Raw genomic sequence first — 576,716 nt, forward strand, 5'->3', positions numbered from 1 at the left:
TATCATATATAATGTATTAATTATAAATAATATATTTAACAAACAATACACATGCATTAAAAATAACTAATATACCATTTATATTAACATTATATAAGTATTATTTGATTATATTAAATATAACTAAATGTTATATTAATAGCTTGTTATTATATATCATTTATACATTATAGAAATATATATAGCACAGAAGGGCTTAAGATAAATAATAGTCCCCTGATGTATCATGTCCTACCCCTACCCCACTCTCCAGAAGCAACATCTTTGAACCCTTTGGGGAATTTTTCTGGTGTGCATATCCCTACCAGTAGACTTTCTTATCAATTCTAGACTTTATTTATGTACAGATGGGGTCTCGCTATGTTGTCTAGGTTGGTCTTGAACTCCTGGCCATCCTCCTTCCTCGGCCTCCCAAAGTGCTGGGATTATAGGCATGACCCACCACTTCCAGACCTAGACATCCTGTTTTAAACAAGTGGGAAGATGAATGAGTGTGTTAAAATTCTCGATGAATTCCTGGTTTCAGCAATAAATAATTTCTAGAGCACTTGCTATGTGGAAGACACAGTTCTAAGCGTTTTGGATGTATTAGACATTTAATTACAAACTGGATTGCAAGGATTAACAATAAAAAGCAGGAAGGCAAAGACAATGCTCGATCTTCCCGGTCAAAAACCATTACTGGTAACCGGCAGTAAAAACGGATAGCTCAGAGGCACTGAAATTGCCACCGGCTCCTTTAATTCTCCATAGCGGATGGGTGGGGCCAAGTCCACCCACATTAAAGAGGCTGAGGGCTCCCACCGCCCCCACCCCGCCCGCGGCGCGGAGCCAGAGCTGAGGCCACGTGACGACGAAACAGACGGCACTCTGGCTTTCCCGGAGCAGTCTCTATGGTATTCTTCCCAGCCCACCCGTCCCTTTGGTAGCGACAGTCACGTGACAGACTCTGGGTTTACGGCAGGTGCCCACGTGATCCTGGCCTGCAGTCGGGTGGCTGCGGTGAGGTACCTGGGTTCCTGAAGGGCGGGCGGTTAGGTTTTAACCACCGTCGCCGTCGGCGGACTCTCCTGAGCTGCCGGGCTAGGAAACAACGGCTCAGCTGAGGCGTTCACCGCTTAGTGCCTACGGCAAGGGTCAGCTCCGCCTTCGCGGTCCCCACCTCTTTGCGGGTGAAGTTACCTTTGGGTTTCGAGACCTTGGGGCCTGAGGCCCAAACTTGGGACGAACCCTTAGCCCACCTCTCTTTTCCTGTCATTCTCCAACTCTTACTTTGTACCACCGAATCACTTGGCCTTTGAGCTAGCCAGCGCGGCCGTGCTTTGAGGCCAGGTTCGGGGCGATAAAGGTAACCGTGGGGAAGGCGGCCCCCCAGTGGACAAAGGCTGAGGCAAGAATAGAGCAGTCCTGAGGGCCGTAGGCTATGAGAATAGGCGGTTGAGGGGTGAACAAGAAAACAAACAAACAAACAACAACAACAGCCCCCCCCCCCACAAAGAGTACTGAAGATTTAGAAGGGACTGGAAAAGACTTGTTGCGCAATGGAGGAATCTGACTCCGAGAAAAAGATGGAGAAAGAAAATCTGGGGCCGAGAATGGATCCTCCTCTAGGGGAACCGGAAGGATCGCTTGGGTGGGTGAAGGGTATTATGCCAAACCTGGAAGTGGGGGTGTTCTAATTGAAGAGAGTATTGTGAATTAGAAAACTTCTCCCCACCCCACAATGATAAATTGCTTCGATATACCAGTAGTGTTGATCGGTGGTATGTTTTTGACAACAGGATAAACTGGAAAGCAAATTGGTGCTACCTGGGCAGAAACAACCCTTGGGATTGGGCAAATATTCCTGGTGGTGGTGCTGGGGGCGTGTTCTAATTACAGCAGTTGGGTTGGTTTGAATTATCAGTAAAGGAGATTTCCTGTCACCAGTTTGGGGATAGACTAGGAAGATTTGCATTTCCAGGTCAGAGACCAGTGGTTTTGAGGGTGCTTTCTGTGCCAGTTTGTACCTGAATTTGAGACTTGTGTTATATGTACCTGTGGCTGTGATGAGTGAAATAGGGGTTGGAAGGACAGCTGAAGGACTAAAAAGATGCTTCTAGATTTTAACATTAGGAGGCTGAATGTTTTTACAAATAGAGGATATTAAATATTCAATCTTCAAATAGAGGATATTCAATATACTCTTTTTAGAAATAGAGGATATTGTTTGATTCATTAAAGCAGCTGCGTTGCTTTAAGATGATGAAAAATTGAATCTTGAATTTTAATGGCTCATTTGTATTCCTAAATAAATCTTCCTAGGTGCTATCTCTTGAGCTTCTAATTAGGAGATAGGAAGCATAAACACAGTTTTATAATTTAGGAAAATGGGGCCTCTATTCATCTGAGGTCCCCCACACAACTGTACTCAGCTGTTGTACTGAACATGCTTTTTTGTACCTCCATGTTTATTTATATTTCATTAATTTCAATTTCTAAGGGAATTGGATCATGGAAACTGTCTTTTGGTTTATATCTGCAGGTGGGTGCTACCAAATACAGCCATGAAGAAAAAGGTAAGACTGTTAGATACATCAAAACTATGAAGGTAAAGGTAAGAAGTTGATATTCAGGAACTTTGTGATATATATATACACCACCTTTTCTGGACTATTGTAGGAGCCTTCTATGTGGTCTCTGTGACTCTCTTCCCCTTTTATGCAGTGAGATTTAATTTTTCTAATATGGGAATCTGACTGAGTCATCCACAAACTTAAGAACCTTTAGTAACTTCTCGAAGCCCATGGAATAAAATCCAAATGGCTTCATGGCCCTTTAAAAATCTGTTACTGACCAAACCCTCTGCCACACGTATGCACCCTATCACAGCCATACAGAATTTACTTTTTTCCAGATTTACAAATCAGTTTGTACTTTGTGTAAGCCATATTCCACACACCATCCAGGCCTCTGTCTGCACATTTATTTTTAACCTAACTCAAATGTTACCACTAAAAGGTCTTATGTGAAGTCTTTAGATGGAATTGGACACACCTTCCTTTGTGCTCTCATGGTATTGTGTCCCACATTGGGGTTTAGGCAAAATTGCTAAGAGTGTAGTTCAAGCTAATTTCTTAACCTTTTGGGGCTTCAGTTTCTTCATTTGTAAAATGGTAGTAATAATATTAACTGTATCATAGGATTGTTGTGACGTTTAAATGAGTAAATGCCTGTAGAACACTTCGATCAGTATCTAACATGATTAGCTTTGGTCTTTCATAAGATACTGAAAGAGGTACATTTTATAAATTAAAAACCAAAGGAAATATATTTAGCCTTAGCTTCATCTAATAATTCAGTTCTGTAACTGCAGTTTGCTAAGGCAATGTTCTTGATGAGCCTGTCCGAAGTCGCTTTCATCGAAAATGCCTAAATATACCAGAAATTTCTACATGAATAAGAACAAAAATTAGCTTGATTTAATCATTCTGCATCGTATACATATATCAAAACTCTCATAGTAACCCTAAATATATACAATTATTGTTTTTCCATTAAAATTTTAAAGAACACAAGCAAACTTTTTGTGGCAACTTTAGACTGGCTCAGCAGTGACATTTCCTTAGTAAGATAAAGTTACATAAATTGTTAGATTAAATCAAGCGTAAGTATAGTATATTTTCATCAATACTCCTTATATTTGTAATTAGAAATTTTTATGAAATATCATGGTATTGAAGGTAGAACATAAATTCCCTTCATTTGAAAAGCAAGGTGAGGCTGGGCACAGTGGGTCATGCCTGTAATCCCAGCACTGTGGAAGGCTGAAACTGATAGATTACTTGAGCTCAGGAGTCCATGATGAGACTGGCCAACATGGCAAAACCCTGTCTGTACTAAATATACAAAAAACATTAGCCAGGCGTGGTGGTGCAAGCCTGTAATCCCAGCTACTCAGGTGGGGTGCCTGAGGCATGAGAATCACTTGAACCAGGGAGGCGGAGGTTGCAGTGAGCCAAGATCATGTCTTTGCACTTCAGCCTGGATGATAAAGAAAGACTTGGTCTCAAAAAAAAAAAAAAAAAAAGAAAAAGAAAAAGAAAAGCAAGGCAATTAGAACTATATTTCATAAATTCTAGATGTGAAAGGACTCTCCAAAGTCACTTTACTAAATTCCCTTTTAGTACGAGAGTATATAGCATCTTTGACAAGGTCTCTCTGTGTGAGATGCTGACATTCACAGGAAGGCTGCTTACCTTCATGAGGCTACTTTTCCCTTAGACAGTTCTCACTGTCAGATACTCTCTCGCTTTATATATTTGTTTTCATAACTTGCTTGTTCTTTTGATGTACATGCTTTGAGCATCTGTTATATGTTAGGCATTGGAGGTACCAGGGGACTCTGCCCTTCAGGACCTTACAGTCTTCTGAGAGAGAGACAGACCCCCACAAAATAAGTGATTGCAATGCGTCATAGTCTTTGTAAGGAAATAACAGTGCCATCGCAGGACAGAAGACACTTGAATCAGCCTAGAGCATTAGACTCAGAAAAGCTTCTTGAGAAAATGATTACTGAACCAAGTCTTGAAGGATAACTGCAATTTAGCTGAAAGAAGAAAGGAGAATAGACAGTTAACTGTCAGAGAGTACTGCATGAAACAATGGCACAGATGCAGGACCTCCCAGAGGACTGGGAACAGTCAGAGGGACTACCAGCAGTTCAGTTAAGTGTGGCTGTAAGCTGAAAGTTCCAGGCGAAGAGCAACACGAGATGAGGGATGAGAAGTAAATAGACTAGATCAAGGAAGGTCTTATATGTAGTCTCAGGACTTCCTCCTGCAGGCCATGGGAAGCTTTTGAGAAGAAAAAGGAGGGACAGAGTAATAAATGGAACAAGAGCATAGAGGTAAATGGAAGGGATGAAATCAAGGGCAGAGGTGGCAAGGTTGACCTTGAGCAAAAGGAGGAAGAACTTTCAGTTATATTGCAATCCTTTGCTAGGTAATTCCATTAATAAAACATTGAATTATGAGAGAACAGTGTTTAGTTTCTTCTAATATGGTATTTCTCTACTCTGTTTCTGAACATATTAACAGTACATGTTAATAGCATAAATTCAGTGTAATTCTCTCACCTAAAAGGATGTTTGTCCTGTGATAGGTAAGTGCCTGGTTCCTGGAATTCTAAGTATCTCTGCATTCACCATTGGTTGAGAAGAGTTTAGTTCTAAATATCTACACCAGGTTGTTGGTACTGTCATTTCGGGAAAACGTCAAATCCAGGAGACAAATAAATCCCTTTAGACTTGATTTGCTCTAGATTGCTAACTTTTTTCCTTTCTTTTTCCCTACTTTGTCCTTAGGTGCTGTTGATGGGTAAAAGTGGGTCTGGTAAGACCAGCATGAGGTCTATTATCTTTGCAAATTATATTGCCAGAGACACACGTCGCCTTGGCGCAACAAGTAAGATGTTTTATCTTATTGTAAAGTCAGGTGATCTTAACTATTAATAATCTGCATAACACACTTGGTTGCAGTAGCTTGGGGATGCAGAGAGGTTGAGGGATTTGTTATGGAGCATGTTTACGCTTTTTGCGTTCGTTCTCAGAGAGGCGTGGCCTAATTCCAGTTAACTACTGTTTTCTCTCTTGGGGGAGGTTCTTTTCTTTCTAGGTTGTTTATGAAGTAGATTGCCCTTGTCCAACTTTTTGCTTATCCTGCTGTTTCTTAAGCAAGCATTGTTTGTTCGTCTTGGGGGGGAGAATATTTTTAACTGTTATACAAAGGGAAATCCGTAAGTATTAACAAGCATAACAGTAAAATATTCTAAGATTTTTTTAAAGCAGTAGTTATGCCTTGTCGTCGTTAAAAGGTAAATTACGGTGGTGGGAAGGAAAGAGGTTAACCTGGTTGGTACTCTGCTACTTCTTTTCCTGGATACACATAGATGATCTGATTAGAGTTTTGGCTCTGACTTGGGGAATATGTTATTGCCTTTTATAGTTTGAGTGTTAGAATAGACTAATTGGGCTGCCATGGACAGTGAATGTAGGATCCTGGGAGAGCCCTTCTGTCTCTGGGTTGGACTGCCATTTCATTCTGCAGCATCCAAGCATTTCTGGATTCTGCCTTAGTCCCTGATTTTTAGGAGCAGGCCATCCATTACTCTATACAGTTTCTGAAGTTTCAAGAACAACAACATTTTTAAAACACATTATGTTTCAGACCCTAGGAAATAAAGGAGAAGAAACCTCATTTCTGTTCTTATGGTGCTTGGAGTGTAAGTGTAGACTTTCATAATTGGGGCAACTTTGATGACTAGAAAACTGATTCTTGAATGTATTTTTTTTTTTTTTTTTTTTTTTTTTTTACATGGAGTCTTGTGCTCTTTTGCCCAGGCTGGAGTGCAGTGATGCAGTCCTACCTCCTGGGTTCAAGCGATTCTTATGCCTCAGCCTCATGAGTACCTGGGATTACAGGCACCCACAATCACACCTGGCTAATTTTTGTATTTTCATCAGAGACAGGTTTCACCATGTTGGCCAGGCTGATCTCTAACTCTGGACCTCAAATGGTCTGCCCACCTTGGCCTCCCAAAGTGCTGGGATTATAGATGTGAGCCATCGTGCCTGGCCTATTTCCCGTTTTTTTCTGTTAGCTTATTCTCTTTCTGTTCTCTTAAGCCTCTAAAAATATTTGAAGATAGTCAGTGTCTCAGTTTGTCCTAGCCATCTCTTGCCTCACAAATCTTTTTTTTTTTTTTTTTTTTTTTTTTTTTTTTTTTTTTTTTTTTTTTTGAGACTGAGTCTTGCTCCGTCATCCGGGCTGGAGTGCAGTGGTATGATCTCGGCTCACTGCAACCTCCACCTCCTGGTTCAAGGGATTCTCCTGCCTTAGCCTCCCAAGTAGCTGGGACTACAGGTGTGTACCACCACATCCAGCTAATTTTTTTATTTTTAGCACAGATGGGGTTTCACCATGTTGGCCAGGCTTGGTCTCGAAATCCTGACCTCAGATGATCCTCCTGCCTCGCCTCAGCCTCCCAAAGTGTTTGGACTGTAGGTGTGAGCCAACATGCCTGGCCATCTTGCCTCACAAATCTTGTCTTCTTTAAGTCAAACATGTCCAATTCTTCCATCTATTTCTCATTTGACATATTTTGAAACATTTTTAAGGACACGTTCAACTTGTCTACATTTTTCTTAAGGTACCGAGACTTGAATGCAGGTAGAGTCTGATCACTACAGAGTGGGGTTATCACATCTCTTATCCTGGACATTACATTGCTGTTAGCATGGTCTAATACGTATCTTCCTTTTTTGTAGTAACTTTTATTATGCAGAGTCTTACTAAAAAACCCAATTCCCTTTCATATGTGTTGTCATTAAAACACATGCTCTTCTGGCTCTTGTGTAGTTACTATTTTGAACCAAAGAATAAATGCTTATTTCTATTAAGTAATTTAGTTTTGTTTGTTTTAGCCCATCATATGTTCCTGTACCCTTTGTTTGTTAACTGTGAAATCCAGAACAAGTCCAATCTCTTTTTTTCCTTTATCCATTAAAAAAGGGATTGGATCTTATTTTCATTTTAGCTACTGATTCTCTTATCTGATATATTAGCTATCTTTCCTAACTCTAATATCTGATATATTAGCTGTCTTTACTAACTCCATGCAGTTTGTACATTGGATGAATATCTCATCTAGTTTTCATCCAAGTTATAGGTCAAAAGTTTTGGTCAGGATAATGTCCTATGGCCTGTCATGCCTCTATAATTGACATCTGTGACTCCTGCCTCTGGAAAGTCTACCTGTCCAAACTTCTGTCTGTCTTGATTTAATAGATTAAAATTCTGTTTCTATCAAGCTAAATATCTGGGCCTAATTACCCTGATGGTTTCAGTAGATTAGAGAAAGCTAACAGTTATGGAACAACTGTTATTTGTCAGACTTTTGTGTACTCTTTTATTTACTTTAGTTCTGATGTTAACTTCATTTTATTAGAGAATAAAAAAGGAAGTACAACTTAGAAGTTAATATCACTCCCCTAGGAAGTGTTAGAGCTGGAATGTCAATCTATGCTCTTCCTTTATTTCTTATGCTACATTCTGTCTAGCTTACCTTCTGCTAACAATTCCTGGTCGACTTACTTTTCTTTCTGTTTTAAATTCTGCACACTTTGAAGCACCTTTTTCTAGTCCAATTGCTGTTGCTGTTCTTATATAGCTGATCGGCAGAGTTGACTAACCCTGAGTCCAGAGAATAGTGTTGCAACCAATATTTCAGAGCTATTCAAACTGCTTAAGATAGTTTTGACATAACCTAGCAATCTTATTGTAAACAGAACTTTGCAAATTATGTGAACCCTATACATTAAGGCAAACCATTTATTCAGCGAGTACTTTTTGGAACTTTTTGTGTAGCAGGCATGAAGAACATGACAGAGCTCTTGGCCTTAATATCTCAAGTGGGACCTTTATTACTAATACTTTGTTGGTAATTATTATATCTCCTTACAGGTAGTGAAAGTATACTTTAAAATATTATGTTGGTCTTAAGGCTTTAGGATATCATCATTAGCTTCTCATTGCTAAAGAAATACCTGGGTTCTATTGCTAAACTTGTCATTTAGTTTGTCATTGCTAAAGAAATACCTGGGTTTTATTGCTAAACTAATGGACAAGTTCAATATAGTGCATTGCTTTTTACTTGATAGTCCTCTTTATGTAGTTGCTGATTTTCTTTAAAAGTAGTAAGAGTACTTCTAAAATATTACATTGACTTTAATGTTTTAGTGTTTTTCTAGTTTCTCATTGCTGAAAATAGTCCAGTTTTATTTTGTTAAACTTAGAGCCTACTGTGTTTTGAAATTTGAAGTAAGAATACATGATGGTGATATTATTAATTTATTAGGGGGCTGCTAAATGTATTTGTTGGAATAGTAAACTTGTCAATAAAAATTTTTATGAAGTATTTTAGTCTCAAACACTGTTGACGGCTCCAAAATTTCCTACCTTCTCAAAATTCTCTGTTCCCTTGGCTTTTATTTAATGCTCTATTACCCTGGTTTTCTTCCTTTATCTTTAATCATCCCATCCCTCTTTAAAAAAAAAAATCTTTATAATAGTATTTTCTTCTTTCTGCCCCGTAAGTGTGTGTCATTCCCCAAAGCTCTGTTCTTGGTTCTTTTTAGTTGTTCTTGTGACAGTAGGGTAGGAAGACTAGGAGAGCTAGAAGGCCATATGTGAAAGATGTGAGACTAAAGAGGGAAGCAGGAAATGGGAAGTTAGATCATAAAATGTCTTGTAAGCCAAGTTAGGTAGTCGGAACTGAGGGTAGAGAGAGTTTTAAACAGAAGAGCAATATTTTACAGGTCCCAGGGATTAGAGAAATGTTTGTTTTTGTTTGTTTGTTTTTAAAAAGCAACATGAACAGATTTATATTTTATTATTTTTAATTTTCAGTTTTAATTACAAAAGTAGTACTTGTGAAAAATTCAAACGTTACAGATGCGTAAAAAGCTTCTTTTCTCCCTCACTCTCAGGCCTGCTTCCTAGGGACAACCACAATTAGTAGTTTTGAGGTTATCCTTCCGTCCCTTTCTTTTCTGGATGTATACATTCATGCATATGCAGAGAGACATGGTTTTTTACTGTTTAAAGAAGAATTGAATAAAAATCTGCATTTTGGAGAGATCACTCTATCTGTAATATGGAGGAAAGATAGGCTGGAGGGAGGCAAAGCTAGAAACAGGTTGATAAGTTTGGAAACTATTTTAGTAGACCAGGTAAGAGATGATGGGGGCTTGATTTTGGCTAGGATGGTGATAGTGGATGTGGTGAGAAGCAAATGGATTTGAGATCTATTTAAGAGGTAGAGTCAACGGGACTATCTGGTAGATTTAGGGAGAATGAGGAGGAAAAAAAGTGGACTGAAGGATGAAACTGAGCTTTTGGCTAAGGCAACTGGTTGAATTCACTGAGATAGAGAAGACTGAAAGAGGAATAGATTTTGTAGGAAGAAAGGGGAGTTGATGAGTTATGTATACTTCGATACATTGAGTTTGGGATACTTGTGGTTTATTCAAATGGAGATTTTTAATATACGTCAGAAAGGTAGGAGATAAATCTGTCCTAGAGATACCTATTTCTGAGTCATCAGTGTTCAAATGGTAAATAAAATAATACGAATAGGCTAGTTTGCCTTGGGGAAGGTGGCCACAGATGGAGTCCTGAAGAATTCCAACATTTAAGGGACAGAAAGAAGAATAGGAGTTGTAAGGGAGGATCTGCCAGAGAAGTTGTAGGTATAATATCAGAGACCAAGAGAAGAGAATTTTTTGAGAAGAAGAGAGTAGTCAACAGTGTCATGCTGCAGAAAGTAAGACAAGGACTAAAAAGTCCACTGGATTTGGTTATGGGGCCATTGGTCACTTGATGAGAATAATTTCTGTGATATGGGAGTAGAAACCTGATTTCTATCCCATGTGCCCCATGTCTAAACAGTCACTGAATCCTGTCACTTCTTTTGTTATTGTCTTTCCCTTTCTCAGTAGCACTTCTTTCCATTTTTTTTTTAGTACTAGACCGTATACATAGTCTTCAAATTAATAGCAGTTTGAGCACCTACTCTCTCGTAGACTCTGTTGGAAATACAAAGACATGTAAGATATGATTCCTTTTCCAAGGAGGGGGAAGTAAAGGGGAGAAGGGAAGTAGTTTGAGCACCTACTACGTGCCAGGCACTTTATGTATGATAACTCATTGAATCCTCATAGTAATCCTGTGAGGTCAATGCTATGCCTTGCCCCCCCTTCTTTTTTAATTGAAGAGGAAACTAATACTCAGAGCTTAAGTGACTTGCCCAAGGTCACACAGAGAGGTAGAGCTGATATTTGAATGAAGATTTGTTTGACTACAAAGCCGACGCTTTTTGAAATAATGCTCTGCTGCTTATGATTTAGTTTATAAGAAGATAAAATTGCACAAAAGTTAGATAGCAGTCAATTTAAGCAACAGCTTTGAGATAGTCATAGAAGAAATATCACTGGTTGATTGATTATCACAAATTGTATAGATAATAATTCCTAGACTTTGATAAATTTTCAGGATAAAATCTTTCATTACTCCTTGGGATTTTTAGTGCCTGGCAGAGAGTAGATGCTTAATAAATGTTTGAATGAATTCAGAGGGAGAAATGACGGTAAGTGGGGGTAGCCAGGCAGGGCTTTTAGAGGAGGTGGGATTTAGGCTGAGTCTTAAAAGATGAATATATTTTTAAAGAAAGATGGGGAGGGCTTTCCAGGTAGATAAACAGAGTAGGTGAAGAATACAGGGGAGGGAAGTATAACTCAGAGGTCGCAAACAGGCAGCCTGTATCCTGGATAAGGCCTGTAGATGTGTTTTGTTTGGCCCATGTGATGGTTTCTAAAAATGGGAATTAGTTATCAACATGTAAAAGTTTTCATAAAAATCTGGATTTCCCACTACTGCTGAAAAACCTAAAGATCTGGTAACCTCTCCATTCCTGCATGGCAAATGAACAAGACCTTAGTAAATGCTGCTCACTCTGCTATTGTATTGGGTAGATGTTTACCCTCCATATGCGGACAGCTTTGCTCATATACATTTACTGACCTGGCCCCTGTTAGCAAGTTTGCGACCCCTGGTGTAAAGTATTTTGGGGGTTGGGGAGGTAGTGGGGTTTGGGAGTACTGTGAATAAACCAAATTGGGCTGGAGTGAAAGGTTTTTTTAATGTGGATCATTGGGGAATGTTTAGGTAGATTGGAAGCCAAATTGTGAAGGACCTTGAATGCCTCCCATAGGCATGGAGGAGCCATTGAAAGTGTTTTGAATGGGAATGGGGAGTGACATGTTCAAAGTGGTGTTAAGAAGATGAGCCTGGTAGTAGTAGCCTGTAGGATGAAGTATAAGTAAGGCTTTTTAGTGGGGAGGTCAGTTATGGAGTTATTGTAGTAGTGTAGACATGAGATGATAAGGGGGCTTCCTTAATGTTTGTGGTGGGTTATAAAATAAGGAATGGAATTGAGAGAAATTACAAAGGACTAGCAATGTATTGAATGTGGATAGAGGAGTCAAAAGTGGGAAAAAAATTAGGGGCATTAACTGGAAAGGAAATCAATAGCTGGAGTTCGTTTGGTTATGTTTTATGTTTGGTTTTTGTTACTGTTTTTTAAATGTGTGTGTGGTGGGGGAAATTGGTGGGGGCAGGGGGAACAGGGAAGATCTATTAAATGGTATACATCTATTACATGTTGAAATTTTAACATTAGTATTATAATTGGAGATTGTTTCTACTCTAAGTACTAAACTACTAAAAAGTAAAACGACTTACATAAGAGCCAGTTCTGTAGCTCAGGGTAGTTTAGGTGCCCATCTTGCCACTAAACCACACTACTAAGCTGAAAATCACCTTCTTCTTGTGGCTTTGAGCATTTCACTCCACTTTGGTCCTTCTAAATTTTATGGGTTAGTGCTTTGCTTATTTTGAATTTCACGACACCTGCTATAATTACTAGTTTGTCATATTTGTCTTCCAGTTGATGTAGAACATTCTCATGTTCGATTTCTGGGAAACCTGGTATTGAACCTGTGGGATTGTGGTGGGTAAGTACCATCTGCTTACTTGTTTGTTAAGGCAATGTCAGTAATCACGGCATCTAGTATATCAGCATGGCGAATACACCTAGAGTAACTATCATTTATAATAGATTGGTTAGAAATTACTTCAAAATTGATACTTGAGTCAATAAAGATCTCTGACTTTTATGGAATTGTGAAAATGCCCTCTGTATGTGACGTATTTAAATAGCGCTAATCCAAGTTTCATCTAGGTATCTATAGGTTGGGATAGATTATCCCCTTTTGTGGAGGAATAAATTAAGTTTCTGTCTCAGGTAGCCCAGTGCTGAGTTCTTAGCTGTCACACCATACTACTTTGTTCTTAGTTACAATACTTGAATAATTTTCTCCAGTCAGTCTCAATACTGTAGATCAGATGCTGAGCACATGTTCTCTAGCTAAGTTACCTACTTTTTGGAAAAGTAAGAGTTAGCTCTTCCTTTTGTGAGAGAAGTATTCACCACATATTCCATGACAAATGTACACACACTGTGGATGTATGCTCACATTGCTTCCTACTCTGTGGCCATTGCATCTTTGTGCTGAAGGAGCATTGTGCACTGTACAGTGGATAGGAGCATAGGTTTTGGAGTTAGATTGGGGTTTGCACCTAAACTCTGTTAGCTGTGTTACCTTGGGTAGATCATTTAAACTCTCTGAGCCACAGTTTCTTCATCTGTACAGTAGTGAAGGCAATGGTACCAGCTCATAGGGTTGTTTTGATGATTAAGTTAGATGACTTATACAAAGTTGCATAGCAGAGTGCCTCACAAAATAAATAGATATTGTTAGCTCAGTGTTTCCCACCGCGTTGCATAGAGCCAGCCATAGAGTAGGCACTCAATGAATATTTGTTGAAAGAATAATGCAGTAGCTAAATACTCTATGAGAAAATGACTCCATTCCTGTTAGCAGACGGATCACTTAATACCCTAGCACCTATCTCCATACAAATTCTTCCTCATTATCATTGGTTCTAATTTTCTAATCCATGTCAAGAAATTAGTCCCTAGTCCCTTGCTTTTAGGCACTAAGATGTGATTATCTTCATTTTTACAGATAAGGCGGCTGAGGTCCAGGGAGATTATGATTCTACTAAGTTCACACAACTAATTAATAGCAAAGTGCAAGACTAGAACCTAGGTTCCTGATTTTTTTTCTCCTACTACAGGATGCTACTGTTTTCTGCTGGCCATCTGGTAATTGAGAACTTCCTGGAAAGCAGCACTTCACCTAAGGAGCAAATAGCGACATTCTGTTAAAAAATTACCATTGGAGTCGTTTTAATGTAGTTTAGAATATTTGACTGTTGAGTTATTCATTCAGCAAATTTTCATTGAGTACTTAACACTCTGTTAGAAGCCGAGAAACAACGAAGAATAGTAACAGACATGGAACTTCCTGTCTAGGGAAGTGAATGGTATTAATGAAAAACTCACACAAACAAGTGTAATAACTTGTGGTAAGTGTTAGAAATAAGGGAAATGCATTGGTATAAGAGCCTATGCTGAGTGGATTGACCTATCAGGAGGCCATGGGCAGTTTCTGTGAGGAAATATGGATTGAACTGAAATCTAAAGAGACAAGCAGGAGTTACCTAGATGAAGAGGTAGGGGGTAGCATCTGAGACAGCGTGAATAGCATGTGTAAAGGCCACATAGTGGCTAAACCTTGTGCCACTTGAGGAATTGAGAAAAAGTCAGTGTTAGAACATAAGGAGAGGGGCAGAGAAATGGATCTGGTACAGGAGGATCAAAAGGATCTGGTAAGAAACAGAAAAGGGGCTGCACCAAATGGTTGAGATGTTTTGCAAACTTATTTTGTTGGCTCAAGTTGTGGCTCAGGTTTTAAGGCCAGACTTATTTGTTATGATTTGCCCTTTAAATTAAAGCCTTAAAATTATCTTTCACATTGAGCAAGCTAACAAAAATAGGTCATAAGGAGGAGTAATTGAAGTTAGGATTTGCTTACTATAGATTTCTTTTTTCTACCAGGCAAGACACCTTCATGGAAAATTATTTCACTAGCCAACGGGACAACATATTCCGAAATGTGGAGGTTCTGATTTATGTCTTCGATGTGGAAAGCCGTGAACTGGAAAAGGACATGCACTATTACCAATCATGCCTGGAGGCCATTCTGCAGAACTCTCCAGATGCCAAAATATTTTGCTTGGTACACAAAATGGATCTGGTACAGGAGGATCAACGGGACCTGGTAAGAAACAGAAAAAGTGTTGCACCAAATGCTTGACATGCTTTTCAAACTTATTTTGTAGAGGTGTAGGTAAATTTGTATCATATTTTTGAGCAATAAAAGGTCAGCAGAAGTTTTCAAAATAAAGTTTTCTCATTTGCTTTAACAAAACACTCTTTTAAACACATTTTCAATGATAAGGGAAATATATTATTTATTAGTATATAGTTTTCAGAATTAGGTAAAGAGTCTGTCCAAGTGATCTCCTCACTAAGCAGCATTTATTTATTTTAAAAATATATTTGCTGCCCCAGTTTTATTGTGCTTCAAAGCAGGGAGCTATTGTCAAGGTTAAGACCCACTAGGAGTGAGATGAAGAGAGGTTGCTGCTTTCATTAGATTGACTTAGGAAACTGGTATGTACCAGTTCAAGTGCCAACCACAGTGTGTTAGGCACTATGCCACGTTCCTCATAATTGCACTAATATAGTAGATTTCTCTTTTCTGACATAGGAGTTAGTATACACAAATTTAAACCAGAGAAGACACAGTAGGGGATGATGTCACCAAAATAGTGAAGTAGGAGATACCAGTCTTCATCGCCCTACAAAAAAACAAATATAGATCGCTATCCACATACCAAAAGAGCCCCAAGAAGGCTCAAAGGCCCATTATAGAAAGGCATACTAGAATAGGTAAACTTCTGCTTAGCTGTGAGACTCCAGGACTGGCAAATCATGTAGTCTATCTTCAGTTTACTCAATATAAAATAAGAGGATTGGATTTTAAGGTCTAAGCTGAAAGAGAAGATCCTCCTCTATTTCTAAGGGTATAACACTAAGGAAAGCAGTTGTAGGCCATGCTTGTCATACAGAAGAATACAGTTTCTCTTTGAGTTGGAGTATAAGAATCTAAGGAAATCCTTTAATGAAAGGATTTTTTGGTCATAGCTGCAATAAGGAATACTTTTTTATATGACTGGTTACAGGATTGTCTCTACTGGCTATTCTAGTGTTTTGGTATTCATAGGTTAGCTTATAGGCTTTCAAAAACCATTTGAAGGGTTCCATATTTGACTCAGAAAACTGTTTTTGATTATTTAGTGTCTTTTTAGCTCTTTTTACCTCACCTTCTGTCATTAAGTATTAATTACTATTTAATACCTAATAACTAATACAGTTTTAATTCAGCAGAAAATTATGTATGTAGCTTGGGTCTTGAGTTTGTGAGGACCTTGTTATTGCTTTTGTTGCTCTTGCTGTTTTACTCTCATTTTCTTAAAAAATCACTTTATTTCCTAGCCAAAATTGCAGTAGAAAAACTTATAGCATTTCAATAAATGAGCTCCTTTAAATATTTACAAGTATTTTATTCACTTGTAATTTTGTGGTTTTTTAGTATTTTTATTTTATTTATTATTTCAATAGCTTTATGGTTATGTGTGGTTTTTGCTTACATGGATGAATTGTGCTGTGGTCAAGTCTGGGCTTTTAGTATATTCATCACTTGAATAGTGTACATTATACCCAATAGGTAATTTTTCTTTCCTCACCCCCCTCCTCCATTCCTCCCCATTTCTGTGTCTCCAGTGTCCAGTATACCACTCTGTATACCTTTGTGTACCCATAGCTTAGCTCCCACTTATAAGCGAGAACATGCACTATTTGGTTTTCCATTCCTGAGTTATAAACAGAGATACTTTGACTTCCTTTTTTCAATTTGGATCCCATTTATTTCTTTCTCTTGCCTGATTGCTCTGGCTAGGACTTGTAGGACGATGTTGAATAGAAGTGGTGAAAGTGTGGCTGGGTGCGGTGGCTCACTTCTATAATCCTAGCACTTTGGGAGGCCCAGGTGGGTGGATCACCTGAGGTCGGGAGTTCGAGACAAGCCTGACCAACATGGAGAAACCCTGTCTCTACTAATAATACAAAAATTAGCTACTCGAGAGGCTGAGGCATGAGAATTGCTTGAACCCGGGAGGTGGAGGTTACAGGGAGCTGAGATCACGCCATTGCACTCCAGCCTGGGTGACAGAGCAAAACTCCGTCTAAAAAAAAAAAGTGGTAAAAGTGGGTATAATTGTCTTTTTCCAGTTCTTAGGAGAAATGCTTTAATCTTTTCCCCATTCATTGTGATGTTGGCTATGGGTTTCTCATAAAGGGCTCTTATTATTATTTTTTATTATACTTTAAGTTCTGGAGTACATATGTAGAACGTGCAGGTTTGGTACATAGTTATAGACATGCCATGATGATTGGCTGCATCCATCACACCATCATCTACATTAGGTGTTTCTCCTAATGCTATCCCTCCCCTACTTCCCCAGCCCCCAACAGGCCCCGGGGTGTGATGTTCCCCTGCCTGTGTCCATGTGTTCTCATTGTTCAACACCCACTTATGAGTTAGACCATGCGGTGTTTGGTTTTCTGTTCTTGTGTCAGTTTGCTGAGAATGATGGTTTCCAGCTTTATCCATGTCCCTGCAAAGGACATGAACTGATCCTTTTTTATGGCTGCATAGCATTCCATGGTGTATATATGCCACATTTTCTTTATCCAGTCTATCATTGATGGGCATTTGAGTTGGTTCCAAGTCTTTGCTATTGTGAACAGTACTGCAATAAAATACATGTGCATGTGTTTTTATAATAGAATGATTTATAACCCTTTGGGTATATACTCAGTAATGGGATTGCTGAGTCAAATGGTATTTTTAGTTCTAGATCCTTGAGGAATCGCCACACTGTCTTCCACAATGGTTGAACTAATTTACACTCCCACCAACTATATAACAGTGTTCCTATTTCTCCACATCCTCTCCAGCATCTGTTTTTGCCTGACTTTTTAATGATCACCATTCTAACTGGCATGAGATGGTATCATTGTGGTTTTGATTTGCATTTCTCTAATGACCAGTGATGATGAGCTTTCTTTCATATGTTTGTTGGCTGCATAAATGTCTTGTTTTGAGAAGTGTCTGTTCATATCTTTTGCCCACTTTTTGATGGGGTTGTTTGTTTTTTTCCTGTAAATTTGTTTAAGTCTTTGTAGATTCTGGTTACTAGCCCTATGTCAGATGGGTAGATTGCAAAAATTTTCTCCCATTCTGTAGGTTGCCTGTTTACTCTGATGATAGTTTCTTTTGCTGTGCAGAAGCTCTTTAATTTAATTAGATCCCATTTTTCTATTTTGGCTTTTGTTGTCATTGCTTTTGGTGTTTTATTCATGAAGTCTTTGCCCATACCTATGTCCTGAATGGTATTGCTTAGGTTTTCTTCTACGGTTTTTATGGTTTTAGGTCTTATGTCTAAATCTTTAATCTGTCTTGAGTTAATTTTTGTATAAGGTGTAAGGAAGAGATCCAGTTTCAGCTATTTCCATATGGCTAGCCAGTTTTCCCAACACCATTTATTAAAGAGGGAATCCTTTCCCCGTTGATTGTTTTTGTCAGGTTTGTCAAAGATCAGATGGTTGTAGATGTGTGGCATTCTTTCTGAGGCCTCTGTTCTTTTCCATCAGTCTGTATATCTGTTTCTGTGACAGCACCATGCTGTTTTGATTACTGTAGTCTTATAGTATACTTTGAAGTCAAGTAGCATCATGCCTCTAGCTTTGTTCTTTTTTCTTAAGATTGTCTTGTCTATGCAGGATGTTCTTTGGTTCCACATGAAATTTAAGGTGTTTTTTTTCCCATTCTGTGAAGAAAGTCAATGGTAGCTTGATGGAGATAGCATTGAATCTACAGATTAGTTTGAGCAGTATGGCCAATTTCATGATATTGATTCTTCCTGTTCGTGAGCATGCAATGTTTTTCCATTTGTTTGTGCCCTCTCTTACTTCCTTAAACAGTGGTTTGTAGTTCTCCTTGAAAGTTTTATTCCTAAGTATTTAATTCTCTTTGTAGCCATTGTGAATGGGAGTTCACTTATGATTTGGCTCTCTGTTATTGGTGTAAAGGAATGCTTGTGATTTCTGCACATTGATTTTGTATCCTGAGGCTTTGCTGAAGTTGCTTATCAGGTTAAGGAGATTTTGGGCTGAGAAAATGGGGTCTTCTAAATATACGGTCATGTCATCTGCAGGTAGAGACAATTTGACTTCCTTTTTTCCTATTTCAATACCTATTTCTTTCTCTTTCCTGACTGCTCTGGCCAGAACTTCCAATACTATGTTGAATTGGAGTGGTGAGAGAGGGCATCTTTGTCTTGTGCCAGTTTTTAAAGGGAATGCTTCCAGTTTTTACCCATTCAGTATAATATTGGCTGTGGGCTTGTCATAAATAGCTTTTATTATTTTGAGATACATTCCATCGATACCTAGTTTATTGAGAGATATTAGCATGAAGGACTGTTGAATGTTGTCAAACGCCTTCTCTGTAGCTATGGAGATAATCATGTGGTTTTTGTCTTTGGTTCTGATTATGTAATGGATTACGTTTATTGATTTGCATATGTTGAACCAGCCTTGCATCCCAGGGATGAAGCCGACTTGATCGTGATGGATAAGCTTTTCGATGTGCTGCTAGATACGGTTTGGCAGTATTTTTTTTGAGGATTTTCACATCGATGTTCATCAGGGATATTGGCCTGAAATTTTCTTTTTTAGTTGTGTGTCTGCCGGGTTTTGGTATCAGGATGGTGTTGGCCTCACAAAATGAGTTAGGGAGGATTCCTTCTTTTTCTGTTGTTTGGAATAGTTTGAGAAGGAATGGTACCGGTTCCTCTTTGTACTGCTGGTAGAATTCGGCTATGAAACCATCTGGTCCTGGACTTTTTTTGGTTAGTAGGCTTTTAATTGCTGCCTCAATTTCAGAACTTGTTAAGTCTGTTCAGGGATTCAGCTTCTTCCTGGTTTAGTCTTGGGAGGGTGTAAGTGTCCAAGAATTTATCCAATTCTTCTGGATTTTCTGGTTTATTTGTGTAGAGGTGTTTATAGTATTCTCTGATGGTAGTTTGTATTTCTGTGGGATTGGTGGTGATACTGCCTTTATCATTTTTTATTGCATCTATTTGATTCTTCTCTTTTCTTATTAGTCTGGCTAGTGATCTATCTGTTTTGTTGATTTTTAAAAAATTTTCATTGTATTTTTTATTGCATTTTAGGTTTTGGGGTACATGTGAAGAACATTAAAGATTGTTGCATAGGTACACCCATGGCAATGTGATTTGCTGCCTTCCTCCCCATCACCTATATCTGGCATTTCTCCCCATGCTATCTCTCCCCAACTCTCCACCCACTGCTGTCGCTCCCCTGTTTCCCCCCAACAGACCCCAGTGTGTGATGCTCCCCTCCCTGTGTCTATGTGTTCTCATTGTTCAACACCCGCCTATGAGTGTTGATCTTTTAAAAGAAAAACAGCACCTGGATTCATTTATTTTTTGAAGGGTTTTTCATGTCTCTGTCTCCTTCAGTTCTGATCTTATTTATTTATTGTCTTCTGCTGGCTTTTGAATTTGTTTGCTGTTTGCTTCCTTAGGGTGTCAATTTTAGATCATTCCTGCTTTCTCTTGTGGGCATTTAGTGCTATAAACTTCCCTCTACACACTGCTTTAAATATGTCACAGAGATTCTGGTACATTGTGTCTTCATTCTCATTGGTTTTAAAGAATATATTTATTTCTGCCTTCATTTTGTTATTCCTCCAGTAGTCATTCAGGAGCAGGTTGTTCAGTTTTCGTATAGTTGTGTGGTTTTGAGTGAGTTTCTTAATTCTGAATTCTAATTTGATTGCACTGTTGTCTGAGAGACTGCATGTTATGATTTCCATTCTTTTGTATTTGCTGAGGAGTGTTTTACTTCATATCATGTGGTCAGTTTTACCCACAAAGGGAAGCCCATCAGACTCACAGCAGATCTCTCAGCAGAAACCCTACAAACCAGAAAAGAGTGGGGGCCAATATTCAACATTCTTAAAAGAATTTTCATCCCAGAATTTCACATTTAGCCAAACTAAGCTTCATAAGCCAAGGGAAAATAAAATCCTTTACAGACAAGCAAATGTTGTCATCACCAGGCCTGCCTTACCAGATCTCCTGAAGGAAGCACTAAACATGGAGAGGAGCAACCAGTACCAGCCACTGCAAAAACATACCAAATTGTAAAGACCATTGACACTATGAAAAAACTACATCAACTAACAGGCAAAATAACTAGCTAGCGTCATAATGGCAGGATCACACATAACAATATTAACTTTAAATGTAAATGAGCTAAATGCCCCAATTGAAAGACACAGACTGACAAATTGGATAGAGTCAAGACCCATTGGTGTGCTATATTCAAGAGACCCATCTCACTTGCAAAGACATACATTGGCTCAAAATAAAGGAATGGAGGAAGATATACCAAGCAAATGGAAGGCCAAAAAAAAAAAAAAAAAAAAGGCAGGGCGGTTACAATCCTAGTCTCTGATAAAACAGACTTTAAACTAACAAAGATCAAAAGAGACAAAGAAGGGCATTACATAATGGTAAAAGGATCAGTGCAACAAGAAGAGTTAACTGTCATAAATTTATATACACCCAATGCAGGAGCACTCAGATTCATAAAGCAAGTTCTTAGAGACCTACAAAGAGATTTAGACTCCCATACAATAATAGTGGGAGATTTTAACACCCCACTGTCAATATTAGACAGATCAACGAGAAAGAAAATTAACAAGGATATCCAGGACTTGAACTCAGCTCTGGTCCAAGCAGACCAAATAGACATCTACAGAACTCTCCATCCCAAATCAGCAGAATATACATTCTTCTCAGCACCACCTCTCACTTTTTCTAAAAACAGGCTCCTATTATTTTGAGGTATGTTTCTTCTGTGCCTAGTTTGTTGAAGGTTTTTTATCATAAGGTGATGCTGGGTTTTATTGAATGCTTTTTCTGCATCTATTGAGATGATCTTATGGTTTTTGTTTCTAATTCTGTTTATATGACGAATCCTGTTTATTTACTTGTGTATATTGAACCATGCTTGCATCCCTGGGATGAAACCCACTTGATCTTAGTGAATGGTCTCTTTGATGTGCTAGTAGATTAGGTTTGCTAATATTTAGTTGAAGATTTTTGCATTTATGTTCATCGAGTATATGGAATTGTAGCTTTCTCTTTTTTGTTATGTCCTTTCATGGCTTTGAGCTGCTTGTATTTGGATGTCTAAATTTCTGGCAAAACCAGGGAAGGGAAGTTTTCCTCAAACATTTCATCAAGTGGGTTTTCCAAACATTTTACTTTTTCGTCTCCCTCAGGAATACCTGTGATTCTTAGATTTGCATGTTTTATACCTAAATCTGTATTTACTGGAGACTTTGTTCATTTTTTTTAATTCCTTTTTAAAAACTTTTATCTGATTGGGTTAATTTGAAAGCCTTGTCTTCAAGCTCTGAAATTCTTCCCTGTACTTGGCCCAGTGATTTCTTTATATTGGTTTCTAACTTTCTCTTGAATATCATTTAGCAACCTAATAATTAACATTTTGAATTCTTTATCTGGCATTTCAAAGATTTCATTTTGGTTTGGATCTATCACTGGAGAGTTAGTGTGATTTTTTGGGGCTGTTGTAGAACTCTCTTTCTGCATGTTGCCAAAATCATTTTTCTGGTTCCTCCTCATTTGAGTAGACCATTTTCTCTTATTATTTTCAAATTTATTTCTTGTTTTACTGGGTTTTTAATTTTTTTCTCCCCTTGAGGATGTGACTTTAATGTGTATAATGTATGGTCATCCAGCTTTGGCTTTGGGTGCTTTCAGTGGCAAAGACTGTGCTTGAGCTCTTTGGTTGTAGAGAATCTTTGTTGTGCCATGGCTTTCTTAGCTACTGGTTGTAGTAGTAGTGTGCTGGGTGTGTGAAAAGGCTCGCTGTCTCCCATGGGCCAGAATGGCAGAGATCTCATGAAGCTTATCTCATTCCCCAGTGGTGTGCATTTTGTTAGTTTTTGTGAAAAATATACTGGGGAAAAAAATAAATGCACGCCACTGGGGAATTAGATAAGTTTCATGAGACCTCTGCCATTGAATAGTTCAGCCTTCATGCTAGTACAGGCGCCTACAGGTAAAAACCAGCTGCAGCTGAAGCAGGTGGGTATATGCAGTACCCCATTTGTGGGCAAAAGGCCCAGCCTTGACTGAGCTGGCTGGGGAGCTGTCAGTAAAATGTACTGAGGTCTTTGCAGGGGGACAGAAGGGAGCTACCTCAGCTCCTCTCTCAGGCCAACAGGAAAGCCATCTGCCTCCCCATCATGCCTTTGTTTTGGTGTTCTGGATATTCAGATCAGACAAGCATCTCTATCTATCTGTAGGAATGCTGACATTTTGTGTAAGAGGGATTGTGACTTCTTGTGCAAGCCTGAACCCAGAGGGCACTGCTCTTGTGGAGATGTAGTCATCCTGAAGTGCTCCAGAAAAACTGTCTACAGGCACACCCATGCTAAGTTCCTGGAAGAGAAGCCCCAGCTCTATCTGTAGTGGTGGGCAAGGGCGAGAAGTTTCCTTCTCTAGGTCCCTTTACGAGCACTGGAGCTGCCTGACTGCTGGGGTAGAACTGTAGTCTTTTCCCACTGAGGATGGCCTTGTACCTGTGACTCTGCTAAAGGAAATTTCCCACAAGTAGAAAGTTCTGGGACTCAAGACCTGCAGCCTGGTTTCTTTTGTCCCACAGGGTGCTCCCTTGATGTGGTGCACTCCCCGTTCCCTTAGGTGTGGCAGTCCCTGAGGGCCAGACTACTGTGAATCCTGTTGCTCATCTGGTCTAGTCACCCTGTAGGGTTTCAACACTCTAGGCTGTTGCTAGGGGAATATCTGCAAGGCATCCAGTGATGTGAAGACGCAAGGATTAAAGGTCCCTGACCAAAATGAAGTCTCACAATGGGTGCACATCCAGCATAGCACCCACTGCTATAGCTCAGGTCCATGGGGAAAGGGAAGGGACCTTGTGTGAGCAAGATAATGCCCTTGAGGAGTTCCTAAATCACAGTCCATTCTGGTACTTGTGTTCATGAGTGCAAAGAAGCCCTTTTTGAGCTTGGATACCAGCAGTCTGCTGCAAAGGCCAGAGAGGCTGAGAGCACTTCCACCTACCCTTTCCACAGATTACTAAGTCTCTCAGGGTTTGATCTCGACCCGCTTCTTATTACTTTCTTTTTCCTTTTTTGGTGTGTCACAGATTCTTTGACTGAACTCGCTGATAGGCTTCAGCACTCTCTGCTTAACATTCCATTTGTGTTATGATTACTTCCTGTAAATTTGGTTCTTCCTTCTGAGAATTGGTCACTGATACTTCTTATCAGCCAACTTAAGAAGCTCTCTGGTGCCTCAGGTTGTGGACAGGTCTGCAGGATGTGTAGTGGCTTAGGCTCTGCTCTTGAGCTTCAGAGGGGGACAATGTTAGGTGAATATGGACCAAGCTGCCCTGCCCTCTCGTCTCTCAGCAGTAGGTGTAAGCACAATCTATGATAAAGGTAGCAGGGGAATGACATAGATTCTGAAAGGTTTCCCTGGTCAAAAATAGCCTTAATGTGATGGCTTTCTCAAATCCCAGCTATAGTAGTAATGTACTCGGCACATGGATAGGCTCAAGGCCTCCTTATTAGCTGGGATGGTGTGGGTAAATGATGTTAGCTGAGGTTATGCAGAACGTTTCTCTTTCTTGAGTGGTGTGTTATTGTGTTAACAGATGTCGTAATGGGCTGTACCAGTTGGCCTCTAGCCAGGAGGTGGCGTTTGCAAGAGAGCCAATTGTGATGGTGGCTGTGGGATTTGTGTGTGGCTTATGATACCCAGGGGTAGTACTTGTGTCTCAGGCAATGGGCAGGGCCCAAAGTCCCTGCCTGTTGTGTTATGCTACCAAGGCAGGTGGAGGGGCAAAACCAGGTTGGGGCTGGGTCAAACAGATTTGCACTCTGGCTCCCCATGTGTAGGTACAAGTAGTGGTCCCAATGGGGCTTGGAGGGCAGTTCACTGGCCACTAGGGTAATGTTCCAGGGAGAAGCACAGCTGACTCTGCTGCACAAAAGAATCCACACTGGGAGGAGCAGTAGGTGTCAGTGAGACCCATCCAACTGCCACACTCTTGGCAAGGTAGGTCTCACACCCACCGTCTTCTGCGGGCAACAGCTAGCTGGGTCCCACGCAGTCTGTTCAGAATGCAAAACTGCCCCAGGCCACAAGTCTTCCTGCTGCCTGAGACAGAAACCATGCCTTTCAGGCCTCACTTCTCCTGTGTATTCATGAAGCTGGGGCACTTGGCTCCTGTTCCTGTGGCAAGAGCATACTTCCCACTCACCCCTCAGTTCTGGCCAAGGTAATGTATCCCCTCGAGAGATTAGAGTGCAAATCTCAGTTGGGAGCTTCTCCCAACCTATGACCACTGCCTAAGTTAGCTGTGAGGTTCCTCTATCAGGAATGGTTTCCTTCTGTCCCCAGTGGGGTTTCAGGGTACATGCAAAGTACTTCTCAATACCGCTCTTTTTTATATACTCCCCACTGTCACTAAATCAACTCCAGTGCTGGGTAGGGTTAAGGCATTCTCCTTTGGCCTGGCTCGCTCAGCTTCTCCATGGGAATGTGTATCAAGGAGACATTCTCTCCTGCTTTCATGCTCTGGAGACTCACAGTGGTCTGTCTGGCTCATGGTGTAGGTTGCTGCCCACCACTTCTTTCAAAGTGTCTAAAGTTTCTTTCAGTTTTTCTTTTGAGTTCCTGTGTTCCTTCTTGGATAAAAATTTACACTGTGGATCTCTACACCCTGCTCTTTCCAAGCAGCTGAGGCCCGCTAACAATGCCTCCAGTCTACCATCTTGGAAAAAATAAATCGCTTGTAATGTTGATTAATCATCTTATTTTCTAAATGTGTATATAAAGATTCCCAAAGATAGATTAATGTTCTTCAAGATACTTTAAGCTTAATTAAGAAAAGTATATTCTTTATTTTATTAAAAATATAGACTTAGAAGTTTTAAGGTAAAAATGGTTAGGGTTCTTTCTTAAATATCCATTTCAGCTTACGGTTGGTGCAAAAATAATTGCAATTTTGGACCATGAATTTTAAATCATTATAACTAGTCTCAAACACATCTTTATTAATCAAAATAGGAACCATTACAATCAACATATTTTTGCCAAGAAGAAACAAGTTTGTTTATTCCTGTAGCACAAAAAGCCATGCTTTGGGATTTGCAGACTCTTGGAAAGCATTTTCTGCATCCTGCTGGCTATGGAAGTGTTTTCCCTGCAAAAAGTTGTCAAGACACTTGAAGAAGTGGTAGTCGGTTGGCAAGAGGTAAGGTGAATATGGTGGATGAGGCAAAACTTCATAGCCCAATTCATTGTACTTTTGAAGTGTTGATTGTGCAGTGTGCAGTCAGGTGTTGTCATGGAGAATTGAGCCCTTTCTGTAACCATTGCCGGCCGTAGGCATTGCAGTTTTTGGTGCATCTCATTGATTTGCTGAGCATATTTATCATACGTAATGATTCTACCAGGATTTGGAAAGCTGTAGTGGATCAGACTGGCAGCAGACCACCAAACAGTGACCATGACTTTTTTGGTGCAAGTTTGGCTTTGGGAAGTGCTTTGGGGCTTCTTCTCAGTCTAACCACTGAGCCGATTGTCGCCAGTTGTATAAAATCTGCTATTCCATGCACATCCGAATCCAATTGAGAAATCATTTGTTGTTGTTGCATAGAATAAGAGAAGACAACACTTCAAAACGATTTTTTTTTTTTTTTTTTTTTTTGCTCAGCTCATGAGCAAACCTACTGAGCTTTTTCACCTTTCCAATTTGCTTCAAATGCTGAACAACCATAGAACAGTTGACATTGATTTCTTTGGCAACTACTTCTCATGTAGTTGTAAGAGGATCAGCTTTGATGATTGCTCTCAGTTATCGTTGTCAGCTTCTGATGGCCAGCCACTATGCTCCTCATCTTCAAGGCTCTTGTCTCCTTTGCAAAACATCTTGAACCACCACTGCACCATTCGTTCATTAGCAGTTTCTGAGCCAGATACATTGTTGATGTTCTGAGTTGTCTCTGCTGCTTTACGACCCATTTTGAACTCAAATAAGAAAATTGCTCGAATTTCCTTTTTGTCTAACATTATTTCCATAGTCTAAAATAAATATAAAATAAAACATAAAACAGCAAGGAATAAGTCATTAGCAAAAAAAAAAAAAAAACCATAAAGCGAGAAATGGACATTAAAATGATGTATAACATAACCACATTTACTTAATAATGTATTCCAACATCAAATGGCAAATTTCAACAGTACAAAAACAACAATTACTTTTGCACCAACCTAGTTATTTTCTTCTATGTGTGTAATTTAGGGTTCCCCAGGGAAACAGAAGTAATTATGTGTGTGTGCACCCATGCATAGGAAGGCAGGAAAGACAGGAAGAGATACACACACAGAGAGAAAGAGGTATTTATTTTAAGGTCTTCCACTGATTAAATAAGGCCCACTTACGTTATGGAGGGTAATCCTCTTTACTCAAAATCTTTTGATTTGAGTGTTAATCTCAACTGAAAAATACCTTCACAGTGATACCTAGACTGCTATTTGACCTAATATCTGGATACTATGGTTTAGCTAAGTTAACACATAGAATTAACCATTATAGTCCACCCCTTGTCAACCTGGCACTCATATACATCTACTGAAACCATACTTAATCTCCAAATAAGAACAATAACAAGGTCATACTTCCACTTAACATGATACAGTAATCCTGTATACAACCAAAAATCCACTAATCATTTTCCCAGAAGACAATGTAAAGTTATTGGTTAATGTTTACTCTTCTCTTTTATATTACATGTAAAGTTAATACTTAAATATTATGATATATCATATGTTCATGATAAGGGATTAGGAGGGAAAAATAGACATTTACTTTATACACACACAGACACACATATTCATAACAAAATCAAGATGAAATACTCATGACAATTGGAATTCTCATTTGTACAACTGGTCATGTGATTTTTAGCTGGCATTTATAACTGCCTTATTCAGTTCCAGATTACCTTTGCCCACAGCAGGTACCTCAGTTTGTTGTATTCTCCAGTGGGGTGACCCAAAACAATTAGTAGATTTTCCTGAACTGGGCATTGTCGTTTGCCATTGAGTTTAATCACAGAGCATGGTATTTACTAAGAAACATCCTGGGAGCTCTCCTATATTCCAAAAATACTCTTCTTCCTTACCTCTATTGTGGAGGAGCAATCCAGTTTCCCTTGGTAGTCAGGATCAGTTACTCCAGTCAGCATGGTAACTTCCTTCTTTGCCTGTTGATTCAGAGGCTTGAGGGACCCAAAGTGGCGGCTGGCAGTCATAACTTCCAATTCAGTGGAATCACTTCCAGGTCAGTGGAATCACTGTGTTTCCTGGTAGACAGATTTGTGCCTTTGGAACTGAAACTTTTAGGCCAGCAGAGCATAAGGTCACGGGGGCAAGAAACAAAAACTTTGCTAGTGCGTCACTGGAGTGAGTGGTAGCACTTCATTTTCCACTCCATGAATCCTCACTGTGAAAGAAAAAGCATCATTTACTGGATGCTGATTCAGAGTACATACAGCCTCCTAGAGAACCTTGCCCTAGCTCTGCCAAGTATTGCAGCATAGTTGGCACTGTAACTGAGTCTTCAAAAGGCCATTCTGACCAGGTATGATGGCTCATCCTTGTAGTTCTATCTACTTGGGAAAGTGAGGTGAGAGGACCGCCTAGCCTCGCTAGAATCCAGCCTAGGCAACATAGTGCAATGCATTTGTAATTAAAACAAAACAAAAGGCCATTCTGCCATTCTGTCAAGCCAGCTGCTTTAGGATGGTGAGGAACATGGTAAGACCAGTGAATTTCATGAGGATGAGCCCATTGCCTCACTATTCACTGTGAAGTGAGCTCCTTGATCAGAAGCAATGCTGTGTATAATACTATGATGGTAGATGAGACATTCTGTAAATCCGTGTATGGGAGTTTTGGCAGGAGAAATGCATGCAGGGAAGGCAAATCCATATCCAGAATGTGTAATTCAGTAATTGTGTCCCTTCCATGATGGAAGTAGACCAGTGTAATCAACCTGCCACCAGGTACTTAGCTGATCACCTTGGGGGATAGTGCCATATTAGGGACTCAGTGTTGGTCTCTATTGCTAACAGATTGAACACTCAGTAGTAGCTGCAGTCAGGTCAGCCTTGGTGAGTGGAAGTCCATGGTGCTGAGCCCATACATAACAACCCTGCCACCATGGCCACTTTATTCATGAGCTTATTGGGCAGTTCTCTGCATGGCTGGAGAAGGAGGCTGAACAGGTCATCCTAACTACTTGGTTATTAAAATCATCTTCTGCTGAAGTCATTCTTTGGTGCCACTCATATGAGACACAAATATCTTCACATTTTTCTCCGATTTAGAGAGATCTGTTTATGTACCTCTTCCATAGACCTTTTTGTCACCAATTTTCCAATCATCTTCCTTCCAAGTTCCTAACAACCCAGCAAACCAGTAACCATAGCTTGTGCATTAGTACCTAATTGTACATCTAGCCATTTCTTCTTTGTAGCAAAATGAACAACCAGATGGTCAAAGTTTTGCCCATTGGGAGGATTTCCCTTTACTACTTTGTGTCGGGACTGTCTCATACAGGGGCTGTGGTATTGCAGTTGCCCACTTCCAGATGGTGCCTGTGTATCATGCAGAACTATCTGTAAACCAGTCTTGAGTTCTCTTCTTTCTCTGTCAGCTGATTGTGGGGAACTCCCCATAAGACCATAGTTGCAGGCTGGAAAAGAGAGGGTAGTATAGGTCAGGCATGGTGGCTCATGCCTATAATCCCAGCACTTTGGGAGGCTGAGGTGGGCAGATCACTTGAGGTCAGAAATTCAAGACCAGGCTGGGCAACATGGCAAAATCCCACCTCTACTAAAAATACAAAAATTATCTGGGCTTGGTGGTGTGCTCCATGTGCCTATAGTCCCAGCAACTCAGGAGGCTGAGGCACAAGAATCACTTGAACCTTGGAGGCAGAGGTTGCAGTGAGCAGAGACTATGCCGCTGCACTCCAGCTTGAGCAACAGAGTGAGTAAAAAAAAAGAGAGAGAGGGTAGTATAGCAGGAATGGGGACTGTGGCAATGTTCCTTAAGTGTTCATCCAAGGCCTACTTGAGCCTGATCTCATATATACCACTTTAATTTGGTGATGGAGTCCTACTGTGTATGCACAATTTTATAGTTTGGTAGGTCAAATAACACCCAGTTCATGATGAGTAGCTCAGGTCTCATGGTAACTTAGTGGCCCCTGATTAAGTATTCAGTCTATACTAAGACTTAATAGCAAACCAAGAACTATTTCCCAAAAGGGGTATAGTTATCTGTGAACAACAGCTAGGCTTTGTTTCAATGTCCTGAAGGGATGTGCTGCAGTTCACCTATCGGTGCTTGCCAGTGACTCCAAATGGTGTCGCTACCTGCCATTGACACTTCAAGCACCATTGGATGTGCTGGATCATATGACCTAAGTGGTAAGCAGCTTGAATAGCAGCCTGAATTTGTTGTGTAGAGCCACTTTCTGTTCTGGGACCCACTGAAAACTGTCAGGTTTTTGGGTCACTTGGTAAATGGGCCGGAGTAACACAGCCAAATGAAGACTGTGTTGCCTCCAAAATCCAAAGAGGCTTACTAGATGTTGTGCCTCTTTCTGGGTTGTAGGAGAAGCCAGATGCAACAACTTATCCTTCACTTTACAAGGGATATGTCTCCATATCACTGCACTCCTAGAAATTCCACTGAGGTAAAATGCCCCTGAATTTCTGTCAGATTTCCCATCCTCTGACATGCAGCTATATTACCAGTAAGTCTAATGTAGTTGCTGCTTCTCGCTCATTAGGTCCAGTCAGCATAATGTCATCAGTGTAATGGACTAGCCTAATATCTTGTAAAAGAGAAAGGTGGTCAAGGTTCTGGTGCAACAAATTATGACATAGGACTAGAGAGCTGATATACCTCTGCAGCAGGACAGTGGTATTGCTGGACTTGCCTGCTGAAAGTAAACAACTTAGAGTGTACTTATGGTGGGCCTTAATAAAGACAGGTGTGAAGAAAAGAGCATTTGTTAGAAAACTAGCTGCACATACAGGTACCAGGGGATGTGTTAATTTGTCCAAGCAATGAAACCACATTTGGCACAGCAGCTATAATTGCAGTCATCATTAGTTAAGTTTGTGATAATCCACTGTCCAGGAGTCATCTGTCTTCTACAGAGGCTTAATAGGAGAGTTGAAGGAGGATAGGGTGGGAATCACCAACTCTGCATCTTTCAAGTCTTTGATGGTGGCCCTAACCTCTGCAATCTCTCCAGAAATATGCAGTATTGCTTTTGATTACCATTTTCCTAGGTAGAAGTCATTCTAATGGGTTCTGCCTGGCTCTTCCACCACAATAACCTTCACTCCACAGGTCAAGGAACCAATGAGGGATTCTGACAGTTGTTGCATATGTTTGTTTCAATTATGTACTATGGAACAGGGAAAATAACCCACAAGAAGGTTGCAAGGACCCACTGGACCTACATGAGACAGATCTGAGCTAGAACTCCATTGATTACTTAATCTTTATAAGGCCCTACTTTGACTGGTGGACCACAGTTACATTTTAGGTATCCCTGGAATTAGGGTCAATTCAGAGCCAATGCCCAATAGTAGATTATTTCCTTTTCTCTAATGCACAGTCACCCTGGTAAAAGGCCACATGGGTCCATTTGAAGGAGGCCGGGAGGAAGATTAACCATATAAATCAGGTGTCCCCAAACTACGGCCTGCGGACCACATGCGGCCCCCTGAGGCCATTTATCCGGCCCCCCGCTGCACTTCAGGAAGGGGCACCTCTTTCATTGGTGGTCAGTGAGAGGAGCACAGTATGTGGCGGCCCTCCAACGGTCTGAGGAACAGTGAACTGGCCCCCTGTGTAAAAAGTTTGGGGATGCCTGATATAAATACTTGGCAGTGTCCTTCCTCAAGGAGACCTAGGCTCCCCTTCATTCAAGGGGTCTGAGTTTATAAACTGGTACAAATCTGGGTATTGATTGAGAAGCCGTGACTCTCCAGTTTAATAATTCAAATTAAATTTATTATTGCTTGACCTAGAATTCTTCCACATATACAAATCAAGTAAAACTTTAGTAGACTTCCCGTCCTTTTCACTTCTAAGAACATCATGATAACTGTCCAACACCATAGGTCTCTACAAGTCAGACTGTTCTGATTAATGCTTTGACACTGCTTCAGTTATAGTACTATGCCCACCTTGTCTTTGGTGATTAAGTGCTCCCACTTGGTTCCTGCCATTCTAGGATCCAACTACTTCCATCGCATTTAGGTTTCCCAATTCAGTGCCAGCAGTTCCCTCTATAAGTTCTAGCCTATAGAGAAAAATGGTCACATAATTGAGGAAAGAAGCTGGGGCTGCCGTCACAAATTTATTTTTCACAGTCATGATGAAAGAAAGGTGTGTCTTCTAGAACCTCTCAGGTTTGGTGAGTAGGCCTTAAATAAACCTCTTGATACTTGAACATTCCAATGTCCCTAAAGCCTCTTCTTCTATGGATCTCTTCTTCTAGAGTATACCGAGGCAGTTCTGGCATTTCAACTTCATGTCGTTTAGGCCACCTTTTAGTCCATGTTTCATCCAGATGTTCAAACAAACTGTTAAAGCTCTTTCTTACCCCATGGGCTGCAACATTAAGTGTGGAAGTATGGAACTGCCGCTTAATGAGCTAATATCAGTCAATTCAGCCTAATCCAACTTTATATTTTTTCACCACCATCCCATACATTTAATATCTATTCCTATAAATATTTCCTTGGTTTTTGTCTGTGTAAATTGGAGAAATAATGTAGTACTGTGGAGTAGAGCATAATTCCTTATGGGTGACACTTCACACCTCACCTTTAGGAGTCTGCTGAGACTTGAATTAATTATAGGTCTGGAAGCAAAGAGGAATTATGGGGGTGAATCAGGCTTGTCTTGTGTGGCAGATACCTCAGGGATGTCTCAGGCCAAATAGAGTTAATCTCAGATATGGATGGAGTGGCTTCTTCTACTGACAAAGAAGACTCAGAATTTAAGGGTTCAATTTTGCCAGCTTCATCAGGATCTTCCCAAACAACCTCCATTCCAAGTTTTAGAATCCTATTTCTTCCTGGTCAGTGCCCTCACATTATTAGCAAACAACCTGTAAGGTTGTGAATTCAGTTTGCATTGTAATTCATCCACTTAAAGGAGATTCTGAATTTGGTTTTCATCAGTCTAAACTCTGCAACTGTATCAATAGGAGTTTTTTCTCAGGGCAGTCACAGAAACTTTATGGTCATTCATAAAGTACTTATTCTGATAATTCAAATCTCTTACCTCATCCCTTCTCTACTTTATTCAGCACAATTAGCATCAGCCAGCCAGTCTCATATTTGTTATTTTGACAAAAATGTTCAAAATTATATTTGTGGTCACCTGGAACCTTGCCTCTCAAAAGTATTTTATTAGGAATATCCAGTGGTGGTATTTTGTGCTCTGCCGCCATGTCACATATGGATTATCAGTACTCTTTTTTTCTACTGGAAAGAGTCATTAGGGCCTTTAAATCTAATCAGATTAGAGAACTAACCCCAGAACGAATTTAGAAACCATCCTTAAGATTCTTCTCTAGAATCACTGTCATTACTAAGGTCTGTGTTAGGATTCTCCAGAATAACAGAATTAATAGAATATGTGAATATACATATACATACATATGTGTGTGTGTGTGTGTGTGGCAGGGGTTGGGGGGAGAGAGAGATTGAGAAAGATTGAGATTGATTTTAAGGAATTTTCTCAACTAATTGTAGAGACTAGCAAGTCCAAAATTTGCAGGGCAGGCCGACAGACTGGAGACCCATGGAAGAGTTAATGCAGAGCTAATTTTGTGGTTCAAGTGAGAAAGCATTGAATCAGGATTCTTTTTTCTTGGGGAAATGTCAGGCTTTTTCTCTTAAGGCCTTGAACTGATTGGATGAGGCCCACCCACATTATAGAGAATAAACTACTTTACTCAGAGTCTACAGAGTCTACTGATTTAAATGTTCATCTTAACTAAAAAATGCCTTTGCAACAACATACGGATTGGTGTTTAACCAAATGTCTGGGTACCATGGCCTTGCTAACTTGACACGTAAAATTAATCATCACAGTGTATATGTACATATTTAACACCAACCCACTGACTCCTGGCAAAATATCTGTGTATATGTTTATATAGATATTTTTCCATATGTATATATGTGTCTGAGAGAGAAATATATATATATACAAAGGTTAAAATATTTCCATTTATAAATTCTTGATATGGTTTTAACTGTCTTAAAATGACCCAGATTTGGTGACTTGGAATGTTTGATGTATTTTAATAAGACTCCTCTGTATGATAAGCTTTATTTATAAACATAGTGCTCATAGTGAGTATTCAGCATAAGCAGGATAGGACTGAAGAATTCTAGCTATTGCACTTTCAGATCTGACCTGAAACAATTTCTGCCATCCTAGTTTGTGAAATAGACATACTTAAAATTCCTCTTAGAAAGGAATAAAAACTGGTTAAAATATGATAAAATAACTACTAGATTGAAAGATGAGTGCTATTATATGTTGATCAGTATGTTGGGCTTTTTAATTTAGATTTTTAAAGAGCGAGAAGAAGATTTGAGGCGTTTGTCTCGCCCATTGGAATGTTCTTGTTTCCGAACATCTATCTGGGATGAAACTCTGTATAAGGTGTGTATGTCTCCCTGAGTTCCCTCATTTTAAAAGCATGAAAAAAAACTAGAAGAATATTAACAAAACTAAAAGATTTTAAACTATTTCATAGCCACCTAGATTTGTTGTACTAAAGAGAAATAATCTGCAACAAATTGTTTGAAGAATATCAAACTTTAAGAGATTTGGGTTTTGATACTAGATTGGGTCGACATAGTTACCAAATCACACTGAATTAGCCAGTTTGGTCATGATTAATTTGATACTGGTCTTTGTGATATGCAGAGGTTTCACTTACTGGCCATCATCCATTTTGACCTATTGTGGTCTCAATGCTGATTGGAGTTGTATCTAATATTCAGGTACACTACACGATATAAACTAGTCTGCCTAAGTTTGGATGGCAATAAAATGAAAATATTTAGGGAAGAGACTGGAGAAGGAGTCTTAGAATCAGACATGTTATGCCTAGCATATGATATAATAGCTTCAACATTCATGCCAAATTGGAGATGAGCATTCTTTCAACCAGAAGTACCGTTCCCATTGCTGGAATGGATACCACCCTGCTTACACTAATTATAGAGGTAACAACAATAGTTTTGTTATGGATGATGCTGAAATTACCTTATTGGGCACATATGCTCCTTATCCTGATTCCTCCCTTTCTCCTACTGATGTAGTTATTTGAAGGACTAGCTCCTTTTGGATCCTCCTATAGCTAACCCTTTCCTTCAGACTGCTTCTGGTATCCATTGACAAGTCTGACTCTGGGTAGGAAAGCACCCTTCTCTGTCACTGGTAGCTAAAGATTCAGTGTCAACGGCATCTGACAAGTATCTACAACCAAAAGCACAGAAACCTGACATGCCAAGGAGAAAAACCATTGGACTTTTAAATAGCTTTGCTTTTTTTTTTAACTAATTCATTTTCCCCAATATTATGTTGACCCAGCCTCACTCTAATAACAGATCATTTTGAGATACCTGTCTAGGAAATACTGTTCTAGATTAATATGGGCCGAATTTCTCTCAAAGCCTTATTCCCATAGAACAGGTAACCGTGAATAAGGATGGACATGACGCACTGATAAGAACCAACTGCGGTGTGAAGGATGGCAATACATAACACGACCAAAGACAATTGGCTAATCACAACACTGCTGTGAGTGACAATGTCTCTGCTGTGGTTAGCTTTGGTGCCTTCTCCAAGGTAAATTCAGCAGTGACATTAACACCGACCTGGGAACTTGGAACCTGAACCCTCATGCCTAAGTAATAAAATTAATTGGAACAGAGACATGGCACTTCTATCTCTTACATCCATGTTGCATAGAGCTGACTTAAATTTTTATCTTAAGTTTTATTCAACAAGCACTCATTACATACCTGCTTGATGCTGTTGGATACACAAATGACTAAGACCAGGTTCCTGCCCTCTCGTAGGGGAGAGAAGAACAAAGTACACCTTACCAGACAAATTGGAGTGAGAGTGAAGGATGTATTATAATGAAAATACAAATCAAAGAGCCTACAAGAATAGAAGGAGAGTGTAGTTAATTTCAACTGCTTACATTAGTCATACTCCTGGATGAAGTCAGTTTTAGGCAAACACACAGACCATTTTGAATTCAATTGATCAATAATTTATGCAGATAACAACAGACCTTTGGGAATGATAATGCCACTAGTTTCTCTTTTAATGGTATATTATTCCATTGAGGGGAGAGGCCATTTGTGTATGTGGCTCTGCTATTTCATAAAATTGATTCTTGGGTGTATGTTAAATATAGCATCATTAGGTTCTGATCTTTAGAGAAATCTACACTGTTGGACTTAAATATTTGTTTAATGATTAGATTAGAAGCTTCTAAGCACAGTAGATCATATTTTTCAACTTTGTTCCTAAGGCAACATGATAGCATTAAATATTTGTTTGCTTCCAATTATCAGTGGAAAGAAGTTTCTCCAGCATTTTTCAAAAGTGTTTGAACTTAAAAAAATTTCAACTCAAGAGTAAAAATCAGATGCTAGCTTCATTTTCTCATTTCATTTGTGTTATATCATATTTAATGTCAGTATTTGTTTGGGACTGGATTATCATCATATTTTGCTGTCCACATGTTATAGTGTACTTACTCATTTCAAAGGTCTGGGACTGGCTAGCTGTTAATAATAGCACACTGTGTTTCTGTTCTGTTAGGCTTGGTCCAGCATAGTTTATCAGCTGATTCCCAATGTTCAGCAGCTAGAAATGAACCTAAGGAATTTTGCTGAAATTATCGAAGCAGATGAAGTACTTCTGTTTGAGAGAGCCACTTTTCTGGTAAGAACTTTCTCCGTTGCAGATGAACTTCACACTGTACCTTCTTTGTTTTCAGCAACAGAGAGCAGCATACCACTACTTTCAGGAAGAACCTTTTCTCCTCTTGTCAACTTCAGCATGTACAGCCTTATTTATAAAATAGTATTGTCAGCAAGTGACCTGAAAGAAGCTCTTTGGTGTGTAGCTCTTTAGAAGTTAGTGAACCTTAGATTTTTGCAGGTATGTCTTACTAGAGAGCTCACATTATTTGTGCTAATAACTGTTCATTTGTGTTAATGGATTCCTATTTCCTGTGGACTTTTATTATGAAATGTGGGATATTTTCCTTTTGAGAAAACTCACATCCTATCCTTTTCTCTAAAAGACTGATCGAAAACTTTTAATACAGAAGAGATGTTATGGTCATCTCAGTGACATAGGAGTTCACATGAAGAATTAGAGAGGGAAAGGGGCATGTTGGTGTTTTAATTTTTCTTGTAAATTGAACTTAGCAACTATATTGGAGCCTACTGTTTGTATAGCACTGAAAGGGGGATGCAAAAACTGGTATTGTATTTGTGAATACACTTTAAAAATAGCAATACTAGAAACTAATTTGAGATTTCACAACACACTCCATAAGTAATTGCCAATTAGCCTTGGTTAAATATAACTCTGAGAGCAGTTCCCAGTGAATAATTTTTTTCTGAGCCTTGCCAATGCTTGGTGATTTTAGAAACAATTCTTAATCTCTTGGGGCTTGTTTTCCTTCTACAAATATCTGTATCATAGGTTTATTGTGCAGATTAAAATGGGCCACAGGAACATTGAGCACCTAGCAAGCCTTGGCATTTAGTTGGTAAACTATTAAATATTGATTCCTTTTGCTACTATAACAACAGGGCAGAGAATCCAAAGTACAATTTTCCCGTCTTCCTTTGTGGAAATACTATTTGTAACCCCAGAAGTATTTGGGAAACATCCTTCTTGCTAGCTGGTACAGATGGGGCAAGGAGTCCTAAATAGAGTATCTATTTGTCTCAGCCCACTGGCAGAGGTCACTTGCTTGGAACTGTGCTACCCTGAGCCTGTTTTTCCTTCTAGTGTAAGTAGCAGTGAGCAAGAAAGCTATTCTGTCTTGATATACGTGGCAGGACCAAGACCTTCTTCAGCAGTATTCTCCTACCATGTCTGCCACACATGGTTGTAGAGGTTAACCTAATATAAGCTCCCTGTTCCTCACTAAAAGTAACATGTAGTTTTTGTTTCTCTTGAGACCAAGTTTAGAGGTGACTGAACATTTTCACTGAGGTGGGGTGAAGTCAAGCAAGGGGAATTTGTTCTTCCATTGGTATAGAAATTATGTTTTGAAATTTTCACAGGAATTTGCCTGTGAGTTTTCTTCTGGTGAGTGATTCAGTTTTGCTTCCTATTCTGCATTTGTATATTCGGCCTTTAGGTAATACTTGTGTGGTTTTATTAAAATCTGAAAATGTTGGAAAAAGTATTTTCAGCTGGTGTGGGTGTCCATCCTGAATAAGTTCATTTGTAAATAGTTCTCAGGGATTAGAATCAACCAGTTAAGCTTTTAAGATATAGTTCCAAAAGCTATTTGGTTAGCTTGGCCTTTATTAAAATTAAACACGTGATATATTCCTTGAGAACAGCTAGCAATTTTTATTTGTTTTTCTTTTTGATTTGTACTTTTTAAAAATTGAAGACTATCGTGAAATATTGAAATAAAATGAATATTTAGTGATCAAAGTTAGAAAAAATAGCAGTGAACCAAAATAGGCAATACTTAAATGATTTAATAAAATTAAAACCAAATGGTACTATATGGGCCATCCAAATAGATGTTAAAATCACACACAATGTTGGTAAGATATAGGACAGAGGAAAAGAGACCACAAGCCAGGTAGCTTCCAAGTCTACGTTGAAAACTAGAGTGACCAAGGGACTGACAAATGTCTGCTTTGAGGAGTAGCAGAGAGATGATATGACTGTTTTGCATGGATTCAAAGGACAATTTTTTTTTTATAGGTAATTTCTCACTATCAGTGTAAAGAACAGCGTGATGCCCATAGATTTGAGAAAATAAGCAACATTATTAAGCAGTTCAAGCTGAGCTGCAGGTAAGAGATCTTGTAGGTATGCTCTCCTTATCTCTTGAAAAAATTGTCATTTTATAGAAGTTCAAATAACTATAGTTTACTTCTATATTCAGAATAGTTCCTTCAATCAAAGAGAAAGCTAAATTCTAAGGGGCCTCCAGTTGACCGAAGTGCAGGTCCTTGTCCTTTAATGCAAACTCAGCTGGTACAGAAGAAGCATATGAAAAATATCCAAACAGAATATCCTTTTGAAATGATTGATACTATCTGGGAAGAAATAAACAGAATATCCAATAGAGTTTTGAAAAAGAAGAAGGAAGGAAGGAAAATTTGCCTTACTGAATACCAAAATTTATCTAAAACTACTACTTTAAGTATTTACTATTTTAAATAATTAAAATGGTGAGGTACTGATTCAGAAATGGTACAGAATAGAGAATGTAGAAATGTTTAATCATATTGTATTAGCTTTCATTAAATAAAATTTCAATCATAGCATTGTGAATATAGGAAAAGAATGGCTGAACATCATAATTTAGCAAAGATTTAATAATCAAAATTCTTACCCTGATAAAAGTTTAATGCCAGAACAGCAGTATAAGCTTACTGTCTTTATGCCTTACTACACTTTGAGACTTTCTGGAATATTGTAATGCTAACATTTTTAAGAAGAAATAGCCAATGATAAGCAAATATAGTTGCCTTGTTTGTTTTCAAAGAAATAAGATCATTTCTTGAATTTAAATGTAACTCTGAAAAGATACAGGTATTAATTTCAATGATAAGGAAATTTCAACTTAAGATGCTTATTAAATACTGGAGAAGTCTTTTGAAACATGATTTTAAACATGGATCTAAGTCTAAGCCAATTTTCATTTCATAGTCAGTTTCAAGTGCTTTAGCCAGATGTGGTGGCATTCACCTCTGTAGTCCCAGCTACTTGGGAGACTTAGGCAGGAGGATCACTTGAGCGAGGAGTTCAATACTGCAGTGAGCTATGGTCGCACAACTGCACTCCAGTCTGGGTGACAGAGTGAGACTCTGACTCGTAAAAAAATAAATTAAAATTTTAAAAAATCAAATCCTAGCCCACTTTTGTCCCAGTTACTTTTCAAAATATGATAAATTGAGTATAAAAGTTTCCTTGGAAAAAGTGGAGTTAGTGAGTAACCATCTTAATGAAGTGGTGAATTGAGGTATAATGCTATAAAAATGTTTAACATAAATGATAAAGAGCTTGTTACGGTGTTATTATTTTGTTGTTTACTCACTTTTCTTCTTGTTCCTTTAGCAAGCTGGCTGCCTCTTTCCAGAGTATGGAAGTCAGGAATTCTAACTTCGCTGCTTTCATTGACATCTTTACATCCAACACTTATGTGATGGTTGTGATGTCTGATCCATCCATTCGTAAGTTTAAACTTAGCTGACCTAGGTTCAAAGCCACATATTCTTTAAACAGTTGTCCCAGAAGTAGTACTTTATTAGATACTATAGTGGGGATGGTTACACAACAGTGTGAAGGCACTGAATCCCAATGAACTGTATGCTTAAAAATAATTAAAATAATGAACTTTGTGTTATGTATATTTTACCAAAATAAAAAAAAGACTATTTTAGTACTAGTGGTAGTTTTTATTTAATAGACATATTTTAAAGCTTAAAAATAACTTAGCCTCTAGGGTACTACATTTTTCTTCATGGGGACTTCAAAAAGAATCCAAGAATTTTAAAGAAAAGAGAATCCAAATCCATGATTTATGCTCCATATGGCATAGATTTTTAAAAGACTAGTTAATCTAAACTCTAAACTATTAAATGACAAAACATTTTATATATCATTGCATATTCCCGTGTACTATATTCTCATATTTTTGCTATGGGCATGAAGGGGTGTTTGATGCTTCCATACCATAATGGCCATGACTGTCACAACCATTGAAATAAAGGTTCTTGCAGTATTTTCAGGATGGTCCTAGAAGTTTAATCTCTCATCCATTGGCTTTTCCTACAGTTAATATTAAAATATAACAAATTTACAGATTTTATGCTTTTAGCCCCAAACCAAAAGATTTTGGAAATTTATTTTGGAAAATTTTGTGTTTAGAATATGAGTAAATCTTCTGCTTATTTGGAAAAATTAAACCCTGATAACTTGGGACCTCCTATTTCTGTGTGTTATCTGACATACATTGAGGGATTTGGCTCTCTTTTGTTTATTTGTTTTTACTAGTCAGACATTCCTTTGGCTGCCCATACTTAATTCTGTTGGGTGTCTCCCCGCCCCTACCCTCAGCTTCTGCAGCTACTCTGATCAACATCCGCAATGCCAGGAAACACTTTGAAAAGCTGGAAAGAGTGGATGGACCAAAGCAGTGTCTTCTCATGCGCTGAACATTGATGAATATTGTTTCACACAAAAATTAAAAGTTTCTTAATTAATCTTAATGTCGTATTCATATATGTAGGCTCCAAAATGTTGTGATGCTTATTGCTTCTGTATTTCTTCTCTACTCCCTAGTCTTAATGTTTAACCTTAAATGCTGTTTACTGAAATAGCCATTGAGGAGTTAGAAGATGAATTGTTCATGAAGTCAGTGTAACATAAAAGTAGGTGATATGTAAGTTTTCTGATAACAAGATTATAATAGTGTTTAAATGTACTGGCAACCTGGTTCTAATCGTTGTATTTGCCAAAGCCTTTCTCAGCATCATCTTGTATTCCTTATCAGATAGTAAGTAACCTGTAAGTTTGGAGTATTACTGTTTTCTCAGCATGCATTAAAAATATTCCTTAACTTCAATTGTAAATAAACTTTTGCTGTTAGGGATTTCAGTGTCTATTTTTCTTTTTCTTGTTTTTTCAACTTTGTCCTAAGAAAGTAAAGGAATTTCACAGTTATCCTAGGTGAAGTGGACCTTCTGGTTGGGAAGGCACAGAATAAAGTTGGTTGGGAAAGATGTAGCCAGATTATGGCCTTAAAGCAAGGCAGAAGAATTCAGATATATTACATCTAAATGTGATAGGATATAGGAAAGCATTGTAGGCCTTTGAGCAAGGAAATTATATGAAAGCAATTTTGAAAGAAAGTTAACCTTGACCATATGAACAGACCGATGGCAGGTGGGGAAGCTCTGGTAGTAATCCATGCTTGAAGTGTATTGCAAGTCTATTTAGGATGCAACTGGAGAAAAAAATGCATAAAAAGTGGAGGGAAAGTAGAATGTATGAGGTCCAGGAGTGATTACTTGTATATATTCCATATCACCCAATGAAATGTACCTACATTATTCTATTAAGCAGTATTAAAACCTTTTTCAAGCTGGCAATTGTCTTTAACTTTATCCACCAAGGAAAAATTGAAGCACTGTGAACTGTGAGAAACGGAATTTGATAACACTAACTAGAATTACTCAAAGCCCTAACCTTTTCAATGTCCATTTGAAAATTGAAAACAGAAGACAGAACCATTTAGGGAATCTACAGCATAGTAGATTCTCATCTCATTTCTCCTTCTCTATGTCATAAAGGAACTTTTAGACCACTGGTCTCTCACCTCTTCTCATCTTAGTTTATTATTCCCAGTTGAGGAATAAGTGGAATTTTCACTGAGCAGAAAAAAAAAAAAAAAAAAAAAAAAAACCTGTTGTTTTGAGTGGTCTACATCATGTAGACGAAAACTTTCAACTTGTAAAAGAATTTTATGGGACTAATTCTGTCAATAGCTGTGTGAATCTTCTGCAGAAGGAGAGTTCTAAGTGTTCTAGAGTCTCTATCCTGTAAGCATCTAGGAAAATGAAAAGAGTTCAGGAAAATGAAAAGACATTGAACAGGGGTATATTCTGTGACTAGTAATGAGTCACGATTTGGCATGTTACCATTATTTTCAGTATCTGGGTTGGGATTTAGAAGTGGGATTCACTTCTAAATCAGTCATTCATACTACTAGAATGTGTTCTTCTTAAGATAGATATTGATACACATAGAGGCGTTAAATTAGATGAACCCAGAAAAATCATAGTTATATCTTTATCCAATTTGCCCTTAGTGCATTCAGTCCCTGCTCAGATTCTAGTTATAACTTGGTCATGGATGTTTTGAAAGGTTAGAAAAATGAGGTCCTTCTTATGGTGATGGCCAAATAGCTATTTTTGTCACTGAAGACAATAGAGTTTTGAGATATATATTTATCCAAAGATGCAGTCATTTAGAAACAGAAGTAGAGGCCGGGTGCAGTGGCTCACGCCTGTAATCCCAGCACTTTGGGAGGCTGAGGTGAGTGGATCACAAGGTCAAGCGATTGAGACCATCCTGGTCAACAAGGTGAAACCCCATCTCTACTAAAAATTAAAAAATTAGCTGGGCATGATGGTGCACGCCTGTAGTCCTAGCTACTGGGGAGGCTGAGGTAGGAGAATTGCTTGAACTCGGGAGGCGGAGGTTGCGGTGAGCCGAGATCGTGCCATTGCACTCCAGCCTAGGTAACGAGCGAAACTCCATCTTAAAAAAAAAAAAAAAAGAAAGAAAGAAAGAAACAGAAGTAGAATCAGGTAGATGGTGAAGGCATTCACATAGAAACAGATGGAGAGAAGAAATCAAAATTAGAGATAAAATGAAATGACAAAATGAACTAATGCTTTTTATAGGCCATGTTAGCTATGTCAGTAGGATAGCACAGTGAGTCTCAAACTTAAGTATGCATCAGAATCACTTGGAGAGAGGCTTATTAAAACAGATTGCTGCCCCACCCCAAAAGTGTCAGGTTCAGCAGGTCTAGGGTGAGGCTCATGAATCTGCACTTCTAACACATTCCCAGATGATGCTGATCCTGCTGGTCCAGGGACTACACTTTGGAAACCACTGCTTTAGGGAAGAGAAGAGGAAATACAGACATGAAAACAAGTATGGGAAAAACGTGTGTTCACCACTTTGGCAATAATAAAATGAAGGCATTATACCACGTATGATATGTACATTTTAAACCACTGATTCTTAACGTGATCTGTAAGTTTGAGAACCACTGTTGTAGACAAAAGCAATCTCTGGGAAGCTTGTGTTCCATAGGTAATATGTTGTAACTGGAAACCCTTGCTAGTATAAAGAGAGTATGGGTACTGATTTGTATTCGGACAATCTAACTTGTTCCAGTTTCATCCAGCTTTATTTGCTAACTCAATAGGACATAAAGAAAATTTAGGTGGATTGCCAAATGAAAATGGTGCTGTACTTTAGTTGAGTACTTACTAAGTGTCAGGCTGTAAGTGCTTTATAAAGATTATCTTAGTGAATCTTTACAAGAACCCCATGGCCTAAGTACTATCACTGTCTCCATTTTGAAGATGGGGAAACTGGGCTCGGAGAGGAAAAGAAACTTGCTAATAGTTATTGTAGTAATGGCAAAGCTGGGATTTGATTTGGTCTAACTCCGGGGCTCATGCACTTAATCTTAACGTTAGAGTTATATGGCCTTCCTGAATGTAAGGGCCTATTCGGGGTGGAGAGTATGAGGTACACCCAGGTGTGGTACTTCACTGTGAGACTACCACTATTTGGCTACTATGAAATAGTAAAGCAAACACTTGTGAACCTATCTTACTCCTAGTTTCACTGGAGCATAGAAAGCCTTACCATAGTAGGCAGTACAAAGTAGTCACCATGAAAACAAAGCAAAAACTCCAGCTTGAAGGATTTACGTCAAACCTAAACAGCTTTTTGATATTTAGAAGTTTTGTCCCTGAATTGGGACAGTTATAATCTCTACTTTTCTGGGGCCATTTATTAATAAAAATAGGACGGAGAAAGTGTGTAACTTTGTAACTTTTTTTTTAGGTCTCTCAGCAGTGCTTTGTGTAGGCCAGTTTATTATTTCCCACTCAAATTCCTGACTCTTCATTATAAAGCAAGAAGTGGTTAAGGCCCTCCTGTAGTCCTCACTAACAAAATTTCTGACCTCATTAATTAGTCAAAAGAAGGTTTTTTAAAGAAACTGCCTTACTATATTTCAGGCACTGTTTTTGGAGCCCAGGATACAAGAGTGAACAAAATAAAGCCCTGTACTCATGGAGTTTATATTCTAGGAAGAGGAGACAGACAACCAATTAAGTAAACATAATATATTAAGAGAGACAGTTATATGAAGGAAATTTAAGCAGTAATGTGGGAAGGGGCTGGGACAGGCAGAATAATGGCCCCATAGAGGATTACATCCTAATTCCTGGACTTATGAATATGTTATATTGCATGGCAATGAGGAATTAAGCTTGCAGACAGAATATAGGCTACTAATCAGCTGCCCCCAAGATAAGGAAGTCATCCAGGTTTATCCAAATAGCCTAATGTAATCATAAGAGCCTTTTATCCCAGCACTTTGGGAGGCCGAGGCGGGTGGATCACGAGGTCAAGAGATCGAGACCATCCTGGTCAACATGGTGAAACCCCATCTCTACTAAAAATACACAAAATTAGCTGGGCATGGTGATGCGTGCCTGTAATCCCAGCTACTCAAGAGGCTGAGGCAGGAGAATTGCCTGAACCCAGGAGGCGGAGGTTGTGGTGAGCCGAGATCGCGCCATTGCACTCCAGCCTGGGTAACAAGAGCGAAACTCCATCTCAAAAAAAAAAAAAAAAAAAAAAAAAGAGCCTTTTAAATGTGAAAGAGGGAGGTAAGAGAGAACGTCAGAATGACTTGCTGTGAGAAAAACTCAGTTTGCTGTTCTTTGCTTTGAAGATGGAGACAGGGAGCCTTGAGCCAACAAATGTGAGCAGCCACTAGAAGCTGGAAAAGGCAAGGAAACTGATTCTTTCCTAGAGTCTCAAGAAAGAAACGGAGCCCTGCTGACATCTGGATTTTAGCCCAGTGAAACCCACATCAGACTTCTGACATCCAGAAATATAATAAATTTGTATTGTTTTAAGCCACTACATCTTGTAATTTGTTAGAGCAGAAATAGTAAACTGTATTAATCAGGGTTCTCCAGAGAAACCGAACCAATAGGGTGTGTGTGTGTATACAAATTTAGTATCAGGAATTGGCTGACGTAATTCTGGAGGCTGAAAAGTTCTAAGATATACAATCAGCAAGTTGAAGACCCAGGAGAGCATATGATGCAGTTACAGTCTAACAACCAGAGAACCAGGAGAACTGATCGTGTAAGCTCCAGTTTAAAAGCTGGCAGGCTTGAGACTCAAAAAGAACCAGTGTTTCAGTTCAAGTCTGAATGCAGGAAAGACTAATGTCCTGGCTAAAGGCATTCAGGCAGGAGAAGTTCCCCGTTATTAGTGGGAGACTCAGCCTTTTTTTTAAAAAAAATTGTAGTTTAGATTCTTGGGTACATGTGCAGATCAGGCAAGATTGTTGCATAGGTACATTCATGGTAAGGTGGTTTGCTGCCTCCATCCCATCACCTATACCTGACATTTCTCCCCACGTTATCCCTCCATACTCTCCCTCCCACTATTCCTCCCCTAGCCCCATGCAATGGACCCAAGTGCGTGATGCTCCCCTCTCTGTGTCCACATGTTCTCATTGTTTAACACCCGCCTATGAGTGAGAACATGCGGTGTTTGATTTTCTGTTCTTGTGTCAGTTTTGCTGAGAGTGATGGTTTCCAGGTTCATCCATGTCCCTACAAAGTACATGAACTTATCTTTTTTTATAGCTGCATAGTATTCCATGGTGCATTTGTGCCACATTTTCTTTGTCTAGTCTATTATCAATGGGCATTTGGGTTGGTCCCAGGTCTTTGCTATTGTAAACAGTGCTGTAATGAACATGCATGTGCATGTGTCTTTATAATAGAATGATTTATAATCCTTTGGGTATATACCCAATAATGGGATTGCTAGGTAAAATGGAATTTCTATTTCCAGATCCTTGAGGAATCGCCACACGGTCTTCCACAATGGTTGAACAAATTTACGCTCCCACCAACAATGTAAAAGTGTTCCTATTTCTCCACATGGTCTCCAGCATCTGTTGTCTCCAGATTTTTTAATGATTGCCATTCTAACTGGTATGAGATAGTATCTCAATGTGGTTTTGATTTGCATTTCTCTAATGACAAATAATGATGAGCATTTTTTCATATGTTTGTTGGCTTCATGTATGTCTTCTTTTCAAAAGTGTCTGTCCATATCCTTTGCCCGCTTTTGGATGGGTTTGTTTTTTTCTTGTAAATCTGTTTTAGTTCTTTGCAGATTCTAGATATTAGCCTTTTATCTGATGGGTAGATTGCAAAAATTTTTGCCCATTCTATTAGTTGCCAGTTCACTCTAATGATTCTTTTGTTGTTGTTGTTGTTGTTTTTTTTAACATTTGTACTATTTCTTATATTTGCCATGTATGACAATTAGTATTGTTCTTTATTTTTTTCATGTGGATTTGGGTTACTCTCTAATGTCTTTCACTTCAGCCTGAAGATCTACCTTTAGTATTTCTGGTAGGGCAGGCCTGCTAATGATCAATTCTCTCAGGTTTTAGCTATCTAAGAGTGTCTTAATTTCTCCCTCATTTTTTTTTTTTTTTGTTTGTTTAAAATTCTCTTGCTGAACAATTCTTTTTTCTTTTTATTTTTCTTTCTTTTTTTTAAATTGCATTTTAGGTTTTGGGGTACATGTGAAGAACGTGCAAGATTGTTGCATAGGTACACACATGGCAGTGTGATTTGCTGCCTTCATCCCCATCACCTGTATCTGGCATTTCTCCCCATGCTATCTCTCCCCAACTCCCCACCCCCCACTGTCCCTCCCATTTCCCTGACGGACCCCAGTGTGTGATGCTCCCCTCCCTGTGTCCATGTGTTCTCATTGTTCAACACCCGCCTATGAGTGAGAACATGCGGTGTTCGATTTTCTTCTCTTGTGTCAGTTTGCTGAGAATGATGGTTTCCAGGTTCATCCATGTCCCTACAGAGGACACAAACTCATCATTTTTGATGGCTGCATAATATTCCGTGGTGTATATGTGCCACATTTTCCCTGTCCAGTCTATCATCGATGGGCATTTGGGTTGGTTCCAGGTCTTTGCTATTGTAAACTGTGCTGCAATGAACATTCATGTGCATGTGTCCTTATAGTAGAATGATTTATAATCCTTTGGATATATACCCAGTAATGGGATTGCTGGGTCAAATGGAATTTCTATTTCTAGGTCTTTAGGAATTGCCACACTGTCTTCCACAATGGTTGAACTAATTTACACTCCCACCAACAGTAGAAAAGTGTTCCTGTTTCTCCTCATCTTCTCCCCCACCTGTTGTCTCCAGATTTTTTTAACGATCACGATTCTAACTGGCGTGAGATGGTATCTCAATGTGGTTTTGATTTGCATTTCTCTAATGACCAGTGATGATGAGCATTTTTTCATATGTTTGTTGGCCTCATGTATGTCTTCTTTTGTAAAGTGTCTGTTCATATCCTTCACCCACTTTTGAATGGGCTTATTTTTTTCTTGTAAATCTGTTTTAGTTATTTGTAGATCTGGATATCAGTCCTTTGTCAGATAGGTAGATTGCAAAAGTTGTTTCCCATTCTTTTGGTTGCTGATTCACTCTAATGATTGTTTCTTTTTGCTGTACAGGAGCTCTGAAGTTTAATTCGATCTCATTTATTTATTTTGGCTTTTGTTGCCAATGCTTTTGGTGTTTTAGTCACGACATCCTTGCCTATGCCTATGTCCTCAATGGTTTTGCCTAGGTTTTCTCCTAGGGCTTTTATGGTGTTAGGTCTTATGTTTAAGTCCTTAATCCATCTGGAGTTAATTTTAGTGTAAGTGTCAGGAAGGGTCCAGTTTCTGCTTTCTGCACATTGCTAGCCAGTTTCCCCAACATCATTTTTTAAACAGGGAATCCTTTCCCCATTGCTTGTTTTTGTCAGATTTGTCAAAGATCAGATGGTTATAGCTGTGTGGTGTTGCTGTGGAGGCCTCTGTTCTGTTCCATTGGTCTATGCCTCTGTTTTGGTACCAGTACCATGCTGTTGTGGTTACTGTTGCCTTGTAGTATAACTTGAGGTTCAGCAGCATGATGCTGCCAGCTTTGTTCTTTTTGCTTAGGATTGTCTTGGCTGTGGGGGCTCTTTTTTGCTTCCATATTAAGTTTAAAGTGGTTTTTTTTCAGTTTTGTGAAGAAGGTCATTGGTAGTTTGATGGGGATAGTGTTAAATCTACAAATTACTTTGGGCAGTATGGCCATTTTCACAATATTGATTCTTCCTAACCATGAGCATGGAATGTTTTTGCATCTGTTTGTGTCTTATTTCCTTGAGCAGTGGTTTGTAGCTCTCCTTGAAGAGGTCCTTTACCTCCTTTGTTAGTTGTATTCCTAGGTATTTTATTCTCCTTGTAGCAATTGTGAATCGGAGTTTGCTCTTGATTTGGCTCTCTGTTTGTCTGTTATTGGTGTATAGGAATGCTTGTGATTTCTGCACATTGATTTTGTATCCTGAGACTTTGCTGAAGTTGCTTATCAACTTAAGGAGATTTGGGGTTGAGATGATGGGATCTTCTAAATATACAATCATGTCATCTGCAAATAGAGACAATTTGACTTCCTCATTTACTAATTGAATACCCTTTATTTATTTTTCTTGCGGATTGCTCTGGCTAGAACTTCCAATACTATATTGAATAAGAGTGGTGAGAGAGGGCATCCTTGTCTAGTGCCAGATTTCAAAGGGACTGCTTCAAGTTTTTGCTCATTCAGTGTGATATTGGCAGTGGGTTTGTCATAAATAGCTTTTATTATTTTGTGATACATTCCATCAATACCTAATTTATTGAGTTTTTAGCATAAAGGCTGTTGAATTTTGTCGAAGGCCTTCTCTGCATCTATTGAGCCAATCATGTGGTTTTTGTCTTTGGTTCTATTTATGTGGTGGATTACGTTTAGCCTTTTTGTTCTATTCAGGCCTTCGACTGATTGCATGAGGCCCACCCACATTAGAGAGGGCAATTGCTTTACTCAGTCTACCCATTCAAATGTTAGTCTCATCTAAAAACACCCTGACAGACACACCTAAAGTAATATTTCACTAGATATCTGGACACCTTGTGGTCTATCTAGTCAAGTCAAAATGTAAAATTAACCATCAGAGAAACTAAAATGAGGTTTCAGTTAGGGAGATCAGAGATACTCTCTAATATGAGGATGACATCTGAACAAAGAACTGAATAAAGTATGAGAGAGAGCCATGTGTATAGCAAGTTTAAAAAAAAAAAAAAAAGAGGTTTTAGGCAGAGAAAACAGCAAGTACAAAGTCCCTGAGGTGGGAGGGTTCTTGGAATATTAGGGAGGCAGCAGCAAGGCTAATGTGGCAGGACTGGAGATAAGAGTGGTAAGAATAGGAGATTGAGGTGAGGAATGAGATAAAGACAGGGTGAGAGAGAAGACTGTAGGGCCCTTTAAGCCATTTCAAGGATGTTTGTGTTTACTACCAGTAAAATGGGAAAGCCACTAGAAAGTTTTGAGCACAGGGATGATGTGATCAGACTTACCTTTGAAAAAAAGATCATTGCTAAAGAATAGATGATTTGGAGATAAGAGTAAAATGAGGGAGAGCAGTGAAGAAGCTATTGTGATATGTAATATTAGGTATCACTTTGACTGGATTGAGGGATGCCTAGATATCTGGTAAAGTATTGTTTCTGGGTGTCTGTGAGGGTGTTGCCAGGGGAGATTGACACTTGAATCAGTGGACTGGGAGAGGAAGATACTTTCAGTGTGGGTGGGCACCATCCAGTCGGCTACCAGTACTGCTGGAACAAAGCAGGCAGAAGAAGGTGGATAAGCAACTTTTTTACTGAATCTGCTTGTTTTCTTTCTTCCCATCCTGTGCCCGATGCTTGGCTTGATCTCCTCCTGCTCTGGGACATCAGACTCCAGGTTCTTTGGCCTTTGGACTCTACAACTTGCACCAACAGCTTCTCAGGGGGCTTTTGGGCCTTTGGCCTCAGGTTGAGGGCTGCACTGTCAGCTTGTCTGGTTTTGAGGCTTTCAGACTTAAGACTGAGCCATGCCACTGGCTTCTCTCTTTCCCCACCTTGCAGATGATCTATTATGGGACTTTATCTGGTAAATGTGTGAGCCAATCCTCCCTAACGTGCTCCCCCATGTGTGTGGAGAGCATACACACACACACTCCCCTGTGTATGTGTGTGTGTGTATGTGTGTGTGTGTGTGTGTGTGTGTATCTCCTGTTGTTTCTGTTCCTCTGGAGAGCCTTGACTAATACAACTATTAAAATAGCAAGTGAGAGATCATTGTGGCTTGTCTTGGACCAGAATGGTACCAGAGGAAGTGATGAGAAGTTGCAGGATTCTTGCTAAATTTCTAATGTTGGGCCAACAGGGTTTCTTAATGAATTGTGTAAGAGAAAGAGGAATCAGATAACATCAAAGTTTTTGGCTTGAGCAACTGGATTAATGAAGCTGCCTGAGACTGAGAATGTTGAGGGAGAACCTGGCTTGAGGAAGAAAACAAGGGTTGGGAGTTTTGCATATGGTAAGCTTGAGATATCTGTAATACACAAATGGAGCTGCTGAGTATGAGTATGAGTATGATGCATGAGTGTCAAACTCAGAGGAGAGGTTGAGCTACAGATTCAAATTTACTTCCGACATTGGATGAGATCAACTCAACGGTGAGTATAGATAAAGAAAATAATAAAATAGTTATTTGGGAGGAAATAGCTTGCCACAAGTGTTAGAATAGATGGCTGAAGTTGTAGAATCTCAGACTCTTGTAAGGAACATATACAGTCTTTTGCCACATGATGACATTTTGGTTAATGACAGACCACATATATGATGGTGGCTTCCTATGATTATAATGGAGCTGAAAAATTCCTATTGCCTAGTGGTATTACAGCCATCTAACATTGTAACGTGACACATTACCTTTTCTATATTTAGATACATGAATATCATTGTGTTACAATTGCCTACAGTATTCAGTACAGTCACATGCTGTGCAGGTTTGTAGCCTAGGAATGATAGGTTATATTTTATAGCCTAGGTGTATACTAGGCTATACCACCTAGGTTTGTGTAAGTATACTCTATGAAATTTGCACAATAGCAGAATTGCCTAAATATCATTAAGCAATGCAAAACTATATTCTCATTTTCTGAAAAAGTGAGGAGTTGAAATGGATAACTCCTTAAGCTTACTTTCAGGCCCATATATGTCCTTAATATTGATTGGCTGAATGCCTACAACAAGAATAGCAAATAATATTTACTGATCTGTCAAGATGTGCCAGGCATAGGATCTAATTGTTACATGTATGAGCTCACTTAACTGTCACAGCAGCGCTATGAAATGGGTATTGTTATTTCTTTATTTTGTATGAAGAGACCAATTTGTACTCTAATCAAAAATCCCTCTAAACTTATAACTCTATCTTGTGAATATATTTTATAGTTCTCACATTAGTTTCCCATATATTGTCTTTGTTGTTCTTCCCAACAATCTTGTGAAATGGATAGGAAAGGTAGTAGCACAGTTTTATAGATAAGGCAAGTAAGGATCAACAAGGTTGTGATTTATCCAGTGTCACAAATAAGTGAAAAGTGTAGTTGGCACTTAAACCCAGTTCTGATTCCAAGCCAACCTCACTTATACCTGCCATATAAACTTGCTCTAAGGCAGCACTGTCCAGTAGAACTCTCTGTGATGATGGAAATGGAAATTTTCAAATCTGCGCTGTTCAGTATGGTAGCCACTCAGCACATGTGGCTATTGAACACTTGAAATGTGGATAGTGAAACTAAGCAAATCATTTCTTAGTTAAATTTTAATTAAATTTAAATAAATATAGCCAGATGTGACTAGTGGCTGCCATAATGGACATTGCAGCTGAAGAATATGAATAATTATTAGCAAATGAAGATTGTATGAAAATGTTACTAAGGAATTCTACATCTCTTTTTGTCACAAATAGACCCTGTTGAATTTTTTCCAGCTGTTTCAAGAAGAGTTAATCCTGTATTGCACTATTTCAAAATACAAAAAAGGATGCTGTACTGTCCAGCTTGATAAGACACATAAGGTTTTGATCCCCAAACCTCAAAATAACTTTATCACAAATGAAAATTTCAGGCTGATCATAACTCATGAACATCAGTCATTTTAAATAGACTTGACCAACCACGCATTACATTAGAGGTATTCCACATGATCATCAAGTGGAAATTTCAGCTTAAAATTGTTATAACAGAGTGGTTATTTCAATATATAAAATAAATTTAGCTATATAGAAAAATACCCAAAGGGAAAATAATGTATGACACATGTAGAATAGGTAAATAATCTAAATAGTCACCTCTGTTTAATATCCAAATTTTACTTGACAGTTTACAGATTAAACAAATGCTTACTCCAGGACCCTCAGTAGTTGTGATAGGCAGTCTCCATGCATTTGTGTTATCCCTTCCCCTTAAGTGTAGACTAGATCTATTGACTCTCTTCTAACAAACAGAAGTTTGCAAAAATAATCAGATGTCACTTCTTAGATTAGGTTACAAAAAGACTCTGGCTTCTGTCTTGCTTGCCTTTTCTTGCATGTTTAGCATTAAGAACTGAGGAACTGAAGACCTCTGGCCAAGAACTAGCAAGAAGCTTACAAGATTGTTTAATTCTTCCAACAACCATGTAAGGGAGCTTGGAAGCACATCCTACCTCAGTATAACCTTCAGATGAGACCAGAGCTGTAGCCAACACCTTGATTGCCAGATTATAAGAGATCTTGAATCTTTGAGGCGGAGAAACTCAGCTAAGCCTCACCTAGTTTCTTGACCTACAGAAACTGTGAAATGATAAACGCTTATAATTTTAAGCCATTCAATTTTAGTGTAACTCAATACACAGCAATATAAACTAATATACTAGGGAAATGAAAGATCCACTGGCTTTGCTTAAGCCTCATTATTAGGGAGCTTCCTTTCAAGTGGGCGAGAATGCATGAGATGATACACAAAGTAGATCCTGAAGTAGAAAAAAATGCATTGCCTATGTAGCCATCAAAAATACATTCTGGCCGGGCGAGGTGGTTCACGCCTGTAATCCCAGCACTTTGGGAGGCCGAGGCGGGTGGATCACGAGGTCGAGATCGAGACCATCCTGGTCAACATGGTGAAACCCCGTCTCTACTAAAAATACAAAAAATTAGCTGGGCATGGTGGCGCGTGCCTGTAATCCCAGTTACTCAGGAGGCTGAAGCAACCCAGGAGGCGGAGGTTGCAGTGAGCCGAGATTGCGCCATTGCATTCCAGCCTGGGTAACAAGAGCGAAACTCCGTTTCAAAAAAAAAATTCTAAACCTCTAAAAGTGAAAATGTTGACTAAAGTGCCTGACTATTTTCTAGAATCATTTCTGTTGAGTTAGTATTTCCTCTGCTTTGTCTCACAACACAAGTTAATCCCTTTTCAATTTTGTTAAGTTTCCTTCATAACCATGTTTCACAAATAATTCTTTTTCCTGCTTGATAAGAGCACTGCCTAAATGGCTGGGTGCGGTAGCTTATCCTGTAATCCCAGCACTTTGGGAGGCTGAGGCAAGAGGATCATGAGGTTAGAAGTTCAAGACTAGCCTAACCAAGATGGCGAAACCCCATCTCTACTAAAAATACAAAAATTAGCCAGATGTGGTGGTGCACACCTGTAATCCCAGCTACTCAGGAGGCTGAAACAAGAGAATTGCTTGAATCTGGAAGGTGGAGGTTTCAGTGAGCCAAGATCGTGCCACTGCACTTTAGCCTGGGCAACAGAGCATGACTCCGTCTAAAAAAAAAAAAAAAAAAAAAAAAAAAAGTGCTGCCTATATAACAACAAATACAGAGAAAAAGAAGAATCAGGGATGCTGGTTATTTTTAAGTGGGGAGGGTGACTTGCTTTTGTATAATTCAAATTTGTACCACAGGAAAACAATGAATTACTAAGTCTTAGATTTTCAGGGAGTTGAAAATACTAGTTACACCTACATGAATACATTGAAAAGGATCGAAAGATAAATTGAAGAATTATTTTTAGAAGCCATCATTATTAAGTTGCTTATTTTCCATAAAATTATTTATAGTTTTATTAAAAAGCAAAGGTATGTTTTGGTTCATAAAGGACCAGATATTTTAGTAAAAGTTTCTTCACCATCTGTATTGCAATTAAATAGATTTGGCTTTGAATCGGGGAAGAGAGTGTGGGATGTAGATAACATTACTACTATTCTCACCTGTCTATATGTAAGGCTGCAATATAGAGAAATAAGGTAGGGCTTGTTAACAGGCATAGTGGCCCTCCCTTCACTATCACATAGCACCATGTGGCTAAACATAAAAGGCCTACTCGAAAGGGCCACATGTGTCATTCTAAGGTATTTGGATTTGTACGTGATCCAGGCTAGGTTAGAGTTGGCAGTACTCCAAAATTAGGCAGACCATCTCCAGCAAAGCACCATTTTGTAGGGAATAAGAGAGGCTATGTGGTTGACTGGCCACACTGGTCTCACATGAAGGGACCTGGACCTCTGTTTCTTGCTTTGGATCATATCCCCTGTGCTCCTTCTGCTTGTGGCCATGGTGGTCACAGTGCTTACTGCAGCTGTCTGATCACGACCTAGAGCAGATGGTTGGGGAGATGTAAGAGAAAGAAGCCAGTGACTTCTCATTGCTATTGCAGTGATGTACCAGAATTGGGTCAATGCCATATGCCTTACTTTTCAGGAGGTGTTGATGTATCTGCTTGTATGCAACTCTCTGAAAGTCATCTTCAAGAATTTTGAGCTGCAGAAGGGACAGAGTTGATAAAAAAAAGAGACATCACAGAAAGGAGACTACCCATAACCATATCTGCCATGAGGCCTTTGATAGGGTGTATTTTTAAAACATAAATAGACTGTGATTACAGAAGTTTTAGGTTTACAGAAAAATGAACATGAAGTACAGAGTTTCCATATATTCCTGCACCTCCCCAAGTTTCCTCAATTATTAACATCTTGCATTAGCTGTGGTGCATTTGTTATAATTGATGAGCCAAAATGATACATTATGATTAACTAAAGTCCATAGTTTACATCAGGGTTCACTCTTTGTGTTATAAATTCTATGAGCTTTGACAAATATACAATGACGTGTATCCACATCATGACAGTGTCATATAGAATAGTTTCACTGCTCTAAAAATCTCCCATGTTCTGTCTATTCATCCCTCCTTCCCTCCTTCCAATCCAGTTCCCTGTTCTGCTTACAGTTCCCTACTGTTCTGTTTACTGTTTCCATAGTTTTGTCTTTTGCAGAATGTCATATAGTTGGAATCATACAGTAGAATAAAGCTTTTACATTGTGGGCCTAGACAGAGAGAGACCTACCTCTGCATAGTCTTCAGTTCAAAACAAGCTTTCAGCCTTTTCCTCCCTCTAGCAATTGTCTAAATCTTTCCCATCTTTGGGGTAAAACCCCTCTTTAGATTACATGTACATCCTCAAGTATCCTCTCTTTCTCCTCACAGCCAGATTTTATTATTGTTTCCTCAACTCTCATTCATTCCTCTACCTATTCCATTCTAGCTTCTGTCCTTACCAATTCACCAAAATAGCCCTTGTTAAGATCACCAGTTCCATCCAGGCCATGAAATTCAATGGACATGTTTTAGTATTCATCTTACTTGACTATTAAAGCAATATCTAGCACTGGTGAGCACTCACTACTTTTTGGAACACTCTGTTCCCTTCTTTTTCTTGATAGCATAGTTGTTCTCACCTCTTTGCTCTTGTCAGTATACTTTGCAAAAAATAAAAGGCCTCTCTCATTCTGTACTATTTACCTAGACACATTTGTATGCTTCAAATTCCATTACATGCTAAGCCTTCCACATGCCTACATGATCTCTGCAACTGCCTATGTAATAATGTGCAAATGCTTACATGATATCACCACTAGGATTATCTTAGGGCACCTCAAATTTACCAAGTCTAAAAACAAACCCATGACCATCCCCTAAAACATTAATATCAAATGATCATACAGGTTTACTATTATGGAACAGAGTCTAGCAGGGGCTTTGTTAATGTGCATTTGGAGGCCGAATTAATTAATTAAAGGTATATTATACCTTGATGCAATGCTGAAGGAGTGAGGAGAGGTTGGAAAATGGATGAGGTGCATTACTTAATGATTTGTGTTGGTGTTCTACCTGTCTGACAGGATAGGGCAAGGGATGGGGTGCTCAAAGTCATATTTCTATTGATTTAAAGAAAATGATGATATATGACATTTCTTACATGCCTAACCTTGTGGAATAAGATTCATACCTGTGACATAAGTATACATTCATTAGTATGATTATTTGATTAACATCTATCTCCTACGTTTGTCCGTATGCTTGATAAATACAGGAATTATGCCTGTTTTGCTTACTGTTGTATCTTTAGTACTAACAGTGCCTAGCAAGTAGTAGACTTTCAGTAAATGTTCAGTGCACAATGAGTGGTCTGTATCTTCTGCTATGTATGCTTGTATGCACTCAAGTGTAGTCTGATTTACCCCTATTCTTTATTCAAACATATGCCTCCATAACTTTAAAAAGTGCAATTAGGCAAACCTGGCCAGAGAATAAGTAATACCAGACATATTCTTAGACTACTTTGTGAAGCATGGGAGATGCTGAACCTGTAGGTAGAAACTGAACCTATTCATTTAGAAGAGCCATGTGTTGCCTCGTCTTGTTCTTATGCAGTTTGTCATTCTCAGTTTTGGTTCTGTCGTGGTTTTTGTGCTCTATCAGATAATCAGCTTCAAAAAATTATGTACAAAATCGGAACAAAAAGCATGACACCTAGAAGTTGTCAAAACAGGGCTTCAGGAATGCATAAATATTTGACTATGTGAGGATTGGAGGGTTACTAAAAGCAAGGATTATATGGTTTACTCATAGATAGCCTCAGCTGAATGGCTAGAAAAAATGGAGGCACTTATGAAGTACAGGAGGAAGGCAGAGAACCTGTTAGAAACAGCTGTCCTAATGGGCAGCAGTCAGGAAAGGGCTGGGGCCAGGAAATGCATTGTGATAGACTGACTTTTTATATCTTTTGGAGTAGGCCATGGCTTACTCAAAAAAAAAAAAAAAAAAAAAAAAAAAAAAAAAAAAAAAAGCACCAGGGTCTCTCTGTGTTAACATTACTTCGCATTTCAAGGCTTCCATCTGATCTTACAGATAACAGATAAGTCGCCTGTTGTTCTGATCTGGGCCTTCTTTTGGTTCTGTGCTATCCCTTTAGGCTTGCTCAGACAGGGGGAGGTGTTTATGGCCCCATCTCTTGCTGGTTGTACAGTCTTGGACATTCTGACCAAGTGCTTTGTGCTTTGTGAACCCAGAAAATCTGAGACAGGTCTCAGTTAATTTAGAAAGTTTATTTTGCCAAGGTTGTGAATGCTCTGTGACACAGCCTCAGGGAGTCCTGACAACATGTGCCCAAGATGGTCAGGACACAACTTGGTTTTCTACAATTTAGAGAGACTTGAGACATCAATCAATATATGTAAGAAGTACATTGATTCGGTCTGGAAAGGCAGGACATCTGGAAGCAACAGTAGAATGACTGGAAGCTGGGAGGGAGCTTCCAGATTATGGGTGAGACACAACTGGTTGCATTCTTTTGAGTTTCTGATTAGCCTTTCCAAAGCAGGCAATCAGATATTTCAGCAAGCAGAGGAGTGGCTTTGGAGAGAATGGGAGGCAGGTTTGCCCTAAGCAGTTTCCAACTTGAGTTTTCCTCAGTGTTTTGGGGGATGCAAGATATTATCCTTTCACAGCTTCCACTGAGGATCCTCCGTTAAGTCTTTTCAGCAAGAATGGAGAAACCTTGCAGCCACCCAAGGGACAGGTAAATATCACCTGAGATCCTACGAAAATGAGGCATTTCTGTGTCAGTTCCCAAGCCCAGTGTGCCACAGGGAGGTTCAAGGCATGGTTTCAAATTCCAACACTGTTACTTATATGCTGTGGGATTCTGCCTAAATCTTTAGATCTCTCTGCAGTTCACTAAAACATTTTTCTATAATATGTGAGTATTTTTTTCGGGATCCCTAATGACCATTTTCCACTATATTTTAGATACTTTTCAGTGTGTCTGGGAAGGTATGTAGGGATCAATATTTGATGTGTATATGTGTATCTGCATGTAAGAGATGCCTATCTGCAAGCTATTCATTATCATCACACAGTACTTTGGAGCTCGGCCCTCAGAGTATACTGGTAGCACAGGGCTCTCACTTTCCTGGCTCTCTCATCCTCACATCTATAGCCTGGGGCCTCTTTAGCAGGGATTATCTACTGCAAAAAGAAGGCATTTTCCTGATACCCTGCAGGGAAACTTTTATTGAAGGGATCAGCTTATCTAATTGGCTTTTAGTATTACTCAGTTCAGCTTCTCAAGAGAAGGAGTTTTTAGTGCTGTGGGTTCACTCCCACTTAAGGTGGGGCATGATAAATGGACAATTTGGACATAAAAGCAGCTTTTTTTTTTTTTAACTTTTATTTTAGGTACAGGGGTACATATGTGGGTTTGTTATATAGTTACACTTGTGTCACAAGGGTTTGGTGTACAGATTATTTCCTCACCCATGTACTAAGCCTAGTACTCAACAGTTACATCTTCTGATCCTCTCCCTCCCCTAATCCTCCACCCTCAAGTAGGCCCCAGTGTCTGTTGTTCCCCTCTTTGTGTCCACATGTTCTCATCATTTAGGTCCCACTTATGAGTGAGAATATGTGGTATTTGGTTTTCTGTTCTTGCGTTAGTTTGCTAAGGGTGATGGCCTCCAGTTCCACCACAGAAATTTAATACACAGAAATGAACATTCCTTGAACAAAAATCTTTGTCTCTGTGACTGTAACTTCTTAGTACAGATTTCTTGAAGTGAAATGGCTGGATCAAAAGATATAAACATTTTTAAAACTCTTTAAATTTAGTATTAAATTGCTTTCCAGGCAAATAATATCCCCACCAACACATAAGATCATAGACCTGCCTCTTCAATAACACCTCCATAAGCCATAAAATTATTTAAAATGTTTCTTCTGAAAGAAATCATAGATAACACAAACAAATGACAACACATCCCACGTCCATGGATGGGTAGAATCAATATTGTGAAAATGACCATACTGTCAAATGCATCTACAAATTTAATTCAATTGCCATCAAAATACCACCACCATTCTTCACAGAATTAGAAAAAGACAATTCTAAAATTTATAGGATATGGAACCAAAAAAGAGCCCACATAGCCAAAGCAAGACTAAGCAAAAAGAACAAATCTGGAGGCATCACATTACCTGATTTCAAACTATACTATAAGGCCACAGTCACTGAAACAGAATGCTACTGGTATAAAAATAGGCACATAGACCAATGGAACAGAATCCAGAAATAAACCCAAATACTTACAGCCAACTAATCTTCACAAAGCAAACAAAATCATAAAGTGGGGAAAGGACACCCTACTCAACAAATGGTGCTGGGATAATTGGCGAGCCACATGTAGGAGAATGAAACTGGATCCTCATCTCTCACCTTATACAAAAATCAACTCAAGATGGATTAAGTACTTAAACCTAAGACCTGAAACCATATAAATTCTAGAAGATAGCATTTGAAAAACCCTACTAGACATTGGCCTAGGCAAGGATTTAATGACCAACAACCCAAAAGCAAATGCAATAAAAACAAAGATAAATAGCTGGGATCTAATTAAACTAAAGAAATTTTGCATGGCAAAAGGAACAGTCAGCAGAGTAAACACACAACTCACAGGGTGGGAGAAAATCTTCACAATATATACATCTCACAAAGGACTAATATCCAGCATCTACGGCCAACTCGAATCAGTAAGAAAAAAACAATTGCATCAAAAAGTGGGCTAAGGATATGAATAGACAATTCTCAAAAGAAGATATACAAATGGCCAACAAACATATGAAAAAATGCTCAACATGACAAATGATCAAGGAAATGCAAATCAAAACCACAATGCAATACCACCTTACTCCTGCAAGAATGGCCATAATAAAAAAATCAAAAAAACACTAGATGCTGGTGTGGATGCAGTGATCAGGGAACACGTCTACACTGCTGGTGGGAATGTAAACTAGTACAGCCACTATAGAAAACAGTGTGGAGATTCCTTAAATAACTAAAAGTAGAACTACCATTTGATCCAGCAATCCTACTTCTGGATATCTACCCCGAGAAAAAGAAGTCATCATTTGAAAAAAGATACTTGCACACATATGTTTATAGTGCACAATTCACAGCTGCAAGATTGTGGAACCAACTCAAATGCCCATCAATGAGTGAATAAAGAAATTTTTATATATATATATATATATATATATATATATATATATATATATGATGGAATACTACTTAGTCATAAAAAGGAATGAATTAACAGCATTTGCAGAGAACTGGATGAGACTGGAGACTATTACTCTAAGTGAAGTAACTCAAGAATGGTAAGCCAAACATCATATGTTCTCATTGAAATGTAGGAGCTAAGCTATGAGGACACAAAGGCATAAGAATGATCCAGTGGACACTGAGGACTTGTGGGGGAAGAGCAATGGGGGGGGCAGGGACAAAAGACTACAAATATGGTGCAGTGTATACTGCTGGGGTGATGGATGCACCAAAATCTCACAAATTACCACTAAAGAAGTTAATCATGTAACCAAATACCACCTGTACCCCAATAGCTTATGGAAAAAAAGTATTCTCTGGCATTTAGGTCCCATAGTGAAAGTCAAAAGTGTGAAGTACCAATTTTATTTTAAAATGCCAACATTTATAACACACCCCAAATTATATCTTTTGCAAGAATTTAAAATTATCTTAAGCATTTTTAGATGTCAATCTAGAAATATATGTGGGCCTATATAGTTTGCAAACTTTTTTTATAATGTTTCTTAACCTTGCCTTCACATTGGAGTTTCCTGGGGGGCTTCAAAACCTATGAATGGCTGGGTCTCACTTCCAGAATTTCTGATAATTGGTATGTGGCACAGCCTCAGCACCAGAAGTCTTTATAGCTCCCCAGGTAAATCTAATATCAGCCAAAGTAAAAAGCTCTGGTTTTAGGGTAAGTATGTGAGCAAAAATTTGTTAAGACTATGTTTTACATGAATGCTTTTTTGTCACTTCTCATCCCAACCCTGTTCCTAGTCTCTGATAAAACAGGGTTTAAACTAACAAAGATTAAAAAAAAAAAAAAAAAAGACAAGGGCACTATATAATGGTAAAGGTATCAATGCAAGAAGAAAAGCTAACTATCCTAAATATACATGCAACCCATAGAGGACCACTCACATTCATAAAGCAACTTATTAGAGACCTACAGACTTAGACTCCCACACAAAAATAGTGGGAGAATTTGACACCCACTGTCAATATTAGACAGGTCAATGAGACAGAAAATTAGCAAGGATATTCAGGACTTGAACTCAAGTCTGGACCAAGCAGACTTAATAGGCATCTACAGAACTCTCCACCCCAAATCAACAGAATATACATTCTTCTCAGCACCACATCACACTTACTCTGAAATTGACTGCATAGCTGGAAGTAAAACACTCCTCAGCAAATGAAAAAGAACAGAAATCATAACAAACAGTCTCTTAGACCACAGTGCAATCAAATTAGAACTCAGTATTAAGAAACTCATTCAAAACCGCACAAGAACATGGAAACTGAACAACCTGCTTCTGAATGACTACTGGGTAAATAACAAAATTCAGGTAGAAATAAATAAGTTATTTGAAACCAATGAGATCAAAGACACAATGTACCAGAATCTCTGAGACACAGCTAAAGCAGAGTTTAGAGAGAAATTTGCAGCACTAAATGCCCACAGGAGAAAGCAGGAAAGATCTAAAATCAACACCCTAACATCTCAATTAAAAAAAACTTGAGAAGCAAGAGCAAACAAATTCAAAAGCTAGCAGAAGACAAGAAATAACAAAAATCAGAGCAGAACTGAAGGAGACAGAGACACACACACAAAAAAAAACCCTTCAAAAAAATCAATGAATCCAGCAGGTGGTTTTTTTGAAAAGATTAACAAAATAGACCATTAGCCAGAATAATAAAGAGGAAAAGAGAGAATAATCAAATAGACACAATAAAAAATCCCACAGAAAGACAACTACCTTCAAAGAATACTATAAACACCTCTATGGAAATAAACTAGAAAATCTAGAAGAAATGACTAAATTCCTGGACACATACACCCTCCCAAGACTAAACCAGGAAGAAGTCAAATCCCTGAATAGACCAATAGCCAGTTCTGAAATTGAGGCAGTAATTAATAGCCTACCAACTAAAAAAAAAAAAAAAAAAAAAGCCAGGACCAGATGGATTCACGGCCAAATTCTACCAGAGATACAAAGAGGAGTCAGTACCATTCCATCTGAAACTATTGCAAACAACAAAAAAAAGAGGCACTCCTCCCTAACTCATTTTATGAGGCCAGCATCATCCTGATACTAAAACCTGGCAGAGACAGAATAAAAAAGGAAAATTTCAGGACACTATCCCTGATGAACATCAATGCAAAAATTATCAATAAAATACTAACAAACCAAATCCAGCAGCATATCCAAAAGCTTATCCACAACAATCAAGTCAGCTTCATCTCTGGGATTCAAGGCTGGTTCAACATAGGCAAATCAATAAACATAATCCGTCACATAAACAGAACCAATGATAGACATGATTATCTCATTAGAAGCAGAAAAGGCCTTCAATAAAATCCAACAACCTTCATGCTAGAAACTCTCAATAAAACTAGGTATTGATGGAACATATCTCAAAACAATAAGAGCTATTTATTACCCACAGCCCATATCATACTGAATGGACAAAAGCTGGAAGCATTCCCTTTGAAAACCAGCACAAGACAGGGATGCCCTCTCTCACTACTCTTATTCAACATAGTATTGGAAGGTCTGGCCAAAGAAATCAAGCAAGAAAAAGAAACAAAGTGTATTCAAATAGGAAGAGAGGAAGTCAAATTGTCTATGTTTGCAAATGACATGATCGTATATTTAGAACACCCCATCGTCTCAGCCCAAAATCTCCTTAAGCTGATAAACTTCAGCAACATCTCAGGATACAAAATCAACGTGCAAAAACAAAAAGAATTCCCATAAGAGCCAAATCATGGGTGAACTCGCATTCACAATTGCTAAAAGAGAATAAAATACCTAAGAATGTAATTTACAAGGGATGTGAAGGACACTTTCAAGAAGAACTACAAATCACTGCTCAAGGAAATAAGAGAGGACACAAACAAATGGAAAAACATTCCATGCTCATGGATAGGAAGAATCAATATCCTGAAAATGGCCATACTGCCCAAAGTAATTTATAGATTCAATGCTATTCCCATCAAGCTACCATTGACTTGCTTCACAGATATAGAAAAAAACTACTTTAAATTTCGTATGGAACCGAAAAGGAGACCATATAGCTAAGAAAATCTTAAACAAACAGAACAAAGCTGGAGGTATCCTGCTTCCTGACTTCAAACTATACTACAAGGCTCCAGTAGCCAAAACAGCAGGGTACTGGTACCAAAACGGATATGTAGACCAATGGAACAGAACAGAGGTCTCAGCCATAACACCACACATCTACTACCATCTGATCTTTGACTTGACAAAAACAAGCAATAAAGGATTACCTATTCAATGAATGGTGTTGAGAAAAATGGCTAGCAATATGCAGAAAACTGAAACTGGACTCCTTCCTTACACCTTATACAAAAATTAACTCAAGATGGATTAAAGACTTAATCATTAAGACCTAAAACCATAAAAACCCTAGAAGAAAGCCTAGGCAATGCCATTTAGGATATAGGCTTGGACAAAGACTTCATGACTAAATCACCAAAAGCAATGGCAACAAAAGCCAAAATTGGCAAATGGGATCTAATTCAACTAAAAGGCTTATGCACAGCAAAAGAAACTATTATCAGAGTGAACAGGTAACCTACAGAATGGGAGAAAATTTCTGCAATCTATCCACCTGACAAAGCAGTAATATCCAAAATCTACAAAAAACTTAAACAAATTTACAAGGAAAAAAACATAAAAAAAGTGGGTGAAGGTCATGAACAGACAATTCTCAAATGAAGACATTTATGTGGCCAAGAAACATATGAAAAAAAAAGCCCATCATCACTGGTCATTAGAGAAGTCTTACACCAGTTAGAATGGTAATCATTAAAAAGTCAGGAAACAACAGATGCATCCCCAATTTCCTCACTCCCCACTATCACTCCACTAGCCCCCCACCCCCCAACAGACCCCAGACTGTGATGTTCCCCTCCCTGTGTCCATGTGTTCTCATTGTTCAACACCCAACTATGAGTGAGAACACGCAGTGTTTGGTTTTCTGTTCTTGTGTCAATTTGCTGAGAATGATGGTTTCCAGATTCATCCATGTCCCTGCAAAAGACGTGAATTCATTTTTTTATGGCTGCATAGTATTCTGTGGTGTATATGCCCCACATTTTCTTTATCCAGACTATCATTGATGGACATTTGGGTTGGTTCCATGTCTTTGCTATTGTAAAAAGTGCCACAGTGAACATACGTCTGCATGTGGCTTTACAATACAATGATTTATAATCCTTTGTGTATATACCCAATAATGGGATTGCTGGGTCAAATGATATTTGCAGTTGTAGATTCTTGAGGAATCGCCACACTGTCTTCCATATTGTTTGAACTAATATACACTCGCACCAAGAGTGTAAAAGTGTTCCTATTTCTCCACATCCTCTTCAGCATCTGTTGTCTCCAGATTTTTTAATGATTGCCATTCTAACTGGCATGAAATGATATCTAAATGTGGTTTTGATTTGCATTTCTCTAATGAACAGTGTTGGTGAGCATTTTTTCATGTTTCTTGGCCGCAAATATGTCTTCTTTTGAAAAGTGTCTGTTCATATCCTTTGTCCAGATTTTGATGGGGTTGTTTGTTTTTTTCTTGTAAATTTGTTTAAGTTCTTTGTAGATTCTGGATATTAACCCTTTGTCAGATGTGTAGCTTGCAAATTGTTTTTTCCCATCCTGTTGGTTGCTGGTTCATTCTAATGATTGTTTCTTTTGCTGTGCAGAACCTCTTAGGTTTAATTAGATACCATTTGTCTATTTTGGCTTTTGTTGCCATCACTTTTGGTGTTTTAGTCATGAAGTCCTTTGCTATCCAAAACCACAGGATTATCTCAATAGATGAAGAGAAGGCCTTAGACAAAATTCAGTAGCCCTTTATGCTAAAAACTCTCAATAAACTAGGTATCGACAGAATGTATCTCAAAATAATAAAACCCATTTACGACAAACCCACAGCCAATATCATCCTGAATGGGCAAAAACTGGAAGCATTCCCTTTGAAATCTGGCACTAGACAAGGATGCCCTCTCTCACCACTCCTATTCAATATGGTATTGGAAGTTCTAGTCCGAGCAATCAGGCAAGAAAAAGAAATAAAGGATATTCAATTAGGAAAGGAGGAAATAAAATCGTGTCTATTTGTAGATGACATGATTGTATATTTAGAAGACCCCTGTCATCTCAGCCCCAAATCTCCTTAAACTGATAAGCACCTTCAGCAAAGTCTCAGGACAAAATCAATGTGCAAACACCACAAGCATTCCTATACACCAATAACAGACTTAAAGACAGCCAAATCAAGAGCAAACTCCCATTCACAATTGCTACAAAGAGAATGAAATACCTAGGAATACAACTAACAAAGGAGGTAAAGGACCTCTTCAAGGAGAGCTACAAACCACTGCTCAAGGAAATAAGACACAAACAGATGCAAAAACATTCCATGCTCATGGTTAGGAAGAATCAATATTGTGAAAATGGCCATACTGCCCAAGGTAATTTATAGATTCAGTGCTATCCCCATCAAGCTACCACTGACCTTCACAGAACTGGGAAAAACCACCTTAAACTTTATATGGAACCAAAAGAGAGCACACATAGCCAAGACAATACTAAGCAAACAGAACAAAGCCGTAAGCATCACACTACCTGACTTTGAACTATACTACAAGGCTACAGTAATCAAAACAGCATGGTACTGGTACCAAAACAGATATAGACCAATGGAACAGAACAGAGGCCTCGGAGGCAACACAACATATCTACAACCATCCGATCTTTGACAAACCTGACAAAAACAAGCAATAGGGAAAGGATTCCCTGCTTAATAAATGATGTTGGGAAAACTGGCTAGCCATGTGCAGAAAGCAGAAACTGGACCCCTTCCTGACACCTTACACTAAAATTAACTCCAGATGGATTAAAGACTTAAACATAAGACCTAACACCATAAAACCCTAGAAGAAAATCTAGGCAAAACCATTCAGGGCATAGGTGTAGGCAAGAGCTTCATGACCAAAACGCCAAAAGCATTGGCAACAAAAGCCAAAATAAAATAGACAAATGGGACCTAATCAAACTCGACAGCATCTGCACAGCAAAAGAAACAGTCATTAGAGTGAATCGGCAACCAACAGAATGGGAAAAAATGTTTGCAGTCTACCCATCTGACAAGGGGCTGATATCCAGAATTTACAAAGAACTAAAACAGATCTACAAGAAAAAAACAAACAAGCCCATTCAAAAGTGGGTGAAGGATATGAACAGACACTTTACAAAAGACATACAGGAGGCCATCAAACATACGAAAAAATGCTCAGCATCACTGGTCATTAGAGAAATGCAAATCAAAACTACATTGAGATACCATCTCACACCAGTTCAAATGGCAATCATTAAAAAATCTGGAGACAACAGATGCTGGAGAGGATGTGGAGAAATAGGAACACTTTTACACTGTTGGTGGGAGTATAAATTAGTTCAGCCATTGTGGAAGACAGTGTGGCAATTCCTTTTCTCTGCTTCTTGAGAACACTTCCAGTATCACTAGGGACACTTCATATGGATCTCCTAGTGTTATTTAAGGTAGGTAATATTGCACTAAACACAACAAAAAATACATGAGAATTGCAATAGATCACTTTTTATTGTGATACACAATTTAGTAAACAGACAAACTTGTCATGTGAGGGTGATTAGTTCACATGGCACTTTAAGTGGATGCTTGCAACACTTAAGCTTACCACAATAGCAAAAGGAAGCGGCTACAAAACGATTACAGCAATATAGTATGTACTGCAGTTAATTTTATGCAGTTATGATTTGATATTGTATCTTTGTTTACAATTCTCTGAACTACAAATGGCATTATGTATGATGTATAGATGTTTATGTGCATACGTTTTGTTAAATGTTAACTTTTTAATAATAGATTTGTGTATATTTATGGTAGAAAATGATAAAATACACTAGCATCAACATGGATTTATGACATACCTAACTTTTCCTTAATTTTTAAAGATTTTATAGGCTATGCAGTTCATTTGCAAGACTTTTTCAAATTGTCACAAATCTCCAAAAAGTTTCCAATATATTTATTTTTTTTAATCCACTTATAAGTGGACCCATGCAGTTCAAATCTGTGTTGTTCAAGTGCCAACTATACAGCTATTTCTGCTGTCTTTTGGTTTCCATTTATATGAAATATCTTTTTCCGTTTTTCACTTTCAGTCTGTGTATATCTGATATGGTTTGGATTTGTGTCCCCACCCAAATCTCATGTTGAATTGTAATCCCCAATGTTGAGTAGGGTCCTGGTGGGATGTGATTATGTCATGGTGCAGATTTCTCCCTTGTTGTTCTCATGATAGTGAGTAAATTCTCAGGAGAGCTGGTTGTTTAAAGGTGTGCAGCACCTCTCGCTAGGCTCTATTTCTCTTGCTTTGGCTATGTAAGTTGACATGCCCGCTGCCCCTTTACATCCTGCCATGATTGTAAGTTTTCTGAGGCCTCCCTACCTGTGCTTCCTGTAGAGCCTGTGAAACTGTAGCCAAATTAAATCTATTTTCTTTATAAAATACCCAGTCTCAGGAGCTTCTTTATAGCAGTATGAGAATGGACTAATACAGTATCTTTATAAGCGATGTGAGGCTCTTGCAGGCAGTACAGAGTTGGGCTTTGATTTTTACCCATTTAGCCACTCTGTATCTTTTGATTGTAGAGTTTAATCCATTTACATTTAAGGTAATAATTACAAGGTAAGGACTCACTACTGCTATTTTGTTAAATGTTTTCTAGTTGTTTCCTAGATGTTTTGCTCCTTTCTTCCTCTCTTGCTTTCTTTATGGTTAAGTAATCTTCTCTAGTAGTATGTTTTGATTCCTTGCTTTTTGTTTCTGGTGAATTTGCATAGTTTCTTGCTTTGTGATTATGATAAGCCTTACAACAAACCTCTTCCAGTCATAATAGATTACTTTAAGGTGATAAAAACTTAACAGGGTCTTGCTCAGTCACTCAGACTAAAGTGCAGTGGTGATCACAGCTCACTGAACCTCCATCTCCTGGTTCAATTAATCCTCCTGCCTCAGTCTATAAGGTAGCTGGAACTACAGGCACATGCCACCACTACCAGCTAATTTTTGAATTTTGTACAGATGGGGACTTGCTATGTTGCCAAGGCTGGTCTTAAACCCTTGGCTTCAAGAAATCTTCTCACCTCAGCCTCCCAAAGTGCTAGAATCACAGGCATGAGCAATTGCCCAGTCCCTTATATGTCATTTGCTTCTTTTGATGCTTTCAGGATCCTCTGGTCAGGCAATTCAAAAATCTCCATTTCTTTTCTTTTCTTTTTTTCTTTTTTCTTTTTTTTCTTTTTTATAATGATCAAATTTGTTTCCTTACTTAGAATGACATTAAATAGCAAATAAAAGAGACATGACAAAACAATGTGGAGACCGTGGGAGAAAGGTAACAGCTTGATAGTTTAGTATGTTCAGTGAAACTTTTTTGGTGCTTTTTGAACAAGGGGCCTGATGTTTACATTTTGCACTGGGTCCTGCAGATGATGGAGCTGTCTTGGCCCAGTTGACTGATATCCTGGAGAGGATCCTGCAATGGCAGAGAGCTCAGTAACATGTTCTAGGTTTTGCTGCAGGTGCTGTTCTTTTTTCTTTTTTTAAAAATTATACTTTAAGTGCTGGGGTACATGTGCAGATCATGCAAGTTTGTTTACATAGGTATACATGTGCCACAGTGGTGGTTTGCTGCATCCATTGCCCTGTCATCTACATTAGGTACTTCTCCTAATGCTATCCCTTCCCAATTCCCCCACACTCTGCTATTCCTCCCTAGACCCCCACTGCCCAGGCTCCAGTGTGTGATGTTCCCCTCCCTGTATCTGTGTATTCTCATTGTTGAACACCCATTTATGGGTGAGAACATGCAGTGTTTGGTGTTCTGTTCTTGTGTCAATTTGCTGAGAATGAGGATTTCCAGTTTCATCCATGTCCTTGCAAAGGACATGAACTCATCCTTTTTATGGCTGCATAGTATTCCATTGTGTATATGTGCCACATTTTCTTTATGCAGTCTATCATTGATGGGTATTTGAGTTGGTTTCAAGTCTTTGCTATTGTGAATAGTGCCACAGTAAACATATGTGTGCATGGGTCTTTATGATAGAATGATTTATAATCCCTTAAGTATATAACCAGTAATGGGGTTGCTGGGTCAAATGGTATTTCTAGTCCTAGATCCTTGAGGAATCGCCACACTGTCTTCCACAATGGTTGAATTAATTTCACTCCCCCCAACAGTGTAAAAGCTTTCCTATTTCTCCACATACTCTCCAGCATCTGTTGTTTCCTGATTTTTTAATGATCACCATTCTAACTGGTGTGAGGCGTATCTCAATGTGGTTTTGATTTGCATTTCTCTAATGAGTGATGATGAGCTTTTTTTTCATATGTTCGTTGGCTGCATAAATGACTTCTTTTGAAAAGTGTCTGTTCATATCCTATTCCCACTTTGTGATGGGTTTTTTTTTTTTTTTTTTTTTTGTAAATTTGTTTAAGTTCTTTGTAGATTCTGGATAGTAGCCCTTTGTCAAATGGGTAAATTGCAAATTTTTTTTCCCATTCTGTTGGTTGCTGGTTCACTCTATTGATAGTTTCTTTTGCTGTTCAGAAACTCTTAAGTTTAATTACATCCCATTGGTCTATTTTTGCTTTTGTTGCCATTGCTTTTGGTGTTTTAGTCATGAAGTTCTTTCCCATGCTTATGTTCTGAATGGTATTGCCTAGGTTTTCTTCTAGAGTTTTTATGGTGTTAGGCCTCATATTTAAATCTTTAGTCCATCTAGAGTTAATTTTTGTATAAGATGTAAAGAAGGGATCCAGTTTCAGTTTTCTGCATATGGCTAGACAGTTTTCCCAACATCATTTATTAAATAGGGAATCCTTTCCCCATTGCTTGTTTTTGTCAGGTTTGTCAAAGATCAGATGGTTGTAGTTGTGTGGTGTTCTTTCTGAGGCCTTTGTTCTCTTCCATTTGTCTATATACCTGTTTTGGTACCAGTACCATGCTGTTTTGATTACATTAGCCTTGTAGTATAGTTTGAAGTCAGGTAGCATGATGCCTCCAGCTTGGTTTTGTTTGCTTAGGATTGTCTTGGCTATGTGGGCTCTTTTTTTTTTTTTTGGTTCCATATGAAGTTTAAGGTGTTTTTTTCCAATTCTGTGAAGGAAGTCATTGGTAGCTTGATGGAGATAGCATTGAATTTACAAATTACTTTGGGTAGTATGGCCGTTTTCATAATATTGATTCTTCCTATCCATGAGCATGGAATGTTTTTCCATCTGTTTGTGTCCCATCTTATTTCCTTTAGCAGTGGTTTGTAATTCTCCTTGAAGAGGTCCTTCAAATCACTTGTTAGTTGTTTTCCTAGGTATTTTATTCTCTTTATAGCAATTGTGAATGGAAGTTCACTTATGATTTGGCTCTCTGTTTGTCTATTATTAGTGTATAGGAATGCTTGTGATTTTTGCACATTGATTTTGTATCCTGAGAGTTTCCTGAAGTTACTTATCAGTTTAAGGAGATTTTGGGCTGAGGCAATGGGGTGTTCTAAATATACAGTCATGTAATCTGAAAACAGGGACAATTTGACATCCTCTCTTTTTATTTGAATCACCCTTTATTTCTTTCTCTTGCCTTATGACCCTAGCCAGAACTTCCAATACTATGTTGAATAGGAGTGATGAGAGAGGGCATCCTTGTGCCAATTTTCAAATGGAATGCCTCCAGTTTTTGCCCATTCATTATTATATTGGCTGTGGGTTTGTCATAGATAGCTCTTTTTATTTTGAGATATAATCCACCAATGCCTAGTTTATTGAGAGTTTTTAGTATAAAGGTCTGTTGAATTTTGTTGAGGGCTTTCTCTGCATCTATTGAGATAATCATGTGGTTTTTGTCTTTGGTTGTTCTGTTTATGTGATGGATTGCGTTTATAGATTTGTACATGTTGAACCAGCCTTGCATCCCTGGGATGAAGCTGACTTGATCATGATGGATAAGCTTTTTGACTTGCTGTTGCAATTCGTTTGCCAGTATTTTATTGAAGATATTTGTATCAATATTCATCATGGATATTGGCCTGAAATTTTATTTTTTAGTTACATCTCTGCCGGGTTTTGGTATCAGGATGCTGTTGGTGTCATAAAATGAGTTAGGGAGGATTCTCTCTTTTTGTATTGTTTGGAATAGTTTCAGAAGGAATGGTACAAGCTCCTTTTTGTACCTCTGGTCGCATTTGGCTGTGAACCCATCTGGTCCTTGACTTTTTTTTGGTTGGTAGGTTAATAATTGCTGCCTCAACTTCAGGTGTGTTTCTTTACTCTCTCAGTGTGACAAACTTCTTCAGATTCTCTCTACATTTTTGAGGCCAACTCACTCACCCTGGCCTACCCCAAACTTATGCTGTTGGCTTGTTTTTCCAAGAAAGAGTTCAGCATTTCCAAGATGCTTTTCAAAGCATCACCAGGACATTATTACTCTTTTTTCTTGGCTATGGAGTCCTTCTGACCCACAAACAGATGGAAAATATAATTCATCCTCTCAAAGATCTGGAAGATACTGAACCCCACAGCATTGGCTCTGCACCTGGTTCTTCTATGGACCTGAATCATCCAAATGAACTTGCGGGTCACTTTTCAGGCATCTTTGTCCCAGTGATTTTGCTGATGGCTCTATTTGTCCTTTTCCTTCTGGTTCCCATGGGAGCTCATTATGGTAGCCATAAAATTAGATTTGTGGTGTTTGGAGCCTAACAAAGAGAACTACGAAATTGCAATAGACTACTTAATTATCCAAATTTTAAAGACTATCCATAATTCATTTATGTATTGTTCCAACTGCACCACATCCCACATTTATTTTTCAAGTGGGTATTTTATATTTTGTGCTAATTTTTTGGTGCTGTTTTAATATTTAGGTTATTAACCCCTTATAAGTAATACATTGCACATATTTTCCCCTAATCTTTCTTTACTTTGTGATATCATTTATCATGTATAAATTTTCTTTTAAATTTTATGAAAAAGTTTAGTGTTTTTCTGTTTTGTTTTGTTTTGTTTGTTTTGAGATGGAGTCTTGCTCTGTCACCCAGGCTGGAGTGCAGTGGTGTGATCTCCATTCACCGCAATATCCGTCTCCTGGGTTCAAGCAATTCTGCTGCCTCAGCCTCCCGAGTAGCTGAGATTACAGGCACCTGCCACCACACCTGGCTGACATCTAGATTTCTTTGTGCCTGTCACTGGCACTTTATTTTGTCCCTTTGGTGATGTCAAGTTTCCCTGATTGTTCTTCACTTGTGTGGTCATGCATCACTATTTGCACATAGAGTAAGTATGGTGCACACTCTCGTCTTCACAGGCTGGATTTGTCTGGGAGAGTCCTTCAATTGTCAGGTCTTCTTGAGGTTCTGGGCAGGCTGTCTGGTGTGGTCCCCAAACCCAGGGCTCCTAGAATGACATGGCATTGGGATGAGCCTGAAGGCCAAACCCATTGCAGCTGGATGACACTAAGGAAGACCTAAAGCCCATGCTGCTGTGGCTGGCATGGCACTGAAGCACGAGAAGCCTGAGGTTTGCTGTGGCTTGCACAACACTGGGATATAACTGAAGGTGGCACAATGCTGGTACAAGCCAAGTACCCAGAGACACTATAGCTGTCTTGGTGCTGGGACATGTCTAAGGCTAGGGGTGTTGAAATTTTTATAGAGTTGGGTTAAGCTAGAGATCAATTCCAACATGCAAAGCTGATGCTTGTAGATGCAGGGTCCTGTCAGGCATCAGGACGCGTCTGAAAGCTTCATGTGCAGTACCATCCTGGAGTTTGGGGCTGTAGGGGGTTGTCCAGTGCTGGGTTTTACTACAGCATGCCCAGTGTAGAGTCCAGTGCAAAGTCTTGTGCTTACTTCCACTTCCTTATCTTTTCCCCAATTAGACTATATTTCTCTCTGTGCTGTGATGCCTGGGGTTGAGAATGGGGTGACATGGGTGATGTTACACTGTCCTGCCTATCCTCTTCAATGCATCTTTTCCTATTATTGTGCTACATCCAGGAATTGTAACCTCTCAACAAGTTTCCTGAGCTCTGGAAAAGAAACTTTCATGCATAAATAATTGTACAAATTTATGTTTCTGTAGAGGGACAATTGCTGAAAAGTCTAACTCTGCCATCTTTTTCTGACCCTTGGATCACACTTTGTGTGTATGTAGTGCTACACAGTTCCACTCTTTTTTTTTTTTTCTTTTTTTTTCTTTTTTTTTTTTTTTTGAGACAGAGTCTTGCTCTGTTGCCAGGAACCAGGCTAGAGTGCAGTGGCGCAATCTGGGCTCACTGCAATCTCTGCCTCCTAGGTTCAAGCAAGTCTTCTGCCTCAGCCTCCCGAGTAGCTGGGACTACAGGGGCACACCACCATGCCCAGCTAATTTTTGTATTTTTTAGTAGAGACGGGGTTTCACCGTGTTGGCCAGGATGGTCTCTATCTCTTGACTTCGTGATCTGCCTGCCTCAGACTCCCAAAGTGCTGGGATTACAGGCGTGAGCCACAGCGCCTGGCCGCTTTTCCACTCTTTAAGGAATGCTCATGATACAAATATTGAAATTTTGGTATTGTATAGATTACTGAGGTTCTATTCATGTGCTTGTGTGTTTTTGTCTGTTTTCTCTTTGTTTTTCAGATTGGGTAAGGGCTATTTTTCTGCCCCCATGTTCACTGACTCTATCTTTTGCCATATCCTTTTTACCACTGAGCCCATTCAACTCACTATGTTTTTTTTTTTTAATTCTGTTATATTTTCAGTTCTATAATTTCCATTTAAATAACTTCTAGTTCTTTGCTATAATTTTCTATTTTTTTCATGTCTCAAGAGAATTTATAATTGATTATTGAAGGATTTTTTTCTGAGATGGAGTCTCACTCTTGTTGCACAGACTGGAGTGTAATGGCACGATCTCAGCTCACTGGAACCTCCACCTGCCAGTTTCAAGCAATTCTCCTGCCTCAGCCTCCTGAGTAGCTGAGATTACAGTCACCTGCCACCATGCCTGGCTAATTGTTTTGTATTTTTAGCAGAGACGGGGTTTCGTCATGTTCGTGAGGCTGGTCTCGAACTCCTGGCCTCAGGTGATTTGCCTGCCTCAGTCTCCCAAAGTGCTGGGATTACAAGCGTCAGCCACTGTGCCTGGCCTGAAGCATTTTTTAATGCTTAAAAATCTTTGTTAAATAAATCTAAGTCAAAATCTCGGTGTTGGTATTTCTATATTGTCTTTACTCATTCAAGTTGATTTTCTTGGCTTTTGATACTACAAGTGATGTCTGATTACATCCTAAAGTTTTATGTATTACATAAGTAGACTCTGGGTCTCATTTAAGTCTTTTATTTTAGAAGGCAATTGCCCTGTTTAGGTTTAACATGTAGGTCCTGGCTTACTTTTGTTGGCTGAGGTTACAATGACAATTTAAGTGCACAGTCTTTCTGGTAGTATTTTGATTGATTTGTTGCTGTCTGGGCTTCCATTGGTTTCAGCTGCTGCGACTTGAGATGGTAGAGTGGTTTCCCCAGGCCGGGTCTCTGAGTATGTCTAAGTTTCTGGAAATCTGGTGGAAAAGGGGTCTCATATTGCATGGTCAAAGATGCTTCCTTGGCAGGTAGTTCTAGCAAAATCTGCCTGTGCCCTCACCACCACGACCACCACTACCACCACCATCACCAGTGTGGGTAATGGAGAGCATTTCTTCAGCCAGATACTTACGGTGAAATTCCTCTACTTGTGTCTCCTTGTTAGATAAATCTTAGTCAACATCTCAGTATTGGTATCTCTTGATTGTCTTTGTTAATTCAAGTTGTAATTTTCTTGGCTTTTGATATAATAAAAATAGGATATAATAAAAATCACTATTATGTAATAAAAATAGGATATAATAAAAATCAATAGGATATAATAAAATCACGATTACAAGTGATTTTTATTATATCTTATTGGGTGAGGTTACAATGACAATGCTGTAGGGTCTTTGGACATGTGAGGGCAGTGTTAGGCCTGCAGGATTCAAGAAGAATCTAATTGCCTTGTCCAACACTCTCAGTGTGAAGAGAATCTCAGTACACAAGAGTAAAAATAGGCCTCCAAGGCTGGGTTGTTTGTGTGACTGGGTCTCTCTGTTAGGCCTGCTCATGTGGATATCTATCAGCAGTCTCAAGACCTTCAGGGAAGGAGAACACTTCCCCTGATCTCTTATATTTTGTAGGACTCCCAATGTACCCTCCACCTTGTTGGTGATGGGAGAGAGATTACCTTTGGATCCATATAATGAATGATTTCACTTGAGCTGCCTTTTGTTTCTAGCTAAGGAGGCCAGGAAATGCTGGGTCTGGGTCAACTCTTTCAGTTGTGGAGTTGGGGGTATAAGATGCCCAAGTGATATGTTGTTTCTTCATTCCTGAGATCACAAATCAGTTTATGTTTTTCCTACAAACTTCTTACCACATAGTTCTCATTTGGATGTCTTATGCATTATTTCATGGGTTTATAGTTCCCACTTAGTGGGTTGGAGCAGGGAGAAATGGGTCTGTGCCATCCTTTCCTGACTGAAAGTTCTCCAGGTACTTAATTTTTAGCAGGACATACTTGGAGATTTCAAGCTTTAGAATGAATGGTTGGATTTCTAATGGTGAGAGTTCCATGTTTTGGTGGCTACTTGGCAGTATAGAGGACTGGAAAAACTGTTCTGTCCCATACACATGGGCCTTATTTTAACCAAATGGCAGAGCAGGTACCATACTCCCTGTGGGCTCACCGATTCTCAAGATGAAGGAGAGAGCAAGGGGACATTTATTGAATTTTTCCATAAATGTTTTATTGATGAAATTCTAATTATAATTTGACACATTTATTTTATTAGTTAATAGAGTTGAATATATTTTTGAAATACAGGTTTACTATTGAGCAGAATCAAATTTTTTAAAGATAATATGTCACTTAATTTGAGTTCAAAGTTAGTGTTCTCTATCATCAAAATTAATTGAAAATGTTTATCAATGCTGATTTGTAATAAGACTTTATTATTTGAAAATTTTCATTAGTTTTCACACAGAGAGGTACTGCCAAATGGTGATGTCAATCCATGTACAAGTGATATTTTATAGCCCATTAAAAAAATTGTGGTAACCATCTTCAAGACTACAATTAAGTACATTCACAATGTTGTGCCAACACCACCCACTTTCAGAGCTTTTTCATAATCCCAGAGAGAAACTTTCTAACCATTAAAAAATAACTTCCCATTCCTCCTTTTCCTGAGTCCCTGATAACCCATATTCTATTTTCTGTTTCTGTTTCTCTAAATTTGCCTATTCTATGTTCCTCATATAAGTGGAGTCATACAGTATTTGTTCTTTTGTGTTTATTAAAGATTCATCCATGTTGCATCATGTAATAGAATTTCATTCCTTTCTAAGGCAAAATACTATTCCTTTGTATGTGTATATATATTACGTTTGGCCATCCATCAGTGGATATTTGGGTTATTTCACTGTTAAAAATTTTATTTCTACTGTATCTATTTGAGGTGTACAATATGATGCATATATATATATATATATATATACATATATATATACACACACAAATAATTAAATATGTAATTACTACAGTTAAGCCAATTAGCATATCCATCATCTCACATACTTGCCTTTCTTTTTTTGTGCTGTAAGAGTACCTAAAATGTACTACCTTAAAAAATTTCCAGTATATGATATCATTAACTATAGCCCTCATGCTTTACATTACATCTTTAGACTTATTCATCCTACAAAACTGCAACTTCATACCCTTTGACCTACATCTCCTCATCCCTTCTCCTTCCTTCCCCTGCTACCTCTGGTAACCACCATTTTACTGTGTGTTTCTATATATTATACTTGATCTTTTTCTAGATGCCACATGTAAGACAGATCATGCAATATTCCTTTTTCTGTGTTTGTCTTATTTCACATAACATAATGTTTTCCAGGTTCATCCATATTATTGCAAATAAAAAAATCTCATTTTTAAAGGCTAAATAATGTTTCATTACATATGTTTGTGTATACACATGCCATAATTACTTTATTTATTCATCTATCAATAGACACTTAGGTTGATTTGATAATTTGGCTATTGTGAATAATTCTGTAATGAACACTGGGAGTGCAAATATCTCTGAGGTGCTGATTTCATTTTGTTTGGATATATACAAAAGAGGGATTATTGATGGGTCTTATGGTAGTTCTATGGATTAAAATAATTAATATTTTAAATGTCCATGCTGCCTAAAGCAATGTACAGATTCAATGTGATCTTTACCAAAATTCCGATGCCATTTTTCTCACAAAATAAAAAATTCTGTAATTTCTACAGAACCACAAAAGACCCCTAATAGCAACACAATCTTGAGCAAAAAAATTAAAAAATAAAGCTGGAGACATCACACTAACTGATTTCAAATTATATTACAAAGTGAACTGTAATCTAAATTGTATGGTACTGGCATAAAAATTGACACGTAGGCCAATGGAAGGTAGAGAGACCCCAGATATAAACCCAAGCTTATAAGGTTTTTAAAAGGGCACCAAAAAGACACAGTGGAGAGAGTATAGTCTTCTCAGTATTGTTTGGAAAACTGAACATTCACATGCCAAAGACTAAAATAGACCCCTATTTTATACCATAAACATACACAAAAATCTCAACATAAAGACTTAAATGTAAGACCTAAAACTGTAAAAGTCTTAGGAAAAAAAAGGTTAAAAGCTCCTTGAAATTGGTCTTGGCAATGATTTCCTAGAAATGACACTAAAAGTACAAACAACAAAAGCAAAAAAAATAAAAAAAAATAAAAAAAAAAATAAGCAGCACTGCATCAAACTAAAATGCTTCTGCACAGCAAAGAAAACTCAACAAAATGAAAAGGCAGCTGTATTAAGGCTGTTCTTTCATTGTTATAAAGAAATACCTGAGACTGGGTAATTAATAAAGAAAAGTGGTTTAATTGCCTCGCGGTTCTGCAGGCTTTACAGGAAGCATATAATATACTTTGCAAGCATCTGTTCAGCTTCTAGGGAGGCTTCAGGAAGCTTATAATCATAGCAGAAGGTAAAAGGGGAGAAGGCACATCACATGGCAAAAGTAGAAGAGTGTGAGAGCGAGAGAAAGAGGGAAGGTGTCACAGACTTTTAAACAACCAAATCTCAGGAGAATTCACTTACTATTGTGAGGACAGCATCAAGGGGATGGTGCTAAACCAAAAGTCTACTCCCATGATCCAATCAACTTCCACCAGCGCCCCCGCTCCAACACTGGGACATTACATTTCAACATAAGATTTGGGTGGAATGGCCGGGCGTGGTGGCTCAAGCCTGTAATCCCAGCACTTTGGGAGGCCGAGGTGGGTGGATCACGAGGTCAAGAAATCGAGACCATCCCGGTCAACATGGTGAAACCCCGTCTCTACTAAAAATACAAAAAATTAGCTGGGCATGGTGGCACTTGCCTGTAATCCCAGCTACTCAGGAGGCTGAGGCAGGAGAATTGCCTGAACTCAGGAGGCGGAGGTTGCGGTGAGCCGAGATCGTGCCATTGCACTCCAGCCTGGGTAACAAGAGTGAAACTCCGTCTCAAAAAAAAAAAAAAAAAAAAGATTTGTGTGGAACAAATATTCAAACTAAATCAACAGTCTACAGATTCAGAGAAGATGTTGGAAAACCACTGTCTAATAAAGAATATTCAAAATGTATAAAAAACACACAAATCCAATAGCAAAATAAATAAATAAATAAGTAAAATTAATAGCTCACTTGAAAAAATTATCAAAAGTACATCAATGTTCTGTGGGAAAGATAAAAAAAGAAAAAAAAATCAAAAGACCTGAATAAACATTTCTCCAAAGAAGACACAAAAATGGCCAACGAGTATATGAAAATTTGCTTAACATCACTGATCATCAGATAAATGCAAATTGAAATCACAATAAGATATCACTTCACACTCGTTAGGATGGCTATTATTAAAGACAAAAGATAAGTGTTGGCAAGCATATGAAAAAAAAAATAGCCCTGTACACTGCTGGTGAGAATGTATATTAGTACAGCCATTATGGAAAACTGTGTGGAAACTCCTCAAAATATAAAAAATAGAGGTACCACATTTTCATCTTTTCACTATTGTGAATTATGCTGCTATGAACACTAGTATTCAAGTATCTAAATCCCTGCTTTCAATTATTTTGAGTATATACAGTAGTCCCCCCTTATTCATGAGATGTGTCCCAAGACCCCCAGCAGATGCCCGAAACTGTGGACAGTACTGAACCATAGATAGATAGATAGATAGATAGATAGATAGATAGATAGATAGATAGACAGATAGATAGATAGATAGACAGATAGATAGATAGATTTGTACTTCCCTTAATGAATAGTGACGTTAAGCATTTTTTTATATGCTTATTGGCCATGCCTGTATCTTCTTTGGAGAAATGTCTATTCAAGTCCTTTGCCCATTTTTATATTGAGTTGCTTTTGTTGCTGGTGGTGTTTTAGAGGTTCTTTACAGATTCTAAATATTAATTCCTTTTAAGATTTATGATTTGCAGATATTTCTCTCATTCTAGAGGTCATCTTTGCACTCTCTTTGCTGCACAGAAGTTTTTAATTTTGATGAAGTCCAATTTATCCATTTTTTCCTTTAATGTCATGTCAAAGAAGGCATTGTGAAGTCTAATAACATGAAACTTTTTTCTCATGTTTTTTTCTAAATATTTTATAGTTTTAGTTCTTATGCTTAGGACTTTGATCCATTTTGTGTTGATTTTTGCATATACTGTAAGGTAAAAGCCCAATTTCATTCTTTTGCTTGCTGTTATCCAGTATTCCCAGCACTTTGTTAAAAAGGTAGTTCTTTCCAAAGTATTGACTTTTAAAATTCACTTTGTTACTTTTACTTTCTCCAGGTTGATGGCTATTTTTCTTAAAATTTGTAAGAATGCTTTATATATTAAGAACATTAACCTTTTGTTGCATTGCTGCAAAATTTTCACCCAATTTACCTTTCGCCTTTTATTTTTACTTACAGTATGTATCAGTCTGTTCTCATGCTGCTGATAAAGACATAACTGAGACTGGGAAATTTACAAAAGAAAGAGGTTTAATGGACTTACAGTTCCTTGTGGCTGCAGAAGCCTCACACTCGTGATGGAAGGCAAGGAGGATCAAGGCACATCTTACATGGATGGCAGCAGTCAAAAAGAGCTTGTGCTGGGAAACTCCCATTTTTAAAAACACCAGATCCGGTGAGATTCATTCACTATGATGAGAACAATGCAGGAAAGACCTGCCATCATAATATAATCACCTCCCACCAGGTTCCTCCCATGACATGTGGGAACTGTGCAAATTACATTCAAGATGAGATTTGGGTGGGGATACAGCCAAACAATATCAGTATGCAGCAGGATATTTAAATGTTGTCCATAAACGAATCTGCTACTTTGTGGTTTTTTGCTACTGGGAAAATGTTTTAAAATAGTTTTCACATTCCAATATTTAAAAAACATGCTCTCGCGCCGGGCATGGTGACTCAAGCCTGTAATCCCAGCACTTTGGGAGGCCGAGACGGGTGGATCATGAGGTCGAGAGATCGAGACCATCCTGGTCAACATGGTGAAACCCCATCTCTACTAAAAATACAAAAAATTAGCTGGGCGTGGTGGCGCGTGCCTGTAATCCCAGCTACTCAGGAGGCTGAGGCAGGAGAATTGCTTGAACCCAGGAGGCGGAGGTTGCGGTGAGCCGAGATCGCGCCATTGCACTCCAGCCTGGGTAACAAGAGCGAAACTCCGTTTCAAAAAAAAAAAAAAAAAAAAAAAAAAAAAAACATGCTCTCCTCCGATCCTTCATAGATTTTTAAAAACCTTGTTAATGGACTTCAGATGTTAAAAAATAGATTAATGACAATCCTTGATTCCTGACACACTACTATTATTGGTCCATTTATGTCATTTCCTTTTTAAATAATACAACAAATACATGTGAACTCACCACCCAACCCAAAACCTAGTACATTACCAATAACTCATATCTACCTACAGGTATCTTTTCTATCCCATTCTCCTACCTCCCCCCCAGAAGTAACCTTAGATTATATTAGTACTTCCCTTGCCTTAAAAAAAAAGTTTTATCTTATATGTATGTATGAACAGACAATATATTGTTTAGTTCTGCTTGTTTTTGGACTTTATAAATTGATATTAAACCATATACTGTCTTCTAAGACTTCCTCTGTTCACTCAATATTTTGGTATTAAGATCTGTCCATTGTGTTGTATTAAACTGTAGTTAATTTTTACTTGAATAATTAATAGAAATAAGCCAGATGAACTGTGAGTATAACAGTATTTGAATGAAAGAATATCATGTGTGATGGCCCTGGGATGAGAAAAAGCATGCCAAATTTGAGGAATTATAGAAAAGAAGGTCAGTGACTTTGGTGTTCTGAGGCCCAGAGGAAGAGTGACAGAAGACGAGTTAGGAGAAGCAGCCAATGGGCAGATCATACAAGACCTTGTTGGCCATGGTAAGGATGTAGACCTTTATCACAAGTGCACTGGAAGTCATTATGCAGGGTAACGACGTGATCTGGTGTACAATTACTAAAGATTAATCTGGATACTTACAAAGACTTGATTGAGACAGGTGACAAGAATTCAATCCTGAGGTGTTGCAATTATTGTCCCCATTTGACAGATGTGATAACTAAGGCTCAGAGAGCTTAAGTAACTTCCCTGGTATTACACAGCTACTTCATGACAGAACCATGATATACGCAAAGGTGGTATGACTTTAGAACTTGCTTTTTTAGCTGTGATACCACATATAGATCCAGAGTTCAGAGGGGTTTGGTTTTGGGATGTAAATTTAGGAATTCATCAGCTTATATTTAGAGTCATAGGACTGTATGAGATCACCTAGAGAGAGAATATAGATAGAAAAAAAATTTAAGGAGAAGCCCTGAAGTACTCTAATATTTAGACTTTGGTAGAGGAGGAGAAAAGAAGATGGAAAAGGAGCAGCCAGTAGAATAAGAGTAAATTCATGGGTTTTTCACATAGAAGTTAAGAGAAAAAGGTTGCTTCAAGACAGCAGCAGTGATCAACTATTCCAAATGTTGCTGAAAGGTACAGTGACTTAAGGACTGAAACGTAAGTATTTGATTTAGCAAAATGGAGGTAACTGGAGACCTTCAGAAGAGCCATTTCATTCATGAAGTCATGAAGAAGGAAGGCAGGTTGGAATGTGTTTAAGAGTAAATGGGTATTCCCAAGGACTCCAAAGTCACCCCAGGAGATGGAAACCACGGGAAAATTTCAGACTGGAAGGTCCTTAAAGGGAAGAAATGAGCCATCTAACTTCATGTGCTTGGAAACTAGCACAATTTTTCTACGTGATGAATGTGCAATAGTTTATTTCTTGAAGTTAATCAAATTTGATGTGGCTTGTGTCCACTGGAAGCTCCTTAAAGAAATGAGCCATCTAACTTCATGTGCTTGGAATCTAGCACAGTTTTGTCTACATGATGAATGTGCAGTAATTTATTTCTTGAACTTATCTGAATTAGATGTGGCTTCTGTCCCCATCCTCAGAGAATTACATTCTAGTTGGGGAGGTAACAAAAAAAATATAGCATGAGTGTATGAGGAGTTTTCTGTAAATGCAATCTGGACTACAGATTAAATATGGCCTCAAAATGGGTGCATAATCCTGAAGCCAAAACAATTTTGTAAGATACTTGGAAAACCACTCTTGGACATATAAGGATAATCAAGAGCTTTCAAGTGTTTCCTTAACCAGAGGATAAATACTATATTTAACTATATATTCTTGCAGTCAACTCTTAGTCATTTCTTCTTTAGCAAGGGTTAGAAACTAAAATGCATACACAGGACAAACTGGTAACAAAAATAAGTGAAATGTTCAGGTGAGGGCTGTAATAAGCTGATGAGATCATGGCACATCTAGAGGGGCAAGGCACTGTTGATTTCCAACAGATTGACAGCACTCTGGAAAATAGGCTTAAGGATGAAAATACAGATTTTCATATATCCCTAAATTTTTCAATGTTGGTAATTTGTTTAGTCAACACCTGCACAGGCACACACACACATACACACGCACATATCCATTGCAGACTAAACAAAATACATCTGCTGGTAAAATTTAACTTACGGACTGTTGGTTTGTAACCTGTATTCTATAGAAATTTCCACAGTTTTCAGGGAGGCCTCAGTTTCAACCCAGTCTTAGCTTGCCTGATGTCAGATGCTAAGACCTTCTGCATCATCCTTACAAATAACTCTGCCTTGATTCTCAGAAATAGTGTAAATGTTCTCTGATGTCAAAACCATCAGAGCCTCCTATAATTTCCACAAGAGCTGTTTTCTAGCCCAAAGTACTTTATTGGTCAGAATCTCTACTTTCTTAGCCATCTTCATATATGCACAGAGGAGCTTGAGAGCAGTATATTGTCCCTCATGTTTCTGTGTGAAGAAGCTGAAACTCAGAGAGTTTATGTAACTTGCCTCAAGTCACACAGCTCAGCGGAGACAAATCTGGACCTGGAGTTCTTCTCATTCCAAATTCAGTCCTCTTTCTACTATACTTCAACTGCCTTTCACATCTGGGGCTCTTGTTAGTTTGCTACATGGCTGACTGAGGTCCCATGTGTAGTGCAGAGTTGAATTCAAGTCAACATGCCTGGAGTATCTGTTATGTATAAAGCTATGTGGGAGTCACTGCAAAATATGTAAAGATAAACAAGACACAGATCATACTCCCAAGGAGCTTATACAATTTGGAAAGATAGCACAGAAACAACCAACTGTTGTTTGGTTGGTTGCCTGTTTTTGAGATAGAGTCCTGCTCTGTGCCCAGGGTGGAGTGCAATGGCACAGTCTCAGCTCACTGCAACCTCCAACCGTGGGTTCGAGTGATTCTCTTGCCTCAGCCTCCCAAGTAGCTGGGATTACAGGAGATTGCCATCGTGCCTGGCTAATTTTTTTTTTTGTATTTTTAGTAGAGACGGGGTTTCACCATGTTGGCCAGGCTGGTCTCGAACTCCTGATCTAAGGTGATACGCCCGCCTCAGCCTCCCAAACTTCTGGGATTACAGGCATGAGCCACCACACCCAGTTTACAACTAACTATATTTTTAAACAACATGGAAATAATAGAAACACAGAAAAATCAGGAATTGGATTAGGTCTAGGCCAATCATGCTTTGTTCATTTTTTCATTCATTCATTCTTCATTAAGTTGGTGCTCAAGTATTTATTGAGCACCAACTTTTTGTTAGACACAGAAAAATATATGGCAATAAATGGCAAGTAGACATTTGCTAGCATAAATAATAAAAGTTAAAAAAAATGTTAGAGAAAGGGGAAATTTATTGAAAGGGTCCTTTCTTTGCGTATGGTCCACAGTGCTTAGCATTGTGCGAAGAACATAACTATGGTATCCATTAAACCTCCCTATAATATTATGCTCATGTATAAGCAGCAACCTGGTAAGAGCTGCCTGGCATTCATGGCTAGAGGTCTAGAGATTTGGGCTGAGTAACCTCTATGAACAGGCAGATAGTTGAGGTTAGGACATAGGAGGTATAAAGAATCAGTGAAATGTTAGTGACAGCTCAAGACAACCCTGAAAGAAAAGACTGGTGTCCTCCTAAATTTTCTCTTTTTTTTTTTTTTTTTTTTTTTTTTTTTGAGATGGAGTCTCATTCTGTTGCCCAGGTTGGAGTGCAATGGCGCAATCTTGGCTCACTGCAACCTCTACCTCCCAGGTTCAAGTGATTCTCCTGCCTCAGCCTCTTGAGTAGCTGAGATTACAGGTGCTACCACTCCCGGCTAATTTTTGTACTTTTAGTAGAGACGCAGTTTCACCAGGTTTGTCAGGCTGGTCTCAAACTCCTGACCTCATGATCTGTCCGCCTTGGCCTCCCAGAGTGCTGAGATTACAGGCATGAGCCACCGGACCCGGCCTAAGTTTTCTCTTGTTGAGACTAAATGGCCCTATATTCTTCTACTGGTGAAGGAAAATGGCTGCCTCTTACGACCCTGTATCAAGGTCATAGTTTACAGAATTGCTTAAATGACCCTTCTTGCTTCATGTAACCAATGTCCCTAATTTTATTCTTCCCTTCATCTTCAAATCAAAAACACAAGTCAACCATCAGCTATCAACTGCCAACCCTAAAAACCAACCTGAAAGCACACTTCTACTATGTGACTGTTCCAATCATGTTGCCAACTCAGCCCAGAGGCAAGATATTCAAGCAGATGTTCTAGGGAAGAATAAATAGGGAAAGTGCTTCATATCAGGTGTGTATTTTTTCTTGTCTTCTTTTTTGGTTTATTGTTTAAAACGTTATCACCCAGATAAATCCCTGATGATATTGCCTTTAATTGTTCTTTTAAATTTTTATTGAGTCCCTACTATATGACAGCCACTGTTCAGTATGCTGTGGATAGAACAGTGAGCAAAACAGATGATGTCCCTGCTCTTACTGAACTTATACTCTAGTGGGAGACTTACTTTGTCACAGAAACAAACACACATATTAGATTAAATTGTGATCTGTGCTGTGATAAAAATAAAATGAAATGAGGTCATAGAGAGTGCCCAGACTGTGGGAGTTACCTTAATATGCACAATAAGGGTAAGTTTTTCTGAGATATGTAGGATATTGCAGCCCATCATGGGTATAATCAGACAGAAGGAAAAGGAAGTGCAAAGGCCTTGAGGTGAGAGAGGTCTTAATATATTGGAATGAAAAGGAGGTCAGCATAGCTACAGCAGTGTGAACAAGGTGTTTACAAATCAAGTCAAAAAGATAGTCAGGGGACAGGTGGATCCTGAGGGCCTTGTAGATAATAGAAGATAATTTGGATGCAGTGGGAAATGACTGAAAGGTTTTTTGTTTTGTGTTGTTTTGTTTTTTTGAGATGGAATCTCACTCTGTCACCCGGGCTGGAGTGCAGTGGTGCAGTTTCGGCTCACTGCAACCTCCACCTCCTCGGTTCCAGCAATTCTCTGCCTTAGCCTCCGGAGTAGCTGGAATTACAGGCGTCCACCACCACGCCCGCCTAATTTTTTGTATTTTTAGTAGAGACGGGGTTTCACCATCCTGACCAGGCTGGGCTTAAACTCCTGACCTCATGATCCACCCTCCTTGGCTTCCCAAAGTTCTGGGATTACAGATGTGAGCCACCGCGCCTGGCTTGACTGAAAGGTTTTAAACAGAGGTGAGACCTGGTCAGATTTGCCTTTTAGAAAGACTATTTGGTCAGATTTGCCTTTTAGAAAGACTATTTGTTCCCAAACTAAAACGCAAAATAAATAAGTAAATAAATAAATAAGAATAAAAGAAAAAAAGACTATTTGTTTGCCAGCTGTTGAACAGATTTTAGCGGGGCAGATGTGGAACAAGGGAGACCAGTGAGGACACTCTAACTAGCCATCCATTTGGGAGATGGTGATGGCCAGGGTCAGGGTAATAGTAGTGGAAAGGGTTAGAAATGGTCGGATGCTGAACACATTTTTAGGATAGAGCCAAGGGTATTTCCTCAAGAATTGGATGAGACTTGTGAGAGAACTGTCAGGGATGGCTCCAAGATTTCTGACCTAAGCAACCAGGTATTGTCATTAACTGAAAGGGGGAATTAGATTAAACATGATTTCTCAAGGGTCATTCTAGAGTTCCAATTATACCTGTGGTATAGAATCTCAGGGTCCTTCTCTGACTTTGAGCTGCCTAGTTACGAGGTGGGGCGGTAGTAAGAAACTGCTGCTTGGGGTGAATTAGAAATCCCCACCCTTTCCTCCTTCCTCCTCCCCATTCTAGTCAGAAACATGGAGACTCACAGAGATGAGAGACGAGACCGGGAAGACTGAGCATCCCAGGCCAGGCAGAACCAAGAAGCCCTAGAGACCCGAGAGCTGTTGTGGCCACTTCAATCCAAAGACCGCATGGGAGTGGGCGGCGCCAAAGAGGGCGCACAGAAACTTTCTTGGGGATCTGGCAGCCTAGGTAACCACTTTTACCGGAAACAAAGTAATGTAAAGAGATGGGGTGGGGTGTGGTGGGGCCTGCCCCTGCCGGAAGAAGTTTGGGTGGAGCCCAGTATTCAAGCTCCAGGACAAAGGGGGAGGAGAGGCCGCCACTAGCAAACAACCTCACTTCATAAACCCAGCAGAAAGGTCCGGGGTGTTTTTGGAAAGGTCTGGGGTATTGCTGGAAAGGTCAGAAGGACCATGATTCTGTCCGCCCGCCTAAGTGGGACGAACAACCAAGTTGTGCGATGCAGCTTTAAAGGGGCTGATGATTGACAGAATGTGTAGCAGTGGATGGGGTGGAGCCGCTGGGTGGGGTCGGGACTGGCAGCTGAGAGAGACCAAAAAGGAGGAAAAAGGAAAATCATTGCCCTTGTAATCGCTAATGCCGGGAGAGGGAAGCTAACCAGAAAGGAGGGAAAAGGAAGGTCTTAGAGCTCACCTCCACTCCTTCCTCTGGCTAACACTCTTCACACTCTTCTGTCTTCCTTTGAGATAATTAAAATAGACTGTACCCCGGCCCTAGTCGGTGCCCATTACCCCTAAGTCTTCATTCAACTACGTTTGTAGTCCGAGGGAGTGAGGACCCCGGGTCCACCAGCTTAACCCCGGCCCCGCCCCGTCGGCCCTTGCCCCGGGGCTGGGAGGAGAGGATGCCTTCGGAGGCGCAGAATCCGAAAGTAAGTTCCTTTCATTTTGCTTTACCAACTGCCACCTCCCATTCCACCTTCCTTTTATCATCCCCTCTGAGCAGCGAAATAGCCTCTTTCAAGGAAGACCTGGAGGGTGGAGCTGAGTGGGGTTGGATAAGAAGGGGAGGGAAGGGGAGGTGGTGCTTTAGAGCCTAGGGGAGCTGCCAAGGGCGGGAGAGGCGCGCTCAGTTCGATGGCTGTGTGGTTGCATCCTTGATTTCTCTTCCAGGTATTAGAGCCTCGACTTCCTCCCTCCTGGCATTCTTTATTTTTTTCACCCTGCAGCAACCCTGTCCGGTTGTCTGAAGCCTCTAATTGTGAGCTGGGAGAGCTCCATCTTGCCTGGCTTTTTAAAGGGACAGTGCACTATTTAACTGGAAATTCAATTTGACTGGAAATTCCATTATGAGAAGGGTGGCACTGTCTCACCTTACTATAAAACTACACGTATGTTGGAAGGAATTTGTGCGGCAGGGAAAGCTTTTTCTTACTCAAACCAGCTTCCAAACTTGGTTCTAATGTCCATTTGATTTTTAGGAGGTGTACCCTGGGCAATGTTGCCAAGTTACACATTAGTTAACTGCAGTCAGTTGACTCTGCAGTTTTAGCTCAAAAAGAAAATTTCCATTTCCTGAGAGGCGCCATGGCAGTGCAGGTAACTTGAATAAATTCATTCATTCTACAAACATTTATTGAATGCTAGGTGCATTGCTTGTAGCTGATCATGTTGCTGGGAGGTGTGCATAAATGTCAAGGCCATGCTGAGTGTTGTCAATGACTCCCTTTTTAACTGATTAGTAGCCTTCCAAGGATATGGAGATAAATGTTGAATTTGAGTCCAACATTTAGCAAACATTTTTCACATGAATGGCTCAATGGTTCACTTTTATTGACTTCCATTCAGTACCAGATGTCCATATGCTCAAAGCCAAGTGACTGGGAATTTCAGCTGGAAGAAGTAAGAACTCAAGTCAAAATGGCATACGAAGAGCAAAGAGCAGGAAACTTCAGTAGAAAAGTTAATGCCACTCTGGCTTTATCCATGCCCAGTAAGGGAGATTGTTATGAGAAGGAGGGCTTCACTGTCTTTCCATCTACTGTTAAAGAAGAGCTGGTGTGGCAGAAACTTGATAGAAAGGGTTTTTTATGGACCAGTGACATCTCTTACATATTTGTCTCTCATGTTTTTGCACAGGGAGGGTGGTAGGACTGTGGATAGAGCCTGATGATATCCCACAGGTCAAAGAGATGAAAACATGTTGTTTGGGGTTTTAGGGCTAATATTTCACTCTGTAAGTTTTTGTTTGATCAATTGAAAGCCACAGTTCCAGTGCGCCACAATTTCCTTTGTTTTGAGCCCCTTCCTAGTTCTTACTCAGTGGTCCAGGGTAGGGAGCTGTGACAGAGAAAGATATCGGCACAAAATTACATTGTGTTATTTATTCATTCATTCATTCATTCATTCATTTGACAATTACATACTGAGAATCACCACACAAGACTATGGGGAAAATATGCCCTCTTAGGGATTATATTCTAATGAGGAGGTGTGGGTGGAGGGGACAAACAACAAACAATAAACGTATACTTTGAGTGGGGATAAGACAGGAGAAAGGCTACAGGGCATGTTGAATTGGGGAGATTATTAAAGACTATATCCTAATGAAGTGAGGGAAGGGTGAGAATACCTGAGGGAAGGGTGTTGTAGACAGAGGAACTAGCAAGTGCAAAGGCATGATGGTGTGTTCAAAGAATAGTAAGAAGGTCAGTATCACTGGAGTGGAGAGGAGGAAGAGTAGCGGGATATATGGTCAGTGAGATAGAGGGAGCTAGATCATATAGGAACTTGTAAAGATTTTGACTTTTATTCTGAATGAGACAGGAAGTTATTTGTAAAAAAAGAAATAATCAACAATCATTCTGTTTGAAATTCTATTGTATTAAAGAGAATGAATCTTGAATTATTTATCTTATACAATCAAGATGGATTATGTTTTTATATTTGGGATTGATCTAATGTTCCTTTAAGAAAAGCTTAGTAAACTTATTGTTAACTTGTTCATGTCAATTAATACAATTTAATTTCATACTAACCATTGTTTTATAACACAATTATCTGAAGTAGGTTTCAAATGCATTTGAAACTACCGTTGAGCATTGTACAACACAGGGGTTAGAGGTGCTGACCCCACACAGTTGAAAATCCATGTATAACTTTTGATTCCCCAGAACTTATCTACTAGTAGCCTACAGTTGACCAGAAGCCTTACTGATAATATAAACAGTTGATTAATATATATTTTGTATGTTATACATATTATATGTTGTGTTATTATAATAAACTAAGCTAGAAAAAAGAAAATGTTAAGAAAATCATAAACAAGAGAAAATATATTTACTGTTCATTAAGTAGAAGTGGATCATCATAAAGGTCTTCATTCTTGCCATCTTCATGTTGAGTAGGCTGAGGAGAAGGAGGAAGAGAAGGATGTGGTCTTGCTCTTTCAGGGGCGGGAGAGGTGGAAGAAAATCTGTGTATTAGTGGACCCATGCAGTTCAAACCTGTGTTTTTCAAGGGTCCACTATACTTAAACATGGAAAGTCTCTTCAATGTACTTCAACAAAATATATTACAATAAATTTATTAGCACTAGAAAAAGTCTCATCTGCTTTAAGAAAATATCACAAGATTTTGTAGCACTCTTTGTCATGAAATTGTGAAAATTATCTGCTTGGAAACCTTTTTTTTAAACTTTCAGTCCTGCTGGCACACAGGATTCCTTTTAAGTTATGCACTGTGTTTCTCCCAAGTTCTTCTCAGTGGGAGCTGTAAGTTTAAAACACCTCATCAGTCTCAGGGAACTCAGAAGGAGAGAAGAGTGAGAGGAAAGGAATTGAGAGAAAGAAGAAAAATGCCAAAGAATTCCAAAGAGGACAATGCAGTAAGAACAAGAACAAGTCACACAAATACAAAATTTTAGCTCCTCTGTTCCATACACTGAAAGTTCCACTCACTTCTGGCCTTGAAATTTCCACTTATTTTTGCAGCTCCCTTTTAGGAATAAGGTAGGTGTGCATGTTAGATGTGCATGTAAAGGGAAACTTGTGGTTTAGGGTGGGCATCCTCTAAAACAATTCTCAACCTTGGCCATACACTGGAATCAGTTGGGGATATTTAAAAAATACTGATAACTTTGTCCCTCCTCTGAGATACTGATGTAATTGGTTGGGGCACAGCTTGGAAGATGGATTTTTAAAGACCTCCCTAGGTAATTCTGATGTGCAGTAAAGGTTGAGAACCACTAGCTTAGCGTGAGGTTCTCATAGTATGGTGCTTGGACCAACAGTATCAGCAACACCTGGGAACCTCTGAGAAATGCAAATTTTCAGACCCCACCCCAGACACATTGATTCAGAAACTCATACTGATTGTGATAAAACAATCAGTATTTTTTTTTTCTCAAGCCGTCCAAGTGACTTGGATACACACTGAAGTTTTAGAACTACTGCCTTAGAAGTTAGATGTTCTCATTTAATTTTTCATTCCCAGTACACCTAAGGAATATAATATACTCTATTAGTAACAGAGGCTTACTATGCTCTATTTGCGAAAGGTGGAAAAGGAATATGCCTATTCCCATTCCATATCAGAATCCTTATTCCTATTCCCTACTGCAGAATATGCAACCACTGTTTTAGAGTATATGGCTTTTTAAATTTTATGCATTATTTTCTTTAATTTCGTACTCTGTATGTTTCATACATCATTTTACTTTATCCTCACAATAATCTTTTGAGGTAGACACTATTATCATTGCTAATCTGTAGATGAGAAAACCGAGGCACAGGAAAGTACTTTACCCAAGTTCATACAGCTAGTAAGTGTAAGAGATCCATCCTATCTTGTACTTTCTAAGTTGTTTCATCAGTTGGCTTCCTTCTGTCTTATTTTCTTAAATTTCTTCTTTGATTTTCCCACTCATCCAACCCTTTCCACCTAATATTGCTGACATATATTGAAGACCTATTTTGTACTAGGTCCTCTATCAGGCACTTTACAGGTATCAATGTATATAAAGTTCACAACAGTCCTATTAAGTAGATACTATTATTTTCCTCATTGTTCATTTAAGGAACTTGGGGCACAGCAAAATCACGCAACTTGCCTAAGCTGACAGCTAGTAAGTGGCAGAGCTGAGATTTGAACCGAAGTCTACGAAGTCTATGCCTATTATGCCATACTGCCTAATCTTAAGCTTGCAAGCACATTTTTTCCCTTGTCTAAATATTTCTTTGACAGAACTCATTTAAATTACCACTCCTTTTTTTGGTGCAGTTTCCATTTAAAGCATCACTGAAACTGCTCTTGCCAAAGTTAAAGATCTGTCATATTCAGTGCCCTTTCTTTAGATCTTCAGCCTACTTGACTCTCTACTACATTCAAGGCTGTTAGCCACTTTTTTCTTGTTTAACCTCTGCTTTGTCTTCCATGACAATACTCTTTCTTAAATTTCCACCTGCCTCTGACCATTTGTTTATTCTCTTCTCTTGCCACTCTATAATCCTATTTGGGTTATCTTGTCCACTTGAGTTTTAACTGCCATTTATATGTTGATGACTGCCTGCATGACATTCCGCATCTCCAGAGTGAATGTTTCTCTTGAGCCTAGATTATTCATTCATTAACTGGATAGCTCAGTACCGTACACTTAATATTTCTAAAACCCTTCATATGTCATTAAACCCTTCACTCCCATTTTGATCTTGTGATTGACAGGGACCTAGTCAACCAAGCTATAAAGCCTACAGTCGTCTATGACTCTTAGTTTTAATTTACCTTCTAGATTTTTCTTCTTGAACCTTTGTATCCTCTCTATCCCTACTTATATTGTCTTTGCTTATTTTTTCATTATATGTGACCTAGCTTATTATAATAGCTCCTTTATTGTTCTCTCTGCCTCCAATCTGTATGTCTTTTGCTGTAGGTTGAATTGTGTTCCCCAATATATGTTGGAGTCCTAATTACTAGTTTTTTAGAATGTGGCTATTTGGAGGTAGGGTCTTTATAGAGGTAATAAAGTTAAAATGAGATCACACAGTGGGAATATGATGTGAAGAGGCATGGAGAATACAACCGTCTGCGGCCCAAGGAGAGGCCTAGAAGAGATTCTTCCTGCACAGCCCTCAGAAGGAGCCAACGCTGCTGACACCTTGATTTCATACTTCTAGCCTCCAGAACTATGGGTCAATAAATTTCCATTGTTTAAGCAACACTTTGTCATAGCAGACATAGGAATTAATGCAGAGTGGAAGGGAAAGGGTTTTCCAGGCAGGAAGAACCTTAGTACCCGGGGCAGGTAATGAGCATTGACATCATGTGGTTTGGAGAAGGACTGGGTAGGGTTAGAGAAAGGGTGAGTTTAGAGAACTTTTTACTGGGCAAAAGCAGCTGCTGGATAAACAGCAAGGTTAAAGTTCTTTCTCCTAGTGTCTTAGGGAAATAGCTAAGTTTCAAAGAATATTATCTAGCTAATGCCTCCTGATGCTAAGATGGCCTATATTTTGTTCCTTAGAAAGCTAGACTTAGGAATAGCTCCCTGAGCTGGGAACATTTTGCTGGTCAGTGATGGCATGATATATATGTAATGAACAGAGAACATGGAAAGGTGTTCAGAGTATTTTTTTTTTTTTTTTTGCAAGCATACTAACTTGAATGTGATCTGCAGCTTTGATTTAATTAAACCTGGTCATACATATTAACCATTTCCACTTATGTAAGGCAGATGGTTTTGAAATGGGGAAGCAGCATTCAGTTATTCATCTTAGTTTTTTGTTCAATATATATGCCATGAGAGCCCTCTGTGTAGTTAGCTCTGTGCTATGGCCTGGGAATACAAAAATCTGAGACCTCAGTCTTGCCCTGCAGCTCAGCTGGGAGACAGATAAAACTCTAGCTAACATTTAGCATTTCTTGATTACATACCATATGCCATGGACCATACTAAGATAATTCACAATACTTATGCTCAGTTTTTGGATGACGACACTGAGGGTTAGAGGAAACTTGAGTCAACTTAAGGAGGGGAGTTTCGGCAAACTTGCCAAGTGAGAAAGTCATTACTATGAGCAAGTAATATATGGGTGATTTGGTGGGTTAGAGTGTGAGAGAAGACTTGCTAGAGGAGTTGACATTTGTCTCTTGAAGGATAAATTGGAGTTGTCAACATATACAGAAAGAAAGCATTGCAGATGGAAGGAACATCATATGTAAATGAATGCAGACATCAGAGATATGCTGTGTTCAGGAAATAGTGTTTCATTATGGCTGATACATAAGTTGGTGGCAGGAAAAAGACTGGAACACTAGGCAGAACCCAGGAATCAACCATAAATAAGAGTCTTTTTTTTTTTAGATGGAGCCTTGCTCTGTCACCCAGGCTGGAGTGCAGTGGCACGATCTCTGCTCACTGTAGCCTCTGCCTCCTGGGTTTAAGAAATTCTCCTACCTCAGCCTCCTGAGTAGCTGGGAGTACAGGAACGTGCCACCCATAGCTGGCTATTTTTTTTTTGTATTTTTAGTAGGGATGGAGTTTCATCATGTTGGCCAGGAAGGTCTTGATCTCCTGATCTCGTGATCCCCCCACCTCAGCCTCCAAAAGTGCTGGGATTACAGGCATGAGCCACCGTGCCTGGCCGAGTCTCTTGTATTTTATAGGTACAATATAAGGAACACTGTACCCAAAAGCTACTCTTTACTACTCAAAACATTAGAAATTGCATAAACAGCTGCTTTCAGTGCTATATGAAGAAATTAGAGGATTTTTTTTTTTCTTTCACCGAGGGTCAGTCAACAAAGACCAGAAAAATTACTGGTACCAGAAGGTGGACAGAAACCTTAGGGCTCAAACGTCATTGCTTCCCTTGGCATATCTCCTTATTCCTTCTCTCTTAGCAAATTATATTACATAGTGAGCAAGAGATAGCTCCCTCATCTCCTAAGTTTATAAGTTACAGTTCAGTCACATGAAAAGGTACTGGCTTTGTTTGTTCCAGTTCCCATATCACACTGATAGATCTGACTTGAGCCAGCTACTAGATAAACCAGCTCTGGTCAGGAGGCTAGGGTCATGTAATATAAGCTATTGGTATACCTTTGCTAATCAAAGTGGAGTTATAAGGGGGTCACTGCCTACAGAACAGACACTTCCAAATGTGTCTGCTGTACGAAACATTATTTTGGCCCTACCCACTTTGGAAGTTCCTCAGCCCACTGTAGGCCTGGTCTTCTTGCTATGCTTGCCAGGTATGTTTTGCTGCTATTTTGGGAACATATGGGGTTCACTGCGCTCCCAATGGCCTAGTCCTTTCCTATGGTGGATCTATTCCTATTACGGTGTAAAGCAATTTGAGGCCGAAATTGCCATAACACCCTGCTCCAATTTTCTCTTTGCACTTTGAAGCCCACAGGGCTTCCTTCAGTCGCTTAAAATTATCTAATTCATCATCATAACTAGCTAAAGGCCTGTGAGTGCGGCCTGGTGAGTGCCTTCTTAAAGGATAACAACCCTGGATGAAAAAGAGGGAAGTCATGGGGAGGGCAGTTGATACCGATGTGCCCAGGCCTAGAGAATTAGCAAGAGTTGGATTTATAAATGTAATGCCTGGGCTTTAGAACTAGACATAGTGACAGTGATTAACTGTGTTTCTTCTTTGTGGGTCCTCTTACTCCCAAGAGCTTTCCAAGGTTTATGCTTCCCTGCCGAGGATTTGGACACTTATTTTATCAATGATTTTTTTCAGTGACTCTATAGAGCCCTTCCTGACACTCCTTACTGAAGTAGCAATTGATATTTGAAGTTTTGCCCTCAGCCAGGTTTTCTTAGAGCTATTGTCAGAGGTTGGGATGCAGAGATTGCTAACCTTAGACAGTGTTGAGAGAGAAGCTTCTTCTACCCTCCAAAATACCAAAGTAAGCTGATCTGGCTGCAACTATCCACTTTCAATATTCCTGGGATAGATTTCTTCCAAAGGAATCCAATCTCCCTGCTCAAGTCTTGCTGCTTCCTCTGGAATTTGCTTTACTTTTAATAAATAGAATAGAATTATCCTGACTTCCTCAAGCTAAGAGTTGCTTATTTCCAGAGTGAGAGCCTACTTTTTTCAAAGTGAAGTGGGAAGAAACCAGAGCCAAAATCAAGCAACTTCCTAGGAAGAGTAATTTCACGTGGAGCATTTGGAGCAATTTCATTTGGAGCAATTGTTTTCTTTCTCTTTCCTCTTTGATAAAGTCAGTTCAAGTTGCAATAAAGTAAATATGGGTTTCTTTCTTTGGATCCTCTGTCTCCTTTGCCCAACTCTTTAGTTGACAGGTTGAGGCAGTATTTATCACAAATAGCAATAATAATTAACATTTATTGAACAATTACTAAGTGCAAGACACTATTCTAAATTCTTGACAGTATCTGTATACTAAAACGATCATGATAATTATATAACCCCCAAAATATACCTAACATTTAGTGTTCAGTCAGTGAATGGTAGCTTTTGTATATTCTCTATCTTTTGTCCTATTCCTTTTCCTTTAAAATGTACTTGGATTTAAAATTTACTTGGATTGGGCCTATTTCATAAGCACATGCTTTCTGATCTCAGAGAAGACATACTGGCTGCTCCACCATCATTTCATCTAACCCCACAGTAACAGTTTTAAGACTTTTCCATATATATCATGCCCCATTTATACTTACTTTCAACTCTGGCTTCCTAATTTGCTGATCAGATTATATGAATTCTCTCATTTCTCCTCCACCACACCTAAGTCAGTATTGCTCAAACTTTAATGTGTATACATCACCTGTGGATCTGCTTACAATGCAGATTCTGAGTCAGAAGATCTGGGGTGGGACCTAAAGAGTTTCTAATTTTTTATGTTTCTGAGTGATGTAAATGCCGTTGGATGAACCACAGATTGTGTAGCAAGCACCTAAAGAAGATCAAGGTTTATTAACCTCATTTTTCTTAACAGATGAGAAGATTGAGGCTTAAAAATGTTGAATGATTTTCTCAAGGGCACACTGCTAATAAGCAGTAGAGTCCAAACTTGAACCCATTTCCTGATGGATTCATTGTGTACCAATACCCTACATTTCTGTAATTATTTCTCAAAGCAATTCCTTGATGTTGACTTGCTTTTTCTACCTCACCTTAGCCTATGGGAATCTTCTTGGAGGTTATGTCTGATCTGAACACAACTTTGCTTTGCTGAATTATCACTAAAGTTTCCTTGAAAATAGTTTTAAGTTATTTTGGCTGGAAATGTCTCATAACTAGTGCATGAAAACTTCAAAGAACTCTGAAACAGCAGAGTCCACTGTAGGAATCAACCCAAATGTCCATCATTGATAGACTGGATTAAGAAAATGTGCTACCAGGTGTGGTGGTGCATGCCTGTAATCCCAGCTCCTCGTGGGGCTGAGACAGGAGAATCGCTTGAACCTGGGAGGTGGAGGTTGTGGTGAGCACTTTAGCCTGGGCAAAAAGAGCAAACTCCATCTCAAAAAAAAAAAAAAAAAAAAAAGAAGATGTGTTACATGTACACCATGGAATACTATGAAGCCATAAAACAGAATGAAATCATGTCCTTTGTAGGACATGGATGGAGGTGGAAGCCATTATACTCAGCAAACTAACACGGGAACAGAAAACCAAACACTGCACGTTCTCATTTATAAGTGGGAGGTGAACAGTGAAACACATGGACACAGGGAGGGGAATGACACACACTGGGGCCTTTCAGGGGGGCAGCAGGGGAGGGAGAGCATCAGTATAAATATGTAATGCATGTTGGGCTTAATACCTATGTGATGGGTTGATAGGTGCAGCAAATCACCATGGAACACTTTTACCTATGTAACAAACCTGCACATTCTCCATAAGTATCCTGAAATTTAAAATTAAATTAAAACAAAACAAGGAAAAATTTCCATTAAAAATGGACAAAGGACATGAACAGACACTTCTCAAAAGATGATATACATGTGGCCAACAAACATTGAAAAAAAGCTCAATATCACTAATATCACTGATCATTAGGGAAATGGAAGTAGAAACCACGATGAGATACCATCTCACACCAGTCAGAATGCCTGTTATTTAAAAGTCCAGAAACAAGAGATGCTGGCGAGATTTTGGAGAAAATGAAATTCTTTTGCACTGTTGGTGGGAGTGTAAATTAGTTCAACCATTGTGGAAGACAGTGTGACAATTCCTCAAAGATGTAGAGGCAGAAATACTATTTGACCTAGCAATCCCATTACTGGGTATATACCCAAAGGAATATAAATCATTATTTTATAAAGATACATTATGCATATGTTCATTGCAGCACTGTTCACAATAGCAAAGACTTGGAGTCAACCCAAATGCCCATCAATAATAGACTGGACAAAGAAAATATGGTACATATATGCCATGGAATACTATGCAGCTATAAAAAGGAATAAGATTATATCCTTTGCAGGGACATGGATGGAGTTGGAAGCCATTATCCTCAGTGAAATTAATGCAGAAAAAGAAAATCAAATACCACATGTTCTCACTTATAAGTGGGAGCTGAATGATGAGAACACATGGACACATGGGTGGGGGTGGGGAATAACACACAAAAGGGCCTGTCAGAGGGTGAGGGGTGGGAGGAGGGAGAGCATCAGGAAGAATATCTAATGGATCCTGGGCTTAATACGTAGGTGATGGGATGGTCTGTGCAGCAGGCCTCCATGGCACAAGTTGACCTATGTAAACTGCACATCCTGCACATTTATCTCTGAACTTAAAATAAATGTTGGAAAATTTTTTTAAAAAGCTAAAGAAAACAAGATTTCATTCTTCCTGCATTTTTCTCATCTCTGTCTTTTTCAGCCCAGACTGGCAGTGTTTCTGTTGGCATAAAATTCTCATAAACCTCATTCACAGGTACTAAGGGTTAATACTTCAACATATCTTTTGGTAGGGCACAATTTAACCGATAACGGTTATCCATAAAGAGGGATATATATATATATATATATATATATATATATATATATATATGTACATCATAGAACGTTCATGTATAGTGTGTACATGGTTGGGAGTCAACAAATACTTATGGTCTGATCTATAAAAGCCTTTCTTGATGTTCCTTAATCATTCTAAACACATTCCTGCCACAAGACTTTTGCGTTCACTTTAACACTTTTCCTTTTACCCCAGATAGTTTCATGACTTACTCCCTGTCTTTATTCAGATTTCTGTTTAAATACTGTCTCTTCAGAGAAATCTTCCTTGACTGTTCTATACAAAATAATTCAGCCCCACCCACCCTTAACATTCCTAATTAATCTTTCTTGCCTGCTTCATTTTTATTCTTACATGTGATACTTGCTGACCATTATGTATTTATTTTGTTTATTGCCTATTTCCCCTTATTGGAATGTAAGTTTCATGAAAGCTTGGACTTTTTTTTGTTGTTGTTTGATGCAGTTTTTCCCAGAGCATAAAATAGTACATGGCACATTTTAGGCAGTCAGTATTGTTCATGCAGTGAATTAACATAGAGGAAGGGGGTTTTTATAGAGCATCTACTTAATGCCAGGTACTTTCACATATTACTTCATTGGATACTCAAATCCCTGGGGATTTTGTAACACAAACAGGGAAAATTGGTGAAAGCAAATGTGAAAGTCAGTGCCTGCAAATTTTCTAATGGAACAAAGTGACTCATTTCTCCTATTATGTGGAGGACTGGTGATTTCTTTTCTTTTCTTTCCTTTTTTTTTTTTTTTTTCTTGCTTTGTCTCCCAGGCTGGAGTTCAGTTGTGCCATCTCGGCTCACTGCAACTTCCGCCTCCCGGGTTCAAGTGATTCTCCTGCCTCAGCCTCCCTAGTAACTGGGATTACAGGCACCTACCACCACGCCCGGCTAATTTTTGTTTTGTTTTGTTTTTGTATTTTTAGTATAGAAGGGGTTTCACCATGTTGGCCAGGCTGGTCTCGAACTCCTGACCTCCGGTGATCCATCTACCTCCACCTCTCAAAGTGCTGCGATTACAGGCATGAGTCACCGTGCTTGGCCTGGTGGTTTCATTTCATTTAGCAACGTTTATACTCCAAGAGTTCTACCATTAATAAACTATGGTCCCTGTTGTCGAGGAGCTAACAGCTTAGTTTGGAAAGGAGGTAACATTTCACTTGCTTTTGAAAGAGTCCTATGTATTAAGCAGACAAAAGAGCAAGGGGACAATATATGTAAAGGTGCAAATGCATGAGAGGTCATGATTTCTGCCTTTCACTACACATGTTTGCGTGCACACACACCACATATTATATTGTAACTAGGAGCACACACACACTACATATTTTACTGTCTTAACTCGAAGCAGCAGCAACAATACCATGTGTTGCGTTTACTACACTCCAGGCACTGTGCAAAGCACTGGAGTAAGGGATGAGTATGGCTTGATCTGTGCTGTAAATATATTAATGGTCCAATTGGGTGGGTGAGGCCCATAAAGAAATAGATATACAAGGCAGTGAAGAATGCCCAACATGAAGGGAAGACACCTCATGCTCCAGGAATCTAGATTTAAGACCAATTACAGTAGACAAGATGGTTGGAAAAGACATCAAGGAGATGGAAAGGCTTGAGCTACATTTTGAAGATGAAATTTTATCAAGGGCAGAAAGGAGAGAGGCAATTTTTGTGGGGACAAGGATGGTCCAAAGTCAGCCTGCTAGACTATAGGTTCCATGAAGACAGGAAATATGTCTGCCTTTTAAAAACATTTTTAAAATTATTGTGGGTACATAGTAGATGTATATATTTATGGAGTACATGAGATATTTTGGTGCAGACATGCAATATTTAATAATAATATTATGGAAAATTGGGTATTCATCCTCTCAAGCATCATCCTTTGTGTTACAAACAATCCAGTTATACTCTTTTAGTTATTTTAGCACCATATTCTTAGTGCCTAGTACATGGCCTGACACTTAGTAGAAATTTGCTAATATTAGTAATCATAATGTGTAACCTCTTGAGTAGACAAGTTTGGATGAAGCACAGATTCTACCGCATGAGTAGTTAGAAATAAGAATAGATCGTATAAAGGATGATGCATACCTGTGGCACTGATGCCCTTCAGGCTGCCTCCTATCCAAATCCTATGAGCCTGAGGAAACTTTAGAGGAAAGCACTAGGCACTAGGGAGCTGAGCCAAGATTGTCTTTGTAAATCTGACATCTCCCTGTCTTTCCAGGCTTCCTATCTGTGTATTTGCAGATAAGAATTGGGCTGCTTAATTATAAAGTACTTTCCATGTTTCTAAAATTGCAAAAATATATTTATTCAGTAAATTTTTAGTAGACATCCTGACTACACTAGTCTGTGTATTTACTCACAGACTCAATTTCCCACTTGCCATTCACTCTCATATATTTACATTCATATTTGTTGAGAATATTATAATTTATTTTGCTTATGGGGGCTAACAGTTGGGATCAGGGTCTAGGGCTTACAACTAAAATATACTGTGCATTACCTTTAAAAAATATCCTTAGCCAAGCAGATACACATATGCGTGTGGAAGGCCGAGGGGGTTTATGTAAGGGCACCTTCCTCACTTTTATACAGCTCTACATGGCAAATTAAGTTGAATTTTATTTATTTTATCCTCTGATTTAATTACATTTTTTTTTTTAACTTTGAGTTTCGGGATACATGCGCAGAATGTGCCGGTTTGTTACATAGGCATACATGTGCTATGGTGGAAATATTTATTTAGGTATAATTCTGCCAAGCAATAAAAACAGAAGGAAATTGTGGTTAGAGAGAGGTGTTTAACAGATTATAGAGTAGAAGATTTGATGCTGGAGAGAATTAAGGTGCAGTAAGAAGTTAGGGAGAAATGCAGTTCATTATTAGAGGGTAAATGATGTGGTACCTGAGGTCTGCATGTTACCTCTTAACAATTTCTGTCTTTCAGATGGACGCTCTTAAGTTGAATTTCTCATAAAAATCATATGCCTATGTAATAAAGCTACAGATTTCCTTTGGAACTTTTATCTTTAAGATAATAGTTTACATGTAGTAGTACTTGAAATCTAGGATTATTAACTAATATGGGCATTGTAGTTAATGGCAGTTGATGGGTTCTAATTTTGGATGGTGTCCAGGGAAGGGAAAGTTATTTCTAGAAAGCCTGTTCCCCCTCACTGAACCAAACAACTCTTTCTTGTAGTGGACTCATTACATGTGAAGTAATCTCACCACCTATCTAGTGTGAGGCCATCCAAATGAGAAACCTAAAATAATTGGTTTTTGGCCAGGTGCAGTGGCTCACGCCTATAATCCCAGCACTTCGGGAGGCTGAGGCGGGCAGATCATCTGAGGTCAAGAGTTTGAGACCAGCCTGACCAACATGGAGAAACCCCATTTCTACTAAAGATACAAAATTAGCCGGGCATGGTGGAGCATGCCTGTAATCCCAGCTACTCAGGAGGCTGAGGCAGGAGAATCACTTGAACCTGGGAGGAAGAGGTTGTAGTGAGCTGAGGTCGCACCACTGTGCTCCAGCCTGGGCAACAAGAGTGAAATTTCATCTCCAAAAAAAAAAAAAAAAAAATTAGTTCTTCGTAGAGATTCCTTATTTCTCCACTTTGTTCTTTAGGATATTTTAGGTATTGATTTTTGTTTTATTTTAACTCACATCTTTAAAGGAATTCCCCAAATAATGTTTCTAGCTAACTTGGAATATGTAACCTCAGTTCTGGGAGAGGCCTTTTTTTTGAACGATTGTTATCCAAAATGTGTTGTTGCTTTTGGGTCACTGCATGCTTGTGTATGTGTGTTACCATGTCACTGTGGTCCTATGCTGAGTGCCCTTAGGGGACTTGAATCTTTCCAGTAGACCACGTTTGAGATGGTATGAGTCACTGTGCAGTGCAGCCCACGCTTGAGAGGATGAATGTATGTGCACTGTCCCTTTGCTCTGAGTGGAAGTAGGTTATTTTGTACTATTTTCTCTGTGTTTTGTTATTTGACTTATGTTCTCTGTGTTTGTTCCTACAGCCCCTTTTTCATATGTTGCTCGATCTCCCTTTCCCTTCTTGGTGCTTATACATCTCAGACCCTTTGGTCAAACCCTTGCCAATAACAGCATTTTGGTTCTCAGTTCTCACTGTTCCCTCTGGTCGTGGAGACTTTGAATAAAAATGTACATAGCTATGGAGTGGGGTTTAACTGGAAAAGGTGCACTTCCAACTGCACGTTAACTTCTCGCTCCTCAAACAGTAGGCTGGCAGTAAGGCAGGGAAATTGTTTTCCCATTTCTCACTGAGCAGATTGTGAATATTTCCATATGGATTTTATATTGTTAATGTTACTCTGATTCTTTGTTTTAAAATAAAAATTCTGAATGTACACACACATGCAAATCCTTAGCCTACTACTAGTATAGTCAGTAAGTCTATCAAAAATTGACTCTGAATAAATACAACATTTTTGCAATTTTAGGAACATGGAGTGTACTTTATAATTAAGCAGCCCATTTTTTTTTGTAACCCAAGGGCCACAGAGACTAGATATTAAATTAATCAAATTTGAATTATAGTTCACTTAAAGCTTCCAAAGCCAGATCACATGCTCAGACATACAGATAGACAAACCTAAGAAAAATGTGAGTTGTAGGAAGTGGAATGAAATTTCCTAGAGAGAAAGGAGGTCTATAGAAGTGCCAGTGCAAAATTGTGAATAAATTGAAGTACAAAAGCAGGCAGTAAGACAAATAGGATGAAAGCACAAATTATGGGGTCAAACCAACACTCCTTGAATATAAAAGTATCAGGAAGAGGTTTTAGAATACAGTGGAAATATTTTCTCTGGTTAGAAAACAATTATAAATATACTCTTGTGATAACACAAGATTTCTTAATTTTGGCATTATTGCTATTTTGAGCCAGATAATATTTTCCTCTGGAGGGCTATCTTGTCCATTGTAAGATGTTTAGCAATATCCCTGGCCTCTACCCACTATATGCCAGTAACAAGTCCTCAGTTGTGACAATGAAAAATCCAAATCTCTCTGTCCTTCTTTCTCTTCTTCATGAATAGTGCAGCAATGAGTGTCTTGTATGTGTTTCTTTCTCCTTACACACATACATGAGAGTTTTTCTAAGGCAGAAATCCAGAAGCAGAATTGGGTCATACTGTATACACATTTTCAACTTTACCAGGATTGGCTCTCTAGTGTAGATGTTACAATTTGGAGTTCAACACCCCCATTCCTCACCTCAGCCATCAGGAATGTAGTTTCTGTTTCCCTGTATCTACTGTTATTTGGAATTATCAGCCTTCAGACGTAGTAATTTTCCAGTCTAAGGGGTATCAAATGGTAATCAATAGCTTTAATTTGTATTTCCTTTCTAAAAGATTATGGATCATTTCAAAGGTTGATTGGTCATTCACATTTTGTTTTCTTAGAAAGCTTTTTTCATTCATTTGCCTTTTGATAGTTATTTTTGTTTTTTCTCTTATTGACTTGGAATTTTTAATGTATTTTGATACTATTTATTGATTATGTGTGTTGTAAATATTTTTCCCAGCCTGTGGATTGTCTTTATTAAGAAAAGTTGCAAAGAATAGTACAGAAAGTTTCTATGTATATATCCTTCACCCAGCTTTCCTAACTATGATACATTTGTCAAAACTTAACAATGAACATTGATATGATATAATACAACTAACGAAACTACATATTTTATTTGAGTTTTCTCAATTTTTTCATTAATGCCTCTTTTACTCTTTTGGAATCCAATATGGAATACAGTGTATTTAGTCTTCGTGTCTCCTTAGTTGCCTCTGTTCTGTGACAGTTTCGCCATCTTTTATGACCTTGACATTTTTTGAATGTTGGTGCTCTGTTGTTTTGTAGAATGTAACTCGATTTAAGATTGTCTGATGTTTCCTTATAATTAGACTGAAGTTATGGATTTTGGGGGAGAATAGCATGCAATGAGGTATCCTCGTCATGTCATATTAGGGAGTACATGATATTTACATTGACTTTACTGGAGATGTTAACCTTGACCATTCGGTTAAGATTGTCTAGATTTTCTGCTGAGTTACTCCACTTTCCCTTTTCTTTTTTTTCTTTTTTCTTTTTATTGTAATTTAACTTCTGGAATACATGTGAAGAATGTGCAGGATTGTTACATAAATATACACATGCCATGGTGGTTTGCTGCACTCATCAACCTGTCATCTACATTAGGTATTTCTCCTAATGCTACCCCTCCCCTAGCCTCCCAACCCTTACAGACCCTGGCGTGTGATGTTCCCCTCCCTGTGTCCCCATGTTCTCATTGTTCAACTCCCACTTATGAGTGAGAACATGCAGTGTTTGGTTTTCTGTTCCTGGGTGAGATTGCTGAGAATGAGGGTTTCTAGCTTCATCCATGTCCCTGCAAAAGACATGACTTCATCCTTTTTTGTGGTTGCATTGTATTCTATTGTGTATATGTACCACATTTTCTTTACCCAGTCTGTCATTGATGGGCATTTGGGTTGATTCCAAGTTTTGCTAATGTAAACAGTGCTGCAATGAACATACGTGTGCATGTTTCTTTATAGTAAAATGATTTATAATTCTTTGGGTATATACCCAATAATGGGATTGCTGGGTCAAATGATAATTCTATTTCTAGATCCTTGAGGAATTGCCACACTGTCTTCCACAATGGTTGAACTAATTTACACTCCCACCAATAGTGTAAAAAAATTCCTATTTCTCACATCCTTTCCAGCATCCGTTTCCTGACTTTTTAATGATCACCATTCTACCTGGCATAATATGGTATCTCAATGTGGTTTTGATTTACATTTCTCTAATGACCACTGATGATAAGCTTTTTTCATATGTTTGTTGGCTGCATAAATGTCTTCTTTTGAGAAGTGTCTGTTCATATCCTTTGCCCACTTTTTGATGTTTTTTCTTATAAATTTGTTTAAGTTCTTTGTAGATTCTGGATATTAGCCCTTTGTCAGATGGATAGATTTCAGAAATTTTTCTCCCATTTTGTATGTTACCTGTTCAATCTGATGATAGTTTCTTTTGCTGTGCAGAAGTTCTTTAATTGAGTTAGATCCCATTTATATATTGTGGCTTTTGTTATCATTGCTCTTGGTGTTTAGTCATGAAGTCTTTGACTCTACCTAGGTCCTGAATGGTGTTGCTTAGGTTTTTTTCTAGGGTTTTTATGGTTTTAGGTCTTACTTTTAAGTATTTAATTCATCTTGAGTATAAGGTGTAAGGAAGGGATCCAGTTTCAGTTTTTTTGCATATGGCTAGCCAGTTTTCTCAACACCATTTATTAAATAGGGAATCCTTTTCCCTTTGCTTGTTTTTGTCAGGTTTGTCAAAGATCAGATGATTGTAGATGTGTGTAATTATTTCTGAGGTTTCTGTTCTGTTCCATTGGTCTATATATCTTTTTTTGGTACCAGCACCATACTGTTTTGGTTACTGTAACCTTGTAGTATAAAGTCAGGTAGCAGATGCCTCCAGCTTTGCTTTTTTTTGCTTAGGACTGTCTTGGCTATATGAGCTCTTTTTTGGTGCCATATAAAACTTAAGGTAGTTTTTTGTACTTCTGTGAAGAAAGTCAATGGTAGCTTGATGGGGATAGCATTGAATCTATACATTACTTGGGGCAGTACAGCTGTTTTCACGATAATTGATTCTCCCTATCCATGAGCATGGAATGTTTTTCCATCTGTTTGTGTCGTCTCTTATTTCCTTGAGCAGTGGTTTGTAGTTCTCCTTGAAGAGGTCCTTCAAATACCTTCTAAGTTTTGTTCCTAGACATTTTATTCTCTTTGTAGCAATTGGGAATATGAGTTCACTGATGATTTGGCTCTCTGTTTGTCTATTATTGGAGTATAGGAATGCTTGTAAGTTTTGCACATTGATTTTTTTATCCTGAGACTTTGCCAAAGTTCCTTATCAGTTAAGGAAATTTTGGGCTAAGACAATGGTTTTTTTTAAATAGACAATCATGTCATCTACAAAAAGAGACAATTGGCCTTCTTCTCTTCCTATTTGAATACACTTTATTTCTTTATCTTGCCTGATTGACCTGGCAAGAATATACAATACTATGTTGAATAGGAGTGGTGAGAGAGGGCATCCTTATCTTGTGCCGGTTTTCAAAGGGAATGCTTCCAGCCTTTGCCCATTTGGTATGATATTGGCTGTGGGCTTGTCATAAATAGGTCTTATTATTTTGAGATACATTTCATTGATGCCTAGTTTATTGAGAGTTTTTAGCATGAAGGGGTATTGAATTTTGTTGAAGGTCCTTTCTGCATCTATTGAGATAATCATGTGGTTTTTGTCATTGGTTCTGTTTATATGATGGATTACATTTATTGATTTAGGTATGTTGAACCAGCCTTGCATCACAAGGAAGAAGCCGACTTGATCATGGTGGATAAACTTTTTGATGTGCTGCTGAATTCAGTTTGCCAGTATTTTATTGAGGATTTTTGCGTTAATGTTCATCAGGGATATTGTCCTGAAATTGTCTTGTTTTGTTGTGTCTCTGCCAGGTTTTTGTATCAGGATGATGCTGGCCTCATAAAATGAGTTAGGGGGGAGGTCCTTTTTTTGTATTGTTTGGAATAGTTTCAGAAGGAATGATACCAGCTCCTTTTCGTACCTCTGGTAGAATTCGACTGTGAATCCATTCGGTTCTGGGCTTTTTTTTGGTTGGTAGGCTGTTAATTACTGCCTCAGTTTCAGAACTTGTTTTTGGTCTATTCAGAGATTTGATTAATTCCTGGTTTAGTCTTGGGAGAGTGTATCTGTCCAGGAATTTAGTCATTTCTCCTGGATTTCCTAATTTATTTGAGTAGTGATGTTTTTAGTGTTCTCTGATGGTAGTTTGATTTTCTGTGGGATCAGTGGTGATAGCACCTTTTTCTTTTTTATTGTGTCTATTTGATTCTCCTTTCTTTTTTGTAAGTCTGACTAATGGTCTATCTATTTTGTTAGTTTGTTCAAACAACCAGCTCCTGGATTCATTGATTTTTTTTTAAATTTTTTTGTGTCTTTATCTCCTTCAGTTCTGTTCTGATCTTTGTTATTTATTGTCTTCTGCTAGCTTTTGAATTTATTTGCTCTTGCTTCTCTAGTTATTATAATTGTGATGTTAGGGTGTTCATTTTAGATCTTGACTCTTTATCCAATTTGCCAGTCTGTTTCTTTTAATTGAGGCATTAAGCCCATTTACATTTAAGGTTAATATTGTTATGTGTGAATTTGATCCTTTCATTATGATGCTAGTTGGTTATTTTGCTCATTAGTTGATACAGTTTCTTCATAGTGTCGATGGTCTTCACAATTTAGTATGTTTTTGCAGTGGTTGGTACCAGTTTTTCCTTTCCATATTTAGTGCTTCCTTTAGGAGCTTTTGTAAGGCAAGCCTGGTGGTGACAAAATCTCTTAGCTTTTGCTTGTCTGGAGAGGATGTGGAAAAGTAGGAAACACTTTTATAGTGTTGGTGGGAGTGTAAATTAGTTCAACCATTGTGGAAGACAGTGTGATGATTCCTGAAGGATCTAGAACTAGAAATATCATTTGACCCAGCAATACCATTATTGGATATAAGCCCAAAGGATTATAAATCATTCTGTTATAAAGACACATGCACATGTGTGTTTATTACAGTACTGTTCACAATCACAAAGACTTAGAAACAACCCAAATGCCCATTAATGATAGACTGTATAAAGAAGATGTGGATAGACAGTTTATTCAAAGGGATAATAATAAAGAAATTCCCAAACCTAAGGAAAGACATTAATATCCAAGTGCAAGAATGTTGTAGAACAAAAAGCGGATTGAACCCGAAGATTATCTCAAGGCATTTAATAATCAGACTCTCAAAGGTCAAATAAAGAAAGAGTTTTAAAAGCACCAAGAGAAAATAAACAAATAACATGCAATAAAGCTCCAATACCTCTGGCAGCAGACTTTTCAGTGAAAATCCTTACAGGACAGGAAAGAGTGGCATGATGTATTTAAAGTGCTGCAGGAAAAAAATTTACCTTAGAATACTGTAGCCAGTGAAAATGTATTTCATACATGAAGAAAATATAAAGATTTTCCAAGACCAACAGAAGCTGTGGGATTTCACCAACACCAGACCATCCTGCAAGAAATAATAGAATTCTGCAATCAGAAAGGAATGGACATTCATGAGCATTAAGAAATAGTCTGAAGGCACAAAACTCACTGGTAATAATAAGTCTATAGAAAAATGAAAAATATTATAACACTATAATTGTAGTGTATAAACTACTCTTACATCAAATAGACAAAAATATGAATCAAAATAGTAACTATGACGTATGACAGCTTTTCAAGACATAGACAGTAGAGTAAGGTATAAATGGAAAAAAACAAATTTTAGAAGCAGGGAGATGAAGTTACAGTGTAGAATGTTCCTTAGTTTTCCTATCGCTTTTTTGTTCATGCAATCAGTGTTAAGTTGTCATCAGTTTAAAATAATGGGTTTTAAGATAGTATTTTCAAGCTTTATGGTAATCCCAAATCAAAAAACATACAGTAGATACACAAAAAGTAAAAAGCAGGAAATTAAAACAGACCTTCCAGATGTAAAATCAACAAGGAAACATTGGACTTTATCTGCACTATAGATCAAATGTATCTAACAGATATATTTTTTTTAATGCCTAAACTTTTTATTTCACACAGCTATGCAAGTTGTGAGGCCAAGGACATGATTGCAAACAAGGTTTAATTTAAATGAATAGCCAGGCATGACGGCTCACACCTGTAATCCCAGCACTTTAGGAGGCCTAAGGGGTTAATTATCTGAGGTCAGGAGTTCCAGACCAGCCTGGCCAATATAGTAAAACCCCATCTCTACTAAAAATACAAAAATTAGCTGGGTGTGGTGGCACATGTCTCTAATACCAGCTACTTGGAAAGCCAAGGCAGGAGAATCGCTTGAACCCAAGAGGCAGAGGTTGCAATGAGCTGAGATAGCACCATTGCATTCCAGCCTGGGCAACAGAGCAAGACTCCAAAAAAATTTTTGATTACATAAATAAGCTTTCTTCCCCATGAAAATACTACTTGTTATTTCACACTTAGTCTAACACATACAAAATCCCCACCCTATCTGGCACAGGTACACTTAATAGGCAATATTAAGTACAATTTCCATTTTATTTTTCTCCAGAGAATAGTTGTCTTCAATCTTTTACTCAGCTCCTTACATGGGTTTTAGTGGAGGTCGTGGGGCAGCACCCGCAGGTCTTAATCGGGGTGGGGGTGTTCGGTCCTTGTGGGCTTCACGAGATCGATTTCTGACTACTTTGCTGTGAATTGCACAACTTACACAGTAATGTAGCTTCACATAGAGCTTGGGAAGTACATAGGCATTGAAGACGCTCGCTTCAGAAATATCCCTTACTGCTGCGGCCTCCACTATGTTTCAAATGACGAATTTCTTAATGGCGGTGTCCTTGGGCACGCATCGGGCACAGTTCATGCAGCGAATAGGCTGAACATGGTCATGGCCCTTTTTGGCACGACTGTTGTTCCTTCTTTTCTTTGTCATTTTCGAAGCTCTCAGCAGAGAAAGCTCTAACAGATATTTACAAGAAAAAAAATCACTTTTACTAAAAGGAAGACATGAAGGAAATAAAAAAGAAATTGAAGACCACAGAAAAACATTCTTGTCCTTAGCATTTGGTTCATTCTCAAGGATAAGGCATGTGTTAGGCTACAAAATGTGTCTTAAAACATTCAAAAAATTGAAATAATATCAAGAATCTTCTGTGACCACAATGGAATAAAAGCAGAAATAAAAAACAAGAACAATTTTGGAAACTATACAAACACATGGATATTAAACATTATGCTCCTGAATGACCAGTGGATCAAAGAAGAAATTAAGAAGGAAATGGAAAATATTTTTGAAACAAGTAAAAATGGATTGTGACATAAACTAATGTGATGCAGTGAGAGCAGTCCTAATAGGGAAGTTTGTAAGTCACCACATTAAAAAAAAGAAATACTTCAATAAACAATTTAATGATGCATCTTGAGGAACTAGGAGGGCAAGAGCAAACCAAACTGAAAATTGCAGAAGCATAGAAATAATAAAGAGCAGAAATACATGAAAATGAAATGAAGAAAACAAAAGATCAATAAAACAAAAAGTTGTTTTTTTAACACCAAATCAATGTGCAAAAAATCACAAGCATTCCTATACACCAATAACAGACAAAGAGCCAAATAATGAGGGAAATTCCATTCACAATTGCTGCAGAGAATAAATTATTTAGAAATATATGAAGTACCTCTTCAAGGAGAACTACAAACCACTGTTCAAGGAAATAAGAGAGGACACAAACAGATGCAAAAACATTCCATGCTCATGGTTAGGAAGAATCAATATTGTGAAAATGGCCGTATTGTTCAAAGTAATTTATAGATTCAATGCTATCCCCATCAAGCTACCATTAACTTTCTTCACAGAATTAGAAAAAAAACACCTTAAATTTCATATGGAACCAAAAAAGGGCCCTCATAACCAAGACAATCCTAAGCAAAAAACAAAACAAAACAAAACAAAAAACAAAGGTGGAGGCATCACATTACCTTATTTCAAACTATACTACAAGGCTACAGTAATGAAAACAGCATGGTACTAGTACCAAAATAGATATATAGACCAATGGAACAGAACAGAGGCTTCAGAAATAATGCCACACATCTACAACCACCATATCTTTGACAAACCTGACAAAAACAAGTAATGGGGAAAGGATTCTCTATTTAATAAATGGTGTTGGGGAAACTGGCTAGCCATATGCAGAAAGCTGAAACTGGATCTGTTTCTTATACCATAAACAAAAATTAACTCAAGGTGGATTAAAGATTTAAATGCAAGACTTAACACCACAAAAACCCTAGAAGAAAACCTAGGCAGTACCATTCAGAAGATAGGCATGGACAAGGACTTCATGACGAAAACACCAAAAGCAATGGCAACAAAAGTCAAAATAGGCAAATGGGATCGAATTAAACTAAAGAGCTTCTGCACAGCAAAAGAAACTATCATATGAGTGAACCAGCAACCAACAGAATGGGAAAAATTTTTGCAATCTACCCATCTGACGAAGGGCTAGTATCCAGAATCTACGAAGACCTTGAACAAATTTATAAGAAAAAAACAATCTCATCGAAAAGTGGGCAAAGGATATGAACCAACACTTCTCAAAAGAAGACATTTATGCTGTAGGTTTCAGCCTTACAGGGCCCTGTCAGCCCCTCTCTACTGGTGTGGAGATGAGAAACTGTGGAAATCAAGACCCAAGACACAGAGATCAATAGAAAAATAGTTTGGGCCCAGGGGTCCACTGCCAACCCAAGTGCAGAGTCTGGCACTGGCCCCGAGTGCCTGGACACTCTGACTTTTATTGAGTACAAAGCAGGGGGCAGGGTAGGTAGGGTGAGGTAATGGTGGTCAGTGATAGGGTCACTTAAATCACGTGTTTTGGAGATAGGGGCCCAGGTCTTTCAAGTAGCTGAGATGAGGAGAAGACCTAATGTGTCAGCACTTTTCTCATACTTGTCAAGAAAGAACAAAGACATTAAGATTTATGTTACTATTACTGATTCTATCTTCTAAGAAAAAGAGGAACCAGGTACAGAAGTGGAACATAGGAATGGTAGCAATTTTTGCATATTGCTTTTGTATCCTGAGATCTTGCTGACATTGTTTATAAGCTTAAGAAGCTTTGGGCTGAGATAATGGGGTTATTTTAGATATAGGATCACTTCATCTGCAAACAGACAATTTGACTTCCTCTCTTTGTATTTGAATACCTTTGTTTCTTTCTCTTCCTGATTGCCTTGGCTAAAACTATATTGAATAGGAGTGGTGAGAGAGGGCATTCTTGTCTTGTGCCAGTTTCAAGGTGAATGCTTACAGCTTTTGCCCATTCAGCACGACATTGTCTGTGGATTCATCATAAATGGCTCTTATTAATTAGAGATATGTTCCTTCAAAACCTAGTTTATTGAGTTTTTAACATGAATGGATGTTGAATTTTATCAGAGGTTTATTCTACATCATAATCATATCGTTTTTCTATTTAGTTCTGTTTATGTGAGGAATCACATTTATTTATTTATTTGTGTATGTTGAACCAACCTTGCATCCCAAGGATGAGGCCTAATTGATCATGATGGATAAGGTTGTGCCTAGTCAGGCCCAGTGTGAGAACCTGGATATTTCAGCTGAAGATGTTTAATTCACTTGGCCTTCATTCTTCCCTGTGAGTGCTGAAGACCGCAGCTGCTTCAAATTGGCCATCTTGACCTCATATATCTTCTTTTAAGAAATGTTTTTTTCATGTTATTTGCCCACTTTAATGAGATCATTTGATTTTTTTCAGTATTTTAGGTTCAGAGAGTTAATGTACAGCATTGATACTGGGTAAATTGGATGTCATGGGAGTTTTGTGTATACATGATTTTGTCACTCAGGTAATGAGTATAGCACTGGATACATAGTTTTCAGATCTTCACCTTCTTTCACCCTTCACTCTCAAGTAGACCCTGGTGTCTATTTTTCACTTCATCATATCTGTGTGTAGTCAATGTATAGCTTCCACTTATAAGAAATAACATGTAGTATCTGGTTTTCTGTTTTGTATTAATTTGCTTATGATGTTGTCCTCTAATTCCATCCAAGTTGCTGGAAGGGTCATGAGTTTGTTCTTTTTTAATGCCTGCATAGCATTCCATATTATATATTTACCACATTTTTCTTTACTTAGTCCACCATTGATGAACATCTAGGTTGACTCCATGTATTTGCTATGATGAGCATGTGTATGTATGTATTTTTATGGTAGAATTATTTCTATTCCTTTGGGTATATACCTAGTAATGAGGCTGCTGGGTCAAATGGTTGTTCTGTTTTAAGTTCTTTGAGAATTCTCCACACTGCTTTGCATGGTGGCTAAACTTATTTATATTAATACCAGCAGGATATTTGTTTCCTTTCCTCTACAACCTCACAAGCATATGTTATTTTTTGACTTTATAATAATTGTGATTTTGACTTGTGTGAGGTGTTATTGTGGTTTTGATTTGCATTCCTCTAATGGTTAGTGATGCTGAGTATTTTTTCATAGGCTTTTTGGACACATGTATGTCTTCTTATGAGAAGTGTCCATGTTTTCTGCTCATTTGTTAATGTGGTTGTTTTGTTTTTGCTTGTTAATTTGTTTAAGTTCTTTATAGATTCTGAATATTAGACCTTTGTTGGATCCATAGTCTGCAAATATTTCCTTCTATTGTGTAGTTTGTCTGTTTACTCTCTTGATAATTTATTGTTCTTTGCAGAAGCTCTTTAATTTAATTAGGTCCGACTTGTCCATTTCTGTTTTTGTTGCTATTGATTTTGGCATCTTTGACATGAAATATTTATCATGGCCTCTGTTCAGAGTTATATTCTCTAGGGTTTTTCCTAGAGTTTTTGTAATTTTATGTTTTACATTTAAGTCTTCAATTCACATCAGCTTTATTTTGGTATATGGGGAAGAGATAGGGTTCACCTAAATATTTTGCATATGTCTAGCCAGTTATCCCATTATCATTTATAGAATAGGCAGTCACTTTTCCATTGCTTCTTATTGTTGACTTTGCCAAGGGCAGATGACTGTAAGTATGTGGCTTTATTTCTGGTATCTCTAACCTGTTCCATTGATCTATGAACCTTCTTATATATCAATACCATGCTGTTTTGGTTACTGTAGCCTTGTAGTACCACTTACGTCAGGTAGTGTGATGCCTCTGGTTTTGTTCTGTATGCACAGGGTTGATTTGACTATTTAGGATACTTTTTTGTTTTGTATGAATTATAGAATAGTTTTTTTTCTAATTCTGTGAAGAATATCATTGGTAGTTTGATAGAAATAACATTGAAGTTGTAAATTGCTTTGTGAAATATGGCCATTTAAATAATATTGATTCTTTCTATCTATGATAATGGAATGTTTTTCCAATTGTTTGTTTCATTGCTGATTCCTTTGAGCAATGTTCTGTAGTTCTCTTTGCAGAGATAGTTCATCTTTCTGTTTAGCTGTATTCCTAGCTATTTTATTGTTTTTGTGGCTATTGTGAATAGGCTTGGGCTCTTGATTTAGTTTCAGCATGGACATTATTGGTGTATAGAAATACTACTGACTTTTGTACATTCATTTTGTATCTTGAAACTTTGCTGAAGTTGTTTATAAGATCTGTAAGCCTTTGGGCAGAGATTATGGCATGTTATAGGTACAGAATCATATTATCTGAGAAGAGAGATAGTTTGACTTCCTCTCTTCTCATTTGGCTGCCTTTTGTTTCTTTCTCTTGAGTAACTGCTCTGACTAGCACTTTCAGTACTATGTTGAATAAGAATCATGAGAGTTGGCATCCTTGTCTTGTTCTGGTTTTTTAGAGGAATGCTTTAAGCTTTGACCCATTCAGTATAATGTTGGCTGTGAGTTTGTCATAGATTGATGTTATTATTTTGAAGTATGTTCCTTCAGTGATTAGTTTGTTGAGGGTTTCTAACATAAACGGATGTTGAATTTTATTGAAAGCATTTTTATGTCTATTGAGATGATTATGTAGTTTTTGTTTTAATTCTTTTTACGTGATGAATAACACTTATTGATTGGTATATGTTGAGCCAAACTTGCATTCTGGGAATAAAGAGGATCCACTTGATCATGGTGGATTAACTTTTTGTTTTGTTGTTGGATGTGGATTGCTAATATTTTGTTGGAGATTTTTGCGTGTATGTTTACCAGGGATATTGGCCTGAAATTTTCCTACCTTATTGTGTCTGTGAGAGATTCTGGTATCCCAATGATGCTGGCCTTATAGAATATAGTAGAGAGGAGTCTTTCCTCCTCAAATTTTTGGGATAGTTTCTGAAAGACTGAGATCAACTTTTATTTATATATAAACATTTATATGTAAAATTTGGCTGTAAATCCTTATGGTTTGGGGCTTTTTCTGGTTGGTAGGTTTTTTGTTTGTTTGTTTCTTAAACCACTCATTTAATTTCAGAACTAATTCCTGGTGTGTTCTCTGTTTCAAATTCTTCCTGGTTCAATCTTGGGAGGTTGTATATTCCCAGAAGTTTATCCATTTCATCTAGGTTTTCTAATTTGTGTTTATAGAGATGCTCTTAATAGACTTGAGGGTTTTTAAAAAATGTATCTGTAGCATTGGTGATAATGTCTCCTTTGTCATTTCTGATCATATTTATTTGGATCTTCTTTTTTCTTTATCAGTCTAACTAGTGGTCTATCAATCTCACTCATTTCAAAAAAATAACTTTTCATTTGTTGATTGTGTGTATGGCTTTCACATATAAATTTTGTTCAGGTTAGCTGTGATTTTTGTTATTTTTTTCTTCTGCTAGCTTAGGGATTGGTTTGGTCTTATTTTCCTGGTTCCTTTATTTGTGATGTTAGTTTGTTCAGATTTTTCTAACTTTTGGATGGGGATGTTTTGGGCTGTAAATTTTCCTCTCAACACTGCTCTGTGTCCCAGTGATTCTCATGTGTTTTCTCTTTGGTTTTATTAGTTTCAAAGAATGCTTTGATTTCTGCCTTAATTTCATGTTTACCCAAACGTTATTCAGGGGTATGTTGTTTAATTTCAATGTAATTGTATGGTTTTGAGAGATCTTGGTATCGATTTCTATGTTTAATATGCTGTGGTCTGAGAGTGTGGTTGGTATGATTTTGGGTTTTTGAATGTGTTGAGAATTGCTTTATGGCTCATTGTATGGTTAATTTTAGACTATGTACCATGTCTAGATGAAAATAATGTATATTCTGCTGTTAGTCCAGTGTTCTATTAAAGTCTGTCAGGTTCATTTGGACAGGTGTTGAATTTATTTCCTGAATATCTTTGTTAGCTTTCTACCTCAATGATCCAATACTGTTAATGGAGTCTCCTACTATTAATGTGTTTACATATGACTCTTCATAGGTCTCCAATAACTTGTTTTGTGCATCTGAATGCTCTAGTGTTGGGTGCATATATATTTAGGATAGTTAAGTCTTATTGAATGGAACCCTTTACCTTCTATGTAATGCCCTTTTTTTGTCTTCTTTAAAAATCCTTCTTGCTTTAAGGCCTGTTTTATTTGAAATAAGAATAGCAACTTCTGCTTTTTTCTTCTTGATAGATCTTCAACTTTCTCTTTACTTTGAGTCTATGTATGTCATTATGTGTTAGACGAGTTCTGTGATTATAGCATGCACTTGGGTCTTGCTTGCTTTATCCAAGATGCTACTCTCTGCCTTTGCGTTGGAACATTTAACCTATTGATATTCAAAGCTAGTGTTGAAATGTGCAAATTTGATCCTGTCTTCATGTTAGCTGGTTCTCATGTAGACTTGATTGTATAGATGCTTTACAGTGTTATTGGTCTATGTACTTACACGTGATTTTGTGGTGGCGGGTAATTGTTTATTGCTTCTGTGGTTAGAACTTCCTCATGGACCTCTTGTAAACTATATCTAGTAGTAAAAAATTTCCTTATTATTCGCTTGTCTGAATAGAATTTTATTTCCCCTCATTTATGAAGCTTAGTTGGCAGGATATGCAATTCTTAATTTGGATTTCTTTTCATTAAGAATGCCTAATATGGACCCCAATGTTTTCTGGCTTATAGGATTTCTGCTGAAACTTCCACTGTTATTGTAAAAGGTTCCCTGTGAAGGTGACTTCTCTCTAGCTGCCATTAATATTTTTTTCTTTCATGTTGACCTTGGAGAATCATGACTATGAGTCTTGATGATCCTGCATAGCATCTTGGAGGGTTTTTCTGAATTTCCTGAATTTGAATGCTACCCTCTCTAGTAAGTTCCAAAAACTTTCACAGACAATATTCTCAAATTTTTTTTGTAAGTTAATTGCTCTTCCTCTCTTTCAGGGACACCAATGAGTTATAATTTTGGTCTCTTTACATAATCTCATATATCTTGGTGATTTTGTTCATATTTTTAAAAATTATTTTTTCTTTATTTTTGTCTGCTTGAGTTGATTTGAAGAGCCTGTCTTTGAAGTCTGGGATTCTTTTCTGGGCTTGTTCTATTCTGCTGTTATTACTTCTGATTGTATTACGAATTCTCATAGTGAGGTTTTCAGGTCTATCAGATCAATTTGATTCTGAAAATAGCTATTCCATTTTTCAGCTCTTGTATTGTTTTACTGGATTTTAAAGAGTCTTTTGGATTCAATTTTAACTTTCTCTTGAATCATGATAATCTTTGTTGCCCTCCAGGTATAAGATCGCATCATTGGCGAACAAAAATAGTTCAACTTCTTCATTTTCTATTTGGATGCCTTTTATTCTTTTGCCTGATTGCTCTGGATAGAACTTCCAGTACTATGTTGAACAGAAATGGTGAAAGTGGGCTTTCTTGTCTTGTCTCAGTTCTGAAGGGGAATACTTTCAACTTTTCCATATTCAGTATAATGTTGGCTCTGGGTTTGTCATACATGACCTTTATGATTTTGAGGTACATTCCTGCTATATCTAGTTTGTTGAGGATCTAAGTCATGAAGCGATGCTGGATTTTATCAGTTGCTTTTTCTGCATCTACTAGGATGATCATAGGCTTTTTGTTTTTAATCCTGTTTTTGTGGTTAATCACATTTATTGACTTGAATGTGTTGAAACATCCCTGTATCTATAGAATGAAATCCACTTGATCGTGGTGAATTTTTTTTTTTTTAATGTGCTGTTGGATTTAGTTTGCTAGCATTCTGTTGAGGATATTTGGATTTATATTCATCAGGCATATTGATCTGTAGTTTTATTTATTTATTTATGTATTTATTTATTTATTTATTTATTTTAAAATGCTAGTCAAGTGAAGCAGTGAGAGTGGAGAAGGAACAAAGAGATCTGTAACTGGTTGTGATCAATTAGTTGTAAATACCACGGCACTCAGACCAGCCTGGTCTGTAGGTTTTGTGTGTGTGTGTGTGTGTGTGTGTGTGTGTGTGTATGTGTCCTATCCTGGCTTGGTATTAGGGTGATTCTTACTTCATAGTATTAGAGAGAATTCTCTCCTTGACCTTTTGGAATTGTTTCAGTAGAATTGATACCAGTTCTTCAAATATCTTGTAGAATTAAGCTGTGAGTACATCTGGTCCTGTGCTCTTTTTAGCGGGGATGGGGATTTTTTTTTTTTAATTACTGATTCAATCTAACTACTCATTATTGGTCTATGCAGGATTTCTGTTTCTCCCTGATTCAAGCTTGGGAGTTTGTATGTTTCCAGTAATTTATCCATTTTCTCTAGATTTTCTAGTTTGTGTTCCCAGATATGTTCATAGTAGTCTCAGATGATCTGTTGTATTTCCCCAATATTAGTTATAATGTCTTTATTTTTATTCTGATTATAATTATTTGAATATTCTCTTTTTTGTTAATCTAGTTAGTTACATATCAATTTTATTTATTTTTTCAAAGGAGCAACTTCTCATTTTATTGGTATTTTTTTTTGTATTGTTTCTCTTTCAATTGACACCTTACTTTAAAAAAAATACATTGTTTCTTTCTCATATATTTATCAGTCAGTTTCTTTGGTTGCAAGCCACCGAAACCAGTTCTGTCTCACTTTTGCAGATGAAGAATTTGTGAAAAGGGCAGTGATTAATTGCTAGAATTGCTTGGAAGTTTAGTGAAACGGACGGAGTAAATAGGCAAGAACCAAGCACCACAGCCATATTTACAATAGAGGAGCCATCTGATACATGGACCTTGTTGTTGCTACCACTGATACTGGAATGCTGCAATGGACACTGATGCCTTCTCTGGAAATGATCACGCTATTGGGATCATCAAAACTGCTGTGCTTAGAAATCAGATGTTGTTGATTCTGACACCTATACAATGTGTACTTTTTTCTTCTTGCTTCTTTGCATACTTTCCTCCAGAATCAAATGTCCAAAGCATCACAGTCATGTGATGAGCTTAGTTAAAATCATGTATTCATCATGCCTTTGCAGCCTAATGGTGGGAAAAAGGAGTATCTGCATCTGCACACATTCTTCCTTTTTCCATCTTGTTATGATGGAGGAGAAGGCCCTCTTCCTTTCTGTGGCCAATCCTTGGTCTATGCTTTAGACCCTACTCACTGGTTCCTTCCTAGAAATGTTATTATTTCTTCCTTTTGCATCTTCAACTTCTCTATCTCTATGTAAGCTTTTCTATCAGTAAACATGCTGTACTTGCTTCCATCTTAAAAATAAAATAGGGCCGGGCGCGGTGGCTCAAGCCTGTAGTCTCAGCACTTTGGGAGGTGGAGGCGGGTGGATCATGAGGTCAAGAGATCGAGACCATCCTGGTCAACATGGTGAAACCCTGTCTCTACTAAAAATACAAACATTAGCTGGGCATGGTGGCGCGTGCCTGTAATCCCAGCTACTCAGGAGGCTGAGGCAGGAGAATTGCCTGAACCCAGGACGAGGAGGTTGCGGTGAGCCAAGATCACGCCATTGCACTACAGCCTGGGTAACAAGAGCAAAACTGTCTCCAAAAAAAAAAAAAAAAAAAAAAAAAAAATTAAAAATAAAATCAGTCTTCTTTCCCGTGGGCAAACAAGTAAATATATTTTCCTGAACCAGATTTCTCAAAAGAGTTATATGCATTCACTGGGTACATTGCCTCAGTTTCCACTCACTCTTCAACCTTATAGTCATGCTTTAGATCTTTACAACTCCACAAAGACGTCCGTGGCAAAAGTCATCAGGAACTTCCTTGTGAAGAAAAGCTCACATGTCAGTACTTATTCTCTACGTGGAATCTGATGAGATTCGTCACTCTTTTCTTATGGAAGCACTAGTGGATACTAACCTCCTGAAATACACTCTTGCAATCCATTTTCACGTAGTAGCCAATGTGATCTTTTCAAATTAGATATCAGATCATCTCACCCCTTAAACAGAATCCTTTTAATGCTTCCCAGTGTTTTTAGAATGAAGTCCAGACTTTTTATGAAGGCCCTCCTACAAATAATCTGTATGATCAGGGACAAAGTGGAAGGAAAGAGAAAGGAAGTGATTTGAGAAAGCTAAAAATGAAGAATGTTTTTTCTTTCAATTTTTCCTACCCTCCAAGTTAGTCTTCTATCACTCTGTCTTCTACTTGCTTTGTTTCAGTCACAGTGATCCTCAAAGTAGCTGGACATTTTCCATTTCTTTACATATCAAGGCCTTTGCACTTACAGTTCTCTTGAGCCTGGTATTCTCTTTACCAATCCCTGAACCCCCCTTCTTTTTTCAATTTCTACACACTGTTCTGCTTTTTACTCAATAGATATTTCCTTAGTGAAACATTTTTAAACCCCTCATTCACACTCATCACACTTTGTGCTTTTCTACACAGAAAATTGTAATGAATCAATCTGTGTTTTTTTATTTTTTTTATTTATTTTATTTTATTTTTTTTTTAGTGTCTGCTTTCCCCCAGTAGACCGTGAACTTCATTACAGTAGGGACCTTTTTTTTTTCTTTCATTCATCAAAGTATCCAGCATTGTTTCTAGCCCGTGATTGACACTCAGAAAGAAGTAGTTGAATCAATGAATAGGTATCCTTAAGCATCTATGGGTTCTGTTAAAGAATAGTCACTCAATAAAGAATTGCTGAATGATTAGATGAGTGAATATGTAGGTAAATGCTATATATGTGATGCTGTAAGTTGCTATGCTAGTCATATAAATTGCATCTTAGCCCAATAAAAAACCTCAATTGTTTTCACTCCCATAGCTTTGAAGACTCCATATGGCTATCTAATTAAGCAAAGCTTTACTTTCAGGTATCTAATTGTCTTTTTTGCTGAGCATACCAAAGAGATTAACAAGTACAAAGCACTTAATGTTTAAAGGAATGCAAAATATCCAACACTACAAAAAGAACAATGTAGCTGGAATAAAATGAGTGAAGGGGATAGTGATACAAAAAGTTGAAAAAGTACGAATAATTGAAAGAAAAACCATTATTCACTTTCAGCTTTAACTAAAATCGTTTCATTCTTCCTTCCTCTCTGTCCCTGACTGAAAATCTTTTGTAAAAAGCCTGAACTTTGGCCAGAGGCAGTGGCTTACACCTGTAATCCCTGCACTTCGTGGGGGCCAAGGTGGGTGGATGATCTGAGGTCAAGAGCTCGAGACCGGCCTGACCAATATGGTGAAACCCTGTCTCTACTAAAAATGCGAAAAAAATAGCCACACGTCATGACGTGTGCCCATAGACCCAGCTACTTGGGAGGCTAAGATAGAATTGCTTGAACCCAGGAGGTGGAGGTTGCAGTGAGCCATGATCCCATCACTGGACCCCAGCTTGGGCAACAGAGCAAGACTCTGTCAAAAAGAAAAAAAGTCTGAACTTTATTTAAAGATCATTGTGAAGCTTTTGAAGGATTTTGATCAAGAGTGCTTAGACCAGTGGAATTGAAAAAAAAGAGAATGGGCCTTCTCTGTTTAGTGAGAGAACAAAAACACACATGAAACAACTAAAGAACAATTTAGCACTATATATGATAAACAAAGCTATTGCATGGCATTGTGGTGTCATTGAAAAATTACTGGACAAGGTGATAAAATGCCTCATTTGAAATTAGATATTATTGATTTGCATCTATGGCCTATTTTCTTGTTCTCTTCTTTTTACCCTTCTTCCTGGTGGCTGATTTTAACAACTGTTTAAGAGATCGGTGTGATTTCTTACTATTGATTTGCTTATCATGGGCTTTTCCATCATCTGAAAATGTGTTTTACCTCTTTTTCCTCTTTATTCTTTGTAGCCTGAAAATCATTCCCTGTGACAGAAAGTGAGGAACAATGTATCTTATGTTATTCATCAACTTTATACAATTACCTTGCGTAGTTTTTCTATCCATTCTTTGATTATCTTGCTCTGAATGTATTAACCAGATCGCGTCCTTTCTGTTACCCTTATTATTATTTTTGCAAGCCATGATGAAATTTAGGGCTTATTTCCTTTAAACTATAGCAGGAAATGAAGCTCAAGTTTCTTTTCACAGTTAAAGGGAGAGAAAAATATCTGGAACAGAAATGAAGAAAGGAAGAGTGAAGTGATTTGTAGAAAAGACAGAGGTATTTACCGCATAGAGGTTTTGTGATGGTTAAATGAGTCAATACATGTCAAGCCTCGCACGCAGTACCTGCTCAACAGATGTTGGTCGTTATTTGAATTGTAATGATAATAACGGTTTTATCAGTCAGGGTTCCAGAAGCAAACAGATACCATTGAGTAATTGGGGGCAAGTTTAATACTGGAACTACATACAAAGTTGTGAGGAAAGAATAGGAAAACTACGAAAATAGTGTACTACTATTTTTGTGCTAGTGTACTACCTAGAGTAGGTATGGTAAGGACAGGTGCTTTTAGTACTCCTAGACTGAAGAGGTGCAAGTAGGAAATAATTTCTGGAACTTTATATGAGTATCTATAGCTATTAGAGAGAGCCACTTGATAGAAGCTATGATCTTTGGTTGAAGGAAACAGCCAGCCCACAGTTACTGTAGGGTGGAAGCTTGGAGAGAGAATTAATTCAAACATGCTCTCTTCTCTCATTTCAAAGGCTTGTGGGCACTTCTTGTTGCCCAAACCCCAAACAAAAGCCAGAGAAGAGGGGATCCCATTAATGGAATACATAAAAACTAGACTTCAGGGACACAAAGCAGAATGGAGAAGGTTGAGTAGTGAATCTGGAGGATGAAATAGAAGATAACAGCATAGGCCAGGCGCGGTGGCTCAAGCCTGTAATCCCAGCACTTTGGGAGGCCGAGGCGGGTGGATCACGAGGTCAAGAGATCGAGACCATCCTGGTCAACATGGTAAAACCCTGTCTCTACTAAAAATACAAAAATTAGCTGGGCGTGGTGGCGCATGCCTGTAATCTCAGCTACTCAGGAGGCTGAGACAGGAGAATTGCCTGAACCCAGGAGGAGGAGGTTGCAGTGAGCCAAGATCGGGCCATTGGACTCCAGCCTGGGTAACAAGAGCGAAACTCCGTCTCAAAAAAACAAACAAAAAAAAGAAGATAACAGCATAATCATGAGGTTAGGTATTGAAGAAAAGTTGCAAAGCATTTATGGTATGACTGACAACTTGTCAGCATACCTGGAGATTTCCATGGGAATATTTGTATGTTAGTCCACAAATAAAAGTCACCTACTTTGCTCCAGGGTTAAATTAATGACTGCCAGCCCCGAATGATGCCTTAATGGGAGCTTCCCTATACCTTTATCCCTATTATTATTATTATTATTATTTGAGACTGAGTTTTGCTCTGTCATCCATGCTGGAATGCAGTGGCATGGTCTTGGCTCACTGCAACTTCTGCCTCCCAAGTTCAAACAATTATCCTGCCTCAGCCTCCTGAGTAGCTAGGATTACAGGTGCACACCACCACACCCAGCTAAATTTTGTATTTTTAGTAGAGACCCAGTTTCACCATGTTGGCCAGGTTGGTCTTGAACTCCTGACCTCAAGTGATCCGCCTGCTTCGGCCTCCCAGAGTGCTCAGTTACAGGCATAAGCCACTGCACCTGGCCTATACCTTTCATTATTACCTTTCTTTGGACCTTCATCAGTCACAGCCCCTCAGATGTCTCTTGAAAGCCTTTGTGCTTTTGTAAGGGAGAAGATATATTGCTGGTGTTTAAGAAATGAGTGATGAAGAAGAAATTAAGTAGAAAGGAGAAATGGCTGGGCGCGGTGGCTCACGTCTGTAATCCCAACACTTTGGGAGGCCGAGGCGGGTGGATCACGAGGTCAAGAAATCAAGACCATCCTGGTCAACTTGGTGAAATCCCTTCTCTATTAAAAAAAATACAAAAAATTAACTGGGCTTGGTGGCACGTGCTTGTAATCCCAGCTACTCAGGAGGCTGAGGCAGGAGAATTGCCTGAACCCAGGAGGCGGAGGTTGCGGTGAGCTGAGATCGCGCCATTGCACTCCAGCCTGGGTAACAAGAGCGAAACTCCGTCTCAAAAAAAAAAAAAAAAAAAAGAAAGAAAAAAGAAAGGAGAAACAGAGTTTGTTTCCCCAGCTGGTATTAAAAAATAAAGATTTTCAAGGTTGACAATTGCTTAAACTGTGCTTAAACTTACACCTTCCTTCCCCCACTACTGCCTCTCCTGCCACTTCACTGCTCTGTCACCTAGGAGCAGTAAGAGTATATACCATTAAGATGCGAATTGTGGTGGGATAATTCAGAGAACTCTGATTTCTTAAAAATCAAGGAAGGTCTTATGAGGAAAGTGACATTTGAGCTAGACTTTGAGGAACAGATATAGGCATTTGACAAGTGGAATCATGAAATATTCCAGGGAAAAAAGCAAGATAGACAAAGAAATAGATGTTAGAAAATGTGTGATTATTTAGGAAATAACTAATTATCCAGTAATATATAATTCCCCACTTCAGCACCCCCACCATCCAAGTGCAAGTCATTACTGTAGATTGGAATAAATTTTTTACTTAGTCAATTTTTTCATTATTTTACATATCTAGATACAGATGCACAAGAAATAATATAGCTCCATATGCATATTCTTAAGCCGCTTAAATATCATATTGTACATATTGTCCTGCATCTTTTTTCATTCAGATTTTTTTTTAAATTGAACAATCTTAATATATTTAAATCTAATTAATTCCTCTGGTATGCAATTATGTGACGTTTTAAAAATTTATTTTCCTGTTGATGGATATTAGATTGTTTCCAAATCTTGACTATTCTCTTATAATGCTATTGTTTAAAAATGTGCACTAGCACTACTTATCAGAGAAATGCAAATTAAAACCACAATGAGATATTAACACATACCTGTTAGAATGGCTTTTATCAAAAAGACGAAAGACAGCAAGTATTAATGAAGATGTGGAGAAAAGGGAACCCTTGTTTCCTGTTGGTGGGAATGTAAATTAGTATAGGTATTAAGAAAAACAGTATGGAGATTTCTCAAAAAAATTAAAAATAGAATTGTTTATGATCCAGCATGTTACCACAAATGTGTGTGTGTGTGTGTATATATATATATATATATATATATATATTTTTTTTTTTCCAATTTTATTTTTTGATATATTTTTTTTTACATAAATCTCCAATTTCATTTTTTGGAAATTTGTACTTATATGTATTCAAGGAAAGGAAATTTATGCTGAAAAAACATCTGCACTTCCATGTTTATTGCAGCATTAGCTACAATAGCCAAGATATGGAATTAATCTAAGTATCCCTTAGTAGATGAATGGTTAAAGAAAATGTGGTATATATACATAATGGAATATTATTCAGCCTTAAAAAAGAATAAAATTCTGTCATTTGTGATAGTGTGGATGAAACTGGAGGACATTATGTTAAGTGAACATGATCTCACCTATATATGGAATCTAAAGAAGTTGAACTCATCGAAGCATAGCATAGAATGGTGGTTACCAGGAGCTAGAGGCAGATGGGAGGATCGAGGAGAAGTTACTAAAAGGATACAAAATTTCATTTAGGTAGGAAGAATACTGTTTAATATATCTATTGTACAATATGGTGACTATAGAAAATAACAATGTATTATATTTTTGGAAATCACTAAGAGAGAAGATTTTATGATCTTACCACAAAAAAACGATAGGTGTATGAGGCAATGCTTATGTTAATCAGCTCTTTTTAGTCATTTCACAGTGTTTACATATTTCAAAACATCATGTTGCATCTGATAAATACATATAATTTTTTTCTTTTTGTTTTTTTTGAGACAGGGTCTCACTCTGTCACTTAGGCTGAAGTGCAGTGACATGAACTTGGCTCACTGTAGCCTCGACCTCCCAGGCTCAAGCAATCCTCCCACTTCAGCCTCCTGAGTAGCTGGGACTACATGTGCACACCACCATGCCTGGCTAATTTCTGTTTTTTGTAGAGACTGGGTTTCACCATGTTGCCCAGGCTGGTCTCAAACCCTTGGGCTCAGGTGATCCTCCTGCCTCAGCCTCCCAAAATGTTGGGATTACAGGCATGAGCCACTGTACCCAACCTACAATTTTTGTCAAATAAATAAACGTATTATTAAATGTACATTTCTCCAGATATATATGTGCAAGAATGTCTTTATAACATATTCTTAACCTTTTTGTGCCATATATTGTTTTGAGAGTCTGGTGGTTTATAGGACCCTTCTCAGAAAGATTATTTTTTCTTTTTTTATTTGTGCATAATATTATGCATATATATTGGATATATGTGACATTTGAGACATGCATACAATGTTTAATGATTAAATTATTATATTTAGCACATCTATTACTTCAGACATTTATCATTTCCTTATTGTGTTGGTAACATTTTAAATCTCCTAGATATTTTGTAATATACAGTATATTGCTGTTAACTATAGTCAACCTATTGTGCTGCTGTACACTAGAACTTATTCCATCTATGAATGTTTGTACCCATTAATCAACCTCTCTTTATCACTCACTCCAACAGCCTGTGCAGCCTCTGGTAACTATCATTCTACCTTCATGAAATCAACTTTTAGTTTTCAGCCCCAAGATGTGAGTGACAACATACAATATTTGTCTTTCTGTGTCTGGCATATTTTATGTAAAATAATGACCTGCAGTTCCACCCATGTTATTGGAGATGACAGAATTTTATTCTTTTTATGGCTGAAGAGTATTCCATTGTGTATATATATTTCATGTTTTCTTTCTTTTTTTCTTTTTCTTTTTCTTTTTCTTTTCTTTTTTTTTTTTTTTTTTTTTTTTTGAGACAGAGTCTTGCTCTGTTGCTCAGGCTGGAGTGCAGTGGTACAATTTTGGCTTGCTGCAAGCTCCCCCTCCCAGGTTCAAGTGACTCTCCTGCTTGAGCCTCTTGAGTAGCTGGGATTACAGGCATATGCCACCACACCCAGCTAATTTTTGTATTTTTAGTAGAGATGGTGTTTTGCCATGTTGGCCAGGCTGTTGTCAATCTCCTAACCTCAAGTGATCCACCCACCTCAGCTTCCCAAAGTGCTGGAATTATAGGTGTGAGCCACCGCACCTTATATTCTATATTTTCTTTATCAATTCATCAATTGATGTACACTTAAGTTGATTCCATATCTTGATTATTGTGAACAGTGCTGCAATAACTATGTAGATGTAGGTATCCTTTTGATTGGCTATTTTTCAGGTAAATACTGAGTAGTTGGATTGCTATAGTTTTACAGTAGTTCTATCTTTAGATTTGTAAAAACCTCCAAACTGTTTTTCATAATGGTTGTATTAGTTTACATTCTGACCAGCACTGTAAGAGTTCAATTTTCTCTATGTCCTTGCCAGGATTTCTGATTTTTTGGTCTTTTTTATAATATCCCTTATAATTAGAGGTATATGATATTTCGTTGTGTTTTTTAAAACTTGTATCTTGGGTTTAATGCTATCTGTGCAAGTTTGTTATATATGTAAATTGCATGTCATGAGAGTTTGCTGTACAGATTGTTTTGTCAACAAGGTAATAAACATAGTACCCTCTAGGTAGTTTTTGATCCTTACCTTCCTAAAACCCTCACCATCAATTAGGCCCAGTGTCTGTTATTCCCTTCTTTGTGTCCATGTTTACTCAATGTTTAGCTCCCACTTTGAAGTGAGAATATGCGGTATTTGGTTTTTTATTCCTGTATTAGTTCACAAAGGACAATGGCCTCCAGCTCCATCCATGTTGCTGCAAAGAACATGATCTTGTTCTTTTTATGGCTATGTAGTATTCCATGCAGTCTATCACTGATGGTCATTAAGGTTGATTTTATATCTTTGCTATTGTTAAGAGTACTGTGATGAACATCCATATGCATGAGGCTTTATGGTAGGATGATTTATATTCCTTTGAGGATATACCCAATAATGAGATTGCTGGGTAGCATGGTAATTCTGTTTAGACTTCTTTGAGAACTCACTTAATTTCTTTCCACAATGGCTGAGCTGATTTACATTCCCACCAGCAGGGTATAAGTGTTTCCTTTTCTTTTCAATATTGCCAGAATTGTTTTTTTTCTTTTCACTTTCTAGCAATAGTCGTTCTGACTGGTGTGAGATGGCATTTCTTTGTGTATTTAATTTGCATCTCTCTAATGATTAGTGATGTTGAGTATTTTCTCGTATGCTTGTTGGCCATGTGTATATCTTTTTAGAAGTGTCTGTTCGTATCCTTTGCCTATTTTTAATGTGCTTGTTTGTCTTTTGCTTGTTGATTTGTTTAAGTTTCTTATAGATTCTGGATATTAGATTTTGTCACATGCATAGTTTGTAAATATATTCTATTCTGTAGGTTGTCTGTTTACTATATGGAAAGGTTGTTTTTTTGTTTGTTTGGGTTTTGTTGTTGGTGGTGGTGGGTTTTTTTTTGTTTGTTTTTTTTTTTTGCTGTGCAAAACCTCTTTAGATCCCATTTATCAATTTTTGGTTTTGTTGCCATTGCTTTTGGCATTTTCTTCATGAAATGTTTGCCAGGCCCTGTGTCCAGAAATGTATTTCGTAGGTTATCTTCCCTGGTTTTTATAGTTTTAGGTTTTACATTTAAGTCTTTAATTTAACTTGAGTTGACCTTTGTATACGGTGTAGGAAGGGGCCGAGTTTCAGTCAGCTGCATATGGCTAGTTATCCCAGCACCATTTATTGAATAGGTGGTCCTTTCCACATTGCTTGCTTTTGTCAGGTTTGCTGAAGATCAGATGGTTGCAGATGGCTGATCTTATTTCTTAGTTATCTGTTCCGTTCCATTGGTCTATGTGTCTGTTTTTGTACCAGTACCATGATGTCTTGGTTACTGTGGCTCTGAAGTATAGTTTGAAATCAGGTAATGTTATGCTTCCAGGTTTATGCTTTTTGCTTAGGATTGCCTTGCTTCTACGTGGGCTCTTTTTTCATTCCATATTAATTTTAAAATAGTTTTTTTTTTTTTTTGACATGGAGTCTCACTCCTGTTGCCTAGGCTGGAGTGCAGTGGCACGATAGCTCACCACAACCTCCGCCTCCTGGGTTCAAGCGATTCTCCTGCCTCAGCCCCCTGAGTAGCTGGGATTACAGGCATGGCCACATTTTGTATTTTTGGTAGAGATGGGGTTTTTCCATGGTGGTCAAGTTGATCTCGAACTCTCGACCTCAGTTGACTGACCTGCCTCAGCTTCCCAAAGTGCTGGGATTACAGGTGTGAGCCACCGCACCCGGCCCTTAAAATAGTTTTTAAAAAATTCTTTGAAGAATGTCATTGGTAGTTTGACAGGAATAGTATTGAATGTAAATTGCATTGAATAGTATAGCCATATTAACAATATTTATTCTTTCTATCTATGATCATGGAATGTTGTTTTCAGTTTTTGGTATCATCTCCTGATTTCTTTGGGTAATATTTTGTAATTCTCATTGTAGAAACCTTTCACCTTCCTGGTTAGCTGTAGTCCTAGGTATTTTGTTCCTTTTGTGGCTATTGTGTATAGAATTATGTTCTTAATTTGGCTCTCAGCTTGGATGATGTACATTAATTTTGTATCCTGAAACTTTCCTGAAGTTGTTTATCAGATCAAGGAACTTATGGGCAGAAAACCTGGGATTTTCTAGGCACAGAGTCATATTGTTTGCAAACAGAGATTTTTTGACTTCTCATCTTCCTATTTAGATGCCTTTTATTTTTTTTGTTTTGCCCAATTGTCTAGCTAGGATTTCCAGTACTATATTGAATGGGAGTGGTGAGAGAGGACATCATTGTCTTGTTCCAGATTTGTAAAGAAATTCTTCCAGCTTTACCCCATTCATTATGATGTTGACTGTAGGTTTTTCATAGATGACTCTTATTATTTTCAAATATGTTTCCTCAATGCCTAGTTTGTTGAGGGTTTTTAATATGAAGGGATCTTGAATTTTATCAAAAGCCTTTTTGTTATATTGAGATGATCATGTGGTTTTTGTTTTTGTTTATGTGATGAATCACATTTGTTGATTTGTGTATGTTGAACTAACCTGCCATCTCATAAGGAAAGCCTACTTTATTGTGGTGGATTAGCTTTTTAATGTGCTGCTGGATTCTGTTGGCTAGCATTTTGCTGAGGGTTTTTGTGTCAATGTTCATCAAGGGTATTGGCCAGAAGCTTTCTTATTTTGTTATGTCTGTGTGAGGTTTTGATATCACAATGATGCTGGCCTTACAGAATGAGGTAAAAAGGCATGTCCATTTTCACACTGCTATAAAGAACTGCCTGAGTCTGGGAAATTTATAAAGGAAAGAAATTTAATTAACTTATAGACCAGCATGGCTGGGGAGGCCTCAGGAAAGTTACAATCATGGTGGAAGGCAAAGGGGAAGCAAGGCACCTTCTTCCCAAGGTGGCAGGAAGGAGAATGAACACAGGAGGAACTACCAAACATTTATAAAACCATCAGAGCTTGTGAGACCTCACTATCATGAGAACAGCATGGGGGAACCCCTCCCATGATCGAATTACCTCCACCTTGTCTCTCCCTTGACACATGAATATTATGGGGATTATAATTCAAGATTAGATTTGGGTGGGGACACAAAGCCTAACCATATCATTCTGCCCTGGCCCCTCCCAAATCTCATGTCCTCAAATTTCAGGACATAATCATAACTTCCCAACAGTCCCCCAAAGCCTTATCTCATTTCAACATTAACTCGAAATTCTACATTCCAAAGTCTCGTCTAAGACAAGGCAAGTCCCTTCCACCTATGAGCCTGTAAAATTAAAAAAAAAAAAAAATTAGTTACTTCCTAGATACAATGGTGGTACAGGCAATTGGTAAATACAACCATTCCAAATGGGAGAAATTTGCCAAAACAAAGAGAATACAGACCCCATGCAAGTCCAGAATCCAGTGGGGCAGTCAGATCTTAAAGCTCCTAATGATCTTTTTTGATTCCATGTCTCACATCCAGGTCATGCTGATGTAAGAGATGGGTTCCTATGGCCTTGGGAAGCTCTGCACTTGTAGCTTTTTAGGAAACCCCCTCCTGGCTGCTTTCATGGGCTATGTTGCCTAGGCTTGGGCCTTCAATTTTCAGCCACAAGGAATCCTCCTACTGTCCTCCCAAAGTGCTATCAGCCTCCATGTCTGGATACTTTATAGTATATTTTGTTTCTCTAGTTCCTCTATGTGGGATGTAACTTGTTAAATCTGAGATTTTTCTTATTTTGTGATGTGAGTATTTAGCCCTATAAACTGCCATTTTAACACTGCTTTAGCTGTGTCTTAAAGATTCTGGTATGTTGTGGCTTTTTTTTTTTTCATTAGTTTAAAAGAATTTCTTGATTTCTGCCTTAATTTCATTGTTTATCCAAAAATCATCAGAAATAGGCTATTTATTTTCCCTGTGATTTTGAGTGAAATTTTAGTGTTGATTTCTACTTTTAGTGCATTGTGGTCCAGGAGTGTGGTTGGTATGATAAGCATTTTTTGTGGGGTTTTTTTGTTTGTTTGTCTTGTTTTTTTAATTTTCTGAGGTTTTCATGGCTGATTGCATGGTCAGTTTTTGAGTATGTGCCATGTGTAGATGAGAAGAAAGTATATTCTGTTTTTTGGATTTTTTTTTTTTGAGTGAAGTGTTGCATATTTGTCTATTAGGTCTATTTGGTCAAGTTTATGTTCATGTCTTGAATATCTTTGTTAATTGTCTGCATCAGTTATCTAATACTGTTCATGGGGTGTTGAACACTTACCCTATTATTGTGTGGTTATTTAAGTTTCTTTGTAGGTCTCTAAGAACTTACTTTGTTAATCTGGGTGATCCTGTGTTGGATGCATCTATATTTAGAATAGTTACATCTTTTTATTGAATTTAACCCTTTACCATTATGTCATGCTCTCCTTTATGTTTTTTTTTTTTTAATCTCCGTTGGTTCAAAGTCTGTTTTTTCTGAAATTAGAATAAGAACTCCTGCTTTTTTTTTTTCATTTTCCATTTTCTTGTTAGATTTTTCTGTCTTTTTACTTTGAGCCTATGAGTGTCATTGCATGTGAGATGAGTTTGTTAACAAACCAAGACCATTGGGTTGTCTGTGCCTTTTAATTGGGGCATTTAGCCCATTTACATTCAAAGTTATCATTGCTATGTGTAGATTTGATCCTGTTATCCTGTTGTTAGCTGGTTATTATGCACACTTGTTTGTGTGTTGGCTTTATAGTGTCAAAGGTCTATGTAATTTTGTGTGTTTTTGTGGTGGCTATATCAGGTTAACTTAGTTACTTTTTTTAATGACTATATCATCTTTTATTTCCTCTATTGTTTTATTGTATTCCCTAGAATTCTTGGATTGGGTTTTGACTTTCTACTAAGTCTCAATGATCTTCATTCTTATCCATATCCCAAATTCTATTTCTTTCATTTCAGCCATTTCAGCCTGGATAACAATCATTGTTGGGGAACTACTGAGGTCATTTAGAGGTAAGAAGATACTCTGGTTCTTTGAGTTGCTATAGTTCATGTGCTGGTTCTTTTTTATTTGTTTGAGCTGATATTCCTTAAATCTTCAGTTGCTGTACTTTGGTTGAGGTTTTTTGTTTGTTTTTGCTTTTATCTTTTTTGATGTTCTTGGGTGTTTGATTGTGGTATAAAGTGGGTTTAGTCGATTGGCTCCATTTCTGGAAGATTGTAGAAGGCCATGTCCAGCTCAGCACTCCTGGGCTTCATGCTTTAACTCTGGGGCCTGTTGTCAGCCCCCCAGCTTTGTTCTCTAGCCCCTCAAGGTTAGGAACCTTCTTTACTGTAGGTTCCAAGGTGTTCCTGAATCATTGGTTACAGTTCTTGTTGGGGTGGTGGCAGTGGGATTTATGCTCATTTGTATGTGCCAGGAGCAGTGGCTGTGCAGCAGGATACACATGCATTGGCTGGGGTGGCATACCATGAGAGCAAGGCTGCTGCATTTAAGTGCATGCCATAGCCAGCAGTGGTGTTGGTGAAGGCATGGCACTGGTGGGTGTGGGGTTGCTGATCTCCATGTGCATGTTTGGAGCAGCAATATTGGCAGCACAGGAGGTGTGGTTTTCAGCCTTCATGCATATGTTCACATTGGCATTGGTGGCTGCATGGGTGAGGCTTGGTTTCCAATGTTTGTGTGCATGTTTGCACCAGCAATGGCAGCACAACTGGGTTCATGGAGTGTGCTCAAACCTGCTGGATAGGCATGGTGGGGTGTGTGCATGCAGAGGAGAGGAGGTGAGGTTTATCTGCATGCACATCCATTGGCAAAGCAGTTGGTGGGTGGCTGTGGATGATAGTGTGCTGGAAGCGTAGTGCAGGTGAGGCTGCAGTGGTGGAGAGCATGTAGGTAGGCTGGTGTGTGGTGGTGGAGGACACTGTGGTGGAGCTCTGCCATGGTCAGTTATGGTCTGCCAGTTAAGGAGCTATAATTAGGGCCTTTTGGAAGCACCCTGATTGGGCATCTGAGGCTGCACTGCAGGCAGGCATGGCCAAGCTTAGACCCTGGGGGAGGCCAACAGACAGGGGTACTCAGGTTACACTGGCTCCATCTTACATACAAGACTCTCCTGCTCTTCCCAGCTTCAACAGTCCCCTTGAGGCTAAACTCTCCTAGAGAAACATAGCGACCTTTGGGACTTATACATCCCTGGCCATGCTCCACTGCAGGTGTTTCCAAACCAGGCCCTCTGGACTCTCCACAGCCTGGAGTCCTGCTCCTACCATCTGTCTAAATTGCTCTCCCTGCCAGCTGAAGTGTCCATGGGGGTTCTGAGGTTGCCTGCTGCCAGGATTCCAGAGGTCCATGGTAAAAATACGCTGCTCCTCACCTGTTCAACTCACTCCTTCCTCAGGAGTTGCTGCAGTCCAGGAACAAGTCCCAGTGCATGGCAGCTTCGTACATGGTTTCCAGCTTCTTTTCCCTTCAGCCCAGCATCTTTGTCCTTGCTACATCCACTCTCAAGGCCTTAGCTCTGAAGATCTGCTCAGAGTGTACCAGTCTTTCTGATGTCTGTTTCTCAATGGCAGATGTACCTCCTGGCTGCATCTAGTCTCCCATCTTGAATCCAGAATGTCATTGTGGTTTTAATTTATATTTCTGCAATGATTATTGGTGTCAATAATTTTTTATATGTTGGACATTTGTGAGTCTTCTTTTGAACAATGTTTATTCAGAATATTTATTTGCCCATTTTTTAATCAGATTATTTATATTTTTGCATTGAGGTTTTTGGTATCTTTGTATATTCCAGATGTTAGTCACTTGTTGGATTCATAGTTTGCAAATATTTTCTTCCATTGTACAGGTTGTCTCTTCAGTGTGTTGATTGTGGCATGTAGGCTGGGCCTGTTGTTAGGCTTTCTTATTGTGCACATGTGTACCAGTGGAAACAGGCAGACTGGTTGGTTCCCAGGCCCTCAGATAGCAGATAGTGTGCTTGGGTGTCAATGTCAGTGGGCAGGGTGTGCCTATCCTCAGCCTCCTGGACTGTGCCCAGGCAAGCTGGTCCCAGAATTCCTGAATGTACATGTAGACAAAGGGTTTTCTTGCTGCTAGTGGACAATGGGGTTGCCATCAGTGGTACAGCCCTAGGCAGGTGGCTCTTAGGATCTGGGTAATACATACTTTAGCTCTCTACGTTCCAGAGGCAGCCTCCCCAGTCCACTACTAGAATTCTGAGTATCTGACTGCATTTCTGGGTCCAGGCAGTGTCATAATGTTGCAGCCCTCTGAGTGGACATGAGGGGATGTCTGCCGGGCTTTTAGGATATGGAGATGCAGCATCAGTTGGGCCCCAGAGCAGGGTGTAGTCTAGTGGGAGTTGTGCTCTCAAAATGGTGCTGTGAAGCAGCTACTTGGGTTCCAGATTTTATGTGGGAACCAGCACACATTCCAATGGAATAATGCCAAGGTGTGGACTTTAGGTAACTCCCTATACTAAGTCTCAGGGCCTGTAAGGGCTGAGGCCCTCTCTGTGGCTAAGATTACAGGGGTCTTTGGTGTGAACCTGAACCACTGGGGATCTCTTGCTTTTTTTCCAAGTTGGAGAGTTCTTTTTTGCTCTGCACTACTTTACTTCCCTCTTCTTCCATGCCTTAGAGGTTTCCTGTCACTGCTCTGATAAATTCCAGGATACTCTCTTAAACTCTGCATTTGACATGTTATTATCTACTTGCTGTTTTTGTACTTCTCTGTGAATGAGTTAGGTTCTGGGTGCCTCTAGTAAACCATCTTTGAAAAAAATGTTTTTAAATACATAAAGTACAATGCATTAGACTAAAAAAGGAACCAATTTTTTGGAAATATATTTACCAAATCATTTTAAAGTTTGTGATCGAATAATGTGATTCTTAACTAATGGATGCTGGGCTTAATACCTAGGTGATGGGATGATCTGTGCAGCAAACCATCATGGCAAATGTTTACCTGTGTAACAAACCTGCATATGTAATGCTGAACTTGAAATAAAAGTTGGAGGAAAAAAAACATGATTTTTAAATTAAGTTCATTCAATAGCAAGATATTTGAGTGAGTCTAGTAGTTACTATAATCTAAAATTACTAATGAGCATAATCACTATTTTGAGATTGCTCTAATAACTAATATGCAAATAACTGGAATTTTTATTAGTGCAGTTATATATATACATATATACACACACACACATAGATATATATACTAATACAATTGTAGTGTTTTGCCTACATGCATAAGGAAAAGAGATGCTAAATTTCAAGTAGTCAAAATAAAAATCGGGACAGTTGGCCAAGATGGCCCACTAGAAACAGCTGTGGTTGGAGGCTCCCCCTGAGAAGAATGAAAACAGTCAGTGAATTCTGCACCAGCAACTGAAGTATTCAGGTTCTCTTGTTGGGACTGGGTAGGCAGTTGGCATGACCCATGGAATGTGAGGAAAAGCAGAGTGTACTGATGGCCCACCCAGCAGCCATATGGGGCAAGGGGAGCTCCCACCCCCAGCCAAGGGAGGCAGTGAGCAACGCTACAAGGGAAACCACACTTTTTCCACAGATCTGTGCAACCCACAGCAGGAGATATCCTCGTGAGCCCATGACATGATATCAGCAGGAACACTCCTGTATAAGGTGCACCTTGGATCCCAAGCACAGAGCTCTACAGATTCTCGGTGGTCACTTGGTTGGAGACTGCCTAAGACTACTGAGTTCCCCCGGGGAGGGATGACTGCCATCACTGCAGTTGCCAGCTGCCTGAAATAACTGAGCTCCTGGGGGGAAGGGCAGCACCATCACTGAAGCTCCAGTCTGCCATTTTTTCCTGCGGGCACAGGGAGACTGGGTGGTTTGGAACCAAGAGGAATTCCCCACACCACAGCACAGTGGCTGTGGCAGATTGTGGCCAGACTGCCTCTTTAGGTCAGACACTGATCCATCCCAACTCACTTGGCTTGGCTTACCTGCAGAAACTTCAGCAACTCCAGCCAGGGTTTTGCAGACAGAAGTCTGATCTCCCTGGGACAGGATTCCTAGAAGGAGTGGCAGCCACAGTCATTGCAGATTAATGAACTGAATCTTTCCCCCTGCTGGGTCTGAAGGATCTAGGCAGTAACAAGGAGTGGGATTACACCCAGCACCAAGGGGCTTCTTTAACCAGAGAGCTTCTTTAAGGTGGTCCCTGATCCCATGCCTCCTGACTGGGTGAGACCCCCCTGACAGGGGTCTCTAGGCATCTTATACAGGAGTGTTCCTGCTGATATCATGTCAGTGCCAGTCTGAGACAGAGCTCCCAGAGGAAGGAGCAGGCAGCCATCTTTTCTATTCTGCAGCCCTCACTGCAGCCCTGACACCTCCAGGTGCAGGAGGAACCCATGTGAATAAGTTCTGGAGTGGACCCCCAGCAAACTGCAGCCAGCCTATGGAAGAGGGGTCTGTTTGTTAAAAAAAAAAAAAAACAAACAGAAACAACATCAACAGCATCCACAAAAAATAATCTCTACAAAAACCCCATCCAAAGGTCAACAGCCTCAAAGATCAAAGCTAGATAAACTCATGAAGATGAGAAAGAATCAATGAAAAAACTGAAAATTTTAAAAAGCCAGAGTGATTTTTTTTCCTCCAAATGATCACAACACCTCTCCAGCATGGGCACAGTACTGGGTAAAGGCTGAAATGGATGAATTGACAGAAGTAGGCTTCAGAAGGTGAGTGATAATGAACTTTGCTGAACTAAAACAGCATTTTTTAACCCAATGCAAAGAATCAAAGAACCATGAAAAACATTGCAGGAACTGTTAACCAGAATAACCAGTTTGGAGAGTAACATAAGTGACCTAAAGGAGCTGAAAAACACAACACAAGAACTTCACAATGCTATCACAAATATCAATAAACAAGTAGACAAGAAGAAAGAATTTCAGATTTTGAAGGCTATCTTGCTGAAATAAGACAGGCAGACAAGATTGGAGAAAAAATAATGAAAAGCAATCAACAAAACTTATAAGAACTATTGGAATATATAAAAAGACCAAACCTACAACTGATTGGGGCACCTGAAAGAGATGGAAAGAATGGAACCAAATTGGAAAACATACTTTAGAATATCATCCAAGGAAACTTCCCCAACCTAGCAAGATATGCCAACATTCAAATTCGGGAAATACACAGAACCTCAGAAACCTTACAAGCCAGAAGAGATTGGAAGCCAATATTCAATATCTTTGAAGAAAGGAATTTTCTTTAGGACCAAATTTCATATTTGGTCAAGTAGCTTCATAAGCAAAGGGAGGGAATTTCCTTTCCAGTCAAGCAAAGCTGAGGGAATTTGTCAGCACCAAGCCTGCCTTGTAATAGCTCTTGAAGGAAGCACTAAATATGGAAAGGAAAAACCTTTACCAGCCACTACAAAAACACAATGAAGTATAATGACCAGTGACTCTATGAAGCAACTACATCAGCAAGTCTGCAAAATAACTAGCATTACGATGACTGGATCAAATTCACACATAACAATATTAACCTTTAATGGAAATGGGCTATCCCCCAAGTAAAATACACAGAATGGGAAGGTGGATAAAGAGTCAAGACCCATGATGTGCTGTATTCAAGAGACCTATCTCACATGCAAAGACACACATAGGCTCAAAATAAAGGGATGGAAGAAAATTTACCAAGCAAATGGAAAGCAGATAGATGCAATCTATTGCAATCTTAGTTTCTGACCAAACAGGTTTCAAACCAAAAAAAAAAAAAAAAAAAAAAAAGAAAGACAAAGAAAGACAAAGAAGGGCATAGCATAATGTTAAAGGGATCAATTCAACAAGAACAGCTAATTATCCTAAATATCTATATCTATATCTATATTCAACACAGGAGCACAAAGATTCATGAAAGAAATTCTTAGAGACCTATAAAGAGACTTAGACTCTCACACAATAATACTTGGAGTCTTTTATATGCCATTGACAGTATTAGAGAGATCATTGAGACAGAAAATTAGCAATGATATTGAGGACTTGAACTAGCTCTGTATCAAGTGGACCTGATAGATAGCTACAGAACTCTCCACCCAAAAACAACAGAGTATGGATTCTTTTTGGTGTCACATAGCACACTGACTCTAAAATCGACCACATAATTGGAAGTAAAACACTCCTCCAAAAATACAGAAGAACTGAAATCATGACAGTCTCTCAGACCACAGCACAATCAAATTATCACTGAAGATTAAGAAATTCACTCAAAACCACACAACTACATGGAAATTGAACGACCTGATCCTGAATGCCTCCTGGATACATAATGAAATTGCAGTAGAAATGAAGAAGTTCTTTGAAACCAATATGAACAAGTAAACAATGTATCAGAATCTTTGGATGCAGCAGTTTTGAGGGAAATTTATAGCACTAAATGTCTACATCAAACAGCTAGAAAGATCTCAACTTATCAAACTAACATCTCAACTAAAAGAACTAAGAGAAGCAACAGCAAACAAATCCCAAAGCTAACAGAAGACAAGAAATAATCAAGATCAGAGTGAAACAAGGAAAAACCCTTGGAGCATTCCCTTTGAAAACCAGCACAAGACAAGGATGCACTCTCTCACCACTTCTATTCAACATAGTATTGTAAGTTATGGCCAGGACAATCAGGCAATGGAAATAAATGGAGATATTGAAATTGGAAGAGAGGAAGTCAAACTGCCTCTGTTTGCAGATGACATGATTCTATATCTAGAAAACCCCATATCTCAGCCCAAAAGCTTCTTAACCTGATGAACAACTTCATTAATGTCTCAGGATACAAAAATCAATGTGCAAAAATTGCTAGCATTTCTACACACCAACAACAGGTACGCAGAGAGCCAAATCATTAAGGAACTCCCATTTGTAATTGCTAAATAGTAATAAAATTCCTAGGAATACAGCTAACAAGGAAAGTGAAGGACCTCTTCAAGAAGAACTACAAGCCCCACTGCTCAGGGAAATCAGAGAGGACAGAAACAAATGCTTATGGATGGGAAGAATCAATATCATGAAAATGGCCATACTGCCCAAAGTAATTTATAGAATCACTGCTCTTCCCACTAAACTATTATTGACATGCTTCACAGAATTAGAAAAAATTATTCTAAAATTTATGAAATTTATGGAATCAAAAAAGAGCCCAAATAGACAAGACAATCTTAAACAAAAAGAACAAAGCTGCAGGCATCATGCTACATGACTTCAAACAGCACGAACCAAAACAGCATGGTACTGGTACAAAAACAGACACATGGACCAATGGAACTGAATAGAGAACTCAGAAATAAAACCACCCATCTACAAACATTTGATCTACCACAAACCTGACAAAAGCAAGCAATGGGGAAGGAATTCCTGCCCAAGGCCAAGAGAGCCCGCCTCTTGCATCAGTAAGACCTGAATGTGAGACATGGAGTCAAAGGAGATCATTTTAGAAATTTAAGGTTTAATGATTGCCCTATTGGATTTCAGACTTGCTTGGGGCCTGCACCCTCTTTGTTTTGGCCAATTTCTTCCACTTGCAATGGGTGTATTTACCCAGTGTCTGTACCCCAATTGTATCTGGGTAGTAACTAACTTGCTTTCAGTTTTACAGGCTAATAGGTGGAAGGGACTTGCCTTGTCTCAGATGAGATTTTGGACTTGGAATTTTGGGTTAATGCTGGAATAAGCTAAGACCTTGTGGTACTATTGGAAAGGCATGGTTGTGTTTTGAAATATGAAGACATGAGATTTGGGAGGGGCCACAGGTGGAATGATATGGTTTGGCTTTGTCCCTACCCAAATCTCATCTCACTGAATTGTAGTTTCCATAATCCCCATGTGTCTTGGGAGGGACCAGGTAGAGATAAGTGAATTATGGGCGTGGTTTCCTTCTTCTATTTTTTTTTCTCATGATAGTGAGTTAATTCTCATGAGATCTGATGGTTTTATAAGGGGTTTCCCCCTTCACTGAGCACTCATTCTTTTGCTGCTGTCACGTGAAAAATGACATGTTTGCTTCTCCTTCTGTCATTACTGTAAGTTTCCTGAGGCCTCCCCAGCTATGCTGAACTGAGTCAGTTTAACTTTTTTCTTTTACAAATTACTCAGTGTTGGGTATGCCCTTATTAGTAGAATGAGAACGTACTCATACTATTCCCTATTTAATAATTGGTGCTGGAAGAACTAGCTAGCCATACACAGAAAACGGAAACTGGACCCCTTTCTTACACCTTATCTAATAACTCACTCAAGATAGATTAAACACTTAAATGTAAAATCCAAAACTATAAAAACCCTAGAAGAAAATCTAGGCAATACCATTCAGGACATAGGCATGGGCAAAGATTTTATGACAAAAATATAAAAAGGAATTGCAAAAAAAAGCAAAAACTAACAAATGGGATTCAGTTAAACTAAAGAGCTCCTGCACAGCAAAAGAAACTATCATCAGAGTAAACTGACAGTCTACAGAATGGGAGAAACTTTTTGCCATCTATCCACCTGACAAAAGTCTGTTATCCACAATCTATAAGGAACTTAAACAAATTTACAAGAAAACAACCCCATTAAAAAGTGAGCAAAGAACATGAACAGACACTTCTCAAAAGAACATATACATGCAGCCAACAAACGTGGAAACAAGCTTAACATCACTGATTATTAGAGAAATGCAAATCAAAACCACAATGAGATACCAAATCACATCAGTCAGAATGGCAGTTATTAAAATTCAGGTAACAGATGATGGGAAGGCTGCAGAGAAAAAGGAATGTTTTTACGCTTTTGGTGGGAATGCAAATTATTTCAACTTTTGTGGAAGACAGTGTGGCTATTCCTCAAAGACCTAGAACCAGAAATATCATTTGACCCAGCAATCCCATTGCTGGGTATATACCCATAGGAATATAAGTTGTTCTATTATAAAGATGGATGCACGCATATGTGCACTACAGCACTATTCACAATATTAATGACATGGAATCAACACAAATGCTCATCAATGATAGACTGGTTAAAGAAAATGTGGTACATGTACATCATGGAATACTATGTAGCCATAAAAAGGAAGAAGATCATGTTTTTTGTAGAGACATGGATCGAGCTGGAAGCTGTTATCCTCAGCAAACTAACACAGGAACAGAAAACCAAATAATGTAAGTTCTCACTTGTAAGTCGGAGGAGAATGATAAGAACACTTGGATCGGGTTGGAGGAAAACACCACACAGTGGGGTCTGTTTGGGAGTGTGGAGGGAGGGAAAGTATCAGGAAAATCGCTAATGGGTGTGGGGCTTAATACTTTGGTGATGGGATGATCTGTGCAGGAAACCACTATAACACATGTTTACTTATGTAACAAACCTGCATACTCTGCACATGTACCTCTGAACTTAAAACCAAATAAAATTAAAATCTAACTTTTCCCCATTCAACATCATGGACTTCCTGAAGTTCTCTAGACCTTTGATGAAGAAGTTGTATCTATAGTACGTCAGATTTGATGTGTCACAAATATATACATCTTTAGCCTGAATCACTCTCTAACGTTGCTGTACTAGTTTTCATCCCCATAGCAGTATTGGAAAATTTGTGTTATCTCGCACACTCACCAACCATTTATATAGTTTTCCAATCCAACAGGTTAAACTAACGTCATATTTTTGTTATAATGTGAATTTCCTTGGTAACTAATGAGACTGAGTATCTTTTCATATGTTTTTTGGCAATTTTGGCTTTCTGATTCTGTGAACTGCCTTTGTACATTTTCTACTATGTCATTGATGGTTTTTTAATAGGAAAATGACATAATCTCTGCCTTGCTCAATACATAGGTGTCTTGTAGCTCTAGCACTTTCTGACTTGGTTCTAGCATTTTGCTAAAAGTCTAGGTGGGTGGGTTCAAGCAAGGTGAAAGCCATACAGACTGCAGTGGAGGAAGGGGAGAAGAGTAACAGAGAAAAGAGTTAAGATAGTTGACTAGTGTGTAAAAAGGTAGCATCAGTGGTGGTGTGGAGAAGAAAACTAATATAAGAGACCCCACAGGATTTTGTTTGAGGGAAAGGGAGAAAATTAGAAGCCAAAATGAAAGCCAGAGAAATATTTTGGGAACAGAGGACAGTTTTGTCTTCTCAGTCTCTACTTCTTCTAAACGAGTAAACTCGTAAATAGCATTTTCTTTCCCAGACCATACGTGTGCATGTGTTTGTGTGTACAAAGTTACTAACAAACAATAAGCTCTAATTATTAATGCATTTTTTGAGCATTTGCTTCTAAAGATTCTAGAGATTCAGCCCAGTTTTTGCATGCTGTTGAACCTGGGTTTTGGAACTTGGGTTCAAATCTCTGCTTAAGCAGTTACAGCTGTGTGAACTTGAACAAATTATTTAGCCTCAATATAATACTGGCACAACACTAGTTTCTACACAGAAGTACTGTGAGTTAAATGTAAGGTAATGTATGTGAAGTATATAATATAGTGCCTGGCGCGGAGTGAATATTCAGCACATTTGTTGAGTAGATCAATCAAAATTGAGATTCCCAATGCTGAAGCCCTAGAAGCTGCCATAGTAGTTTGTATTAATTTATGTTTTCCTTTCATTTTCATTGTAATTTTAAAGTAATATCTCCTGGTGATATACATAGTGATTATTAGTTAACTAGACTATAAGGCTGATAAGAATCTGCCATTCATTTCCTATGCCAAATGAAAACTTACTGGAAACAATAACAACTCACATTTATTAGACAATATGTTCATGCACTCATAGAAGTACTTTACATTAAGTAAGCCATGAATCTTCACTATAACATTATGGAATAGGAACTATTATTATCCCTATCTTATACATGGGAAACTAAAGCATAAAGCAGTTAATTAACTTATCCAACATCAAACAACTACTGTGGTTCCTGACTTTACATTTTAACTACTGTAGTCAGAGAGGAGGAGTGACCTACCTAGTATCACACAATATGTTAATATTAGACTAGGATTCAAATTAGATTTTTCTATTCCTTCTCTTGCACATAGAGACATCTCTATTGTCAAATCTATTTTACTATGTTACTGCCTTTACCTTATAAGTTTATTTTTCATAGTTTTTATACAAATATATTTTAAGTGAAATATCATGTGGATATGTTATAAAATGAAACTTTTTATAATAAGACAACATTTTTAAAAGTCCAGTAGTTCGCTGGAGAGGTTAGTGGTGGATTGAGGGAGGTGCTATACATCTATCTTTAACATTTAATTTTAAAATAAGAGAGGTTGTTTCTATTACAGAAAATACTACAGGGGCTGGTCTAGAAATCTGTTTCCTGCTCCCAACCATAGTCAAAGTCTAGCCTGAAGGGGATAGTAGAAGGAGCTATGCCTTTTTTTTTTTTTTTTTTTTTTTTTTTTTTTGAGACGGAGTTTCGCTCTTGATACCCAGGCTGGAGTGCAATGGCGCGATCTCGGCTCACCGCAACTTCTGCCTCCTGGGTTCAAGCAATTCTCCTGCCTCAGCCTCCTGAATAGCTGGACTACAGGTGTGTGCCACCATGCCCAGCTAATGTTTTTTGTATTTTTACTAGAGACGGGATTTCACCATGTTGGCCAGGATGGTGTCGATCTCTTGACCTCGTGATCCACCCGCCTCTGCCTCCCAAAGTGCTGAGATTACAGGCGTGAGCCACCGCGCCCGGCCCTTTTTTTTTTTTTTTTTTTTTTTTTTTTTTGAGACAGAGTCTCGCTCTGTCGCCAGGCTGGAGTGCAGTGGCATGATCTCGGCTCACTGCAACCTCCACCTCCCAGGTTCAAGCAATTCTCCTGCCTCAGCCTCCAGAGTAGCTGGGACTATAGGCGCGCACCACCATGCCCCGCTAATTTTTGTATTTTTTTAGTAGAGACGGGGTTTCACCATGTTGGCCAGGATGGTCTCAATCTCTTCACCTCGTGATCCGCCCGCCTCAGCCTCCCAAAGTGCTGGGATTACAGGTGTGAGCCACCGCGCCCGGCCGCTAGACCTATGCATGTTTATTTGATATTAATTTTTCCTCGTAACACAGAAGTTGACTGAAGAGCTAGTATTCGGGGCCTGACAAACTTGTAGGCATACCATTGCTGTAGCAGTTGGTATGTATGCTGAGAGGGTGGTCTAAACGAAGTAAGGTAGACTTCCAAGCACAATGGCAGTGAACCCAGAACAGAGCCTCCTTGCTCTCCTGGTCAGAGGCTCCTGATCAATGCAGAAAGCATTTTTCTGCCCTGGAGAAGACAAAAGGCACACTTACTCTTTCAAACAAAACAAGAAGTAGTTTGTAGGAGAGAAAAGAGAAGAATGGGAAAGGGCAGTGGAGGAAGATGCAGTTGGTCTGAGACTGACACTAATGTTCACTGCGGGATATGGACAAGATTCCTCTGCCATGAAAAGTGAGCAAGTAGTCCTCCGGTGCACTGGATATAGTGATAATGGTAATGTATGTTTGCTAGTGGGGGTTTGATATTTTGAGGGGTAGTACTGATTGTTTGTGTCATAATCTTGAGTAGAATGGATATTTTCCTTTAGTTGTATATAATAACATTTTATTTAATTCTCTTTTTAGTTAAAGGTAAAAGAATTTTTTTAAAAAATGATAGACATAAAGCCAAATGAAGAAAAATTGCATTCGTTTTAGGTCATAGACTGTTTTACCTCTCCCCAATACATCTGACCCTACTCCCAATAGCTTTTGAAGTATTTTATTGATTTTTATTAATTTTAAATTCTTAAATTTTTATGGATACATGGCAGTTGTGTAAATCTATGGGGTACATGTAATACAAACATACATTGTGTAATGTTCAAATATGAGTAATTGGGATATCAATCATCTCAAGCACTTATTATTTCTTTGTGTTGGGAGCATTCCAGATCATCTCTTCTAGCTGTTTTGAAATGTACAATAAATAATTGGCAACTATAGTAGCCCTATTGTGTTATCAAACACTGGGACTTATTTCTTTATCTAACTGTATCTTTATACCTGTTTACCAACCCCTTTTCATCCCCCTATCATACCCCTTCTCAGCCTCTGGCAATCACTATTACACTGTCTACCTCCATGAGATCAATTGTGTAACTTCCACATATAAATGAGAACATGCATTTGTCTTTCTGTGCCTTACTTATTTCACTTAACGTAATTTTCTCCTGATTTTTATTAGCTTTAGTTTCCACATTATTACCTAAAAATAAAAATATACTACTCAGAAGAAAAAAGAAACCTATCTTTTACATAGTTCTGAATGAAAGTGATAGTAAAGGCTTTTGAGTTTCCTCTGTTTATGTGTATGAGTGTGTGTTGGGTGGAAAGAAAAATGAAACTAGTCATAGCAGCTGAATTATGCCTTTTGGGCAAAGTTTGGTGATTTGGTTTTTATAGAAACTAGTATGGCCTAACTCTCTGAGGAGGGAAAAATACACACACACACACACACACACACACACACACACACACACACAAAATATGTTTTCTTATATAATACATGGTAATTTACACACATATACATATTATTATAAAATATATGTTAATTTACTATACTATATGGAGATATATATACAGTTAAGCCAGTTAGCCCATAAGAAATTACTACTTTCGGCCGGGCGCGGTGGCTCACGCCTGTAATCCCAGCACTTTGGGAGGCCGAGGTGGGTGGATCACGAGGTCAAGAGATCGAGACCATCCTGGTCAACATGGTGAAACCCTGTCTCTACTAAAAATACAAAAAATTAGCTGGGCATGGTGGTGCACGCCTGTAGTCCCAGCTACTAGGGAGACTGAGGCAAGAGAATTGCCTGAACCCAGGAGGCGGAGGTTGCAGTAAGCCGAGATTGCACCATTGCACTCCAGCCTGGGTAACAAGAGCGAAACTCTGTCTCAAAAAAAAAAAAAAAAAAGAAATTACTACTTTCGTAGGTAAAAATTGTTAAATATTAGCAAGCCTATATGGTTACACTGGGCATTTGTGTGTTTGTGTTTGTCTGTGTGTGTGTGTGTGTTTGTGTGGTTTAAAACAAATTAGAGAGTAAGAGATTAACAGGAAGAGGGAGAGGGATGTGTGTGTTTGGTGTGTGTATATGTCATGACAAAACTTTTAAGCTGTAGGAATCTATATATATTTAGAAACGATCTCAGAAACATGGCTAGGGCTCTCTTTTCAACATATTTTTAAGGAATGAACTTCGACCTTCTTTAGTAGAGGTCTTTGATCAATCTCAGTGATTTTAGGCTCTGATAGACTTTACTCTCCAGATGTTTTGGTCATGTGTTTGGGTGGAATCCTCATATTGCTGTTTAAGTCTATTCAGTCCGCTTTAAATTCTGTATAGAATGAGAAAGGAAACAACTCATCAGCATCATCAGTCCGCTTTAAATTCTGTATAGAATGAGAAAGGAAACAACTCATCAGCATCATAAAAAAATAGTAACAGCCAGTTGTATATGCCAGTTAATCTCATGACTATAAAAGAAAAATTAGTATTGGATTACATAAATATGACCAAACCTTCTCAGATAGTCATTTGACATAAAAACCAGTCCCCTGGAGATTGTTGTGTGTTATTAAGCTACTCTTTAGCCTTCTCTTGGAGAATGGATCTTTATTTAACTATGGCTGCTGTATCAGAATCTTTTTTTTCTAGAGAGTGCTGAGAATACCTTGGAATAAAATGTACTTCTTTCCCAGAAAATTGCTCATTTACTGTCTGTTTTAGAGGTTATTAGATTGTCTTCATTAACATTCAGCTGATCTATTGAACACTTGGCCTATTCAGCAAACTCTGCAAAGACCTATGTTTTGGATATTCACAAATACTTTAGTATCTCTGTGTCAGATTATTGAGAGTGGACTCAATTTTTGGAATAAAAGAGTCAAAAGCAGAGGTGGGTACATAAAGTTAGTGATTAGTCTTATGTGGTGACATAAAGTTCTGAGGCTGTTTTTCTTCTATACATATAGAGCTTTAGAAGTAATAGTAGACTTTAATGGTGCTTGGCTCAGAAAACCAAGAATAGTTATCTTGGACCTATCTTGATTCTCTCCACAAAGTCCCTGAGGAACACGAGAAAGAATGGTAAGGAGAAGGAACATAACACATAGTTAGACACACTTGTTTCCCAGAACTCTATTCAGAGAACTGTGTTAGGTAAAGCTAGAACTTATAATTAAGTTTGGAGGCCTGTGAGACCATTTTCCTCTACCTAAACTCAAACCTTAATCTTAGAGTCTTGTTTGACAGCTGACTGCAATGTGACAGAAGGCCACAATGATAAGCTTGATTAATAAGAAAATAGAGAATTAACCACAATCATGTATTGATGTGTCATGGCATCTGACAAGTCAGATAAAAGGTGGGTGAGAGGCACAACAAAGTTTTTAGTTATTATGTCCCTTATTCTAGAATTCTACATACACCAAATATGAAAGGTTTTTGTTTGTTTGTTTGTTTGTTTGTTTGTTTGTTTGAGACAGGGTCTCACTCTGTCACTCAGGCTGGAGTACAGTGGTGCGATCTTGGCTCATTGCAACCTCCATGCCCCTCCCCACCACCCCATCCAAGCGGTTGTCCTTCCTTAGCCTCCCAAGTAGCTGGGATTACAGGCGCTTATCACTGTGCCTGGCTAATTTATGTATTTTTAGTAGAGACGGGGTTTCACCATCTTGGCCAGGCTGGTCTTGAACTCCTGACCTCATGATCCACCCACCTTTGCCTCCCAAAATGCTAGGATTACAGGCGTGAGCCACCGCACCCAGCCAGATTGAAAGGAGTTCTAAAGCAGCATTTTGAACATAATGGAAATTAGCATGTATTCGGCTAGGGTGCTATTTAAGACAGCAATTTTATTTAGAGAAGATAAGGGCTCCGGGGTTAAAAAAAAAAAAAAAAAAAAGATTGTGAAGGGCAGTATAAGGCATGCTAAAAATTTTGGTGTTTAGAAACTTCATGCTACAGTAGTGTGGAACATGCTTAGAAAAGAGGAGAAAGTAGCAACAGGAATCCTGTCTAGAGGATTTTGTGATAGTCCATGTGAAACAGTGGGCCTTAAACTAAGGTAGTAGCCACTGGACCATAGAAAAGTAGGTCAATTCTGAAGATATAAATGATACATTATCCCTAATATTTGGTTATTGATCGGTTGTGGGAGAAGAGGAAGTAAAGGTGACTCCAGGGTTTCTGATTTGGGCAATGAAGTAAAGAATGATGCCAAGGCACCAAAGGAAGAACAAGTTTTATTCTATGTATGCATTATCAGACTGAAGATATTTTGTTCCAGAGTGTCTACGTTGAGGTGTTTCTGGAACATTTAGATAGATGGCCTATTGTAAATATATATATATATGCAATACATATGGTGAGAGTGGACTTAATTTGGGGAATAAAGAAGTCAAAACACATTTTTAAACACTCTTACTATATTCCAGAAACAAACTTGCTCTACCTCTACTCTTTTACTTAATTTTGGTAATAAACACGTCAAAACATATTTTTAAATCCTCTCACTGTATTCCAGAAATAAAAAGCTTACTGTACCTCTCCTCTTTTCCTATAAGCATAGCTGTGCTCCTGCTCTACTAAACTGATCACCATTCCAATAACACAACACATAGCATGTTCTTCACATCACAATAATTTTGTATATGTTGTTCCCTTTGCTTCAAATACTTTCTCTCATCAGTCAGAATATGTATGTTTACATTCTGATTTGCTGATATTTTATTGTAATATAGCATACATACAAGAGTACAGACATTGTGCATGCACAGCACAGCAAATTTTCATAAGTTGAACATACCTGTGTAATTGGCACTAGAAATATGAAACAGAATATTATTTCTCATCCATCTTCTAGTATTATAGATTATTACCATCTGTTTTTGAAATTTATATGAACAAAACCATATGATATCTATTCATTTGTAGCTGTTATTTCATGCAACTTAATGATTTTGAGATTTATTGATGCTGCTGTATGCAACAGTGGTTGGTTCTTTTTTCATTTCTCAGTAGCATTTCATTGTATGACTATACCATAATTTATTTACTTTTTCTAAGATTGATGGACATTTGGGTCATGTTCAGTTTTTGGTTATTAATAATAATCATACTACTAAAGTAATAAAAGCTATATGAGTTTTTATGTAAATATTTTTTCCTACACATATGCATACTCATTTCTGTTGATTATACATAAAAGTGCGGAATTGCTGTACCAAAGGTTATGCATATGATTAATTGTAGTCAGTACTGCCAAATAGATTTCCAAAGTGGTTGTACTGACCCACTCTTATTTTTTACCCACTCCAAAAATATTTTTTTCATTGAAGTTTTTTGCAGTTCAATAATAGAGATGTCAGAATTATGCTCATTAGGAAATGCAAGGTACAGAAATATAATTTCTGTGAGTAGAATATAAGTACTACTACTAAATACTGCTCATGAATGGTATGTAAGATTGATAGCTCCTAGTGAAAGTCTGGAATCCAAAGCTTGATATGTATCTGAACGTATGATTACTCCACCTTGGCACTGTGCTTTACTGAGGGAATAGCATGCCTCTTGTATGTCCAAGATATTTCTCATAAACACTTCATAGCTTCACACAGAACATGAAAATTGGGTAATTGATGCCCCAGAAATATGTGCAGAGGAATATAGAGCAAAAATAAAAATGCATCCTGGAAAAAATTCAAAGCAAGCGTCAACCATATTCACTACAATTTAAACCAAAACAAAATGAAACAAACAAACAAAAAAACCTCACATAAAATATCTGAATTTAAGAATACAGCCTGGTATGTCATCAGTGAAAATAGTGGAGTGAAGATCTGCAGAATACCCGTTATTCATAAAAAGCAATGAGAACACTGGCCAAAAAAAAAAAAAAAAAAAAAAAAAAAGTGAGTATCAATGTTTTCAGAACTCTTGAAAATAACCAAAGACTTGCAGAAATCCATGGAGCCTTTATTTAAGAAAACTATCTGAAGTTCAGTAGGAACATAAACTTTTTATTATTTTTATTTGTCCTGTTCCCATACCATCTTCCAGTTCCACAGCAGCCTTGAAAATCAACAGTATGCAGTCACAGTGAAAAGCAGCAATGTGGTAATCACTGAAGAGGGTAAAATGAGGTTGGTATTTCTTCAAAGTCCCATTACCAGAAAACTGTCATTATTCAACCTGTATGACAGCTCTCAGGGAGACCTCATGTGCAAGGCTACCTTTAATAGACCTAAGAGCTCCCCTAGGATGAATAGACCATTCCATGGAGTCATTTGTCAGAAATATTCAGAGAAAATTGTATATATATATAATCTACCACCAGTAATTTTATATTACATCACAGCACCTGAGGTGGTAGATAAGGATTGGGGCAAACATTAGGGTAACAAAAAAGCTTACAAAGAAAATATGGGGAATAAGATGTCCATAAGTGTGTTAATGGGCATGCAATATGTAAATATGTAATTTATAAAACAAATACAATGGGCATGCAATATGTAAATATGTAATTTATAAAACAAATATGACACAAAACTTGGAGAGGGAATTGAGATTTATAGGGGCAAAGTTTTTGTATATTATTTAAATTGTAAAATATAGTAATACAAACAAGGGAATTAAGATGGTATGTAGCAAAATATTTATAAGAAAGAAGACAGCAGTGGAAAAACAAAAAAGACAAAACATATAGAAAACAAATAGCACAATGATAGATGTGAATCCTATTTTATCAGTAATTATACTCAGTTTAAATTGATTAGTTACTCTAACCAAAAGGCAGAGATTAATCTCAATGGATTTTTAAAAACCGTGGTCCAACCATATTCTTTCTATGAGCCACACAAAGACACAAACAGGAGGAAGAAGCTATGTTTTGCATATTATGACCAAAGTGGACATACTAACATCAGACAAAACAGAACTTAGGACAAAATTGTTACTAGATATAAATAAGGGCATTTTATGTTGATAAATGGTTCAATGAATCAAGATGATATAATAATGATAAATATACATTCACCTAAACAACCCCAAAATGCAAAGCTTATTATATACACTGATATTCATTTTTTAACACAAACACTCCTTGGATTGTTGTAAGGCTTTGATTAATTTTCAGAGTTCTCAAAAGGTAGATTTTGATCATTATTACCAGCATTCTTACTGCTTTCACGGAAGAAAAGACTTTTGGAGGTCTTTCCTTCCTCTTTTCAATAATCTCAACTTTTAGCATACTTTTCAATTGATATAAAGAATGTAGGAAGAATCAATATTGTGAAAATGGATATACTTCCCAAAGTAATTTATAGATTCAATGCTATCCCCATCAAGCTACCTATGACCCTCTTCACAGAACTGGAATAAACCACCTTAAACTTCATATGGAACCAAAAGACAGCCCTCATAGCCAAGTCAATTCTAAGCAAAAAGAACAAAGCTGGAGGCATGACGCTATCTGACTTCAAACTATACTACAAGGCTACAGTAACCAAAACAACATGGTACTGGTACCAAAACAGAGATATAGACCAATGGAAAAGAACAGTTGACAACCTGACAAAAACAAGCAATAGGGAAAGGATTCCCTGTTTAATAAATGGTATTGGGAAAACTGGCTAGCCATTTGCAGAAAGCAGAAATTGGACCCCTACCTGACACTTTACATGAAAATTAACTCTAGATGAATTAAAGACTTTAGACCTAACACCATAAAAGCCCGTTCAGGACATATAGGCATAGGCAAGGACTTCATGACTAAAGCAACAAAAGCATTGGCAACAAAAGCCAAAATAGACAAAAGGTATCAAATTAAACTCCAGAGTTTCTGCACAACAAAAAAAAAAACAATCATTAGAGTGATCCAGCAACCAACAGAATGGGAAAACATTTTTGTAATCTACCCATCTGACAAAGGACTTATATCCAGAATCTACAAAGAACTAAAACAAATTTACAAGAAAGAAACCCATTCAAAAGTGGGCAAAGGATATGAACAGACACTTTTCAAAAGAAGACATATATGAGCCCAACAAACATGAAAAAATGCTCATCATCATTGGTCATTAGAGAAATGCAAATCAAAACTACATTGAGATACCATCTCACACCAGTTAGAATGGTGATCATTAAGAAATTTGGAGACAACAGATGCTGGAGAGGATGTGGAGAAATACTTTTACACTGTTGGTGGGAGTGTAAATTGTTCAACCATTGTGGAAGACAGTGTGGCGATTCCTCGAGGACCAAGAAATAGAAATTCCATTTGACCCAACAATCCCATTACTGGGTATATAGCCAAAGGTTTATAAATCGTCCCCTTATAAAGACACATGCACACAAATGTTCATTGCAGCACTGTTTACAATAGCAAAAACTTGGAACCAACCCAAATGACCATCAATAATAGACTGGACAGGGAAAATGTGGCACAAATACACCATGGAATACTATGCAACCATCAAAAATGATGAGTTTGTATCCTTTATAGGAGATGGATGAACCTGGAAACCATCATTCCCAGCAAACTGACACAAGAACAGAAAATCAAACAGCACATGTTGTCACTTATAGGCAGGTGTTGAACAATGAGAACACATGGACACAGGGAGGAGAGTATCACATACTGAGGTCTGTTGGGGGGGACTAGGGGAGGGACAATGGGACATAGGGAGTTGGGGAGAGATAACATGGGGATAAATGCCAGATATAGGTGATGGGGATGGAGGCAGCAAACCACATTGCCAGGTATGTACCTATGCAACAATCTTGCATGTTCTTCACATGTACCCCAGAACCTAAAGTGCAATATAATATATATTTTTAAAAGTAAATAAATAAATAAAAGAGAGAGAGAGAAAAATATAATTCTATCAACATACTCTGATGCATTTATTCAGTCATCTACTGATGGACATTTATTTCGTTTTTTTCTAGCAGTTTGCTAGCACAAACAGAACTCCAGCAATATTTTTCTACATATAATTTTATACAACTGTATGAAAATATACAATAATTTGAAGAGTGGGATTATTTAGATCAGAGGATATACACATTTTAACATTTGATATATATTAGTTTTCTTTAAGGAAGCTATAATAAATGACATACTTACCAATTTATGAGATTGAATGTTTCCACACATTTAATTAATTTTTTTTTTTTTTTTTTTTTTTTTTTTTGAGGCTGGAGTGCAATGGCTCAATCTCGGCTCACCGCAACCTCTGCCTCCTGGGTTCAGGCAATTCTTCTGCCTCAGCCTCCTGAGTAGCTTGGATTACAGGCACGCGCCACCATGCCCAGCTAATTTTTTGTGTTTTTAGTAGAGACGGGGTTTCACCATGTTGACCAGGATGATCTCGATCTCTTGACCTCGTGATCCACCCGCCTCAGCCTCCCAAAGTGCTGGGATTACAGGCTTGAGTCATGCACCCGGCTCATATTTAATTTTTTTAAAAAGTTATGTTACATATTTTAACAACACTGTACTGTCAATATTTTTAATCTTTATCAATCTGATGGTGAACAAAATGTCTTTTTATTTTTATTTATTCAGTTACTTTTTGAGATAGTGTCGCTCTGTGTTGCCCAGGGTGGAGTGCAGTAGCGTGATCTTGGCTCACTGCAAACTCTGCCTTCCGATTTCAAGGTATTTGCTTGTCTCAGCTCTCCAAGTAGCTGAAATTACAGGCTTGTGCCACAACACTGGGCCGATGTTTGTATTTTTAGTGGAGACAGGGTTTTGCCATGTTGGCCAGCCTGATCTTATACTCTCTTATTCCCACCAAGACTGTATAAGAGGTTCTCTTCTCTTCATCCTTGCCAACATAGGTTTTTTTTGTGTGTTTTTAATAAAGCCTCCTTAATTGGGGTGAAATGATATCTTGTTGGGTTTTGATTTACATTTCCTTGATGATTAGTGATGTTGAACACTTTTTCCATGTATCTGTTGACAATTTATATGTCTTCTTTGAAAAATGTCTGTTCAGGTCATTCACCCATTCACCCCTTTTTAATTGAATTGTTTAGCCTTTTTGCTGTTGAGGTGTTTGAGTTTCTTATATGTCCCTGTCAGATAATATTTTTCCTGTAATGTGGGTTATATTTCCACTTTGTTGATTGTTTCATTTGTTGTGCAAAATCTTATTAGTTTGATATAATACTACTTTTTTATTTTCGCTTTTGTCAGATAGTGTGATGCCTTCAGCTTCGTTTTTACTGAAGTTTGCCTTGACTATATGGACTTTTAAAGTCTTATACTTCATGTTTATTTTATTTTCTAACTGACAAAAATAATTATATATTTGTGGGGTACATAGTAATATTTTGATACACATGATGTATAGTGATTACATCAGGATAACTAGCATATTTATTATCACATCTGTGCTTTTGAGGTTTTATTTAGAAATTATTTTCTCAGAACAAGTTCCTCAAGCATTTTCCCTGTATTTTCTACTAGCAGTTTTATAGTTTTGTTTCTTACATTGAGGTCTCTGATCCATTTTCGGCAGACTTTTATATATGGGGAGAGGCGGTGGTCTAGTTTTGTTCTTCCGTATACAGATACCCAATTTTCCCAGCACCATTTATTGAAAAGACTGTCCTTTCCACAGTGAATGTTCTTAGCATCTTTGTCAAAGATCAGCTGGCTGTAGATATGTGAATAATATCCATGTTCTGTATTCTATTACATTGCTCTATGTTTCTGTTTTTATGCCAGTGCCATAATATTTTGATTACAACAACTTTGTAGTATATTTTGAAGTTCAGCAGTGTGCTTCCTGAAGCCTTTTTATTTTGGCTCAAGATTGCTTTAGGTATTTAGAGTCTTTTGTAGTTCCATACATATTTTAGAATTTTTAAAATTGTTTCTTTGAAGAATGTTATTGCTATCAAGATAGGAGTTGCATTTAATCTATAGATTCCTTTGGGTAGTACTGTCTTTTGACAATAATATATATTCTGATTCATAAGCATGAGATGTCTTTCCATATTTTGTGCCTTCTTCAGTTTTTTTTTTATCAGTGTTTTGTAATTTTTCTTGTAGAAATCTGTTACCACCTTCATTAAGTTTATTTCTATTTTTTAAGCAGTTGTAAATGTGATTCTCTTCTTGAATTTTTTTCAGCTAGTTTGTTGTTCCTTTATAGCAACACTACTGATTTTTCCATTTTAATTTTTTAATTTTAAATTTTACTGAATTGATCAGTTCAAATGATTTTCAGTCAAATATTTAGTTTTCTTATATATATAAGATCATGCCATTTGCAAACATGTACAATTTGACATTCTCCTTTCCAATATAGAGCCTTTATTTCTTTCTCTTACCTAGTTACTCTGCCTAGGACTTCCAGTATTATGTTAAATAACAGTGGTGAGAATGGGCATCCTTGATTTACATATTTGAACAATACTTGCATTCCTGGGACAAATCACACTTGATCAGGATGTATTATCTTTTTCATTTGTTGGTGTCTTCCATTTACTAATATTTTGTTGAGGAATTCACATCTATGTTTATCAGGAAGATTGACCTGTATTTTTAATATTGTTGTGTCTTTGTCTAGTTTTGATTATTAGTGTTATGATGGCCTCATAGACTGAGTTAGGAAGAATTCTCTCTGCTTCAATTTTTTAGAAATAGTTTGAGAATAACTGATATTTTTTTTGAAGTTTGGTAGAATTTAGCAGTGAAGCCAGCTAGTTCTGGACTTTTGTTTGTTGGGATCCTTTTTATTACTGATTCAATCTAATTACTTGTTTTTTGGACTGTTTAGGTTTTCTCTTTTTTTCCTGGGTTCAGTCCTATTTATTATTTTTTTATTTTACTTTTTTTCTTTAATTTTTGTGTTTACTTAGTAGATGTATGTATTTATGGGGTACATGAAATATTTTGATATAGGCATGCAATGTGAAATAAACACATCAAGGAGAATGGAGTATCCATCCCCTTAAGCATTTATCCATTGCAATACAAAAAAATTAATAACAGTATTGGGCACAGTTGTTATAAAATGTACATTTATTATTCACTATAGTCACCCTGTTTCACTATCAAATAGTAGGTCTTATTTGTTTCTTATAAATATTTTTATATGCATTAACCAGCCTACTTCCCCACCACTTCAAGCACCTCAGTATCCAACCCAGCCTCTGGTAACCATCCTTCTGCTCTCTATGTCCATGAGCTCAAATGTTTTGATTTTTAGATATTACAAATAAGTAAGAACATGTGATGTTTGTCTTTCTCTGCCTAGCCTATCTCACTTAACATAACGATTTTCCATTCTATGGTTGCAAATGACTGGATATTATTCTTTTTATGACTCAATAGTACTCCATTTTGTCTATGTACCAATGTTTCTTTTTTAAAATTTTATTTTAAGTTTATGGGTATGTGTGCAAGATGTGCAGGTCTGTTACATAAGTAAACATGTGCCCATTGTGGTTTGCTACACAGATTATCCCATCACCTAGATATTAAGCCCAGCATCCATTAGCTATTCTTGATGCTCTCACACCCCCCAAACCACCCTCTGATAGACTCCAGTGTGTGTGTCCCTGTGTTCTCATCATTCAGACCACATTTATGAGTGAGAACACGCAGTGTTTGGTTTTCTGTTCCTGAATTAGTTTGCTGACGATAATGGCTTCCAACTTCATACATGTCCCTGCAAAAGTCATTATCTCATTACCTTTTGTGGCTGCATAGTATTCCACAGTGTATACATAACACATTTTCTTTATACCATCTATCATTGGGGGGCATTTGGGTTGATCTTGTCTTTGCTATTATTAATAGCGTTGCAATGAACATATGCATTCATGTATCTGTAACAGAATGATTTGTATTCCTTTGCATATATACCCAGTAATAGGATGCTGGGAGAAATTGTATTTCTACCTCTAGGTCTTTGAGAACTGCCATACTGTCTTCCATAGTGATTGAACTAGTTTACATTTCCAGCAATAGTGAAAAAGTGTTTCTTTTTCTCCACAACCTTAGTAGAATATGTTGTTCGCGGACTTACTTAGTTTATTTAGACATTCTGACTACCATGAGATGGTATCTCATTGTGGTTTTGATTTGCATTTCTCTAATGATCAGTGATATTGAGCTTTTTCCCCCCCATGTTTGACATATATATCTTCTTTCGATATATATATATATGTATATATATATATATATACATATATATATATATCTTCTTTCACCCCATGTATATCTTCTTTTGAGAAGTGTCTGTTCAGGTTTTTTGCCCACTTTTTAATGGGATTGTTTTGCTTTTCTTGTAAATTTGTTTAATTTCCTTATAGACTCTGGGTATTAGACCTTTGTCAGAGAGATAGATTGCAAAAAGTTTCTACCATTCTGTAGGTTTTCTGTTCACTCTGATGATAGTTACTTTTGCTATGTAGAAGTTCTTTAGTTAGATACCATTTGTCAATTTTTGCTTTTGTTGCAATTGCTCTGGTGTTGTCATGAAAGCTTTGCCCATGCCTATGTTCTGAATGGTACTGCCTAGACTTTCTACTAGGGTTTTTATGGTTTTGGGTTTTCCATTTAAGACTTTAATCCCTCTTGAATTCATTTTTGTGTATGGTGTCAGGAAGAGGTGCAGTTTTAATTTTCTGCCTACATGTAGCCAGTACTTGCAGCACTAATTATTAAATAGGGAATCCTTTTCCCATTGCTTGTTTTTGTCAGATGAGTGTAGGTGTGTCATCTTATTTCTGAGTTATGTATTCTATTCCATTGTTCTATGTGTCTGTTCTTGTACAAGTACCATGCTGTTCTGATTACTATATCCTGGTAGTATAGTTTGAAGTCAGGTAGCATGATGCCTTTAGTTTTGTTGTTTTTGCTTAGGATTGTCTTGTCTATTTGGGCTCTTTTTTTGGTTTCATGTAAATTTCAGAATAGTTTTTTCTAATTCTGTGGAGAATGTCAATGTTAGTTTAATGGGAATAACATTGAATCTATGAATTACTTTGGGTAGTATGGCCATTTTCATTGTATTGATTTTTTCTATCCATGAGCATGGCATATTTCTTTATTTGTTTGTGTCCTCTCTGATTTCTTTGAGCAATGGTTTTTCTCCTTGGAGAGGTCCTTCACTTTTCTTGTTAGCTGTATTCCTAGGTATTTTATTATTTTTATAGCAAATGAGAATGAGAGTTCTTTCATGATCTGGCTATCTGCTTGCCTGTTGTTGATGTACAGGAATGCTAGCGATTTTTGCACATTGCTTTTGTAGCCTTAGACATTACTGAAGCTTCTTATCAGCTTAAGAAGCTTTGGGGCTGAAACAATGGGGTTCTCAAGATACAGGATTATGTCACCTGCAAGCAAAGATAATTCAAGTTCCTCTCTTCCAATTTGTATACGCTTTATTTCTTTCTGTTGCCTCATTGCCCTGGTCAGAACTTCCAACACTATGTTGAAAGGAGTGGTCAGAGAGGGCATCCTTTTCTCATGCCAGTTTTCAAGAGCAGTGCTTTCAAATTTTGCCCATTCAGTATGATATTGGCTTCGAGTTTGTCATAGATGATTCTTATTACTTTGACTTATGTTCCTTCGATACCTAGTTTATTTAGAGCTTTTTTTTTTTAACATGAAGGGATGTTAAATCTTATCAACAACATTTTCTGCATCTATTTATGTAATCATGTGGTTTTCATATTTAGTTCTGTTTATGTGATGTATCACATTTATTGATTTATATATGTTTAACCAACCTTGCATCTTCAGCATGAAGCCTACTTGATTGTTGTGGATAAGCTTTTTTATGTGCTGCTGGATTTGGTTATTTTGTTGAGAATATTTGCATCAATGTTTATTGAGAATATTGACCTGAAGTTTTTCTTCCATTGTTGTATCTCTGACAGATTTTGGTATCCAGATGATGCTGGCCTCATAGAATTATAGAATTAGTTAGGGAGGAGTTCCACCTTTTCAATTTTTTGGTATAGTTTCAGTAGAACTGATACCAGCTTTTTTATATACCTTTGTTAGAACTCAGCTGTAAATCTGTGTAGTGTTGTGCTTTTTTTTTTAATAGGCTATTTATTACTGCCTTAATTTCAGAACATGTTATCAGTATACTCAATAATTCATCTTCTTCCTGGTTCAGTCTTCGGAGAGCATGTGTGTGTCCAGGAATTTATCCATTTCTTCTAGATTTTCTAGTTTATGTGCATAGAAGTGTTTGTAGTATTCTCTGATGGTTTGTATTTCTGTGGGGTCAGTGATGATATCCCCTTTAGCTTTTTTTTTTTTCTTTTCTTTTTTGGAAACAGAGTTTCACTCTTGTCGCCCAGGCTGGAGTGCAATGGCGCAATCTTGGCTAACTGCAACCTCCACCTCCTGGGTTCAAGTGATTCTCCTGTCTCAGCCTCCCAAGTAGCTGGGATTACAGGCATGTACCAACATGCCCAGCTAATTTTTGTATTATTAGTAGAGACAGGGTTTCAGAGTGTTGGCCAGGCTAGTCTCAAACTCCTTACCTCAAGTGATCCACCCACCCAAAGTGCTGTGATTACAGGCATGAGCCACTGTGCCCAGTCCCTTTTATTATTTTTTATTGTGTCTATTTGCTTATTCTCTCTTCTTTATTAATCTAGCTAGCAGTCTTTTTTTTTTTTTTCCAAAAAATCACACCTGAATTCATTGACTTTTTGAATGGTTTTTCATGTCTCTAGCTCCTTAAGTTCAGCTCTGATCTTGGTTATTTCTTGTCTTCTGTTAGCTTTGAGATTTGTTTGCTCTTCATTTTCTAGTTCTTTTAGTTGAGATGTTAGGTTGATAGGTTGAGATCTTTCTAGCTTTTTGATGTGGGCATTTAGTGCTATAAATTTCTCTCTTAACACTTCTCTATTTTTTTCTTTTTCTTCTTTCTTTCTTTTTTTTTTTTTTTTTTTTTTTTTTTTTTTTTTTTTTTTACTTTAAGTTCTGGGGTACATGCGCAGATCCTGCAGAATTGTTACATAGGCATACAAGTGCCTTGGTGGTTGCCTCCATTGCTCCATCACCTACATTAGGTAATTCTCCTAATGTTATCCCTCCCCAATCTACCCACCCACTGCTGTCCATCCCCTAGTTCCCCATCCCCGAACAGACCCCAGTGTGTGATGTTCCCCTCCCAGTGTCCATGTCTCTTAACACTTCTTCAGCTGTGTCCCAGAGATTCTGGTTTTTTGTTCCTTTGTTCTCATTCATTTCAAAGAACTTTTTGATTTTTGCCTGAATTTCCTTATTTGCCCAGGAATCATTCAGAAGCAGGTTGTTCAATTTCCATGGAGTTGTATGGTTTTATGTGAATTTTTTTACATTGAGGTTTCATTTGTGTTGTGGTATGAGAGCCTGTTTGTTATGACTTCAGTTCTTTTGCATTTGCTGAGGAGTGTTTTCTTTCTGATTTTATGATGAATTTTTATGTAAGTGCCATGTAGCAATGAGAAGAATGTATAGTCTGTTGATTTGGGGTGGAGAGTTTTGTAGATATCAGGTCCATTTGATTTAGAGCTGAGTTCAGGTCCTGAATATCTGCTAATTTTCTGTCATTGGGGTGTTAAAGTACTCACACTATTTTTGTGTGGGTGTCTATGGCTCTTCATAGGTCTCTAATAAGTTGCTTTATGGATCCAGATGCTCCTGGAATGGGTGTATATACATTTAGGATAATTAGCTCATCATGTTGAATTGAATGCTTTACCATTATGTAATGCCCTTCTTTCTCTTTTTAAATCTTTGTTGCTTAAAAGTTTGTTTTGTCACAAACTAGAATTGCAACCCCTGTTGTTTTCTGTTTTTCCATTTGCTTGGAAAAATGTCTTCTATTTCTTTATTTTGAGCCTATGTGTGTTTTTGCCTGAGATGGGTCTCTTGAAGACAGCAATTAGATGGGTCTTCACTGTTTATCTTGCCATTCTGTGTCTTTTAGCTTGTTTACATTTAAAGTTAGTATTGTCCTGTGTAAATTTGATTCTGTCATCAAGATGCTATCTGGTTGTTTTGCAGACTTGCTTAGGTGATTGCCTCATAGTATTCCTGAACTGTGTACTGCAGCGTCTTTTTGTAGTGTCTGGTAATGGCCTTTTCTCCCCATATTTAGTGCTTCCTTCAGGACATTTTGCAAGACAGGCCTGGTGTTAATGAATTTCCTCAGCATTTGCTTGTGTGAAATGTGTCTTATTTCTTATTTGCTTATGAAATTTAGTTTGGCTAAACATGAAATTCTGTTTTGGAAATTCTTTTTTTTTTTTTAAAGAATGTTGAATATTCACCCCCAATCTTTTCCAGCTTGTAGGGTTTCCACTGGGTGGTTTGCTGTTAATCTGATAGGCTTCACTTTGTAGGTGATCTGGCCTTTCTGACTGCCCTTAACATTTTTTTTCATTACAGCCTTGGAGAGTCTGATGATTATGTGTCTTGTGCATGATCTTCTCATGGAGTATTTTACTGGGGTTCTTTGCATTTCTTGTATGTGAATGTTTGCCTGTGTTGTTTGGTTGGGGAAGCTCTTCTGGATGATATCCTGAAGTATGTTTTCCAACTTGTTGCCTTTCATCTTGTCTGTTTTAGGTATCTCAATCAGTGATTGTTTCAGTGTCTTTATGTGAACCCATATTTCTCAAAGGTTTTCTTTATTCCTTTTTTTTTTTTTTTTTTTTTTTTTTTTGGTTCTCTGTTTTTGTCTGCCTGTTCTATTTTACAAAAATAGTCTTGAGGCTCTGTGTTTCTTTTCTCTGCTTTTTCTAGTCTGTGACTGATACTTGTGATTGCATTGTAAAGTTTTTATGTTGTGTTTTTCATCTCCATCTGTCCCATTTTTTTTCTCTTGAAACTGGCTATTCTGGCTATCAGCTCTCACATTGTTTTATCACGATTCTCAACTTCTTTGTATTGGGTTACCCCATGCTCCTTTAGCTCAGTGAATTTCATTATTACCCACATTCTGCAGCCTACTTCTGTCAATTTAGCCATCTCAGTCTCAACCCAGTTTTGTGCCCTTGATCAGAAGGTACTGCGTTCATTTGGAGGAGAAGAGGCACTCTGGTTTTTGAGTTTTCAGAATTTTTCTGTTGACTTTTGCTGATCTTTGTGGCTTTACCTGCCTTCTATCTTTGAGGTTGCTGACATTTAAGTGAGGTTTTTGTGGGGGTCTTATTTGTTGACGTTGTTGTTGTTTTCTGTTTATTTGTATTATTATTTTTTGAACAGTCAGGCCACTCTACTATAGGGCTGCTGCAGTTTTCATTGCGTCTACTCTAGACCCCAGGTGCCTCACTTTCTTGTGTACCTGGAGGTATCATCAGTGAAGATTGTGAAACAACAAAGATGGCAGCCAGCTCCTTCTTTTGGAAGCTTCATCTCAGGGGGGTACTTACCTGTTCCTGGCCTGCACACACTGTGTATGATGGCTGGAGACCCTCATGAGGACCTCTGATGCAGTAAGGAGGAATGGGTTCAGGCACCCATCCAAAGAAGCAGGCTGGCTGCTTTTTGGGAGAGAAAGTGTATTGTGCTGTGGGGTTTCTTTTTTGTCCACACTGCCTGTATTCTTCAAATCCAGCAGGCTGGAGTGACTGAGTCAACTGAACCACAGAGATGGCAGCTTCTCATCTCGCTGGGAGCTTCATTCTATGGAGAGATTAGAACTTTGCCCATAGATACCTGGCTGGATTGGCTGAAGCCACTGCAGTGATGTCCCACCCAGTGAGGAAAAATTGATTGTGCTCTCACTTAAAGAAACGGCCTGGCCACAATCTGGCAAGGCAGCTGTGTGGCATTGTGAGGGACCCTTCCTTGTTATACCGTCTTTATTATCCACAGCTGGCAGGTTACAATAGCCTAGTCAGCAGAACCACAGAGGTTGTGGCCACTTCTCACCCTGGTAACTCAGACCCATCTCAGGTACTTCAACCCATTGCCATTGCCTGGATGGGATTCCAAGCCAGTGGTTCTTAATTTGTGATGTGCTGTGGAAGTGGAGCCTGCAGAATTATGCTGCCTGGCTTCCAGGATTCAGCCCCATTCCTCAAGTTATGTATGGACAGATATCCTGCTTTGCTGCTTTTTAGTTTTATTAAGTCCCGTCTATTTTTGTTTTTGTTGCATTGCTTTTGGATTCTTGGTCATGAAGTATTTGCCTATGCCAATGTCTAGAAGGGTTTTCCAACATTATCTTATAGAATTTTTATTGTTTCAAGCCTTAGATTTAAGTCTTTGGTACATGAGTTGATTTTTGTATAAGGTGAGAGATGAGGATTCAATCTTGTTTGTCTTCATATGGCTTGCTAATTATCCCAGCACCACATGTTGAATAGGGTATCCTTTCTCCACTCTATGTGTTTGTTAGTTTTGTCAAAGATCAGTTGGCTATAAGTATTTGCTTTATTTCTGCTTTCTTTTTTCTGTTCCATTGGTTTATGTGCCTATATTTTTTTTACTAGTACCACACTGTTTTTCTGACTAGGGCCTTATGGTATAATTTTAAGTTGGGTAATGTGATGCCTCCAGATTTGTTCTTTTTGCTTTGTCTTGCTTTGCGTATGTGAACTTTTTTTTTTTTTGGTTTCATATTAATTATGGGATTGTTTTTCCTAGTTCTGTAAAGAATGATGGTGGTATTTTTATGGGAATTGCATTAAATTTGTAGATTGCTTTTAGCAGTGTGGTCATCTTCACAATGTTGATTCTACCTATCCATGAAAATAAGATTTGTTTTCATTTGTTTGTGTTATCTATTATTTCTTTCAGCAGTGTTTTTTGTTTGTTTATTGTTTTCATAGATGTCTTCAATGTCCCTGGTTAGGTATATTACTACATATTTTACTTTTTTTGCAGCTATTTTAAAAGTGGTTGAGTTCTCTATTTGATTCTCTGCTAGGTCGCCCTTGGTGTATAGCAGAGGTACTGATTCGTGTACATTGTTTGTGTCCTGAAGCTTTGCTGAATTCATTTATCAGATCTTTGACCTTTTTCAATGAGTCTTTAAGGTTTTCTAGGTACATGATTAGATCATCAGCAAACGGTGACAGTTTGACTTCCTTCTTATTCATTTGAATGCCCTTTCTTTTTCTTCTCTGATTGCTCTAGCTAGGACATCCAGTACTGTGTTAAATAGAAGTGGTGAAAGTGGGCATCCTTGTTTCTTTCTAGTTCTCAGGGAGAATACTTTTATCTTTTGCTTGTTCAGTATAAATTTGGCTGTGGGTTTTTCGAAAATTGCTTTTATTACTTTAAGTTATGTGCCTTCTATGCTGATTTTGTTGAGAGCTTTCATCCTAAAGTCAAGCTGGATATTGTCACATGCTTCTGCATCTTTTGAGATGATTGTGAGATTTTCGTTTTAATTCTGTTTATGTGGTGTATCACATTTATTGACTTACATATATTAAAAAATCCCTGCATTCCAGGTATAAAACCCACTTGATTATGGTGGGTTATATTGTTGATATTTTGTTCGATGTTGTTTGCTAGTATTTTGTTGAGGATTTTGGCATCTATGATCATCAAACATATTGGCCTACAGTTTTCTTTTTTTGTTATGTCCTTCCTTGGTTTTGGTACTAGGATTAGTGTGATACTACCTACTCTGGTAGTAGCACTTTGGAACATTTGGACCATTTACATTCAATGTTAGTATTGAGATGTGAGGTACTATTCTATTCATTGTGCTATTTTTCTGAATACTCTGTGTTTTTCATTGTGTTTTTGTTGTGTAGGTCCTGTGAGATTTATGCTTTAAGGAAGTTCTATTTGGGGGTATTTTTAGAAGTTCTTTTAGTGCTGGATTTGTGGTGTCATTCTCTCAGCATTTGTTTTTCTGGAAAAAAAAAAACTGTATCTTTCTTTCATTTATGAGGCTTTATTTCACTAGATATGAAATTCTTTGCTGATTTTTTGTTTGTTTGTTTAAGGAGGCTAAAGATAGGACTCCAATCTCTTCTAGCTTGTAGGGTCTCTGCTGAGAAATTGGCTGTTAATCTGATACATTTTTCTATAGGTTACCTGATTCTTTTACCTCACAGCTCTTAACATTTTTTTGTCCTTTGTTTTGACTTTAGATAACCTGATGACTATGTGCCTAGGTGATGATCTTTTGATAAATTTTCCAGGTGTTCTTTGAGCTTCTTATATTTGGATGTCTAGATCTCTTGCAAGGCCAGGGAGTTTACCTCGATTATTCCCTCAAATATGTTTTCAAAACTTTTAGATTTCTCTTCTCTCTCAGGAGCACCAGTCATTCTTAAGTTTGGATATTTAACATGGTCCCAAACTTCTTGCAGTCTTTGTTCATTTTTTAAGTTATTTTTCTTCATCTTTGATGATATGGATTAATTTGAAAGCCTTGTCTTTGAGCTCTGAATTTCCTTCTTCTGCTTGTTTGGTTCTATTGCCAAGAATTTCCAGTACATTTTGCATTTCTCTAACTGTATCCTTGATTTCCAGAAGTTGTAATTTTTAAAAATTTATGCTATGTATTTCACTGAATAATTTTCCCTTTTTATCCTGTATCATGTTTTTGATGTATTTAAGCTGGCCTTCATTTTTCTCTGGTGATCCCTTGATTAGCTTAAAAATTGACCTTTAGAATTCTTTTTCTGGCAATTTAGAGATTATGTTATGGTTTGGATCCACTGCTGGTGAGTTGATATGATCTTTTGGGGCTGCTAAATGACCTTGTTTTGTCGTCTTACCATAATTGTTTTTCTGGTTCCTTTTCATGTGGGTAGACTATTTCAGAGGGAAGATCTGGGATTCAAGGGCCACTGATCAGATATTTTTGTCCCATGTGGTCCTCCCTCCATGAGGTGTTCTCCCCCTTTCCCTAGGAATGGGGCTTCCTGAGAGCTGAACTGTAGTGATTATTTTTGCTCTTCTGGGTCTTGCCACCTAGTGTAATTACCAGGCTTCAGGCTGGTACTGGGGAGAGTCTACAAAGAGTCCTGTGATGTGATTTGTCATCAGGTCTTGCAGTTATGGATACCAGCATCTGCTCTAATAGAAGTAGCAGGGGAGGGAAGCAGACTCTGTGAGGTTCTTTGGTTGTGGTTTTTGTCTAGTGGACTAATTTTGTTTTGGTTGGCCTCCAGCCAGGAGTTGGCATTTTTAAGAGCTCATCATCCAAGGTCCTATTTGGAGGATGCAAACTTACCCTAGGGAAACCTGCTTAAGTGTTCAGGTTTCTCAGTTGGTGGGCAGGGCGATAAAGGCCCCAAGAGATTTAACATTTGCCTTCAGCTAGCACGGTGGGTAGAGAAGATCCACCAGTAAGGGGCAGGGATAGATATGTCTGAGCTCAGCCTCTCCTTGGGTAAGGCTTGCTGTGGCTACTGTGAGGGATGAAGGTGTGGTTCCCAGTCCAATGGAGTTATATTCTCAGGGGGATTATGACTGCCTCTGCTGCCTCATACATTGCCAGGGAAGTTGGGGAAAGTTTGCAGTCACAGGCCCACGTAGTCAGTGATCAGGGCTGAGAACTTTCCTCAGATCATGAACCTCCCCACTGTGAAAGCAAGCAGACTAACAGCTTTTTGGCATCTCCGGGAGCCTGCTGCAGTGATCCAGCTCCTTCAAAGGGTCTGTGGATTCTCTCAGTTTTCCTGGTATGTTCCTTGGTAGTTTTGGGAGCAAAAGTTCATAATTTGAGTGTCCAGATGCTGCTCTGTTTGTCTGAGCATGAGCTGCAATCTAGTCTTACCTCTTTTTTTTTCACCAAAACACTTAAGAAGTTTTAATGAAAACGATAAAATAGAGAAACACAAAAGTCTCATTTTAAAGTAAAATTAACAGTATCTTCCAGAACACTCCTAGAACTGAGTCATTCTTGCTTATACTGAAAGATGCAACCAAGTTTCAAATCTAAAATAATAAACGAATCTGCTGGTAAACTTTCTTTTTATGGTTTAAGCCCCTACCTTAGTTATTTTTCTAAATGTTTTATTTGCAACTTTTCAAAAATGAGTAGCAGTTTTTTAAGTGACTAATATTTATGAGAACTGGACTTTCTTCATATTAGTTACACAAAAACATGAAAATAACAAAAACCACATGCACCCCACTCAAACTCAGATAAAATATACATTTGTTCATTAAAGTTAACTTGCTTTAGATAATTTTTTCTCTTCACACATTAGCACTGTAAGCCAAAGTTTGATCCATGCTGCAAAAGCTATACGAAACGAAAAGCCCTATTAACTCTCTAGGGAAATCATAAGGCAAAAGTGAAAGCAAAAACCCTATGCTACAAAAGTAAAACAAAAAGCAGAGGCATTGGGACTATGGAGCCTTCTCAGATGAATAAACACCACAAGGATGAAGAAAACAATTTTTGTATAAACAAAAAAGAACATAAAATTTGAATTATCCTACAGAAATAATTATCGTGTCTGGTTACTTGACTCCTCAAATAAGCTCTGTTTGTATTTTAATTAACAGAATCTTAATTCTCTTATATTCACCAGTATTATCAAAGCTTTGTTTTGAGGGCTCTTTGAGTCCTTTTCATCATAAGATCTTTAGTCAGAGGCTTGCCAAACACTTCCTATAGAAGACAATCTTGGTGTGTTTGGGGTCCTTCATGGAAAATCTGTCATCTCCCTTTCCATCTTAATGCTAATTCCACCTCTGTGCAGTCACTTCATGTTTTTGTGTTACACTAGAACACATTTTTTAGCATGGAGATTTATTTAAGGCTACAAACTTTACAAGTGGGTCTCATTAAGCAATGACTACAAGACATGAGTTTCTCAAATGGCATGAATCAAACACACATTTCAAAAGAATACAGTTTACATTTGTCTCTAAATCTAAGATTAAGAAACTATTAACTGGTTTCCAACTGCTTTCATTAATGATTTGGAGTTTGAATAATTTTACTGTATAGACATCAAATATTTTGTTTAAATGTTAAACGTTAAATCTTTTCCTGACTATCCAGCCAGAAAGAGAAAGCAAAAAGAGACAAAAGAAGCAACAGTTTAATTAATAGACTTGTGACTTCTATACCATCTATAACAAGGGGAGACATTTCAGTAAGAGTTTCAAAAACATCTGGAAGTTGGTTTCTAAAAATTCACCTTTATGTGGCATTAACCATCTTTTTTTCTACAAATGGTGTCTCATACCAGCCTACAAATGGGGAGGAAACCCAGAAAACAAAACAAAACTGGGGTGGTTTCCTGTTGTGTGAAGGGAGGGCCAGTATTATACCATAACACTCATTTAATAAATGATAGTGGATATTCTGTAGCAGTGAAGAATTGTCATTTTATTTTGCTCTATGAGGCCCTGCCACACAGAAGAGCTCTTCCTGAGAAACTGAAAATTTCAAGCCTGACTATCCTCAAGGGACACCTGCAACCTGTTTTAGGTACTCAAGAAGATGAAGGCTTTCTGCTAACAGGGAGCGATTCTCCACTACCATTTAGGCTTACTGCACAATAGTCTAAGCACTAGTCAAATTGGCTATTTCAGTAAACTTCAATGTCATTTAGTCCTACATTTTCAGTTTCACTGTTTTCTAAATTAACATTTTAAAACAACTTGCTAATATAAACATAACATTTAAAAAAATCACTGCAGTTATCAATACTGGGTTTAGCTGACAAAGCACTTTCTTAGGATAAACTAAAGGATGCTTCTCCCGTAGGACATTTGCACATGGGCTACCTCATAATCTTTTAACTATCATTCAAAGTTAATTAATTTGTGAACATTACTGAAAAATGGCTTATCAGTGATGCAAGGGAAGCTAAGGAGCAACAGTGGCACAAGGCAAAAAGCCTTGAAGGAAAAACTGTTTCTATTTTCATTGCATTTTCAGAGGCAAGAAGTGAGCCACAATGCTATTTAATCAACAGAACTATATTGAATTGACAGCTAATTTACAAGTTTCAGGGCTTTATTAAATTTCTTAGCAGCAGGCTTAAGGTACTGCTCTCTTCCCTCCTTCTCCTCCATTATGTATAGTCACTACAGGTAGTGCTCGACTTACGACCACGGTGGGGACCGCGGAACAGTTGTAACATGATTTGTTCGTAAGTTGAGTAGGCTATATGTACAGTTGAAATGGTGCACGCGGAGATGGTAGTGCTGCCAGAAGCTGGTCCGCACTGTCGTACGCCCAGTTGGGCAACATTTGCACTGCCAGACGCGGAGCAGTCCTGGCTAGTGATTGTGGTCGTAAAGTCAAATGATCGTAAGTTGCATAGGTCGTAAAGTCGAATGGTCGTAAGTTGCATAGGTTGTAAGTCGATCAATACCGTATTGTAAACAGCTTGTGTCTACAGACTAAGGTGTGACTTAACTGTCAGAGTACAGTTGTAGTAGGAGCATCCTTCTTTCTTAATCATCCTTTTTAATTCAAGGAAATATTCTCCAAGTGTTTCAATAGTCTAGACAATGTGACATATGATTTAAGTCACCCTTACACCTGCAGCTTCTATACTTATCTTTGAAGAGACTGTAATCTAACCTTCCTTTAATAAGTCCCACAGAAAATTGCTTTCCCTTTGATACAAACTTTCTTGGCAAAAAGTTGAATTCAATAAATGGCTACACAAAATGAGAATCCCACCCCAAATCACAGGTGGAGATATTATTACACTCATTTTATAAAACGTGGTTGCTTTCTATTGTTGTTGGTCTCTGTATTTCAGTGTTTTTGTAGTGGTTGTTATTGGGCTTTCTTTTCCATATTTAGTGCTTTTCCCAGGAGCTCTTGCAAGATAGGTTTGATGGGTACAAATTTTCTTAGCATTTGCTTGTCTGAAAATTAGCTTATTTTCTTTTTGCTTATGAAGCTTAGTTTTGCCATATATGAAATTCTGTGTTGGAGTTTCTTTTCTTTAGGAATGTTGAATATTGGCTTTCCAATAGGGTTTCTGCTGAGAAGTTCACTGTTAGTCTTATTGGCTTCTCTTTGTAGGTGTCCTGACCCTGTTTTCTAGCTGCCTTTAACATTTTTACTTTTATTTTGTGTTTGGAAAATCTGATTATCATGTTGCTTGAGGATGATCTTCTTGTGAAGTATTTTACTTGGAGTCTGAATTTTTTGAATTTGCGCTTTGGCCTCTCTAGCTAGGTTGAAGTAGTTCAAATGGGCGATGATAACCTGAAATATGTTTTCCAAGTTGTTTTACTCTCTCCATCTTTTTCAGGGACAACAGTGAGTCAAAGATTTGGTTTCTTTATATAATCCTGTATTTGTCACAGGTTTTGTTCATTTTTAAATTTTTTTTCTCTTCTTGTCTAGCTCTATCTTATTTCAGAATGCCTGTTTCAAGCTCTGAGATTCTTTCCTCCACTTGGTCTATTCTCCTATTAATACTTGTGATTGCATTATCACATTTTTGTCGTGTGCTTTTCAGCTCTATTAGTTTAGTTATATTTCTTTCTATACAGTTATTTTGTCTTTCAACTCTTGTATTATTTTATGTTGGTTCTTAGCTTATATGGATTGGGTTTTGATGTGTTCCAGCATCTCAATGGTCTTCTTTTTATTCATATTGTGAATTTTATTTCTGTCATTTCAGTCATCAGCCCTATTCAGAACCTTTGCTGGAGAGGTGGTGCAGTCATTTGGAGGACCAAGATGCTCTGGCTTTTTGAGTTGTCAGGGTTCTTGTGCTGGTTTTCTCACCTTAATGGGTTCATGGTCTTTTAAAAATTTTTTTTTAATTTATGGTCAAAGTTGTTGCCCTTGGATTTTTTTTTCTTGTATTTTATTTATGCCTCTTATGGTATGATTGTGGTATGAAGTGGGTTAAGCCAACTGGATTCATTTCTGGAAATTTTTAGGGGGCCAACACTCTACGTTGAATTCTTGTACTGTTTGCTCCCACTCTGGGGCCTTGTATCAGGCCCCAGTGTTGTTCTCTGGCTTTCTAATGTTTGAAATTCACTTGCATGTGTCAACAAGAGTAACAGTCTGCCAGGGTGCACACTTGTCAGCTGCGGCAGAATGCTAACAGGTGCTTGGGGGACTGCCTCTATGTGGGTGTTCATCACAGTGGTGAAGGCAGTTCGGCTTGGGGTGAACAGCCCTTGCTTTCAAGGGTCATGATGGTGGTAGTGTTAGCATGGAGGTGGAGCTCTGAGGGATGTAGGTCTGTGTGCATTCTTTTTGTGCCACAGGTATGGGTGGTTGCTCAGGGTGAAGAAGGATTCCTTGTTCTTTATGCCTAGTCTTTCTCCTGTAACAGTATTGGTGCAAGGGTGGGGCTTGCTGATTCTATCGTTGCTAAGGCTCTGACTGCAACAATGGCTGTTTGTGAGGAGAGGGTGGTGGTCTGTACTTTTGCTGTAGCAGTGGAAAGGCAGGATGCATGCGAAGAGGTACACTGACAGGTCTAGGAAAGCAAACCTGCCCATGTACACACTTGCTATCAAAGTGATGTGGGGTGTTGCTGTAGGCCCACTGGAAGCTGCAGTGTGGGCAGGTAGCAGGCAGTTTCTTACGTGGCCATGGGGGCAGCACTGTAGGAGTTCTCCATTATTCAGGAATGTTTCGCTGGCACAGAAGCTATTATGCGGGTCCCTAGGGCACTCAAGGCTGCTTTGCACAAGTGTGTCTAGGCTGGGGCCAACTGGAGAGGCCAGCAAATTAAGGGATTTGCATGTCAGACCAGCCCCATCTGGTAGTCAAGCCTGGGAGAATGGCTGTCTCTGCCTGTGCGCCACTGCAGATGCTGCTACACCAACCTCTCTGGGCTTCACCTCAGCTGGATTGCTACCCTTACCACTTCTTTAAGCAGCTCTCCCTGCCAGCTAGTGTCCATGGTGGTTGAGGGGTCTCTTTCTGCTGGCATTCAGAAGCCTTTGGAGAGAACAGGTTGCTTTTTTACCAGTTAAACTCGCATTCTTCTGGAGTTACTGGCAGCCAGGAAAAAGTCACAGTGTGCACAGCCCCATGGAGGATTCCCAGCTTCCTCCCTCTTTTGCCCAGCTTCTGTTTCTTTCTTCTGTCCACTCTCGATGCCTTCCCTCGGGTGATATGTTAAGAGTGTGCCAATCATCTTAGTTCCTCAGTGGCAACTGGCTGCTTGAGTGTTGGGTTTGTGTGTGTGTGTGTTCCAGGCTTATGGATAGAAAGAATCAAAATCAATTTCACACACACACACATATATATATTGTTTAAACACATAAACATATAAAATTCACTTGATCAGTGAGTTTTGTATGTTTATGTGTTTTTTTATTTTCTTTATATACTTCAAATGCTGGAATACATGTGCAGAGCGTGCTGGTATGTTACATAGATATACGCATACCATGGTGGATTGCTGCACCTATCAACCCATCATCTATGTTAGGTATTTCTCCTAATGCTATAACTGCCATAGCCCCCCAGCCCTGACAGACCCTGATGTGTGATGTCCCCATCCCTGTGTCCATGTGTTCTCATTTTCCACCTCCCACTTATGAGTGAGAACATGCGGTGTTTGGTTTTCTGTTCCTGTGCTAGTTTGGTAAGAATGATGGTTTACAGCTTCATCCATATCCTTGTAAAGGACGTGAATTCATCTTTTTAATGGCTGCTTGGTATTCCATGGTGTATGTGTGCCATGTTTTCTTTATCCAGTGTATCACTGATGGGCATTTGGGTCGGTTCTAAGTATTTGCTATTGTGAACAGTGCTGAAATAAACATACATATCTTTATAGTAGAATGCTTTATCATACATTGCTTATATACCAAGTAATGGAATTGCTGGGCCAAATGTTGTTTCTGGTTCTAGATCCTTGAGGAATCGCCACACTGTCTTCCACAATGATTGAACTAATTTACACTCCCACCAACAGTGTAAAAGCATTCCTATTTCTCAACATCCTCTCCAGCATCTGTCATTTCCTGACTTTTTAATGACTGCCATTCTAACTGGCAGGAGATGGTATCTCATTGTGGTTTGATTTTCATTTCTCTAATGACCAGTGATGATGAGCTTGTTTTCATATGTTAGTTAACCACATAAATCTCTTCTTTTGAGAAGTGTCTGTTCATCTTCTTTGCCCACATTTTAATGAGGTTGTTTGTTTTCCTCTTTTAAAATTGTTTAAGTTCCTTGTAGATTCTGAATATTAGTCCTTTGTCAGATGGATAGATTGCAAACATTTTCTCCCACTCTGTAGGTTGTTTGCTCACTCTGATGATAGTTTATTTTGCTGTGCAGAAGCTCTTTTGTTTAATTAGATTCCATTTGTCTATTTTTGCGTTTGTTGCCATTGCTTTTTTTGTTTTAGTAATGAAGAATTTGCCCATGCTTGTGTCCTAATTGGTATATTGCCTAGGTTTTCTACTAGAATTTCTATGGTTTCAGGTCTTACATTGATGTCTTTAATATCCAACTTGAGATAATTTTTGTGTGAGGTGTAAGGAAAAGGTTGGGTTTTAGTTTTCTGCCTAGCCAGTGTTCAGAACACCATCTATTAAATGGGGAATTCTTTTCTTTATTGCTTGTTTTTCTCAGGTTTGTGAAAGATCAGATGGTTGTAGGTATGTGGCATTACTTCTGAGGCCTCTATTCTATTCCATTGTTCTATATATCTGTTTTGGTACGAGTACAGTGCTGTTTTGGTTACCATAGCTTTGTAGTATAGTTGGAAGTCAGGTAGCATGATGCCTCCACCTTTGCTGTATTTGCTTAAGATTGTCTTGGATATGCAGGCACTTTTTTGGTTCCATATGAAATTTAATGTAGTTTTTTTTCTAGGTTTGTGAAGAAACTCAATGGTAGCTTGATGGGGGTAGCATTGAATCTGTAAACTACTTTGGACAGTGTGGTCACTTTCATGATATTGATTCTTTCTATCCATAAGCCTGGAATGTTTTTCCACTTATATGTGTCCTTTTTATTTCCTTGAGCAGTGGGTTGTAGTTCTTGAGAGGTCCTTCATATCCCTTATAAATTGTATTCCTTGGTATTTTATTCCATTATAACAAATGTGAATAGGAGTTCACTCATGATTTGGCTCTCTGTTTGTCTATTATTGGTGTATAAGAATGCTTGTGCAAATGGAGAGCAAAAAAAAGCAAGGTTTGCCATCCTAGTCTCTGATAAAACAGACTTTAAACCAACAAAGACCAAAAGAGACAAAGAAGGGCATTACATAATGGTAAAGGGATCAATGCAACAAGAAGAGCTGACTATCCTAAATATATATGCACCTAATATAGGAGCACCCAGATACATTAAGCAAGTTTTTAATGACCTACAAAATGACTCAAACTCCCAAACAATAATAGTGGGAGACTTTGACACCCTACTGTCAATATTAGACAGATCAATGAGGCAGAAAAATTATTAAATTTTTAGGAAATGTAGTCCTACAAAATCCAGGACTTGAACTCAGATCTGGACCAACTGGACCTAATAGACATCTACAGAACTCTCCACCCCAAATCAACAGAATATACATTCTTCTCAGCACCACATCACACTTACTCTAAAGTTGACCACATAATTGGAAGTAAATCACTCCTCAGCAAATGCAAAAGAAGGGAAATCATAACAAACAGTCTCTCTGACCACAGTGCAATCAAATTAGAACTCAGAATTAAGAAACTCACTCAAAATCACACAACTACATGGAAACTGAACAACCTGCTCCTGAATGACTGCCAGATAAATAATGAAATGAAGGCAGAAATAAAGATGTTCTTCAAAACCAATGAGAGCAAAGACACAACATACCAGAATCTCTGGTACACATTTAAAGCAGTGTGTAGAGGGAAATTTATAGCACTAAATGCCCACATAAGAAGTGAGGAAAGATTTAAAATCAACACCCTAACATCATGATTAAAAGAACTAGAGGAGCAAGATAAAACACACTCAAAAGCTAGCATAAGACAAGAAGTAACTAAAATCAGAGCAGACCTGAAGGATACAGAGACACAAAAAGCATTTCAGAAAATCAAAAAATCCAGGATGTGTTTTTTTGAAAAGATCAACAAAACTGATAGACTGCTAGCCTGACTAATAATGAAGAGAGAGAAGAATTCAATAGATAAAAAAATGATAAAGTGGATATCACCACTGATTCCACAGAAATAGAAACTACCATCAGAGATTACTACAAACAGCTCTATGCATATAAACCACTAAAGCAAGAAGAAATGAATAAATTCCTGGACACTTACAACCTCCCAAGACTAAACAAGGAAGAAGTTGAATCCCTGAATAGACCAATAACAAGGTCTCAAGTTGAGGGAGCAGTTAATAGCCTACCAACCAAAAACAGTTCAGGGCCAGATAGGTTCTCAGCTGAATTCTACAAGAGGTACAAAGAGGAGCTGGTACCATTCCTTCTGAAACCATTCCAAATAATAGTAAAAGAGGGAATCCCCACCCCAACTCATTTTATGAGACCAACATCATCCTGATACCAAAACCTGGCAGAGACATAACAAAAAAAGAAAATTTCAGGCTGATATTCATGATGAACATTGGTGCAAAAATCTTCAATAAAATCATGGAAACCGAATCCGACAGCACATCAAAAAGCTTATCCATGACAATCAAGTTGGCTTCATCCCAGAGAGGCAAGGCTGGTTCAACATACACAAATATGTAAACATGATCCATCACATAAATAGAACCAAAAACAAAAATCACATGATTATCTCCATAGATGCTGAGAAAGCCTTCAACAAAATTCAACAGCCCTTTATGCTAAAAACTCTCAATAAACCAGGTATTGATGAAACATATCTCAAAATAATAAAAGCTATTTATGACAAACCCACAGCCAATATCATGCTGAATGGGCAAAAACTGGAAGCATTCCCTTTGAAAGCTGGCACAAGACAAAGATGCCCTCTCTTACCACTCCTATTCAGCATAATACTGGAAGTGCTGGGGAGTGTAATCAGGCAAGAAAAAGAAATAAAGGATGTTCAATTTACAAAAGAGAAAGTCTAACTGTCTCTATTTGCAAATGACATGATTGTATATTTAGAAGATTCCATCGTCTCAGCCCAAATCTCCTTAAGCTGCTAAGCAACTTCAGCAAAGTCTCAGGATACAAAATTAATGTGCAAAAATCACAAGCATTTTTATACACCAATAATAGACAGTTAGCCAAATCATGAGTGAACTCCCATTCACAATTGCTACAAAGAGAATAAAATATCTAGGAATAGAACTAATGAGGGATGTAAAGGACCTCTTCAAGGAGAACTGCAAACCACTGCTCAAGGAAATAAGAGAGGACACAAACAGATGGAAAAACATTCTATAATCATAGATAGGAAGAATCGATATTGTGAAAATGGCCGTAGTGCCAAAAGTAATTTATAGATTCAATGCCATCCCCATGAAGCTACCATTGCCTTTCTTCACTAAATTTTTAAAAACCACCTTAAACTTCATGTGGAACCAAAAGAGAGCCTGCATAGCCAAGATAATTCTAAGAAAAAAAGAAAGAAAAAAAGCTGGAGGCATCACAGTACCTGACTTCAAACTATATCACAAAACTACAGTAATCAGAACAGCATGGTACTGATATCAAAACAGAGATATAGACCAATGGAACAGAGCAGAGGTTTCAGAAGTAACACCACACATCCACAACCATCTGATCTTTGAGAAACCTTACAAAAACAAGCAATGGGCAAGGATTTCTTATTTAATAAATGGTGTTGGGGAAACTGGTTAGCTGTATACAGAAAACTGAAACTGGATTTCTTCCTTACACCTTAGACAAAAATTAACTCCAGATGGATTCAAGATTTAAACATAAAACCTAACATCAATAAAAATACTAAAAGAAAACCTAGACAATACCATTCAGGACATAGGCATAGGCAAGGACTTCATGACTAAGACACCGAAAGCAATGGCAACAAAAGCCAGAATAGACAAATGGGATCTAATTGAACTAAAGAGCTTCTGCACAGCAGAAGAAACTATTATTAGAGTGAACTGGCAACAAACAGAATGGGAAAAATTTTTTGCAATCTACGCATCTGGTAAGGGGCTAATAACCAGTATCTACAAAGAACTTAAACAAATTTACAAGAAAAGCAAACAACCCCAACAAAAAGTGGGCAAAGGGTATGAACAGGCACTTCTGAAAAGAAGACATTTATGCAGCCAACAAACATATGACAAAAAGCTCATCATCACTGATCATTAGAGAAATGCAAATCAAAACCACATTGAGATACCATATCATGTCAGTTAGAATGGTGATCACTAAAAAATCAAGAGCCAACAGATGCTGCAGAGGATGTAAAGAAATAGGAATGCTCTTACATTGTTATTGGAAGTGTAAATTAGTTCACTGATTGTGGAAGACAGTGTGGAGATTCCTCAAGGATCTAGAAATAGAAATACCGTTTGACCTAGCAATCCTGTTATGGGATATATACCCCAAAGATTATAAAATCTTCAGTTATAAAGACACACACATGTGTGTTTATTGTGGCACTGTTTACAATAGCAAAGACTTGAAACCAACCCAAATGCCCATCAATGATAGACCAGATAAAGAAAATGTAGCACATATACACTATGGAATATTATGCAGCCATAAAAATGGATGAGTTCATGTACTTTACAGGGACATCGATGAAGCTGGAAACCATCATTCTTAGCAAACTGACACAAGAACAGAAAACTAAACACCGCATGTTCTCATAAGTGGGTGTTGAACAATGAGAACACATGGACACATGAAGGGGAATATCACACACTGGGGCCTGTTTGGGGGTGGGTGGCTAGGGAGGGGATAGCAGAGTGTGGGGGAATTGGGGAGGGCTGGCATTAGGAGATATACCTAATGTAGATGACGGGGGATGCATGCAGCATACCACCATGGCACATGTATGCCTACGCAACAAATGTGCACAATCTGCACATGTACCCTAGAACTTAAACTATAATTTAAAAAAAATACGAGATTTTAAATAATAAAATTTGTTTAATTTTTTCTAATTTTGACTTTTATTACTTACAAAAGTATAAAGTTATGTATGTTTTACTAATTGGCATTAGTTTTATGCAAAAAAGCTCATAAATATATAAAATCTATGTACATTTATAAATTAAAAAAAACAAATGCTTGTGATTTTTGCACATTGATTTTGTATCCTGAGACTTTGATGAAGTTGTTTATCACCTTAAGGAGGTTTGGAGCTTAGGCGATGCAGTTTTCTAAATAGACAACCATGTCGTCTGCAAACAGAGACAATTTGACTTCCTCTCTTCCTATTTGAATACCCTTTATTTCTTTCTCTTGCGTGATTGCCCTGTCCAGAACTTCCAATGCTATGTTAAATAGGAGTGGTGAGAGAGGGTATCCTTTTCTTGTGCCAGTTTTCAAAGGGAATGCTTCCAGCTCCTGCCCATTCAGTATGATATTGGCTGTTGCTTTGTCATAAATAGCTCTTATTATTTTGAGATATGTTCCATCAATACCTCATTTATTGAAAGTTTTTAGCATCAAGGTGTGTTCATTTTATCGAAGGCCTTTTTTTAACTTTTGAGAAAATCATTTTTCCCCCCATTGGTTCTGTTTATATTATGAATTATGTTTGTTAATTTGTTTTTATTGAACCAGCCTTGCATTGCAAGGATGAAGCCAACTTGATCGTGGTGGATAAGCTTTTTGCTGTGCTGCTGAATTCACTTTGCCAGCATTTTATTGAGGATTTTTGATGAATGTTCATCAGAGATATTGGTCTGAAACTTTCTTTTTTTGTTGTGTTTCTGCCAGGTTTTGGTTTTGAGATGATGCTGGCTTCATAAAATGAGTTAGGGAAGAGTACCTTTTTTCTATTGTTTGGAATAGTTTCAGAAGGAATGGTACCAGCTTCTCTTTGTACCTTTGGTAGAATTCAGCTGTGAATCCATCTGGTTTTGGAGTTTTTTTTGGTTGCTAACCTGTTAATCTCAGCCCTCCCTTCCAGCAGAGTGAAGGGTTCTGTCTTGCTGGTGTCTCAGGTGCCACTAGGGTATGAAAAAAGAAAAAAGAGAAAAACTGCCACTAGCTCTGTGTCTTCCCAAATGGCTGCTTTGTTTTGCACTTGAAACTTAAGGCCTGTTCATGTGGGCACCGGAGGGAATCTCCTGGTCTGCTGGTTCCAAGGACTGTGCGAAAAATGCAGTATCTGGGCCAGAATGCACTGTTGTCTCATGGCTTTCTTGGCTAGGAGCGAGAAATTCCCCGGCCCTTTGTGCTTCCCAGGTGAGGCAATGTTCCACTCTGCTTCAGTTCACCCTCTGTGGACTGCACCCACTGTCCAGCCAGTCCCAATTAGATGAATCATGTGCCTCAGTTGGAAATGCAGAAATCACCTGCCTTCTGTGTCAATCTCACTGGAAGCTGCAGACTGGAGCTGTTCCTATTTGGCCATCTTGCCAGTGGCTCCTCTCAGTCTGTGTCTTTTAATTAGGGCATTTAGCCCATTTACATCTAAGGTTAATAATGTTATATGCAAATTTGATCCTGTCATTATGATGCTAGCTGGTTATTTTGTGAGTTAGTTGATGCAGTTTCTTCATAGTGTTGATGGTCTTTACAATTTGGTATGTTTTTGCAGTGGCTGGTACTGGTTTGTTTGTTTTCTCCACATTCAGTGCTTCCTTCAGGAGCTCTTGTAAGGCAGGCCTTTTGATGCCAGAATCTCTCAGTATCTGCTTGTCTGTAAAGGATTTTATTTTATTTTATTTTATTCGTTTATACAGCATAGTTTGGCTGGATATGAAATTCTGGGGTGAAAATTCATTCCTTTAAGAATGTTGTATACTGGCCCCCACTCTCTGCTGGCTTTTAGGGTTTCTGCAGAGAGATCCACTGTTAGTCTTTTGGGCTTCACTTTGTGGGTAACCCAATCTTTCTCTTTGGCTACCTTAACCTTTTCCCTGCATTTTAACTTTGGTGAATCTGACACTTATGTATCTTGAGTTTGCTCTTTTTGATGAGTATCTTTATGGTGTAATCGGTATATCCTGAATTTGAATGTTGGCCTGTCTTGCTACACTGGGAAAGTTCTCCTGAATAATATACTGATGTGCATTTTCCAACTTGGTTCCATTCTCCAAGTCATTTTCAAGTGCACCAGTCAAATGTAGGTTTCGTCTTTTCATATAGTCCTGTATTTCTTGGAGATTTTGTTCATTCTTTGTCATTCTTTTTTCTTTAATCTTGTCTTCATGCTTTATTTTATTAAGTTAATCTTGAATCTCTGATACTCTTTCTGTTTGATCAATTCAGCTATGTATAAATTTGTACTTGCATATGCTTCATGAAGTTCTTGTGCTTTGTTTTTCAGCTCCATGGGTTCATTTATATTCTTCTTTAAACAATTTTTTTCTAGTAGCAATCTCTCTAATCTTTTTTCAAGGTTCTTAGCTTTACCGCATTGGGTTAAAGGGATTAGCTCAGAGGAGTTTGTTATTATTCACCTTCTGAAGCCTACTTCTGTCAGTTTGTTAAACTCATTCTCTGTCCAGATTTGTTTCCTTGCTGGCAAGGAGATGTGTTCCTTTGGGGAAGGAGACGCATTCTGGATTTTGCAATTTTAAACCTTTTTGCACTGGTCCTTTCTCATCTTCATGGATTTATCTACCTTTGATCTTTGAAGTTGGTGACCTTCGGATGGTTTTTTTTTTTTTTTTTTTTTTTTTGAGACAGAGTTTCACTCTTGTTACCCAGGCTGGAGTGCAATGGCGCGATCTCGGCTCACCACAACCTCCGCCTCCTGGGTTCAGGCAATTCTCCTGCCTCAGCCTCCTGAGTAGCTGGGATTACAGGCACGTGCCACCATGCCCAGCTAATTTTTGGTATTTTTAGTAGAGACGAGGTTTCACCATGTTGACCAGGATGGTCTCGATCTCTCGACCTCGTGATCCACCTGCCTCGGCCTCCCAAAGTGCTGGGATTACAGGCTTGAGCCACCGTGCCCGGCCTCGGATGGGTTTTTATGTGGACATCCTTTTTGTTTCTATTGTTGCTATTCTTTTCTGTCTGTTAATTTTTTCTCTAACATTCAGGCCCCTCTGCTACAGGTCTGCTGGAGTTTGCTGGAGGTCTACTCCAGACCCTGGTTGCTTGGGTATCACCAGGAGAGATGCAGAACAGCAAAGATTGCTGCCTTTCTTTCTCTGGAACCTTCATCCCAGAGAGTCACCTGCCAGATGCCAGCCAGAGCTCTCCCACATGAAGGGTCTGCCAACACTTGCTGGGAGGTATCTTTCAGTGAGGAGGCAGGGGTTGGGGACCCACTTGAGGAGGCAGTCTGTCCCTTAACAGTGCTTGAACCCTGTGCTTGGAGATCTGCTGCTCTCTTCAGAGCCTGCAAGTAGGTATGTTTATGTCTGCTGAAGCTGCACCCACAGTCACCCCTTCTCTTAAGTGCTCTGTCCCAGGGAGATGCAAGTTTTATCTATAAGCTTCTGACTTAGGCTGCTGCCTTTTTTTTTTTTTTTTTTTTTTTTTTCAAAGATGCCCTGATCAGAGAGGAAGAACCTATAGTAGCAATCTGGCTACAGCAGCTTTGCCAAGCTTCAGTGGGCTCCCTATGTGTTTTAATAATGGTGGAAATTGTCCTTTCACTTCCAGGTGTATGACTTTGTGTTTATATATATAATATATATATATATATATATATTATATATATATTATATATATATATATATGTGTGTGTGTGTGTGTGTGCGTGAAAAATGGTTAGAGAGATTGCTAACTAGAAAAACCAGTTTAAAGAAGAACATAAATGACCTGACAGAGCTGAAAAACAAAGCACAAGACCCTCGTGAAGCATACACAAGTATGAATTAATACACAGCTGAATCGATCAAGTGAAATAAAGAATATCAGAGATTGAAGATCAACTTAATACACACACACATATATAGAATGTTCATATATATATAATACATATATGTGAATATATGTGTATATGTGTGTATATATGCAGGATGCAGTCTGGTGTGGGACTAGACCCTCAAAATGGTGCCTTGTAGCTGCCTAGGGCTCAGAAGATATTATATTCTCTTGTTGAATTTATGCTTTTATTATTATTTAATACTTTTTGCTGTTCTGCCATTTTTTTTTAAGTCTGTTATTTAAGTACAGCTACTCCTGCTTGCTTTCAGTTTTCATTTTCATAGAACATTTTATTTCATCCTATTACTTTTGGTAGCTATACATTTACATGTGAAGTGAGTTTCTTTGAGCAGCATATTATTGGTTCATTTTAAAAATTCATTCAGCTGGTCAATATCTTTTAAGTGGCTAATTTAGCCTGCTTACATTCCAGGTTATTATTGATATGTCAGAACTTACTTGTGTCACTTTATTAGTTGATTCCAGGTTGTTTTATATATTCTTTGTTTCTTTATTTTTCTCTCATTATTTATCACTGAAATTTGGTGATTTGCTGTGGTAATACCATTTCAGTGCTTTCTTTTCATTATTTTTTGTGAGTTTTATATGTTTATGTGTTTTGATAATGGTGGATATTGTTGTTTTACTTCTAGATGTATGACCTTCTTAATTATTTCTGCTAGGGCCCCTCTAATGGTGATAAACTCTCTCAGCTTTGGCTTCTCTGGGAAGGACTATTTCTTATTCATTTACTAAAAATACCTTTACTGGGTATAGTGTTGTGGGCTGGCATTTCTTTTTCTTTTGCCGTTTGGAATATATTATCCAATTCTCTCCGGGGATGTAAGGTTTGCTTTAAAATTTGCTGTTAGTCTCATGAAGGTTTCTTTATATGTGATTTTATGTGCATTTTTTTGTTTTGTTTTTATGATTGTCTCTGACTTTTTACAGTTTGACTATATTATGACTTGGGAAAGAAATTTTAGTTGTATATATTTTGGAATTTCTGTTCATTATGTATGAGACATCTAAATCTTTTGCTAGATCTGGGAATTTTTCAGCTGTTATATTGTTAAATAGCTGTTCTATTTCTTTTGTTTTCCTTCACCTTATGGGGCATCAAAATTTTGAATATTTAGTCACTTTATGGTGTCCTATATGTCCTGTTGACATTCTTTATTCTCTTTTTTCTTCTTTATAAAATGAGTGGGTTATTTGAAAAGATCTGTCTTCAGCACCAGGCGCGGTGGCTCAAGCCTGTAATCCCAGCACTTTGGGAGGCTGAGGCGGGGGGATCACAAGGTCAAGAGATCGAGACCATCCTGGTCAACATAGTGAAACCCCGTCTCTACTAAAAATACAAAAAATTAGCTGGGCATGGTGGTGCATGCCTGTAATCCCAGCTACTCAGGAGGCTGAGGCAGGAGAATTGCCTGAACCCAGGGGGTGGAGGTTGCAGTGAGCCGAGATCGCGCCCTTGCACTCCAGCCTGGGTAACAAGAGCGAAATTCCGTCTCACAAAAAAAAAAAAAAAAAGAAAAGAAAGAAAAGATCTGTCTTCACATCTGACATTCTTATTGATTTAGTGATTTAGTCTATTTTTGAAATTTACAACTGTATTTTTATTTCATGCCATGAACTTCTTAGTTCTAGATTTCTTCTTTTATGATATATATTTTATTGGTAAATTTCTCATTAATATCCTAAATTTATATTTTAAAAAATAGTGTATCTGCATTTTCTTGTATCTTATTGAGATATTGAGATTTTTAGTATCAATTTCAATTCTTTTGTAAGATTTCATAAATTTTTTTCAATAGATCTGTTGCTGGAAAGTTGTTGCATTCCTTTCGAGATGTTGTCTTTTCTTACATTGTTATATTTCTTGTGTCTGTATGTTCGTATTTGTTTGTCTAATGTAAAATAGGTTATTTCGATTTTTTGAATTTATTTACACAAAGAAGGATTTTTCTAAGATGCATTTACATTGTTGGTTTCATAGGGAACTTTCAGTTTCATTCTGGATGTTTGTAGTAGTGTAGTTTTTTAATGAGTTATTTGACTGTAAACAGCAGTTATTCCTATGATTTATTCAGTGGTTTATGGTGCAGTTGCTAGTAGAGGCTGTGGTGATGTTTGTGTGTGATGTGGAGGCCAAGTAGGTCTGTCTTCAGGCTTCCAGTGTGGCAGCAGTGGGTTAAGTGTGCTTAGTTTTGACCCCCAGGCTGGCATACAGTGGCACCAATGACAACAGGTCTAGGATGATTTGTTGGACTCCAAACAGCTTACCCAGTTACAAGCAGTTTCACCATTTGCCCAAGTGGATGGGTGAGTCTTTGTGGCCTTGGGCAATTGGTGTAGCATTAGTGATGTCAGTATCAAGGGCAGGACAACATTCTGGTTCCCAAGTGGTTTCCACTAGTGTTTGTGGTTTCTGTGATGTGCTGTGTACAAAAGTACTCAAGCCTGCAGTTGTGCATGTGGGTGGGTGCCAGCTGCAGAAGATCATGCTGGGAATGTGGAGAGCTGGCAGCCTATCACTTTCCCTGAACTGAGGATACTCCTCAGGCTCCAAGCCAATTCTGACAAAGCAGGCTACCTTGCCTCTCTCCTTTCTTGCCTTAACTGTATTCTGTCATTTTTCTGTTGAATTTCAGCATTCTCTCAGGCGATCTATTCAAGATTGGATTATGTACTCACTACTTTGGTTTTGTGGGAAGAAGCTTTAAGATGGCTGACTAGAGGCATCTAATACTCACGTCTTTCACTCTTCTTTGTGGAATAGTACCAGATGCCTCTAGTCAGCCATCTTAAATCTTCCTCCCACAAAAATTTTGAAATTCTCTTGCAACTTTTGTAGCCAATAGGTCAGGCCTTCTTTTTCATGTATCAGGTTTTTGTTTGTTTTTATTTGAATAGTGCCTAGAAACTCAGAATGCTTTTGGAAGCTTTTAATCTGAGTGTTGGGTAACTTTTAGATGCATGAGAGGCAGTGCCAAGATGGTAGACTAGAAGCAGCTTATGAGTGCTGTTCTCAGAGAAAGGAAACAAAAGAGCTAGTGAACACTTACCCTGCAGGTTGATCATCTGAGAAACAGGTGAGGACCCATCAGCAAAATCTCAAGATACAAAATCAATGTGCAAAAATTACAAGCAATCCTATACACCAATAACAGACAGAGAACCAAATCATGAGTGAACTCCTATTTGTAATTGCTACTAAGAGAATAAAATACCTAGGAATACAACTTACAAGGAATGTGAAGGACCTCTTCAAGGAAAACTACAAACCACTGCTCAAGAAAATAAAAGAGGACACAAAAACAGAAAAACATTCCATGCTCATGGATAGGAAGAATCAATATCATGAAAATGGCCATAGTGTCCAAAGTACTTTATAGATTCAGTGCTATCTCCATCAAGCTACCATTGACTTTCTTAAGAAAACTGAAAAAATCTACTTTAAATTTCATATGGAAGCAGAGCCCATATTGCCAAGAAAATTCTAAGCAAAAAAAAAAAAAAAAAAAAAAGCTGGAGGCATCACACTACCTTGTACTATAGTTTGAAGTCACCTGACTACAAACTATACTACAAGGTTACAGTAACAAAAGCAGCATGATACTGGTACCAAAACAGATATATGGACCATTGAAACAGAACAGAGGACTCAGAAACAACACCACACATCTACAACCATCTAATCTTTGACAAACTTGACAAAAACAAGCAATAAAGAAAGAATTTTCTATTAAATAGATGTGTTGGGGAAACTGGCTAGCCATAAGCAGAAAACTGAAACTGGATCCCTTCCTTACACCTTATACAAAAAGTAACTCAAGATGGATTAAAGACTTAAATGTAATACCTATAGGCATGGGCAAACACTTCATGACCAAAACACCAAAAGCAATGGCAGCAAAAGCCAAAATGACAAATGGGATCTAATTAAACTAAAGAGCTTCTACCAGGAAAAGAAATTATCATCAGAGTGAAGAGGCAACCTACAGAATGGGGAAAAATTTTTTTTTGCAATCTATCCATCTGATGAATGGCTAATAATATCCAGAATCTACAAAACTTAAACAAATTTACAAAAAAAACCCACAAAACACACAAAACAAAACAAAACAACAAAACAAAAAAACATCAAAAAGTAGATGAAGTGTATGAACAGACACTTCTCAAAAGAAGACATTTATGCAGCCAGAAAACATATTTTAAAAAAGCTCATCATCACTGGTCATTAAAGAAATGCAGATCAAACCAGGATGAGATATCATTTAACACCAGTTAGAATGGTGGTCATTAAAAAGTCAAGAAAGAACAGATGCTGGAGAGTATGTGGAGAAATAGGAATATTTTTACACTGTTGGTGGGAATATAAATTAGTTCAACCATTGTGGAAGGCAGTGTGGTGATTCCTCAAGGATCCAGAACCAGAGATATCATTTGATCCAGCAATCTCATTACTGGGTATATACCCAAAGGATTATAAATCATTCTGCTATAAAGACACATACACACATATGTTTATTGCGGCACTGTTCACAATACCAAAGACTTGGAACCAACCCAAATGCCGATCAGTGACAGAGTGGATTAAAAAAAAGAAACGTATACACCATGGAATACTGTGCAGCTATAAAAAAATATTAGTTCATGTCCTTTACAGGGACATGGATCAAGTTGGAAACCATCATTCTCAGCAAACACAAGAACAGAAAACCAAACAGCACATGTTCTCACTCATAAGTGGGTGTCAAACAATGAGAGCACATGGACACAGGGAGGGCAATATCACACACCAGGGCCTGTCGAGTTGTGTGGGGCTAGGGAAGGGATAGCCTCAGTAGAAATACCTAATGTAGATAATGGGTTCATGGGTTGACAGGCAGGAAACCACCATGACACATGTATACCTATGTAACAAACCTACAGATTTTGCACATGTACTCCAGAACTTAAAGTATAATTTAAAAAATAAGATTTGAGGGGTCTGAGGCTCATCATCAAGAAGGTGTTTGGGTCGTATATGTTTGAGAATGGATGAACACCTGAAAAAATAAAATAAAAAATGAAAACCACAATATCTCATAAGGAGATAATTTGTGGATCCTTGAGAGGTAGCAGTGTCATGAGAAATTTCACTTACAATCCTATATTCTAGTCTATTACAGGCTAATGACAGAATAATACATAACACTCAAATATCTCCAGCTTTATTTACAACAAACAGAAAGAAAATTTTTAAAACTCTTACCTAAACATTTTTTGATTGATTGACAATCCTGGAGATTTGGTTTTCTGAAAAAGGCATCAAAGAAAAGCTGTTATTGGACTTCAATTGAAGTGACCAAATTAGATACTGTTTTATTCATTTACATATCAGTAAAACTCTAGTGTTGATCCTTGGATTCATGTTTCTTCATTTAAATGACCACTAGACTTTACATTCCACTAAAATAATTTAAATTGAGGATATTAACAGTCCTGCACAAGCTACTGACTTCAGAAGTGAAAAACCTCTCTCAAAGATAATGAAGAAAATCAATTTTCTTCTTCTTCAACATACTTTTTTGTTTCTTTGCTCTACTGATAGTCTTGTCATAATTACATTTTGATACCTTCTGGAACACTATCTTCTTATGCCACTTAAGGACAACAAAAGAGCTCTCCTATACATTTTCCCCACTCCATAGCTGTGATCACCATGGAATACTGAAATTAGCTGATTGCTGAATCTTCTACCTCATTATGCTGACAAAAATTTAATAGCTTTTTTTCATTAATACTTCAAGTGGTAAATTACCTTTAATTACCTTCTGCTAATTAAGATTCATTCATATCTCAAATTCAGTCTTGAAAAATTAGACTTTGATTTCATGACATCACAATGTTTCTGCTGAGGTTATGACAATTCTGTGAGCTATTGTCCAATCCTGGCCAATATGAAATGCACTAATATCTAGGTTATTTATCATAGTCAGTTTTGTTCTCTTCAGTAGCACTTTAGCCTGCTTTGAAAAACTAACTCTTTTCAAGATGTTTATATACTAGAGGAATATAAAATTATCTGCCTCTAATTAGAGTAAATGATGCTTAAATTCCCAATACAGTCTGTGCCATAATAGGATACTGTTTCTTATGTGAGCAGGCTTACATCAGATTATCATATATTGACTTAGCCTGTGTATTGAGTTAGATACTTTCAGATATTTTTAAAAGTGCCACTTTGTGTGTGTGTGTGTGTGTGTGTTTTACTTATAGTTCCAAGATACATGTACAGAACGTGCTGGTTTGTTACATAGGTATACGTGAGCCATGGTGGTTTACTGAAACTATTGGCCTGTCCTCAAAGTTCCCTCCCCTCACCCCAACTCAACAGTCCCCGGTATGTGTTATCCCACTCCCTGACCCATGTGTTCTCATTCTTCAACTCCCACCTATGAGTGAGAACATGTGGTATTTGGGTTTCTGTTCCTATGTTAGTTTGCTGAGAAGGATGGCTTCCAGCTTCATCCATGTCTCTGCAAAGAACGTGATCTCATTTCTTTTGATGGCTGCATGGTATTCCATGGTGTATATGTACCACATTCTTTCTCTCTTTTTTATTATTAATTTTTCTCTTTATGTATGAAACATATAAATCTTTTGCTAGGCCTGGGAATTTTTCAGTCGATTCTCTCCTGGGATGTAAGGTTTGTGGGAAATTTGCTGTTAGTCTCATAAAGATTTCTTTATATGTGCTTTTTTGAGATATGTTCCATCAATATCTCATTTAATGAAAGTTTTTAGCATGAAGTGCCATTGAACTTTATCAAAGACCTTTTGTGCATCTGTCAAGATAATCATGTGGTTTTTGTCATTGATTCTGTTTATGTGATGGATTGCATTTATTGATTTGCATATGTTGAACCAACCCTGAATCCCAGGGATGAAGCCGACTTGATTATGGTGGATAAGCTATTTGATGTACTGCCAGATTCTGTTTGCCAATATTTTGTTGAGGATTTTTGCATCAATGTTAATCAGGATATTGGCCTGAAATTTTCATTTTTTTGTTGTGTCTCTGCCAGGTTTTGGTATCAGGATGATGTTGGCCTCATAAACTTAGTGAGGATTTGCAGTAGTTTCAGAAGAAATGGTATGAACTCCTCTTTGTATTTCTGCTAGAATTTGGCTGTGAATCCGTCTAGTCCTGGACATTTTGGGGGTGGTAGTCTATTAATTACTGCCTCAATTTCAGAATGTGTTATTGTTCTGTTCAGGGATTCGACTTTCTCCTGGTTTAGTCTTGGGAGGGTGTATGTGTCCAGAAATTTATTCATTTTTTTCCAGACTTTCTCCTTTATTTACATAGAGGTGTTTATAGTATCCTCTGACGGTAGTTTGTATTTCTGTGGGATCGATGGTGATGTATTTTTTATTTTTTATTGTGTATATTTGATTCTTCTCTCTTTTCTTCTTTATTAGTCTGGCTAGTGGTCTATCTATTTAGCCGATCGTTTTAAAAAAAATCAGCTCCTGGGTTCATTCCTTTTTTGAAGGCTTTTCCATGTCTCTATCTCCTTTAGTTCTGCTCTGATCTTAGTTATTTCTTGTCTTATGCAAGGTTTTAAATTTGTTTGCTCTTGCTTCTCTAGTTCTTTTAATTGTGATGTTAGGGTGTCAATTTAAATCTTTCCTGCTTTCGCTTGTGAGGATTTGGTGCTATAAATTTCTCTCTGCACACTGCTTTCAGCATGTTCCAGAGATTCTGCTATGTTGTGTCTTTGTTCTCATTGGTTTCAAGGAACATGTTTATTCCTGCCTTAAGTTTGTTATTTACCCAGTAGTCATTCAGGAGCAGGTTGTTCAGTTTCCATGTAGTTGTGCAGTTTGAGTTTCTTTTCTTTTTTTTTTTTTTTTTTTTTTTTTTGAGACGGAGTTTCGCTCTTGTTACCCAGGCTGGAGTGCAATGGCGTGATCTCGGCTCACTGCAACCTCCGCCTCCTGGGTTCAAGCAATTCTCCTGCCTCAGCCTACTGACTAGCTGGGATTACAGGCAAGCGCCACCATGCCCAGCTACTTTTTTGTGTTTTTAGTAGAGACGGGGTTTCATCATGTTGACCAGGATGGTCTTGATCTCTCGACCTCGTGATCCACCTGCCTCGGCCTCCCAAAGTGCTGGGATTACAGGCTTGAGCCACCGCGCCCAGCCCTCAGTTTGAGTTTCTTAATACTGAGTTCCAATTTGATTGCACGGTGGTCTGAGAGACTGTTAATATTTCCATATTTTTGCATTTGCTTAGGAATGTTTTACATGTACTTCCATCTATGTGGTCAATTTTAGAATAATTGCAACGTGGTACTGAGAAGAATGTATATTCTGTTGATTTGTGCTGGAGTGTTCTTTAGATGTCTAGTAAGTCTGCTTGGTCCAGAGCTGAGTTCAAGTCCTGAATATTCTTGTTAACTTTCTATCTCATCGATCTGTCTAATATTGACAGTGGGGTGTTAGAGTCTCCCACTATTATTGTGTGGGAGTCTAAGTCTCTTTGTAGGTCTCTAAGAACTTGCTTTATGAATCTGGGTGCTTCTGTATTGGATGCATATATATTTAGGATAATTAGCTTTTCTTGTTGCATTGATCCCTTTACCATTACATAATGCCTTTCTTTGTCTCTTTTGATCTTTGTTGGCATAAAGTGTGTTTTGTCAGAGACTAGGATTGCAACCCTGCTTTTTTTTTTTTTTTTACTTTTCATTTGCTTGGTAAATATTCCCCCATTTTTAAAATTTTGAGCCTATGTGTGTCTTTGCATGTGAGATGGATCTCTTAAATACAGCACAACAATGGGTCTTTATTCAGTTTGCCAGTCTGTGTCTTTTAACTGGGGCATTTAGCCCATTTACATTTAAGGTAAATATTGTTATGTGTGAGTTTGATTCTGTCATTATGATGCTAGCTGGTTATTTTGCCAGTTAATGCAGTTTATTCATATCTTCAATGATCTTTACAATTTGATATGTTTTGGCAGTGACTAGTAAAAGTTTTTTCTTTCCATCTTTAGTGTTTCCTTCAGGAGCTCTTGTAAGGCAGTCCTTGTGGTGACAAAATCTCTCATCATTTGCTTGTCGGTAAAAGATTTTATTTCTCCTTTGCTTATGAAGATTAGTTTTGCTGTATATAAAATTCTGGGTTGAAAATTCTTTTCTTTGAGAATGTTGAATATTGGCTTCCACTCTCTTCTGGCTATAGAGTTTCTGCCGAGAGATCCACTGTTAATGTAATGGGCTTCCCTTTGTGGGCAACCTGACCTTTCTCTCTGGCTGTCCTTAATGTATTTTCCTTTATTCAAACCTTGGTCAATATAACCATTATGTGTCTTGGGGTTGCTCTTATGGAGTATCTTTGTGGGGTTCTCTTTATTTCCTGAATTTGAATGTTGACCTGCCTTGCTAGTTTGGGGAAGTTCTCCTGGATATTATTCTTAAGAGTGTTTTCCAACTTGGTTCTATTATTTCTGTCACTTTCTGGTACACCAATCAAACATAGATTTGGTCTTTTCACATAGTCCCATATTTCTTGAAGGCTTTGTTCATTTTTTTTCACTTTGTTTTTTGTTAATCTTGTCTTCTTGCTTTATTTCATTGAGTTGATCTTGACTCTCTGATATTCTTTCTTCTGCTTGATCAATTTGGCTATCAAAACTTGTGTATGCTTCACAAAGTTCTCATGTTGTGTTTTTCAGCTCCATTAGTTCATTGATGTTCTTCTCTAAACTGGTTATTCTAGTTAGCAATTCATCTGACCTTTTTTCAAGGATCTTTGCTTCCTTACATTGGGTTAGAACATGCTCCTTTAGCTCAGAGGAGTTTGTTATTACCCACCTCTGAAGCCTACTTCTGTCAATTCATCAAACTCATTCTCCATCTCATTTTGTTCCCTTGATGGCGAGGAGTTACCTTCCTTTGGAGGAGAAGAGGCATTCTGGTTTTTGGAATTTTTAGTCTTTTTGTGCTGGTTTCCTCCCAATTTCCTGGATTTATCTGTCTTTGGTCTTTGAAGTTGGTGACCTTCAGATGGGATCTCTGAATGGATGGTTTTTTGGTTGATGTTAATACTATTTCTTTCTGTTTGTTAGTTTTCCTTCTAACAGTCAGGTTCCTCTGTTGCATATCTGATGGGGTTTGCTGGAGGTGCACGCAAGACCTTGTTTGCCTGTGTGTCACTGACAGAGGCTGCAGAACAGCAAAGATTGCTGCCTGTTCCTTCCTCTGGAAGCTTTGTCCCTGAGGGATACTTGCCAGATTTCAGTCAGAGCTCTCCTGTGTGAGGTGTCTGTCGTCCTCCACTGGGAGGTGTCTCTTAGTCAGGATACACAGGGGTCACCATCCCACTTGTGGAGGCAGTCTGACCCCTATCAAATCTCAAATGCTGTGCTGGGAGGTCTGCTGCTCTCTTCATAGCTGTAAGGCAGGGATGTTTAAGTCTGCTAAAGCTGCACCCACAACCGCTTCTTCCCCCAGGTGCTCTGCGCCAGGGAGATGAGGGTTTTATCTGTAAGTCCTGGACTGGGGCTGCTGTCTTTTTAACAGATGTCCTGCCCAGAGGGGAGAGGCAGTCAGGCCACAGAGAACTTGCTGAGCAGTGATGAGTTCCACTTAGTTCAAATTTCCTGGGGGCTTCGTTTACATTGTTATGGGAAAACGACCTACTCAAGCCTCATCAATGGCAGACATCTCTCCCCTCACCAAGCTGGAGTGTCCCAGGTTGACCTCAGACTTCTGTGCTGGTAACAAGAATTTCAAGCCAGTGGATCTTAGCTTGCTGTGCATAGTGGGCCTGGGACCTGACAAGCCAGACAACTTGGCTTCCTGGCTTCAGCCCCCCTTCCAGGGAAGTGAAGGGTTCTATCTCACTGATGTTCCAGGTTCCACTGGGGTACAGAAAACAACAACAACAACAAAAACTCCTGCCTATAGCTCTGTGTCTACCCAAATGGCCACTTTGTTTTGTGCTTGAAACCCAGGGCCCTGGTCACGTAGGCACCAGAGTGAGTCTCCTGGTCTGTGGGTTTCAAAGAGCATGGGAAAAGCACAGTATCTGGGCAGAAGTGCTCAGTACAGTTTCTAGTGGCTTCCTTTGGTTGAGAGAGGGAGTTCTACAATGCCTTGTGCTTCCCAGATGAGTCAACACCCAAGCTGGCTTCAGCTCATCCACCATGGGCCACACTCAATGAACAACCAGTCCCAGTGAGATGAACCGGGTACCTCAGGTGGAAATGCAGTGATCACCCACCTTGTGCATCAATCTCGCTGGGAGCTGCAGACCAGAGCTGTTTCTATTTGGCCATCTTGCAAGAAATCCTGTAATTACTTTTATCAGATAACAAAAACTTTTTGTGCCTGAAAAGTTTGAGGGTTACTACATTTTCAGACAATTAAAGTATTACAATTTCACTCATTCTATTTATTCTTCCTGAAGTTTCTGGGTGATAAGGACAGTTGTGATTTAGAGTTAAATATAAGCTGCAAAGAGCTCTTTTACATTAAACAACAGTACCAGAGAAATGTATGTCCTTGTTACTGCAGGGATAAGTATGAATTTACCAATTTGTGAATAAAAACAATGAAGAACTTTTAAAAATCATTACATTTTTTGCTAGCAGCAAGGAAAAGCTTCAACTGACTTGAAGAATAAACAACAATAACTATAATATACTTATTTTCCATTCAGAACTATTGAAACTGTACCTGAGGATCTGTTACATTTAATAGCCTGTATTTGCAATCTTACTAGTATTGTATTATTGCCAGGTAGATTAGAATAATCCTTGGCAATATCTCTTAAAATCCACCAATATTAGTTTAATATTGTGGCCATTATATCTCTACTATCATGGGTGAAATATTTACTCTTTTATCTTTTGTCAGCTGATAAATCCATGTGAGAGCAAGTAATGCAGACATCTAAATTGACTTAATTACTACTAGATGCTTAATTTTTGTAAACCTTTTTTTGTAAAAAAAATATTCTGGTGAAATATATATAACAAAATTTGGCATTTTAGCCACGTTAAGTGCACAGTTCAGTGGCATGGATTACATTTATAATGTTGTACAATCATCACCACTATCTATTTTCAAATGCTTTTAATCATTCCAAGCAAAATCTATCGCCCTTAAGGCAATAACTTTAACTCTTTCTTCCTACAATTTCTGGTAAATTCTAACCTACTTTCTGATTCTAATGAATTTGCCAATTCTGGATACTTTATAGAAGGGGAATCATACAATATTTTTACTTTTGCATCTGGCTTATTTCACTTAGCGTTATGTTTTCAAGATTCATCCACATTGTAGTGTGTATCATAAATTCATATTTTATAGCTGAATAATATTCCATTTTATGTATATAACACATTTTATTTATCAATTTGTCTGCTGACAGACTTGAGTTGTTTCCTCCTATTGCTCATTGTGAAAAATGCTGCAATGAACATTGGTGTACAAGTATGAGTCCAAGTATGCAATTCTTGTGGGGGTTCTCCTGGAGTGCAATTGCTGAGTCACATAATCATTTTATGTATACCTTTTTGAGGGACCACCATATTCTTTTCCTCAATGGCTGCACCGTTTTATATTACCACTAGCAATAGACCAGGGCTCCAGTTTATCTGCATTCTTACCAACACTTATTTTCCATGGTTTTTTATTAAACCTAACTTGGTGGAGTATGAAGTAATATCTCATTGTGATTTTGATTTGCATTTCTCTGATGACTAATGATGCTCACCATTTGTTCATCAACTGTTTGGCCGTTTTTATTTCTTCTTTGGAAAAAATTTTGTTCAAGATTTTGGACCATTGTCTGTTTGTCTTTTTGTTATTGAATTGTAGGTATTATTTTTGTAATCTGGATATTACATCCTTATCAAATATGTGATTTGAAAATAATTACTCTCTTTTGTAGATTGTATTCTCTTTTTTTTTTTTTTTTTTGATAATGTACTTTGATGCACAGAAACTTCTAATTTTCATGAAGTCTCACTTTTAATTTTTTTTCTTTTTTTGGCTTTTGTCACCTTTTGGTGTCATATCTGAAAATCCATTACAGGCTGGGTGTGTTGGCTCACACCTATAATCCAAGCACTTTGAGAGATCCAGGCGGTCGGATCACGAGGTCAGCAGATTGAGATCATCTTGGCTAACAGGGTGAAATCCCAATGCTACTAGAAATACAAAAAATTAGCCAGGTGTGGTGTCACATGCCTGTAGTTCCAGCAACTTGGGAGGCTGAGGCAGGAAAATTACTTGAACGAGGGAGGCGGAGGTTGCAGTTAGGCGAGATCACGCCACTGCACTCCAACCTGAGCGACAGAGCAAGATTTTATCTCAAAAAAAGAAAAATCCATTGCCAAATCCAAGGTCATGAAATTTTACCTCTATGTTGTCTTCTAAGAGTTTTATGCTTTAAATTATATATTTAGGTGATTGATTTATTTGGAATTAATTTTTGTATATGTTTTCAGGTAGTGATCCAACATCATTTTTTTTTTTGTATGTGGAAATCCAATTTTCTTTTAACATTTATTGAAAAGACTATCTTTTCCCTATTGAATAGCCTTGGCACCCTTGTCAAAATTACCCATATGTGGTAATGGTTTATATCTGAAATAGAAATTCTATTTCATTGGTCTAAATGTTTATTTCTATACCAATATCACACTGTTAAGATAATTGCACCTTTTTAGTATGTTTTGAAATTAGGAAATATAAATCTTCCAATTTTGTTCTTTTTCATGATTATGTAGGCTATTTGGGGCCCCTTTGAATTCCATATGAATTTGAGGGTTAGCTTATCCATTTCTGCAAAGTAGTTGGAATTTTAATAAACATCGTATTAAATCTATAGATTACTTTAGGTAGCATTGACGTTTTAATGACTTTACATCTTCCAATCCATGAATGCAAGAAGTATGTCTATATTTTAGGTATTCATTTTTTTAATAATTTTTAATTTTTATGGGTACATAGTAGGTGTACATGTTCATGGAGTGCATGAGGTGTTTTAATAGAGGCATGCAATGCATAAGAATCACATTATGGGAAATAGAGTATCCATCTCCACAAGCATTTATATTTAGGTGTTCTTTAACTCTTTTCATCAGTTTTGTTTTCTCTTTCTAATTTTCAATATGTAAGTATTTCAATTGTTTTTAAAATGTATTACTATATATTTTATTTTTATGTTATTGTAAAAGGAATAATTTTCTTATTAATTTTAATAATTTTCTTATATAATCTTACCTTTACAAATTGTTCATTGCTAATGTATAGGGACACAACCTATTTTGCATGTCAAACTACTTTGTAACTTTTCTGAATTCATTTATTAGATCAGTTAGCTTTTCAAACGTTTTTTATTTTTATTTTTTCTGAGTACATAGTAGGTGTATATATTTATATGGCACATGAGATGTTTTGATACAGGCATGTAATGTGTAATAATCACATCATGGAACATGAGATAGTAATCCACTCAAGAATTTATTCTTTGTGTTATAAACAATCCAATTATACTCTTTTAGTTATTCTAAAATATACAATTTAAGTATTGACTATAGCCACCCTGTTGTGCTATCAAATAGTAAGTTTTATTCATTCTTTCTTACTAGTTTTGGATACCCATTAACCATCCCCACCTCCTTCCAATAATCACTCCCACCCTTCCCAGCCTCTAGTAACGGTCCTTATACTCTCTAACTCCATGAGTTCAATTGTGTTAAATTTTTAGAACTCACAAATAAGTGAGAACATGTAATGTTTGTCTTTCTGTGCCTTGCTTATTTACTTAACATAATGATCTCCAGTTCCATCCAGTTGTTACAAATGACAGTGTTTTATTATTTTTATGGCTCAATAGTACTCCATTGTGTATGTATGCTACATTTCTTAAACTCCATTCATCTATTGATGGACTCTTGCATTGTTTCTAAACTTTGGCTATTGTAAACAGTGCTGCAACAAACATGAGAGTGCAGCTATCTCTTTGATATGCTGATTTCCTTTATTTTGGGAATATACTCAGCAAAGGTGTTGCTGGATCATATGGCAGCTCTATTTTTTGTTTTTCCAGGATCCTCAGAACTGTTCTTCTCAGTGGATATACAAATTTGCATTCCCACCAAGAGTGGGTTCTTTTGTTCACATCCTTGCCAGCATTTGTTATTGACTGTCTTTGAAAAAAAAAAATTCATTTTAACTGAGATGTGATGATATTTGATGTAGTCTTAATTTGCATTTCTCTGATGATCATTGATGTTGAACACATTTTCATGTGCCTGTTTGTCATTTGTATGACTTCTTTTGGAAAATGTTTGTCCAAATATTTTGTCTATATATATGTATATGTATATATATATATATATATATATATATATGTGTGTGTGTGTGTGTGTGTGTGTGTGTGTGTGTGTGTGTATGTATGTATTATTGCACTTTAGGTTCTGGGGTACATATGAAAAACATGCAGGACTGTTGCATAGGTACATACATGGCCATGTGGTTTGCTGCCTCCACCCCCTTCACCAATATCTGGCATTAATCCCCATGTTATTCATCCCCAACTCCCTACCCCATGCTGTCCCTCCCCTAGTTCCCCAACCGCAGACCTCAGTGTGTGATGCTCCCCTCCCTGTGTTCATGTGTATTCATTGTTCAACACCCACCCATGAGTGAGAACAGGCGGTGTTTGATTTTCTGTTCTTGTGTCAGTTTGCTGAGAATGATGATTTCCAGGTTCATCCATGTCCCTGCAAAGGACATGAACTCATCATTTATGGCTGCATAGTATTCCATGGTGTATATGGGCCACATTTTCCCTGTCTAGTCTATCATCAATGGGCATTTGGGTTGGTTACAGGTCTTTGCTATTGTAAACAGTGCTGCAATGAACACACATGTGCATATGTCATTATAAGAGAATGAATGATTTATAATCCTTTGGATAGATACCCAGTAATGGGATTGCTGGGTCATATGGAATTTCTATTTCCAGGTCCTTAAGGAATCGCCACACTGTCTTCCACAATGGTTGAACTAATTTACACTCCCACCAACAATGTAAAAGTGTTCCTATTTCTCCACATCCTCTCCAGCATCTGTTGTCTTCAGCTTTTTTAATGACCACCATTCTAACTGGCATGAGATGGTATCTCAATGTGGTTTTGATTTGCATTTCTCTACTAACCAGTGATGATGAGCATTTTTTCATATGTTTGTTGGCCTCATATATGTCTTCTTTTGAAAAGTGTCTATTTCCTTTGCCCACTTTTGAAAGGGTTTTTTTTTTTTTTGTAAATCTGTTTTACTACATTGTAGATTCTGTATATAATTCATTTTCAGATAGATAGATTGTAAACTTTTTTTCCCATTATGTTGGTTGCCAGTTCACTCTAATGATTGTTTCTTTTGCTGTGCAGAAGCTCTGGAGTTTGATTAGGTCCCATGTGTCTATTTTGGCTTTTGTTGCCAATGCTTTTGGTGTTTTAGTCATGAAGTTCTTGCCTATGCCTATGTCCTGAATGGTTTTGCCTAGGTTTTCTTCTAGGGTTTTTATGGTGTTAAGACTTTTGTTTAAGTCTTTATTCCATCTGAAGTTAATTTTATTGTATGGTGTCAGGAAGGGGTCCAGTTTCTGCTTCCTGCACATGGCTGGCCAGTTTTCCCAACACCATTTATTACACGGGGAGTCCTTTCCCCATTGCTTGATTTTGTCGGGTTTGTCAAAGGTCAGATGGTGGTGGATGTGTGCTGTTGCCTCCAAAGCCTCTGTTCTGTTCCATTGGTCTATATCTCTGTTTTGGTATCAGTATCATGTTGTTTTGATTACTATATCATTGTAGTATAGTTTGAAGTCAGGTAGCGTGATGCCTCCAGCTTTGTTCTTTTTGCTTAGAATTGACATGGCTATGCAGGCTCTCTTTGGGTTTCATATAAAGTTTAAGGTGGTTTTTTCCAGTTCTGTGACAAAAGACATTGGTAGCTTGATGGGTATAGCATTGAATCTATAAATAATTTTGGGCAGTATGGCCATTTTCATATTATTGATTCTTCCTTACCATGAGCATGGAATGTTTCTCCATCTGTTTGTGTCTTCTTATTTCATTGAGCAGTGGTTTGTAGTTCTCCTTGAAGAGGTCCTTTACATTCTTTGTTAGTTGTATTCCTAGGTATTTTATTCAGTTTGTAGCAATTGTGAATGGCCGTTCATTCTTGATTTGGCTCTGTTTTATTCTGTTATTGGTATATAGGAATGCTTGGGATTTTTGCACATTAATTTTTGTATCCTGAGGCTTTGCTGAAGTTGTTTATCAGTTTCAGGAGGCTGAGACAATGGGGTCTTCTAAATATACAATCATGTCATCTGCAAATAGAGCCAATTTGACTTCCTCCTTTCCTAAGTGAATACCCTTTATTTCTTTTTCTTGCCTGATTGCTCTGGCTAGAACTTTGGATATTATATTCAATATGAATAGTGAGAGAGGGCATCCTTATCTGGTGCCAGATTTCAAAGGGAATGCTTCCAGTTTTTGTCCATTTAGTATGATATTGACTGTGGTTTTGTTATAAATAGCTTTTATTATTTTGAAATATGTTCCAATGATACCTAGTTTATTGAGGGTTTTTAGCATTAAAGGGTTGTTGAATTTTGTCAAAGGCCTTCTCTGCATCTATTGAGATAATCATGTGGGTTTTGTATTTGGTTCTGTTTCTGTGGTGAATTATGTTTATAGACTTCCATATGTTGAACCAGCCTTGCATCTCCTGGGTGAAGCCTACTTGATCATGAAGGATAAGCTTTTTGATGTGCTGTTGCAATCGGTTTGCCAGTATTTTATTGAAGATTTTTGCATCTATGTTCATCATGGATATTGGCCTGAAGTTTACTTTTTTTATTGAATCTCTGCTGGGTTTTGGTATCAGGATCATATTGGTCTTCTAAAATGATCTGGGAAGCATTTCCTCTTTTTGGATTGTTTGGAATAGTTTCAGAAGGAATGGTGCCAGCTCCTCTTTGTATGTCTGGTAGAATTCGGCTGTGCACCCATCTGGACCTGGGCTTTTTTTGGTTGGTAGGCTATTAATTGCTGCCTCAACTTCAGCCCTTGTTATTGGCCTATTCAGGGTTTGGACTTCTTCCTGGTTTAGGCTTGGAAGGGTACAAGTGTCCAGGAGTTCATCCATTCCATCCAGGCTTACGGGTTTATGTGCATAGAATTGTTTGTAGTAATCTCTGATTGTGGATTGTATTTCTGTGTAATCTGAGGTGATATCCCTTTTATTGTTTTTTATTGCATCTTTTTCAGTATTCTGTTTCCTTTTTTATTAATCTGGCTAGTGGCCAATTTTGTTTATCTTTTCAAAACACCAGCTCCTGGATTTATTGATTTTTTGAAGAGTTTTTTTGTGTCTTTGTCTCCTTCAGTTCTGCTCTGATCTTAGTTATTTCTTGTCTTCCACTAGCTTTTGAGTTTTTTTTATCTTGCTTCTCTAGATCTTTAAATTTTGACGATAATGTGTCAATTTTAGATCTTTCCTTGCTTCTCATGTGGGTATTTATTGCTATAAAGTTTCTTCTAGACACTGCTTTAAATGTGTCCCAGAGATTCTGGTATCTTGTGTTTTCATTCTCATTGGTTTCGAAGAACATCTTTATTTCTGCTTTCATTTCATTGTTTATCCAGTCAACATTCAAGAGCCCGTTTTCAGTTTCCATGAAGTTGTGTGGTTTTGAGTTAGTTTCTGAATTCTGAGTGCTAATTTGATTGCACTGTGGTCTGAGAAACTGTTATGATTTTCATTTTTTTCCATTTGCTGAGGAGTGCTTTACTTCCAATTATCTAGTCAATTTTAGAGTAGGTGTGATGTAGTGTTGAGAAGAATGTATATTCTGTGTATCTGGAGTGGAGAGTTCTGTAAATGTCTGTTAGGTTTGCTTCATCCAGGTCTGAGTTCAAGTCCTGGATATCCTTGTTAATTTTCTGTGTAGTTGATCTGTCTAATATTGACAGTGGTGTGTTAAAGTCTCCCAGTATTATTGTGTGGGAGTCTAAGTCTCTTGGTAGATCATTAAGTACTTGCTTTATGTATCTGTGTGCTCCTGTAATGGGTGCATTTATATTTAGGATTGTTAGCTCTTCTTGTTGCATTGATCCTTTTACCATTATATAATGCCCTTCCTTGTCTGTTTTGATCTTTGTTGGTTTAAAATGTATTTTATCAGAGACTAGGATTGCAAGTCTTGCTTTTTTATTTTTTTTCTCTCCATTTGCTTGGTAAATCTTCCTCCATCCCTTTATTTTGAGCCTATGTGTATCCTTGCATGTGAGATGGGTTTCCTGAATACAGCACAACGAAGGGTTTTGACTTTTTATCCAATTTGCCAGTCTGTGCCTTTTGATTGTGCATTTATCCCATTTACCTTTTAGGTTAATATTCTTATGTGTGAATTTGATCCTGCCATTTTAATGCTAGTTCATTGTTTGTCCATTAGTTGATGCAGTTTCTTCTTTGTGCTGATGCTCTTTACCATTTGGTACATTTTTTGAGTGACTGGTACTGGTTGTTCCTTTCTATGTTTAGTGCTTCTTTCAGGAGCTCTTGTAAGGTGGGCCTGGTGGTGATGAAATCTCTGAGCAATTGCTTCTTCATAAAGGATTTTGTTTCTCCTTTGCTTATGAAGCTTAGTTTGGCCGGATTTGAAATTCCAGCTTGTAAGTTCTTTTCTTTAAGGATGTTGAATATTGGCCCCCACTCTCTTCTGGCTTGTAGGGTTTCTGCTGAGAGATCCACTGTAAGTCTGATTGGGCTTCCCTTTGTGGGTAACCTGAACTTTCTCTCTGGTTGCCCTTAGCATTTTTTCCTTCATTTCAACCCTGGTGAATCTGACAATTATGTACCTTGGGGTTCCTCTTCTTGAGGCATATCTTTGTGGTGGTCTCTGTATTTCCTGGACTTGAATATTGGCCTGCTTTGCTCGGGTGGGGAAGTTCTCATGTATAATATCCTGAAGAGTGTCTTCCAGCTCGGATTCATTCTCTCCATCACATTCAGGTACATCTATGAAACTTAGATTAGGTCTTTTCACATAATCCCATATTTCTTGGAGGCTTTGTTCATTTCTTTTTACTCTTTCTTCTCTAATCGTACCTTCTCATTCTATTTCATTGAGTTGATCTTCATCTCTGATATCCTTTCTTCTGCTTGGTCTATTTGGCTATTGAAACTTGTGTATGCTTCGCAAAGTTCTCGTGTTGTGTTTTTCAGCTCTACCAATTCATTTATTTTCCTCTCTTAGCTATTTATTCTTGTTAGCATTTCTTCACACCTTGTTTCAATGTTCTTACTGTCTTTTCATTGGGTTAGAACATGTTCTTTTAGCTCAGAGAAGTTTTTTATTACCTACTTTCTGAAACCTGTTTCTGTCAATTCATCAGACTCATTCTCCCTCCAGTCTTGTTCCCTTGCTGGTGAGGAGTTGTGATCCCTTGGAGGAAGAGAGGTGTTCTGGTTTGGGTTGTTTTCATCCTTTTTTCAATGGTTTCTTCCCATTTTTCTGGATTTGTCCACCTGTGTTCTTAGTTGGTGGCTTTCAGATGTGTCATCTGGATGTCCTTTTTGTTGATTATGAAGTTATTTATTTCTGTTTCTTAGTTTTACTTCAACAGTCAGGCCCCTATGCTGTTGGACTGCTGGAAGTGTACTCCAGACCCTGCTTTCCTGGTGATCACCTGCTGCATCTGCAGAACAGTAAGGGTTGCTGCCAGTTTCTTCTTTTGTTATCTTTGTCTCAGAAGGATGCCTGCCAGATGTCAGTCTGAGCTCTCCTTTATGAGGTGTCTCTGGATATATGGGGGTTGGGCAGCTGCTTGAGGAGACAGTCTGTCCCTTATAGGAGTACAAATGCTGAGCTGTGAGCTCTGATTTTCCTTTCAGAGCTGCTGGGAAGGTACATTTATGTCTGCTGCAGCAGAACTCATAACCACCCTTTTTCCCAGGTACTCTGTCCTGGGAATGTGGGGCTTTATTTATAAGTTTCTGTCATGCTTCTGCATTTTTTAGAGATGCTCTGCTCAATGAGAAGGTAGCCTAGTCACAGTCTGCCAGCAGAGATGTTGCTGAGCTGACATGGGCTCTGCCCAGCTGCTGTGTTAACTTCCTCTTTAATGGCGGACTGCCTCAGTAATGGTGAATTGCCTCGGTAATGATGGACTGCCTCGGTCATGGCGGACCGCCTCAATAATGGCTGACTGCCTCGGTAATGGTGGACTGCCTCGGTAATGGTGGACTGCCTCCGTAGTATTAGACTGCCTCAGTAATGGCAGACATCCTTTCCCCCACAGAGCTGGACCGTCCTGTGCTTGCTGTGAAACTCTCAATCCAGAGCGTGTCAGATTGCTGGTCTTTGTGGGGGCGGGACCAGCCGAGCCAGATCACTTGGCTCCCTGTTTCAGCCCCCCTTTTTTTTTTCAGTTGAACAGGTGACTCTGTCTCCTAGGCATTCCAGTCACCAGTTGAAACAGCACCTGGCTTTGTGTGAGTTTTTTGTGTGGAGACCCACTTCTCTGGCTGAAACAGCTGCCCTGGAGACTTGTGGAGCTTTTTTGACTGGGAATCTCCTGGTCTGTGGGCAGTAAAAATTCATTTGGAAATGTGGTGATCTCTCACCCTCTGTGTTTTTGCTGGGAATCATAATCCAGAGCTGTTCCTATTCATCCATCTTCCCCTACTCTCTTTTGCCCATTTTTGATTGGATTATTTTTTTCTTTAGAGTTGTTTGAGCTGATTATATTTTCTGGTTATCAATTCCTTGTCAGATGGGTAGTTTGCAAATATTTTCTTTCATTCTGTGGGTTGTCTCTTTACTTTGTTGGTTGCTTCCTGTGCTGTCCAGATAATCTTTTTTTTTTCTTTTTTCTTTTTTCTTTTTTTTTTTTTTTTTGAGATGAAGTCTCATTCTCTCACCACATTGGAGTGCAGTAGCATGACCTTGGCTCACTGCAACCTATGCCTCCTGAGTTCTAGAGATTCTCCTGCATCAGCTCCTGAGTAGCTGGGACTACAGGCATGTACCACCATGCCCAGCTAATTTTTATACTTTTAGTAGAAACAGGGTTTCACCTTGTTGGCCAAGATGGTCTCAATTTCTTGACCTCCTGATCTGCCTGCCTCAGTCCTCCAAAGTCCTTCTGCACCTGGCCAGATTTTTAACTTGGTATGATCACACTTGTCCATTTTTGCTTTGGTTACCTGTACTTTTTGCCCAGACCAATGTCTTGTGGTTTTTTCTCAGCATTTTATTGCAGTAATTTCATAGTTTGAAGTCTCAGATTTAAGTCATACTCCATTTTCACTTTGATTTTTTTATACGGTGAATTACTAGCTTTTTGTGGATCCTTTGGGATTTTTATATAAAGGATCATGTATTCTGTGAAGTAGTTTTCATGCTTCATTTCTAAATGTCATGTCTTTTATTTCTTAATTTTGCCCAATTGCTCCAGGTAGAAATTTCAGTACACTTTTCAATAGCAGTGGTGAAAGTGGGCAACCCTATTTTATTCCTGATTTTAGGGGAACAAATTTGTCTTTTTCTGTTGTGTATGATGTTAGCTATGAATTTTTTATAAATTTCCTCCATTATGTGGAGACAGTTGTGTTCTATTCCAGGTTTCTTGGTAGTTTTTATTATGAAAGGATGTTGTATTTTGTCAGATGTTTTCATTGCTCTAATTTTTATGATTATACGGTTTTTTTTTTTCTAATTCTATTAATGTGATGTATTACATTGATTGAAATTCTTATGTGGAAACACCCTTATGCTCCTCAGATAAATTTCACTTTTTTTGTGTTGTATAATGCTTCTAATATGCTGTTCAATTCAATTTACTAGTATGATACTGAGAATTTTTGCATTAACATTTATAATGTATATTGATCAGTAGTTTTTCTGTGGTATCTTAATCTTATTTTGATTTGAGGTTAAGACTGGCCTCATAGAATGAATTAGGATTTTTTTCCCTTCTCTTCAATGTTTTCAAATAGTTTAATAAGGATTAGTGTTGATTCTCTTTAGAAGTTTATTAGAATTCAGTTGTAAAACCATTTGGTCCTAGATCTTTCTCTGTTTAGAAGTTTCAAAGTACTAATTCAAGGTTCTTACTGGTTATGGATGTATGCAGATTTTTCCATTTCTTCATTATGCAGTCTTGGTAGGTTGTGCATTTCCAGGAATTAAAAAATTTTATTTACCTTAACCACTTCATTTCTGTATAGTTGTTTGTATTATCTGCTTATAAATAACCCTTTTTGATTCTGCAAAATTGCTAATTATATTTCATCATTCATTTGTGATCTCATTTACTTGTGTCTTCTCTCTTTTTAGTCAGTCTCACTAAAGTTTTGTCAATTTTTTTGATATTTTTGAAGAATCAAGTATTGGTTTTGTTTACTTTCTTCATCATTTTTCTTTTTCTTATTTTATTTGTCTTTTTCTATATGTTATTTGTCTCTTCTCTGATCTTTACTATTTCTTTGCTTCTGCTAGGTTTGGATTTAGTCTTTTTTTACTAATTTCTTAATGTGTAAAGCTCAGCACTTTTATAAAGAGGCAGCGCTCATTATGCGTCACTGTATGGAATAAATAGAAGGGAAGTCATCTCAACTATACAAAATGATCTTTGTTTTAGACAAACCATCTCCTCATGAAGCTTTATTTGCTTTTGGTTAACCTCTAAAATTAAAAATTTTGCTTGTTTTAAAAGCTGTTTAAAGTAACCATTGGAATTTCAAATTATCTCTAGTGAAATATTGTGCAAGTTAGAGAGGTAAGCATTTAAATTAGCATTATACTAAGAACACATGAAGGAAACAAGTGATTAACATAGAAAAGGCACAGTTTTAGGTTGAGAAGGCCCCCTAAGAATTTTAAGTATTTAAGGATGCTGTTTGTGTACCTTTCTATCTCATATGCTTGGCCAATGGCCAATCATTACCAATCAAGGGCTGGACAAAATCTCCTGATTCTAGACAGCTGGAAGTAAGCAAAGGAGTTCTCAGGGGTAGAAAGAAAATACTTAAAAGGAGTCTTTATAAGGTTTTGAAATGATGATTTTAGACAAATTTTGTCCATAGAATGCTGGTTGGAGATTTTCTGAGCTAATTAGCTTCAGGGAACAGCTTGAAAATGAACTTATCTGGCCTATGTCCTGCCACTATATATAGACTTTTTCTCCTATACACAAATAGCACTAATCACTACATATGTTAATTAAGGTTCTCCAGAGAAATTAAACCAAGAGGGGACATGCACATACACACACACACACACACACACACACACACACACACATACACACATATTATAGGGTATTGGTTTATGTAGTTATGGAGGTTGAGAAATTTCACAATCTGCAATCTGCAAGCTGGTGACTCAGAAAATCCAGCAGTGTAGTTCAAAGGTCTGAGAGCCAGAGATAGATTCCAGTGTTTGCGTGTAGGCCTGAGAACCAGTAGCGCTGAAGACAGAATGTTCATATTTCTTAGAGAAAGCAAATCTTTTCTTCATCTGCCTTTTTATTCTATTCAGGCTCTCTGTGTATTGAATGACATCCACCTATATTAGGTGGACAGAATAACCTGCTTTATTTAGCCTACGATTTCATATGCTAATCTCTTCTAGAAACACACTTACAGACATACCCAGAAATAATGTTTAAGTAGAAAACTGGGCATCCCATGATTTAATCAAGTTTACACATTAAGTGACTATCACTCTAGAAAAGTAGATGAGCCATAAGAAAAACACAAATGCAATATTTATCAGATTAGTTAACTAAATATGTTTCTAGGGACTTTATTACTTGGAAAATAAAATAAACTGAGTGCTGAAGGGCTTCAAGAAATATCTGAGCCCAGTTTAGTATAAACTTACCTCCCAGCCATGGCAAGATGGCAGCTTGAATATGTAGAAACATGGAGAGTCTCAGATATGCACACTATCACTGTGTCATGACTTCTGGTCCAAGTTAGTGAGGGCTTACTGAACCTCAGTGGGTTTTCCATTTTTAATGGTACTTCTATACAAAGACAACTAAGACTACACCTATAGTTGAACAAATTGGTTTTATTACTCATTGCAGCGAAAGAGAACACACATTACAGAAAACCAAGGGCATCTCAAGAAGACAGTGTTAGAAGACCCTTACTAGGCTTCTGTGAGGTGATTTGGGGAAGGATACAAGGAAGAAAGGTTTTCTGTGGATTGGAAATTTTCAGGATGCAGAAATAATTTTATGATTGTATATCTTAGTAAGTCTTATTTCTCTACTTAATTCATACCCCAGAATAACCTCATTTCTTGCTGCTAGTTCCAATCTGGTCTTAGTGACTCCATTTTCCAGCAATTGATTTCCTTACCTGGAATTTCCTTGACCCTATGAGCTCCATCCCATGAGAGGGACATGAACAGTGGATGAAAAGACAAGGTTCTGTAAAATATGTGGCTGAGAGCAGTCACTCCTGAGTTTAAAAACAATAGTAAGTAGTTCCATGAGCATTTCTAAATATGAGAAGCTTAGAGATGACAAAGATGTGGAAATAAGATCTAGTAAGCTTGTCTTAAAGCTTTTATGTTAGTCTGTAGTCTAAAGCAATAACAGAAAATTTTTCTAAAAATAGTTTTATTCATATACTCCATATAGTTTGTAAAATAAATATATAGGCTTGTTGTGATAATGCTAAGTATTATGGTTAGTAGTAGTAGTTAAGGAGGTGATGAGTCAGGCTACAGCCTTTTTTTTTTTTTTCTTTTTCTTTTTTTTGAGACAGAGTTTCCCTCTTGTCACCCAGGCTGGAGTGCAGTGACACAATCTTGGTCCACTACAACCTCTGCCTTCTGGGTTCAAGCGATTCTCCTGCCTCAGCCTCTTGAGTAGCTAGGATCACGGGTACCCACTACCATTCCCAGCTAATTTTTGTATTTTCAGTAGAGACAGGGTCTCACCATGTTGGCCAGGCTGGTCTCGAACTCCTGACTTCGTAATCCACCCTCCTCAGCCTCCCAAAGTGCTAAGATTACAGACGTGAGCCACCGTGCTCAGACAGGCTAAAGGCTTCTTAAAGACACCCCTTTTTGCAAATACTGATGGAAATCCAAAATGTAGTTAATAACTAGAAGTGGTTTAATGTTCAGACAATTTGCACTAAGATGTACCAGTAGATTCCCAAAACTCAAACCTAGAGAACTGAGAGCATTCTGGAATTCAGTGTTATACACTAAGCACCAAAAGACAGTGATATGTGGAGAAGGAATCCAGCCACTGGGAGACTAGAGCTCAAGAGCACAAAACCAGTCACTGGGAGATGAAGTCATTAAGGTCAGATTAGAACCAGAAGGAATAAGTTGTTGATGCTTACCTGGAAGCTGAGTTCAGAGGTGAGAATTAAATAGAGGCCTCTATTAGGGCTAGAGAGGAATATTTATATTAGCCAAACAGAACACATGTTGCCAACATTAGGGAAGTTTGGCTATATTCTTTGATGAATTCATTCAGTCATCAGATGTTCACTGCATGCCAGATATGTACTATGCCTGGTATGGTTTGGATCTGTATCTCCACCAAATTTTACGTTGAATTGTAATCCCCAATGCTGGAGGTGGAACTTGGTGGAAGCTGATTGGATCATGGGGTAGATTTCTCAGGCTTTTTTTAGCCCCATCTTTTTGGTATTTTTCTCATAATAAGTGACTTCTTGTGATATATGGTCATTTAAAAGTGTGTAGCACTTCCCCTTTCTCTCTCTTGTTCCTACTCCTGCCATGTGACAGGCCTGCTCCCATTTTGCCTTTCACAATGATTGTAAGTTTTCTGAGGTTTCCCCAGATTTCAAGCAGATGCCAGCCTCATACTTCCTGTTCTGGTTGTGGAAGTGTGAGCCAAATAAACTTCTTTTCCTTAAAACTTTTCCAGTTTCAGCTATTTTTTATAGCAATGAGAGAACAGACTACTACAATACAGTATTCCAAGCACAGCTGCCCGATTTATTTGGAGATAATGGAGCGCTGTTCTTTAAGGCATTTTCTGTGAACAGTTGTTTTTCATTAGGCTTCTTTGAGATGAAAAATTGCATTTTTTATTTAACTCTAAGAGGCTGATTATTTTCTTTGTGAATACATTTATTTGTTTTTCTTTTCTATAATCTGTACACTGTTATTGCTCAATAAATAGTTATTGGTTAATTGGTCATTGTTTTGAGTCTTTTTTTTTCCATTAGTTGCTTTCATCAGAGGTTGGATGGAGCAGAAATCAAATTGCATTTAGTTATGAACATATGGCTGTATGAACATGCTGTGTTTTTAGGTAACATTTATTCCCTGAAGACTCTAATCCACCTACAATTGCCTTGTGTAAGTGATGATTTGGAAAAATCGTCATAAAAGGAAATATGGTCTTTTTTGGGAAAATTATAGACCAAATAGAAGAAACCAATATTAGGATGCAAGTAAGAATAATTTACCAGAAGCAATGTTCAGGGTAACATATACCTAAAAAGAATAAAAACTCACCTTGAATCCCACAAGGTATAAAGAGGTAACTGAACTTTCCATTGTACATGGAATGAGAACTGGAGTTCTTTTCTTTTTTTCTGTTAGAGTGATGAATATAATTATTATAAAGGAGGTGTGTAAATAACTAAATGATGTAAATTGTTTTTGTTTATGGGATGTTAATTTTTTTCTGTGTCTACTTCTCTACAATGAATTACTCAAACTAATCAACAAACAAAGAGAATTAAAAATAGGAAGGATATGTATGCATCACCTTATTAAAATAATCCGAACTGAGCTCATAGGCAGTATATCTTTCAAGTGGTATAATATTTCATTATATACTTTCCTTTTTATTATCTGATATTTTCCCAAAGTGGCTCTGAGGACCAACTGCTCTAATTATCTCACTTTTATAAATCTGTTTTATTATCCTTTAATCACTGGTAAATTCCACATCAAATTCCAGAGGGAGCCATTCTAACGGATTTGGCTCATTATTATTTTCTTTATTGTTCAGAGTCTTTAACAATAACATCTTTAATAACTGGGCCATATTATGGGTCCACACACGTCAATACATGCTACATTTGGGTCAGGAAACCTAGTTTAATTGGTGGTCATTCTTGCACGAAGAACAGCCTCACTCTGATTTCCCAAGCAAGGAGAAAGTAAGCAGAGAACCTTTGGCTACAAGAAGGGTTGGACATGGCAGTCTATAGAATAAAATAACATTTGTGCCTGAAATATGAAAACAATCAAAGAAAAAACTGTCTTCTTTTCAAGCGTCTTGTCTATTTCTAAGCATCGACTTTTTCCAATTCTTGACAACTATTTTTTCCTACCCTCTAATAATGTATTGCTCACTAGTTTTCTAGAGTCATCCCCACTGCAGTATTCCACTCAAGTCCATCCACCACTGTAGTTAACATTTCCTCTAACAGTAGCACTTTACTCTTACCTCTCAACTCTTCAACCTTAATTTTATTAGAAACTCTTGCTCTCTCAGTGCCAAGATCTCATCCAGAATTTATGGGAAAGAAAGGCAAAGTAATTAAAATGATTTATACCAAGTAGTAAATGACTACTTTTCACTGACTTCCCAAGCAGGATAAAAGCGAGCAAAGAAGCTGTGCCTACAAGAGTGGTGGTAAATGGCCGTTTATAATAGAAAATAAATAACATTTCTGTCTGAAATATAAAAAATCAATTCTCTGCACCCCATACCTTATATATGATGCTTGTTTTTTTTATTTTTTATTTTTTTTACTATATCATACATTTTATTTATTTATTTATTTATTTATTTATTTATTTATTTTTGCATTTTAGGTTTTGGGGTACATGTGAAGAACATGCAAGATTGTTGCATAGGTACACACATGGCATTGTGATTTGCTGCCTTCCTCCCCTTCACCTATATCTGGCATTTCTCCCCATGCTATCTCTCCCCAACTCCCCACCCCCCACTGTCCCTCCCCTATTTCCCCCCAACAGACCCCAGTGTGTGATGCTCCCTTCCCTGTGTCCATGTGTTCTCATTGTTCAACACCCACCTATGCTTGTTTTTATTAATCAAAATCAGTATCTAGGGGACTTTCAGTTTCCCAGCTGGCTTGTACGGAAATTATCACTTCTGTCTAACAACAAGAAAAAAAGCAGAACAAACCAAAAATCAGCAACTCCTCTTAGACTCGGAAGAGAACTGAGACCCCGGGGCGAACCACTGCCTTCAAAGTTTGAGTCACAAACAGGTGAATACAGAGAACCACAGCTTACGAGAGTGGATGCCTAAGAGTGGAAACTTTCACTACTAGGATAGGTAAACTTAAACTACAATTCAAAAATTGCTGGAGGCTCTGTGTAGACAAGCTTTGAGAATTGTAATAAATCACCAGTCTTATGTGAACCCTACACATTTCTCAGTTTTAATTCCAGGAGGACAACAAGGTTCTCATAATAAAATTCAGAAAAACTTCTTCATATTCTGGCAGGTCGAAGAGAAAAATAAGCATGCTGAAAAATGCCCAGAGCCTTCTTTTCTTCTTAACAAGGCCTGCTGTCAACAGAATCTATTTTGCCAGAAGCTAACTTACTAGAGTTTTACCAGAGCTTAACAAAGTTGGGGGAAGGGAAATACCCAACTCCAGCTCCCTGTAACCTTCATTTCTCACCTAATGGGGAAAAGCAGAATCATCTGTGAAGGCCACAGCCCAGATGCACAGACTCATCAAAAGATTAACAGCTAACCATAGAACTATAGAATGCTTTCTCGGCCTTATATGCTACCACCACATCAGTAAGTCTTCTCAACAACATGGGATACAAAATCAAGGACACAAGAAGAAATTTTAGTATCTGACAAAGAGAGCTACAGTAAACTGTAAATTCAACCTAACTCCTAGACAGAAACCCACAGAACCTCATATTAAAATCCTGTTTACCTCTGTTCCTTGTACCTAGTGAATAATGTCTGGTTTTCAGCAAAACAAAAATTACAATCCTAGGTAAAAGACAAAACATGCAATATGAAGAGACAAAATAAACATTAGACCCATAGTTATGTATGGCAAATGTGTTGGAATTATCACACCAGTAATTTTAATAGCTAGGTAATATATCCATTCTTAGTGGGGATAAAATAATATCTCATTTTTAGTTTTGATTTGCATTACTGTGATGATCAGTGATTTTGATGTTTTTATATACCTGTTGAGCATAGTCGATCTTCTTTTGAAAAATGTCTATTCATGTTTTTGGCTTACTTAAACAAATTAATTTTATAATTTCAGGGGGTACCCATTCAAGTTTATTACATTGAAATATTATATAGTAGTGAAGTCTGAGCTTCTAGTATACCCATATCCTAAATAGTGAACATTGTATGCAATAGATTATTTTTCAAAACCCATGCATCTCCCAGAGTCTCAGCTTTTTGAGTCTTCAGTGTCTATTATTCCCCTCTGTCCATGTGTGCCAATTCACTAGCTTCCACTTATAAGTGAGAATATATGGTATTTCATTTTTTGTTTCTGAGTTATTTCACTCATGATAGTGGCTTCTAGCTATGTACATGTTGCTGCAGAAAACATAATTTTATTTTTATGGCTCTGTAGTATTCTATGCTTGCCATATACCACGTTTTCTTTACCCATTCCTCCATTGATGGACACCTATATTGATTCCATGACTTTGCTATTGTGAATAGTGATGTAATGATACGGTTTGGCTCTGTGTCTCCACCCAAATCTCATCTCCAATTGTAATCCTCATAAACCCCACATGTCAAGGGTGGACCTGGTGAGAGGTGACTGGAACATGGGAACAATTTCCACTATGCTATCCTTATGATAGTGAGTGAGTTCTCATGTGATCTGTTGGTTTTGTAAGGGGCTTTTCCCCCTTTACTCGTTTTCTCTCTCCCTGGCCTGCCACCACGTAAGACATGCCTTTGCTTCTCTCTCACCTTCCACCTTGATTGTAAGTTTCCTGAGGCCTCCCCAGCCATGCAGAACTTTGAGTCAACTAAACCTCCTTATTATGTAAATTACCCAGTCTCAGGTATGTCTTTATAGCAGAGCGAGAACTGATTAATACATGTGATAAATATAAAAGTATAGGTATCTTTTTGATATAATAAATCATTGATTGATTGATTGATTGATTGATTGAGACAGAGTCTCACTGTCACCCAGGCTGGAGTACAGTGGTGTGATCTTGGCTTACTGCAACCTCCGCCTCTCAGGTTCAAGCAATTCTTTTGCCTCAGGTTCCCAAGTAGCTGAGATTACAGGTGTGCAACATGTCTGGCTAATTTTTGTATTTTTAGCAGAGACAGGGTTTCATCATGTTGGCCAGGCCAGTCCTGACCTCAGGTGATCCACCAATCTTGGCCAACCAAAGTGCTGGAATTACAGGCATGAGCCACCATGCCTAGCTGATATAACAATTTATTTCTCTTGGGGTAAATGTCCAGTAGTGTAACTGATAGATTGAACACTAGTTCCATTTTCAGTTTCTTCAGAAATCTCCATGGTATTTACCATAGAGGTTTTACTAATTTACTCTCCCACCAAGAAAGTATGAGTATTCTCTTTTCTGAACATTTTCACCAACATCTGTTGTTTTTTGCCTTTTTAATGATGGATATCTGACTGATGTAAGATGGTATCTCATTGAATGGTTTTAACTTGTATTTCTCTGATGATTACTGATGTTGAGTTTTTTAATGTTTCTTGGTTGCTTGTATGTCCTCTCTTGAAAAATGTATTTTCTTGTCCTTTGCTCATTTTTAAATGAGATTATTTGTGTTATTTCTGTTGAATTTTTTGAGTTTCTTGTAGATTCTAGATATTAGTCCTCTATTAGATAAATAGTTTGCAAATACTTTCTTCCATTCTGTAGATTTTGTGTTCACTCTGCTGATTATTTCTTTTGCTGTGCAGAAACTTTTTAATTTAATTAAGTCCAATTTTTTTGGTCCTTGCTTTTGAGGTCTTAGTCATGTGTTTTATGCAGACCAACGTCCAGGATAGATTTTTTAAATGTTTTCTCCTTATATTTTTATAGTTTTGGGTCTTACATTTGGTTCTTAATCTACTTTGGGTTGATTTTTGTGTATGGTGACAGATTAGACCAGTTTCATTGTTCTGCATGTGACTATCCAACTTTCCCAGCACCACTTACTTAAGAGGATGTTCTTTCCACGTGTAAATTCTTATTATCCTTGTCGAAGATCACTTTAGCTTTATTTTTTGGTTCTCTATTCTGTTCCATTGGTCTGTGTGCCTGTTTCATACTAATACCCTTCTGTTTTGAATAATGTCACCTGGAAATGTATTCTGAAGTCAGGTAATGTGATGCCTCCAGCTTTGTTTTTTTTTCTCAGAATTGTTTTGCTTTAAGATAGCCATAATTAATATTCAAAGGGCTTTAATGGAAAAAGAGGAAAACTTGCAAGACTGTCTGAGTAATATAAGCAGAGAGATTAAAACTCTATCACAGAATCAAAAGGAAATGCAATAAATTGAAACCTCTCTAGCAGAAATGAAATATGCCTTAGATGAGTTCATCAGTGGACTGGAAACAGCTTAAATAAATGTCAAAAGAAATTACCAAAACTTAAATGCAAAGTGAAAAGTGAATGAAAAAAAAAGAACAGAGTATCCAAGAACTGTGTACAAAAAGTGTGACATAACTACAAAAAGTGGGAAATGCATGTAATAAAAATAACCAAAGCAAAAAAGAGAAGAAACAGAAGAAATGTTTGAAACAGCATACCTGAAAACTTTTCCAAAGTAATAATAAACAACAAACCAGAAATCCAGAAGCTCTTAGAACACCCAGAAGGATAAATATAAAAAAAATCTATACCTAGGCATATTGTATTCAAATTGCAGAAATAAGGCCAGGTGCAATGGCTCATGCCTATAATCCCAGCACTTTGGGAGGCCAAGGCGGGTGGATCACGAGGTCAAGAGATAGAGACCATCCTGGTCAATATGGTGAAACACCATCTCTACTAAAAATACAAAAATTAGCTGGGCATGGTGGCGTGTGCCTGTAGTCCCAGCTACTCGGGAGGCTGAGGCAGGAGAATTGCTTGAACCCAGGAGGCAGAGGTTGCGGTGAGCCGAGATCGCACTATTGCACTCCAGCCTGGGTAACAAGAGCGAAACTGTCTCAAAAAGAAAACAAAAACAAAAAACAAAAAACAAATTGCAGAAATAGAAAAATTTGAAAGACACCAACGAAGAGAAACAACTGACTTATAGAGACGCAAAAATATGAATTGTATCAATTTCTCTTCATAAATCATGCAAACAAGAAGAGAGTGGAGTGAGGCATTTATACAGTGTTGAAGAAAAAGAAAATAACCTAAAATTATATATGTAACAAATTTGGCTTTTAAAATGAAGGAATAACAAAGGCATTCACAAGCAAAGGCTTGTGAGGAAATTCGATGCCAGTAGACCTGCCTGGTAACAAATGTAAAAATAAGTTCTTTATAAGAAAGGAAAATGATATAAGTCAGAAGCTTGGACCAAACTAAAAAAGGTAGTATTAGAGGAAAAATAAATGAAATTCTTATACTTTTTTTTTCTTAGTTTATGTAACATTAACAGTTTGCTCAAAATAATAATAGTTTGCTCTAAAATAACAGTCACAACTATTTAATAATTACACATTTTATGTAAGTCAATGAAGTACAATAATGTTATAAACAATAGGAGGGAGAAGTTGGGAATACTCTTTTATAAGTTGCTTGCACTACTGTGAAGTGTTAGAATTTCAAATATATTTTAAAAAGCACATGGATTAATTATAAATGGCTATATATATATATATATATAACCCCAAAAACACTTATAGATAAAACCCACTCTTCATATATATATATATACATATATATATATGTATATATATATGAAAGAGAGAGAACTTAATGCTAAAAAAAGAGATAAGTGGAATTATATGAAGTGTTTAAAACAAGAAGGCAAAAAATGAGTGATAGACAACATAGGGCAGGAAGAACAAAATCAATGAGTAGAAAAGAGTATCAAATATGGTAAATATTGGTTCAACTACATTAATAATCATTTTATACATCAGTAGTCTAAATACACCAATTAAAGAACATGGATTCGCAGGGTAATTGTAAAAATTAAGATATAACTATGTTATTACCCTCCCCCAAAAGGGCTTTAAATATAAAGACGTAGGGTAGATTATAAGTAAAGGGGTAGCAAAAGATATTTCACATTAACTCCAACCAAAGAAAGTTTTGGTAACAATATTAATTTTAGGCTCTCCGTCTGAAAACCTTGACCGAAAGGGTCATAGACATGGCGGCGATCAGGATGGGAAAACTGACAACCATGCCTACAGGTCTGATTTATGCATCTGTAAGTGTACATGCAACCAAAGAAGAGGAATCCAAAAAGCAGCTAGTGAAACCAGAGCAGCTCCCCATATATACTGCACCACCGCTCCAGTATAAATATGTTGAAGAGCAGCCTGGTCATTTACAAATGGGCTTTGCTTCCGTCCGCACTGCAACTGGTCATTATATTGGCTGGTGCAAGGGTGTTTAGATCTTTGTGAATAATCGGATAATGGATACAGTACAATTTGGAAAAGATGCTTATGTCTATCTGAAGAATCCTCCTCAAGATTTTCTTCCGAAAATGGGAGTTACTACAGTTTCAGGATTGGTGGGCTTGGTTTCAGCGAGAAAAGGTTCTAAGTTTAAGAAAATTACTTATCCTCTGGGACTGGCCTCTTTAGGAGCAACTGTTTGCTACCCAGTTCAGTCAGTAATAATTGCTAAGGTAACAGGGAAAAAGATATATGCTACAAGCCAGCAAATTTTTGAAACAGTTAAATCACTGTGGACAAAAAGCAACAAAAAAGAGTCACTTCCTGAACCTAAGGAAAAAACTAAGCTAGGATCCTCTGCCAAAATAGAAGTATCTGGAAAAACAACTCAGTGCCTTTGCCAGCAGAACTCAGCTCTGAAGCAAAGAACAAATCAGTGTCCACCTCAGGTGCTACACAGTTTATGCCTGACCCCAAGCTCATGGATCACGGACAGTCCCACCCAGAAGATATAGATATGTACAGCACTAGAAGCTGAAGTAGACTGCATAGAGAGACTACATAGAAAACTACAAGATGTGTGAAGTTGCAAATAATGATAAAAAAAAACATGTAATGTGTAACTGATACATAGAGTATTACCTAAAACAAGTTTTTCCCTTACATGTCCAAATGTGCAATTTGATAAGTGGTTAACACACAAACTGTGAACGCAATGCAGACAATATTAAATGATTGATGAGGAGGCATAGATATAAGTGTTAGCTTGCATTTGATGACCTTTAAGGGCATTTATTAAAAAACAACAACAACAAATGAAGACATGAACTCCAGTGAGACTAAAATCTGAAAATACATCTGTGTATGTATAAAGACATACATATTTATATGTGTAAACATATATTTCTGCTCTAGTTTTCCTGAATTTATGTCAGTTAAATTAGAATGGTGTGTGGAAATATGTGTTTCCCTCTGTTTTTTTTTTTTTTTTTTCATTTCCTAGAGCTGGAATAAAATATCCATGTTTTATGGGAAAAAAATATTAATTTTAGCCAAAGCAAATATTAAAGCAAGAAAAATTGCCAGTTATCAAGATGTGCATTATATAATGACTATGTGCAAATTTTTCAAGAAAATATAAATATATTAAATGTGTATGTACTTAAAAAAAATGGTGTCAAAATAGAGGAGGCCAAAGCTGGCAAAACTGCAAGAAAAATAAAGAAACCATTATAATTAAAGATTTTAATACCCCCTCTCAGTAATTATCAGATCAAGCAGGTAGAAAATGAAGCAAGATATTGTTGAACTAAAAGACACTATTAAAAAAATGTATCTATTTGACATCTATAAAATACTTTTTTAAAGACCAGAGCACCACATATTCTGCTAAAATTCACATGCCAAAATAGACCACAATCTGGGCCATAAAGTACAATTTAACAAATTTAAAACAATAAAATCATACAAAATGTGCTACCAGACTGCATTGGAATTAAACTGGAAATCAATAACAGAATGATAGTTAGAAAACCCAAAACACTTAGCGGTAAAACTCACTCTTCTAAGTAACACATAGGTCAAAATTGATAGGAAAAAAACATCATGCTCATTCATTGGATGAACCACTATCACTAAAGTGATCATGCTTCCCAAAGAAATCTACAGATTTAACACAACCTCCATGAAAAAATTGGTGCTCTTCACAAAATTAGGGAAAACAATCCAAAAGTTCAAATGGAACCAAAAAAGAGCCTGAATAGTCAAAGCAATCTTGAGAAAAAAATGGACAAAGCTGGAGGTATCACATTGCCTGACTTCAAATTCTAGTACGAGCATGTAGTAACCAAAACAGCAGGGCGTTGGTATAAAAATAGACATATAGATCAATAGAATAGAATGGAGAACCCAGAAAGAATGCCACATACCTAGAACTAGCTTATCTTTCACAAAGTCAACAAAAATATACACTGGGGAAAGTACATCCTATTCAATAACTGGTGCTAGGAAAATTAGATGGCTACATGCAGAAGAATGAAACTGGAACCCTATTTCTCACCATATACAAAAATTAACTCAAGATTGTTTAAGACTTCAATGTAGGACCCAAAACTACAAAAATATTAGAAGAAAACTCAGGGAAATCTCTTTTGGACTTTGACCTATGCCAAGAATTTATGACCAAGTCCTCAAAAGCAAATGCAAGAGAAAAGTAGACAAATGGGACTTAAATTAAAGAGCTTCTGCACAGCAAAAGAAACAGTCACTAGAGTAAACAGACAATGTACAGAATGGAAAATACATTTGCAAGCCATGCATTCAACAAAGGGCTAATATGCAAAATCTACAAGGAATTCAAATGAGGCAACAGGAAAATAATAAATAATATTATCTAAAAAATGGGAAAGGATATGATCAAGCATTTTTCAAAAAAAAAAGACTTAGGAATGACTAATAAACGTGGAAAATGCTCAATATCACTAATTATTAAAGAAATGAAAGTTAAAACCACAATTAGATACCATCTCAAACCAATCAGTATGGCCATCATTAAAAAGTAAAAACTCCCACCAACAGTGTAAAAGTGTTCCTATTTCTCCACATCCTCTCCAGCATTTGTTGTTTCCTGATTTTTTAATAATCGCCATTCTAACTGGTGTGAGATGGTATCTCAATGTGGTTTTGATTTGCATTTCTCTGATGACCAGTGATGATGAGCATTTTTTCATATGTTTGTTGGCCTCCTGTATGTCTTCTTTTGTAAAGTATCTGTTCATATCCTTCGCCCATTTTTGAATGGGCTTGTTTGTTTTTTTCTTGTAGATCTGCTTTAGTTCTTTGTAAATTCTGGATATCAGCCCCTTGTCAGATGGGTAGGCTGCAAAAATTTTTTCCCATTCTGTTGGTTGCCGATTCACTCTACTGACTGTTTCTTTTGCCATGCAGAAGCTGTGGAGTTTGATTAGGTCCCATTTGTCTATTTTGGCTTTTGTTGCCATTGCTTTTGGCGTTTTGGTCATGAAGTCCTTGCCTACACCTATGTCCTGAATGGTTTTGCCTAGATTTTCTTCTAGGGTTTTTATGGTGTTAGCACTACACACTGGGGTCCGTTGGGGGGAAATGGGGGAAGGGCGGGGGTGGGGAGGTGGGAAGAGATAGCATGGGGAGAAATGACAGATACAGGTGAGGGGACGGAAGGCAGCAAACCACATTGCCATGTGTGTACCTATGCAACAATCTTGCATGTTCATCACATGTACCCCCAAACCTAAAATGCAATAAAAAAAAAAAAAAGTAAAAATTCAGCAAATAGTAGGGATGCCCAGTAAAAGGAATACTTATACTCTGTTGGTGGGAATGTAAATTAGTACAACCTTTATGGAAAACACTATGGAGACTTCTCAAATAACTAAAAATAGAACTATTATTCTATTCAGCAATCACACTACTGAATATCTATCCAAAGGAAATCATAATATTAAAAAAATATACCTGCTCTCATGTATTTATCATAGCACTATTTATAATAGCAAACTATGGAATCAACCTAAGTGTTCATTGATGGATGATTGAATTAAAAAATATGATATATATATACACACACACTATGGAATACTACATAGATGTAAAATAGAAATCATATCATTTACAGCAAAATGAATGGAACTGGAGGCCATTATCCTAGATGAAATTACTCAGAATCAAAGGCCAAATACTACACATTCTCACTTACAAGTGGGAGCTAAAGAATGGGTACATATAGCATAAAGAGTGGAATAAGCTGGGTTTAGTGGCTCACGCCTGTAATCGCAGCACTTTGGGAGGCCGAGGCAGATGGATCCCGAGGTCAAGAGTTCAAGACCAGCCTGGCCAATATGATGAAACCTCATCTCTACTAAAAATAAAAAAATTATCCGGGTGTGGTGGTACATGCCTGTAATCTCATCTACTCGTGAGGCTGAGGCAGAGAACTGATTGAACCCAGGAGGCAGAGGTTGCAGTGAGCTGAGATCGTGTCACTGCATTCCAGCTTGAGTGACAGATCTCAAAAAGAAAAGAAAATCGTGATCATAGACATTGGAAACTACAAAAGATGTGAGGATAGGAGGCATGAGCGTTGAAAAATTGCCTATTGGATACAATGTTCACTCTGTGGGTGATGGGCACACTAAAAGTCCAGACTTCACCACTATGCATCATATGCATGTGAGAAATCTGCACTTGTACACCCTACACCTATGAAAATTTTAAAAATGTATCTCAAGAGAAATTTTTGTGTGTTTCCAATGAAATGAAAATAAAAATACAAATTATCAAAATTAGTGGGATGCAAGAAAAGCAGGGATTAGTGAGAAAGATATGACTATATATATTAAAATGAAGAAATATCTAATAATCAATAATCTAAGCTTTTATCTGAGCAAACTGGAAAAAGTAGAACAAATTACATTCAAAGAAGCAGAAGAACAAATGTTAGAGCAAAAATTAATGCAATTGAAAACAGGAAAACAATATGGAATATTAACAAAATCAAAAGCTGATTATTTGAAAACATCAACAAAATTGATACACTCTAGAGAGGATAATCAAAAAATAGTGACTATGTAAATTACTAATATCAGAAATAAGGTAATTTTAGTAATTTAAATTTTAAAGTTAGTAATTTACTGAATTCGAGGGCATTAAAATGATACTAAAAGAATATTATGAATAACTCTATGCCTATAAATTCTGTAAACTAGATAAAAATAACCAACGATGAAAGACACAATCTGTCAAAGCACAAAGAAAAAGATACAAATAAGTATCTTTTGTGAACATAGACGCAAAAATTTTCCCAAAATATTAGCAAATAGTGTCTAACTACATACGAAAGTAATTATGTTCCACAAACAAGTGGGATTAACTTTAGCTGTCTAATGCTGGTTTAGTATTCAAAAATTAATAAGTGTCATTTATCACCTCAGCAAGCTAAAGAAGAAAAATTATATGATCATACCAACAGATGCTGAAAAAGTATTTGACAAAGCTGGGTGTGGAAAAGTCGCAGCTTTTTGGAAGATTGAGGCCGAAGGATCACTTGATCCCAGAAGTATGTGGTAAAATTTCGACATCGATTTTTTTTTTTTTTTTTTTTTTTTTTTTTGGGCTGGGTACAGGCTGGAGTTCAGTGGCATGATTACAGCTCACTGCAGCTTTTACTTTTGGGGCTCAAACAATCCACCCACCTTAGTGTCTCTGGTAGCTGGTATTACATGGGTGTGCCACCACATCCAGCTAATTTTCAGCTATCGTTCTTAACAGGAACGATCAGCAAACTAGAAAAAGAGGAGAATTTTGTCAACTGGATGAAAAAGAACTAAAATATATATATATACCTTTTATGCTTAAAAAAAAAGACTCTCAACCAGGAATACAATAAAGGTACTTCAACACAATAAAGGCTATATATGAAAAGCCTCCAGATAACATCATACTCATTGGTGAAAAACTGAAAGCTTTTCATCTAAGGTAAGAAACAACGCAAGAATACCCACTATCACCACCTGAATCAACATAGCTTTAGAAGATGTTGCCAGAGGAATCAGGCAAGAGAAAGAAATAAAAGACACCTGAACTGGAAGAGAAGGATTAAAATTATCTCTGTTGCAGATGATGTGATTTTATATTTAAAATTACCAAGACTCCACCAAAAAAATTCTTAAAGTTGTTAAATTAAGTAATTTTGCAGGATACAAAATCAACATACAAAATTCAGTTGCTCTTCTATATAAAAGCAATGAACTATCTAAAGAGGAAATTACTAAAACAATCCCATTTAAAGTTACCATATGATCCAGCAGTCTTATTTCTAACAGGCATATGTCACTTTATTGGGCTTTACTCTTTGTTGCACTTTGCAAATGTGTTTTCACAGAAACATCCCATGCTACACAGGTACCAATCCTGTGTTGAGCAAGTTTATTAGTGCAATTTTTCTAACATCATGTGCTCACTTTTTGTCTTTGTCTCACATTTTGCTTACTTTTACAAGATTTTAATTTTAAAATTATTATTATATCTGTTACGGTAATCTCTGATTGTTAATCTTTGTTGTTACTATTTTAAATTGTTTTGGTCACCAAGAACTGCTCCTATATAAGACGGTAAACTTAATTGAGAAATGTTATGTTTTCTGACTAGCCATTTCTTCACTTCTGTTTTTCTCTTCAGACCTCTCTATTCCCTATGACACAACAATATTAAATTAGGTCAGCTGGTAACCCTGCAATGCCATCTAAGTATTCAAGTGAAAGGAAGAGTCAAATATCTCTCACTTAAAATTAATAGCTAGAAATGATTAACTTGATGAGGAAGGCTTGTCAAAAGCCAAGACAGATTGAAAGCTATGTCTCTTGCAGTCAACAATTGGCCAAGTTATGAATGGAAATGAAAGGCACTGGAGACAAATTAAAAGGAATACTCTGGTAAACACACCAGCAAGAAAGCAGAACAGCCATGTTGATGATAAGGAGTTTTATCATCTGCAGAGAAGATCAAATTAGCCACAACATATTTTTAAGCCAAGGTCTCATCCAGAGAAAGTCCTTAACTATTAAATTTCATGAAGGCTGCGAGTGGTGAAGAAGCTGTAGAAGAAAAGTTGGAAACCAGAATGATGGTTCATGAGGTTTAAGAAAAACCATCTCTGTAACATAAAATTGCAAGGTGAAGCAGCAAGTGCTGATGTAGAAACAACCATCTGGCTAAGATAATTAGTAAGAGTAGCTACATTAAACAGCAGATTGTCAATGTAGATAAAAGGAGCCTTATATTGGAGTAAGATGCCATCTAGGACTCTCATACCTAGAGAAGAGAAGTCGATGCCTGTCTTCAAAGCTTCGAAAGACAGGCTGAATGCCTTCTTAGTGACTACTCCAGCTGGAGACTTTAAGCTGAAGTCAGTGCTCATTCACCCTTCTGAGAACTCAAGGGCTCCTAAGAATTGTGCTTAATCTGCTGTGCCTGTGCCCCATAAAAGGAACAACAAACCTGCGTGACAATATATCTGTTTACAGCATAGTTTACTGAATATTTTAAGCCCATAATTGAGACAATGCTTAGAATAAAAAAGATTCTTTTCAAAATAGTACTGATTATTGACTGTGCACCTGGTCACCCAAGTTCTGATGCAAATGTACAGGAGATTGATGTTTTTATGGCTAAGACAACAACCATTCTGTAGCCTGTGGATCAAAAAGTAATTTTGACTTTCAAACATTCATATATAAGAAATACACTATGTAAGATAATAGCTGTCATAGATACTAATTTCTCTGATGGATCTTAGCAAACTAAATGGAAAACTTTCTGGAAAGGATTTGAAGGATTTGTCATTCTAGGTTTTACTAAGAATATTTGTGATTTATATGAAAAGGACAAAATATCAATATTAAAAGGAGTTTGGAAGAAGTTGGTTCCAACCCTCATCGATGACTTTGAGAGATTCAAGAATTCAGCCAAAGAAACATCTGCAAGATGTGGTGGAAATCACAAGAGAACTAGAAGTCAAGTCTGACTGAGTTGCTGCAATCTTGCGATAAAACGAAAGGATGAAGAGTTGTTTCTTATGGATGAGCAAATAAAGTATATTCATTTTTAAGTATCTTTAGGTATAAGTCACATACCATAAATGTCATACATTTTAAGTGTTCAGTGCAATTATTTTTAGTATATTCACAGAATTTTGTGGCTATCATTACGATCTACTTTAAGCACATATTTTTCAAGTTTTATTTTAGATTCAAGGGATACATGTGCAGGTTTGCTACATGGCTATGTTGCATGATGCTGAGGTTTGGGGTATGGATGATCCCATCACCCATGTCGTGGGCATAGTAACCAGTAGGTAGTGTTTCAGCTAATGCTCCCCTCCCATACCTTTTCCTCTAGTAGTCTTCAGTATCTGTTGTTCCCATCTTTATGTCCATGTGTACTCAAAGTTTAGCTTTCACTTATAAATGAGAACATGGTATTTGGCTTTCTATTCTTGTGTTAAATCACCTAGGATAATAGCTTTCAGTTGCATCCAGTTGCTGCAAAGGACATGATTTTATTCTTTTTTATGGCTGCATATTATTACATGGCATATATGTACCATGTTTTCTTGATCCAATATACCACTGACAGACATCTAGATTTATTCCATTTCTATGTATTTGTGACTAGCACTGTGAAGAACATAGTAGTGCATGTAACCTTTTGACAGAGCTATTTTCCTTTGGGTATACAACTAGTAAAAGGATTCCTTGGTCAAATGGTAGCTCTGTTTTAAGTTCACTAAGAAATCTCCAAACTACTTTGAACAGTGGCTAAACTAATTTACATTCCCATAAATGGTGTATAAGCATTCATTTTCTCTGCAACCTCACCAGCATCTGTTTATTTTTGATATTTAAATAACAGCCACTCTGGTATCTTGTTTTGATTTGCATTTCTCTGATGATTACTGATGTAAAGCATTTTTTCTTATGTTTGTTGGCTGATTGTATGTCTTCTTTTGAGATGTGCCTGTTCATGTTCTTTTCCCATTTTTCCATAACGTCATTTGATACTTGCTTCTTGATTTCTTTACGTTCCTTATACATTCTGGATAGTAGGCCTTTGTCAGATGCATAGTTTGCAAATCTCTTCTGCCATTCTCTAGGTTGTCTGTTTACTCTGTTGAGAGTTTCTTTTGCTGTGTAGAAGCTCTTTAGTTAGCACCCACTTCTCAATTTTTGTTTTTGTTGTGATTGTTTTTATAAACTTAGCCAAAAATTGTTTCCTGAGACTGGTGTTAAGAAGGTTATTTCCTAGGTTTTCCTCTAGGATTTTTATAGTTTAAGGCCTTATATTTAAATCTTTAATCTATCTTGAGTTAATTTTTGTTTATGGTGAAAGGTATGGGTCCATTTTTGTCTTCTGCATATGGCTGGCCAGTTATCCCATCACCATTTATTTAATAAGGAGTCCTTCAGTTACTGCTTTCTTTGTTGTTGACTTTATTGAAGATTAGATGGTTGTAGGTGTTTGACTTTATTTCTGTAGGATCTGGATATTGTTCCATTGGTTTATGTATCTGTTTTTGTAGCAGTATCATGCATGCTGTTTTGGTTACTCTAGCCTAGTGGTATAGATCAAAGTTGGGTAGTGTGATACCTCCAGTGTTTGTTTTTGTTTTTGTTTTTGTTTTTGTTTTTGTTTTTGTTTTCCTTAGGATTGCTTTGGCTATTCATGCTCTATTTTGGTTCCACATGAATTTTAGAATAGCTTTTTATCCTCTAATTCTGTGAAAAAAAATGATGTTGTTAGTTTGATAGGAATAGGTTTGAATCTATAAATTTCTTTGGGTAATATGGCCATTTTAAAATATTGGTTCTTCCATTCCATGAGCATGGGATGTTTTTCTATTTATTTGTGTCATCTCTGATTTCATTCAGCAGGGTTTAAAAATTCTCCTTGTAGAAATGTTTCACCACATTGATTACCTGTATTTCTTGATATTTCATTTATTTTGGCTATTGTAAATGGGATTTTACTCTTGATTAGAGCAGTATTTGTGTATAGAAATGCTACTAATTTTTGTACATTGACTTCGTGTCCTAAAATTGTACTGAAATCACTTACCAATTCTCTGAGCCTATTAGCAGACTCGTTACAGTTTTCTAGATATATAATAATATTGTCAGTGAAGAGAAGTAGAGTGACTTCTTTTTCTGTTTAGGTGCTTTTTCTTTCTTTCGCCTGATTGCTCTGGTTAGGATTTTCAGTATTTTGTTGAATAGGAGTGGTAAGAGTGATCATTGTTTTTTTTTTCCTAGTTCTTAAGAAAAATGGTTCCAGTTTTGGCTGATTAAGATGTTGGCTTTGGGTTTTTCATATATGGCTGTTATTATTTTGAGGTATGCTCCTTTGATGCCTAGCCTTTTAAAGATTTTTATCATAAAAGGATGTTGAATTTTAAAAGAATATTTTTCTGTGTCTATTGATGTGATCAAATGGCTTTTGCCTTTAATTCTGTTTATGTATTTGGTGCATCATACTTAATGATTTCTGTCTGCTGAACTAGCCTTGTATCCCAGGAATAAGGCCTACTTCATTGTGGTGTATTAAATTTTTGATATGCTGCTGGATTTGATTGGCTAGTGTTTTGCTCAGCAGGTTTGTGTACATATTTATCAGAGATATTGACCTCAAGTTTTCTTTTTTGTTGTGTCCCTTCCAGATTTTGCTGTCACGCTGATGTTGACTTTATAGAATAAGTTAGGGAGGAGTCCCTCTTTCTCAACTTCTCAGAACAGGTTCAGTATGATTGGCACCACTTTTTCTTTATACACCTAATAGAATTTGTCTGTTAACCAGTTTGTACGGGTTTATTCTGGTTTGTACGTTTTCTATTACTGATTTAATTTCAAAAGTTTTATTAGTCTGTTCATGGTTTCACCTTCTTCCTTATTCAATCCTGAGAGATTTTCTGTTTTCTGGAATCTATTCATTTTCTTTAGTTTTTTAATTTGTGTGTATAGGGGTGATTAAAATAGTCTCTGATAATATTTTTTATTTCTATGGAATTGCTTGTAATGGTATCTTTGTCATTTTTGACTGTACTCCTTTGAATCTGCCCTTTTATTACTTTGTTAATCTAGCTAGTGGTCTATCAATTATGTTTATTCTTTTGAAAAACCAACTCTTACTTATACTGATTTTTGGTATGGATTTTAGCATCTCAAATTTTATTCATTCTTCTCTAATTTTAGTTTTTTTCTTGTCTTTTGCTTGCTTTGGGATTAGTTTTTAAATTTTTTTATTTCCTTTAGGTACAATATTAGATTGTTAATTTGAGATCTTTCTAACTTCTTGATCAAGGGGTATAGCACTATTAACTTTTATCTTAACACTGTTTTACCTGCATCTCAAAGATTTTGATAAGCTGTGTCTCTAATTAATTTCAATGATTTTTAATTTTAATTTAATTTAATTTTATTGCACTTTAGGTTCTGGGGTACATGTGCAGAATATGTAGGATTTTTGCATAGGTACATACATGGCAGTGTGATTTGCTGCCTCCATCGCAATTACCTATATCAGGCATTTCTCCCTATATTATCCCTCCCCAACTCCCTACCCCCAACTGTTCCTACCCTAGTCACCCCCAACAGACCCCAGTGTGCGATGCTCCCCTCCCTGTGTCCATGTGTTCTCATTGTTCAACATCTGCCTATGAGTGAGAACATGTGGTGTTTGATTTTCTGTTCTTGCGTCAGTTTGCTGAGAATGATGGTTTCCAGACTCATCACTATCCCTACAAAGGACATGAACTCATCATTTCTTATGACTGCGTAGTATTCCATGGTGAATATGTGCCACATTTTCCTTGTCCAGTCTATAATTGATAGGGATTTGGGTTGGTTCCAGGTCTTTGCTATTGTAAACAGTGCCACAGTGAACATGCATGTTCATATGCCTTTATTTTTTTTTTAATTTTATTTTTTTATTGCATTTTAGGTTTTGGGGTACATGTGAAGAACATGCAAGATTGTTGCATAGGTACACACGTGGCAGTGTGATTTGCTGCCTTCCTCCCCATCACCTATATCTGGCATTTCTCCCCATGCTATCTTTCCCCAACTTCCCAACCGCTGCTGTCCCTCCCCTGTTTCACCCCCAACAGACCCCAGTGTGTAATGCTCCCCTCCGTGTGTTCATGTGTTCTCATTGTTCAACACCTGCCTATGAGTGAGACCATGCAATGTTTGATTTTCTCTTCTTGTGTCAGTTTGCTGAGAATGATGGTTTCCAGGTTCATCCATGTCCCTACAAAGGAAATGAACTCATCATATTTTATGGCTGCATAGTATTCCATGGTGTATATGTGCCACATTTTCCATGTCCAGTCTAGAATCGATGGGCATTTGGGTTGGTTCGAGGTCTTTGCTATTGTAAACTGTACTGCAATGAACATTCGTGTTCATGTGTCCTTATAATAGAATGATTTACAATCCTTTGGATATATATCCAGTAATGGGATTGCTGGGTGAAATGGAATTTCTATTTCTACGTCCTTGAGGAATCACCACACTATCTTCCACAAGGGTTGAACTAATTTACACTCCCACCAACAGTGTAAAAGTGTTTCTATTTCTCCACATCCTGTCCAGCATCTGTTGTCTCCAGATTTTTTAATGATCGCCATTGTAACTGGCGTGAGATGGTATCTCAATGTAGTTTTGATTTGCATTTCTCTAATAACCAGGGATGGTGAGCATTTTTTCATATGTTTGCTGGCCTCATGTATGTCTTCTTTTGTAAAGTGTCTGTTCATATCCTTCACCCACTTTTGAATGGGCTTGTTTTTTTTCTTGTAAATCTGTTTTAGTTCTTTGTAAATTCTGGATATCAGCCCTTTGTCAGATGGGTAGACTGCAAAAATTTTTTCCCATTCTATTGGTTGCCTATTCACTCTAATGACTGTTTCTTTTGCTGTGCAGAAGCAGCGGAGTTTGATTAGGTCCCATCTGTCTATTTTGGCTTTTGTTGCCAATGTTTTTGGTGTTTTGGTCATGAAGTCCTTGCCTACGCCGATGTCCTGAATGGTTTTGCCTAGATATACTTCTAGGGTTTTTATGGTGTTAGGTCTTAAGTTTAAGTCTTTAATCCATCTGGAGTTAATTTTAGTGTAAGGTATCAGGAAGGGGTCCAGTTTCTGCTTTCTGCACATGGCTAGCCAGTTTTCACAACACCATTTATTAAACAGGGAATCTTTTCCCCATTGCTTGTTTTTGTCAGGTTTGTCAAAGATCGGATGGTTGTAGATGTGTTGTGTTGTCTTCGAGGCCTCTGTTCTGTTCCATTGGTCTATATCTCTGTTTTGGTACCAGTACCATGCTGTTTTGATTACTGTAGTCTTGTAGTATGGTTTGAAGTCCGGTAGTGTGATGCCTCCCGCTTTGTTCTTTTTGCTTAGAATTGACTTGGTTATGCGGGCTCTCTTTTGGTTCCATATGAAGTTTAAGGTGTTTTTCCCAGTTTTGTGAAGAAGGTCATTGGTAGCTTCATGGTGATAGCATTGAATCTGTAAATTACTTTGGGTAGTATGACCATTTTCACGATATTGATTCTTCCTAACCATGAACATGAAATGTTTCTCCATCTGTTTGTGTCCTCTCTCATTTTGTTGAGCAGTGGTTTATAGTTCTCCTTAGAGAGGTCCTTTACGTTCCTTGTTAGTTGTATTCCTAGGTATTTTATTCTCTTTGTAGCAATTGTGAATGGCAGTTCATTCTTGATTTGGCTCTCTTTAATTCTGTTATTGGTGTATAGGAATGCTTGTGATTTTTGCCCGTTGATTTTGTATCCTGAGACTTTGCTGAAGTTGCTTATCAGTTTCAGATTTGGGGCTGAGATGATGGGGTCTTCTAGATATGCAATCATGTCATCTGCAAATAGAGACAATTTGACTTCCTCCTTTCCTATTTGAATACCCTTTATTTCTTTTTCTTGCCTGATTGCTCTGGCTAGAACTTCCAGTACTGTATTGAATAGGAGTGGTGAGAGAGGGCATCCTTGTCTAGAGCCAGATTTCAAAGGGAATGCTTCCAATTTTTGCCCATTCAGTATGATATTGACTGAGGATTTGTTTTACATAGCTTTTATTATTTTGAAATACATTCCGTTGATACCTAGTTTATTGAGGGTTTTTAGCATAAAGCGCTGTTGAATTTTGTCAAAGGCCTTCTCTGCATCCATTGAGATAATCATGTGATTTTTGTCTTTGATTCTGTTTATCTCATGAATTATGTTTATAGACATGCGTATGTTGAACCATCCTTGCATCCCCTGGATGAATCCTACTTGATCATGGTGGATAAGCTTTTTATAATAGAATGATTTATAATCATTTGGATGTATACCCAGTAATGGGATTGCTGGGTCAAATGAAATTTGTATTTCTACATCCTTGAGAAATCGCCACACTGTCTTCCACGATGGTTGAACTAATTTACACTCCCACCAACAGGGTAAAAGTGTTCCTATTTCTCCACATCCTCTCCAGCATCTGCTGTCTCCAGAATTTTTTAATGTTCACCATTCTAACTGGCATGAGATGATATCTCAATGTAATTTTAATCTCTAATTAGAAGTGTTGGCCTCACATATATCTTCTTTTGTAAAGTGTCTGTTCATATCCTTCACCCACTTTGAATGGGCTTGCTTGTTTTTTCTTGTAAATCTGTTTTAGTTCTTTGTAGATTCTGAATATCAGCCCTTTGTCAGATGGGTAGATTGCAAAAACCTTTTCCCATTCTGTCGGTTGGCAGTTCACTATAATGATTGTTTCTTTTGTTGTGCCAAAGCTCTGGAGTTTAATTAGATTCCCACTTGTCTATTTTGGCTTTTGCTGCCAATGCTTTTGGTATTTTAGTCATGAAGTCCTTGCCTATGCCTACATCCTGAATGGTTTTGCCAGAGTTTTCTTCTAGGGTTTTTATGGTGTTAGGTCTTATGTTTATGTCTTTAATCCATCTGGAGTTAATTTTTGTGTAAGGTGTCAGGAAAGGGTCCAGTTTCTGCTTTCTGCACATGGCTAGCCAGTTTTCCGAACGCCATTTATTAAACAGGGAATCCTTTACCCATTGCTTGTTTTTGTCAGGTATGTCAAAGATCAGATGGTTGTAGATGTGTTTTGTTGCCTCCAGGGCCTCTGTTCTGTTCCATTGGTCTATATCTCTGTTTTGGTACCAGTACTATGCTGTTTTGATTACTGTAGTCTTGTAGTATAGTTTGAAGTCTAGTAGTGTGATGCCTCCCGCTTTGTTCATTTTGCTTAGAATTAACTTGGCTATGCGGGGTCTCTTTCGGTTCCATGTGTAGCATAAGGTGATTTTTTTCAGTTCTGTGAAGAAGGTTATTGGTAGCCTGATGGAGATAACATTGAATCTGTAAATTACTTTGGGCACTGTGGCCATTTTCACAATATTGATTCTTCCTAACCATGAGCATGGAATGTTTTTCCATCTGTTTGTGTCCTCTCTTATTTCGCTGAGCAGTGGTTTGTAGTTCTCCTTAAAGAGGTTCTTTACATTCCTTGTTAGTTGTATTCCTAGGTATTTTATTCTCTTTATGGCAATTGTGAATGGCAGTTCGTTCTTGATTTGCCTCTCTTTAAGTCTGTTATTGGTGTATAGGAATGCTTGTGATTTCTGTACCTTGATTTTGTATCCTGAGACTTTGCTGAAGCTGCTTATCAGTTTCAGGAAATTTGGGGCTGAGATGATGGTGTCTTCTAAATACACAATCATGTCGTCTGCAAATAGAGACAATTTGAGTACCTCCTTTCCTAATTGAATACGTTTATTTCTTTTTCTTGCCTGATTGCTTGGCTAGAATTTCCAATACCATATTGAATAGGAGTGGTGAGAGAGGACATCCTTGTCTAGTGCCAGATTTCAAAGGGAATGCTTCCAATTTTTGCCCATTCAGTATGATATTGGCTGAGGATTTGTTTTACATAGCTTTTATTATTTTGAGATACCTTTCTTTGATACCTAGTTTACTGATGGTTTTTAGCATAAAGGGCTGTTGAATTTTGCCAAAGTCCTTCTCTATATCTATTGAGATAATCATGTGGTTTTTGTCTTTGGTTCTGTTTATGTGGTGAATTATGTTTATAGACTTGTGTAAGTTGAACCAGCCTTGCATCCCCGGGATGAAGCCTACTTGATCTTGATCGATAAGCTCTTTGATGTGCTGTTGCAATCGGTTTGCCAGTATTTTATTGAAAATTTTTGCATATGTGTTCATCATGGATATTGGCCTGAAGTTTTCTTTTCTTGTTAAGTCTCAGCCGAGTTTTGGTATCAGGATGATGTTGGTCTCATAAAATGATTTCAGAAGGATTCCCTCTTTTTTGGAATGTTTGGAATCATTTCAGAAGGAGTGGTAACATCTCCACTTTGTACATCTGATAGAATTTGACTGTGAACTCATCTGGACCTGGGGTTTCTTTGGGTGGTAGAATATTAATTGCTGCCTCAACTTCAGCCTTTGTTTTTGGTCTATTTAGGGTTTTGACGTCTTCCTGGTTTAGGCTTGGGAGGGTTCCAGTGTTCAGGAATTTATCCATTTCTTTCAGGTTTACTAGTTTATGTGCATAGAGTTGTTTATAGTAATCTCTGATGGAACTTTTTATTTCTGTGGAATCTGTGGTGATATCCCCTTTATCTTTTTTTATTGCATGTATTTAATTATTCTCTCATTTATTTTTTGTTAATCTGACTAGTGGTCTGTCTATTTTGTTGATCTTTTCAAACAACCAGCTTCTGGATTTATTGATTTTTTGAAGGGTTTCTTTGTGTTTCTATCTCCTTCAGCTCTGCTTTTATCTTTGGTATTTCTTGTCTTCTGCTAGCTTTTGAGTTTTTTTAATCTTGCTCCTCTAGCTCCTTCAATATTGATGATAGGGTGTCAATCTTCCTTCCTTCTCATGTGGAAATTTATTGTTAAAAATTTTCCTCTAGACACTGCTTTAAATGTGTCCCAGACATTCTGGTATGTTGTGTCTTCAATCTTGTTAGTTTTGAAGAACATCTTTATTTCTGCCTTCATTTCATTGTTTATCCAGTCAACATTTAAGAGCCAGTTGTTCAGTTTCCATGAAGTTGTGCAGTTCTGAGTTAGTTTCTTAATCCTGGGTTCTAATTTGATTGCACTGTGGTCTGAGAGACTGTTTGTAATGATTTCTGTTCTTTTGCATTTGCTGAGTAGTGATTTACTTCCATTTATGTGGTCAATTTTAGAGTAGCTGTGATGTGGTGCTCTCAAGAATGTATATTCTGTGGATTTAGGGTAGAGAATTCTTTAAATGTCTATTAGGTTTTCTTGGTCCAAATCTGAATTCAAGTCCTGGATATCCTTGTTAATTTTCTCTCTTGTTGATGTGTCTAATATTGACAGTGGAGTGTTAAAGTCTCCCACTATTATTGTGTGGGAGTCTAAGTTTCTTTTTTACATTGCTAAGAACTTGCTTTATGTATCTGGGTGCTCCTGTAATGGGTGAATTTATATTTAGGATTGTTAGCTCTTCTTGTTGCATTGTTCCTTTTACTATTATGTAATGTCCTTCTTTGTCTCTTTTCATCTTTGTTAGTTTAAAGTCTATTTTATCAGAGACTAGGATTGCAACTCCTGCTTTTTTTTTTTTTTTTTTTTTGCTCTTTATTTGCTTGGTAAATCTTCCTCCATCCCTTTATTTTGAGCTTATGTGTATCCTTGCACTTGGAATAGGTTTCCTGGATACAGCACAATGAAAGGTTTTGACTTTTTATCCAATTTACCAGTCTGTATCTTTTGATTGGGGCATTTAGCCCATTTACATTTAAGGTTAATATTGTTCTGTGTGAATTTGATCCTGCCATTTTGATGCTACCTTGCTGTTTGCCCTTTAGTTGACCCAGTTTCTTCATTTTTTGAGTGTCTGGTACTGGTTGTTCCTTTCTATGTTTAGTGCTTCTTTCAGGACCTCTTGTAAAGCAGGCCTGGTGGTGATGAAATCTCTGAGCAATTGCTTCTTCATAAAGTATTTTATTTCTCCTTTGCTTCTGAAGCTTAGTTTGGCTGGATATGAAATTCTAGGTTGAAACTTCTTCTCTTTAAGAATGTTGAGTATTAGCCCCCTCTCTCTTCTGGCTTTTAGGATTTCTGCTGAGAGATATGCTGTAAGTCTGATGAACTTCCCTTTGTGGGTAGCCTGACGTTTCTCTCTGGCTGCCCTTAGCATTTTTTCTTTCATTTCAACCCTGGTGAATCTGATGATTATGTACCTTAGGGTTGCTCTTCTTGAGGAATATCTTTGTGGTGTTCTCTGTATTTCCTGGACTTGAATATTGGCCTGCCTTGCTAGGCTTGGGAAGTTCTTCTATCTTTGTGGATTTATCTACCTGTAGTCTTTGTAGTTGGTGACTCTTGGATGTGGTCTCTGAGTGGTCCTCCTTTTTGTTGATGATGAAGGTATTTCTTTCAGTTTTTTAGTTTTCCTTCTAACAATCAGGACCCTCTGCAGTAGGACTGCTGGAGGTCCACTCCAGACCCTGCTTGCCTGTGGATCACCTGCAGCAGCTGCAGAACAGTAAGGGTTGCTTCCAATTTCGTCTTCTGTTATCTTTGTCCCAAACGGATACCAGCCAAATGTCAGCCTGAGTTCCCCTTTATGAGGTGTCTCTTTAGATATACAGGGGTCAAGGAGCTGCTTGAGGATACAGTCTGTCCCTTACAGGAGCGCAAGTGCTGAGCTGCTAGGCAGGTACATTTAAGTCTGCTGCAGTGGAACTCATAACTGTGTTTTTTTCTTAGGTGCTTTGTCCTGGGAAAGTGGGGCTTTATTTATAAGTTCCTGATGTGCTGCTGCCTTTTTTCAGAGATGCCATGCCCAGCAAGAGTGTAGCCTACTCACAGTCTGCCAGCAGAGGTGTTGCTGAGCTGCCGTGGTCTCTGCCCAGCTGCTGTGTGAACTTCCTTGCAGTTTTGTTTATAGAGGTATAGTTAGATCTTCCTCAGTAATGGCAGACTGCCTCAGTAATGGCAGACTTCCTCAGTAATCATGGACTGTCTCGGTAATGGCAGACTGCCTCGGTAATGACAGACTGCCTCCGTCATGGTGGACGCCTCGGTAATGGTGGACACTCTTTTCCCCACAGAACTGGATCTTCTCAGGTCCAGCTGTACTTTCTGTGAAAAGTCTCAATCCAGAGCATTTCAGATTGCTGGTCTTTGTGGAGGTGGGACCTGCTGAGCCAGATCACCTGGTTCCTGTTTCAGCCCCCTTTTTTTCAGTTAAATGGGCAGCTCTGTCTCCCAGGAATTCCAGGCACCAGTTGAAACTGCCACCCAGATTTCTGTGGGTTTTTGTTCGGAGACCCACTGCACTGGCTCAAACAGCTGTGCTGGAGACTTGTGGCACTTTTCTGCCCGGGAATCTCCTGGTCTCTGGGCAGTAAAAACTCATTTGGAAATGCGGTGATCACTCACCCTCTGCATTCTCAATGGGAACTGCACTCCAGAGATGTTCCTATTTGGCCATCTTGGATCCCTTCCTGATTTTTAATTTCTGCCTTAATTACATGGTTCATACATGAGTTATTCAGGAGTAAATTGTTTAATTTTCATATATTTTTCCCATTGTGCATATTGTCTCTTTACTTTGTTGATTGTTACCTTTGCTATGCAGAAGCTTTTTAACTTGTTGTGATCCTATTTGTTCATATTTCATTTGATTATCTCTACTGGTAGGCTATTAATTCAGAAATCTTTTCCCAGTACAATATTCTGAGATTTCTCTGTTATTTTATTTTAGTGGCTTTATAGTTTGAAGTCATAGGCATTAATGCATTTGAATTCAGTTTTGTATATGACAAGAGATAGGGTACCAGTTTTATTATTCCATGTGGGTACTCAGTTTTTCCAGAACAATTTGCTGAAAAGATTGTCCTTTCTCCAATGTATGTTCTTGACACCTTTGTCAAAAATGAGTACACCGTAGATGTATGGATTTATTTATAAATCCTCTATTCTGTTTCATTGGTTTATGTGTCTGTTTTTATGTCAGTATCATAGTGTTTTGTTCATAATACTCTGCAGTACAACTTAGTTTCTGGTAATGTGTTCTTCTTGCTTAGGAGAGCTTTGGCTATTCTGGGTTTTTTGTGATTCCCTGTAAATTTCAAAATAGTTTTCTTTTCTATTTTTTAAAGAATGTAATTGATATTTTCATAGAGATTGTGTTGAATCTGTGGATTACTTTGGATGGTTCAGATATTTTAACAATATTGATTTTTCCAATCTATGAACATGGGACATTTTTCTATTTTCTGGTATTGCCTTCAATTTCTTTAATCAGTGTTTCATAAATTTTATTATAGAGATATTTCACTTCGTTGGTAAAGCTAATTCCTACTTATTTAAATTTAATTATGGCTATTGTAAATGAGACTATATTCTTCATGTCTTTTTCACATTGTTTGCTGCTGTCATTTAGAAATTCTACTGACTTTTTTATGCTGATTTTATATTCTGCAATTTTACTAAATCTTTTTATTGGTTCCATAGTTTTTCGGTGGAGTCTTTAGATAAGATTATATTTTCAACAAAGAAGCATAACTTGACCTCTTTATTTCCAATTTAAATGCCTTTTATTTCTTTCTCTTGTATGATTGCTTTAGCAAAGACTTCCAGTACTACATTGAACAACTGAGGTAAAAGTGGGCATCATGTCTTGTATGAGATCTTAGAGGAAAGGCTTTTAGTTTTTCCCCATTAAGTATGATACTAGCTATTTGCCAAGTATGGATTTTCCTTTGTTGAGGTATGTTTCTTCTATCTTCAGTTATTTTAGTGTTTTTATCATGAGGGAGGGTTGAATTTTTTCAAATGCTTATTTGGCATCAATTGGAATGACTATTCTTTTTGCCCTTTATTCTGTTGATATGATATATAACACTGAATGAACTAAGTTGAGCTATCTTTGCATCCCTGGGATAAATCCCAGTTTATCATGATATTTGAATTCCAGTTTATTGTATTTTGTTAATAATATTTGCATTATTGGTCATTAGAGATATTGCCTTGTAGTTTTCTTGATCTGTCTTTGTCTGGCTTTGGTATCACAGCATGGCCTTATTTGGTTTGGGCCTCACAGGATGAATTTGTAAGTATTTTCTTCTGTATTTTTCAGAATAGTTTCACTACGATTTGTATTTGTTCTTTTTAAAATATTCAGTAAAATTTAACAAAGTAGTTGTCAGGTCCTGGGTTTTCCTTTTTTGAAAGACTTTGTATTATTACTTTGATCTCATTATTTGTTATTGATTTGTTAAGTTTTGGATTTCATAATGTTTCCATCTTTTTAAGTTATATGTGTCTAGGAATTTGTCAATCTTTTTTTCTAGGTTTTCCAATTTCTTGGTGTATAGCTGCCCATAACAACCTGCAATGATCCTTTAAATTTCTTAAGTATCAGTTGAAATTTCTCTGTTTTCATCTCTGGTTTTATAAATTTTGATCTCCGTTTTTTCTTACTTAGTGTTGGAAATAGGTGCTCGGTGCCACAAAGAAAATTTGCACTAAGACAAAGGATCTTTCAGCAATGTAATTTTTACTTCCTGGACTGCAGAAAGGTACTCCCACTAGCCATCTTGCCCTGAGAGTACAATGAATAAAGGAAAACAGACAAATTTATTCCTTACCCATTTTGGGTTGTCCTTACTGCTGTGTCTGAACTCCGTTGGCTGGAGCCAGACCTCACAATTTAAACTGAAACCTGATTGGCTAACAAATGGGATCTAATTAAACTAAAAAGCTTCTGAACAGCAAAAGAAACCATCATCATAGTGAGAAGGTAAACTACAAAACGGGAGAACATTTTTTTTCAATCTATCCATCTGTCAGATAGCTAACATCCAGAGTTTACAAAGAACAACAAGTTTACAAAGAGAAAAGAACCCATCAAAAAGTGGGCAAAGGATATGAACAGACACTTTTCAAAAGAAGACTTTAATGCAAGCAACAAACAAGAAAAGAAGCTCATCATCACTGATCATTAGAGAAATGCAAATCAAAACCACAAATTGAAATGATTATATTATTTTATCATTCATTCAGTTAATGTGGTATGTTACATTGATTTGCATATCTTTAACCAGTTTTGCATCCTAAGCATTAATCCCACTTCATTAATGTTGTATAATTATTTTAGTCCGCTGTTGAATTCACTTTGCTGCTATTTTGTTGAGGATATTCATATTGATGCTCATCAGGGATGTTGACTTGTATTTTTTTTGCTTTTGTTCTTGTTTGGTTTTGGTATCTGGGTAATGATGGCCTGGTAGAATGACTTTAGGATGTATTCACTACTTCTTCTTCTTCTTCTTCTTCTTTCTTTTTTTTTCTGTTTGTTTGTTTGTTTTGTTTTGTTTTGTTTTGTTTGAAAACTTGCTATTGTAATTATTTTTGTGTGGATTCCTTTGATTTTTATTGGAAATTGTCACCTAGCCTGCACGTAATAGTTTTGTTTTTTTTTTCCTTTATTATTTTTCTCTTTTTTTAATGTATTATACTTTAAGTTTTTGGGTACATGTGTATATCATGCAGGTTTGTTACTCTTCTTCAATTTTTTAGAAGAGTTTGAGAAAGATCAGCATGTATACCTTCATGAAATGATTGGTAGAATTCGACTGTGAAGCCTTCTGGTCATGGCCTTTTTTTTGTCTGTAGGTTTTTAATTTATTGTTACTAATTCAGTCTCCTTATTTATTGATGTATTCAGATTTTATTCTTCTTTATGATTCATTCTTGTATGACTCTACAAGTATATGACTCTGGGATTTACTTATTTTATTTCTAAGCTATCTAATGTGTTGCTGTATGATTGTTCCTAGTAGTCTCTTATGATCCTTTGAAATTTGGTGGTATCAGTTGTGATGCCTCCTCTTTTATTTATACTTTTATTTATTTAGGTCTTTCTTTTACTTTCTCTAGGCCAAAGTTTATTGGTTTTGTTCATATTTTGAAAAGACTTCATTGTTCTTTAATAATTAATGTTTATCTTCATTAATTTTCATTGATTTTCCTATTATTTTTCTAGTCTCTATTTCTGCTCTGATTATTGTTTTTCCTTATTTTACTAAAGTTGACCTTATTTTTTTTTCTTTTCTACAGTTCCTTGGAGGATAAAGTCAGTTTGTTTATTTGAGATCATTCTTTTTTAAAAAATTTGGCATTCATTGCTATAAACTTTTCTCATAAAACTGCTTTTAAAGAGCATATACTTCAAGTCTTCATATACTGTGCCAGCTGCTCCATGGATGGTCTTTACCCATTTGATAAAGCTTTCAGGGAAGGCAGAAATTTTTTTGTTACCAGACATTATGAGGAACTGGGCTCAGTTCCTTGGTGGGGGGCAGGTAGTGACACTGGCAGCAGCTGGGTTGCAGTTTTTGGGAGACCGTCTGGGTGGTGCTTGCAGAGAGACAAGAACTCAGAAAACATGACTGAATCTGTGATCATCATGTTTATTTTGATATTATCAGTATAGACACATGAGTAGTTCGTTCTTTTTATATTGCTAAGAAGTACACTCTGCTATGAAATGTCATTTTATATTCATCTGTTTCTGGATATTTGAGTTGCCTCTTGCTTTTATTTTGTAAATAAAACTGCAACAGACATTTGAACACAAAAAAAGCCCCTGCTTTTATGCATCCCATATGATTTTGAGTGTAGTGCTTCCATTTTTCTTTGTCTCCAGAATGTTTAAATTTCCCATTTGATTATTTTTTATTCATTCATTGTTTGGGAATTTGTGTCTTAACTTTTACAATTTGTGATTTTAAAATTTTTTTCTCCTGTTTTAATATCTAGTTTCATACCAGTGTAGTCATAAAGGATACTTGATATGATTTCAATATTTTAATATTTGTTAAGACTTGTTTTGTGGTCCAATGTATGATCTATCCTGGAGAATGTCCCATGTGTTCCTTAAAAGAATGTGTATTCAGCTGCTGTTGGATGGAATGTGCTGTGTAAGTCTGCTAGGTCTATTTTGTCTATGGTGTTGTCCAAGTGTGTTGTTTTCTTATTAATATTAATTCTGATCCATGTATTGTTAAAACTGGGGTATTGAAGTTCTCTACACTTATTGTATTGCCATCTATTCCTCTCTTTAGTTCTGCTAATATTTGCTTTGTATGTTCTGTGCTCCAACTTTGGGGGGATATATAGTAAAATTCTTATGTCCTCTTGTTGCATTGATCCCTTTATCATTATTTAATCACCTTCATTTTCTCTTGTGACAGGTATTAGTTAAAGTCTATTGTGTTTTATATAAATATAATCACCCCATCTCTCTTTCGGTTACCATTTGCATGGATTATCCTTGTCCACTCCTTTTCTTTCAGTCTCTGTGTGTTTTTGAATCTAAAGTGTGTTTCCTGTTGACAAAATATAGTTGAATCTTTTCTTTTAAAAAATCTCTTATGAACCTGGAAACCATCACTCTCAGCAAACTGACACAAGAGCAGAAAATCAAACACTGCATGTTCTCGCTCATAGGTGGGTGTTGAACAATGAGAACACATGGACACGGGGAGGGGAGCACTACACACCGGGGTCTGTTGGGGGGAAATGGGAGAGGGACAGGGGGATGGGGAGGTGGAAGAGATAGCATGGGGAGAAATGCCAGATATAGTTGAAGGGGAAGAAGACAGCAAATCACACTGCCATGTGTGTACCTATGCAACAATCTTGCATGTTCTTCACATGTACTCCAAAACCTAAAATGCAATAAAAAATTTTTTTAAAAGATCTCATTTATCCACTTTATCTTTTGATTACAGATTTTAATTTATTTACATACAAAGTAATTATACTAAGGACATACTATTGCCATTTCATTAATTGTTCTCCAATTGTAGTTTATTCTATTCTTCCCCTCTTACTGTATTCTTTTGTTATTTGTTTATTTTTTGTAGTGTTATGCTTTGATTGCTTTCTTTTTATCTTTGTGTACCCACTGAAGGTTTTTCTGTGATTATCATAAAGCTTATATAAAATATCATGTATTCATAACACACTATTTTAAGCCGGTCACTTCTCCAACTACATATAAAACATATACTTTTTATTACCTCACACACCTTTTATGTTATTGGTGTCACAATTTACATCTTTTTATATTGTCTAATTCTTAACTATAGCTGTCTAATTGTAACAATTGTCTAATGTAACTACAGTTATTTTTAATAGTTTTCCTTTTTAACTTTTATACTTAAAAGGGATTTACACATCACCATCACAGTATTAGAATATTATGAATTTAACTGTATACTTACTTTACTCATGCGTTTTATACCTTCATATGTTTTAATGTTGCTTAACAGCATCCTTTTAGTTCAGCTGCCTTTAGCATTTTTTGTAAGTTGGTTCTAGTGGTGATGGACTCCTCTAGGTTTTGTTTATCTGGGAAAGCCTTTTCCACTTTTTATTTCTAAAGGTCTGCTGTGCCAGGTGCTGAAGACAGTATTCTTGGTTGGCAGTTTTTTTTTTTTCTTTCAGTACTTTGATTATATTATCTCACTCTTCTGGCACAAGATTTCTGCTGAGAATTCCCCTGATAGTTTTTATAGGAGATTCTTCCTATATGAGCAGTCACTTTTTTTTCTTGGTGCTTTCAAAATTCTCTGTTTTTGACTTTTGACAACTTTATTATAATGTGTTTTCATAAGCTCAAACTATTTGGAATTTTCTGGGCTTTATTAATCTGGAAGTTTATTTCTCTCCCTAGATTTGAGACATTTTCTGTAATCATTTTTTAAAACCTATTTCCTCTCCTTTCGCTTTTTCTGCTCCTTCTTATACTTATGTAAATTTGTTCACTTGATGGTATCCCATAAGCCCTGTAGAGTTTCTTCGTTCTTCTTTTCCTCTGGATAATTTTACATGATTTATCTTTGAGTATGCTGATTTTTTCTTCTCCTTGTCAAGTAGGCTTTTGAAGATCCCCACTGAAATTTTAGTTCAAACATTGTACCCTTCAACTTCAGAATTTCTGTTGGGGTTTTTCTTATGGTTTCTATTTATTTGGTAAGCTTTTCATTTTTTCCATGTATTGTTTTTCTGAGTTTGTTTAGTTGTACATTTATGTATTTGCAGAGCTCATAGAGCTTCAATTAGATTATTTTGAATTTTTTGTCATGCAATTCATAAATCTTTATTTACTTGGGGTCAGCCACTTCACCTATTTTTATTCCCCAATTTTTCATGTTTCTTTAAGACTTCTATTGCTGTTTTCACATTTCTAGATGCTTTAGTCTCCTTTTGACTTCACTGGCTGGAATAACTATGCCAGTGAGCTGGGCTAGAGATTATGGGAGTCTCCCAGACTTTTTCTATGGCTGCATCTATGCCACTTGTCTTGTTCATTCTTGGAATGGAATTCATAGAATTGCATGTTTTGTATTTATTCTACAAAGCCAGGCCTTGTGCTACACATAATAACTGAGAAGCTCTCTCAATTATTTTTCATAGGGTAGAGCCTTGAAGTGTTTAAGGTTGTACACCTTTTCCCAAACCAGTAGAGTTAAGACTTCTGCTAAGATATATACCTGCTGTTGAGATTTTTGCTGCATCTGCTGGGGTATGTGGGACACTGGGCATTGGGACACCTGGGACACTTTCCACAGAGGGATGCACAGGGTGCTGGGGGGATGTGGCAGCTGGTTGTGTGAGTCCACAGGGGTTATCCTATAAGGTTTATAGATATGCCTGTTGATTAACGTCAGAGACAGTCAGCAATATTTATGGCCAACTGTTAAGAACTGTGTACCAATTACTGTGTGCTTCCTCCCCTTCTTTCTGCTCAGAGCTACATTTAGAATATTCAGCTGTGTAGACCCCCACAGTTTTCTGGGTGAGGTAATACCAACTTGGGTCTTCTGGGCAGCATTCCACAAAGCTGTGGGAGCCAGGTGCTCACTTTGCATTTGCTTTTCCACATAGGAGAAATCATGGGCCAAGAGGGCCTCTTTCAGCACAGAGCTGTGCTGTCTTAGGGAAGTGGCAACACAAGTAAAGAGAAAGTACTATTTTTACCCTCTTCAATGCATTTACTTTCATATTTGTTGTTCCTTCACAGTGCTGGATCCTCTTACTTAAACTCCAGGGCTTTCACAAGGGTATTGTCATCTCTGGATAGTTGCCAAAATTGTGATTCAGTGAGTGCATAAATGTTTGAACTTCCTTTTCCACCTTCATGCTGTTATCCAACCTCTTTTCACTTTCTCGATAACATACTTGATGCATATATTATTTAATTTTGCTGAACTTTTATCTAGTTTTTGTTGTTGTCGCTTGTAATTTTAATGTCTAGAAAATGTACTAAGAATTTTCTTGCCAGATTCAAAAACACGAAGATTTGCCACTGTTATCTTTGGAGAGTTTTATGGTTTGAGACCTTATATTTAGGTTGGTGGTCCATTTGGAGTTAGTTTTGTGAGTGGTGTGAGGTAGTGTAATCCAACTTCATCATTTTGCATGTGGATAATCAGTTATAGCAGCACCATTTTATTGAGGTGAATATGCTTCCCTTATTAAATGGTCTTGGTACATTTACTGAACATCAGATGGCTATATGGGTATGGGTTTATTTCTTAACGGTCAATTATATTTCTTAGATCCATATGCATATCCTTAGGTCAGTACTACACTGTTTTCACTTCTGTAGCTTTTTAGTAAGTTTTGAAATTGGGACGTGGAAGTTAAACCATTAACTTGTTTTTTTTCAAGATTCTTTTCAATATTTGGGGATCTTGTAATTCTGTATGAATTTGAGAATTGACTTTTAAATTTCTTCAAAAAAAGATTATTAGGATGTTGACAATGATTCTGTTGAATCTGTAAATCATTTTTCATAGTGTTACTTTAACAACATTAAATCTTTTAATCCATAAACAAAGGCTATATTTCCATTTATTTAGGTCCTCTTTAATTTATTTTAGCAACATTTTAGTGTTTTTAGTGGACAAATCTTTGACCTCCTTGGTAAAATACATTCCCAATTTTTATTTTTATTCTTTTGAATGTTATTGTAAATGGAATTTTAAAAAATCTTATTAATTTATTGATTGCTTGTGCATAGAAACACAACTGATTTTTGTTTCTTGGCATGTATCATGAAAATTTGCTGAGTTTTTTTTGTTAGCTCCAGCAGGCTTTTTAAAAATTTTGACAACTTTCTATATAGAGGGTTATATCAGTTGCAGATACAAATATTTTTACTTCTTTCTTTCTAATGACAATGTATTTTTTTTACTTGCCTAATTTTACTGGCTATTACTTCCAGTGCAATGTGGAATAGCAGTGTTGAAAGCAGACATCCTTTTCTTATTTCTGATCATAAAAGGAAAGGATTTTTTCTTTTACTATTAAGTGTAATTTAGCTGTAGACTTTTCATAAATACCCTTTTTCATTCTGAGGAATTATATTTTTCTAGTTCTAGCTTTAGGGGTGCTTTTATTATGAAAGTTTATTGGATTTTGTCAAATGCTATTTCTGTATCAACTGAGATTATGTTATCATTTTTCATAGGTATGTCTGTATACATATGGTGTATTGTATTGATTGGTTACTATAAATTCGGTAGTAATGTCTCCACTTTTATTTCTGTTAGTTATTTGCATCTTCACCATTTTTCTATTTATTTATTGCTTAAGGTTTAATAATGTTGATTTTTTATATGAATTATATTTTGGTCTCTAAATTTTTTTCTTTTTTTTTCTATTTCATATTTTGTTTACCTCTATTCTGATCTTCATTTTTCTGTTCTTCTTCCAACTTTGTATTTAGTTTGCTCTTTTGTAGCTCCTGAGAGTGAAAAGTTCTCTTACTGATTTGAGAAGTTTTACTTCCAAACTTATGCATTTGCTGCTGTAAAATTCCCACTAAGCAGTTTTTCACCGTATTTTGTAAGTTTTCATACGTTGTGTTTTCATTTTCATTTTCTTTGGGCCATTATCTAATTTACCTTGTGTTTTCATCTTAAACCATTGGCTGTTTAAGAGTGTTTTCTTTAATTTCTACATAGTTGTAAATTTCCCAGTTTTCTTTCTGATATTGATTTCCAGTTCATTTCATTGTGGCCAGAGATAATCCTTTGTGTGGTTTTTTTTTTATCTCTTTACATTTATTGATTCTTGTTTTGTGCCTTAAAATATGTTCTAGGCTGATCACAGTGGCTCACACTTGTAATCCCAGGACTTTGAGAGATCAAGGTGGGAAGATGATGAGTTTAGGAATTTGAGACCTTCCTGAGCAACATACGGGGATCTCATTTCTACAAAGAGATAAAAAAAAAAAAAAATTAGCCAGGCATAGTGACGTGCACTTGTAGTTCCAGCTACTCAGGAGACTTAGGTGATAGAATGATTTGAGCTAGGGAGATTGAAGCTGCAGTGATCTGTGATCATGCCACTGCACTCTAGTCTAGGCAAGTGAAGCTGCAGTGAGCTGTGATCATGCCACTGCACTCTAGTCTAGGCAACAAAGCAAAACTCTATCTCAAAAAAAAAAAAAAAAAAAAAAAAAAAAGATAGGTTCTGTTCTGGAGACTGTTCCATGCTCACCTGAGAAAAATGTGTATACTGATGTTGTTAGGTGGTGTGTTCTATATTTGTTTACTAGGTTTAGTTTATACTGTTTTTCATGTCCTCTATTCCCTTATGTATCTTCTTTCAAAATGTTTGATCTATTATTGAAAGTAGAATATTAAATAATTTGATATCATTGTAAACTATCTGTTTTTCCCTTTAATCCTATCAGTGTTTGCATATAATTTTGACTCTGTTACTTGGTGCATGTATGTTTATAATTATTATACATTCTTGATAGATTGACCTTTTTATCTATATAAAATGAATTTTTTATTTCTCATAACTTATTTATACCCTTTTTTTTCTATTTTATTTTTATTTTATTTTAAGTTCTAGGGTACATGTGCAGGATGTGCAGGTTTGTTACATAGGTAAACGTGCTATGCTGGTTTGCTGCACCTATCGACCTATCACCTAAGTATTAAGTCCAGCATGCATTAGCTATTCTGATGTTCTCCTTCCTCCTCCCTCCCAACAGGCCCCAGTGTGTATTGTTTCCCTCCCTGTGTCCATGTGTCATTGTTCATCTCCCACTATGAGTGAAAACGTGGTTTTTGGTTTTCTGTTTCTGCATGAGTTTGCTGAGGATAATGGCTTCCAGCTCCATCTATGCCCCTGCAAAGGACATGCTCTCATTCCTTTTTATGGCTGCATAGTATTCCATGATGTATATATACCACATTTTCTTTATCCAGTCTGTCATTGATGGGCATTTTGGTTGATTCCATGTCTTTGCTATTGTGAAAAGTGCCACTTCTTTTAACTTGAAATTTATTTTTTGTAACGTTAATATAGTTATTTCTTCTTACTTTTGGTTGCTATTTGCATGGAATAGCTTTTCTCATTAATTTACTTTCAAATTATCCAAGTCTTTTGACTCTAATCTAAGTCTACTGCAAACATCATATAGTTGTGTTAAGTATTTTATGCATTTTGCCAGCCTATGTTTTTGAACTGATGACTACATCATTTACATATAATGTGACTACTAATTAGAAGGACTTCTGCTATACTATATTTATTTCCTGTATGTCATTTGTTTCTCAATTCCTCTAATACTGACTTCTTTTGTGTTTGATTTTTTTTCTAATGTATTATTTTGATTCCCTTCTAATTTTCTTTCCAGTATATATTTTAGTTGTTTTTGTAGTCTTCATGATGATCATTACAATAGGCATCCTAAAATTATATAAACCTGTGTCGAATGTATACCAATGTAGTTTCATTTCTGTCCCAAATCCCTGTTCCTGTATAGCTTACTTTTTTATGTTGTTTTTGTCACAAATTATATCTTTACATATTGTGTGTTCATTAACATGTATTGATAATTTTTGTTTTATTTGTCTTTTAAATCCTATTGAAAACAAAAAGGAATTACTAACCTAATAATAATAATACATGCTTTTATATTTATATAGTTAACTTTTTCAACTTTTTTTATTTTTTCATGTGGCTTCAAGTTACTGTCTAATGCCCTTTTATCTCAACCCAAGGGACTCTCTCTAGAATTTTTTTGTAGGGTCTATCTACTGGTAATGAATTTTCTCAGCTTTTCTTGATCTGGGAATGTTGTAATCTCTGCTTGTTCTTGAAGAATAGTTTTACAGACAAAGAATTTTTGTTTGACAGCTTTTTCTTTCAGCAGTTTGAATATGTCAGCCTACTGCCTTCTAACTCTTATGGTTTCTGATGATAAATCATATCTTTAAATCACTGAAGATCACTTTTCTGTGTGATGCATTATTGTAGATCACTTCTTTCTTGATCCTCTCAGGATTCTCTTTCTCTTGGCTTTCAGCAGTTTGATTATAATGTATCCAGTTGTGGAGCTCTTTGAGTTTATTCTACTTGGAGTTGATTGATCTTTTGGATGTGTAGATTGAATTGTCTATCAAATTTGATATTTTCTGGTTGTTATTTCTTTAAATATTCTTTCTACTTCATTCTCACTTTTTTTCTTTTTGGACCTCCATAATGCACACATTGGTAGGCTTGAAGGTGCACCACACAACCCTTAAGGTCTGTTTATTTTTTGTCATTCTTATTTTGTATCTGCTCCTCAGATTTGGTAATTTATATTGTCCTATATTCAAGTTCACTAGTTCTTTCTCCTGCCATTTCAAATCTGCTCTGTATCCCCTCTAGTGAAATTTTCATTCAACTATTGTACTTTTCAGTGTCAAAATGTTTACTTTAGTTCTTTTTATAATGTCTTTTTAATGGTATTGCATGCAGAAGTCCTTTTCCTGGTTTTCTGCATCTTTAAATTTTTTAAGTTTTTTTTTTTTTTAACCTCTCTGAGCATGTTTAAGACAGTTGATGTGGCTGGGCATGGTGGCTCATGCCTGTAATCCCAGCACTTTGGGTGGTCAAGGAGAGTGGATCACTTGAGGTCAGGAATTCAAGGCCATCCTAGCCAACATGATGAAACCCCATCTCTACTAAAAATACAAAAATTAGCCAGGCGTGGTGGTGAATGCCTGTAGTCCCAGCTACTTGGGAGGCTGAGGCAGGAGGATGGCTTAAGCCTGGGAGGCAGAGGTTGCAATGAGCAGGGATCATGCCACTGCACTCTGTCTCAAAAAAAAAAAAAAAAAAAGAAAAAGAAAAAAAGAAAGAAAGAAAGAAAGAAAGAAAGAAAAACAGTCTTTTCCTAGGAAGTTCAATGTTTAGACTTCTTTGTGGATAATTTTTCTTAATTTATCTTTTCCCCGTAAATAGTCATATTTTCATGTTTTTTGTATACTTTTGTATACTTTGTTTTTGTTGAAAACTGGACATTTTAAATGTTATGTGGTAACTCTGAAAAATAAAGGTTTTCTCCCCTCACTAGATTTGCTGTTGATGTTTGTTATGGGCTGTGGACTTTAATTCATATGGTTACTTTTCTAAACTAATTTTGCAAAAACTGTATTTATCATTTTATGTGGTTACTGAAGTCTCCATTTTATTATCTCAGTGATCAGTGATCTGAAAGGGATTTTTTTTTAAATGTCTAGACAAAAAAAATTTTAAAGGACAAAAAAGAAAAAAGAAATGAAAAGAAAACACACACACACACACACACACACACACACACACATACACCTCGTCAAGTCTTTACAGATCGGTTTTGAATTTGAGAACTCCTTTATTGCTAATATGAATGTATATTCTGTTGTTTTTGGATGGAGTAGGTGGAGTTTTCTGTAAATATCTATCAGGTCCCCTTGATCTAAAACTGTATGCAATGTCTGGTGACCCCTCTTGGGAGATCTCACCCAGGCAGGATGCATAAGATCAAAGGCTTATTTAAGAAAACAGTCTGGCTGCCCCGTGGCTAAGCAGGTGTGCTGCTCTGGGGGGAATCCCACTCTTCTGGATTGTCTGGATTCCTGGAAGCCAGCAGGGGGATTGACTAAGTCCTCTGAACCGGAGACTTGCAGCTGGCCCTCCCCCGAGGGGCTCTGTCCCAGGGAGATCAGAGATCTGTCTGTAAATCCCTGGCTGGAGTTGCTAAAATACCCACAAGGAGGCCCCAACCCGTGAGGAGGGATGGATCCTGGTCCCACCTGTAGAAGCAGTTTGATCATGATCAGCCACAGATGCTGTGCTGCACTGTGGGGAGTTCCTCCTGATCCAAACTGCCCAGTCTCCCCGACACCCACAGGGGATGACGGCTACTGAAGTCCCTGTGATGGCAGCCGCCCTTTCCCCTGTCAGTCATTTTAGGCCGTCTCCAGCTTGCTGCGCCTGGCCACAATGTGAGCCGCTGCCAAGAGTCTACACAGTTCTGTTCTTGGGACCCGAGGGCCTCCTCTAATTTTTAGATAATGCTCTGCTGTGAACTTACTGGAAGATCTTGCACAAGTGATGGGGTTTTTTCTAAACTTCAGTGACCTTATTTGTCAGGAAAAGAGGGTTTGGAATTATATTACCTCTTCCAACTTTGATGTGTGGAATTCTATTATCCAGCAGGCAAAACAGTAGACATTGGGTGTGACTACCTGTGCCAAGAGGTGTGAAAAGTGAAATGACTGTCCTCATATTGCATATGGACATAGACATAATTTTTTATGTTGAATACCTGGGCTAAATGAAATAACTTCCTTGTGCTTTGGTTTGCAAATCTGATATGTGAGCACAATCAAGGACTAAAAAATTTTAGTCAGTTGTTTTAGAAATCACATATTTCCCCAAGTTGTGTGAGGCAAAAGTGAGGAATATTTGGAGTGGTAGGAAGAAGCCTTACAATTTTATACAGACCAAAAGTAGCACAATATGAAGAGTACTTAACCAGACATACAAAGAGGAGCTGATACAATTCCTTCTGAAACTATTCCAGACAATCCAAAAAGAGGGAATCCTTCCCAAATCATTTTACGAGACAAACATCATCCTGATACCAAAACCCGGCAGAGACTCAACAAGAAAAGAAAATTTCAGGCCAATATCCATGATGAACATAGATGCAAAAATCTTCAATAAAATTCTGGCAAACCGATTGCAACAGCATATCAAAAAGCTCATCTACCATGATCAAGTAGGATTCATCCCGGGGATGCAAGGCTGGTTCAACATACGCAAGTCCATAAACGTAATTCACCACATAAACAGAACAAAAGACAAAAACCACATGATTATCTCGATTGATGCAGAGAAGACTTTTGACAAAATTCAACAACACTTTATGCTAAAAACCCTCAATAAACTAGGTATTGAAGGAACGTATCTCAAAACAATAAAAGCTATTTACGACAAACCAACAGCCAATATCATACTGAATGGGCAAAAACTGGAAGCATTCCCTTTGAAATCTGGCACTAGACAAGGATGCCCTCTCTCACCACTCCTATTCAATATAGTACTGGAAGTTCTAGCCAGAGCAATCAGGCAAGAAAAAGAAATAAAGGGTATCCAAATTGGAAAGGAGGAAATCAAATTGTCTCTATTTGCACATGACATGATTGTATATCTGGAAGACCCCATCATCTCAGCCCAAAATCTCCTGAAACTGATAAACAACTTCAGCAAAGTCTCAGGATACAAAATCAATGTGCAAAAATCACAAGCATTCCTATACACCAGTAATAGACTTCAAGAGAGCCAAATCAAGAACGAACTGCCATTCACAATTGCTACAAAGAGAATAAAGTACCTAGGAATACAACTAACAAGGAACGTAAAGGACCTCTTCAAGGAGAACTACAAGCCATTGCTCAACGAAATAAGAGAGGATACAAAGAGATGGAGAAACATTCCATGTTCATGGTTAGGAAGAATCAACATCGTGAAAATGGCCATACTGCCCAAAGTAACTTACAGATTCAACGCTATTCCCATCAAGCTACCAATGACCTTCTTCACAGAACTGGAAAAAAACACCTTAAACTTTATATGGAACCAAAAGAGAGCCCGCATAGCCAAGTCAATTCTAAGCAAAAAGAACAAAGCAGGAGACATCACACTACCGGACTTCAAACTATACTACAAGGCTGCAGTAATCAAAACAGCATGATACTGGTACCAAAACAGAGATATAGACCAATGGAACAGAACAGAGGCCTCAGAGGAAATACAACATACCCACAACCATCTGATCTTCGACAAACCTGACAAAAACAAGCAATGGGGAAAGGACTCCCTGTTTAATAAATGGTGTTGGGAAAACTGGCTAGCCATGTGCAGAAAGCAGAAACAGGACCCCTTCCTGACACCTTACACCAAAATTAACTCCAGATGGATTAAAGACTTAAACATCAGACCTAATACCATAAAAACCTTAGAAGAAAATCTAGGCAAAACCATTCAGGACATAGGTGTAGGCAAGGACTTCATGACCAAAACGCCAAAAGCAATGGCAACAAAAGCCAAAATAGACAAATGGGACCTAATCAAACTCCACAGCTTCTGCACGGCAAAAGAAACAGTCAGTAGAGTGAATCGGCAACCAACAGAATGGGAAAAAATTTTTGCAGCCTACCCGTCTGACAAGGGGCTGATATCCAGAATTTACAAAGAACTAAAGCAGATCTACAAGAAAAAAACAAACAAGCCCATTCAAAAATGGGCGAAGGATATGAACAGATACTTTACAAAAGAAGACATACAGGAGGCCAACAAACATATGAAAAAATGCTCATCATCACTGGTCATCAGAGAAATGCAAATCAAAACCACATTGAGATACCATCTCACACCAGTTAGAATGGCGATCATTAAAAAATCGGGAAACAACAGATGCTGGAGAGGATGCGGAGAAATAGGAACACTTTTACACTGTTGGTGGGAATGTAAATTAATTCAACCATTGTGGAAGACAGTGTGGCGATTCCTCAAGGACCTAAAAATAGAAATCCCATTTGACCCAGCAATCCCATTACTGGGTATATATCCAAAGGATTATAAATCATTCTACTACAAGGACACGTGCACACGAATGTTCATTGCAGCACTGTTTACAATAGCAAAGACCTGGAACCAACCCAAATGCCCAACGATGATAGACTGGATAGGGAAAATGTGGTACATATACACCATGGAATATTACGCAGCCATCAAAAACGATGAGTTCACGTCCTTTGTAGGGACATGGATGAACCTGGAAACCATCATTCTCAGCAAACTGACACAAGAGCAGAAAATCAAACACCGTATATTCTCACTCATAGGCGGGTGTTGAACAATGAGAACATATGGACACAGGGAGGGGAGCACTACACACTGGGGTCTGTTGGGGGGAAATGGCGGAGGGGCGGGGGGGTGGGGAGGTGGGAAGAGATAGCATGGGGAGAAATGACAGATACAGGTGAGGGGACGGAAGGCAGCAAACCACACTGCTATGTGTGTACCTATGCAACAATCTTGCATGTTCATCACATGTACCCCAAAACCTTAAATGCAATTTTTAAAAAAAAAGTACTTAAATTGGCATCAGAAGCGTTGGCTTTTAGTTTTATTTTTTACTCACTACACTGACTTACATTGTATGTGATCTTTTTGCCACACTTCCATTTGTCTCCTCTATAAAATGAAGAAATTTTTGAATAGTTATGGATTTCCATGAATGTATACTATGTATGGGAGGAATTTTCTATTTGTGGTAAGCTTATATTTTTCTCTTAAATTTTTTTTTTCTTTTTTTTTTTTTTTTTTTTTTTTTGCCATGCACAGTGACGTGTGCTTGTAATCCTAGCTAATCTAGAGGCTGAGGCAAGAGGATTGTTTGAGCTCCAGAGCTTGAAATCAGCCTGGGCAACACAGTAAAAGTCCATCACAAAAAATAATTTTCATTTTTTAGGTAAGTCCATTTAAAAAATATATTAAGTAAAAAATAGTCAAAGTCATGAGGGGAAAGTTAGATAGTCTCTGAATTCTTTTTCTGAGACTCAAGTCCTGATTTATCTCATTCTCAAAATGGAAGCAGACACATCTGAAAAGGAACATCTACTGAGGATTTTTGTTATTGAGTCTAGGTTTGGCCCTGACAGCTAGTTTCTTTAACATATTGGAAAGCATAATCAAAGGAATCTTTATTCCCTATGCATTTTGGAATGATGTCATTCCCAATTAATCAGTGATAGAAGTGGACCTTACCATTCCTAGGTATTGAACAATGAAGCTGGGAGTGCCCTCAGGCCATGAGGGCAGGCATTATGTAGGAAAATATCTTTCAGTGGACCAGATATACCTTTACTAAACTAATGTGGTACCCGGCTAAGCAGAGTTGAAAGCTGACATTCCCATAATAATAATATCATTTACAAAATGCTTACCTTGGGTAAAGCAAGTTTGTAAGAACTTTATGTAGAATATCTCATTGAATATTAATGGCAAATCTATGAAGTAAATACTGTTATTATCACTTTTTTCAGATGAGAACCCTGAGAAACAGAGCAAGTAAGTACCACACCTAAGGTCATAGAGCTAATAAGGAGAAAGTTTAGACTTTAAGCCTCTATCTTTCCTCTCTCGTGTGAGAGCTATTCTATTACTGAATTCCCTCACTAAAGTTACCAGGCACGCTTTGTTAAATATGAGCTTATATAGCTAGTGGTCAGCTTTTGTATAGAACACCATTTCTTCCCCAATTTGACTCTTTTTAGATTTATTTTTTATGTTTTATGATTATACTTTACGTTCTGGGGTACATGTGCAGATCGTGCAGGTTTGTTACATATGTATACACATGCCATGGTGGTTTGCTGCATCCATCACCCCATCACCTACATTAGGTATTTCTCCTAATGCAATCCCACCCATAACCCCCCACCCCACTGCTACTTCTCCCCTAGCCCCCCACCACACACAGATCCTGGTGTGTGGTGTTCCCCTCCCTATGTCCATGTGTTCTCATTGTTCAACAATGAGTAAGAACATGCAATGTTTTGTTTTCTGTTTTTGTCTCAGTTTGCTGAGAATAATGGTCTCAAGCTTCATCCATGTCCCTGTAAAGGACATGAACTCTTCCTTTTTTATGGCTGCATAGTATTCCATGGTATATATGTGCCACATTTTCTTTATCCACTCTATCACTGATGGGCATTTGGGTTGGTTCCCACTCTTTGCTATTGTGAACAGTGCTGAATACACATTCCTGTTCATGTGTCTTTATGATAGAATGATTTATAATCTTTTGCATATATACCTGGTAGTGGGATTGCTGGGTCAAATGGTATTCGTCCCACTGTCTTCATCAATGGTTGAACTAATTTACACTACCACCAACAGTGTAAAAGTGTTCCTATTTTCTCCACATCCCTTCCAGCATCTGTTGTCTCCTGATTTTTTAATGATCGCCATTCTAACTGGAGTGAGACGGGATCTCAGTGTGATTTTGATTTGCATTTCTCTAAGACCAGTGATGATGAGCTTTTTTTCATGTTTGTTGGCTGCATAAATGTCTTCTTTTGAGAAATGTCTGTTCCTTTTCCCCCTGCGTAATGGGATTGTTTGTTTTTATCTTGTAAATTTAAGTCCCTTGTAGATTCTGGATATTAGCCCTTTTTCAGATGGGTAGATTGCAAAGAATTTTTCTCATTCTATTGGATGCTGGTTCACTCTAATGATAGTTTCATTTGCTGTGCAGAGGCATTGTAGTTTAATTAGATCTCATTTGTTTATTTTGGCTTTTGTTGCCATTGCTTTTGGCATTTTAGTCATGAAGTCCTTGCCCATGCCTATGTCCTTAAGTTTTCTATGCCTAGGTTTTCTTCTAGGGTTTTTGTAGTTTTAGGTCTTACGTTTAAATCTTTAATGGATTAAATAGTTAATTTTTGTATAAGATGTAAGGAAGGGATCCACTTTCAGCTTTCTGCATATGGCTAAACAGTTTTCCCAACACCATTTATTAAACAGAGAATTCTTTCCCCATTGCTTGTTTTTGTCAGGTTTGTCAAAGATCAGACGGTTGTAGATGTGTGGTGTTATTTCTGAGGCCTCTGTTCCGTTCCATTTGTCCGTATCTCTGTTTTGATACCAGTACCATGCTGTTTTGATTACTGTAGCCTTGTAGTATAGTTTGAAGTCAGGTAGCATGATGCCTCCAGGTTTTGTTTTTGTTTTTGTTTTTAATAGGATTGCCTTTGCTATGCAGGTTCTTTTTTGGTTCCATGTGAAATTTAAGGTGTTTTTTCTTGTTGTTTGTTTTTGTTTTTGTTTTTTGATTGCATTTTAGGTTTTGGGGTACATGTGAAGAACATGCAGGATTGTTGCATAGGTACACACATGGCAGTGTGATTTGCTGCCTTCCTCCCCCTCACCTATATCTGCCATTTCTCCCCATGCTATCTCTCCCCACCTCCCCTATTTCCCTCCCCTATTTCTCTCCAATAGACCCAATTCTGTGAAGAAAGTCAATGGTAGCTTGATGGTGATAGCATTGAATTTATAAATTACTCTGGGCAGTGTGAACATTTTGATGATATTGATTCTTCCTAACCATGAGCCTGGAATATTTTTCTATCAGCTTGTGTCCTCACTTACTTCCCTGAGCAGTGGTTTGTAGTCCTCCTTGAAGAGGTCCTTCACATCCCTTGTTAGTTATGTTCCTAGGTATTTTATTCTCTTTGTAGCAATTGTGAATGGAGTTCATTCATAATTTGGCTCTCTGTTTGTCTGTTATTGGTGTATAGGAATGCTTGTGATTTTTGCACATTGATTTTGTATCCTGAGACTTTGTTGAAGTTGCTTATCAGCTTAAGGAGATTTTGCACTGAGACAATGGGGCCTTCTAAATATGTAATCATGTCATTTGCAAATAGAGACAATTTGAGTTTCTCTTTTTCTAATGGAATATGTTTATTTCTTTTTCTTGCCTGATTGCCCCTGCCAGAACTTCCAATACTATGTTGAATAGGAGCGGTGAGAGAGGATATCCTTGTCTTGTGCCAGTTTTCAAAGGGAATACTTCCATTTTTTGTCCATTCAGTATGATATTGGCTGTGGGCTTGTCATAAATAGCTCTTATTATTTTGAGATATGTTCCATTGATGCCTAGTTTATTGAGAGTTTTTAGCATAAAGTGCTGTTGAATTTTGTTAAAGGGCTTCTCTGCATCTATTGAGATAAAAATATGGTTTTTGTCTTTCGTTCTCTTTATGTGATGAATTACATTTATAGATTTGTGTATGTTGAACCAGCCTTGCATCGTGATGGATACGTTTTTGATCTGCTGTTGGATTCAATTTGCCAGTATTTTACTGAAGATTTTTGCATTAATGTTCATCATGGATATTAGCCTGAAATTTTCTTTTTTGGTTGTGTCTCTGCCAGGTTTTGGTATCAGGCTGATGTTGGTTTCATAAAATGGATGAGGGAGTATTCCCTCTTTTTGTACTATTTGGAATAGTTTCAGAAAGATGGTACAAGCTCCTCTTTATACCCCTAGCAAAATTTGGCTGTGAACCCATCTGGTCCTGGACTGTTTTTGGTTGGTAGACTTTTAATTGGTGCCTCAATTTCAGAGCTTGTTATTGGTCTATTCAGGGATTTGACTTTTTCCAGGTTTAGTCTTAGGAGGGTGTAAGTGTCTAGGAATTAATTTATTTCTTCTAGATTTTCTGGTTTATTTGCATAGATGGGTTTATAGTATTCTCTAATGGTAGTATGTATTTGGGATCAGTGGTGATATCTCATTTGTCATTTTTTTATTGCATCTATTTGATTTTTCTCTTTTTTTTTTTTATTATTATTCTGGCTAATGGTCTGTCTTTTTTGTTGATCTTTTCAAAAAACCACCTCCTGGATTTATTGATTTTTTGAAGAATTTTTAGTGTGTCTATCACCTTTAGTTCTGCATTTATCTTTGTTATTTTTTATCTTCTACTAGCTTTTGAATTTGTTTGTTCTTGCTCCTCTAGTTCTTTTAATCATCACGTTAGGGTGTCAAGTTTAGATGTTTCCTGCTTTCACTTTTGGGCATTTAATGTTATAAATTTCCCTCTAGTCACTGCTTTAAATGTGTCCCAGAGATTCTGGTATGTTGTGTCTTCATTCTCACTAGTTTGAATGAACATCTTTATTTCTGCCTTCATTTCATTATTTATCCAGTAGTCATTCAGGAGCAGGTTGTTCAGTTCCATGTGGTTGTGTAGTTTTGAGTGAGTTTCTTAATCCTGAGTTCTAATTTGATTGCACTGTGGTGTGAGATACTGTTTGTTATGATTTCCATTCTTTTGCTATTTCTGAGGAATGTTTTACTTCCAATTATGTGGTCAACTTTAGAATAAGTGTGATGTGGTGCTGAGAAGAATGTATATTCTGTGTATTTGGGGTGGAGAGTTCTATAGATGTCTATTAGGCTTGCTTGGTCCAGATCTGAGTACAAGTTTTGGATATCCTTGTTAATTTTCTGTCTCATAGATCTGTCTAATATTGACAGTAGTGTGTTAAAGTCTCCCACTATTATTCTGTGAGAGTCTAAATCTCTCTGTATGCCTTTAAGAACTTAATTTTGTATCTGGGTGCTCCTATATTGGGTGCATAAATATTTAGGATAGCTAGCTCTTCTTGTTGCATTGATCCCTTTACCATTATGTAATGCCCTTCTTTGTCTCTTTTGATCTTTGTTGGTTTAAAGTCTGTTTTATCAGAGACTAGGATTGCAACCCCTGATTATTTTTGCTTTCCATTTGCTTGGTACACCTTCTTTTTTTTTTTTTTTTTTTTCCGAGCCTATGTGTGTCCTTGTACATGAGATGAGTCTCCCGAATACAGCACATCAATGGATCTTGACCCTTTATCCAGTATGCCAGTAAACGCCCTTAATTGGGGTGTTCGGCCCATTTACATTTAAGGTTAATATTGTTAATGTGTGAATTCGATCCTGCCATTATGATGCTAGCTGGCTGTTTTGCCCATAAGTTGATGCAGTTTCTTCATAGCACCGATAGTCTTTACAATTTGGTATGTTTTTTTCAGTGATTGGTCCTTGTTGTTCCTTTCCATATTTAGTGCTTCCTTCAGGATCTCTTGTAAGGCAGTCTTTGTGGTGACAAAATCTCTCAGCAGTTTCTTCTCTGTAAAGGATTTCACTTATGAAGCTTAGTTTGGCTGGATATGAAATTCTGGGTTGAAAATTCTTTTCTTCAAAGTTGTTGAATATTGGCCCCCACTCTCTTCTGGCTTGCAGGGTTCCTGCTGAGAGATCTGCTGTGAGTCTGATGGGATTCCCTTTGTGGATTACCTGACCTTTGTCTCTGGCTGCCCTTAGCATTTTCCTTCATTTTAACCTTGGTGAATCTGACAATTATGTGTCTTGGGGTTACTCTTCTCAAGGAATATCTTTGTGGTGTTCTCTGTAGTTCTTGAATTTGAATGTTGGCCTGCCTTGCTAAGTTGGGGAAGTTCTCCTGGATAATGTCCTGAAGAGGGTTTTCCAACTGGGTTTCATTCTCCCCATCAGTTTCAGGTACACCAATCAAACATAGATTTTTGTCTTTTCACATAATCCCATATTTCTTGGAGGTTTTGTTCATTTCTTTTTACTCTTTCTTCTCCTATCTTGTCTTCTCATTTTATTTCATTGAGTTGGTCTTCAATCTCTGATATCCTTTCTTCCACTTGGTCAATTCAGCTATTGAAACTTGTATATGCTTCACAAAGTTCTCGTCCTGTGTTTTTCAGCTCCATCAGGTCATTTGTGTTCTTCTCTTCACTAGATAGTCTAGTTAGAATTCAGTCTAACCTTTTTTCAAGGTTCTTAGCTTCCTTGCATTGGGTTAGAACATGCTCCTTTGGCTCAGAGGTGTTTGTTATTACCCACCTTCTAAAGCCTGCTTCTGTCAATTCGTCAAACTCATTCTGTTTCTAGTTTTGTTTCCTTGCTACTAAGGATTTGTGATCCTTTGGAGGAGAAGAGACATTCTGGTTTTTAGAATTTCAGCCTTTTTCCACTGGTTTCTTCCCATCTTTATGGATTTATCTACCTTTGGACTTTGAAGTTGATGACTTTGGATGGGGTCTCTGAGTAGATGTCCTTTCTGTTGATGTTGAAACTGTTTTTCTGTCTGTTAGTTTTCCTCCTGACAGTCAGGCCCCTCTGCTGCAGGTCTGCTGGAGTTTGCTGGAGGTCCACTCCAGACCCTGCTTGCCTGGGAATCACCAGCAGGGACTGCAGAACAGCAAAGATTGCTGCCTATTCCTTCCTCTGGTAGCTTTGTCCCAGAAGGCTACCCACCAGATGCCAGCCAGAGCTTTTCTGTATGAAGTGTCTGTTGGCCCCAGCTTGGAGGTGTCTCCCAGTCAGGATACATAGAGAACAGGGAGCTACTTGAGGAAGCAGTTTGTCCCTCATCAGAGCTCAAATGCTGTTCTGGGAAATATGCTGCTCTCTTCAGAGCTGCCAGGTAGGGACATTTAAGTCTGCTAAAGCTGTACCCACAACCACCCTTTTTCTTAGATGCTCTGTCCCAGGAAAGTGGGGGCTTTATTTATAAGTCCCTGATGGGCTGCTGCCTTTTTTCAGAGATGCCCTGCTCAGCAAGGCAGGAGTCTAGTGACATAGTGTGCCTGCAGAGGCCTTGCTAAGCTGCTGTGGGTTCCACACTGTCCAGACTTCCTGGCGAGTTTGTTTACACAGATGAGTTTAAAACTGCCTATTCAAGTCTCAGCAATGACAGATGGCTCTTCTCCCACTAAGCTCAAATGTCCCAGGTCGAACTTAGACTGCTATGCTGGCTGGAAGTATTTCAAGCCAGTGGATCATAGCTTGCTGGTCTCCATGGGGGTGGGACCAGCTGTGGCAGATCACTTGACTCCTTGGCTTCAGGCCCCCTTTTCAGAGAAGTGAACAGTTCTGTTTCGCTGGCATTTCAGGTGCCACTGGGGTATGGAGGAAAAAAAAAAACGCTGCAGCTTGCTCAGTGTCTTCCCAAATGCCTACCCAGTTTTGTGCTGGAAACCTGGGGCCCTGGTATTGTAGGCACCTGAGTGAATCTCCTGGTCTATGGGTTGTGAAGACAGTGGGAAAAGCACAGTATCTGGGCAAGAGTGCCAGGAACAGTCCCTAATGGCTTCCTTTGGCTAAGAGAGGGAGTTCTCCAGCCCCTCGTGTTTCCCAGGTGAGGTGAAGCCCCACCCTGCTTCACTGCACCCACTGTCTGACCAGTCCCAATGAGATGAGCCAGGTACCTCAGTTGGAAATGCAGAGATCACCCACCTTCTGTGTTGCTCTCACTGAAAGCTGTGCACTGGAGTTGTTCCTATTTGGCCATCTTGCCAGCAATCCCTGATTTGACTCTTTATTCTGTGCTTTCTTAGTTCTTTGCCTTGGGGCCCAGACTGCTTCTGCTGTAAAATTAAAGCTGGTACTGCTGTGGCATGAAATTGCTTTGGCAGTCTGATGTCCACCATCTGGCCAAAGAGATCCTGGCTGCAAGTCTGAGTGCTCATACAGAGCTGGACCTGGCATGAATGGGTGTGATAAGGAGGATCCAGCCCACGATTCTGAGAGAAAGGCTGGCTCTGTCGCAATATAGTATTTATGAGAAAGAAGGTGGACTGATGGGATCCAATGAGAAGAACTGATGAAAGAGCTGGTGAAAAATAACCCTCACCTCCACTCAGTTGAGAGCTAATTCTGAAGTTTTCTTTTCACCCTGGTGGCCTTTTCTGCCAGAAATCAGTATTATAGCCAAAGATCCAGAAGTTGCAAGTTCCTGAAAAGAGCCTGAAAAGCTGGCGGAGAAGTAGTCATGAGAGAGGACAGGCGACCGTTGGATGTGGGATTTTTTTCCCCAGCTTTATTGAGGTATACTTGAGAAATAAAAATTGCTTATATTCATGGTGTACAGCATGATGTTCTGATATATGTATAATTGTAAAATGATTACCACAATGAGTAACATGTCTATCACCTTACAGTTACCGTGTGTGTGTTTGTGTGTGTGTGTGTGTGTGTGTGTGTGTGTGTAATGAGAACATTTAAGATCTACTTGGTTAGCAAATTTCATGTATACAATGCAATGTTACTAACTATAGTCACCATGCTGTACATTAGCTCACTAGAACTATTAAGAACCAAATTTGGGCTGGCTATCTGGCTTTCGACAGAGTGTGTAAGTATTTGAAATGTTCTGCCTGTAAAATATCTTAACAGTTCATAAACATTGTAACATGTTAGAACTCTTATCTATACTTTCTTTGGTACAATATCATGCTTTAATAAATTCCTATTATGGGTTCTTGTGTGACCTTTCTAATAAGTTAGAACTCTTGGCCAGGCGTAATGGTTCATACCTGTAATCCCAGCTGTTTGGGAGACTGAGATGGGAGGATTACTTGAGGCCAGAAGTTTGAGAGCAGTCTGGCCAACACAGCAAGGCCCCTATCTCTATTAATTGTTTTATTCCAGTACAAGTAACTATCTTCCCATTTCCTCTTCCCCCTTATATACATTTGAACCCTCTCATGAACATTAGTATGCTCCTTTTTGAATTCAAATCTATTCAACAAACATTCCCTGGGCATCTACTCTATTGCAAGTCCTGTGCTGAGTGCTAAGCAAGAGGTACAAGTACCTTAGACAAAACTGAGGTTTTGTATTTACTGAGTTTTTCCATTCTATGACAAAAACATAATCCTGTCCTCTTACAGAATATATCATCTACCCTGGCTGCTCTACTGTCTCTGGGACAAAAAAATAAAAGAAAGAACTTGCATGACTAAAATACATCTCATCTCAGCTTGCTGTTGATTTCAGCTTATTCCTCAATCAGAATTGGTAATTAGGAACAGTGAAACAATTCATTTGGCATTCTTATTAAATATCTCACTTTCAGATAGTCATATGTAAACAGTTAAATTGTTTTTAAGCAAGACAACTGCAGGACCAGCACATTGGATCATGTTTTTGATTAACAGAGATTAGCTGTCTTCTAGTGTTTCTTCAAATTCATTTATCTTTAACTGTTTAATCTAATCCATTGACAGTGTGGGGTAGTACTGAAGTCAGACTGCCCAAATTTAAATGCTAACCTATGCGCTTCTGTTTTAGTCCATCGGGCTGCTATGACAAAGTACCATAGATTGGGTGGCTTATAGACAACAGAAATTTTTTTCTCATGGTTAGGGAGGCTGGGAAGTCTGAAATCAGGGTGCCAGCATATTGGGTTTCTGGTGCAGACCCACTTCCCGGTCCTGGCATGGCAGAAGAGGCAAGAGACCTCTCTAGGGCCTCTTTTATGAGGGTACTGGTTCCATTTTATGAGGGAAAAGACTTCATGACATAGTCATCTCCCAAGTGTTCTACCTCCTAATACCATCAGCTTGGGACTTATTATTTCAACGTATGAATGGAGGCAGGGAAGGGTGACAAAAATCAGACTATAGCAATCCCTAACTGTATGACCTTAGACAACTTACTTAACCTTTCTCACATTCAGTTTACCTACCCCACAGGGCAGGCCTGTTGTGAGTTGCAAAGGCGCTAATGTATATACATACATACACACACACACACACACACACACACACATATATATATATATATATATATATATATATATATATATATATGGAGAGAGACAGAGTGCACTTAATACAATATCTGGCACCTAGTGTTCAGTATAAGTCAGCTATTACTGTTAATATGTGTTATGGGAAGGGAGGTGGTGAATTCCATTAGGCCATTAAACAACTTGGAAAGTCAGATAAACCTTAAATAGTCTGAAATCAAAGTTATAAATACTTATCATTACTATTTATATTATTCTTAAGTACATTTTATGTATCAGTTTCTAAGGCCCTCACAGTATTATTTTCACTTATTTAGTATAATATTTGTGTGAAATTGGTAGAGTAAAGATTTTGACCTGAGTTAACTGAGGCCTCCAGAGATTAGATGATTTGTTCAGGGTCACACTTGAAAGTCCAAGTCTCCTAACTCTTAATTTCAGATCCTTCCATTACACAACAACCTATTATCTCTTAGTTTTTAGTGCAAATGTTATTGTCATTTTATCATCAATAGACTATAATGGAAATACTTCTGGGTGATGAAATTTTGCCAATAGTAGTGTTCTCCCTCTGGCTACATGATGCAAGCTTTTTCTGAAGCAGTATACAGCTGTGCTGGTCTGAAGTTTCTAATTTAGATTGTTTTTCTTTTTTTTGTTGTTTTTTGTTTTTTATTTTAATTTAGATTGTTTTTGATTGTGTGTTTATATTCATTTGCTGTGCATATGTATATTTCAGTCACAACCTTTATATATTTCAGATAGGCTCATAGTTGGGTGGAGGAAGGGGACAATGTAGGATGTCTCAAATGGGAGGAAATTCCTGGAGAAGGTATAGATATAGAGCAGGTTGTGTGTAACTCTGTTTTGCAGGACCCAGGATAGCTTTTCTTAAATCTGTGAGGGCTTCTCTCTTTTTCTTTTTTCTTTTTCCTTTTTTTTTTTTTTTTTTTTTGAGACGGAGTCTCGTTCTGTGGCCCAAGCTGGAGTGCAGTAGCATGGTCTCGCCTCACTGCAACCTCTGCCTCCCGGATTCAAGCGATTCCCTGCCTCAGCCTCCCAGGTAATTAATATTCTCTCAATCTTATGTCAAGTGTAAATCAAAGCATCTTTGGAAACTTTACTGTTAACTAATCTGGAATCTACAATGTAAGTCCCACAGTATGCTTGCAATGCAAATATAGCTCCAAAACTAGTCTTTTAGGCTGCTACTTTTTTTTCCAACTCAGCTTACTGCCCCTAAGCTCTTCTGATGTGGGAATTCTGGATGCCACCACTGCCTTGTCTCCTTTTTCTTGTGCCACCGAATCCCAACCCTAATGCTAACAGTACCCAGCTTTAGGTAGAATGGCCAATGACTTCAAGCTACAGCCCTCTTGAAGGCTCAGAACCTCATTTTTCAGCTTTGGTTGTATAAAGTTTTCCTTGAGTTTTTTCTCCTTTTAAACGAACACTATTTCGCAGTATCAGCTGACCTTTGTGCAGTGGCTAAGCTCTCCCTTAAGGAAGAGCCCATTCCAGGCAGCTGGCCAGGTGTCCAACTCTTTTTCTGTGCTCTTGGTGCCTGAATGAAGGGCTAAAAAGAAAGATGAAAGAGAAAAAATGTCCCCAGCCTGAATGACTTTACTCCATTTCCTCCATTTATACCAGCTCTCCAGAAATTCCCATGATCTCTTAGGCCTTAGGATGAGTATTATTGCTAGCTCCAGAAACATGCTTTTGGTCATCCCTTCCTGCTGCCATTCACTCACCCACAACCTAGGGCCTTTCCCTCTTCTTTTGTATGACGGTGAGAGAAAAAAAGAATATGTCTCACCTCCTCCCCTTTGAGCAAGCTCAGGGAAGCATAAATTTTGGGTTTTAGAGGGCATGTTTCTAAATGATGGTGAGAGTTTGACCTTTTCTATTATTTCTCAAGGAATCCTGCTGGCTTCTGAGCAGGGTGACTGTAGCATGCCCTGGACCTAAAGAAAGCACTAAATTCAGACACCACACACATAAGGCTTCCTGCCCAGGACTGCGAAAGATACTCAACAAAGGAAAGGATAAAGGACAAAAGAAAGGGAAAGGGTGGAGAGAAGGGCTGGAAAGGACGAGGTTGGAGAAAGAATAGCCTGAAGTTAGAGAAAAGGGAGAAAAGTGGAGAAAGGGGAAAGGAAAGAGGATGTTTCTGACTTATCTATTGGCATTATTTATTGATTTTGGACTTGTATCCTGACTCCTTTAGTTTTTATGTGGCTATAATTTTATCAGCCTGCCGTGAAAGCTCAGTTCTTCTGACCTGGAAATTCTTTTCCTAAAGACAGAGAAAAGAATTGTGATTTATCTTGTCATGTTTCTGCCTTATTTAGCTTTTTCAAAGGCATCCCAGTAAAGTGATTACTGGAGGAAAGCCGACATGGCCCATGTTGGCTGAACTTTATATTCAAATAATGACTACTTGCCACAGCCAGAGCCTGATGGCTTTTATTATTGCCACAGTACTTACATAAGTTTGATGTGTTTCATCGTATATTTCAGAAAGCAGTTGATAGTGCTTAGTGAGCATCGTCATAAATAGAAAGGTCCTCATTTGAGGGAAACACTCCTACTTAATCCCAGGAAAAAATCACTTCCAAATGTGTGTGTGTCTTTATTGTGCAAAGCTTTGCACTTAGCAGATGCTCTATAAACATTTATGGAATCAGTATCTACATCTGCAAAAACTGAGTGATAGTTTATTCCCTGTACATGTTTTGAGTAAAATTTGATAATTTTTATTACCATTAAGGTTGTCATTGCTTGATTGTTTTCTACTCCTTATGAACGGAAATGATTTTAAAAGCCCTAAAGGTTTATGGACCACTCACTAGGGCATTAATAAAATGTGTTGTGTGCCCTGCCTTGTACTATGGTCTGTGGGAAAGATAAGAAAGAATACTCAATGACAGTTCATGGTCTATTTGAGTAGATAAGGCTGACATATATGAAAGAGTACAAAATGTGAACAAGTTATACTTGGAAGTCAACATGCCAAAGTGAAAAAGTTTGAGAATCTGCCAAATCTGGATTCCAATCCTAGCCCCACTACATATCAGCTGAGTATCATTGGACAAGTGATTTAACCTTTTTGAGCATCTGTTTATTCCTCTGTCAAAATGATACTAACATAAAAATGCGAAATAAATGACATAAAATATGTAAAATAGATGATAACTGGTATACATTCAATTATACTGATGATAGTATTAATAATACTGTTCTAATCCTTTTGTACGAACCTACTTTAAGGAGAGGTGAAGAAGCTTTTTCTCCTCTGTGATAGTGGAACACTTCTAATGACTTCAATGATTTCACATGCTTTTTTAAAATTAAAATATTAAGTCTTTTAAATAAGGGAGAGAAAAGAAATTGAGCTTTATTACTGAAATTTTTCATTTGAGCTTCCTACTTTAACCCTTTTTGACACGATAAATTTCTGTGTACCTATACTTTCTTTTTCTTGTAACACTACTTCCTAGAGTTGAGCTTGTGTTATATATGTATATTTCATTTTTAATAGAAATGGGGTCTCACTATGTTGACTAGGCTGATGTTGAACTCCTGGGCTCAAATGATCCTCCTGCCTAGGTCTCCCAAATTGCTGGGACTACAGTTGTGAGCCACCATGCCCAGCCTGAACTTGATTTTAAAACCTCTGATTTGCCTTGCCTCACTTACCTCCTTTCTTGTTTTCTTTCCTTTGGTGACTCTCATACTCTGTTCTCCTACTTCTCCACCTTTTGCACTCCCTGCCAACTCTCAAAGGCATACACATACCATAAGTGGGTGAAGTATAAGAATTCAAGAGAGTTGGATATAAGCATTCCTTTTTTTATGACATCTCCAGTGTCTTGGAGAACACGGCTTCTAGAATGAGGGCTCCTCATTATACTTCCTTTCAACATTTTTTCTCTTTCGTTCTTTTCATTTCTCTCTCTCTCTCTGTCTCTCTGTCTCTCTCTCTCTCTCTCTCTCTCTCTCTCTCTCTCTCTCTCTGTCTTTGTCTTGAGACAGTCTCACTCTATCGCTCAGGCTAGAGTGCAATGGCACGATCTCAGCTCACTGCAACTTCCGCCTGCTAGGTTCAAGCGATTCTCCTGCCTCAGCCTCCTGAGTAGGCGCATGCCATGACACCAGGCTAATTTTGGACTTTTAGTAGAGATAAGGTTTCACCGTGTTAGCCAAGAGGGTCTCAATCTCCTCACCTTGTGATCCTCCCTCCTCAGCCTTCCAAAGTGCTAGGATTACAGGCATGTGCTGCCACACCCGACCTTTTCTCTGTGTTTCTTAAGCTTTCACCCACCCCAAATGTGTTTGACAGAGAGCCAGTGCATTCTCTTTCCTTTTTACGAAAAAAGTTACCTATCTTGGTAGCCAGAAAAGCTAAAGGTTATCTCTGGGCACAAGCCTGAAATAACTTCTTTTTTTTTTTTTTTTTCTTTGAGACAGAGTCTCACTGTGTCGACAGGCGCCAGGCTGGAGTGCAGTGGCACAATCTCGGCTCAGTGCAACCTCCGCCTCCCGGGTTCAGGCAATTCTCCTGCCTCAGCCTCCTGAGTAGCTGGGACTACAGGCACACGCCACCATGCCCAGCTAATTCTTGTATTTTTTAGGAGAGACGGGGTTTCACCATGTTGGCCAGGATGGTCTCGATCTCTTGACCTCGTGATCCACCCGCCTCAGCCTCCCAAAGTGCTGGGATTACAGACTTGAGCCACCGTGCCCGGCCTGAAATAACTTCTAAATTCTTTAAGGATGTAATTTATTTAGACATTGGACAGAGAGAACTAGTAGAATTATAAGAGAAAGTTTGGTTAAAGGAAGGGATTGATAAAAGGGATTATTTCTAAGAAGAGTGATGAGGTTTCACTCATTAAGGAAGGAAACATATTTTATAAATAAGGTAATTTTATAAGTAATTATAAAGCCTTGTTTCTATATTTATTCTCTATAAAATATTTTACAAAAATGGCACCCAGTTTAGCTGACTTCTTCTCAGATATTTCTGAAATCTACCCAACTCTGAGATGGGATGCTGTGACTATTTCCACAAATAGATGCTGAACTAAAGAATAATTTTTCCAGGGTAGTAATGACATTTTGATAGAAAACGGTCTTTGGTCAAATGATATCATGGAATAGTAATAATAATACTTAAATTTAATGAAGCATGTTCTATGTGACAGGCACTGTTCCAGTACTTCACATTTTAAATAATTATTATATACATTTTACCAGTGAGGAGACTGAGGCGACAATAATTTAAGTAACTCCCTTCCTGCTAGCTCGGTGAGGTCTACTTGCTTTGCTCTACATTTTTGTTTCTCCCTAACACTCAACCATGCTATAAATTTACATTTATTGTTTATTGCCTACATTTCCCCACTGGAATGCAGGCTTAATGAAGGCAGGGATCTATACCTGTTATGTTCATCAAGGTATCCAAAGTGCCTAAAACAAAGCTTCGCATATATTAGAACCTCAGATTTTTGTTGAATAAATAAATTGCCCAAGGTCATACAACTTGTGAATAACAGAGTCTAGATTTGCATGAAAGTAAACCGACGTCAGTGCCCATTCTCTTAACTGCTAGGCTTTACTATCTCACTACCTGAAGTACATGAATTATCAGTTTCTGATGCCATATAAAACATGATGATTTTCATTCATGATTGCCTTCACAACCACAGGCAATTGTGGTCTAGAGAGTGGGGGGCAGGGGGTGTCAGTGGATTCTTCTGCATCATTGCCAAGGGATTTTTCTTGGAGAATTCCCAGTCTGTATTAAGTCTCTGTGGGCTCAGTTTAGCACAGCTTATATATACTGTGTTCATTCTGGGTAAAGAAGGGTGATGCCATGAAAACTTGTGTATTTTCTTTTAAGTCTTGGCTATGGCTAAACCCGGAGAAAATAATTTTATTTTTATGTAGCTGTCACCTTTTGGTGTTCATTCCTTTCACATTCTCATTCCCATTTCCTGAGTCACAAGAAGAGCTCTCTTAATGAAGATTATAAATCAGAGGCAGCTCAACTGTAGATTTCATTCAGAAATGAAAATGCAATACAAAATCTCTTCAGAAGCTTCTTTCTACACTGAGTTGATTTTAAGCTAACAGTCAAGTGGGCAAGATTGATTCAGATGACAGCTTAAAGAACCCTGGTGTGTGAGTCACTTCAGCATCTGTACCAGTTTTCCAGTTTATGCCTTCATTATATTAGTATGGATTAGGATATGATCAACAACGTTTTTTCCACCTGTACTTTTAAGAAGTGAAAAGATGGGTGGTGGCACTTTTAAATTAGAAGAACAGAGGTAGCAGAACTCTTTCTTTTACTCCTTCATCCTCATAGCCTAGAGACATCAGATGCAACCCTTTCTCATTTGCCTAACCTCTGAAAACAGCTTCTCAGTATCTTTCCCTTTTTTTTCCAGATGTTTGATCTTTATTTATTTATTTTATTATACTTTAAGTTCTGGGGTACATGTGCAGAACGTGCAGGTTTGTTACATAGGTAAACACATGCCATGGTGGTTTGCTGCATCCATCACCCCATCATCTACGTTAGGTATTTCTCCTAATGCTGTCCCTCCTCTAGCCCCCCAACACCCTGCTATCCCTCTCCTAGTCCCCCAACCCCCAACAAGCCCCAGTGTGTAATGTTCCCCTCCCTGTGCCCATGTGTTCTCATTGTTCAACACTTACTTACAAATGAGAACATGTGGTGTTTGGTTTTTTGTTTTTCTGTCAGTTTGCTGAGAATGACGGTTTCCAGCTTCATCCGTGTCCCTGCAAAGGACATAAATTCATTCTTTTTTATGGCTGCATAGTATTCCATGGTGTATATGTGCCACATTTTCTTTTTCCAGTCTGTCATTGATGGGCATTTGTGTTGGTATCTTTCTTAGACTAAGGGGTGCATCACAGAGGAAGACAGAAACAGCTATTCACGTGAAAATGTCCAGCGTCTTGGAGAGTGTAATGTGTCTGTCCTATATTAAAGATGGAATTGATATCTTGACTTTATTTAAAGAATGGCAACTAGACAAGAGGATTCCATGTGTTGTAATCTATATGTAACAGAGCATGGGTCTAACAGGTTATGAGGCCTTCAAGTCACATTTGCATTCTCGCCCATTGCCTAGCATCTTTTCTAGTGGTCAGCTATTGTTTCTAATGAGAAGATATTTTCCAGGACTATAGTATCTTTCTGTCTGCGTCACTGCCAGTAGTTAGGCCTTAAGTAAGTACCTTTTCTCCTTCTAGAATATTCCTTACTCCAATTGTAAATCTGGAGAAAATATAATATACCAGGGATAGCTCAAATCTAGTTTATGGGGAAGAATGTAGACTAGACATATGTAATGGTTTTAGGGTGTGATATACTGCCTGGCACTTAACAGTACAGTTTTATTACTTGCACAGGATGCTTAACTTCTCTGAACCTCAGTTATACCATGTGACAACTGAAAAATAATTTGTACTTCCTAGGTATTGGGGAATGATGAGAGTATGCTTATAAAGCACCCACAGTGCCTGATGCTTATTATTTATGAAAAATTATAGTGACTTTTATGATAGTCATTGATTTTCTTTTTATGGTTTTGTGATTAACAGTAACTCAGAAAACACTAACATCATGTAGACTTACTCTGCTCATAGAAAAGACATGGCAACTGTTTATCTCCATCCATTCATGTTAACTTGTCCCAATCTTAATCTAGCCAAAGCACAACACGGCGTTCCAATGGCTGTCATCAACCTGTTCCACCCAGACTTCCCCATTAGAGTCCTCATTGTGTCCATCTATAATAACAAAGTCAGCAAATGCTATTGGCTCTAACCTTAAAAAATAAAATGTCCTTAATCTAATCACTTCTCTCCACCTCCAGTCTACCGTTCCTGGTCCAAGCTACCACCATCTCTCTTTTGAAATAGTATAATAGCCTCTTAACTAATCACCCCTCTTTTATCCTTGTCCCTAATGATTTATTCTAGCACATCAGCTAGAGTGATTTTGTAACCTAACTTAGACCAGATCACTCCTCCACTCAAATCCCTCCAGTGGTTTCCCATGTTATTCAAACTGAAAGCCAAAGTACTTACCCTGACATCCAAGAATCTGCATGATTTGGTCCCTGCTCCCTTTCTGACCCCATCTCCTACCCCTTGTTTCCATTCACTCACTTTATTCAATCCAGAGCAACTTTGCACTTCTCATTTTTTCTGCTTGAAATTCTCTTCCCTCCAATATTTACATGGCTCACTTTCTTAATTTTTCAGGCCTCCATTCAAATAGTGCCTCCCAGAGAGACCTGTGTAAAACAGCAACACACTTCCCAGCACTCTCCATCCCTTTTACTTGTTTTTAGTTTCTCTGACATATTGTTTATTGTCCATTTTCCCTGACTAAAATTTAGCTCTATAAGGTATATTGTTTTGTTTATCAGTATATCTCTAGTAATGAACAAATGAACGAAAATTTTACTGTGTTATCTCTTATGTTATAAACACTGAAGTACTACAGATAAAACATGAGCTCCAGTGCTAAAACATAGGCCAAGCACCGTGGCTTATGCCTATAATCCCAGCACTTTGGGAAGCTGAAGTGGGAAGATTCCTTGAGCCTAGGAGTTTGAGACCAGACTAGGCAACATTGTGAGACAAATTTTAAAAATTTAAAAATATAAAATATTTTTTATGAAAATATAAAAAAAAAATTTAAAAACCATCCAGGCATGATGGTCCCAGCCTGTAGCCCCAGCTACTTGTGAGGCTGAGGCTGGAGGATCACTTGAGCTCAAGAGGTCGAGGCTGCAGTGAACTGTGATCAGGCCCTTACCTTCTAGCCTGGGTGACAGAGCAAGGACCCTGTCTCAAAACAAAAACAAAAATAAGTTGAGATAAAGGCTTGTTATTAATGGTTTCACAATGTGTGCATATATCAAAATACCATGTTATACACCTTAAATTGTACAATTTTTCGTTCATTTGTCTATGTATTTCAATAAAAATGGAGAAATGGAGAATAATTATTTGATGGAATCTTGCTAAAGTAAACAATAAATTGAGTATCTACAAAGTGTTTATGTTGGCCCTCCAGAAAGAAAAAAAGAAGATGAAGGCCCACAAAAAGATAATATACAATTCCCATTATAATACTCAATGCTATAATAGAGGTCTTTGCCAGGTACTGATAGGTTAGAATAGGGAGCCTGATGGCATGAAGGATGACAAGGTCATCACGAGAGTAATGCTTGAGCTAGAATTTGAGCAGAATTTTGAAGGATGAACATTCAGTAAGCAACTGAGGAGTGAAGGGTGGTGGTAAGAGTGGTTCATTGAGAAAGCATTCCAGATGAAGAGAAGAGCAAGTAAAATAACATGGAGATGTAACAGAATATAGCGACAGATTGAGATAAACTTTTGGGACTAGTGTATTAGGTACATGTGGAGGGAAATTTTTATTCATTTTTCTCAAGGGGTTTGCCTTTCTTCAGCCAATTATTAATAAAAGGATAGAGTGAGTGGGAAGAGGATGTGAAATGTACAAAATTCCATTCACTGGAGAGGAGCTCTGATAGGCTGAAGGAACTCATGATGCTTTTGAAAGTTATTTAAATTATGTCCTCCAGGTCTGGATTATGTTCCTGGGGTCAGTTTATCTTCTAATTTAGGTAAGAAACAGAACAACATCGAACATACTTTAGTATCAATCCTTAGTTCAACTCACCAGCTTGTGTAAAATTGTGAATATATCCTTTCACCAGAGCTTTGGCAGAAAAATCTATTAATTACTTTCGAGTACCTTCACTTGTCAACAAGAGATCATTTAATGCCCTAACCCCCAAACTCAATAGAGAAAAAGAAGAAAATAAAGAAGTATTTTTATATTTGACATAATATAGGAGGTTTCTTTTCAAATAAATGGCTTAGCATTTATCTGTTCAACTGTTTACTTCAGAGCTGCTTTTAAAGGTTTTGCACCCATCTATAAGTCAGATACTCTCTTGTAATGCTCCAAATGGGATCAAACTTGAGTCAGATTTCTAATACTGCATTCACTCTAGATTAGAAAGAGTTTATTAAATTGGCAAATTAGATCAGAAAAGCAAAGGAAAACAAAAAACCCACAGTGCACCTGGTGTGCAAATATAGCTGATGAGATTTAGATTGAGTGTCATATTGTGAGGTGCTATGAACATCTCAAAACACCATTTCTGTGAACACATGAAAATTGAGTGTCTGCAATGTGCAAGAAACTGTAATCAGGGAGAGAGAAAGATAAATTACTAGTCATGTATTTTGAAAATCTTATGCAAGGTTACACTTTAGGGTGGGATAAATGGGATGCCACTGGTAAAGTTGGGCAGTGAATATAATTCACTTTCCTGTGGCTCCTAGTTCTAATCAGTTGCAAAATCAAAATGTCTTTAAATCTCTGTTATATCTGAAAAAGAAAATGTCAGATAGGTGACAGGGCTAAATTGCACCTCCCATTAGGACAGAGCAGGGTGTAGAGACTAGCATCATGAACTTTCATTCAAAAAACTACCTCAGGAATAGACCAGGAAAGCTGAGAGAATCTACAGATCCTTTGAAGGAAGAGGACTGCTCTGCAGGTCCTGGGAGACAGTCCAAATACTGTGAGTGCCTAAACTGTGAAAGTGGGAAAGGGAGACTGTCTGCCCCCAAACACACATGCTCACTTGGGAACCTGAAGCAGATCACAGGAGAAGGATATGACCTTACCTGGATCTGAGACAATTTAGAGAGCTGAGCAAAATACAGGGGTAGAGGAAACAGCAGGAAAAGACCTGTGAGCTGTCTGCGTCCCCAAGGAAGCCATTTCCGACTTGTCTCACAGGGGTCCTTTTGGAAGGCTGCCAGAATAACTAGGGACAGACCACAAGGAAAATGAAACTTCCAGCTAAACTTTGTAACAATTTGAACCAAATGTGAAGTCTCCTGGCCAAAACTCAGAGGAGGGCATGAATCCAGTGTACAGAATCAACAGGCAAAAAAGATACAAAAGCCATGCCTTCTTTCTCAGCTGTGAAGTTGGTAGCCTGAGGAATGTTCTCAGCCCTGCTTGCCCACTGCCTGGAAACAAACTTGGTGCTGTCAGGGTGGGGCATGGTGGGAGTGAGACCAGGCTTTTGGGTGGCATGGGAGCTAGATGAGGCCTGTAACTGCCACCTTTCCCCTACTTCCCTGACAATCTGCATGACATAGCAGAAGCAGCCCTAACTCTCCTGGGAACATTACTTCATTGACCTGAGCAACACACCCCCAGTCTCTGAACCCCACAGCAGCCACAGCAAGCCATGCTCAAGGAGAGTCTGAGCTCAGACATGCCTAACCCTGCCCCCACCTGATGGCTCTTTCCTTCCCACCCCAGTAGCTGAAGACAAAGGTCATATACTCTTGGAAGTTCTAAGGACCCGCTCACCACCTGATTCTCCTCTGTACTACCACAGCTGATGCTCTCTTGAAGGCCCCACCTCCTGACAGGAGGCCAACCAGCACAAAGCTTGTGCATTACGCAACTACAACTAAGGACCCCCACAGAGTCTGTTTCACTCTTCTGCCACCTTCACTGGAGATTGAGAGACCTGAAGATGGTTCACAACAAAGGACTCTGTGCAGGCAGCCCCAGTACCAGCCTGGAGCCTGGTAGCCCTGCTGAGTGGCTAGATCCAGAAGGGAAATAACATTTAACTACAGTTTGGCTCTCAGGAAGCCACATCCCTAGGAAAATCAGGAGAGTACTACATTAAGGGAGTACCCCATGGGACAGAGGAATCTGAATGCAGCCTTAGCCCCAGATTTTCTCTCTCACATAGCCTACCCAAATGAGATGGAACCAGAAAAACAATTCTGGTAATATGACAAAACAAGGTTCTTTAACACACACCGCCCCCCCCCAAAAAAAAATTACACTAGCTGACAAGCAATGGATCCAAACCAAGAAAAAAAAAATCCTTGAAATGCTGGCAAAATAATTCAGACAGTTAATTATTAAGCTAATCAGGGAGTCACCAGAGAAAAATGAAGTCCAAATTTTAAAAAATCAAAACAAACAAAAAAATTGCAAGATATGAGGGGAGAAATCTTCAGTGAAACAGATAGCATAAAAATAAAAAACAATCACAACTTTAGAAAATAAAGAACACAGAGAAATGCAGACTATCCTGTGAAGTCTCAGCAATAGAATTGAACAAACAGAAAAAAGAACTTCAGTGCTCAAACACAAGGTTTTCAAAATAAAACAATCAGCAAAGACAAAGAAAAATGAATTTCAAAAATGTACAAATCCTTCAAGAAGTTTGAGATTATGTTAAATGACCAAACCTAAGAATAAGAAAGTAGAGAAATTTAAACGTCAGGAAAATATATTTCAAGGAATAATCAAGGAAAACTTCCCTCACCTTTCTAGAGATCTAGACATCCAAATACAAGAAGCTAAAAAGCCACCTGGGAAATTCATTACAAAAAGATTATTGCCTAGGTACATAGTCATCAGCTTATCTAAAGTCAAGACAAGAAAAAGAATCTTAAGAGCTATGAGGCAAAATCACCAGATAACCTACTAAAGAAAACTTAACAGATTAACAGCACATTTCTCAGCAAAAACCTTACAAGCTATAAGGAGTCGGGGCTCCATCTTCAGCCTCCTTAAACAAAACAATTATCACCCAAGAGTTCTGTATCCAGTGAAAATAAGCTTCATAAATGAAGGAAACATACAGTCTTTTTCAGATAAACAAATGCTTAGAGAATTCACCACTACCAAACCAGCACTACAAGAACTGCTAACAGGAGCTTTAAATTTTGAAACACATCAAAACAGAACCTCTTTAAAGCATGAATCTTATAAGACCAATGAACAAAATGCAATTTTTTTTTAAAAAAAGTATTTAGGCAAGAAATAGCATGATGAATCACATCTCCATATTCGCATTGAATGTAAATGGCCTAGATGCTCCATTAAAAAATGCAGAATTGCAGAACAGATAAGAATTCAAAAACGAAGTATCTGCTCCCTTCGAGGGACTCACCTAACACATAAGGACACACATAAACTTAAGGGAAAAGGGTAGAAAAAGACATTCCATGCAAATGGACATTAAAATCAAGCAGGAGTAGCTATTCTTAAATCAGATCAAACAAACTTTAAAGCAACAGCAGTTAAAAGAGACAAAGAGAGATATTATATAATGAAAAAAGAGGAAAATACCACAGTCCTAAATATATATGTACCTAACACTGGAACTTCCAAATTTATAAAACAACTACAGCTAGACCTATGAAACGACAGATGGCAAAACAATAGTAGTGGGTATTTTAATACTCTACTGGCAGCACTAGACAGGTCATGAAGACAGAAAGTCAACAAAGGATGGATTTAAACTATACACTAGAACAAATGAACTTAACAGATACTTACAGAATATTTTATCCAACAACCACAGAATATACATTCTATCTTCAGTGTGTGGGACTTTCTCCAAGATAGAAGATATGATAGTCCACAGAATAAGTCTCATGAAATTTAAGAAAATTGAAATTATATCAAGTACTCTCTCAGACCACATTGGAATAAAATTGGAAATCAACTACTAAGGAATCTTCAAAACATGACAATACATGGAAATTAAATAACCTGCTCTTGAATCATCATTGGATCAACAGTGAAATGAAGATACAAATAAAAATTCTTTAAATTGAATGATAATATTGATGCAACCTATCAAAATCTTTACAAAAAAGCAAAAGCAGTGATAAGAGGAAAGTTCATAACCTTAAATGCCTACATCAAAAAATCTGAAAGAGCACAAATGGATAATCTGAGGTCACACTTCAGTAAGTTAGAGAAACAAGAACAAAACAAACCCAGCAGAAGACAAGAAATAATGAAGATCAGAGCAAAACTAAATTAAATTGAAACAAAGAAATACAAAAGATAAATAAAACAAAAAGCTGGTTCTTTCAAAAAATAAATAAAATTGATAGACCATTAGCAAGATTAACCAAGAAAAAAAGAGAGAAGATTTAAATAGCATTAATTAGATGTGAAATGTAAGATATTACAACTGGCACCACAGAAATACAAAAGATCATTCAAGGCTACTGTGAACACCTTTACACACATAAACTAGAAACCTAGAGGAGATGGATAAATTCCTGGAAATATACAACCCTCCTAGCTTAAATTGGGAAGAATTAGAAACCCTAAACAGACCAATAACAAGCAGCAAGATTGAAATGGTAATTTAAAAGATGGCCAACAAAAACAGTCCAGGACAAGATGGATTCACAGCTGAATTCCGTCAGACATTCAAGGAAGAATTGGTACCAATCCTATTGATACTATTCCATGAGATACAGAAAGAGTGAATCTTCCATAAATCCTTCCATAAAGCCAGTATCAACCTAATACCAAAACCAAGAAAGGACATAACAAAAAGGAAAATTACAGACCCATACCTCTGATGAAGGTAGATGCAAATATCTTTAATAAAATACTAGCTAACTAAATTTAACAGCATATCAAAGAGATAATCCACCATGATTAAGTAAGGTTTCATTCCAGAGATGCGGGGATGGTTTAACATATGCAAGTGAATAAATGTGATATACCACATAAACAGAAATATATACAAAAATCGTGGGAATGTAAATTAATTCAACCATTGTGGAAGACAGTGTGGCGATTCCTCAAGGACCTAAAAATAGAAATCCCATTTGACCCAGCAATCCCATTACTGGGTATATATCCAAAGGATTATAAATTATTCTACTATAAGGACACGTGCACACGAATGTTCATTGCAGCACTGTTTACAATAGCAAAGACCTGGAATCAACCCAAATGCCCAACGATAATAGACTGGATAGGGAAAATGTGGTACATATACACCATGGAATATTACGCAGCCATCAAAAACGATGAGTTCACGTCCTTTGTAGGGACATGGATGAACCTGGAAACCATCATTCTCAGCAAACTGACACAAGAGCAGAAAATCAAACACCGTATATTCTCACTCATAGGCGGGTGTTGAACAATGAGAACACATGGACACAGGGAGGGGAACACTACACACTGGGGTCCGTTGGTGGGAAATGAGGGAGGGACGGGGGGGTGTGGAGGTTGGAAGAGATAGCATGGGGAGAAATGACAGATACAGGTGAGGGGACGGAAGACAGCAAACCACACTGCCAAGTGTGTACCTATGCAACAATCTTGCATGTTCTTCACATGTACCCCAAAACCTAAAATGCAATAAAAAAAAATTCAGTACTTTAAAAAAAAAAAGAAATATATACAAAAATCACATGATTATCTCAATAGATGTAGACAAACATTTTACAAAATTTAGCATCTCTTTAAGATTAAAACCCTCAGAATAATCAGCATACAACAGACATATGTCAATTTGATAAAAGCCATCTATGACAAACCCACAGCCAACATAATACTGAAAGGGGAAAAGTTGAAAGCATTCCCTCTGAAAACTGGAACAAGACAAGGAAGCCCACTCTTACCACTTTTATTCATCATAGTATTGGACATCCTAGCCAGAGCAATCAGACAAGAGAAAGAAATAAAGGGCATCCCAATTGCTAAAGAGGAAGTCAAATTGTAACGTCTTTCTGATAATATGCTTGTATACCTAGAAAACCCTAAAGACTCATCCAAATAGTTCCTAGAACTAATAAATGAATTCAGAAAAGTTTCAGGATACAGCCGGGCGTGGTGGCTCAAGCCTGTAATCCCAGCACTTTGGGAGGCTGAGGCGGGTGGATCACGAGGTCAAGAGATCGAGACCATCCTGATCAACATGGTGAAACCCCTTCTCTACTAAAGATACAAAAAAAATTAGCTGGGCATGGTGGCACATGCCTGTAATCCCAGCTACTCAGGAGGCTGTGGCAGGAGAATTGCCTGAGCCCAGGAAGCAAAGGTTGTGGTGAGCTGAGATCACGCCATTGCACTCCAGCCTGGGTAACAAGAGTGAAACTCCGTCTCAAAAAAAAAAAAAAAGAAAAGAAAAGTTTCAGGATACAAAATTAATGTACACAAATTAGTAGCTGTGCTATACACCAACAGTGACTAAGCTGACAATTAAATAACCACTTTACAATCACTGAAAAAAAAAAAAAAAAAAAAAAAAAAAAAACTTAGGAATATACCTAACCAAGGAGGTGAAAGACCGCTACAAGAAAACTACAAAACACTGCTGAAAGAAATCATAGATGACACAAACAAATGGAAGCACATCTCATGCTCATGCATGGGTAGAATCAATATTGTAAAAATGACCATACTGCCAAAAGCAGTCTACATATTTGATGCAATTTCCATCAAAAATGCCATCATTATTCTTCATATAACTAGAAAAAAATCCTAAAATTCATTTGGAACCAAAGAAAATGTGCCCAGGCAAAGCAAGACTAAGCAAAAGAACAAATCTGGAAGCATCACATTACCTGACTTCAAACTATGCTATAAGACCAGAGTCACCAAAACAGCATGGTACTGGTATAAAAATAGGCACATGGACTAATGAAACAGAATGGAGAACCCATAAATAAACCCAAATATTTACAGCCAACCGATCTTCACCAAAGCAAACAGAAACAAAGTGGAGAAAGAGCACCCTATTCAACAAATGGTGCTGAAGTAATTGGCAAGCCACATGGAGAAGATTATATCCTCATCTCTCGCCTTATACAAAAATCAACTCAAGATGGATCAAGGATTTAAATGTAAGACCTGAAACTATAAAAATTCTAGAGGATAACATTGAAAAAAAACCTAGATATTGGCTTGGGCAAAGATTTCATGACCAAGAACCCAAAAGCAAGTGCAGCAAAAACAAAGATAAATAGGTAGAACTGAACTAAAGAGCTTCTTGAAAGGAAAAGCAAAAAGAACAGTCAGCGGATTCAACAGACAACCCATAGAGTGGGAAAAAATCTTCACAATTTATACATCTGGCAAAGAACTAATATCCAGAATTTACAAGGGACCCAAACAAATTAGCAAGAAAAAAAAAATCTCATCCAAAACTAGGCTATATCTCCCCACCCCCTGCTACCTCACCCTTAACCCCCGACCCCTCAATAAACCCCAGTGTGTGATGTTCCCCTCCCTGTGTCCATGTGTTCTCATTGTTCAACATCTACCTATAAGGGAGAACATGCAGTGTTTGATTTTCTGTTCTTGTGTCAGTTTGCTGAGAATGATGTTTTCCACATTCATCCATTTCCCTGCAAAGGATATGAACTCATCCTTTTTTTATGGCTGCATAGTATTCCATGGTGCATATGTGCCACATTTTCTTTATCCAGTCCATCAGATTGGGGAGGGATAACATTGGGATAAATACCTAATATAGGTGACGGGAGGATGGAGGCAGCAAACCACCATGGCATATGTATACCTATGTAACAATCCTGCAAGATCTGCACATGTACCCCAGAACTTAAAGTATAATAATTAAAAAAGTGGGCTGTAAACAATTCTCAAAAGAAGATATACAAATGACCAGCAAACATATGAAAAAGTAATCAGCATCACAAATAATCAGGGAAATGCAAATCAAACCCACAATGTGATACCACCTTACTTCCACAGTGCAATAAAAATAAAAATCAATACCATGAAGGCCTTGCAAAACCATACGGTTATGTGGAAATTCAGCAGCCTGCTACTGAATGACTTTCAGGCAAACAATGAAATTAAAGCAGAAATTAATAAATTATTTGAAACTAATGAGCACAAATAAACATACCAAAATCTCTTGGATACAGGAGTGTTAAAAGGAACATTTATACCACTAAACACCCACATCAAAATGTTAGAAATATTTTAAATTAACAACCTAACATCATACCTAGTGGAACTAGAAAAATAAGAACAAATCAATCTCAAAGCTACCATACTAAAACAAATAAGCAAACTTGGTTTTGAAATGAATGAAATTTAGATGTGAAAAAAAAAAAAAAAACATGCAAAAGATCTACAAAACCAAAAGTTAGTTCTTTGAAGGAGTGAATAAGATTGGTAGACTGCTAGATAGACTAATCAAGATGAAAGAGAGAAGATACAAAAACAAAACAAAACAAAACAAAACAAAACAAAACAAAAAACCTGCACAACCAGAAATGATAAAGCGGTCATTACCACTGATACCACTGAAATTAAAAAAAAAAGAAAAGAAAAAAAAAAAAAAAAAAAGACCTCCCAGACTATTATGAACACCTCTATGCACACAAACTGGAATACCTCCTAAGACTGAAACAGGAGGGAACTGAAACCCTAAACAGACCAATATAAAGCTCCAAAACTGATCAGTAATAAAAAGTGAAACCAGAAAAGGCCCTGGGCCAGATGAAATCACAGCTGAATTTTACCAGATGTGTAAAGATCTGGTGCCAATCCTACTGAAACTATTTCAAAAATGGAGAAGGAAGGAATCCTCCTTAACTCATTTTATGAGGCCAGCATCATTTTGATACCAAAACATGGCACAGACACAACAAAAAAAGAAAACTTCAAGCCAATATCACTAATAAACATGGATGCAAAAACTCCTTAACAAAATACTAGCAAACTGAATCCAGCAGCTACATCAAAAAGTTCATGCACCACAATCAAGTAGGCCTTTTTCCAGTGTTGCAAGTTTGGTTAAACATACACAAATCAATAAATGTGATTCATCACATACACAGAACTAAAACCAAAAACCACATGATCATCTTAGTAGATGCAAAAAAGGCTTTCAATAAAATTCTACATCCCTTCATGTTAAAAAAAAACCTCAACTAATTAGGCATTGAAGGAAGGTACCTCAAAATAATAAGAGCCATCTGCGACAGACCTACAGCCAATATCGTACTGAATATGCAAAAGCTATAAACATTCTCCTTGAGAATCTGAAAAAGAAAAGGATGCCAATTCTCAACATTCTCACTCAAGATAGTACTGGAAGTCATAGCCAGAGCAATAAGGCAAGAAACAGAGAGAAAAGGTATCTAAATAGGAAGAGAAGAAATCAAACTATCTCTTTTCACAGATAATATGACTTTATACTTAGAAAAGCTCAGAGTCTTGGTCCAAAATCACCTACATCTTATAAACAACTTCAGCAAGGTTTCAGAATACTAAATAAGTGTACAAAAATCAATATCATTTCTACACACCAAAAACACCCAAACTGAGGGCCAAATCAAGAATACAATCACATTCATATTAGCCTAACAAATCAGGGAAGACAGCTAACCAAAGATGTGAAAGAAATTTTCTATAAAGAAAATTATAAAACATTGCTGAAAGAAATCAGGAACAAGATGAACAAATGGAAAAACATTCCATGCTCATGGATAGGAAGAAGCAATATTATTAATGTGGCCATGCTGCAAAGCAATTTACAAATACAATGTTATTTCTGTCAAACTACCAACAACATTTTTCACATAATTAGAAAAATCTCTTTGAAAATTCATATGGAACCAGGAAAGAGCTCAAATAGCCAAAATAATCCTAAGTGAAAGAACACAGCTACCCAATTTCAAAGTATACTAGAAGACTACAGTAACCAAAATAGCATGATGCTGGTGCAAAAACAGACACATAGACTAATGGAACAGAATGGAGAACCCAGAAATAAAGCCACACACTTATTAAGGTGGACTAAAACAAGCAATGCGCAAAGGATTCCTTATTCAATAAATGGTGATGAGATTAAAACTGGACCCCTTCCTTTCACCATATACAAAAATTAACTCAAGATGGATTAAGACTTAAAAGTAAAACCTCAAACTATGAACACCCTAAAAGAAAACCTAGGAAATGCCATTCTGTACATAGGACATGGAAAAGATTTCGTAACAGAGACTCCAAAAACAATAGCAAGAAAAGCAAAGATGGGCAAATGGGAGCTAACTAAACTAAAGAGCTTCTGCACAACATAATAAACTATAAACAAAGTAAACAGGCAACCTACCAAATGGGAGAATATATTTGCAAAGTATGCATCTAACAAAGGTCTAATATCTATCATCTATAATCTATAAGGACTTTAACCAGCAAAACACAAAGAACCACGTTAAAAAATGGGCAGAAGACATGAACAGGCACTTCTCAAAAGAAGACATACACAGAAAACAGGCATATGAAAAAATGTTTAACATTTCTAATCTTTAGAGAAATAAAAATCAAAACCACAAATAGATGCCACCACATACCACTTACAATGACTTTTATTAAAAAGTCAAAAAATAACTGCTGCCAGCAAGATTGTAGTGAAAAGGTAATGCTTATATACTGCTAGTGGAAATGTAAATTATTTCAGCCACTGTGGAAAGCAATTTTGTTATTTCTCAAAGAATTTAAAACAGAGCCACCTTTCAACTCAGTGATCCCATTACTGTGTATATACTCAAAGGAATATAAATCATTCTACAATAAAGGCACACACACTCATATGTTCACTGAAGCACTATTCACCATAGCAAATATGGGGAATTAACGTAGATGCCCATCTATAGTGGACTTGATAAAGAAAACATGATACACATGTATGATGGAATACTACATAGCCATAAAAAGAACAAGGTCGTATCCTTTGCAGCAACATGGATGGAGATGGCAGACATTATCCTAAGCTAATTAATGCAGGAACAGAATACCAAATAATGCATAGTCTTTTATAAGTGGCAGCTAAACATTGGAGTACACATGTACACAAAGAAGAGAATAGACACCAGGGCCTACTTCAGGGTGGCAGGTGGGAAGAGGGTAAAGATCAAAAAACTGCTTATCGGATACTATGATTAATACCTGAGTGATGAAATAATCTAAACACCAAACCATCATGACATGTAATTTACCCATACATGAAACCTGCACAAGTACTAGCTCCATATAAACGGTGGAAAGAAAAAAATAAAAATGTTGCCCCTCCAGTAAAAAGAAAAAAGAAATGCTATACCAATTTCCATACCCACCAACTGTGCATGTGCGTAAAATTTCTTCATATTCTTGCCAACACAAGGTAGCAATATAAAGGGCTAAAAAAATCTCGTAATTGTTTACTATGCATTTGTTAAGTGTGTGCGTGTGTGTGTGCATGTGTATGTGTGTGTGTGTGTGTGTGTGCATGTGTGTGTTTGAGATAGAGTCTCACTGTCTCCCGGACTGGAGTGCAGTGTCACAATCTCTACCTCCTGGGCTCAGGCAATTTTCATGCCTCAGCCTCCTGAGTAGCTGGGACCGCAGGCGCATGCCATCACACCAGACTAATTTTTTTCTATTTTTGATAGAGGCAGGGTGACCATTTTGCTCAAGTTTGTCTTGAACTCCTGAGCTCAAATGATCCACTTTCCTCAGCCTCCCAATGTGCTAGGGTTGCATGTGTGAACCACCATACCCAGCCAGCATTTGTTAATTGAAGTTAAGACTCAGGCCATCTATATTTTCCTATGAATTTCCTATTTCTGTCCTTTGCTCATTTTCTTTTGTGTGGGTAGAGAGTGGATTATATTGTATTAGGTACGAATTTAACTTTGTTATTCACAAATAAATAGCCAATTGGCCAAGTAGAATCTAATTTATTTATAAATTAAAGATTAATTTGTTAAGTAATCTATTTTTTCTAATTAATATTATATACCACGACACTTATCAAATACAGATCCTCATTTATGTGTCTATTTTTGAAAACTCTTATTTTATTTAATCTGTTTGTCTAATCATGTTTCATTAACACACTTTTTTGTAAATGTGAATTTATGGTATCTTTTTTATGTTTGGAAGAGTAAAATTGTTCATATTTTTGTTGGAATTACAGTTATAGCTTAACTTGGGGAAAACTGACATGGTATAAATGCTTACCTATACAGTTTTAGGACAGAATCCAGCACAAGTGTATCCTTAATAAATAATATGTGGTGATGCCTTCGCTACCACCTGGTGACAGTATAAATGATCAAAAGTCTCACCTGAAATCTTGCCCTCATGCTGGAAATGTAGCCAAAAGTTATATGAACAATAATTCAACTATTACCAAGACTTCACCTCTCATGAATGCTTTGTTTTCAGTGAAGACAAATTGTTCATTATCAGGCTTGAACACAGTCTTGTGGAAATCAAGACTTCTGTGCCTTTTGCTTATGCTGTTTCCTTTATCTAGAGTATCCCTTCTTTTCTTTTCCCAGAAATCTTCTATTTATCTGTCAAAACTCACTTAATTCTGTCCCCTCTCTATTATGATTTCTCTAATAGGCAATTATAATTTTGTAGAACCTATGAATTAAACCATTAAACCATGTTTTTGCTTGTTATTTTTAACTACAGGATTTTATGCCTACCGTTTCAATGAAATGGGCTTGTAGTGCACCAATAACTTCCAAGTTATTAAATCCAGTAGTAAAATTTTAGTCCTCATCTTACTCAAAATTATATGCAGCAAAAGATAGTTTTAGTCGTTAATTTTCTTGCAAACAGTTTCTTTATGTTACTTCTAGGTTCCTATGCTCTCTTGGTTTTTCTCCTACCTCTCTGGCTTCTTTACTGAATCTTCCATATCTCGCCCATCTCTAAACTTTGGAGTGATAGAAGGATCAATTTTCAGAGCTCGTTTCTATGTACACTCACTTTTTAGGTACTATCATTCAGTCCTATGACTTCACATGCCATTTGAATGTCAACAATTCTTTTTTTTTTTTTTTTTTTTTATTTATTTTTTTTTTCCTGAGTTTCACCCTTGTTCCCCAGGCTACAGTGCAATGGCACGATCTCGGCTCACCGCAACCTCTGCCTCCTGGATTCAGGCAATTCTCCTGCCTCAGCCTCCTGAGTAGCTAGGATTACAGGCACGCGCCACCACGCCCAGCTAATTTTTTGTATTTTTAGTAGAGACGGGGTTTCACTATGTTGACCAGGTTGATCTCGATCTCTTGACCTCGTGATCCACCCGCCTCGGCCTCCCAAAGTGCTGGGATTGCAGGCTTGAGCCACCCCGCCCGGCCCACAACCATTCTTAAATTGTATATACCCAGCTAATACCATACCCCTGAAATTATAACATATATCTAACCACCTACTTGATATCTTTACTTGAATGTCTGTTAGGCATCTCATACTTAACATGTCCCAAACTTAAGTCCTCTTCCCCACCCTTTATTGCCAGACCTACTTAATCTTCAGTCTTCTCCGTTTCAGGTAATGAAAATTCCTTTCTTTCATTTGCTAAGGCTCAAAACCTTGAGGTAATCTCTTGGAAGTCTCTGTAACACTCTACATCCTTTCCAACAGCAGGCTGAGGAAATTCTTCCTTTGGAACATGATCTCAACACTTCTACCATTACTACTGTGATGCAAACTATAATAATCTCTCATCTGGATTAATGCAATAGATGACTTAGCAGTCTTTTTGCTTGCCCCTGGTCTAAAGTGATACTTTTAAAACATGGATCAGGCATTGTCACTCCTCTTCTTGAACCTTTCCAATTGTTTTCTGTCTCATGAACAATAAAAGTCAAAGCCTGACCATGACATACAAGGCCTTTTGCACTCTGGGCTTCTGCTACGTCTCTGACCTCATCTCTTGCCACTCTTCCCTTTTCTGTCTGTGCTTTTGCCAAAGTGGTCCCCTCACTATTCCTGGAATGTACCAGACATGCTTTCATCTCAGGCAACTTTCATTAGTTATTCCCTCTGCTTAAAACATTTCTTCTAGATTGTCCTATGTATTTCTCTATTATCATCTTTATGTCTCTGATCAAATGTTACTTTCCTAAAAAAGAATTCCAGTATTAAAATAGCAGCCCCTAATCACTCACTGTCTTCTACCTTGCTTTTATTTAATACTGTCTGACCTTAGATATCTATTTATGTGTTTATATCTGTCTGCCCCGCTTGAATGAAAGTAATAGAAGAACAGGGATTTATTTTTCTTTTTTACTGATATGTCTCCCAGTGTTTAGAATAGTCCCTGGAACACAGTAGGCATTTAATGAAGATATGATAGATGAACAAATGAATAAGTGACTTATGTAATAAACACACTTATTTCATCCCACTTTCCCTTTCACATCCCTGAACTAAATTCCATTACCATGTTTTGCCCCAACCCTTACCATTCTTTACTTCTTCCCATTTCTGATCCTGTGAGATAAATCTCAGTGATGGAGTAAGAGTCATGAATGTGTGTTATATATGTCACTTGAAAATAAAACTGGGAGAAATAAAAATTTTATACTTTATTGCAACCATTTAAACAATCTTGTCAATCTTGAGCTGCTTTGATAAGCTCAATGCCTGATATAGTAGAGCTTCAATAAATGTTTATTGAATGAATAATTGAATAAAACCCACAGGGTAAAATTTATCCAAGAAAAGTATCAAGTTCTATTCGTGGAATCATTGAGTCAACCATGGTATTATAAACTTTGGGAAAACCAGAGTTCACGAAAAACAAGAACAGAAGGAGATTTCACTTAATCGCTAATTCAATATGATCCAACATTGATGACGTGACTGTCAAGATTACTCAATCAGTTGTGAACAGTTTCTTCATCAAATATTGCTGGGGCAACTGGATATCCACAAACAAAAGAATGTAGTGTACCTTACTTCTTACTATATGCAAATGTTAACTCAAAATAAAGACTAAAATGTAATAATCAAAACAGTAACTCATAGGAGAAAATATAGGAGATATTTTCATGACTTCCATTTGGGATTGGATTTTTACAGATAACACCAAAACCACAAATGATCAAAGAAAACATAGATAAATTGAACATCAACAGAAGTAAAAACTTTTTTGTGCATCAATGAACACTATAAAGAAAGTGAAAAGGCAACCTGCAGAATGAAAGTATTTGCAAATAATATATCTGATAAATGTCTAATATGAGAATTCTTTTCTTTCTTTTTTCTTTCTTCTTTCTTCTTTCTTTCTTTCTTTCTTCTTTCTCTTTCTTTCTTGCTTTCTTTCATTTTTGAGATAGAGTCTCGCTCTGTTGTCCAGGCTAGAGTGCAGTGGCACAATCTCAGTTCACAGCAACCTCTGCCTCCCAGGTTCAAGCAATTTTCCTGCCTCAGCCTCTCAGGTAGCTGGGATTACAGGCACACAACACCACACTCAGCCAATTTTTGTATTTTTAGTAGAGACAAGGTTTCACCATGTTGGCCAGGTTGGTTTCAAACTCCTGACTTCAAGTGGTCCACCCACCATGGCCTCCCAAAGTGCTGGAATTTCAGGCATGAGCCACAGTGTCCACCCACAACACATAAAGAACTCGTAAAAACCCAAGAAAAAAAGACAAGCCACTTAGAAAATGGGCAAAGGATTTGAATAGACATTTTTCCAAAGATACACAAATGGCCAACAAACACATGAAGTGATGCTCAACATCACTAGGCATTAAGGAAATGCAAATCAAAGTCATAGTATGATACTACTTCACACCAACTAAGTTGGAAAATAAGAAGTGTTGATGAGAATATGGAGAATTTGGAACCCTTCTCCATTGATGTTGGTAAGGTAAAATGATACACCTACTGTAGAAAATAGTTTGGAAGCTTCTCAAAAAGCTACAGTTACCATATGATCCAGCTATTTCACTCCCAGGTATATACCCAAAAGAATCGAAAACAGATATTCAAATAAATTCTTGTACACAAATATGCATAGCAGCACCATTCACAATAGCCAAAAGGTAGAACCAACACAAATATCCATCAACAGAACGTGATGTATCCAAACAATGGAATATGATTTCGTTATAAAGAGGAATGACATACTGATGCATACTACAACGTGAATGAACCTTAAAAACATTGTGCTAATGAAAGAAACCAGTGACAAAAGGTCACATATTTCATGATTTTATTTATATGAAATATCAAAAACAGGAAAATCTATAGAGGTAGAATAGAAAGTAAGAGTTGCCAGTTGATGGGATTAGAGAAGGGTAAACAGTGACTAATTAAATGGCATAAGGTTTATTTTTGGTGTGTTGAAAACTTTTTGAAACCAGATAGAATGCCGAGCATGGTGGTTCACTCCTATAATTCCAGCAACTTGGGAGGCTAAGGTGGGTGGATCACATGAGGTCAAGAGTTTGAGACCAGCCTGACCAACATAGTGAAACTCTATCTACTAAAAATACAAAAATTGGCCAGCATGGTGGTGCACATCTGTAATCCTAGCTACTCGGGAGGCTTAGTCACAAGAATCCCTTGAGCCTGGGAAGCAGAGGTTACAGTGAGCCGACCTCATGCCACTGCACTCCATCCTGGGTGACAAAGTGAGATTCTATCTCAAAAAAAAAAAAAAAAACTAGATAGAAGCAATGGTTGCACAACGTTTTGAATGTGCTAAATGTCACTCTATACACTTTTAAGTAGTTATTTTTATGTTATGTGAATTTTACTTCAATAAAAATGTTTGTGCATATGCTATATACTGTACAGACCTCACACATACATATGCACATGCTCAGAAATTAATAATGCACTTTTGGTATTCATTGTTCCTTGAGACAGAATTCAAAGAATGAAAAGATAATTTTAAATCCTACACAATAAAACAAAATATGATTAACTTAAAATTAGGCCCTAATTCTTTCAAATATTCTTCCTTTACTGTTGTGTTCTTCTCTTACTCATAAAAATTACAGAACTCATTAACCAACTCTACGTCTCTGTTGTCGGTGAGTTTTCATACCATTTTTTAAAAACAAAAATACATTCAAACTTTAAAACAAAGAATCATCCACAAGCTTTTTTTTTTTTTAACTAGAGAACTACACCATAACTATACTGTATGCTCCCTATGAAGTAGAAGTAGCAAAGTGAAAAACATAATAATGGTTCTGTGGGCTTTGTAAGAAATGTGTATTAGTCTATTCTCACACTGCTAATAAAGACATACTTAAGACTGGGTAATTTATAAAAGAAAGCGGTTTAATAGACTCACAGATCCACATGGCTGGGGAGGCCTCACAATCATGGCAGAAGATGAAGGGAAATCAAAAGGATATCTTATGTGGTGGCAGGCAAGAGGGCATGTGCATGGGAACTCTCCTTTATAAAACCAACAGATCTCATGAGACTTAGTCACTACCAGGAGAACAGTATGGGGGAAACTGCCCCATGATTCAATTATCTCCATCAGGTCCTGCCCTTGACACTTGGAGATTATTACAATTCAAGGTGAGATTTGGGTAGGGACACAGCTAAACTATATCAAGATGGAAGTCTTGTGAAATGTAAATATTCATTCATTTAGCAAAGGCAGCATCCATAAGCCCAGACCCATGAAGGACTTCATCACCCATATAAAATTTTTTTGTTTGTTCAAAATATAATGGAACACTTTAGGTAAATGAAAAGTGAACTGTTGGGAGCAAGAATAGAAGCAAGAAGACCAGTGAAGGAGTGGTTACATTAGATCCAACACAGGTATTGGGTTATGGAACTAGAGTGGTAATGGAATAAATGAAGAGAATGGGGCATTTTTATATCTATAATATCTGAATAGTGACACCTGATGTCTATACCTATGTCAGATATTTAGTCTGAAACATAGAAGAGAGGTCAGGGATAGAAATTTAGATTTGGGTTTCATCTAAATATTATTGCATGAGATTCAAAGAGAGAGTGTATAAAGCAGAGGGTTGACATATTCTCACATATAAGTGGGAGCTAAGCATTGGGTACACATGGACATAAAAATGAGAACAATAGACACTGAGGACTACTAGAAAGGGGAGGGGGGAGTGGGACAAGGTCTGAAAAGCTAACTATTGGGCATTATACTCACTGCCTGCCTGATAGGATCAGTTGTACACCAAACCTCAGCCTCATACAATATACCCGACTAACAAACCTGCACATATCCACCCTGAAACTAAAATAAAAGTTGAAAGTGTAAAACAAAAAAAGAAATGCAAAAAAACAAAATTAAAAAGAGCACTGAAATATGAGTGAAGCACAGATTCAAAATGTCTCAAAGATATACCTAAAAATTGAGTTATTTGCTAATGTTAAAATTGTCAAATATTTCATGAAGGTCCAGATTTCTGATTTCTTCTAGAAAAATCCAAGGATCTGGTAATACTGGGGCTCAAATCTCACTAGCCTCTTAAGAACAGTCCCCCTCCCAAATTTTCATTTTAAAGCTACAGGCATGCCATTTTTCTGATTCTCTAAGGCAGAAATACCTTAGACACACCTTTGTTCTTTAACATTTTTATAAACTCTAGAGACTTCTATTAATTTTTTAAATGCCAAGTACTCCATGGGAGATATATATAGCCTTAGATACTCAGGGTTTCCAGGTTTCCTGGCAAAAGTAACTGCAACTCTGGCAAGGCAGGAAGTTAGACCTCTGTACATGCATTAGGAAAAAGGCTAAATCCAGGGGGTTGAGCAGCAACAGTCCACATGTCCATGGGACCTCACAGTATAAGACCCACTGGCTTGGAATTTAAGGCAACTACTGGTAGCAGTGTTACACTTTCCTGAGATGGAGCTCTTATGGGGAGGGCTGGGTCGCCATCTTTTCTTTTTGGGCAATTTAACCATTCCAGCCTTGGGTCTTTGAGGAATCCTTGCCGATTGGTGGTGAAAGGGATCCCCCAGCACAGCACAGCTGCTCTACAAAAACATGTTTAGACTGCTTCTATAAGCGGGTACTTAGTCCCATTTCTCATCACTGGGCAGTACCTCCCAACAGGGGCCTCTAGCTGACCACACCAGTGTTCTTCAGCTGACAGAGATTTGAAAGCTCCCTGGGACAGAGCTCCAAGAGGGAGGGGTGGGCTGCAATCTATGCCGTTTGGGTGACTTACCCTTCCAGCCTTCAGGCTTTGCAGATTCCAAGCCCGAGTGGAGGCAGTTCCCCAGCACAGCACAGCTGCTCTGCAAAAACAGGGCTAGACAAGTAGTAATTTCTTAAAGCTTGGTTGAAATGTGTAATGTGAAACTATATCAATGAGCTTTTCATAATCTGTTACATTAAAATCCATTGGTCTATCTTGCATTTTAAATGGGTCATTTTCCTATACATGATTTTGTAATATCATCATATTAGTGACTTAAAAAATTTTGGTTCACTCACTTGTGTGGGTCTTCAAAATGTTGTCATGTTTCATTGTACAACAATAAAAATTCTGGCTGGGCATGGTGGCTTATGACTGTAATCCTTATATTTTGGGGGGTTGAGTTGAGGATTGTTTGAGGGCAGGGGTTCAAGACTACCCTGGGCAACATAGTGAGACCTCATTCAAGAAATAAATAAATAAATAAATTAGCCAGTCATGGTTCAACATGCTGGTAGTTCTAGCTACTCGGAATGCTGACGTGGAAAAATTGCTTGACCCCAGGAGTTCAAAGCTGTAGTGAGCTATGATTGCACCACTGAACTCCAGCCTGTGTGAGAGAGTAAGACCCTGTCTCAAAAAAATAAAATAAAATAAAATAAAATAATAAAAAAATGCATTCTTTAATATCACCACCAATCTCTTCAGAAAAGCATTTTGAGTTTTAAGAAGACTTTTGCAGGGGGGTTTCCAAGATGACAAAATAGGAAGAGCTCTGGTGTGCAGCTCCCAGTGAGATCAACATGGAAGGCGGGTGATTTCTGCATTTCCAACTGAGGTACCTGCTTCATCTTATTGGGATTGCTGGACACTGGGTGCAGCCCAAGGAGGGCGAGCTGAAGCAGGGTGGGATGTCACCTCACCCAGGAAGTGCAAGGAGTCAGGTAACTATGCCTCCTGGCAAAGGGAAGTAATTAGGGATTGTACCCCACACTCCAGGCCAGATACTGCACTTTTCCCATGGTCTTCACAACTCACAGACCAGGAGACTCCCTCTGGTACCTACACCACCAGGGCCCTAGGTTTCCAGCACAAAACTGGGTAGCTGCTTGGGAAGACACTGAGCTAGCTACAGCAGTTTTTTCTTTCATAATCTGGTGGTGCCTGGAATGCTAGCAAGAGAGAATTGCTCACTCCCTTGGAAAGGGAGCTGAGGTCAGGGAGCCAAGTGGTTTGGCTCAGTGGGTCCCACCAAAATAGAGACTAGGAAGCTAATATCCACTGGCTTGAACTTCTTGCAGCAAGCACAACACTCTCACCTGGGAAGCACAAGCTAGGTGCGAGGAGGGGCATCCGCCATTGCTGAGGCTCAAATAGGCAGTTTTAAACTAATAGTGTAAGTGACCAGGAAGTTTGAACCGGTGGAGCACACCACTGCTCAGCAAGGCCACTGCAGGCAGACTCCCTCACTAGATTCCCTCCTCACTGGGCAGGGCATCTCTGAAAAAAGGCAGCACTAAAGCGCCCACCTTCCTGGGACAAAGCACCTGGGAAAAGGGGCCGTTGTGGACACAGCTTCAGCAGACTTAAACATCCATGGATGTCAGCTCTGAAGAGAACAGTGGAACTCCCAGCACAGGGTTTGAGCTCTGATAAGGGACAGACTGCCTCCTCAAGTGACTCCCTGACCCCCATGTATTCTGACCAGGAGACCTCTTCCAGTAGGGGTGGGCAGACATCTCATACAGGAGAGCTCTGGCTGGCATCTGGCAGGTACCCATCAGGGACAAAGCTACCAGAGGAAGGATCAGGCAGCAATGTTTGCTGTTCTGCAGCTTCCATTGGTGATTCCCAGCAAGCAGTGTCTGGATTGGACCTCGAGCAAACTTCAGCAGACCTGCAGCAGAGGGTCCTGACTGTTAGAAGGAAAACTAACAAACAGAAAGGAATAGTATCAACCTCAACAAAAAGATGTCCACTCAGAAACCCTATCAAAAAGGTCACTGACTTCAAAGACCAAAGGTAGATAAATCGACAAAGATGGGGAGAAACCAGTGCAAGAAGGCTGAAAATTCCAATAACCAGAATGCCACTTCTCCTTCAAGGAATCACAACTCCTTGCCAGCAAGGGAACAAAACCAGATGGAGAATGAGTTTGATGAATTGACAAAAGCAGGCTTCAGAAGGTGGGTAATAACAAACTACTCTGAGCTAAAAGAGCATGTTCTAATCCAAAACAAGGAAGCTAAGAAATTTGAGAAAAGGTTGGATGAATTGCTAACTAGAATAACCAGTTTAGAGAAGAACATGAAAGACCTGATGGAGCTGAAAAACACAGCACAAGAACTTCGTGAAGCATACACAAGTTTCAATACTCGAATTGATCAAACAGAAGAAGGGGATATCAGAGATTGAAAGTAAACTCAATGAAATAAAGCAAAAAGGCAAGATTACAGAAAAAAAGAGTGAAAAGAAATGAACAAAGCCTCCAAAAATAAGACCAAATCTACATTTGATCAGTGTACCTGAAAGTGATGGGGAGAATGAAACCAAGTTGGAAAACACTCTTCAGGATATTATCCAGGAGTGCTTCCCTAACCTAGCAAGGCAGGCCGACATTCAAATTCAGGAAATACAGCGAACACCATAAAAATACTCCTTGAGAAGAGTAACCCCAAGACACACAATCATCAGATTCACCAAGGTTGAAATGAAAGAAAAAAAGTTAAGGGCAGACAGACAGAAAGGTTGGGTTACTCACAAAAGCAAGCTCATCAGACTCACAGTGGATCTCTCGGCAGAACCACACAAGCAAGAAGAGAATAGGGGCCAATATTCAACATTCTTAAAAATATTTTCAACCCAGAATTTCATATCCTGCCAAACTAAGCTTCATAAGCAAAGGAGAAATAAATTCCTTTACAAACAAGCAAATGTTGAGAGATTCTGTCACCACCAGGCCTGCCTCAGTGCCTGAAAAAAGCATTAAACATGGAAAAGAACAACTGGTAGTAGCCACTGCAAAAACACACCAAATTGTAAAGACCATCAATATTATGAAAAAACTGCATCAACTAATGGGCACAACAGCCAGGTAGCATCATAATGGCAGGATCAAATTCACACATAACGATATTAACCTTAGTTGTAAATGGGTTAAATGCCCCAATTAAAAGACACAGACTGGAAAATTGGATAAAGAGTCAAGACCCATTGATGTGTTGTATTCAGGAGACCCATCTCATGTGTAAAGACACACATAGGCTCAAAATAAAAGGATGGTAGAGTATTTAACAAGTAAAAGGAAAGCAAAAAAAAAGTCAGGTGTTGCAATCCTAGTCTCCAATAAAACAGACTTTAAACCAACAAAGATCAAAAAAGACAAGAACATTACATAATGGTAAAGGGATTAATGCAACAAAAAGAGCCAACTATCTTAAATATATATGCACCCAATACAGGAGCACCCAGATTCACAAAGCAAGTTCCTGGAGGCCTACAAAGAGACTTAGGCTCCAACACAATAATAGTGGGAGACTTTAACACTCCACTGTCAATATTAGACAGATCAATGAGACAGAAAATTAACAAGGATATTCAGGCCGTGAAAAGAATCAAATCAATGCAATAAAAAATGATAAAGGGGATAGCACCACCAATCCCACAGAAATGCAAACTTCCATCAGAGAATACTATAAACACCTCTACACAAGTAAACCAGAAAATGTAGAAGAAATGGATAAATTCATGGACACTTACACCCTCCCAAAACTAAATCAGGAAGTCGAATCCTTGAATAAACCAATAAAAAGTTCTGGGATTGAGGCAGCAATTATTAGCCTACCAACCAAAAGAAGTCCAGGACTGGACTGTTTTACAGCCGAATTCTATCAGAGGTATAAAGAGAAGCTGGTACCATTCTTCTCAAACTATTCCAAACAATAGAAAAAGAGAATCTTCCCTAACTAATTTTATGAGGCCAACATCAGCCTGACAGAAAACCTGGTAGAGATACAACAAAAAAAGAAAATATCCCTGATGAACAGCAATGCAAAAATCCTCAGTAAAATACTGACCTGAATCCAACAGCACATGAAAAAGCTTATCCACCACAATCAAGTCTGCTTCATCCCTGGGATGCAATGCTGGTTCAACATACACAAAACAATAAACATAATATATTACATAAACAGAACTATAGTCAAAAATTACGATTATCTCCATAGATGCAGAGAAGGCCCTCAACAAAATTCAGCAGTCCTTCGTGCTAAAAACTCAATAAACTATGTATTGATGGAATGTATCTCAAAATAACAAGAGGTATTTATGACAAACCCACAGCCAATATAATACTGAATGGGCAAATGCTGGAAGCATTCCCTTTGAAATCCAGCACATGACAAGGATGCTCTCTCTCACCACTCCTATTCAACATAGTATTAGAAGTTCTGTCCAGGGCAATCAGGCAAGAGAAAGAAATAAAGGGTATTCAAATAGGAAAAGAGGAAGTCAAATTGTCTTTATTTGCAGATGACATGATTGTATATTTAGAAGACCCCATTGTTTCAGCCCCAAATCTCCTTAAGCTGATAAGCAACTTCAGCAAAGTCTCCAGATACAAAATCAGTGTGCAAAAATACAAGCATTCCTATACACCAGTAACAGACAGAGAGTCAAATCATGAGTGAAATCCCATTCAGAATTGCTACAAAATGAATTAAGAACCTAGGAATACAACAAACAAGGGATGTGAAGGACCTCTTCAAGGAGAACTACAAACCATCACTCAAGTTAATAAGAGAGGACACAAACATATGGAAAAACTTTTATGCTTGTGGTTAAGAAGAATCAATATCATGAAAATGACCATACTGCCCAAAGTAATTTTTAGATTCAATGCTATTCCCATCAAGCTACAATTGACTTTCTTCACAGAATTCGGAAAAACTACTTTAGATTTAATATGGAACCAAAAAAGAGTCCACATAACCAAGACAATACTTAGCAAAAAATTTTTAAAAAGCTGGAGGCATCATGCTACACCACACATCTACAACTGTCTGATCTTTAACAATGCTGATGGGGAAAGAATTCCCTATTTAATAAATCGAATTGGGAAAACTGGCTAGCCATATGCAGAAAGCTGAAACTAGGTCCCCCTCCTTACACCTTATACAAAAATTAATTCAAGATGAATTAAAGACTTAAATGTAAGACCTAAAACCATAAAAACCCTAGAAGAAAACCTAGGCAATATCATTCAGGACATAAGCATAGGCAAAGACTACATGACTGTAACACCAAAAGAAGTGGCAAGAAAAGCCAAAATAAGCAAATAGGATCTAACTAAACTTAAGAGCTTCTTCACAGCAAAAGAAATTATCATCAGAGTCAACAGGCACCCTACAGAATGGGAGAAAATTTTTGCAATGTATCCATCCGACAAAAGGTTAATATCCAGAATCTACAAGAAGAAAACAAACAAAATCATCACAAAGTGGGCAAAGGATATGAACAGACATTTCTCAAAAGGAGACATTTATGCAGCCAACAAACATATGAATATGCTCATCATCACTAGTCATTAGAGAAATGCAAATCAAAACCACACTGAGATCATGCCAGTTAGGATGGCTGTCATCAAAATGTCAGGAGACAACAGATGCTGTTAAAGATGTGGAGAAATAGGAATGCTTTTACATGGTTGGTGGGAGTGTAAATTAGTTCAACTATTGTGGACAGCAGTGTGGTGGTTCCTCAAGGATCTAGAACCAGAAATACCATTTGACCCAGAAATCCCATTCCTGGGCATATACCCAAAGGATTATAAATCATTCTATTACGAAGACACATGCACATGTATGTTTATTGCAGCACTGTTAAAAATAGCAAAGACTTGGAACCAACCCAAATGCCCATTAATGATAGACTGAATAAAGAAAACATGACAGATATACACCATAGAATATTATGCAACTATAAAAAAGGATGAGTTCATGTCCTTTGCAGGGACATGGATGAAGCTGGAAACCATCATTCTCTGCAAACTAACACAAGAACAGAAAACCAAACACTGCACCGGGCACAGTGGCTCAAGCCTGTAATACTAGCACTTTGGGCGGCCGAGGTGGGTGGATCACGAGGTCAAGAGATCGAGACCATCCTGGTCAACATGGTGAAATCCCGTCTCTACTAAAAATACAAAAAATTAGCTGGGCATGGTGGCACATGCCTGTAATCCCAGCTACTCGGGAGGCTGAGGCAGGAGAATCACCTGAACCCAGGAGGCGTAGGTTGTGGTGAGCCGAGATAGCACCATTGCACTCCAGCCTGGGTAACGAGCGAAACTAAGAAAACCAAACACTGCATGTTCGCACTCATAAGTAGGACTTGAACAATGAGAACACACAGACACTGGTACAGGAACATCACACACCAGGGCCTGTCAGTGGTTAGGGGGCTAGCAGAAGGGATAGCATTAGGAAAAATACTGAATGTAGTTGACAGGGTGATGGGTGCAGCAAACCACCATGGCACATGTATACCTATGTAACAAACCTGCACATTCTGCACATGTACCCCAGAACTTAAAGTATTTTTTAAAAAAGATTTCTGCCTCATAGAAACAGACACAAATCTTTTAAAATTTTTAACTTTTGCTTGAAAACTCAAATTTTATTTCTGGTAAAATTTCTAGCAAAGACCCAAATATGAATTACCACAATTTGTTTCCCAGTTGCTCCTTCAAGTAAAAACAGTGTTCAATAAAAATAGCAGGTAGTTCCACCCATACCTCAAATAATCATTTAAGTGCCTTTTGTGAGACAAACATTGCACTTCAGTGTACAGAAGAAGTAATTTTGGCCACGTAGAATATTAAAAAGACTTTTACTTAATAGTTAATATTTAATCAAAGTAATACCTTATATAGTTTTATCAAGGAATTCTTAAGTGAAACTGACACTTTTAAAACTAAAATGTGTGATATTCTTCCACATAAGATTTACTAGTTCACTTTGCTGCTGCCTTCATTTGTGCTAAGGTACTAACAGTTAAATCCACCATTGCTCTTGCCGCATCAGGACAAGTATCAGAGCAGTGAATAAGGCAAATAATGTCTTCAAATTATTGTAAAACATTTTTTCACCTTGAGGATCCTGGGATATTTGTAGATACATTAAGAACCACTCGGCCAGGCTAGGTGGCTCATGCCTGTAATCTCAGCACTTTGGGAGGCCAAGGCGGGTGGATCACAAGGTCAAGAGATCAAGACCATCCTGGTCAACATGGTGAAACCCTGTCTCTACTAAAAATACAAAAAATTAGCTGGGCATTGTGGCGCGTGCCTGTAATCCCAGCTACTCAGGAGGCTGAGGCAGGAGAATTGCCTGAACCCAGGAGGCGGAGGATGCAGTGAGCCGAGATCGCGCCATTGCACTCTAGCCTGGGTAACAAGAGCAAAACTCCATCTCAAAAAAAAAAAAAAAAAAAAAAAAAAAAAAAAAAAAAAGAACCACTCATGTAGCAATAAAGAATGAATGGAAATTTGTGCTGCAAATTCTGCTTTTAATGGGCACGTGGTATCTACATGTGGAGTGGCATATAGTGTTATTTTGCATATGTCAAATTTAAATGTAAGTCTCATTTTCATTCTTCAGGGCTCCTTAGTGTCCAAAGATTTCCTGATCATTGACACTGAAGGAAACTGTCAGACAGATTGTACAGCTTTACTGTTAACTGACCAGCTAATAACAGCAGTAGGTGTTCCCTAGGAGTGTGATTTGTTTTCAGGGGACAAAGCATTTGTTAGAAGGCTGGGTTGAAGCCTACTATAGAGATGCTCCAGATGTGACAATTTCCAGGCTTTGAGAAACAATATCTATTAATTGAGAACCTGAGAGGCCTATCCAAGGATTTCATGCCTGCAATCAACTGTTAACAAGTTCTGATTCATGGGTTTGAGAACATGATGTGTACAAAAGCCATATGTGCCAGTCTAAAAGGACAATGAGTGAATCTCTCCCTCATGATCTGAGACAAGAAATAAAGCTGCAGAAGGTAATGGAGTTGCCACATCTGACACAATGCTTTTTGCTTTTTTTTCTTTTTTCTTTTTTCTTTTTTTGCGGGGGGCGGGGTGTGGAGTTGGAGTCTTGCTTGCTCTGTGGTCTAGGCTGAAGTGCAGTGGCATGATCCAGGCTCACTGCAACCTCCACCTACCGGGTTCAAGCAATTCTCCTTCCTCAGTCTCCCAAGTAGCTGAGATTATAGGCCTGTGCCACCATGCCCAGCTACTTTTTGTATTTTTAGTAGAGATGGGGTTTTACCATGTTGGCCAGGCTGTCTCAAACTCCTGACCTTAAATGATCTGCTCGTGTCTGCCTCCCAAAGTGCTGGGATTACAGGCATGAGCGACCATGCCTGACCCACATTACTTTCTGATTTGAGCTCTTCTCCAGAGCCCTCTAATCGAAGAGACTGGGAAATTGATTAACTCTACAGTATTAGCTGGAAGAACCTATCACTCTTAAGCTTTATTCACAATGCTTGGCTTTAAGAGAGCCACCTAGAAACACCCTGAAGCTGAAATAGTGAACCTGTGGACTGACTAAAGGACTACTGGGGAAATGCATGATTGTTGGAGTCCTGTTTAATAACAGTAATTGATGACAGTGATTGAGTCCTTACCATGACAGGCACTGTGGCTGAACACTTGCTATGTATTATATAATTTAATTCTTACAAGTAAGATACTATCACCATTCCCATTTTACAGAAAATATAACCTAAGCAAAGAAGGTTAAATTACTTACCTAAGGTCAGGCTTCAAGTGGGAGAGACAATATCCTAGTTTAGGCAATCTTTTTGTGGAACCACATTCTAAAATGTACTACCTCTTGATGACCTGTGGAAGTTTTAAGGTGAAATCAAATACATATTAAGGGTAAATTATTTTGATCCCATATTGTTATTTTTAATGCTGAATTTTCCTAGCATATACCACAGGATACCCATAAAGGGAGCTACATCTCCACATATGTTTCCACCCATGGAGATTTTTATCAGTATAAAGGGCTGCCCTGATGGATTTAAAAAACACAATTTTTTCGCAGTAAACAGTGAAAAATTGATGAAAGTCATACGTCTCATGAAAATACATATTTTTCTAGATTGTGTCCCAATTTTAGGCAAAATTATTTTAGGCTGCTAAATAGTCTCCTGAAGAAACTCTTAGAATGGCTGAACAAATTCAGTAAACAAAGTCAACATACAACAATCCGTTGCATTTCCATACACTAACAATGAATTATTCAAAAAGAAATTATGAAAGCAATCCTATGGATAATATCAAAAAGAATACAACACTTAGGAATAAATTTAATCAAAATAAAATCTCTATGCACTGAAAACTGTAAGTCATTGCTAAAAGAAACTGAAGATGACAAAAATTAATGAAAAGATATCCCATGTCCATAGGTTAAACAAATTAATATTGTTAAAAAGTTTATGACATTTTACAGATAAACAGAAAAAGTAGTCTTAAAATTAGTATGGGAGCACAAAAGACCCTCAACAGCTAATGCAATCTTGAGCAAGAACAAGTGGAAGACAACACATTTCCTTATTTCATACTATATTGCAAAGCTATAGTAACCAAATAGTATGATACTGGCACAGAAACTGACGTTGATACCAGTCAGAGACATGAGGCCCCCTTTCAAGGCCCTAGCCTTCTGGATGATATTTCTAGACAGACAGACCAGAAGGGAAGCTGCTGCCCTAAAAGGAATGACCTGTTTCTGGCAGGACCCATCTCCTGCTGACTAAAGAGCCCTTGGTCCATGAATAATCAGAGGTCGAACCCAGGTAATAGGCCATAGGCCTTGGGTAAGACTCAGATTTACTGGCTTCAGATGAAACTTAGCACATTCCCAACTGTGGTGGCTACAGAAAGCCACTCTTTTTGCTTGAGAAAGGTGGAGGGAAAAGTAAAGGGGACTTCGTTTTGCACCCTAGGTGCTAGTTTTGCCACAGGGGGATAGAGCAGCAAGTTTGCTCTCGGGGTCCTTGATTTTAGTGAAAGTTCAGAAATGCTCTTGCATGGCTTCTGTGGACCTGCCCTGAGCCAGAGTGGAGCCCACTGCCCTGAAAGTTGAGTCTCAGGACAGTGATAAACTGACTGAAGGGCCCTTGAGCCTTAAGAGAACATTAAGCAGTAGTCCAGCAGTACTCTCTGTGGACACGTGATGGTGGTGGTCATGGAGTGAGGCTCCTCTGGCTGTGGAAAGGAAAGAGAAGAATGGGAAGGACTGTGTCTTGTTGTATGAGTGCCAGCTCATCTGCATTATAATAGAACATGAGATGGACTTCTAAGGTTTTTGACTCCAGTCCCTGGCTCCTACGTGGTATCTCTGGACCCACCAGGGGCCAGGGGGAACTTGCTACCCTGAAGGGAAGAACACAAGCATGACTGGCTTTGCCATCTTCTTATTGTAGTGCCCCAGGGCCTTGTGTGAACATAGTAGCTAGGTACTGGCACAAGTGGGTCTTGGCTGAGACCCAGGGTTGTGCTGACTTAAGGTCTGACAAGCACTGTCTTCAGTGGTGGTGGCCACTGGGATGCTTGTGTCACCCCACCTTCAGTTGCAGGTGGATCGGAACAAAGAGAGAGAATTTGGGAGAAAGTAAGGGAAGTACACAAGGGTCTCTGCCTGGTAATCAATAGAATTTTTCTGGATCTTATTCAAGAACATCAAGATGGTACATCTATTAGTCTAGAAAAACCACAGCATTAGTGGACTTGGGGTGCCGACTCATGCAAACATAACGTAGATCACAACTAAATTCATTCAAATACCTGGAAAGCCTTCCCAAGGAAGATGGGCATTAACAAGCACAGAATATGAAGATTACAATAAATACCTAACTCTTCAATGCCCAGAACTGACAAATATCCGCAAGCATCAAGACCATCCAGGAAAACATGACCTCACCAAATGAACTAAATAAGGAACCAGGGAGCAGTGCTGGAGAAACAGAAATGTGACCTTTCAGAAAGAGAATTGAAAATAGTTACTTGGACAAAACTCAGAGAAATTCAAGGTAGCACAAAGAATTCAGAATTCTATCAGGCAAGTGTAACAAAGAGATTGAAATAATTTTAAAAACTTAAGTAAAAAGTCTGGCTCTAAAAACAATGCAATTAGCCTAGTAAGAAATTCATCAGTTTTTTTATAGCATAATTGGTCAAACAGAAGAAATAATTAGTGAGCATAAAGACAGGACATTTTAAAATATATAGTTAGAGGAGACAAAAGGAGAAAGAATTAAAAACAATGAAGGATCTACAAAATAGCTTCAAAAGGGCAAATCAATATTGACCTTGAAAAGAAAGTAGACAGATAGGATAGAAAGTTTATTCAAAGGAAAAACGACAGAGAAGAAAAAGATATCAGTGTATAAATACAAGTAGTTTATAGAACACCAAGCAAATTTAACCCAAATAATCCTATCTCAAGGCATTTCATAGCCAAATTCTCAAAGGTCAGAGATGAAGAAAGCATCCTAAAAGCAGCAGGAGAAAGGAAACAAAAAACGTGCATTGGAGCTCCAATATATCTGGCAGCAGACTTTTTAGTGTAAACCCTAAAGGACAAGAGAGTTCTTTCTTCAGTCAGAAAGAAAGGATTTTTTTTTTTTTTTTTTTTTTTTTGAGACCGAGTCTCACTCTTGTTACCCAGGCTGGAGTGCAATGGCGCGATCTTGGCTCACCGCAACCTCTGCCTCCTGGGTTCAGGCAATTCTCCTGCCTCAGCCTCCTGAGTGGCTGGGATTACAGGCACTCACCACCATGCCCAGCTAATTTTTTGTATTTTTAGTAGAGACGGGGTTTCACCATGTTGACCAGGATGGTCTCGATCTCTTGACCTCGTGATACACCCGCCTCGGCCTCCCAAAGTGCTGGGATTACAGGCGTGAGCCACCGTGCCCGGCAAGAAAGGATATTAATGAGCATTAAGAAATAATCTGAAGGTCCAAAACTCACTGGCAATAGTAAGTCTGTAGAAAAACACAGAATATTATATATAGTACTGCAACTGTGGTGTGTAAACCACTATAATCTTTAGTACAAAGACTGAACAAATAATCCATCAAAAGCAACTACAATAACTTTTCAAGACATAGTACAAAAAGATATAAATAGAAACAACAAAAAGTTTAAAAGCAGAGGAATGAAGTATAGAGTTTTTATCAGTTTTATTAGTTTTATTTTTTATTGTTTTTTTGTTTATGCAAACAGTGTTAAGTAGCTATTAGCTTTAGATAATAGGTTATAAGGTAGTATTTACAGGCCTCATTGTAACGTCAAATAAAAAAATACACAAAAAATAAAAAACAAGAAATCAAATCATATCACTGGAGAAAACTACCTTCACTATAAGGAAGACAGGAAGAAAGGAAAGAAGGAAGAGAAGATGACAAAACAGAGAACAAATGACAAAATGGAAAGGGTAACTATTTACTTATCAATAATGATATTGAATATAAATGGACTAAACTCTCTAATCAAAACACAGAGGGAGGCTCAAAGAATAAAAAATCAGGACCCAATGATTTATTGCCTACAAGAAACACATTTCCTCTGTAAATAAACATATAGATTAAAAACGAAGGAATGCATTGTGGAAGACAGTGTGGCAATTCCTCAAGGACCTAGAAATAGAAATTCCATTTGACCCAGCAATCCCATTACTGGGTATATATCCAAAGGATTATAAATCATTCTACTATAAGGACACATGCACACGAATGTTCATTGCAGCACTGTTTACAATAGCAAAGACCTGGAACCAACCCAAATGCCCATCGATGATAGACTGGACAGGGAAAATGTGGCACATATACACCATGGAATATTATGCAGCCATCAAAAATGATGAGTTCATGTCCTTTGTAGGGACATGGATGAACCTGGAAACCATCATTCTCAGCAAACTGACACAAGAGCAGAAAATCAAACACCGCATGTTCTCACTCATAGGCAGGTGTTGAACAATGAGAATACATGGACACAGGGAGGGGAGCACTACACACTGGGGTCTGTTGGGGGGAAATGGGGGAGGGACAGTGGGGGCTGGGGAGTTGGGGAGAGATAGCATGGGGAGAAATGCCAGATATAGGTGATGGGGAGGAAGGTGGCAAATCACACTGCCACTTGTGTACCTATGCAACAATCTTGCATGTTCTTCACATGTACCCCAAAACCTAAAATGCAATAAAATAAATTTAAAAAAAAACGAAGGGATGTAAAAAGATATTGCATGCTAAAGAAAACCCAAATAGACCACCAGTAGCTATACTTGTATCAGACAAAACAGATTTCAAAACCAAAACAATTAGAAGCGAGAAGAAGGTCACTATAGAATGATAAAGGAGTCAACTGAGCAAGAAGATATAACAGTTGCAAATATACATGCATGCAACATTGGAGTACCCAGATATATAAAGCAAATATTATTGGAGCCAAAGAGAGAGATAGACTCCAATACAGTCATAGCTGGAGACTTCAGTACCCCTTTTTCAGTATTAGACACATGTACCAGACAGAAAATCAACAAAGAATCATCAAACATACTCTGCACTATAGACCACATAAACCTAATAATTAATTACAGAACATTTCATTTAATGGCTGCAGAATAAACATATTTTTCCTTGGCACAAATATCATTCTCAAAGAAATATCATAATTTAGGTCACAAAACAAATCTTAAAACATTCAAAAAATTGAAATAATGTCAAGCATCTTCTCTGAACACAGTGACTAGAAATGAATAATAAGAATTTTGGAAACTATACAAACACATGAAAATTAAATGTATGCTCCCTAATTACCAGTGAATCAACAATGAAATTAAGAAGGAAATTAAAACATTTCTTGACACGAGTGATAATGAAAACACAACATGCCATAACCTGTGGGACACAGCAAAAACTGCCTACATCAAAAAAGCAAGATAAATGTTAAATAAGCAATCTAATGATACATCTTAAAGAACTAGAAAAGCAAGAGCGACCCAAACCCAAAATTAGTAGAACAAAAGAGATACTAAACATTACAACAGAAATAAATGAATTTGAGAAAAAGAAAACAATACAAAGGATCAACTAAACAGAAATTGGTTTTTTGAAAAGTTCAAAACTGACAAGCCTTTAGCCAGACTAAGAAGAACAAAACAAAAAAAAAAAGAGATCCAAATAAATAAAATCAGAGATGAAAAAAGAGATGTTATAAATGATACCACAGAAATTCAAAGGATCATTAGTGGCTACTACGAGCAACTATATGCTAATAAATTAGAAATCTAAATGAAATGGATAAATTGCTAGAAACGTACAGTTTACCAATAATGAACCATAAGTAAATTTGAAACCCGAACAGACCAAAAACAAGTAATGAGATTGAAGATGTAGTTGACATTATCCCAGCAAAGAAAGGCCTGAGACCTGATACATTCACTGCTAAATTTTATCAAACATTTAAAGAAGAACTAATACCACTCCTACTCAAATTATTTCAAAAACTAGCAGAGGAGGGAATACTTCCAAATTTATTCCATGAGGCCAGCATTACCAAAAGCAGACAGAGACACACCAAAAACAGAAAACCACAGGCCAGTATCACTAATGACTGTTGATGCAAAAATTCTCAACAAAATACTAGCAGGTAGAATTCAACAATACATTAAAAAGATTTTTTTTTTTTTTGAAACAGAGTCTTGCTCTGTCACCCAGGCTGGAATGCAGTGGCACCATCTTGGTTCAATTCAACCTCCACCTCCCGGTTTCAAGCAATTCTCCTGCCTCAGCTTCCCAAGCAGCTGGGACTACAGGCACACACCACCACACCCAGCTAATTTTTGTATTTTTAACAGAGACAGGGTTTCATCATATTGGCCAGGCTGGTCTCAACCTCCTGACGTCGTGATCCACTCACCTCGTACTCCCAAAGTTCTAGGATTACAAATGTGAGCCACCGTGCCCATCCAAAAGATCTTTCATCATAACCAACTGGGATTCAAGAGATTCAAGGATGGTTTAGAATATTCAAATTAAACAATGTGAAGCATCATTAACAACAGAATGAACAGCAAATTTCATTCATTCATTTTGTATAGAAATGATTACTCATGATTATTTCACATTCAGTTGAAATGATCATTCATGATATTCAGTTGAAATGATTATTTGTGATCATTTCAATTGATGCTGAAAATACATTTAATAATTCAACATAACTTTATGTTAAACATGCTTTACAAACTGGGTATAGCTAGAATATACCAGAGTAAAAAAAGCAGACTTTATATACATGACAGACTCACAGGTAGTATTATACCGAATTGGAAAAATGTAAAGCCTTTGCCTAAGATCTGGACCACCATAAGGATGCCCATTGTCACCACTGTTATTCAACATAGTACAGGAAGTCCTAATTAAAGCAATCAGACAAGAGAAAGAAATAAAAGGCATACAAATTGGAAGGGCAGAAGACAAATTATTCTTATGTGCAGGTGATATGATTTTATATATAGAAAATTCTAAAGATTCCACAAAAACTATTAGAACTGATAAACAAATTCAGTAAAGTTTCAGGATAAAAAGTCAACATGCAAAAATCAGTACCATTTCTTAGTGTCAAGAGCAAAACATCTGAAATAAGAATCAAGAAAGTAATCCCATTTACAATGTCTACAAATAAAATACAATACCTACAAATTAACTTATCCAAATAAATAAAATATTTTGACAATGAAAACTATAAAACGTTGATGCAATAAATTGAAGACAACAATAAACTGGAACGCTATTCCATGCCTATGAATTGGAAGATTAAAATTTCTATACTACAAAAAGCAATCTACAGAGTCAATGCAGTCCTGACCAAAATACTACTGGCATTTTTTTTTTTTTTTTTTTTTTTTTTTTTTTTTTTTTTAGATGGAGTTTCGCTCTTGTTACCCAGGTTGGAGTGCAATGGCGCAATCTCGGCTCACTGCAACCTCCGCCTACTGGGTTCAGGCAATTCTCCTGCCTCAGCCTCCTGAGTAGCTGGGATTGCAGGCACGCGCCACAATGCCCAGCTAATTTTTTGTATTTTTAGTAGAGACAGGGTTTCACCATGTTGACCAGGATGGTCTCGATCTCTTGACCTCGTGATACACCCACCTCGGCCTCCCAAAGTGCTGGGACTACAGGCGTGAGCCACCGCGCCCGGTGACATTCTTTAGAGAAATAGAAAACACACTCCTAAAATTCATATGGAACAACAAAATACCTAGAGTACCCTAAGCTATCCTAACAAAAATGAAGAAATCACGTTACCTGACTTCAAATTATGCTAAATCTATAGCCACCAAAACAGCGTGGTACTGCCATGAAAAGACACTTAGATCAGTGGAACAGAATAGAAAACCCAGAAATAAATCCATACATCTACAGTGAAGTCATTTTTGACAAAGGTACCAATAACATACATTGGGGAAGGGACCATCTCCTCAATAAATGGTGCTGGGAAAACTGGATATCCATATGCAATAGAATGAAGCCAGACCCCTTTCTCTCACCATATACAAAAGTCAAATCAAAATGGATTAAAGACTTGAATTGAACATCTCAAACTATGAAACTACGACAAGAAAACATTGGGGAAAATATCCAGGACATTGGCCTGGGCAAAAATTTCTTGAGCAATACTTCACAAGCACAGGTAACCAAAGCAAAAATGGGCAAATGAGATCACATGAAGTTAGAAAGTTTCTGCACAACAAAGGATGCAATCAACAAAGTGAAGAAATGACCCACAGAATGGGAGAAAATGTTGCCTTTCTGACAAGGGTTTAATAACCAGAATGTATAAGCAGGTCAAACAACTCTATAGGGAAAAATCTTATCCAATTTTAAAAGGAGCAAAACATTTAAATATACATTTCTCTAAAGAAGGCATACAAATGGCAAACAGGCATATGAAAATGTGCTCAACATCACTGATCATCAGAGAAATGCAAATCAAAACTACAATGAAATATCATCTCACTCCAGTTAAAATGGCTTTTATCCAAAACACAGGCAATAACAAATGTTGGCAAGGATGTGTAGAAAAGGGAACCCTTGTATATTTTGAGTGGGGATGTAAATTAGTACAACCACTATGGAGAACAGTTTGGAGGTTCCTCAAAAAACTAAAAATAGAGCGACCATACGATACAGCAATCCTACTGCTGGGTATATAACCAAAAGAAAGGAAAGCAATATGTCTTAGAGATATCTGCACTGTCATATTTATTGCAGCACTACTGACAATAGCTGAGATTTGGAAGCAATTGAAGTGTTTATCAATAAGGGAATGGATAAAGAAAATGTGGTAGGTATACACAACTGAGTATTATTTAGCTATAAAAAAAATACTGAGATTCTGTCATTTGCAATATGAATGGAATTGGAGGCTATTATGCCAAGGGAAATAAGCCAAGCACAGAAAAACAAGCTTCAAAGGTTCAGGCTTATTTGTGAGAGCTAAATATGGAAACAATTGAACTCACAGAGATAGAGAATAGAAAGATGTTTACCAGAGGGTGGAAAGGGTAATTCAGTGGTATGGGAAAGTGGGGATCCTTAATTGTTAAAAAAGAAAAAATTGAAAGAATGTATTAGACCTAGTATTTGCTAGCACAACAGAGTGACTATAATAAAAACAGTTTAATTGCACGTTTTAAAAAAACTAAAAGAGTATAAATGAGTTGTTGGCAACACAGAGGGAAAATGCTTTAGATGATAGATACCTTATTTGCTCTGATTTTTGTGCATTGTGATTATTGTGCATTGCATTCCTGTATTAAAATATCTCCTCTAACTCGTATACACCTAGTATGTACTCACAAAAACTAATTTTAAAAAAAAAAAAATGGTGGACCAATAAAGACTAAAATATCTACAAAAAATTTTAAAAACAAAACATATAGAATATAAGTAAATTTTTTGAAATGAAAAATAATATTAAATTGTGTTGGGAAAATTGGATATTCACATGCAAAAATGTGAAATTGGCCCTTTATATTAAATGATACACAAAAATTAACTTGCATTGAATACAGACTTAAATATAAGACCAGAATCCATAAAAATCCTAGAAGAAATCAACAGGGAAAATATCATTCACATTGGTCTTGGCAATGATTTTATGAATATAAAACCAAAAAGAAAAGCAACAAGGGCTGGGCGTGGTGGCTCACGTATGTAATCCCAGCAATTTGGGAGGCCGAGGCGGGTGGATCACAAGGTCAAGAGATCGAGACCATCCTGGTCAACATGGTGAAATCCCGTCCCTACTAAAAATACAAAAAATTAGCTGGGCATAGTGGCGCGTGCCTGTAATCCGAGCTACTCAGGAGGTTGAGGCAGGAGAATTGCCTGAACCCAGGAGGCGGAGGTTGCGGTGAGCCGAGATTGCGCCATTGCACTCCAGCCTGGGTAACAAGAGCGAAACTCCGTCTCAAAAAAAAAAAAAAAAAAAAAAAGCAACAAAAGCAAAAATAAGCAAGTGAACTACATCAAACTAAAAAACCACTGAGCAGCAAAGGAAACAATAAAAAAAAAAATGAAAAGCCATCTTATGGATTGGGAAAAAATATTTACAAACCATGTATCTGATAAAGAGATTAATAATCAAATATATAAGGAATGCCTACAACTCAATAGCAAAAAATTAATAATAACCCAATTTAAAAAGGAGTAAAGGACCTGAATAGACATTTTTTTTCCTAAAGACAACATACAATCAAAAGGTATATGAAAAGGCACTCAGCATTATTAATCATTAGGGAAATGCAAATCAAAATCACAATAAGATATCACATCACAACTGTTAGGATGGTTATTATTTTTTAAAAAATAAAATAAAAGATGACAAATGTTGGTTAGTATGTGGAGAAGGAAGAATTATTGTACAGTTTTGATGAGAGTGTAAATTGTTACAGCCATTATGGAAAACAGTGTGATGGTTTCTCAAAAAATTAAAAATAAAACTACCATATGGTTTAGCAATCCCACTCCTAGGTATTTATCTAAAGAAATTGAAATCAGGATCTGAAAGAGATATTTGTATTTCAATGTCTATTGCAACATTATTCACAGTAGCCAAGACATGAAAACAACCTAAGTGTCCATTGGCACATGAATGTATAAAAAAAAAAGTGATATATACATACAGTGAAACATTATTCATTCTTTCTTTTTCTTTTTCTTTCTTTTTTTTTTTTTTTTTTTTTTGAGATGGAGCTTTGCTCTTGTTACTCAGGCTGGAGTGCAATGGCGCAACCTCGGCTCACCGCAACCTCCGCCTCCTGGGTTCAGGCAATTCTCCTGCCTCAGCCTCCTGAGTAGCTGGGATTACAGGCACGCGCCACCATGCCCAGCTGATTTTTTGTATTTTTAGTAGAGACGGGGTTTCACCATGTTGACCAAGATGGTTTCGATCTACTGACTTTGTTATCTGCCTTCCTTGGCCTCCCAAAGTGCTGGCATTACAGGCGTGAGCCACTGCACCACCTGGCCTCTCTTTTTTTTTTTTTTTTTTTTTTGAGATGGAGTCTTACTGTGTCAGCCAGACTGGAGTGCAGTGACGCCATCTCGGCTCACTGCAGCCTCTGCCTCCCAGGTTCAAGTGATTTTCCTGCCTCAGCCTCCCGAGTAGCTGGGATTACAGTCATGCACCACCACACCTGGCTAATTTTTTTTTTTTTTTTTTTTTTTTTTTTTTTTTGAGACGGAGTTTCACTCTTGTTACCCAGGCTGGAGTGCAATGGCGCCATCTCAGCTCACCGCAACCTCTGCCTCCTGGGTTCAGGCAATTCTCTTGCCTCAGCCTCCTGAGTAGCTGAGATTACAGGCATGCGCCACCATGCCCAGCTAAGTTTTTGTATTTTTAGTAGAGACAGGGTTTCACCATGTTGACCAGGATGGTCTCGATCTCTTGACCTCGTGATCCACCCGCCTCGGCCTCCCAAAGTGCTGGGATTACAGGCTTGAGCCACCGCACCTGGCCTATTCATTCTTTAAAAACATGTATTCTGCCAGGAGCAGTGGCTCATGCCTGTAATCCCAGCACTTTGGGAGGCCGAAGCAGGTAGATCACCTGAGACTGGGAGTTTAAGACCAGCCTGACCAACATGGTGAAACTCCGTATCTGCTTAAAATACAAAATTAGTCAGGCGTGGTGGTGCATGCCTATAATCCCAGCTACTCTGGAGGCTGAGGCAGGAGAATTACTTGAACCCGGGAGATGGAGGTTGCGGTGAGCTGAGATGGCACCATTGCACTCGTCTGGGCAACAAGAACAAAACTCCGTCTCAAAAAAAAAAAAAAAAAAAAAAGGAAATTCTGCCATTTGTGACAACATGGATGGAGCTGAAGAATATGATGCTATGTGAAATAAGCCAGGGAAAGAAAAACAAACACTATATGATAACACTTATATAAAGAATCTAATACAGGCAAACTCATACACACAAAACATGTTAGTTGTCAGGGGTTGGAGGGTGGGGAAAATGTGGAGATGATGGTCAAGGGATACAAAGTTTCTGTTATGCAAGGTAAATAAGTCCTGGAGAGTTACCAGACAGCATAACACTTATACTCAGCAGTACTGTGTTGTATAGTTAAAATTTGATAGGAGGGGAGTTCTTTTATGAGACAGAGTCTCACTCCATCACCAGGCACCAGGCTGGAGTGCAATGGCGTGATCTCGGCTCACAGCAACCTCTGCCCCCCAGGTTCAAGCAATTCTCCTGCCTCAGCCTCCCAAGTAGCTGGGATTACAGGCACGCACCACCACGCTCGGCTAATTTTTTTGTATTTTTAGTAGAGACGGGGTTTCACCATGTTGGCCAGGATGGTCTCCATCTCTTGACCTCATGATCCGCCTGCCTTGGCCTCCCAAAGTGCTGGGATTACAGGCGTGAGCCACCACGCCCGGCCAGGAGGGGAGTTCTTATGTTAAGTGCTCTCACAAGAAACAATTATTATAGTGAAGAAGACAGAAGAAAACTTTGGGAGGTGATAGATATGTCTATGGTCTCGATGGTTGTGATGGTTTCATGAAAATATACTTAGACTCATTTAGTTGTATACATTAAATATGTACAGCTTTTACATGTCAATCATACCTTAGTAATGTGGTTTTACAAATTACATTAATAGAGGCTCATCAAAAACCCAGTAGCCTAAATATGACTGGCCCTAAGTCAGTTTTCAACAAATCCTTGTTCTGCTGGACTTAAGTAAAATACATGAGTTATATCATTTATCAAGTGAAACAGCATGGAGACATGAAAACATTGATCATTGAGACCTGTGGATGCCTTACCAATATCAATAATTCAGAACTTTCTTGGGATTTGGGAAGTATGTTAACAACTTCTCCCTCATTGCCAAGTCCATTAAGACTTGATCTGCAAGTATCTGAGCCTCCTAGAGAAGAATATACACTCCCTGAGAGTGAGTATGAAGAAGGCTGATACTGTCCAATAGTTCTCCAGCTGAAATGGAATATTTATGAGAGAAGAGCTACAAACTGACTTTTGAGGCCCTACATTTTTTTTTTCACATTGCATGTCTAATTTTTGATTTGTTTTTGATTGGGTTTTTTGTGGGTACATAATAGGTGTATATATTTATGAGGCATATGAGTTGTTTTTGTTTTGTTTTGTTTTGTTTTCTTTGAGACAGAGTTTTGCTCTTGTTACCCAGGCTGGAGTGCAATGACGCGATCCTGGCTCACCCAACCTCCACCTCCTGGGTTCAGTCAATTCTCCTGCCTCAGCCTCCTGAGTAGCTGGGATTACAGGCACGCGCCACCATTCCCAGCTAATTTTTTGCATTTTTAGTAGAGACGGGGTTTCACCATGTTGACCAGGATGGTCTCGATCTCCTGACCTCATGATCCACCCGCCTCGGCCTCCCAAAGTGCTGGGATTACAGACTTGAGCCACCGCGCCCGACCCGAGATGTTTTGATACAGGCGTGCAATGTGAAAGAAGCACATCATGGAGAATGAGGTATCCATACTCTCAAGCATTTATCCTTTGAGTTACAAACAATCCAATTAGACTCTTAGTTATTTCTACGTGTACAATTAACTATAGTCACCCTGTTGTGCTATCAAATAGTAGGTCTTATTTCTTCTTTCCAACCATTTTTTTTTTTGTATCCATTACCCATCCCCACTTCCCCACCTGCACTCCATTACCCTCCCCAGCCTCGGAAAACTATCCTTCTACTCTCTATGTCTATGAGTTACATTGTTTTTATTTTTAGATCCCACAAATAAGTGAGAACACGTGATGTTTTTCTGTCTGTGCCTCGCTTATATTGATCTCCGTTTCCATCTGTATTGTTGCAAATGACTGAATATCATTCTTTTTGTGGCTGAATAATATTCCATTGTTTATATTTACCATATTTTCTTTATCCATTTATCTGTTGATGGGCTCTTAGGTTATTTCCAAATCTTAGCTATCGCAAACAGTGCTGGAACGAACCTAGGGGGGCACATATGTCTTTGATAAACTGATTTCGTTTCTTTTGAGTACATACGCAGCAGCGGGATTACTGGATCATATGGTAGCTCTATTTTTAGATTAGGAGGAACCTGCAAACTGTTCTCCATAGTGGTTGTACAAATTTAAACCCCCACCCAGAATGTAAAAGTGTTCCCTTCGTATCCTCGCTAACATTTGTTATTGCCTATTTTGGATAAAATCCGTTTTAACCTGAGTGAGATGATAATTCATTGTAGTTTTAATTTGCATTTATCTGATGATCAGTGATGTTGAGCACATTTTCATATGCCTGTTTGCCATTTGTATGCCTCCTTTTGAGAAATGTCTATTTAAATATTTTGCTCCCTTTTTAATTGGATCGTAAGATTTTTCCCTCTAGAATTGTTTGATCTCTTTATAGACTCTGGTTATTAAACCCTTGTCAGAAAGGCAACATTTTCTCCCACTCTGTGGGTCATTTCTTCACTTTGTTGATTGCATCATTTGTTGTGCAGAAACTTTCTAACTTCATGTGATCTCATTTGCCCATTTTTGCTTTGGTTACCTGTGCTTGTGAAGTATTGCTCAAGAAATTTTTGCCCAGGCCAATGTCCTGGATATTTTCCCCAATGTTTTCTTGTCGTAGTTTCATAGTTTGAGATGTTCAATTCAAGTCTTCAATCCATTTTGATTTGACTTTTGTATATGGTGAGAGAAAGGGGTCTGGCTTCATTCTATTGCATATGGATATCCAGTTTTCCCAACACCATTTATTGAGGAGATGGTCCCTTCCCCAATGTATGTTATTGGTACCTTTGTCAAAAATGACTTCACTGTAGATGTATGGATTTATTTCTGGGTTTTCTATTCTGTTCCACTGATCTGTGTGTCTTTTCATGGCAGTACCATGCTGTTTTGGTTACTATAGATTTAGCATAATTTGAAGTCGGGTAATGTGATTTCTTCATTTTGGTTGTTTTTTGTTAGGATAGCTGCGACTGTACTGTTTTTGTTTTTTGTTTGTTTCGTTTTGTTTTGTTTTTTATGGTTCCGTATACATTTTAGAATAGTTTTTTAGTATTGTGGGCGAGCACTTTGGTATTTTGATAGGATTTGCATTGAATCTGTAGATTGCTTTAGGTAATTTGGATAATTTAACATTGTTGATTCTTCCATTTTTATATTATACTTTAAGTTCTAGGGTACATGTGCAGAACGTGCAGGTTTGTTATGTAGGTATACACGTGTGATGGTGGTTTGCAGCACCCCATCTACCCGTTATCTACATTAGGTACTTTTCCTAATGCTGTCCCTCTTCTAACTCGCTACCCCCTGACAGGCCCTGGTGTGTGATGTTCCCCTCCCTGTGTCCATGTGTTCTCATTGTTCGAGTCCCACTTATGAGTGAGAACATGTGGTGTTTGGTATTCTGTTCTTGCGTTCCTTTGCTGAGAATAATGGTTTCCAGCTTCACTCATGTCCCTGCAAAGGACTTGAACTCATCCTTTTTTATGGCTGCATACTATTTCATGGTTCATATGTGCCACATTTTCTTTATCCAGTCTGTCTTTGATGGGCATTTGGGTTGATTCCAAGTCTTTGCTATTGTGAACAGTGCTGTAATAAAGATATGTGTGTATGTGTTTTTATAATAGAATTATTTATAATTCCTTGGGTATATACCCAGTAATGGGATTGCTGAGTCAAGTGGTATTTCTAGTTCTAGATCCTTGAGGAATTGCCACACTTTCTTCCACAATGGTTGAACTAATTTAAAATTTCCAGTCCTTGAACATGAAATACTTTTTCAACTTTCAGTGTTTTCTTCAATTTCTTTTATCAACGTTTTCTTGTTTTCATAATAGAGATCTCCCACTTCTTTGGTTAGGTTAATTCTTAGATATATAATTTTATGTGTGGCTATTGTAAATGGGATAACTTTTAAATATTTTTCAGACTGTTCACTGTTGACATATAGAAATGCTACTGATTTTTGCATGTTGATTTTGTACACTGCAACTTTACTGAATTTGTCGGTTCTAATAGTTATTTTGTGGAGTTTTTAGGCTTTTCTAAATATATTATTGTATTCTCAGCAAACAAGAATAATTTGATTTCTTCCTTTCCAATTTGGATGCCCTTTATATTCTGCTCTTGTCTGCTGCTCTAGCTAGGACTTCCAGTACTGGATTTAAGAACCGCATTTACATGGGTCTCCTTGTTGTGCTATGGATCTTAGAGAAAAGATTTTCACTCTTTCCTCATTGAGTATGATACTAGCTGTAGGTCTGTCATACATGACTTTTATTAAATGCTTTTTCAACATCAATTGAAATAATCATATGGTTTTTCTCCATCATTTTTCTAAGTTCCTGTGTCAGACCTTCTGCTGTCCTTTAAAACTTCCAAAGTAAGTTGCCCAGCAAAATACAAAGTCAAGCTTAATCCCTATAGTATGACACTAAACTGTCTCTAGATAACAGTTTGATGCTAAATGAAGACCACTGATCTATTTGGTTTTAAGGGTATCCTACTGCTTGGGGATGGGGTGCAGGGAGAGTATGTGTGACATGCTTTACTGAATCTGTGTTAACTACATCTTTCCCCAGCTCTGTTCTAACTTTAGAAGCCAGGCAGAGAAATCAAACTAGAAAATGACCTAAAGATACTACAGTTTTATCTTGTGAAAAATGGAGACTGTTAGTGTGATGGTAACAACCAACTAATAAAATTTAGAGACTAGACTGCTTGTCATATCTGGGGTTCACTGGAAATAAATGATTCACTGGAAAAATTCCACTGTTAAAAAAATGAGGTTTATAACTTGCCCTAAGCATAAGAAGGGATGTATTTTAACAACAGATATGTTTTTTTCTTGGGAAGTAACCATTTCTCGGCTTAATCATAATAGCAGTTGTAAAGGCTTTGAATCTACTAATGGTTTTCTTATCTTATTTGATATTTACTTTTACAGTTAATCACTGCATTTTATTATGGGAAGATTTAAATATTAAATAGAAACTAACCTAATATAGTCTGAACAGAGTTAATGTCTGTCATAAGACTCATTTTAATAGATTTCTATCCTTTGTTCTGTTGATATTATGTATCACATTGATTGATTTGCATACATTGAATCATCATTGCATCCCAGGGATTGCACTGGGTCATGATGAATGATCTTTCTAATGAGTTGTTGAATTTGGTTTACTAGCAGTTTGTTGAGGATTTTTGCATCAACATTCTTTAGAGATATTGGCCTGTAATTTCTTTATGTGTCTCTGTCTGTTTTTGATATCAGAGCAATGCTAGCCTTGTGGAATGAATTTCAAAGTATTCCCTTTTCCTCTCTTTTTTCTGAATAATTTGAGTAGGCTTGGTATTAGATCTTCTTTAAATGTTAGGTGGAATTCACCAGTGAACTATTGGGTCCCAGATTTTTCTTTACTGAGAGACTTTTTCATACAGCTTCTACTTCGTGACTTATTATTCATCTGCTTGGGTTTTCAGGTTGCTAATAAAGACATACCCAAGACTGGGTAATTTATAAAGGAATGAGGTTTAATTGACTCACAGTTCCACATGACTGGAGAGGTCTCACAATTGTGGTAGAAGGCTAATACAGAGCAAAGCCACATCTTACATAACAGTAGGCAAATGAGCTTGTGCAAGGGAACTCCCACTTACAAAACCATCAGATCTCGTGAGACTTATTTACTACCATGAGAACAGTATGGGGAAAACCACCCCTATGATTCAATTATCTCCACCTAGCCCTGCCCTTGACACATGGGGATTATTACAATTCAAGGTAAGATTTGGGTGGGGACACAGCCAAACCATACCATTCCACACCTGGTTTCTTTCACATCTCATGTCCTCACATTTCAAAACCAATCATGCTTTTCCAACAGTCTCCCAAAGTCTTAAATAATGTCCACCATCCAAAGTCTCATCTGAGGCAAGGCAAGTCCCTTCCACCTATGAGCCTGTAAAACCAAAAGCAAATTAATTACTTCCTGGATACAATAGGAGTACAGGCATTGGATAAATACATCTATTTCAAATTGGAGAAATTTGCCAAAACAAAGGGATACAGACCCCATGGAAGTCCAAAATCCAATGGGTCAGTAAAATATTAAAGCTCCAAAATGATCTCCTTGACTACATGTCTTACATCGAGGTTATGCTGATGCAAGAGGTGGGCTCTCATGGCCTTGGACATCCCTGCCCTTGTGGCTTTTTAGGGTATAGCCTCCCTATTGGCTGCTTTCATGGACTGGTGTTATGTCTGCAGCTTTTCCAGGTGCATGGTGCAAGCTGTTGGTGAATCTACCATTCTGAGGTCTGGAGGATGGTCGCCCTCTTCTCACAACTCCACTAGGAGTGCCCCACTTGGAACTCCGTGTGGAGGCTCAACCCCACATTTCCCTTCCATACTGCCATAACAAAGGTTCATGAGGGTTCTATCCCTGTAGCAAACTTCTGCCTCGGCATGCAAGCATTTTTCATACACTCTCTGAAATCTAGGCAGAGATTCCCAAACATCAATTCTTGACTTCTGTGCCCCCACAGGCCCAAAACTATGTGGAAGCCACCAAGGGTTGGGGCTTGAACCCTCTGAGGCAACAGCCTGAGCTAGAGTTCAACAGAGGTGTTGGCCCCTTTTAGACATGGTTGGTGATGCAATGCACCAAGTCCTGAAATGGCACAAAGCAAGAAGACTGTGGTTCAACCCATGAAATTATTTTTTTTCCTTTTAGGCCTCCAGGCCTGTGATGGGAGGGGCTGCTGTGAAGACCTCTGACATGTCTTGGAAACATTTTCCCCATTGTCTTGATTATAAATATTTGGTTCCTTGTTACGTAAATTTCGGCAGCTGGCTTGAACTTCTCCTCAGAAAATGGGGTTTTCTTTTTTATTGCATCATCGGGCTCCAGATTTTTCAAAATTTTATGCTTTGCTTTCCTTTTAAACCTAAATTCTAATTCCAAACCATATCTTTGTGAATACAAAAAACTAAATGCTTTTAACAGCACCCAAGTCATTTCTTGAACACTTTGCTGCTTAGAAATTGCTTCCACCAAATGCCCTAAATCATCTTTCTCAAGTCCAAAGTTCCACAGATCTTTAGGACGGAGCAAAATACCACCAGTCTCTTTGTTGAAGCATAACAAGAGTCACCTTTGCTCCAATTCTCAACAAGTTCCTCATCTCCATCTGAGACCAACTCAGCAAGGATTTTATCATTCATATCACTATCAGCATTTTGGTCAAAGCCATTTAACAAGTCTCTAGGAAGTTTCAAACTTTCTCACATTTTCCTGTCTTCTGATTCCTCCAAACTGTTCCAACCTCTGCTTCTTACCCATCTCCAAAGTTGCTTCCACATTTTTGGGTATTTTACAGCTGCACCCCACTCTACTGATACCAATTTACTGTATTAGTCTGTTCTCATGCTGCTTACAAAGATATACACAAGGCTGGGTAATTTATAAAGAAAAGAGATTTAATTGACTCATAGTTCTACATGGCTGGGGAGGTCTCACAATCATGACAGAAGGTGAATGAAAAACAAAGTCACATCTTACATGGTGACAGGCAAGAGAGCTTTTGCAGGAGAACTCCCATTTATAAAGCCATCAAATCACAGAAGACTTACTTGCTATAGCAAGAACAGTATGGGAAAACATCCCCATAGTTCAATTATCTCCACCTAGCACCACCCTTGACACATGGGTATTATTACAATTCAAGGTGAGATTTGAGTGGAGACACAGCCAAACCATATCAGATTTCTTTCTTGTTCAACCTTGGTAGTTTTTATGTGTCGACGAATTTTTCCATTTCTTCCAGATTTTCCAGTTTATTGGGGTATATTTGTTCATATTAGCCACTAATGATCCTTAGAATGTCTGCAGTATCAGTTTTAATGGCTCCTTTTTCATTTCTGATTTTATTTATTTGGATCTTCTTTCTTTTTCTCTTAGTCTGGCTAAAAGTTCGTCAATTTTGTTTAACTTTTTTAAAAACTAACATTATGTTTCACTTTTTTATACTTCAATTTTAATTTGATTTATTTCTGCTCTAATCTTTATTTTATTTTTTCTTCTCCTAAGTTTTGGTTTGGTTTGCTCCTGTTTCTCTAGGTTTTTAACATGTATTATTAGATTGTTTATTTGAAGGTTTTCTTGTTTTTTGTTTTTTGTTTTTTGTTTTTTGAGACGGAGTTTCACTCTTGTTACCCAGGCTGGAGTGCAATAGCGCGATCTCGGCTCACCGCCACCTCCGCCTCCTGGGTTCAGGCAATTCTCCTGCCTTAGCCTTCTGAGTAGCTGGGATTACAGGCACGCACCACCATGCCCAGCTAATTTTTTGTATTTTTAGTAGAGACGGGGTTTCACCATGTTGACCAGGATGGTCTCGATCTGTTGACCTCATGATCCACCCGCCTCAGCCTCCCAAAGTGCTGGGATTACAGGCTTGAGCCACTGCGCCCAGCCGGTTTTCTTGTATTTTGATGTGAGCACTTATAGCTGTAAACTTCCCTATTAATACTGCTTTTGCTGTATCCCATAGGTTTTGGTATGTTGTGTTTCCATTGTCATTTGTTCCTAGAAAATTTTCAATTTTCTTAATTTTTTCATTGATTCACTGATCATTGAAGAGGATATTGTTTAATTTCCATGTATTTGCATAGTTCCAAAATGCCTTTTTAATAATTTCCACATTTATTTCATTGTGTTCAGAAAAAATACTTGATATTATTTTAATTAAAAAAAAGTTAAGACTTGTTAGTGATCTAACATATGGTCTATCCTTAAGAATTATCCATGTGCTAAAGAATAAAAATGTGTATTCTGCAACTCTTGTATAAAATGTTCTGTAAATACCTATTAGAACCATGTGGTCTACAGTGCATATTAAGTGTGATGTTTCCTTGTTAATTTTCTGTGTAGAAGAGCTGCCTAATTCTGAAAGGATAGTGTTAAAGTCTTCAGCTGTAAGTCAGAAGCATTGGGGGTCTATCTTTCTATTTAGCTGTAACATTTTCTTTATATCTCTGTTTGCTGTTGTGTTGGGTGCATATGTATTTAAAATTGTTATATCCTCTTGCTGGATTGACTCCTTTATCGTTACACAGTTACCTTGTCTCTTCTTGCAGTTTTTATCTTGAAATCTATTTTTCTGATACTAGTATAGTTACTCCTGTTCTTTTTTGGTTTTCATTGACATGGAATATCTTTTTGCATTTTTTTTTTTTATTTTCAGTCTCTGTGCATCTTTATAGGTGAAGTGTGTTTCTTGTAGGCAAGAAATCATAGGGTTTTTTTGTTTGTTTTTTTAATTCATTCAGCCAGTGTATGTCTTTTGATTGGAGAGTTTAGTCCGTTTGCATTTAATGTTATTATTCATAAATAAGGACTTTAACCGGGCATGGGGGTGAGTGCCTGTAATCCCAGCTACTTGGGAGGCTGAGGCAGTATAATTGCTTGAACCCAGGAGGCAGAGGTTGTGGTGAGCCAAGATCATACAACTACACTCCAGCCTGGGTGACAGAGTGAGACTCCATCTCCAAAAAGAAAAAATAAATAAGTAAATAAGAACTTACCTCTGCTATTTTGTTATGTGTTTTCTGCTTTTTGTTGTTGTTTTTGTCATCTACATTTTTTCTTTCCTTCCTGTCTTTATCTTGTGAATATGATTTTCTCTAGTTATATGATGTAGTTTATTGCTTTTTATTTTTTGTGATTCATTGTATATTTTTTGGTTTGAGGTTAACTTGAGGCTTCCAAATACTATCTTATAATCTATTATTTTAACCTGATAACAATTTAACACTGGTTCCATAAACAAACAAGCAAAAATAAAACTAACAAAAACTGTATGTTTTAAGTTTGTCCTCCTGCTTTTTAACTTTTTATAATTTCTATTTATATCTTATTTAATGACTGTCTTGAAACGTTGTAGTTTTTATTTTTTATTAGTTCATTGTTTATTCTTTCTACTTAAGATAAAAGTAGTTTATACACCATACTTACAGTGTTACAATACTCTATGTTTTTCTGTGTATTTACTGTTACCAGTGAGTCTTGTAGTTTCAGGTGATTATTGCTCATTAATGTCCTTTTCCTTTTGATTGAAGTGCTCTCTTTAGCATTTCTTGTAGAACAGGTCTGGTAGGGATGAAATTGTTCAGCTTTTTTCTAGGAAAGTGTTTATTTTTTCTTCATGTCTAAAGGATACTTTCACTAGATACGCTGTTCTGGAATGAGGGGTTTTTTTTTTTTCTTTAGCACCTTAAATATTTCATGGCACTCTCTCCTGGCCTTTAAGGTTTCTATTGAAAAGTCTTCTGCCAGAGGCATTGAAGACTCTATTGTATGTCATTTGTTTATCTTATCTTGCTGTTTTTATGATTTTTTCTTTATCCTTAACCTTTAGGAGTTTGATTTTTAAATGTCTTTAGGTAGTCTTCTTTGGGTTAAATCTGCTTGGTGTTCTATACCTATTTGTACTTGGATATTGATATCCTTCTCTAGGTTTGGGAAGTTCTCTGTTATCCCTTTGAATAAACTTTCTACCCCTATCTCGATCTCCACCAACTCTTTAAGGCCAATTACTCTTAGATTTGCTCTTTTGATACTATTTTTTTAGATCCTGTAGGTATGTTCATTTAACTTTTTTTCTTTTTTTTTACTTTTGTCTCCTCTGTGTATTTTCTTTCTTTCTTTCTTTCTTTTTTTTTTTTTTTTTTTTGTGAGATGTAGTTTCACTTGTTACTCAGGCTGGAGTGCAATGGCACGATCTCGGCTCAGCGCAACCTCCGCCTCCTGGGTTCAGGCAATTCTCCTGCCTCAGCCTCCTGAGTAGCTGGGATTACAGGCACGCACCACCATGCCCAGCTAATTTTTTTGTATTTTTAGTAGAGACGGGGTTTCACCATGTTGACCAGGATGGTCTCGATCTCCAAAAGTGCTGGGATTACAGGCTTGAGCCACCACGCCCGGCCATCCTCTGTGTATTTACAAATGGCCTGTCTTCAACTTCACTAATTCTTTCTTCTGCTTGATGAATTTTGCAAGTAAAAGACTGAAGCATTCTTCAGCATGCCAATTGCATTTTTTCAGCTCCAGAATTTCTGCTTGATTCTTTCTAATTATTTCCATCTGTTTGTTAATTTTTTCTGATAGAATTATGAAATTCTTCTCTGTGTTATCTTGAATTTCCTTGAGTTTCCTCAACACAGCTATTTTGAATTTTCTGTCTGAAAGCTCACATATTTCTGTGTCTCCGGGATTGGCCTCTAGTGCCTTATTTAGTTTATTTGGAGAGGTTATGTTTTCCTGTATGGTGCTGATGCTAGTAGATGTTCTTCGGCATCTGTGCACTGAAGAGTTAGGTATTTATTGTAGTCTCCACTGTCTGCATTTATTTGTAGCCGTTCCCCTTGGGAAGACTTTCCACATATTTGAAAAGACTTGGGTGTTATAATCTAGCTCTATCTGCTTTAGGGGGCACCCCAGGCCCAGTAACACTGTGGTTCTTGTAGACTTGAACCTCTTGTAGAGGTACAGCCTTGATGGTCTTGGACAAGATCTAGAAGAATTCTATGGGTTACCAGGCAAAGACTCTTATTCTCTTTCCTTACTTTCTCCCAAACTCTGCAGGTTTGGGAGAAAGTAAGGAAACAAGAACTTTTGTGGCCACCACCGCTATGAGTACTCCGGTTCAGGCCTGAAGCCAGTTCAGCACTGAGTCTTGCCCTAGGCCTGCTGTAACTACTCCATGGCTGCTGCCTATGTTTACTCAAGGCCCTAAGGCTCTACAGTCAGTAGGCTGCAAAACAAGCCAGACCTGTATCCCTTCCTTCAGGGCAGTGAGGTCCCCAGGCCCCAGGTTGATCCAGAAGTGCCATTAAGGAGTCAGTGACCAGAGTGAAAAACCTTTCAAGTCTACCTTGCGTTCTATTTTAGTCTCACTGAGCTCACACTCAAACCACAAGATGCAGTCCTTCCCAATCTTCCCTTCCCTTTCCAAAGGCAAAGAGCCTCATTCCATAACCACTGTCTCCCCAGGCCATGAGGAGTACTGCAAGACTAACACTGATGTTCCCTTAAGGCGCAAGGCCCCTTAAATTAGATTTTCATGAATACTGCCTGGCGTAGGACTCATCCTTCAGGGCAGTGGGCTCGACTCTGGCCAGGGCAGGTCCAGAAATGTCATCCAGCAATCACATTTTATAATCGAGGACCCCAGTTGCCCACTTGGTGCTCTGTTTCCCTGTGGCCATGCTGGTACCTAACGTACAAGACAAAGTCCCCTTTGCTTTTTGCTTTGCTTTTCTCAAGCAGAAGGAGTTTTGCCCTGAGGCCACCAAAGCTGGTAATGTGCCGAGTGTCACCTGAATCTAGCAAATTTCAGAGGCTCACCCAAGGCCCTCAATATAGTACCTGGGTATTGCTGCTGGTCATTCAGGGACCAAGGGTACTTCATGTAGCAAGTGATAAATGCTGCCAGGACTGGATCCTTTTCTTCGAGACAATGGGTTCCCTTCTGGCACAGGGTGTACCTAGAAGTGTTGTCTGGGGTCAAGGGCCTGGAATGGGGTTGTCACAGCTCTAAGCAGTGTCCTATCTTGCTGTAGCTGAGCTGGTATCCTAGATGCAAAACAAAGTCCACTCCACTCTTCTCTTCTCTTCTCTCCTCAATTGAAAGGAAAGGGTTTCTTTTGGAGCTGAAAACTGTATATCTTGGGGTTTCAAGTAGGGTGATGCTTACATTCCTTTGGCTGTCCCAGCTGGTATGTCAACATGTCATGTGCCCCCACAATCTACTGTCTCTAGGTTCAACTCTAGGATTCATATAATTATTCTAGTTCAACTCTAGAATTCGTGAAATTCTAGTCCTTATAACCTAGATTGCCTTTCAAGTTTACTTAGAAACTAGAGAACTTTGGCCCTCGGTGATGAGGTTTGTGGGAACTCGAGTTCGAACTGCTGGAATTGGCAATTCTCCTCTGGCTGGGGCTGGCTTAAATGTTCCTTCTGTGTGTGGGCGTCAGCTCAGTTTGGTCTGGTTTTTATTTCTGCTCTAACAGGACAGCAGTGAGTTCGATGCCACACAATTGCTGTGTTCCCCCTCTCCCAGTGCCCAGAGAAGCTCTCTGCACCAAGCCACCACTTCTGGGCATTGAGGGAGGTGTGACATTGGCAACTCAGGGCTGTTTTTTCTTCTCTTCAGTGCCTCTTTCAAGGATATGAAGTTAAAACCAGGTACTCTGAGTGCTCATGTGATTTTTGCTCCTTATGATGGTGCTTTTTCTGTGTAGATAGTTAACTTGCCGTCCTTGCAGGGAGGGGAGCGACGATTAGCAGATCTTTCTATTCTGCCATCTTGCTCCACTTCTCAGCATGAGTACATCTTTTGTTCTCAATGACATTGTTGTTAGCCTAGGTGGCCTGGAGGTGGTGTTATATTAGATTGATAAAGGATATATGTGACCAACTGCTTTTGCTAATCAGAGTCCTGAAGACAGTTAAGATCCTGGCACTGATGCATGAAATTGACCATATCTGAAAATATTTCTCTGGAAGTCAGTTTCAAATAAACAGTAACCCAGTCACCTGGTGATGCCTTATGGTATAGTGAAACATGCATCAGCTTTGGGACTAGTCAGAGCTATACTGGAATACTAACTGAACCATTACTAGTTGTGTGACCTTGAGTCTCATGTTCTCATCTTTTTAAATGTCCTATTTCTTTTCTTTCTTTCTCTCTTTCTTTCTTTCTTTTTTTTTTTTTTTTAAAGACAGGGTTTCACCATGTTGGCCAGGATGGTCTCGATCTTCTGACCTTGTGATCCACCCACCTCAGTCTCCCAAAGTGCTGGGATTACAGGCATGAGCCACCACACACGGCTCTTTTTTTTTGTTTGTTTTCTGAGTTGGAGTCTTGCTATACCTGGGTTCAAATGATTCTCCTGCCTCAGCCTCCTGAGTAGCTGGAAATATGGGCATACGCTGCCACACCCAGCTAATTTTGTATTTTTAGTAGAAATGGGGTTTCTCCATGCTGGTGAGGCTGGTCTCAAACTCCCAACCTCAGGTGATCCACCCACCTCAGCCTCCAGAAGTGCTGGGATTACAGGCGTGACTCACTATGCCTGGCCTTTCCTTTCTTTCTTTTTAAGATGGAGTTTCACTCTTATTGCCCAGGCTGGAGTGCAATGGTGTTATTTCGGCTCACTATAACCTCCGCCTCCTGAGTTCAAGCAGTTCTCCTGCCTCAAGTCTCCTGAGTAGCTGTAATTAAAGATGCTCACCACCATGCCTAGCTGTTTTTGTATTTTCAGTAGAGACAGGGTTTCACCATGTTGGCCAGGCTGGTCTTGAACTCCTGACCTTAGGTGATCCACCTGCCTTGGCTTCTCAAAGTGCTGGTATTACAGTTGTGAGCCACTGTGCCTGGCCTAAAATGACCTATTTCGCATGGGTCATAGATAGAAGCATTAAATGAGGTAATATACAACTTAATAGTTAACATTAAGACAACATTGGGGGTGGGGGGTGCCTGTGACTCGTGAAGCCCCAGAAGGAGTGTTACAGTCAGCACTCTTTTTAGCTTTGCTGTCTGCAGATGGCTTAAGTGCCTAACAGATCAGTAGACCCTCTGCCTTTTCACGAGGACAGAGGATCAGTGTGACAGGTTTCTGCATCCTAAGCTTTTGCCTGGCATCCAGGAAAAATTAGGACCCACGAATGAATTGAAGGATAGTAAATTCAGGAGATTTTATTGCTGATGGAAGTGGCTCTCAGCAGGAAGGGGATCTGATCTAGAAAGGGGATGGAGCAGGAAGGTATTCTTTCCCTGAAGTCCAGCCATCTCCAGCTAGACTTTTCTCTAAAGTCTTGCCATTAAGCTGTCCCTCTGAAGTCAAACTGCTTCACTTTGATGTTCAGTTACTTCTCCCTTGCTCTGCTCTTTGCCAGAGAAGGCTGGGGCTTTTATGGGTACAGGATGGGGGGTGAAGGGGGCCAGTTGTGGTTTTGGAAAAGGCAACATTCGAGTGGGAAAACGGGGATGTAAAGTTCCAGGCTTTAGGGTGGGGCCCTTGCCAGGAACCCTACTCTTTTCTGCCTAGAATTTCTCTGCCTCCCATCCCTATCACTGTTTTAAGTGTTTTATGGTTTATCTCTTTAAAACTTCACAGCAATTCTATGACATAATGTTATGAACTGGATTGTGTCACCCCCTTGCCTCAAATTTGTACACTGAAGTCCTAATGCCCATTATTTCAGAATGTGACCTTATTTTGAAATAGGGCTATCACAAATGTAATTAAGTTAAAACGAGGTCATGAGGGTGGATGAAGGACCTCAGTCAATTCAATATGACTGTTATCCTTATGAAAAGGGGAACTCTGAACACAGACATATGCTTAAAAAGATGATGTGAAGAAATATGAGAAGGGATGGATCAATTCCAGTCCTTCTCCTTGGCTTGCAGATGGCCAAGAAGGACTGGAATAGATCCATCCCTTACAAACCTTTAATAAGAACCAGTCTTGTCAATGTCTTAACTTGGGACTTTTTTTTTTTTTTTTTATTGAGACAGGGTCTCACTCTGTTGCCCAGACTGGAGTGCAGTGATGTAATCTTGGCTCACTGTAAATTCTGCCTCCTGGGTTCAAGCAATTCTCTTGCCTCAGCCTCCCAAGCAGCTGGGATTACAGGCGTGCACTGCTACGCCTGCCTAATTTTTGTATTTTTTGGTAGAGACAGGGTTTTGCCATGTTGGCTGGGCTGATCTTAAACTCCTGTCCTCAGGTGATCTGCCTACCTCAGCCTCCCAAAGTGCTGGGATTATAGGTATGAGCCACTGAACCCAGCCAATTTGGGACTTCTAACCTTTGAAACATGAGATAATAAATGTCTGATGTTTAAGCCAATCAGTTATGGTACTTTGTTATGTTAGCCCTAGCAGACTAATACAAACAAGTACTGCAATTAGTTTCATTTTACAGGGGAAGAGACTAAGACAGAGTGGTTAAAAAATGTATTCAGCATCACAGAGCCAGGATTGGAATCCAGGCAGTCCAACTCCAAAGTCTAAACTACTAACCACTACGTCATACTGCCTTCCTTGCATAAATACATCTCAAACTTTATAACCAGTTTTATATTTCACACATAACAGGTGTTATGCTCAGCACCTGTAATTATCTTATCCTTCCGATTTAGAAAACTACTGCTAACTTCACTATGAGACAGGTAAGTGGGCAACTTGATCAGTCAACTATGAGTCTTTTGCAAACAGTGGCCAGGTCTTAATTTATTCTGAAATCTCCAGAGCCTACCAAATAAGATGCATCTCATATTAAGTGCTCAATAACTGTTTGCCCTTACCATTGTTATTAAAGGAATGTAAGTGACAACTTGAAACTATCATTATTACATTGGCGATCTGCATATTAAATGAGCCAGTCATCACTACCGTGGAGATGGCTAATTAATTAGATGGCGGATTCAGGAGAGTTGCTTGGACAAAAGATAAAACAATGTTTGGCTCCAAATTAAATAAGTCTCACTTAATTCTAAAACACTTTTGGAAAAGAGGCCCAAGTAGCAGCTCAGAAAAGTGCATTTCTATAGAGTAAAACAAGACTTGAGGTCTGCAGAAGCAATTGCTGCTCTATCAGGTTTAGATCCTCCACAGTGAGCATAGAGCTCCTCAGAAATCCACGTAACCAATTGCTGGCTGCATATGGTGGCTGACACCTGTAATCCCAACACTTTGAGAGTCCTAGGTGGGTGGATCACTTGAGGTCAGGAGTTCAAAACCAGCCTGGCCATCATGGTAAAACCCCATATCTACTAAAAATACGAAAATTAGCGAGACAAAGTGGGGTGGTTGACGCCTGTAATCCCAGCACTTTGGGAAGCCGAGGTGGGAAGAATACAAGACCAAGAGATGCAAACTATCGTGGCCAACATGGTGAAACCTCGTCTCTACTAAAAATACACACCTGAGTGTGGTGGCACATGCCTGTAGTCCTAGCTACTCGGGAGGCTGAGGCAGGAGAACTGCTTGCACCCAGGAGGCAGAGGTTACGGTGAGCCGAGATTGCACCACTAAACGCCAGCCTGGCAACAGAGTGAGACTTCGTCTCAAAAACCAAAAGAAAAAAAAAATTAGCCAGGTGCGATGGCCAGCACCTTTAATCCCAGCTACTCAAGAGGCTGAGGTAGGAGAATTGCTTGAACCCAGGAGGTCGAGGGTGCAGTGAGCAGATCACACCATTGCACTTCAACCTGGGAGACAGAGTGAGACTATCTCAAAAAAAAAAAAAAAGAAAAGAAAAGAAAAAGAAAAGAAAAGAAAGAAAGAAATCCACAAATCCAATTGTTTACTTGGCTTTGCCTATAAGGCACCTTAAACTCAAGTCATCCAAAACCAAACTCATAATATTCCCTCTCCAAACATGTTCCTTTTTTATTGTTTCTCAGTGAATGGCACCACTATTCATCCAGTTGCTCGAGTCAGAATTCTAAGAATCATCTTAGACACTTCCCTCTCCCTCACCTTCAATATTCAATCTGTTACCTAACTTTGTGGATTGGACCTCCCAAACATCTAAAATCAGTCTACTTCTCTTCATCTTCACTTCCCCTACCTAGTGTAAGCTATAGTCCTTTATTGCTGAAGTCTTGCACCAGCCTCCTAATTGGTCTCCCCTAATTTGCCACATCCCCTTCCAATCAGCTCTGTATGATGCAACCAAAGATATGTTTTCAAAATGCATATCTTATCATGTGGCTTCTCTGCTTAAAATATTGAGTGGCTCTTTAGATAAAAACAAAGCTTATTGTTAAAAAAAAAAAAAAAGCTTATTGTTGTAATTAATTGATTTTGATTTTTTTTTTTTTTTTGAGACGGAGTTTCGCTCTTGTTACCCAGGCTGGAGTGCAATGGCATGATCTCGGCTGACCACAACCTCCACCTCCTGAGTTCAGGCAATTCTCCTGCCTCAGCCTCCCCAGTAGCTGGGATTACAGGCACGCACCACCAGGCCCGGCTAATTTTTGTATTTTTAGTAGGCATGGGGTTTCACCATGTTGACCAGGATGATCTCTATCTCTTGACCTCGTGATCCACCAGCCTCGGCCTCCCAAAGTGCTGGGATTACAGGCGTGAGCCACCACACCCGGCAAATTGATTTATTTTAGAGGCAGGGTCTCTTTTTGTCATGCAGCTTGGAGTGCAGCATGATCATATCTCACTGTAACCTTGAACTCCTGTGCTCAAATGATCCTCCTGCTTTACTTCTCCAGTAGAGCAAGTAGAGCATGCTACCATACCTGGTGGCTGATTTATTTATTAATTTACCTATTTATTTATTTATTTATTTATTTTAGAGATATGGTCTTGTTATGCTGCCCAGACTGGTCTTGAACTCCTGGCTTCAAGTGATCCTCCAACCTTGACCTCCCAAAGTGTTGGGATTACAGGCATAAATCACCACATCAAGCCAACAAAACCCTTTAAGATCGCTATAAACTCCTGCATAGTGTGGCCCCTTCCTTTATCTCGAGCCTCAACTTGTACTGCATGTCCTGTTGTTCACTTTCCTCCAATTTTTCTGGCCTTTCCTGTTTTTGAACATGTATGGTCCTTCCTGCTGCAGGGACTTTACTTATGAGGTTCCATCTTCCTGTTCCCTCCCTGTTAGTTTTTGTCATCTTCAGGTAAGCTTTCCTTGATCTTCCTTCCTAGCTCAAATCTCTCTCTCATAGCATATAGTACGTACCAAACAGGTATCTGTTTAATAAATAGCTGGATTTCAAGAAGGAAAGGCCTTAATGTTGCTCAGAATCTGGCTCTCCTGGCCTGTGGTAGCCAGGAATGTGAACGTGTTCATGACTGTTTTACAGTGGTAGGGAAAATATGTGCTGCCTATTTGGAGAACATAACTAAGGAAAAATTAGTACTCATTCACTTCCTGTCTTGGAGGCATACTCAAGAATAGTGAACCACATCTTGGTAATGCTTCATGCATTAGAAATTCTTCATGCATTAGGTAATGCTTCATGTAGCATGCATTAGAAACCAGCAATATGGAAAAAGGACTCATTATTGGTAGTGTTTTCCTGATAGAACCAAATTAGAGGCTAATTGCTTCAGGTTCCATCCAATTGGATTTATAGAATCCAGGAATCTTCCATGCCATTCCCAATTGTACCTTTTAAAAGGCTACGTACAGATATTGGTTGGACCCAAGAGTTGGAGCAGAAGCAGATATTTTGAGAGGCATAACATTGAAATAGAGAAGTAAATTAGAATTGGGAATGTGGATAGATAGCAAAAGGAAAGGGGTTAGTACCCTGAAGGAGGACGAGTGGTAGGTAGAGGTCCAAGCTTCTAGGCCCTTGGTGATATCTGGGGTAACTTGCTGCAGACCAAGTGAGAGTGGAATCACTACTTGGAATGGAACTGGCAGAATCTCAGAAACTAGTCAGGTCAGAGATGAGACCACTGAGCAGCCATTGCATCAGTAGCACTAGTGTGAGGCAGAATCATTTGACTTGTTTTACCTCCCAACAGCAGAAAGGAAAACCTGTACCAATGCCTGCATCTGTGTAGAGAGGATCCAAAGGTAACCTGGTCCAAGGAGCAGGGATAAAAGAACTTTGATGTTTTTGATTCATTATTTTAGAACTCTGTAAATGTCTGAGATATCAGATAAAGTATGTAAACTCAATCCTGATACAAGCGGGGGATAGTGAGGTAATATACCTAGGCTGGAGTTCTGGGAGCTGAGCCAAGGGTCTGGGTTACAGTGATGAAGAGCAGAGTCCTGCTCAGTAACAGATATATTTTGGGTTGTGATAAAACAGTCCTTTTGCTGGTTCAAAACATGTTCTGTGATAGGAACTCCTAAATAAATTGACAATTTCCTGTGTACAAAACTGGCAATAAACATATCACCAGTCTCCTCTTGAAACCAATAACTCTTCTCTTTTTTTTTTTTAGAGACGGAGTTTCACTCGTCTTACCCAGGCTGGAGTGCAATGGTGCAATCTTGGCTCACCGCAACTTCCACCTCCTGGGTTCAGGCAATTCTCCTGCCTCAGCCTTCCGAGTAGCTGGGACTATAGGCACATGGCACCATGCACAGCTAATGTTTTGTATTTTTAGTAGAGACGGGGTTTCACCATGTTGACCAGGAGGGTCTCGATCTCTTGACCTCGTGATCCACCCACCTCAGCCTCCCAAAGTGCTGGAATTACAGACATGAGCCACTGCGCCCGGCCCAATAACTCTTCTCTTTTCTAATAAGCAGATCATCATTCCATCTGAGCAATATCCTATGACAATATCCTGAACCCATCATGTATTAGTGATGTAGTCAAACTTAGATCATAAAAGGTAACCTAACATGTTTTCTGATACACATAATTGGTATTTTGCTTTATAGTAATTAGTCATAAATAGGAAGGAAGGTTTAAAGGCCCATTAAAAATTCAACTTTTTAATTTTACACTAGGTCCCAAAGGGGGAAATCTTCTCAGAAACTATTCATACAGATTTGTAGAGCTGTCAAAGGGTTTGTGAGGATTAGGTTAGGATTTCACCTAGAGTAAACAGAGATGTGAGATTAAAAAATCCAGTTGGTTTAGAGAAGAGGTTAACAGCATAAGGCCAAGACTTCACAGTGGTCAAAGGAATTTGTGCTACTTCTTTTTTGAGATTGTCATAATATAAGATAGATAGATAGATAGATTTTTTTTGTGGGGGGAAGGCAGAGTCTTGCTTTGTCACCAGGCGCCAGGCTGGAGTGCGGTGGCACGATCTCGGCTCACTGCAACCTCCGCCTCCCAGATTCAAGCAATTCTCCTGCCTCAGCCTCCCAAGTAGCGGGGAGTACAAACAGGCGCCACCACGCCCAGCTAATTTTTATATTTTAGTAGAGACGGGGTTTCACTGTGTTGGCCAGGAAGGTCTCAATTTCTTGACCTCGTGATCTGCCCACCTCGGCCACCCAAAGTGCTGGGATTACAGGCGTGAGCCACCATGCCCAGCCTGATTCTCATAATATTTTTTAAATGGAATATCAAAAATTGTGTTCTTCAAAATTGTGGCATATTTTAAATATTTACATTAAACAAAACAACCTATTTTAAGAAGCACACACAATAGAATGCTATTTACAAGATGATAAAAATATTCTTATGTATAAATATAAATATCATAGTGGACTGTAGAAGGTGTAGTCCAATCATAGGCTCCATGTTTGAATTTATATGATGAAATATTCTTTCAAAAAAAAAGAAACAAAAATTCTTTCAATGTTGTGATTTGGCAATAAAGGCAGAAGTTTAAATTTAATATCTTTTGGGAATGTGAGGACTTGACCAAGTAATTTTCGGGCCCCATCTGTGATAGTTCATGAAAGAAACCTCTTCTTAGGCCTCCCTGAGGAATGGAGTATCATTAAACACTGATGATTAGTGGCCAGTTACGACAGCATCTCCAGCAGGAAGGGTCTATGCGGGCATAGAGATTATTAAAATCAAGAAGTTCTGAACCCTAAATATTAGCAACTGGGAATGGGCCATTGCTAAAGCGCCAGGCTTGCTTCTTGACCTATACTAAAAATAACCTCCATAAATGGAAAAAATAAAATAAAGGTGCTTCTTAGCTATCACGAGGCTAGTGTCCAGAAATATTCAGATAGGAAACAGTGCTGAAGATGCCTGTTGACCTCCAACCTCTCCCCAGTGTCCTCACATTCTGCGACTTTTTCCCATCTTGTCCCACTACCTCAATTCAAATGAGGTGAAAGAATACAAAAATTAGCCGGGCGTGGTGGTACATGTCTGTAATTGCAGCTACTGGGAAGGCTGAGACAGGAGAATCAGTTGAACCCAGGAGGTGGAGGTTGCATTGAGCCGAGATCCTGCCACTGCACTCCAGCCTGGATGACGACAGAGCCAGACTCCGTCTCAAAACAAACAAACAAAAAATACGCTGGTGAGAGGTTGAGACGTTAAGACAACTCTAAACATTGGGGAACAGTAGCGATTACAATCTGGCATGTACTTGGCAATAAAACAGGGATAACTCAGTCCTTACTTCCTCAGCGTAAAATGGGAATCTCAACGTTGTACTGAGGAGTAAATGAAGTAATGTATAAATAGTCCTAATTTGGTATCTGTTATTATTAGATGCTTTCATAAAATGGAAATTTTTAAAAAAGAATTAAAGATAGAAAATATTCTTTGCTCTAAAGATCTACAAAATGTACTTCCTGTGGATCAGTTGTCTGTTTACAACACCTGCAGAGCAATAATAGAATAACAGGATACATGGTCTTACTCCCTAAAGAACAAGATCCAGGCCATTAGTACTCCAAGAATAGCGATCTTTACTATTAATAGCCAGAATGGCAACATTAGCATCACCTGGGAATTTGTTAAAAATGTAAATGCTTGGGTTCCACCCATGACCTACTCTGTCAGAAACTCTGGAGGTGGAACCCTGCAATCTGTGTTTTATCAAGAGCTCCCAGGGATTCTGATGCACGCTGCAGTGTGAGAACCATAAGATACCGAGGTGAGTTTTTTTTTCATTTTTTGTTTTTCTTTTGGTTTTTGTTTTGTTTTTGAGACAGAATCTCACTATGTTGCCCAGGCAATGGCTTGAACTCTGTTCACTGCAACCTCCACCTCCCAGGTTCAAGCGATTATCCCGCCTCAGCCTCCCGAGTAGTTGGGACTTACAGGTATACACCACCATGTCCAGCTAATTTTTTTTTTTTTTTTTTTTTTTTTTTTTTTGTATTTTTAGTAGAGATGAGGTTTCACCATGTTGGCCAGGCTGGTCTCGATTTCTTGATGTCAAGTGATCTGCCTGTCTTGGCCTCCCAAAATGCTGGGATTATAGGCTTGAACCACTGTGCCTAGCCCAGATACTAAAGTTTTAAGTGCTGTCAGAGAATCTTAAATCAGTGAGAGGCACTTCTTTTTCACACACAAAAAATGTGCTATTATTCACACGTGCCTTTTATTTTATCAAACGTGTTCATGTTTCTCTGATAAATGTGTATTATACAATACTCTTATGTTTTTGTTCTGTGCTTTGTCATACTTTATATAATTATCTCAATAAAGAATCTAACATTTCCCCGGGCGCGGTGGCTCACGCCTGTAATCCCAGCACTTTGGGAGGCCGAGGCGGGTGGATCACGAGGTGAAGAGATCGAGACCCTACTGGTCAACATAGTGAAACCCCGTGTCTACTAAAAATACAAAAAATTAGCTGGGCATGGTGGCGTGTGCCTGTAATCCCAGCTACTCAGGAGGCTGAGGCAGGAGAATTGCCTGAACCCAGGAGGCGGAGGTTGCGGTGAGCCGAGATCGCGCCATTGCACTCCAGCCTGGGTAACAAGAGCAAAACTCTGTCTCCAAAAAAAAAAAAAAGAAGAAGAAGAAAAAAAAAAGAAGAAGAAGGCTGGACGCAGTGGCTCACGCCTGTAATCCCAGCACTTTGGGAGGCCGAGGAGAGTGGATCACGAGGTCAAGAGATCGAGACCATATTGGCCAACATGGTGAAACCCCGTCTCTACTAAAAAAAAATGCAAAAAATTAGCCGGACATGGTGACACATGCCTGTAATCCCAGCTACATAGGAGGCTGAGACAGGAGAATTGCTTGAACCCAGGAGGTGGAGGTTGCGGTGAGCCAAGAATGCACCATTGCACTCCAGCCTGGGCAACAAGAGTGAAACTCCGTCTCAAAAAAAAAAAGAAACTAACATTTTGGGTTTCCATTTTTAATATACTAATTTGTATTCTTAGCAAAACAATTTAAGTTAAATTATACTTACTTCTTGCACATAAGCATAATAAGCCATATTGATTATTTCATGGAAAAACAAATTTGTGCATTTCTGGAGCTCTAAAATGGGAAAAATAATACCGGCTGAAATTGTCAGATCTAGTTTTGAAGCGAACTTTAAATTAAAAAATAATTCTACAGCAAATGGTGTTTTTGGTCACCATGGAAAAGTGCCTCCTGTTTTGTTTTTTGTTTTTTTTTTTGAAACGGAGTTTCTCTCTTGTTACCTAGGCTGGAGTGCAATGGCGGAATCTCAGCTCACTGCAACCTCCGTCTCCTGGGTTCAGGCGATTCTCCTGCCTCAGCCTCCTGAGTAGCTGGGATTACAGGCACACGCCACCATGCCCAGCTAATTTTTTGTATTTTTAGTAGAGATGAGGTTTCACAAGCAATACGTGATTTTTATAGAAAAATTTTTAAATAAGATAAAATTTTCTTTCTTTTTTTTTTTCTTTTCTTTTTATTTTTTTAGTTAGTTTTAAATAGAGACGGGGTTTCACCATGTTGGTCAGACTGGTCTCGAACTCCTGACCTCGGGTAATCCACCCGCCTGGGCCTCCCAAAGTGCTGGGATTATAGGCGTGAGACACTGCGCCTGGCCTTAAGATAAAATTTTCCTGTAATCCTACTAGCTATCCTTTATTTTAATCCTAAACTGAGTTTGTTTCCGTGGCAAAGATGAATGGCATGTGTTTATGTGTAGCAAAATGTAAATGATAGTGTAACCATACTTCTATGTCCTGTTTTTACACTTATTATTATACAAATATTTTCTGTAGTGATTGAGAATTCTTGAAAAATTTAAATTTTTTTTCTGTTTGCTTTTTTGTTTTTTGGGTTTTTTTTGAGACGGAGTTTTGCTCTTGTTACCCAGGCTGGAGTGCAATGGCGGGTTCTCGGTTCACCGCAACCTCCGCCTCCTGGGTTCAGGCAATTCTCCTGCCTCAGCCTCCTGAGTGGCTGGGATTATAGGCACATACCACCATGCCCAGCTAATTTTTTGTATTTTTAGTAGAGACGGGGGTTTCACCATGTTGACCAGGATGGTCTCGATCTCTTGACCTCGGGATCCACCCGCCTCAGCCTCCCAGAGTGCTGGGATTACAGGCGTGACCCACCGCGCCCGGCGAAAAATTTAAAATTTAATGGCTATATAATGTATATGTTTTACTCTGTTCCTGCTGCTTTAAAAAAAAATATATCTCGAGGGCCGGGTGCGGTGGCTCACGCCTGTAATCCCAGCACTTTGGGAGGCCGAGGCCGGTGGATCCCGAGGTCAAGAGATTGAGACCATCTGGTCAACATGGTGAAACCCCCGTCTCTACTAAAAATACAAAAAATTAGCTGGGCATGGTGGCATGTGCCTGTAATCCCATCTACTCGGGAGGCTGAGGCAGGAGAATTGCCTGAACCCAGGAGGCGGAGGTTGCGGTGAACCGAGAACCCGCCATTGCACTCCAGCCTGGGTAACAAGAGCAAAACTCCGTCTCAAAAAAAAAAAAAAAAAAAAAAAAAACCCAGACCTGATAATTTATAAACAATAGAATTTTATTTACCACAGTTCTGGGGGTTGGAAGGTCCAAAATCAGTGTGCCAGCAGATCTGGTGTCTGGTGACGACTTGCTCTCTGTTTCCAAGATGGTGATTTGTTGCTGCATCCTCCAGAGGGGATGAACACTGCCTCCTCACATGTAGGAAGAGACAGATGGGTAAAAAGGGGCGAGCTCGCTCCTTGAAGCCCTTTTATAAGGACACGATTCCCATCTTTGCAGGTGGAGACCTATGACCAATCACCTTCCAAAAGGCCCTACCTCGTAATAACATCACATGGGAGTGAAGATTTCAACATCTGAATTTGAAGGGTACACGTATACTTAGATCCTGGCAGTGTGTCAATCATATGGGTGTACTGTAATTTAGTTACCCAATATTTTATTATTAAACATTTAGATCTTTTCAGTTTTTTTCATTATTGTATTTAAATCTGGGGTGAGCATCCCTTGTTTCCATCTCTGGTTTTCTGGTAATAGAGACATTTATTCTCATCCTTGCACTTGTTTACCTGGCAAACTATATGGTAAAGCACCTTGGTCTCTGTGAGATGCCATCCTTGGCCTAGGAGTCTTTATTATTTTGCTCTAATCAACCAACTAATAGGTGGTAAGGGGGTATGAAAACTATGTTATGCAAGAGATAGGTTACGTAATCAGGGAGGTTTATGGGAGAGGACAGAAGGTGAGACCTTTGAGGGATCATGACATGGAAGGAATAGACTTGCTCTATGGTTCTCCAAGGATGAGTCCCAGGACCAATAGGTGGAGATATCAACAAGGCATATTTCATTTCAACATAATAATAGCAAATATATATATAGTGCTTACTCTGTGGCAAGTACTCCTCCAAGCATGTTATATGTACATGTATTAAGTTACATAATTCTTTCAATATCCTATGTGGTAAGTACTATCATTATCCTTACTTTACAAAGGAGGAAGCCAAGGCCCAGATAGGTTAAGTAACCTGTCCAAGGTCACACAGTTATTCAGTGGTAAAGTCAGTATTCATACCCAGGCATTTGTAGCTCTAAATTATCCCATTCTACAAACTTATATTACTTGTCATACGACAGGCACTGTGTTCAGAGTTGAAAGCATAAAGATGATTGAACTACTTATTAGACTCCTGGCCTCAAGGAGCTGGCAGTCCTTAAGTCAGCTCCTTGAGGCCAGGAGTCTAATAGTAGTTCAATCATCTTTATCTCTTTTTATGTGGCAGTCTTATTCATTAGACTATCTCTTTTTATGTGGACTGCCACATAAAAAGACATATCTCTAATGGGTAAGACTGCCACATAAAAAGAGAGGTATAATATATTGCGATGAGCCCTCTGTGAGAAATACGTCAGAGTGCTGTAAGAGTCAGAAGAGGATCCCTTAGCCCAAACTGGAGATTCAAGGAAGAAGAGTAGAAGGCTTCACCTAGGCTTAGGGGAAAAATGCCATGTTCTTTTTTTTTTCTTTTTTGAGACGGAGTTTCGCTCTTTTTACCCAGGCTGGAGTGCAATGGCACGATCTCGGCTCACCGCAACCTCCGCCTCCTGGGTTCAGGCAATTCTCCTGCCTCAGCCTCCTGAGTAGCTGGGATTACAGGCACGTGCCACCATGCCCAGCTAATTTTTTGTATTTTTAGTAGAGACGGGGTTTCACCATGTTGACGAGGATAGTCTCGATCTCTTGACCTTGTGATCCACCTGCCTCGACCTCCCAAAGTGTTGGGATTACAGGCTTGAGCCACCGCGCCCGGCCTAAATGCTATGTTCTTTTAACAATTCTGCCATGGGCACAGGAGGAGGAGGCAAGGTTGCTTCATATTTATTGATTTCTGGGTTAGACTCTCCTCTAGACCAAAGTGTCTAAATATAAAAGGAACTCCTGAATTGGGAATATAATTAGATTCAATCATAGGTTGCTAAAGTTCAGTTATTTATGTTTAAATTTCATGATTTAGACCATATCTGAGTCCTACCTACATCGTTATTTACTTAATATGCTTCTTCAAATGAACTGACGTGTATTACTGAAATAAATTTCATCACAAATAGCATTACCATAAATAGAAAGCAAGTTTTACTCTCCATAAATAGAAGGTAACCATACAAATAAATATATACTATTAGAAAATATTTATCTATGTGCCACTTGAATCACATGGTATGAATGCCACTGGATGAAACAACGTCTTTGGGTGCTTCTTACACCAACATTCTGTGATTGGGTGGATAAATCTTGCGAGGTTATGTGTGTCCATTGTTTTATTTTCAGTATATTTTTGTATATTCTCCCCACTTGTTCACACAGTTCTGGTCATTTAGTTGTGTGTTTATATCATGTAAAGAAGTATCATTGCCTCTATCTCTATGACATACTAACTAGACTCTCATCTTGAATCAAATAATTTATCTCACCTTAGGAAGTAAATTGCTACAGCTAACCTGCCTGGCTAACTCTTTTAAATTCACTGCTGGCCTGACTTGAGAAGTGAATATCCTGTTATTGTGGCTCCAGGGTAAACTGCTCAAACTATATTTGTGGTATTGACTTGAGGGAAAAGGACTACCACAATGCAAGGCCATCTGGGCAAACAAAAGACAGAGGAAATGAAAAATAAGGCTGCACTACTTCAATAGGTGTATTGGCAGAAAGGTTTTAAGAAAGCACCAAAGACATACTCCCCACCCACTTTCTTCTCTCCCTTTTACTTTCTGAGGGAAGTGATAAGACTGCAATGGGAAGAAGGGTGAAGGCCAGTCTCCTGTTGGTTTAGGGGACAGTGAAAGATGGATATCACCCCTCCGCTGGGGAAGTGAGAACTGCTTGTGGTAAGTAACACAAGGACGATAAGCATGAGCCTGCCTTTGGCGGCCTTCAGGGCCCTGGCGCCTCTCTGCATTAGCTCAGTGATAAAGAAGTTCCTGTTCTATTTATACATTTCTTTAGACAATCTCATACATTTATTTGTTTAATATTAAAGCAGTAATGCAAGTTTTTTTTTTTTTTTTTTTTTTTTTTTTTGAGACGGAGTCTCGCTCTGTCGCTCAGGCTGGAGTGCAGTGGTGTGATCTTGGCTCACTGCAACCTTTGCCTCCTGAGTTCAAGCGATTCTCCTGCTTCAGCCTCCTGAGTAGCTGGGACTATAGGCTTGTGTGAACCACCACGCCTTGGTAATTTTTGTATTTTTAGTAGAGACCGGGTTTCATCATGTTGATCAGGCTGGTCTCGAACTCCTGACCTCGTGATTCGCCCTCTTCGGCCTCCCAAAGTGCTGGGATTACAGGCATGAGCAACCAAGCCCCGCCTGCAAGTCCTTCTCTTGTTTACACAATAGGCTCTTTCCTGGCTGGCCTTGGTGGGTCACACCTGTAATCCCAGCACTTTGGGAGGCCGAGGTGGGCGGATCACGAAGTCAGGAGTTCACGACCAGCCTGACCAATATGATGAAACCCCGTCTCTACTAAAAGTACAAAAAGTAGCCCGGCGTGGTGGTGTGTGCCTGTAATCCCAGCTCCTCAGGAGGCTGAGGCAGGAGAATCACTTGAACCTGGGAGGCAGAGGTTGTGGTGAGCCAAGATCGCGTCCCTGCACTCCAGCCTGGATGACAGAGTGAGACTCCATCTCAAAAAAAAAAAAAAAGGCTCTTTCTCTGACTCAGGAATATACACTTTGGGGACAAGGCCAAGGATGTTATCCCTTTTCTGCAGGTGCAGTTTTTCTGGTTTGACTTGGCTGTTGGTTATAAAGCCTCTTCCCTCTTCCCTCCTCCAATGTATGGGTGTGGTAGTATCTAGGGTCTACAATGGAGTGAAATGAAAAACCCATGCATACTCAACCCTCTAGCCCCAACACACACACACACACACACACACACACACACACACACACACAGTTCCCTACCTAGTCAAGCTCCTTGCTCATAAAGATAGCAGCCTGAGGCACAGCTAAATTTATAGGACTCAGCAGGCCTGCTAGAGCTTGTCTGGGATGGTGCTGTGCCAGGAGAATTTCAAACCCTGGCCACATGTTTCTGGCCCATTGGCCATTCCTAAATCAAATTTAATCATACCTTTGAATGTCTCAAGCAAACAGTTTAGTTGCTGATCTTTATAAACTGGCTTATTTATATATACAGTGGCAAAGGTTGTAGAGAACATGGAGGCATGTTTTCAGTATCTATGACCAGAAAGAGACTCAACCTAAAGCTGGTAGTTTTCACAGTTGCCATCGCTATGAATATTAGTTAACCTTTGTTGAGAGCTTTTTTTGTGTGCCAGGCACTGTACTTTGTAGGCTATAATCTCATCGAGGGCCAATCTAGGTTTTGTGGGGTTGAAAGCTTATGCCACTTTGGGGATCCTCTTTAAGAAAAACAATGTTTGGGCCGGGCGCGGTGGCTCAAGTCTGTAATCCCAGCACTTTGGGAGGCCGAGGTGGGTGGATCATGAGGTCAAGAGATCGAGACCATCCTGGTCAACATGGTGAAACCCCGTCTCTACTAAAAATACAAAAAATTAGCTGGGCATGGTGGCGCGTGCCTGTAATCCCAGCTACTCAGGAGGCTGAGGCAGGAGAATTGCCTGAACCCAGGAGGCGGAGGTTGTGGTGAGCCGAGATCACGCCATTGCACTCCAGCCTGGGTAACAAGAGCGAAACTCAGTCTCAAAAAAAAAAAAAAAAAGAAAAACAATGTTTGATCCCTACCAAAGTCTTGGAAAGGGGCGTAAAGCTTAAGCTTCATTAATTTGACTGTAAAGCCACCTTTGCGTCTTATTTAATCTTTTTGACAATTCTGTGACGTAACAAGATATCTTCAAAATAGGTGAGGAAACTGATGTATAGAGATGTGAAGGCATTTGCCCAGGGTTTCTTCTCTCAGCTAACTTAATTTCCTTCTCCAAAATATCTTTATCCTTTGCTGGCAGTAACCTTAGCGCTGTCCTCTGGGACATGTGAGGAACTTAACACTGGTTCAACATTAGCAGAGGGGCGAAAGGTCTCCTGCTAGCTGAGCTCGCAGAAGAAATATGCTCTCTGGGGAACTGTGGAATAAGAAGAAAAGTGGGTGAGGAGGACAGTTTTGTTCCCACTAGGTCTGAACTGTGCCCTGGTTTTAGCTACATTTTTGTTATTCCATGAACGACAGTGATTTAATGAATGCAGGTTTTTCTTTTTATATATTGCTTGACTTTCCTCCCGTCTCCAGGCCAGCTTTACCCAGCTCAGGCCCTAAGTCCCCTCCCATCTACCCACCCTTCCTCACTTTGCCCTATTCTGCCCCACCTTCCTGTCAGCCCCAGCTTCTCAAGCCTCCTTTTTTTTTTATTGTTGTTGTTCTACTGGGAAGAGAGAGGGTGGAGTCCTATTACTGAGGCTTTTCCACCTCCCCTCCCTCCAGCCTTCAGACTGGGCTCCACCCTGGTAGTTTGTAAGCTGGCTTTCAGGAGGAGGAGAAGCAGCATGATGAAGAGGAGAAAGACAGGAAGGGAAGAACAGCATATGTGTGCCCAGAATAGTGTCTGCATCTTTCTCAGCTGCTTTTCATTAGGTTCCACACTTAACTTAAATCTTTTTTTTTTTTTTTCTTATAAAGACGGGGTTTCACCATCTTGGCCAGGCTGAGTCTTGAACTCCTGACCTCGTGATCCACCCGCCTCACCCACCCAAAGTGCTGGGATTACAGGCGTGAGCCACCACACCCGGCCCTTTTGTTTTTTTTCTTTCTTTTTCTTTCTTTCTTTCTTTTTTTTCCACTTAATTTAAGTCTTCTCCTCCTCATCTGATTCCTTGGATACACAGAGGAAAGCACAGGCTGCTTCTTCAAGCAGTTTCCCTCAGGCATAAGGTGGGATGGAAGGAGTTGAAAATATCGCAGGTTGGTATTTGGTTTGTGTTACTCTAGTTAGCTGAAGAAAGGAGAGCCTGTAATGCTTCCTAGAAGGACAGGGAAATTTATCAAAACTCCTAGTTCTCCATACCTGCTCCCTCACACCCTTTCCTGTGACATAGACAACACCAACCTCATACTGATTATTTTGATGTGTCAAGAGTAAAAGAATATAAAGGCAAATTCCCGCCTTTGATATTAACTGTGGTCATGGGTTACATAGGTCCCTGTGAACTACCTTTGGGTCCTAATTTGAGTGAGACTGAGGCCATACTTGAAGGGGAAATGTGGACTAATACGCTGTGTGTGTACAGTGAAATTGAGGGCCCCTCCTCTAGAGCCTCTTGGATTGAATGGATGTTCTCATTCTATCCCTCACTCCAACACCTAGCATTGTTCTTGATGAAGCACAGGTGCTCAGTACATTTTATTGACTGAACGTATGGAAGAACAGATAGCAAAGGATCTTGGGTTTGTTTCTCCAAGTTTCAATAACTTCAAGTTTTTCAACAACTGAGTTTGCTATCTAAGGTCTACGTTTTCCCCACAAATAAAGTTGAGGTAGTATTTCTAAAACAAACAAAAAACTAGAGCTTAAAATAAATTTGTTAATAAGAAAGACTTTTAATAACATATAAACTGTCCAGTTATCTGTGTACGAATGGATCTTCTTGAAAAGCTATTTCAGAATAAACAAGTAATGCGATGGCCTTAAGGCATACCCACTGTATTCAGGGCTGGTAGTGGCTACTGTTTTTAACATGTTACTTCAATGATCTACTCATTTTCATCTACACGCCCCAAAAATGCATTTATTGTTGATATAAACTGTTTAGTGTCTTTCACACACTTGAATCTAAGAGAAAACTTTTCAGCATTGCTCAAAATAGCCTTGGCTGTAGTGGTAAGAATCCTATGTTGAATGATACTCCCCAAATTTTACACATTGAGAAACAAAGCCTCCAAGGGATAAAGTAAATTTTTTTTTTTTTGAGACGGAGTTTCGCTCTTGTTACACAGCTGGAGTGCAATGGCGCGATCTCGTCTCACTGCAACCTCCGCCTCCTGGGTTCAACCAATTCTGCTGCCTCAGCCTCCTGAGTAGCTGGGGTTACAGGCACGTGCCACCATGCCCAGCTCATTTTTTGTATTTTTTTTTAGTAGAGACGGGGTTTCACCATGCTGACCAGGATGGTCTCGATCTCTTGACCTCGTGATCCACCCGCCTCGGCCTCCCAAAGTGCTGGGATTACAGGCTTGAGCCACTGCGCCCGGCCCCAAAGTAAATTTTTTAAATTAAGGCATAGAGAGTTATACACTTATCTGTATGATTCCACGTCAATATATTTTACCTTGTAAGCTTGGCAGGGGTGCAGGTGGTGATGAAGAGATATAGTGAGATAGAGAGTTATTTATGAAACCCCTACTACAGGGACATTCTTTTATGAAACAAATACTTATGCATATGTATTTATTTAACCTCTGTCACTAAGTTTCTTCAGCTGTAAAATGGGGATAGCAGTAATGTCTACCCATAGGACTGTCAGAAGGATTCAACGAGTTAATATACATAAGAGGCTTACAACAGAGTTTAGTACATAGTTAATGCTCAATAACTATTATTATTGTTAATAATAATGTGACCTAGCATCCAGGTTACAGAAATGAAATCACCTGGTGCTTCAGCTCAAGGACTTTACAGTTTAGTAGGGGGAAGCAATTACACCAACAAACATGTGCCCTGAGGAAGAGAAGGGGACAGAGGAAGTAATGGTCAGTTTTGCCTGAAGAAATTAAGTAAGGAGGGGAGATGACCTGGAGTTAGTCCTTTCAAGAAAGTGGACGGATTAATTGGAAAGACATGCAAGAAAAAAAAGGTGGGCAGAGAGCTTAGTCTATTTCAGTCAGAGAAAGTAAAGCAACCCAAGGCATAAAGATTGGAAACAGCTTGGAATTCCCCGGGATTTGTAATCCAAGGAGAGAAGCCCAGGAGAGAAGCAAATTCTCTGCTGTTTGAGAGGTAGGCAGAGGCCATATCGCAGCAGGTTAACAGATGAGTTCCAGGGTGCTGCCTTGGATGTGTGGTGGTGCCATTCAGGTAGCTGGTGAACTACAGCAGGAAGAACAGTGTTTTGGGGAAAGGAAGGTAGATGAGATGCTCTGAAGACATTCAGGCAGAAATATCAACTAAGAAAATGGACCTACGTGTTCAAAAATACTGGGCTGTGGCCCTCCGTTTCCTTATTTTTTTTTAAAGAAAGGGCACATAGAATATAACGATACCTAGTTTCCGGGGTTGTTATTGGGACTAAATGGGGAAATGATGAATGTAAAAGCACCTGGCCCAGGGACTTGCCCATTTTAGGTGCTGAATACATGGCAGATATGATTATTTCTCCTGGGTCTTTGCTGTTGCTTCCTCTGCTTTGTCGTCTCTCTTCTTTTTCCTCCTCTTTAAAAGAATTGTGGTAGGGAAGAGGCACTGAAAATGGGCTGTGGTTGCCTGTGACTTCCTGGCCTCCCATTAAAATGAGCTACAGAGAGACTTTCAGGCAAGCGTAAAGAAATCCTGGAAACATGGCTTCTATCCTGTGGATTCAGCTTTATGGGGATTTTCGCCAATGCCTGGCTGAGAGGCGGTCTCAGGGGGTTGAGAACTCTATTCTTAGAGGTCTGGTATCTGGGAGACTGAGAAAGCCTTTCTTAAGTCTCCCTGCTGGGCCACGCTGTATTCACAGATCATCTTCAACTCCTCCTTCTTCCCCACCTACTCCTTCGCCCTCACCTCCTTCGCTTATCTCCTGCTAGAAAATGCACCCAGCTCCAATCTCCGTTCCTTTTAGCTTCCTCCCTGAGAAGACACTGTGACCTCGCTGTCCTTGCTGGTGTTACCATGGAGAGGTAGGAGGATAAATATCGCTTCCAGTTGCCAGCTTTTTTGTTTTCTCCTTTCCCCATCCTTTCCCTCCTAGACAGCCCCCAGCCCCAATCCCAGTACCGGTTTCACCCTCCCCTGGAGAGTTAGCATAACCGGAGTAAATAGGTAACCGAGCAGTGTGCTTTGCAAGCCTTAATTTTGGTACAGATAAGGAACTGAAATTGATTCGAATTATACCTGCCGCTGCAGGAGGCTCAGGGAGGCGGCCGCCGGGGGCGAGGCCAGCTCTCTCGGCCCAGGGCCCCGCCCAACCCCCCCTTCCTCCCTCCCTCCTCCTTCTCAGCCCCACCCTTCTCCACCTCCTCCCACTTTGCACTCTCCTCTAGCGGCCGCCTGTCCTTTTTAAGGAACTCCACCCTAGGTGGAGTCCTCACGATAGTCACACCTCTTTTTTGGGCCTAGCAGGGCCAGAGAAAGACGGAATCACTCCACCCACTCAGGTTGCACAGAGAGCACTTTAGGTTCTGACCCGCGTGGGGGGGCGAGGTCCCCAGTGGGGCAGCTAGGTGCCTCCAAGAAACCCCGCCCCGGAGGACCCGCACGAGTTGCTGCCATTTTTCGCTGAAGCCCCTGCCCTGGGGCTGGTGTTCTTCTCTATGATTCTACCAATCGTCGGCATTTTTCTCCTCCCTTCTTTCTTTTTAGGAAGGCGCTGGGGTGTGCGGCGGCAACGGCGGCGGTGAAGGGATCCTCTTGTGGTATATCCTCGTGGGTTCCTGTCTTGAAGGATTTCTTCTCCGCCTCAACTTTGTATTCAAGTAGTGCTTTGGGGTTTGGGTTGGTTTTCTTAGCCCCCACCCCCGGCCCTCTCCTTTTAAAGGGTGTGTGGAGTTCAGAGGATGGGTGGAGAGTGGGCTTGGCCGGAACTGAATTGGTGGAGGTAAAAGGGGAACGGAGGATCTTAAGCTCTGGCCACTTCGGCCCAGCGAACCCACTTTATTTTTGTCCAAGGAAAAGCTGCAGGGGGAGGATTCTTTTTAGGAAGTCTACTCTGCCGGCCCCCGATTTTTGGGTTGGATGCTTGAGAGCTTTGTTTCCCTTGTTCCGAGAGTGGCCCAGCAGGGTCTGAATCGACTCCCTCCCCTTTCGATCCCCTCCTCATTTTCCAGCCCGAAGAAAAAGGGGAGTGGGGGGCCAAGAACGAGCAGACGAGAGCGCGTCGCCCTGCGCGTTGTCAGAATGGGGCGGGTGTGAGGGGAACTGCTCTCTAGCCATCAGCTCAGGAGTATGAGCTTCCCGGAGGACGGCATGAGTTCTGGACACTTCAGGAGTCCTCAGCTAGTGACATGGTCGGTAAGTGACTCTGCGACTAGTACCCACCCACTCCACCTCTTTCGTCTAGATTCTATCCCCCTCCCAGTCCCCCTGCTCCCCCCACACACCCCACCTGGTGTTTTAGCAGTGGGGGCGGGAGCGGAAGGTTAACACCATGTGGAATCAGATGAAACTCAATGGAAAATGACTTTGCTAAAGGGCTGGTCCAAGAGGGGATAAGGAGAGGAGAAAGCTTGGTGGAAGAAGTGAAAGGGGGCAAGAATGGATGCATTTGTCTAGTCTAGTCCGCCCTGGCTCGGCACTCCCAATACTCCTTAAGCGGTAAGGATTGTCTTTGACTTAACCCCACACAGCCAAAGTCACAACCAGAGAGAACAGGATTCAGAAGGCCAGCGCTCCCAGGTAACCCCCTGAAGCCTTGGAGGGGTACCTAGAGAAGCTTCTGAAAAGAGGGAGGAGGGGACAGGGGTTTAAGGTGCAAACTTAGGTTCTGGAGGCACAGAGTGAGGCCTGGAAGCAGCTGCGGGGGAGGAGCTGCTTTGGGCGTGCCAGCTCTTTAAGGAGTGGCTGAGGTTGGTTGGAGAAGGAAGCCAGAGCCTAGGCTCTGCTTCGGCCGTTAAAGACGTGGCCAAGGCTGTTGGTTCGTCCGTGTAGGTGGAAGATTGATTGGGCTGAATTGCTGCGATTGCTGAAGTGAATGCATTTGTTCAGTCACTTGGAGGAGCTGTCTTTTGTGGGCTTTTTTTTTTTAACCCTAAGAATTTGGGAAAAAAATCACATCCAAACAGGTGGCCAAAGGCACGATGTCTTACTTCTTTTGGTATTGTCTTCATTGTGAAGAAAGGCATTTATTAAGTGTGGCAATAACTGAGCAAAAATAATAATCTCTAAATTTGCATTTGAAACTGATGGAGATTGCCATGGTGTGGGGTAAAATAAAGATCTGCTTTGAAACCCTAGTATCACCACTTACTAGTGCATCACCCTGGGTCTTGCTTTTCTCTTCCATAGAATGCTCGGGTGGATGAAATATCTTGTGTATGTGGCAGAGGCTGCCACTTGTAAGTTTTACTTCCTTTTTCTACTCAGTTTGGAAGTCTTTTTCTGAAGCACTGCTGATAAAATTGGTGTTTTTCTGTCCTTAAAACACCTTCCAGATGTGGTAAAGGGAAACAGGAAGACTGAATTAGTTTGCCCAAAGGCTGAGGCTAGAACACAGGTTTTATTTGCTTCTTCTTTAACATTGTTTCCACTAGACTATCACTTCTGAAAGAGAGGGCCGTATAGCCTGCCTTTCCTCTCATTCTTTGGACAAGTTAACCAGAGTGGTATAAACAACAGGACCTTTGGACAACAGAAACAAGTGATTCATAAATGACCTCATCCCAGTCTTCAGAGTTATGGGGGAACCCCTTTTATGAGAGTTGTTGACCTTTGATGACTGCTGAGGACACAGAGAATGGGTGGGGAACAATTTCTTCAGGTAAGCATGGGGGGCAGACAGGCAGAAAACACAGGAAGAGTAGAAGTAATAACCTCAAAAGTAAAAATGACAAGAGCATCTATGTAGTCTGTTCTCAAGACCAACTTAGTTAATGGCTCTACCTTCAAGAGGGCTCTACCCTCCTGTTTAGACTTTTCAGGATACATTGGGAATTTAAAAAAAAAAAAAAAAAAAAAAAAAAAAAAAAAAACATGAACCAGACTACCATCACCACTCTCATTGTTCTAGTGCACGTATTTCTGAGATGGGGTTCTCATTGGCTCAGTTAAGTGAATTCCAATAACCAAAGTACCAAGCGGAGTCTAGTCATCTTTGATCTTGCCAGATTGTCTGTGTCTGGTGCGTTGGGGGCTTCGGGAGGGAGCTCAACCACTCTTTCTCATTCTGTCAGGGGCTTTATTATTATTTAATACATTTGTATATTCACCCTTGCCTTGAGTAACTTGTACTTTATGACCTCACTTAAATTGCTGAATGAAAAGAAGATCGTCTTTGGATAGATGATTCATTTAGCAAGTATGTGTTGAAATACTAAATATCAGGCACTGAGGATATTTTTTAACTCATTTTTTATTCCTACCATCTTAAATATCTTCTTAATCCCCTCATTCAACCCCCACTTTTCTTTCAAGTCCTAATTTTATTCCCAGCCCCCACAGCAAGTCTTCCTTTTCGTCTCAGCTATTCCATACATTTCATACAACCCTGTCTGCTCAGTTGATATTTATCATAAACGAACTGCCTTATAATGTACTTGTTTTCATTATTTTTCCTGAAAACAGTATTTTTTTTTTTTTTTTTTTTTTTGAGACGGAGTTTCGCTCTAGTTACCCAGGCTGGCGTTCAATGGCGAGATCTCGGCTCACTGCAACCTCCGTCTCCTGGGTTCAGGCAATTCTCCTGCCTCAGCCTCCTGAGTAGCTGGGATTACAGCCACGCGCCACCATGCCCAGCTAATTTTTGTATTTTTAGTAGAGACGGGGTTTCACCATGTTGACCAGGATGGTCTCGATCTCTTGACCTCATGATCCACCCGCCTCGGCCTCCCAAAGTGCTGGGATTACAGGCGTGAGCCACCGCGCCGGGCTGAAAACAGTATTTATGGATTCTCTTCATAATCCCAATTTAAATGCCATTTCTATGAAACCTTTCCTGATCCTTGCATCTAGAAATACCACTTTGAGTTTCCATGTCACATTTTCTGCATTTTCTAGATTATTCTTTCTTGCATTATGGTTATTTGTATACATATCTAAGCCTTTATCCTTTTTTCAGACTGAGAGGTGCTTGAGGACATGCACTATCATTGTATCCTCAGAGTATTTACCCATTTACTGGATGCCATTTACCTTTCCCATGTAAATACTTGGTACATTTTTTGTAGACAATCTAAGATCTCGCTTGACAATGCCATGTTTTTGTGAAGGAAAACTTGATGAGGATGATTGACCTAGATGATCATCTAGTATGATTGTCATTTTATCACTAAGTAGAGTGTGAATAAATGAATAACATTGTATATTGGGCTCATTTGTTCATTCAAAGACAGTGTGAGATCATGTTTGGTTTTCTTCCTGACCTTTGTTTTTTCTTTTTTTTGAGATTGCGTTTCGCTCTTGTTGCCCAGGCTGGAGTGCAATGGTGCGATCACGGTTTACCGCAATGTCTGCCTCCCAGGCCATGGCTTGAACTCGGCTCACCGCAATCTCTGCCTCCCAGTTTCAAGCAATTCTCCTGCCTGAGCCTCCCGAGTAACTGGGATTACCAGGCATACACTACCACTCCCAGCTAATTTTGTATTTTTTTTCTTTATTTTTTTAAGATGGGTTTTTACCATGTTGGCCAGGCTGGTCTTGAACTCCTGACCCCAGGTGATCCACCCGCCTTGTCCTCCCGAAGTGCTGGGATTACAGGCTTGAGCCACTACACCCAGCCTAATTTTGTATTTTTAATAGAAATGTGCTTTCTCCATGTTTGTCAGGCTGGTCTCGAATTCCCGACCTCAGGTGATCCACCCGCCTCAGCCTTCCAAAGTGCTGGGATTACAGGTGTGAGCCACTGGCCCTGCCCGGCCTCTTTCTAATTTTTATATGCTAATATTTTTTATTTAGTTTTTTTAATACCTGGAAGTTAAATTTCTGTTCTGTTTGTCCTCAGTTGAGTTTCATCATTTAACCTCAGTTTCCTCATCTCTAAAATGAAATGGTGATTCATAATTATAAATAATGTAAGCACTGAACCCAGTGCCTGATATGTAATATGTATTTCATAAGTTGAGGGTCTCATCATATTTGTTATTTTAAAAAATTTGTTTTATTTAAATGCTGCTGTGGGTTTGCAGAAAAGGAATGTAGAATAACGGACAGGAAGCTGGATTTAAATATCTGAAAGATGCTGGATGCTCCATTTAATATATTAAAAGATGTTATCTGTGTATTTAGACACCGAGCCCAGCCAATTTAAAAACTTTCAATTAAAACATGCGTTTTAGCCGGGCGCGGTGGCTCACGCCTGTAATCCCAGCACTTTGGGAGGCCGAGGCGGGTGGATCATGAGGTCAAGAGATCAAGACCATCCTGGTCAACATGGTGAAACCCCGTCTTTACTAAAAACACAAAAAATTAGCTGGGCATGGTGGCACGTGCCTGTAATCCCAGCTACTCAGGAGGCTGAGGCAGGAGAATTGCCTGAATCCAGGAGGCAGAGGTTGCAGTGAGCCGAGATCGCGCCATTGCACTCCAGCCAGGGTGAGTGAAACCCTGTCTCAAAAAAAAAAAAAAAAAAACAAAAAAAAACATGCGTTTTAAATTGGCAATGCATTCCACAAAGCTCAAAATTCAGTATTTACAAAAGGGTACATAGTGAAAAATGTCTTCCTCCTATGCTATAGCCACCCGTTTTGCCTCGGTAGAGGCAACTAATATTATCTATTTATTTATTATTATTATTATTATTTTTATTATTATTTTTTTTTTTTGAGACGGAGTTTCACTCTTGTTACCCAGGCTGGAGTGCAATGGCACGATCTCGGCTCACCGCAACCTCCGCCTCCTGGGTTCAGGCAATTCTCCTGCCTCAGCCTCCTGAGTAGCTGGGATTACAGGCACGCACCACCATGCCCAGCTAACTTTTTGTATTTTTAGTAGAGACGGGGTTTCACCATGTTGACCGGGATGGTCTCGATCTCTTGACCTCGTGATCCACCCACCTCAGCCTCCCAAAGTGCTGGGATTACAGGCTTGAGCCACCGCGCCCGGCTATTTATTATTTTTAAAGATGGGGTTTCACCATGATGGCTAGGCTGGTCTTGAACTCCTGACCCTAGGTGATCCACCCACCTCAGCCTCCCAAAGTGCTAGGATTACAGGCGTGAGCCACTGCACCCGGCCATATTATCTATTTATTAGGAGTCTTTCCAGGGCTATGTAATGTATATCAAGCAATAGGGGTGTGTGTGTGTGTGTGTGTGTGTGTGTGTGTGTGTGTGTATGTATGTTTATGAATAACATTGTAGTATTGGGCTCATTTGTATACTTAAAAATAATGTGAAATCATGTTTGGTTTTCTATAGATAGATGGATATGTATATATATATATGTACATATATATATGGTTCAGTATCTTCTGATTATTCAAAAGAAACTGAAATTCTAGGATTTTAAGTGAAATCTGATTTTGAAATGTTGGCAATCAATCAACTTTTAAAAGTGTGGGACTAGGCAACTTGACATACTGACGTGAACTGAATTGTGCTCCCCTGCCAAAATTCATACAGTGAAGACCTAACACCTAACCTTGTGACTGTATTTTAAGACAGATCCTTAAGGAAAGAAATTAAGGTTAAATGAGCTCCTATTAGGTATAATATGCATGTAATATGCATATATATATATGAGGACTACAACAACTATATTTTCTCATGGCTTACTTCACTTTCATTCCTTTTTCTAAGTGTTTGCAAAATTAGCAGTTATTCTTTACTGCACCCTTATGAGGTAGTTTCTATTATGTATGTGTGTGTATCTATCTATCCATCTATGTATATATGTCCTCTTCACCTTTTATACACAGGTAGTAACACATTCTGCATATTGTTCTCTACAACTTGCTTGTCTACTTGAAAATATACTTCGGAGATATTTTCACGTATGTACATTTTTTTTCTTTTTCTTTTTTTTTTTGAGATGGAGTCTCACTCTGTCACCCAGGCTGGAGTGCAATGGCACGATCTCAGCTCACTGTAACCTCTGCCTCCCGGGTTCAAGTGATTCTCCTGCCTCAGCTTCCCGAGTAGCTGGGATTACAGGCGCCTGCCACCATGCCAAGCTAATTTTTGTATTTTTTTTTTTTTTTTTTTTTTTTTTTTTGAGACGGAGTTTCGCTCTTGTTACCCAGGCTGGAGTGCAATGGCTCGATCTCGGCTCACCGCAACCTCCGCCTCCTGGGTTCAGGCAATTCTCCTGCCTCAGCCTCCTGAGTAGCTGGGATTACAGGCACGCGCCACCATGCCCAGCTAACTTTTTGTATTTTTAGTAGAGACGGGGTTTCACCTTGTTGACCAGGATGGTCTTGTTCTCTTGACCTCGTGATCCACCCGCCTCGGCCTCCCAAAGTGCTGGGATTACAGGCTTGAGCCACCGCGCCCGGCCTAATTTTTGTATTTTTAATAAAGACAGGATTTCACCAGGTTGGCCAGGGTGATCGAAAACTCCCAATCTCAGGTGATCCACCCACCTTGGCCTCTCAAAGTACTGAGATTACAGGTGTGAAGCACTGCACCTGGCCGTATGTGCATTTTTTTTTTTTTTTTTTTTTGAGACGGAGTTTTCGCTCTTGTTACCCAGGCTGGAGTGCAATGGCGCGATCTCGGCTCACCGCAACCTCCGCCTCCTGGGTTCAGGCAATTCTCCTGCCTCAGCCTCCTGAGTAGCTGGGATTATAGGCACGCGCCACCATGCCCAGCTAATTTTTTGTATTTTTAGTAGAGACGGGGTTTCACCATGTTGACCAGGATGGTCTCGATCTCTTGACCTCGTGATCCACCCGCCTCAGCCTCCCAAAGTGCTGGGATTACAGGCGTGAGCCACCGCGCCCGGCCTGTATGTGCATTTTTTTAATGCCTCATTCTTTTGTGGTACTGCATAGGTTTTTACTATATGGGTGAGCCACAATTTTTTAAATAGTTTTCTGTTGATTGATCTTTAAGTTATTTCCACACTTTTGCAGTGACAAAATTTGTTATTTGTAATGACAATAAAAACTTTGTAAGCAGTACATTGGAGAGTTTAGGCTGCTATAACAAAATACCATTGACTGAGTGGCTTAAACAACAGAAATTTATTTTTTCACAGTTCTGGAGGCTGGAAGTCTGTGATCAGGGTGGCAACATGGTCAGATTCTCGTGAGGGCTCTCTTTCTGACCTGTAGAAGGTCACCTTTTCACTGTGTACTCCTGTGACCTTTGTACAAATGGGAGGAGAAAGAGTGAATTCTCTCTGGTGTGTCTTAGAAAGATACTAATCCTATCAGATCAGAACCTCACCTTTATGAGGTCTTTTAACCTTAATTTGTTTCCTAAAGGCCCTGTCTTCAAATATAGTCACAAGTTTAGGTCTTCTATTTATGAATTTTTTTGGAGGGTGGCATAATTCAGTTCACAGAAGTGTGTCAAGTTGCCTAGTCCCACACTTTTAAAAGTTGGTTGATTGCCAATATTTCAAAATCAGATTTTCCTTAAAATTCTAGAATTTTAGGCAGGCCGCTATGGCTCAATGCCTGTAATCTCAGCACTTTGGGAGGCCAAGGTGGAAGGATCACCTGAGGTCAGCAGTTCGAAACCAGCCTGACCAACATGGTGAAACCCCGTCTCTATTAAAAGTACAAAATTAGCCAGGTGTGGTGGTGCATGCCTGTAATGCTAGCTACTTAGGAGCCTGAGGCAGGAGGATTGCTTGGACCCAGAAGGTGGAAGTTGCCGCAAGCTGAGATCACACCATTGCACTCCAGCCTGGGCAACGAGTGAAACAACGTCTCAAAAAAAAAAAAAAAAATTTTTAGAATTCCAGTTTCTTTTGAGTAATCAGAAGATACTGAACCAGCATTCTCCCCAGGCAATAATTGCCTAGAGTTGATGAACCTCTTTTTCCCTCCCCTTTAAAACAGGACTTATGTTTTTGGTTCACCATGTTACTCATCTGGCCTAGGTGCCCTTAACCTGTCTGACCCCTAGTATAGGTATTGGGATTATGGCACCTCTGTAAGCTCTTACTCCAGTACTCATAGAACATTCCAATAGTTTCTAGTTCTACATTGATTCTTTCTGCTGTCTCTACTCTGAGGGCCACTGCAAGGATATATTCCTTAAAACACTTTTTAAAATTATGCTACTCTCCTTCATTCCACAGTCATTTACTGCGTGTCTACAAAGTTTGAAGCTCACGCTAGAAGCAGAGGTGATAGTGGTAAACTATCACTTTAGGTTAGGTAAAATATCAGTTTAGGTGGGATCCTTGTCTTCATGGAATATGCAGTTTACTTTTCCTCTCATCTGGATTTCCTTCTTGTTTCTTCTTCATTGTCCTAGTTCTTCAAGGCCCACTTCAAAAGCATTTATTTGAAATTTTTTCTGACTATTCCATTATCAGTAATCTCCTCCTCTCCTGATTATCGCTCATAGCCTCAAATCATAATTCAGCAATGCAGCATCTATTATCTTGTGATATTTGATTGGTATTATTTTATGCATAATTGTTCCTCATCACATGGACCTGGTTTCTCAAACTCAAATCGTCAGGGCCCGAGAAAAGTGTTTGCTGTCTAAAGGGGGCAGCCATTGATCAACTCCAGCTAATTTTTCCCTTGTGTCAATGTAGACTCTGTATTATAAGATCTCTCAGCTTTTTCAGAAGAGCAAGAAATAGGGTTTTTTTCTTTAAAAAATACGAAATCTTCTTTTGAAAGGTTGTCAGATGATTCTGTTTTAATCTTTAACATCACTGTGAGAACCAGGCCAACATCTGCAGTGGGCTGCCAGTTTTCTCTGTCTGACCTAGACTGCAAATCTACTGAGGATAGAGGCCAGAGACCATGAACTTTGTTGTTTTTTTTTTTTTTTTTTTTTTTTTTTTTATGAGATGGATTTTCGCTCTTGTTACCCAGGCTGGAGTGCAATGGCACCATCTCGACTCACCGCAACCTCCGCCTCCTGGGTTCAGGCAATTCTCCTGCCTCAGCCTCCTGAGTAGCTGGGATTACAGGCACGCGCCACCATGCCCAGCTAATTTTTTGTATTTTTAGTAGAGACGGGGTTTCACCATGTTGACCAGGATGGTCTCGATCTCTTGACCTCGTGATACACCCGCCTCGGCCTCCCAAAGCTTTGGGATTACAGGCGTGAGCCACCCCACGAACTTTGTTTTCTTCCATCTGGTATTACCTCCTCCCACCTTCCCACACAATATCAACTACCCCTGTTGGCTATTTAGTAGGTTCTTGATAAAGACCTGATTACCATCAGAAAGTTCCTCTTTAAGTTAACCGTGATGTCCTGTAAATGACGTGGCAGTTCTGCTTTCTGCGCATACCTAACATGTGCCTTTGAAGACAATTATCAGGCCAGCTTTTGTTTTCCCTGTCCCACTTTTTGCCAGATGTAACCATGTATGTTTCTTGATATAGCTTCGGTTTGTTTTCTTTTTTACTCTTTCTCTTTTTCTTTTCTTTTTTTTTTTTTTTTTTTTTTTTCTTTTTTTTGTGGCAGAGTTTCGCTCTTGTTACCCAGGCTGGAGTGCAATGGCGCGATCTCGGCTCACCGCAACCTCCGCCTCCTGGGTTCAGGCAATTCTCCTGCCTCAGCCTCCTGAGTAGCTGAGATCACAGGCACATGCCACCATGCCCAGCTAATTTTTTTGTATTTTTAGTAGAGACGGGGTTTCACCTTGTTGACCAGGATGGTCTCGATCTCTTGACCTCGTGATCCACCTGCCTCAGCCTTCCAATGTGCTGGGATTACAGGTTGTTTTCTTTTTTAAAAATTGGTTTCCTTATTTCTCTAGAGTTTCTTTCACTTTGTTTCTGCATTTCTCTTCTATGTATCATTTTTCTTAAAATATTGTAAATCACAAATAAAGTACAGTATCTTCAGAAAGGTCTACCTGATGCTGAGCACACAATTAACTTTCATTTGTTGGAGCTAATTATTCTAGCTCTTTTTCTTCTTCCTATAGTTACAATGATACAGTTGTGTCATCTTCAGTTACAATGGGAGGGGATGTGATGTGAATCTATTTATTTCTTATTTGTTAAGCTAGTTCTGATAAATATACATACCTATATCTTATTTTTGTAGCTAGATCCTAGAATAGATGTGTAGCGTCGAATTGGCCGCTGCGTTAATCTCACTTTCTGGAGTTCTACAAACTGAAATGGTTCAGGAGTTTTCTAGGATGCCTTGTCTTGGTGCTCCTGAGCCATGTAGCTCAGGCAGTGAGTAGAAAGGCTATTCAAGAGCCAGGGTCTCCTCCCTTAAGCACCTGTTGCACAAAACGTATGTGGGGACCAACTGTATTGTTACAAATTGTTTGTAGTTGCCACACTACCACCATGTTTAATTTATCAGAGGAGATTGTTGTATGAAATAATGGTGTGAAGTAATGAAGAGGATCACTTGAGATGTTACGTAATGTTACAGAGCAATGAGTTTTTGTCCCTTAGTGTCATGCTGGAGTTGTAATTCCTAGAGGTTTTGTTTTATAATTAACGTAACTAGTGGGAATCCTTTAATACTCTCTGCAACTGTTCAATATTAGAGCTTGCTGCAAAGATATAAAAACACCTTCATCATTATTATTATTTTCAACTTCAACAAACTATTTCAAAGTGCAGGATAGGAGGAAGTACTTTAAGGAAAAAAAAGAGCTTCATATCAAATACCGTACCTGGATTCAAATCCCAGCTCAATAATTTACCAGTTTATGTGACCTTGGGATTACTTAACCTCACTGACTCTGTTTCTTCATGTGTATAGTGGGATCAACAGTAATACCCACCTCACAGGGCGATTGTGTAAATTAAATATATCCCATTAGAAACGCCATGAAGTGTGGCACACGTTTACCTGTGTAACAAACCTGCACATCCTGTACATAGACCTCAGAACTTAAAATAAAAATAAAATTAAAAAAGAAATGCTATGAAATGATATGATATCTGGGATTTGCATAAAAATATCCATTGAGGTAGGGGGAGTGGTTTGAGGTACAGATGAAAGAAGATTTACCATTAGCTGAAAATCATTAAATCTGAGAGTAGGCACATGGGGTTTTTGTCTACTTTTGCATGCATTTAAAATTATCCCTAATAATTTTTTTAGACGGATTTTTGCTCTGACGCCAAGGAGGCTGGAGAGCAGTGGCATGATCTTGGCTCACTGCAGCCTCTGCCTCCTAGGTTCCAGCGATTCTTCTGCCTCAGCCCCCTGGGTATATGGGATTACAGGTACACACCACCACGCCCGGCTAATTTTTTTATTTTTAGTAGAGACGGGGTTTCACCATGTTGGCCAGGCTCGTCAAACTCCTGACCTCAGGTGATCCACCCGCCTCAGCCTCCCAAAGTGCTGGGATTACAGGCGTGAGCCACCGTGCTCTTTTTTTTTTTTTTTTTTTTTTTTTTTTTTTTTTTTGAGAAGGAGCCTCGCTCTTTTGCGCAGAGTACTGTGTAATGGCGTGCTCTCGGTTCACTGCAACCTCCACCTTCTGGGTTCAAGAGACTCTTGCGCCTCAGCCTATGGAGTGACTGGGACTACAGGCATGTGCCACTACGCCTGGCTAGGTTTTGTACTTTTTAGTAGAGACGGGATTTCATCATGTTGGTCAGGCTGGTCTCGAACTCCTGACCTCAGGTGATCCACCTGTCTCGGCCTCCCAAAGTGCTGGGATTACAGGCGTGAGCCACTGCGCCTGGCCATCTATAGTAATTTTTTAAAATGCCATTGGAATTAGACTCAAGTTTACCTAATGATTTGTACAGAACTTAATCCTTCTTGATATCAATCTCACAGGTTAAGCAGAAACCTGAGACAATTATTATGGATTTTCCTTCTGTGTCCTTGTAATAAAATCATGTATCATAGAATGTTATAAACTGGAAGGGATCTGAAAGGGCTAAGTAGATTACTCAAAATGACACTGCTAGATAACAGTGAAGCCTGATCTAGACTACAAGTCTCCCAGATCCTAGTTAAATGATTTTCCCATTGTTTCACATGGCCTTTTTTAGTAGTAAGAGTTTTATCAGTTTATTGTATGTAAGATTATTATTTAAACATAAACCCCTTATTTGTTCAATGGAGATTCAAGGCAAGGGGACTGGTTCTAGGCATCTGAGGTTATGTAATACCTCAGATTACATATATGTTATATAATACCTTTAAATCTGTTTTGTCAATTGATTCTTACAAGTATCTTGTGAAGTCAGTGAGAAGGAGATACTTCTACTTTCTACATTAAGTGAGGAGACTTGCCCAAGGTCATGCAATAATGTAGCAATTAAACTGGAACCAAAACGTAGGCCTGGAGTTTATTGAGCTTCAACTCCACTTGTATTTTCAGTTTTAGACTTTTATCATAATTCCTCTTAGCTTTCATCTTTTTCCAGAATGAGGAATCATAATCTCTAGCACATTCCAAGGTGATTCTTCTTTTTTTTATTTGTTTAACACAGATGCTAGAGCATCCAAGGTGATTCTTCATTCATGCATATTTATTTTCTTTTTGTAGAAAAGAAAACGTAAGCTTTTTTTCTTTTTTTGAGATGGAGTTTCGCTCTTGTTACCCAGGCTGGAGTGTAATGGCGGGATCTCGGCTCACCGCAACCTCCGCCTCCTGGGTTCAGGCAATTCTCCTGCCTCAGCCTCCCGAGTAGCTGGGATTACAGGCACGCGCCACCATGCCCAGCTAATTTTTTGTATTTTTAGTAGAGACGGGGTTTCACCATGTTGACCAGGATGGTCTCGATCTGTTGACCTCGTGATCCACCCGCCTTGGACTCCCAAAGTGCTGGGATTACAGGCGTGAGCCACTGCGCTGGGCCCCTAAGAAAACGTAGCTTAACATCAGCATCTGAGAGAAGCACAAGTGGCTGAAAGCATTGGAGGCTGCGCAGGTGATATTGTAGAACATGAACTGATGGGAGAATGGAGATAAAGATACCAAAAAGCACACCTAAGTTTGTTGCTGGAAATAGTTTACATCTTAAGTATGTGACTGTATTTATTTTTATGTACTTTAAAAAGTTTTCTGACACAAGTAATCCTAAAACTTATATGGCTATTTTATATGTACATCTTATAAGACATTTTTACGTGTCAAGTTGTCATGATTGGTCTTCATAGCAACCATGAGTGGGAGGGCTGCACTGTTGTATTCCCGTTTTGCAGAGGAGAAAACAGACAAAGAAAGGTCAGATATCTTGGCCAAAGTTATACATCTCTTTTCTGGTATTTCTTATCACCTTATGTTTTCAATACCTTACATTAGTTTATTATTTTCAGCTTAGCTGGCTGTTGCAGTAATTATGTCATACTGAATTTCAGTCTTTCTGCCACTGTTATGTACTGGTCAGCCTTCATTTATTTTTGCGGCAATATGTTTTCTGCTCTTAAATTCTGTTCCTTTTAGCATCCTAGTTTGCCCCCACTTCCTTTTATCTCATATTCAATTCCAGGTAAGCTAAGAAGGCAAACTACAGGGGTTTTCTGTTTTTTGTTTTTGTTTTTAATGGGGAAAAGATATACATATATTTAGAATTAGTCATTTGGACTCACTTTAAATGATCCTAATTTTGTTGGTAACATCCAAAGCATTGTAATCACAAGCCAGTTGAACATATGCCTTCTCTCCATCAGGCCGAATCAGGTGTTGACCTTTTTTTTTTATTTTTTGAGACGGAGTTTCTCTGTATATTGACCTCGTGATCCACCCGCCTCCGCCTCCGCCTCCGCCTCCGCCTCCCAAAGTGCTGGGATTACAGGCGTGAGCCACCGCGCCCGGCGTGTTGACCTTTTTAACATGCACAATGAACATAATTGTATTGTTTTGTATCTTCTTCGTGGTAGACTCAGTGCAGCAGAAACTTGATGATAGCACAGTGGTCAGGCTCGTTTCTCCTGGGAGCACTCTTCTAAGGATATTTGGGTGACCTCCGGAGTCTCAGTGAGTGACGTTCGGATCTTTTTTCTTTTTGTGTGTGTCTGGTTGTGAACACCTTTCAACACTACCTTCTTAGCCTTCCAAAGCCTTCACTTTGGCTTCGGCTTTAAGAGGGGCGGAAGTTTCCTTCTTCGATTTCGGCACCGTCTTGTTGGGGTGTTCTGTTTCTACAGCTACTTTTGAGTTCCTGCTGTGGTAGTGGTTCCTGTAATTTGGACTCGGTACCTCAAGTCACCCTCAAGCTTTTGTGTATGTTGAAACTCTTGTGATTTTTTGTTTTTGTTGTTTTTGAGACAGAGTCTCACTCTGTTGCCCGTGCTGGAGTGCAGTGGTGCGATCTCAGCTCACTGCAACCTTCCCACCTTTTGGATTCAAGCAGTTCTCCTGCCTCAACCTCCCTTGTAGCTGGGGTTACAGGTTATGTGCCATCACGTCCGGCAATTTTTTTTATTTTTAGTAGAGACGGGGTTTCACCATGTTGTCCAGTCTGGTCTGGAACTCCTTACCTCAGGTGATCTGCTTGTCTCAGCCTCTCAAATGCTAGGATTACAGGCATGAGCCACCATGCCTGGCCCAAAACTCTTTCTTTTTGTTTTTTTGAGACAGAGTTTCGCTCTTGTTACCCAGGCTGGAGTGCAATGGTGGGACCTCGACTCACCGCAACCTCCGCCTCCTGGGTTCAGGCAATTCTCCTGCCTCAGCCTCCTGAGTAGCTGGGATTACAGGCACGCGCCACCATGCCCCGCTAATTTTTTGTGTTTTTAGTAGAGACGGGGTTTCGCTATATTGACCTCGGGATCCACCCGCCTCGGCCTCCCAAAGTGCTGGGATTACAGGCGTGAGCCACGGCGCCTGGCCCCAAAACTCTTGAATAGGAAAAGTCATACAGAGCTGCCTGCTGAGGTGCTACAACTGCGAGCTGAGGTTCAGCTTTCAAATGGTGGTGATAGGTGTGAGCCTGTTTGGGGGAAATGAGAGAAATTGCAGGCTGTGGCAATCTCCCTTTATTAAGTCATTGGTTTATAGCAACCATTTACTCCTTGCCATGGAATCTGCTTAAAGCAGAAGTTGGGAGATCCCACGGGTATCCAGGTAATTTCATTATAGCTGCATTATATCTCCAGACTACTGAGGTTCAAATCTTCCCTCTGCTGTTTACTAACTTGGTGATTTGGTGGTAAGCAACTTCATCTCTCTGTGCCTCAGTTTCCTCTTTTTAAAATTTCATTCAATTTAATTTAAGTTTTGTTTTCTGTTTTTGAGACAATCTCTCTGTCACTCAGGCTAGAGTGCAGTGGTACAGTCATAGCTCACTGCAGCCTCTACCTTCTGGGCTCATGTGATTCTCTTGCTTCAGCCACACATACCACCATGCCTGTCTTAATTTTTAAAATGTTTGTAGAGATGGAGTCTCACTGTGTTGCCCAGGCTGGTCTCAAACTCCTGAGCTCTAGTAATCCTCCTGCCTTAGCCTACCAAAGTGCTAAAACTACAGGCATGAACCACTATGCTAGGCCCAGTTTCCTCCTTTTTAAAATGAGGAAATAATGGTGCCTACTACTAGGGTTTTAAGGATTAAATGAGCATATTTATAGATAGATAGAGATATAAACAGAACAGTACCTGACACACAGTAAACACTCAATGAATGTCGGCTGTTACAGTTCTTTACATCACCATTCCATTATTAATGTCATGCTGCATGCTACAGAGTGACCTTAATCCTGAAGGCTTTTGCCAAGGCCCATCCCAACACAACCCTTTATTCCTCTGGAAGATATGGAGTAAAATTATCTGAAAATGAATGTGTAGTCTAGTTTTTCTCAAAACCCTAAAACATTAATTTTTGTTTTTTAATAGTTCCAAGTACTTCTTGTAGGTTAGAGGCCAAAGATGAATGATACCTGCTTAAGATCTTCCTAAGTGGTTAGTTGTATTGTCCTTAAATGTGTTGGTATTTTAGCAGACAGTTTTTCAGAAAGAAGGTGCTCACCAGATTTGAGGTAGTAGAAAATGGTTGGGGAGCCCTATAATTTGAATCAGAGGATCAACGTTTCAGTTCTGGTTCTAGCACTTCTAAACTATGTGATCCTGGGCTGCCAAATTTATTATTTGTGAAATGGAAATTATATGAAAGCTGTCTATTTCCTTACTGTAAGTCTACGTCAGTGTACCTAAGAGATTATTATTTGAATTGTCCAAATGCTGTATACTGTTAAGGCACAACGTCCCTTCTTAAGCCTGGGTCAGGGTTTCCAATGCTCTGCTTTCTTTTCAGTTGTACGCTCTCATGACTCTGCTTTGCATCCCTCCTTACTTTATCTCTTCTTGTAGCCCTTCTCACTTTATCTCTCGGCATTTTTCCCCTTCCAGGGTTAGCCAAAGGGTGGGATATTTTCTCTTTAGCCAGCCACCTCCTCCGGTTCCTTGGAGGCCCTGTTCACTTTTGTAAAACAAGCTGATCATTATAGGAAAGACCACTTGGGCATAATATAAACTTGGGGACGTGACAAAAGGTACCTAATTTTATCAAATTTCTGTAGTCATAGTTGCTGGAATGTGGTTTGTGATGTCCTGCATATATGAGACATTGACCCACTGCCGATGGGACTCAATCTTCTTCACTATTTCTTCTTCCTCTCTTTCCTTCTGTAGTACCCCTCCCCTTAGGAGGAGGACCAGAAAGTCCAGCTTGTAGACACAAAGGCTTGAAGAGCCAATCCAAGCAGAATAATGGTTATTACCTCAGGTTGGTAATTTGCATTTCTAATGTTACCCTACCTGAGTGAGTCGTGTCTCAATGGCCCAGGCCATACATACTATAACCCCCTTTTATAGATTTCCTTACCACTTCCTCACTGACAGCTTCTGTGCAGCTGTCTGGTCTCTCTTAGACACTTAGAGCAGAAATTTCAGCTGTAGAGAAAAACAAGAGGCTTATAAATCCCTCTTTTTTTCTTAAAAAAAAAACAAAAAAAAAAAAAAACAGAGCCTGCTTTAAGACCTTTTGTGGGCCTACATTTCCTTCAGTTTTCGGTTTTACCTGGGTAAATATTTCTAAAAATTAAATTTAAAAGACAAGGTTATACATTCCCAGTATCTTTCCTTATAGTCATTCCTACCAACATTTAGAATGTTGACCGGGATTACCTAATGGCTATTCCATTTGGTTGTTCTCTGGGTGAGGGCACTAATCAGAAATGACTGAGACATTCTTAATTGTCAGTTATTCCCATTATACCATTTAACTAAAATATTTGTGATATATGAGGGACAAGAAGTATTTTTCAGGCTCCTTGATTGTTGCTATTAAATCTTTTGAAGATGGGCAGTTATAGTTCTGGATATGGATCTATCTTTCCTCATAGAAGTCACAGAACCAGAATGTGATTCTAGGCACTCACCCCAGAGCTCACATTTTACCACACTTTGATAGCAATGTGGAGTATTTACCAGAAGGGAAAGGAAGTGAATAGGAAATGATGAAGGGCTAGATTTAAGAGATATATCTGCAGGATAATTTTTTTCTCATTTATTTATTTATTTTGCTTATTGTATACTGAAGTTTATACCCTGACTGTAGGAGAATTATTACAGCTGATAACCAACTGGCTGAAGATGGGGAGAGAGGAGTCAAAGATGGAGAGAGAGGCCCCCAGGTTTTTTTTTTTTTTTAATTTTTATTTATTTATTTATTTATTTTTAATTGCATTTTAGGTTTTGGGGTACATGTGATGAACATGCAAGATTGTTGCATAGGTACACACATGGCAGTGTGGTTTGCTGCCTTCCGTTCCCTCACCTGTATCTGTCATTTCTCCCCATGCTATCTCTTCCCACCTCCCCACCCCCCTCCCCTCCCCCATTCCCCCCAATGGACCCCAGTGTGTAGTGCTCCCCTCCCTGTGTCCATGTGTTCTCATTGTTCAACACCCGCCTATGAATGAGAATATACGGTGTTTGATTTTCTGCTCTTGTGTCAGTTTGCTGAGAATGATGGTTTCCAGGTTCATCCATGTCCCTACAAAGGACGTGAACTCATCGTTTTTGATGGCTGCGTAATATTCCATGGTGTATATGTACCACATTTTCCCTATCCAGTCTTTCATCGTTGGGCATTTGGGTTGGTTCCAGGTCTTTGCTATTGTAAACAGTGCTGCAATGAACATTCGTGTGCACGTGTCCTTGTAGTAGAATGATTTATAATCCTTTGGATATATACCCAGTAATGGGATTGCTGGGTCAAATGGGATTTCTATTTTTAGGTCCTTGAGGAATCGCCACATTGTCTTCCACAATGGTTGAATTAATTTACATTCCCACCAACAGTGTAAAAGTGTTCCTATTTCTCCACATCCTCTCCAGCATCTGTTGTTTCCCGATTTTTTAATGATCGCCATTCTAACTGGTGTGAGATGGTATCTCAATGTGGTTTTGATTTGCATTTCTCTGATGACCAGTGATGATGAGCATTTTTTCATATGTTTGTTGGCCTCCCATATGTCTTCTTTTGTAAAGTATCTGTTCATATCCTTCGCCCATTTTTGAATGGGCTTGTTTGTTTTTTTCTTGTAGATCTGCTTTAGTTCTTTGTAAATTCTGGATATCAGCCCCTTGTCAGACGGGTAGGCTGCAAAAATTTTTTCCCATTCTGTTGGTTGCTGATTCACTCTACTGACTGTTTCTTTTGCCGTGCAGAAGCTATGGAGTTTGATTAGGTCCCATTTGTCTATTTTGGCTTTTGTTGCCATTGCTTTTGGCATTTTGGTCATGAAGTTCTTGCCTACACCTATGTCCTGAATGGTTTTGCCTAGATTTTCTTCTAAGGTTTTTATGGTATTAGGTCTGATGTTTAAGTCTTTAATCCATCTGGAGTTAATTTTGTTGTATGGTGTCAGGAAGGGGTCCTGCTTCTGCTTTCTGCACATGGCTAGCCAGTTTTCCCAACACCATTTATTAAACAGGGAGTCCTTTCCCCATTGCTTGTTTTTGTCAGGTTTGTCAAAGATCAGATGGTTGTGGGTATGTTGTATTTCCTCTGAGGCCTCTGTTCTGTTCCATTGGTCTATATCTCTGTTTTGGTACCAGTACCATGCTGTTTTGATTACTGTAGCCTTGTAGTATAGTTTGAAGTCTGGTAGTGTGATGCCTCCTGCTTTGTTCTTTTTGCTTAGAATTGACTTGGCTATGCAGGCTCTCTTTTGGTTCCATATGAAGTTTAAGGTGTTTGTTTCCAGTTCTGTGAAGAAGGTCATTGGTAGCTTGATGGGAATAGCATTGAATCTGTAAATTACTTTGGGCAGTATGGCCATTTTCACGATGTTGATTCTTCCTAACCATGAACATGGAATGTTTCTCCATCTGTTTGTATCCTCTCTTATTTCGTTGAGCAATGGCTTGTAGTTCTCCTTGAAGAGGTCCTTTACGTTCCTTGTTAGTTGTATTCCTAGGTACTTTATTCTCTTTGTAGCAATTGTGAATGGCAGTTCGTTCTTGATTTGGCTCTCTTGAAGTCTATTACTGGTGTATAGGAATGCTTGTGATTTTTGCACGTTGATTTTGTATCCTGAGACTTTGCTGAAGTTGTTTATCAGTTTCAGGAGACTTTGGGCTGAGATGATGGGGTCTTCCAGATATACAATCATGTCATCTGCAAATAGAGACAATTTGATTTCCTCCTTTCCAATTTGGATACCCTTTATTTCTTTTTCTTGCCTGATTCCTCTGGCTAGAACTTCCAGTACTATGTTGAATAGGAGTGGTGAGAGAGGGCATCCTTGTCTAGTGCCTGATTTCAAAGGGAATGCTTCCAGTTTTGGCCCATTCAGTATGATATTGGCTGTTGGTTTGTCGTAAATAGCTTTTATTGTTTTGAGATACGTTCCTTCAATACCTAGTTTATTGAGGGTTTTTAGCATAAAGGGTTGTTGAATTTTGTCAAAAGCCTTCTCTGCATCAATTGAGATAATCATGTGGTTTTTGTCTTTGTTCTGTTTATGTGGTGAATTACACTTATGGACTTGCGTATGTTGAACCAGCCTTGCATCCCCGGGATGAATCCTACTTGATCATGGTGGATGAGCTTTTTGATATGCTGTTGCAATCGGTTTGCCAGTATTTTTTTTTTTTTTTTTTTGAGACAGAGTTTCGCTCTTGTTACCCAGGCTGGAGTGCAATGGCGCGATCTCGGCTCACCGCAACCTCTGCCTCCTGGGTTCAGGCAATTCTCCTACCTCAGCCTCCCGAGTAGCTGGGATTACAGGCACGTGCCACCATGCCCAGCTAATTTTTTGTATTTTTAGTAGAGACGGGGTTTCACCATGTTGACCAGGATGGTCTCGATCTCTCGACCTCGTGATTCACCCGCCTCGGCCTCCCAAAGTGCTGGGATTACAGGCTTGAGCCACCGCGCCTGGCCGCCAAGTTTGCCAGTATTTTATTGACGATTTTTGCATCTATGTTCATCGTGGATATTGGCCTGAAATTTTCTTTTCTTGTTGAGTCTCTGCCGGGTTTTGGTATCAGGATGATGTTTGTCTCGTAAAATGATTTGGGAAGGATTCCCTCTTTTTGGATTGTCTGGAATAGTTTCAGAAGGAATGGTATCAGCTCCTCTTTGTATGTCTGGTAGAATTCAGCTGTGAACCCATCTGGACCTGGGCTTTTTTTGGGTGGTAGGCTCTTTATTGCTGCCTCGACTTCAGACCATGTTATTGGTCTATTCAGGGTTTCGGCTTCTTCCAGGTTTAGGCTTGGGAGGATGCAGGTGTCCAGGAATTTATCCATTTCTTCCAGGTTTACTAGTTTATGTGCATAGAGTTGTTTGTAATAATCTCTGATGATGGTTTGGATTTCTATGGAATCTGTGGTGATATCCCCTTTATCATTTTTTATTGCATCAATTTGGTTATTCTCTCTTTTCTTTTTTATTAATCTGGCTAGTGGTCTGTCTATTTTGTTGATCTTTTCAAAAAACCAGCTCCTGGATTTACTGATTTTTTGAAGAGTTTTTTGTGTCTCTTTTTCCTTCAGTTCTGCTCTGATCTTAGTTATTTCCTGTCTTCTGCTAGGTTTTGAGTTTTTTTGATCTTGCTCCTCTAGCTGTTTCAATTTTGATGATAGGGTGTCAATTTTCGATCTCTCCTTTCTTCTCATGTGGGCACTCATTGCTATATATTTTCCTCTAGAGACTGCTTTAAATGTGTCCCAGAGATTCTGGTATGTTGTGTCTTCGTTCTCATTGGTTTCGAAGAACATCTTTATTTCTGCCTTCATTTCATTGTTTATCCAGTCAACATTCAAGAGCAAGTTGTTCAGTTTCCATGAAGCTGTGCGGTTCTGAGTTAGTTTCTGCATTCTGAGTTCTAACTCGATTGCACTGTGGTCTGAGAGACTGTTTGTTATGATTTCTGCTCTTTTGCATTTGCTGAGGAGTGATTTATTGCGAATTATGTGGTCAATTTTAGAGTAGGTGTGATGTGGTGCTGAGAAGAATGTATATTCTGTGGATTTGGGGTGGAGACTTCTGTAAATGTCTATTAGGTTTGCTTGTTCCAGGTCTGTATTCAGGTCCTGGATATCCTTGTTGATTTTCTGTCTGGTTGATCTGTCTAATATTGACAATGGGGTGTTAAAGTCTCCCACTATTATTGTGTGGGAGTCTAAGTCTCTTTGTAAGTCATTAAGAACTTGCCTTATGTATCTGGGTGCTCCTGTATTGGGTGCGTATATATTTAGGATCGTTAGCTCTTCTTGTTGCAGTGATCCTTTTACCATTATGTAATGTCCCTCTTTGTCTCTTTTGATCTTTGTTGCTTTAAAGTCTATTTTATCAGAGATGAGAATTGCAACTCCTGCCTTTTTTTGCTCTCCATTTGCTTGGTAGATCTTCCTCCATCCCTTTATTTTGAGCCTTTGTGTATCCTTGCATGTAAGATGGGTTTCCTGGGTACAGCACACTGATGGCTTTTGGCTTTTTATCCAATTTGCCAGTCTGTGTCTTTTGATTGGGGCATTTAGTCCATTGACATTTAGGGATAGTATTGTTATGTGTGAATTTGATACTGTCATTTTGATGCTACCTGGCTGTTTTGTTGGTGAGTTGATGCAGATTCTTGATTGTGTTGATGCTCTTTTACCATTTGGTGTGTTTTTGGAGTGGCTGGTACTGGTTGTTCCTTTATATGTGTAGAGCCTCTTTCAGGAGTTCTTGTAGAGCAGGTTTGGTGGTGATGAAATCTCTGAGTGCTTGCTTGTTCACAAAGGATTTCATTTTTCCTTCACTTATGAAGCTTAGTTTGGCTGGATAGGAGATTCTGGGTTGAAAGTTCTTTTCTTTAAGGATGTTGAATATTGGCCCCCAATCTCTTCTGGCTTGTAGGGTTTCTGCGGAGAGATCTGCTGTGAGTCTAATGGTCTTCCCTTTGTGAGTAACCTGACCTTTCTCTCTGGCTGCCCTTAGCATTTTCTCTTTCATTTCAACCCTGGTGAATCTGACGATTATGTGCCTTGGGGTTGCTCTTATTGAGGAATATCTTTGTGGTGTTCTCTGTATTTCCTGGATTTGAATATTGGTCTGCCTTGCTAGGTTGGGGAAGTTTTCCTGGATAATATCCTGAAGAGTATTTTCCAGCTTGGATTCATTCTCTTCATCACATTCAGGTACACCTATCAGACGTAGATTAGGTCTTTTCACATAGTCCCACATTTCTTGAAGATTTTGTTCATTCCTTTTTGCGCTTTTTTCTCTGTTTTTGCCTTCTCTTTTTATTTCATTGAGTTGATCTTCGACCTCTGATATCCTTTCTTCTGCTTGGTCAATTCGGCTGTTGAAGCTTGTGCATGCTTCACGAAGTTCTCGTGTTGCGTTTTTCAGCTCCATCAATTCACTTATACTCCTCTCTATGCTGTCCATTCTCGTCAGCAGTTCGTCCAATCTTTTTTCAAGGTTCCTATTTTCTTTGCGTTCGGTTAGAACATGTTCTTTTAGCTCACTGTAGTTTCTTACTACCCACCTTCTGAAGTCTGATTCTGTCATTTCATCACCCTCCTTCTCCATCCGGTCTGGTTCCCTTGCTGGTGAGGAGTTGTGATCCCTTTTAGGAGGAGAGGTGTTCTGGTTTCGGGAGTTTTCATCCTTTTTGCGCTGGTTTCTTCCCATTTTTGTGGGTTTATCCACCTGTTGTCTGTCTCTGTCCCAGGGAGTTGGAGCTTTATGAGTTTCCGTTGCACTACTGCCTTTTTTGATTTTTCTTTCAGGTCTGACCCGCCCAGCTAGCAGCACGCCTAGCCACTGCCTGCCCACAGGGGCTTTGCTGAGCTGCTGTGGGCTCCGCCCAGCTGCCCTGAGCTCTTCCCTGTAGTCCTTTTTATATGGGCGTAGTTAGAACTGTCTCGGCAACGGTGGCCCCGCCTCTGTTATGGCGGACTCTCTCTGTTGTGGCAGGTTGCCTCGGCAACGGCGGCCTGCCTCGTAGAGGTGGAGAGTCTCAGTAATGGCGGAAACCCCTCCCCCACGGAGCCAGACCGTCCGGGTTCAGCTGTGCTTGGTTTGAAGGGCTCAACCCAGAGGGTTTCCAATTACTGTTTTTGCTTTCGTTGTTGTTGGGGGTGGAGGGGTGGGACCAACCGAGCCTGATCACCTGTCTCCCTGACTCAGAGTCTTTTCTTTTAAGTTGAACGACCCCGCGTTCCGGTCGCTTGTTGAAAAGGCGCCGGGATCTCCCGTGCTGCGACTCACGGAGTCGGCTCGAACTGCGGCGCCGGCTCCTGGCGGATTTTTTGCCTAGGAATCTCCTGGCCTGGCTCGCTATTTCAGATGAATGGGCAACTCTGCCGTCTCAGGGCTCTGCTCGCCAGCTAAGAGGGCTCCCAGACCAGTGGCTTTTGTACGGAGAACGGCAGCATCAGGGTGTGGTCACAGCAGCCGCGCGGGCCGAATCAGCCCCACGGGGGCCAAAACAGCCGCACCGGCTGGGACTGCGACGCTGGCGACCCCTCTGCCTGGGTATCTCCTGGTCTGTGGGCAATAAGAGTTCGTCTGTAAATGCGGCGTCCACTCACCCTCTGCACTTTCACTGGGAGCTGAAGTCCTGAGCTGTTCTTAGGCGGCCATCTTCCCTTTCATTCTTCCAGGTTTTTAGACTGATAGACTGGGTTTACGGTGGTGCTAGAAATTAAGATTAGAAATATAAGAGGTGGAGCAGGTTTGTGAACTCATGGGGTAGAAAAGTCCTATTTGATACACTGGAGAGATTCTTTGGGCCAGAATTCAAGATTCTTATCATCAACAATAATAATAGTGGTGATGATAATAATAGCTAGTTGAGAGTGTTCCACATGCCAGGATTTAAGTGTATTTACGTGTTATTAATCACTTAATGGCGGTGATATGTTCTGCAAAATACATCCTTAGGCAATTTTTACATTGTGTGAATATCATAGAATGTACTAACATAAACCTAGATGGCATAATCTACTACAACCTAAGCTATATGGTATAGCCTATTGTTCCCAAGCTACAAACCTCTCCAGCATGTTACTGTACTGCAAGCATCCCCAAACTTTTTACACAGGGGGCCAGTTCACTGTCCTTCAGACCATTGGAGGGCCGCCACATACTGTGCTCCTCTCACTGACCACCAATGAAAGAGGTGCCCCTTCCTGAAGTGCGGCAGGGGGCGGGGCGGATAAATGGCCTCAGTGGGCCGCATGCGGGCCGCGGGGGCGGCAGTTTGGGGACACCTGCTGTACTGGATACTGTAGGTAATTGTAACATAATGATGTGTATTTGTGTATCTAAACATAGAAAAGGTACAGTAAAAATATGGTATAAAAGATTTTAAAATGGTATACCTGGATACCACTTAACATGAATGGAACTTGCAGAATTAGAAGTTGCTCTGGGTGAGTCACTGAGTGAGTGCAGAATGAGTATTAAAGCCTAGGACATTACTATACCTTACTGTAGACTTTTTAAACAGTGTATAGTAGGCTACACTAAATTTATAAACAATGTTTTTCTTTATTAATAAATTAACCTTAGCTTACTATAACTTTTTTAGTTTAAAATACAAATGCTATACCTCTGTGCAAAAATATTTTCTTTCTTTTCTTTTTTTATTTATTATTATTATTTTTAAGACGAGGTTTCACCATGTTGGTCAGGCTGCTCTTGAACTCCCGACCTCAAGTGATCCGCCCACGTTGGCCTCCAAAGTGCTTGGATTACAGGCGTGAGCCACCACGCCCGGCCGGTATTTCTTTGTATTCTTATTTTATAAGCTTTTTTTCTATCGTTATTTTTTTGCTTTTTACAACTTTTTGTTAAAAACTAAGACACAAAGACGCACATTAGCCTAGGCCTACAAGGGTCATCAATATCACTGTCTTCTACCTCTATATTTTGTCCTGCTGGAAGGTCTTCATGGGTAATAACATGCATGGAGCTGCCATCTCCTATGACAGTAATACCTTCTGGGAAACCTCCTGACGGACCTGGCTGAGGATGTTTTACAGTTAACTTTTTTTTTTAGTAAGCAGAAGGAGTACACTCTAAAATGGTGATAGAATGTATAGCGTAGTAAATACAGAAACCAGTAACATAATCATTTATTATCATTGTTAAGTATTATGCACTGTACATAATTATATTGACTGGCAGTGCAGTAGATTTGTTCACACCAGCGTCACCACAAATACATGAGTAATACATTGCACTGTGTGTGACACTGCAAGGTCTGTGATGTCACTAGGTGATAGGAAGTTTTTAGCTTTGTTATAATCGTATAGAATCATCGTATCTGTGGGACGTCGTTGACTGAAACGTCATCATGCAGCACATGACTATTAAGATGGAATGCTCGCATTAACTCTGTTAGGGCAATACCGTGTTCCCCTCTTTTGGCAAGTGAAGAAACTGAGGTTCATAGAAGCTAAATCGCTTGTTAGAATCTCTCTGCTTCCTCAAGACTGCTGTGTCTTAATCCATAGGAATCGAAGAACAGATTGGAGATGGCTTTTTTTTTTTTTGTAATATACACATTTATTACATTTGCTGTCTTTATAAACCTGGTTCCTGGTCCTCGGAGACGGCTCTCTTAAGCTGTATTTGCTAGAAATAAGGAAGCCTGGTTGAAGGTGTTGTGAATGCAGAGGGAGAATCGAATCTTCTCCACTCCTGCAGATTTTTCTGGCAGCAACAAAGAAAGCTCTCCTAGCATTTTGGTGCCCCCCTGTGGACTGTCTGAGAGTTACCTGACCTCATATTCTTTTTCCACCATGACACCTCCTTTTCTATGGTAGAAATCAGAAAAAGCTCAGCTGTCCTTTCTACCACCTATCACTTCATAGTTGATTATACCTCAGGCATCCTTCATACATAAATTCTCTAATTTTCTTTCATTCTTTTCTACTCTTTTCCAATTTCTGTATTTGAGAAAACACATTCTCTCATTCTCCTTTTCTGTCACTGTCATCATTAATCTTTAGAAATGTGATTAAACACTTAACCATGTATCAGACAATGTTGTAGGGCCTTGGGTATCTGCCTGCAAGGAGCTCAGATTCTATTGGAAGTCAGTTTTCTGAATTCTGCCTTCTATTCTTATTACTTACTTCCAATTTCTGTATTTGAGAAAACACATTCTCTCATTCTCCTTTTCTGTCACTGTCATCAAAAATCCTCAGAAATGTGATTAAACACTTAACCATGTATCAGGCAATGTTGTAGGGCCTTGGGTATCTGCCTGCAAGGAGCTCAGATTCTATTGGAAGTCAGTTTTCTGAATTCTGCCTTCTATTCTTATTATTTACTACAGTTCCTCCATTAACCTGTTAAAAGAAAAACTTTAGACAAACTACATTTAACAGAATTTAATTGAGCAAAGAATGATTAATGAATCAGGCAGCCCCCAGAAGAAAAATAGATTCAGGGCAACTTTTGGGCTGCCATGTAGTCAGATAGTATTTATGGGCAGAAAAAGGAATGTGAGATACAGAGAATGGAAGCGAGGTACAGAAACAGCTGGATTGGTTACATCTCAGTGTTTGCCTTATTTGAACAGTTTGAATAGTTGACTGCCTTTAATTGGCTGAAACCCTGTGATTGGTGCAAGAGTAGGTTATACTCTGTTTACACATCCAGTTAGGTTATGGTTCATTATGCATGGGGAAACCTTTTAGGCTGAACTTAAAGTATGTAAGGAGGCAGGTTTAAGCTAACCTTAATGTAACAAACCCCATCCCCAAATTCCATGGAATCCTTAGGGCTCTGCTGAGGATACTCTGAAATCCTTTAATCATAGATGGACAAATTGAGGCTTAGGAAAAAAAAAAAAGGCCTTGCCAAAGATTACAGGTTGTGAGTGCTGCACATCTGACTTGCAGAAAATCTGGTTGAGGAAGAAAGCTAGTAGGTGCTTCTAGTATGAATGACTGATAGTTTAATGCAGCTGAATGAGGATACCAATTCCCTCTTTTCGTAAGAGGAAAAACTAAAAAGGAAAGAAAAAAAAACTGTTTTTATTAACCCCACTTGACTTGTAGATTTAAGAGAGGTAGACAGATAAAATACTTCTCTCAGGAGATTTGGCCTTGATGTGTAAATAAGTCCACTGGGGTAAATACACATATAGGAGCTTGGAACTCCTCAAGCAAGAACTAGACCAGGAAGGTAGGATTCTGAAAACTGTAGTTATGCTGAAGTTCCTATGAAGGCAGAGCAGGTTGGAGAAATAAGAAGAAACAGATTACAGTTTGGAGGTGAGTGGCTAGTATTACTGGGGAAATGTTAGGGCCATCTTGATGAGTAAAATAAGTCAGAATGTTTCAATGACTTATCTCTATCTAGTAAGTACTAAAAGATAAAGTTCGTAAAACACACATAACTGAATAGCATATTTATGTCTGTAGTGGGTTAGATTTTATTCTAAAAGTTGTCTTTTCCTTTTATCTTTTCCAGATATGGATCAACTCATAAACAACTTGGAGGTCCAGCTTAATTCAGAAGGTGGCTCAATGCAGGTATTCAAGCAGGTCAGTTATAAGGAAAATAGGGTATTAATATCGGGCCATAATATTGTTGAATACCTGGTAATGATTAAAGTTTAAACTCATTTTTCTTTCTACATGTTTGAGGATTGAGAAGAGGTGAAGGAAGACAGATTTCCAGAAAGTATATGAATGCCTAGGTTTCATGTTCAACTAGGGAGTAGATCTGGCCTGAGAGAAACATAGCTTCTGGAATCAAGGCCATAAAGACAAGATCAGTCTTGAGTATACAGTGTTGTTTATACCATACTTGTCTGTTTCTTTATCTAATTCATCAGGTAAAATATCTAGGTTACATTTAGGAACCACTGTTTTTTGTTATAATTTCAACTTTTGTTTTTTGAATTCTAAATTTTTTATTTATTTGTTTTTCATTTATTTTGAGACAGAGTCTTGCTCTTTCACCCAGGCTGGAGTGCAGTGGCGTGATCTTGGCTCACTGCAACCTCCGCCTCCTGAGTTAACGCTATTCTTCTGCCTCAGCCTCCTGAGTAGCTGGGACTACAGGTGCACACCACCACACCTGCCTAATTTTTGCATTTTTTAGTAGAGATGAAGTTTCACCCTATTGGTCAGGCTGGTCTCAAACTCCTGACCTCGTGATCCTCCCATCTTGGCTTCCCGAAGTGCTGGGATTACACATGTAAGCCACTGTGCTCGGCCTAATTTTTAATTTTTGTAGTTACGTAGTAGTTGTATATATTTGTGGGGTACACGAGATGTTTTAATACAGGTATGCAATATGAAATAATCACATTATGAAGAATGAGATACATCCCTACAGCATTTATCCTTTGTGTTATAAACAATAGACTTACACTCTTGTACGTGTTTTTAAGTGTAAAATTAAGTTATTATTGGTCCTAGTCACCCTATCATACTATCAAATAGTAAGTCTTGTTATTTCTACTTTTTTTTCTTTTCTTTTTTTTTTTTTTTTTTTTTTTAGATAGAGTCTTTCTCTCTTGCCCAAGCTAGACTGCAGTGGTGGATTCTCAGGTCACTGCAACCCCCGCCTCCCAGATTCAAGCAATTCTCTTGCCTCAGCCTCCTGAGTAGCTAGGACTGCAGGCACACACCACCACACCTGGCTAATTTTTTGTATTTTTAGTAGAGATGGGGTTTCACCATGTTGGCCAGGCTGGTCTCAAAATCCTGACCTCAGGTGATCCACCCACCTCTGCCTCCCAAAGTGCTGGAATTACAGGAGTGAGCCACTGCACCTAGCCAATTTCTAACTATTTTTACAAAACTATTTGTACACATTGACTACCACCACCTCCTCCTCATCATTCCACTGCCCTTCCCAGCCTCTGATAACCATCCTTCTACGCTCTATGTCCATGAGTTCAATTGTTTTGATTTTTAGATCCCACAAATAAATGAGAACATGTGATATTTATCTTTCTATACCTGGCTTATTTCACTTACCATAATGATCTCCAGTTCCGTCCATGTTGCTGTAAATGACAGGGCCTCATTCTTTTTATGGCTAAATAGTACTCCATTGTGTATCTTTACCACATGTTCTTTATTCATTCATCTGTTGATGAATACCTAGGTTGCTTCCAAATCTTAGCTATTGTGAACAGTGCTGCACCAAACGTGGAAGTACAGATCTCTCTTTGATATACTGATTTCCTTTCTTTTGGGTATATATCCAGCAATGGGATTGCTGAATCATATAAGTAGCTCATTTTTCAATTTTTTTGAGGAACCTTTAAACTGTTCTCCATAGCAGCTGTACTAATTTATTTTCCCATGAACACTGCACAAGTGTTTTCTTTTCCCCACATCCTCACCAGTATCTGTTATTGCCTGTCTCTTACATAAAAGCCATTTTAGATGTGGTGAGATGATATCTCATTGTAGTTCTGATTTGCATTTCTCTGATGATCAACGATGTTGAGCACCTTTTCATATACCTGTTTGCCATTTGTAAATCTTTTTTTGAGAAATATATATTCAAATCTTTTACATATTTTTAATTTGGATTATTAGACTTTTTCCTATTGAGTTGTTTGAGCTCATTATATATTCTGGTGATTACTCCATTGCCAGATGAGTAGTTTGCAAATATTTTCTCCCTATCTGTAGATTCTATCTTTACTTTGTTGATTGTATCCTTTGCTGTGTAGAAGCTTTTTAACTTGATGTGATCCCACTTGTCCCTATTTGCTTTGCTTGCTGTTTGTGGAGTATTGCTCAAGAAATTTTTGCCCAGACCAATGTCCTGGAGATTTTCCCGAATATTTTTTGTAGTAGTTTTATAGTTTGAGGTTTTAGATTTAACTCTTTAATCCATTTTAATTCAATTTTTGTATATGGTGAGAGATAGGGGTCTGGTTTCATTGTTCTGCATATGGATATCCAGTTTTCCCAGCACCATTTGTTGAAGAGATGGTCCATTCCCCAATGTATGTTCTTGGCAATTTTGTCAAAAGTGAATTCTTTGTAGATGTATGGATTTATTTCTGGGTTCTCTATTCTGTTCCACTGTGCTATGTGTTTGTTTTCATGCCAGTACCATTCCATTTTGGTTACTATAGCTCTGTGGTGTAACTTGAAGTCAACTAATGTGATTTCTTCAGTTTTCTTCTTTTTGCTTAGGATAACTTTGTCTATTCTGGGTACTTGTGATTTGATATAAACTTTTGGATTTTTTTTTCTATTTTTGTGAAGAATATCTTTTTTTTTTTTTGAGATGAAGTCTCACTCTGTCGCCCAGGCTGGAGTGCAATGGCACAATCTTGGCTCACTGCAACCTCTGCCTCCCAGGTTCCAGCAATTATTGTGCCTCAGCCTCCCAAGTAGCTGGGACTATGGGCGTGTGTCACCATGCCCAGCTAATTTTTGTGATTTTTTATTTTTATTTTTATTTTTTGGTAGAGACGGGGTTTCACCATGTTGGCCAGACTGGTCCCGAACTCCTGACCTCAAGTGATTCACCCACCTTGGCATCCCAAAGTGTTGAGATTACAGACATGAGCCACTGCGCCCAGCCAAGAGTGTCATAGATATTTTGATAGGGATTTTATTGAATCTGTAGAGTGTTTTGGGTAGTATTGAAGCAGGATATTTCCCTGACCACCTCGTGAGTGGGAATTGGAGTACACAGGTGCTGGACCTAGCTGGCACTTCGGCACTGGCAGGGGTGAATTCCACTCAGTTGAACTTGATGTGTTCTATCCTTTGTGGGAGGGGAAGCACAGGTCAGTAAATATAGGAGGTGGGGTGAGCACCTTCGGGCAGCAGCAGGAGCAAAACACTGCGCACCCCACAGCAGCATCTGGGGGATGCTTGCAATCCCTGAAGCCCCAGAAGGGATGTTACAGTGCCGTTTTAGCTTTGCTGTTCACAGATGGCTTAAGTATTAACAGCTCACTGGAGGGTCAGTGTGACAACCTTTTGCACCCACACCTGAGTTCTTGTCTGGCATCCAGAAGGAATGAGGTTATACAACAAATCAACCTCATTGATTGGGGGATTTTATCGCTGATGAAAGTGGCTCTCAGTGGGAGGGAAAGCTGAAAATGGGATGGAGCAGGAAAGTAATCTTCCCCTGGAGTTCAGCTGTCCCCATCTGGACTCCTCTCCAAAGCTATAGCGTCAAGCTGTCCCTCTGAAGTCAAGCCACTTCTCTCCAATAGCCAACTATAATGTCTGATGTTCGGCTGCTTCTCCTTTCTCTGCCAGTTAAGTGTGGGTTTTTATGGGCACAGGAGTGGGGGCAGGGTCAGCCACGGGTGCTTTTGGAAAAGGCAACATTCAAGCAGGAAAACAGGGATGTAAGTTCTCATTTTGGGCTGTGGTTCTAGGCTTGAATTCTGTCTAGAATTTCCCCACCTCCTGTCACTGTCAGTCTGGAGATTTTAACAATATTGACTCTACCCAATATATGAGCATAGAATATTTTTCCATTTGTTGATGTCCTCTTCAATTTCTTTCATCAGTGTGTTAATAGTTTTCATTATAGCTATCTCCTACTTCTTTAGTTAATTTGTAGGTATTTAATTTTATGTGTGGCTATTGTAAATGGGTTTACTTTTTTATTTCTTTTTCAGATTGTTCGCTGTTGGCATAAAGATGCCACTGATTTGTACAGGTTGATTTTTCTATACTACCACTTTACTGAATTTATCAGTTTCATTAGTTTTTTGGTTTTTCCAAATATAGGATCATATCATCTGCAAACAAAAATAATTTGACTTATTCTTTTCCAATTTGAATGCCCTTTGTATCTTTTTCTTTTCTGATTGCTCTAGCTAGGACTTCCAATACTATGCGGAATAACAGTGTAGACAATGGGCATCCTTGACATGTGCCAGATCTTAGAGGAAAGGCTTTCAGTTTTTCCCCATTCAGTATGATACTAGCTGTGGGTCTGTTTTATATGGCTTTTATTATGCTGAGGTATGCTACTTGTATCTCCAGTTTTTTGAAGGGATGTTGAATTTTATCAAATGCTTTCTCAGCATCAATTGAAATAATCATGGTTTTTATCCTTTATTCTATTGATATTACGAATCACATCGATTGATTTGTGTATGTTGAACTGTCTTTGCATACCAGGGATCTCACTTGGTCAGGATGAAGGATCTTTCTAATGTACTGTTGAATTTGGTTTACCAGTAGCTTGTTGAGGATTTTTGCATCAGTATTCATCAGCGATATTGGTCCATAATTTTATTTTTTTGATGTGTCTTTGTCTGGTTTTGGTATCAGGGTAATACTAGCTTTGTAGAATGAGTTTGGAAATAGTCCCTTCTCTATTTTTCAGAATAGTTTCAGTAGAATTGGCATGAGCTCTTCTTTAAATGTTTGGTAGAATTCAGCTGTGAAGCCATCAGGTCCTGGGCTTTTCTTTACTAGGAGACTTTTTATTATGGCTTCAATCTCATTACTTGTTATTGGTCTGTTCAGACTTTGGATTTCATGGTTCAGTCTTGGTAGGTTGTATGTGTCTAGGAATTTGTCCATTTTTCTAGATTTTTCAATTCATTGACATAATTGCTCATAGTGGCCACTAATGATTGTAGCATGCATAGCTACCTTATTTTGAAATCTCAGTGTACCTATGTATAATTCTAGAAATGTTTTTCTGTAAATTCTTTCGGTATACTGAACTTCCAGAATTTGGAGGCACTTTAAAATTGGTTCAGTGTGTAGAAAAGTCCTGATAGTAAGGGATCTAAGCACTTTGTTTGTTTGTTTCTTGGCATTTCCAGGATGTCTCGTTTTTAGAAAAGCTGGAGTGCTTTTGATAAATGGCCACAGAACACTGACCATGACTCAGGGGACAAGGGCCAGGAGTTTGTATTCTATAACTACACAATGCTGGCATCATTCTAGTGTGGAGAAGCCTCCTAGTTTGATTCATCATATGATTTGTTTATGTCACTGGTTAGGATCAGTGTGTGGGTGTGTCGCTCAGGGAACACATGCTGCTCTCCCTTCTCTAAATTTCTATATCATCATACCATACAGTGAATGAGAATTTGGTTGTCACCTGCCCTTTATTATTTGTTTCTGATTACCTCCTAGAAGTGGGATATCTTGATTAAAATGTATGAGCAGTGTTAGGGTTAAATTTTACCATATGTATCTCTCTTTTACCCTCATTTAATATTGTTAATATGTGGCACATATTTTCACACAGACGAATACTCTCTCTCTTTTATTACTACTGTAAGTTGCATCGAGAAATTTTACCACTAAATTATTCTGTATGCATCACTTACAGATAATTACATTGTATTATATAACTAGATTAACAGTGTCACACCCAAGAAAATGAACAATATTTCCATGATACTATCTAATTGGCTCATACATTTCTTTTTTCCCTTTTCTTTTTTTCTAGCTGGGCTTCATTCTCAGGGCCTATACATTTCTGTGCCACTTTTTCCCCCCCGACACTGGTTTTTTTTTTTTTTTTGAGACGGAGAGGTTCACTTTGTTGCCCAGGCTGGAGTACAATGGCATGATTTCTGCTCACCACAACCTCTGCCTCCAGGGTACAAGTGATTCTCCTGCCTCAGCCTCCTGGGTAGCTGGGATTACAGGCATGCACCACCACTCCTGGCTAATTTTTATATTTTTAGTGGAGATGGGGTTTCTCCATGTTGGTCAGGCTGATCTTGAACTCCTGATCTCAGGTGATCCACCCATCTCAGACTCCCAAACTGCTGGGATTACAGGCGTGAGCCACCACGCTCGGCCCCACACTGTTTTTTTTTACTTGGATTGTGTGTCAGTTAGCTTATGTAACTCACCAAACGCTCCGCTTTTCTTGGGGCTCGAAGTCCAGTTTCATCTCTTCCATGAAACATTCACAGAAAACCCCAACTGTCACGAATCTCTAGTGAACTCGTGTTCCTGGAACACTGAGTCATCTGTATTAGTCATTAATGTGGCTCTTCTCATTACCTGTTCTCTATTGTCAACTGCTTTATGTAAACATCTCTCGTTTCCCCAGTAATATTTTTTATCTCCCAAACTTCAGTTATTTACTTACCACTTTGACGATTTTTGTCATATTCTTGCCATCAATATTAATTACATACTTTAAAAATTATTTGGATAAATAAACAAACAAACCTATATTAGTTTTGGCCTAAGCTATCTGGAGAATTCTTGGTTTGATGTGAGGTATTAGTTTCCTAGAATTGCTGAGACAAATTACCACAAACTAGGTGCCTTAAAACAAGAGAAATGGATGGGGAGGGAGGGGAGGCTGGGGAGGGATAACATGGGGAGAAATGCCAGTTATAGTATGCACCTAAAGTAAAATAAAATAAATAAATAAGTAAATAAAATATTAAAAAATAAAACAACAAAAAAAGAGAAATGTGTTCTCTCATAGTTGTAGAGACCAGAAATCTGAAATCAAGTTATTGTCAGGGTCATACTCCCTCTGAAGGCTTTAGTGAATAATCTTTTCCTTGCGTCTTCCAGCTCCTGGTACGTGAAGGTGCAGGCTGACAGTGGAGTGATAGGGCTCCAACCCAAAACACCTTCACATTACCTCCTCCTCTGTGTCTCTGTGTGTTACTTCTCTGTATGTCTCTTATAAGGACACTAGTCATGGAATTAAGGGCTCACCCAGATAATCCAGCAGGATCTCTTCAAGATCCTTAATTATATCTGCAAAGATCCTTTTTCCAAAAAGATTCTGGGAATTGAGGTGTTGATGGGCCTTTTTGAGGGCCACCATTCAGAAGGTGTTTTATATATATTTTTCTAATATACAATAAAGTAAGTATAAATATTAAAATAACTGCATCCATGTATCACCCAAAAACAATCTTAGATGCTTTGAAAAGAAAAACTGTTTTAGTATTTTTCACATTTTCTATAGTTTTGTGCTAGGTACTAATATTTATTGCCATGCAAGTTATTACGCAAATACCTGATGAGCCAATATATGTGTACATATATACATGTATATGTACATTTCTGATCTCATTTTGCCTGATTGTGACTGCTGCTATCCCAATCACTTAAAATTGTCAGGTTCGTTCGTTTGTAGAAAGTGGTGAATCATTTTGTCCTACAGTTCTCCATTTTCTGATGCTACTGACATGGTAGTGATATAAGATTTGAAATTCCTCTGTGTTTAGATTAAGTCTCGCTTTCTAATAATTCCCATCTCCATCCATCTTTCCTTTTTCTTTTCTTTTTTTTTTTTTTTGAGACGGAGTTTCGCTCTTGTTACCCAGGCTGGAGTGCAATGGCGCGATCTCGGCTCACCACAACCTCCGCCTCCTGGGTTCAAGCAATTCTCCTGCCTCAGCCTCCCGAGTAGCTGGGATTACAGGCACGCGGCACCATACCTAGCTAATTTTTTGTATTTTTAGTAGAGATGGGGTTTCACCATGTTGACCGGGATGGTCTTGATCTCTCGACCTTGTGATCCACCCGCCTCAGCCTCCCAAAGTGCTGGGATTACAGGCTTGAGCCACCGCGCCTGGCCCATCTTTCCTTTTTCTAATACCCAAACACATAATGCTCTTACTGGAAAAATACTTGAGTTTTACAGGGCTAAACAGACATTTTGACCTAAACAATGAATGTGTACAATGTATGTGTGTATGTGTATCTAGGCATGAAGAGAATTGAGTTAACCCAGAGCAAAGCTGAAAGGTACTTGTTTACAAAAATGGGTTTCCTCTTTCTGTTTGTGAGGAGCCTAGGCTTTATCATGTTACTATAGCAACATGCCTTTCTCTCCTTCTACCTATTGTGCTGTCTATAGTATTTTGTTCTTTCTTTTCTTTCTAATCTTGCCTTATGGCTTTCAAGCTCCACATCAGAGCTGGTTTAAATAAATGAAAAGTGGAAACTTTGTAATAGTTGATTCCACTGACTCTCAGGGTTTCTCTACCTATCTTAATCAAATGCTTAAATATTCGTGAAATTGACCAACTTTTCTCAGAATTTATTTCTAGAATTGAGAGGCGTGTTTCCTAAGAACTGAGAGCCTCTCATCTTTAGTAATACGTGAATAAATAACTCTTTTTATGTTTTTTGTCAATTCAGATTGGCTTAAGGAAACCTGATAATGATTCTGGGCGTTTGAGGAGTAGTAGCACTGTGGAAATTAAAGCTTGTCTTCAAACCACTCCTAAGTTTCCTTATTTTCTTTCATGCACAACCATCTTTATAGGTTCAGAAATCTTGGAATTCAAGCTAAAGTCTTAAAATAGCAAATGGGGAAAGTAGCTATTCTCTTTCTTTGGAGAGTGGTAATGATTGACTAGAGAATACTTAAAAACTGAAGCCACGACACCATGCTAAAGATGAAGAAAGATGACTTTAAAAGAAAAATTTGATGGCAGAACAATCCTCAGATGAGCTTTCAAAGCTGAAGTAATCCTATTCAATGAAGGATGAAATAGGTAGCCATCCCAAGTCATCTTAGTGAGAAATCTTAAAATCACCAAAAGTCTAGGACCAAAAACGCACTCAGTCAAGACTTGAAGGTCTTCTTCAGAATTTTCAAGCATAATATGCTATCTAGAAAGATAAGGTAAAGCAAATAGCGTGTTGTGTCTTTTTTTAACTGCAGGGAGGGTTATATTCTAAATATGGAAGAAGTTAGGCTTATAGCAACATTTTTATAAAAATTATTTTGATCATGTTGAAAAAAGAATCCTCGGTGCACACAAACAAAACTTTTTTACCCTAATAGTGCGTACATGTGGAATGCTTGTCTTTAAGCCACAAAGGAAGGAACAGAAAGGTCAACCTTGGGACCTGCTTTTGAGTGCAGTCTGTTTTCCTGAGAAAGCTTGCGTTCAGAAGACAATATTTACACCTAGAAAATACTTGCCACGAGATGGATTCACTTAGGCATAAGAGGCATACTTGGAAGTGATATGTACAGAAAAAAAAAATGTGATGGTATGCTTTGAGGAAGTTACTATTTAGATACTAAAACTGAAACAACTGGCCTTCCAACATTTCTCTCAACGCCTTTTGATGGCAAGAGAGAAGTAATGATTGAAGTCCTGCTGCAAACAGGGTTTGGTTAAGAATCGGCAAACCACAAAATAGATTTAGTCTATAAAAGGACAGCTCATGATAGCCTGTTGGTGCAGGACCCTGTAACACAGTGTCTCATTAAGGCAGTAAGAATAGACTATCAGTTCTTAATTTTCTAGACTTGCATCAGTCAGTTTCCATTTTAGATGTTCCTAAATAATGTTTTTCAACAAAATGCAGCTTGCAGATCAAGTATCAGTTAAACAATAGGCCTTGAGCTAGTAACATTGTTGCAGTTAGCACTCAGTTCACCTAAATGGCCTTTCTTTGGCAAAAGAGAATAAAAGTTGCCAAAGTAGTGTTTATTTTACGGTTAGAACTTAAAGCCTCAAAGTCCAAGAAGTCTCTAAAATTTAGCTAAGTCCTTTCTTAATTTCATTAGCAGGTTGTGTTTATTTATACACCTGTACTCACAACTGTATTCTTATAGAACATGATATTACACTGAACATCTTTTTTATTTTTTAGACAGAGTCTCACTCTGTCACCCAGGGTGGAGTGCAGTGGCACAATCTCGGGTCACTGCAACCTCTGCCTCCCAGGCTCAAGCAATTCTCTGCTCAGCCTCCTGAGTAACTAGGACTACAGGTGCATGCTAACATGCCTAGCTAATTTTTGCATTTTTAGTAGAGACAGGGTTTTACCATGTTGGCCTCAAATAATCCTCCTGCCTTGGTCTTCCAACAAATGTGAGCCACTGCCTCCAGCCTACACTGAACCTCTTCTTTTTTTTTTTTTTTGAGACGGAGTTTCGCTCTTGTTACCCAGGCTGGAGTGCAATGGCACGATCTCGGCTCACTGCAACCTCCGCCTCCTGGGTTCAGGCAATTCTCCTGCCTCAGCCTCCTGAGTAGCTGGGATTACAGGCACGCACCACCATGCCCAGCTAATTTTTTGTATTTTTAGTAGAGACGGGGTTTCACCATGTTGACCAGGATGGTCTCGATCTCTTGACCTCGTGATCCACCCGCCTGGGCCTCCCAAAGTGCTGGGATTACAGGCTTGAGCCACCTGCCCAGCCTACCCTGAACTTCTTCTTATGCTTTCTGTTGTAATTTTGTTTTTCCCTGTTATTGACAGCAATGGTAGGGAGACTATCGAAAGAGATAACATTGTTACTTTTCCTTGGAAGAGTCCTTGGATTCTATCTTTTTAATCTGAGAGTGGAGCTACTGAAGTGAAGAGACGTGTAGGAAATGTAGGAAAAATAAGAGCTTAAGATGATTTGGGGGATTCTGAGAACAGGGGAGTTTCATGTTCAGCAGAGCCAATTGTGACAACTTCCTCTCCCTGTCAAGGGATTCTGTTCTCCCTCCTTATCTGGATGGGTTGAATCCACGATGAGGGATGGTTTACATTAGCAGTAAGTGAAACATTTAGACAAATCACAGAAATCATGTCCTGGAGGAGCAGATTGAAGCAATCTTTGGACCACAAACAAGGGCTGAGTTGGAATGGGGACTTTCAAATCAAGATACCAAGAGGGTTGTAGCATAAAAGAAGGGAAAAGCAGATGGCAGTCTGGCTAAATTCTGGAGATAAAGCAGGGATGGGTTTTTGGTGCCGTTACTCATTCCCAGCTGCTCTGAGGGTTACTGTAGTGTTTGTTTTTTTGACATAGGGTCTTGCTCTGTCACCCAGATGTGAGTGCAATGGTGTGATCATAGCTCACTGCAGCCCTCTGAGGATTTTTAAAACAAAATCAGAGCAAGAAGACACTGCCTCCCCTGCCACTCGTTACTCTCTGAATTCAGACCCTTATTAACTCTCACCTAAATTTTAAAAAATCATAAGCATAATGTAATGATCACACCTTAAAATTAACATTAATTCCTAAATAATGTAGATACTCAAATATTTTTACATGTCTCACCGAGATTTTTCCACTTGCTTTCTTTTGGATTTCTTTGAATCTAGTCTTACTCTTTCAATCAATCTTCATTGAGAAGCTAGTTAAATCTCACAGAAATAATTCTGTCCTTGTTACTCCTCTCCTCCAAACAATTATCTTCTGTCACCCACCCTTTCATTGAACTCTGCCTTTCCTCATTTTCCAAATATACAAAACTAAAGCTGATTATATTTTATATAAAGGATGCATTCCTTAGCATTTTTCATAATTTAAAACCCTCATACCTCAAATCTAATGCTAATAGATAATGGAGGCTTGTTATGTTTACTGGCTAAAGTGGTACCACCATCTCCAAGTTCATCTTTAAGATCCAGAGTATTGCTTGGCAGTGGCCTACACAGTTCATAATTCCCTTGACCTTTGAATTCATGGAATTCTTAGATTTTAATTAGGTTGAGGCTCTATTTCATATGTTACATATAAAGTGATCATTTGTTAGGTTTTTTTTTAAAATCCCAGAATTAAAAAGTTGCACAGTTCAGTCTTGCATGTAATACAGCTAACTGTATTGCATCCTTATTCTCTAATTATATTGTCTGTTGTTGTGTCTCTATAGACAGGAATATCTTTCTTATCTCTTATCTGCCTAGAGAATTCCTATTAATTTTCTATGACTCATCTGAAATATCACTTCCTTCTTGAAGCCTCCCTGTCTAGACAGAATGAGTCACAGAAAATGACTCTTTTCTTTTACTAAAATGCCTTGCTTACATGCCTGTTACATCCTTTATTATGGTATGATTTATAAACTATTCACATTATTGTATCATGATATTTAGTATGTTAGTATGTCCTTATTGGCTGTACTGTAATTCATGTGTGCTGCCACTGAGCTTATAGTGGATACTCAGAAAGTCTTTAATTAATTTTGTAAGATTATTGTAAAGGTTAAGTGAAATAATTTTAAATAATTGCCTGATACAATACCTGGTACTTACTGGTACTCAGTAAAGTTTCCCTTCCTTTTTCCTCTTTAGTTTATTCCTGCCTCATTTCTCTCAGCACCATGTATTCCTTCTATGAGAAATGAATAGAGATTTCCTTTTTTCATTGTTTCCATGTCTCTTCAGGGTACTAACACTGGCTTATGCATCCCTCATTTGTTTATTTTTTTAAGGGCACTGGTTCTGTTCGGAACAGAGATCCCCCTAAGATAGAAGACAGAGGTAATATGACTTCTCCACCACTCCTGGATGCCAACCCGATGGAGAACCAAGCACTGTTTAATGACATCAAGATTGAGCCCCCAGAAGAACTTTTGGCTAGTGATTTCAGCCTGCCCCAAGTGGAACCAGTTGACCTCTCTTTTCACAAGCCCAAGGCTCCTCTCCAGCCTGCTAGCATGCTACAAGCTCCAATATGTCCTCCCAAGCCACACTCTGCTCCCCAGACCCTTGTGGTGTCCACATCAACATCTGACATGAGCACTGCGGCAAACATTCCTACTGTTCTGACCCCAGGCTCTGTCCTGACAACTTCTCAGAGCTCTGGTGGTCAGCAGATCTTACATGTCATTCACACCATCCCCTCAGTCAGTCTGCCAAATAAGATGGGTGGCCTGAAGACCATCCCAGTGGTAGTGCAGTCTCTGCCCATGGTATATACGACTTTGCCTGCAGATGGGGGCCCTGCAGCCATTACAGTCCCACTCATTGGAGGAGATGGTAAAAATGCTGGATCAGGTGAGTAACAATATTGCCCCTTTCCTGGCCTTCCTGCATCTGTTCCCTTTTTGGGTCATCCTGTCTCCTGTCTCTTTTCATCTCCTCCAATTAATCTTGCACACTGCTTCAAGAGTAATTTTTCATATGTACTATTTTTTTCATGCCTTTTTAATGCTTAAGAATGTGCAATGACTCTTGAATAGACCGTGCTTCTCAAACAGGTAAGCATATCTATCAGCGACATACAACTTCCTGGAACTTCCATATCATTTGGTATTAAATAATTTAAAGAAATATATATATATATATATATATGTTTTTTGTTTCTTTTTTTGAGACAGAGTCTAACTCTGTCACCCAGGCTGGAGTGCAGTGGCGCAATCTTTGCTCACTGCAATCCCCGCCTCTTGGGCTCAAGCAATTCTCCTACCTCAGCCTCCCAAGTAGTTGGGATTACAGGCACTTGCCACCAGGCCCAGCTAATATTTATATTTTTAATAGAGGCAGGGTTTCACCATGTTGGCCAAGGTGGTCTCGAACTTCTGACCACAGGTGATCCTCCTGCCTCGGCCTCCCAAAGTGCTGGGATTACAGTTGTGAGCCACCGTGACTGACAGCATTTTATATTTAAATATGATTATCTTTTAGTACAAAATGCAAAATTTGAAAAGCCTGTTGAGATAAACCACAAACTTCAAAAATAGTTTAAGCTTACTAAAGGCATCTGCCCTGGGACTTTTCGGGAGAATGTGTTTATTCTTTTTATTTATTTATTTATTTATTTTTTTTGAGATGGAGTTTCACTCTTGTTTCCCAGGCTGGAGTGCAATGGCGCGATCTCGGCTCACCGCAACCTCTGCCTCCTGGGTTCAGGCAATTCTCCTGCCTCAGCCTCCTGAATAGCTGGGATTACAGGCACGTGCCACCATGCCCAGCTAATTTTTGTATTTTTAGTAGAGACGGGGTTTCACCATGTTGACCAGGATGGTCTTGATCTCTTGACCTCGTGGTCTACCCGCCTCGGCCTCCCAAAGTGCTGGGATTACAGGTGTGAGCCACCGCGCCTGGCCTGTTTATTCTTTTATACCATTCAGAATGCTTTGGTGGAAATGTTGAGAACAATATTTGTATCCCTACCCTACTTAGCCAGTATTAGCTCCTGTCTCTACCAATACTTTCTCTTTTCTCTTCCCTACAAAAAAAAGTCATTGAAATATGTGTTCTTCTTCATTTGGCATCTATTACTCTCCATTTTACATATTTATTTGCTGGTATCACAAGTGTCTGGGCATTATTTACAACTGAATTATAAATTCCTCAAGAATAATACTCTTTTTTATGTGTGCCTCTCCAGAGAATTTAACACAGTGCTAGTAGTTGTCTTGCTACAAATAATTTGATGAATAAGCAAACTTTAAAATTTGTCCAAGAGAGAATTCAAATGCTATAATCTTCCATTTTATTTTATTTTTAAAGGAAATTGAGAATTCGGAAAGGTATCAGTTAAGTTTCTCTTCCACCACTATCCCCCATCCGCCAGTTCTCCTCCCAGAGGTATATATATTTTAGTTTGTAATCAGGAATGATCAGAGAAAATTATGTGGCCTCTAAGGCAGGCTGATAATATTTTGCATAATTATAAAGGCCAAGGGGTGGGAATGACTAGGAAGCAGATTTCAGCTCAGTGTAAAAGAATACCTTTGAAATTTGATGCCCTGCACTAAATGTAGGAGGCAGAAAAACAACATACTACTAAGCATCAAGTTGTTGAGACTGCACCAGTCTTCTGAATACAAATAGTATCATTGACTAGTGATTCATTATGGTAATAAGTGTGCATAATCTTATTTTGAGATATGATATCCATTCCATATAGGAAGGGAGAGCCAAACAAACCAAAAAAAAATAGGAACAAACAAAAACGGAAATAAAATTCCCCATGTGAGAGTTTGCTGAGATAAAGGCAGTGGTAGCATCAAGGGATGGTTTGAAGGAGCTTTGAATATTTCCTGTAGTATCATCAGTCCATCAAGCCCACTCTAAATAAAATAAAATTTAAATGTGCTCAATGTACTCTGTATTAGTCTGTGCACTGTGTTAGCCTGTTTTAAATGTGCTTTGTATTAGTCTGTTTTCATGCTACTGATAAAGACATACTGAGACTGGGAAGAAAAAGAGGTTTAGTTCCACATGGCCTGGGAGACCTCAAAATCATGGCAGGAGAAAGGCCCTTCTTACATGGTTGCGGCAAGAGAAAAATGAGGAAGAAAGAAAAGCAGAACCCCCTGATAAACCCATGAAATCCCATGAGACTTATTCACTATCACAAGAATAGCAGGGGAAAGGCTGGCCCCCATGATTCAATTACCTCCCCCTGGGTCCCTCCCACAATACACGGGAATTCTGAGAGATAAAATTCAAGTCGAAATTTGGGTGGGAGCACAGCCAAAGCACATTAGCATCCAAAATGGGGGCTGTCTAAACCTTAGGGGGCACACACAAAACAATTGGAGTACAGAAAGAAAATATCAAAACTTATATTTTCTTACCTTTACAAATTGACAGATTATATTGTATATTTTTATCATGTATAACATGATGTTTTGAAGTATATGTATACTGTGGAATGGTTAAATGTAAACAACAAATGTATTGCTTCATTGTTTTTGTGGCGACAGCACTTAATATTCATTCTCTTTACAATTTTAATAAATAAAATGTATCATCATTAACTATACTCACCTTGCTATAAAATAATCTCTTGAGATGTATTCCTCTTAATCTAACTATAATTATGTATCCTTTGACCAACATCTCTCCATGCCCTCCCCTCTAGCCACCCCAGCCTCTGATAACTACCATTCTACTCCCTACTTGCATGAGATTAACTTCTTTAGATTCCATATATGAGTGAGCTCATGCACTATTTGTCCTTCTGTGCCTGGCATATTTCACTTAACATAATGTCCTCCAGGTTCATCTGTGCTGTCACAAATGGCAGGATTTTGTTCTTTTTTATGGCTGAATAATATTGTGTGTGAATATATATTATATATATATATATAATATATATATATATTGCTCGTATTTCCTTTATTCCTTCATTTGTTGATAGATACTTTAAGTTGGTTCTGTATCGTGGCTATTGTGAGTAATGCCGTACCAAACAGGGATGCAGATATCTTTTGGATACATGATTTTATTTCCTTTGGATATATACACAGAAGGGATGATTTTAATTTTTTTTTAATTTAAGACAGGGTTTCACCATGTTAGTCAGGCTGGTCTTGAACTCCCGCCCTCAGGTGATCCTCCTGCCTTGGCCTCCAAAGAGCTTGGATTACAGGCGTGAGCCACTACGCCTGGTTAATTTTAATTTTTTGAGGAACCTCCATACTATTTTCCATAAAAGCTGTAACTAGTTTACATTCCCATCAACAGTGCATAAGGGTTCCCTTTTCTCCACATACTCACCAGCACCTTCTTTTTTTTTTTTTGATAATAGCCACTCTAACTTAAGTGAGATGACATGCTACTTTTTGTTTGTTTTCTTATAATGTAAACAAAATTGTAGGATACTAGTACATGTATATCACATACATGCACAAACATGCATACCTCAAGATACATGCTTAAACCTTTTTAGTGAATGATATGCAAAGCACAGAGACAACTTTTTTAACCAAATACTTGCTCCCCACCTTATCACCACCCCTAAGTTTCTTCTATATAGAAATTTTGAAGATTTCCCTGGATCTAGGAAACTGTTAACCACCTGATTGAGATTTATTAAGATTTAGAAATACCAGTAGTTGATAATAAAGAATATTTGACAGCTTCTCCCAGCATAGGTGGAAAGGAAGGTTGTATCAAGCACCTACTAGGTGGCAGGTATATGTTTCATCACGTTGACTCATTTCTATCTAGGAGCACAAAGGCCCAGATGGATGTTCTCACATCTGGACTAATCCTAGACATTGATTTTAGGACAAGCAGGAGCTATTTAACGACTTCAATTCAACACACACTGTTGAAACTAACTTTTCAGCAGACCCTGTACTGGGAGCTGAAGATAGTGGAGAGATAAATCATACCCAGACCATATTCTGGAGACACTTTCATTCTAGTGGTACCAGAACTCTCCATACTACTCTTCCTTTAAAGGCCTTTCTGTTCCCTGCTGTGCAAAAAAAAAAAAAAAGGCATTCTCTTCCTTCCATGTAAATACACTTATTTCATCTTTGTGTTTTCTTTATTTTTCTATCTTGCTGCCAGTTCTTAAGGTGGGACAAACTGGGAATCCTGAAAATGGTTAAAGGAGCACATACATTTTAGCTCACACTGCTCCCTTGCTTTGCTTTTAGTGAAAGTTGACCCCACTTCCATGTCTCCACTGGAGATTCCAAGTGACACTGAGGAGAGTGCAATTGAGAGTGGATCCTCAGCCTTACAGAGTCTGCAGGGACTCCAGCAAGAGTGAGTACTTTCTGTCTTCAAGTCTGTCTTTGAGCATGTGTATGTACATTTGCACATACATATAGGTGGAACTAATGATGAGACACAAGAATAAGAATTTGAGGACAGAAAATATAGGAAGCCTGCCTTTCCAGTGAAAGTATATGAGTTTGTGTGCATACATATGCATATACATGCATGTAATGGTAGAGCTGTGTTCTAACTGTAGATCATCATCTTTGTTTTCAAAAATCTTCAAATTTTCCATAAAGTGTGGTTGTATACTGTTTCTGTAAGTTTAAAACAGCTTTGTCTTTCAATATTGGAGCTAATTGGATGTAGTTAGCTTGTGTTTAGCAACAACTGTTGTATGAAAAACAAATATTTTGAAGTAGAAGAATGAAACTTAAAGTGAAATGCTCACACTGTTTGGGAACACAACCACTGAAGGAAACATTATCACCTCCCATGCTGTCTGTGAGCATTTACTGAGGGACCTGCATCTATTGAGCAGAATGGCTTGGTTGACAGAATTATTTTTACTATTCCAAGTATTTCTTTTTGGGAGGATCTAGCATTAAATTCGTATAAATTAAAAGCGGATATGAGGTGGTACCAATGAATGTAAATTCATTTAGCTAGCTTTCACTTTAAAGTCACCCTTTGGCTTTATCTCTATTTCTTTAATCAGACCATCAGCAATGGCCCAAATGCAGGGAGAAGAGTCGCTTGAATTGAAGAGAAGACGGATTCACCAATGTGACTTTGCAGGATGCAGCAAAGTGTACACCAAAAGCTCTCACCTGAAAGCTCACCGAAGAATCCATACAGGTCTGCCCATCTCACACCCAACACACACACACACACACACACACACACACACACACAGAGAGACAGAGAGACAGAGAGACAGAGAAACAATGAAGTCTTGAAACAAAGACATGCATTTATACTTGTGGGCACAGTCTCCATTCATGGTTTTTACCCCTATTTCTTGTCCCTATTCTAAGGCAAATTTTATAAAACCGGCCTGGGAAAACACTAAAGTAAATCTGGTGTCTTCTTAATAGTCATCATTTCCAATGAGCCACTGTGGGTCTTTCTAATTGGGAAGTCAACACTTAAGCAAAGATTAAGGCATTCCTTCCTTCCTTACTACCGGGGTCTCACAGGTTTGACTAAGCATGGAAAAGCATAAGAACAATTTAAACTAAGTGAAAGTAAAGCAGGCTTTTGGAGCTTTAGGTTAGTACCATCCAGTAACCATTAATGTGTCTTTGTTCACATTAGAAAAAAGGTACACATAAATAAGTGAAACAGACCTGGTAGTAATCCAGTCAAACTGGACAGCACATACGTGATCTGAAGAAGGAGAGTGCCACTCAAATCCAGCTGACTACAGTCAGCCATCAATATTCTTGGGTTCCACATCCATGGATTCAACCAACCACAGATCAAAAATATTTTAAAAAAAAAAACAAAATAACAATACAACAATAAAAAAAATACAAATTTTAAAATATAGTATAACTACTTACATAGCATTTACATGCTATTAGGTAACATAAGTACATCTAGAGATGACTTAAAATATAGGAGAGAATGTGCATAGATTATATGCAATTACTATGTTATTTTATGTCAGGGACTTACGCATCCATGGATTTCATTATCCACCAGATGGGTGGGGCTGGGAACGTGGTTGGCTCTGAAATTAATCCCCCGTAGATACTGAGGGACGACTGTATTAGTAAATTTAATTGTTAAGTCAAAAAAAAAATCAAGATTACTATGTGAAATATCCTTGATTTTGAATGTCGGCATCTAGTTCAAAAATTTTTATAACCCCAGGAGTTCAAAGAAACCTGCCTAGAAGCCAGATGCAGCTTGCCATTTATCAGTATGTGCCCTTTGCCTTGGAGACTCCTCCAAGCTCAAAATTGGGGCTTAGGCACCTTTGACAAGGAGGAAGCCCTCCTTTCTTGTAAACATCTGCTGTGTTACATTTGCTGTGTTAGAATTTGTGTAGAAGGACTCAGAGACCCTAGTTGTTGTACCTAGAGGCTCTAAACAGGTGAGTGATTTCCAGGCTGCATTATTCAAACATTCCCACGACACTATTCTTATTTCCTGATGTATTTGTTTGCTTCTCTTCCGTGGGAGATGGATATTGACTATATATACAAATAGCCATATATATATACATATATATTCTGGATGCTGACTCTCTCTCTCTCTCTCTCTCTCTCTCTACATATATATATATATATATATATATATATATATATATATATATATATATATTCCAACTCTGCAATTAAGCTGCCATGGGATCTGATGTGTCTTCCTACCTCTTTGAACTTAGGTTTCATAACTGTGAGGGTTTGGACTAGGTGATCCCACTGGATTATTTTAATCTAGAATCTTATGAATTGAATTCCAATGTAACCTACTGTGTGGCTACCTTCTAGAAGGTCCCAGGTGTAGGCAGGTTGGAAATTGCTTTATAATACTAAAAGTCTGGCTGTCTTTCTGTGTCACCTCTTGACTCTGAAACAGAGATAACAGATACAATTTACTTTTATTTACTTTTCAGATTTCAGTACTGTTTTCCCCCTAGTGGTATAAGCTTCCTGAATGAAGGGATAAAATGGTCCTAAAATATCGACAGTTCTTAGCTTTGTGTGTTACAGGAGAGTGCCTTACCTGATAAGAGATCATGACAGCCAGATGGCTGGTGAATGGAGACAACTGATGTCTACATGCATATCACTATTTTTGGTTTTTGAGACAGAGTTTTGCTCTGTCGCCAGGCTGGAGTTCACCCTAGGGTGATCTCGGCTCACTGCAACTTCCACCTCCTGGGTTCAAGCTATTCTCATGTCTCACCCACCCGAGTAGCTGGGATTACAGGCATGTGCCACCTCGCCTAGCTAATTTTTGTATTTTTAGTAGAGATGGGGTTTTGCCACGTTGGCCAGGCTGGTCTTGAACTCCTGGCTTCAAGTCATCTGCCTGCCTTCAAGTCATCTGCCTGCCTTGACCTCTCAGAGTGTTGGGATTACAGATGTGAGTCACTGCCCCCCACCTCACTTTGTTTAGATTTGGAATTGCTTTTATTCTACTCAGATTTTAAAATTGACCCACACCTTTGCCATGGGTATGTGACCATAGGAGCAGTCACTTGAAGGCATTTCACAGAAATATTTAATTTGCCCTGACTGCTTGACTTACAATGGGCTTAGTTGCTAGGGAATAAGGTGGCAATTGTGTAAGTACCCCCATCCCTGCTGTATCGTAATAGACCTTCTTTTCTCACTACAATTCGTTCTCCACACAGTAGCCAGAGAATTTTCATCTGTTTGCTTTTGTTTTGTTTTGTTTAAATATAAATAAGATTATATAACATTTTCTACTTAAAATATTCCTAGGACTTCCCATCACATTCTAAATGAAATCTAAATAGAGTATCCCGAAAGGCCATGCAGGATATTGCCTCTTATCAGTTTTATCTCTTGACGTTTCTTATCCTTTAGATCTCAATTTGAATGTCTTCTGCCCAGAAAAAATCTTCCCTAAACCTACCTTAAGCAGTGTCCCCTCCCAAATATCTATGTAAGAAAACCCTACTTAATTTCTTGAGAGTTTCCTTTTCTTTTATATTTTCTTTCTTTTAAAAATTTTAATAGTATATATTTTAACCCAATGTATCACAAATATTACAACTTTACAACCTAATCAATATGAAAAATTATTTTTATTTTCATATTCTGTGGGTATGTAGTAGGTTTATGTATTTATGAGTTACATGAGATATGATATATTTTGATATAGGAATGCAATGTGTAGTAGTCAAATCAGGGTAAAGGTGTGTATCTTTCCCCTCAAGCACTGGGCATCCTTTGTGTTGTAAACAGTCTAATTATACTCTTTTAGTTATTTAAAATGTATAATTAAATGATGTTTTACTATAATGATGATGTTGTGCCATCAAATAGTAGATCTTAATCATTATATTTTTTTGTACCCATTAACCATCCCGACTGCCCCCCAACCCAACGACATCCCACCATCCTTCCCTGCCTATGGTAGCCATCCATTTACCTCTGTCGCCGTAAGTTCAATGAATTTAATTTTTAGCCACCACAAATAAGCGGCAACCTGTGAAGTTTGTCATTCTGTGCTTAGCTTATTTCAATTAACATAATGACCTCCAGTTCCATCCATATTGTTGTTGCAAATGATAGGATCTCATTCTCCATTGTGTGTCTGTACCACATGTTCTTTTTTGGGGAGAGGCGGTGTCAGGGGCAGTGGGGGATGGCATCTTGCTTTAAGCTTTAATCTCCAACTTAAAGTTACCCTTAACAATCCATGTATACCATTATGTCAGATTTTAGTCAGCCCTGCAGAATTTTAGACAAATGGAAACAGATAAGCTAACACCAAAGAGTTAAGCACAGAAAGTGATATTAATTAAAAAATTGAAAGTAAAATCTACCTTGGCTGAAACTAAACATTAAGATCCATCTCTGTAGAGGAAAATCTAACTTGAATCATAATTCATATTTTGACTAATTCATACCATATCAGTTAGCAACTTACGGCTTGAAAATACTTTTTCTTAGCTGCATTTGACTACCTAAAATCCTACTGAGCATGCTGTTTGACATGTCTTATTCCTCTGAAATAATCATCTACTTTCCAAAAGCCAGAAAATGAGTTTACTGGGTTGGGAGCGGTGGCTCACGCCTATAATCCCAGCACTTTGGGAGGCTGAGGCAGGTGGATCACGAGGTCAAGAGATCGAGACAATCCTGGTCAACATGGTGAAACCCCGTCTCTACTAAAAATACAAAAAATTAGCTGGGCATGGTGGCGTGTGCCTGTAATCCCAGCTACTCAGGAGGCTGAGGCAGGAGAATTGCCTGAACTCAGGAGGCAGAGGTTGCAGTGAGCTGAGATCACGCCATTGCACTCCAGCCTGGGTAACAAGAGCGACACTCCATCTCAAAAAAAAAAAAAAAGAAAAGAAAAGAAAATGAGTGTGTGGGAGAGAGATCCAAGATGGCTGATCACTAGCAGCTCGGGATTGTAGCTCCCAGTGAAAGTGCAAAGAACGAGAGGACTCCACACCTTCACATGAATTCTTGTTGCTCATGCACCAGGAGATTCCCAGCGGAGGAGCCCCATGGGTCGCCAGCGCGACTGTTGTGACCGGCAAGGCGGTTTTGCTGGCGCCTCGGAGTGGCGGTTCTTGGCGCAGAGTCAGAAAAGCACCATCAATCTTAACGCCGCTGATTTAGTCAGCGCAGTGGATGGCTCAGATTTTGGCACTGAGAATCAATAAGTTGGACGTCCATTCAGAAACCCAATTACAAAGACAGTAATTATAAAGACCACAGATGGATAAATCTACAATGAAGGGAAGAAAACAGCCAAAAAGGTTAAGAATACCCAAGATCAGAATGCCTCTCCTTCAGTAGGGGATCACAGTTCCTCAGTAACAACGAAACAAGGCTTGATGGAGAACAAGTGTGTTCCAATTACAGAAGCAGGCTTCAAAATGTGGATAATAAGAAACATCTATGAATTAAAAGAACTTGTTCTAACCCAATCCAAAGAAAAGAACTTGTTCTAACCCAATCCAAAGAAACTAAGAACTTTGAAAAAAGGTTTGACGAAAGGTTAACAAGAATACACAATTTAGAGAGGAATATAAGTGAATTGATGGAGCTGAAAAACACAATACGAGAACTACGTGAAGTATGCACAAGTTTTAACAGCTGAATTGATGAAGCAGAAGAAAGGATATCAGAGGTTGAAGACCAACTCAATGAAATAAAACAAGAGCCGGGCGCGGTGGCTCAAGCCTGTAATCCCAGCGCTTTGGGAGGCCGAGGCGGGTGGATCACGAGGTCAAGAGATCGAGACCGTCCTGGTCAACATGGTGAAACCCCGTCTCTACTAAAAATACAAAAAATTAGCTGGGCATGGTGGCGTGTGCCTGTAATCCCAGCTACTCAAGAGGCTGAGGCAGGAGAACTGCTTGAACCCAAGAGGCGGAGGTTGCGGTGAGCTCAGATCGCACTATTGCACTCCAGCCTGGGTAACAAGAGCGAAATTCCGTCTAAAAAAAAAAAAAAAAAAAAACAAGAAGACAAGATTAGAGAAAAAAGGATAAAAAGGAATGAGCAAAGTCTCCAAGAAATATGGGACTATGTTAAAAGACCTAATCTACGCTTGATAGGTGTACCTGAATGTGACGGAGAGAATGAATCCAAGCTGGAAAATATGCTTCAGGATATTATTCAGGAAAATTTTCCCAACCTAGTAAGGCAGGATAATATTCAACTCCAAGTAATACAGAGAACACCACAAAGATACTCCTCAAGAAGAGCAACTCCAAAGCACATAATCGTCAGATTCACCAGGGTTGAAATCAAGGAGAAAATACTAAGGGCAGCCAGAGAGAAAGGTCAGGTTACCCACAAAGGGAAGTCTATCAGACTTTCAGCAGATCTCTTCAGCAGAAACCCTACAAGCCAGAAGAGAGTGGGGACCAGTATACAACATCCTTAAGGAAAAGAACTTTCAACCAAGAATTTCACATCCAGCCAAACTAAGCTTCATAAGTGAAGGAAAAATAAAGTTTTTTTGTGAACAAGCAAGCATTCAGAGATTTCATCACTACCAGGCCTGCTTTACAAGAGCTTCTGAAAGAACTGCTACACATAGAAAGGAACAAACAGAATCAGCCTTTATTTTTATTTTTATTCATTTTTTTATTGCATTTTACGTTTTGGGGTACATGTGAAGAACATGCAAGATTGTTGCATAGGTACACACATGGCGGTGTGGTTTGCTGCCTTCTTTCCCCTCACCTGTATCTGTCATTTCTCCCCATGCTATCTCTTCCCACCTTCCTACCCCCCCATCCCTCCCCCATTTCCCCCCAACAGACACCGGTGTGTAGTGCTCCCCTCCGTGTGTCCATGTGTTCTCATTGTTCAACACCCGCCTGTGAGTGAGAACATGCGGTGTTTGATTTTCTGCTCTTGTGTCAGTTTGCTGAGAATGATGGTTTCCAGGTTCATCCATGTCCCTACAAAGGACACAAACTCATCGTTTTTGATGGCTGCATAATACTCCATGGTTTATATGTACCACATTTTCCCTATCCAGTCTATCATTGATGGGCATTTGGGTTAGTTCCAGGTCTTTGCTATTGTAAACAGTGCTGCAATGAACATTCATGTGCATGTGTCCTTATAGTAGAATGATTTATAATCCTTTGGATATATACCCAGTAATGGGATTGCTGGGTCAAATGGGATTTCTATTTTTAGGTCATTGAGGAATCGCCACACTGTCTTCCACAATGGTTGAATTAATTTACACTCCCACCAACAGTGTAAAAGTGTTCCTATTTCTCCACATCCTCTCCAGCATCTGTTGTCTCCATTTTTTTTTTTTTTTTTTTTTTTTTTTTGAGACGGAGTTTCACTCTTGTTACCCAGGCTGGAGTGCAATGGCGCGATCTCGGCTCACCACAACCTCTGCCTCCTGGGTTCAGGCAATTCTCCTTCCTCAGCCTCCTGAGTAGCTGGGATTACAAGCACGTGCCACCATGCCCAGCTAATTTTTTGTATTTTAAGTGGAGACAGGGTTTCACCATGTTGACCAGGATGGTCTCGATCTCTTGACCTTGTGATCCACCCGCCTCAGCCTCCCAAAGTGCTGGGATTACAGACTTGAGCCACCGCGCCCGGCCTGTCGCCAGATTTTTTAATGATCGCCATTCTAACTGGTGTGAGATGGTATCTCAATGTGGTTTTGATTTGCATTTCTCTAATGATGAGTGAGTATCAGCCTTTCTAAAAAATACCAAGAAGTAAAGCACATCAATATAATGAAGAATTTACATCAACTAATGGGCTAAATAGCCAGCTAATATTAAATGGCAGTATTAAACTCACATATATCATTATTAATTCTAAATTTAAATTGACTAAATCCCCCAATCCAAAGACAGACAGGCAATTTGGATAAAAAATTAAACCCATCGGTATGCTGCATCCAGACCCATCTCACATTCAAGGATACACAAAGACTCAAAACAAGGGATGGAGAAAGATTTACCAACCAAACAGAGAGCAAAAATAAATAAAAAGCAGAAGTTACAATTTTTGCCTCTGATAAAATAGTCATTAAAGCAACAAAGATCAAAAGAAGCAAAGAAGGACATTATATAATGATAAAAGGATCGATGCAACAACAAGAAGCGCTAAAGATCCTAAATATATACGCACCCAATACAGGAATACTCAGATACACAAGACTTATAAAGAGACTTAGACTCCCACACAATAATAGTGGGAGACTTCAACATTAATATTAGATGGATCAATGAGACAGAAAATTAACAATATCCAGGACTTGAACTCAGATCTGGAACAAGTAAACGTAATTAACATTTATAGAACTCTCCACTTTAAATACACAAAATATACATTCTTATCAGTACCACATCATATCAACTTAGAAGTTTAAATGAAATGTTTGTTGGCTCCTTGTTTGTTACTCCCTTCCCTCATTTTCTTTCATGTCTCCATTATTAAGCACAATCATAGGCATACCCATATTTAGACTGCATTCTAGCCCGGGCGATAAAGCAATACCCCCATTCTCTCTCCCTCTTCCTCTTTCTCTTCATTCTTCTTTATTCTTTTTCTTATTATTATTTTTTTCTTTCTAAAAAAAAATGAGTTTGCTTATGATGTAAATTTCAAAAAGTGGTTAGTAGAAAACACAAAAAGAACCAACTGTTTAAAGTCTTATCCTTCACTGTACAACAGCTGCTTCTACAAAAAAAAAAGGGTATGTGGATACTTTCTAAGAACTCAAAAATGCGAAAACCAAAATCAGAGGGTGCATGAATATACGTACACACGTATGTACAGACTTAATCTCTGCATCCCCCAAACAGATTTAAACAGGTATATTCCAACATTCTAAATTCAGAAAGGAGAGATAAACAGTTTTGTTTCTAAATCAGTGGTACTACTAGCTGAAATGTTTAGTAGAATACTGCACCTGTGGTTCAGCAGTACTTCGATTATATCCCAGTCAAAAAATCAAAACAATAAGCACATTCTTCTAACAGCAAACAATTCTCCCACTTTTTATTTTGTCATACTGATATGTCCATAAACTTGGAAGTGGAAGATAAGCTATTTAATAAAAACCTCCTTTTGTATATAATATATAGAAATTATTTTAGAAGTCTGTTCATATAACAGATTATTTTGGTACTATGAAAAATTGTATACAATGCATCAGTTGTATGGCTAGAAATAAAACCATTACTAAACCGAGACACACAGGGCTTTTCTGTACTTCATTTCAGCAAAAAATTCCAAGTAATTGCTATGTTAGAAGAATAAAGTACATTTGTCATAGTATACATTATCGTATTCCCTTAAAGGGGGACTATTTAAAGTTTTCAAGTTAAACAATGTCTAGGAATAGTTCTGTCTGTACATTCAGGAATAATCATATCACTGGTTACATAGAATTCTCTCCTCATGCCAAAAAAAAAAGCAAAACCCTCAGTTGTTTTCTTAAGTCTGATTAAGTGCCAAACAAACAAATAGCAATTTAATCAGCAAGCTGTAAATCAGACAGGTATAAAAATTCAGCAGTTAAATTGTGTTTCCCACGTATAGTACTACTGCTACTCAATCTATTTTCTTCGTATATTGGAAGAATTAATAGGCATTGATGTCAAAATAAGAATTTCAATATTGCAGCAAATGACAAATGAGTGAGAGAAAGAATTCCTAATGTGACAATCTTAATGATCCTTTAAAAGGTAAAGGATTGTGTGCGAATTCATGTGGAAAGGAGTAGGAAATCAAAGCAGGTTAAGACAGGTATCTAAAGGGAATGCCAAGATAGCCACATTAGAATATTTATTTTTTTAAAAATTGCTCTGAAGTCTGCCCAGTGTACCAAAAACATAAACCCCCACCCCCCCAAAAAAACCCAGCAGATATTAGTGTAACTTTAACCTGATAATTTATTTGTGGGAAAAAAGCTAGTTATGGTGAGAAAAAGTTCAGACCTTTCTTTATAAATAAAGGTAACAGGCCAGAAAATGCAACAGTAACTCTTAAAATCCTTCTTTTTTTTTTTTATTGCATTTTAAGTTTTGGGGTACATGTGAAGAACATGGAAGACTGTTGCATAGGTACACACTTGGCAGTGTGATGTGCTGCCTTCCTCCCCTTCACCTATATCTGGCATTTCTCCCCATGCTCTCTCTCCTCAACTCCCCACCCCCACTGTCCCTCCCCTATTTCCCCCCAACAAACCCCAGTGTATAGTGCTCCCCTCCCTGTGTCCATGTGTTCTCATTGTTCAACACCCACCTATGAGTGAGAACTTGTGGTGTTTGATTATCTGTTCTTGTGTCAGTTTCCTGAGAATGATTGTTTCCAGGTTCATCCATGTCCCTACAAAGGACATGAACTCATCGTTTTTTTATGACTGCACAGTATTCCGTGGTGTATATGTGCCACATTTTCCCTGTCCAGTCTATCATCGATGGGCATTTGGGTTGGTTCCAGGTCTTTGCTATTGTTAACAGTGCTGCAGTGAACATTTGTGTGCACATGTCCTTATAGTAGAACAATTTATAATCCTTTGGATATCTGTCCAGTAATGAGATTGCTGGGACAAATGGAATTTCCATTTCTAGGTCCTTGAGGAATCGCTGTCTTCCACAATGGTTGAACTAATTTACACTCCCACCAACAGTGTAAAAGTGTTCCTATTTTTCCACATCCTCTCTAGCATCTGTTGTCTCCAGATTTTTTTTTTTTTTTTTTTTTTGAGACGGAGTTTTGCTCGTTACCCAGGCTGGAGTGCAATGGCGCAATCTCGGCTCACCGCAACCTCCACCTCCTGGGTTCAGGCAATTCTCCTGCCTCAGCTTCCTGAGTAGCTGGGATTACAGGCACGTGCCACCATGCCCAGCTAATTTTTTGTATTTTTAATAGAGATGGGGTTTCACCATGTTGACCAGGATGGTCTCGATCTCTCGACCTCTTGATCCACCCGCCTCGGCCTCCCAAAGTGCTGGGATTACAGGCTTGAGCCACCACGCCCGGCCAACGTCTCCAGATTTTTTAATGATTGCCATTGTAACTGGCGTGAGATGGTATCTCAGGGTGGTTTTGATTTGCATTTCTCTAATGACCAGTGATGATGAGCATTTTTTCATATGTTTTTTGGCCTCATGTATGTTTTCTTTTGTAAAGTGTCTGTTCATATCCTTCGCCCACTTTTGAATGGGCTTGTTTTTTGTTTTTTGTTTTTTGTTTTTTTCTTGTAAATCTGTTTTAGTTATTTGTAGATTCTGGATATCAGCCCTTTGTCAGATGGATAGATTGCAAAAATGTTTTTCCCATTCTATTTGTTGCCAATTCACTCTAATGATTGTTTCTTTTGCTGTGCAGAAGCTGTGGAGTTTGATTAGGTCCTATTTGTCTATTTTGGCTTTTGTTGCCAATGCTTTTGGTGTTTTGGTCATGAAGTCCTTTCCTACGCCTATGTCCTGAATGGTTTAGCCCAGGCGTCCCCAAACTATGGCCCGCGGGCCGCATGCGGCCCCCTAAGGCCATTTATCTGGTCTCCTGCCACACTTCAGGAAGGGGCACCTCTTTCATTGGTGGTCAGTGAGAGGAGCACTGTATGTGGCGGCCCTCCAACAGTCTGAGGGACAGTGAACTGGCCCCCTGTGTAAAAAGTTTGGGGACGCCTGGTTTAGCCTAGGTTTTCTTCTAGTTTTTTTATGGTGTTAGGTCTTATGTTTAAGCCTTTAATCCATCTGGAGTTAATTTTAGTGTAAGGTGTCAGGAAGGGGTCCAGTTTCTGCTTTCTGCACATGGCTAGCCAGTTTTCCCAACACCATTTATGAAACAGGGACTCCTTTCCCCATTGTTTGCTTTTGTCAGGTTTGTCAAAGATGGGATGGTTGTAGTTGTGTTGTGTTGCCTCCGAGGCCTCTGTTCTGTTCCATTGGTCTATATCTCTGTTTTGGTACCAGTACCATGCTGTTTTGATTACTGTAGTCTTGTAGTATAGTTTGAAGTCCAGTAGTGTGATGCTTCTCGCTTTGTTCTTTTTGCTTAGAATTGACTTGGCTATGTGGGCTCTCTTTTGGTTCCATATGAAGTTTAAGTGGTTTTTTTCGAGTTCTGTGAAGAGGGTCGTTGGTAGCTTGATGAGGATAGCGTTGAATCTGTAAATTACTTTGGATAGTATGGCCATTTTCATGATAGTGATTCTTTATAGTCCTTTTCAATTAAACAGACAAATCAAGTTGAAGACCAGTGTTAAAATACTATTCAGCCTGAATATTTATCAGTCTATGTATCTTGTTGTTCAATTGGCTTTTACTTTAAAAAAAAAAAGAAAAAGAAAAAGAAAAACAAATCAACAAACTTTATGATAGCTACCAACACATTTAGAGTAATGAAGATAAATTAGTTCCTCCCTAAACATATTAACTTCTAAAGCATAAAAAGCTATATAATATACAAATTAACCAGCATTTTTACAAAAGTAATGCAGTTTTGGACTGATGATATCACACTGTATTTGTGGTAAAGTACTAGGCACAAGAATATATATATATCAATTTGACATTTTCAGTCTAATCAGTCTCTAAGACTATCATTTAATTCTTGGCAATATATAATAACTGGTATGCATTTTGGTTAAGTCGTGAATTATGGATAACCAGAAGCAATGTATCATAGTAACAGGGTTTATATCTAATAAACAATTGCAGTGTTGAACAAATGTCTTCTATGAACTTCGTGATCTGTTTTGCTGTTGGTCACTTGCAGTAGATCCTTGATTTGATTCTTCTGTATTCATGCTTTCTCCATCTGCAGTCTAACATTTCTTGATCTTCATCATCATGATGTAGGTCTTTTGAAGTTAATTGTCTAGCTAGTTTGATACTGAGTCCTTTCATTGTAGTGAAGCTTCCTTTTCATTTCAAATTGTCGCTTTTTTTCTTGTTATTCAGCTGAGAGGTCACTATCCTTTCCACTGCTTTCTTGTTCCTGAGTCCGATACTTTGGCTCCAAGCCTTCAGCAGCAGCTAATTTTTTAGCTAAGGTGGTCTCTGTATCACTATCTGCATCTTCATCACCTATCATGCTAGCATGACAAGCACATTGTAATTAATCTATTTTCATTTTCATTAAATCATAGTCTTTGTCTGCTAGATGACATGTCACCAAGATGTTCATTTCATCCCACTTCTGAGATTTTTTGCTCAGTTTCTTGTCAACACTCCCGCGGGGCTGTTCGGCTGACACCACCATAGAGGAAGTTGTAGAGGTCTTGTTGTTCAGGATGCCCTTAATGGGCTCATGCTGGGTCATCGAGACTGCCATTGCCAGGGGCTCTGGCTGTCGGCTCAGGGTCACTCCTTGGCGTGGGGTCCGCGGAGAGAAGGGTCAGCACTAGCAGAGCCCCGCAGGCAGCCACGGAGCCTGCTCAGGGCTAAAAAGGCCGCACCTGCTGCCTCGGAAATGGCTACCAGAGCAGTTGTCACGACGCAATGACCGAGCCAATGCCTAACAGGTGGGCGGCTCCTCGTGCACCCTTAGCCGCCTCCACTTGACTGGCAGCTCCTGGGGAGACGCCAGCCCAGAGCTCCAGTACCACATTTTCTTCATCCATTGGTCTGCTGATGGACTCAAGTTGCTTCCAAATTTTGGCAATTGTGAATAGTGCTGCAATAAAAATGAGAGTGCAGGTATCTCATTGATATACTGATTTCTTTTCTTTTGGATATATGCCCAATAATGGGATTACTGGATCTTGTGATAGCTCTACTTCATTTTCTGAGACACCTTGAGATGTTGTCCATTGTAGTTTTGATTTGCATTTCTCTGATTGTCAGTGATGTTGAGCACCTATTCATATACTTGTTTGTGTTCTTTTGATAAATGTCTTTTCAGCTCTTTTGCCCATTTTTAAAATTGAATTACTAGATTTTCTCATAGAGTTGTTTTGAACTCTTTTTATATTCTGGTTATGAATCCCTTGTCAAATGAGTAGTTTACAAATATTTTCTCCCATTATGTGAGTTATCTCTTTACTTTTTTTTTTTTATTGTTTCCTTTACTGTGGAGAATATTTTTTTAACTTTATGGGACCCCATTTGTCCATTTTTGCTTTGGTTGCCTATGGTGCGGGGTATTGCTCCACAAATCTTTGCCCAATCCAATGTCCTGGAGAGTTTCCCCAATATTTTCTTCTAATAGTTTCGGTTCTTAGACATAAGCCTTTAATCCATTTTGATTTGATGTTTGTATATAGTGAGATATAGTGCTCTAGGTTATTCTTTTACATATGACATCCAGTTTTCCCAGCAACATTTATTGAAGAAACAGTCCATTCCCCAATGTATGTTCTTAGCACCTGTGTCTAAAATGAGTTCACTATAAATGTATAGCTTTATCTTTGGTTTCTCTATTCTGTTCTATTGATCTGTGTGTCTGTTGTATGCCAGTACAACACTATTTTGATTACTATACCTCTGTGGTATAATGTAAAGTCGAATAATATGATTCCTTCAATTTTACTATTTTTGCTTAGGATAGCTTTGGTTATTCTGGGTTTTTGTGGTTCCATATAAATTTTAGGATTTTTTTTCCTATTTATGCAGAAGAATGTCATTAATATTTTTATAGAGATTGCATTAAAATTGTAGATTGCTTTGAGTAGCACAAACATTTTAACATTTGTTTCCAATCTATAAACGTGGAATGTCTTTCCTTTTGTTTCTGTCTTCAGTTTCTATCATCAATGTTTTACAATATACATTGTAGAGATAATTTATTTTCTTGTTTATGTTAATTCCTAGGTATTTCATTTTATTTAGAGCCATTGCAAATGAGATTATTTCTTGATTTCTTTTTCAGATTGTTTATCTGTTGGCGTATAGAAATGTTATAAATTTTGTATGCCAATATTTTATCCTGTAAGTTTACTAAATTTTTTTTATCAGTTCTAATAGGTCTTTTGGTGAAGGTTTTAGGTTTTTCCAAATATAAGATTATTATCTCCCGCAAACAAAGATAATTTGTCTTTTTCCTTTCTAATTTGGATGCCCTTTAATTCTTTTCTCATCTGACTCCTCTAGCTAGGACTTCCTGTACGATGTTGAACAAAGGTGAAATTGGGCATTCTTGTCATGTTCCCAATCTTAGAGGAAAGTCAGTTTTTCCCAATTTAGCATAATAGTTATGGGTCTGTAATTAATATTTAATTCTTTAAATATTTTATTATGTTGAAGTATGTTTCTCCTATACCCAGTATTGAGGATTTTTATTATGAAGGGAGGTTGAATTTTATCAAATACTTCTTCAGCATCAATTAAAGTGACCATATGCTTTTTATCTTTCATTCTGTTGATATGATGTATCACATTAATTGATTTGCATATGCTGAACCATCCCCACATCTGTGGGATAAATCTTATTTGGTCATGATGAATGATCTTTCTAATGTTTTGTTCAACTTTGTTTGCTAGTATTTTGTTGAGGATTTTTACATCAATATTCATCAGTGATATTGGCCTATGGCTTTCATTTTTTTGATGTGTCTTTGTCTAGTTTTGGTATCAGGGTAATACTGGCCTCATAGAATGAATTTGCAAGTATTCCCTCCGGCTCTATTTTTCAAGATAGTTTCAGTAGAATTATTATGAGCTCTTCCTTAAATATTTGTAAGAATTTGACAGTGAAGCCATCAGGTCCTGGGCTTTCTTTTCTGGGAGACTTATTTTTCCCCCCAAGACCAAGTCTCACTCTGTTGCTTACACTGGAGTGCAGTGGCATGATCTCAGCTCACTGCAACCTCTGCCTTCTGGGTGACTTTTAATTATGGCTTTTGTCTCCTTACTTGTTGGTTAGTTTCCTCAATACATATTTTGAATTCTCTTTCCGAATGGTCAAATATCTCTCCAGAATTGGTCCCTGGTGCCTTATGTGGTTCATTTGGTGTGGTCATGTTTTCCTGGATGATCTTGATGCTTGTAGATGTTCATTAGTGTCTGGGCATTGAAGAGTTAGGTATTTATTGTAGTCTTCAAAGTCTGGATTGGTTTGCATCCATCCTTCTCAGGAAGGCTTTCTACATAATCAAAAGGGATTGGGTGTTGTGATCTAAGTCATCTCTGCATTAGGGGGCACCCCAAGCACAGAAACCGTATGGTTCTTGTAGACTTGTAGAGGTTCCACTTTGATGTTCTTGGATAAGATCCAGAAGAATTTTCTGGGTTACCAAGCAGAGACTCTCTTCTTTTCTTCTACTTTATCCCAGATGAACAGAGTCTCTCTCTTTCTCTGTCTCTGTTCCAAGCCACCTAGACCTGAGAGTGGGTTGACACAAGCATCCCTGTGGCCACCAAAACTGGGACTGTGCTGAGTCAGTCCTTAAGCTAATACAGCACTGGATTTTAGCCAAGGCTCGCTGTAACCACTACCTGGCTATTGCCAGTGTTCACTCAAGGCCCTGGGTCTCTACAATCACCCGTTGGTGAAGCTAGACATGCATACATCTTTCCCTTCAGGGCAGTGAGTTCCACTAGACCCTTGGTAGGTCCAGAGATGCCATCCAGAAGCCAGAAACTGGAGTCAAAAACCGTAGAACTCCACCTGATGTTCTCTTGTACTATGACTGAACTGGCAGTCAAACCATGAGTTCTTCACAGTCTTCCCTTCACTTTCCACAGCCAGAGGAGCCTCCCTCCTTGGCCACCACTACCACAGGCTTACAGGCAGTACTGCCAGGCTACTACTGATGTTTCCATAAGGCCCAAAGCCTCTTTATTAAACTTCTGATGAATGCCGCTTGGCCTGGGAATCACGCTTGAGGGTAGTGGGTTCCCCTTTTGGTCCAGGGCAGGTCCAGAACTGCCATGCAAGAGCATAATCTTGGAACTGGAGACCCCAATATCATCCTGCTTGTGCTCTATCTCTCTGTGACCAATTGGTATCTAAAGTGCAAGACAAAGTCCCCTTTACTTTTCTTTCCACCTTTCCTAAACTGGAGTGTTTCCCCATAGCCATCAGGTAGGAATGTGCTGAGTTTCACCTGAAGCCAGCAAGTCTCAGAGTCTCATTCAGGGTCCCCAATATAGCACCTGGATTTTGATGTTGGTTATTTGGGGGCCAGGGACTCTAGTCAGCAAATGATGAGTTCTGATAGGCCTGGGTTCTTTCCTTCAAGGCAACAGCTTCTCTTCTGGCCCAGGGTGTGTCTGGAAATGTCATCCCTGAGCTAGGGCCTGGAAAAGAAGCCTCGTGGCTCTGAATGATGCCCTATCCTACTGTAGCTAAGCTTTTATCAAAGATGCAAGACAAAGTCCTTTTTACTCTGCTCTCACCTCTTAAGTGGAAGGAAGGGGCCTCTTTTGAAGCTGTGAGCTGTGTAGCGCAGGGTTGGGGAAGGGGTGTTATAACCACTGCCTTATCTGATCCAGCTGGTGTCTTAATATGTCATATGCTCCCCCCAAGTCCACTGGCTCTGAGCCCAGTTCAGCACTAGGACTCATCTAAGACTTGCAGTCCTTGTGGCCTAGACTGCCTTTCAAGTTAATTCAGGACCCCAAAGCACTTTAGCTCATAATGGTGCATCTTCCCAGAATTTAAGTTCTGACTTCTCGGATGGGTGATTCCCCTCTGGCAAGGACTGGTTTAAATATTCCCTTCATCGGTGGGAGTCTGCAGAGTTCAGCCTAGTTTTGCTTTCTGCTGTGACAAGGCAGCACTGAGTTTAATACAATGTCTCACAAGTGCTGTACTCTCTGTCTGAAGCACACAGATTCTCCACACCATGCAGTCACTGCGGAGGGATGAGTGACGGGTAGTGTTGGCGATTCACGACTCGTTCCTACCCTCTTTCAGTGCCTCTTTTAATGATATGAAGTTAAAACCAGGTACTGTGAGTGGTCATCTGATTTTTGGTTCTTATGAAGGTCCTGTTTTTGTGTAGATAGTCTTGAAATTGGTGTTCTTGGTAGGGCATGACTGGTGGAGCATTCTGTTTGGCCCACTTGCTCTACCCCCTTCTCCATTTATTTTTCAATTGTATAAGTTTAAGGGGTACAAGTGCAGTTTTGTTACTTGAATATGATACATAGTGATGAAGTCTGGATTTTTAGTGTAACTAGGGAAGTTTTTAAAGTAGGGAGAATAGCAATCAATATGAGAAGGGGCAAGCTATGTAAAAAGTTTGGCAAAAGACTATTGGCTAGGCATAGTACAAAAGTGGTGAGATGGGAATAAGCTTGCCTTGTTCTAATAACTGGTACTAGTTAAGCTTAGCTAGGACATATTGAGCACAGTGGTGGGTGGAGAAAGCATTGCGGTGCAAGCGTAGAAGGGGGAATATCATTTAAGAGGCTAATGAAGCAATCCAGGCAATAGATGATGACAACCCAACTAGTATGTCGTCAGTGGAGATGGAGAGAAGGAAGTACACTGATGATTGAAAGGACATTGGTGACTCTAAGGCAGGCGTCCCCAAACTTTTTCCACAGGGGGCCAGTTCACTGTCCCTCAGACCATTGGAGGGCCGCCACATACTGTGCTCCTCTCACTGACTACCAGTGAAAGAGGTGCCCCTTCCTGAAGTGCAGTGGGGGGCCGGATAAATGGCCTCAGGGGGCCGCAGTTTGGGGACGCCTGCTCTAAGGTTTCTGTTCTGGGTGACTGGGTGAATGGAGGTGCCATTTATAGAGATGGGGAATTTGCCAGTAGTTACACTGAGTTTAATGCAGTGTCTCACAAGTGCTATACTCTCCCTCTCTGAAGACACATCAACCATGAATATTCTCTTGTCTTGAGTTATTTATTTCTAAAGTTCTATTATTTCTAATTTTGAATAGTTACACAGGTAGTAAATGGGTAAAGCCCCATAGGATTAAACCTTTGTATCTAGCCTAGATATACTTCTCTATTGCTAATACTCCACAGGTTCCTTGGGACAGAAGCAGCTACAGAAATGCCTGATTCATTGCCCTCCAAAGATTGCCATTCATTGTTAAGGGTCCTAGAGAGTGCCATCTCTGTTTTCGGTAGATCTTCTTCCAGCAGAGAGCCATGAGACTCTTGCTTATCTGCAGACACCAGGCATGCAATGGAGCACTTCATCTCCCCCTGTGTTTGCAATCATACAAAGCAGGAAATACAGCTCTAACAGTTCTCGTTAAACATACTGTAAGCATACCGTCAAGTCCCAGTGTATTTATAATGGCATTACCCATTTACCCAGGCTCCAAATGTATCATTGATTCTTAACATTATCTCCTTTTTTACCCCCAAGTCAGAGTCTCACTCTGTTTCCAATGCTGGAGTGCAGTGGCACAATCTGGACTTGCTGCAGCCCTGATCTCCCAGGCTCAAGCGATTCTGCCACCTCAAACCTCTGGAGTAGCTGGTAATACAGGCAGGTGCCACCACACCTGGCTAATTTTGTTTATTTTTTGTAAAGACGAGGTCTCACTATGTTGCCCAGGTTGGTCTCATTTATTTATTTGAGACAGAGTCTTGCTCTGTCACCCAGGCTGGAGTGCAGTGGCATGATCTGAGCTCACTGCAACCTCCGCCCCCCAGGTTCAAGTGATTCTTGTGCCTCAGCCTCTCGAGTAGCTGCGACTACAGGCATGTACCACCACATCTGGCTGATTTGTGTATTTTTAGTAGAGACAGGGTTTCACCACATTGGCCAGGCTGGTCTCGAACTCCTGACCTTAAGTGATCTGCCCGCCTCAGCTTCCCAAAGTACTGAGATTACAGGTGTGAGCCACCACGCCCGACATATCACACTTACTGTCTTTGCCACATAGTTAATATATGTGCTTTATATTATGAATTCTTTTTCCAAATATATGCTTTGCTCTTTAATTCAAATGAAAAATTGTTGGAGATCACAAGTTGTGTTGTATGATGTTCACTGTAACAAACAGGAGCTTGTTCAGTGGTAATACAAGGTAACTACTTTTGAAATAGGAAAATGGGCCTCACTGCTGAATTCATTTACAGTAATTTGTGTGTTGTAGAAATGAGCTCTGACCACCACAGGGTGTCACTGCTTTACAAGTCTAATTTTCCTCATTTGGGTGAGATGTAGACAGGAATTCTCAGAAGACATTTTTGAGAGATCGCAATAAAACATATAGATAGCAATGCAGCTGTTGGGAAGTGTGGAAATGATATAAAATCACATAGAACAAAAAGTGAAAATTTCATTTATGCTCTGTAAACATCCCCTGAAATCCCATTCTCCTTCCCTCTGTTAACAATTTGTTGTATAGCCTTCCAGATCTTTCCTCTGTGGAGAGAGAGAGAGAGAGAGAGAGAGAGAGAGAAACAAGGTTTATAAAACATAAATGAGATTCTACTCTCTGTGAGCATGTGTGTTGTTTGATTGTTCAGTATCTTTTTTTTTTTTTCATTTGATAATATTTCATTGGCCATCTTTTTGTCTCAATATACCCAGCTTTATCTCATTCTTAGCAGCTAATGCAGCAATTTCTGAATATTGAAATGATCAGTAATGACGTCTTTAATCTTCAAAGTGTTTGCCTGGGTATATTCCAAAGCTGTGATTCAGACTGGATTACACTCTCTTGCTCATTATGTGAATACTATACAGTTAATTAGCAAACACTTGGGAGGGTTGGTAGGTGGTGTGTAGTAAGCTGGAAAACAGTTTATGCAAGCCAGATTGCCACCAGAATTTAGAACAGCATAAAATTAAATGCCCTGGATAATTTACAAGGAGAAAAGGGGAAAAGACCGAAAGAGACTATTAGAATACCAATACATTTTTGTGTCTGCATTATTGCTTGTTTCTGATTATAAAATAATACATGCTAATTGTAGAAGATGGGAAACAGAAAAATGTATTAAGAAGAAAGCAGACTGGGCGCAGTGGCTCATGCCTGTAATCCCAGCACTTTGGGAGGCCAAAGCAGTCAGATCACCTGAGGTGAGGAGTTGGAGACCAGCCTGACCAACATGTAGAAACCTGTCTCTACCAAAAATACCAAATTAGCCAGGCGTGGTGACACATGCCTATAATCCCAGCAACTCGGGAGGCTGAGGCAGGAGAATCGCTTGAACCCAGGAGGAGGAGGTTGCAGTGAGCCCAGATCGTGCCATTGTACTCCAGCCTGGGCAACAAGAGTGAAACTCCATGTCCAAAAAAAAAGAAGAAGAAAGCAAACATTTCCCTAATCCTACAACCCAGGCTTATCCACAATTAATATTTACTGTTGTTTGTATAGCTTATTTTCTATTTAAAAATTTTTATTATGATACAACAGTATGATTTTAAAGCATTTTAAAACAGTTTCAAAGGGTATAAAGTAAAAATGAAAAGTTCTTTTCCCACTATTCCTGGTTCTCACTTTCCACATAGTCATTCATTGTTAACAGTTTCTCTCATAATGTACTTTTAAGTGTATTGATATTGCCTTTATTGTGAGTATACAAATGTGAGGCGTGTGATCTATATGCCACAATGAGGTCATACTCTGTTACTGTTTTTTTATACTACTTTTGTTTCCATTTAGCTTTCTATCTTGAGCATACATATCCTATATATAATTCAAATACAACCCAATGATTCTGGGCATGGAGCTATTTCAAAAAGTTTCACCTGAACACTGCACTTCATGTCATTACATGCCCGTGAGTTTCTAGCCTTACACAGAAGGCCTGTAGCCTTAGCTGAGGGCCCTTTCCACTGAGTCACACATTCATCTTGTGTATATATGGCTCTATTTTAGACTGTTTGGTGGGTGACATTAGAGGAGAGGACTATTACTAGTGTGGTACAATGGAAAGTGCTAAAGACCTGAGTTTAGATCCTAGGTGTATTGCCTGCTAGCTATCTTTAAGAAAGAAAATGTTTTGAACAACTTTCTGATATATTTTTATCCTTTAGAGGTGAGAAAACAGAGACCAAGCCAGGAAGAAGTGATTATTTAAGATCACACAGCTAGTTTGTAGTAGACCCGGATCACACAAAGGCCTATTTGAACAAGAGACTATGTGATTCCCACTCTAACATCTTGGCCTTTCTTTAGGATTTCTGTAAGTAACGATGTATTATTGAAAATCAACGAGAGAGTAGATTTCAAGAGTCCTCGCCACAAAAAAAAGTGATAAGTATCTAGTTAATATGTATGTTATTTAGCTCAACTTAGCCATTCCACAGTGTATATACATCTCAAAACATCATGTACATTTATACAGTGCTTCTCAATTAATTAATTAATTTAAAAGATGAACGAGCATATGCCTTCGAGGTTATTGCCTAACCTTTTCACTAAAGCCTTGATGCAAGTTACATATTCTATTATCTTTCTAGTGTCCAATCACCCCCTCTCTGATTCTCTTTGTTTTGTCAAATTTGCTTTTTAGGAGAGAAGCCTTATAAGTGCACCTGGGATGGCTGCTCCTGGAAATTTGCTCGCTCCGATGAGCTCACTCGCCATTTCCGCAAGCACACAGGCATCAAGCCTTTCCGGTGCACAGACTGCAACCGCAGCTTTTCTCGTTCTGACCACCTGTCCCTGCATCGCCGTCGCCATGACACCATGTGAGCTACACAAGTCGCACTAGAGAAGCTGCGCTCGTATCTTTCCTGTTTGTGTGCTGAGGTCAGGACAGTTTTTTCCTCTTTGACTTCAGCTTGCATCTGAAATGGAGTTGAAGCAGCCCATTGAGCCAAGTTGAGGAGACTGGAGGAAAAGATAGCTAGTCTCCCGTGGGGTTCTTCATATTCCACCTTCACCTCTCCATTGTCCAGACCCATTTTTGTCAACCTCCATATGGGTTGAATTCCAGTGTGGCACCCATGGATGCCTCCCATACCCCCTGCTCTGAAAATAGGACGTTTTTCCTACAGTAACAAAACAGGAATCAAACTCAAGGCTGTGAACAAACATACGCTGCTTTTTTCTTTCCTATTTTTCTCTTGTTTTCTAGAACTCTTATCCATATGTTTTTTAGATAAGTACCTAAAGGTGGTTTGATAGTGTCCTAAATGACTTTTTTAAGTTCCTAGATGGAAAGACCATAACAGTGTAGTTGAGTGGTAAGATTTACAAGGATTCGGTTTCTGAGTATGAGGCACATTTCCAGTGAATAAGCTGAGTCCCATACCAAACTCAAAAGGTTTTAATAAATCGAATCCTATTTCCCCTTAAAGTTTGGTTTTCAGATGGTGCTGGTGCTTCTGCTTCTTAAGTTCATCAAGGGAATGAGGAGTTCTTTTCCTTCTCCTCCTCTTCTTCTCTTTCACTTTCTCCTTCAGGATTAAGATTTTGCTGCACAATGATTATTTGTTGGGTTAAATTTGGACAGATACTCAAAGCACATGTAGACATGTCAGTAAGGAAAAAATGTTCCAGGAGAGTAGGTTGGGCCGTGACAGGAACAAACAGACCTAGGATGATCCTGAGAACAAATAGAGGGGTACATTTATTTGGACAGGTTATCTAAAGTGCTGTTAATCACAAACCTCATTCAAATGGCAGGCTGTTGAGACAGTGTCTTGAGGGGCTGGCTGTGCTGCTTATTTTTTCATTTACACAAAGAAACAATTGAGTATATTGCATGATGAGAAATCACACACTAGGGGCGTGTCATACAGAAGTGAGGGGTTGGAAGAACAGAGTGTTGTTCACTCCACAGAATTATTGGCATTCATTCCTGTTTCAAATGAATCATAAGATACTTTTCATGGAAACTGATGTACAAAAAGCAATTTCATGTTCTGCAACTGCTATGAAAGCCTAAGCCATTTATTTTAGCTATTACAGCAAGTTGAATAATATACTCATTTGGCTGCCCGATCAGATTGTTTTGTAATATGATCTGGGGTATAAAATCCTCTGTTCCTGGCCCTGGACCACAGATCTACCTCCACATGGCATATTTCCTCTCCTGGGGTCAGGGGTGGGGGAGGGGGCTCGCATCACTTGAATTTGGACTCAGCCTCTCTTTTAAAGATTGTCTTTATATTGAACACCTTTTTTTTTTCAACCCTGCTTGAATACTTTAGGTTACTATTTCCTGAGGCTGTCCATTCTCACCGAATTGTAGAATTCTAGCACCAAGAAGGGATCCCATTAACCATCTAGTTCTGTTCATCCCTTATATTTTACAGATGAGACAAATATGGGTCAAATTTGTTCTCCAGATGTTTCTTTGAGGCCTTATACTCCTGCACGCTCATTATCCTAGGGATCACATAATTTTATTTATTTATTTTTTGAGACATACTTTCATTCCGTCAACCCCGGCTAGAGTGCAGTGGGGTGATCTTGGCTCACTGCAACCTCTACCTCCTGGGTTCAAGTGATTCTCCTGCCTCAGCCTCCTGAATAGCTGGGATTACAGGTGTGTGCCACCACACCTGACCAAGTTTTGCAATTAGTAGAGGTGGGGTTTCTCCGTGTTGGCCAGGCTGGTCTCAAACTCCTGACCTAAGTGATCTGCCTGCCTTGGCCTCCCAAAGTGCTGGGATTACAGGCATGAGCCACCACACCTGACCAGGATCACATTATTAAACCAAATTAAAGTTTATGTGATTGGTGGCAATATTTGTCTGATTTTATGTTATTCTTCAGAAAAACTTTAGACCTCAAAAATCATTTATAGCTGATTAAATAGCAAGTAAAATGTACTTGTGGTCATTGCCATATAACGTTAGACACACACTTCTAACACTTCTATAATCTCTAGATTTTATTTACCTCATTTTAACTTGCAGTATCTATCTAGATCATAAACTCCATGAATCCAAAATTTTTCAAAAGGACATGTGGGTTTTTACTGTTATCATTGTTATCAATCAGGGCTTTTTCCTAATTTGGGGTATACAAGTTCCAAATGTGCATAATTGCTAAAGCACTAGGAGATCTCAAAAGCTAGTCTGTTATAGGAGACCTCTAATGTAGCTGTAAGACAGATTGGTAAAGATTAATTAACATACATTTAAACTTACAATTGATTGATGCAGTATTTCACAGTAGAGCCCAAGCTTACTCATTTTCTTCACAGTTTGGATCCTGATACTCCTTTTTCAGAGCTCAGAACTGAACTGCTCCCCTCAGACCTCAGAATCTTTTGCCTTGAGACATATGATCTGTTTATCAAAGAAGATGATCAAATATCCTGTTGACCAAATTAGATTGATCAAATTAGTATCCCAAATATTGGGGTCCCTGACATCTGAGCCTTTATTTAAAAATGTTCCTGTAGGCTGTGTGCTGGGGCTCAAGCCTGTAATCCCAGCACTTTGGGAGGCCGAGGCAGGTGGATCACGAGGTCAAGAGATCGAGACCATCCTGGTCAACATGTGAAACCCCATCTCTACTAAAAATACAAAAAATTAGCTGGGCATGGTGGCGCGTGCCTGTAGTCCCAGCTACTTGGGAGGCTGAGGCAGGAGAATTGCCTGAACCCAGGAGGCGGAGGTTGCAGTGAGCCGAGATCGTGCCATTGCACTCCAACCTTGGTAACAAGAGCGAAACTCCGTCTCAAAAAAAAAAAAAGAAAAAAAAAATGTTCTTGTAACATAATGAGAGACTTTATGTTTGTGAATTGTCTATAGTAAAGAAATTTTAACCCTATTCTCATTTCTCTCTCCCCTTCAAAAAATGATAAAAGCTTCCCAATTGCTTACATATGCTCTAAGATGTGTGTCAGGATTCATTAACATAATTTTATAGAGTACAGGAATTCAAATATAGAACACTACTGAGTTATTATACCAAAAACACATAAAACTTTGCTAGACAGGCAGTGAGGTGGTAGAAAGGAACTAAAATGTATCTCTCTTGAATAGCATTTGGGGTTTAATTGAATTTGTTGTGTTTATAACAGCAAAGCACCAGTAGCCTGGACAGTTGCTTAGGGCATCAATAGGATTGGATAATATTCTGGGATTTGTTGCAGCAGAAATCCTCTATCTGATGATCAGCAGTTGAACATAATAAACTTCATAATTATAATAAAATTTAGGAAAAACTGTGAAGAGTGTAAACTGATTGGGTAGATTAAATTGGCATAGTGCATTATGGGCAAGACAAAAGTTTTCAATATTAAGTTCTTTTAAAATAAGCTTTATTTTTGAACAGTTTCAGATTTACAGAAAAATTGTGAACTAGTACAGAGAGGTCTCATATACCTTACATCCAGTTAATTAACATCTTACATTAGTGTGCTACATTTGTTACAATTAATGAAACACATTGACGTGTTAATATTATTAACTGAAGTCCATACGGTATTCAGGTTTCCGTAGTTTTTACCTAATATCCTTTTTAAGGGATTGTTTAAAAAGGGTATTAGGTAACAACACCGACTGGGCATGGTAGCTCATACCTGCAATCCCAGCCGAGGTGGGCAATGACGAGGTCAGGAGTTTGAGACCAGCCTAGCCAACATGGTGAAACCTTTTCTTTATTAAAAATACTAAAAAATTGGGGCCGGGCGCGGTGGCTCAAGCCTGTAATCCCAGCACTTTGGGAGGCCGAGGCGGGTGGATCACGAGGTCAAGAGATCGAGACCATCCTGGTCAACATGGCGAAACCCCGTCTCTACTAAAAAAAAAAAAAAAAAAAAAAAATACGAAAAATTAGCTGGGCATGGTGGCAGGTGCCTGTAATCCCAGCTACTCAGGAGCCTGAGGCAGGAGAATTGCCTGAACCCAGGAGGCGGAGGTTGCGGTGAGCCGAGATCGCGCCATTGCACTCCAGGGTAACGAGCGAAACTCCGTTTCAAAAAAAAAAAAAAAGAATTGTTTCAGTATCTTGTTCAGGATTCCACATTACATCTAGTAGTCATATCTCCTTAGGTTCCTTTTGATCGTGACAGTTTCTCAGACTTTCCTTGTTTTTAGTGACCTTGACAGTTTTGAGAAATATTTTCCTCAACTGGAAATTGTCAGTTGTCTTTCTCATAATTAGACTGGGGTTATGAGTTTTTTGAGAGTAGGACCACAGAGAGGAAGTGCCATTTTCATCATCATCATACAGGCATACTTTGGAGATGATGGAGATTTGGTTCCAGATCACTGCAGTGAAGCAAATAATTACAATAAAGCAAGTCACACACTCTTTTTGGTTTCTCAGTGCATATAAAATGTTATGTCTATACAATCCTGTAGTCTGGTAAATGTGCAATAGCATTATGTCTTAGAAGCAATGTACATACCTTATTTTAAAATACTTTCTTGCTAAAATGTTACTGGCACAGACACAAAGTGAGCACATGCTGTTGGAAAAATGGTGCCAAATAGATGTGCTGGTAACAGGGTTGCCACAAACTTTTAATTTGTAAAAAAAAAAATGCAATATCAGCAAAGTGCAATAAAGCAAAGCACAATAAAACGAGGTATGCCTGTATTTACATGACTTATCACTGTTGTTAACCTTGATCACCTGGCTGAAATAGTCTTTGTCGGGTTTCTCCCCTGTGCTTTTTTTTCCTCCCTTCCACACTGTACATTTTGAAAGGAAATCACTATGTGCAGCCCATGCTTAAGGAATGGTAAGTTATATGCCACATCCTTGAGAGCAAGTATCTTGTATAAATTATTTGGAATCATTGTTTAAGGGAGATTGTCTCTTCTCCCCCATTTATTTATTTATACGATACTTTATTTATATCAGCATGGACTCATGGATATTTATTTTATATTTTGAGTTATAATCTATTACTACTAGTTTATTTTGGTGCTTAAATTGTTTCAGATTTGGCCATTGGGAGCTCTTTTGGGTGATTCTCAACTCCTTTTGATGTACTCCCATCATTTTTTCCTGGCATGTCCTTTCTGCCATTGCAAGATGTTCCAGGCTCATCTTACATATTTTGTGGCCTACTCCTATAATCAGCCATTTCTTCTAGGCGTCCTGGTTTCTTTTACTGGTTAATTATATTAGAAACCAATATCTGGGCATTAGGTATCCTTGTTACTACTGGGCTATTGTTGCTTCTAGGCCATGTCAGCTAACAGAGCAAGGAAACGTGTGTATACTATCCTATGTATATGCGCATGTCTATAAATATTTCTATATGTAATCATTCAGATTTTTATTTAGCTAAACATGAGTTCATATTGATGTTTTCAACTCTAATCTGTTACCACATGAATCATTCTAGCTTCTTCCTCTTACTTGTCTGAAACCTCCCACACTAATACTGAGAAACTTGGCTCTCAACCTCTGTCATCTATTTATTTAATTTTTCAACTTCAGTGTACATATATAGCAGTATCTGAATTGTTAACCTGTATACCCATGGGAAGCCACTTTGATCAACTACAGCACAGTGTGTATGTACATGATAGTGATATTTTTAGAACTCTTAACAGCTCTTTGAAACAAAGTGGTCTGCAAAATTCTGGAATTAGGGATTTCTGTGATCTGAGTTCCAAGAATCTAGGGTCTGTCCTGCTCCTGAAAAGTTTTCTCATGATCCAAACCATCGAGAATGTACCTAACCTTAAGTAAGCCAAAGGAACTGACTGATGCTCCAGTTTGCTAATCCTTGTATGAGGGATGGACACAGAAGAAACGGGGTGGGCCAAATTTAAATAAACACGTAGCACTATCTTTTCTTACTGTTAAATATGGCTGTCTGACAACAGTGATGTTACCCTGAGTCACCTCTCTTCTATACTTTTACAAGTCTCACTTGGTTGACCTTAGGCAAGTCAGATCACCTCTCTGTGCCTCAGTTAATCCATCTGCAAAATGGGGATCTCAATATCTACCTCACAGGAATATTGTGAGGCTTCTCATAGATTATGTCGGCAAAAATGATGAGAGATCTAAGTGAGCAAGCAAGTATTATAACCATTATTATGATAGTTATAATACCTTATATTTATCCAATGTAAAGATTAGACTCCCTAGGTGATAAAGAGATAAATTTGAATCAGTAAGGAGGATCATTGAAGAGTGGCCACTGGAAGCAATATTATTTATTCTCTTACTTTCACGTTCCCTACGTCTTCTTTGTTACTAACAATAGGATTATCATCCATTTCCATACTTGAAATATGTTAGGACCTAAAGGAAGAGGTAGGCAAAATTCATTGCTTCAAAAGCTGTATTCTTCCCCCTTTGTAACTCTGCTTGGACCACATCACATGTCACACTCTCAGAAGCACAAAGGCAATTTTCCAGAGCCCTTTAAACCTTGGGCAGTTCGGTTTCACCACTTACATTTCCTCTTTCCCGACTTACTGTACTCTGAATAGTATAGGTAGGAGGAGGGAAGTTGGGTAGGGTGGTTGGGGTGGGAGTGGGTTGGAAGAGGATGGGATTTAAACCAGTGGAAGGAAATTTCTTTGTTTTCCAAACACTGGTTTTACTTTCCATTTCCTTTTCTGGTGTTGGGTTGGGGTCAGAGGAAGAGACACTATTTTGTTAACTTTAAAACTCTCCTTCCTTTCTTAGAGTCACTGTAAGTAGCTGTGTTGGATGTTACTTTGTAACTATGTTGTATGCAGTGCTGTTTCATTGTATCACTGGATTAAAAGGGGAAGAGAATTCCTAACAGTGTCCATCCCTGTTTTTTGACAGGAGGTCACAGCAGGAGAGCAATGCCAGAAACTGGTTCTCTTTTTTGTGTTGGGGAAAGGAGCCTGCAGTGAAAGGATTAATTTGATTTTTTGTCATTGTTAGTTTGTTTAAAGAAATTATAAAGCAGTATATTAAGCTTGAGTCTCTATAACTCTTATGTTTGTGCCTCATTATTTTAGTGCTTTAGAGCAACACCTTGTTTTCCCTCTATTTTATACTAGTTCTTGCTCCAGAGGCATGGCTTTGAGGCTAGGATCATGAGCAATCTCTCATAAACAAGTCTGTTATGCACCTGGAGATACTCAAGATCTCAAGATTTGCCTCTGTTAGCATGGCCACTTAGAGATTACTCTGTTCTACTTCAGAGACTCTCCCACTATGGCATCCATGCAGGGTGTGTGCTTGGGTACTAAGCAATCTTGTTCAGTTTAATTATTGTACTTTTTATTAATAAAAAGATTTTAAACTTCAGAAATCATGGCTATTTTCTTGACTTAGTCGCCGATCTCTGTTTCTCTAGCATGACATGAGTAGATCACTTTTTTTCCATAGCTGGGTGAAGTTATAATGAAACTACTATATACGTAGTATTATGGGATAAGAAAGGAAGCCAGGTTGTCTTAATCATGACAATTACTCTGTTTAATCGTACGAGGTCCTCCCCATTTTGGGGAGTCTATTCAGCCATGTCCCTGAATGGAGCCTTATGAAGGCTTTGTGATCCTTTTGCATATTTTCTACAAAGGATCTGACAAGAGTTTGTAGGATACAGACTTAGCTGGGTAGATTTTCTTGCACAGATCTGTCCTCATTTTGTTTATGTTTTCTCAAGAAGTAAGGAGGAAAAGGATAGTATTGGAACAGCTTTCAACTTGAAAGCCACAGCAGTAAAAATTCTAGCTCTGAGTGAAGATGTGGAAGTTGCCCCACCTTTCAGAGAAACTCTGGGAGAAAAATAGGAAGAGGGAAATTCTGTGATGGAGATTGAGGCTGAGAGCAGGAAGAATAAATTGAAAAGTGACTGTTCCTGGGGATACTAGATGAAATTTTCACTACAAATGATGAAAAATAAGAAATCTCACAGATTTTTTTACTCATTTCTTTATTCTAAGAGTCAATGTCATCCCTTTGGGCTTAAGGCATTATCAATTCAAGGCTACCAATATTGACTAAAAACATACAATAATCCAGTCTCTTTTCTGGTTGCTATGGATACGAATAAAACCCAGCTCCTGCTCTCAAGAAATTAACTCTCTGGTGGAAGAGACCAGCATATGAAGAAACACATTAGTGTTTTCAGTGTTATTATGGAGATATGTTTAGAATTTTCAAAGATTAAATACATGTGAACCATGAAAGACACCATAAACAAAATTTAAAGATAGCCACATATATAATGCAAGATTTCTATCCAGAATGTGTTTTTTAAAATCCTACAAACCAATAAGAAAAAATAACAGTATACAATAATTTTAAAAGAAATTAACAAATCAGAGAGAGATTACATGTAGTCAATGAACATAAGAAAAGATGTTGAGGCCAGGTGCGGTGGCTCACGCCTGTAATCCTTACATTTTGGAAGTCTGAGGCAGGTGGATCACGAGGTTAGGAGTTCAAGACCAGTCTGACCAACATGGTGAAACCCTGTCTTTACTGAAAATACAAAAATTAGCTGGGCATGGTGGCACGTGCCTGTAATCCCAGCTACTCAGGAGGCTGAGGCAGGAGAATTGCTTGAACCCGGAAGGCAGAGGTTGCAGTGAGTCAAGATGGCACCACTGCACTCCAGCCTGGGTGACAGAGCAAGACTCCATCTCAAAAGAAAAAAAAAATTCAATCTCATTAGTAATTAGAAAAATAAAGTGAAGTTGAACTATTTTCCATTCATTTAACTGGAAAATGTTTACAAGTATTATAAGACCAAGTGTAGGCAAATGATATAGAAAGGGGAAATCATAAATTACTGGCTGGAGATAAAAATGGTAGTTGTTTTGGAGGGGAACTTTTTTCATATTTATTATGACCAAAAAGGCCTTATGCCTTACTCTCAGAAATTTCACATTTTGGTGTCTATAGTAGAGCAAGTCTCAGTTATACACAGGTTAGTCCATATACCATAAACATATTAATTTAAGCATTGCTTGTAATTGTGCAGAATTATAAACAACCTAAATACTTCTCCATAAGGGAATGGCAGTTATATCGTGTGATACAATTAATTGTGTGATATGGGTATCTTATATTGTGTGATAAAGCAACAGTTAATAAAAATGAGGTAGATCTATATTAATCTACATGAAATGATCTTCAAATCACATTGTTGAGGAAAAAAAACAAATCATATTGTTTGGGAAGAATTCCTACAAACCACATTACCATGCCTATGATTGAGAGAAGTAAAGGGTCTGAGTTTGAGGGTCTAAAATTAGTCTGTGAGAGTTCAGGAAGGAACTCTGTAGGGCTGGTGGAGGATATGGTCAAGAGAACACTGAATGCAAAGGTACCTTTTCTCTGAAATCTGCTATTTTAAATGTTTAGGCATTACTTAGGAGAGTTAATATGTAAATTTATGCTTGAGCACCCCTGAGTATATTAGCCTGCTTTGTTTATCAGGTTAGGACCTGGCAGAGAATTTGCATGTGTAGGAGAGAATGGGGCCAGGTACATTTTCAAAGGAACTAGAATAGGTCAGCAAGGGGAAGGTACATGTCCTGGTAAAAACGATCATTGCCTCTTGGTTAATGCACCATAAGATGCCAGAACAGCTGAGGGTGAGAGGCCCAGAACACAAGCTTTGGATCCCTCATTAGTTGAGGAGTGAATGGAGCGCCTTCCTGCTTGCTTGCTTCGTTCCTCATGCTGGATCTCTGGATCTGTTGCATTATAGTAATACTTGTGGGCTGTCTGTCTTCCCTTAGCATTTTCTCTAAATCGTATTTTCATTATAATGTGGCTGAACCTTGATAGAAGCAGATGGTCATCTCTAAACACTTATTTTCCTTTTCTTATTTTAGTTCTTGTCATTATGAAATATAAAAACAGAGGAACAAACAAAGCATATATCTACAATTGAAATAATAATGATAGCATAAACCCACATGTGTCCACTACTCAGGTTCAGATACGAAACATTTATTGCCCAGACCTCCAGAAGCATCCAGGTACCTCTTACTTACTTCGTCTCTTCCCTTTCCTCAAAGGTAACCTCTATCTTATTTTCAGTGATAATTATTCTCCTTTCTATGAAAACAAAAACTTTTGCCACTGATGAATGCAAACCTAAATTATAGTTTGATTTTGCCTGTTTTTGACCTTTAAATAGATTGAATCATATTGTATGTGTCCTTCTGTGCTTTATTTTTTCTCAGAATTATGCTTGTGTAATTAATCCATGTAGATATTTATTTCCATAGCTCTATAGTATTCTATTATATAAACAACTGTATTAATCACATTGAGCTTTGAACTTCCCTTGTGTTGTTTCAAGTGTAAAGGTAACAATGTTTACATAAACAATATTTCTATGAATGCTCTTTTAAATGTCTGGGGGTATACATGTGCAAGAATTTCTCAAAATATCTAAGAGTGAAATCACTGGGACAAAAGGCATTTGCTTCTTTTTTTTTTTTTTAGCTAGATGATGCAAAATGTTTCTCAATGCAGTTGCACGAACTTGCATTTCTACAAGCAGTGTATGAGAATTTTAATTTCTCTACATCTGCAAATATATGCTATTGTCTTTTTAAAACTTTTACAATTTAATGACAGATAAGTGTGTTTTATGGATTTTTGGCATTTCCCTGTGGACTGATGAGGAGACAATGTTTTCACATATTTATTGACCTTTTGGATTTTTCTGTTGAAGTGTCTGTTGAAGTCTATAGTGGATGCTATCACGTGCCACCCAGATACCACTCTCCAGGACAGAAGCACTCATTATCAAGCTACTGGGAGTGTTGGGAACAGATAGATCTCAGCTGAATTTCTCCCCAACATAGGGCTTACCAAAATTTACATACCTTTCTCAGGATCAGCCTGCATCCAATGGGTGTTTGATGTGAGTATATAAAGGGCCTGACCTCCATCCCAAGTCAGGATAGCTTTGAAGGGCCATTCTAGCTTCAGAACCCCCGTAGGATTGTCTAAGGCCTTTGCTGTGACTGTATTGCAGTCCTTCCTTTCCTTCTGTCCTGTACTGCTTCTTCCACTTCCCCATAGGTTTCGATCCTGAGATCATGTCCCAATGCATTTCCTATGTTCTTTCTAAAATCACTACATTTCTGGCCAGGCGCAGTGGCTCATGCCTGTCATTTCAGCACTTTGGGAGGCCAAGGTGGGCAAATGACTTGAGTTCAGCAGTTCAAGATCAGCCTGTCCAACATGGTGCAAACGCGCCTCTACTAATAATACAAAAGTTAGCCGAGTTTGGTGGTTGGTACCTGTAATCTCAGCTACTCGAGAGACTGAGGCAGGAGAATCTCCTAAACCCAGGAATCGGAGGCTGCAGTGAGCCAAGACTGCACCACTGCACTCCAGCCTGCAAAAGAGGGAGACTGTGTCTCAGAAAAAAAAAAAAAAAAAAGAAAATCACTACATTTCTGTCTTTTGAATTTAGATCTTAATTCATCCCATAATTAATGTTTGCATGTGATATGATAGAGGTCTTACATCATTTTTTCGTACATGGATGACCAGTTGTCCCAGCATGATTTCTTGAAACACCCACTCTTTCCCCGCCAATATGCAATACCATTCTGTTATACTAAGTAACACAAGGGTTAATTTTGGGGCCTCCATTTTTGTTCAAATACTACACACACTTATAATAGCTTTATAATTAGGCTTGATACCTGGTGGAGAAAATCTCATGAGTATGTTTTTCTCCATTAAACCATTAATTGAGTGGATTATACTTTTGTAATGTTAAATCAACTTTGTATTCACAGAATGAACTCACCCTGATCATAGTGTATTATCCTTTTTACTAATAAATAATAATAAATTGTTACTTATAATATTGCTATACATTTCTGAATTCGGTTTGCTAACATTTATACCATGAATAAGATTGGCCTGAGACAGCGCTAGAGTTTCCTTTTGTTTGTTTGTTTGTTTGTTTTTGTTTTTGTTTTTTTTTGAGATGGAGTCTCGCTCTATTGCGCAGGCTGGAGTGCAATGGCGTGATTTTGGCTCACTGCTACCTCTACCTCCCAGGTTCAAGTAATTTTCCTGCCTCAACCTCCTGAGTAGCTGGGATTACAGGTGCCCACCACCACTCCTGGCTAATTTTTGTATTTTTAGTAGAGACGGGGTTTCACCATATTGGCCAGGCTGGTGTCGAACTCCCGACCTCAGGTGATCCACCAGTCTTGGCATCCCAAAATGCTGGGATTACAGGTGTGAGCAAGCATGCTGGGCCAGCTCCAGAGTTTTCTATAGTTTTGGGATAAGTTTAAGACTGGAATTATTTATTCCTTGAATATCTCAGTTTTTTTTTTTTTTTCTGGGAATAATTTAATCTATTAGTTCAACATTTTGGATATTTTATTCTTTCTTGAGTTAATTTTGATGTTATATTTCTCCTAGGAATTTGCTGGTTTCACTGCAATTTAAAATTTACTAGCATAAAGTTAATAATTGCTTCATTTATCCTACAATTTCTTTTGAAATTTTTCAAACCTATAGAAAAGTGGAAAGAATATTGCAACGAACACCCATATACCCTTCATCCAAATTTACCAATGGTCATCATTTTACCACGACTGTTACCTATTTATACACATGCATGCTTGCACGCACACACACATGTGCACACACACACAGACACACACACACATACAAACTTTCAGTTCAATGATTTGAAAATGAGTGGAATAGAGGTCATGACAATTGACTAATAAATACTTTAGTGTGCATTGGTTAAGAACAAATATATTCTTTTACGTTACCATAATGCATTATCATAATAGAGAGAATAAAAATAATTGCGTAAGTTTACCTACTATAAGGTCATATTGAAATCTAATTGTCCCTAAAATGCCTTTTATAGTTTTTTTTCTTTTTTTGATCTAGTATTCAGTGAAATTTTACACATTACATTTGATTATGTCTCTTTGGTGTGTTTTAATGAAAATGAAGTATGTTGGAATTTTGTTTGCTTCTTAATGACACTGAATTTTTTAGAGTCCAGGCCAGTTCTTACAGAATGTTTCTCATTCTGGATTATTAGGATTGTTTCCTTATGACATTCAGATAAAATAGTGTTTGTGAAAATACTATATAAGTTATACTGTATACTTCACATTTCATCTGATCATGAGGTACATAATGTAAATGTAAATTTACTCCAATATTTGAAATGCTATTTTTGATCACTGCATTACCTGACTTTCCAGATTTCTTCAGTGTAAAGTACATTTTCCTTATGTAATTTGTAATTAATTACTGGAATGATATTCTGTTCTCCATCAACTTCTCTGAGTTTAATGCCAAAGAGTACTGTATTTTAGTGAAATGCTAAGTGTCTATTTAGAGTTTCTAATCTTAGTTTTATGCTTTTATTATGTCTTTTTAGTTTCTAGAAAATCCATTTGGTTCTTCTTTTTTTTTTTTTTTAAACGGAGTTTCACTCTTGTTACCCAGGCTGGAGTGCAATGGTGCGATCTCGGCTCACCGCAACCTCCGCCTCCTGGGTTCAGGCAATTTCTCCTGCCTCAGCCTCCTGAGTAGCTGGGATTACAGGCACGTGCCACCATGCCCAGCTAATTTTTTTTGTATTTTTAGTAGAGACGGGGTTTCACCATGTTGACCAGGATGGTCTTGATCTCTTGACCTCGTGATCCACCCGCCTCGGCCTCCCAAAGTGCTGGGATTACAGGCTTGAGCCACCGCGCCCGGCCCATTTGGTTCTTTTATAAATCTGTAGGATCATTCTTTATAGCTTACTGTTCATTACACATATTTTAAGTTTACATTTTACCTCTTTAAACGTAACAAGCATAGTCATTACATATTTTATGTCTGAGAATTCCAATATCTGAAGTTTTTGTGGATCTTTCTCTGTTATCAGTATGTGACAGCTTTCCGTCGTGGCTCCTTATTCTGCTCTGTTGCTGGGTATTTTTTTGTGGTAAGCAGCCCATTCTTGAAAATTTATTTATAGGACTTCTTTAAGAACTTAGATGATGGAATCTTTTTCTATAGGGAATTGGCATTTGCTTCCTTCAGGTACTGGAGTATTATTATTGTAGAATGACATTAAATTCAATTAACAGCTTGAGGCTTTTAGGGCCACCTAGATGATGGGAATTTGGGTTGTAATTCTCATAAGGGTGTGCTTGAGTTACAAAATTTCAGTGATAGCTTTATCCCCTGCATTGCTTAGGAACCAGGCAACTTTCCTTGCAGTTCTCTGGGGGTTGGTGCAGGTTGGGTATGTTTACTTCTACTTCTTCCTTTCACTGACAGTATAGCTCTTTAGGGTTTCAAATGTACGGAATCAGGGTCTCTTGTTAGATTTCCTATCTATGTGGATTCCGGACTTTATCTTCCATCCCTGTAAAATACCAAACCCATGAAAACAAGTGTTCAATGCACAAAAGTGGCTTCATTGCTTCTGTTATTTTTTTTTCTTTCTTTCTTTCTTTGTTTTTTGTTTTTTTTTTTTTTTTGAGACGGAGTTTCACTCTTGTTACCCAGGCTGGAGTGCAATGGCGCGATCTCGGCTCGCCACAACCTCCGCCTCCTGGGTTCAGGCAATTCTCCTGCCTCAGCCCCCTGAGTAGCTGGGATTACAGGCACGCGCCACCATGCCCAGTTAATTTTTTGTATTTTTAGTAGAGATGGGGTTTCACCATGTTGACCAGGATGGTCTTGATCTCCTGACCTCGTGATCTACCCACCTCGGCCTCCCAAAGTGCTGGGATTACAGGCTTGAGCCACCGCGCCCGGCCGCTTCTGTTATTTTTAAGGACAATTGAGTAGATTTTAATACAACCTTACAGTAGGGAAAATTATGTAATTATTTTTATTGTCTCAATTATGATAATGCATTGTGGTTATGTGGGAGAATATATTTATTCTTAAGTGATGTACACTAAAGTGTGTGTGTGTGTGTGTGACTGTATGTGTGTGCGTGCATGTGAACAGATAGATAAAATAGGTAAGAGTCATGTGGCAAAATGATGACCATTGGTAAATTTGGATGAAGGGCATGTGGCTGTTCATTGTAATATTCTTTCAACTTTTCTATAGGTTTGAAAAATTTCAGAAGAAATTATGGGATAAATAAAGCAATTACAATTTTTTTATTATACTTTAAGTTCTGGGGTACATGTGCAGATCTTGCAGGATTGTTACATAGGTACACACGTGCCACGGTGGTTTGCTGCCTCCTTCCCCCTGTCACCTACATTAGGTATTTCTCCTAATGTTATCCCTCCCCAATCTCCACACCCCCTGCTCTCCGTCCCCTTGCTCCCCAACCCCCAACAGACCCCAGTGTGAGATGGTCCCCTTCCTGTGTCCATGTGTTCTTATTGTTCAACACCCACTTATGAGTGAGAACATGTGGTGTTTGGTTTTCTGTTCTTCTGTCAGTTTGCTGAGAATGATTGTTTCCAGATTCATCCATGTCCCTGCAAAGGACATGAACTCATCATTTTTTATGGCTGCATAGTATTCCATGGTATATATGTGCCACATTTTCTTTATCCAGTCTATCATCATGGGCATTTGGGTTGGTTCCAAGTCTTTTATTAACAGCTTTATGCTAGTAAATTTTAAATTGTAGTGAAATCAGCAAATTCCTAGGAGAATTATAGCATCAAAATTAACTCAAGAAAGAATAAAATATCCAAAACATTGAACTAGTAGATTAAATTATTTCCACAAAAGAAACTCTGAAACTCTGAGACATTCAAGGAATAAATAATTCCAGTCTTAAACAAATATGTCCAAAAAGTATAGAAAACCCTGGAGCTGTCTTACATTCATTTTATAAGACCAATAAGACTTTGATTCTCAAACCTAGCAAGGACAATTGAAAAAAGAAAAACTACAGGCCAATCTTATTCATGGTATAAATGTTAGCAAACCAAATTCAGAAATGTATAGCAATTATTAAAAGTAACAATTTATTATTATTTGTTAGTAAAAAGGATAATACACTATGATCAGGGTGAGTTCATTCTATGAATGCAAAGTTGATTTAACATTACAAAAATATAATCCACGCAACTAATGATTTAAAAGAGAAAAACTGATACTCATGAGGTTTTCTCCACCAGGTATCAAGCCTAATTATAAAGCTATGATAAGTAACTGTGTGTAGTATTTGAACAAAAATGGAGACCCCAAACTTGACACTTGCATCACTTAATATAACAAAATGGTATTGCATATTGGTGGGGAAATGATGGGTGTTTCACTGAATCGTGCTGGGACAACTGGTCATTCATGTACGAAGAAACGATGCAAAACTTCTATCACATCACATGCAAACATTAAACTCTCCCATCAAATAAAATCCCAGGACCAAAAATCCCAGGACCAAACATTTTAAAAAGAGATAACACTAATTCCTAATTCTTTTCAAACTCTTATAAAAAATTTTAAGAAGAGGGAATACTTCCAAAGTCACTTCACAAGACCCGAATTACACCTATAACAAAGCCAAAGACACTACAACAATAGAAAATTACAGGCCTACATCCTTGATGTGCATAGAGGCAAAAATCCTCAACAAAACACTGTCAAACCGAATTCAACATCACATTAAAAGAATGATTCATCAGGATCAACTAAAACTTACTCAGGGATGCTAAAAGGAATCAACATATACAAATATATATATACAATAAATGTAATAAACTACATTAACAAAATGAAGGAAATAACCTTATGATCATCTCAATAGATGTAGAAAAAAATTATCAAATTCAGTATTCTTTCATGATAAAAGTTCACAACAAATTAGGTATAAAAGAAATGTAGCACAGCAAAATAAATGCCATAATGAAAGGCGCACAGCTAATGTTACACTCAGCGGTGGAAAACTGAAAGTTTTTTCTTTAAGATAAGTGAGAAGACAAGAATGCCCACTCTTGCCACTTCTATTCAACAAGGCAGTGGAAGTGCTAATCAGAGCAATTAAGTAAGAGAAATAAATAAAGGCATAGACATTGAAAGGAAGGAGTTAAATTGTTCCTGTTTGCAGATGGTGTGCTGTCAAATATAGAAAACCTTCAAGAGTACACCAAAAACAAGTCAAACTAAGAACTGAAATCAGTAAATTTTCAGGATATCAAAATAAAGTACAAAAATCAGTAGCATTTTAATATACTAAATGAATTCTTTGAAAAAGAAATCAAGGAAACAATTTTATTTACACTAGCTACAAAATAAAATAATATACTTAGAAACTAATTTAACCAAGGAGGTGAGGGCTCGTATACTAAAAATTATTAAACATTTACTTAAAATTGAAAAAGCTACGAAAAAAATGAAACAATAGTCCATGTTCATGAACGAGAGGAAGTGATATTATTGAAGTGTCTATACTACTCAAAGCTTTATACAGATTTAATGTAATTTCTATTAAATTTCCAATGACATATTTTACAGAAATAAAAATATCAAAATTTGTATAGAATTGCAAAAGACTCTGAGTAGTCAAAGCAATCTTGAGCATAAGAAACAAAAATTGAGACTTCGTGCTCCCTGGCTTCAAAATTTTCCACAAAGCTATAGTAATAAAAGAAAGCATAATACTGGCATTAAAACCGTCATATAGACAATAGAACAAAATACAAAACTCACAAATAAATCTATGCATTTATGGCAAATTGATTTTTGACACAGATATCAAGAATACCTAATGAGGAAAGGACAGTTTTCAATAAATGGTATTAGGAAAACTAAATACCTTTCTACAGGATAATGAAATGATCTCACACTACATCCAAAAATAATTTCCAATGGATGAAAGACTTAAACATAAGAGCTTAAGCTGTAAAACTACCAGAATACATGACATTGGTTTGGGCATTGAGGTTTTTTTTTTTTTTTTTGATACGGCCTCAAAAGCACAGACAATAAAGGTGAAAATAGACTTATGTGATTACATCAAACTAAAAAGGATCTGCACAGCAAAGAAAACAATCAACAGAGTAAAGAGAATACCTGCAGAATGGGATAAAATATTTGCAAACTATACATTTGAAGAAAGGGTTAATATACAAAATATACTGATGGTACTCAACATACAGTAATTCAACTTATCACTTTTTGACTTTGCAATGGTGTGAAAGTGATATGCATTCAGCACACTCCTTAACCTAAAATGGGGTTACATTCAGATAAAGCCATAAGTTGAAAAATATCATAAGTCCAAAATGCACTTTTGAATTATGGTATTTTTCAACTTATGATGAGTTTGTCTTTATTTAACCCCATCGTTTGTTGGGGAACATTTATATAAGGAACTAAAAAACTCAACAGCCAGAAAACAACTTGAGTAAAAGATGGGCAACAAACCTGAATAGTCATTTTTTAGAGTATACCTAAATGGCCAACAAGTTTGTTTTTAAAATCTCGACATTACTATTTATCAGGGAAATACAAATTCAGAATGTGATAAGACCTGAGTTGGTACTATGGCTGACTAGAGGCACCCATCACTCACCTTCTCCACAAGGAAGGAACAAAGTAGTGATTTGACAATTGCACGTGGAATACAGCATCTAAGAGAATACATTCAAATTCGGTAGGGAAGTGACGGGGAACCTCTGAAGTACAGAAGGAGAAGAAAGTGAAGCAACTGGCCTGGCCAGGATTAGCTCAAAGCCAGGAGGAACTTCCCAGTGCAAGGCAAAGATAAAAGAGAGCTGCCCAGCAGCCCACATTTCTACCATGGACTACAGCAATGCTAGCCATAGAAGAGCCCATTGGCCCTCAGAAGCACTGATACAAGGATCAGAAGCTTCCTAGAGTCCATACAATGGCATTGTTCCAGAGAAGGAGTTTGCACTGGGTCCCAAACAACCCCTGAAACCCAAGTAGCTGCATCATGTCATCATTTTACAAGTCCACTTCTAGCCAGACTGCATCCTGTCCTGAAACCCAACATTCACCTCTGCATCCCTGGAAACCCTCTGACATCTTTTTATTATTATTATTATTCTGCATCATTTGTTAAATATTTTTATATATGCATTTACGAACTTTACTCAGTTCAGAACTCTGCTTTCAATGCATTTTTAAACTTTTTTTACAGAGAGATTCTCTTGTAAAATGAAACCTATGTACAAAACTAGGCAACAGATATAAAAGTTTCCTTTCATACTTTTCATCCATCAAGAAAAGAAATCATGTGACAAAGAAATCAAACCAAAATTTGGCTCTTTCAGAAGAATAACATGTTCGTGTTCAACTATGACTTCTAATGAGATAGTTCGTATTTCATCTTTAAATGGGTGTACATAGTTTTAATACTTCTTAGATACTGTAATATGTTGGTTCAGATGAAGGAAAAAAACTCTATTGTTTGGTCTAGATAATCTAGAAACCATCAATTATTCATCTCTTAATAACGTGACATCAGGATTTACCCAAGAGATGACACTGATTGGCCAGCGGTATGCATTTATCCTGAACACTACATAAAAAGCCCTCTGACATCTCTGCATGCCCACAGAAAGGGTTGCAGTATTGTGACACCAACTGGACCCAGTGGTGCAGAAGGGCTCCCAACACTCTAGCCCACACAGTGTCCTAAACCCTGAAAAATGGGTGGTGAATGCCATGCAGAGGCCTAGGGATTGATATGCCCCACCTCCCACAGCTGGCAATTGTGCACACCATTGAGGAGCCTGAGTATAGACCTGTGCACCTGCTGTTGCCACCAGCACTCGTATGCATCATCTGGAGGCCAGTGGATCAACCCAGAGTGCTTTCTATTGACCATACCCACTCTATTCACTGCCAGCGCTGCTGGTGCTGAAGGACACCATCTAGGAACCTGGGGATCAACTCACTCCACATGTCAAACCCTCCATCTATGCATGACTTTAAGGGGCCTGAAGACAGGCCCAGCTAGTCTGTTAGCACCTGCACACATCATATAGGGGTCTAGTGATAGGCCTGCCCCACTAACAATCCCAGCATTTACATATACCTTTCACAATTCTAAGGATGGATGTGCCCAACTTGCCACCACCATCACTACCAGCACCCAAGGGGCCTGAAGACTGCTCCTCCCTAGTTTCACTACTGCCAATTCTGGTGCCTATTCATGCTGCCTTGGGGTCTGAGGGTGGCCCCACAGCTGCTAATGCCATCACTGATGCCATGCAGGATGCCCAAGGGACTGAGGATACATCTGCTTACTAGGCCAACTACTGCCATTGTTGGCACTCAGGCAAAACACATGGAGGCACAATGACTGGCTCACAAATACCTTCTACCATTGGTGCCCTCATGTACCACAGAGGAGTCCAAGGACTAGCCCACCTGGCCCATCACCTCCACCACTGGAGCGTGAAGATAGGCCCACCATCTGGCAACTCCATCCCAAACCAAACCTCACTACACACTTCACTAACAGCCACAGCCTGAGGCCTGTGGAACTCTGAAAAACTCACAGACAACATTGACACTGATTATAGCCAAAGAAATTATATGAGGACTCTACTACTGTGTTCATCCAGAATCAAAGCCTAAGTTCCTTACTCAACCAACACCATAGATATATTTATATGGTTTGTGTAATTGTCCCCTCCAAATTTCATGTTGTAATGTAATCCTCAGTGTTGAAGATGAGGTCTGGTGGAAAGTGTTTAGATCATGGGGGTTGGCCGGGTGCAGTGGCTCACACCTGTAATCTCAGCACTTTGGGATGTCAAGGTGGGTGGGTCACTTGAGGTAAGTAGTTCAAGACAAGCCAGGCCAACATGGTGAACCCTGTCTCTACTAAAAATAGAAAAAATTAGCCAGGCATGGTGGTGGGTGCCTGTAATCCCAGCTCTCAAGAGGCTGAGGCAGGAGAATCACTTGAACCCAGGAGGCAGAAGTTGCAGTGAGCTGAGATCATACCACTGCACTCTAGCCTGGGCAACACCTGGGCAACAGAGTGAGACTCCATCTCAGAAAAAAAAAAAATAAAAAACAAAAAGAATAGATCATGGAGGTGGGACCTTCACCAATGGCTTTGTGAATAGCTGTGGTGATGAATGAATTCTTGCTTTGAGTTTATGCTAGATCTGGTTGTATAAAAGTGTGTGACACCTGCCTTTTCTCCCTTCCTCCCTCTCTTGCTATGTGATATGCCTGCTTTTTCTTCACCTTCTGCTATTATTGTAAGTTCCCTGAGGCCCTCACTAGAAGCAGGATGTCATTGCCATACTTCCTGTACAGCATGCAGAACCATGAGCCAAATAAGCTACTTTTCTTTATAAATCACACAGTCTTAGGTATTCCTTTATAGCAACAGAAGAAAAAAAAAGTAATACAGAAAATTGATATTGAGGAGTGGAGCATTGCTATAAAAATACCTGAAGATGTGGAAGCACCTTTGGAAATGGGTAACAGGCAGAAGTTGGAAGAGTGTGGGAAGCTCAGAAGAAGACATAAAGATGAGGTAAATTTTGCCCTGCTCAACCTTGGGACACTCAATGGACCCCAGATACAGCTTGGGCAGCTGCTCCAGTGGGTCCAAGCTGTAAATCTTGGCAGCTTTCTTGTGATGTTAAGTCTGTAGTCAAACAATGCAACAGTGAAAGAGGCGTGGTAGCTTCTGACTATTTCAGAAGATACAACAGAATGCCTGCATGCCTAGGCAGAAACCTGTCACAGGGGAAGAACCCCCACAGAGTGACTCCACTAGGGCACTGCCAAAGTGAAACATAGAGTTGCAGCCCCTACACGGGGTCCTCATTGGGATATTTTCCAGTGGACCTGGGGGAAGGGGATTGCTATCCTCCATACCCCAAAATGTTAAATTGACAGCTTGCACTTTCTGCCTGGAAAAGCTGCAAGCATTCAACTCCAACCCATGAGAGCAGCCACGTGGGTTACATTCTGCAAAGCCATATGAGTGGAGTTGCCTAAGGCCTTGGAAGTCCATCCCTCACATCAGGATGTGGGACATGGGGTCAAGGATTATGTGAAAGCTTTAAAAGATTTAATGCGTGCCCTGCTGGATTTCAGGCTTGTGTGGGACCTATTTTCCCTTTCGTTTGGCTGATTTCTCCCTTTTGGAACATGAATGTTTACCCAATGCCTGTGCCACCATTGTATCTTGGAAGTAAATAACTTTTTTTTTTTTTTTTAAATCTCACAGGCTCATTGAAAGTAACTCATCTCCAGGTGAAACTCTGCACTTGAGAACTGAGATTTTTGAGTTAGTGCTGGAAAAAATTAAGACTTTGAGGGATCATTGAGAAAGGATTATCGTATTTTGTGATGTGAGAAAAACATGAGATTTGGGGGGTCAGGTGAGAAAAACATGAGATTTGGGGGGTCAGGAGTGCAATGGTATGTTTTGGACATCTGTCCCCTCTAAATGTGTTGAAATGTAAATCTCCACTGTTGGAGGCGAGGCCTGATGGGAGGTGTTGTTTTTTTTTTTTTTTTTAATTTCTTCTTTTTTTTTTTTTTTTTTTTTTTATTAGCAGTAATGGACAAAACATATTTTACTGAATAAATTTTTCCCCTCCTCTCCTCACTCCTCCCCTCCCTTTCCCTCCCCTTCCCTCTCTTCCCCTTTTGATGGGACGTGTTTGAATCATGTGGGCAGCTCCATCATCTTCTTGGTGATAAGTAAGTTCTTGCTCTGAGTTTATACAAGATCCTGCTGTTTAAAAATGTGTGGAACCTTCCCCCCTCCTCTATCTCTTGTTCCCTCTCTCACTATATGATATGCCAGCCCTTTCACCTTCCACCATGATTGTATGCTTCCTGGGATCTCCCCATGCAGATGCCAGCAGTATGCTTCCTGTATAGTGTATTAGTTAGTTTTCATGCTGCTGATAAAGACATACCCAAAACTGGGAACAAAAAGAGGTTTAATTGGACTTACAGTTCCACATAGCTGGGGAGGCCTCAGAATCATGGTGGGAGGTGAAAGTCACTTTTTTTTTTTTTGTACTTTAGGTTCTGGGGTACCTGTACAGATCATGCAGGATTATTGCATAGATACATACATGGCAATGTGGTTTGCTGCCTCCATCCCCCATCACCTATATCTGGCATTTCTCCTCATGTTGTTCCTCCCCAACCTCCCCACCCCCCACTGTCCCTCCCCAGCCCTCTCCAGCAGACCTCAGTGTGTGATGTTTCCCTCCCTGTGTCCATGTGTTCTCATTGTTCGACACCTGGAAAGACACTTTTTATATGGTGACAGAAAGAGGAAAATGAGGAAGAAGCAAAAGCAGAAACCCCTGATAAACTCATCAGATCTCATGAGACTCATTCACTACAACAAGAACATCCCAGGAAAGACCCACCCTCATAATTTCATCACCCCCACCAGGTTCCTCCCATGACAAGTGGGAATTGTGGGAGTTACAATTCAAGATGAGATTTAGGTGGGGACACACTCAAACCGTATCATACAGCCTGCAGATCTGTGAACCAAAATAAATCACTTTTTTCTTTATTACTCAGTCTCAGATATTCCTTTACAGAGATGGAAACATATTGACACACACATCTATAGGAAAACATTTTTTTCTGATAAATGCAATCAATATAATTGGAAGGAATGACTGTTACACCAGATATGCAGATGTCAATGTAAGGACACAATAAACATTAAAAGATTGTTTTAAACAGCACCTCTAAAAAAAACACAATAATTCTCCATCAACAAATTTCAACAAAAAGAAATGTATGAAATTGCAGAAGAAGAAATCAGAATAATGATATTAATGAAGCTCAATGATATACAAGAGAACACCAGTAACACCAACAAAAAAATATTTATGATCAAAATGAGAAATGAAATAAAGAGATAAATATCATTAAGAAATAAACAAACGGAAACACTGGAACTGAAAAAAAAAAACCGACAAATGAAATTAAAAATATAATGGAGTCCTTCAACAATACACCAGATCAAGCAAAAAAATAATAATTTCAGAACTTGAAAACAGGTCTTTTGAAATAACTCAGTCAAATAAAAAGACTAAAAGAATAAAAAAGAATGAAGAAATCCTATTTTACAGATGAAACACAATAAAGCAAAAAAGTATTCCAAATTTGGGTGTTCCAGAAGGAGAAGTGGGCAAAGGCATAGAAAACCTATTTAATAAAATAATAACTGAACCAAGTTATTACTTACCAAGTATTGCAGGAGATTTAGACATCCAGATACAGGAAGCTCAAAGACCCCCAAATACAAATATTTCTTCAAGACACATTGTAGTCAAGCTCTTAAAGACACTGAGAATTCTAAAACAGCAAAATAAGTGTCAAGTCCCCAAACTGACATTGGGTTTTGTTGCAGAAATCTTACAGGTCAAGAGAGAATAGGATCATATGTTCAAAGTGTTGAAAGAAAAACTGTCATCCAAGAAGACTAGATCTAGCAAAGCTATCCTTCAAAAGAAAAAAAAAAAGTGAAATAAATTATCCCCTAGGCAAGCAAAAACTGAGGGCATTCATTACCACTACACAGGCCCTATAAAAAAATGGTTAAGAAATTTCCACACCTGGCTGTGAACAGGTGATACAGACCATCAGGAAAATACACAAAAGTATGCAACTCATTGTAAAGCAGACACACAAATGAGAACAAGAAAGGAGTCAAACAATAGCACTATGCAAAACCACCAACAGCAATAATAAACAATAAGAAAGACAGAAAGGATCAAAGGATACACAAAAAACAGTAAAACAATTAACAAAGAACAGAAATAATTCATCATCTATCAACAATAACCTGAATGTAAACACATTAAAATCCCAATTAAAAAATATAGACTTGCTAAATGGATGTCTTGCTAAAACATGACCCAATTAGATGATTCCTATAAGAAATTCATCTCACCTGTAGAGATACAGGTAGACTGAAAGTAAAGAGAAAAAACAATATTCCACGCAAACGGAAACCAAAAGTGAGCAGGAGTATTTATACTTACATCAGGTAAAATGGACATTAAGTTAAAAACAGTAAAAGAAGACAATGAAGGCCATTATATAATCATAGAGGGATCAATTCAGCAAGAGGATATAACAATCATAAATATGTATATACTCAACATTCAAGCACATGGGTATATAGCAAATAATATTACCTCTAAAGGAAGAGAGACTGTAATACAATAAAGATTGGGGACTTCAACAACTCATGCTTAGCAACAGAAGATCATTTAGAGAGAAAATTAACAGGGCTGGGCTTGGAGGCTCACGCCTGTAATCCCAGCACTTGGGAAGGCAGAGGTGGGCAGATCACCCGAGGTCGGGAGTTCGAGACCAGTGTGACCAACATGGAGAAACCCGTCTCTACTAAAAATTCAAAATTAGCCAGGTGTGGTGGCGCATGTCTGTAATCCCAGCTACTTGGGAGGCGGAGGCAGGAGAATCACTTGAACCCGAGAGGCAGAGGTTATGGTAAGCTGACCAAGATCGCTCTATTGCACTCCAGCTTAGGCAATAAGAGCAAAACTTAATCTAAAAAAAAAAAGAGAGAGAGAGAGAAAGAGAAAATCAACAAAGAAACATTAAAATTAATGTGCACTTTAGACCAAATGGACCTAACAAATAATTACAGAGCAATTTATTCAAAAGCTGAAGAATAAACACTTAGCATATAACACATTCTCTATAGTAGGTCATATGTTAGGTCACAAAACAAGTTTTAAGAAATTAAAATAATAAAATTGCATCATGTCTTATCAGACAAAAATGGATCAAAACCAGAAATCAGTATCAAAAGAAACTTTAGAAACTGCACAAGGCAACCGGGCGCGGTGGCTCGCGCCTGTAATCCCAGCACTTTGGGAGGCCGAGGCGGGTGGATCACGAGGTCAAGAGATCGAGACCATCCAGGTCAACATGGTGAAACCCCGTCTCTACTAAAAATACAAAAAATCAGCTGGGCATGGTGGCCCGTGCCTGTAATCCCAGCTACTCAGGAGGCTGAGGCAGGAGAATTGCCTGAACCCAGGAGGCGGAGATTGCGGTGAGCCGAGTTCGCGCTATTGCACTTCAGCCTGGGTAACAAGAGCGAAACTCCGTTTCAAAAAAGAAAAGAAAAGAAACTGCACAAGGCAAAATGTGCATGCCTGCCGGTGCTGTGCACCTTCACTCCTGCCAGGGCCAGGCCAGGAAAAGGAGAGGAAGGCCTCTGATATTTGTGTATGGGCCAGTATTGATGCAATCACTGGAGGAGCCCTGACTCCACAGCATGTTTAAGCTCATTCCTCTCCAGCTTCTCTGAAGCTGGGAGCTGTTTCTCCAGGGACACTGAGCCCCACCAGAGTAGTTTCTGGTCCAGCAGCCACATCCTCAGCTCAGTATCCTGGAAGTTTTCATTTGAGATACCTAATGATGTACCTCTGCCAGCAGACTGGGAGATGGCAAAGACATCTTCTGGTTGAGATATTTCTGAAATCACATTGATCAGACAAGAACATGGCAGGATCTCAGGAAGGCCATGCTCTCTCAGATAAATGTTACAGCCCTCACCAGTTCATTAGTGAGCAGAATATGATGAACTCAGCCTCAGATCCTCTTCCTGATGGATGGGAACAAGCCATGACTCAGGATGGAAAATTTTACTATATAAACCATAAGAACAAGACCACCTGTTGCCTAGACCCAAGGCTTGACTCTCATTTTGGTAAAGCCATGAACCAGAGAATCAGAGTACTCCAGTGAAACAGCCCCACTCCTGGCTGTCCAGAGCCCACAGGGAGGCGTCATGGGTAGTGGCAACTTCAACCAGCAGCAACAGATTCCACTGCAGCAACTAAAGATGGAGAAAGAGAAACTGCAACTGAAACAGCAAGAACTGCTTTGGCAGGAGTTAGTTCTCTGTAGCCAGTTACCAACACTGGAGCATAACAGTGGAACTCTGAATCCAGTATCTTCCCTTGAGATATCTCAGGAATTGAGAACAATGACTACCAATATCTCAGATCCCTTTCTTAACAGTGGTGCCTATCACTGTCAAAATGAGAGTATGGACAGTAGACTAAGCATGAGCAGCTACAGTGTCCCTGACACCCCTGATGACTTCCTGAACAACGTTGATGAGATGGATGCAAGTGATACTATCCAGCAAAGAACTCTGCTCTCACAGAAAAACCATTTCCCAGACTTACCTTGAAGTCATTCCTGGGACAAATGTGGACCTTGGAACACTGGAAGGAGATGGAATGAAAATAGGAGAGGAGCTGATACCACGTCTGCAGGAAGCTTTATGGTCTGACATCCTTAATGACACGGAATCTGTTTTGGCTGCCACCAAGCTAGATAAAGAAAGCTTTCTTAGATAGTGATACAGACTTAAAATAGACTGAATTCTAAATCTGTGAAGGATCTAAGGAAATAAGACATATAAGCCTGATATTTCCAAGTAAGCCAGTTGCAGTTTTCTGGTTAATACAGAAAAAGTTGAACAAATGTCCAGCAAGACTCTTCATACGCAATTTTGCTCTTCCTTGTCTATTGCAGCTGTTCATATATTGTTGACCTCTTTCACAGTTGGTTCTAAAGGAATCAAAAACAAACAAAAAAATTGTTTCTTTGGATATTATAACTACCGTTCACTTTGGGGGTTGGGGGAAGTGAGCCTGTTTGGATGATGGATGCCATTCTTTTTGCCGAGTTAAATGTTCACCGATCTGCCAGGCCTGGTGACTCATGCCTGCAATCTCAGCAGTTTGGGAGGCCGAGGAGGGCGGATCACCTGAGGTCAAGAGATGGAGACCCACTTGGCCAACATGGTGAAACCTTGTCTCTACTAAAATATAAAAATTAGCCGGGCGTGGTAATGGGCACCTGTAATTCCAGCTGCTGGGGAGGCTGAGGCAGGACAAGCACTTGAACCTGGGAGGCAGAGGTTGCAGTGAGCTGAGATCATGCCCACTGCACTCCAGCCTGGGCAGCAGAGCCAGATTCTGTCTCAACCACAACAACAAAAGTTTCACCGATCATTTTAAGTAAATACTCAGAATTAGAAATCAAATGTTTCATGTCATAGTTTGTTCAAAAATTGTTTCTTCAGTTGCCTTTGGTCAGTGGAAAAACATGACTTACTGGTCCAACAAGCTAAAATGTTAAAACTGATATTCAGTACTTAATGCTGATGTGAAGAGATAACTGAAACCAAGACTGAAGACTGTTTTTCTTTCAGTGTTTTCTTTTCCTTCTAGTATTATCATTAGTCACATAGTGGCCTAAAATAAAAGGAGTGAACTTCTTTAATTTTAGAAGCTCATAGGGATGAGACAATTTCCATAGAAATATATTAATTATTGCCACATAGTCTAGTATAGGTTTTGGTGAATAATTTTGTGGGTGCATGTTTTGTTTTGCTTCATTGGTTTTTTTTTTTTTTTTTTTTGGTTGGTGGTTAGTGTTGTTGAAACCTATGCAAACGATCATATTAGCACGTCTATCTGTTCATAGTTGTAGCTCAGAACAGTTACTGTAGTTGTTTTGGTAAAATATTCGTTTCCTGTTTTTTTACCATCTTATTTAAATCGTGATTATATGCTCTCTCTTACATGCACACACACACACACACACACACACACACACACACAATGTTTATAATAGTGTGATAGTGGAATGTATCTTTTCTTTTTTTTTAGGTTTTCCTAGCTTTGTATGCATTCAGAATAAATAATCAGTAGTTTATATTTCACTCATAGTTTAAATCTGGTTGGGGCAGTCTGCAGATGTTAGAAATGGTTTCGGGCTCTAGAAAGGGATATTACTATGGATAGTGCCTAGGGGAGTACTCTATGCCATCTGGGCACACTATAGATTGTATCTGATGAATTGGAAAGGTGCAAACAAGAAATAGCTTTATTTTCCCCCCTTGGACTCTATTGGACTAATTTTTAAGTCTTGGGGGAAAATCACTGAGTAGGTTCATAATGTGCATGACAGAAGTCAGATTTGTACTTGTTTACCTTCGTTTAGCTTTGGAAGTTTACCTTTGCCTTGGTGTTGGAAGTAAATTCTAGTTTGTAGTTCTCATTTGCAATGAACACATTAAAGACCAGGTTGAAATATTGCCTTCAAGATTGTGCTTACTTATAAGACTTGCTCCTACTTTTGTATGCTTAAAATTGACTCTGGATAGAATAGTATAAGGTCATGATATAGGTGGAAAGGTGATCAGATTAGTAAATGTATATTGATAGATGAATTAAGCAAAGAAATAGAGATAATGATGATTATACCTTTATTTTTACAGCAAGATGTGAAACTAGAGTACGTGTCTATAGGAGTAATAATGGTTTCCAAAGAATATTTTTAAGGGGAAAAAATGAGCATCAATTAACTCTGCAATATAAGCTATGAAGTAGTAGTTGGTTGTAAATTAAAGTGGCACCAGCTAGCACCTCTATAATTTAAGGGTCTTTCAATGTTTCTAAATAAGCCTTTAGTTTTAAGAGTTTATAACAGACATAAAATCTCTTTTCCTGGCAAAAGCTGCTATGAAAAGCCTCAGCTTGGAAAGACAGATTTTTTTCCCCCAATTACAAAAATCTAAGTATTTTGGCCCTTCAATTTGAAGGAGTGCAAAAATTGGAAGTCAGAAGTTATAAGTACTTTCAGTGCTACAAAAATATGCAATCATTGTGTTGTATATAATAATTCATAGCTTGATCACCTGTAATAATTGACTGTAAGGTTTTTATTGAGGAAATAGAAGAAAAATTAAACCTTGATTTAAGTTTGGGGGAAGATAGCCACTGTACAGATGGAGTTTTAGAGTAATAATGAAATCCTACCTAAAATGCAAAATTGGGTATATTAGTTATACAGTATATTGTTGGGTTATGTTTTTAATGTGCAGAAGATCAAAGCTACTTGGAAGGAGTCCTATAGTTTGCCAGTAATCCAAAAATTAATATTGCATCTTATATATCATTAGGGTAGCTAGCTTAGGGGAAACGTGAGAAGGTGTGGGGGGATGTGAAGATTTGGTAGGATCTTGATAGAGAACATTATAAACTTTTTAAAAATCTTCAGTAGAGACTTGTCTTACATCTTGCTTTCATTAAAGGCAGTTGTTCCTAAAATTCAAATCATTTAAATACACCCACAAAACAAGAATATGGATATCTTCCTTTCCCATTTGCCCAGTTATATATACCTCAAGGTTGCAGCAGTACTGTGATAACTGACGCAGTGATTTTATGCTATACTCTTTACTGATCTGAAGGAGATTTAAGAGTCCTTTCTTTTTTTTTTTTTTGAATTTCAATCATAGCCTTGATGTTGTCTCTTGTTTTATGTACTTGTTCTTAACGTAAAAGTGCTTAACTGCTTATTGGTTGTATTGTGTAGAATTAGGATAAGATTTTATGTGAGTATTATTAATTGAAAATAATACAAATGTAAAAACCGGATAAATTTAAAGATTATAAAATTTGTTTCGTAAAAGCAATTCAAGAATACTCATTTTCCCAGTTATACCTCAGTGTTGTAACAGTACTGTGATACCTGACAGTGCTTTAATCTTATGATGGAGCACATTTATTTGGAGTTTCAGATCTTCCAAAGCACTATTTATTGTAATAACTATTTTTTAAATATATTGTCCTTAAAGGAAAAATGAATACAAGGAAGTGGCTTTGCTATAAATAATGTTGCTGTTATAATTATTCATGTTAAATATATGAATTCTATATGTAATGTGGCAGAAAGACTGGAAAATCTAATTGCATAATTCAGAATTCATACCAGTCGGTGTTGAAATACAAATATTGCAAAAGTTGGGGGCAATATCCAGTGATTAACAATTACATAGCTTTGATACATGTGAGATATTAGTGTCCATGTGAATTTTATCTTTGCAAGCATGTTTTTATAAGAATTGTGGGTGTGGCTATCATGACAATTGTTTTCTATATCTTAAAAAAGTATTCTCCACATTATACATGTTTTATATTTTTTCAATTTTTGGTTTATTTATTTATTTTATTCGACTTTTATTTTAAGGTCAAGGGTACATGTGCAGAATGTGCAGGTTTGTTACATAGGTAAACATGTGCCATGGTGATTTGCTGCACCATCAGTCCATTACCTAGGTATTAAGCCCAGCATCCATTACATATTCTTCCTGATGCTCTCTCTCCCCACTGCCTCAACAAGCCCCAGTGTGTGTTGTTGCCCTCATGTATCCATATGTTCCCATGATTCAGCTCTCACTTTAAGTGAGAACATGCGATGTTGGTTTTCTGTTCCTGTATTAGTTTGCTGAGGATAACCGATTCTAGCTCCAACTATGTTCCTGCAAAGAACTTGATCTTGTTCCTTTTTATGACTGCATAGTATTCCATGGTGTATATGTACCACATTTTCTTTATCCAGTTTGTCATTGATGGGCATTTGGGTTGATTCTACATCTTCACTATTTTGAAAAGTGCTGCAATAAACATAGGTGTGCATGTATCTTTTTAATAGAATCATTTATATTCCTCTGGGTATATATCCAGTAATGGAATTGCTAAGTGAAATAGTATTTCTCTTCTAGATCTTTGAGGAATTGCCACACTGACTTCCACAATGGTTGAGCTAATTTACAATTCTACCAATGGTGTAAAAGTGTTCCATTTTCTTTGCAACCTCACCAGCATCTGTTTTTTCTTGACTTTTTAATAATCGCCATTTTAACTAGCATGAGATAGTATTTCATTGTGGTTTTGATTTGCCTTTCTATAATAATCAGTAATGTTGAGCTTGTTTTCATGTTTCTTGGCTGCATGTATGTCTTCTTTTGAGAAATATCTGTTCACGTCATTTGTCCACTTTTTAATGGGGTTGTTTGTTTTTTTTCTTGTAAATTTATAATATTTATTTTATTAATTTTTTTGAAAAGCATGCTCCTGGATTCACTGATTTTTTGAAGTGTTTTTTTTCTGTCTCTATCTCCTTCAGTTCTACTTAGATCTTGGTTATTTCTTGCCTTCTGCTAGCTTTGGGGTTTGTTTGCTCTTGGTTCTCTAGTTATATTAGTTGTGATGGTAGGTTTTTGATTTGAGAACTTCCTAGATTTTTAATGTGGGCATTTGCTGCTATAAATTTCCCTCTTAACACTGTTTTAGGCCTGGCATGGTGGATCACCCCTGTAATACCAGAACTTTGGGAAACCAAGGTGGACAGATCACCTGAGGTCTCGAGTTTGAGGCCAGCCTGGCCAACATGGCAAAAACTCATCTCTACTAAAAATACAAAAATCAGCTGGCTGCGGTGGCATGGGTCTGTGATACCAGCTACTGGGGAGGCTGAGGTAGGAGAATCACCTGAACCTGGGAGGTGGAGGTTGCAGGGAGCCAAGATCATGCCACTGCACTTCAGCCTCTCTCTGGGAGACAGAGAGAGACTCCATCTGAAAAAAACAAAAAACAGTTTTAGCCATATCCTACAGATTCTGGTACATTGTCTTTTTGTTCTCATTAGTTTCAAATAACTTCTTGATTTCTGCCTTTAAATTTTGTTATTCACCCAGGAGTCATTCAGGATCAGGTTGTTCAATTTCCATGTAGTTGTGCAGGTTTGATTGAGTTGATTAATTTTAAGTTTTAATTTGATTGTGCTGTGGTATAAGAGACTCTTTGTTAGGTTTTCAATTCTTTTGTATTTGCTGAGGAGTGGTTTCCTTCCAATTATGTGATCAATTTAAAATCGTTGCCATGTGGCAATGAGAAAAATGTATATTCTGTTGTTTTGGTGTGGACAGTTCTATAGATATTTATCAGGTCTGCTTGATCCAGAGCTGAGTTCAGGACCTGAATATCTTTGTTAATTTTCTCTCTTGATGACCTATTTAATATTGTCAATGGGGTGTCAAAGTTTACCAATACTATTGTGTGGGAGTCTGAGTCTCTTTGAAGGTCTCTGAGAACTTGCTTTATGAATCTTGGTGCTCCTGTATCGAGTGCATATATACTTAGGATAGTTATCTCTTCTTGGTGAATTGAACCCTTTACCATTATGAAGCCATTCTTTCTGTTTCTTGTTGGTTTAAAGTCTATTTTGTCAGAAACTGGAATTGCAACCTCTGTTCTTTTTTTCTATTTTACATTTACTTGGTAAACTTTCCTGCATCACTTTATTTTGAATCTATGTGTGTTTTGCAAGTGAGATGGATCTCTTGAAGATAGCATACAGATGGGGCTTGACTCTTCATCTAGCTTCCCAGTCAGTGTCTTTTAATTAGGGCATTTAGCCCATCTACATTTTTGGTTAAAATTCAATATTTTCATGTGTAAAATTAAGCTTGTCATGATGGTATGTGGTTGTTTTGCAGACTTGTTTATTTGGTTGCTTCATGGTGTTACTGGTCTGTGTACCTCAGTATGTTTTGCAGTAACTGATAATGGTTTCTCCTTTTCATATCTAGTGTTTCCTTCAAGAGCTGTTGAAAGACAGGCCTAGTCATGACAAATTTCCTCAGCATTTGCTCGTTTGAAAGGTATCTTATTTTTCTTCACTTAGGAAGCTTAGTTTGGCAAGGCATAAAATTCTGAATTGGAAATTATTGTTTTAAATGATGAATATTGGCCCTGAGTCTCTTCTGGCTTGTAGGGTTTCTGTTGAGAAGTCTGCTGTTAGTCTGATGGGCTCCCCTTTGTAGGTGACCTGGCCTTTCTCTCTGGCTTCCCTTAACATATTTTTTTCTCATTTCAACCTTGGAGAAACTGAAGATTATTTGTCTTAGGGTTAACCTTGTGGAGTATCTTACTGGGGTTCTCTGAGTTTCCTGAATTTAAATTTTGGCCCTTCTTGCTAGGTTGGGGAAGTTCTCCTAGTGGTTATCCTGATGTATGTTTTCCAACTTGGTTCTGTTCTCCCCATTTCTTTCAGGTACCCCAATCAGTTGTAGCTTCAATCTTTTCAAATAATTCCATATTTCTTGGAGGTTTTGTTTATTCCTTTTCATTTTTTTCTCTATCCTTGTCTGCTTGTCTTATATCAGAAAGATGGTCTTCAGGCTCTGAGATTCTTTCCTCTGCTTTGCCTGTTCTGCTATTGACACTTGTGATTGCATGGTGAAGTTCTTGTGTTTTTCAGCTCCATAAGGTAAGTTATACCTGTCTCTAGACTGGCTATTCTGGGTATGAGCCCCTGCATACTTTTATCATCATTTTTAGTTTATTTGCATTGGTTTACAACATGCTCCTTTAACTCAGCAAAGTTCTGAGGCCACCTTCTGAAGCCTACTTCTGTCAGTTCAGTCATCTCAGCCTCAGTCCAGTTCTGTGTCCTTGCTGGAGAGGTGTTGTGGTCATTTGGAGGAGAAGATGCACTCTGGCTTTTGAGTTTTCAGTGCTTTTGTGTTGACTCTTATCTTTCTGGGCATATCTTTCTTCAATCTTAGTCTGCTGACATTCGAATAAGGTTTTTGTGGGGTCTTTTCATTGATGTTGTTGCTTTCTGTTTGTTTTTATTTTAAGTTAGGCTACTCTTTGGTAGGGCTGCTGTGGTTTGCTGGAGGTCCACTCCAGACCCTAGTCACCTTGGTCCCTCCCACACCTGGAGATATCACCAGTGAATGCTGTGAAACAGGAACCATCACAGCCAGCTCCTTCCTCTGGGAGCTCCATCCCAGGGGGCACCAACTTGATGCTGGCCTGAACTTTCCTGTAGGAGGTGTCTGAAGACCCCTGTTGGGTGGTCTCACCCAGTCAGGAGGAACAGAATTAGGGATCTGCTTAAATAAGCAGTCTGACTGCCCCTTGGCAGTGCAGGTGTGCTACACTGCCTACCGAGACACTCCAGAGTCAGAAGGCTGGAAGAACTAAATCAGCTGAATTGCAGAGACAATGGCTTCCCTTCCCCTTGTGACTCCATCCCAGGGAGCAATAAGAGTTCTGTCCATATAATCCTGGCTGGAATTGCTGAAATTTTTGTAGGGATACCACACTCAGTAATGAGGGATGGATCTGGGTCCCACTTAATGAAGCAGAGTGGCCACAGTGAGGCCCAGCTGCTGTGCTGTGTTGTGGGGAACTCCTCCCAGACCCCAATACCAGCAGGCTATAGCTGCTGACTCGAACTGCATAAATCATGGCCTCCCCTCCACCTGGGGAACTCAGTCTATCTCAGGCCTCCTGTCACTGGCCAGCTGGAATTCCAAGCCAGTGAGTCTGAACTTGTGAGGTGCCGTGGAAGTGGGACAAACACAGCATGCCACCTGGCTCCCTGGATTCAGTCCCTTTCCCAGGGGAATGCACAAACGGATTTCCTGCTTTGCTGAAATTCTGAGTGCTGGGGTAACTCCTGGGTTTCCTTGCATACTCAGGCAAGTGAGCAAGTGTGCCACTGAGACTCCACATAGCTCTGTGCTTCAAACCCAAGACCATACTGGTATAGGTTCACAATGAGATCTCCTGATCTGTGGGTTGCAGAGATGGATGGGAAAAGCATGGTTTCCTGAGAGGATCACAAAATTACTCATCACCTCCTTTGGTTTCAGGGTAGGGGGTCCCCTGGCTCCATTCCACTCCCAGGTGGGCCATCACTCCAGCCTGCTTTTCCTTACTCTCTGTGGGTTGAGTTGTCTCAGTATGAAAACCTGAATACCTCAGTTGAAGGTTCAAAATTCACCCACTGTTTTCATTGGTCTCCACAGAAGTTGAGAACTGAAGCTGTTTCTAATAGGCTATCTTGGCCCCATAGAGCTAAACTTTCTTCTTAGAACTTATTTTTGTTGCATTTTACAAGATTTGTTAAGCTATGTCTTCCTTTTCATTTGTCTCAAGATTAAAAAAAATTCTTTTAATTTCTTCTTTGGGCAGTTTGTTGTTCAGGAACATATGGTTTAATTTTCATATATTTGTGATTTTTCTCAATTTTTTTTTGTTATTGATTCTAGCTTCATACCATTGTGGTCAGAAAAGATACTTGATAAAATTTCAGTCTTCTTACATCTCGTAAGAGTTGTTTTGTGACCTAAAATACAATCTATTCTAGAGAACGTTCTATGTGCCCTTAAGAAAAATATATTAAATGAAATGTTCTATATATGTCTGTTAGATCCATTTGGTCTAAAGTGCAAAGTTGAATTCCTATGTTTCCTTACTGATTTTCTGTCAGGGTGGTCTATACAATGTTGAAAGTCATATTCAAGTTCTCTACCAGTAGTTATTCGTATGTCAGACAAAACAAACTTTAAAGCTACAGCAGTTAAAAGAGACAAAGAGGGACATTATATAATGGTAAAAGACATGGTCCAACAGGAAAAAAATCACAATCCTAAACATATATGCACCTAACACCGGAGTTCCCAAATTTATAAAACAATTACTAATAGACCTAAGAAATGAGATAGACAGTAACACAATAATAGTGGGGACTTCAGTACTCCACTGACAGCATTAGACAGGTCATCAAGAGAGAAAGTAAATAAAGAAACAATGGATTTATACTATACCTTGGAACAAATGGACTTAACAGATACATACAGAATATTTTATCCAACAATGGCAGAATACACGTTCAATTCAAGAGCACATGGAACATTTTCCAAGATAGACCATATGATAGGCCATAAAATGAGTCTCGATAAATTTATAAAAATTGAAATTATATCAAGCACTCTCTCAGACAACAGTGGAATAAAATTGGAAATCCACTACAAAAGAAACCTTCAAAATCATGCAAATACATGAAATTAAATAACCTGTTTCTGAATGAGCATTGGGTCAAAAACGAAATCAAGATGGAAATTGAAAAATTATTTGAACCGAACAATAATGACACAACCTATCAAAATCTCTGGGATACAGCAAAGTTGGTGCTAAAAGGAAAGTTCATAGCCCTAAATGCCTACATCGCAAAGACTGAAAGAGCACAAACTGATATTATAGGTCACACCTCAAGAAGTAGAGAAACAAGAATAAACCAAACCAAACCCAAGCCAGGAAGAAAGGAAATAATCAAATTCAGAGCAAAATGAAATGAAATTGAATCAAAGAAAATATGAAAGATAAATGAAACAAAAAGCTGGTTCCTTGAAAAGATAAATATAATTGATGGACCACTAGCAAGATTAACCAAGAAAAGAAGAAAAGGAGAGAAAAATCAAAATAACTTTATTAAGAAAAAAACAGGAGATATTAAAACTGACACCATTGAAATACAAAAGATTATTGAAGGGTACTACAAAAACTTTTATGCACATAAACCTAGAAGAGGTGGATAAATTCCTGGAAAAATACAACCTTGCTAGATAAAATCAGCAAGAATTAAATACCCTGAACAGACCAATATAGGCCTAGTGATTGAAATGGTAATTAAGAAATTTCCAACAACAAAAAAGTCCAGGACCAGACAGAATCACAGCAGAATTCTATCAGGCATTCAAAGAAGAATTGGTGCAAACGTTTTGAAACTATTCCACAAGACAGAGAAAGAAGAAACCCTCTCTAATTCATTCTGCGAAGCCAGCATCATTGTAATATCAAAACCAGGAAAGGATATTAGAGAAAAAAAAAAAAAAAAAAAAACAACCTACAGACTGACATCCTTGATAAACACAGATGCTAAAATCCTTAAAATAATACCAGTTAACCGAATCCAACATCATTTCAAAAAAATAATCCACCATGATCAAGTGGGTTTTATAACTGGGACACAAGGATGGTTTAACATATGCAAGTCAATAAACGCAATACGCCACAGAAACAGAATTAAAAACAAAAATCATATGATTATCTCAATAGATGCAGAAAAAGCATTCAACAAAATCTGACATTCTTTTATGATTAAATCTCTCTGCAAAATCAGCATACAAGGGACATACATCAATGTAATAAAAGCAATCTATGACAAACTCATAGCCAACATAATACTGAATGGGGAAAAGTTGAAAGCATTCCCTCTAAGAATGGGAACAAGGATGCCCACTCTCACCACTCCTCTTCAACATAGTACTGGAAGTCTTCGTCAGAGCAATCAGACAAGAGAAAGAAATAAAGGGCATTCAAATCAGTAAAGAGGAAGTCAAACTGTCACTATTTGCTGATGATATGATCATTTACCTTGAAAACCCTAGAGACTCCTCCAGAAAGCTCTTAGAACTGATAAAATTATTCGGCAAAGTTTCCCAATATAAGATTAATGTACACAAATTGGTAGTTCTGCTATACCCCAACAGTGATAAAGTGGAGAATCAAATCAAGAACTCAACCTCTTCCCAATAGCTACAGAAAAATAAAACACCTAGGAATATACATAAACAAGGAGGAAGAAGCCTTTTAGAAACAAACAGACAAACAAACTACAAGGCACTGCTGAAAGAAATCATAGATGACAGAAACAAATGGAAACACAACCCATGCTCATGTATAGGTACAATCAATATTGTGACAATAACCATACTGCCAAAAGCAATATGCAAATTCAGTGCAATCCCCATCAAAATATCACAATCATTCTTCACAGAATTAGAAAGAACAATTCTAAAGTTTACATGGAACCAAAAAAGAGACCACATAGCCAAAGCAAGACCAAGCAAAAAGAACAAATCTGGAGGCATCACATTACCTGTTTTCAAACTATACTAAAAGGCCATAGTCAACAAAACAGTGTGGTACTGGTATTAAAAAAAAAGAAAGAAAGAAAGAAAAAAGGCATATAGGCCAATGGAACAGAATAGAGAACCCAGAAATAAACCCAAATACTTACAGCCAACTTATATTTGACAAAACAAACAAAAACATAGAGTGGGGAAAGGATACCCTTTTCTACAAATGGTGCTGAGATAATTGGCTAGCCACATATAGAAGAATGATACTGGATCCTCATCTCTCACCATATGTAAAACTCAATTCAAAATGGATTAAGGACTTAAATCTATGTCCTGAAACTAAAAATTCTAGATGATAACATTGGATTTCATGACAAAGAACCCAAAAGCAAATGCAATAAAAACAAAGATAAAAAAGTCCAGACTTCAACTAAAGAGCTTTTGCATAGCAAAAGGAACAATCAGCATAGTAAACAGACAACTCACAGAATGGAAGAAAATCTTCACAATCTATATATATGACAAAGGACTAACATCCAGCATCTACATTAAACTCAAATGAATCAGTAAGGAGAAAAACAACCCTATCAAAAAGTGGGCTAAGGATATGAATAGGCGATTCTCAAAAGAACATATACAAATGGCCAACAAACATGAAAACATGCTCAACATCACTAACGATCATGGAAATGCAAATCAAAACCACAATGCAATACCGCTTTAGTCTTGCAAGAATGACCATAACAAAAAAATCAGAAAACAGTGGATGTTGGTGTGGATGTGGTGAACAGGGAACTCTTTTACACTGCTGGTGGGAATGTAAACTAGTACAACCACTATGGAAAACAGTGTGGAGATTTTTTAAAGAACTAAAAGTAGAACTGCCATTTGATCCAGGAATCCCACTTCTGGGTATCTACCAAGAGGAAAATAAGTCATTATACAAAAAAGATACTTGCACACACGTTTATAGCAGCACAATTTGCAACTGCAAAATCATGAAACCAACTGAAATGTCCATCAATCAAGGAGTGGACAAAGAAACTACAGCATATTTGTATGATAGAATACTATTCAGCCATAAAAAAGAATGAATTAACAACGATTGCAGCTACCTGGATGAGATCAGAGACTATTATTCCTAGTGAAGTTATTCAGGAATGGAAAACCAAACATTGTATGTTCTCACTGATATGTGGGAGCTAAGCTATGAGGATGCAAAGGCATAAGAATGATACAATGGACTTTGTGGACTTCCCTCTTGCAGGGAAGAGTGGGAAGGAGGTGAGGATAAAAGTCTAAAAATATAATGCAGTGTATATTGCTCAGGTGATAGGTACACCAAAATTTCACAAATCATCGCCAAGGAACTTACTCATGTAACCAAATACTACCTGTAGCCCAATAACTTATGGAAAAATAAAAAACCTCCTACCATTATTGTACTTGTAGATCTCTCTTCCTTTTATTTATTAACATTTGCTTTACCCATTTAGGTGCTTTAATATTGGGTGCATATATATTTATAACAATTTTGTCCTGTTGATGAATTGGTCACTTTATTATTATATGATGATCTTTGTCTATTTTTACAATTCTTTTTTAAAAGTCACTGTGTCTGACAGGGAGGGGAACACTACACACTGGGGTCCGTTGGGGGGAAATGGGGGAGGGACGGGGGGTGGAGAGGTGGGAAGAGATAGCATGGGGAGAAATGACAGATACAGGTGAGGGGACAGAAGACAGCAAACCACACTGCCATGTGTGTACCTATGCAACAATCTTGCATGTTCTTCACATGTACCCCAAAACCTAAAATGCAATAATAAAATAAAATAAAAGTCACTGTGTCTGAAACAAGTATAGTTACTTCTATTTTTGATTCCATTTTCATAGAGTATCCTTTTCCATACTTTTACTTTTAGTCTATGTGTGTCCTTAAAGTTGATGTGAGTTCTTGTAGGCAGTGTATAGTTGGGGCTTGTGTTGGTAATTCATTAGGCTTTTGTTAGAATTTACATTCAAGTTAATTTTCAATAGACAAGGACTTACTGCTGCCATTTTGTTAATTATTTGCTGACTGTTCTGTACATCCTTTGTTTATTCTTCTTTTTCTATACTTTTTTTTTTGCCTGAAGGTTTTTCTATACTTTTTCTTTACTTTTTAATGATTTAACAGTTTTCTGTAATAGTATGGCTTCTTTCCTTTCTTTTTTTCTTTTGTGTATTCACTATAGACATTTTAACTTTCTTTGTGCTTACAATGAGGCTTACATAAAATATTTTATAGTTATAACAGGCTATTTTAAACTGATAACTTAATTTCAAGCACATACAAATATTTACTCTCTTACTTTTCCCCTCACATTTTGTTTGGACATCAGAGTCCACATCTTTTTATATTATGTACCCCTTAAAAGTTATTATAATTTTACTTGTTTGTAATGGTTTTATATTTTAATCTTCATACTGGGAATATAAGTTATTTACACACCATCACTATTTTATTAGTGAATTCTGGATTTGACTTTGTACTTAATTTCCCACTAAGCTTTCACTTTCCCATGCTTTAATATTTCTAATAATGTTAGTCTTGAGATAAAAATGTACCCTTCCCAAAAAGGATGGGTACAAACAAGCCCATATTGTGAAGAGTGCAACAAATTCCCAACTTGGCACTGCCCAAACACAGACAAACATTTATAAGCATCAAGACCATCCAGGAAAACATAACCTCAAGAAATGAGCTAAATAAGGCACTAGGCACCAATCCTGGGGAAAAAGAGATATGACTTTTCAGACAGAGAATTCAAACTGCTATTTTGAGGAAATTCAGAACTCTATCAGATAAATTTTTAAAAGATTGAAATAATTAATGATCAAGCAGAAATTCTGAAAACTGCAAATAATATATTGAAAAATGAGTCAGTTTTTTAATAGTAGAATTGATCAAACAGAAAAAAGAATTTGTGTACTTGAAAACAGGATATTTTAATATTAAGAAAATATTTTTGTTTTCATTTTTCTCTTATTCCATTATAATGTCACATAAGATATATTGATTTTATATCAGTACTTCATAATTCTTTATTCTACCTCAAAATATTTAAGTTATGATATATCAGAAGAGTAGCCATAACCCAAGGATTTTACCTCCTCTTTTGGGGAAGGGATTAGCACATATTCGATTATATGCAGGATACTGTATAATTATAGGCAGAACCATTATTATTTTCTTTATTTGAACATTAAATCTGTTAGAGAAAATGTATATGGGTGCTGAATTGACAATGGGTGAACTCGTGTTAATTTTAGGTGTTAACTTGACTGGATTAAGAAATATCTAGACAATTGGAAAAGTAATTTTTTTTTGGATATGTCTGTGAGGGTATTTCCAGTGGATATTGGCATGGTAATTAATAAACTGGGTGGCAAAAATCTGCCCTTAATATAGGTGGGCACTATTCAATCATAGTAGGTGAGGTCCTGAATAGAACAACAACAACAACAAAAGCAGAGAAAATGAGATGCTCTCTCTTCTCTCCCTCTCCTGAAGCTGTTATGCTCTTCTTATCCTGCCTTTGGACAAGAGAAGTCTGGCCTTTGGACTCCAAGGATTGCACCAGCAGACTTCCACTCCAACCCCACAGGTTCCCAGGTCTTTGGCTTCAAGCTAAGAGCTACACCATCACCTTCCTTGGTTTTGAAGCATTCTGACTTCAACTAAGCCAGCTACCAACATCCCAGGGGCTCCACCTTGCACATGGTCTGTCTTGGGAATTTTCAGCATCTATAAATGCATGAACCAATATTTCTAATAAACGCTCTCTTAACATGAAGGGATGTTGAATTTTATTGAAAGCCCTTTCTGCATCTATAGAGATAATTATGTGGTTTTTGTCTTTAGTTCTGTTTCTGTGATAAATCACATTTATTGATTTGCATATGTTGAACCAACCTTACATCCCAGAGATGAAGCCTACTTGATTATGGTGAGTTAGCTTTTTGGTGTGCTGCTGGATTCAGTTTACAAGTATTTTGTGAAAGGTTTTTGCATTGATTTTTATGAAGCATATTGGTCTGAAGTTGTGTGTGTGTGTGTGTGTGTGTGTGTGTGTGTGTGTGTGTGTGGTTTTAGTACCAGAATGATGCTGGCCTTGTAGAACATACCTCAAAATAATAAGAGCCATCTCTGAAAACCCACAGCAAACATCATACTGAATAGACAAAAGTTGGAAGCATTCCCCTTGAAATAGGTGCAAGACAGGATGTCCTCTCTTATTACTCTTATTCAGCATAGTATTGGAAGTCCTAACCAAAGCAAACAGGCAAGATAAAAAACTAAAGGCAACCAAATATAAAGAGGGGGAGTTAAACTATCTCAATTTGCAGACAACATGATTGTACATCTAGAAACCCTATAGTCTCAGTCCTAAAGCTTTTTCAGCTGATAAACAACTTCTCTAAAATTTTGGGATATAAAAGCAATGTACAAAAACGACTAGCATTCCTATAAATCAACAGATGCCAAGCTGAGAGCCAAATCAGGAAGACAATCCCATTCACAAGTGCCACAAACAGAATAAAATACCCAGGAATATAGCTAACCAGGAAGGAGAAATAGCTCTACAGTGAAAATGACAAAACACTGCTCAAGAAATCAGAGAAAACAAAAACAAGTGGAAAAGCATCCCATGCTCATGGATAGAAACAACCAATATCATTCAAATGGCCATATTAACCAAAGTAATTTATAGATTCAATGCTATTCCTGTCAAACTACCAACAACATTCTTTACATAACTAGGAAAAACTATTTTAAAATGTATATGGAACCGATAAAGAGCCTGAGTAGCCAAGGCAATTTTTAGCAAAAAAGATCAAAGCTGGAGGCATCACATTATCCAACCTCAAACTATTCTACAAGACTACAGTAACCAAAACAGCATGATACTGGTGTAAAAACAGACACACAGACCAATGGAACAGAACAGAAATCCCAGAAATAAGGCCACACACCTACGACCAACTGACCTTCAACAAAGCTGACAAAGATAAGCAATGGGAAAAGACTTCCTGTCCTGTTTTGTAAATGGCGTTGGGATTACTGGCTAGTCACATGCAGAAGATTTATGCTGGACCTCTTCATATACCATATAGAAAAATCAATTCAAGATGGATTGAAGACTTAAATGTAAAACCCCAAATTACAAAAACCCTGGAAGACGACCTAGGCTATACCATACTGGACATAGAAACAGGCCAGGATCTCATGGCAAAGATACCAAAAACAATTGCAACGAAAGCAAAAATTAATAAGAGGGATCTAAAGAAGAACTAGAGACTGCACAGCAGAAGTAACTATCATCAGATCATACAGACCACATACAGAATGGGAAAAACATTTGCAAACTATGCATCTGACAAAGGTCTAATATCCAGGATCTATAGGAATTTAAATTTACAAGAGAAAAACAAACGACCCCATTAAAAATTGGGCAAAGGACATGAACAGACAATTCTCAAAAGAAGACATACAAGAAGCCAACAAGCATATGATAAAAAGCTTAATATCAATGATCATTAGAGAAATGTAAATAAAAACCACAATGAGATACCATCTCACACCAGTCAGAATGGCTGTTGCTAAAACGTCAAAAAACAACAGATGCTGGCGAGGTTGCGGAGAAAAGGAAACACTGATACACTCTTTGTAGGAATGTAAATTAGTTCAACCATTGTGGAAGACAATGTGGCAGTTTCTCAGAGACCTAAAAACAGACGTACCATTCCACCCAAAACTGGGTATGAACCCAAAGGAATGTAAACGATTTTATTATAAAGACACATGTACATGAATGTTGGTTGCAGCACTGTTCACAATAGTAAAGATATGGAATCAACTTAAATGCTCATAAATGACAGACTGATAAAAATGTGGCACATACACATCATGAAATACAATGCAGCCATATAAAAGAATGAGATATGTATTTTGTGAGAACACGAATGGTGCTGAAAGCCATTATCCTTAGCAAACTGGTGCAGGAAGAGAAAGCCAAACATTACATGTTTTCACTTTAAGTGGAAGCTAAATGATGAAAACTCATAAACACAAGGAATCAAGAGACACTGGAGTCTACTTGAGGGTGGAGTGTGGGAGGAGGGAGAGAAGTAGAAAATATAACTGTTGGGTACTGGGCTTAATACCTGGGTGATGAAATTAGCTGTACAACAAACCCCTGTGACACAAGTTTACCTACGTAACAAACCTTCACATGTAATCCTGAGCCTAAAACTTTAAAAAATACTCTTTTGTCTATCTGTCTATCCTACTAGTTCTGCCTTTTTGAAGAACCTTGACTAATAAAAGCTTAAAATCAATGTGGGAAACAGAAAATAAACAAAAGAAAAACATGTGAACAAATGGGAATATTTCAGAGAGTAATAAGTAATACAAAATAAAGCATTGGAATAGGTTAAAGAGTGATAGAAGGAGCAAGCTACTTGAGACAGTGTGATAAAGAAAGGTCTTTCTAAGGAGATGACATTTAAACTGAGGCTTAAAAAATGAAGGCATGTAAACTGCAAACATCTGGGAGATAACGGTCCAGATAGAGGGAACAGAAGTACAAGAACTCTAAGTGAGGCACCATCTTTATGCTCAAAAAATAGAAAGAGCAATTTAACTGGAGTGTAATGGGTGAGAGCAAAAGAGTTAGGAGTTGAAGTCAGAAAATGAGGATGAGACCATATGAAATGGGGCTTTGTAGGTTATTTTGAGAATGTTAGCTCTTATTCCACGTGTTATGGAAGCCTCTGGATGGTTCTAAGTAATGAAAAGGTATAATCTGATTCATGTTTTCAAAGAAATATTCCAGATGCTGAATTGAAAGGAAATAAAGGTGGAAGCAGAGAGACAAAAGAAGAAACTGTTGTAGCTATTCAGCTAAGAGCTGATGGTAGTCTAAACAAACGTAAAAATAATGAAGGAAGTGGAGGTGGAGAAAACAATGGGTTTGAGGTATATTTTAAGTGTAGATTTTGCCAAGTTTTTAATCTGAGTTACTGAATGTGTTATGGTTCACTTAAATGACAGTGATAAAGGGGACAGATTTTGTGGGGTTGAGGGAGTAAAGGACGTTTGCGGGGCGCATGTTAAGTACTATGCACTATGCACTAAGCTAAGTGATATACACATCTTACTTGCTTAGCCCCTGGAAAAAGTAGACCCTGGGAAAGAAAAAACTATACATATTAACCCTATTTTACAGATGAGAAAACCGAAGCTCAGAGAAGTTAAGTAATTTGTCCAAGTTTACACACCTAGTCAATGTCACAGCATTTGAATGCAGGTGCTCTTATGTTCCTTCAATTCTGCAATATTATTTCTCTTTAAAGCGATTATGAATCTGATAAACTTTATACAGGCTTAGGTGACGCTGCAAAGAAATGAAGCTTATTAACATTCTCTTCACACAAGAGAGAGCCTTGAAGAAGAGGTCTGAGATAAGGCTGGATGTTATAAATATTGTCAATTTGTAGGTTACTTTGGCAACAGGAGCTTTTTATTCAGCAACTTTTCCCACTTCAACAATGTGAAGAAAAAACAATACTTGGTAATAGGCAAATATCTATATATATATACACACATACATATATATGTATATATATACATACACATATATACACACACACACATATATAGAGATATATATGTTTATGGATAATGAAACATTTATCAGTTGTAATTATCCATTAGAGAAAAGGAATATCTATTCTGGGCAACATCCAAACCACACAAGTTTTTTTTTTTTTTTTTTTTTTTTTTTTTTTTTTTTTTTTTTTAAAGAATAAAGAAGAGGAAGAAAGAGAAAGAGGAAGAGGGAGAGAGGATGGGGGTATTGCTTTATTGCCCGGGCTAGAATGCAGTCTAAATATGGGTATGCCTATAATTGTCCTTAATAATGGAGACATGAAAGAAAATGAGGGAAGAGAATAGCAAACAAGGAGCCAACCAAGATTTCTTTTAAACTTATAAGTTGATATGATGTGGTACTGATAAGAGTGTATATTTTGTATATTTTGAGTTCTATAAATGTTAATTACATTTACTTGTTCCAGATCTGAGTTCAAGTCCTGAATATCGTTGTTAATTTTCTGTCTCATTGATCTGTCTAATATTAATGTCGAAGTCTCCCACTATTATTATGTGGGAGTCTAAGTCTCTTTATAAGTCTTGTATGTCTGCGTATTCCTGTATTGGGTGCGTATATATTTAGGATCTTTAGCTCTTCTTGTTGTTGCATTGATCCTTTTATCATTATATAATGTCCTTCTTTGCTTCTTTTGATCTTTGTTGCTTAATTGTAACTTCTGCTTTTTATTTATTTATTTTAGCTCTCTGTTTGGTTGGCAAATCTTTCTCCATCCCTTGTTTGGAGTCTTTGTGTATCCTTGAATGTGAGATGGATCTGGATGCAGCATACTGATGTGTTTTAGTTTTTTATTCAAATTGCCTGTCTTTGGATTGGGGGATTTAGTCAATTTAGATTTAGAATTAATAATAATATATGTGAGTTTAATACTGCCATTAGCTGGCTATTTTGTCCATTAGTTGATGTAAATTCTTCATTATATTGATGCTCTTTTTGATAATTTTTTTAGAAAGGCTGATACTGTTTGTTCCTTTCATATGTGTAGTGGTTCTTTCAGAAGCTCTTGTAAAGCAGGCCTGGTGGTGATGAAATCTCTGAGTGCTTGCTTATTCGCAAAAAACTTTATTTTTCCTTCACTTGTGAAGCTTAATTTGGCTGGATGTGAAATTCTGGGTTGAAAGTTCTTTTCTTTAAAGATGTTGAATATTGGCCCCCACTCTCTTCTGGCTTGTAGGGTTTCTGCTGAGAGATCTGCTGTAAGTCTGATAGGCTTCCCTTTGTGGGTAACCTGACCTTTCTCTCTGGCTGCCCTTAGTATTTTCTCCTTCATTTCATCCCTGGTGAATCTGACGATTATGTGCCTTGGAGTTGCTCTTCTTGAGGAATATCTCTGTGATGTTCTCTGTATTACCTGGAGTTGAATATTATCCTGCCTTACTAGGCTGGGAAAATTTTCCTGAATAATGTCCTGAAGCGTATTTTCCAGCTTGGATTCATTCTCTTCGTCACATTCAGGTACACCTATCAAGCGTAGATTAGGTCTTTTCACATAGTCCCATATTTCTTGGAGACTTTGCTCGTTCCTTTTTATCCTTTTTTCTCTAATCTTGTCTTCTTGTTTTATTTCATTGAGTTGGTCTTCGACCTCTGATATCCTTTCTTCTGCTTGATCAATTCGGCTGTTAAAACTTGTGCATACTTCACGAAGTTCTCCTATTATGTTTTTCAGCTCCATCAATTCACTTATATTCCTCTCTAAATTGTGTATTCTTGTTAACATTTCGTCAAATCTTTTTTCTAAATTCTTAGTTGCTTTAGATTGGGTTAAAACAAGTTCTTTTAATTCACAGAAGTTTCTCATTATCCACATTTTGAAGCCTGCTTCTGTAATTGGAACACACTCGTTCTCCATCAAGCCTTGTTCCGTTGCTGATGAGGAACTGTGATCCCCCGCTGAGGGAGAGGCGTTCTGATCTTGGGCATTCTCAGCCTTTTTTGGCCGTTTTCCTCCCTTCGTTATAAATTTATCCATCTGTGGTCTTTGAATTCACCGTCTTTGTAATTAGGTTTCTGAGTGGACGTCCAACTTATTGATTCTCAGCGCCGAAATCTGAGCAACCCACTGCACCGAGCAAATCAGCGGCGTTAAGATTGATGGTGCTTTTCCGACTCTGCACCAAGAACCGTCACTCCAAGGCGCCGGCAAAACCGCCTCGCCGGTCACAAGAGTCGCGCTGGCGACCCGTGGGGCTCCTCCGCTGGGAATCTCCTGGTGCGTGAGCAACAAGAATTCATGTGAAAATGTGGCGTCCTCTCCTTCTTTGCGCTTTCAGTGGGAGCTACAATCCCGAGCTGTTAGTGATCGGCCATCTTGGATCCTCCTCCTTTTTTTTTTTTTTTTTTTTTTTTTTGAGACCGAGTTTCGCTCTTGTTACCCAGGCTGGAGTGCAATGGCACGATCTCGGCTCACCGCAACCTCCGCCTCCTGGGCTCAGGCAATTCTCCTGCCTCAGCCTCCTGAGTAGCTGGGATTACAGGCACGCGCCACCATGCCCAGCTAGTTTTTTGTATTTTTAGTAGAGACGGGGTTTACCATGTTGACCAGGATGGTCTCGATCTCTTGACCTCGTGATCCACCCGCCTCGGCCTCCCAAAGTGCTGGGATTACAGGCTTGAGCCACCATGCCCGGCAAGTATTTTTTTTTTAATCTTTAATTTTAATTTTTCTGGGTATATAGTAGACATATATACTTAAGGGGAGCATGAGCTGTTTAGATACAGGTATGCAATGTGTAATAATCACATCATATAAAATAGAGTACCCATCTCTCAAACATTTATCCTGTTTTACAAACAATCCAGTTGTTCTGTTTCAGTTATTTAAAAATTATTATGAAAAGATCAATTACAGTACAAACCATCACTGCTCACCTGTATTACTGCAATAACCTCCCAACTGCAGTCCCTGCAATTTTTCTTGGGCCCCTACATTGTAGTATAGTTTTAGGTGATGCTGCATAGTGTCTGTATTAAAATCAGAGTGACTATATTAAGCAGAGTGACTGTATTAAAATCTCAGTTTGTGTTGCTATTCTGCTCAAAACTCTCTGACAGCTTTCTCCTTTACTCACAGTAAACACCAGAGTACCCAGCATGATCCACAGACCCCTTGATCTGACCCCTTGTAACATCTTCAATATTGATGATTCTATACCAAACATTTGTATCTTACTATCCTTCTCTACAATCTTAATGTTTTATTTTTCTTCACAGAACTTATAATCTTTGATATATCTTTACCTGATTTTTATTGTCTTTCTCCCCCAACTATTAAAGTGTAAGTTTTTGAGAGCAAAATGCTATATTTTTCTTGCATAGAACAGTGCCTGCCATTTAGTAGACATTCACAAAATGTTTGTTGACTGAATATATATTGGATTTTGTGAATGTACATATTTTATGACTTAGAACTTCAGATTCATGTTTCTGAAAAATGCATGTTAACAACCAGGTTCAAACTCTAGTACAGTATCATATTAAATAGTTAAGACAAATTCAAATTGAATCACAAAGTATTTCACATAGCAAGAGCAATCATGAGCAAGAAAAACAAAGCTGGAGACAATTATATCTGATTTCAAATTGTATTACAAAGTTTTAGTAAACAAAACAGTATGGTACTGGCATAAAAACAGACACATAGAGCAATGGAACAGGATAGAGAGACCAGAAATAAATGAGCACACATATTTCATTAATATTTGACAATTGCCAAGAATACACAATGGAGAAATGATAATCTCATCAATAAATGTTGTTGGGGAAAGTGGGTATCCACATGCAAAAGTATAAAAGTGGACCTCTGTCTTACACCATATACAAAGATCAACTAAACATGAACTAAAGGCTTAAACATATGACTTAAACCATAACATTTCTAAAAGAAAATGTAGGAAAAAAATCTCCTTGATGTTAATCTTGGCAATGAGTTTTTGGAAATGACAACAAAATCAGAGGCAACAAAAGCAAATATAGTCAAGTGGGACTCCATCAAACTAAAAATCTTATGCATAGCAAAAGAAAACACAGAGTAAAGAAACAGCCTGCAGAATGAGACAAAATATTTTCAAACCATATATCTAATAAGGGATTAGCATCCACAATACATAAGGGAATCAACTCAATGGCAAAAAGGTAAATAACAAATAATCCATTTAAAAATGGATATAGAATCCAAATAGTCATGTCTCAAAAGAAGACATGCAAATGGCCAACAGATGTAAGAAAAGGTGCTCAACATTACTAATCAATAGGAAAATGCAACTTAAAACCATAATGAAGTATCAATTCACATCTTTAAGGATAGCTATTATCAAAAAGACAAGAAATAAAATGTGTTGATGAAGATGTGGATAAAACGGAACACTGGTACACTTCTGGGAATGTAAATTGGTACAGCTATTATGGAAAATAGTATATTGGTTCCTGAAAAATTAAAAAGAGTACAAAATTTTTGGTAGAAAGGAGGAATAAGTTTTAAGGTCAATCGTACAGTTGGATAACTATACTCAATAATAGTGTATTGTATAATTCAAAATAAGATAAATTTCAAATGTCTTACCATAAAAATTGATAGGTAAGTGAAGTGATGGATATGTTAATTAGCTTGATGTAATCATTCTGCATTGTATACATATCTCAAAACATCATATTGTACTTCATAAATATATATAATTATGATTGATCAAGTAGAAAAACTATTAATTTAAAAATTAAAACCATTACCACCATATGATCTAGCAATTCCACTTCTTGGAATATATGCAAAAATTAAAATCAGAAACTCAAAGAGATATCTGCACTCCCCTGATTATTGCAGAATTATTCACAATAGCCAAGACTTAGTGGCAACTTAAATTTTTATCTATAGATGAATGGATAAAATAAATGTAGTATACACACACAATGGAATATTATTCAGGCTTGAAAGATGAAAATACTGATATTTGTGATAACATAGATGGGCCTGGAGGGCATTATGCTAAGTGAAATAAGCCAGTCATGGAAAGACAAATACTGTGTGATGTCACTTACATGTGGAATGTAAAATGAACTCACAGAAGTAGAGTAGAAACGTGGTTGGATGGGCTTAGAGGAGAAGAAAATCGTGGGTTATGGTTAAAGGTTATGAAGTTTCAATTATGAAAGATAAATAAGTTCTGGAGATGTACTATATAGCATAATACCTCCAGCTAACAATACTGTATTGTATATTGAAAATGTGTTAAGAAGGCAGACCTTATGTTAAGTGTTCTTACCAGAAAAACTAATTGTGATAATGATGATAATAATAATACAAGTGGAAGGAAACAGGAGAGGTGATAGACATGTTTATGGTTTTAATGGTGGCAATGGTTTTAAGGGTATGTACTTATCTCCAAACACATATTTACATGTTTCTATATGCCAATCATACCTCAAAAAGTGGTTTTATTATTCTATTTTTTATTTTTTTATACTCAAGTTTTATTCAATATTGTGAGCATCCAGTTTACAGAACTACATACAATTATTATTATTTAAACATAAAACAAAATATTTGTGAACTCTTTTATTTTTTTTAATTTCCATAGGTCTTTGGGGAATGGGTGATATGAGGAAATTATTTAGTGGTGATTTGTGAGATTTTGGCACACCCATTACTAGAGCAGTATACACTGAGCCCAATTTGTAGTCTTTTATTCCTCACCACCCTCTTACACTTTCCCCTGAGTTCCTCAAATCCACTGTATTATTCTTAGACCTTTGTGTCCTCATGGCTTAGTTCACACTTATGAGTGAGAAAATATGATGTTTCCTTTTTCATTCCTGAGTTACTTCACTTAGCATAATGGTGTACAATCGCATACAGGTTGCTGTGAATGCGGCTAATTCATTCCTTTTTATGGCTCAGTAGTGTTCCATCATATGTATACGCCACAGTTTCTTTATCCACTCATTGATTGATTGGCATTTGTGTTGGTTTCATGTTTTTGCACTTGTGAATTGTGCTGCTATAAACATGCATGTGCGAGTGTCTTTTTTGAATAATGACTTCTTTTCCTCTGGGTAGATACTTAGAAGTGGGATTGCTGGATCAAATGGTAGTTCTACTTTTAGTTCTTTAAGAAATCTCCACACTGTTTTTCATAGTAGTTGTACTAGTTTACATTCCCACCACCACTGTAGAAGACTTCCCTGTTCACCACATCCACACCAACATCCACTGTTTTCTGATTTTTTTCATTATGGTCAATTCTTGCAGGACTAAGGTGGTATTGCATTATGGTTTTGATTTGAATTTCTCTAATCATTGGTAATGTTGAGCATGTTTTCATATGTTTGTTGGCCATTTGTATATGTTTTTTGAGAATTGTCTATTCATGTCCTTAGCTTACTTTTCCATGAGATTGTTTGACTTTTTTCTTATGGATTTCTTTGAGTTTGTTGTAGATTCTTGATATTAGTCCTTTGTCAGATGTATAGATCGTGAAAATTTTCTTCCACTTTGTGGGTTGTCTGTTTACTCTGCTGACTGTGACTTTTGCCATGCAAAAGCTCTTTAGTTTAATTATGTCCCAATTATTTATCTTTGTTTTTTTTTTTTTTTTTTTTTTTGAGACGGAGTTTCGCTCTTGTTACCCAGGCTGGAGTGCAATGGCGCGATCTCGGCTCACCGCACCCTCCGCCTCCTGGGCTCAGGCAATTCTCCTGCCTCAGCCTCCTGAGTAGCTGGGATTACAGGCACGTGCCACCATGCCCAGCTAATTTTTTTGTATTTTTAGTAGAGACGGGGTTTCACCATGTTGACCAGGATGGTCTCGATCTTTCGACCTTGTGATCCACCCGCCTCGGCCTCCCAAAGTGCTGGGATTACAGGCTTGAGCCACCGCGCCCGGCCTATCTTTGTTTTTATTGCCTTTGCTTTTGGGTTCTTGGTCGTGAAATCTTTGCCTAAGCCAATGTCTTGAAGGGTTTTTCCAATGTTATCTTCTGGAATTTTTATACTTTCAGGTGTTAAAGTCCTTAATCCATCTTGAGTTGATTTTTGTACACAGTGAGAGATGAGAATCCAGTTTCATTCTCCTACATATGGCTTGCCAATTATCCCAGCCCCATTTGTAGAAAAAGGTGTCCTTTCCCCACTTTATGTTTTTGTTTGTTTTATCAAATATCAGTTGGCTGTAAGTATTTGGGTTTATTTCTGGGTTCTCTATTATGTTCCATTGGCCTTTGAGCCTATTTTTATACCAGTACCATGCTATTTGGGTGACTATGGCCTTATAGTATAGTTTGGAATCAGGCAGTGTGATGCCTCCAGATTTGTTCTTTTGGCTTAGTCTTGCTTTGGCTATGCATGCTCTTTTTTGGTTTCACATGAATTGTTTTTTCTAACTGTGCAGAATAATGTTGATATTTTGATGAAGGTTGTGTTGAATTTCTGGAATGCTTTTGGCAGTATGGTCATTTTCACAATATTTATTCTACCCATCCATGAGCATGGGATGTGTTTCCATTTGTTTCTATTGTCTATGATTTCTTTCAGTAGTATCTTGTAGTTTTTTTTATTTTCTAGAGGTCTTTCCTCTCCTTGGTTAGGTATATTCCTATGTATTTTATTTTATTTTTTTGTAGCTATTGTAAAAGAGATTGGGTTCTTGATTTGATTCTTCACTTGATCACTGTTGGGGTATAGCAGAGCTACTGATTTGTGTACATTAATCTTGTATCAGAAAACTTTGCTGAATTATTTTATCAGTTCTAAGAGCTTTCTGGAGGAGTCTTTAGGGTTTTCAAGGTAAACGATCATATCATCAGCAAACAGTGACAGTCTGACATCCTCTTTACTGATTTGGATGCCCTTTATTTCTTACTCATGTCTGATTGCTCTGGCGAGGACTTCCAGTACTATGTTGAAGAGGAGTGGTGAGAGTGGGTATCCTTGTCTTGTTCCCATTCTCAGAGGGAATGCTTTCAACTTTTCTCCATTCAGTATTATGTTGGCTATGAGTTTGTCATAGATTGCTTTTATTACATTGCCATATGAACCCTGTATGCTGATTTTGCAGAGATATTTAATCATAAAGGAATGTCAGATTTTGTTGAATGCTATTTCTGCACGTATTGACTTGTGTGTGTTAAACTATCTCCACATCACTTGTATGAAACACACTTTATTATGGTGGACTATCTTTTTGATATGTTGTTGGATTTGGTTAGCTAGTATTTTGTTAAGGATTTTAGCAATCTGTGTTCATCAAGGATATCATCTGTAGTTTTCTTTTTTGGTTGTGTATTTTCCTGGTCTTGTCATTAGGATGACGCTGCCTTCATAAAATATATTGGGAAGTATTCCTTCTTTCTCTATCTTGTAGAATAGTATCAAAAGGATTGGTACCAATTCTTCTCTGAATGTCTGGTAGAATTCTGCTGTGAATCTATCTGTTCCTAGACTTTTTTTGTTGGTAATTTCTTTTTTTTTAAATTACATTTTAGGTTTTGGGGTACATGTGAAGAACATGCAAGACTGTTGCATAGGTACACACATGGCAGTGTGATTTGCTGCCTTCCTCCCCATCACCTATATCTGGCATTTCTATAGCATGGTAATTTCTTAATTACCACTTCAATCTCACTGCTTGTTATTGGTCTGTTTAGGGTATCTAATTCTTCCTGATTTAAGCTAGGAGAGTTGTATTTTTTCAAGAATTTAACCATCTCTTCTAGACTTTGTAGTTTATGTGTGTAAAGGTGTTATAGTACCATTAAATTATGTTTTAAATTTCAGTGGTGTCAGTTGAAATATCTCCTGTTTCATTTCTTAGTGAGGTTATTTGGATTTTCTCCCTTCTTTTCTTGGTTAATCTTGCTAACAATCTATCAATTTTATTTATCTTTTTAGATAACCAGTTTTTTGTTTCATTTATCTTTTGTATTTTATTTCTTGTTTGAATTTCTTCTAGTTCTGCTTTGATCTTGGTTATTTCCTTTCTTCTGCTGGGTTTGGGTTTGGTTTATTCTTGTTTCTCTAGTTCCTTGAGGTGTGGCCTTAGATTGTCTGTTTGTGCTCTTTCAGACTTTTTGATATAGACAGACATTTAGGGCTATGCACTTTCCTCTTAGCACCACCTTTGCTGTATCCTAGAGGTTTTGAGAGATTATGTCATCATTGTCATTTATTTTGAATAATTTTTAAATTTCCATCTTGATTTCATTTTTGACCCAACGGTCATTCAGGAGCAGGTTATTTAATTTCCATATATTTGCATGGTTTTGAAGGTGAGGAATGGAGTTGACTTCCAGTTTTAGCCCACTGTGATCTGAGGGAATGCTTTATATAATTTCAGTTTTCTTAAATTTATTCAGGCTTGTTTTATAGCCTCTCATATGGTCTATCTTAGAGAAGATTCCATGTCAGGCTGTTGAATAGAATATATACTCTACCATTATTTGGTAAAATGTTCTGTATGTATATTTTAAGACTATTTATTCCAAAGTGTGGTTTAAACCTATTGTTTCTTTGTTGAATTTATGTGTTGGTGACTTGTCTCGTGCTGTTATTGGAGTATTAAAGTTTCCCACTATTAGTGTGTTGTCATCTATTTCGTTTTTTAAGTCTATTAGTAATTGTTTTACAAATTTTGGAGCTCCAGTGCCAGGTGCATATATGTTTAGGATTGTGATATTTTCCTGTTGGACAAGGCCTTTTACCATTATATAATGTCTCTCTTTGTCTCTTTTAACTGCTGTTGTTTTAAAGTTTGTTTTTTTTTTTTTTCTGATGCAAGAATAGCTATTCTTATTTGGTGTCCATTTGTATGAAATGCCTTTTTTCACCCCTTTAAGTTTATGTAAGTCTTTATGTGTTAGGTGAGTCTCCTGAAGGCAGTTAAATAGCTGGTTAGTGAGTTCTTATGCATTCTTCTGTTTGGTATCTTTTAAGTGGAGCATTTAGGCCTTTTATACGCAATGTTAGTGTTAAAATGTGAAGTAACTTGCATTCATCATGCTATTTGTTGCTTGTGTACTTTTTGTTTATTTTTTGCTTTTGCTTTCTAACTTGTACTTTTCTTTTATAGAGCCTGTGTGATTTATGTTTTATAGGGGTTCTGTTTTGATGTGCTTCCAGGATTTGTTTCAAGATTTATAGCTTCTTTTAGCAGCTCTTGTAGTGGCAGCTTGGTAATGACAAATTCTCTCAGCATTTTTTTTTGTCTGAAAACAGCTGTATCTTTTCTTCATATATGCTGCTTAGTTTCGCTTGATCCAAAGGTTTGGCGGATGTTTTGTTTGAGAAGGGTGAAGATAGGGCCCCAGTCCCTTCTAGCTTATAGGGTTTCTGTTGAGAAATCTGCTGTTAATCTGATAGCTTTTCCTTTATAGTTTACCTGGTGCTTCTGTCTCACAGCTTTTCAGATTCTTTCCTTCATCTTAATTTTGGATAACCTGATGACAATATGCCTAGGTAAAGACCTTTTTGTGATGAATTTCCCAAGTGTTCTTTGTGCTTCTTATATTTAGAAATCTTGATCTCTAGCATGACCAGGGAAGTTTTTCTGGATTATTTCCCCAAATATGTTTTTCAAGCTTAGAGAATTCTCTTCCTCCTTAGGAAGAGCAATTATTCTTAAGTTTGGTCATTTAACATAATCCCAGATTTTTGGAGGCTTTGTTTATATTTTCTTATTCTTTCTTCTTTGTCTTTGTTAGATTGGGTTAATTCAAAGACCTTGTCTTTGAGCTCTGAATTTCTTTCTTCTACTTGTTCAATTCTATCGCTGAGATTTCCAGAGCATTTTGCATGTCTAAAAGTGTGTTCAAAGTTTCCTGAATTTTTTATTATTCATTCTTTAAGATGTCTATTTCCTTGACTATTTCTCCCTTCACTTCTTATATTATTTTTTGGATTTCCTTGCCTTTCTCTTATCCCTGCCCTGTGATGTAAACAATTAACGGGTCTCTTCGCCTTGGATACCAGCACCTCTTCTGGTGGAAGTGGCAGAGGGTGCAATGGACTCTGTGAGGATGCTTAGCATTGGTGGTTTAGTGCTCTACTTTTGTGCTGGTTGGCCTCCTACCCAGGAGGTGACACTTTCCAGAAAACATCAGCTGTAGCAGTGTGGAGAGGAATCAGCAGTGGGTGGGTCCCTAGAACTCCCAAGATTATATGCCCTTTGTCTTCCACTACTAGGGTGGATAGGGAAGGACCACCAGATGGGGGCAGCACTAGGCATGTTGGGGCTCAGACTCCTTGGGCAGGTCTTGCTGTGGCTGCTGTGGGCATGGGGGTGAGATTCCCAGGTCCCTGGAGTTGTGTTCCTAGGAGGATTATGGCTGCCTCTGCTGAGTCATACATGTTGTCAGGGAACTAGGAAAAAGCCAGCAGTCACAGGCCTCACCCAGCTCCCAAGCAAACCAAAAGGCTGGTCTCACTCCCACTGTTTGCCCCCACAACAAAGCAGCTCCTCCCGTCTGTGTGCATCTTGTACTGTGGATGACAGATGCACTCTGGGCCGTCAGCTGTATCTTCACGGGAGTGCTGGCACCCACCGTTTCCATGGTTACAGGTCACTGAGAGCAAAATGAATCAATACATAAAGCAGCACACAGTGCATGTTGCCCTCTTGGATTCAAGCGATTCTCCTGCCTCAATCTCCTGAGTAGCTAGGATTACAGGCTTGGGACACCACGCCCAGCTAATTTTTGTATTTTTAGTAGAGATGTGGTTTCACCATGTTGGCCAGGCTGGTCTCAACGGCCCTGAATCTGTTTCCAGTCAGGATGAGATGGATTTGAAAACTTGTCCAAGGCCATCTGCCTCCCAGTTGTAAAAGAAAAGGGCTTTAGTTCTTCCCCCACCTGTGAAGTCGGCACTGCTGATTCTCACCCTCCCTCGAGTTCTGGCCAGGAGGCTTCCGGACCAGTTCAAATTGTTACAAAGTTCAACTAGAGAATTCCTTCTCCCTGTGAAGTTTTACCCACCCCCCCCCCGCTTCTCTGGCACCCTCCCAATGGATCCCTGTGGTGCCAGACAAGAATGGACTGCTTGGAGACCCAGTGAGATGCCAGGGCCTTTTTGCTGCCTTTTCTCCCCATGTATTTTGCTCAGCCCTCTGACTTGACTCAGTTCCAGGTAACGTCAGAAACTTCTCCTGCAAACAGACCTTCAGCTTCTCCAGTGGGAGTGTGTGTTTGAATGAGGAGGGTCTCCCTTTCCCACTTCCATTGCTGGGGCATCACAGTATTTTGTGTGTTTCCTAGGTCCTATGGGAGCAGTCCACTTCCTTTAGAGGGTCTGTGGGTCCTTTCCAGATTGCTGATTTGTTCTTGGAGTCAATCTGGAGCTAAAATTCTCAATGCAAGCCATGTTCACAGCTGCTTTTTCCGGAGCTGCAATCTAGCTCTGCCTCCTGTCCACCATGATCCTCTTGTTCCCCAATTTGATATTTTTAAAATGTTGAAATTTTACATAAAAATATTCCAAGTCTCAGAGGTCTCCTGGGAAGCTGACACTCACAGGACCACAGAGCAAATGCTGAGGTCACCTTTAGAAAACAGTATTGACTCATTTTCTTTGAATGGGCAGAATCCTTCTATTTCAAGACTAGTTCAGAAACTATTTTTTGGGGCCACGAAAGAAGTTTGTATTCTCCTTTTAACTTCCTCTGACTACCTGAGTAATCGCTCACATTGACAAATTCAATAGTTCCCTGAACTAAACTTTTTCTGTAATCAACTGAACTCAGCTCCGATACCTGGGTCCACAGACAGATAATAAGAATATTGTCCTTTTCTGTGAAGATACTTTTGCATCAATGGTATCACCTGGAAAACTGGTTAAAGACATCCGTGGGTACCATGAACAGTATTCGACATGGTGATCCCCATGGGATAAATTCTTCACCTGTTCAGAAAAATTAATTGCAAAGGAATACCATTCAGCAGTTTGAATTTCTATTTTTTAGGAAGTGCTCCACCCTCCCACTGCCTGTGAATTTACACACACATTTACACATACTTTATGCCTTTCTGCTTCAGAATTTTGCTGTCATGGCTCTTAAAAAATGAGTTTCATCTCATCTGGTTTATATTATTTCCCCCACTGTAATACTCAGAATGTCAGGGAGTTCACCGCACAGGTAAAAGCAGCTAGATACAGACATACTCCTGCACAATTTTGGCTGCTTTCTGTATTTCTTTTATAATTCTGTGCCCTGTGGATAATCTGCTAATTATTGGCTAGAGGAACTCTAACTCTAACTCCTGCCAGAATTGATAAGACTGACTACCTATTACTGAAACCAAGTAAGACTTAATGGATCGGACATCTTAAGGCCATAGCACATCTGGATTTCTAAAGATTAGGAAGAAAAGTTGAGTGAGTTTTACTTTGCTTCAACAGTGTTAAGCAAACTAAACCTATTAACCTATTGTTTTTAAATTTTTAATTTGCATTTTAAATGTAGTAGAAAGAAGAAGGATGATAGGTAAAAAGAGCCAGCTTTACAAATGAGAGTGGTGAGAGCGCCGTTCTAACTACTTCGACTCCAGATGCTATTACAGTGCTTGCCTTGTTGAAATCTCTCACAATGTCTGCTGAGAGATGTGGAAACAGTTCCAATTTTGATGATCTCAGATGTACTATCAGGACCTTGGATACTGAATATAGCCTGGCACAGGTGAGTCACAAACCATTTATTTTTTGACATCTTTCTTTGCAAGCAAATACTTATTGTAGCGAAAAGGATTAGAAAATGAAACATTATGGAGGATTGAATTTTAAAGTTTTTTTAAAATAAATATTTTCCTCTATGAAAATGTTCTTTTAAGAGTAGAAGGAAAACGTGAAGCTAGTGCAAATTCACATTTCAGCTTTGAAAGTGTTTCCCTGGGTGAGCAAAGGACTTTAAACAGGTTATTGATGATCTAACCTTTTCTCAGAAGCCCTTGATAAGGTTGCTTTGTTCTGAAAGCTCTGTAGTTAATAAAATAAGTGGCCACCGCGTGGGAGGAGATAAACTTATTTTGTTTGACCTGGTTTTCAGACAGATACCAAAGTATATGATATTTGTGAAAGGAGATTTTTTTTAAAAGTCTGGAAATTTGAGTTTGTTGGAAGCAAAGGTCCTCAGTGTTTTACTAGTACCACTGGAGATGAGACTGGAATTCCCCATAAATCAACTAGATCTCTGATCTTCCCAAGTACAGGAAAGAAAAACATAAAGGCTATAGAACATTGGCATGACTTCACTATTCTTGAAAAGTATTTTATTTCAGAGAAAGGTGATCATTTGGTGTTTAATTCTATGTTTTCATTATGTGCTCTTCCTTATCTTTGAGAAAATGGGGAAAAATGAGGCCTCCTTTATTGAACTGATAAGAGAAAAGAATGAAGAAAGAGATGAGTAAGTGCCTTATAAATTGTAGGCATTATATCCATAATAGAAAATATTGTTAACATTATCATAGTGAGCAATTATATATACTTTATGACTATAAACAGGGTTCCTCTGATTAATCCCTTATGATTTCAAAGTAGAAAGTAATTACCTGAGATGGCAGCACTTCATGAATGATAATGATTATGATAATTGTCTATTAAGTATCTACCTTATGTCAGTTGCTTTAGTCTTTGTTTATTGACACTTCGCAACAACTCCATGAGCTAGGTAACACTGGCATTGCCATCGAACAGATAAGAAAACTGAGGTGCAAAGAATGTAGGAGATTGGCATAAGATCAGGCAGGTAGTAGGAAGGAAGAGCCAGTTTCTCCTGTAAGTCATTCTGCCTTTCCACCACAGATGATTGTGGGAAATAAATAAAACACAGAGGACCATTGTTACTAATTAATAAACTGAAAATTCATGGCAAAACCAAAGTGAACATGTATTCATTTGGAGTCATCTCCTGACCTGATAAACTGAGACATAATTTTTGTTGTCTACCATCTACATCTTATGCTGTTTTTCTGCTTTCTGCAAGTGACTTTCCTCAATAACCTTTACATGAGGGTGGCTAATAATATATAGTTTTTCTTTTTCATTTTTAAAATTTGTACTTTGTGAGGGTATATAGTAAGTGTATATAACTCTGGGGAACGTAACATGTTTTGATACCATCATGCAACATGAAACAAGCACATCATGGAGAATGGGATATCCATCTTTTCAAGCATTTATCCTTGGAATTACAAACAGTTCAGTTGCATTTCTTTAGTTATTTAAAAAATGTACAATTAATCATCCCCAGTTTCTCTCCAGGTCCCTACTACCTTCCTGGCCTCTGGTATCCATCCTTCTACTCTCTATTTCCACGAGTACAATTGTTTTGATTTTTAGATCCCATAAATACATGAGAACATGTGATGTTTGTCTTTACGTGCCTGGCTTATTTCACGTAACATGATGATCTCCAATTCCATTCATGTTGGTGCAAATGACAGGATCTCATTACTATTTATGGCTCAGTAATACTCCATTGTGTATATGTACCACATTATCTTTATCCATTCATCTGTCTGTGGACACTTAAGTTGTTTCCAAATTACAGCTATTGTGAACAGTGCTGCAACAAACATGAGAGTGCAGATATCTCTTTAATATACAAACTTCCTTTATTTGGGGTATATATGTATCAATAAGATTGCTGGATCATATGATAGCTTTATTTCTCATTGCTTGAGGAACCTCCAAACTGTTCTCCTAGTGTTTGTACTAACTTACATTCACACCAACAGTGTATGAGAGTTCCCCTTTCTCCACCTCCTTTCCAGCATTTACCACTTGTCTTTTGGATATAAGCATGTTACATGAAATGAGATAATATTTCATTATAGTTTTGATTTGGATTTCTCTGAAGATCAGTAATGTTGAGCACCTTTTCATATGCCCGTTTGCGATTTTTATGACTTTTTCTAAGAAGTGTCTATTCAAATCCTTTGCCTATAAAAAATAGGATTATTAGGGGAGATCCAAGATGGCTGAATAGGACCAGCTCTGGAGTGCAATTCCCAGGGAGAATGCAGAGGGCGAGTGATCACCGCATTTCCAAACAAGTTTTTACTGCCCACAGACCAGGAGATTCCCGGGTAGAAAAGTGCCACGAGTCTCCAGCATGGCTGTTTCAGCAGGTGCAGTGGGTCTCTGCACAAAAACTCACAAAAATCTGGGTGGCCATTTCAACTGGTGCCTGGAATGCCTGGGAGACAGAGTCACCATTCAACTAAAAAAAAGGGGGCTGAAACAGGTAGCCAGGTGATCTGGCACGATAGATCCCACCCCCACAAAGACCAGGAATCTGAAGCGCACTGAACTGAGATTTTCACAGCAAGCACAGCTGGACCCAGGATGGTCCAGCTCAGTGGGGTGTGTGGGGAGGGGAGAGGGCATTTGCCATTACTGAGGCAGTCCACCACTACCGAGGCAGTCTGCCATTACTGAGGCAGTCCACCATTACTGAGGCAGTCCACTGTTACTGAGGCAATCCATCATTACCGAGGCAGTCCGCCATTACTGAGGCAGTCTATCATTACTGAGGCAGACCACCAATATTGAGGCAGTTCTTCCTATACTTGTATAAACAAAACCTCAAGGAAGTTCACACAGCAGCTGGGCAGAGACCACGGCAGCTCAGCAACACCTCTGCTGGCAGACTGTGACAAGGCTAACTCCTCGCTGGGCAGGGAATCTCTGAAAAAAGGCAGCAGCACCTCAAGAACTTATAAATAAAGCCCCACCTTCCCAGGACAGAGCACCAGGGGAAAAAAGGTGGTCATGAATTCCACTGCAGCAGACTTGAACCAGCAGACTTGAAGCTGCCCAGCAGCTCTAAATAAAACAACAGAACTCACAGCTCAGCCCTTGAGCTGCTATAAGGGACAGACTGTCTCCTCAAGCAGCTCCCTGACCCCCATATATCCAAAGAGACACCTCATAAAGGAGAATTCAGGCTGACATCTAGCAGGTCTCCTTCTGGGACAAAGATAACAGAAGAAAAAAACTGGCAGCAACCCTACTGTTCTGCAGCTGCCACAGGGGATCCCAGGCAAGTAGAGTCTGGAATGGACCTCCAGCAGTCATACAGCAGAGGGGCCTGACTGTTAGAAGGAAAACTAAAAAACAGAAAGAAATACTTCGTTATCAACAAAAAGGATGTCCACTCAGAGAACCCAACTGAAAGTCACCAACTACAAAGACCACAGGTAGATAAATACACAAAGATAGAAAGAAACCAGCACAAAAGGGATGAAAACACCTGGAACCACAATGCCTCTCCTCCTCCAAGAGATCACAACTCCTCACAAGCAAGGGAAAAAGGCTGGATGGAGAATGAGTCTGATGAATTGACAGAAACAGGCTTCAGAAAGTGGATAATAACAAACTTCTCTGAGGTCAAAGAACAAGTCCTAATCCAACACAAGGAAACTAAAAACCTTGAAAAAAGCTCTGATGAAATGCTAATGAGAATAAACAGCTTCGAGAAAAATATGAATGAATTGATGGAACTGAAAAACACAACACAAGAACTTTGTGAGGTATACACAAAAGGCAAGAGACAAACCAAGCAGAAGAAAGGATATCAGAGATGAAGATCAAGTCAATGAAATAAAATAAGAAGGCAAGATTAGAGAAAAAAGAGTAAAAAGAAATGAAAAAACCTCCAAGAAATATGGGATTATGTGAAAAGAACTAATATACATTTGATAGGTGTACCTGAATGTGATGAAGGGAATGAATCCAAGCTGGAAAACACTCTTCAGGATATTATCCAGGAGAATTTCCCCAACCTAGCAAGGCAGGCCAATATTCAAGTCCAGGAAATACAGAGAACACCACAAAAATATTCCTCAAGGAGAAAACCCAAAGGGACATAATCATCAGATTCACCAGGGTTTAAGTGAAAGAAAAAATGCTAAGAGCAACCAGAGTGAAAGGTTGGGTTACCCACAAAGGGAAGCCCATCAGACTTACAGTGGATCTCTCTGCAGAAACCCTAAAACCCAGAAGAGAGTGGGGGCCACTATTCAATATTCTTAAAGAAAAGAACTTTCAACCAAGAATTTCATGTCCAGGCAAACTAAGCTTCATAAGTGAAGGAGAAATAAATCCCTTTATAAACAAGCAATTGCTCAGAGATTGCATCACCACCAGGCCTGCCTTACAAGAGCTCCTGAAAGAAGCACTAAACATAGAAAGGAACAACCAGTACCAGCCATTCCAAAAACGTACCAAATGGTAAAGAGCATCGACATAATGAATAAACTGCATCAACTAATGGGCAAAACAACCAGCCAGTATCAAATGGCAGGATCAAATTCACACATAACAATATTAACCTTAAATGTAAATGGGCTAAATGCCCCAATAAAAAGACACAGACTGGCAAATTGGATAAAAAGTCAAGACCCATTGGTGTGCTGCATCCAGGAGACCCACCTCATGTGCAAGGATATACATAGGCTCAAAATAAAGGGTTGGAGGAAGATTTGCCAAGTAAATGGAGAGAGAGAAAAAAAAAAGCAGGAATTGCAATGCTAGTCTCTGATAAAATAGGCTTTAAACTAACAAAGATCAAAAGAGACAAAGAAAGACATTACATAATGGTGAAAGGATCAATGCAAAAAGAAGAGCTGACAATCCTAAATATATATGCACCCAATACAGGAGCACCCAGATACATAAAGTAAGTTCTTAATAACCTACAAAGTGACTTAGACTCCTCACAATAATAGTGGGAGCATTTAACACTCCACTGTCAATATTAGACAGATTGAGACAGAAAATTAACAAGAATATCCAGGACATGAACTCATATCTGGAGCAAGCAAACCTAATAGACATTTACAGAACTCTCCACCCCAAGTCCACAGATTATACATTCTTCTGAGCATCACATCACACCTACTCTAAAATTCACCAAATAATTGGAAGTAAATCACTCCTCAGCAAATGCAAAAGAATGGAAATCATAACAAACTTTCTCTCAGACCACAGTGCAATCAAATTAGAACTCAGATTTCAGGAACTAACTCAGAGCCACACAACTTCATGGAAACGGAACAACTGGCTCTTGAATGTTGACTGGATAAATAATGAAATTAAGGGAGAAATAAAGATGTTCTTTGAAACCAATGAGATTAAAGACACAGTGTACTAGAATCTCTGGGACACATTTAAAGCTGTTTCTAGAGGAAATATTATAGCAATAAAGGTCCACAAGAGAAGCAAGGAAAGATCTAAAATTGATACCCTATCATCAAAATTGAAAGAGCTAGAGGAGCAAGATAAAAAAATAAAATAAAATAAAATTAAGCTAGCAGAAGGCAAGAAATAACTAAGATCAGAGCAGAACTGAAGGAGATAGACACACACACACACAAAAACCCTTCAAAAAGTCAATAAATTTAGGAGCTGATTTTTTTGAAAAGATCAACAAAATAGAACATTAGCCAGATTAATAAAAAAGAAAAGAGAGTATAATCAAATAGAAGCAATAAAAAACTGTAAAAGGGAGGTCACCACAGATTCCACAGAAACACAAACTACCATCAGATATTACTACAAACAACTCTATGCACATAAACAAGTAAAACTGGAAGAAATGGATAAATTCCTGGATACTTGTACCCTCCCAAGCCTAAACCAGGAAGAAGTCCAAACCCTGAATAGACCAACCACAAGGGCTGAAATTGAGGCAGCAATTAATAGCCTGCCACCCAAAAAAAAAGCCCAGGTCCGGATGGGTTCACAGCTGAATTTTACCAGACATATAAAGAGGAGCTGGTATCACTCCTTCTGAAACTATTCCAAACAATCCAAAAAGAGGTAATCCTTCCAAATCATTTTATGAGACCAACATCACCCTGATACCAAACCTGGCAGAGACTCAATAAGAAAAGAAAATTTCAGGCCAATATCCGTGATGGACATAGATACAAAAATCTCCAATAAAATACTTGCAAACCGATTACAACAGCAGATCAAAAAGCTTATCCATCACCATCAAGTAGGCTTCATCCTGGGGATGCAAGACTGGTTCAACATACACAAGTCTATAAACCTCAGACTTACAGTGGATCTCTCCACGGAAAGCCTAAATGCCAGAAGAGAGTGGAGGCCAATATTCAATATCCTTAAAGAAAAGAACTTTCAACCAAGAATTTCATATCCAGCCAAACTAACATATGCAAGTCTATAAATCCACCACATAAACAAAACCAAACACAAAATCCACATAATCATCTGAATAGATGCAGAGAAGGCCTTTGACAAAATTCAACAGCCCTTAATTCTAAAAACTCTCAATAAACTAGGTATTGATGGAACATATCTCAAGATCATAAAAGCCATTTATGACAAACCAACAGCCAATATCATACTGAATGGGAAAAAACTTGAAGCATTCCCTTTGAAATCTGGCACTAGACAAGGATGCCCTCTCTTACCACTTCTATTCAATATATTATTGGAAGTTCTAGCCAGAGCAATCAAGCAAGGAAAGGAAATAAAGGGTATTCAAATAGGAAAGGAGGAAGTCAAATTGTCTCTATTTGCAGATGATATGATTGTATATTTAGAAGACCCAATCATCTCAGCCCCAAATCTCCTGAAACTGATAAGCAACTTCAGCAAAGTCTCAGGATACAAAATTAATGTGCAGAAATCACAAGCATTCCTATACACCAATAACAGAATTAAAGAGAGCCAAATGAAGAGTGAACTGCCATTGACAATTGCTACAAAGAGAATAAAATACCTAGGAATACAACTAACAAAGAATGTAAAGGACCTCTTCAAGGAGAACTACAAACCACTGCTCAACGAAATAAGAAAGGACACAAACAGATGGAAAAAACATTCCATGTTCATGGTTAGGAAGAATCAATATTGTGAAAACAGCCATACTGCCCAAAGTAATTTGTAGATTCAATGCTATTCCCCTCAAGCTACCATTGACTTTCTTCATAGAAATGGGAAAAACAAAAACAAAAAACAAAAAAAACCTTAAACTTCATATGGAACCAAAAAAGAGCCTGCATAACAAAGACAATCCCATTAAAAAAAAAAAAAAAAAAAAAAAAAAAAAAAAAAAAAAAAAAGACCTGGAGGCATCATGCTACCTGACTTCAAACTACACAAGTCTTCAGTACTCAAATCGTCATAATACTGGTACCAGATCAGAGATATAGACCAATGGAACAGAACAGAGGCCTTGTAGGCAAGACCACACATCTAGAACCAACTCACCTTTGACAAACCTGACAAAAACAAGCAATGGGAAAAGGATTTCCTGCTTAATAAATGGTGTTGGGAAACTGGCTAGCCATGTGCAGAAAGCAGAAACTGGACCCCTTCCTGACACCTTACACTAAAATTAACTCCAGATGGATTAAAGACTAAAACGTAAGACCTAACACCATAAAACCCTGGAAGAAAACCTAGGCAAAACCATTCAGGACATAGGCATTGGCAAGGACTTCATGACTGAAACACCAAAAGCCTTAGCAACAAAAGCCAAAATAGAGAAATGGGATCTAATTAAACTCCAGAGCTTCTGCACAGCAAAAGAAACAATCATTAGACTGAACTGTCAGCCAACAGAATGGAAAAAAAGTTTTGCAATCTACTCATCTGATAAAGGGCTAATATCCAGAATCTACAAAAAACGAAAAGAGATTTGCAAGAAAAAACCAAACAACCCCATTCAAAAGTGGGCATAGGATATGAACAGACACTTCACAAAAGAAGACATATATGAGGCCAACAAACATATGAATAAATGCTCATCATCACTGGTCATTAGAGAAATGCAAAGCAAAACTACATTAAGATACCACCTCATGCTAGTTAAAATGGCAATTGTTAAAAAATCTGGAGTCAATGGATGCTAGAGAGGATGTGGAGAAATAGGAACACTTTTACACTGTTGGTGGGAGTGCAAATCAGTTCAACCATTGGGGAAGACAGTATGGCAAATTCCTCAAGGACCTAGAAATAGAAATTCCATTTGACCCAGCGATCCCATTACTGGGTATATATCCAAAGGATTGTAAATTATTCTATTATAAAGACACATGCACATGTATGCTCATTATGGCACTGTTTACAATAGCAAAGACCTGGAACTAACCCAAATGCCCATTGATGATAAACTGGACAGGGAAAATGTGGCATATATACACCATGAAATACTATGCAGCCATAAAAAAATGATGAGTTTGTGTCCTTTGTAGGGTCATGGATGAATCTGGAAACCATCATTCTCAGCAAACTGACACAAGAACAGAAAATCAAACACCACATGTTCTCACTCATAGATGGATGTTGAACCATGAGAACACATGGACACAGGGAGGGGAGCATCACACACTGGGGTCTGTTGGGGGGTGCCAGGGGAGGCACAGTGGGGGAATGGGGAGGTTGGGGAGGGATAACATGGGCAGAAATGCCAGATATAAGTGACGGGGAGAGGGAGGCAACAAGCCACATTGCCATGTGTGTACCTATGAAACAATCCTGCATGATCTGCACATGTACCCCAGAACCTAAAGTGCAATAAAAAATATATATAATATATTATATTGCCCTTTATATATATTCAGGTGATTAATCTCTTGTCAGATGGGTAGTTTGCAAATATTTTCTCCCATTCTGTGGGTTGTGTCTTCACCTTGTTGATTGTTTTCTTTGCTGTGTGGAAGCCTTTTAAATTGATGTAATCTTCTTTGTCCATTTTTGCATTGTTTTTCTATGCTTTTGGAGTATTGCTCAAGAAATGTTTGCCCAGACCAGTGTACTGGAGATTTTCCCCAATATTTTTTTTGTAGTAGTTTTATAGTTTGAGGTCTTAGACTTACTAATCCACTTTGATTTAATTTTTGCATATGGCAAGGAATAGGGGTCTAGTTTCACTTTTTAAAATCTGTATTCTTGTCTGCCTGTCTTATTTCAAAAAGATTATCTTCAAGCTATCTTTTGTTTCCTTGTTTCCTCTGCTTGATCTATGTCACTATTGATACTTGTGATTGTATTATGAAGTTCTCTTGTTGTGTTTTTTAGCTTCATCACGTCAGTTACGTTCTTTTCTAAAGTGGCTATTCTGGTATCAGCTCCTGTATTGTTTTCTCCTGATTCTTAGCTTCTTTGCATTGGGCTACAACATGTTCCTTTAGCTCAGCAAAGCTAATTGTTACTCACCTTCTGAAGCCTACTTCTGTCAATTCAGCCATCTTAGCCTCAGCCCAGTTCTGTGCCTTTGCTGGAGAGATGTTGTGGTCATTTGGAGGAGAAGAGGCATTCTGGCTTTTTGAGTTTTCAGAGCTTTTGTGTTGATTATTTCTCATTTTTTTGGCCTTATCTGCGTTTGATCTTTGAAGCTGCTGAGCTTTGAATGACGTTTATGTGGGGCCCTTGTTGCTGCTTTCTGCTTGTTTGTTTTTCTATTTACAGCCAGACCAATCTAATACAGGGCTACTGTGCTTTGCTGAGGTTCTGCTCCAGACTCTAGTTGTCTTATTTTTTCCCATAACTGGAGGTATCACCACTGAAGGTGGAACAGCAAAGATGACAGCCAGCTCCTTCCTCTGAAACCTTCATCCTTTTGTATAGGTCTACAGTAACTGAAATTCTTTCTTGCTCAGAATTAAGAATTCAGTTGAGGGGCATAAGCCCAAATGAGATATCAAGGCAAGTTTTAAAGCAGAATATTGAGAGGACAGTGTCTCTTACTGAGGATCATCTGCAACTTGATGGCCCAAAGGTGAAAGGAAACAAATCAAGTTATTAGATTTAGAAGCCATGAACCAAAAAGTTAGAAAGGCTCCTTGGGTTTTAAGACAAGTCAAAAAGTCAAAATGAAATAAGGAATTAATGCCGAGGCTGCCAATATGCCCAGGTAGCTGGTGAGTATAGTCATGCCTGCTAGGTCTTAAATTCACGGGGTTGCCAGCTGATTTCAATATGTGCCTAGAATTAGAAATATTGATCCAGATTTTCACATTGCTTATGCCTCTTATTTCTTCTGAGCCGAAGCCAGAAATCACTGGTTAGTTCCCAGGAATAAGCAGGGTTAGAATAAATTGCAGGAAATTTAGGAGCAATCAATGAAATTAGAACTAATAATAGGTATACTATAGTTCTTGAAATCGCCAGATTATATAGTATCTTGAACCTGCCAGAAATAACATTGTATGTTATTTCTTTATAAATTCCTGCTGCTTTGAAGACCTTTTTCTGATTCTTGGTATTTGGGAGTCTGATTATTAAATGACTTTGAAGTATTCTTTGAATTAAATTGGCTTGGTGTTGTATAACCTTCTTGTATTTGGATATAGATACTTTCCTCTAGCTTAAGGAAGTTCTCTGTTTTTATCCCTTTGAATGAACTTTTTATCGCATTTACATTTTTAATGCCAATAACTCTTAGGTTTGCCCTATTGAGGCTGTTTCCTAGATCCTGTAGGCTCCTTCATTTTATACTATTTTTCCTTTTGTCTTCTCTGACTGTGTTTTAAAATAACCTGTCTTCAGGCTTACTATTTTCTTTCTACTTGATCAATTCTGCTATTAATGGACTTTGATGCATTCTGCAGTATTTTAATTGTATTTTTTAGCTTAAGAATTTCTGCTTGATTTTTTTAATTACTCCAATCTCTTAATTAAAATTATCTACTGAAATTCTGGATTCCTTCTATCTGTTATCTTCAATTTCTTTGAGTTTCATTAACAAAATTATTTTTTATTTTTCTTGCATTTTAGGTTTTGGGATACATGTGAAGAACATGCAAGATTTTTGCATAGGTACACACATGGTAGTGTGATGTCCTGCCTTCCTCCCCATCACCTATATCTGGCATTTCTACCCATGCTATCTCTCCCCACCTCCCCACCCCCTGCTGTCTCTCCCTTATTTCCACCCAACAGACCCCAGTGTGTGATGCTCCCCTCCCTGTGTCCATGTGTTCTTATTGTTTAACACCCACATATGAGTGAGAACATGTGGTGTTTGATTTTCTGTTCTTGTGTCAGTTTCCTGAAAATGATGGTTTCCAGGTTCATCGATGTCCCTACAAAGGACACGAACTCATCATTTTTGATGGCTGCATAGCATTCCATGGTGTGTATGTTCCACATTTTCCCTGTCCAGTCCATCATCGATGGGCACTTGGGTTGGTTCCAGGTCTTTGCTATTATAAACAGTCCTGCAATGAACATTCATGTGCATATGTCCTTGTAGTAGAATGATTTATAATCCTTTGGATATATACCCAGTAATGAGATTGCTGGGTCAAATGGAATTTCTATTTCTAGGTCCTTGAGGAATCGCCACACTGTCTTCCACAATGGTTGAACTAATTTACACTCCCACCAACAGTGTAAAAGTGTTCCTATTTCTCCACATCCTCTCCAGCATCTGTTGTCTCCAGATTTTTTAATGATCACCATTCTAACTGGCATGAGATGGTATCTCAATGTCATTTTGATTTGCATTTTCCTAATGACCAGTGATTATGAGCATTTTTTCATATGTTTGTTGGCCTCATATATGTCTTCTTTTGTAAAGTGTCTGTTCACATCCTTTGCCCAATTTTGAATGAGCTTGTTTGTTTTTTTCTTGTAAGTCTGTTTCAGTTCTTTGTAAATTCTGGATATCAGTCCTTGGTCAGATGGGTAGACTGCAAAAATTTTTTTCCCATTCTGTTGGTTGCTGAGTCACTCTAATGACCATTTCTTTTGCTGTGCAGAAGCTGTGGAGTTTGATTAGGTCTCATTTGTCTACTTTGCCTTTTGTTGCCAATACTTTTGGTGTTTTTGTCATGAAGTCCTTCCCTATGCCTATATTTTGAATGGTTTTGCCTAGGCTTTCTTCTAGGGTTTTTATGGTGTTAGGTTTTATGTTTAAGTCTTTAATCCATCTGGAGATAATTTTAGTGTAAGGTGTCAGGAAGGGGTCCAGTTTCTGCTTTGGACACAGCTAGCCAATTTTCCCAATGCTATTTATTAAACAGAGACTCCTTTCCCCATTGCTTGTTTTTGTGAGGTTTATCAAAGATGAGATGGTTGTAGATGTGTGGTGATGCCTCCGAGGCCTCTGTGTTGTTCCATTGGTCTATATCTCTGTTTTGGTACCAGTACCATGCTGTTTTGATTACTGTAGGCTTGTAGTATAGTTTGAAGTCCAGTAGTGTGATGCCTCCTGCTTTGTGTTTTTTTGTTTGTTTGTTTGTTTGTTTGTTTGTTTGTTTGTTTGTTTTTGTGCTTAGAATTGACTTGGCTATGTGGGCTCTCTTTTGGTTCCATATGAAGTTTAAGGTGATTTTTTTCGAGTTCTGTGAAGAAGGTCATTGGTAGTTTGATGGGGATAGCACTGAATCTGTAAATTACTTTGGGCAGTATAGCCATTTTCACGATATTAATTCTTCCTAACCATGAACATGGAATGTTTCTCTATCTGTTTGTGTCCTCTTTTATTTCGTTGAGCAGTGGTTTGTAGTTCTCCTCGAAGAGGTCCTTTATATCCTTTGTTAGTTGTATTCCCAGGTATTTTATTCTCTTTGTAGCAGTTGTGAATGGCAGTTCATTCTTGATGTGGCTCTCTTTAAGTCTGTTATTGGTGTATAGGAATGCTTGTAATTTTTGCACATTGATTTTGTATCCTAAGACTTCGCTGAAGTTGCTTATCAGTTTCAGGAGGTTTTGGGCTGAGACCATGGGGTCTTCTAGATATACAATCATGTCATCTGCAAATAGAGACAATTTGACTTCCTCCTTTCCTATTTTATTACCTTTTATTTCTTTTTCTTGCCTGATTGCTCTGGCTAGAAATTCCAATACTATGTTGAATAGGAGTGTAGAGAGAGGGCATCCTTGTCTGGTGCCAGATTTTAACGAAAATGCATCCAGTTTTTGCCCATTCATTATGATACTGGTTGTTGGTTTGTCATAAATAGCTTTTATTATTTTGAGATATGTTCCATCAATATCTAGTTTATTGAGAGTTTTTAGCACGAAGGGCTGTTGAATTTTGTCAAAGGCCTTCTCTGCATCAATTGAGATAATCATGTGGTTTTTGTCTTTGGTTCTGTTTATGTGGTGAATTACGTTTATAGATTTGCATATGTTGAACCAGCCTTGCATCCCCGGGAAGAATCCTACTTGATCATGGTGGATAAAGTTTTTCATGTGCTGTTGCAATCAGTTTGCCAGTATTTTATTGAAGATTTTTTGCATCTATGTTCATCATGGATATTGGCCTGAAGTTTCCTTTTGTTGCTAAGTCTCTGCCAGGTTTTGGTATCAGGATGATGTTGGGCTCATAAAATGATTTGGGAAGGATACTCTCTTTTTGGATGGTTTGGAATAGTTTTATAAGGAATGGTACCAGCTCCTCTTTGTATGCCTGGTAGAATTCGGCTGTGAATCCATCTCGACCTGGGCTTTTTTTTTTTTTTTTTTTTTTTTGGTAGGGGGGGGTGGTAGGCTCTTAATTGCTGCCTCAATCTCAGACCTTTTTATTGGTCTATTCAGGGTTTCAGCATCTTTTTGGTTTAGGCTTTGAGGATACAAGTGTCCAGGAATTTATCCATTTCTTCCAGGTTTACTAGTTTTTGTGCGTAGAAATGTGTGTAATAATCTCTGATGATGGTTTGTATATCTGTGGAATCTGTGGTGATATAATCCCCTTTATCATTTTTATATTGCATCTATTCGATTATTCTCTCTTTTCTTTTTTATTAATCTGGCTAGTGGTCTGTCTATTTTGTTGAACTTTTTGAAAAACCAGCTCCTGAAATTATTGATGTTTTTTGTGTCTCTATCTCCTTCAGTTCTGCTCTGATCTTAGTTATTTCCTGTCTTCTGCTAGGTTTAGAGTTTTTTTAATCTTGCTCCTCTAGCTCTTTCAATTTTAATGATAGGGTGTCGATTTTAGATCTTTCCTTGCTTCTCACGTGGGCATTTATTGCTCTATATTTTCCTCTAGACACTGCATTAAATGTGTCCGAGAGATTCTGGTGTGTTGTGTCTTCATTCTCGGTGTTTTTGAATAACATCTTTATTTCTGTCTTCTTTTCATTGTTTATCCAGTCAACATTCAAGAGCCAGTTGTTCAGTTTCCATGAACTGTGCGATTCTGAGTTAGTTTCCCAATTCTGAGTTCTAACTTGATTGCACTGTGGTCTGACAGACTATTTGTTATGATTTCTGTTCTTTTGCATTTGTTGAGGAGTAATTTACTTCATATTATGTAGTCAATTTTAGAGTAGGTGTGATGTGGTGCTCACAAGAATTTATATTCTGTGAATTTGGGGTGGAGAGTTCTGTAAATGTCTATTAGGTTTGCTTGGTCCAGATATGAGTTCATGTCCTGGATATCTTTTTTAATTTTCTGTCTCATTGATCTGTCTAATATTCACAATGGGGTGTTAAAATCTCCCACAACTATTGCATGGGAATCTAAGTCTCTTTGTAAGTCATTAAGAACTTGCCTTATGTAGCTGGGTGCTCCTGTACTGGGTACGCATATATTTAGGATCGTTAGCTCTTCTTGTTGCATTGATCCTTTTACCATTATACAATGTCCTTATTTGTCTCTTTTGATCTTTGTTGGTTTAAAGTTTATTTTATCTGAGATGAGAATTGCAACTCCTGCTTTTTTTTGCTCTCCATTTGCTTGGTAAATCTTCCTCCATCCCTTTATTTTGAGCCTTTGTGTATCCTTGCATGTAAGATGGGTTTCCTGGATACAGCATACTGATGGATTTTGGCTTTTTATCCAATTTGCCAGTCTGTGTCTTTTGATGCACATAATCATCAGATTCACCAGGGTTGAAATGAAGGAGAAAATGCTAAGGGCAGCCAGAGCAAAAGGTCGGGTTACCCACAAAGGGAACCCATCAGACTCACAGAAGATCTCTCAGCAGAAACCCTTCAAGTCAGAAGATGGTGGGGGCCGATATTCAACATCCTAAAAAAAAAAAAAAAAAAAAAAAAAGGATAAAACTTTTTTCTCTAATCTTGCCTTTTTGTTTTATTTCATTGAGCTGATTTTCAGCCTTTGATATCCTGTCTTCTGCTTGGTCAATTCAGCTGTTGAAACTTGTGTATGCTTGGTGAAGTTCTTGTGTTGTGTTTTTCAGCTCCATCAATTCACTTAAATTCCTCTCTAAGTTGTTTATTCTCATTGGCATTTCTTCAAATCTTTTTTCAACGTTCTTAGTTTCTTTGCACTGGGTTAGAACATGTTCTTTTAGCTCACAGAAGTTTCTTATTACCCACCTTCTGAAGCCTGATTCTGTCAATTCATCACACTCATTCTCCATCCAGCCTTCTTCCTTTGCAGGTGAGGAGTTGTGGTTCCTTGTAGGAGGAGAGGCATTCTGCTTTTGAGTGTTTTCATCCTTTTTGCACTGGTTTCTTCCTATCTTTGTGGATTTATCCACCTGTCATCTTTGTAGTTGTTGACTTTCATACTGGGTCTCTGAGTGGATGTCCTGTTTGTTGATGATGAAGTTATTTCTTTCTGTTTCTTAGTTTTCCTTCTACCAGTCAGGCCTCTCTGCTGTAGGACTGCTGAGGTCCAGTCCAGCCCCTGCTTGTGTGGGGATCACCTGCAGTGGCTGCAGAACTGTAACTGTTGCTGCCAGTTCCTTCTTCTGCTATCTTTGTCCCAGAAGGATAGCCGCGTGATGTCAGTCTGAGCTCTCCCTTATGAGGTGACTCTTTGGATATACAGGGGTCGGGGGGTGCTTGAGGAGACAGTCTGTCCTTTATGGAGCTCAAGTGCTGTGAGCTCCATTGTTCAGTAGAGCTTCTGGGCAGGTACATTTATGTCTGCTGCAGCAGAACTCATAACCCCCCCTTTTTTTTCTAAGTGCTCTGTCCCGGGGAGTTAGGGCTTTATTTATGAGTTTCTCTTGTGCTGCTGCCTTTTTTCACCCTTCCCAGTGAGGAGGCAGCCTTTTCACTGTCTCCCTTCAGAGGCTTTGCTGAGCTACTGTGGGCTCCCCCAGCTGCCATGTGCACTTTCCTGCAGTCCTGTTTATACGGGTATAGTTAGAACTGCCTCGACAATGGCGGCCACCTCTGTAATGGCGGACTCTCTTTGTAATGGTGTACTGCCTCGGCAATGGCAGGCTGCCTCAGCAATGGCAAACTACCTCCATATTGGTGGACTGCCTCAGTAATGGTGGACTCCCCTCCCCCACAGAACTGGACCATCCTGGGTTCAGCTGGGCTTGCTGTAAAATCTCAATCTGGAGCATTTCAGATTGCCATTTTTTTGTGGGGTAGGACCGCCGAGCCTGTTCACCTGGCTCCCTGCCTCAGAGCCTTTTTTTTTTTTTTTTTAGTTGAACAGTGGACTCTATCTCCCAGGTGTTCCAGTCGCCTGTTGAAAAGGCACTGAGATCTGTGTGATCTCCGGTGTGGTGACCCACTGCGCCAGCTGAAACAGCTGCACTGAGATTCGTGGCACTTTTTTGCCTGGGAATCTCCTGGCCTGGCTCCCTGTTTCAGTCCCCTTTTTATCATTTGGATGGGTGACTCTATCTCCCCAGAGCTCCAATTGCCAGCTAAAATGGCACCCGGACCTGTGTATTTTGTACAGATAACCGTCGTGCCGGGGCGCCAGCCAAAACAGCCTTGCCGGCTGAAACAGCCACAGGGGCCAATACAGCCACGCCAGCCAAAACAGCTGCACTGGTGACCTGTGGCACTCCTCTGCCTGGGAATCTCCTGGTCTGTGGGCAATAAAAACCTGTCTGGAAATGCGGCGTCTGCTCATCCTCCGTGCTTTCACTGGGAACTGCAATCCTGAGCTGCTCCTAATAGGCCATCTTGGATCTGTCCTCACTAGCATTAATTTCTGCTTTTCTTTTGGATTAGGCCATTCTAACTGTGATGAAATATTTCATTGTAGTTTTCATTTTCATTTCTCTGATCATTAACAATTTTGAGCATTTTTTCGTACACCTGTTTGATGTTTGTATATCTTCTTTTCAGGAATATCAACTCAGATTTTTTACTCATTTAAAAATCAGATTATTAGATTTCTCTATAGGTTGTTTAAGCTTTTTATATATTCTGGCCAGTATTCCCCTATTAGATGGGTACTTTGCACACATTTTTTCCCCATTCTCTGGGTTGTCACTTCACTTTGCTGATTGTTTCTTCTGTTTGAAAAAAGCTTTTAAGCTAGATATCCCATTTGCCTATTTTTGCATGGATTGCCTGTGTTTTTTTGAAATATTACTGAAGAAATTTTTGCCGAGACCAGTGTATTGAAGAGTTTATCCAATGTTTTCTTTTAGGAGTTTCATAGTTTCTGGTCTTAAATTTAAGTCTTTAATCCAATTTGATTTGATTTTTGTAGATGTCAGGAGATAAGGGTATAGTTGCTTTCCTCTGCATGTGGATATGTAATTTTCCCAGCACCATTTATGGAAGAGACTGTTCTTTCACCAATATATGTTCTTGGCACTTTTGTTGAAAGTGAGTTTACTGTATATGTGTGGCTTATTTCCATGTTCTCTATTCTTTTTTTTTTTTCACATTGATTTTGTACCCTGAGACTTTGCTGAAGTTGCTTGTCCAGCTTATGGAGTTTTTGGGCTGAGACAGTGGGGTTTTCTAAATATACAATCATGTCATTTGCAAACAGAGACAATTTGAATCCCTTTCTTTCTATTTGAATACCCTTTATTTCTTTCTGTTGCCTGATTACCCTGGTCAGAACTTCCAATACTATGTTGAAGAAGAGTGGTGAGAGAGGGCATCCTTGTCTTGTGCCGGTTATCAAAGGGAATGCTTCCAGGTTTTGCCCATTCTGTATGATATTGTCAATAGGTTTGTTATAAGTAGGTCTTATTATTTTGAGATACATTCCATCAGTATCTGGTTTATTGAGAGATTTTAGCATGAAGGGATGTTGAATTTTGTCAAAGGCCTTTTCTGCATTTATTGAGATAATCATGTGGTTTTCATCTTTGGTTCTGTTTATGTTATAGATTACATTTATTGATTTGCACATATTGAACCAACTTTGCATCCCAGGGATGAAGGTGACTTGATAGTGGTGGATAAGCTTTTTTATGTACTGCTGGATTCAGTTTGCCAGTAATTTATTGATGATTTTCACATCGATGTTCATCAGGGTTATTGGCCTGAACTTTTCTTTTTGTTGTTCTGTCTCTGTCAGTTTTTGGAATCAGGATGATGCAGGCCTCATAAAATGAGTTAGGGAGGTGTGCCTCTTTTTCTATTGTTTGGAATAGTTACAGAAGGAATGGTATTAGCTCCTCTTTGTACATCTGGTAGATTTGGGCTGTGAATTTGCCTGGTCCTGAGCTTTTTTTGGTTGGTAGGCTATTAATTACAGCCTCAATTTAAGAACTTGTTATTGCTCTATTCAGGGATTCAACTTCTTCCTGGTTTAGTCTTGGGAGGGTGTATATGTCCAGGAATTTATCCTTTTCTTCTAGAGTTTCTACTTTACTTGTGTAGACATGTTTATAATATAGTATTCTCTTATAGTAGTTTGTATTTCTGTGGGATCAGTGGTGATGTCCACTTTATCATTTTTTATTGTGTCTATTTGATTTTTCTCTTTTCTTCTTTATTAGTCTAACTAGTTGTCCATTTATTTTGTTAATCTTTTCTAAAAACCAGCTTCTGGATTCATGGATTTATTTTGAAGGCTTTTTCTTGTCTCTATCTCTTTTTATTCTGCTCTGATCTTAGTTATTTCTTGTCTTCTGCTAGCTTTTGAATTTGTTTACTCTTGCTTTTTTGGTTCTTTTAATTGTGATATTAGGGTGTTGATTTAAGATCTCAGACAGGAATGATTAAATCCACTGAAGCTGCACCCACAGCCTCCCCTTTCCCCAGGTGCTTCCCAGGGAGTTGAGGGTTTTATCTGCAAGCCCCTGACTGGGGCTGTTACCTTTCCTTCAGTGATTCCCTGCCCAGTGAGGAGAAATCTAGAGAAGCGGTCTTCCCAAGGCTGCTTTGCGGCACCCAGACAAGACCTCCCAGCCTCCTTAGCACTGTCAGTGGAAAACTGACTGCTAATGCTTCAGTAATGGCAGATGCCTCTCCCCCACCAAGCTCAATCTTCCAACGTTGACTTCAGAGTGCTGTACTGGCAGTGAGAATTTCAAGCCAGTGGTTTTTGGCTTGCTGGGTTCTATGGGAGTGGGACCCACTGAGAAAGACCACTTGGCTCCATGGCTTCAGCCCCTTTTCCAGGAGAGTGAATGGTTCTGTCCCCCCGCGGTTCCAGGAGTCACAGAGGTATTAAAAAAATACTCCTGCAGGTAGCTTGGTGTCTGCCCAAACAGCCATCTAGTTTTGTGCTGGAAACCCAGGGCCCTGGGAATAACTGTGGGATAAGCATACTAACTGTGGGAAAAGCATACTAACTTTGGGATAACTGTGGACAAAGCATACTAACTGTGGGAAAAGCATACTAACCCGGCTGGGTAGCCATTCCCTTGCCTCACAGACGGAGGTGCTATCTCCTCGAACTTCCCGTGTGAAGCAATGCCCCACCCTGCTTCTGCTCACCCGCCATGGGTTGGACTCACTTCCTGACCAGTCCCAATGAGATGAACTGAGTGCATCAGTTGAAAATTCAGAAATCACCCACCTTCTTCATTGGTCTCGCTGGGAACTGCAGACCGGAGCTGCTCCTATTTGGCCATCTTGTCCTCTCCTCTTAGCTAATTGAGTTTATATTGTGCCATCTGTCCATTCCACCAATCTGGAGGATTGGTATGCGCAATGAAAATGTTGTATTATGGGCCAGATTTGGCAAATGGATTGAACAACTCGTCCAGTAAAATTAGTCCCACCATCACAGTGCGTTTCAGAAGGAATTCCGCAAACTGGAATAATTCTCTTTAACACAATTTTCCCTATTGTTAAGTTGGTAGCCCTCCAAAAAGGAAATACTTCTACTTAGTGAGAAAACATACAAACTAAGACAAACACATTGAAATTTTGAGATCTCAGCATGCTGAAAAAATCCAACTGCCATACTTCAAAAGGTTCTATTGGCAAAGAAGAATGACCTTGGGAGCCATGCAAGGGCTTGCCAGGGTTGTTTTGGGCATATAGTACTTTGAGATTACACCTTTTGGGATACCATGGGGGATGGTTTCCAAAAGTATTGTTTTCCCCATGATATAATTTTTTTAGGGGCCCAATGAGTCATTTCATGAATAAACTGAAGGAAAGGGAACTGTTGGTGTTTTGTTAGGTCCTAGCCATAATTCCTTACATGAATCAAAGATGCCTCCATTCTGCACCCAGGTTTGTTTATCTTTAGGGGCAGATGCTTGTTGATGTTGTAAAAGAATGTTAGTAAGGGTATTTGTAGGACAAAATGTACATTCCCATACAGGACAGGCCATATTTCCTAGGGCAGCATTCTTTGCTACAGCATCAGCTAGATTATTTTCTTTCGTTTCTTCAGTGTTATCCTTTCAGGGCCCAATAATTTTTATGATTGCAAGCTGCTTTGGTATCTGAATTGCTTCTAGTAACTTTAAGACTTGGTACCCATTTTGTATGGGCTATCTGGATTAGGTAAGAAATCCTCTGTTTCTATAGCATGCCAAAATCATGGGTTACTTTGAAAACATATTGGCCATTGCTGTATATATTTGCCACTTTTCCTCCAGTTAATTTACAAGCTCTAATTAATGCTATTAATTCAGCCATTTGGGCTGATTCGATTCCTTGGAGTTGGATCTGTTATGGAAGTGATGGCGTATCCTGCTCAGTAATGCCGCTGGTTGTCCCTTAAATAAGAACCATGCATGAACCAAATTAATTCAGCATTCTCAGTGGGGGTTTCCTGTAAATTTTCCCTAGGAAAATGTAAGATATTAGTTAGTAGATTGTGGTCATATTCCTGTTTCTCTTATTCACCCGGAAGGGGGAGCAGTGTAGCAGGTTAAAGGGTTAAAAGTGTTACGGCATTTCAAAATGATGCTGGGGGAAGAAAGCAAGAGTACTTCATAAGCGATGAGGTGTGTAACAGAATAGTGTTGAGTATGGTGAGCACTTAGAAGAGATTTCACAGAGTGAGGGGCATAGATGGTCGGAGGGGACCCTAGGACAAATTCTTTTCTATTTCAGCATAAGGTGGCTGCAGCTGATATAGAACTCATAAAGGAGGGTAGCTCCTTGCAACTGGATCTAACTGTTGACTGAAATAACCAATTGGTCTGTGATGGTCACTATGTTTTTGAGTTAATACTCCTAGAGCATTCCCATTTATTTATTTACAAAGAATGGAAAGGGAAGACTATAATTGTGGTGGCCGAGAGCAGGTTCTTGGATAATAGCCTGTTTTATATCTTCTTTGTGTTGTTTTTCCTCCTCTTTCCACTGGATTGGATCTGGCTGGGTCTGTTCTAGTTTTTTTGTTTGTTTGTTTGTTTGTTTGTTTGTTTGTTTGTTTTTGGAGATGGAGTTTCACTCTTGTTACCCAGGCACGATCTCAGCTCACCGCAACCTCCACCTCCTGGGTTCAGGCAATTCTCCTGCCTCAGCCTCCCGAGTAGCTAGAATTACAGGCACACACCACCATGCCCAGCTGATTTTTTGTATTTTTAGTAGAGATGGGGTTTCACTATGTTGACCAGGATGGTCTCGGTCTCTTGACCTCGTGATCCACCTGCCTCGGCCTCCCAAAATGCTGGGATTACATGTTCTAGTTTTTTATATAGGGATTGGGCCATTAAGCAGCAGTTTGGAATCCAACTCCTGCAATACCCCATTAACCATAAGAATCGTCTTGATTGCTTTTTAGTTTGGGGCAGGGTAAGGTCATAACAGCAGAGATTCTCTCAAGGTTTATTAATAGCTCTGTTGGAGAAACCATATTTCCCAAATATTTAACTTGGGGGAGACAAAATTGTAATTTATCTTTTGACACTGTGTCCCTTAAAGCAAGCTGTTGTAATAGGTGGACAGTATCTTCTTGCATTTTAGTAAGAAGGATAAACACAATATATCTTCCCCATACTGAATTAGAATAGATTAATTTTGAAATTCAATGTCATCTAAATCTGACTTTAGTATTTGAGGAAAATAAGTAGAACTTTCAGAGTAGCCCTTGGATAAGACTGCCCATGTGTGTTGGCAATTTTCCCAAGTGAAAGCAAAAAGATACTGGCTATTTTGCTCTACAGGTATGCTTAAAAATGCACTACATAAATCAATAACAGAGAAGTGGCTAGCAGTGATAGGAATATTGGACAGTAAGATGTAGGGGTTAGGAACAACAGGGTGCCTAGGAATTATTATTTTGTTTATAGCTCTTAGATCTTGAACAAATCTCCAGCCTTTCCTATTGACTTTTTAACTGGGAAGATTGGTGTATTGCAAGAGCTGGCACAGAGTATTATGAGACCTCTGTCTAAATAGCCCTCAATGATTGGTTTGATTCCTAGCAAGGCTTCAGGTCTTAGGGGATATTGCCTTACACTTGGCAAGGATTTGGACTTATTTATGGTTATCTCTGTAGGAACTGCTGACTTAATTATCCCAATATCTGTGGAAGAGCTTGCACATAAGGATCTAGGACCTTAGATTCTTCTTGTCCAGAATCTTGATTAATTTTCACAAGCATACATGTAAGTTTTTGTAAGTCTTCTATGTCTCCAAAGTTGAGAATCATTTCTCCCTTCTGTGAAAATTATGGGTCTCTAGGAAATCCCATCCCAGCAGGTGTATGGGGGCACTATCTACTATAAGAAAAACGTGATGCCCCACTAGTTCTTCTGATTGAAATTGAAGGGGATTTGATTTAAAGGCTATAATAGGAGAGTTTCAAACCCCTACCATTTGAACGTTTTCTTTACTCTGAGGAAGAGGGTTTTTAATAAAGGTAGAGTTGAGGACTGACAGTGTAGCATTGGTGTCAACAAGTGCTTTGGTATTTTCCCATTCATGGATATTTCTACTTCTCCTAAAGTATTAATTAGAAGTGAAAGGAAAACCTTCTCTATTCCCTCAGAACATCCCTATTCTGATTTTTGAGTTGTTCTGGTGCCTTCCTCTGGGACACTTTCCCCGCTTTGTCCAAGCACCCACTTAAGTTTTTTGCATTCTTTTTAAAATTTTTCTCTCTTTTTGCAATAGTGGCAAATTGCTTCCTTTTGGGGTTGCTTAGATTTTTGGTGACCGTGAGATCCTTGCAAACTCCCAACTTGATTACTAAGTTGTTTTAGTTGTAAAGTCGTAATTTTAGAGACTGTTTCCTTTTCTTTCTTAATGATTGTTTGTGACAACTGGTGAGCTAGGGTCACTTGGTTGCTTGTGGGCAAGGAAGCCCACGCCACATTATTTCTCTTTATTAGGGTGGCTAATTCCTTATGTTAACCTTAAATAAACTCAGAATTTAGTAAGGTGTCACTTCTAACATGCTCACAGTTTTCAGAAGGTATTCCTGAGAACCATTTGAATGTTTTTTCAAACCTGATATAGAAGTCAGGTAGTTTCATTAGGGCATATTTTACATTGTTGCACCTTTGCTCAATCAATGATCTTGGAGAATATCTGTGGTATAGTTTGACAAAGGTGACTGCAAAGCTCTCTGCATTTCTCTCTTCCAGTTGCATCTATTTCATCAAAATCTTCTAATGGCTGTTTTCAATCTGCTACTCTAAACCATTCTTCTTATTTTTGAGGGGGAGGACCAGTGACCCAATCAGCTGATATTGGTCAGAGAACCCTGGATAATAAGTTTTAAGCATTAATTCAAATGCCTTAGCAAACCCAAAGGGATCTTCAGTTGGATTGGAGAATCCAGACACCAGGGCCTTTAACTTTGATTTGGTCCAGGGGTGTACATTATGTTAGGATACCCTCTGCCTGTGGGTTTCCTCTAAAAGGAGTAACTACTGTATTATGTTCTCCAGCTATGTCTGGTCCCCCTGTTGCTTGAGGTAAGGAAGTAGGGGAAGGAGGAGGAAAAATGAAATTGTCCGGGCAAGGAAGTTCAGAGAGCAAAGGGTCAGGAGAAGCAGAAGGAGAAACAGCTTCTGGAGCCTTACTGATTTCAGAAGTGGCTTCTACTAATTTCTTTAAATCTGAAACAGATTCAAAAATATGTTTTTTCAACTTCATGAAGTGAGATAAGCTTATTGTTTCCTCATTTTTATAATTCTAGGTGCCAGCTAAAGTATGATTCCCATTCATTGACTGTGATTTGAAAGCATAATTTTCCTATCTAGCATGCCGGAAAACCAATTTAGGGATTAAAAGTTCCCCATTTTGGAAACCTTAAACCTAGGTCATCTTTAGTAAGATATTTCCATTTACAAAAATATTTGCAAGTAAATGCATCTTTATTAAACATAAACCCAGCTGGGGTAACCATAGGGTGCTGATCTTCTTGCCTTTCTTCTTTTCTGGAGGGTTTATTTTCCATCCTTTCTTAAAAAAAAAAAAATAGAGGAACTTACCTGTGGCCTGAGGTTTTTTTGTGGTGTATCGGTATGTGCTGCTTGTGGGTAGGACTCTACAGTGTGTCACCAATGAGTTGTTTCTACCATCTTACATGTCTCAGTTTCTGCCTTCAAAGGTCTATCACAGCTGAGAGAGCTAAAAACGCCAGGTGATCAGCTCTTATATGGGTTTCCTGAATGAGCTTTTTAAAATTAATATTTGTTGGGATGTTTCCTATAGGACCATTACACGTCGTGTGGGGTTAATCTGCCAGACACTCCCACATGGTCACCAGTCGCCCTTTCAGCTGGGAGGAACAAAATGCCCTTTCTCTTCAAAGCTGAGGAACTCATTCTCTCATTTACTTATAAAAAATTACAGTTGCACAGACAAGCCAATTGAGATTAATTTTGAGAGATAAGGCAATGGAGAAAGGCCCTTTTGAATGCACCTCTGAAACTAAAACTGAGATTTTAACCAACTTCCTAGAAGAAAAGATACAGAAAAAAACCAGCTCAGAATAAATCAAGGACCATAAACCAGAATGGGAGGTCCAGGGCAGCTCAGGAGGACTTACTACCTCCACGGGAGGAGAAACTCAAACTCAGTGAGGCTTCATTGGGTCCCTGACGGTAGCTTAGCTCTGGTTTTGGGCAACTCCTTTGGGGTCCTGAGTCTTCTCTGAGGCCCAATATGTTTGGGTGCCAGATTATTGTCAATGAAAAGAGTAAAACTCTGTAATATATTGGAAGAGATTTATTCTGAGCCAAATTAGAGTGACCATGGCCCATGACACAGCCCTTAGTAGGTCCGAAGATCATGTGCCCAAGGTGGTTGGGGTACAACTTGGTTTTATATATTCTGAGAGGCATGAGACATCAATCCAATACATTTAAGAAATACATTGGTTTGGTTTAGAAATGCAGGACAACTCAAAGTGGGGGCTTCCAGGCTATAGGTAAATTTAAACATTTTCTGGCTGACAATTGGTTGAGTTTATCTGAAGACCTGGGATCCAGGGAAATGAATGTTCAGGTTAAGATAAAGGATTATGGAGACCAAGTTTTATTGTGCAAAGGAATCTCTCAGATAGCAGATTTCAGAGAAAGAGCAGGTTGTAAAATGTTTCTTATTGGACCTAAAAGAGTGCCTGGCTCTTAGCTGATTATCTCCTGTATTCGAAAAGAAAGGAAGGAAAACAAAGGGGGAAGGGGACTCTCTATAGAATGTGGAATTTTTCCTCAACAGATTTTGCAGGGCAATTTCAAGGTATGGCAACAAAATATATTTTGGAGTTAAATATTTTTTCCTTGTCTCATAATGTTATGCCTGAGTCAGATTGAAAAGTAAGTGACAATACACAGGGTCAAATAAAATCCATCTGATGAGAATTTATGGTTTGTAGGGCATGACTCCCTAGACCCCTTAGGTTGGAATTTGGGCAACATAAATAATCAGAGCTTAGTCCTCAATAGGCTCATTTTAAGTTGGCTTTGCTGGAACTTTACCTAAAAACATGCTACTTCAGTCAAAGTTGTGGTAAAATAACCAGTGTCTCCAATTGTTCAGTTCTAGAAGACTCTTACTAAACTTACGCAAATAACTGTATTGTCATAAAATCACAATCTGAATTTTAGAGAATTCACAGAAAAAAATTAATTTGCTTACAATAATACACTCCACCCAGATGATCTAAACTATCAAAACAAATAACTTTAAAAAAGCAAATTTTTGACCCTTCTTTAACCATCAGGGTTTTAAACATGAGGTTTGTTCACCTTGGAACTGCCATTCTCATGCCAAACAGCTCATGGTAGCTGTCTATGAGGCACTGTAGAATATAGCAGCTCCTCACATCGTTAGAATCAGTCTTAGGGAAAAAAAGATCCTCGCTTCTGCGGAGTATTTCCTTGTATCTTCAGGTAGCACAATCTTATGTAAACCGTTTTATTTTATCATGAAACTGTTTTGGACTCCATTGTTTCCATTAACATAAGAGTAGCTTCAGTTGACATTCCATAGCAAGGCAGTAAATGCCCCTCACGTTGAAATTATCTAGTTCAGTAGTTGTTTTTGGGAAGCACTCACTGCCTTTTGCCACACATCCCATTAATATTCCGCAAAAGGCTATAAAGTGTAGGATTTGTCACAACTAGCATTTTGGCTTCTGCCCTATATTTTGTGGGCTCAAACAATCTTACTAGCTCCCATTTAGTTTATCCAATTAACATTTCTCAAAGAGCAGATTTACAAGCCTTCAGTTTTATAGTACTAAAAAAAGGAAATAGCCCCAGCTTAGATAGAATACCCATTTTCATAAGACGTTTAGGTAAAGGAGTTGCCACTACCTTACATAAAGTCTGTTTAAATATCTCTAATTTCATAATTCTATTAACCTGTGTTTTTAATGTTCTGGTTGCAGAAACTTTTCTACCCCAAGACCATGGTACCTTTTCTGGTGAAAAAGAGTTTGGATTCTCAGCAGGAGGAGGAGAAGCCCAGGGACTTAGGCTGTTTAATCAATTTTTATTTTAATTTGCCATACCATTGCTCCAGCCTACTCCAGTTTTCTCCTGATAATCTTTGCCTTCTGATTTTTTTTTTTAATTTTAATCTGGGGCAAATAGTGCGTAACAACCAAAAAAAATGTTATCATCCTTATAAGGTAAATCCTTTGACTCCCTTTTTCTTTCTATTTTTTTCATCGTTAATTACCCCAATGTTTTATTAAGCATCCGTAAGACCCATGAGGGACAGCAAATTTGATAAGGCTTCTCAAACAGTCTTATGATTCTTTGGGAGAGGTACCCGTGTAAAAGGGGCCCCCTTAATTCCCAAATGAGCCATGACTTTGGTAATAGGCATACTCAATGGGAGAGTATCCCAGTCATCATAAAGCAAATCTCACATCACTTGTATATGAAGCATATCATTGCTTCATCTGGGGTGCTCCACTTGGTATTTTATAGAAAGAGTTGAACAGTCCCTTTCTCAGGGCAAAGCCTTACAGTGGCATTTATGTGATCCACCAGGCTGTTCTTTCAGGAAAATCTTCTGTTCATTTGGTTCACATATACTCATCAGTGATTGTTCAATAGTGGGTCCCACATTAACTCTAACAAGCTCTTTAATTTTTTAGCATTTAAAATTAAGGATTTTGTCCCTAAAGTGATTATTTTTACAATTCATTATAGTAAAGTTTTCTCAAGCAGCTGATGATACCAATCTACAAAATGGAACAATTCCTTTACATTATACCCTCTGGTTTTAATGGCTACTTGGTTTTGTCCTTGCTCAGCATTGACCATCTTCTTGGTAGCCACGGGTCTTGTAGGTAACTTTTGTTGCCCTGGCTTAACTTTAATTTTTATCTATTTAGTTTTATTTGTGTAATTTTTCTTTCTTTCTCTCTCTTTCTTTCTTTTCCTTCTTTTTCTTTCTTTCTTTCTTCTTTCTTTCTTTTTCTTTCTTTCTTTTTGTCTTTTTTTCTTTCTTTCTTTCTTTCTTTGAGATGGAGTTTCACTCTTGTTACTCAGGCTGGAGTGCAATGGCGTGATCTCGGCTCACGGCAACCTCCACCTCCTGGGTTCAAGCAATTCTCCTGCTTCAGCCTACCGAGTAGCTGGGACTACAGGCGTGTGCCACCATGCCCAGCTAATTTTTGTATTTTTAGTAGAGACAGGGTTTCATCATGTTGACCAGGATGGTCTCGATCTCTTGACCTCGTGATCCACCCGCCTCGGCCTCCCAAAGTGCTGGGATTATAGATGTAAGCCACCGTGCCTGGCCAATTTTTCTTTATTTTAAAGTGATCTTAAGTAGTCTCTTAACTGAGAAGAAATACTACATTTTCTTTAATGAAAACCACATCATTGTTTTTTATAAACTTCACCTAAAACACCTTTTATGCTTCTAGTATTTTAACTCAGTAACCCAAATTCCCAGTGGAAAAAAACCAGAGGTTACTTAACATAACATGACTTTAAGATTTAAAACTATTATAGAGATAATTTGGATATTATACTTACCAAATTAATATTACTAAACATTGCCAAAGTCGAGTGAATTAAAAGGCATCTGAGCTAGCTTCTGTCAGTCTGGTAACCCTTACTTTTCTTTCAGTCAAATGATTAGAGCTCTTTCATACAGCTTTATAGTAAAAGTTACTTCCACATGACATGCATAAACATACAGATAAAACAGACATGCAGACAAAGCAGATGCAAAAGATTTTTTATTTGGCTGTGTTCAAAAATCTTATCCTTTACTTTAGATTATTAATAAACAAAATGTTACAATGAAAGTTGAAGGAGAGAGTTACCATGCCAAGCCTTCCCAAAAGAGAGAAGGAGACAAAGCAGCAGGGTACAGTTTCTGAGATATCAATGTGAATAATTTCAAAAGCAAACATTATAGAATTTAAAAATTAAAAACTTCTTTCATTAAGAGCAAATCAATATTTGTAAATAAAATTTTGTTTTAACCAAATATTTAGTTTTGTATCAGTGAATTTTTAATACTAAAGTCAAATTTTTTAGAAAAACTATTTATTATAATTTTCTTTAATTATAGCCAATGAATCACAGAACATTTTTATAAATTCCTTTTTTACTAACTTTATTATGACTTAGACTATTCATGAGATGCTTGGACTCCCTGGTTTGTTCTGAATATCCCTCTTTCTTGAACAACTCAGTCATTTTATTTTATAAGGCTCTCATATAAATTACTTTCCTTGTAAGCTTTCTTACCAAAAATACCTCTTTATTTCTATAACTTTCTTTACATCTCTTTGATTTCCTGGTTCCTTTTACCTTATTTTATATATAGCCTTTAAATCAGCTTTGAATTAGACAAAAAATTTTCATCTTTTAACAAGAACACACATTATGTTAGAATGTTTTTCAACAATATAATTTTTTAATTGTAAATTACCCGTATATTTAATAAAATATCTGTCATTTAACTTAACTTTAGATTCTAGAATATAATGTTTGTCTACAAGTGCTTATCTCATTAGATTTACCTAATTATTTTATTTCAATAGTTTACCTCAATTATTTATAAAAACTGTTAGACATCATTTAAATTTCTTTTCTTGTCAATCATTTTATAACCTGTGAATTTCAGGTGTCTACCTAAGCAAGAACCTTAATGTTAAATACATGGTTATTTTACCAAATAATTCGATATTTAGCTTTTTTCATTAAATCAATATTAATGTCTTATTTATCAAACGTTACACAAAGGACATTCTGTCTTGGGCTGGGTTTATAGTTTAATAACACTTATGCCAAAATTTTACACCTTATAGTATTTGGCAGGGATAAGTATAAAATCTCTTGATTAATAAATGCAAACAAACATGTAGGCTATTAATAAAAATTCTTAAGATATTTATAGTATTACTTCGGCAAAAATTGTAAAGCTAGCTTATTAAATATTTTACTTAAGAAATGTGAAGTTGAAAAGCATTTAAACTTATTATTTAATTTATGAGCACACTAAGTTTAAGACAAATTTGGTGACTTGTTGCTAAAATTGCATAAGAAAATGCATGTACATGCACATAAACACACAAATACACACTCATAAACAGATTCTATAGCTTTTTCTTCAGGATTATGGCCATGAGATTTTAACAAAATCTCATTGGTTTGCAAAAACAATAAGAAAATGAAATGGATGCAAACAGTGGATTTTATCTCAGTAGAAAAGGAACAACAGACTTGAAGTAGGCAGAAAAAAATGCAGAAAGATAGACAGAGAACTTATGAAATTAATAGTTACAGGTCAACCTTTGGGCTCTGAATTTTCCTTGATGTAATTGTGCACAAAAATACCATAATATGTCCATTTTACACAAACACTTGCAAGTAGAAATACAACCAATGGAGTGTCTGAAAGATTATTCTCCTTGGTTTTTTTTTTTTCTCATTATTAGAAAATTATTTGTCACCTAGAGTTTAATGGAGTGGGTTGAAGTGAGCTGTCTGTGGGTGTGACTCCACAGTGTTTCACCATTGATTTCTACCATCTTATGTGTCTCAGTTTCTCTCCAAAGGTCTAGCACCTCCAGGAGGGCTTAAAGCACAGAATGACCAGCTCCTATATGTGCTTCCTGGAAAGGCCTTTATAAACTAATTTTGCTGGGGGTTTCTTGTAGGGTCACTGCACATCATGGGGAGGTCAACCCCCAGACACTCCCATATGACCTTCATTCACCCAGAGATGCCTTTAGGCTGGGAGGAACAAAACATCCTTTCTCTTTGGGCTGAGAAAACTCAGTCTCATTTATCCACAAACTGACAGTTCTGTTCCTCCCATAAATGCTCAGACAAGTGAATCAAGATTAATTTCAGGAGAAAAGGTAATGGAGAAGACTCTTTAGAATGCATCATGATATTAAAATTAGGATCCCAAACAACAACTTCCTCAGAGGAAAAGAAAAAAAAAAGACAGCTAAGACTACTTTCTGTGCATTGTTCTCAGCTATCCCTAACTTTGTAGCACTTTCCTGCCATTACACATGTCAAGGACAACTCGTCTCACAGTAAAATGTAATCTCTGTTACCTCCAAAACCAAAGATGTCAGAGAACATAATACAGGAAAGCCGACATTTAGATCTAAGAAGAATATGCCCATGACTCTTGAAACTCCACAGAGAAAACAGAGCACCCCAAAAGAGGTGAGTGACATTTTTGTCCTGAGTTCTTTAAGAGGTTCAAGTCATTGGAAGCCTTGTCTAGAATTTTCCTGGTACCAAAGATGGCAAAAGAGAAAAGAGAAATATGGTGAAAGAAAAGTAAACAAGAGAACAATCGTTTTTTGAAGACAGGAAGCAAATACAGAAAGGAAGTACACAATTTTGTGTTGTTTTGTTTCTTCTGCAGCTGTGAGACATTTTAGCCAAATTCAGAGGCTTGTACCCCATAATTTGGAATTATCATTCAGATTTGACCAAGTCAGGAAGAGTTGGTGAAATCTGATGGAAGTAAGACCAGAAGAAACAATGACAAAATAACCCAACAATATGATTACTGAGTGTTCTAATAATAAGGATAAATTAAGACAAACTGGTTGTTAATTGTAACTTTAGCTAAGATGAAACTCTAAATCAGATACTTACCTAAGAATGGGTCTCAGGCTGAAGACTGTTTTTCTACCATTTTAGAAGCGGGGAAAAAACTCAAGCTTGCCTTCATTATTGCAAGCAAACTCAAACCCCAGAAATGAGTTACCTGCCTTCCATGATCATGAAAGCAGAAAAACTTTCCTTCTTCGTTGAAAGCAAGTAAAACTCCAGAAAATAAGTTGCACAGCAAAATAAACTTTAGATCTGAACCAAATATGGAATATCAGGTATTCTCTATAGGAAGGAAAACTTCCAGGCCTCAGCAAATTGTTCTATTGGTTTGAGCCATAAAGATAGCTCAAACTGGTACCAAGCATTGATAGAAAATTTGTTAAAGGTCAGGCAGGGCCATCTCCTCTCAGTGTCTTTCCATTGGTCACCAATTCATAAACCTAAAATATCTGAGGCAGGTCTCAGTCAATTTAGAAAATTTACTATGCCAAGGTTAGGAATGAACCCATGACAGCCTCAGGAGATCCTGATGATATGTGTCCAGAGTGGTCAGGGCACAGCTTGCTTTTATACATTTTGGGGAGACAATACATCAGTCAATACATGTGAGATTTACATTAGTTCAGTTTGGAGAGGTAGGATAAGCTGAAGTGGGGGGTGAGGTGAGGGGGTTGGGGATATCAGGTTATATGTAGATTTAAACATGTTCTGACCGGCAATTGGTAGAAAGAGTTATTTTAAAAAATGAATGTCTGGGTTATAACAAAGGGTTATGAAAAACTAGGTTTTATCATTCAGATGAAGCCTCAAGCAGACTTTAGACAGAATAGACCATAAATGTTTCTTATCACATTTAAGGTCTGTGTGATGTTAATGATGGAGGGGTATTCTGAGGTTTGTGTGACTTCATTTCCTGTCATGGCAAGTCTTTCAAGATGAATTTTTGGGTTTTCCCTGGTTGAGGACGGAGTCCATTCACATGGTTGCAGCGGATCTTCAAATTTTCTTTTCTTTCTTTTCTTTTTGTGTTCCTGTTTCTTTTGTGTCTTTGTCTGGTTTTGGTATAAGGGCAATATTGACCTCATAGAATGAGTTTAGAAGTATTACCCCTTCCTCAATTTTTTAGTAATAGTTTGAGTAAGATTGGTATTAGTTTTTATTTAAGCATTTGGTAGAATTTAGCAGGAAAGGCATCAGGTCTCAGGATTTGTTTGATGGGAACTTTCTATTATGGCTTCAGTCTTACTTGTTATTGGTCTATTTAGGTTTGGGATTTTTCATGGTTCAATCATGGTACATTGTATGATTATCCATTTATTTTGTGTTTTTCTATTTATTGTATAGTTGCTCATAATAACCTCTAATGATCCTTTAAGTTTCCACAAGTGCCAGTTTTAATTTCTCTCTTTTCATTTTATTTTTTATTTATTTTAGGTTTTTCTTTTCTTCTTCTTTTGTTTTTTTTCTTAGTCTTGTAAAATGTTTGTCAGTTTTAACTTTTCAAAAACAAACTTTCCATTTTTTTGTATTTTTATTTCAATTTCATTTATTTATGCTCCAGTCGATATTATTTCTTTTCTTTTACTAATTTTAAATTGGGTTTACTCTTTTTTTTTTTTTTTTTTTTTTTTGAGACAGAGTCTCACTCTCACCAGGCTGGAGTGAAGTGAAGCAACCTTGGCTCACTGCAACTTCTGCTTCCCTGGTTCAAGCAATTCTGCCTCAGCCTCCCGAGTAGCTGGGACTACAGGCATGCACCACCACTCCCAGCTAATTTTTGTATTTTTAACAGAGACAGGGTTTCACTATGTTGGCCAGGATGGGCTTGATCTCCTGATCTCGTGGTCCGCCCACCTCAGCCTCCCAAAGTGCTGGGATTACAGGTGTGAGCCACCACATCTGGCCACTTTTCTACTTCTTTATGATGTATTGCTACATTGTTTATTTGAAGATTTTATACTTTTCTGATGTAGGCATTGCTAGGCAAGGTACCATGCATCAGGAAGTGGTTGACCTGTGTGCTGGGACAAATTTACCAATGACACTATAGGTTTGGAAAAGAGAAGTTTATTATAAAGATGAATGCTGTACAAGAGTGCAGCTGGGTGACTCAGCAAGAGACGACTGAGCGCACCATGGTGTATGTTCCTTAAGAGCTTTTATAGACCTTACAGTGGGAGCTGAATGGTATTTGCATGATAAATGATTACAGTTGTAGACGTTTATGTGTCTTAATGTCAGCAAGTGTTTGCACAATGAGTTTTGGCATGTATGCATTACAGAGATGTATAGAAATTCTAGTTACTTATAAATTTTAAGTTGAAAAGAGCCATAGAACCAGGTGCCACCTTTAGATTATAGGGAAGTCTAATTACTTATAAAGTTTTCAGGTAAAAAGTTTTTGTCTCTAGATGCACTGCTTGATAGTCACCTGGTAGTTTTTGCTGTCCTTATTATAATTCTAAATTCCTCAGATAAGTTTTGTCTCTGGCTGGCCTGCTTGATGGTCACAAGGTGATTTTTGTGATCCTCATTTCCCCCCTGATAAGTTTCTTGGCAAAATGTTTGGCCCTTTATATTCTCCCATGATCACATCTACCTGCTGCCTATTGTGGTCTCAAGAAAGGGAAAACAGCACAGTGAAGAGGGACATCAAATCATTGTGACTACTTCCTGCTGAAAGGGGACACTGATCGAATAGGTTGTGTTTTTCCCTTTCTTGCTCTCTTTCCTGAAAGGAATGATGTGTCATGAAAAGCTCATTAACGGATGGGAAAGACCAGATTCCATTAAGAGACTCCATGTAAATTGAAGTTGCTATTTCAGACCAGTATTAGGATTGCATAGTCATCTGTAGATGGAATTATCAAACCAAAAAGATTGGGAAGTTTCTATATGACGGATTAAAAAAATCATGGAAAAAAAGTAATATTGTTCTAATTAAAGGAAGTTACAAAGTTGATCCAAATATAATTAGAAAAATCACCTCACAAATAAAGATCTAGTGCAAGTTGAATAATTGTATGTAGTTCTTGAGAAATATGCGGGTTGGAAAAAGAGGAAGTGAATTGAGGATTATATAACAAAATTGGATTATATAGAAACCCTTTTGGAGCACATAAGTAAATAAAAAGGGAGGTGAAGAAAAGTAAATAATAAAGACGGCAAAAAAGTTTAAGTGGTTTCTTTTGTTTCTGAGGAAAGTTTAGTGCTATCTGGTTGTTTGCAAAACAAGAATTATAGATTTTCCAAGGGTTCAGAAGTGTAAGTAGGCTGGAATTCTGGAGGTGGTGCAGGCTTTCTATGAAAAAGATGGATCCAAGAGGGTGAATTCCTGCAATTTAACAGTGGTGGGAGAGGTTAGGAGGACTTGAAAGAATCCAGTTCAGAGGGTCTGAAAGGGTTTACTGCCTTGAGGCAAAGGTTTTTTTGTTTTGTTTTGTTTTGTTTTGTTTTTGTTTTTTAAAGTGATTTATTCAAAGAGAGAGAGAAACAGGAGGAGAGAGAGAAAGAAACAGCTAACTCTCACACTGAGTGAGAGAATCCAGAAAGATGGAATCCAGGAGACAAAAGCAGCTTCCACCCTGAGTGGAAGGGAATAGAGAGAGATGGAGTTTAGGAGGGGAAGACAGCCTTCCACGAGAGAGTGTGGTAGGGGACTCCAGAGGGGAAATCCAGGAGAGAGAAAAACGGCTTCCATGAAGGGAGTGTTCATGGAAGGTGCTCCAAACATGGAGTCCCGAGGCAAAATTTTTAAATATATCCAGTTCCTGGGTTAACAGGAGTGCTTGTGTTTGAGGAGAGATTGGGTTTGGGACAAAATTTGTCCTGGTATTCTGTAATAGCCTGGATAATTTTTCCAGTGAGAAAACTTATTGAGACGGACAATTAGTTTCTGCATCAAGTAATAAATCAGTTTGTTAAAAGGAGGGGAGCACTACACACTGGGGTCCGTTGGGGGAAAATGGGGGAGGGGCGGGGGGGTGGGGAGGTGGGAAGAGATAGCATGGGGAGAAATGACAGATACAGGTGAGGGGACGGAAGGCAGCAAACCACACTGCCAAGTGTGTACCTATGCAACAATCTTGCATGTTCATCACATGTACCCCAAAACCTAAAATGCATTAAAAAAAATAAAATTAAATTAAAAAAAAGGAGCATCCATTATGAATTTCAAAGGTCTAACATGGGTTGAAGCCTTTGGTGTTGTTACATTAATAAATCTTAATAGAGCAGTAGGAAGAAGAGTTATCATGGCCTGTTGAGTTTCTATTGACAGCTTAGAGAGAAGGATTTTTAAAGTTGATTGGCCCTTTCAACTTTGCCAGATGACTGTGAGTGGTAAGCAACATGTAAGAGACATTTTCTTTGGAGGACCTCACTGACTCCTTGAATTACAGAAGAAGTAAAGGTGGTGCCATTGTCTGAAAGGAAGGATTAAGGGAGCCCAAATAGAGAAATAATGTGTTCTAAAAGAGCAGTAGATACCTTTAATGTTCTTTCTGTTCCAGTGGGGAAGGCTTCAATCCAGCTTGTGAAAGTATCCATAAAGACTAAAAGGTAATTGAAACCATTACAAAAAGACATATGAATAAAGTCAATTTGTAGTCCTCCCCTGGAATGGACTTTCTGAATTGAATCAGTTGAAGGAAGGCTGGGGGTTTAATTGCACCCTCAGGATTTGATTGATGGCAAATTGGGCAAAATTGAGAAATGTCCCATAGGGTTTGGGCTAGGTAAGATTAGGTCCTTGAAATAACACATGTATTAAAACTTGCAGTTTTAGTCCATAAGTGGGTAGCTTACTGAAGATTTTTGAGTATTTTTCATTGTTGAGTCTTAGGGAGAAGTATATTTTCAAAGCTTTGAAGCCTTTCCTCAAAAATGAGTGTAAAAACCTGTTTTAATGCATTTTGTATTTCTTGTGAGGTGTACTGGGGTTTGGGTAGGATCAGGTGAGGAGTTAAGGTGGCCTGGGGAGGCAGCTGAGCAGCAAATTTATCTTATCTGCATTTTTTTTCCCTCTGGTGAGATTAGTTACCTTTCAGATGAACCCAACAATGAAAAATTGCTATTTCGATGGAGAGATACATAAATTTGAGTACAATTTAAATTTCAGAGACATGTTTAATGGGGCTGTTATATGCAGGATCTTTGCTGTTTAGCTCAGCTAGGTTCAGGTTCTTGTCTGACAATTGTGAAGAATTAGGCATGTAGACATCAAAGAGTGGGTGGAGTAGAATTTATTAAGCTAAAGGAAAGCTATCAACAAAAAGAGGAGATGTGAGGAGTGGCTCTCATACTCAAAGACAGAAAAGTTCTCCAATATGGCTAAGCCCAGGGCTTTTTATGGGCTCAGAATAGGAAGTGTGTGCTGATTGCATACTTGTGAGTATCCAAAAAAGGTCAAAGTGAAGACACCACTCAAATGTGGTCACAGCAGTATAGAAAATAAACTAGAAAAGGGTAGGTTTATAAGTAAAATAGGTGAAGGTGGGGTCAATCAGGAAAGTGCACCAAACAGAATGGCAGGTTCTTAATCCAGTCTAAGGATTTACCTGGGACAGTTTCTGGTCATGTTTCACTGGGGAAAAGCATTTGATTTGTCTTCCTCCTGTCTCTATCATTTTCCCCTCTAAAGGGGTATATTTAACTGCATTTAGAATAGAAAGGAAGACTGATCTTAACTGCTTCCTGCTAACAGGGGACACTGTTTTAGGAAACAGCAGTCAGATGTCCCTCAGAGGCCTATCTAAGAGCCCCTGGTAAAAGGGAACCATTGTTCGAGACTCCAATTGCATGTCCACTTGGAGTATGATGGCCTGAAGGTGAGAAAATGCAAACTGGGTTATTGCAAGACATGTATCAAAATGAAACAAGGAGGTGAGGACAACTCAAAAATTTCAAGGCTGCCAACACCCAAAGAACAGGTGGCTATAGTTATGCTGGCAAAGATTTGGGTGCATGGGGCTTGACTGGTTAGTTTCTGTGCTCTTACTTTCTCGAAAACAGAAAGCTTTGTGTTATGGGCACCCTATTTATAACTATCACCTGGCAGCATTTGCAGAATAATTGCCCAGAACTAAAATATTAATGCAGATTTTTACATTACCTATCTCTTTTGTTTCTCCTGAGCTGCACCTGGAGATCAGTGGTTGGGCCACAGGAATAAGCAGGGTTAGTCTAGAATGTAGGCCAAAACTTAAAAACACTAATCAGGCTAGAATTTAATGACAAGCATATGATAAGTTTTGAAACATAATTTTTCTCTCTCCAGTTCCCATTTTTTTAAAAACCATATGATGTTAAGGCCAAATTGTTTTCAGAATAAACTTTAGTCTTATACTTGGCCTGATTATTTGCATAAAGTGCAACAAGAATCATTATTTTCACATAGGCTTCCAAAATTGACTTTGATGAAACTCTGTTCCATAAGGAATCTCAGATAAGACTTCATAAAGCTGAGCCCAGCCATGCATTTGTAGCCTCAAATATCTATGAATTGGGTAAATTTCTCTCTTCTTAAGGTTCCCTGATAGCTTGGGGCTCCTGAGAATGTTAGAAAGTGACATTTCTCCCTCAATACAGGTTAGGAACCCTGTACAGTTCCTGTATAGGCAAGACATGAGGCCAGTTTTCCCATGGAGCTTTTATTGGCTAAGTCAAGCTTGATTCCGTAAAGGAAAGCACACTCTCCCAGTCAAAGACTTGGTAAAACAATCAATTTTTCCAATCGTGTATTGTTGGAAAAGAAAATAAATTTTTACTGCACTTATGCAAATCACCATATTACCATAAGTTGAGAATACTCACAAGCAGATTCCAAATTCTGGAGAAAACATGCAGAGAGAAATGAATATGCTCCAAATTTTGTTCACAGAAGTATACCTTACTCAATTTTTAAAAGCTGTAAATAGCTCAAAATAAAAGTTTTCCTGACATTGTAAAAATGAAAAATTAGCAACATTTTAAGCAAAAAGGTAGAAAATATTACTTTAGTTTTCTATTATTTCAGTGCATTCAGATAATTCTTGTTCTGCATGATACTCGTGAACATTTTACCTCTTCATGAGTCTTGAATCTTTTTCCTCTATTCCAATGTCACAATCTGCAAAGATATCAGAAACCTGCATTTAAGAGCATCCCTCAAAGTTCCGTAATTGATTATAAATGATCTTTTGAAAAAGATCAAACAAGACAACAATCATCTTGTTGAATGACAAAATATTTTCAAGAAAATATTTTTGGGTAGTCACAGTTAAAAACACAGTTGACAAATGAATTTGGTCATTTTTGTGGTTTACAGTAACCTAACATAATAACCCTAATTATGATTGATAGCATATACTCAGACATTAGAATTTTAGAAATCTTATAAAATTCCAGAACATATATTAATTTAATTCACTAAAATATAACCTAAAGTAGGTTAAACATTATTTTTATTTTCACAATCCAATGTAACTAAACATGTTAAAGGATTAAAACACTTGATATTATGAAATCAAATGCCAGGTTATCATAAGTTAATTATTTAGCAAAAATAATGGCTCAAGAAAATTTCTTTAAATTTTTCTTATTAAGAGGGAAGACTTGGCTTTACAAATTTAATGATTTTTGTTTGCCTTTCCAAGGCAAACAAAAATCATTCATTATCCTTTAATATTACATGAAAATTTTGTAAAACTCTTTTTATAGAAAACCTTTCTCAAAAGGGAGAAAGCCAAATTTCACACTTACATTATTCCACTATTAATTTCAACCCCAGTTTTTAGTTAATTTTTCAAAATATATATTTTATTGCCTTTTTGGTTTTGGGGTACATGTGAAGAACATGCAAGATTGTTGCATAGGTACATACATGGCAATGTGGTTTGCTGCCTTCCCCCCCATCACCCATATCTGGCATTTTCCCCCATGTTATCCCTCCCCAACTCCCCACCCCCCATCCCTCCCCTAGTTCCCCCCCACAGACCCCAGTGTGTGATGCTCCCCTCCCTGTGTCCATGTGTTCTCATTGTTTAACACCTGCCTATGAGTGAGAACATGTGGTGTTTGATTTTCTGTTCTTATGTTAGTTTGCTGAGCATAGTCAACCCCAATTTTTAAATGAAATCTCACAGACAACTCTATCTGATCTTAACCAGTTTGACCATGAAATGGGATTCTTATAAACCTTTTATAATCTTTTATAAATTTTTGTTAAAGAGCAGATCAGTGCCTTAAAAAACTGTTGTGTTTTTGTTCCAGTGCTCAATGTATGGGAAAACCAAATAATATCCCTTTCAATTTACTCAATGTGTTTACACACAGAATTTTATAAATAAGATTAATTTTTACAAACCTTCCACAATTTGTTCAAACCCTTAGCTTTATCTTATTTAATTTAAAATAATCTTGTAACCCTCCAAAATAGGCAAAAATTTACATTCCCATGACTATCTATAATGTACTAAAACACATTTTACTTCCCTTAAACACCTTGCCTGTAAATCTATTTTCAGTACATTCAATTACATTTTATAATGGTAACACTTAACAATTTTTCATTTCAGTGTAAAATCTGATAAGTTATTGTAATTATGTATTAGGTGCAGATAGAATCTGACTGTTTCCAGCATAGTTAGGGGTGTGGTTACCTCCATATGCCCCCAGGCCTTACCAAATGGTTAAGCAGGCAAATCTGACAATTTTCAAAAGTGAAAAAAGCAGTTTATAACCTTAAAACATTTAGTAAACCTAGCATTTAACCTGCATAATTTAGACCACATATTTATACTTTGATAATATTTGTATTTTACCAATAATCTTTAAAACTGCTTTTGTCAAGAGTAAAGTCATGTGAACGAGAAGGCATTGCAGCTTCTATTTTTCCTTTAAAAATATTTGATCTGACTTCCACCAAGATGGCAAAATAGGAAAAGCTCTGGAGCACAGTTCCCAGCAAGAGTGACGCAGAAGGCGAATGATCTTTGCACTTCAAACCGAGGTACCAGGTTCATCTCAAAAGGACTGGTTGGACAGTGGGTGTAGCCCAAGGAGGGCAAACTGAGGTGGGGATGGATGCTGCCTCACCTAGGAAGTGCAACTGGCCAGAGCACTCCCATTCCTACCTAACAGAGGCCATCAGGAATTTTTCCCCTCCAGCACTCCGGTTCAGATACTACACTTTTCCCAAGGTCTTTACAATCCACAAACCAGGAGATCCCTGCCTGGCTGACAAGCACTGAGTTACCAGTATAGATCTGAGTGGCCACTCCAGCCACTGCCGCAGGCTGTCAGTGCAAACCTGGGTGAAGGTTTTGAGCTGGTGCCTGGAGTGCCTGTGAGACAGAGCTTCCCATTCCCCAGAAAGAGGGGGAGCGGAAAGCAGCGAGTCAAGATACAGCTTGGCAGGTCCCATCCCCCCAAAGACCAGAAAACTGAAACCCTCTTACTTGAGAGTTTCAAAGCCAGCACATCAGTTTGAGCTCTACTTGCAACAATTGAGATCCGAGTGGGAAAGGGTGTCTGCCATGGTCGAGGTGGTTCTAATGTTACCTGTGTAAACAAAAGCCAGAGGAAATTCACACAGCAGCTGGACTGAGCCCATGGCAGCCCAGCAGCACCTCTGCAGGCAGACTGTGACTAGACTCCTTTCTTGCTAGGCAGGGCCTCTCAGAAAAAAAGGCAGCAGCACATCAGGGACCTGTAAATAAAACCCCACCTTCCCGGGAGAGAGCACCTGGGAAAGGGGTGGTTGTGAGTTCCATTGCAGCAGACGTAAGTGTCCTGGCCCAGCAGCAATAAAGGGAGCAATGGAGCACCCAGCACAGCACTTGAGCTCCGATAAGGGACAGACCACCTCCTCAAGTGGCTCCCTGACCCCCCTATAACAAAAAAGATGCCTCATACAAGAGAACTCTGTCTGACATCTGGTGGGTACCTTCCTGGGACAAAGCTACCAGAGGAAAGAAAAGGCAGCAATCCTTGCTGTGGACACAAACAGATGGAAAAACATTCCATGCTCTTGATTAGGAAGAAGCAATATTGTGAAAATGGCCATACTGTCCAAAGTAATTTATACATTCAACACTATCCCCCTCAAACTACCATTGACCTTCTTCACAGAACTGGAAAAAAAGCATCTTAAACTTCATATGGAACCAAAAAAGTGCCGTCATACCCAAGACAATCCTAAGGAAAAACAACAACAACAATAACAATGACAACAAACAAAGCTGGAGGCATCCTGCTACCTGACTTCAAACTATACCATGAGGCTACAGTAATCAAAAAAGCATGGTACTGGTACCAAAACAGAGATATAGACCAATGGAATAGAACAGAGGCCTTGGATGTAACATCACACATCTACAGCCATATGATCTTTGACAAAGTGACAAAAACAAGCAATGGGAAAAGGATTCCCTGCTTAATAAATGGTGTGGAAACTGGCTAGCTATGTGCAGAAAGCTGAAACTGGACCCCTTCCTTTCACCCTACACAAATATTAACTCCAGATGGATTAAAGACTTAAACATAAGATCTAACACCATAAAAATCCTAAAGGAAAACCTAGGCAAAATCATTCAGGACACAGGCATAGGCAAGAATTTTATGGCGAAAACATCAATAGCAATGGCAACAAAAGCCAAAATAGACAAATAGGATCTAATGAAACTGAAGAGCTACTGCACAGCAAAAGAAACAATCATTAGAGTGAACCAGCAACCAACAGAATGGGAAAAAAATTTGGCAATCTACCCATCTGACAAAATGCTAACATGCAGAATCTACAAAGAACTAAAGGAGATTTACAAGAAAAAACAAAGAACCCCATCCAAAAGCGGGGGAAGGCTATGAACAGATACTTTTCAAAATAAGACATTTATGCGGCCAGCAAACATATGAAAAAATGCTCATCATTACTGGTCATTAGAGAAATGCAAATGAAAACCACAATGAGAGATACCATCTCATGCCAGTTGGAATGGCGATCATTAAAAAATCTGGAGACAACAGATGCTGAAGAGGATGTGGAGAAATAGGAACACTCTTACACTGTTGGTGGGAGTGTAAATTAGTTCAACCATTGTGGAAGACAGTGTGGCGATTCCTCAAGGACCTAGAAATAGAAATTCCATTTGACCCAGCAATCCCATGACTGGGTATATATCCAAAGGATTATAAATCATTCTACTATAAGGACACATGCACATGAATGTTCATTACAGCACTGTTTACAATAGCAAAGACCTGGAACCAACCTAAATGCCCATCGATAATAGACTGCACAGGGAAAATATGGCATATATACACCGTGGAATATTATGCAGCCATCAAAAATGGTGAGTTTGTGTCCTTTATAGGGACATGGATGAACCTGGAAACCATCATTCTCAGCAAACTGACACAAGAACAGAAAATGAAACACCACATGTTCTCACTGATAGGTGGGTGTTGAACAATGAGAACACATGGACACAGGGAAGGGAGCATCACACACTGGGGTCTGTCGGGGGGAAATGGGGGAGGGGCAGCGGGGTGTGGGGAGTTGGGGAGAGATAGCATGGGGAGAAATGCAAGATATAGGTGATGGGGAGGAAGGCAGCAAATCACACTGCCACGTGTGTACCTATGCAACAATCTTGCATGTTCTTCACATGTACCCCCAAATCTAAAATGCAATGAAAAAAAAAAAGAAAAACTTCTAATTACTTATTCTTTTAATGGTGCATAATAGCTTTTTGGCTAAGCTATTCTTTTTCATGAATAATATTATAAGACTAACAAAACAATCTAGCTGATTAAGCTGGTACAGGTTCAAGACCATTTGGGGTTTAAAAGAGAATGTGGGGATTTTTTCAAATAACAGCAACATTTTTATTCATCTTCTCTTGGTTTCATAATTCCATCTGCATCCATATGTTTTTTTTTAACACTGTTTGTTTTCTTTAAAAAACAAAAGGCTTAAATTCTTTTAATTTTCCCAGCATTCCTAGGGCTCTTTTTTGGAACAAGCTGTTGGGTTAGGCTGACCTTATAATGACACAGATATTCTGTACAGAATTGAAACTGGGCTAACCACAGACTCAAGAGTCCCATGATAACTACTCCTAAGAAATGTTTAGTCCATAATTTATAGGAGAGCAGAAATATATTGGACTTACCTGAGACTCACATATAATGGGCTAGAGAGCCAGCTGTGTTTTTTATTCACACCAATTCCTTCTTATTATTTGAGTAAATATACATTTTAGAATTTGATTAATAAAGATATAAACTACAAAAAAACAATAAAAATAACTGTAGTACAATATCAAAACCAGTAACTCAACGTTGGTACAAGATGTGTGTTGAGTTCTACATCATTTTACGACATCTGTAGGCTTGTGTAACCACCATCACAATTAAGATATAGAGTTATTCCACTATCACAAAAGGTCTCCTTTATTCTACCTTGTTATAGTTCCACAATCCCAAAACCATGACCAACGGCAATCCCTGGCGAACACTAATCTATGTACTGCCTTTATAATTCTGTCATTTTCAGAATGTTATATACATGAAATCATGCAATAAATGACCATTTGAGATTGGATTTTTTTCACATAGCATGATAGTTTGAGGTTGATCTAAGTTGTTACTTACATCAGCAGTTTGTTCCTTTTTATTACTGAGTAATATTCCGTTATATATGTGTATCACAGTTTATTTAAGTATTTACCTATTGAGGAATATTTTGGTTGTTTCCCTTTTTTGGCTATTATAAATAAAGCTGTAATACATGATCATGTGTGGATATTTGTGTAACTGTAAGTTTTTATTTATCTGGTGTAAATACCCAGGAGTACATATGGTAAGTGTATGTTTAGTGTTTTAGGAAACCACAAATTTGTTTTCCCAAGTCGCTCTTATATTTCACATTTCATCATCAATATATAAGATTCAGTTTCTCTGTATCTCCACCAACATTTGCTATTATCAGTATTTTAAAAATTTTTAGCTGTTCTCATAGTTATGCAGTTCTATCTCATCATGATCTTAATTAGCATTTTGTAACAGTTAATGATGTTAAACAATTTTTCATTCATTTCTTTGCTACCAGTATATCATATTCAATGAAATGTCTTTTCATGTTTTTTGCTCTGTTTCTTTGGAGAGGCAGTTATGCTCATTTGTAGTTGTTTATTTACTCTTAAAATTTAAGAATTTAAAAATAGTAGTTTTTTAGATGGCCGGGTGCGGTGGCTCAAGCCTGTAATCCCAGCACTTTGGGAGGCCGAGGTGGGTGGATCACGAGGTCAAGAGATCGGGACCATCCTGGCCAACACGGTGAAACCCCGTCTCTACTAAAAATACAAAAATTTAGCCAGGCGTTGTGGCGCGTGCCTGTAGTCCCAGCTACTCGGGAAGCTGAGGCAGGAGAATTGCTTGAACCCAGGAGGCGGAGGTTGCAGCGAGCCGAGATTGTATCATTGCACTCCAACCTGGTGACAGAGCAAGACTCCATCTCAAAAAAAAAAAAAAAAAAAAATTGTAGTTTTTTGGTCTAAGTGTTTTGCAAATATTGCCTTCTAGTCTTTAATCTTTTCATTCTTTTAACAGGATGTTTCACAGAGCAAAAGGTATTAATTTTGACTAAGTCCAGTTTATTGATTTTTCCTTGTATGGACTGTACTTTGGCTGTTATCTCTAAGAAATCTTCACCATGTCCTAGGCCTTGAATTTTTTTCTCCATGATTTTCCTAAATGTTTTCTAGGTTTATATTTTATATTTTAAGTCTATTGTCCATTTTTGGCTAATTTTTGCATGAGTTTGATGTTAAGGTTAATTTTGTTTTTTTGCCTATGAATGTCCAATCGCTCTAACACAATTTGTTAAAAAAGACTATTCTTCCTGAATTAGACTGTATAAGTGTCTTTTTCACAAACGAGTTGGTGATATTTGTGTGTGTCTATTTCTGAGTTAGTCTGTTACATTGATCTTTAATCATTCACCAGTACCACATAGTCTTCATTACTGTAGCTATATAATGTCTTGAACTTGCATAGAGTGATTCTTACCACTTTATTGTTTTTCAAAGTTGTTTTAGCTATTCTAGATATATATACTAATATTCTAATACATATGCCCGTCCATTGGTGTTAGGTTCTCGAGGCTGCTGTAACAATCTACCACAAACTGGGTGGATTAAACAACAGAAATTTATTGTCTCACAGTTCTGGAGGCTTGAAATTTGAAATCAAGGTGTCACTCAGGTTGACTGTTTCTGAAGGCTGTGTTTGAGACTCCGTTTCATGCCTTCCTCCTAGCTTCCAGTAGCCTCAGGCATTCCTTGGTAATATGGTTTGGATTTGTGTCCTTGCCCAAATCTCATGTTGAATTGTAATCCCCAAAGTTGAAGGAGATGCCTGGTAGAAGGTGATTGGATCATGAGTCAGACCTCCCCCTTGCTGTTCTCGTGGTAGTGACTGAGTTATCATGAGATCTGTTTGTTTAAAGGTGTGTGACACCTCCCCATTTGTTCTCTTCCTCCTGCTTCTGTCATGTAAGATTTGCTAGCTTTCCCATTCCCTTCTGCCATGATTGTAGGTTTCCTGAGGCTTGCCCAGTCATGCTTCCTGTACAGCCTATAAAACCATAAGCCAACTGAATTTCATTTCCTTATGAATTACCCAGTCTCAGGTAGTTCTCTTTAACAATGCAATAATTGGCTTGGCTATTACACTTGGTTTACAGAAGACATTCTATCTTTGTGTCTAGATTTCTCCTTTTTATAAGGGCACCAGTCATATAGTTTCCACACGGATCAATTTATTTTAACTTGATTATATCAGTAAGGATTCTATCTCTAGGCCGGGCCTGGTGGCTCACACCTGTAATCCCAGCACTTTGAAAGGCTGAGATAACCAGACCACCTGAGCTCAAGAGCTCAAGACTAGTCTGGCCAACCTGGTGAAATCCCATCTGTACTAAAAATATAAAAATTTGCCAGGTGCAGTAGTATTCACCTGTAATCCCAGCTACTCAGGAGTCTGAGGCAGGAGAAGCGCTTGATCCTGGGAGGTGGAAGTTGCAGTGAACTGAGAATATGCCACTGCACTCTAGCTTGGACAACAGAGAGAGACTCCATTAAAGAAAGAGAGAGAGAGAGCGAGACAGAGAGAGAGAGAGACAGAGATTCTATCTCTAAATAAGGTCATATTCTGAGGTGCAGAGGGTTAAGCCTGCAACATATCTTTTTTGAAGGGAAGGACACAGTTCAGCCCGTAACACTACATAAATGTTAAAATAAGCTTTTTGATGTCTAGAATAAATTTCCCTAGGATTTTGATGGGGATTGCCTTAAACCTATACATCAACTTGAAAAAAAATGACATCTTTACTATGTTGATTCTTCCAACTCATAAATATAATATGTCTCTCTATTTATTTATCTTTCGTCAGCCCTTCATCATTTTTGACATTCAAATTCACTATATATTTTATTCAAAATATACCTAAGTATACATTTTTTCTAGGTGATTATAAATGATATTGAGTTTTTATTTACAATTCTCACATGTTTATTGCTAGTATATAGGAATAGAGTTGATTTTTTATTTTAGGATTTTGCTGAACTCACTTATGAATTGTAATTTTTTGGAAATTGCTTGAATTTTCTATGTAGAGAATCATTTTATCTCCAAATTGGAAGATAATTATTTCTTGCTTCTCAATCTTTATGCATATTTCTTTCTTGCCTTATTTAAGTGGCTTGGACTTCTAGCACTATGTTAAATAAGAGTAGTGAGTTATTACCTTGCTCCTTACCCTCCAAGAAAGTACTCAAGTTTTCACCACTAAGTATAAAGCTAACTATAGAATTTTTGTGTATGCTCTTGACAAAGTTGAGGTATTTTCTTCTATTTCTAATGTTCTGAGAGTGTTTACCATGAAACGAGTGTCAAATGTTAAATATTTTTTCCTGCAGCAATTGATAATGATTGTGGGGTTTTTTTCTTATCCTTTTACTTTGGGAAAATACATTGATTGACTTTCAAATATTGAAACAGTCTTTCATTCCTGGATTAAACCCACTTGATCATGATATATGATTCTTTATATATAGATATACATTTATATATATATAAAATATATATTTAGATATACATTTTTTAATTGATAAAATATAACAGAAATCTAGGGATTTTGGCATCTATATTTTTTAGGAATATTGATCTTTTATGTACTATGTATGATTTGGTATCAGAGTAATAATAGACAAAAACTGAATTGGAATTTATTTCCTCCTCTATTTTCTGGATGAAGTTTTATAGAATTTGTGCAATTCTTCCTTAAATGTTTGATAGATTCCTCCCATAAAAGCTTTTGAACCTGAAGACTAATTTTCTACAGCTTTAAAGTTCTTATTATTTCAATTCCTTTAATATTTACAGGAAAATTCAAATAATCTATTTTATATTGGACTTCATGTGGTACTTCATCCTTTCCAAGGAATTAGACCTTCTCTCCTAAGTTATCAAATTTGTGGGTAGAGTTTTTCATGCTATTTTTTGTTGTTGTTGTTACACTTTTGTTGCAAGGTCTCTAGTGATCCATCTTATTTCATTCTGGATATTGTTAATTTGTGCCTTCTCTATTTTTTGTCAGTCTTGCTTGATGGTTATCAATTTTATAGATCTATTTCAAGAACCAACTTTTCATTGATTTCCCCTTTTGCTTTTCTGTTCTAGATTTCATTAAATTTTGCTCTTATCCTTATTAATTCTTTCCTTCAGCTTCATATGGGTTTATTTTGCTCTCCTTTTTCTATCTTTAGCAGACATCTTCTGACACCTTCCTCGTATGGAGAAATGGAGCATGGCCTTGTTACTGCTAGGTGGAGTGGAGGTCCAGGTGCCCTGCTAGGCCTTTATTAATGCTACCCTGGTGGGAAGCAAAAATGTGCCTCATTTCTGTTTTCCAATTAACCTCTGATGACCTCAATTGCAAGGAGCCTTGTTATCCTTGGAAAGTGATGAAAGTCCCAACTCCCTATTGGGAGGGGAGGTCTTTAACACCAGTGGGGATAAAGTTTAGGCTTCCAACATAATTTTGTGGAAAAGGGGACAATTTGTCAGTTTGGATGCTTCATTAGAGGCTGGTGAAGGAGTGACTCTACGTTCCCAATTGCACCTTTGCTAAAGTGAGAAAGGAACCACATTTTTCCCCCTCTCATGTTTAGCTGGAATAAAGTACACCGTCAGAGTTTTCTATTTTGTGAGGCTGCCCTTTTCCTTGTCCTTTGGCTACAGAGAACAGGCTTCCATTTAGACTTTTTTGGGGGGGCAGGGGTGTACTCATTGGTGTTTTCAGGTTGTCAGATTCTCTCACACTAAATCTGGGATATGTGAGGCCAAAGCAAAACCAAAACCAAAACCAAAACCAAAACCAAACAAAAACCAAAAAAAAACAAGAAAACAAAAAATAAAACCCAAGGAACTCACTGACATGTTCTTCCTTGGATCCTGAGGTCCCCAACTGATCTTCATTTTTCTCACTACTTTTCAGAGTCTACTTATGTTTCTTTTATAAATCATGTCCAGGCTTTTTAGTGGTATTTAATAAAACAATTAAAAAATATGACTACTCCATTATTCTAGAAGTTAATGTCTTTCTTATTGCTTCTCATTTCTGTCTGCTTTTTCAGATTAAGTGCTGTAATGGAAGGCTATACCTGGTAAAAATGAGGACAGGAAAGACTGAAGGATTATTTGTGACTGGGGGAGTGGAGAATAGAGTCTCAGGGGTTCCTTGCAGGGTACCCCAAGAAGGCTTAAATAAGAGGAGTTGGGTATTGAGAGAGAAATAGAAAATCCCTGGAGGACATAGCAGAATACAGGCCAGCATGTTTGAGAATCTGCTCATAGTTTGGATACCCTGGAAATCAAAGCCCAAAAGAGTATAAACACATGGGAAGACCCACAGGTTGTTTAGAATGAAGAATATTATAACAATGGGATAATACAATTCCAATCAAAGCCAAACAACACAGAACTTGGAATTTATTTGTTTTTGTTTTTTTAAATCAAGGTAATAAATGCATCAAATTTTTAAGTCAAATAATACAGCAGGACTTATGGGGTAATGCAATAGCTGCTGTGCCTATTTCCTCTCACTATTGGCAACCACCTTTATTTCAGATAATATTATTATGACTATGTAAATACTGTTCACTGCAGAGACTGGAAGTGCCACAGAATTATGTTTATTTCTCCATGGGTGCAACGTTACAACCTAAAAGATAATTTTCTCAGTTTCAAGGTCAATGGATTCTCTTTTGTATGCTCCATTAGTAGCTCAAAATTGTGCCACATTTTAGTTTGCCTTATATTTATACCTTAACACACATGTAAAAAAAATTACTTTTAAAACAAGGACCATTTCCTGTAGTTTCTAGCTTTTCCTTTTTTTGTTGTTAAGAGGAGTAACATATGCCCTTTTCACCAGATCATTAACATTTTCTGGTGTTCTTACTCATTCTATTGATTGAGGGGAATCCAGTCTATTTTCCTTTTTGGAGACATTCTTCTTGGATCTTACTGCCCTCCTGTTCTAATTGTAGTGATTATTTTCTAGGCCTTCTGAATAGCTGGCATCCTTGGATTTATTCACATTGTCCCACAGAGTAAATTCCATGGTTTCCTATGTCGCATGTTTTCCCTTTTCTTGATTCACACCTCATTTCACTGCACTAAAACTTTAAGTTGCTTCCTTAGAGAAATGCTTAGGACACAAACTTTTTTAGTTTTTGTATATCTAAAAATATATTTCTTTTGCCTTTACATTTGATTGCTAATTTAGTTGGGGAGATAAGTCTAGGTTCAAAATCAAGGTATTGATGTGCTATCTTCCAGTGTTATTCATGGAACTTCTGATGTAAATGTGATTTGTATTACTTTGCAGGTGACTCTTTTTTCCAGAAATGTTTCCATTTTTTCTTTGTTTTTGGTATTCTAGAATTTTATAAACCTAAAATGAGTCTTTTGATTTATTTAGATTAGGTCCTTTTAATTTAAAAACTAGAGGTTGTTTTTTACTCGTGGATATTTTTTGTAAGTTTATTTTATGATTTCCCCCCTTCTTCTGTTCTCTCTTGAACATCCATTAGTCAAATACTGGAATTACTGAATTGTCTAATTTTCTTTTCTTGTATGTTTCTGCCATTCGAATGTATTGTTTTAGGAGATATTCTTTACTTTATGTTTCAGGTTTTTTAGAATATTTTTGAAATCCCATTTTAATTTCTATAATTTCTTTCTCATTATATGATTAGGTTTTCATAATACTTTTTGTTTCATAAATCTAATATATTAATCTCTATGAGAATATTAATTTAGAATTTTTAAGTTATCTTCCATTTCTTCTCCTTTTTAAATTTTTTTTTGTTTTTTTTTCTCGAATATACCTTGCCTTTTTTCATATGTCTGGTAATCTTGGGGTAGAGAACCCGGAAAGAAAATTTATGTATCTACAGTCAGCTCATTTTCAACAAATGTTTCAAGAACACACACTGGGGAAATTGCACACTCTTCAATAAATGTTTACAGTAAAACTGGATATCCCTGTGCAAAAGAATAGAATTAGACCTCTGTCTCTTGCCATATACAAAATTCAAAATAAAGAGAATTAAACACTTAAATCCAAGACCTGAAATTATGAAAGTACTAGAAGAAAACATTGGAGAAACACTCCAGGACGTTGGTCTGGGAAAAAATCTTTTGAGTGAGATATCAAAACCACAGGCAACCAAATAGACAAATGAGATCATACGACGTTAAAGAGCTTCTGCACAGCAAAGAAAACAATCCTCAAAGTGAAGAGACAAATAACAGAATAAAAGAAAGTATTTGCAGTCTACCTATCTGACAAGATTAATTATCAGAATAAACAAAGACCTCAAAAAATTAACAGGAAAAAACTAACTAAAAGATGGGCAAAAGATCCAAACAGACATTTTTAAAAGAAGACATACAAACAGCCAACATGTATATGAAAAAATGTTCAACATCACTAAACATTAGAGAAATGCAAATCAAAACTACAATATTATTGCATTTCAGTTAAAATGGTAATAAAGATGCTGACAAGTATACAGAGAAAGGACAGCTCTTACACACTGTGGGAATGTATAAGAGCCACTATGGGCCGGGCGCGGTGGCTCTCGCCTGTAATCCCAGCACTTTGGGAGGCAGAGGTGGGCAGATCACAAGGTCCAATCAAGAGATCAAGACCGTCCTGGCCAACATGGTGAAACCTCGTCTTTATTAAATACAAAAATTAGCTGGGAGTGGTGGTGCATGCCTCTAGTCCAAGCTACTTTGGGAGGCTGAGGCAGGAGAATTGCTTGAACCCGGGTGGCGGCGGTTGCAGTGAGCCAAGATGGCACCACTGCACTCCAGCCTGGCACCTGGTGACAGAGCGAGATTCTATCTAAAAAAAAAAAAAAACAAAAACAAAAACAAACAAACAAACAAACAAACAAAAACAAAGAGCCACTAGGGACAATGGTATGGAGGTTCCCTGGAAAACTAAAAATACAACTACCATATGATCCAGCAATCTCACTGCTGGGTATATATCCAAAAGAAAGAAAATCAGTGTATTGAAAAGATATCTGAACACTCATGTTTATCACAGTCACTATTCCTGATAGCCAAGATATAGAATCAACCTAAGTGTCTACAAAGATGAATGTTACACACACACACACACACACACACACACACACACACATTCAGCCATAAAAAAAGAATAATATCCTGTCATTTGTAACAACATGTATGTAGCTGGAGGACATTCTGCTAAGTGAGATAAGCCAGGCACAGAAAGACAGATATTACATGTGAAAGCTAAAAAAATCAAACTAATAGAGAGTAGAATGATGGTTACCAGAGTTAAGGAAAGGTAGCAGGGAGGTAGAGATAAAGTGGGGATGATTAATATGTCCAAAATTCGGTTAGATAGAAAAAATAAGATCCTGTATTCGGTGTCACAATAGGATGACTATTGTTAACAATAATTTATTGTATATTTTAAAATAGCAAAAATAGTAAAATTTGAATATTCCTAATTCCAAGAAAGAAGTTCTTGTGATGGATACCAAAAGCAATTCTGATGTGATAATTACACATTGTGTGCCTGTATCAAAACATCACATATAGCTTATAAATATATACATCGATTATGTACCGATAATGATTAATACATTTTTTAAAAATTCAGTGTCTGTGTTGAGATGAAGGAACCAACAGGAAATACCAGAACTACACATGAAAAGGAAAATCCTAGCAGTAGGCATGTTTGAATATAGACAGAAAGAAATAGGGCAGGATAAAGATCCTTGATCAGCTACTGTATTTTAAATCATGGCTGTTGCAACTTTGGATGCAGTTTCATTCCTATTAACCAATGAACTTATGTGGTACAAATAAAATATAATATTAAACCAAATTAACTTGATACTGCTATTGACCTTCCTTTCCACCTTATTAAGGTTGCCAAAATGAGAGTTATGGGTGGGCATGGGATTCTTGAAATTCTGCAGGTGGGAGCTGGCTTATAAAAATTTATGTTTTCACATTTTATCTTGTGATACTATTGCATCCTAAGCTTGTGGATTGGAAAATCTCTATCTACTTGGAAGTTGAGTATGGTCCTTTTATTTTAAAAAAAGTTTTCTGAAGCATATCTTTAACTGTTGCATCAAAAAGTGTTGAATAATAACATCCCATGGAACTTCCGATTATTTTTAGACTATCAGTTTTCTCTGTAAATATTCTTTAGGTTGATATTATATGGTTTGACAGAAAAGAGTATAGTTTCTGTGATTAAGCTAATTTTTATCTCTCTGTCAATACTAAGTTGGCAATAAAGAACAATTAATAAATAGATCTTTTGTGAGCATTTAGTATGCATACAACACTATACTAGGAATAAAAAATATGTAAATTGTCCTTACCCTCAGAGTTCTAAAAATCATATAGGAGAGACAAGATATACCTGAAAGAATCAAAAACACAAAACATAATATAATTAAGTGGAACGGAATAATGTAGAATAGTAGTTAAGAATACATGCTTTAGAGTCATTCATTCTTTCAGAAATCTTTAACAAGCACTTATTATATCCTATGTACTATGCTAGGTTTTGAAGATACAATGATTAGCAAGACCAACATGTTCTCTGATCTCTAGAAGGTTAAATTCTAGTTGGGAGAATCATAAAGGTCTACAGCCCCGATTCACCACTTATTAGCCATGTAACTTTGGGGAATGTACCTAACCTTTCTAAGCCTCTGTGTCCTTATCTGTAAAATAATGAAAATTCCATCTATTATGCAGGATTAGTGGGAAAATTAGATAGGTCAATATTTGTAAAACTCTTGACATGTAGGAGACACTCAAGCCATAAGCTGTAAGGATTATATCTCCTCTGAAAAAATATGTGTTCCCTCGCAAAGAGAGATGTGGTGTAATTGGAATATCATGGATCTTTTGGTGGATTTTAAATTTTAATCTTGTTCACTTAACTGTGTGAGTATAGTAAAGACCTTTATGCACTCTGAAGCTATACTTTCATCTATAAAATGTACATAATACTTGTTTCATAGAGACAATTGTTAGGATTAAATTATATAATATTTGGAAAGTGCCTATTCCTTTGCCTGACACATATTAGGTATTCTTTAATAGTAAAGTTCACAGGATTTATTGATCAAAGAGCACTAGACTAATCAAATCCCTTGTCATAAATGAAGAGGACTTGAAGGATATGAAGGAATGAATAATAAAGTAGTTTTCAAAGATTTCTCCCCAACCACCACCACCAGCAGTGGCAGCAATTAGACGCATTTTAGAAATGCAAATCCTTGGAACCTATGTCAGATCTACTGAATCCAAACCTTTGGGAATGTAAAACAGGATCTGTGGAGTTAAAAAAAAAAACTTTGATTTTCAAATAATTATAAACTCATTTACATTGTAAGAAATAATACCAAGATAACCCATATACCCTTTACCCAGTGGTGACATATTGCATAGCTATACTACAATACCACAAACATGAAATTGGCACTCACACAATCCACTACTCTTATTCCACTTTAATCAGTTTAACTTGGACTTGTGTGTGTGTGTGTGTGTGTATGAGTGTATATTAGTTTTGTACAATTTTTATCATGGTACATTTATGTGGTTACTACGACAGCCAAGATACAGAACAGTACTATCACCACAAACGTTCCTCATACTACCTTCAACTCATTCCCTCCTGCCTTCTCCCTAATTACTGACAACCACTAATCTGTTCTCCATTTTTATAACATGGCCATTTAAAGAATGCTTAATAAATGGATTCATATAACATGTCAATATGTAACCTTTTGAGATTGGCTTTTTTTTACTTGACATAATTATCTGGAGATTTGTCCAAGTGTTGCATGCATTAATAATTACTTCTTTTTTATTGTTGAGTAGTATTTCATGGTGTGACTGTACCACAGTTTAACAATTCACTCATTGAAGAACATCTGGTTGTTTTTAGCCACTGGCTATTATGAACAAAGCTCCTATGAATACTCATGCACAAGTTATTGTGTAAGCATAAGGTTTTATTTATCTGGTATAAATGTGCAACTGTGTAATCACTGAGTCATATAGACTGTGCATGTGAGATTGTGTGATAGATGTTATACTCTTTGCAATAGTGACTTTGCCAATTTTCATTTACACCTGCAATGTAGGTATGATTCAGATTCTGTCCACCTTTGCCAGCATTTAGTGTGATATATAATTTTAAAAAATGTAGTCTTGTAAAATATATATAGTGATATCTCATTGGGAGTTTAATTTGCATTTCCTTAACAGTGAACGTGATCGGTTAAGTTTATGTGTCAACTTGGCTAAGCCATAGTATATTCAAATACTCGATCAAACATGTCTGGATGTCACTGTGAAGGTGTTTTTCAGATGAGATTCACATTTAAATTAGCAGACTGAGTGAAGCAGATTACTGTCCAAAATGTGTCATAATGTGTGTAGGCTTCATTGCATCCGTTGAAGGCTTTAAGGTAAACACTGACCTCCCCCAAAGAAAAGAGAATTCTTCCAGCAGGCTGCCTATAGACTTAGGTTTCTTAGGTCTCCAGTCTACTGGCCTACCCTATACATTTTAGACTTGAAAGTATCCACAATTGCAGGAGCCAATTTCTTAAAATAAACTTTTATTTCTCTCTCTGTCTCTGTAGATAGATAGATAGATAGATAGATAGATAGATAGATAGATAGATTCTGTTTCTCTGTAGAATCCTAATTAATACCGAAAATAAGGTTAAATATTTTCTTTTTCTTTTTCTTTTTTCTTTTCTTTCTTTCTTTTTTTTTCTTTTTTTTCTTTTTTTTTTTTTTTTTGAGATGGAGTCTTGGTCTGTTGCCAGGCTGGAGTGCAGTGGCACAATCTTGGCTCACTGTAGCCTCCGCCTCCTGGGTTCAAGTGATTCTTCTGCCTCAGACTCCCGAGTAGCTGGGCCACAGGCTCGTGCCACCACGCCAGGCTAATTTTTGTATTTTTAGTAGAGACAGGGTTTCACCATGGCCAGGATGGTCGCGATCTCTTGACCTCGTGATCCGCCCGCCTCAGCCTCCCAAAATGCTGGGATTACAGGAGTGAGCCACCGCGCCCGGCCCAAGGTTAAATATTTTCATGTGTTTATTTATCATCTTTGTTTCATCTTTAGTGAGATATCCGATTATGTTTTTTGCCCGTAACATAATTGGATAGTTTATTTTTATAATACCAAATTTTGGGAATCCTTTATATATTCTATTGACATGACCTTTGTTGGATATGTAGTTTGCAAATATTTTCTCCTTGTCATTTTATATTCTTCACAGTTTCTTACACAGAACAAAATCTTTTATTTGGTGAGGTTCAAAATATCAATCTTTCCTTTTATAAGTTGTAGTTATAATGCCAATTCCAAGAACTCTTCACATATTTTTCAGTGCCCAAAATGTTCTACTGTGTTTTTTCCTAAGGGTTTTATAGTTTCATATTTTACATTTAAGTTTGAAATCTATTTTGAGTTAATTTTTATATAAGGTATAAGGTTTCTGTTGAGTTTCTTTTTTTTTTTTTTTTTTTTTAATTTCTGGTTATGACTGTTCCATTGCTCTAACTCCATTTGGTGAAAAGGTTGTCCTTTCTCCATGGAATTGCTTTTATACCTTTGTCAAAAACACCTTTGTCTCACCCGTGGGAGATTATTTCTGGGTAGTCTAGTCTGTGTATACATTTGTCAAAAATACCTTCATCTCCCTTGAATGAGACTATTTCTGGGTTGTCTAGTCTGCGCCAGTGATCTGTATGTCTATCTCTCCACCAATACTACACTGTCTGGAGTGCTGGAACTGTATAATGGATTTTATCATCCAGTAGAGTGATTCCTAATACTTACTTCTTTTTCAAGATTGTTTTAAAACATTGGCTTTTATTTTTACTCAGAGGAAGGCCATGCTTTCCATATTATTTCTAGGTCTGTCCTTATATTTGTTTGTAGCCCCTGTATCATACAACTGAGATCTCAGAAGAAAGATGCTAATTTCCACTGCTGTCCAGAGATTACTCACTGAAAGGCAGGAATGTGGGAGCACTGGAGTCAGATGACCAAACCTACTGGCTTCGTGGTCACCACTAACTAGTCCTACAACCATGGGCAAACTAATTAATGACTGTGAGTCAGTTTCTTTGTTTGTAAGATGGAACTTATAGTATCTATCCCATAGGGTTGTGAGGAATCCTGAGTAGTGAAATAATAGGCATTTCTTCATTCCATTATATGTTGATAATTTCCTGATTTTTATATAATAAACATGTATATAAGAAAGATTGTTTTAGTTATTCCAGTGCTAATGCCTTTTCATATAATTTTAGAATAAGATTGTCTATATCTATGAAAGACTTTTCTGGGATTTTTATACAATTGCATTAAATTATAGAGATCAATTTTGGGAGAATTTACATATTTAGTATGTTGTGTGTTCAAATTAATAAACACATATACTTCTCAATTTATTTAGGTCTTCTTTGATTCCTTTCATCATTGTTTTATAATTTTTAAAATACAGAGCCTGTACATGTTTTGTTAGTTTTACACCTAAATATTTCATTGCCTTTGGAATGATTTTAAATTGTACTGTGTTTTTTATTTCAGTTTCTACATGTTCATTGTTAGTATATAAAAGTGACTAATTTTCGTGTGTCGGTGGTGTATCCCATGATCTTGCTGAATTCACTTATTAGTCCTGGAAGTTTGTTGTATATGCATTGAGATTTTCTACTTGAAGAATCATATCATTTGCACATAGAAGCAGATAATTGTATTTTCTCCTTTCCAGTCTGTATGCCTTTTATTTTTTCCTTGCCTTATTTCCCTGGCTATGTCAAATTACAGTGATTTCCTGATCTCAGAGAGAAAGTGTTGTCTTTCACCATGAAGTAGGTTTTACCTATAGGTTTTTGCAGATGCTCTTTATGAGATAGAAGTTTCCTAGTGAAACAAACTTGAGAAAAAAAAGAGCAAAACATGCAAACACACAGTGTAACAAAATGGTCTGTATGTGTTCAAAACCATTAAAGCCTTGCAAACGGTTGCTATAAAATGTTTCCTCTGATTTTATCCCATCCTAACTATTGTATTTGTGTGTGTGTGCATGTGTGTATGTGTGTACCTATCGTCTGTCTATCCGCATAACTCAGGCTGCACTCACCTATATATTTTAATTACTAATAGATTCCTTAGCATCAGTATGTAAATAAGTTAAAAATGCAACTTTATAAAAAAAAATAAAAGATTGAAACCAAAAAAATGATGTTTCCATCTAGTACTAGTATGCTGAAAGTTTTTCTTATGACTGAGTATTGGATTTTGTCAAATGTGTTTTTGTTGTCAACTATGATCAATTTTTTCTTTTTATCCTGTTAATATAATGGATTACAATGATTGATTTTCAAATTTTCAGCCATCCTTGCACAGCTGGAAAAAATCTCATTTGTTCATGCTGTAGAATTTTTACATACACACACCCACATTCAAATTAATGGTTTTGTTATTTTTTACATTAGCAGAGGAGCTTAAAACAGACCAATGTTCATAGATATAGTTTAAATGTAACAAAGAAAGAGTTGAACTATGCACATGGAGGAGAAGAAAGGGATTTTTTAAAATACCAACCTTTTCCTAGTTTGTGGTTTTTAAATAGTAGAAACTAAACATGCATTTTTTTTAATAATCTTAATTTAGGATGAAGTAATACAACTATAATCTTCCAGTTAAGTTGCCTTTGTGGACAAAAATAAAATTTAAACTTTGTGTTACCATACTTATTAATGAACTGGCTACACAATTGCCTTGAAATTCTGAGACTCATTAGACTACAACAAAAGAACATTTCCATGAAGCCCAGAGGAAACTTAACAGCAATGACATAAAATTATAAGGCAGATATATTCTACATGACAATGATGAGGTTGATGTCCATTCCCTTTTTGACTAAAATTATTACTTTCACTCAAACTAGATGGAAGTGAGCCAAACAGTAAAAAATTCAGAATGAAGAATAAAATTATTTTCTCTGCACGTAGATAAGGGACACCCTTTAGGCCTCATTTAAAGTAAATTCTGTGCTGCGTTCTTGCTCCTTTGGAAGGGTAAACCGAAGGTCAGTTATTGCTAGCAAAGCTAAAAGTGGCTCCTTTTCCATCTTGAAGCTATTTCACATGAAAAGTCTGTTGGTTTGGCTTGAAGCTCTTTGGGGAAGAAGGGGTGCGGAGCTGGAGGCAGGCTGGCATTGCAAGACCTCTTTGTATGAGCAGCCCTTGCCCTGTGCTGTCAGGGAAAGCTTGGGCCATCTTGCTGTCTCTGAGAGAACCTGAGGTACCCACACACCCATGAAGTCCAGCAGAGGCTTTTATCTGGGCTCCTTGAAGAGGATAAGCCACTGTGGTTTGCCAGCCAAAAACTATGGAGCAGTCAAAAGCCCAAAAATTCAAAACACAATTGTTCAGAGAAGCAGCTTGTAAAATAAAAGCCAGTTGGTGGGGATAAATGAGAAGGTCAAGTCAGTGCCAAGTCAGGGCCAGGTTCTTTGAAACATGAGACAACAGTGACTTGGGCAAAGCATGGAAATGAGCACTTGATAAAGCCACTGTTACCACAACCCACTATCTCCCAGTATTTATGCGTGGACAGACATTGTTTCTCCAACTGTAAAATGGGAATATTAAAGGCACCTACTTCAAAGGGTTGTGAGCGTTATATGAGGTAATATCTATAAAATATTTATCCAAGTGGTCTGCACATACTATGTGTTATATAGGGTAGCTAGTATTAATGTTTCATAATTATTAGACACTGTCATTCAGAATAATTGCATTAGATGGCTCATGTAGGTAGAAGGTATTGTTTTTAGTTATCAGTTCTGTAAATCTCTCTTCCAGAGGCAGGATGTAAAAGTTGTGAAAGAGCTGTGGTGTTTGCTAATGTGACCTTTGTATGGAATGTTGAACCAGCAGGTGGGATGTTTTTCTGATGGAAAATATTGCTTAATTCTTTCCAGGCCAGATAGTGGAGTATACATGTGTGTTGATTTTTGGTTTGTTTTTAACCAGAATTGAGATATGGGGAGGCTCTAGGGGCAGAAACATATTCTATATACCACCATTGGAAATATTTTGTTTTTTTTCTACTGGAAATCAAGGTAAGAAAGGAAAGTGATGGATAAGATAGACATAAGAAAAGAATTAACATTGTTATTAGATATATTAAGTAACTTAATCCTCACAACAGCCCTATGAGATAGATACTACTATTATCCAGAATTTGTAGATGAGGCTCAGAGGAATGAAGTAACTTGACCAGAGTCACGGTTATGAAACAACCTGCCCAAGCCAGGATTTGAGTTCTGGACTCTGCCTCGAAAATCCACACTCTTTGTTGTGTATTTCCCATGGGGAAACTTTCTTTGTCTACCAGCTTTCCTTCCTATTACTTACTTTTTCTTTACCTTCTGCAAATACTTCCTCAAAGTTGGCAAAGAGAAGAGAGAAAAAGGTAACCATTTTAAAATTGAGAAAAACACTGGAGAAGCATACAAACTTATATAATACTAAGAAATGCTTGTAGGGACTTCAAGATTTACATCAGGGTTGATAGAATTTGGGGTTGGATATAAAGGAAAAATATATTATCGGTACCAATTATCAATGAGCTGGGGATGGGATCCACCTGCAATCTAATTCATTTCTGCACTCAACAGATATTTTCTGAGTACCTACTCTGTGCTCGACTCTCTTCTAAGCATTGATCATCTCATGGAGAATGCAACAAGGAACGTCCACATGAAGGGAGCTTCCACTCCAGTGGGTACAATATATAAGCAAATAAAAATGGCATGAAACATTAATTCCTAACAAGAAAAGGTAAAGTAGTATAAGAGTACCGGGTGATGGAGCGGGTTCTGGTTTAACTACAGTGGTCAGAAATGTCTCTAAGACAGAACATCTAAACAGAAATTATAAGTTGTCAACCAAGGCCACTAGTAGTGACTGGCAGATGCCTAGAGCCTTCAGGGGAGATATGAAAGCGGAGGTTCATTGTGGGAGCCCAGTGAAAGCTTCAAAGCTGAAGGTGGAAAGAGTTGCTGAACCTAGGTAGAGGAGTAATTATAAAAGATGTTTGGCAACAGGGACAGGGATGTAGTTCTCACTCTATCCACAGCAAGGGACCAGAAATTCAAAAGTGATCTCAGAAAGGGATGCAGTTTTTTTCTTCAAGACACTGGGGGAAAATGACGTGAGCATAACTTTAAAAGTGTAGAATACAAAGAATGGGAGATAGTATAGATACAATTTTTTACAGAATTTTTTTCCAAATAAAGGCAGAGGCCAAACCTATTCCAGTCCTGTGACAAACAGTGCAAGTGAAAACAAAATGATTATAGACCTTAGTCAGTTGACTAGAATGTTAAGCATATTTTTTCTGAATGCTGGTGCCTTTGAGGAAAGTGGAGAAATGCCAGTTACTCAAGGAATCTGGGAGAAGTTGACCACATACACATTTTTGTCATCCTTGATGATAGTGGTGGAGGTGGAAGGCATTGACTGATAATGTTGCTGAAGTGCTTGTCACTCTAGCATCAGGAAAAAATGCAACAATGACTATTTCTAAATCCTACTGTTACAAAGACCAATAATTATTAGTAATCTAGCCCCACAGCTTTAAGAATTACTGACTAGTGGCCTTGTCAGATAAACCCAAATAAGAAGGGGTGGTCGAGGACAGTTTAGCTGCCCTAACATTGTAAAATGCTGTTGAGATAATTAGGCATGGACAAACAGAGAACTGTACAAAAACAAGTTTTATGAGATCTATAATCACACTAGTATATTCTCCAAAAAAGTGAGGTGTTGAAAAGTAGGAATTATTGGGGCATATAGGGAGATGGGAGGTATGCACCAATAAAAGAGCTGGCTACATAGTCTGGTAGAGAAAGCCCAAACCTGAGTTCTAGATCCATTTTAGGCTGCAATCCTAGTGTATCTTCAAGGTTCTTTCATGACAGAGAAAGGGACCTTTCAGGATGTTTAGTGGCCATATACGTGGCATAATATCTCCCAGTATTCTGCCATCTGTGAGATGCACAGAGACTAAGGCAGGGTGTTAGTGTTCTCAGTTCTCAAATGTGATTTCTAGAAAATCCATTGCATCAAGGTAAGAAAAATAATTCCACCTCATTTCAAGCCTCCTATTGCCACAGTGATTCAATAATTAGTAACTTTGTTTTTCTCAAATCTGGGATGTGATTTTATTTTTCCTTGATTTCACACGCATACACACACACACACACACACACACACACACACATCCATACAGTTTTAATAAACATGTTGGAGTCAAGTCCTAAGGCAGTTAATCTCTTTTGAAAAATAAATCTGATGTATGTGATTGGTTTCTGTAATGTGGCTTAGGCAAAAAAAAAATATTTTTTGAGGCAGAGTCTCACTTTGTCACCCAGGCTACAGTGCAGTGGCATGAATTTGGTTCACTGTAACCTCTGCCTCCTGGGTTCAAGTGATTCTCCTGCCTCAGCCTCCTAAGTAATGCCTGCCACCATGCCTGGCTAATTTTTGTATTTTTAGTAGAGATGGGGTTTCGCCATGTTGGTCAGGCTAGTCCCAAACTCCTAACAGGTGATCTGCCTGCCTCGGCCTCCCAAAGTGCTGGCATTACAGACATGAGCCAATGTGTCTGGCCTGTTTGGTTACACAACTTATTCAGTTAAAGAAAATGATGACAGGCCATGACCCATGACCCATGTGGAATGGCTTTACTGAACACATGTTTGAGTTCCTTTACTAATTAAATTCATGTAAACTGGACCTGCTAGTGAGTCAACAAATGACTCTTAAAGTGACAATTCCTCTTTGATTTATAAATCTCGCAGCTTTTTGCAGGCTCTCAACTCCAAATGTGAATACAGAATTATTGAAATAATTGTGTCACCTCTCAGGGTGTTAGTTTGAACTCAATAATGTCTTAATATCTGACCTTTCTCACCATGCATAATGCTATTTGTTTTTACTCTATACGTTTGATCTTTAAAAACTAGCTAGGAATATTAAACTGGATACACAAAAAGATAATAATCATACCATAAGGAAAACAAGTACCATCTACATGACTCTCAGCAAACCTCGCAACCTCTCTAGCCAAGTTGGAAACATACATACCTATTGGGCCTATACATTCTAAACAGCAAGGCTATATGGAAGTGCCAGAGACTGAATTCATTGGGACAGTAATTTATTCATTTATTTATGCATTTAATCAATGTTCCTAGAGCACCTATTACATGCTGGATTCTTTGCTAAGTTCTGGGAGCAAAAAGTAAAACCAGATAGTACCAAAGTTCAAGACAATTGTAGTCTAGGAGAAGGAGAGGGATATGTCAACAAACGAGGACAATAAAGAGTCATGGGTGCCATTGCAGAAATTATAGTATGCCCCAATAACAAAAATTATGGCTACTACTCATTGACTGTTTTCTATATGCCAAGCATAGTGTTAGGTGCTAAGAGTAACAATGCCAATGACTAAAACTTATTGTGTGCTATTAAATCTTCACCTCTGAAACACATATTATTCTTTCCACTTATAGTTGGAGAAACTGAATCACAGACAGGTTAAATAATTTTCCCTATGTCACCCAGCAAGAAGTGGTGCACACACCAAATAATTCGGCTCTAGAGTCTGTGCACTCAACTATGACGATATTTAGCTCTCAAACAGAGACCTGGCACTTAAATGTTTATGTCTAGCAAAGAGAGACATACAGTCAAATAAGGTAAATGAAAATCTGGTAAGGAGAATTTTAAAGGCATCCTCTGAAGATCCCATCCTTCATTTATTCAATTAAATAATAATGTAGGTTCTGCTGCAGAGGCATATGTAATTAAGGTTACTAATCAGCTGTTCTTAAAATAGAGAGGTTATCCTGGATTATTTGGATTGTCTTAATGGGTCCTTAAAAGCAGATAAGGAAGCCAGACAGTTTATCAGAAATATTTGGAAGAGAGAGGCAGGAGAGACAAGGCAGAAGGGGAGGTCAGATAGATGTGAATGAGAAGGACTCAATTTGCTGTTTCTGGCTTTGAAGATGAAAGGGAAAACAAAAATGTGGATAGCCTCTAGAACATGAGAACAATGCTTAGCCAACATACAGTAAGGAAATGGGGACTGCATAAAATTGAATTACACCAACAACCTAAATGAGTTTGGAAGAGTATTCTCCTTCAGATTCTACAGATGAGAGCCCAGGCCTGCCAATAGCTTGATTTTGCCCTGTCAGACCTGGAACAGAGAAACAAGACAAGCCACACTGTGGCTGAATTTCTGACCTACAGAATACTTAATTGTGTTTTTGGAAGATGCTAAGACTGTGGCCATTTGCTACAGCATTAATAGAAAACTAATGTGTATGCTTTGAAGACTAAAGCAGTAGGAAAGGGTGCTTGTCATTTAACCCTAAAATTTTAAAGAGGAAACAATAAAACATGAAAGATTTCCTCTGGATCTCCAATATACTACTTTATAAATTAACGAAGGTAGGAAGTAGAGTGACTAGATATTCTAAGTTTCCTTTTAGATTTAAAAATCCCAATTGTGCAATAATATTCAATTTGAAAGCATATAACACATTTATAGTTTTACATTCTTCTATGTTATTAAATCAGAATTTTAGAGCAACAGAAATCTTAGAGTTTATCTAATATGCTTACAATCTAATTCTTGAATTCTCACAGCAACTTATTTCCTCATGTATTTACTCTTGTATTCATTCAATAGTTATTGGCCAGGTATGTGGGCTCATGCCTCTAATCCCAGTGCATTGGGAGGCTGAGATGAGAGGATATCTTTAGGCCAGAAGTTTGAGAACAGACTCTATTTCTACAATAAATAAATAAATAAATAATAAAAATTATACAGGCATGATGGCATGTGCCTGTAGTCCCAGCTACTTGGGTGGCTGAGGTGTGAGAATTCTTTCTGCCCACAAGTTTGAGGCCGCAGTGAGTTATGACTATGACACTGCATTTTAGACTGCAAAACACTATGAGACTCTGTCTTTAAAAAAATAGGTAGGTAGATAAATAATTCTTAAGCTACTAAAATATGCCAGGTCCTTTGGGTAAATGACTTCCCAAACAGATAGTGTTGCTATTGAAGCCAAAGCTGTATTATTGAAGGAGTCTCCAAAGTCATTAAAAAAAAAAAAAAAAAAAAAAAAACTCTCATGTAAAGAAGTCTTGATATGCCAAAAGGTGGTATTCAGCTTCCCTCTCTTTGTATATCAGAAGTTGCACGTTCTAATGACTTCAGGGGCCAAGTAGATAATCTAAATGAGGAAGGGAAGCACAGTATAAAAGGGAGTGCAAAAGAAGCTGACACAAACTAGAGGGTACAACTCATTCAAAGTGACAGCCATTTACCCATCTACAGCCAAATGTTTTTATGCAGAAATGTGAGCCCCGCATGAAATTAAGAAAAATAATATAGCATGGTTAATTCATGATGTGGGCTCTGCCATGTTTACCACTCTTATTCAATATAGTATTGGAATTCCTAGCCAGAGTAATTAGGCAAGAGAAAGAAATAAAGTACATCCAAGTTGGAAAAGAGGAAGTTAAACTATCATTTGCAGACAACATAATCTTATATACAGGCAAATCTAAAGAGTTCACTACAAAAGCTTCTAAAACTGATGAATAGATTCAGTAAGGTTGCAGGATACCAAATTAACAGACAATAATCAATAGTGTTTCTATACACCAATGACAAACTAAGGAGAAATCAAGAAAGCAATCCCATTTGTAGCAACTACCAAAAAAATACCCAGAAGAAAATCTAACTAAGGAAGTGGAAGATTTCTACAATGAAAACTATCAAATACTGATGAAAGAAATTAAAGAGGACACAAACAAATGGAAAGACATCTCATACTCAGAGATTGGAATAATTATTATTGTTAAAATGACATGACTACACAAAGAAATCTACAGATTCAGTTCAATTCTCATCAAAAGAGCAATGACTTTATTCACAGAAATAAAAATATTCTAAAAAATTTTATAGAACCACAAAAGACCCCAAATAGTCAAAGCAATCTTGATCAAAAAGAATAAAACTGAAGGCATCACATAACCTGACTTAAAAATATACTATGCAAAAATAATAACTGAAAGAGCTTGGCATTGGTATAAAACTAAATATATAGACCAATAGAAAAGAACACAAAACACAGAAATAAATGGGCATATTTATAGCTAACTGATTGTCAACAAAGGCACCAAAAACATACATTGGATAAATAACCCCTTTTTAAATATGTGGTGCTGGGAGAACTGCATATCCGTATGAAGAAGAATAAACCTAGACCTCTATTTCCCACCATATACAAACAAAATCAACTCAAAATGGATTAAAGTCCTAAATATATGACCTGAAATTATAAAACTACTAGAAGAAAAAATAGGAGAAATGCTTCAGGGTGTTGCCTTGACAAAGGTGTGATGAATAAGATTTCAAAAGCACAGGCAACAAAAACAAAAAGTAGACAAATTAGACTGTGTCAGACTAAAATCTTCTGCACAGCAAAGGACACAATCAAAAGAGTGAAGAAAAAACCTATATATCTAATATATATAAAAAGTATATATATAACTATACAACTACATATGTATATATTAATTACAGTAGAAGGCCACTCACCAATAACAAAAAATGAAGTCCTGTCATTTGTGGCAACATGGATCAGCATAGCGGACATTATGTTAAGTGAAATAAGGCACAGAAAGATAAATATCACATGTTCTCACTCACATGTGGAAGATAAAAAAAACTAACCAAACAAACAAAAAAACAAAAACAAGAAAAACTCATAGAGCTGGAGAGTAGAATAGAGGTTATTAGGAGGCAGAACAAGATGGATTAATAGAAGGCTCCAGCTTTTGTCTTCCTCCCACTACAAGGACACCCAAGTTAAGAACTATCTACACAGGAAAAAAAAAAAAAAAGAAACAATTCATAAGAACCCAAAATTAAGTGAGCAGTCATAGTACCTGTTTTTAATTTCATATCACAGAAAGAGACACTGAAGAGATAGAAAAAACAGTTCTCAATCCCAGACACCACTGCCCCCTGCCCCACCCTCTGCAGCAGTGGCCTGGTATGGAGAGCATCTCTGCGTGTTGGGAGAGAAAGAACACTGCAATTATGTATGAGGCATTGAACTCAGTGCTGGGAAAATTTGACCAAATTCAGCTGATGCTTGCTCATGGAGGGAGCATCTGAACCAGCTCAAGCAACAGGGGAATTGCCAATCCAAGTGGTCTAAATTCGAGTGCCTGAAAACCTCACCAATGAAGGCTACAGCTTTCTGTGTCTCCAAGTAAACCTGAAAGGCAATCTAGACCACAAGGACTAAAACTCTTAGGTAAGTCCTACTGTTGAACTAGGACCAGAGACAGTGGATGGGCAGGGTGGGGAACATAACATACTGAAACACCAGCCGGGGTAACCAAAAGAGAGCTGGAATCACCCCTTGCTTAACCCCAAGCTGCACAGCTCACAGCTCCAAAAGAGACCCCTTCCTTGTGCTTGAGGAGAGAAGAGGAGAGGGAAGAGTGGGGAGGACTTTGCCTTGCATCTAGTTTACTAATTCAGCCAAAGCAGGATAGGGCATCAGCCAGAGTTGTAAGGCCCCAGTTCTGAGCCCTAGCTCCCACATGACATTTCTAGACATAGCCTGTACCAGAAAAATATCCACCATTTTGAAGGAAAAGACAGACCCAGTCCCGGCAGAATTCATCACTTGCTAACTGAAGAGTCCTTGGGCCCTGAATAACTAGAAGTGATACCCAGGTACTGCATCAAGAACCTTGGATAAGCCACTGAGACTTGCTGGCTTGAAGTGAGACTCAGAACATTACCAGCTGTGCTGTGGTGGCTATGGGGCCAAACTCTCTGCTTGAGGAAAGCAGACTGAGAAGTAAAGGGGACTTTGTCTTGGACTTTAGGCACCAAAATGGAAACAGGGGAACAAAGCATCAAGTGGGATCTTAGGGTCCCTGGTTCCAGGACTTGGCTCTTGGATGGCATTTCAGGACCTGCCCTGGGCCTGAGGGGAGCCCACGGGCCTGAAATGTGAGTCCCAGGCCAGGCAGCATTTTCAACAAGCTGACGTAAGAGACCTTGGGACTTAAGGGTATATCGGTGGTATTCTGGCAGTACTGTTAGTGGCCTGGTGTGGTAGTGGCTGCAAGGTGAGGCTCCTCTGATTTTAGGAAAAGAAGGAAAGAGTGGAAAGGATTGCATCTTGTGGTTTCTGTGCCAACTCAGCAGCAACAAAATAGAGCACTAAGGTAGACTTCTAAGGTTTTGACTCTAGTCTCTGACTCTCTGATGGCACTGCTGAACCCAACCAGGGTCTGGGGAACCTCACCACTTCAAAAGAATGAACACAGGACCGTCTGGCTCTGCTGATTGTAGAGCCCCAGTGCCTTAAGCACACATAGGAAGTAGCCAAAATTGCTTATAGCTGGCCTTGCGTGAGACCAGCGCTGTGTTGGCTTCAGGTCTGATCCAGTGCAGTCATAGTGGGGGTGGTCACAAGAGTGCTTGTGTCAATCTACTCCCAACTTATGTGTCTCAGAAAAAAAGAGAGAGATTCAGTTTGTTTGAGAGTAAATAAGAGTAGAGAAAAAGAGTCTCTGCCTGATAATCCAGATATTCTCTAGGATCCTGTCCAAGACCATTAAAACAGTATTTCTATGAGTCTTCAAAAACCACAGTGTTACTGGTCATGGGGTGCCCTTCAAAACAGATACAGCTTAGATCATAACACCCAAGTCCTTTCAAATATCTGAAAAGCCTACCCAAGAAGAGCAGCTACAAATAAGGTCAGACAGTGAAGACTATAGTAAGTTGCTAACTCTTCAATGCCCAGAGACCAAAGAACATCTACTAGCATCAATACCATACAGAAAAACATGACCTGACAAAATGAACTAAATAAGTCACTGGAGATAAATCTTAGGGAAATAGAACTATGTGAACTTTCAGACAGGGAATTCAAAATAGTTGTTTGGAAGAAACTCAAAGAAATTCAAGATAACAAAAAGAAGAAATTCAAAATTTTACAAAATAAATTTAACAAAGACATTAAGACAGTTTAAAAGAATCAAGCAGAAATCTGGTGCTGAAAACATGCAATTGGCATACTGAAGAAGGCATTAGAGTCCTGTAACAGCAAAATTGATCAAACAGAAGAAATAATTAGTGAGCTTGAAAATAGGCTATTTGAAAATACAGAATCAGAGAAGATAAGAAAAACAATAAACAATGAAGCTTGCCTACAGGATTTAGAAATTAGCCTCAAAAGTGAAAATCTGAGTTATTGACCTGTAAAGAGGTGGTAGAGAAAGAAATAGAAGTAGACGCTTTATTCAAAGAAATAATAACCATGAACTTCCCAAACATAGGGATTGATATCAATATGCATGTCCAAGAAGGTTATAAAACACGAATCAGATCTAACCCAAAGAAGGCTATCTCAAGTCATTTCATAAACTTTCAAAAGTCAAAAATAAAGAAAATATCCTAAAAGAAGCAAAAGGAAAGAAACAAACAATATACAATGGAACTCCAATATGTCTGGCAGCAGACTTTTCAGCAGAAACCATACAGGCCAGGAGAGAGTGGCATATCGTATTGAAAGTACCAAAGGAAAAAAAAATTACCCTAGAATAGTATATCTGGAGTAAATACTCTTCAATCATGAAGAATAAAAAATTTCCCAGAAAAACACAAGCTGAGGGATTTCATCAATATTAGACCTGTTCTACAAGAAAAGCTAAAGGAAGGACTTCAGTGACAAAAAAGAGGTTATTAATGAACAATTTTAAAAAATTACTTGAAGATACAAAACTTATTGCTAATAGTAAGCATACAGAAAAGCACAGACTATTATAATATTCTAACTGTGGTGTATAATATCCTGTTATCCTAAGTAGAAAAACTAAATGGTAAATCAATCAAAAATAATAACTACAACTTTTCAAGACATAGTCATTAACATAAAATATAAATATGAACAAAAAGTTAAAAAGTGTGGGGGAGAGATAAATTTAACGTGTATAATTTTTATTAGCCTTAACTTTGTTTTTTATCCAAATACTGTTAAGTTATAATCAGGTTAAAATAATGGGTTATAAGGTATTACTTGCAAGCCTCATGATAATCTCAAACCAAAAAACATACAATGGATACACAAAAACCAAAAGGAATAAACTAAATCATATCACCAGAGAAAATAAACTTCACTAGAGGAAAACAAGAATAAAAGAAAGTAGGAAGAGAAGACCACAGGGAAATGAAAAACCAATAACAAAATGGCAGAAGCAAGTCCCTCTTTATTAATAATAACATTGAATGAAAATGGACTAATCTCTCCAATCAAAGACATATTCTGGCTGGCTGGATGGATGAAAAAACGAGATTAATTGATCTGTTACGTACCAGAAACACACCTCACCTATAAAGAGACACACAGACTAAAGATGAAGGTATGGAAAAATATATTCCATGCCAATGGAAACCAAAAAAGAGCAGGAGTCACTATACTTAGAAAAAATAGATTCCAAGACAAAAACTATAAAAAAAAAGACAAAGAACATCACTATATTATGATAAGAAGATCAATTCAGCAACAAGATATAAAAATAAATATGTATATGCACCCAAAACTGGAACATGCACTCATTATAAGAAAATATTATTAGAGCTAAAGAAAGATAGATGTCAATATAATAATAGCTGGAGATTTCAACACCTCATTTTCAGCATTGGACAGAACTTCCAGACAGAAAATCAACAAACATTTGACTTAATCTGCACCATGAACCAAATAAATCTAGTAGATATGTACAGAATATTTTGTTCAACAGCTGAAGAATACACATTTTCCTCAGTACCTATAGAAAATTTTAAAGGATCAATCACATGTTAGGTCACATAACAAATATTAAAACATTCAAAAAATTAAAATAATATCAAGAAACTTCTCTGACCACAATGGAATAAACTAGAAATTAGTAACTGTAGGAATTTTGGAAACTGTATAAATACATGAGAATTAAACAATATGCTCTTGAATGACCAGTGAGTCAATGAAGAAATTCAGAAGGAAATAAAAAAAAATTGTTTAAACAAATGATAATGAAAATACAACACACCAAAACCTATGGGATACCGCAAAAGTAGTACTAAGAGGGAAATTTATATTAATAGCTGTAAATGCCTATATCAAAAAAGAGAAAAAAAAACCTTTAAACAATCTAATGATATATCTTAACTAGAAAAGCAAGAACAAACAAAATTCAAAATTAGTAGAACAAAATAAATAATAAAGATCAGAGCAAAATAAATGAAATTAAAATGAAAAAACCCAAAAGATCAATAAAATTAAAAGTTGTGTTTTTGAAAAGTTAAACAAAATTGACAAATCTTTAACCAGACTAATATAAGCGAAAGAAGTAACAAATAAATAAAATCAGCAATACAAAAGGAGATGCTACATCATATATTGCAGAAATTCAAAGGATCATTAGTGTCTGATATGAGCAACTATATGGCAATAAATTGGGAAATCTAGAAGAAATGGACAAATTCATAGATATATACAGCCTACCAAGATTGAATGAGGAAGAAATGCAAAACCTGAGCAGAGCAATAACAAGTAATAAGATTGAATTAATAACAAAAAGACTTGCAGTAAAGAAAAGCCTGGGACCTGATCGTTTCATTTCTGATTTCTACCAAACATTTAAAGAAGAAATAATACCAATTCTACTCAAACTGTTCTTGAAAATAAAGAGAGAAATATGTCCAGACTTATTTTACAAGGTCAGCATTATCCTGAAAGGAAAACCAGACAAAGACACACCCACAAAAAAGAAAAATACAGGCCAATGTTGCTGATGAATATTGATCCAAAAATTCTCAACAAAATACTAGCAAATGTAATTCAAGAACAAATTGAAAAAATAATTCACTATGATGAAGTGTGACTTATATCTGGGATGCAAAACAGTTGAAAATACACAAATCAATCAATGTGATATATCATAACAACAGACTAAAGGATAAAACCATATATAATCATTTCCATTGATGCTGAAAAAAACATTTGATAAAATTAAACATCACTTCATAATAAAAAAAAAAAAAACCCTAAAAAAACTGGTTAGGGATAAAAGAAACACATTTTAAGATGATAAAAGCCATAAATGGCAGATCCACAGCTAGTTATACTGAATTTTAAAAAACTAAACCTTTTTTCTAATATCTGGAACACAACAAGGATGTCCACTGTCACCACTGTCATTCAACATAGTACTGGAAAACCTAGATAGACCAATCAGACAAGAGAAATATATAAAGGACATCCAAATAGGAATGGAAGAAGTTAAATTGTTCTTCTTTGCAGATGATATAATTTTATACTTGAGAAAACCTAGACTCCTTCACAAAAGAATATTAGAACTAATAAACAAATTTTTGGGATACAAAATCAATATACAAAAATTAGTAGCATTTCTATATATGAAGAGTGAACAATTGAAAAAGAGAAATGAAAAAGTAATCATATTTGCAATAGGCACATATAAAATTAAATACCTAGGAATGAACTTAACCAAAGAAATGAAAGATTTCTATAATGAAATCTATAAAACACTAATGAAGGAATTAAAGAGAACTTCCAAAAAATGGAAAAAGATTTCATGATCATGGATTGGAATAATCAATATTGTTAAAATGTCCATACTACCCAAAGCAATGCAGATTCAATGCAATCCCTATCAAGGTACCAATGACATTCTTCACAGAAATAGAGAACAAAATCATTAAATTTATATAAAACCACAAAAGACCCAGAATAGCTAAAGTTATTCTAGGAAAAACAAAAAAAGAGAAACAACTGGAGAAATCAAATTACCTGACTTCAAATTATACTACAGAGCTACAGTAACCAAAACAGTATGGTGCCAATATAAAATCAGTCACATAGACCAATGGAACAAAATAAACAACCCAGAAATAACTGTACACTCCTACAGTGAACTTATTTTCAACAAAAGTGCAAAGAACATACACTGGGGATAGACAGTTGCTGTAATAAATGGTCCTAGAAAAACTGGATATCCATATGCACAAGAATGAATCTAGGCACCCATCTCCCACCATATACAAAAAGAAAATTAAAATTGATTAAATATTTAAATCTAAGACCTCAAACTATGAAACGACCACAAGAAAACTTTGGGGAAAATCTCCAAGACAGTGGCTTGGGAAAGCATTTTTTAATGATACCCCACAAGCATAGGTAACAAAAGCAAAAGTGAACCAATGGGATAACATTAAGGTAAAAAGCTTCTGCATACAAAAGATGCAATTAACAAACCGAGTAGAAAACCCCAGAATGGGAGAAAACATTATTTGTGGGATCTAAAAATTAAAACAATTAAACTCATGGACATAAAGAGTAGAAAGATGGTTATCGTAGTCTGAAAAGGGTAGTGGGCATTGGTGGGGAGTTAGGGATGGCTAATGAGCGAAAAAAATAGAAAGAATGAATAAGACCTACTATTTGATAGTACAATAGTATGACTATGGTCAATTGTGACTTGATTGTACATGTCAAAATAACTTGAAGAGTATACTTCAATTGTTTGTAACTCAAAGGATACATGCTTGAGGGGATCAATACACCATTCTCCATGATGTACTTACATGACATCGTATGCCTGTAGGAAACCATCTGATTTACATCCTAACTACATATACCACTCTGTACTCATTAAAGCAAAAGAATACATATTATAATTTATTTTTAAAATAACAGAGCTTGTTATTAATAGAGGTTGAGAAGGTAGGAGAGAGAGGATGATAGTGAGATTTGGTTAACAAACCACATGATTATCTCAATTGATGCAGAGAAGGCCTTCGACAAAATTCAATAGCGCTTTATGCTAGAAACCATCAATAAACTAGGTATTGACAGAACGTATCTCAAAATAATAAAAGCTACTTATGACAAACCAACAGCCAATATCATACTGAATGGGAAAAAGCTGGAAGCATTCCCTTTGAAACCTGGCACTAGACAAGGATGCCTTCTCTTACCATTCCTATTCAATATATACTGGAAGTTCTAGCCAGAGCAATCAGGCAATAATCAGAAATAAAGGGTATTCGAATAGGAAAAGAGGAAGTCAAACTGTCTCTATTTGCAGATGACATGATTGTATATCTAGAAGACCCCATTGTCTCAGCCCAAAATCTCCTGAAAGTGATAAGCAACTTCAGCAAAGTCTCAGCATACAAAATCAATGTGCAAAAATCACAAGCATTCCTATACACCAATAGCAGATTTAAAGAGAGCCAAATCAAGAATGAACTGCCATTCACAATTGCTACAAAGAGAATAAAATACCTAGAAATACAACTAACAAGGAACGTAAAGGACCCCTTCAAGGAGAACTACAAGCCACTGCTCAACGAAATAAGAGAGGACACAAACAGATGGAGAAACATTCCATGTTCATGGTTAGGAAGAATCGATATCGTGAAAATGGCCATACTGCCCAAAGTAATTTACAGATTCAACGCTATCCCCCATCAAGCTACCAATGACCTTCTTCACAGAACTGGAAAAAAAAAAAACCTTAAACTTCATATGGAACCAAAAGAGAGCCCACATAGCCAAGTCAATTCTAAGCAAAAAGAACAAAGCAGGAGGCATCACACTATTGGACTTCAAACTATTATGAGGCTACAGTAATCAAAACAGCATGGTACTGGTACCAAAACAGAGATATAGACCAATGGAACACAACAGAGGCCTCAGAGGCAACATAGCCTATCTACAACCATCCTATCTTTGACAAACCTCACAAAAACAAGCAATGGGGAAAGGTTTCCCTGTTTAATAAATGGTGTTGGGAAAACTGGCTAGCCATCTGCAGAAAGCAAAAACTAAACCCCTTCCTGACAACTTACACTAAAATTAACTCCAGATGGATTAAAGACTTAAACATAAGACCTAACACCATAAAAACCCTAGAAGAAAATTCAGGCAAAACCATTCAGGGCATAGGCATAGGCAAGGACTTCATGACCAAAACACCAAAAGCATTGACAACAAAAGCCAGAATAGACAAATGGGACCTAATCAAACTCCACAGCTTCTGCACGGCAAAAGAAACAGTCATTAGAGTGAATCAGCAACCAACAGAATGGGAAAAAAATTTTGCAGTCTACCCATCTGACAAAGGGCTCATATCCAGAATCTACAAAGAACTAAAACAGATTTACAAGAAAAAAAACAAACAAGCCCATTCAAAAGTGGGCAAAGGATGTGAACAGACACTTTACAAAAGAAGACATACATGAGGCCAACAAACATATGAAAAAATGCTCATCATCACTGGTCATTAGAGAAAGGCAAATCAAAACTACATTGAGGTACCATCTCACGTCAGTTACAATGGCGATCATTAAAAATCTGGCAACAACAGATGCTGGAGAGGATGTGGAGAAATAGGAAGTTTTAACTGCTCATAGGCAGTTTTAACATTGCCTGTGTAAACAAAGCCACCAGCAAGTTTACACAGCACCTGGACAGAGCCCAGCTTGGCAGCTCAGTGCGGCCTCTGAAGGTAGACTGTCAAGTAGATTCCCTTCTTGCTGGGCAGGGCATCTCAGAAAACAAACAAACATACAAACAAACAAACAAACAAAAACCACAGTAGCCCATCAGGGACTTACAAAACCCCATCTTCCTGGGACAGAGCACCTGGGAAAAACGGCGGTTGTGGGTTCTGCTTCCGCACACTTAAATATCCCTTCCTGGCAACCCTGAAGGGAGTGATGGATGCCCCAGTCCAGTGCTTGAGCTATCTTAAGGGACAGGCTACCTCCTCAAGTGGCTCCCTGATGCCCCATGTATCCTAACCAGGAGACACGTTATACAGGAGAGCTCTGGCTGACAGTTGGCAGGTAGCGCTTTGGGCTGAAGCTAACAGAGGAAAGATCAGGCAGCAATCTTTGCTGTTCTGCTGTGACTGCAGGTTATTCCTAGCTAAGCAGGGTCTGGAGTGGACCTCCAGGAAACTCCAGCAGACCTGCAGCAGAGGGTCCTGACTGTTACAAGGAAAACTACGAAACAGAAAGAAACAGCTTCAACATTAACAGAAAGGACATCCACACAGAAGCCTCACCCAAAAGTCACCAACTTCAAAAACTAAAGTTAGATACATCCATGAAGATGGGAAGGAACCAGTGCAAAAAGGCTGAAATTGCAAAAAGCCAAAATGCCCCTTCTCTTCCCATGGATCACAATCCCTCACCAGCAAGGGAACAAAACTGGATGGAGAATGAATGTGGCACACTGACAGAAGCATGCTTCAGAAGGTGGGTAATAACAATCTTCTCTGAACTAAAGGAACATGTCCTATCACGAGGCAAGGGAAGAAAGAACCTTGAAAAAATGTTAGATGAAATGCTAATGAGAATAACCAGAGTGGAGAAGAGCATAAATGACGTGATGGAACTAAAAAACACAGCATGAGAATTTCATGAAGCATACACAGTTTTAATAGCTGAATCAATCAAGTGGAAGAAAGGATATCAGAAATTGAAGGTCAACTCAATCAAATAAAGCAAGAAGGCAAGATTAGAGAAAAAAGAGTGAAAAGAAATGAACAAAACCTCCAAGAAATATGGGATTATGTGAAAAGACCAAATCTTCATTTGATCAATGTACCTGAAAGTGATGGGGGAAACAAAACCAAATTGGAAAACACTCTTCAGGATATTATCTAGGAGAACTTCCCCAACCTAACAACGCAGGCCAACATTGAAGTCCAGGAACTATAGAGAACGCCACAAAGATATTCCTCAAGAAGAGCAACCCCAAGGCACATAATTGCCAGGTTCACCAGGGTTGAAATGAAGGAAAAAATGCTAAGGGCAGCCAGAGAGAAAGGTCAGGTTACCTGCAAAGGGAAACCCATCAGACTCACACCAGAGCTCTCAGCAGAAACCCTATGAGCCTGAAGAGAGTGGGGGCCAATATTCAACAACCTAAAAGAAAAGAAGTTTCAACCCAGAATTTCAATCCAGCTAAACTAATCTTCATAAGCAAAGGAGAAATAAAATCCTTTACAAACAAGCAACTGCTGAGAGATTTTATCACCACCAGGCCTGCCCTACAAGAGTTCCTGAAGGAAGCACTAAACATGGAAAGGAACAACCAGTACCAGCCACTGCAAAAACATGCCAAACTATAAAGACCATTGACACTATGAAGAAACTGCATTAACTAATGGGCAAAACAACCAGCTAGAATCAAAATGGCAGGATCAAATTCACACATAACAATATTAACCCTAAATGTAAAGGGGTTAAATGCCCCAATCAAAAGACACAGACTGGCAAATTGGATAAAAACCCAAGACCCATCAGTGTTCTTTATTCAGAAAATCCATCTCACATGCAGTGACACATATAGGCTCAAAATAAAAGGATGGGGGAAGACTTACCAAGCGCATTGGAGAGAAAAAAAAAAAAAAAGCAGAGATTTCAATCCTAGTCTCCAATAAAACAGACTTTAAATTAACAATGATCAAGAGACAAAGAAGGGCATTACATAATGGTAAAGCGATTAATACAAGAGCTAACTATCCTAAATATATATGCACCTAATACAGGAGCACCCATATACATAAAGCAAGTTCTTAATGACCTACAAAGAGACTTAGACTCCCACACAATAATAGTGGGAGAATTTAGCACCCACTGTCAATACTAGACAAATAAACGAGACAGAAAATTAACAAGGATATCCAGGACATGAACTCAGATCTCAACCAAGTGTACCTAAGAGACATCTACAGAACCCTCCACCCCAAAGCCACAGTATATACATTCTTCTCAGCACAACATCACACTTATTCTAAAATTGACCATATAATTGGAAGTAAAACACACCTCAGCAAACGCAAAAGAATGGAAATCATAACAGTCTCTCAGACCACAGTGCAATCAAAGTAGAACTCAGGATTAAAACACTCACTCAAAACCGCACAACTACATGGAAACTAAACAACTTACTCCTGAATGAGAGCTGGATAAATAATGAAATGAAGGTAGAAATAAAGATGTTTGTAAAAACCAATGAGAACAAAGACACAACATACCAGAATCTCTGGGACACATTGAAAGCAGTGTCTAGAGGGAAATTTATACCAATAAATGCCCACCAGAGATGTGAGGGAAGATATGGAATTGACACCCTAATGTCACAATTGAAAGAACTAGAGGAGCAAGATTAAACAAACCAAAAGCCAGCAGAAGACAAGAAATAACTAAGATCAAAGCAGAACTGAATGAGACAGAGACACAAAAAATCCTTCAAAAAAATCAATAAATCCAGGAGCTAGCTTTTTTGAGAAGATCAACAAAATAGATATATTGCTAGCCAGACTAATAAAAAAGAAAAGAGAGAAGTATCAAATAGATGCAATAAAAAATGATAAAGGGGATATCACCATAGATTCCATAGAAACACAAACTACCATCAGAGATTATTATGAAGAATAATATGAAGATAAACTAGTAAATCTAGAAGAAATAGATAAATTTCTGGACACTTACACCCTTCCAAGACTAAACCAGGAAGAAGATGAATAACTGAATAGACCAAGAACAAGGTCTGAAGTTGAGGCAGCAATTAAGAGCCTACCAACCGATAAAAGTCCAGGACCAGACAGGTTTACAGCCGAAATCTACGAGATGTACAGAGAGAAGCTGGTACCATTCCTTCTGAAACTGTTCCAAGCAATACAAAAAGAAGTAATCCTCCTTGACTCATTTTATGAGATCAACATCATCCTGATACCAAAACCTGGCAGAGTCACCACTAAAAAAGAAAATTTCAGGTCAATATCCATGATGAACATTGATGCAAAAGTCTTCAATAAAATACTGGCAAACCGAATGTAATAAACCATCAAAAAGCTTATTCATCATCATTAAGTCGGCTTCATCCCTGAGATGCAAGGCTGGTTCAATATCTGCAAATCTATAAATGTAATCCATCACAATGACAAAACCAAAGACAAAATCCACATGATTATATCAATAGATGCAGAGAAGGTCTTCGACAAAATTCAACAGCCCTTTATGCTAAAAACTCTCAATAAACTAGGCATCAATGCAACATATCTCAAAATAATAAAAGCCATTTATGACAACCCCACAGCCAATATCACTCTGAATGGACAAAAACTGGAATCGTTTCCTTTGAAAACTGGCACAAGACATGGATGCCCTTTCTCACTACTCCTATTCAACATAGTATTGGAATTTCTGGCTAGGGCAATCAGGCAAGAGAAAGAAATAGAGAATATTTGAATGGGAAGGGAGGACATCAAATTGTCCCTGTTTGCAGATGACATGATAGCATATTTAGAAAACCCCATCGTCTCAGCCCAAAATCTTCTTAAGCTGACAAGCAACTTCAGCAATGTCTCAGGATACAAAATCAATGTACAGAAATCACAAGCATTCCTATACACCAATAACAGACTAACTGAGAACCAAATAATGAGTGAACTCACATTCACAATTGTTATAAAGAGAATGAAATACCTAGGAATACAACTAACAGAGAGATGAAGGACCTCTTCAAGGAGAACTACAAACCACTGCTCAAGGAAATAAGAAAGGACACTAAAAAATTCAAAAACATTCCATGCTCATGGTTAGGAAGAGTCAATATCATGAAAACAGCCATGCTGCCAAAAGTAATTTATAGATTCAATGCTATCCCATCAAGCTACCAATCACCTTCTTCGCAGAGTTGGAAAAAACCACCTTAAACTTCATATGGAACCAAAAAAGAGCCCGTATAGCCAAGACAACCATAAACAAAAAGAACAAAGCTGGAGGCATCATGCTACCTGACTTCAACCTATATTATAAGGCTATTGTAATCAAAACAGCATGATACTGGTACCAAAACAGAGATGTAGACCAGTAGAACAGAACAGAGGCCTCAGACAGAATGACACACAACTACAGTCATCCGATCTTCAACAAACCTGACAAAAACAAGCAATGGGGAAAGGATTCCCTATTTAATAAATAGTGTTGGAAAAACTGGCTAGCCATATGCAGGATGCTGAAACTGGATCTCTTCCTTACACCTTATAGAAAAGGAAACTCTAGATGGATTAAAAGTTTAAACATGAGACCTAACACCATAAAAAGTCTAAGCAATACCATTCAGGTTATAGGCATGGGCAAGGACTTCATGATTAAAACACCAAAACCAATGTCAACAAAAGCCACAATAGACAAATGGGATCTAATTAAACTTAAGAGCTTCTGCATAGCAAAAGAATCTATCAATATAGTGAAGTGGCAACCAACATAATGGGAAAAAATTTTTGCAATCTACCCATCTGACAAAGGGTTAATATCTAGAATCTATGGATAATTTAAATGAATTTACAAGAAAAAAACATAAAAAGTGGGCAAAAGATATAAACAGACACTTTTCCAAAGAAGACATTAATGCAGCCAACAAATATGAGAAGAAGCTCATTATCACTGGTCATTAGAGAAATGCAAATCAAAACCACATTGAGATACTACTTCACGGCAGTTAGAACAGTGATCATTAAAACAGGCAGGAGACAACAGATGCTGGAGAGGATGTGGAGGAAAGGAACGCTTTTACACTTTTGGAGTGTAAATTAATTCAACCATTGTGGAAGACAGTGTGGCGATTCCTCAAGGATCTAGAAATGGAAGTACCGTTTGACCCAGCAATTCCATTATTAGGTATATAACCAAAGGATTATAAGTAATTCTATTAAAAAGACACACGCACACGTACGTTTATTGCAGCCCTGTTCACAATAGCAAAGACTTGGAAGCAACTCAAATGATCACCAGTGATAGACTGGATAACAAAAATGTGGCACATATACACGATGGAATCCTGTGCAGCCATAAAAAAGGATGAGTTCATGTCCTTTGCAGTGACATGGATGAAACTAGAAACCATCAATCTCAGCAAACTCGCAGAAGAACAGAAAACCAAACACTGCATGTTCTCACTCATAAGTGGGTGTTAAACAATGAGAACACATGGATATAGGAGAATATCACACAACGGGGCCTGGAGGTTGGGGTTCTAGGGGAGGAATAGCAGGGAGTGGGGGATTTGGGGAGGGATGGCATTAGGAGAAATACCTAATGTAGATGTCGGGGCAATGGTTGCGGTAAACCACCATCACGGCACGTGTATACCTATGTAACAAACCAGCACAATCTGCACATGTACTCCAGAATTTAAAGTATAATTAAAAAAAAAAAAAGGAAAAAAATCACACAGAGACCAATGGTAGAAATGTGGTAAGGATTGGAGGAACCCAGAAGGGTAATCCAAGGGATTTTATAGTGGGAGGGCTTGATGAAACTGTTTTTTTATCTTGTTCGTTGTGGCGATGTATCAACTGTGTGCTTTAGCGTTCTATCAAAGCTCATAGCACTCTAAACCAGAAGAATTAATTTTTACTGTTTGTGAATTAAAGTATATTTTAGAAAATGGAAAAAGTCACACACCTAAGCTGCCTGGTTACTTAAAATTGATGAACACAAAACATCAAGTTGGCACTCAATACTGCCTAGCATCCTGCTGTTTCCCAGTAAGTCAGCTTACTCACTCTTCTCAAAGATGCCATCCTACTCTCCATCACTCTCAACTAATGCTACCTCATATATCATTGGGAAAACCAAAAGCATGAAAACTTTCCTATATCCACGCCTCCCCCACGCCACTGCATTGTATCTGTAAATCTACCAAGCACCCTTCTCCACTCTCTCTGTTCCTATGAAACACCACTCTTGTATTCTGGAACCTATTCTCTCTCATCTTCTCAGGACTTTAGTTTTTTAATTACTCTCCCTTTTTCTTAAATCATCTTTCTGTTTCTCTTTGTCATGTATCATTACTACTAGCCTACAAGTATAATCTTACATTTCTTTTCTTACCAAAAAGCAACTTTAACTGCATAAGCTATTCTAGCTGCTACCCTTTATAGTTTACATAGATGTTTAGATAGATGTTTCTACTACGTGATCTACTTCATTATCACTTTTTCACTCTTCAGTCCACTCCAGTCTGGCCTCCTTCCCAACCAGTTCACTCTAACCACTCTTGGCAAGGTCTTTGAGGACCTTTGTGTTGCCAGACATAATGATGACTTTCTTCCTTCATCTTGAACCCTTAAAAGCATTTGTTACAGTATTCCACTCTCTCCTTCTTCAGCTCTCTCCTCTCTTGCTTTCCGTGTTGCCGTACTTTCCTGATTTTCTTCCTGCCACCCTCACTACTCAGTCTCTGCTATTCACTCCTCCTTCAGGCCTTTTATAATGTTCCAAAACTTAGTCCTGTGCTTTCTCTTCTCTTTCCTCCACTTTGCTCTCTTTCTGTCTTTTCATTCACAAAGTTAATAGGTCAATCACATGATCCAAAATTTGATTTTTAAAAAGTTAGTTTATATTCTATTACTATCAGAATGAAAAGACACAAAGATAAAGTTATCATAGAGAACTTTCTTCCCACGTGAGGTTATGTTCATGGATCCCCCATGGAGTTCTGAGCACCTCCAAGAAATGAGAGAATTCTGGCCATATAGAACATATAAAGTGCAGAAACTCCACAATCGACATATAACATATTAATGGCTAAATATATATTTTTGAAAACAGATTGTTTTTACTGTCAAACAGGTCAGCGTAGATAATGGCATTTGGTCCTTATCTATAATAATTATAACAACTACTACTACCAATTTAGTGATAACTTGCAATGTTCTATGCTCTGTACCAGTTGCTTTACATACAGCATCTCATTCTACCTTCACACAATCCTGAGATATAGATAATGTCATGACCATTTTTTCATTTGAAGAAACTGAAGCACAGAGGCATTAAACTGTTAGTTGAAGACTATAAAGTCAGTTTATGAAATAGCTATGTTGAAATTCCAGGTTCACTGAAATTCAACTGATTTAACAACCAACTTTTCACTGCTATGCTTGTATAGGCCGTTCTTAGATTGCTATAAAGTAATGACTGCGTCTGGGTAATTTATAAAGAAAATAAGCTGAATTGCCTCATAGTTCTGCAGGCTATACAGGAAGCATAGTGGTTTCTGGTTTTGGGAAGGCCTCTGGAAGCTTCTAATCATGGCGGAAGGCAAAGAGGGAGCAATTGTCTTACATGGCAAGAGCCAGGAGCAGTGCTACACAGTTTTAAAGGACCAAATCTCACAAGAAATCACTTGCTCTTACAAGGACAGTACCAAGGGGGATAGTGCTAAACCATTCATGAAAACTCTGCCCCCATGACCCAATCACCTCCTACCAGGCCTTACCTCCGACACTGGGAATTGGAATTCATCGTGAGATTTGGTGGGACACAAAGCAAAATCATATCATCTGATTCACTGACTATACTTAAATTGTCTTGCTATTTTGGAGGACATATATAGTTCACAAGAAAGAGGTTAGCTGTGTGATATTTTAGAAGAAATGTTAAAAGTATTTCTTTTTTCATCAATGAGAATGCATGAACTACTGCTACACAGAACAACACGGATGAATCTTACAAATATAAAGTTGATCAAAAAATGTCAGACTGTAGGTAATATATACTAATTGATTCTGTGTACATAAAGTCCAACAACAGGTACAACTAATCTTTTGTGCTAGAAACTAGGATGGTGATAATCTTAGCAGAGGGTTTTGACTGGCAAGGAATATTCATTTCTTGATCTGGTTGTTGGTCACACAAATCTGCTCATAGAGCTCTACACAAATGATTTGTATATTTTCTGTCTATATGCTATACTTCAATAAATTTACTTTAGAATTATTCATTTCAATTTAACTATGTGGCTGGATATGAATTCACATATTCTTCAAGCCAGTTCTCCTATTATTGGACTACTGCAATTCTAATCAGTAGTCACAAATATGTATATCCTTACTCATTTCATTGAAACTGACTAGGTTTGAATCTTAGCTTTGCCACTTACTAGATATGTGATCTTGGATGATGACTTAACAGCTCCGTACCTCATTTTTTTTCCATGTTTCAAATAAGAATAATTAGTATCTACCTGTAAGAATGCAATGATTTAATTGCTACCCCTTAGCTGAAGATCACCAAAGCATCATAATTATTCCTATAATTATTCTCATCTATTTTCTGTTTCCATTGAACAATTGCCTTGACCAATCAAGTCTTCAAGTCCCTGCATGGATAATTACAAATGTGTTCTAAGAAGGAATGTACAATTAAAATTCTGGAAGCACAGATACTGGAAAATCCTAAGATTCTGAATTCAGTTCAATGTCATCTGCACAATTGTTACTTACCTAGTTTCCAGAGAAAATTGTAAAAGGTGATTCTTCCACAGAACATATTCATACCTACAAAGTTAAGCCTCTAGGGAGAATTTCTCTTACTGACCTGAAGGACCTAAAGTACTCTCTTCGACCTACTACCAATATGCTTGTTCACATTGCCAAGGGCCTTCTCTTATTTATTGTGTTTATTCTTTTATTCTGAGACATAACTAAAGTTTCTCTTCAAAAGTGACTTGATTTTCTCTCTGTCCATATGTCTAACTTAGCTTTTCTCCTCTGATGGCTGCTTCATTTTATGAGGCATATTGTTCAGAAAAATCTACACATTATTCAAAAATGCATACACATCATAAAATTATACACATCAAAATCACTCATTTCTGTGCTTTCCATTCTAATTTTTTATCTGTTCAGCAAAATCAATAGAAAATTTTAATAAACCAACAAAAAACAAAAGTTGAGTTGCTATTTTTGCCTAATGACTGGTAGAAAGTTCCCCCAATCCAAAACTTGGCACAAAATTTTGTAACCTATTTCTATTTAACCTGGTTTTCTATATCAGGAAAGCTCCCGGATACTTCTCTCAGAATCCTAAAGCTAGTCTAGAATTCTTATTCTGTTCAGATCATGCCTCATGACATGCACTATTTTTCTTCTGAAGAGGATTTGGATTTCATTTAGAAACCCATTTAAAATTGTACTACCATTCAAATATTCTTTGTCTCATCTTCCATTTCATGACTCTTGTTATTCACTGTCTACACTTTTCTGCCTATGTCATCATCATGCTGTATAGGTCTTTCCGTGGCTAATGTCCCCTGATTGCATTTCTTCACAGAAGCTTATTTTACCTAACATTTCTTTGGTTATTTCTAGTTTTTCCCCATCTAGTCAGATATATTTCCTGTCATTTTCTTTCCAAGTTAGGTGTTACCAGATATTCTCTCTTTGATTGTTTCTATATATTTTGAGTGATTATTACACCACACACTAAATTTTCACCTACATGGGGTGAATGTATGTGTGACTATGTATTCCATCTGGTATCATAACCCAATAAACTTCTTCATAACATGTACTTGCTTATTTGACTAATGTTGCTCTTTCTGAGTAACATTGTCAGTAAGGAAATATAAGGTACCTTTCCACTGTACTCCACCTCAAGAACTAGAAAATGAGAGCTATTTGAGTGTATTTTGAGAATTATGTTGTAGGATCAGCACATCACTAATCAATGAATACATATGTAAAATTAATCTGAGGAGAGTGAATGACTTCAGGCCCTTAAAGCATAAGTATACTGTGATCTGACGGACTGTATTAGCATTTTAAGAAAGAATGAGCCACAAAGGCATGGGAAAAATTGGTCCCTGAAGCAAACATTGGCAGCAACCAATGAATAAAGGTACCTTAGCCACTTGACTTCCAGTATTTTCAATCCTATAATCAAGATCATCTCTGTTGGGAGATGGATGTATAGCACTAGCTTGGGTTTATGTCATTTAACTGTTAGTTTATGATCTCATGAGTCATGGTTTACCTAATAACCATCCTGCTGTGTCCCATCATACATCTTTCAGATGATTTTTCTCGTGTCTGCTCTGATTAATGACGTAGGCTTAAAATTTACATTCAAAGGGCAATCAAATAACTCTAATTTTCTAGTTCTGATTTTTATTTGGCTTTCTATTTAGTCTTTCAGTGGGGGAAATGTGCTGAATGCATAGACATAAGGACTTTAGATAGGCATCACAATGCTGTTTCTCACTGGAAAGTAATGAACTGGCATTCTCCCATCTATCACAGTCTCATCTGCTTTTCCATTTGTGTGAGTCAGTAACTCAGGGCCTGAATTATTGTGGCAGCTGGTAAAAGTGAGACCTTTGGACCTGCAAAACATATCACAAAGGCCAGCATGGTAGCACTTAAATAACCGCTGAAATATACTGAAGTTGGCATCTAAAGTTTGCCATCATATATTTAAATAATTAAGAATACAATTTCTGGGATACAATTTTTAATATTGACATTTTGAAATAAACTGTTACATCTGTTAAAGCAAACTAAATATAGCCTGAAAAGGACTCTGTACTTTCATATTTGAGTCTTTGTAGACCATCTGCAAGATTGAAAACCTAGCTTAGGAGTGTGTGACTGTAACAATCTCTGAGTCTTGGCCAATTCCAGTAGCCATACTTCGACCACTCATACACTGTTGAGTGTTAAAACTGTGTTCAAATAAGGCAAACACCAACCGGTAGCCAATCCAGCTTTTTCTCTACCTCCCTTCTGATTTCCGTACATCGCTTTTCTTGTTTTGTCTATAAATTTGTTCTGACCACAAGGCATCCCTGGAGTCCATCTGAATATGTTGTGATTCTGGAGGCTGCCCAATTTGTGATTTTTTTCTCTGGCTTAATTAAACCATATTTAATTTGTGCAAAGTTTTCTTTTAACATGGCAGCCTCTATTTTAAATGTATCCAACAGACTCTAAATACTATAGAAACTTGAGATCTGCCTCATGCATCATTAAAATGTAGTAACAGATTCTTCTTTAACTGTTGAAAAATGTATATTGTTCATTTTTGTCTTTAATATTTCTATTTATTTTTCTAAATACAATAGAAGATATTGAATATTTTTCTTTAATATCTCTATTTCTGTTCTCCCACAAAATTTTTGTCCTAATTTTACATATTTTGTGTTAAAAATCCTTTCATCGATCACCCTATTTATGCTTCTCTACCACAAAAATTATATGAACTAAAATTAATTTTAAAGGATAAAACTTCTGTATTAAAGATAAATACTGTGTGTTCCCATATGTGGAAACTAAAACCATTGATCGTGTGGAAGTAGAGAGTAAAATCGTGGTTACTAGAGGCTAAGAAGGGTAGAAAAGGGGGAAGATAAGGAGAAATTGGTTAAGAAATACAAAATTACAGAAAGACAGGAGGAATTCAGTATTCCATAGTACTGTAGAGTGACCATAGCTAACGATAATTTATTGTACATTTTCAAATAGCCAGAAGAGAAGATTTTGAGTATCTTCAACAGAAAACATCCCCTGTTTGAGGGGATGGATATGGTAATTACCCTGATTTGATCATTACACATTATACACATATATCAAAACATTACACTGCACCTCATACATATATAAAATTACATCAATTAAAATAATAAACTTATTTTAAAACTCCAAAGAAATAAAAAAATTGTTGAAAAAAATCATTCTGTATTATCATTATTAGTACAAAACTTATCAAAACCATAAATATATTACCAGTTTTGATAAATATAAAATACATAAGTAAGATTTAACTTAAAATTCATTTGGGAGTTTTTTTTCCTATTAGTTTATTTACCTAAACATCAATGTCTCTCGTTGCTAGGAAGTATTTTCCTTTTTATTGTTTTTATAAATACAAGCACTGAAATCATTTAATAAATAAACAAATAGATGGGAATGCAAAGGCTTCATCATAATAATTCCCTCCAACTCTGGTTTTCTTATAATATTCCAAAATCACATAATGATTAATCTTCATAAATTATAATAATGATTTAACAGTTGACAACTGAATTAGGTACTTAATTTTTGTCAAAGGCCAAGAATTGGAAATCACAGACTTGCAAAAGGATTTATTACCTAGTCATTAGAGTTATTCAGTTTCTGAACATAGAAATCAATGTATATTCCAAAGTGTCCCTTTATTTGTTGCCCCAGCAGTTTTACACCCAGGGTCAATAGGCAATGTACTATTGTGAAATCCCGGGTATTTGAAAGAACTATGTATTTATTTTGTAAAGGGGAGAAAAGGGATGCCTTGACTTCAGGGGCATTTTCTCACAGAACAGTTTTAGGAAAGAAGATATATGGGAATCAAGGCCTTAGAAATTAATTCATTTTAAACTATCTTTATCCTCCTACTGTTTGAAAGAATTTCATGTAGACAGCATCAGGTTGAAAGATCGCTGCCTTAGATAATACTGCTACCACTTCCACATCTGATGTTGCAAATAATTCTAGCACAGTGTCTTTGCTTTACCCTCCACCATCTATAGACACAAGGCTTTCCCCATAAACATTGCATTCTCCTTCTGTTTGTACCTGGGTATTTTTAATGTCTGATGAGTCTGGACTGCAACGTCATAATTCATCAATAGGTGCCATCCACAGATGCCAATCTGAAGACATCAGGCTATGTAAAACTAAATGCCAGCCACCCTATTTATCTCATATATAAATTTGCTTTCTGAAAACAGTCACTTGAAAGAGATTTGTTTTACAATTCAACTACAGTTCAACTCCTTTTATTTCTCTATTGCCACTGGGGATTCCCAGGTACCTTCTTCTTTTTTCATGCCTTTATCCACTGACTCTAGACTAGAGTCTTGGGAATTTGCATGCAATGCATGTGCAGAAAGCACCTCCTCCCAGTGCTGCCAAGTTTATTTCTGTCAGTATTCTGATTTGCACCTTGGGATGCATTTTCACATAAAATGTTTTCAATGGTAACGTATTACTATTTGACTATAATGCAGCTAATGTCAACTCTTAATCACGCTATAAGTGAATCAGGCTTCATAGGACTGTCTTGGAAACTTCTGCTTTGGGTAATTATCTGTATATTTATATAATTGTGTCAGTCCCAGGGCATTTTTCATGCCTACAAAATCACCTATGGCTACTATTCTATTCTTAGCGGGATTAGGCCTCAATGACCTCATATTCACCTTCTGACACTTCCATTTTTGTCTATTATTTCTGCCTCATTGGTCTGAATGAGGTTGATTGACAGTAGGAGACATTCTACTCTTTTCTACCTTCTGATAAAATGTCTATTCTGCTTTTCCTATGCCCAGTCCTCTATAGTACTCATTTTTAATTATCCCTGAGCATTTTTTCTCTTACTTCTTATTTTCATTTTAATTCTCCCTCTACTGATTTTATAAATCTCAAAGGAATTTAGTGCTTCGATATTCTTTTGAAAGGCACTCATAAAATGGAACTTATGCCATAATTTATAATTTAAAACCCCATTTTACACAGCATAGTAAGGCAGACTTACGCTGCCATCTCATATTTTCTCAATTCCCAGTTTTCAACTGGAAATTTCTCAAAGTCATATGATTCTGGTGATAAGAGGCATGGAAAGATTAAACTCAAGAAAAAGTATTAGTTGCCATCATCATCATCATCTTCTTCATCTTCATTTGAAGAAAGTGTTTTCCCCAATACAAACGTATTTATAGTCCACCTAGGGTAAATATTCCACTCTTTTTTTCTGACCACCTGCTGATTGTTGAAGTTTAAAATTTTATTTTATTTATTTATTTTTTATAGAGTCAGAGTCTCACTATGCTGTCCAGGCTGGTCTTGAACCCCAGCCTCAAGCAATCTTCCTGCCTCTGTCTCCCAAAGTGCTGGGATTACAGAAATGAGCCACTATGCCTGGCCTAATATTCCACTCTTTAAGAAAGTGACCCAATTATGTTCTTGATCTTTTCCAATTCATGTCAGTGCTTCAGTGTTTCTACTCTTCAGGAGATATAGTGAAAAAAGAGAAAGCTTACTGAGCCCCTTCTTAAAAGATAAAAAATTCCAATGCTTATGAGGGCAACTAAATAAGGAAATACGTGAAGTGGGCCTGGTGGAGACTGGCAAATCAGAATACAACCCTTACCTAAAGAAGGCAGACAATATTCACCTCTAGTCAAATTACAACCCTTCAAGTGTATGAGCCCAATGTACCCAGATCATTTAATTTTGAAAGAGAAGTTTGAAATCGGGATTTGTAGGGGAAATTTTTCTGAGTTTTAGGTGTCGGCAGGCCAAAACCAGCCCAGGAATTGCCAGTTTGCAATTTGTGTCCTGGAGGTTAAAGTGGATATCTAACACTAGAATTTCTGGGCATTCAAGACAGCCTGATTTGTACATTCTTGATTAATAGGCAAACTAAATGAAACAGTAAAATTATTAGAAGATTATAGGGAGTATGGCATCAGAATAAAAATGATATGTAATTTGAACAGAGTACATATCTGACAACTAGACTATATCTCTGCTCTGATCCTTTCTAGGTTTTTTGTGTGTGTTGTTGTTTTGTTGTTTATTTTTTCATTTCATACTTTAACCTACCTAGGTTATTTCATTTGCTTTATTTTCAGAGATGGGTGTGTGTCAGAGCAATTATTGTCTGTCTCACGTACTTACTGCCTGTAACTACAACTCTGAAGGGTATGTGTATCAATCCTATTTTTGCTGATGAAGAAACTGAGGTTCAGAGAACTGAATAAACTACTCTGTCAAAAAACCGTAAGTGACCAAGTTGAAGTTGAAATCATGGTCTGTTTGGATCCAGTTTAATCTCTTGCTGAAATACCACACTACTGTTTCTCTCGTTCTGACTTTATTAATTGCCTCCAAATGCATCAACAGGAGTAGGGAACAATGATGGGATTTCTCTTAGGCTCTGTAGATATACTGCAGGAAGACAACACTTTTAATATGATCATCTCAAGACTTCAAGAGCAAGAATTACTGACTCCAGATAAATTCCTAAAAGTGAAATTACTCAGTAAACTTGCCTGCACATTTTCTTAAACTTTTAGTGTTTATTAGCAAATTGCCCTTTAAATAAGTTCTACCTACCAAGTAACTTAATTCCCAGCAGATTATGAGTTACCTCTGTCCTGTACTACTACTACTAATGATAATAATAATGATAATTATTTATATAGTGCTTACTATGAGCAAGAAACTTGTAGATGGTTAAAATACATTAATTTATTTGACTACCAAAATAGTCCATCATTTTAGAAATGAAGAATACTGAAGTACAGAAAAGTTAGGTTACTTACCAAAGTCATGCAGCAAATAAGTAGAGGTAATAGAACTGTGATTTCAAATTAGGCAGTCTTTATTGACTATGTCAAGATTGGATATTATACTAGTCTTTTAAATTTTATAGACAAAAAATGTTTCACAGTTAATTTAATTTGTATTTTTCTATTTAAAGAAGATAACATATTTTTCTTTTTTCCTTCCTTTTCTCCGTCTCTTCCTTTTTTCCTTTTTCTTTTCTTTCTTTCTTTTTTCTTTTGTAAAATACTAGTTAATGTCATTTGCGTATTTTTCCCTTGGATTGTTTATTTTTAAAAAATTTTAAGAAGTGTGTGTATGTCATAGATAGTTCTCATGTGTTATATATGTTGTAACTTTTTTGTTTGTCTTTAATTGCTTGACTTGTATTACATTGTTGATATGTAGTTTAAAAATCTTATTTAATGAAATATATTAATTTTTCTATTTGTGATTTTTTTGTTGTTTTAATCAGATTACGATGATGCCTAGCTTAAGTAAATATTTGCTCTAATATTTTTCCGCAAATTTTATGATTTCATTTTTCATCTAGAATTTATTTTGATATTTAACTTAAAAGTTTATTGATGGCACTCTTTCCACATTTTCAAAACTATTAGGGGTTTATTATTTTTCTCATTTCTGTCACTTCAGTGGGATTTGGTAAAGAGAGAGGGTAAAAAATGTAAGCTCAGTTGTGACTCTGAACAAGAAAGCTAATTTTTGAAATAACTAGTTATTTACTTTCTTGTCACCCAGGCTGGAGTGTCGTGGCTTGATCAAGGTTTACTGCAACTTTAACCTCTCAGGCTAAAGCAATCCTCCCGCCTCATCCTACCATGTATCTTGGACTACAGGCACTAGCCATCAAGCTCAGCTAGTTGTTTTTTTTTTTTTTTTTTTTTAGTGGTAGAAATGGGGTCCGGCAATGTTTCCCATGCAGTTCTTGAACTCCTGGGTTCAAGGGATACAACAGACTCGGCTTCCCAAAGTGTTGGGATTACAGGCATGAACCACTGCACCTGGCCTTGTTCATTTTCTTACATGTCTCTTACATGATTTGTTAAGATCTTCTAAGTCATGAATATATTTTGGCCATATCTATCTTCCTAGAAATGCAGTCATCAAGGCTTTTTTCTTGTCATTAACCAAGCTTTTTACAAAGTATTTCTTTATAACTATAAAAAACATTCCCTTCATATGTGACTAAATGTATTCACAGAATACTAGTTTTTGTATTTTTCTTGGTGCCTTTTCTTTGTTTCAGCTAATTAATGCTGTGCTTTTCACTAATGAGGATATGTATGTTTGACTACTAGATTGTCCATTGTATTTCACTGTAATTTAAAACATTAAAAGTAATATATTTTGAAGTAAAATGTCAAAATATCATGTAATTTTTAAGGTAAAGAAAGAGAATGCAAAGAAATATGCTTGCAGAAGTCTTCCTCAAGAGGGTGAGTATGGTTTTGCCCCTCTGATGTGTATTTTGGTGAGGGAATTGTAAGCCAAGCCAGTAACCACTTAATAATAGTTTGTGTATTTGGCTTGTTTCTTCAAATATCTTCTTAGATTTATTTAACTAATTTTACTTGTTCTGTTTGTGAATTCATTAATATTTGCTTTTATCATTCTGTTGCTGACACCCCATTTCCCTTTTTATTTTCCGTTGGCTTCTTTATTTGAATGCCTAAGTTACATATTTTCAATCTGTTGTTTGATATTTAAAGCCTTCGAATGTATCAATTTCAGTCTGAGTTCATCCACATAGTACATAATAATTAAAATAATATTAAACTGGAGCTTGATAAGAATGCAGGTTCCAGTGCACCACTTATTTCAGTAGGTTTGGCGTGGGGTCTAGAAACTTGCATTCTTAACAATGTTCTCAATCACATGTAGAAAAATCCTAGCACTATTATTGCTGTATATGTGCTCATTATCATTATTTTTGTAAATTTCTTCTAATAAGAATGTTGCACTTGGTCTCAGAAGTATTTAGTTTTGTTTTAATAATCAAATGGTTGGGTTTTTGTTCACCCTTTGATTATTAATATCTAGTTTTATTCTATTAAAATTAAGATTATCTATATTTTCATATTCTCACCACCCATAGTTAACTATTGCTGATATTTTACCATATTTGCTTTCATTTTAAAGCTAAAAAGTATTTTTAAATATTTAATTTAAGTTCCCTTTAATCACTATCCTGTATCATATTCCATTTCCTTTTCCTCATGGGTGCAAGTTTGGTATATTTCTAAAATAATATTTCATATGTATATATAAGAATGCATTAGAGTGCTGTGTGGCATGTATTAGATTGGTGTAAAAGTAATTGTGGTTTTTATGATTTTTTTCAATGGCAAAAACCATTGTATAATAATATCTATTCATTACTTTCAATGGCAAAAACCACAATTACTTTTGCACTAACCTAATACTAATTAATTAGGCTTTTTAGATCTATACATATTAACATATTTAAAGCTATTCTTTCTTTTATCTCTGTATTTTATTAATTATATTAAACATACTAAATTATTACATTCCCCTATCAATGGATATAACATACTGTATATATATTTTTTTCTTATCCTGAGATTTATTAAGGCATTTGTGACCTAATGACTTCGAAATGCTGTTAAATGTTCAAAGCATTGGTGTTTTGATGGATGCCTTTTAGACGGTAGGGGCTGAGGGAAGAATTTTCTGTATGATTTAACCTAGAGTTAGAAATATACAGATAAATTTGAAATTATTTCTTCTATTTTTCCAGTTCTCTTCCTCAGCATCGCTACATCTTTATTGCTCTTACTTCATCTGTAATGAAATTAGGTATATATATGTCAATGTTTGCCACTAATGTTATGTGCCTGTCAATTTTTACCCATATTCTTCCCCAAAATACCTTTTACCAGTGCATACTTAAAAAATCATTAGAAAATTCAAAATTTTATAAAAATAGAAAATAACATTCATAATTTCAGCAAACTGTACTAACAGCCATTAACTTATTTGTGAATAGCCTTCCAGATATTTTTACACTTACAGTTTACATATACAACAAACTGTTCAAAGATTGGTCTTCAAATAAAAATATATTTATTGCATTTTTGATATTGTAACATATATTCTTGCATGGTTTCTAACTGTACAGAAATACACAAAGCCAAAATTGAAAATACTGTGATTTCCCTATAACTACAGTTTGTTTCACATATACCTTTGAAGACACTCTGTATTTTCTTGTGTGATAATATCATAATGTGCTCGACTAATCTCATGTAAACAGATATTTAAAATATTTAAATAACGTTTTAAAATGGTATAATGTATATTCATTCTATACATAAATATTTTTACATCCTTATCTGATTATTTTCTTAGGTGAGTGTCTAGGTTAGGCATTTCTAAATAAAAGTGGAAACATTCGAAATGCTGATATATATTTTCAAACTGCCCTGTGATTGTAACAATTCACACTTGGCTAGCCTGAGAGTGCATTTTTTAGGGGTCCCTGTGAACAGGAAGGTTTACCATTATTTTTTTTCCCTGCCAATATAAGCCAAAAGTAGAATTTTATTGTTTTAACTTGAATTTTTTTTTATTATTAGTGAGATGAATCATCCTTTTTAAATGTCTGTTGACCATTTGCACTCCTTTTGTAAAAAGCATGCTCCTGCTCTGTCTTCTGCCCTTCCCCCATTGGGGGGTGTTTCTCCTTTCTTTTTGCTTTGTCAGAGTTCTTTATTATTCATTTTTCGTCTTTTACGTGGGATCGGTTCGAATCAGGCTTTCACCCTTTTACTGCCTTACAGATTTCTAATATTTATTTTCCATCGGTCTTTTAATGTCGTTTACAGAAGCTGACTCTCTACCGCCGCCTTTTCTCCGTCCCACCCTCTCTGCCTCGCCTGTTCTGTACTGTTCTGTTCTGTTCTCTCTCTCCCTTTGTTTCTCTCTCTCCCTTTTTTTTTTCTTTTCAGTGCAGAAGTTTTTAATTTTGACCGAGCCAAATCTATCAATCTAGGCCTGGCGCCGCGTCAGCAGAGGGGGCGGGGAGGCGAGCGCGGAACTGGGGGAGGGGAAGGGGCGGGGAGCAGCAGGCGGAGCGGCTGCCGGAGTTGCTGGGAGTGCGCGCGGTCGGATCACAAGGCGGCGGCGGAGGAGGCCTAGAGACCGGAGCGGGGAACCTCAGCCTGCGGCCTACGCCCAGTCCTTTCTCCACCGGAGGACCACGGAACCACAGTCTTCATCACAGAGGTACCGTGCTCCGCGCTCCCCGCCCGACCCGGCCCAGCCCGCTGCGGCGGCGCATCCTTCCTTCCTCCTTCCCTCGCTCTCTCTCTCGCCGGCCCGCGCCTTCCCTGCCCGCCTGCGTCACCGCGGCCGCCATGGCTGAGAATGGCGAGAGCAGCGGCCCCCCGCGCCCCTCCCGCGGCCCTGCTGCGGCGCAAGGCTCGGCTGCTACCCCGGCTGAGCCTAAAATCATCAAAGTCACTGTGAAGACTCCCAAAGAGAAAGAGGAGTTCGCGGTGCCCGAGAATAGCTCGGTCCAGCAGTTTAAGGAAGCGATTTCGAAACGCTTCAAATCCCAAACCGATCAGCTAGTGCTGATTTTTGCCGGAAAAATCTTAAAAGATCAAGATACCTTGATCCAGCACGGCATCCATGATGGGCTGACTGTTCACCTTGTCATCAAGAGTCAGAACCGACCTCAGGGCCAGACCACGCAGCCTAGCAATGCCGCGGGAACTAACACTACCTCGGCGTCGACTCCCAGGAGTAACTCCACACCTATTTCCACAAATAGCAACCCGTTTGGGTTGGGGAGCCTGGGAGGACTGGCAGGCCTTAGCAGCCTGGGCTTGAGCTCGACCAACTTCTCTGAGCTCCAGAGCCAGATGCAGCAGCAACTCATGGCCAGCCCTGAGATGATGATCCAAATCATGGAAAATCCCTTTGTTCAGAGCATGCTTTCGAATCCCGATCTGATGAGGCAGCTCATTATGGCTAATCCACAGATGCAGCAATTGATTCAGAGAAACCCAGAAATCAGTCACCTGCTCAACAACCCAGATATAATGAGGCAGACACTCGAAATTGCCAGGAATCCAGCCATGATGCAAGAGATGATGAGAAATCAAGACCTGGCTCTTAGCAATCTCGAAAGCATCCCAGGTGGCTATAATGCTTTACGGCGCATGTACACTGACATTCAAGAGCCGATGCTGAATGCTGCACAGGAGCAGTTTGGGGGTAATCCGTTTGCCTCTGTGGGGAGTAGTTCCTCCTCTGGGGAAGGTGCGCAGCCTTCCCGCACAGAAAATCGTGATCCACTACCCAATCCATGGGCACCACCGCCAGCTACCCAGAGTTCTGCAACTACCAGCACGACCACGAGCACTGGTAGTGGGTCTGGCAATAGTTCCAGCAATGCTACTGGGAACACCGTTGCTGCAGCTAATTATGTCGCCAGTATCTTTAGTACCCCAGGCATGCAGAGCCTGCTGCAACAGATAACTGAAAACCCCCAGCTGATTCAGAATATGCTGTCGGCGCCCTACATGAGAAGCATGATGCAGTCGCTGAGCCAGAATCCAGATTTGGCTGCACAGATGATGCTGAATAGCCCGCTGTTTACTGCAAATCCTCAGCTGCAGGAGCAGATGCGTCCACAGCTCCCAGCCTTCCTGCAGCAGATGCAGAATCCAGACACACTATCAGCCATGTCAAACCCAAGAGCAATGCAGGCTTTAATGCAGATCCAGCAGGGGCTACAGACATTAGCCACTGAAGCACCTGGCCTGATTCCAAGCTTCACTCCAGGTGTGGGGGTGGGGGTGCTGGGAACCGCCATAGGCCCTGTAGGCCCAGTCACCCCCATAGGCCCCATAGGCCCTATAGTCCCTTTTACCCCCATAGGCCCCATTGGGCCCATAGGACCCA

The 576,716-nt window shown here is 38.2% G+C and overlaps 3 protein-coding genes and 4 pseudogenes across 12 annotated transcripts in view; 5 read left to right on the forward strand and 2 right to left on the reverse strand.

The window, feature by feature from the left end:
- Positions 1–938: 938 nt before the first annotated feature.
- On the forward strand, positions 939–45,416 carry RRAGB (Ras related GTP binding B). 8 transcript variants are annotated; one of them, XM_003943998.4, is made up of 11 exons: positions 941–1,633; positions 2,525–2,558; positions 5,345–5,444; positions 10,562–10,645; positions 12,544–12,610; positions 14,620–14,842; positions 34,524–34,619; positions 36,804–36,926; positions 38,949–39,040; positions 40,311–40,426; positions 41,313–45,414. In XM_003943998.4, exons 1-11 carry the CDS (start codon positions 1,542–1,544, stop codon positions 41,408–41,410), a joined length of 1,125 nt encoding a protein of 374 aa, XP_003944047.1. In that variant the 5' UTR covers positions 941–1,541; the 3' UTR covers positions 41,411–45,414. The 8 variants fall into 8 exon arrangements, with proteins under 8 accessions (XP_010330193.1, XP_003944047.1, XP_010330190.1 ...); XM_010331888.3 differs by having other exon boundaries at positions 942–1,348; positions 41,313–45,416; XM_010331889.3 differs by having other exon boundaries at positions 942–1,136; positions 41,313–45,416.
- Positions 45,417–88,765: 43,349 nt separating this feature from the next.
- Positions 88,766–426,439, forward strand: KLF8 (KLF transcription factor 8). Of its 3 annotated transcripts, XM_074392158.1 has the most exons (7): positions 88,766–89,349; positions 134,940–134,993; positions 378,413–378,486; positions 391,077–391,641; positions 395,988–396,099; positions 396,770–396,909; positions 418,605–426,439. In XM_074392158.1, the coding sequence occupies exons 3-7, from the start codon at positions 378,415–378,417 to the stop codon at positions 418,784–418,786; spliced, it is 1,071 nt and encodes a 356-aa protein (XP_074248259.1). In that variant the 5' UTR covers positions 88,766–89,349; positions 134,940–134,993; positions 378,413–378,414; the 3' UTR covers positions 418,787–426,439. The 3 variants fall into 3 exon arrangements, with proteins under 3 accessions (XP_074248259.1, XP_074248258.1, XP_003944045.1); XM_074392157.1 differs by lacking the exon at positions 88,766–89,349 and having other exon boundaries at positions 129,321–134,993; XM_003943996.3 differs by lacking the exons at positions 88,766–89,349; positions 134,940–134,993 and adding an exon at positions 350,676–350,757.
- On the reverse strand, positions 111,142–112,062 carry LOC101051703 (small ribosomal subunit protein eS26 pseudogene; annotated as a pseudogene).
- LOC141582786 (MICOS complex subunit MIC27 pseudogene) lies at positions 216,664–220,202 on the forward strand (annotated as a pseudogene).
- Positions 408,903–409,541, reverse strand: LOC101051063 (protein phosphatase inhibitor 2 pseudogene; annotated as a pseudogene).
- Positions 426,440–445,341: 18,902 nt separating the features above from the next.
- On the forward strand, positions 445,342–446,280 carry LOC101054162 (transcriptional coactivator YAP1 pseudogene; annotated as a pseudogene).
- Positions 446,281–574,847: 128,567 nt separating this feature from the next.
- Positions 574,848–576,716, forward strand: part of UBQLN2 (ubiquilin 2) — a 4,302-nt gene continuing 2,433 nt past the window's right edge. The window contains exon 1 of the mRNA XM_003943995.4: positions 574,848–576,716. This exon is cut by the window's right edge and continues 2,433 nt beyond it. Within this exon, the coding sequence (XP_003944044.1) occupies positions 575,162–576,716 (1,555 nt within the window). The 5' untranslated portion in view covers positions 574,848–575,161.

This window comes from Saimiri boliviensis, chromosome X (assembly GCF_048565385.1).
Source record: "Saimiri boliviensis isolate mSaiBol1 chromosome X, mSaiBol1.pri, whole genome shotgun sequence".
Classification (NCBI taxonomy): domain Eukaryota; kingdom Metazoa; phylum Chordata; class Mammalia; order Primates; family Cebidae; genus Saimiri; species Saimiri boliviensis.

Bases quoted from the DNA above. Each gene is read 5' to 3' on its own strand.
- RRAGB (XM_003943998.4), top strand. From the start codon at position 1,542: ATGGAGGAATCTGACTCCGAGAAAAAGATGGAGAAAGAAAATCTGGGG. The intron at 14,843-34,523 runs GTAAGAAACAGA...TTTTTAATTTAG, and splicing joins AGGAGGATCAACGGGACCTG to ATTTTTAAAGAGCGAGAAGA. The intron at 39,041-40,310 runs GTAAGAGATCTT...TTGTTCCTTTAG, and splicing joins CAGTTCAAGCTGAGCTGCAG to CAAGCTGGCTGCCTCTTTCC.
- KLF8 (XM_074392157.1), top strand. From the start codon at position 134,891: ATGATCTTCATTCTTATCCATATCCCAAATTCTATTTCTTTCATTTCA. The intron at 378,487-391,076 runs GTCAGTTATAAG...TATTTTTTTAAG, and splicing joins CAATGCAGGTATTCAAGCAG to GGCACTGGTTCTGTTCGGAA. The intron at 396,910-418,604 runs GTCTGCCCATCT...TTTGCTTTTTAG, and splicing joins TCACCGAAGAATCCATACAG to GAGAGAAGCCTTATAAGTGC.